The following is a 576,716-nucleotide window of genomic DNA, read 5'->3' as shown; positions in this document are numbered from 1 at the left end:
CCACAAGGCAGTAGTCAAGATGGATGCCTGTATACTAGTCCACATGGCTGAATAAATGACTAGCTCAAGCTAGCTGTTCATAATGAAAACGTCTATTTATTTATGAACATAACATGGTACCAGGATTGGTAATATCTGCTGAATATTGTGAAATGCAACATGGAGAATTTGAAGCCACCGGAGGGTTTGAAACTCACGGGGAATGTCGACTGCAATTGGCGGACTTTCAAACAACAATTCGAACTCTATATTGCTGCCATCGGGTTCAGTACGATGCCAGACGCAAGGAAAATAGTGTTACTGCTCACGGTTGCAGGCCCGCAGGTGATAGAGGTATTTAATACGTTTGTGTTTGATCAAGAGGAGGACAGAGAAAAGATGGACGATGTGCTAAAGAAGTTTGATACACATTGTTCTCCCAAAAAGAACAAGACCTATGAGAGGTAAATGTTCCGTTCACGGACACAGCTGCAAAATGAGACTTTTGATAGCTTTGTGACCGATCTGAAACTGAAAGCACAGACATGTTATTTCTCTGAACTGAAATCATCCATGATTCATGACCAGATTGTGTTTGGTATTCATGGTAAAAAGGTCAGGGAATGTTTGTTGAGAGAAACCAAACTAACATTGGAGGATGCTGTGAAAATATGCCATGCCAGTGAGCTAGCTCAACAGCACGCAAAGACTTTCAGCGAAATTACTAATAATGCAACTGTAATGAGTGACTGTGCTGCTGTCGGTGCTGTGTCCTACAAGGGGAAGAAAAATGGGCAGAACAGAAATGCAAAGCAATTGGAGGATGGAATTTTCAATTGTAAAGTCAAAGACAAAGTGCATCATCTCATGTTTTCTGTTGTGGCTGAAGGACTTGATTCACTACTAGGTGACAAAGCTTGTGAGGACTTAGAACTGGTCAAGAGAGTCTACCGTATAAACTGTGCCATAAGCAGACCAGATGACTCGGTGGATTCTGTAGTGAGTAATTTCCAGGACGTGTTCAAAGGATTTGGAGTTCTACCATTCACTTACAAGATCCAGCTAAAAGAGGATGCTCAGCCAGTGGTACATGCTCCACGGAGAGTTCCAGCATCCTTGCGTGACCGGCTCAAGAAAGAACTGGACAGAATGACCACACTAGGAGTCATCAGGAAAGTCGAAGAGCCAACAGACTGGGTTAACTCCATGGTATGTGTAAAGAAAAAGAACAATGATCTAAGAGTATGCATGGATCCAAAGGACTTAAATGCAAACAAAGAACGTGAACACTACCAGATTCCCAAGTGAGAAGAAATCACCAGTGAAATGTCAGGTGCCAGATACTTCACAAAGCTCAATGCCTCACAAGGATTTTGGCAACTAAAACTGGATGAAGAGAGCACCAAATACTGTACCTTCAACACACCATTTGGCAGGTATTGTTTCCTCAGAATGCCTTTCGGGATAATATCTGCATCTGAAATCTTTCATAGAGCGATGGAACACATAATTGAAGGTCTGGAAGGAGTTCGGGTCTATGTTGATGACATCATCATCTGGGGCTCCACACTGAAAGAACACAATGAGAGACTGACTAAAGTGCTACAGAGCATACGCCGGAATGGACTGAAGCTCAACAAAGCCAAGTGTCAGTTTGGCGTCCAGGAAGTCACTTTCCTAGGAGATAATCTATCTGGTAAAGGAATAGAGCCAGATATGGAAAAAGTAAACGCCATACTCAAAATGCCCCAACCCACTGACAAAAAAGGAGTGCTACGCATCATGGGGATGATAAACTTCATTGGAAAGTTCATTCCTAACTTGTCAGCCAAGACAGCCTGTCTGCGAGACCTGCTACATAAAATAAATGAGTTCGCATGGACAGAAAGACATGAACAAGAGTGGATGAACCTCAAAACAGTGCTGACAACCACACCTGTACTCACCTTCTTTGACCCAACAAAGGGAATCAAAGTGTCAACGGACACATCAAAAGATGGCCTAGGCACGGTCTTGCTACAAGCAGAGGGTGAAGATTGGAAGCCTGTTGCCTATGCCTCCAGGCCTATGACTGATTCTGAGTGTCGATACGCCCAGATTGAAAAGGAATGTCTAGGCTTGGTAGTTGGACTAGAAAAGTTCCATGGCTACATATATGGACTTCCCACCTTCACAGTTGAGACAGACCACAGCCCACTAGTTGCCATCATAAAAAAAAATCTGAATGAGATGTCTCCAAGGATTCAACGACTCATGATGAAGCTGCAAAGATATGACTTTGAACTGATCTACACACCAGGCAAACACTATGGGCCAGTAATTCCGGTCCCAACGCGTGAGTACAGACGGTGTACTCACGCGTGGGCCCATTGGAAGTGCCGGATTTCAGCATGCACAGCGCATGCGCGGGAAACCGGCATTTCCTCCAAGGGGTTCAGAGGTCCAATGCGTGCGCGCAGGATCCTGCGCGCACGCGTTGAACTTCCTTCTTTTTGACAGGTTTGCCCGTGTGCAAGGGCCTGAACTTTTTAGACATATAAAAAGGAGGTGTAAGGACATGATTCTTGAAGGTAAGTGGTCTATTATTTAAAATTATAAAAATTTTTCCACAAAGTTATTTAAGGACATAAGAAATAGGAGCAGGAGTAGGCCAATCGGCCCCTCGAGCCTGCTCCACCATTCAATAAGATCATGGCTGATCTGATCCTAACCTCAAATCTTCTATCACTCTCCATCCCACCCGAACCCATGTGATCTCCCGGAAGAGGCAAAAAAACAGATAAAAAACCCAATGGCCAATTTGGGAGAAAAAATCTGGGAAATTCCTCTCCGACCCATCTAGGCAATCGAAACTCTTCCAGGAGATCACTCTGTCCCTATATTTTCTACAGTACTTACCTTCTGTAAAGGCGATCTCCACCCCAGCCAGGAACAGGAATAAAACCATCTCCTGAAATCTAACACAGAATTAGAACACAAGATGTAGGAGCAGAACCAGGCTACATGGCCCCTGGGCCTGCTCCACTACCCACAGGGCCATGATCATTCCGAACCTAGACTCATGTCCAATTTCCTGCCCGCTCCCCGTAACCCTTAATTCCCTTTACTTCTAGGAAACTATCTATTTCTGTTTTAAATTTATTTAATGATGTAGCTTCCACAGCTTTCTGGGGCAGCAAATTCCACAAACCTACCACCCTCTGAGTGAAGAAGTTTCTCCTCATCTCAGTTTTGAAAGAGCAGCCCCTTATTTTAAGATTATGCCCCCTAGTTCTAGTTTCACCCATCATTGGGAACATCCTCACCGCATCCACCCGATCAAGCCCCTTCACAATCTTATATGTTTCAATAAGATTGCCTCTCCTTCTTCTGAACTCCAATGAGTAGAGTCCCAATCTACTCAACATCTCCTCATATGACCACCCCCTCATCCCCGGGATTAACCGAGTGAACCTTCTTTGTACTGACTTGAGAGAAAGTATGTCTTTTCTTAAGTATGGACACCAAAACTGCATGCAGTATTCCAGGTGCGGTCTCACCAATACCTTGTATAACTGCAGCAATACCTCCCTGTTTTTATATTCTATCCCCCTAGCAATAAAAGCCAACATTCCATTGGCCTTCTTGATCACTTGCTGCACCTGCATACTAACTTTTTGAGTTTCGTGCACCAGGACCCCCAGATCCCTTTGTATTACAGTACTTTCCAGTTTCTTGCCATTAAGATAATAACTTGCTCTTTGATTTTTCCTGCCAAAGTGCATGACCTCACACTTTCCAGTATTGTATTCCATCTGCCAAATCTCTGCCCACTTACTTAGCCTGTCTATGTCACTTTGCAGGTTTTTTATGTCCTCCTCACTCACTACTTTCCCTCCCATCTTTGTATCATCTGCAAACTTTGATATGTTACACTCGGTCCCCTCCTCCAAATCGTTAATATAGATTGTAAAGAGTTGGGGACCCAGCACTGACCCCTGCGGAACACCACTAGTTACTGATTGCCAGTCTGAGAATGAACCATTTATCCCAACTCTCTGCTTTCTGTTAGAGAGCCAATTCTCCACCCACGCCAGAATATTACCCCAATCCCATGATTTTTTATCTTGAGCAATAATCTTTTGTGTGGCACCTTGTCAAATGCCTTTTGGAAGTCTAAATACACTACGCCCAGTGGTTCTCCTTTATCCACCCTATATGTTACTTCCTCAAAGAACTCAAGCAAATTTGTCAAACATGACTTCCCCTTCATGAAACCATGCTGAGTTTGTCCTATTAAATTATGTTTATCCAAATGTCCCATTACTGTCTCCTTAATAATGGACTCTAACATTTTACCAACCACAGATGTTAGGCTAACAGGTCTATAGTTTCCAGCCTTCTGTCTACTGCCCTTTTTAAATAAGGGCGTTACATTAGCAGTTTTCCAATCTGCCGGGACCTTTGCTGAGTCCAGGGAGTTTTGGAAAATTATTACCAATGCATCCACAATCCCTACCGCCACTTCCCTCAAGACCCTAGGATGTAAGCCATCAGGTCCAGGGGATTTATCTGGCTTAAGTCCCATTATTTTACCAAGTACCACTCCCTTAGTGATTTTAATCGTATTTAGCTCCTCTCCCCCAAGAGCCCCCTGTTTGTCCAGTGTTGGGATTTAATTATTGGGATTTTTTTTTAATGTTATTTAAAGTTAAACTAGTCTTTTGGGCGCCCGTACTTTTCATGAGTTTGACAGTTCTTACTATCAAACTCATGAATGAAGTTTCCCCTCCCCTGATTGGCTGCACAGTGCCCACCTGAACCCAGCCGGCACATCGCACTAACTATGCCGCTGGATCAGGCAAGCACATCGCACCGACATCTGAACCGGGCCAGTGACAGGAATTCCAAGCAGGCTCAGGCTTCAGATGTCGGCGCGCCAGGTGAGTGCACATCAGGGGCTTGCACGCGCGGCAAGCTCCCGATCCTAATTTCTGGCCCATAGTGTTAGCAGATGCACTATCCCGAGCACCCACAATGAGTCATGTGAGCTCTACTGAGGAAGACGTGGATGTTCATGTGAGTATGGTCACTGCTGCGCTGCCCATGTCAGACACAAAATCAAAGCAAATAGCAGAAGAAACAGTAAAAGATACAGTGTTACAAACAGTAATAGAGAACATTCATCATGGCTGGCCAAAATGTTCCTGTCCAAAGTACTATCACATTAGGTCAGAGTTAAGTGTCGCAAGTGGACTATTACTAAAACAGAACAGAACAGTCATTCCACAGGCTCTACGTCAAGACATGCTCAAAAGGATTCATGAGGGACACCTCGGAATTGAAAAATGCAAAAGGAGAGCAAGAGACACTGTTTATTGGCCTGGCATAAATAAGGACATTGAGAACATGATAGGCATATGTGAGACATGTCAGAAACACCAAAACAAACAAGCAAAGGAACCAATGATAGTAGCTGACTTACCAACAGCACCATGGCAAAAGGTTGGTATGGACCTCCTTCATTTGAATGGTAAAGACTATCTAATAGTGATTGACTACTATTCTATCTATCCTGAGATGGCGCTGCTCTCAAGCACATCAGTAAGCAGTGTCATAATGCATGTTAAATCCATCTTCGCCAGACGTGGAATTTGCCATTAGCGACAATGGTCCGTGCTTCAACTGTAAGGAGTGGCAACAGTTTGCAGCACATTATGACTTTCAACACATCACATCCAGTCCTCTGTATGCTCAGTCGAATGGTAAGGCAGAGAAAGGTGTTCAAGTTCTCAAACAGCTACTGAAGAAAGCAACAGAAAGCAAGTCTGATCCTTATCTCGCCCTGCTGAGCTACCGAGCCTCCCCTTTAGACGGTGGTTCTTCACCTGCTGAGCTCCTAATGGGTCACAAGTTGCGCACCACGCTACCCTGCTGTGCAAAAGAAAAGCAGAGTAAGGAACTAAGACAGAGACTTCAACTGTTAAAGCTGAAACAGAAAGCACACTATGACAAGTCATCAAAAACTCTGAAACCATTGACAAGGGATGATGTTGTCAGGATTGAGGATCCAAATGCATGGAACAGGAAAGCTACAGTTCTTGAGGAAGTAGGACCAAGGTCATACACCGTTAGAACTGAGGAAGGACAGATTCTCAGGAGGAACCGCCGTTCCCTCCTGAAAACACAAGAAACTATCCAAGAGCAAATCGATGACAATGCCGCAACTGAATCTTGTCACTCACCACCAGAACAATCTAACACAAACACACATACAGGCTCTCATGAAAACACATCAGACTTACCTGTGCTGAGAAGATCCACACGTGAAGTAAAAAAGCCTGATAGACTTAATCTTTGAGTACAAAGAAAACTATAATAAAAGAATGAAAAGCTTAGAGTTCATAAAGTAAAGCTTTGAAAATGTGTTGACTGTTGTGAAGATGTTTATGTTGTTATGATTGATTGATATTGATTTTGTTTAACCTCTAAGGAAGGGGGATGTAATGATCAGTAACATGTCATTTTGGAATGGTACACTAGGTGGAGCTGTATGTTTAGTAAGGGGCTACCCACAAGGCAGTAGTCAAGATGGATGCCTGTATACTAGTCCACATGGCTGAATAAATCACTAGCTCAAGCTAGCTGTTCATAATGAAAACGTCTATTTATTTATGAACATAACAACTTTGACGGCCACTGGAAATGCTTGTCCACCCGGTCCTCTGGGCAGCAGGTCTTGCTGTAGCATTGCGCAGATGTCAGTCACTACCTCTCGCGAAAGTCGGAGCCGCTTTTGGCACTGCTGCTCAGACATGTTGAGATAGCTGACCCTGGTCTGTAGACCCTGTTTGGGGGGTATCTCCTGCGCCGACGGGCTTCCAGGCACTGGCCCCTTCTGGCCTGTGCAGCTTCAGGTGGGTGAGCAGCAGCCTGGTGCTCCTGCTGCTGCTGCTGTTGCTGGTGCTGCTGTTGTTCCTGGTTCTGCTGCTGCCGCAGCTGGTGCTCAAGCTCCTCTAATGCCCAGATGGGAAGGAAATAGATGGCTCCCATGCTTCTGGTATATGCCTCCGTTGAGGAAGCACTGAGTGAAGGCGGTGAGAGGGGTTTCCCAGGAGGTCACACTGGAGATGGGTGTCAGGCTCCAACCTTCCACAGGTGTGGTTAAGCCTTCTAAAAGTTGCCCCAGACCTGAGACCACTAAGTCCTGCCACCTGCAAATGATGGCTGATCAAATCTCCTCTTTAATGTTTGACCTGCAGTTGATAGTCAGCAATCCAACAGTGCTCCCGCCGGGTTTCACCATCGTGTTTCCCACCAGGCGTGTTTCACGTGGGAAAAGGGTTAAAATCGCAAGGGCCTTTTAAAATAGGATTATGGAGGCCATTTAGTGCTTGTTAAGGGTCTTAACGACCAGTCCTGCCTGTTGGATGCGGGACGGAGTCGGGACCCTCAGAAACGACTGAGTTAAAACTGCTCGGAGTCGGGAATCAGGCGGGGGAGGGGGGGTCCCGCACGCCAGTTTTTGCGATTTTAAACCCCCGCATGCCTCCAATCCCACCTCCACGGCTCAGTGAAAATCCTGCCCTTGGTCTATAACTAATGTTTTACTGTTTGGTATTAGAAGAATATTTTGAATGTTATGTCTGGGGCTCACACTGATGACGGATGGGTGCGCTACTACCTCAGCCCCCTCACCCAGCCAAAAACCGCTGCCTGTTAAAATCTGTATTGTAGACCCTCTTGCCCGTGCCACTACTACACACACACCACTATACACACACACATCACTATACACACACACACCACTATACACACACACATCACTATACACACACACACCACTATACACACACACATCACTATACACACACACACCATTATACACACACACACCACTATACACACACACATCACTATACACACACACATCACTATACACACACACACCACTATACACACACACATCACTATACACACACACACCACTATACACACACATACCACTATACACACACACATCACTATACACACACACACCACTATACACACACACATCACTATACACACACACACCACTATACACACACACATCACTATACACACACACATCACTATACACACACACACCACTATACACACACACATCACTATACACACACACATCACTATACACACACACACCACTATACACACACACATCACTATACACACACACACCACTATACACACACATACCACTATACACACACACATCACTATACACACACACACCACTATACACACACACATCACTATACACACACACATCACTATACACACACACACCACTATACACACACACATCACTATACACACACACATCACTATACACACACACATCACTATACACACACACACCACTATACACACACACATCACTATACACACACACATCACTATACACACACACACCACTATACACACACACATCACTATACACACACACATCACTATACACACACACATCACTATACACACACACACCACTATACACACACACACCACTATACACACACACACCACTATACACACACACCACTATACACACACACACCACTATACACACACACACCACTATACACACACACACCACTATACACACACATCACTATACACACACACATCACTATACACACACACACCACTATACACACACATACCACGATACACACACACATCACTATACACACACACACCACTATACACACACACATCACTATACACACACACACCACTATACACACACACATCACTATACACACACACATCACTATACACACACACACCACTATACACACACACATCACTATACACACACACACCACTATACACACACACATCACTATACACACACACACCACTATACACACACACATCACTATACACACACACACCACTATACACACACACACACCACTATACACACACACACCACTATACACACACACCAATATACACACAAACACACCACTATAAACACACACACACCAGTATACACACACAGAGCACTATACACACACACACCACTATAAAGACACACACCACTATACACACACACACACCACTATACACACACACACCACTATACACACACACATCACTATACACACAAACCACTATACACACACACACCACAATACTCACACACACCACTATACACACACACACACCACTATACACACACACAGCACTATACACACACACATCACTATACACACAAACCACTATACACACACACACCACAATACTCACACACACCACTATACACACACACACATCACTATACACACACACACCACTATGCACACACACTCCACTATACACACACACCACTATACACACACACACACCACTATACATACACACACCACTATACACACACACCAATTTACACACACACACACCACTATACAAACAAACACTATACAGACATACAACACTATACACATACACACACCACTATACACACACACACCACTATTAACACACACACCACTACACACACACACACTCACCACTAAACACACACACTAACAACTATATACACACACACCACTATACACACACACACCAAAATACACTCTCACACCACTATAAACACACACACCACTACACACACACACACCACTATAAACACACACAGAACTACACACACACACAGCACTATACACACAAACACACCACTATAAACACACACCACTACACACACACACCACTATACACACACACACACCACTATACACACACACACACCACAATACACTCTCACACCGCTATAAACACACACAACACTATATACAAACACACCACTATACACACAAAGACCACTATACACACACACACACCACTATACACACACACACCACTATACACACACACAGCACTATATACACACACACACACCACTATACACACACACACACCACTATACACACATACACCACTATACACACACACACCATTATACATACACACACATCACTATACACACACACCAATATACACACAAACACCACTATACACAGACACACCACTGTACACACACACACCACTATAAACACACACCACTATACACACACACACCACTATATACACACACACCACTATACACACAAACACACCACTATACACACACACCACTATACACACACACCACTATACACACACACAGCACTATAAACACACACACACCACAATATACACACAACACTATACAAACAAACACCACTATACACATATACACCACTATACACACACACACCACTATACACACACACCACTATACACATACACCACTATACACACACACCACTATACACACACACACCACTATACACACACACATACCACTATACACAGACACACCGCTATACACACACACACCACTATACACACACACAATGCTATACACACACACCACTATAAACACACACGCACCACTATACACACACACACCACTATACACTCACACAGCACTATACACAACACACCATGATACACACACACCACGATACACACCACCATACACACACACACCACTATACAAACAAACACACCAATATATACACAAATAGCACTATACACAAACACACACCACTATACACACACACACACCACTACACACACACACACCACTACACACACGCACACCACTATACATACACACACACTATACACACACACCACTATACACACAAACACCACTATACACACATGCACCACTATAAACACACACCACTATACACACACACAACACTATATACACACACACACCACAATATACACACAACACTATACACACAAACACCACTATACACATATACACCACTATACACACACACACCACTATACATAGTAGGTGTAGTCTGTCACTTCCGACGGGAGCACTGCGATCGGTTAAGACTCATGTGTGTTTGGAACTTGAGTTAACTTGTTGTAACCTTTTGCTTCTTTTTGACATTAAAAGGAGGAGGGTACTGCCGGTTCGGGTTTCAAAACTATCGGACAAAGGGAGACAACAGAAAGGTCGCGACCAGGTTGAGTTCCGGAATATATGTGAGTGTACTGTGAAGGGATTAGCCTGAAGGATAGACACAGAAAGAAAGAAATAAGGGTACCAGAGGGCCTGTGAAGAGACTAGCTCGAAGGATAGGCAGAGAGTGCACAGTGACGTAATCTGTGAAGGGACTACCTAGTAATCCCGAAGGATAGATAGGCAGTTAGAGTAAGGATAAGTATAGAATAAGGATTCAGAAATAAAACACAACTGTTTTGTAAAATAACGCTTATATGCATATGTAAAGTTTGTAAAGATTTTTTTAAAAAACTGTTGGTGACTGAGTTGATCGACTAGGACAAGGAAGTGCCTGTCTCAAACGCGCAGCCTTAGACTGGTTGTTAAGAGGGGAAGTCCCCCACGCGAAGGTCAGGACCCTGATGTGGGCGGAGAGGCATAAACGCACTTAGGATCGTGATACTCAGTCATTAGTCGTTAAAAGCTTGTAAAATAAGGCCTCGATCTGTAGAGCGTACCACGCAGATCGAGAAAACTGTCGGATTGTAATTTAGCTTTTGTAGAAAGCCTGCATAACTGTACTTACGCTATTTTATGTCTGAGTTCTTTTGTGTACCTGTTTGGACCTTCAAGTTATTCCTTAGTATTTTCTTGATTGTTATTATTGTATGTTATTGTTCATCGCTCTCAGCAATTTGGTCAGCCTGTAGGGGTCGTAAGAGGGTTGAGGGTAAAACTTGCGACCCAGAACAAGTGCAGCTAGTGGAAATTAAGAACTAACTAGGATGGGAGCTGCAGAAAGCAAGGTCCCCGAAAAGGGAACCCCAGCTTTCCATATTTTTCAAAATTGTGGCCGATCATCCACAATTGATTTACCTAAATGGTCTAAATGGACCAAGAATGACAAATACCCATTTCCTATAGATGGAACCTTTAATTTGGACAAAATAACATGTCTAGAGAATTGCCTCGTGGCTAGAGACCCGCAGAGAAAAGGAAAAAAAGCAGTAAATTGGTCCATTTGACCCCATTCCCCTTTACCCTCTCTTGTCTGATACGTCACACATAAGTGATGACGAAGATCAGGGATGGTATAGGATCCCACCCAGGCTACCTCCCGCATATGTAGCAGAACAACCAGAAGAGGTAGCCGCGCCAGAACCCCACAATCAGGAACCTGACCTAAATTCTGGTGCCAGTGGTGCCAGCGGCTCAGGGTCCCATTATTATACTAGATCCCAACCTGCCAAGCCACCTACCAGTACAGTAGAAACAGGTTTTCCACTAAGACGATTTCCCAATGTCACCCAAGCAGACGGAGCCCCAAGTACTGTCCATCGCCCTTGGACAGCTTCCGAATTACGGACAATAATCCACGAATTACCAGACCCCGCAGAGAATTTGGAAAAGGCAATTAGCGAACTTAAAAGCATCGTTGTTTGCCATCAACCCACCATTGTGGATGTCGACCAGTTGTTTAGAGCTTGGCTGAAAGATTCAAAGTATCGCTTGTTAACCGAAGGCGAAGGAGGGTTTAAGACTTTTAGTGATCATAGAAACAACAACAATGGGAATCCAGAAACAGTACCAACCGACCAGTTCTGGACTGATTTATACAGAGCCATGCATACTAAATTCCCAAAAAGAATTAATTGGTCAAAAATAATTGAAACAACACAAAAAAAGGACGAGGATGTTGAGGATTATATCGAAAGAATAGAATTAATCATGGGACAACATTCCGGAATGACTAAGGAAAATTATCAAATTCCCCTGATTAACGCCCTTGTAAACGGTCTCAGATCAGAACTTAGGGAACCATTGACTCTAGTCTGCTTAGACTGGAGACATAAAACAACCCCCGAACTAACACAAATTCTGAAAGGAATTCAGGAAAGAAATAGAGAACAAAAGAATAAGGCTTCTCTCTTTATGGAACAATCGGCTCTGGAAACCCCGACTGCCAAAACCACTATCTGTTATCAAGGTCAGCAAGGCGGACGGGGCAGAGGGGGTAACAGGGGAGGATTTGGAGGACATAATAGGAGAGGCTTTGGCAGAGGACAGTGGAATGGAAGAGTCACAAACTCTGTGTGTTATAACTGCGGTCAGATCGGACACTGGAAGTCTGACTGCCTGCTTCCAAAACAGTCAAACCAAGGCTGGGGAAGCGCACCTAATAATATAAATACCCAAGCCCAGGTTTACACTCGTCCGCAACCAAATTTTACAACAGGGAATCCTTGGGGAGGTCAAATTATTGGAGAACAATTCGGACCCCCAGGCCAAAACTATGCATGACGCAGAGACAAAGTCCCGACCGTTACCCACCCGACACAGAGTCCGTGCAACACACCGATTCTTCCTGTCGAAAAGAAAGAAAGTGGGAAATGGAGACTAGTGCAGGATTTAAGAGCAGTTAATGAATCAGTACTACCAGTTTATCCAGTTGTGCCAAATCCTGCCACAATCCTAACTAGTATTCCTTCTGGATCAAAATACTACACTGTTATTGATTTATGCTCAGCATTCTTCAGCATTCCTATCCACCAAGATTCGCAGTTCCTGTTCGCTTTTACGTTCAAGGGAACACAGTATACTTGGACAAGGCTCCCGCAAGGATATACAGAAAGTCTCACAATCTTTTCTCAAAGTCTCAGGCATGATCTAGAGGACGTTACCTTTACGGGAGGGTCCACATTAATCCAATATGTCGATGATTTACTAATAGCCTCGCCTGATAAACAGTCATGTCAAACCGACTCGCTTATTATGCTGCAAGCCTTGGCCGCAAAGGGACATAAAATATCACGGTCCAAGATGCAGTTTGTATCAGAGAAAGTGCAGTATTTGGGACATGAACTCCGTGGAGATAGTCGCTGTCTGACACAGAGCAGGGTAAAAGCAATTTACCAAGCACCATTGCCCGCCACTAAACAACAACTGAAACATTTTCTTGGCATAACAGGATACTGTCGACAATGGATTACGGGATATTCGGATCTGGTCCGACCATTGCTAGATATCTCTATGCCGCTACAGGAAGATCCTCTCGTTTGGAATCAAAAGGCAAAGGACGCCTTTGAAAACGTAAAACAAGCCCTGTTGTCAGCTACAGCATTGGGGCTACCGGACTATCAGAAACAGTTCAATCTTTTTGTGCATAATAAAGCAGGATTCGCCCAGTCCGTTTTGACTCAAACCCATGGAGATAAACAAAGACCTTTAGCCTATTTTAGTACTCAGTTAGACCCCGTAGCACGCAGTCTGCCTGGATGCTTGCCAATTTTGGCAGCCGCTTATTATGCTGCACAACAAGCTCAGAGTATTACGCTTAATCATCGAACTGTTTTGTTTGTGCCACATTCAGTTGAAGTACTATTGACGAAATGTGCAACCCAACATCTGACGTCAGTCCGCAGCAGTAAATATGAGGTTGAATTACTATCTAACCCCAACCTCGTAATTCAGAGATGTTCAGTTCTCAATCCTGCCACATTGTTACCCACAGAAGAAGATGGAATCCCACATTGCTGCGAAACAGTCACCCAATTAGTGACCAAGCCTCGGGCAGACCTAACAGAGACTCCCATTCCTAACAGCGACCTGACATACTATGTAGACGGGTCGGCTCTTAGAGATGAGATGGGATCACCTAAAGCTGGATACGCCATATCAGACGACCACAACTATAGAAGCACACTCACTACCTCAGTCCTTTTCAGCACAACAAGCAGAACTATTTGCCGTTACAAGAGCGTGTATACTAGCAACAGGCCAATCAGTTAACATCTACACTGATTCCAGGTACGCCTTTGGAGTCGCTCATGACTACGGACAGATTTGGAAATTAAGGGGATTCCTAACCTCTTCAGGATCAACCATTTAGAATGCAGAACAAATTAATAATCTTCTGAAAGCTTTGATGTGTCCCGCTAGAATTTCAGTTATAAAATGTCAGGCTCACACAGATAGTCAGGATCAGATATCATTGGGTAACGATCGGGCAGACAAAGCTGCTAAATCAGCAGCTATGTCCAATACAGGGCTGCAAGTATCAGTCTTTGCACTGCGTCAGCAAAAATCAGATAATGACCCACCTTCGATTAAAGATGTTTTAGCCTTCCAGTCACAGGCTGATTCGGACGAAGTGTTAGGTTGGGCAAGGGATTTCTGTTTTAAAACACCCGAAGGGGTATGGGTTCACCAGGATGGCCGTATGGTGGCTGCTAAATCTTTAATTCCATGGATTGCCCGATGCGTTCACATGTTCACGCATGCGGGCAAAGGGGGGATGGCAGACTATATTAATCAAACATGGCATGCACCAGGAATTACGACAGTTGTAAAACAAATTAGTGAAAGGTGCACCACTTGCCAGGAAATGAATCCAGGCAAGACAGAGAAAGTACAGGCTGCCTCCCACCCAAATCCATCAGGCCCTTTTGAAAATTTGCAAATGGATTTTATTGAACTACCTGTATGTCTCGGATTCAAATATGTATTAGTAATCATAGACATGTTTTCAAGATGGGTGGAAGCTTTTCCATGTAAGAAAAATGATGCCGTAACGGTTGCGAAATGCTTACTGAAAGAAGTTATACCAAGGTTTGGAATACCTACGCAACTTTCATGCGACAACGGATCACACTTTACTGGAACCATTATAAAGGAATTATGTAAAGCTTTACAGGTCAACCAACATTTTCACTGCAGCTACCACCCGCAATCTGCAGGATTAGTAGAAAGGTACAACGGGGTACTGAAGAATAAACTTTCTAAACTTTGCAATGAAACTGGACTTAAATGGGTCGAACTATTACCCCTAGCATTGATGATAATGCGAGCAGCAACTAACAGGACAACCGGACTATCGCCACATGAGATTGTTATGGGACGGCCCCTAAGACTGCCATTTTCAGCGCCACTTACGGTTAAGCAAATGGACATCCATAAAATGGATGAGAACATGTTAAATTATTGTATTGCATTAACGAGATGTATTTCCAGCTTTCACCAGCAGGTTAAAGAGGCGCAAACAAAACCAGCGGAAGGAAGGTGCCATAACTTGGAACCAGGAGATAACGTATACGTAAAGGTCTTCAAAAGAAAGAACGGACTACAGCCACGCTTTAAAGGGCCATACCAAGTACTCCTGACAACAAACACAGCTGTTAAAATCAAGGAAAGACCGACTTGGATACACGCATCCCATTGTAAGAAGGCACCAGACGGGGACATTTTTAAAAAAAAGGGACTTGAAACGATGAAATTATTGTTTACGCTGTATGTAATCATCGAGATGGTATGCGTAAGCTGTCAGAGAGATAACGAAGAACCCCGAAAGAAACGAGGACCGAAAAAAGGGACTGAAAGAATTAATGTGGGCTATATTGTCCTAGGAAGGACAAAATGGGGGAATGTAGAAGTGCATCAGCATAGATATATATATCCACACATATTAGTATAAAATAAGCACACATACTCTCTTATATTAAAATGGAGTCTGGAACTGTTTCAACAGGCCAAAATGGCTTCACACAGTATAACATAAGGGGAAACGGGCAGGCCCATATTAGGAAACGGTTTAAGGAAGAGGATGTGACTCCTTTGTAGCTTGCAGGCTAGACAGTTCCATAAACAAGATAAGCTTAACAGAACAAAAGCATGATAAACCAAAGGACATGTACTGTAAACATTCGTATGAATGTCCTGAACCAAAGTGAGAGACAAACCGTCTCCATTGTATAAAATTAATTAACTTTATCTAAAGGTATTCCTGCATCATGACTTTTGATTATCTATGGGCTAACCTTATCTTAAGACACCGAGGCTCTGCTGACCCTTTAGTCATCTTCTTGTTGACCTTAAACATTTCTTACTCATCTCTTCCTTAATGTTATTTAGTTGTGTCTCAATACCATACCATGTGATAAAAGGTTTTGATCTGTGTGTATAAAAAGAGGTGTTTTTGTCCATGTATTCGGAGAAGTCACGATAGCCTTTGCCTACGTGAAGCTCCCCTTGCTAGCAAGTAGTTAATAAAGTCTGCCTTTGACGATCACTTTGTTTCACAGAGTCTTATTGAACAGTAGAAACTTCGACAACACACACCACTATACACACACACCACTATACACACACACCACTATACACACACACAATGCTATATACACACACACACCACAATATACACACAACACTATACACACAAACACCACTATACACATATACACCACTATACACACACACACCACTATACACACACACCACTATACACACACACACCAGTATACACACACACCACTATACACACACACCACTATACACACACACACACCACTATACACACACACAATACTATATACACACACACACCACAATATACACACAACACTATACAAACAAACACCACTATATACATATACACCACTATACACACACACACCACTATACACACACACCACTATACACACACAAACCACTATACACACACACACCACTATACACACACACCACTATACACACACACCACTATACACACACACAACGCTATACACACACACACCACATTATACACACAACACCACTATAAACACACACACACCACTATACACACACACACACACACACACACACACACCACTATACACAAACACACAGCACTAAACACACACACACACCACTATACACAATATACCATGATACACACACACACCACGATACACAGCACTATACACACACACATCACTATACACACACACACCAATATATACACACACACACCACTATACACACACACACCACTATACACTCACACACCACTATACACACACACACGCCACTATACACACACACACCACTATACACACACACCACTATACACACAAACACATCACTATTAACACACACACCACTATAAACACACACACCACTATACACAGACACACCATTATACACACACACACAGCACTATGCACACATACACCACTATACACACACACCAATATACACACAAACACCACTATACACACATACACCACTATACAGACACACACCACTATAAACACACACCACTATGCACACACACAACGCTATATACACACACACCACAATATACACACAACACTATACACACAAACACCACTATACACATATACAACACTATACACACACACACCACTATACACACACATCACTATACACACACACACCACTATACACACACACACCACTATACACACACACCACTATACACACACACACACCACTATACACACACACACACCACTATACACACACACACAACGCTATACACACACACCACTATAAACACACACGCACCACTATCCACACACACACACACACCACTATACACACACACACAGCACTAAACACACACACACACCACTATACACAATACACCATGATACACACACACACCACGATACACAGCACTATACACACACACATCACCATACACACACACACACCAATATATACACACACACACCACTATGCACACACACACCACTATACACACACACACCACTATACACACACACACACCACTATGCACACACACCACTATACACACAAACACATCACTATTAACACACACACCACTATAAACACACACACCACTATACACAGACACACCACTATACACACACACACACACACCACTATACACACACACCACTATACACACACACACACCACTATACACACACACACACCACAATACACTCTCACACTGCTATAAACACACACACCACTATATACAAACACACCACTATACACACAAAGACCACTATACACACACACACACCGCTATACACACAAACACACCACTATACACACATACACCACTATACACACACACAGCACTATATACACACACACCACTATACACACACACACCACTATACACACACCACTATACACACACACCACTATACACACACACAGCACTATAAACACACACACACCACAATATACACACAACACTATACACACAAACACCACTATACACATATACTCCACTATACACACACACACCACTATACACACACACCACTATAAACATACACCACTATACACACACACCACTATACACACACACACCACTATACACACACACATACCACTATACACAGACACACCGCTATACACACACACACCACTATACACACACACAATGCTATACACACACACCACTATAAACACACACGCACAACTATACACACACACACACCACTATACATTCACACATCACTAAAAACAATACACCACGATACACACACACCACGATACACACCACCATACACACACACCACTATACAAACAAACACACCAATATATACACAAATGCCACTATACACAAACACACACCACTACACACACACACACCACTATACACACACACCACTATACACACAAACACACCACTATACACACACGCCACTATACACACACACCATTATACACACACACACACCACTATGCACACATACACCACTATACACACACACCATCATACATACACACACACTATACACACACACCAATATACACACAAACACCACTATACACACATACACCACCATACACACACACACCACTGTAAACACACACCACTATACACACACACAACACAATATACACACACACACCACAATATACACACAACACTATACACATATACACCACTATACACACACACACCACTATACACACACACCACTATACACACACACACCACTATACACACACACCAGTATACACACACACAACGCTATATACACACACACTCCACAATATACACACAACACTATACACACAAACACCACTATACATATATACACCACTATACACACACACACCACTATACACACACATCACTATACACACACACACCACTAGACACACACACCACTATACACACACACACCACTATAGACACACACACACCACTATACACACACACACACACCACTATACACACACACACCACTATACACACACACAATGCTATACACACACACACAGTACTAAACACACACACACACCACTATACACAATACACCATGATACACACACACACCACGATACACAGCACTATACACACACACACATCACTATACACACACACACCAATATATACACACACACACCACTATACACACACACACCACTATACACACACACCATCATACATACACACACACTATACACACACACCACTATACACACACACACCACTATAAACACACACCACTATACACACACACAACACAATATACACACACACACCACAATATACACACAACACTATACACATATACACCACTATACACACACACACCACTATACATACACACCACTATACACACACACACCACTATACACATACACCACTATACACACACACAACGCTATATACACACACACTCCACAATATACACACAACACTATACACACAAACACCACTATACACATATACACCACTATACACACACACACCACTATACACACACATCACTATACACACACACACCACTATACACACACACCACTATACACACACACACCACTATAGACACACACACACCACTATACATACACACACACACCACTATACACACACACACCACTATACACACACACAATGCTATACACACACACACAGTACTAAACACACACACACACCACTATACACAATACACCATGATACACACACACACCATGATACACAGCACTATACACACACACACATCACTATACACACACACACCAATATATACACACACACACCACTATACACACACACACCACTATACACACACACACCACTATACACACACACATGCCACTATACACACACACACCACTATACACACACACCACTATACACACAAACACATCACTATTAACACACACACCACTATAAACACACACACCACTATACACACACACACCACTATACACACACACACCACTATACACACACACCACTATACACACACACACACCACTATACACACACACACACACCACAATACACTCTCACACCACTATAAACACACACACCACTATACACATACACCACTATACACACACACCACTATACACACACACACCACTATACACACACACATACCACTATACACAGACACACAGCTATACACACACACACCACTATACATACACACAATGCTATACACACACACCACTATAAACACACACGCACCACTATACACACACACACACACACCACTATACACTCACACAGCACTATGCACAACACACCACGATACACACACACCACGATACACACCACCACACACACACACCACTATACAAACAAACACACCAATTTATACACAGATACCACTATACACAAACACATACCACTATACACACACACACACCACTGTACACACACACACACCACTACACACACACACACCACTATACACACAAACACCACTATACACACATACACCACTATACACACACACACCACTATAAACACACACCACTATACACACACACAACACTATATACACACACACACCACAATATACACACAACACTATACACACAAACACCACTATACACCTATACACCACTATACACACACACACCACTATACACACACACACCACTATACACACACCACTATACACACACACCACTATACACACACACAACGCTATATACACACACACACCACAATATACACACAACACCATACACACAAACACCACTATACACATATACACCACTATACACACACACACCACTATACACACACACCACTATACACACACAAACCACTATACACACACACACCACTATACACACACACCACTATACACACACACAACGCTATACACACACACACCACATAATACACACAACACCACTATAAACACACACGCACCACTATACACACACACACACACAGACACACCACTATACACACACACACAGCACTAAATACACACACACACCACTATACACAATATACCATGATACACACACACACCACGATACACAGCACTATACACACACACATCACTATACACACACACACCAATATATACACACACACACCACTATACACACACACACCACTATACACACACACACCACTATACAGACACACATGCCACTATACACACACACACCACTATACACACACACCACTATACACACAAACACATCACTATTAACACACACACCACTATAAACACACACACCACTATACACACACACACCACTATACACACACACACCACTATACACACACACACACCACTATACACACACACACCCACCACAATACACTCTCACACCACTATAAACACACACACCACTATACACATACACCACTATACACACACACCACTATACACACACACACCACTATACACACACACACGCCACTGTACACACACACACCACTATACACACACACCACTATACACACAAACACATCACTATTATCACACACACCACTATAAACACACACACCACTATACACAGAAACACCATTATACACACACACACAACTATGCACACATACACCACTATACACACACATCAATATACACACAAACACCACCATACACACATACACCACTATACACACACACACCACTATAAACACACACCACTATACACACACACAACACTATATACACACACACACCACAATATACACACAACACTATAAACACAAACACCACTATACACATATACAACACTATACACACACACACCACTATACACACACACCACTATAGACACACACATCACTATACACACACACACCACTATACACACACACCACTACACACACACACACACCACTATACACACACACACCACTATACACACACACACGCCACTATACACACACACACCACTATACACACACACCACTATACACACAAACACATCACTATTAACACACACACCACTATAAACACACACACCACTACACAAAGAAACACCATTATACATACACACACACCACTATGCACACATACACCACTATACACACACACCAATATACACACAAACACCATTATACACACATACACCACTATACACACACACACCACTATAAACACACACCACTATACACACACACAAAACTATATACACACACACACCACAATATACACACAACACTATACACACAAACACCACTATACACATATACAACACTATACACACACACACCACTATACACACACACCACCATAGACACACACATCACTATACACACACACACCACTATACACACACACCACTATACACACACACACCACTATACACACACACACACCACTATACACACACACACCACTATACACACACACCATTATACACACACACACACCACTATGCACACGTACACCACTATACACACACACCATCATACATACAGACACACTATACACACACACCAATATACACACAAACACTACTATACACACACACACCACTATACACACACACAACACAATATACACACACACACCACAATATACACACAACACTATACACACAAACACCACTATACACATATACACCACTATACACACACACACCACTATACACACACACCACTATACACACACACACCACTATACACACACACACCACTATACACACACACCACTATACACACACACCACTATACACACACACAACGCTATATACACACACACACCACAATATACACACAACACTAGACACACAAACACCACTATACACATATACACCACTATACACACACACACCACTATACACACACATCACTATACACACACACACCACTATACACACACACCACTATACACACACACCACTATACACACACATACACCACTATACACACACACACACACCACTATACACACACACACTACTATACACTCACACAATGCTATACATACACACACAGTACTAAACACACACACACACACCACTATACACAATACACCATGATACACACACACCACGATACACAGCACTATACACACACACACCACTATACACACACACATGCCACTATACACACACACACCACTATACACACACACCACTATACACACAAACACATCACTATTAACACACACACCACGATAAACACACACACCACTATACACACACACACCACTATAAACACACACAATGCTATACACACACACAGTGCTAAACACACACACACACCACTATACACAATACACCATGATACACACACACACCATGATACACAGCACTATACACACACACATCACTATACACACACCACTATACACACACACACCACTATACACACACACACCACTATACACACACACACGCCACTATACACACACACATCACTATACACACACACCACTATACACACAAACACATCACTATTAACACACACACCACTATAAACACACACACCACTATACACAGACACACCACTATACACACACACACCACTATACACACACACCACTATACACACACACACACCACTATACAAACACACACACCACAATACACGCTCACACTGCTATAAACACACACAACACTATATACAAACACACCACTATACACACAAAGACCACTACACACACACACACACCACTATATGCACAAACACACCACTATACACACACACACCAGTTAACACACACACTCCACTATACACACACACCACTATACACACACACACACCACTATACATACACACACCACTATACACACACACCACTATACACACACACACACCACTATACACACACACACACCACTATACACACACACACCACTATACACACACACCAATTTACACACACACACCACTATACACACACACACCCCACTATACACACACACACACCACTATACACACACACCACTACACACACACACTCACCACTAAACACACACACTAACAACTACATACACAGACACCACTATACACACACACACCAAAATACACTCTCACACCCCTATAAACACACACACCACTACACACACACACACCACTATACACACACACACCACTATACACACACACACACACCACTATACACACACACACCACAATACACTCTCACACCGCTATAAACACACACAACACTATATACAAACACACCACTATACACACAAAGACCACTATACACACACACACACCACTATACACAAAAACACACCACTATACACACACAGCACTATATACACACACACACCACTATACAAACACACACACCACTATACACACATACACCACTATACACACACACACCATTATACAGACACACACACCACTATACACACATACACGACTATACACACACACCATTATACATACACACACACCGCTATACACACACACCAATATACACACAAACACCACTATACACAGACACACCACTGTACACACACACACCACTATAAACACGCACCACTATACGCACACACACCGCTATATACACAGACACCACTATACACACACACAGCACTATAAACACACACACACCACAATATACACACAACACTATACACACAAACACCACTATACACATATACACCACTATACACACACACACCACTATACACACACACCACTATACACATACACCACTTACACACACACCACTATACACACACACACCACTATACACACACACAATGCTATACACACACACCACTATAAACACACACACACCACTATACACACACACACACACCACTATACACTCACACAGCACTATACACAATACACCACGATACACACACACCACAATACACACCACCATACACACACACACCACTATACAAACAAACACACCAATATATACACAAATACCACTATACACAAACACACACCACTATACACACACACACACCACTATACAGACACTCACACCACTACACACACACACACCACTATACACACACACCACTATACACACAAACACACCATTATACACACACACACACCACTATGCACACATACACCACTATACACACAAACCATCGTACATACACACACACTATACACACACACCAACATACACACAAACACCACTATACACACATACACCACTATACACACACACACCACTATAAACACACACCACTATACACACACACAACACTATATACACACACACACCACAATATACACACAACACTATACACACAAACACCACTATACACACACACACCACTATACACACACACACCACTATACACACACACCACTATACACACACACACCACTATACACACACACACCACTATACACACACACCACTATACACACACACCACTATAAACACACACACCACAATATACACACAACACTATACACACAAACACCTCTATACACATATACACCACTATACACACACACACCACTATACACACACACCACTATACACACACACACACCACTATACACACACACACACCACTATACACACACACACCACTATACACACACACAACGCTATAAACACGCACCACTATAAACACACATGCACCACTATACACACACACACACATACCACTATACACACACACACAGCACTAAACACACACGCACACCACTATACACACACACACCACTATACACACACACACACCACTATACACACACACACCACTATACACACAAACACATCACTATTAACACACACACACCACAATACACTCTCACACCGCTATAAACACACACACCACTATACACACACACACCAATATACACACACACACCACTATACACACACACACCACTATACACACACACACGCCACTATGCACACACACCAGTATACACACACACACACACCACTATACACACACCCACACCACAATACGCTCTCACACCGCTATACACACACACAACACTAATACAAACACACCACTATACACACACACACACCACTATACACACAAACACACCACTATACACACATACTCCACTATACACTCTCATACCACTATAAACACACACACCACTATACACACACACACCACTATACACACAAACACCATAATACACTCTCACACCGCTATACACACACACAACACTATATACAAAGACACCACTATACACACACACCACTCAAAACACAAACACACCTATATAAACACAAATACCACTATACACAAACACACACACACCACTATAAACACACACCACTATACACACACACACCACTATACACATATACACCACTATACACACACACACCACTATACACACATACACCACTATACACACACACCATTATACATACACACACACCACTATACACACACACCAATGTACACTCAAACACCACTTTACACACATACACCACTATACACGCACTCATCACTATACACACACACACACCACTATAAACACATACACCACTATACACACACACACACACACCACTATACACACACACGCCACTATACACACACACACGCCACTATACACACACACACCACTATACACACACACCACTATACACACAAACACATCACTATTAACACACACACCACTATAAACACACACACCACTATACACAGACACACCACTATACACACACACAATGCTATACACACACACACAGTACTAAACACACACACACACCACTATACACAATACTCCACGATACACACACACACCACGATACACAGCACTATACACACACATCACTATACACACACACACCAATTTATACACACACCACTATACACACACACACCACTATACACACACACACCACTATACACACACACACGCCACTATACACACACACACCACTATACACACACACACCACTATACACACACACCACTATACACACAAACACATCACTATTAACACACACACCACTATAAACACACACACCACTACACACAGAAACACCATTATACACACACACACACCACTATGCACACATACACCACTATACACACACACCAATATACACACAAACACCACTATACACACATACACCACTATACACACACACACCACTATAAACACACACCACTATACACACACACAAAACTATATACACACACACACCACAATATACACACAACACTATACACACAAACACCACTATACACATATACAACACTATACACACACACACCACTATACACACACACCACCATAGACACACACCTCACTATACACACACACACCACTATACACACACACCAATATACACACACACACACCACTATACACACACACACACCACTTTACACACACACACCACTATACACACACACAACGCTATACACACACACCACTATAAACACACACGCACCACTATACACACATACACACACACACACACCACTATACACACACACACAGCACTAAACACACACACACACCACTATACACAATACACCATGATACACACACACACCATGATACACAGCACTATACACACACACATCACTATACACACACACACAATATATACACACACACACCACTATGCACACACACACCACTATACACACTCACACCACTATACACACACACACCACTATACACACACACCACTATACACACAAACACATCACTATTAACACACACACCACTATAAACACACACACCACTATACACAGACAGACCACTATACACACACACACACCACTATACACACACACCACTATACACACACACACACATACCACTATACACACACACACACCACAATACACTCGCACACTGCTATAAACACACACAACACTATATACAAACACACCACTATACACACAAAGACCACTATACACACACACACACCACTATACACACAAACACACCACTATACACACATACACCACTATACACACACACAGCACTATATACACACACACACCACTATAAACACACACACACCACTATACACACATACACCACTATACACACACACACCATTATACACACACACACACCACTATACACACATACACCACTATACACACACACCATTATACATACACACACACCACTATACACAGACACACCACTGTACACACACACACCACTATAAACACACACCACTATACACACATACACCACTATATACACACTCACCACTATACACACACACACCACTATACACACACACCACTATACACACACACCACTATACACACACAGCACTATAAATACAAACACACCACAATATACACACAACACTATACACACAAACACCACTATACACATATACTCCACTATACACACACACACCACTATACACTCACACCACTATAAACATACACCACTATACACACACACCACTATACACACACACCACTATACACACACACACCACTATACACACACACAATGCTATACACACACACCACTATAAACACACACGTACAACTATACACACACACACACACACCACTATACACTCACACACCACTATGCACAATACACCACGATACACACACACCACGATACACACCACCATAAACACACACACCACTATACAAACAAACACACCAATATATACACAAATACCACTATACACACACACACACCACTATACACACATACACCACTATACACACACACACCATTATACACACACACACACCACTATACACACATACACCACTATACACACACACCATTATACATACACACACACCACTATACACAGACACACCACTGTACACACACACACCACTATAAACACACACCACTATACACACATACACCACTATATACACACTCACCACTATACACACACACACCACTATACACACACACCACTATACACACACACCACTATACACACACAGCACTATAAATACAAACACACCACAATATACACACAACACTATACACACAAACACCACTATACACATATACTCCACTATACACACACACACCACTATACACTCACACCACTATAAACATACACCACTATACACACACACCACTATACACACACACCACTATACACACACACACCACTATACACACACACAATGCTATACACACACACCACTATAAACACACACGCACAACTATACACACACACACACACACCACTATACACTCACACACCACTATGCACAATACACCACGATACACACACACCATGATACACACCACCATAAACACACACACCACTATACAAACAAACACACCAATATATACACAAATACCACTATACACACACACACACCACTATACACACATACACCACTATACACACACACACCATTATACACACACACACACCACTATACACACATACACCACTATACACACACACCATTATACATACACACACACCACTATACACAGACACACCACTGTACACACACACACCACTATAAACACACACCACTATACACACATACACCACTATATACACACTCACCACTATACACAAACACACACCACTATACACACACACACCACTATACACACACACCATTATACACACACACACACCACTATGCACACGTACACCACTATACACACACACCATCATACATACAGACACACTATACACACACACCAATATACACACAAACACCACTATACACTCACACACCACTATACACACACACAACACAATATACACACACACACCACAATATACACACAACACTATACACACAAACACCACTATACACATATACACCACTATACACACACACACCACTATACACACACACCACTATACACACACACACCACTATACACACACACACCACTATACACACTCACCACTATACACACACACCACTATACACACACACAACGCTATATACACACACACACCACAATATACACACAACACTATACACACAAACACCACTATACACATATACACCACTATACACACACACACCACTATACACACACATCACTATACACACACACACCACTATACACACACACCACTATACACACACACCACTATACACACACATACACCACTTTTCACACACACACACACCACTATACACACACACACTACTATACACTCACACAATGCTATACATACACACACAGTACTAAACACACACACACACACCACTATACACAATACACCATGATACACACACACACCACGATACACAGCACTATACACACACACATCACTATACACACACACACCAATATATACACACACCACTATACACACACACACCACTATACACACACACACCACTATACACACACACATGCCACTATACACACACACACCACTATACACACACACCACTATACACACAAACACATCACTATTAACACACACACCACTATAAACACACACACCACTATACACACACACACCACTATAAACACACACAATGCTATACACACACACAGTGCTAAACACACACACACACCACTATACACAATACACCATGATACACACACACACCACGATACACAGCACTATACACACACACATCACTATACACACACCACTATACACACACACACCACTATACACACACACACCACTATACACACACACACGCCACTATACACACACACACCACTATACACACACACCACTATACACACAAACACATCACTATTAACACACACACCACTATAAACACACACACCACTATACACAGACACACCACTATACACACACACACCACTATACACACACACCACTATACACACACACACACCACTATACAAACACACACACCACAATACACGCTCACACTGCTATAAACACACACAACACTATATACAAACACACCACTATACACACAAAGACCACTACACACACACACACCACTATACGCACAAACACACCACTATACACACACACACCAGTATACACACACACTCCACTATACACACACACCACTATACACACACACACACCACTATACATACATACACCACTATACACACACACCACTATACACACACACACACCACTATACACACACACACACCACTATACACACACACCACTACACACACACACCAATTTACACACACACACCACTATACACACACACACACCACTATACACACACACACACCACTATACACACACACCACTACACACACACACTCACCACTAAACACACACACTAACAACTATATACACAGACACCACTATACACACACACACCAAAATACACTCTCACACCCCTATAAACACACACACCACTACACACACACACACCACTATACACACACACACCACTATACACACACACACACCACTATACACACACACACCACAATACACTCTCACACCGCTACAAACACACACAACACTATATACAAACACACCACTATACACACAAAGACCACTATACACACACACACACCACTATACACAAAAACACACCACTATACACACACACAGCACTATATACACACACACACCACTATACAAACACACACACCACTATACACACATACACGACTATACACACACACCATTATACATACACACACACCGCTATACACACACACCAATATACACACAAACACCACTATACACAGACACACCACTGTACACACACACACCACTATAAACACGCACCACTATACACACACACACCACTATATACACAGACACCACTATACACACACACAGCACTATAAACACACACACACCACAATATACACACAACACTATACACACAAACACCACTATACACATATACACCACTATACACACACACACCACTATACACACACACCACTATACACATACACCACTTTACACACACACCACTATACACACACACACCACTATACACACACAATGCTATACACACACACCACTATAAACACACACACACCACTATACACACACACACACACCACTATACACTCACACAGCACTATACACAATACACCACGATACACACACACCACGATACACACCACCATACACACACACACCACTATACAAACAAACACACCAATATATACACAAATACCACTATACACAAACACACACCACTATACACACACACACATCACTATACAGACACTCACACCACTACACACACACACACCACTATACACACACACCACTATACACACAAACACACCATTATACACACACACACACCACTATGCACACATACACCACTATACACACAAACCATCGTACATACACACACACTATACACACACACCAATATACACACAAACACCACTATACACACATACACCACTATAAACACACACACCACTATAAACACACACCACTATACACACACACAACACTATATACACACACACACCACAATATACACACAACACTATACACACAAACACCACTATACACACACACACCACTATACACACACACACCACTATACACACACACCACTATACACACACACACCACTATACACACACACACCACTATACACACACACCACTATACACACACACCACTATAAACACACACACCACAATATACACACAACACTATACACACAAACACCTCTATACACATATACACCACTATACACACACACACCACTATACACACACACCACTATACACACACACACACCACTATACACACACACACACCACTATACACACACACACCACTATACACACACACAACGCTATACACACACACCACTATAAACACACATGCACCACTATACACACACACACACACACCACTATACACACACACACAGCACTAAACACACACGCACACCACTATACACACACACACCACTATACACACACACACGCCACTATACACACACACACCACTATACACACAAACACATCACTATTAACACACACACACCACAATACACTCTCACACCGCTATAAACACACACACCACTATACACACACACACCAATATATACACACACACACCACTATACACACACACACCACTATACACACACACACCACTATACACACACACACGCCACTATACACACACACCAGTATACACACACACACACCACTATACACACACCCACACCACAATACGCTCTCACACCGCTATACACACACACAACACTATATACAAACACACCACTATACACACACACACACCACTATACACACAAACACACCACTATACACACATACACCACTATACACTCTCATACCACTATAAACACACACACCACTCTACACACACACACCACTATACACACAAACACCATAATACACTCTCACACCGCTATACACACACACAACACTATATACAAAGACACCACTATACACACACACCACTCAAAACACAAACACACCTATATAAACACAAATACCACTATACACAAACACACACACACCACTATAAACACACACCACTATACACACACACACCACTATACACACATACACCACTATACACACACACACCACTATACACACATACACCACTATACACACACACCATTATACATACACACACACCACTATACACACACACCAATGTACACTCAAACACCACTATACACACATACACCACTATACACACACACACCACTATAAACACACAACACTATACAGACACACACACATCACTATACACACAGACACCACTTTACACACATACACAACTATACACACACACATCACTAAACACACACATCACTATACACACAGACACCACTTTACACACACACACACACCACTATCAACACATGCGCCACTATACACACACACACACACACACCACTAAAAACACACACACCACTATACACACACACACCACTATAAACACACACCATTTTAAACACACACCACTATAAACACACACACACCACTATACACACACACCACTATACACACACACCACTATACACACACACACACCACTATACACACACACAACACTATACACACACACACCACTATACACACACACACTACTATACACACACACCACTATACACACACACCATAATACACACACACACACCACTACACACACACACCACAATACACACACACACCACTATACACAGACACACCGCTATACACACACACACTACTATACACACACACCACTATATACACAGACACTCTGCTATAAACACATACCACTATACACAATCACACCACTATGCACACACACACCACTATACACACACACACCACTATGCACACACACGCCACTATACACACACACACCACTATACACAGACACACCGCTATATACACACACCACTATACACACACACACCACTATACACAAACACACCACCATGCACACACACACCACTATACACACACACACCACTATACACAGACACACTGCTATACACACACACCACTATACACACACACATATAGCACTATACACACACACACACCAGATACACACACACACCACTATACATACACACACCACTATACAAACAAACACACTACTATACACACACACACCACTGTACACACACACACAATATACAAAGACATACACAACTCTACACACACACACCACTATACACCGACACACCGCTATACACACACACACCACTGTCCACACACACAATGCTATACACACACACACCACTACACACACACAACTATACACACACACACCACTATACACACACACACACACCTATACACACAAACACCATTATACACACATGCACACCACCATACACACACACCACTATAAACACACACACAGCTATACACACACACACCACTATACACACACACACAGCTATACACACATTCACCATTATACACACACACATCACTAGACACAAACACAACGCTATAAACACACACACCACTATACACACACACCACTATACACACACACACACCACTATGCACACACACATTACTATAAACACATTCCACTATACACACACAGACCACTATACATACATAGAAACATAGAAACATAGAGATAGGAACAGGAGTAGGCCATTCGGCCCTTCGAGCCTGCTCCGCCATTCAATGAGATCATGGCTGATCTTCGTCTGAGATCATAGCTGATCTTACCAGTTCAGTACCCCGTCCCCGCCTTTTCTCCGTAACCCTTAATCCCCTTAGCCTTCAGAAATATATCCAATTCTCTCTTGAAAATATTTATTGAATTAGCCTTCACAGCCCTCTGTGGCAGGGAATTCCACAGGCTCACCACTCTTTGAGTGAAGAAATTCTTCCTCATCTCTGTTTTAAATGATTTGCCCGCTATTTTTAGACTGTGGCCCCTGGTTCTGTGCTCCCCTGCCATTGGAAACATTCTCTCTGAATTCAGCCTGTCCAGGCCTGCCATAATTTTATATGTTTCGATGAGATCCCCTCTCAATCTTCTAAACTCCAGTGAGTACAAGCCCAAACTATTCAATCTCTCCTCGTAGGTCATTCCCGCCATTCCAGGTATCAGCCTGGTGAATCGCCGCTGCACTCTTTCCATGGCAAGAACATCCTTCCGCAGATGGGGCGACCAAAACTGTACACAATACTCCAGATGCGGTCTCACCAGCACCTTGTAGAGCTGTAGTAAGGTATCCCTATTCCTATACTCGAACCCCCTTGATATGAAGGCCAACATACCATTTGCCTTCTTAATCGCCTGTTGCACCTGCATGCTCTCCTTCAGTGACTGGTGCACAAGAACACCCAGGTCCCTCTGCACTTCCCCATCTCCCAATCTATTGCCATTTAGATAATAATCCACCCTCCTGTTTTTACCCCCAAAGTGGATAACCTCGCATTTATCCACATTATAGTGCATCTGCCACGTATCCGCCCATTCCCCCAACCTGTCCAAATCGCACTGTAGCCTCCTGACATCCTCATCAGAGCCCACCCCTCCTCCTAGTTTAGTGTCGTCAGCGAATTTGGAAATATTGCATCCAATTCCCTGATCCAGATCATTTATATATATTGTGAACAGCTGGGGTCCCAGGACAGATCCTTGCGGCACCCCGCTGGTCACTGCCTGCCACTCCGAAAACGAGCCGTTTATTCCAACTCTCTGTTTTCTATCCGCCAGCCAGTTCTCTATCCACGTTAATACTTTGCCCCCAATCCCATGAGCCTTAATTTTGCATGATAATCTTTTGTGTGGAACCTTATCGAAGGCTTTCTGGAAGTCAAGGTACACCACATCCACTGGCTCTCCCCCATCTATTTTACCAGTTACTTCCTCAAAAAATTCCAGCAGATTAGTCAAACACGATTTACCCTTTGTAAATCCATGTTGACTCTGTCCGATCCTACACACCTACACACACACACACCAGTATACACACACGCACACCACTATACACACACCGCTATAAACAAACACACAGCTATACACACACACACCACTATACACACACACACAGCTATACACACATTCACCATTATACACACACACACACCACTATACACACACAAACCACTACACACACACACACCACTATACACACACACACACCACTATGCACACACACACCACTATACACACACACTCCACGATACACACACAGACCACTATACACACACACCGCTACACACACACACACACCACTATACACACACACCACTATACACACACACACCACTATACTCACAACCACACCAATATACAAACAAACACCACTACACACACACACACCACTATACACAAACACACACAACTATCAACACACAAACAACACTAAAGACACACACACACCACTATACACACACACACCACTATACACACACACGCCATTATGCACACACACAGCACCATATACACACAGCACTAAACACACACACACCACTATACACACACAAATGCCAACATACACACACACCACTATACACACACACACACCACTATACACACACACACCACAATACACACACACACCACTATATACACACACTCAACACTATACACACACTCACCACTATAAACACACACACCACAATATACACACAACACTATACACACACACAACACTATACACACACACACACCACTATACACAAAAACACCACCATACACCACTATACACACACACCACTATACACACACACACCACTATACAAACACACACCACTATACACACACACACCACTATACACACACACACCACTATACAAACACACACCACTATACACACACACATCAATATACACACACACCACTATACACACACACACCACTATACACACACACACCACTATACAAACACACATCAATATACACACACACACCACTATACACACACACACCACTATACAAACACACATCAATATACACACACACACCACTATACACACACACACCTCTATACACACACACATCAATATACACACACACACCACTATACACACACACACCACTATACACACACACATCAATATACACAGACACACACCACTACACACACACATGCCACTAAAGACACACACACCACTATTTACACAGACCACTGTACACACACAGACAACTATACACACACACACTACTATACACACACACCACAATATACACACACAACAATATACACACACACCACTATACAAACACACATCATTATACACATACACCTCTATACACACACACACCACTATACACACACACACCACTATACACACACACAACGCTATACACACACACACCACTATACACACACACAATGCTATACACACACACCACTATACACATACACGCATCACTATACACACTCACACACAACACTATACACACACACAAAACTATATACACACACACACCGCTATACACACACGCCACTATACTCACACACACCACTATACACACACACACACACCACTATACACACAAAACTATACACACACGCACACACCATTATACACGCACACACACCACTATACACACACACACCATTATACACAGACGCACACGCCACTATTCACACACACCAATAAACACACACACAAACCACTACACACAAACACACCACTATACACACACACACCACTATACACCCATACACCACTATACACACACACACCATTATACACACACACACACCACTATACACACATACACCACTATACACACACACCATTATACATACACACACACCACTATACACACACAAACCACTACACACACACACACCACTATACACACACACACACCACTATGCACACACACACCACTATACACACACACTCCACGATACACACACAGACCACTATACACACACACCGCTACACACACACACACACCACTATACACACACACCACTATACACACACACACCACTATACTCACAACCACACCAATATACAAACAAACACCACTACACACACACACACCACTATACACAAACACACACAACTATCAACACACAAACAACTCTAAAGACACACACACACCACTATACACACACACACCACTATACACACACACGCCATTATGCACACACACAGCACCATATACACACAGCACTAAACACACACACACCACTATACACACACAAATGCCAACATACACACACACCACTATACACACACACACACCACTATACACACACACACCACGATACACACACACACCACTATATACACACACTCAACACTATACACACACTCACCACTATAAACACACACACCACAATATACACACAACACTATACACACACACAACACTATACACACACACACACCACTATACACAAAAACACCACCATACACCACTATACACACACACCACTATACACACACACACCACTATACAAACACACACCACTATACACACACACACCACTATACACACACACACCACTATACAAACACACACCACTATACACACACACATCAATATACACACACACACCACTATACACACACACACCACTATACACACACACACCACTATACAAACACACATCAATATACACACACACACCACTATACACACACACACCACTATACAAACACACATCAATATACACACACACACCACTATACACACACACACCTCTATACACACACACATCAATATACACACACACACCACTATACACACACACACCACTATACACACACACATCAATATACACAGACACACACCACTACACACACACATGCCACTAAAGACACACACACCACTATTTACACAGACCACTGTACACACACAGACAACTATACACACACACACTACTATACACACACACCACAATATACACACACAACAATATACACACACACCACTATACAAACACACATCATTATACACATACACCTCTATACACACACACACCACTATACACACACACACCACTATACACACACACAACGCTATACACACACACACCACTATACACACACACAATGCTATACACACACACCACTATACACATACACGCATCACTATACACACTCACACACAACACTATACACACACACAAAACTATATACACACACACACCGCTATACACACACGCCACTATACTCACACACACCACTATACACACACACACACACCACTATACACACAAAACTATACACACACGCACACACCATTATACACGCACACACACCACTATACACACACACACCATTATACACAGACGCACACGCCACTATTCACACACACCAATAAACACACACACAAACCACTACACACAAACACACCACTATACACACACACACCACTATACACCCATACACCACTATACACACACACACCATTATACACACACACACACCACTATACACACATACACCACTATACACACACACCATTATACATACACACACACCACTATACACACACACCAATATACACTCAAACACCACTATACACACATACACCACTATACACACACACACCACTATAAACACACAAAACTATACACATACACACCACTATACAGACACACACACATCACTATGCACACAGACACCACTTTACACACATACACCACTATACACACACACATAAATATACACACACATCACTATAGACACAGACACCACTTTACACACATACACCACTATACACACACACACACTCCACTATCAACACATACACCACTATACACAAACACACACACACACCACTTTACACACACACACCACTATAAACACACACCACTTTAAACACACACCACTATAAACACACACACACCACTATACACACACACCACTATACACACACACCACTATACACACACACACAACACTATACACACACACACCACTATACACACACACACACTACTATACACACACACACAACTATACACACACACACCACTATACACACACACCATAATACACACACACACACCACTACACACACACACCACAATACACACACACCACTATATACACAGACACACCGCTATACACACATACCAATATACACAAAAACACCACTATGCACACACACACCACTATACACACACACACCACTATGCACACACACGCCACTATACACACACACACCACTATGCACACACACGCCACTATACACACACACACACACCACTATACACAGACACACCACTATGCACACTCACACACCACTATACACACACACCACTATAAACACACACCCCTATGCACAAACACACCACCATGCACACACACACCACTATACACACACACACCACTATACACAGACACACCGCTATACACACACATCACTATACACACACACATAGACCACTATGCACACACACACACCAGATACACACACACACCACTATAGATACACACACCACTATACACACAAACACACACACAGCTATACACACACACACCACTATACACACACACACAGCTATACACACATTCACCATTATACACACACACATCACTATACACAAACACAACGCTATAAACACACACACCACTATACACACACACCACTATACACACACACACCATTATAAACACACAAACATCACTATACACACACACCCCACTATATACACACAAACCACTCTAGGTTCGGAATGGTCATGGCCCTGTGGGTAGTGGAGTGGGCCCAGGGGCCATGTAGCCTTGTTCTGCTCCTACTGTGTTCTAATTCTGTTAGATTTCAGGAGATGGTTTTATTCCTGTTCCTGGCTGGGGTGGAGGTCGCCTTTACAGAAGGTAAGTACTGTAGAAAATATAGGGACAGAGTGATCTCCTGGAAGAATTTCGATCGCCTAGATGGGTCGGAGAGGAATTTCCCAGATTTTTTTCTCCCAAATTGGCCATTGGGTCTTTATCTGGTTTTTCGCCTCTCCCGGGAGATCACATGGGTTTGGGTGGATGCAGAGTGATAGAAGATTTGAGGTTAGGATCAGATCAGCCATGATCTTATTGAATGGTGGAGCAGGCTCGAGGGGCCGATTGGCCTACTCCTGCTCCTATTTCTTATGTACTATACACACACACCACTATACACACACACACACAACACTATACACACACACACCACTATAAACACACACACATTACTATACACACACACACAACTATACACACACACACCACTATACACACACACCATAATACACACACACACCACTAGACACACACACCACAATACACACACACACCACTATACACAGACACACCGCTATACACACACACACCACTATACACACACACCACTATATACACAGACACACCGCTATACACACATACCAATATACACAAACACACCACTATGCACACACACACCACTATACACACACACACCACTATGCACACACACGCCACTATACACACACACACCACAATGCACACACACGCCACTATACACACACACACACCACTATACACAGACACACCACTATACACACACACCACTATACACACACACACCACTATACACACACACCACTATAAACACACACCACTATACACAAACACACCACCATGCACACACACACCACTATACACACACACACCACTATACACAGACACACCGCTATACACACACACCACTATACACACACCCATACACCACTATACACACACACACACCAGATACACACACACACCACTATAGATACACACACCACTATACACACAAACACACTACTATACACAGACACACCACTATACACACACACAACATACAAAGACATACACCACTCTACACACACACACCACTATACACAGACACACCGCTATACACACACACACCACTATACACACACACAATGCTATACACACACACACCACTACACACACACAACTATACAGACACACACCACTATACACACACACACACACCGCTATACACACAAACACCATTATACACACACGCACACCACTATACACACACACCACTATAAACACACACAGAGCTATACACACACACACAGCTATACACACATTCACCAATATACACAAACACATCACTATACACAAACACAACGCTATAAACACACACACCACTATACACACACACCACTATACACACACACGCCATTATAAACACACAAACACCACTATACACACACACTCCACTATATACACACAAACCACTCTACACACACACACCACTATACACACACACACACCACTATGCACACACACATTACTATACACACACACTCCACTATACACACACAGACCACTATACACACACACCGCTACACACACACACACCAGTATACACACACGCACACCACTATACACACACCACTATAAACAAACACACAGCTATACACACACACACCACTATACACACACACACAGCTATACACACATTCACCATTATACACACACACACCACTATACACACACAAACCACTATACACACACACACCACTATACACACACACACCACTATGCACACACACACCACTATACACACACACTCCACGATACACACACAGACCACTATACACACACACCGATACACACACACACACCAGTATACACACACACACACCACTATACACACACACCACTATACACACACACACACCAATAAACACACACACACACAACAATATACACACACACACCACTACACACACACACACCACGATACACACACACACACCACTATACTCACAACCACACCAATATACAAACAAACACCACCACACACACACACCACTACACACACACAAACCACTATGCACACACACGCCATTATACACACACACACCACTATACACACACACGCCATTATACACACACACAGCACGATATACACACATCACTAAACACGCACACACCACTATACACATACAAATGCCAACATACACACACACCACTATACACGCACACACACCACTATACACACACACACCACGATACACACACACACCACTATACACACACACACACCACTATACACAAAAACACCACTATACACACATACACCACTATTCACACAAACCACTATACACATACACACCACTATACAAACACACACCACTATACACACACACACCACTATACACACACACACCTCTATACAAACACACACCACTATACACACACACATCAATATACACACACACACCACTATACACACACAAACCACTATACACACACACACCACTATACACACACACAATGCTATACACACACACACCACTACACACACACAACTATACACACACACACCACCATACACACACACACAGCTATACACACATTCACCATTATACACACACACACCACTATACACACACAAACCACTTTACACACACACACCACTATACACACACACACAGCTATACACACATTCACCATTATACACACACACACCACTATACACACACAAACCACTATACACACACACACAACTCTACACACACGCACCAGTATACACACACACCATAATACACACACACACACCACTACACACACACACCACAATACACACACACACCACTATACACAGACACACACCACTATATACACACACACACTACTATACACACACACACACAACTATACACACACACACCACTATACACACACAGCATAATACACACACACACACACCACTACACACACACACCACAATACACACACACCAATATACACAGACACACCACTATGCACACACACACAGCACTATACACACACACACACTACTATACACACACACACACAACTATACACACACACACCACTATACACACACACCATAATACACACACACACACCACTACACACACACACGACAATACACACACACACCACTATACACAGACACACCGCTATACACACACACACCACTATACACACACACCACTATATACACAGACACACCGCTATACACACAAACCAATATACACAAACACACCACTATGCACACACACACCACTATACACACACACACCACTATACACACACACATCACTATACACAGACACACCGCTATACACACACACCACTATACACACACACACCACTATACACACACACAACTATAAACACACACCACTATACACAAACACACCACCATGCACACACACACCACTATACACACACACACACCACTATATACACACACCATAATACACACACACACACCACTACACACACACACCACAATACACACACACACCACTATACACAGACACACCACTATACACACACACACCACTATACACACACACACACCACTTTGCACACACACACACTACTATACACACACACACACAACTATACACACACACACCACTATACACACACACCATAATACACACACACACCACTACACACACACACCACAATACACACACACACCACTATACACAGACACACCACTATACACACACACAAACCTCTATACACACACACACACTACTATACACACACACACAACTATACACACACACACCACTATACACACACACCATAATACACACACACACACACCACTACACACACACACCACAATACACACACACACCACTATACACAGACACACCGCTATACATACACACACCACTATACACACACACCACTATATACACAGACACACCGCTATACACACATACCAATATACACAAACACACCACTATGCACACACACACCACTATACACACACACACCACTATGCACACACACGCCACTATACACACACTCACCACTATGCACACACACACACTACTATACACGCACACACAACTATACACACACACACCACTATACACACACACCATAATACACACACACACCACTACACACACACACCACAATACACACACACACCACTATACACAGACACACCACTATACACACACACACACCACTATACACACACACACACTACTATACACACACACACAACTATACACACACACACCACTATACACACACACCATAATACACACACACACACACCACTACACACACACACCACAATACACACACACACCACTATACACAGACACACCGCTATACATACACACACCACTATACACACACACCACTATATACACAGACACACCGCTATACACACATACCAATATACACAAACACACCACTATGCACACAAACACCACTATATACACACACACCACTATGCACACACACGCCACTATACACACACACGCCACTATACACACACACACACCACTATACACAGACACACCGCTATACACACACACCAGTATACACACACACACCACTATACACACACACCACTATAAACACACACCACTATGCACAAACACACCACCATGCACACACACACCACTATACACACACACACCACTATACACAGACACACCGCTATACACACACACCACTATACACACACACATACACCACTATACACACACACACACCGTGCAAGTACACAGATCCCTGAAGGCGGCGGAACAGGTGGATAAGTTGGTAAAAAAGGCATATGGGATATATACACAGACACACCACTATACACACACACACACCACTATACACACACACACACTGCTATACACACACACACAGCTATAAACACACACACCACTATACACACACACCATAATACACACACATATTAGCCGAGGCATTGAATATAAGAGCAAGGAGGTTATGATGGAGCTGTATAAAACACTGGTTAGGCCACAGCTGGAATACTGTGTGCAGTGCTGGTCGCCACACTACAGGAAGGATGTGATCGCGTTAGAGAGGGTGCAGAGGAGGTTCACCAGGATGTTACCAGGGCTGGAGCGCTTCAGCTATGAAGAGAGACTGGGCAGATTGGGTTTGTTTTCCTTGGAGCAGAGAAGGCTGAGGGGGGACATGATTGAGGTGTACAAAATTATGAGGGGCATAGATAGGATGGATGCTGAGGAGCTTTTTCCCTTAGTAGAGGGGTCAATAACTAGGGGGCATAGATTCAAGGTAAAGGGCGGGGGGTTTAGAGGGGATTTGAGAAAGAACTTTTTCACCCAGAGGGTGGTTGGAGTCTGGAACTCACTGCCTGAAAGGGTTGTGGAGGCAGAAACCCTCACAACATTTAAGAAGCATTTGGATGTGCACTTGAAATGCCATAGCATACAAGGCTACGGGCCAAATGCTGGAATATGGGATTAGATTAGACAGGGCTTGATGGCCGGCGCGGACACGATGGGCCGAAGGGCCTCTATCCGTGCTGTATTACTCTATGACTCTATGACACCAGATACACACACACACCACTATAGGATACACACACCACTACACACACAAACACACTACTATACACAGACACACCACTATACACACACACACAACATACAAAGACATACACCACTCTACACACACACACCACTATACACAGACACACCGCTATACACACACACACCCCTATACACACACACAATGCTATACACACACACACCACTACACACACACAACTATACACACACACACCACTATACACACACACACACACACACACCGCTATACACACAAACACCATTATACACACACGCACACCACTATACACACACACCACTATAAACACACACACAGCTATATACACACACACCACTATACACACACACACAGCTATACACACATTCACCATTATACACACACACATCACTATACACAAACACAACGCTATAAACACACACACCACTATACACACACACCACTATACACACACACGCCATTATAAACACACAAACACCACTATACACACACACTCCACTATATACACACAAACCACTCTACACACACACACCACTATACACACACACACACCACTATGCACACACATATTGCTATACACACACACTCCACTATACACACACAGACCACTATACACACACACCGCTACACACACACACCAGTATACACACACGCACACCACTATACACACACCACTATAACCAAACACACAGCTATACACACACACACCACTATACACACACACACAGCTATACACACATTCACCATTATACACACACAAACCACTATACACACACACACACTACTATACACACACACACACAACAATACACACACACACCACTATACACACACACCATAATACACACACACACACCACTACACACACACACCACAATACACACACACACCGCTATACACACACACACCACTATACACACACACACACCACAATATACACACACACCACAATACACACACACACCACTATACACAGACACACCACTATACACACACACACCCACTATACACACACACCACTATATACACAGACACACCGCTATACACACATAACAATTTACACAAACACACCACTATGCACACAAACACCACGATACACACACACACCACTATGCATTCACACGCCACTATACACACACACACCACTATGCACACACACGCCACTATACACACACACACCACTATACACAAACACACCACCATGCACACACACACCACTATACACACACACACCACTATACACAGACACACCGCTATACACACACACCACTATACACACACACATACACCACTATACACACACACACACCATGCAAGTACACAGATCCCTGAAGGCGGCGGAACAGGTGGATAAGGTGGTAAAAAAGGCATATGGGATATATACACAGACACACCACTATACACACACACACACCACTATACACACACACACACAACTATACACACACACACCACTATACACACACACCATAATACACACACATATTAGCTGAGGCATTGAATATAAGAGCAAGGAGGTTATGATGGAGCTGTATAAAACACTGGTTAGGCCACAGCTGGAATACTGTGTGCAGTTCTGGTCGCCACACTACAGGAAGGATGTGATCGCATTAGAGAGGGTGCAGAGGAGGTTCACCAGGATGTTACCAGGGCTGGAGCGCTTCAGCTATGAAGAGAGACTGGGCAGATTGGGTTTGTTTTCCTTGGAGCAGAGGAGGCTGAGGGGGGACATGATTGAGGTGTACAAAATTATGAGGGGCATAGATAGGATGGATGCTGAGGAGCTTTTTCCCTTAGTAGAGGGGTCAATAACTAGGGGGCATAGATTCAAGGTAAAGGGCGGGGGGTTTAGAGGGGATTTGAGAAAGAACTTTTTCACCCAGAGGGTGGTTGGAGTCTGGAACTCACTGCCTGAAAGGGTTGTGGAGGCAGAAACCCTCACAACATTTAAGAAGCATTTGGATGTGCACTTGAAATGCCATAGCATACAAGGCTACGGGCCAAATGCTGGAATATGGGATTAGATTAGACAGGGCTTGATGGCCGGCGCGGACACGATGGGCCGAAGGGCCTCTATCCGTGCTGTATTACTCTATGACTCTATGACACCAGATACACACACACACCACTATAGATACACACACCACTATACACACAAACACACTACTATACACAGACACACCACTATACACACACACACGAACATACAAAGACATACACCACTCTACACACACACACCACTATACACAGACACACCGCTATACACACACACACCCCTATACACACACACAATGCTATACACACACACTCCACTACACACACACAACTATACACACACACACCACTAACACACACACACACACCGCTATACACACAAACACCATTATACACACACGCACACCATCATACACACACACCACTATAAACACACACACAGCTATACACACACACACCACTATACACACCACACACAGCTATACACACATTCACCATTATACACACACACATCACTATACACAAACACAACCTATAACACACACACCACTATACACACACACCACTATACACACACACACCGCTATACACACACACACCACTATACACACACACCACTATACCCACACACGCCATATAAACACACAAACACCACTATACACACACACCCACTATATACACACAAACCACTCTACAACACACACCACTACACACACACACACACCACTATCACACACACATACTATACACACACACTCCACTATACACACACAGACCACTATACACACACACCGCTACACACACACACACCAGTATACACACACACACACCACTATACACACACACCACTATACACACAAACACACCAATAAACACACACACACACCACTACACACACACACCACTATACACACACACACACCACTATATTCACAACCACACCAATATACAAACAAACACCACCACACACACACACCACTATACACACACAAACCACTATACACACACACGCCATTATACACACACACACCACTATACACACACACGCCATTATACACACACACAGCACGATATACACACATCACTAAACACACACACACCACTATAGACATACAAATGCCAACATACACACACACCAGTATACACACACACACAACTATACACACACACCACTATACAAACACACACACCAATAAACACACACACACACCACTACACACACACACACCACTATACACACACAGACACCACTATACACAAAAACACCACTATACACACATACACCACTATACACACACAAACCACTATACACACACACATCAATATACACACACACACCACTATACACACACACATCAATATACACACACACACCACTACACACACACATGCCACTATACACACACACACCACTATTTACACAGACCACTGTACACACACAGACAACTATACACACACACAATACTATACACACACACCACAATATACACACACAACAATATACACACACACCACTATACACACACACCATTATACACACACACCACTATACACATACACACCACTATACACACACACACCACTATACACACACAAAACGCTATACACACACACACACCACTATACACACACACAACGCTATACACACACACACCACTATACACACACACGCATCACTATACACACACACACACACAAAACACTATACACACACACAACACTATACACACACACACACCGCTATACACACACACCACTATTCTCACACACACCACTATACACACACACACACCACTATACAAACACACACCGCTACACACACACACACAATAATACACAGACGCACACACCACTATTCACACACACCATTAAACACACACACAAACCACTACACACAAACACACCACTATACACACACACACCACTAAACAAGCACACACCACTGTACACACACATGACTATACACACACACACACACCACTATACACACACACACACACCACTATACACACACACACCACTATACACACACACCACTACACACACACACACCACTAAACACTCTCACACCGCTATACACACACAGAGCTCTATATACAAACACACCAATATAAACACACACACACACCACTATACACACACACACCACTATACACACACACACACCACAATATACACACAACACTATACACACACACCACTATACGCACACACACACCACTATACAGACATACAACATAAAACAATATACACACACACACCACTATACACACACACACCACTGTACACACACACCACTATACACAGACACACCGCTATACACACACACACCACTATACACACACACAATGCTATACACACACACACCACTACACACACACCACTATACGCACACACACCACTATACACACATACAGCAATATACACACACTCACCACTATACACACACACACCGCTATACACACACACACCACTGTACACACACACACCATTAAACACAGACACACCGCTATACACACACACACCACTATACACACACACAATGCTATACACACACACACCACTACACACACACAACTATACACACACACACCACTATACACACACACACACACACCGCTATACACACACACACCATTATACACACACATACACCACTATACACACACACTCAGCTATACACACACTCACCATTATACACACACTCACATCACTAAACACGCACACACACCACTATACACAGACACACCGCTATACACACACACACACCACTATACACACACAACGCTAAACACACACACACACCACTATACACACACACCACTATACACACACACACCACTATACACACACACACCACTATACACACACACACCACTATACACACACACACCACTATACACACACACACCGCTATACACACACACACCACTATACACACACAAACCACTATACACACACACACCACTATACACACACACACCACTATGCACACAAACATCACTATACACACACACACCACTGTACACACACAGACCACTATACACACACACCACTATACACACACACACACCGCTACACACACACAACAATATACACACACACACCACTACACACACACACACACCACGATACAAACACACACCAATATACACACACACACCACTATACACACACACACCACTGTACAAACACACACCACTATACACGCACACATCAATATACACACACACACCACTGGACTCACAACCACACCAATATACAAACAAACACCACTACACACACACACACCACTATACACATACAAACCACTATACACACACACGCCATTATACACACACACACCACTATACACACACACGCCATTATACACACACACAGCACTATATAAACACATCACTAAACACACACACACCACTGTACACACACAAATCCCAACATACACACACACCACTATACACACACACACACCACTATACACACACACACCACGATACACACACACACCACTATACACACACATACACACACCACTATACACAAAAACACCACTATACACACATACACCACTATACACACACACCACTATACACACACACACCACTATACAAACACACACCACTATACACACACACACCACTGTACACACACACACCACTATACAAACACACACCACTATACACACACACATCAATATACACACACACACCACTATACACACACACACCACTATACACACACACATCAATATACACACACACACCACTACACACACACATGCCACTATACACACACACACCACTATTTACACAGACCACTGTACACACACAGACAACTATACACACACACAACGCTATACACACACACCACAATACACACACACAACAATATACACGCACACCACTATACAAACACACATCATTATACACACAAACCACTATACACACACACCATTATACACACACACACACCACTATACACACACACACCACTATGCACACACACACCACTATACACACACACAACGCTATACACACACACACCACTATACACACACACGCATCACTATACACACACACACACACAACACTATACACACACACAAAACTATACACACACACACACCGCTATACACACGCACCACTATACTCACACACACCACTATACACACACACACCACTATACACACACACAACGCTATACACACACACACCACTATACACACACACAACGCTATACACACACACACACCACTATACACACACATGCATCACTATACACACACACACACACAACACTATACACACACACAAAACTATACACACACACACACACCGCTATACACACGCACCACTATACTCACACACACCACTATACACACACACACCACTATACACACAAAACTATACACACACGCACACACCATTATACACGCACACACACCACTATACACACACACACCACTATACACACACACACACCACTATACACATATACAGTCCACTATACACACACACCACTATACAAACACACACCGCTACACACACACATACCATAATACACAGACGCACACACCACTATTCACACACACCAATAAACACACACACAAACCACTGCACACAAACACACCACTACACACACACACACCACTAAACACGCACACATCACTATACACACACATGACTATACACACACACACCACTATACACACACACACACCACTATACACACACACACCACTATACACACACACCACTACACACACACACACACCGCTATACACACACACAGCTCTATATACAAACACACCAATATAAACACACACACACCACTATACACACACACACACCACTATACACGCACACTATACACACACATACACCACAATATACACACAACACTATACACACACACCACTATACGCACACACACACCACTATACACACATACAACATACAACAATATACACACACACACCACTATACACACACACACCACTGTACACACACACCACTATACACAGACACACCGCTATACACACACACACAACACTATACACACACACTATACACACACACACACCACAATATACACACAACACTATACACACACACCACTATACGCACACACACACCACTATACACACATACAACATACAACAATATACACACACACACCACTATACACACACACACCACTGTACACACACACCACTATACACAGACACAACGCTATACACACACACACCACTATACACACACACACCACTATACACACACAAACCACTATACACACACACACCACTATACACACACACACACCACTATGCACACAAACATCACTATACACACACTCCACTATACACACACAGACCACTATACACACACACCACTATACACACACACACACCGCTACACACACACAATATACACACACACACCACTACACACACACACACCACTATACAAACACACACCACTATACACACACACACCACTATACACACACACATCAATATACACACACACACCACTGGACTCACAACCACACCAATATACAAACAAACACCACTACACACACACACACCACTATACACATACAAACCACTATACACACACACGCCATTATACACACACACACCACTATACACACACACGCCATTATACACACACACAGCACTATATACACACATCACTAAACACACACACACCACTATACACACACAAATCCCAACATACACACACACCACTATACACACACACACACACACCACTATACACAAAAACACCACTATACACACATACACCACTATACACACACACCACTATACACACACACACCACTATACAAACACACACCACTATACACACACACACCACTATACACACACACACCACTATACAAACACACACCACTATACACACACACATCAATATACACACACACACCACAATACACACACACACCACTATACACACACACATCAATATACACACACACACCACTATACACACACACATCAATATACACACACACACCACTACACACACACATGCCACTATACACACACACACCACTATTTACACAGACCACTGTACACACACAGACAACTATACACACACACAACGCTATACACACACACCACAATACACACACACAACAATATACACGCACACCACTATACAAACACACATCATTATACACACAAACCACTATACACACACACCATTATACACACACACACACCACTATACACACACACACCACTATACACACACACACCACTATACACACACACAACACTATACACACACACACCACTATACACACACACAACGCTATACACACACACACACCACTATACACACACATGCATCACTATACACACACACACACACACCGCTATACACACGCACCACTATACTCACACACACCACTATACACACACACACCACTATACACACAAAACTATACACACACGCACACACCATTATACACGCACACACACCACTATACACACACACACCTCTATACACACACACACACCACTATACACAAATACAGTCCACTATACACACACACCACTATACAAACACACACCACTACACACACACACACCATAATACACAGACGCACACACCACTATTCACACACACCAATAAACACACACACAAACCACTGCACACAAACACACCACTATACACACGCACACCACTAAACACGCACACATCACTATACACACACATGACTATACACACACACACCACTATACACACACACACACCACTATACACACACACAACGCTATACACACACACCACAATACACACACACAACAATATACACGCACACCACTATACAAACACACATCATTATACACACAAACCACTATACACACACACCATTATACACACACACACACCACTATACACACACACACCACTATGCACACACACACCACTATACACACACACAACGCTATACACACACACACCACTATACACACACACGCATCACTATACACACACACACACACAACACTATACACACACACAAAACTATACACACACACACACCGCTATACACACGCACCACTATACTCACACACACCACTATACACACACACACCACTATACACACACACAACGCTATACACACACACACCACTATACACACACACAACGCTATACACACACACACACCACTATACACACACATGCATCACTATACACACACACACACACAACACTATACACACACACAAAACTATACACACACACACACACCGCTATACACACGCACCACTATACTCACACACACCACTATACACACACACACCACTATACACACAAAACTATACACACACGCACACACCATTATACACGCACACACACCACTATACACACACACACCACTATACACACACACACACCACTATACACATATACAGTCCACTATACACACACACCACTATACAAACACACACCGCTACACACACACATACCATAATACACAGACGCACACACCACTATTCACACACACCAATAAACACACACACAAACCACTGCACACAAACACACCACTACACACACACACACCACTAAACACGCACACATCACTATACACACACATGACTATACACACACACACCACTATACACACACACACACCACTATACACACACACACCACTATACACACACACCACTACACACACACACACACCGCTATACACACACACAGCTCTATATACAAACACACCAATATAAACACACACACACCACTATACACACACACACACCACTATACACGCACACTATACACACACATACACCACAATATACACACAACACTATACACACACACCACTATACGCACACACACACCACTATACACACATACAACATACAACAATATACACACACACACCACTATACACACACACACCACTGTACACACACACCACTATACACAGACACACCGCTATACACACACACACAACACTATACACACACACTATACACACACACACACCACAATATACACACAACACTATACACACACACCACTATACGCACACACACACCACTATACACACATACAACATACAACAATATACACACACACACCACTATACACACACACACCACTGTACACACACACCACTATACACAGACACAACGCTATACACACACACACCACTATACACACACACACCACTATACACACACAAACCACTATACACACACACACCACTATACACACACACACACCACTATGCACACAAACATCACTATACACACACTCCACTATACACACACAGACCACTATACACACACACCACTATACACACACACACACCGCTACACACACACAATATACACACACACACCACTACACACACACACACCACTATACAAACACACACCACTATACACACACACACCACTATACACACACACATCAATATACACACACACACCACTGGACTCACAACCACACCAATATACAAACAAACACCACTACACACACACACACCACTATACACATACAAACCACTATACACACACACGCCATTATACACACACACACCACTATACACACACACGCCATTATACACACACACAGCACTATATACACACATCACTAAACACACACACACCACTATACACACACAAATCCCAACATACACACACACCACTATACACACACACACACACACCACTATACACAAAAACACCACTATACACACATACACCACTATACACACACACCACTATACACACACACACCACTATACAAACACACACCACTATACACACACACACCACTATACACACACACACCACTATACAAACACACACCACTATACACACACACATCAATATACACACACACACCACAATACACACACACACCACTATACACACACACATCAATATACACACACACACCACTATACACACACACATCAATATACACACACACACCACTACACACACACATGCCACTATACACACACACACCACTATTTACACAGACCACTGTACACACACAGACAACTATACACACACACAACGCTATACACACACACCACAATACACACACACAACAATATACACGCACACCACTATACAAACACACATCATTATACACACAAACCACTATACACACACACCATTATACACACACACACACCACTATACACACACACACCACTATACACACACACACCACTATACACACACACAACACTATACACACACACACCACTATACACACACACAACGCTATACACACACACACACCACTATACACACACATGCATCACTATACACACACACACACACACCGCTATACACACGCACCACTATACTCACACACACCACTATACACACACACACCACTATACACACAAAACTATACACACACGCACACACCATTATACACGCACACACACCACTATACACACACACACCTCTATACACACACACACACCACTATACACAAATACAGTCCACTATACACACACACCACTATACAAACACACACCACTACACACACACACACCATAATACACAGACGCACACACCACTATTCACACACACCAATAAACACACACACAAACCACTGCACACAAACACACCACTATACACACGCACACCACTAAACACGCACACATCACTATACACACACATGACTATACACACACACACCACTATACACACACACACACCACTATACACACACACAACGCTATACACACACACCACAATACACACACACAACAATATACACGCACACCACTATACAAACACACATCATTATACACACAAACCACTATACACACACACCATTATACACACACACACACCACTATACACACACACACCACTATGCACACACACACCACTATACACACACACAACGCTATACACACACACACCACTATACACACACACGCATCACTATACACACACACACACACAACACTATACACACACACAAAACTATACACACACACACACCGCTATACACACGCACCACTATACTCACACACACCACTATACACACACACACCACTATACACACACACAACGCTATACACACACACACCACTATACACACACACAACGCTATACACACACACACACCACTATACACACACATGCATCACTATACACACACACACACACAACACTATACACACACACAAAACTATACACACACACACACACCGCTATACACACGCACCACTATACTCACACACACCACTATACACACACACACCACTATACACACAAAACTATACACACACGCACACACCATTATACACGCACACACACCACTATACACACACACACCACTATACACACACACACACCACTATACACATATACAGTCCACTATACACACACACCACTATACAAACACACACCGCTACACACACACATACCATAATACACAGACGCACACACCACTATTCACACACACCAATAAACACACACACAAACCACTGCACACAAACACACCACTACACACACACACACCACTAAACACGCACACATCACTATACACACACATGACTATACACACACACACCACTATACACACACACACACCACTATACACACACACACCACTATACACACACACCACTACACACACACACACACCGCTATACACACACACAGCTCTATATACAAACACACCAATATAAACACACACACACCACTATACACACACACACACCACTATACACGCACACTATACACACACATACACCACAATATACACACAACACTATACACACACACCACTATACGCACACACACACCACTATACACACATACAACATACAACAATATACACACACACACCACTATACACACACACACCACTGTACACACACACCACTATACACAGACACACCGCTATACACACACACACAACACTATACACACACACTATACACACACACACACCACAATATACACACAACACTATACACACACACCACTATACGCACACACACACCACTATACACACATACAACATACAACAATATACACACACACACCACTATACACACACACACCACTGTACACACACACCACTATACACAGACACAACGCTATACACACACACACCACTATACACACACACACCACTATACACACACAAACCACTATACACACACACACCACTATACACACACACACACCACTATGCACACAAACATCACTATACACACACTCCACTATACACACACAGACCACTATACACACACACCACTATACACACACACACACCGCTACACACACACAATATACACACACACACCACTACACACACACACACCACTATACAAACACACACCACTATACACACACACACCACTATACACACACACACCACTGTACAAACACACACCACTATACACACACACATCAATATACACACACACACCACTGGACTCACAACCACACCAATATACAAACAAACACCACTACACACACACACACCACTATACACATACAAACCACTATACACACACACGCCATTATACACACACACACCACTATACACACACACGCCATTATACACACACACAGCACTATATACACACATCACTAAACACACACACACCACTATACACACACAAATCCCAACATACACACACACCACTATACACACACACACACACACCACTATACACAAAAACACCACTATACACACATACACCACTATACACACACACCACTATACACACACACACCACTATACAAACACACACCACTATACACACACACACCACTATACACACACACACCACTATACAAACACACACCACTATACACACACACATCAATATACACACACACACCACAATACACACACACACCACTATACACACACACATCAATATACACACACACACCACTATACACACACACATCAATATACACACACACACCACTACACACACACATGCCACTATACACACACACACCACTATTTACACAGACCACTGTACACACACAGACAACTATACACACACACAACGCTATACACACACACCACAATACACACACACAACAATATACACGCACACCACTATACAAACACACATCATTATACACACAAACCACTATACACACACACCATTACACACACACACACACCACTATACACACACACACCACTATACACACACACACCACTATACACACACACAACACTATACACACACACACCACTATACACACACACAACGCTATACACACACACACACCACTATACACACACATGCATCACTATACACACACACACACACACCGCTATACACACGCACCACTATACTCACACACACCACTATACACACACACACCACTATACACACAAAACTATACACACACGCACACACCATTATACACGCACACACACCACTATACACACACACACCTCTATACACACACACACACCACTATACACAAATACAGTCCACTATACACACACACCACTATACAAACACACACCACTACACACACACACACCATAATACACAGACGCACACACCACTATTCACACACACCAATAAACACACACACAAACCACTGCACACAAACACACCACTATACACACGCACACCACTAAACACGCACACATCACTATACACACACATGACTATACACACACACACCACTATACACACACACACACCACTATACACACACACACCACTATACTCACACACCACTACACACACACACACCACTATACACTCTCACACCGCTATACACACACACAGCTCTATATACAAACACACCAATATAAACACACACACACCACTATACACACACACACCACTATACACACACTATACACACACACACACCACAATATACACACAACACTATACACACACACCACTATACGCACACACACACCACTATACACACATACAACATACAACAATATACACACACACACCACTATACACACACACACCACTGTACACACACACCACTATACACAGACACACCGCTATACACACATGCACAACACTATACACACACACTATACACACACACACACCACAATATACACACAACACTATACACACACACCACTATACGCACACACACACCACTATACACACATACAACATAAAACAATATACACACACACCACTATACACACACACCACTGTACACACACACCACTATACACAGACACACCGCTATACACACACACACCACTATACACACACACAATGCTATACACACACACACCACTACACACACACCACTATACGCACACACACCACTATACACACATACAGCAATATACACACACTCACCACTATACACACACACACCACTATACACACACACACCACTGTACACACACACACCATTAAACACAGACACACCGCTATACACACACACACCACTATACACACACACAATGCTATACACACACACACTACTACACACACACAACTATACACACACACACCACTATACACACACACACACACCACTATAAACACACACACAGCTATACACACATACACCACTATACACACACACTCAACTATACACACACTCACCATTATACACACACTCACATCACTAAACACACACACACACCACTATACACAGACACACCGCTATACACACACACACGCACCACGATACACACACAACGCTATACACACACACACACCACTATACACACACTCCACTATACACGCACACACCACTATACACACACACTCCACTATACACACACAGACCACTATACACACACACCACTATACACACACACACACCGCTACACACACACACCAGCATACACACACACACACCACTATATACACACACCACTATACACACACACACACCAATAAACACACACACACACTACTGCACACACACACACCAATATACACACAAACACCACTACACACACACACACCACGATACACACACACACACAACTATAAACACACACACACCACTATAGACACACACACACCACTATACACACACACACCACTATACAAACACACACCATTATACACACACACAGCACTATATACACACATCACTAAACACACACACACCACAACATACACACAACACTATACACACTCACACCACTATACACACACAAATGCCAACATACACACACACCACTATACACACACACACCACAACACACACACACCACTATACACACACACCACTATACATACACACACCACTATATAACACACACAACACTATACACACACTCACCACTATACACACACACATCACAATATACACACAACACTATACACACACACAACACTATACACACACACACCACTATACACACAAACACCACTATACACACATACACCACTATACACACATACACCACTATACACACACACCACCATACACACACACGCATCACTATACACACACACACACCACTATACACACAGACACCACTATACACAAACACACCACTATACACAAACATACCACTATACACACACACACCACTATACACACACACACCACTATACACACATACAGACCACTATACACACACACCTCTATACAAACACACACCGCTACACACACACACACCACTATAAACACACACCACTATTCACACACACCAATAAACACACACACAAACCACTACACACAAACACACCACTATACACACACACACCACTACACACACACACCACTATACACACATACACCACTATACACACAGGTACCGCTATACACAAACACACCACTATACACAAACATGCCACTATACACACACACACCACTATACACACACACACACCACTATACACACACACACCACTATACACACACTATACACACACACACACCACAATATACACACAACACTATACACACACACCACTATACGCACACACACACCACTATACACACATACAACATACAACAATATACACACACACACCACTATACACACACACACCACTGTACACACACACCACTATACACAGACACACCGCTATACACACATGCACAACACTATACACACACACTATACACACACACACACCACAATATACACACAACACTATACACACACACCACTATACGCACACACACACCACTATACACACATACAACATAAAACAATATACACACACACCACTATACACACACACCACTGTACACACACACCACTATACACAGACACACCGCTATACACACACACACCTCTATACACACACACAATGCTATACACACACACACCACTACACACACACCACTATACGCACACACACCACTATACACACATACAGCAATATACACACACTCACCACTATACACACACACACCACTATACACACACACACCACTGTACACACACACACCATTAAACACAGACACACCGCTATACACACACACACCACTATACACACACACAATGCTATACACACACACACTACTACACACACACAACTATACACACACACACCACTATACACACACACACACACCACTATAAACACACACACAGCTATACACACATACACCACTATACACACACACTCAACTATACACACACTCACCATTATACACACACTCACATCACTAAACACACACACACACCACTATACACAGACACACCGCTATACACACACACACGCACCACGATACACACACAACGCTATACACACACACACACCACTATACACACACTCCACTATACACGCACACACCACTATACACACACACTCCACTATACACACACAGACCACTATACACACACACCACTATACACACACACACACCGCTACACACACACACCAGCATACACACACACACACCACTATATACACACACCACTATACACACACACACACCAATAAACACACACACACACTACTGCACACACACACACCAATATACACACAAACACCACTACACACACACACACCACGATACACACACACACACAACTATAAACACACACACACCACTATAGACACACACACACCACTATACACACACACACCACTATACAAACACACACCATTATACACACACACAGCACTATATACACACATCACTAAACACACACACACCACAACATACACACAACACTATACACACTCACACCACTATACACACACAAATGCCAACATACACACACACCACTATACACACACACACCACAACACACACACACCACTATACACACACACCACTATACATACACACACCACTATATAACACACACAACACTATACACACACTCACCACTATACACACACACATCACAATATACACACAACACTATACACACACACAACACTATACACACACACACCACTATACACACAAACACCACTATACACACATACACCACTATACACACATACACCACTATACACACACACCACCATACACACACACGCATCACTATACACACACACACACCACTATACACACAGACACCACTATACACAAACACACCACTATACACAAACATACCACTATACACACACACACCACTATACACACACACACCACTATACACACATACAGACCACTATACACACACACCTCTATACAAACACACACCGCTACACACACACACACCACTATAAACACACACCACTATTCACACACACCAATAAACACACACACAAACCACTACACACAAACACACCACTATACACACACACACCACTACACACACACACCACTATACACACATACACCACTATACACACAGGTACCGCTATACACAAACACACCACTATACACAAACATGCCACTATACACACACACACCACTATACACACACACACACACACCACTGTACACACACACACCACTATACACACACACACCACTATACACACACACACCACTCTACACTCTCACATCGCTATACACACACACCACGATACACACACACACACCACTATACACACAGGTACCGCTATACACAAACACACCACTATACACAAACATACCACTATACACACACACACCACTATACACACCCACTCTGCACACACACACCGTTATACACACACACCACTATACACACACACACAAACTACTATACTCACACACACCACTATACACACACACACACACACAACTATACACACACACACACACACACACCAATATACATGCACACACACCACTATACACACACACACCACTATACTCACACACACCACTATACACACATACAGACCACTATACACACACACCTCTATACAAACACACACCGCTAGACACACACACCACTATACACACACACCACTATTCACACACACCAATAAACACACACACAAACCACTACACATAAACACACCACTATACCCACACACACCACTACACACACACACCACTATACACACACACACCACTATACACACACACACCACTCTACACTCTCACATCACTATACACACACACCACGATACACACACACACACCACTATACACACAGACACCACTATGCACAAACACACCACTATACACAAACATACCACTATACACACACACACCACTATACACACACACACCACTATACACACACACCCCACTATACATACACACACCGTTATACACACACACCACTATACACACACACACACGGCTATACACACGCACACACACCACTATACTCACACACACACCACTATACACACAGGTACCGCTATACACAAACACACCACTATACACAAACATACCACTACACACACACACCACTATACACACACACACCCACCACTATACACACACACACCACTATACACACACACACCACTATACACACACACACCACTCTACACTCTCACATCGCTATACACACACACCACGATACACACACACACACCACTATACACACAGGTACCGCTATACACAAACACACCACTATACACAAACATACCACTATACACACACACACCACTATACACACACACACACCATTATACACGCACACACACCATTATACACACACACACACCACTGTACACACACACCACTATAAACACACACACACCATTATACACACACACACACCACTATACACACACACCACTATACACACACACACCACTATACACAGACACACCGCTATACACACACACACCATTATATGCACACACCACTATACAAACACACACCACTAAACACACACACCACTAAACACACACACACACCACTATACACTCACACTATACACACACACACACCACAATACACACACACTCACCGCTATACACACAAACAAAACTATATACACACACCGCTATACACACACACACCATTATACACACATACACCACTATACACACACTCACCACTATACACACACACCATTATACACACACACCACTATACACAAACACAACACTATACACACACACACCGCTATACACACACACACCACTATACACAAACACACCGCTATACACACACATCACTGTACACACACACCACTAAACACACACACACAACACTATACACACACACACAGACAACTATACACACACACCACTATACATACACAACACTATACACACACACCACTATACACACACACACACCACTATACACAAACACCACTGTAAACACACACCACTATACACACACACCACTATACATACACACCACTATACACACACACCACTATTCACACACACGCCACTATACACACACACCACTATACACACACACACCACTATACACACACACACACCGCTATATACACACTCACCACTATACACATACACCACTATACACACAAACACTCCACTATACACACACACACCACTATTCACATACACACACCACTATACACACACCCACCACTATACACACACACACAACTATACACACACACACCACTATACACACACACCACAAAACACACACACACAACACTATACACACACACAGAGTCAACTATACACACACACCACTACACATACACACCACTATACACACACACCACTATACACACACACACACCACTATGCACACACACCACTGTACACACACACACCACTACACACACACACCACTATACACACACACCACTATACGCACACACACAACTATACACACATACCACTATACACACACACCACTATACACACACTATACACACACACCACTATACACACACACACACACCACTATACACACACACCACTAAACACACACACCACTATAAACACACACACCACTGTACACACACACACCACTAAACACACACACACACAACTATACACACATACCACTATACACACACACCACTATACACACACACCGCTATACACACACACCTCTATACACACACACCACTATACACACACACACAATAATACACACACACACACCACTATACACACACACACCAATATACACAGACAAACTGCTATACTCACACACACTGAGGCCCACAGCTCCAAGACCGGAGAAGCAGCGGACCTGCGCGGGAGCAGCCTGAGGCGGGAGAGCTTAAAGGCTTGAAAGGGAGCAGTCAGAGGCACCGAGGCCCACAGCCCCGAGACCGGAGAAGCAGCGGACCTGCGCGGGAGCAGCCCGAGGCGGGAGAGCTTAAAGGCTTGAAAGGGAGCAGTCAGAGGCACCGAGGCCCACAGCCCCGAGACCGGAGAAGCAGCGGACCTGCGCGGGAGCAGCCCAAGGCGGGAGAGCTTAAAGGCTTGAGAGGGAGCAGTCAGAGGCACCGAGGCCCACAGCCCCGAGACCGGAGAAGCAGCAGACCTGCGCGGGAGCAGCCCGAGGCGGGAGAGCTTAAAGGCTTGAGAGGGAGCAGTCAGAGGCACCGACCAATCCAGGTTCCAGGAGAGAGGTAAAAAGTAATCCAAGTGTGGCGTCACCAGGGAGCAGGTAAGTGATTGGTTGGTGGGTATTTCTCTCTTTTCAATACAAGCTTGAATTCTGTGGTGTTAAATTTCTGTGGTGTAGTGGGGACAGTTGGTAAATAAAGCGCCCTAGAGTATACCTGTAACTGGGGTATTGAATAAATTTTTTAATTAGTTAAAGGAGTAAGTCATGGCAGGAGAGCTCAGACCCGTGTTCTGCTCCTCTTGCTCCATGTGGGAAGTCAGGGATGCTGCCAGTGTCCCTGACGACCATGTGTGCAGGAAATGCATCCAGCTGCAGCTACTTGTAGACCGCATTGTGGCGCTCGAGCTGCGGGCGGATGAATTTTGGAGCATGCGCGATGCTGAGAGGCTCGTGGATAGCATGTTTAGCGAGTTGTTCACGCCTCAGGGTAGGGCAGCACAGGGGGTGACCATCAGGCGGAGCAACAAAGGCAGGCAGGTAGTGCAGGGAACCCCTGCGGACATCCCCCTTTCAAACAAGTATACCGCTTTGGATACTGTTGAGGGGGATGACTCACCAGGGGAAGGCAGCAGCAGCCAACTTCCTGGCACTGGGGGTGCTCCTGCTGCCCAGGAAGGGGGGAAAAAGAGTGGGAGAGCAATAGTGGTAGGGGATTCTATAGTAAGGGGAACAGATAGGCGTTTCTGTGGCCGTAGACGTGAATCCAGGATGGTTTGTTGCCTCCCTGGTGCCAGGGTCAAGGATGCCACTGAGCGGCTGCAGGGCATTCTGGAGGGGGAGGGTGAACAGCCAGTGGTCGTGGTCCACATTGGTACCAACGACATAGGTAAAAAGAGGGATGAGGTCCTGCAGCAAGAATTTAGGGAGCTAGGTGAAGGATTAAGGAGCAGGACCTCAAGGGTTGTAATCTCTGGATTACTCCCGGTGCCACGTGCTAGTGAGTATAGGAATAGGAAGATAGAACAGATGAATGCGTGGCTAAAGGGATGGTGCAGGAGGGAGGGCTTTAGTTTCCTGGATCACTGGGTCTGCTTCTGGAAAAGGTGGGACTTGTACAAGTCGGACGGTTTACACCTGAACCAGAGGGGAACCAATATCCTTGCGGGGAGGTTTGCTAGCACTGTTGGGGGGGGTTTAAACTAACTTGGCAGGGGGATGGGGTACAGAGTGGAGCTATAGTAGGGGGTGATTTACAGCCAAATACAGAGGGAAAAACAAGTCAGCTGGGAAGGCAGAGCAAATATGTGAAGGCAAAAGAGAATATGGCAGGGCTGGAAGGCATTTATTTTAATGCAAGGAGTCTTGCAAATAAGGTGGATGAACTGAAGTTGTTGTTGAACACATGGGAGTACGATATTGTTGCTATCACGGAGACATGGTTGAGGGAGGGTCAGGACTGGCAGCTCAATATTCCGGGGTATAGAATCTTCAGGCGAGACAGAGGGGGGTGTAAAAGGGGAGGGGGTGTTGCAATATTAATTAAGGAGTCAATTACTGCTGTAAGGAGGGATGATATATTAGCGGGTTCCTCTAATGAGGCCATATGGGTAGAACTTAAAAACAAAAAGGGGGCAAGCACTTTGCTGGGAGTGTACTATAGGCCCCCAAACAGTCAGGGGGAGATAGAGGAACAGATATGTAGGCAAATCTCAGAAAAGTGCGAAAATAATAGGGTAATAATAGTGGGGGATTTCAACTTCCCCAATATAAATTGGGATAGTCAGAGTGTGAAAGGCTTAGAGGGTGCAGAATTCTTAAAGTGCATCCAGGAGAGCTTTTTGAGCCAACATGTAGAAAGTCCTACAAGAGAGGGGGCGGTACTGGACCGAATTCTAGGGAATGTAGCCGGGCAAGTGGTGGAAGTGTCAGTAGGAGAGCATTTTGGCGACAGTGACCATAATTCGGTGAGATTTAAGGTGGTCATGGAAAAGGACAAAGACGGCCTGGAAATAAGGGTTCTAAATTGGGGGAAGGCCGATTTTAATATGATAAGGCAGGATCTGGCCAAAGTGGACTGGGAGCAGCTACTTATAGGAAAATCCACATCAAAACAGTGGGAGACTTTCAGAAGGGAAATAGAGAGAGTACAACGCCAACATGTTCCTGTAAAGGTCAAGGGTGGGACCAACAAGCAAAGGGAACCTTGGATGACAAGGGATATACAAAAATGCATTAGGAATAAAAGGGGGGCTTTTGGCAGTTACAAAAGACTAAAGATGGAAGAAGCCCTAGAGGAGTATAAAAAGTGCAGGGGCGTACTTAAAAAAGAAATTAGGAGGGCGAGGAGGGGCCATGAAATAACACTGGCGAGCAAAATAAAGGAAAATCCTAAGATGTTTTATAAGTATATTAAGGGCAAGAGGATAACCAGGGAAAGGGTAGGGCCCATTAGGGACCAAAGTGGCAATCTGTGTGTAGAGCCAGATGAGGTAGGCGGGGTTTTAAATGAATTTTTTGCATCTGTGTTCACTATGGAGAAAGACGATGCAGACATAGAAATCGGGCAAGGGGACTGTGACATACTTGAACATATTAGCATCGAGAGGGAGGAGGTGCTAGCGGTTTTAGCAGGCCAAAAAGTGGATAAATCCCCAGGCCCGGACGAGATGTATCCCAGGCTGCTGTGGGAGGCAAAGGAGGAGATTGCAGGGGCTCTGACACAAATTTTCAGAACCTCTCTGGCCACAGGGGATGTACCAGAGGACTGGAGAACAGCTAACGTAGTACCATTATTCAAGAAGGGTAGCAGGGATAAACCAGGGAATTACAGGCCAGTGAGCCTAACATCTGTGGTAGGGAAATTATTGGAAAAAATTCTGAGGGACAAAATTAGTCTCCACTTGGAGAGGCAAGGATTAATCGGGGATAGTCAGCATGGCTTTGTCAAGGGTAAATCATGTCTGACAAATCTGATTGAATTTTTCGAGGGGGTGACTAGGGGGGTGGATGAGGGAAATGCTGTGGATGTGGTTTACATGGACTTCAGTAAAGCTTTTGACAAAGTCCCGCATAGGAGACTGGTCAAGAAGGTAAGAGCCCATGGGATCCAGGGTGCCTTGGCGCGTTGGATCCTAAACTGGCTGAGTGGCAGGAGGCAGAGGGTGATGGTCGAAGGTTGCTTTTGTGACTGGAAGCCTGTGTCCAGTGGGGTACCTCAGGGATCGGTGCTGGGTCCCTTGTTGTTTGTGATCTACATAAATGATTTGGATGAGAATGTAAAAGGTATGATCAGTAAGTTCGCAGATGACACGAAAATTGGTGGGGTGGTAAATTGCGAGGAGGAAAGCCTCAGGCTACAGGACGATATAAACGGGTTGGTCAGATGGGCGGAAAAGTGGCAAATGGAATTTAACCCTGAAAAGTGCGAGGTGATGCATTTTGGACGGACAAATAAGGCAAGGGAATACACAATGAATGGTAGGACCCTAGGAAGTACAGAGGGTCAGAGGGACCTTGGTGTACATGTACATAGATCCCTGAAGGCAGCGGAACAGGTAGATAAGGTGGTTAAAAAGGCATATGGGATACTTGCCTTCATTAGCCGAGGCATAGAATATAAGAGCAGGGAGGTTATGATGGAGCTGTACAAAACGCTGGTGAGGCCACAGCTGGAGTACTGTGTGCAGTTCTGGGCGCCTCACTATAGGAAGGATGTGATTGCTTTGGAGAGGGTGCAGAGAAGATTCACCAGGATGTTACCTGGGATGGAGCGCCTCAGCTATGAAGAGAGGCTGGACAGGCTGGGGTTGTTTTCCTTGGAGCAAAGAAGGCTGAGGGGGGACCTGATTGAGGTGTACAAAATGATGAGGGGCATAGATAGGGTAGATAAAGAGGAACTTTTCCCCTTAGTAGGGGAGTCAATAACAAGGGGGCATAGATTCAGGGTAAGGGGCAGGAGATTTAGAGGGGATTTGAGGAGGAACTTCTTCACCCAGAGGGTGGTTGGAATGTGGAACTCAATGCCTGAAAGGGTGGTAGAGGCAGGAACCCTCACAACATTCAAGAAGCATTTGGATGAGCACTTGAAATGCCATTGCATACAAGGCTATGGACCAAATGCTGGAAAATGGGATTAGACTGGACAGGGATGGATGGGCGGCGCAGACACGATGGGCCGAAGGGCCTCTTTCTGTGCTGTAAACCTCTATGACTCTATGACTCTATGACACCACTATACACACACACAACCACACACCACTATGCACACACACAGCACTATACACACACACACACAACACTATACAGAATACACCACTATACACACACACACCACTATACACACCACTATACACGCACACACCACTATACACACACACACATCACTATACACACACACACCACTGTACACACACACCACTATAAACACACACACAACTATACACACACACACACCACTATACACACACACGCAACTGTACACACACACCCCACTATACACACACACAGCATAATATACACACACACACACCACTATACACACATACCACAATACACACACATACCACTATACACAGACACACCGCTATACACACACACACCACTGTATACACACACTACTATACACACACACACCATAATACACACACACACCACTATACACGCACACCACTATACACACACACGCCACCATACACAGACACACCGCTATACACACACACACCACTATCCACACACACTGCTATCCACACACACACACCATATACACACACACACCACTATACACACACACCACTATACACACACGCCACTATACACACATACACACACCACTCTACACACACACCACTAAACACACACACACACCACTATACACTCACACTATACACACACACACACCACTATACACACACACACCGCTATACACACACACACCATTATACACACACACACCATTACACACACACAGCACTATACACACACACACCAATATACACATACACACACTGCTATACACACACACCACTATACACACACCACTATACATACACACCACTATAAACACACACACACCACTATACACACACACACACCACTATACACACACACCACTGTACACACACACACCACTATACACACACACACCACTATACACACACACCACTATACACAGACACAACGCTATACACACACACCACTATACACACACACCACTATACACACACACACCATAATACACACACACACACCACTATACACACACACCACTATACACACACACACCACTATACACAGACACACCGCTATACACACACACACCACTATATGCACACACCGCTATCCAAACACACACCACTATACACACACACCAGTATACACACACACACCATTATACACACACACACCGCTATACACACACACACCACTATACACACACACCAGTATACACACACACACCACTATACACACACACTCACCGCTATACACACAAACAGAACTATACACACACACCGCTATACACACACACACCATTATACACACACACACCACTATACACACACTCACCACTATACACACACACCACTATACACACACACCACTATACACACACACACTGCTATACACACACACCACTGTAAACACACTCACCACTGTACACAAACACAACACTATACACACACACACCATTATACACACACACACCACTATACACACCACTACACACACACACACCACTATACATGTAGTGTATGTAACCTGTACCACCATAAGAGACTACCTTAAGGTGATGAACTACTTTCTGATGGCTCCTGTATATTGTAGTACCGGTGGTGACCACACCGGTATATAAACTCTGTGGAGCAGTTTGTATTTCAGTTCAGCCCTGACCCTCAATTACTAAAGACCTGTTTAAGTATTCTGTTGTCTGTGTCCAGTTATTCAGCATAACTACATTTGGAAAACACAGACTCAACAGTGGCGACGAGTCTGATCATACCTAACGGCAGTTTTGCATCCAAGGAAGCTTCGTCCTCAGAAAGGGCGTCGAAAAGGGGCATCCGCCCTCATCATCCTGCTGAGCACCGCATCGCACGGGAGGCATCGAGAACCCTGTTTGGATTTGCTGGCCACGAAGTCCACCATCAGCAATAGGCAGTGATCATCCCTTCTACGACAGCGGCGGGTAAGCCCGATCTAGCGACACGGAGAGAAAGTCGGCCGAGTTGTCAGTGGGAGAAGGGGAGGGAAACCGAAGAAAAGGGCGGAGAACACGACCGCAGCCGGTGAAAAGGGCCGGACTGCAATCGGGCAGAGCCGCGCAGCAGCCAGAAAAGCGTTAATGTCCACGAGGACCGCGGGAGTGGCGGGGAACAAGAGCAGCAGCGTCGGGGGAAATAAGGACCGCTGGGAGGTGAGAACGGCAACAGCGCGGTAATCGCCATTTTAGTCGGCGGGGGAAGAAGATAAGCGCGGGAAAAGCCGCCAAGCGCGGGAAGCCGCCACTTTGGAAAAATAAATAAAATAAAGGAAACTCAACAAGATGCCAAAAACGGGTAAAATCACTGCTTTTGATAGCGATGTAGAAGATTGGGCCACTTATGTGGAACGCGTTGAAGTTTACTGTACAGCGAATGAGGTACCGGCAGATAAGAAAGCACTAACCATATTAAACTCGATGGGTGCGAAGACGTACGGGTTATTAAGGCACCTTGTAACACCAGATAAACCGGTAGGAAAGAGTTTTGCTGAGATTGTTACTATCCTGCAAGAGCATTTAAACCCCACGCCGCTGCTGATAGCGGAACGATTTAAATTTTACAAAAGAATTCAGCTTAAAGAGGAAAGCAACACTGAATTCTTAATCGAACTGCGCAAGTTATCAAAGTACTGTCAGTTCGGTACAGGACTAGCAGACGCTCTGAGAGATAAGTTCGTGTGTGGGCTACTAAAGGAAGGAACCCAGAAGCGACTGCTAGAGGAAAAGGATCTTAAGCTGGACAAAGCTTTCAGCATTGCAGCATCGCACGAGGCAGCAGCACGAGGCACTGCGGAAATGCAGCAAAGACCATCGGAATTCAGCACCAATGAAATGGCATTGGGTGCAGTAAAGTGTTATCGTTGCGGAAGGACAACGCATGATCAGAACCAGTGCTGGTTCAAAGATAAAGAATGCAGGAAATGTGGCAGACTTGGTCACATAGCGAAAGTATGCCGGTCAGGAAAGAAGGCCAGCAACAAAAAGTCGCCGCAGGAGAAGTACAAGAAAGTACACAAAGTGACAGAGAACAGTTCGGATGAACAAAAGACGGATTCAGACTCCAGCAGTAAGGAACTGGGTTGTCTAAAAATACATAATGTGGGTAACACAGCAGACCACCAAACTATCTGGGTCATGCTTCGGATAGCAGGAGTCCAAGTGAAGATGGAATTGGACACTGGATCGGCATTGACGGTCATGAATAAGCAAGAGTACAAAAGGTTATTCTCACACATTCCCCTGAGGGATACGGAGATTGTATTGAAAACATACACGGGGCAAAGAGTATACCCCATCGGAAAGATAAAGGTAAAGGTGGTCTACAATGGTAAAGAAAGTCAGGGAATGGACTTGTATGTGTTACCTGAGGGAGGTCCACCACTACTGGGACGGGAATGGATCCGGAGAATAAATATGGACTGGCATTCCTTACAAGCACTAACTGTAGATTCCTGTAAAGAGGACGATATCAAACCTAAACGACTGTCCAAAATATTGGACGATGCTAAGGAGGTGTTCCAACAGGGACTGGGAACATTGAAAGGAATTACGGCAAACATCAAGGTTGAAGAACATGCAAACCCAAAATTTTTCAAAGCCAGACCGGTACCTTATGCGATACGACCTGCGGTGGAAGCAGAGCTGGAAGGGCTAGAACGTTCAGGAGTACTGTCAAAGGTGGACTGGAGCGAATGGGCCACGCCCATTGTTCCCGTCATGAAGCGTTCGTTGAGCAACAAGCCGGGGGAACCTGGGAAGGTTCGCATCTGTGGCGATTTCAAGATCACTGTTAATCCGGTTCTTCACACGGTGCAATATCCGCTTCCGCGGATTGAGGATATCTTCGCTTCGCTGTCTGGCGGGAAACACTTCACCAAGATAGACCTGGCGCAGGCGTACTTACAGATGGAAGTTGATGAAGCGTCACGCCAATGTCTCACGATCAACACACATAAGGGCTTATATCGGTATAATAGACTGGTTTTTGGAGTGGCATCGGCTCCAGCGATTTGGCAAAGGGCCATGGAGCAGGTATTACAGGGAATTCCAGGCACACAATGCTACCTGGACGACATTCTGATTACAGGAGATGATGATAAGGAACACCTCGCGAATTTGGAGCAGGTGCTCACCAGATTGAAAGAATATGGACTCAGAGTTAATCGCCAGAAATGTGAGTTCTTTCAGAAGCGAATCTCGTACTGCGGTCACGTCATTGACCAGGAGGGGCTTCATAAGTCACCTGACAAGATCGAAGCTGTTGTGAAAGCTCCCGCTCCGGAAAATGTATCCCAGTTGAGGTCGTTCCTTGGGTTGATTAACTATTACCACAAGTTTCTTCCAAATTTATCCACGGTGTTATACCCGCTGAACACTCTTTTGCAAATGGGAGTACCATGGAAGTGGAATGAGGACTGTAAGCGGGCTTTTCAAAAAAGCAAGGCACTGATCACCTCTAAGGAAGTGTTGGCTCACTTTAACCCAACGCTGCCAATTCGTTTAGCTTGTGATGCTTCTCCATATGGTATCGGGGCAGTGCTCTCACATAAGTTGCCAAATGGCTTGGAAAGGCCAGTCGCATTCGCATCCAGATCATTGACCTCCGCTGAGCGCAACTATGCTCAGATAGATAGGGAGGCTCTCAGTCTCGTGTGGGGAGTTAAGAAATTTAACCATTACCTGCAAGGCCAAAGGTTTACGCTGCTGACAGATCACCAGCCGTTGGTTTCCATCTTTAACCCTAAGAAGGGTGTTCCGGTTATGATGGCGCAGAGGCTTCAGAGATGGTCCCTTTTCCTAGGGGCACATCAATATGATATCGAATTCAAAGGTACAAAGCAACATGGTAATGCTGATGGGCTGTCGCGCCTGCCACTACCTACAGCGGAAGAGGCACCGGCAGTTGACCCTGTCGAGATATTTCACTCGACCATCATCGAATGCTTACCAGTCACCAATGCGAGTATTGAGAGAGAGACCAGAAACGACCCGGCACTGTCTCGGGTCTACGATTTGACAGTGAAGGGATGGCCAACACATGGCGAACCACTGTTACCGGCATTCTCAGCCAGACGAGAGCAGCTGTCCGTCTGTCAAGGAACATTGATGTATGGAACAAGGGTGATTATTCCTCCTAAATTAAGGGAGAGAGTTCTGAAGGAACTGCATGAAGGTCATCTGGGGGGAGTCAAGATGAAAAGCCTTGCTAGGGCTTATGTGTGGTGGCCAGGTATCGACAAACAAATAGAGGATCTGACTAAAAGCTGCTCAGGGTGCCAAAAAGTTCAAAAAGCACCTCCAATTGCACCGCTGCATCCGTGGGAATGGCCTTCAACCCCATGGCAACGTGTGCATATCGACTTTGCAGGTCCATTCATGGATTCCATGTTTTTGATAGCGGTAGACGCACATTCTAAATGGCCAGAAGTGATTAAGATGTCGACCACTACCTCTGAAAAGACGATCGCAGTTCTAAGAACCATATTTGCAAGGAATGGGCTGCCGGAACAAATATGTTCAGACAACGGACCACAGTTCGTGTCAGAAGCATTCCAGAAATTCATGAAGAAGAATGGGGTGAAACACTATACATCTGCCCCATATCATCCGGCTACAAATGGGTTGGCCGAGAGATTTGTACAAACGTTCAAAAAGGCGATAAAGGCCATGAGCGAAGACCATATTCCACTACAACACAAGGTGGACAATTTCCTGATGGCATATCGAAACGCCACGCATGCAGTGACAAATCAAAGCCCTGCCATAATGTTCTATTACAGGAGGTTGCGGTCCCGATTGGATTTGTTAAAACCCAATGTGCGTAGGGAAGTCGAAAACAAACAATTCCAGTACGTAAATAACAAGGGCACTCGGAGTTTCGAAATAGGACAACCAGTGTTGGCCAGGGACTATAGGAATGATAAATGGCAATCCGGAACAATTCGTGCCCGACAAGGACCCTTGATGTACACGGTAGACGTTGGTGAGAACGTAATACGACGTCATGCTGACCAACTTGTGGAATCGAGAACAAGGGTCGACCCCATGTCTACGGCAGAGACACCAGTTGAAGAAGTTATTGAGCCTGTAGCATCTACCTCAGACTCGAACGTACATGATGATGTTCAATCCATAAGAGATCAAATGGATGAGTCACCCCAGCAACAAGAACCAGAGACCCCTGAAAGGCGTTATCCGGCCCGGATCAGGAGGCCTCCTCAGAGACTGAATCTTTGAACAGCTTTGTATGAAAGTTGTATATATGTTATCCATGTTATGTTTAAATTAGGGTGTACACTGTTAAGCTAAAAGGGGAGGAATTGTAGTGTATGTAACCTGTACCACCTTAAGAGACTACCTTAAGGTGATGAACTACTTTCTGATGGCTCCTGTATATTGTAGTGCTGGTGGTGACCACACCGGTATATAAACTCTGTGGAGCAGTTTGTATTTCAGTTCAGCCCTGACCCTCAATTACTAAAGACCTGTTTAAGTATTCTGTTGTCTGTGTCCAGTTATTCAGCATAACTACATTTGGAAAACACAGACTCAACAATACACACACACACATCACTATACACACACACACCACTTTACACACACACCACTATACACACATACACACCACTATACACACACACACCACTATACACACACACACAACTATACACACACACACCACTATACACACACACAGCATAATATACACACACACACCACTATACACACACACCACAATACACACACATACCACTATACACAGACACACCGCTATACACACACACACCACTATACACACAAACTACTATACACACACACACCATAATACGCACACACACCACTATACACACACACCACTATACACACACACACCACTATACACAGACACACCGCTATACACACACACACCACTATACACACACACTACTATACACACACACACCATAATACACACACACACCATTATACACACACACCACTATACACACACACACCACCATACACAGACACACCGCTATACACACACACACCACTAAACACACTCACCGCTATACACACACACACCACTATGCACACACACCACTATACACACACACATCACTATACACACACACACACCATATACACACACACACAACTATACACACACACCACTATACACACACACCACTATACACACACACACACACCACTATACACACACACCACTAAACACACACACACACCACTATACACACACACCACTAAACACACACACACACCACTATACACTCACACTATACACACACACACACCACTATACACACACACACCGCTATACACACACACACCATTATACACACACACACCATTATACACACACACCACTGTACACACACACACACCAATATACACATACACACACTGCTATACACACACACCACTATACACACACACACACCACTGTACACACACACCACTATAAACACACACACACCACTATACACACACACACACCACTATACACACACACCACTGTACACACACACACCACTGTACACACACACACCACTATACACACACACCACTGTACACACACACACCACTGTACACACACACACCACTATACACACACACCACTATACACAGACACAATGCTATACACACACACCACTATACACACACACCACTATACACACACACACCATAATACACACACACACACCACTATACACAAACACTCACCGCTATACACACAAACAAAACTATACACACACACCGCTACACACACACACCATTATACACACACACACCACTATACACACACTCACCACTATACACACACACCACTATACACACACACCACTATAGACAAACACAATACTATACACACACATACATATACACACCACTATACACACACACACCACTATACACACACACATCACTGTACACACACACACCACTGTACACACACACCACTATAAACACACACACAACTATACACACAAACACACCACTATACACACACACACCACTATACACACACACCAATATACACACACACCACTATAAGCACACACACCACTATACACACATACACACCACTATACACAGACACACCACTATACACACACACGCAACTATACACACACACACCACTATACACACACACAGCATAATATACACACACACACCACTATACACACACACCACAATAAACACACATACCACTATACACAGACACACCGCTATACACACACACACTACTATACACACACACACCATAATACACACACACACCACTATACACAGACACACCGCTATACACACACACACCACTATACACACACACCGCTATACACACACACACCACTATGCACACACACCACTATACACACGCACATCACTATACACACACACACACCATATACACACACACCACTATACACACACACCACTATACACACACACCACTATACACACACACACACACCACTATACACACACACCACTAAACACACACACACACCACTATACACTCACACTATACACACACACACACCACTATACACACACACACCGCTATACACACACACGCCATTATCCACACACACACACCATTATACACACACACCACTATACACACACACACCAATATACACATACACACACTGCTATATACACACACCACTATCCACACACACACCACTATACATACACACCATTATACACACACACACCACTGTACTCACACACCACAATAAAAACACTCACACCACTATACACACACACACCGCTATACACACACACACCACTATACACACACACCATAATACACACACACACCACTATACACAGACACACCGCTATACACACACACACCACTATACACACACACCGCTATACACACACACACCACTATGCACACACACCACTATACACACGCACATCACTATACACACACACACACCATATACACACACACCACTATACACACACACCACTATACACACACACCACTATACACACACACACACACCACTATACACACACACCACTAAACACACACACACACCACTATACACTCACACTATACACACACACACACCACTATACACACACACGCCGCTATACACACACACGCCATTATCCACACACACACACCATTATACACACACACCACTATACACACACACACCAATATACACATACACACACTGCTATATACACACACCACTATCCACACACACACCACTATACATACACACCATTATACACACACACACCACTGTACTCACACACCACAATAAAAACACTCACACCACTATACACACACACACCGCTATACACACACACACCACTATACACACACACCAGTATACACACACACACCACTATACACACACACTCACCACTATACACACAAACAAAACTATACACACTCACCGCTATACACACACACACCATTATATACACACACCCCACTATACACACACTCACCACTATACACACACACACCACTATACACAAACACACCGCTATACACCCACACTACTATATACACAAACACCACTGTACACACACACACCATTATACACACACACACATCTCTATACACACACACACCGCTATACACACACACACCACTATACACACACACACCACTATACACACACACACCACTATACACACACACACAGCACTATATACACACACACCACTATATACACACACCACTATACACACACACCACTATACACACAAACACACCACTATACACACACACACCACTATACACACACACACCAATATACACACACACCACTATAAACACACACACCACTATTCACACACACACACCACTATACACACACCCACCATTATATACACACACCACTATACACAGACACATCGCTATACACACACACCACTATACACACACACCACAATACACACACATACCACTATACACAGACACACCACTATACACACACACACCACTATACACACACACTACTATACACACACACACCATATACACACACACACAACTATACACACACACCACTATACACACACACCACTATACACACACACACACACACCATTATACACACACACCACTAAACACACACACACACCACTATACACACACACCACTAAACACACACACACACCACTATACACTCACACTATACACACACACACACCACTATACACACACACACCATTATACACACACACACCATTATACACACACACCACTGTACACACACACACACCAATATACACATACACACACTGCTATACACACACACCACTATACACACACACACCACTATACATACACACCACTATACACACACACACACCACTGTACACACACACCACTATAAACACACACACACCACTATACACACACACACACCACTATACACACACACCACTGTACACACACACACCACTGTACACACACCACTATACACACACACCACTGTACACACACACACCACTGTACACACACACACCACTATACACACACACCACTATACACAGACACAATGCTATACACACACACCACTATACACACACACCACTATACACACACACACCATAATACACACACACACACCACTATACACAAACACTCACCACTATACACACAAACAAAACTATACCCACACACCGCTACACACACACACCATTATACACACACACACCACTATACACACACTCACCACTATACACACACACCACTATACACACACACCACTATAGACAAACACAATACTATACACACACATACATATACACACCACTATACACACACACACCACTATACACACACACATCACTGTACACACACACACCACTGTACACACACACCACTATAAACACACACACAACTATACACACAAACACACCACTATACACACACACACCACTATACACACACACCAATATACACACACACCACTATAAGCACACACACCGCTATACACACATACACACCACTATACACAGACACACCACTATACACACACACACAACTATACACACACACACCACTATACACACACACAGCATAATATACACACACACACCACTATACACACACACCACAATAAACACACATACCACTATACACAGACACACCGCTATACACACACACACTACTATACACACACTACTATACACACACACACCATAATACACACACACACCACTATACACAGACACACCGCTATACACACACACACCACTATACACACACACCGCTATACACACACACACCACTATGCACACACACCACTATACACACGCACATCACTATACACACACACACACCATATACACACACACACCACTATACACACACACCACTATACACACACACCACTATACACACACACACACACCACTATACACACACACCACTAAACACACACACACACCACTATACACTCACACTATACACACACACACACCACTATACACACACACACCGCTATACACACACACGCCATTATCCACACACACACACCATTATACACACAGACCACTATACACACACACACCAATATACACATACACACACTGCTATATACACACACCACTATCCACACACACACCACTATACATACACACCATTGTACACACACACACACCACTGTACTCACACACCACAATAAAAACACACACAACACTATACACACACACACCACTATACACACATCTCTATACACACACACACCGCTATACACACACACACCACTATACACACACACCAGTATACACACACACACCACTATACACACACACTCACCACTATACACACAAACAAAACTATACACACTCACCGCTATACACACACACACCATTATATACACACACCCCACTATACACACACTCACCACTATACACACACACACCACTATGCACAAACACACCGCTATACACCCACACTACTATATACACAAACACCACTGTACACACACACACCATTATACACACACACACATCTCTATACACACACACACCGCTATACACACACACACCACTATACACACACACACCACTATACACACACACACCACTATACACACACACACACCACTATATACACACACACCACTATACACACACACCACTATACACACACACCACTATACACATAAACACACCACTATACACACACACACCACTATACACACACACACCAATATACACACACACCACTATAAACACACACACCACTATTCACACACACACACCACTATACACATACCCACCATTATATACACACACCACTATACACAGACACATCGCTATACACACACACCACTATACACACACACCACAATACACACACATACCACTATACACAGACACACCACTATACACACACACACCACTATACACACACACTACTATACACACACACACCATAATACACACACACACCACTATACACACACAACACTATGCACACACACACCACTATACACACACTCACCGCTATACACACAAACACCACTATACACACACACACCGCTATACACACACACACCATTATACACACACACGCACCACTATACACACACACATCACTATACACACACACCATATACACACACACACCACTATACACACACCACTATACACACACACCACTATACACACACCACTATACACACACACCACTATACACACACCACTACACACACACACCACTATACACACACCACTATACACACACACCACTATACACACACCACTATACACACACCACTATACACACACACCGCTATACACAAACACACCACTATACACACACACACCGCTATACACACACACACCACTATACACACACACACACCATATACACACACACACCACTATACACACACCACTATACACACACACCACAATACACACACATACCACTATACACAGACACACCACTATACACACACACACCACTATACACACACACTACTATACACACACACACCATAATACACACACACACCACTATACACACACAACACTATGCACACACACACCACTATACACACACTCACCGCTATACACACAAACACCACTATACACACACACACCGCTATACACACACACACCATTATACACACACACGCACCACTATACACACACACATCACTATACACACACACACACCATATACACACACACACCACTATACACACACCACTATACACACACACCACTATACACACACCACTATACACACACACCGCTTTCCACACACCACTACACACACACACCACTATACACACACTATTATACACACACCACTATACACACACCACTATACACACACCACTATACACACACCACTATACACACACACCGCTACACACAAACACACCACTATACACACACACACCACTATACACACACACACCACTATACACACACACACACCATATACACACACACACCACTATACACACACCACTATACACACACACCACTATACACACACCACTATACACAAACACACCACTATATACACACACACCGCTACAAAAAACAATAAGAATAAAACCGGACGGACCACCCGGCATCGACCTCGGCACCGATAACGACAACGACAACGGCAAACCCAGCCCTGTCGACCCTGCAAAGTCCTCCTTACCAACATCTGGGGGCCTGTGACAAAATTGGGAGAGCTGTCCCACAGCCAATCAAGCAACAGCCTGACATAGTCATAATTACCGAATCATACCTCACAACCAATGTCCCAGACACCACCATCACCATCCCTGGGTATGTCCTGTCCCACCGGCAGGACATACCCACCAGAGGTGGTGGCACCGTGGTATACAGTCGGGAGGGAGTAGCCCTGGGAGTCCTCAACATTGACTCAGGACCCCATGAGGTAGCATGGCATCAAGTCAAACATGGGCAAGGAAACCTCCTGCTAATTACCACCTACCGCCCTCCCTCAGCTGATGAATCAGTACTCCTTCATGTTGAACACCAATTGGAAGAAGCACTGAGAGTAGCAAGGGCACAAAATGTCCTCTGGGTGGGGGACTTCAATGTCCATCACCAAGAGTGGCTCGGTAGCACCACAACTGACCGAGCTGGCCGAGTCCTAAAGGACATAGCTGCCAGACTGGGTCTGCGACAGGTGGTGAGGGAACCAACAAGAGGGAAAAACCTACTTGATCTCGTCCTCACCAATCTACCTGTTGCAGATGCAGCTGTCCATGACAGCATTGGTGGAAGTGACCACCACACAGTCCTTGTGGAGACGAAATCCCGTCTTCATGTTGAGGATGTGGTGTATGTAACCTGTTCCACCTTAAGAGAACTTAAGCCTGTTCCACCTTAAGAGATGTACTACTTTCTCTGGCTGCTGTATACGTAATACCGGTGGTGACCACCGGTATATAAGTACTGTGTAGTGATATTGCTGTTAGTATAGCCCTGACCTCCAACTAGTAAAGACCTGTTGAAACGTTATTCTTGTAGTCTGTGTCAGTAATTAATCTTAAATACAACTAGAACACACAGACTTAACAGTGGCGACGAGTCCGATTCTTATCCTGCGGCAGTTTATATCCATGGCGGCTTCGTCCACAGAACGGGCGTCGAAGAGAGGCATCCACCCTCATCACCCTGCTGGAAGACACGTCGCGCGGCAGGCATCGAGAACCCGGAGTGCAGAAGATATCCTGAACTCGAAGCCTCCATCAGCGGCAGTCAGCTATCTTCCTTCTACCTCGGTGGTGGGTAAGCCGGTCAGCGACGCGAGCAGAAAGTCGGCCGCGTTGGCTGTACAGACGGGGAGGGAAGACGGAGGAATAAGGGCGGTGAGATCGATCGCGACCGGAGATAAGGGCCGGGCCGCATTCGGGCCGAAAGGCGCAGCGCGGGGACATCGATCGCGGCTGGTGATAAGGGCCGGGCCGCATTCGGGCCAAAAAGGCGCTGCGTCTGGGGCGACTGAAGGCGCGAGAGCCGCGGTGAAGGCGAACGCAGCCGGTGCAAATAACCAGGCTGCAAGAAGGGCTGCGAGGCGCGACATCGGGGAAGCGCGAATGCCCGAGGGAGCCGCGGTGAAGCGGAGACAGCGTCAGGGGAGTTACTAACCGCTGGGAAAGGGGAGCAGCAGCGGCACGCCAAACGCCATTGCAGCCAGCGGGTGAAGAAGGCGAGCGCGGGAAAGACCGCCAAGCGCGGGAAACCGCCATTTTGTAGGCGGAGGACGAAGACAAGAGCGGGAAGCCGCCATCTTGGAAAAAGGGAAATCACTAAAAAAAAAATTGCAACGATGCCTAAACATGGGAACATTAATACCTTTGATAGCGACATCGAAGATTGGGCCACGTATGTAGAACGCATACAAAATTATTGTAAAGCAAATAAAATCCCAGATGATGAGAAAGCACTAACTTTATTAAACTTAATGGGTGCGAAGACATACGGGCAATTGAAACACCTTTTATCACCAGATGAACCGGCGGAGAAGACGTTCGAGGAGATTGTTACTGTCCTGAGAAATCATCTAAACCCCACGCCGCTGATGCTAGCGGAACGATTTAAATTTTACAGCAGAAAGCAGCTGAAAGATGAAAGCAATGCTGAATATTTAATGGAATTGCGTAAGCTAGCAAAGTACCGTCAGTTTGGAACGGGACTAACAGATGCGCGAAGAGATAAATTTGTGTGTGGATTATTAAAAGAAGATACACAAAAGTGACTGCTCGAGGAGAATGAGCTGACGCTTGAGAAAGCGGTCACTATGGCAGCATCACACGAAGCCGCAGCGAGAGGCACGGCAGTAATGCAGCTACGGTCACCGGAACTCAGTACAAATCAATTGGTTTTGAGTTGTGGAAAGACAACGCACGATCAGAACCAGTGTTGGTTTAAAAACCAAGAATGCAGAACGTGTGGCAGGCTTGGCCACATAGCTAAAGTATGCCGGTCAGGAAAGAAGACCAGCAACAAAAAGTCACCGCAAGGAAAATACATAAAGGTACACAAGGTGACAAAGAACAGTTCGAACGAACAGAAGTCAGATTCAGATGCCAGCAGTAATGAACTGGGTAGCTTAAGAGTACACAACGTTGGTAAGGATGCAAATCTCCAGACAATTTGGGTCACTCTTCAGATAGCAGGAGTCCAAGTAAAGATGGAATTGGACACTGGATCGGCATTGACGGTCATGAATAAGAAAGATTACAAAAGGTTATTCCAACATATTCCACTACAGGATATGGAGATTATATTGAAAACATACACGGGGCAAAGAGTGTACCCCATCGGAAAGATAGAGGTAAAAGTGGTCCACAAGGGCAAAGAAAGCCAAGTAATGGACTTATATGTGCTACCTGAAGGAGGTCCACCACTACTGGGACGGGAGTGGATTAGGAAAATGAATATGGACTGGCACTCCTTAAAGGCACTAACGGTAGATTCCGGGGAAACAGATGTCAAACCTAAACGATTGTCCAGAATATTGGATGATGCTAAAGAGGTGTTCCAGCAGGGACTGGGAACACTGAGAGGAATTACGGCAAACATCAAGATTGATGAATATGCACACCCAAAATTTTTCAAAGCCAGACCGGTACCCTATGCAATACGACCTGCTGTAGAAGCAGAACTGGAAGCGCTAGAACATTCAGGTGTACTGTCTAAGGTAGATTGGAGTGAGTGGGCTACGCCCATTGTTCCCGTTATGAAACGTCCTTCGAGCAACAAGCCAGGAGAACCAGGGAAGGTTTGCATCTGTGGAGACTGCAAGATCACCGTTAATCCGGTGCTTCACATGGTGCAGTATCCGCTTCGGCGTATTGAGGATATTTTTGCTTCGTTGTCTGGCGGGAAACACTTCACCAAGATAGACCTGGCGCAGGCGTACTTGCAGATGGAGGTTGAAGAAGAGTCACGCCAGTACCTCACGATCAACACGCATAGAGGTTTGTACCGGTATAATAGGTTGGTTTTTGGAGTGGCATCGGCTCCAGCAATTTGGCAGAGGGCCATGGAGCAGGTATTACAGGGAATTCCAGGCACAAAATGTTACCTGGATGATATTCTGATTACAGGAGATGGTAATGAAGAACACCTCGCAAACTTGGAACTGGTGCTCAACAGACTGAAAGAGTATGGACTTCGAGTTAATCGGCAGAAATGTGAGTTCTTTCAGAAGCGGATCTCGTACTGTGGTCATGTCATTGACCGGGAGGGGCTTCATAAGTCTCCTGACAAGATAGAGGCAGTTGTAAAGGCTCCCGCTCCGGATAATGTCTCTCAGTTGAGGTCGTTTCTAGGATTGATTAACTACTACCATAAGTTTCTACTGAATCTATCCATGGTACTGCACCCGCTGAACGCTCTTTTACAGAAGGGGGTACCATGGGAATGGAGCGAAAACTGTAAGAAGGCATTTCGCAAAAGCAAAGAATTGATCACCTCAGAGGAAGTGTTGGCTCACTTCAACCCGACACTGCCTATTCGGTTGGCTTGTGATGCTTCTCCATATGGTATTGGGGCAGTACTCTCACACAAGTTGCCAAATGGCACGGAAAGGCCAGTCGTGTTTGCATCCAGATCATTGACCTCCGCTGAGCGCAACTATGCGCAGATCGATAAGGAGGCTCTCAGCCTTGTATGGGGAGTGAAGAAGTTTAATCATTACCTGCAGGGCCAAAAATTCACACTTCTGACAGACCATCAGCCGTTGGTATCCATTTTTAACCCTAAGAAGGGTGTTTCGGTGATGACAGCACAGAGACTCCAGAGATGGTCCCTTTTCCTAGGGGCACATCAATATCAAATAGAATTCAAAGGTACAAAGCAGCATGGCAATGCTGATGGGCTGTCGCGCCTGCCACTACCTGAAGAAGAAGAGACGACGAAAGTTGACCCTGTTGAGTTATTTCATTCGACCATCATCGAGTGTTTACCAGTCACCAATGCAAGTATTGAAAGAGAAACCAGGAACGACCCGACACTGTCCCGAGTCTACGAGGTGACAGTGAAGGGATGGCCAACACATGGTGATCCTCTGTTACCGGCATTCTCGGCAAGGCGAGACCAGCTGTCCGTCTGCCATGGTACTTTGATGTACGGGACAAGAGTGATTATTCCTCCCAAGTTAAGGGAAAGAGTTCTAAAGGAACTGCATGAAGGTCATCTGGGGGGAGTTAAGATGAAAAGTCTTGCTAGGGCTTATCTATGGTGGCCGGGTATTGACCAACAGGTAGAGGAGTTGACGAAAATCTGCGCTGGGTGCCAAAAAGTGCAAAATGCACCTCCGATCGCACTGCTACACCCATGGGAATGGCCTTCATCCCCATGGCAACGTGTACAAATTGACTTTGCTGGTCCATTCATGGACTCCATGTTCCTAATTGCGGTGGACGCACATTCCAAATGGCCAGAAGTGATCAAGATGAATACCACTACTTCAGAAAAGACAATTGCGGTGTTAAGAACAATATTCGCAAGGAACGGATTGCCAGAACAGATATGTTCGGACAACGGACCACAGTTCGTGTCGGAAGAATTCCAAAAATTCTTAAAGAAGAATGGGGTGAAACATTATACCTCTGCCTCATATCATCCGGCGACAAACGGGTTGGCCGGGAGATTTGTCCAAACATTCAAAAAGGCAATAAAGGCCATGAACGATGATCAGATTCCGCTACAACACAAGGTGGACAATTTCCTAATGGCATATCGAAACGCCGCTCATGCAGTAACTAACCAAAGTCCTGCTGTGGTGTATGTAACCGTTCCACCTTTAAGAGAACTATTTTAAGAGATGCACTACTTTATCTTGGCTGCTGTATACTGTAATACCGGTGGTGACCACACCGGTATATAAGTGCTGTGTAATGATTTATTGGGCAGTTCAGCCTGACCTTCGACTAGTAAAGACCTGTTGAATTTATTCTTGTGGTCTGTGTGCAGTGATTCTTATTAACAATAACTAGAACACACAGGCCTAGAAATTCGGTAGGCTTAGCGCCACATTTGAGGCGCTAGAGGGCCTAGCGCCGGAGTTATGGCCAGTTGAGAAATTCCCTGGGGCCCTAAATCGGCGTTGCACCGGTAGCGCTGCGCCGGCACCGATGACGTCATCGGTGTGCGCAGCGTCCCGGTTGCCGTGGTAACCCGGCCCCAAGCCGAAATTCAGTTGCGCCCGCCTCGCCCGTGGCAGGCGCAACTAAGACTCTGGCAACAGAGTCTTCCCCCAGTGTGCGCCGGCGCATAAAGGTGGAGCGGCGGCCGGCCGCGTTCCCGGCGGCCGCCTGCCCGCACCTCCCTTCCCGGACTCCTGCATTCCCCCCCGCGGCCCTGATCAGTGTCTGATGCTGTTAAATCTGTGAGTTGTTCAAGTAATTAATACTCAGACTTAATCAGTAACAATAAAACAGGTCTTTACTGGTTGGAGGTAGGGACTACACGTAGGTCTTTACTTCATGCCCACAGGCGGGAACTGAGGGGAGATCAGTACCCACAGTACTATTTATACCCCTATGGCCAGGAGTGGTACTGCGTATCACTACGCCCAACAAGTAGTGCAGTCCTGTCCATAGGTTCAAAGTAGCACACATATTACATACACAACATTCCTCCCTTCCTAGCTTTACAGTCATCTCCCCATTTAACATAACGTAATAACATATATACATATATAACTTCAGGTTTACATAACAGAATAACATAGATACATAGATAACTTCATGTCAAAACAGATCACAGATTCAGTCTCTGCGGAAAACAGTTCACAGATTCAATCTCTGTGGTGGAGTCGGTTCACGTTGCTGGAGTGACTCATTCAATAGTCCTTCCATGGATTTAACAGTTTGAACTTCCGAACTGAATTGGCTCCGTTCGGAGGGACCACGTGTGTGATCTGGTAGAGGTGATAATGGTTCAGATGGGTCATCTTCTGTTTTTACTTTTCCTTTTCTGCTTCTTGGAGACTCTCTGGGCTCCATTGTCAGCTGCCACAGCTGCCAGCTGCATGCGCAGTTCCTCCTTCTCTTCCTCCTGTTTCCGTCGTAGAGCCAGCTTCTCCCGATGTTCCGTAGACTTTTGGTGCTCCTCCATGATTTCTGCACTTTGGGAGTCGAAGTTACAAGCTGGGCAGGACAGGACATCGTAATATTCGGTGTCGTCCACCAGGTCATAGTAATATTCGGTGTCGTCCTGAGCTAGACCAGTGAGAGGGTCGTCTATTTCCTCCATACCCAGCTGGACGTTAGCCAGCTCTTGTTCCAAATCCAGACATCTTTCCTGAAGAGACTTCTTCATGTGTACCTCTGCATCCAGCTTTTTCTGGGCTTTCAGCAAGTCGTTTACTAGTGACCTCATTTGTGATTTTAATACTTCAACTTCCTTTGGAGATTGATTGATCGGACTATGCAATCCCTCTACCGGAGCAGCTGTTTCAGCGGTCTGTTGTTCTACGTTGACGTGAGTCAGCGTACTTTTGGCATCCAAGGGCTGCTCTGTTGCAGTCATCTCAGTCTGTGTTGCCACCTCAGCTCTTCCAATAACCTTTGAGAGCTCTGAACCCCTTTCGTTTGAATATTGAAGTTCGTGTTCAAGTTTTTCCCATTTCAGAGTCCTGTCCTTCAGCATATGCAGGAGTTGGCTGACCGTTAACTCCTCTGACATCAGACGTTTTGTGTGCTCCTGCTCCATTTTCTCCATCAGCTGCTTCTGTTGTCTTTCCAGATTCTCCAACTCTATATCAAAGAACTCTTTCGTTGCATTCAACTCTTGCTCAAAACGGCGAAGCATTTGTTGTAATTGCTGTTGTAGTTTGAAATGGAGTTGAGTTCGAGCCCGATGTCCCTCAGAAATGGGCACATCAGTAGACTTGCCAGACTCAGAATCCACAGTTAAACTATGTTGTTGTTGCTCAGTGGAATTCTGTGCTGAAACTTTGTCTTTTGCACCTGAGTTGGGCTTACCATCATCCGTTCCAGAGTCTGGGCCGACTATCTTCACCGAGCTCTCACTCGTTATTGTTTGTAGGAAATGCCAGTCCATATTCATTTTCCTAATCCACTCCCGTCCTAGTAGTGGAGAACCTCCTTCAGATATCACATATAAGTCCATTATTTGACTGTCTTCGCCCTTGTGGACCACTGCAACCTCTATTTTCCCGATGGGGTACACTCTTTGCCCCGTGTATGTTTCCAATATAATCCCCGTATCCTGTAGGGGAATATGTTGGAATAACTTTCCGTAATCTTTCTTATTTATGACCGTCAATGCCGATCCAGTGTCCAATTCCAGTTTTACTTGGACTCCTTCTATCTGAAGAGTGACCCAAATTGTCTGGAGGTCTGCACCCTTACCAGCGTTGAGTACTCTTAAGCTAGCCAGTTCATTACTGCTAGCGTCTGAATCGGACTCCTGTTCGGTCACCTTGTGTACCTTTGCGTATTTTCCTTGCGGTGACTTCTTGTTGCTGGTCTTCTTCGCTGACCTGCATACTCTAGCTATATGTCCAAGCCTACCACAAGTTCTACATTCTTGGTTTTTAAACCAACACTGGTTCTGATCATGCGTTGTCTTTCCACAACGATAACATTTGCCAGAACTCACACCCAATTTGTGTGCACTGAGCTCCGGTGACCGTAGCTGCATTACTGCCGTGCCTCTCGCTGCGGCTTCGTGTGCTGCTGCCATAGTGACCGCCTTCTCAAGCGTCAGCTCATTCTCCTCGAGCAGTCGCTTTTGTGTATCCTGTTTAAATAAACCACACACAAATTTGTCTCGAAGTGCCTCTGTCAGTCCCGTTCCAAACTGGCAATATTTCGCTAATTTACGCAATTCCAGCAAATATTCAGCATTGCTTTCATGCTGTAGCTGCCTTCTGTCGTAAAATTTAAATCGTTCCGCTAGCATCAGCGGCGTGGGGTTTAGATGATCTTTCAGGACAGTAACAATCTCATCGAACGTCTTATCCGCCAGTTCATCTGGTGATAACAGGTGTTTCAATTGCCCGTATGTCTTCGCACCCATTAAATTTAATAATGTTAGAGCTTTATCTTGGTCACGAATTTTATTGGCCTTACAATAATTTTTTACTCTTTCAACATATATGGCCCAATCTTCGAGGTCACTATCAAAGGTGCTAATATTCCCGTGTTTAGGCATTGTAGATTTGCAATTTCTCAGATTTTATTTTCTTTACTTGTTATCAAAGATGGCGGCTTCCCGCTCTTGCCGTCGTCCTCCGCCCACAAAATGGCGGTTTTCCCGCGCTTGGCGGTCTTCACCCGTCCCCCGACGCCGTCTCCCTTCAGCCCCCGAGTGCGCCCCTTATCTTCGCCGCGATCGCCCGAGTGCGGCCCTTATCAGCGGATGCGATCGCTGGATCGCGAAGCGGCTCTCGGCTCTTATCAGGAGATGCGATCGCTCTGTTGAAACGCCTCCCGCTCGAAGCGGCTCTCGCGCCCTATTCCTCCAGCTCCCCCAGCCCCGTTCGTGCGGCCAACGCGGTCGACTGCCTGTCGCGTCGCTGCCCGGCTCAGACAACGGCTTACCCACCACCAAGCTGGAGAAGAAGCTGACGGTCGCCGATGGAGGCTCCGAGGTCAGGATGTCTTCCAGTGGGGTGGAGAGGGTGGAAACCTCTCTGCAACGGCCTGGCTGTGGACGAAGCTGCCGTGGAGTGACTGCCGCAGGGTCCGAATCAGACTCGTCGCCAGTGTTAAATCTGTGAGTTGTTCTAGTAATTAATACTCAGACTTAATCAGTAACAATAAAACAGGTCTTTACTGGTTGGAGGTAGGGACTACACGTAGGTCTTTACTTCATGCCCACAGGCGGGAACTGAGGGGAGATCAGTACCCACAGTACTATTTATACCCCTATGGCCAGGAGTGGTACTGCGTATCACTACGCCCAACAAGTAGTGCAGTCCTGTCCATAGGTTCAAAGTAGCACACATATTACATACACAACAGATGCGAGCCCGGCACTTCCCCGAGGTGCCGGGCTCAGATGTCGGGTCAATCCGCCGGACAGTTGTCGGCTGCAGGCAGCTCCTCCTTAACAGGAGGAGGAGGCCTGCAGTTTCCCCGCCTGCCGCACCGCATCGGGTGCCGCAGCGGGGGATTAGCGCCGGGAAACCCAAGTTCACGCCCGTTTTGAGGCGTTAAAGGAGGGTTTTAGCGCCCGCCGCCGTCTGGGCCCGGCGCACCCGAATTTTCATCGCGCGCTGCCACATTACCGCTGGCGCAAACTTTCTGGCACTGCAGCCCTGGCAAGACCAAAACCCAATTTCTAGGCCACAGACTTAACAGTGGCGACGATGACAATCTTACCCTGCGGCAGAGATATATCCAAGGCAGTTTAACGGGCGTCGAGAAGAGGCATCCGCCCTCATCATCCTGCTGAGAAAAGACTCGGGTCTGAAGAGCAAGGAAGAATCCTGACACGAAGCCTTCCATCAGCAACAGGCAGTGATCATCCCTTCTACTGGTGGTGGGTAAGCCGATCAGCGACGAGCAGCAAGTCGGCCACGTTGGCTGTGAAGTAGGGGAGGGAAAAACGGAGGATATAAGGGCGGAGAACTCGACCACGGCTGGGGAAAAGAGCCGGACAGAAGTCGGGGCCAGAGGCGCTGAGACTGGGGCAGCGTAAGGCACGGGAGCTGCGGTGAATGCAAACGCAGCCGGTGTAAAAGACCGGGCTGCTAGCGGGCTGGGAGACGCAACAGCGTCGAGAGAGAGCTCGACCGCGACCGGGGAAAAAGGCCGGGCAGCTACCGAGGCCGCGAGGCGCGGGAGAAAATTTTTAAAAAACCGCGGAGAACTCAGCCTAAGCTGGGGGAAAGGACCGGACTGCAAGAGGGGCTGGGAGGCACGATTTGAGAACCGCTGGGGAGGGCGAATGCAGCAATACGGCAATCGCCATTACAGCCAGCGGGGGAGAAAGGCAAACGCGGGAAGCCGCCATTTTCGTAGGCGGGGGAAGAAGACAAGCGCGGGAAACCGCCATTTTGAAAAAAAAATAAAAGAAAAATTTCTTTTTGTTTCTCAAGAAGATTGCGAGGATGCCTAAGCGTGGTAACATCAACGATTTCGATGCCGATGTTGAAGATTGGGCCACGTATGTAGAACGCATAGAGATTTATTGTAAGGCAAATAAAATATCAGATGAAGATAAAGCACTAACCTTACTAAACTCAATGGGTGCGAAGACATACGGGCTATTGAAGCATCTTCTATCACCAGCTAAACCGGCGGATCAGGCTTTCGCTAATATTGTTGCTGTCCTGAGAAATCATTTGAACCCCACACCGCTGATGTTAGCGGAACGATTTAAATTTTATGCGAGAACGCAACTGAAAGAGGAAAGCAACGCGGAGTATTTAATTGAACTGCGTAAGCTAGCAAAATACTGTCAGTTTGGGGAAAGACTGACAGAGGCACTGAGAGACAAATTCGTGTGTGGATTGTCGAAAGAAGGAACACAAAAGCGGCTGCTTGAAGAGAATGATCTTACACTTGATAAGGCTGTCACTATTGCAGCATCGCACGAAGCCGCAGCGAGAGGCACTGCGGAAATGCAGCTGAAGGCAGCGGTACTCAGCGTAGATCAAATGGCCTTGGGTACAGCGAAATGTTATCGTTGTGGAAAGACAACACACGATCAGAACCAATGCTGGTTTAAAAATCAGGAATGTAGAAAATGTGGCAAGCTTGGTCACATAGCTAAAGTATGCCGGTCAGGAAAGAAGACCAGCAACAAAAAGTCACCGCAGGAAAAGTGCAGAAAGGTACATAAGGTGGCTGAGAAGAGTTCGGATGAACAGAAATCGGATTCAGACTCCAACAGCAAGGAACTGGGTAGTCTGAGAATTCACAATGTGAGTAAGGAAGCTGACCTACAAACTATCTGGGTCACACTTCAGATAGCAGGAGTCCAAGTGAAGATGGAATTGGACACCGGATCGGCGTTGACGGTCATGAATAAGCAAGATTACAAAAGGTTATTCACACATATTCCCCTACGGGATACGGAGATAGTATTGCAGAGTATTGCAGGCAAAGAGTATACCCCATCGGAAAGATAAAAGTCAAGGTGGTACACAAGGGCAAAGAACACCAAGGAATGGACTTATATGTACTACCTGAGGGAGGTCCACCACTTCTGGGACGGGAGTGGATCAGGAAAATAAATATGGACTGGCACTCCCTAAAAGCAATAACGGTAGATTCCGGAAAAAATGATGTCAAACCTGAACGATTGTCCAGAATATTGGATGAGGCTAAAGAGGTGTTCCAACAGGGACTAGGAACACTGAGAGGAATTACGGCAAAAATCAAGATTGCAGAACATGCAAACCCAAAATTTTTCAAAGCCAGACCGGTACCTTATGCGATACGACCTGCTGTGGAAGCTGAGCTGGAAGGGCTAGAACGTTCAGGAGTACTGTCTAAGGTGGACTGGAGTGAGTGGGCCACGCCCATTGTTCCCGTCATGAAGCGTTCATCGAGTAACAAGCCAGGGGAACCGGGGAAGGTCCGCATCTGTGGAGACTTCAAGATCACGGTTAATCCGATGCTTCACACGGTGCAATATCCGCTTCCGCGGATTGAGGATATCTTTGCTTCATTGTCTGGTGGGAAACACTTCACCAAGATAGACCTGGCGCAAGCGTACTTACAGATGGAAGTTGAGGAAGAGTCGCACCAGTATCTCACAATCAACACACACAGAGGCTTGTATCGATATAATAGACTGGTTTTTGGAGTGGATTCGGCTCCAGCAATTTGGCAGAGGGCCATGGAGCAGGTATTACAGGGAATTCCAAGTACTCAATGTTACTTGGACGATATCCTGATTACAGGAGATGACGATGAGGAACACCTTGCAAATTTGAAACTGGTGCTCACCAGATTGAAGGAATATGGACTTCGAGTTAATCGCCAGAAATGTGAGTTCTTTCAGAAACGGATCTCGTACTGTGGTCATGTCATTGACCAGGAGGGGCTGCACAAGTCACCTGACAAGATCGAAGCTGCTGTGAAGGCTCCCGCTCCGGAAAATGTATCCCAGTTGAGGTCGTTCCTAGGGTTGATTAACTATTACCATAAGTTTCTGCCAAATCTATCCACGGTGCTGCACCCGCTGAACGCTCTTTTGCAGAAAGAAGTACCATGGAAGTGGAGCGAGGACTGTAAGAAGGCCTTTCGCAAAAGCAAGGCATTGATCACCTCAGAGGAAGTGTTGGCTCACTTCAACCCAACGCTACCTATTCGTTTAGCTTGTGATGCTTCTCCTTATGGTATTGGAGCAGTACTCTCACACAAGTTGCCAAATGGCTTGGAAAGGCCAGTCGCATTTGCATCCAGATCATTGACCTCCGCTGAGCGCAACTATGCTCAGATAGATAGGGAGGCTCTCAGCCTTGTGTGGGGAGTAAAGAAGTTTAATCATTACCTGCAGGGCCAGAAGTTTACACTGCTGACAGACCACCAGCCGTTGGTATCCATTTTTAACCCTAAGAAGGGTGTTTCGGTGATGACAGCACAGAGGCTCCAGAGATGGTCCCTTTTCCTAGGGGCACATCAATATCAGATAGAATTCAAAGGTACAAAGCAGCATGGTAATGCTGATGGGCTGTCGCGCCTGCCACTACCTACTGAGGAGGAGGCACCGACGGTTGACCCGGTGGAGTTATTTCACTCGACCATCATCGAATGTTTACCTGTCACCAATGCAAATATTGAAAGGGAGACTAGGAATGACCCGACACTGTCCCGGGTCTACGAATTGACAGTAAAGGGATGGCCAGCCCATGGTGATCCACTGTTACCGGCATTCTCAGCAAGACGAGAACAGCTGTCCATCTGTCAGGGAACATTGATGTATGGAACAAGGGTGATTATCCCTCCTAAGTTAAGAGAGAGAGAAGAACTACATGAAGGTCATCTGGGGGGAGTCAAGATGAAAAGCCTTGCTGGGGCTTATGTGTGGTGGCCGGGTATCGACCAACAGATAGAGGATCTGACGAAAAGCTGCTCAGGGTGCCAAAAAGTCCAAAATGCACCTCCAATTGCACCGCTGCATCCATGGGAATGGCCTTCAACCCCATGGCAATGTGTACATATTGACTTTGCTGGTCCATTCATGGACTCCATGTTTTTAATTGCGGTGGACGCACATTCTAAATGGCCAGAAGTGATTAAAATGACTACCACTACCTCGGAGAAGACGATCGCGGTGCTAAGAATGATATTTGCAAGAAATGGATTGCCAGAGCAAATATGTTCAGACAACGGACCACAGTTCGTGTCAGAGGAATTCCAGAAATTCCTGAAGAAGAATGGGGTGAAACATTATACCTCTGCCCCATATCATCCAGCTACGAATGGGCTGGCCGAGAGGTTTGTACAGACGTTCAAAAAGGCAATAAAGGCCATGAGCGAAGATCAGATTCCACTGCAACACAAGGTGGACAATTTCCTACTGGCATATCGAAACGCCACCCATGCAACAACAAACCAAAGTCCTGCCATGATGTTCTATAACAGGAGGTTGCGGTCCAGGTTGGACTTGTTAAAACCAAATGTGCGGAGGGAAGTCGAAAACAAACAGATCCAGCATATCAATAACAAGCCCACTCGGAGTTTTGAAATAGGACAACCGGTGTTAGCCAGGAACTATAAAAACGAGAAATGGCAATCTGGAACAATTCGGGCCAGACAAGGACCCCTGATGTACACGGTAGATGTTGGTGAAAACGTAATGCGACGTCATGCTGACCAACTGGTGGGATCGAGAACAAGGGTCGAGCCCATGGTTACGACAGAGACAACCGTGGAGGAAGTTAGTGAACCTGAAGCATCTACCTCAGAAGTGAATATACCTGATGATGATGTCCTATCCATAGGGGATCAACTAGATGAGTCACCCCAGCAACAAGAACCAGAGACCCCTGAAAGGCGTTATCCGTCTCGGATCAGGAGGCCTCCTCAGAGACTGAATCTGTGAACTGTTTTTACATGAAGTTGTGTATATATGTTATTATGTTATGTTAAATGGGGAATATATACTGTTAAGCTAAAAAGGGAGGATTGTGGTGTATGTAACCGTTCCACCTTTAAGAGAACTATTTTAAGAGATGCACTACTTTATCTTGGCTGCTGTATACTGTAATACCGGTGGTGACCACACCGGTATATAAGTGCTGTGTAATGATTTATTGGGCAGTTCAGCCTGAACTTCAACTAGTAAAGACCTGTTGAATTTATTCTTGTGGTCTGTGTGCAGTGATTCTTATTAACAATAACTAGAACACACAGACTTAACACCTGCCATGATGTTTTATAACAGGAGGTTGCGGTCCAGGTTGGACTTGTTAAAACCAAATGCGCGGAGGGAAGTGGAAAACAAACAGTTCCGGCATATTAATAACAAGACCACTCAAAGTTTCGACGTAGGACAACCAGTGTTGGCAAGGGACTATGGAAACGAAAAATGGCAGTCCAGAACAATTCGGGCCAGACAAGGATCTCTGATGTACACAGTAGATATTGGTAACAATGTGATAAGGCATCATGCGGATCAACTGGTACAATCGAGAGCAAGGGTCGAACCCATGGTTGCGACAGAGACAACTGTGGAAGACGTTAATGAACCTGAAGCATCTACCTCGGCAGGGAATGTACCTGATGATGACGTCCAATACATAGGAAACCAACTAGAGGAGTCACCTCAGCAACAAGAATCAGAGACCACTGAAAGGCGTTATCCAACCCGAATCAGAAGGCCTCCTGAGAGACTGAACCTTTGAACTGTTTATACCTGAAGTTATATATGTATATATGTTATTATGTTATGTTAAATGGGGATATGACTGTTAAGCTAAAAAGGCAGGATTGTGGTGTATGTAACCTGCTCCACCTTAAGAGAACTTAAGCCTGTTCCACCTTAAGAGATGTACTACTTTCTCTGGCTGCTGTATACGTAATACCGGTGGTGACCACCGGTATATAAGTACTGTGTAGTGATATTGCTGTTAGTATAGCCCTGACCTCCAACTAGTAAAGACCTGTTGAAACGTTATTCTTGTAGTCTGTGTCAGTAATTAATCTTAAATACAACTAGAACACACAGACTTAACAGAGGATACCCTCCACCGTGTTGTGTGGCACTACCACCGTGCTAAATGGGACAGATTTTGAACAGATCTGGCAACTCAGAACTGGGCATCCAAGAGGCGCTGTGGGCCATCAGCAGCAGCAGAATTGTATTCAACCACAATCTGTAACCTCATGGCCCGGCATATCCCTCACTCTACCATTACCATCAAGCCGGGAGATCAACCCTGGTTTAACGAAGAGTGCAGGAGAGCATGCTGGGAACAGCACCAGGCATACCGAAAAATGAGGTGTCAACCTGGTGAGGCTACAACACAGGACTACTTGCATGCCAAACAACGGAAGCAACATGCGATAGACAGAGCTAAGCGATCTCACAACCATCGGATCAAATCAAAGCTCTGCAGTCCTGCCACATCCAGTCGTGAGTGGTGGTGGACAATTAAACAGTTAACAGGAGGAGGAGGCCCCAAAAATATCCCCATCCTCAATGATGGTGGAGCCCAGCACGTGAGTGCAAAAGACAAGGCTGAAGCATTTGCAACTATCTTCAGCCAGAAGTGCCGAGTGGATGATCCATCTCAGCCTCCTCCTGAGGTCCCCAGCATCACAGATGCCAGTCTTCAGCCCATTCAATTCACTCCACGTGATGTCAAGAAACGGCTGAAGACACTGGATACTGCAAAGGCTATGGGCCCTGACAACATTCCGGCAATAGTACTGAAGACTTGTGCTCCAGAACTAGCTGCGCCCCTATCCAAGCTGTTCCAGTACAGCTACAACACTGGCATCTACCCGGCAATGTGGAAAATTGCCCAAGTATGTCCTGTCTACAAAAAGCAGGACAAATCCGACCCGGCCAATTACCGTCCCATCAGTCTACTCTCAATCATCAGCAAAGTGATGGAAGGTGTTGACGACAGTGCTATCAAGCGGCACTTACTCAGCAATAACCTGCTAACTGACACCCAGTTTGGGTTCCGCCAGGGCCACTCAGCTCCTGACCTCATTACAGCCTTGGTCCAAACATGGACAAAAGAGCTGAGCTCAAGAGGTGAGGTGAGAGTGACTGCCCTTGACATCAAGGCAGCATTTGATCGAGTGTGGCATCAAGGAGCCCTAGCAAAACTGAAGTCAATGGGAATCAGGGGGATAACTCTCCATTGGTTGGAATCATACCTAGCACAAAGGAAGTTGGCTGTGGTTGTTGGAGGTCATTCATCTCAATCACATGACATCACTGCAGGAGTTCCTCAGGGCAGTGTCCTAGGCCCAACCAACTTCAGCTGTTTCATCAATGACCTTCCCTCCATCATAAGGTCAGAAGTGGGGATGTTCGCTGATGATTGCACACTGTTCAGTACCATTCGAGACTCGTCAGATACTGACGCAGTCCATGTCCATATGCAGCAAGACCTGGACAACATTCAGACTTGGGCTGACAAGTGGCAAGTAACATTCGCACCACACAAGTGCCAGGCAATGACCATCTCCAACAAGCGAGACTCTAACCATCTCCCCTTGACATTCAATGGCATTACCATCGCTGAATCCCCCACTATCAACATCCTGGGGGTTACCATTGATCAGAAACTGAACTGGACCAGCCATATAAATACTGTGGCTGCAAGAGCAGGCCAGAGGCTGGGAATTCTGCGGCGAGTGTCTCACCTCCTGACTCCCCAAAGCCTTTCCACCATCTACAAGGCACAAGTCAGGAGTATGATGGAATACTCTCCACTTGCCTGGATGAGTGCAGCTCCAACAACACTCAAGAAGCTCGACACCATTCAGGATAAAGCAGCCCGCTTGATTGGCACTCCATCCACCACCTTCAACATTCACTCCCTCCACCACCGGCGCACTGTGGCTGCAGTGTGTACCATCTACAAGATGCACTGCAGCAACTCGCCAAAGCACCTTCAACAGCACCTTCCAAACCCGCGACCTCTACCACTTAGAAGGACAAGGGCAGCAGACGCATGGGAACATCACCACCTACAAGTTCCCCTCCAAGCCACACACCATCCTGACTTGGACCTGTATCGCCGATCCTTCACTGTCGCTGGGCCAAAATCCTGGAACTCCGTCCTAACAGCATTGTGGGTGTACCTACACCATATGGACGGCAGCGGTTCAAGAAGGCAGCTCACCACCATCTTCTCAAGGGCAATTAGGGATGGACACTAAATGCAGGCCTAGCCAGCGACACCCACATCCCATCAAAGAATAATACAAATAAATAAATAAAACACACACACACCATTATACACACACACACATGACTATACACACACACCACTATACACACACACACCATTATACACATACACACACCGCTATACACACACACCACTATACACACAAACACCACTATACACACACACACCATTATACACACACACACATCACTATACACACACACCACTATACACACACACACCATTATACACACACACACATCACTATACACACACACCACTATAGACAGACACACCGCTATACACACACACACCACTATACACACACACAACGCTATACACACACACACCACTATACACACACACGCACCACTATACACACACACACCGCTATACACACACACCACTATAAACACACATACACTCCACTATACACACACACACCACTATACCCACCCACACTACTATACACACACCACTATACACACACACAACACTATACAAACACACACCACTATACACACACACCACTATACACACACAAACCACTATGCACACACACACCACTATACACACACACACACCACTATACAAACACAGATCACTATACACACACACACCACTATACACACACACAGCACTATACACACACACACCACTGTACGCACACACACACACCACAATACACACACACCACTATACACACACACACCACTATACACACACACACCACCATAAACACACACAAAACTAAACACACACACACCAATATACACAAACACCTCCATACACACACACCACTATACACACACACCACAAAACACACACACCAATAAACACACACACACACCACTATACACACACACACCACTATACACACACACTACTATAAACAAACACACACACACACCGCTATACACACACACACCACCATACACACACACACCGCTATACAAATACACACCATTATACACACACACACCACTATACACACACAACACTATACACACGCACACCACTATACACACACACTACTACAAACAAACACACCACTATACACACACACACCACCATACACACACACACCGCTATACAAATACACACCATTATACACACACACATCACTATACACACACAACACTATACACACACACATCACTATACACACACACACACCACTATACACACACACATCACTATACACACACACACCACTATACACACACACGCACCACTATACACACACACACCGCTATACACACACACACACTCCACTATACACACACACACACTCCACTATACACACACACACCACTATACACACACACACACTCCACTATACACACACACACACTCCACTATACACACACACACCACTATACACACACACACCACTATACACACACCACTATACACACACACACAACACTATACACACACACACCACGATAAACACACACACCACTATACACACACAAACCACTATACACACACACCACTATACACACACAAACCACTATACACACACACCACTATACACACACACACACCACTATACAAACACAGATCACTATACACACACACACCACTATAAACACACACAGCACTATACAAACACACACCACTATACACACACAACTGGACACACACACACCACTATAAACACACACACACCACTAAATGCACACACACACCACTATACGCACACACACACATCACAATACACACACACCACTATACACACACACCACTAAACACACACACCACTAAACACACACACACCACTGTACACACACACACACCACTATACACACACACCACAAAACACACACACACCACTATACACACACCACTATGCACACACACACCACTATTTACACACACACACCACAATATACACACACACCACTATACACACACACACCACTATACAAACACAAATCACTATACACACACACACCACTATACACACACACAGCACTATACACACACACACCACTATACACACACAACTGTACACACACACACCACTAAACACACACACACACCACTGTACACACACACAAACCACTATACACAAACACCACTAAACACACACACACCACTATATACACACACACACACACCACTATGCACACACACTATACACACACACAGCACTATACACACACACACACCACTATACATACATACAGCACTATACACACACACAAAACTAAACACACACACACCAATATACACAAACACCTCTATACACACACACCACTATACACACACATCACTATACACACACACACACACACACCACTATACACACACACCACTAAACACACACACCAATAAACACACACACACCACTACACACACACACACACCACTATACACACACACCACTATACACACACACCACTGTACACACACACACCACTATACACACACACAAAACTAAACACACACACACCAGTATACACAAACACCTCTATACACACACCCCACTAGGCACACACACACACATCACTATACACACACACACGCACCACTATACACACACACCACTATACACACACACCACTAAACACACACAGCAATAAACACACAGACCACTAAACACACACAGCAATAAACACACACACATACCACTATATACACACACACACCACCATACACACACACCACTATGCACACACGCACACCACTATACACACACCACTATACACACACACCACTAAACACACACACACACCAATATAAACACACACCACTACACACACACACCACTATACACACAAACCACTATAAACACACACCACTAAATACACACACACACCACTATACACACACACCACTATACACACACACCAATACACGCACACACCACTAAACACACACACCACTAAACACATACGCACACCACTATACACACATAGCTCTAAACACACACACACACCAATATACACACACAACACTGTTCACACACACACCACTATACATACACATACACCAATGTACACAGACACCACTATACACACACACACCACTATACACACACACACCGCTATACACACACACCACTATACACACAAACACCACTATACACACACACACCACTATACACACAGAACTGTACACACACACACCACTAAACACACACACCACTAAACACACACACACCACTATACACACACACACCACTATACCCACACACACCACTATACACACACACAAAACTAAACACACACACACCAATATACACAAACACCTCTATACACACACACCACTATACACAAACACCACTAAACACACACACACCCTACTATGCACACACACACACCACTACACACACACACCACTACACACACACATCACTATACACACACACACACACTATATACACACCACCATACACACACACCACTAAACACACACACACCACAATAAACACACACCACTACACACACACACACACCACTATACACACACACCAATAAACACACACACACCACTATACACATGCACACACCACTATACACACACACCACTACGCACACACACACACACTATATACACACCACCATACACACACACCACTAAACACACACACACACCACAATAAACACACAACACTACGCACACACACACACCAATATACACACACACCACTATACACACACACCACTATACACACACACCACTATGCACACACACACACTCCACTATACACACACCACTATACACACACACCACTAAACACAAACACACACCAGTATAAACACACACCACTACACACAGACACACCACTATACACACACACCACTATACACACACACCACTAAACACACACACACACCACTATACACACAAACCACTATAAACATACACCACTAAATACACACACACACCACTATACACACACACCCCTATACACACACACACCAATACACGCACACACCACTAAACACACACACCACTAAACACATACACACACCACTATACACACACATCTCTAAACACACACACACACCAATATACACACACAACACTGCTCTCACACACACCACTATACACACACATACACCAATGTACACAGACACCACTATACACACACACACCACTATACACACACACCCCGCTATACACACACACACACCACAATACACACACACACCACTATATGCACACACACCACTATACGCACACACACCACTATACGCACACACATCACTATAAACAAACACACCGCTATAGACACACACATCGCTATACACACACACACCGCTATACACACACACACATACCACTATAAACACACACACCGCTATACACACACACACACCACTATACACACACACACCACTACACACACACACACACCACTAAACACACACACACACCACTATTCACAAACATCATTGTACACACACACCACTAAACACACACACAAACCACTATACACACACCAGTATACTCACACACCACTAAACACACACACACACACACACACACCATACCCACACACAACTAAACACACACACCACTAAACACACACTCACACCATTATGCACACACCACTATTCAATCACACCACTATACACACACACACACACACCAGTATACACACACACCACTATTCACACACACACCACTGTACGCACACACATACCACTATACACACACAGCACTATACATACACACACATCACGATACACACACGCCACTATGCACACACACACACATCACTATACACACACACCACTACACACACACACCACTAAACACACACACACCACTATACAGTCACACTATACACACACACACACACCAATAAACACACATACACATCACAATACACACACACACCACTATACACAAACACACACCACTATAAACACACACCACTACGCACACACACACACACCACTAAACACAGACACACACCACTATAAACACACACCACTACACACACACACACACACCACTATACACACACACCACTATACACACACACCACTAAACACACACACACCACTAAACACACAAACGACTATACACACACCACTAAATACACAAACACACACCACTATACACACACACCACTATACACACACACACCACTATACACACACACCACTAAACACACACACACCACTGCACACACACACACACACCACTATGCACACACACTATACACACACCACTATAGACACACACACACCACTATACACACACACCACTATACACACACACAAAACTAAACGCACACACACCAATATACACAAACACATTTATACACACACACCACTATACACACACCACTAAACACACACACACCCCACTATGCACACACCACTATACACACACTCCACTAAACACACACACACCACTATAAACACACACCACTAAATACATACACACACCACTATACACACACACACCACTATACACACACCACTAAACACACACACACCACTATACACACATACACCACTATACACACACACAAAACTAAACACACACACACCAATATACACAAACACCTCTATACACACACACCACTATACAAACACACCACTATACACACACACACCACTATACACACACCACTAAACACACACACCAATAAAAACATACACACACCACTATACACACACACCAATAAACACACACACACCACTAAACACACACACACGCCACTAAACACATACACACACCACTATACACACACACCACTAAACACACACACACACTATACACACACACCACTATACACACACACCACTATACACACACACACACATCACTATACACACACAATCACCACAATACACACACACCACTAGAGACACACACCACTAAACACACACACCACTAAACACATACACACACCACTATACACACACACACCACTATACACACACATCACTAAACACGCACACACCACTATACACACACACACACCACTATACACACATACAAAACTAAACACACACACACCAATATACACAAACACCTCGAACACACGCACCACTATACACACACACACCGCTATACACACACACCACTATACACACACATACACTCCACTATACACACACACACCACTATACCCACCCACACTACTATACACACACACAACACTATACAAACACACACCACTATACACACACACCACTATACACACACAAACCACTATGCACACACACACCACTATACACACACACACACCACTATATAAACACAGATCACTATACACACACACACCACTATACACACACACAGCACTATACACACACACACCACTATACGCACACACACACACCACAATACACACACACCACTATACACACACACACCACTATACACACACACACCACTATAAACACACACAAAACTAAACACACACACACCAATATACACAAACACCTCTATACACACACACCATTATACACACACACCACGAAACATACACACCAATAAACACACACAGACACCACTATACACACACACACACACCACTATACACACACTACTATAAACAAACACACACACACACCGCTATACACACACACACCACCACACACACACACACCGCTATACAAATACACACCATTATACACACACACACCACTATACACACACAACACTACACACACACACACCACTATACACACACACTACTATAAACAAACACACCACTATACACACACACACCGCTGTACAAACATACACCACCATACACACACACACCGCTGTACAAATACACACCATTATAGACACACACACCACTATACACACACAACACTATACACACACACATCACTATACACACACACACCACTATACACACACACATCGCTATACACACACACACCACTATACACACACACGCACCACTATACACACACACACCACTATACACACACACACACTCCACTATACACACACACACACTCCACTATACACACACACACCACTATACACACACACACCACTATACACACACCACTATACACACACACACAACACTATACACACACACACCACGATAAACACACACACCACTATACACACACAAACCACTATACACACACACCACTATACACACACACACACCACTATACAAACACAGATCACTATACACACACACACCACTATAAACACACACAGCACTATACAAACACACACCACTATACACACACAACTGTACACACACACACCACTATAAACACACACACACCACTAAATGCACACACACACCACTATACGCACACACACACATCACAATACACACACACCACTATACACACACACCACTAAACACACACACCACTAAACACACACACACCACTGTACACACACACACACCACTATACACACACACCACAAAACACACACACACCACTATACACACACCACTATGCACACACACACCACTATACACACACACACACACACCACAATACACACACACCACTATACACACACACACCACTATACAAACACAAATCACTATACACACACACACCACTATACACACACACAGCACTATACACACACACACCACTATACACACACAACTGTACACACACACACCACTAAACACACACACACACCACTGTACACACACACAAACCACTATACACAAACACCACTAAACACACACACACCACTATACACACACACACACACACCACTGTGCACACACACTATACACACACACTATACACACACACAGCACTATACACACACACACACACCACTATACATACATACAGCACTATACACACACACAAAACTAAACACACACACACCAATATACACAAACACCTCTATACACACACACCACTATACACACACATCACTATACACACACACACACACCACTATACACACACACCACTATACACACACACCACTAAACACACACACCAATAAACACACACACACCACTACACACACACACACCACTATGCACACACACCACTATACACACACACCACTGTACACACACACACCACTATACACACACACAAAACTAAACACACACACACCAGTATACACAAACACCTCTATACACACACCCCACTAGGCACACACACACACATCACTATACACACACACACGCACCACTATACACACACACCACTATACACACACACCACTAAACACACACAGCAATAAACACACAGACCACTAAACACACACAGCAATAAACACACACACATACCACTATATACACACACACACCACTATACACACACAACACTATGCACACACACACACCACTATACACACACCACTATACACACACACCACTAAACACACACACACACCAATATAAACACACACCACTACACACACACACCACTATACACACAAACCACTATAAACACACACCACTAAATACACACACACACCACTATACTCACACACCACTATACACACACACCAATACACGCACACACCACTAAACACACACACCACTAAACACATACACACACCACTATACACACACAGCTCTAAACACACACACACACCAATATACACACACAACACTGTTCACACACACACCACTATACATACACATACACCAATGTACACAGACACCACTATACACACACACCACTATACACACACACCCCGCTATACACACACACCACTATACACGCAAACACCACTATACACACACACACCACTATACACACAGAACTGTACACACACACACCACTAAACACACACACCACTAAACACACACACACCACTATACACACACACACCACTATACCCACACACACCACTATACACACACACAAAACTAAACACACACACACCAATATACACAAACACCTCTATACACACACACCACTATACACAAACACCACTAAACACACACACACCCTACTATGCACACACACACACCACTATACACACACACCACTACACACACACATCAGTATACACACACACACACACTATATACACACCACCATACACACACACCACTAAACACACACACACACCACAATAAACACACACCACTACACACACACACACACCACTATACACACACACCAATAAACACACACACACACCACTATACACACACACCAATAAACACACACACACACCACTATACACACACACCACTACGCACACACACACACACTATATACACACCACCATACACACACACCACTAAACACACACACACACCACAATAAACACACAACACTATGCACACACACACACCAATATACACACACACCACTATACACACACACCACTATACACACACACCACTATACACACACACCACTGCACACACACACCACTAAACACACACACCAATAAACACACACACCACTAAACACACACAGCAATAAACACACACACACCCCACTATATACACACACACACCACTATACACACACACCACTATGCACACACACACACTCCACTATACACACACCACTATACACACACACCACTAAACACAAACATACACCAGTATAAACACACACCACTACACACAGACACACCACTATACACACACACCACTATAAACATACACCACTAAATACACACACACACCACTATACACACACACCACTATACACACACACACCAATACACGCACACACCACTAAACACACACACCACTAAACACATACACACACCACTATACACACAGCTCTAAACACACACACACACCAATATACACACACAACACTGCTCTCACACACACCACTATACACACACATACACCAATGTACACAGACACCACTATACACACACACACCACTATACACACACACCCCGCTATACACACACACACACCACTATACACACAAACACCACTACACACACACACACCACTATACAGACACACACACCACTATACACTCACACACCACTGTACACACACACACATCACTATACACACACACACACCGCTATACACATATACCACTATACACACAACACTATACATTTACACACACCACTAAACACACACACATGACAATACACGCACACCGCTATAGAAACACACAACACTATACACACAAACACACCACTATACGCACACACACCACTATAGGCACACACACCACTCTACGCACACACACACCACAATACACACACACACACCACTATACGCACACACACCACTATACGCACACACACCACAATACGCACACACATCACTATAAACAAACCCACCGCTATAGACACACACATCGCTATACACACACACACCGCTATACACAAACACACATACCACTATAAACACACACACCGCTATACACACACACACACCACTATTCACAAACATCATTGTACACACACACCACTAAACACACACACAAACCACGATACACACACCAGTATACTCACACACCACTAAACACACACACACACACACCATACCCACACACAACTAAACACACACACCACTAAACACACACTCACACCATTATGCACACACACACACCACTATACAATCACACCACTATACACACACACACACACCAGTATACACACACACCACTAGACACACACACACCACTATTCACACACACACCACTGTACGCACACACATACCACTATACACACACAGCACTATACATACACACACATCACAATACACACACGCCACTATGCACACACACACACACCACTATACACACACACCACTACACACACACACCACTAAACACACACACACCACTATACACTCACACTATACACACACACACACCAATAAACACACATACACGTCACAATACACACACACACCACTATACACAAACACACACCACTATAAACACACACCACTATGCACACACACACACATACACACACCACTAAACACAGACACACACCACTATAAACATGATGCGCCATCAATTACTCAAAAGACTGAAGTTGAGCGAGTAACAATCAGGCTTTTATTAACTAAAGAATGAAGGTCTTGTCTCGAGTGGTCGACCCGTCCAGAATACTAAGGGACTGGGAGGTAGTCACTTATATACCTGGAATAGTGGGAGGAGTCAGCCGAGGCATGTCCAGACCTGTACCTAGTGGAATACACATACAGACACAGACAGGTATGACAGTGGTTTACCACATTCACCCCTTGTTTAAAAATGAGTCCGGCGGGGTGAAGTGTATTTAAAAGTTCGTGTATTGGAGTCTCTCCGGAGGTCTTGTCTGCTGCTGTGATCGACGTGGCGACGGCAGGGGTGGTGGAGCTTCCGGCGTCGCGTCCCGTGTAGGCTGGGGCCCTGGAGTGTAGTCCTCATGGGTGACGGTCCAAGGCGAGCCGGCTGCTGGGGTTGGATATCGGGTCGTGGGGGGGGGTGGTAATGGGTAGTGGGTTACAGCGGTCCCCGAGGGTGCGAGGTCTCGTATGGAGACTGTGTCCTCCCGCCCGTCCGGGTACGCAATGTAAGCGTACTGGGGGTTGGCGTGGAGGAGGTCGACCCTCTCGACCAGGGGGTCCGTTTTATTGGCCCTCACGTGTCTTCTCAGTAGTACCGGCCCTGGGGACGTCAGCCATGGCGGTAACGATGCCCCCGATGTGGACTTCCTTGGGAAGACAAACATTTTCTCGTGAGGGGTGGCATTGGTGGCAGTGCAGAGAAGTGACCGAATCGAGTGGAGCGCATCGGGGAGCACCTCCTGCCAGCGGGAGGTCGGAAGGCCCCTAGACTTTAAGGCTAGTAGGGCAGCCTTCCAAACAGTTGCATTCTCTCTTTCCACCTGTCCGTTCCCCCGGGGGTTGTAACTGGTGGTCCTGCTTGTGGCTATACCCCTAGCGAGCAGGTACTGGCGGAGTTCGTCGCTCATAAACGATGAGCCCCGGTCGCTATGGATATAGCTGGGGAAACCGAACAGGGTGAAGAGGCTGTTCAGACATTTAATGACCGTGGCACTGGTCATGTCCGGGCAGGGGATAGCGAACGGGAACCGGGAGTACTCGTCAATGATGTTGAGGAAGTACACATTGCGGTCGGAGGAGGGGAGAGGCCCTTTAAAATCGACGCTCAGGCGTTCGAAAGGGCGAGTGGCTTTTATCAGGTGGGCTCTGTCTGGTCTATAAAAGTGTGGTTTGCACTCAGCGCAGACTTGGCAGTTCTTGGTCATGGTCCTGACCTCCTCAATGGAGTAAGGCAGGTTGCGGGCCTTGATGAAGTGGAAGAACCTGGTGACCCCCGGGTGGCAGAGGTCATTGTGGAGGGCCCTCAGCCTATCGATCTGCGCGCTGGCGCAGGTGCCACGCGATAGGGCATCTGGGGGTTCATTGAGCTTCCCAGGCCGGTACAAGATCTCGTAATTGTAGGTGGAAAGTTCGATTCTCCACCTCAAGATCTTGTCATTTTTGATTTTGCCCCTCTGCTTGTTGTTGAACATAAAAGCAACTGAACGCTGGTCAGTGAGCAGGGTAAATCGTTTTCCGGCCAGGTAGTGCCTCCAATGACGCACAGCCTCCACGATAGCCTGGGCCTCCTTCTCGACCGCGGAGTGTCTGGTCTCCGGGCCCTGGAGGGTTCGTGAGAAGAATGCCACAGGTCTCCCCGCCTGATTAAGGGTGGCGGCCAGAGCGAAGTCGGACGCATCGCTTTCCACCTGGAAGGGGATGGATTCGTCCACTGCGTGCATGGTGGCTTTGGCAATGTCTTCCTTGATACGGTGGAAGGCTAAGCGGGCCTCTGCCGTCACGGGAAAAGAGGTGGACTTGATCAGCGGACGGGCTTTGTCTGCATAGTAGGGGACCCACTGAGCGTAGTAGGAAAAAAACCCTAGGCACCTCTTCAGAGCTTTTAGGCAGTGGGGCAGTGGGAGTTCCATAAGGGGACGCATCCGGTCCGGGTCGGGACCGATGACCCCGTGTTCTACAACACAGCCAAGGATGGCGAGGCGGTCTGTGCGGAATATGCACTTCTCCTTGTTATATGTCAGGTTCAGGAGTTGGGCGGTGCGGAGGAATTTCTCGAGGTTTGCGTCATGGTCCTGCAAGTCATGGCCGCAGATGGTCACATTATCTAGGTAAGGGAAAGTGGCCTGCAGCTCGTTTTGATCGACCATCCGGTCCATCTCCCTTTGGAAGACGGAGACCCCGTTGGTAACGCCGAAGGGAACCCTAAGGAAGTGATAGAGGCGGCCGTTTGCCTCAAAAGCAGTATACTGGCGGTCTTCAGGGCTGATGGGGAGCTGGTGGTACGCTGATTTCAGGTCAATGGTCGAAAAGACGCGGTACTGCGCGATCTGGTTGACCATGTCAGCTATGCGGGGGAGTGGGTAGGCGTCCAGCAGGGTGTAGCGGTTTATTGTTTGGCTGTAGTCGATGACCAGGCGTTGTTTCTCGCCGGTCTTAACGACCACAACCTGGGCTCGCCAGGGGCTGGAGCTGCCCTCAATAATCCCCTCCTTCAGGAGCCGTTCCACTTCGGTTTTGATGAAAACCCTGTCCCCGGCACTGTATCGCCTGCTCTTTGTGGCGATGGGCTTACAGTCGGGGGTGAGGTTAGCAAACAGTGGGGGGGGTGGGACTCTGAGTGTGGAGAGGTTGCATCTAGTGCGCGGCGGGCAATTTGGAGGCTGCTGGCTGCGGACTGTGAGTGGGGGGAGGGGGCCACCGTACGCCATCGTAACGCTTTTGAGGTGGCACTGGAAATCCAACCCCAGTAGAACGGCAGCGCAGAGGTCGGGCAGGACCAGGAGTTTAAAATTATTGAACACAGTCCCGTCTACTACTAGTGTCACCATGCAGTAGCCGCCAATGTCCGCTGACTGGGACTCGGAGGCCATAGAAATCCGCTGGTGCGCAGGCAGGACTGGGAGAGAGCAACGCCGCACCGTGTCGGGGTGGATGAAGCTCTCTGTGCTCCCGGAGTCAAAAAGGCAGTTTATTGCATGGCCGTTTACCTTAACGTCCATTTTGGACCGAGCTAGCTGGTGCGGTCTCGTTTGGTCCAGCGTCACAGAGGCCAGCGTAGGGGTCGGTGTGTCGCTGCGAGTATCAGATGGGGGGGGGTTGGCGGTCTGCTGCGTCCCGGCTGGTGTCCAAGATGGCGGCGCCCATGATTCCCATGTGGCTGGAGTCGTCCAAGATGGCTGCTGCTGCGGTGGTTCGCACATGGCTGGGGAGGCCCAAGATGGCGGCTCGCACGGCCCACACGCGGCGCTGCTGGCGTTCGGGGTGGCTTTGGCCTTGCAGACGCTGGCGTAGTGTCCCTTTTTCCCGCAGCCCGAGCAGGTTGCATTCTTCGCCGGGCAGCGCGCTCTGGGGTGTTTGGCCTGGCCACAGAAGTAGCATTTCTGGCCTTGGGATACTGCTGTCTGGCTTTGGGACACTGCTGCGGTAGTTGGGCCGTTGTTGGGCTGTGGCTGGGGTGGCACGGTGCTATGGGGCTGTCCTACCGTGTCCCAGGTTGTCGTTCCCCGCGGCGTCCACGGTGCAGAGGAGTAGGCATCCATGCCCCGGAAGGCTGCGTCCAGCGTTAGTGCGATGTCGGAGGCTTTGTCGAGGGTGAGGTCACTCTGCTCCAGCAGTCGCTGTCTGGTGTAGTTGGACCTGTGGCCCGCTACGAAGGCATCCCGGATCAGTTCCTCCGTGTACTTAGTGGGCGTTACCGCCTTACACCCACAGGCCCGGCCAAGCACGGACAGTGCTTGGAGGTATTCCTCAGTCGATTCCCCAGGTTGTTGCTTGCGACTCCCCAGAAGGTGCCTAGCGTATACTTCGTTCACAGGGCGCGTGTACTGGGTCTTGAGGAGCTGGAGGGCGGCTGTGTACGAGGTCGCATCCCGGATGACTGAGTACACTCGGTGGTTCACCTTGGAGATCAGGACAGACAGTTTGTCCGCATCCGTTTCGACCGCAGTGGAGGCAGTCAGGAATGTCTCGAAGCACGTGAGCCAGTGAGCAAACTTGGTGGAAGCGTCCGCTTCCCGACTGTCCAGGTCCAGGCATGCTGGTGTGAGGATCTTCTCCATTATAAAAAATTTAGTTAATAAAATTGATGCGCCATCAATTACTCAAAAGACTGAAGTTGAGCGAGTAACAATCAGGCTTTTATTAACTAAAGAATGAAGGTCTTGTCTCGAGTGGTCGACCCGTCCAGAATACTAAGGGACTGGGAGGTAGTCACTTATATACCTGGAATAGTGGGAGGAGTCAGCCGAGGCATGTCCAGACCTGTACCTAGTGGAATACACATACAGACACAGACAGGTATGACAGTGGTTTACCACAAAACACACACCACTACACACACACACACACACCACTATACACACACACCACTATACACACACACCACTAAACACACACACACCACTAAACACACAAACCACTATACACACACCACTAAATACACAAACACACACCACTATACACACACACCACTAAACACACACACACCACTGCACACACACACACACACCACTATGCACACACACTATACACACACCACTATAGACACACACACACCACTATACACACACACCACTATACACACACACAAAACTAAACGCACACACACCAATATACACAAACACATTTATACACACACACCATTATACACACACACCACTAAACACACACACACCCCACTATGCACACACCACTATACACACACTCCACTAAACACACACACACCACTATAAACACACACCACTAAATACATACACACACCACTATACACACACACACCACTATACACACACCACTAAACACACACACACCATTATACACAAACACCTCTATACACACACACCACTGTACAAACACACCACTATACACACACACACCACTATACACACACCACTAAACACACACACCAATAAAAACATACACACACCACTATACACACACACACTCCACTAAACACATACACACACCACTATACACACACACCACTAAACACACACACACACTATACACACACACCACTATACACACATACACACCACTATACATGCACACACCACTATACACACACACACACCACTATACACACACACACCACTATATACACACACACACCACTATACACACACTCACAACTATGCACAAACACATCACTATACACACACACACCACTATACACACACACATCACTATACACATACACACCACTATACACACACACATCACTATACACACACACACCACTATACACATACACACCACTATACACACACACACCACTGTACACATACACACCACTATACACACACACATCACTATACGCACACACATCACTATACACACACACCACTATACACACACACACCACTATTCACATACACACCACTATACACACACACACCACTATACACATACACACCACTATACACACACACACCACTATACACATACACACCACTATACACACACACACCACTATACACACACACACTACTATACACACACACATCACTATACACATACACACCACTATACACACACACATCACTATACACACACACATCACTATACACACACACACCACTATACACACACACCACTATACACATACACACCACTATACACACACACACCAGTATACACCTACACACCACTATACACACACACCCCACTATACACACACACACACCACTACACACACACACACCACTATACACACACACACCACTATACACACACACACAACACTATACACACACACACCACTACACACACGCAACACTATACACACACACACCACTGTACACACACACACACACACCACTATACACACACACACACCACTATACACACACACACACCACTATATGCATACACACAATTATACACACACACAACACTATACACACACACACACCACTAAATACGCACACACACCACTATACACACACACACCACTATACACACACCACTATACACACACACAAAACACTATACACACACACACACCACTATACACACACACACACCACTATACACACACACACCACTATACACACACACACACCACTATACAAACACACACACCACTACACACACACACACCACTATACACACACACACACCACTATACAAACACACACACCACTACACACACACACACCACTATACACACACACACACCACTATACACACACACACCACTATACACACACCACAGGGAACCTTGGATGTCAGGGGATATACGAGAATGGATTAGGGAAAAAAGGAGGGCTTTTGGCAGATACAAAAGGCTAAAGACGGAGGAAGCCCTAGAGGAGTACAAAAAGTGCAGGGGGATACTTAAAAAAGAAATTAGGAGATCAAGGAGGGGCCATGAAATAACACTGGCGAGCAAAATAAAGGAAAATCCTAAGATGTTTTATAAGTATATTAAGGGTAAGAGGATAACTAGGGAAAAAATAGGGCCCATTAGGGACAAAAGTGGCAATCTGTGTGTGGAGCCGGAAGATGTAGGAGGGGTTCTAAATGAATTTTTTGCATCTGTTTTCACTATGGAGAAGGACGATGTAGACATAGAAATGGGGTGGGGGGACTGTGATATGCTCGAACATATTAACATCGAGAGGGAGGAGGTATTGGCGGTTTTAGCTGGCCTAAAAATGGATAAATCCCCAGGCCCGGACGAAATGTATCCCAGGCTGCTGTGTGAGGCAAAGGAAGAGATTGCGGGGGCTCTAACACACATATTCAGGACCTCTCTGGTCACAGGGGATGTGCCAGAGGACTGGAGAACCGCTAATGTAGTACCATTATTCAAGAAGGGAAGTAGGGAAAAACCGGGGAACTACAGGCCAGTGAGCCTAACATCAGTGGTAGGAAAATTATTGGAAAAAATTCTGAGGGACAAAATTTGTCTCCACTTGGAAAGGCAAGGATTAATCAGGGATAGTCAACATGGCTTTGTCAAGGGAAGATCATGTCTGACTAATTTGATTGAATTTTTTGAGGGGGTGACTAGGTGTGTGGATGAGGGTAACGCAGTGGATGTGGTATACATGGATTTCAGTAAGGCCTTCGATAAAGTCCCGCACAGGAGACTGGTCAAGAAGGTAAGAGCCCATGGAGTCCAGGGTGCCTTGGCACATTGGATACAAAACTGGCTTAGTGGCAGAAGGCAGAGGGTGATGGTCGAAGGTTGTTTTTGTGACTGGAAGCCTGTGGCCAGTGGGGTACCACAGGGATCGGTGCTGGGTCCCTTGCTGTTTGTGGTCTACATTAATGACTTGGATATGAATGTAAAAGGTATGATCAGTAAGTTCGCGGATGATACAAAAATTGGTAGGGTGGTAAATAGCGAGGAGGGTAGCCTCAGTCTGCAGGACGATATAGATGGGTTGGTCAGATGGGCGGAACAGTGGCAAATGGAATTTAACCCGGAAAAGTGCGAGGTGATGCACTTTGGGGGGACTAACAAGGCAAGGGAATACACAATGAATGGTAAGACCCTAGGCAAGACGGAGGGTCAGAGGGATCTGGGTGTGCAAGTACACAGATCCCTGAAGGCGGCGGAACAGGTGGATAAGGTGGTAAAAAAGGCATATGGGATACTTGCCTTCATTAGCCGAGGCATAGAATATAAGAGCAAGGAGGTTATGATGGAGCTGTATAAAACACTGGTTAGGCCACAGCTGGAATACTGTGTGCAGTTCTGGTCGCCACACTACAGGAAGGATGTGAACGCTTTGGAGAGGGTGCAGAGGAGATTCACCAGGATGTTACCAGGGCTGGAGCACTTCAGCTATGAAGAGAGACTGGGCAGATTGGGTTTGTTTTCCTTGGAGCAGAGGAGGCTGAGGGGGGACATGATTGAGGTGTACAAAATTATGAGGGGCATAGATAGGATGGATACTGAGGAGCTTTTTCCCTTAGTAGAAGGGTCAATAACTAGGGGGCATAGATTCAAGGTAAAGGGCGGGAGGTTTAGAGGGGATTTGAGAAAGAACTTTTTCACCCAGAGGGTGGTTGGAGTCTGGAACTCACTGCCTGAAAGGGTTGTGGAGGCAGGAACCCTCACAACATTTAAGAAGCATTTGGATGAGCACTTGAAATGCCATAGCATACAAGGCTACGGACCAAATGCTGGAATATGGGATTAGATTAGACAGGGCTTGATGGCCGGCGCGGACACGATGGGCCGAAGGGCCTCTATCTGTGCTGTATAACTCTATGACTCTATGACACACCACTATACACACACACCACTATACACACACACCACTATACACACACACACACACCACTATACACACACACCACTATACACACACACACACACCACTATACACACACACCACTATACACACACACACACACACCACTATACACACACACCACTATACACACACACACACACACCACTATACACACACACCACTATACACACACACACACCACTATACACACACACCACTATACACACACACACACACACCACTATACACACACACCACTATACACACACACACACCACTATACACACACACACACACCACTATACACACACACACACACCACTATACACACACACACACACCACTATACACACACACACACCACTATACGCACACACACCACTATACACACACACCACTATACACACACACACACCACTATACACACACACACCACTATACACACACACACCACTATACACACACACCACTATACACACACACACACCACTATACACACATACACACACCACTATACGCACACACACCACTATACACACACACCACTATACACACACACCACTATACACACACACACACCACTATACGCACACACACCACTACACACACACACACACACACACACACACACCATTCTGCAACTGAAATCCCTTTCAGTGATAAGTAACGAGCAGCTCAATCGATATCGCCCGTTTTAAATTATCGTCCAAAGTCAAAATTCCCTCCCCTGAGTTCTCTGAGTGAGATTGAAAATTAGGGGCAGTGTTTTGCTGTGATTTCATATCCACTAGAAGATGGATTATAAATGTTGTACTTTTTTCACATAGGACTCTTCCAGTCATTAGAGAGAGGACATTTTCATCCTATGGTGTGGGCTGGATTTAAACCTTGGTCCCAAAGGTAACTTTATACTTGTCGTTGAAGTTGCTTTTAAAGTGTATAATATGAGGTTATAAGTTGCCTCAAAGTTTTTTTTCCAGTTTTCTCCCCTTTTCTCTCCTCCTCTCTTGAAAATTCTGACTCCTGCTGGAGTAGGTTTCAGCGGCAGAGGATGGAGCCAAGGATAAATCATTAGGTGACTCAATGGATGATGGTGCGGAGAGGGAAGAGATACCACTGCTGGAGAGGTGCTAGCTACATATTCATATAGGTCTCTGGATAAGAATGAAAAGTGAGAATCTTGGCTGATTTTCCCCTCCATAACTGAGGGGTGCAGTGGCCAATTGTAAAAAAAAAACGACTGCAACCCCAGTCGAGATCAGCTATTTCAGCAAAGACAGGAGAATGACCCTTGGAAGAATAGAATTCCCTCCTGTGTCCTGCCTATGCCCATAGCTTGGTACAATCATCTCTCAAAATCTTGGACACGGCTAGTCAGCAGTTTCTGGGGCTTGACTGTTATGTAGCCAGGCCCCTCATATGTAATTGGCAGAACAGTCTCCTGAATGATAGATCACCTGATGGTTGCCAGATATCTGATTGGCTAGCAGTTAAAATAATTATTAGTCTTGCAAGTAAATGTCAGTGCCCAGACCACATCATCATTCAACTACATAGTTTGATAATAATAGTTAATCATTGCTGACTGCTACACCCACTGATGTCCTGCTGCATTGCATACTAGAGTCTAGTTGGTGAGGCTGTTACTCTCAGTCTCATGCCCTCCTACAGCTTAAAAACATACTCACAATGAGAATAATTATATTTTCCCAACGTTTAAAAAGAAAATGATTTCCTGCATCATTAGCCCAGAAAAAAAAATGAATTATTAATTTATGTTACATAACTTAATGGCACATCAGGATTTCAGATAATGAGTGTCTGGGAGACAGGTATTTCCAGAATTCAGGCTGCGATTGGCAAAAAAAAAGGTTTATTGGTGCAGTTTTAATGTGTTGACTCTGAAACGATTCCAAACTTTCAGTTTTAAAGCTTGGTCTGAACTCCTGGTGCCTTTAGCTCCGCTGTGTGCATTTCAACAGAGCAATTCAACAGAAAACAGAGCTGGTTCTAATCAGTTTATTTTCCGTGTTACCCTCGGGCGAGCTGTGAAGAGATTATTATTGCCCAACACTTGTTTGTTGTCCTTGAGTGGATCACAGATGACCTTCCTTTCACTTCAAGTACAACTAACCTTGGACTCTGAGCCATCTTTTATCAAGTTTGTTTATAGATGGAATGCCATCGTCCGTTTATTAGATGCGAACGTAATTATATATTTTTTTTAATTCCTTTCCCTGCCAGAAAGTACTGACTTATGCTGGGGACTATACTAATGTGGACACTGGGTCACTCTCCAGTACCACGGCCAGATGGCCATTCTTCATGTGTGAGTCTACTCAGGGAGCACAGTGACAGTCTGTGCCTTTGTTGGGGGCATCACAACTCAGTCAGAGTTCATCAGCATCCAGATGTGCAAACTTTCCAGCAGGGAATCACTGGAGAGCAATCAAACAGCGGGAACCCTGGTTGATTTTTTATTACCCAATAGAGGATGCAAGCAGGGATGTTCTTCTTCTCTTCTCTTCTTCTTAGGCAGTCCCTCGGAACCGAGGATGACTTGCTTCCACATTAAAAATGAGTTCTCAGGTGACTGATGAGTCCAATGCGGGACCTACAGTCTCTGTCACAGGTGGGGCAGACGGTGGTTGAAGGGGCGGGTGGGTGGGGTGCTTGGGTTGACGTGCGCTCCTTGCGCTGCTTGCACTTGGCTTCCGCTTGCTCCCGGCGAAGAGACTCGAGGTGTTCGGCGCCTTCCCGGATGCTTCTCCTCCACTTTGTGCGGTCTTGGGCCAGGGATTCCCAGGTGTCGGTGGGGATGTTACATTTTTTCAAGGAGGCTTTGAGGGTGTCCTTGAAGTGTTTCCTCTGCCCACCTGGGGCTCTCTTGCCGTGTCGGAGTTCCGAGGAGAGCGCTTGTTTTGGGAGTCTCGTATTAGGCATGCGGACGATGTGGCCCATCCATCGGAGCTGATCGAGCCAATGAAGAGTCAGTGAGCATTGGGGTGACAGGCCAGCAGGACTTTTGTGGGATACGATGCAGGTGGTAAAGCTCTTTCCATTGGGCGAAGCTTGGGTCACCAGTGAGGAAGGTGTTGAAAATGTTGAGTCTGCAGGTGGCACAGGTGTGGATGAGGATTTCAGTGGGCTGAGGTGAGGTAGGAACAGAGGTATGCAATGTTTTGGAGGTGGACCTAGGTGGTCATGATGATAGACTGGATATAAGTTGCTTTTTGTGGTATATATCAACGCTCTTGACTTGAATATAGAGGGTATGATTAAGAAGTTTGCAGATGATACTAAAATCGGCTGTGTGGTTGATACTGAAGAAGGAAGCTGTAGACTGCAGGAAGATATCAATAAATTGATCAGGTGGGCAGAACAGTGGCAAATGGAATTCAATCCGGAGAAGTGTGAGGTAATGCATTTGGGGGGAGCTAACAAGGAAAGGGAATACACATTAAATGGTAGGACACTGAGTAGTGTAGAGGAACAAAGGGACCTTGGAGTGCATGTCCACAGATCCCTGAAGGTAGCAGGCCAGGTAGATAAGGTGGTTAAGAAGGCATACGGAATGCCTTCTTCACCCAGAGGGTTATGGGGGTCTGAACTCACTGCCTGAAAGGGTGGTAGAGGCAGGAACCCTAACCACATTTAAAAAGTACTTGGATGTGCACTTGGGATGCTCTAACCTACAGGGCTACGGACCAAGAGCTAGGAAGTGGGATTAGGTTCGATAGCTCTTTGTTGGCTGGCGCAGACACAATGGGCCAAAATGGCCTCCATCCATGCTGTAACTTTCTATGATTCTATGATAAGCTTTGAAATGCAACTCAGGTTGTGCAGTGCTAAGTTTGGATGGGCATTCAGGAAAGGTCCAGGTAGGGGCCAAAGTGGTTGAATCCAGTCTTTTCAATGATGAGCTGCGCACAGTCCTGGCTCATCCACAACTGGATGTTGGACATCATGTCAACAGTTTTGGAATCAAGGGTGTTAGTGGAGAGGTAACTGTGTATTGTTGCCATAAATATGAAAGATGACCGTGTTGCTCATGGACAACGTATAGATGAGGAATAAGAGAAAGCCAGGGATGGAACCCTGGGGCAGGCCAGAGGTAACTATGTGGGTACTTGAAGAGAAATCATTGCAGGAAATGCGCTGGCAACATTGGGACAAGTAGGTATGGCACAATGAGAGGGCAGTCCTATGAACATGGGCCAAGGAGAAGAGGCAATGGAGGACCGACTAAGTCAAAGGCCACAGAGAGGTCAAGGAGGTTGATGAAGGATATGATCACAGTAACACAGAATGCCATTGGTGACTTTGACCATAGCCATCTCAACGCTATGAGCAGGATGGAAGTCAGATTGAAGGCATTTGAACAGGGAGCTGTGAGCAAGGTGTGCATGGAGCCTGGTAGTTATGGCACTTTCCAGAGCCATAGAGAGAAAACGTGAGGTTGCAGATGCATTGTAGTCAGGGCAGATGGATCAAGGGTAGCCTGTTAAAGGAGCAACTTGATTGCGGCGGTTTTGAAAGTGGGGGAAATAATGTCTGAGGAGAGGGCACTGGGGACAGGAGGGATGCTTGAGCGGTCAGGAGCTGAGTCAGGAAGGGTCAAGGAGCAAGAGGTGGCTGCCCTGGAAAAGGTGAGGGCTGCGATGGAGTCAGACTAGGGATCAGAGTTGAGACTTTCCTGGTGGCATCGCTCCATTGCCACAAAGGCTAGTGCATTTACCCACTGGGCCATGTGGGTAGCCGCAATTTACTTCTTTAAATACATTACGTGCGCTGTTCTCAAGTGTTTACCTTTTGATGCCTCTTCATTGTGCTGTTCCTACATTACAGTGCATTGTTTTAGGCAGTAAAGTGAAGATATATTCGAAGAGACTTTTATTTTTAGCACTCCATTTTGGTCTGTTATTTTTCCAGGTGCTACCACAGTCAGCTCCCCCGTAAGTGTTGCGAATGGTAGGTTTACGTTTCAGTCAGCGTACTGACAGGCCTGCTGTGGAGCATCTGGAACTTTATCACTCTTTACAGCCAGGAAAGAAAAACAGAGGGAAAATATTATAACGGAACAGCAGCCAAACACAACCTGATGGAAAGCCAGGATAAGGCAACAAGTCATTGAAAGTCCCCATAACTCTCCTTCCCCACCACCCCACACGTGGACCCACACACACACACACACACACACACACACACACTCCTCAATGTTCTGGAAGCTGTGAGGGGAATGTTTTACAGGACTAACAGGGTTCTGTAGAATCACAGCAGCTTTCTTTTTCAGTGTAGTTTGCAATAGGTCTACTCATCAAAATCATGTTCAGCGGCAAGCGTTGTATTACTGTCACCTTTAACAAATAGCCAACAAAACGATATTGCAGAATGCAGAGCAAATATGCACAGCTGTAATATTATCAGAAAGTGTATTGCAACAGCAATGAGAGTACATCCTGTAACCTTTGAATGTTTCCAGATTGTCTAACGTTGCACTATCGTCCCTGAGCTTACATCTTTGTTTTACTGAACTTGCAATATCCGGCTCACATTGATGCCCCCGCATTTCCCTTCAAGAAATACGTAGAGGTTCCGGCACCCAACCCTTCTGTCTCCAGTTATCTTAAAATAGATGATTCAGAAATTCTATTAATTTATGCTGTACTTTTATTTTAGTGGGGTTTTGTACCACTGCGAGAGGTGAAGCACAACATAGTTATTCTAATAGATTGGCACTGCCTACACTGTTGCCATAACTACCAGAGCTGTGAGAGCACAATCTAAGATGGTGATTGAGTATGAGTGTGCCATGATTTTTACGATTTATTCGTTCATGGGATGTGGGCGTCGCTGGCAAGGCCAGCATTTATTGCCCATCCCTAGTTGCTCTTGAGAAGGTGGTGGTGAGTCACCTTCTTGAACCGTTGCAGTCCGTGTGGTGAAGGTACTCCCAACAGTGCTGTTTGGGAGGGAGTTCCAGGATTTTGACCCAGCAACAATGAAGGATCAACGATATACTTCCAAGACAGGATGGTGTGTGACTTGGAGGGGAGCTTGGAGTTGGTGGTGTTCCCATGTGCCTGCTGCCCTTGCCCTTCTAGGTGGTAGAGGTCGCGGGTTTGGGAGGTGCTGCCGAAGAAGCCTTGGCTTCTGACGATACTGTTTCCAGAGAGTTTCCAAATTATAGGCCTAGAAATTCAGTGGGCTGCGGCACCAGTTAGCGCCCAAAGAGGGCACTTAGTGGTTTTAGCGCCACTGGCCACGCCTCCCGCGAAATTTAGCGGGGCGCTAATGGCGGCGTTAGCCTGTAGCGCTGCGCTGCCACTGATGATGTCATCGGTGTGCGCAGCGCCCCGCTACCACCCCGATCACGATATTTGGTCGCGCCCCCCGCGGTAACGCCGGTCGCAATTTGTGACCGGTTATGGGGGGCCTACCTGCGGCGGTAGTGGCGCTAATTAAAGGGGAGGTGCGGGGCAGCCATTTTTTTTGCTGGCCGCCTGCCAGCACCTCCGCGTGCCGCCGTCCCCGGCCTCCTGTGCCCCCCCCCCGGGCAGTGCCAGCTGTGTCCCAAGAGCCCGGCACTTCTCCTCGGTGCCGGGCTCTTTTGCCGGCATTCGCGATCTCCGATTGCGCTGGTGCAGGCCCCTCCCCTTTAAGAAGGGGAGGAAGGCCTGCAGTACCGCAGCGCGCCGTGCCACAGCGTGTGGTGTTGCGGTATGTTGCGCCGCGATATTCAGTTGCAGCGCCCCAAGAGGGATGCGGGGCGCCTCGAGCAGCACCCCGCTTCCGTTTGGGGCGCTGAATGAATATCGGGATGGCGTAAGTGGCTCCGTCCAGAGCGGTAATTCTGGCGCCCAGGCGAGCTTGGAAATGGCGCGCCACTGAATTTCTAGGCCATAATCTTCATAGATAGGATTTTAGAAGATTGTTACTGCAAAGAACAAGGTGAACTCACAAGGTTCTCTGAAGTTCTCTGAACTTGTTTGCCAGCAGCAAGGCAGAAATTCCTGATGACAATGCTCTTTCAAATGGAATTGTGAGGAGTGTTTCCATGATCTGATAGTTCCAGTATGAAGCTGCACTCACTGGGATAACAGGGTCACAGAATCTCCCCTGTGGTTCCGTTAAGAATCTCACAAACGAGTAGCATTATTACCCTAACTTCTCAGTGCACACGGTTCATCGGAAAACACTTATCTTTGCACAGCACAAGGGCAAGTTCTGGCTAACGTGGTGTTTGGTTTAAATGTCCCCTTCTCTTCTCTAACCCTTCTCCAGTCCATCAGAGACCTTCTAAAGGTAGAGTGTTCAGAACCTGCACACAATATTCCAAATGCAGCCTCAATATTAATCTATGCAAGGTTAGCCCGGAATTTCCTGGAAGGTTTTGGTGTAAGAGTGGAGTTGCCTCAATTTTTTTCTGAGGGCATTCACGCATAACTGATTTACGCCAGTTGTATGCTGAAACATCGCTGCACGTGAATTTCCTCAATCATTTGCGCCGCTCCCGAGTTATGCCTGCTGAAATCACACTTGGCTCATTAACATAGCTCAGCCCCCATACAAAAGGCCGGAGAACGCGAGTTTCCTGCATTTACACCAGGTCTGAAAGGGTGTAAATTTACACCCAAAATTTCAGGCGCAGTTATTGAATTTGCTATTTCTGGCGTTTTACAGTTATTTTTGTTAGCTCTCCTCATGAAAATGTCACTATTTTCAGTTCTTTTTATGCTCTTCTATCAGAAACTGTTACATTAAAAAGAGAAAAACTTCCACAATTGCATCTTCTTAAACACGTCGGCCAAGCGTTTCCACTTTGGGTGCAATCGGCGATCCGACCGCAAGTTCCGCTCAAAATTGCGCTAGTTTTCAGAAGTGAAATTTTTTTTGCTCAAGTTGCCACACAAACTCATTTGCATATTGCCAAACACAAAATCTGCCATGAACCAGTGCAATCGGGCAGTGTTTTACTGTGTGATTTTTTAAACATATTTACATTGAAAAATAATCTTTGATAAATTTAAGAGTGGTAATCTGGTGCAGTTTTATGAATACAGCTGAAAATGGAACTATCACAAAAAATTAAGCAATTTTAATCAGAGTGTCTGGTTTACCACCTGTGAGTAATCCGATTTTAAATAACTGAAAATGGCTTTAATAAAAAAACTATACAGAACCATTTACTGATTACATTGGTGTACAGTAATCAGTTACTGAGTAAATTTTAAAAAAATATTTAAAAGCTTTTAGAAGGTGCTTATTAGTGCCCTTGTGCCTAAAAACAAACAGCTTAATTTTAAGAGCTTCTTCAGAGGCTCGCAAATGGGCGCAACTAGCGGAAAGGCGCCATGGTGATGAATTCAATCTGGGGGCATGGCTGGTTTTGTGGGCGGGGCCGGCATCCAGCGCGATGTTTTTTAACCAGCATGAAAGATCAAGGAAACTTGATTTGCACTGCGTGCAATTTGCACTTGAAATTCCTCCATCTTTTGCCCTGGTTTGGCCGATTTTAGGAATTACCAGTGCAACCGTCGGAAACTCCAGGCCATTGTGCTTAAGGTGCATAAATGATGTTTTGATGGCTTCAAACTTTAATTTTGTATAACATCAGCAAGATAAAGAGGGACTTAAAGAAGGCAGATGGTGTACGCTCCGCGCTTCCCTTCGGCCCTGATTGTTCCCGCTGATTTCCGCATGTTTTATGTTGGATTTAACGGGTAGAAATTCCTCCCCAAATGCGTGAGTACGGAAGGGGTACTCACGCGTCTGGCCGGAGGAAATGCCGGTTTTCAGCATGCACAGCGCATGCGCTGAAAACCGGCATTTCCTCTCCTCGAACCCAAGAGGTGAAGAGGCTAGCGCGTGCGCTGTAGGGGGCAGCGCGTGCGTCTTGGATTTCCTCTGTTTTGGGGGATTTGCGCATGTGTAAAGGCCTCCAGTCTTTACGCTTGTAAAAAGCACACGTAAGTATTTATTTTTACAGGTAAGTGGTGTTTTAGTGTAATTTAGAATTTTTTTTCCCACAGGTTTATTATTTTAAAGAATCTACAATAAGGTAAGTTTAGTTTTAGACCCTTTTTATTAAAAATTTATTTTTTTCAAAAAAAAAATTATTGTTTAAATTATTTTTTTAAACTTATTTATACTTAATTTAATGATTGGGATGTTTTTTAAATTTTTATTTAAAGTTTAAATAGTGTTTTGGGCCCCCGTAGTTTTCATGAGTTTGACAGTTCTTACTCTCAAACTCATGAATAAACCTTCCCCTCCCCTGATTGGTTGTACAGTGCTCACCTGATCCCAGCCGGCACGCCGCTGGATCAGGTAAGCACTGCGCGCCGACATCAGAACTGGGCCTGTGACAGGAAATGCAAGCAGGCCTGGGCTTCAGATGTCAGCGCGCAGGGCGAGTGCAGATCGGGGGCTTGCACGCGCGGGAAGCCCCCGACCCGAATTTTTGGCCCATTATTTCGGCATATGCTATCGCAATTGTCAGGAAATTGGAGCACAAGTTCCTGTCAGCAAGATCGACGTAGAAACTGGTGTAAATTTCGCCATGATTTCTGCTTCAGTGTGATCCAGCAAATTCTATGATTTTCAATCAATAGTCACATGACTTTAAGATGCCTATGTATGTGATTAGCTGTGTTAACAACTGCTTGGTGTTGACCAGATACTTGCAATCGTTCCCAAATTATTGAAATGTTGTCAAAGCTTAAGGTGGCAATTGCAAAGGTCAATAAAGCATTGGAATAGATGCATAGCCCCATAGAATATAAGTTGAAAACAGTGAAATAAAAACAGAAAGCGCCGCAAATACAAAAGTCCTCCAGTGTTTGGAAAGAGAAAAGAAAAGGTGAATATTTTAATGGGAGACCCCTCTGACCAAACTGAAAGAGGAAGAATGGCGAGGCCCTTCAGAGGAATGACCAAAACAAATATATACGGTCAGACATTGAAGTTAAAGTCAATCAGAGGATGGCTACTGTGAAAAATGCAAACTGTCACAGTGGCGCAGTAGCAGGCGGTCTGGGGCAAAGAAGAGGGTTCACTTGGTTTAAGTATTAGCTTAGTTCAGCAGTAGCACTTCCGCCTCTGGGTTAGAAGGTTGTGGATTCAACCCTCGCTCCAGGCACTGACCACATAACCTAGCCTGATTCGTTAGTGCAATACCGAGGGACTACTTCATTATCAGAGGTACAGTTTTTCAGGTGCGATGTTAAACCAAGCTCCTAACTGCCTGTTCCGGTGGATTTAAAAGGTCTGATGGCGCTTTTTCAAAGAAGAGCGGGGAGCTCTCTTGCTGTCTTGGCCAACATTCATTCTTCAACCAACACTGCCAAAACAGCTGAGTGTGGTCGTTCATCTCACTACAGTTTGTAAGACCTGATGTGTGCAAATCAGCTGCCAAGTTTAACTATAAAACAACAGTGACTACACTTCAAAAGTAGTCCGTTGGCCATGAACCGCTTTGCGAGCTTGTGGAGGGTGCTTATATAAAGGCAAGTTCCTTCGTTCTTTACTTGGTGCTTAGCCTATCTTGGAAGCACTTGATGCTGACATTGGGTTCCTGCAATGGGGAAGTGTTCCAATTCCCAGCATTAACAGCCCTCACCTTGAGGAGTTCAAAGTTTCGCCTAAAAGAAGTGTGGCAATGATTGTAGGGAGAGACGTATTGGGGCGGGTGGGCGGGACTAGGTGCGAATGAGATTTCTAGAGTCTAAGGCTGTGCCTGGAGGCTCTGGCACTGATGGCGGAGACCAGGTAGAAGCGATGCACAGTTAGCCAGTCAGCAGAGTGGCGGGTGCCCCTGGAGATTCATGCACTCAAACAGAATGGTGTTATTTAGACTATAAAATGGGGCCATATCAAATAAAACTGAAACTAAACTCTGAAAAATCAAATGTTGCCTGCAAAAGATTAATGAGATTCTGATTGAATTCAAACTTCAAAGCCTCTAGGCAGCTCTGGGTTTAATTTAAAATCAGAGAAACCCTGGCATTAAACTGAAGCTCCTAAGTCATTGAAAATTTGCATCAAATTCGAAGAACCAGTGTTTAGTTTGCGCACTGCAACATGTCATTTCACAACCCGTAACCTGGTAAAAGCCCAGTTGGGTATAATTTACAGTAAAACCGCTGATCTGCCCTGATAAGCAGTTTGACCCAGAGAGCTTGTATTTGTAGAGAAGATAAAGGAGGAACAGTGAATAAGCTGCATTTCATTTGACCTTTGTGATTACATTCATCTCTTTTGCTATTTTTGTTTTGTTTTCTCCCCACTTCTCCTCTCCTGAAGGTACTGACTCCTGCTTCACGTGTAAGTTACAATGCTGAGGCAGGGCCTGGCAAACTGCCCCATTTCGCTGCCTTCTGCCTGTAGTAGCACTGACACCAGAGAAACACCAGGAGAAGGTTGAAGGTAGTCTCACAACCCTCCTGCTCTCCATCCTAAATCACTTACATTTAATCTTATATCTGTGTCTCCTCATTCAATCACTGGTAACACTCTAGGATAGAATTTCCAGCAGGATTCTCCCAACTGTCTGTTTATGTTATTTCTCCGTGGTTTCCGCCTGTTCCACTGCAGTTACAGCAGACAATTGGGAGAACTCATGCCTTTTTCTCGGCCTCAACTGGAGTATTGTGTCCAATTCTGGGCACCACACTTTAGGAAGGATGTGAAGGCCTTAAAGAGGGTGCAGAAAAGATTTACGAGAATGATTCCTGGAATGAGGGACTTCAGTTACGTGGATAGACTAGAGAAGCTGTGATTGTTCTCCTTAGAGCAGAGAAGGTTGAGAGGCGATTTGATAGAGGTGTTCAAAATCATGAGGGGTCTGGACAGAGTAGATAGAGAGAAACTGTTCCCATTGGCGGAAGGGTCGAGAACCAGAGGACACAGATTTAAGGTGATTGGCAAAAGAACCAAAGGTGACATGAGGAAAAACTTTTTTACGTAGCGAGTGGTTAGGATCTGGAATGCACTGCCTGAAAGGGTGGTGGAGGCAGACTCGATCGAGGCTTTCAAAAGGGAGTTGGATAAGTACCTGAAAGAAAAAATTTTGCAGGGCTACGGGGAAAGGGCGGGGGAGTGGGACTAGCTGAAGTGCTCTTGCAGAGAGCTGGCACGGGCTCGACGGGCCAAATGGCCTCCTTCTGTGCTGTAACCATTCTATGATTCTCAAATTCCAGATGTCTATTTCTTTCTATTCTAACTCATCCATTCATAATTTTAAACACTTCTATCTAATCAACCCCTTATCACCTCTGTTCTAACAAAAAAAGCCCTAATTTTTCATCATCAACAACTTGCATTTATATAGCGACTTTAACATAGTAAAACATCGCAGGGCGCGTCACAGAAGCGTAATCAGACAAAATTTGATATCAAGCCACATAATGAGATATTAGAGCAGGTGACCAAAAGCTGGTCAAAGAGGTAGGTTTAAGGAGCGTGTTAAAGAAGGAGAGAGAGGTAGAGAGGCAGAGAGGCAGGGAATTCCAGAGCTTAGGGCCTAGGCAACAGAAGGCACGGCCACCAATGTTAGGACGATGACAATCAGGGATGGACCAGTCACCAGAATTGGAGAAATGCAGAGTGTTTGGAGGGTTGTGGGGCTGGAGGTTGTTACAGGGATAGGGAGGGGGCGAGAAATGGAAAGATTTGAATACAAGGATGAAAATTTTAAGTTGGAGGCGTAGGTCAATGTAGGTCAAGTCTTTCATCGTATGCTATTCAACTGTAAAGATATGATGAATTCACCAATCCTATGCTCCCAGTCAGATAATCAGTGCTACGGCATTGTGGCCCTAACTCCAGCCTGCACTCCCTTCGAGCACAAGCCCTCACTGAGAGCACAGAATCAGTGAATTCACCTTATACAGTAAATCCTTTTAACCTGTGAATTTAGCATGTGAAATCTACACAATTTATTTTTGACAATACATACCTTTGGTCTGGAAATTGCTTATTCATAATTCTCGGTCAGATGGACCAACCCAAATCCCTGAATGAAATGGAATCTTGAGTTAACTGGCGGCAATCACCACCGTAAAACAATTCCCCTCATTCCTGCAGAGGGTATGTATTCTCAATACTTCTTTCACCCAACGTTACAAGGCTGTTGACTACAAATAAGTTACTGTGTAGAATTGCCAAGAGCCCACTGCTGTGGGAAGTAGCTAACTCATAACAACATATGTGGAAAAAGTGGTAGGATGGAATCCCCCAAATTAAAAGAACATGGATAATGTCAATAAATACTTTAATGATGAGAGCAAGTCTGCCAAGATAAAAGTCTGTATTCGACAACAAGATTCGCACAGTCCCAGGAGGAGGACCACCTGCAGAGAGAGAGAGAGCATCTGTTATCTGAAGAGCATCTTTTCTAATGTTTGGAGACAGTTGGAGGTTATGAAGGACCACTGCTGATTCTAGTAAGCATTTCTCAGTATTTGTCTTAATGTAACAAAAAATCATGGTGTTCAATATGCAGAATATTAAATAAAAGATTCAATACAGATAAGGAGTGGGCTGGTGCTGGGTGGAGGGCAGGAACCATCCGTTGGAACACTGTGCTGGCCAGCCTTGTGTCAACTGCTATTTTCTATTTGGCTCCTTGACCACTAAACCCTTTTCCACTTTACCAGTTTATTGTCCTTCCCTTGCTACCGGCCGATCCTCCCCTTTAGTTTTTCACACAATTTTGGTGTCTCCTATATGTCGTTTATTTCTTTGAATTCTCTCATTATTGTTGTCGCATGCCATGTGGCCTAGAAATTCAGTATAGCCACGCTTGGGGCACTACAGCATGGCGTTTGCTAACTTTTGCGCCCGGCGCAACTTAGCGCCACGCTCCGTAGTTTTCAATATGCAGCCACTGAGCTTTGAGGCCTTTAGCAACGAGTAGACGCGTGTCGAAATAAAACGTTCCAAAACGTAACTTTGTCTTTTAACTGTTTACTGTAATACATTTCAAACAGAATTTCAAAGTAAAACACATTTAAACACGGTCAAAAACTCCACAGCCATCAAAGCTTCTACCTTTCATAGCCTCGTGGTGCTTGAACTGTAAAAATGGCTGGATATCATGTGACAAGCTTAAGGACTATACCATTGGAACAAGAATAAAGGAGGTCTCTCAGACTATACTATTGGAACAAGAAAAGAGGGGGTTTCTCAATACAATAAGTCAACCAGGTAAATTAACTATTATACTAGAATATGTATCAATAATAAACAAATGTACATACATACTGTACCAAAATATTTAACCAATATTTTAAGGTATTTTCCTTCTTCTTTACACTTTCTTAAACTTTCATGACTCTTACATTCCGGCCCCTAATTGACTAGGCACATGAAGCATAGCAATTACTCAAACATTCTTAAGAGTCATAAACTAATGAGTTCAACATATTTACAATATAAATGTCCCCTTCTTTTTTTGTTCGGGAGCCTTTCACGCTGCTTCTTGTAGCAGGCAGAGCTTTGTGATCGGTCTTTCCAAGGTACTGGTCTTGGTTTGCAAACAAACGCGACGAACAACGCCTCTGGAGTCTGGCATGGTCTTAATTATTTTTCCCATCAACCAAGAATTTCTGGGGGCTGAATCATCCACGATTAAGACGATGTCTCCGACAATGAAGTTCCTCTTTACTTTGGACCATTTTTGACGCTCCTGTAGCAGAGGTAAGTATTCTCTTGTCCATCTGGTCCAGAAAAGGTCTGACATATACTGAACTTGCCTCCACTTCCGACGTGCATACAGATCTTCCTTTTTGAAGACTCCCGGGGGCATGACTGGCTGTGTTTTCAACAACAGGTGGTTCGGGGTCAGGGCTTCGAGGTCATTGGGATCATCAGATATCTTAATTATCGGTCGGTCATTAATGATGGCTTCAACCTCACACAGAACGGTTTGAAGTCCCTTGTCATCAAGCATTTGCAGCTTCAGTACAGAACTGATTGGTTTTCTTACGGTGCGTATCTGTCTTTCCCAGACACCTCCATGGTGGGATGCAGCCGGTGGATTGAAGATCCACTTAATTCCTGTTTGCATCATGGCTTCCTGTATTTTGAGCCGATTACAACCTTCAATAGCTTCCCGTAGTTCTCTCTCTGCTCCGACAAAATTAGTGCCATTATCAGAACGCATAATGGACACCTGTCCTCTTCTACAGACAAAGCGCCGCAGGGTGTTAATACAGGAATCAGTGTCAAGCGTGTGTGCCACCTCAATATGAACTGCTCTGATAGTCAAACAAGCGAAAAGCACACCATATCTCTTGACAAGGCCCGTCCTCGCTTTACCTCGAAAGGCCCGAAATAGTCCACTCCTAAATGGGGGCTTGTCTGGTAACAAACGGTCTTCAGGCAGGTCTGCCATTTCCTGCTCCCCAGCTCTAGCGTGTAACCGTCTGCAAACAATGCATTCAGAGAGTATTTTTCTTATTACAGAATTAGCTCCTGGAATCCAGTATCTTTGTCTTAGCTTCGCAAGCACGTGGTTCCTCCCACTGTGTCCAATACTCTGGTGTATATGCTGAAGAATGAGAGTAGCAACCCGGAGGTCCTTAGAAAGGATAGCAGGATGCTTGGCCTCCTCTGGCATAGCAGATTTGTTTAGTCGCCCTCCCACCCTCAGTACTCCATCTTGGAGTGTAGGGTCCAGCTTGTAGATATGACTACCTTTCTTGATTGGAGTATTTCGCTGTAAAGCTTGGATTTCTTCTGGGTATCTTTGTCTTTGACTGAAGCAAACTACCTCCATCTCAGCCTTGGCCAAATCCTCCACGGTCAGTGAATTCTTACCCAATGTGGTCTTGTGCTGGTGCATATACTGCTGTAGAAGCATTCTCTGGTTATCAGGGTTACTTTCAAACTGACTGATAGTGGCTCAATACTTTTTTCTCTTACCGCTCAGGTGCAGCAGCAACTCTTTCAGCCTTAGAAACCATGCAACTGCTTTCCTCAACTGGTGCCATCCTGAGAAATGGTTAACAAGCTTGTTCACTGTGTCAAAGTTCTCTTTCGTAGTTATGAGATTTGCTGTGACTGATCTCTTGACTTCGACATTGTCTTCAGCAATCTGACTTGGCATATCTGGTCTTTCTGGCCATGATCTCTCTGTTTCCAGCAGATAACTTGGGCCTTGCATCCAAGTTTCGCTCCTCATGAAGTTTTCAGCCTTCAATCCCCGTGAGGCTTGATCTGCTGGGTTTAATGAGGTGTTTACATACCTCCACTGAGATGGTTGTGTAGCTTCTCTAATGGATGAGATTCTGTTTGCTACGAAGGTCTTGAAGCGTATCTTCTCATTCTCTATGTACTTCAGCACTGTAGTGCTATCCGTCCAGAAGACAGATTCTTCTAATGGGAGCTGTAACTCTTTCCGCATCACCTTGTCAACTTTAACTGCAACAACCGCTGCCGTCAACTCCAGTCTCGGGATGGTGACCTGCTTCAGCGGAGCCACCCTGGATTTCCCCATGAGGAAGGAACAATGTTTCTGGCCCTGTTGATTTGTCAGCAAGAGGTAAGTAACCGTGCCATAGCCGTCCTCACTGGCGTCCGAGAAATGATGTAGTTGAGTCGTCTTTGTAACGCCAAAACTCACAGACTTGATGCATCTGCTGACGTTGAAGCTAGAAAGTTGTTGCAAATCTGTCAACCATCTGAGCCATCTCTGAGCTTGACCTTCTGGAATATCTTCATCCCATCCTCTCTTGTCTCTACACAGCTCTCATAGGATCAGCTTCACCGGCAGAATGAGTGGTGCCAGGAATCCAAGAGGGTCGTAGATGGAACTGACCACGGAGAGAATCCCTCGTCTTGTGGATGGTCTTTCATTCACCATTATTCTGAAGTTGAACGTGTCTGACTCAATGCACCATTGTACACCAAGAGCTCTCTCGATAGGAAGGACATCGTGGCTCAGGTCCAGATCTTTGACTTCAGTGGCTCTTTCCTTATCTGGGATAGAAGCTAGAACTGCTCTGCTGTTGCTTATCCACTTAGTCAGATGGAATCCTCCATTCGAACACAGAGTTCTAAGGTTTCTTGACAGTGCAATGGCATCGTCTTCTGTTGACACGGACTTCAGACAGTCATCAACGTAAAAGTTTCTGAAGATTGTCTCCACAGCCTCTGATGGTGCCTTGCCTTTGCCATCTTCTGCAGTCTTTCTGACAGCGTAGCTTGCACAGCTGGGAGATGATGTGGCTCCGAACAAGTGTACAGCCATTCTACATTCCACCATAGCTTGACTAACGTCGCCATCTGGCCACCAAAGGAAACGCAGAAGATCAGCATCTTCATCAGGGACTCTGACTTGGTAGAACATTGATTCTATATCTGCCATCATGGCAACGAGCTCTTGTCTAAACCTCGTCAAGACGCCAATGAGGGTATTGGTAAGATCAGGACCTTGAAGCAGCTGGTCATTCAATGAAGTTCCTCTGAATGAAGCGGTGCAGTCAAACACTACACGGATCTTTTTCTTCTTTGGGTGATACACACCGTGATGAGGAGTGTACCAGACCCTTCCATCTTCTCTGTTCAACTGTTCCTCGGGCACTTTTACAGCATAGCCTTTCGCTATGATGTTTCTCATGAAGCCTTTGTAGTCTTCGTGAAAGTCAGGGTTCTTGATCAGCTTTCTCTTTAGACTGATGGCGCGCTGCTCTGCTATGCAGCGATTGTTCGGCATCTTCGCGGTCTGTCTTCTCAGTGGCAAACCAATGTGATAGTGGCCATCAATGAACTGTGTAGACCTTGTCATCAAATCCATGAACTGATTGTCTTCTTGTGACATCTCTGTCTTTTCCTCACAGCTGCGTTCTGAGAAGTCTGCGTTGAACTGCTGTATCAACAACTCTTCAATGCTTGCGATAGAGATACGATTAACTGTGACATTTTGTCATTGCTCCTTGTTCGACTTGTTGCCATCATCTCTCCTTACCGGTCCATTGACTACCCATCCAAGGGCTGTCCTGACGGCGTAGGGTCTGTCATCCTTGCTGTTTATCACCTGCCATGGCTCCATAGTTTTGTAGGCATTGGTTCCAAGTAGTAGGCCAATTTCTGCTTCAATGTATGGGAGACGCACCTTTCCCAGGTAAGGCCATCTCTCCACATCCTTCTGCAGGGCTAAGTTCCCTATTTTAACAGGAATCTCCCTCTGTGTGAAAACATTAGGCAGGTCTATGAAGTCCTTCTCTTCAAGTCCACACACTTCTAAGTCTGACAGGATATAACTTTGCATTGACTTCTCATGACCCATGGTGCGTAATAGGATTTCTGTTCTTCTGCCTCTAACGTTCAGCTGTCGCATGAGTGTTTCTGTGCAGAATGTTGCTGAACTACCTGGATCCTTGAAGGCGTAAGTCTCCACAAACTTCTCACTCCTCTTAGACTTGATCTTTACAGGTACGATGGCAAGAATACAATCACTGTCACCGGCCCCAGTGAACCCACAAGTCTCTTGTTCTAGCGACACCAGAGCACTTGAAACAACCTTCTCGTCGGTATTGTTTTCTTCACTCTTCTTAGAGACTTGTTCTTCTTTGTGGATATGCAGCAGACTGGGATGTTTCCGAGTGCACTCTCTGCATGTTGTTCTTTGCTTACAGTTTCTACTCAGGTGCCCCTGAGAGAGACGTCCAAAACATAGGCCATTGTACTTCAAGAATTCGATTCTGTCTTTATGTGACTGTGCTTTGATGTCACTGCAGAAATCCAATGTGTGATTCTTCTGGCAGAATAAACATGGCTTCTGAAAGGCATTAGCAGGTGTCACTGTGCTGCTCTTTTTGGGAGATGAGTTCTGAGACTTTTCTTCTCCAGCTTGAGTGACGTTAGTTGCAAAGCTGCTTCCCTTGGAACCACCTTTCCTGAGAGTCTTTGATTCAGCAGGCTTGGCTTTCATTCTTCCATCAGTAGTTGGGCTGACATCCTGGATGTTTCCGAACAATGGGTCCATAGCAACTTTAGCCTGTTTGTCTATGAAATTCACTAAGTCTGCAAACCTGGCTCTACCTTTCTGTCTCTCCATTATCTTAAAGGCTGTTCTTCTCCATTGTCCTCTCATCCTGTAAGGAAGCTTAGAGATGATGATTCTCATAGTCATAGGATTGCCCAACTCTTCCATGAATTCAACATCCTCCATGGTGTTGCGACATCCTATGAGAAAAAGAACATATGTGTTCAATGCCTCCCCATCCTCCAATCTGATCTGTGGCCACTTGATAGCCTTTTCAATATATGCAGTGGCTATCTTCAGCTCGTTACCATAGTGCTCCTGAAGCAACTTCCTGGCTTCTATGTATCCCCGGTCCGGTCTCATGTGTTCACAGCTTCTAACCAGGTCTTGTGGTTTACCACTGGTGTACTGTTCCAGGTAGTACAACTTATCACTGCTGCTCTCTGTTTTGGAGTCAATGGCTTGTTCGAAGGATCTGATGAAGGGCTTATACTTGAGTGGGTCGCCTTGGAACACTGGTATGTCTCTTTGAGGGAGTCGAAACAGATTCTGTTGTTTTACAAGCATCTCTGTAATTTTGTTCTGACATTGCATCACTCGGTATAGGCTTCTCTCTGTGTCTTCAGGCCTCTGGTGATCATCAGCAGGGTTTAGTCTAGACCGTCTGACGTCTGGGGTAGCAGCACGTGCTCTTGTTAGTGGAGAGGCCTCTCTTCCACGCTGTAATGCCAGGAGATGGTCTTCAGACTCTCTTTTAACTCTTGAAGGTGCCCTGGATCCAACTCTGTGTGACACCATTGACTGGCAGTAGTCGTTCATGCCATCCTGTGAGCCTTCATAATCTTCAAACACTCTCAACTTGGCATTTGAGACCGCAATAGCTGTTTTTAGCTCCAGCTGTTCTTTCTTAGCCTTCAGTTGGGCCTGCAGTTGGGCCTGCAGTTGGGCCTGTTGGGCCTGCAGTTGGGCCTGCAGTTGGGCCTGCAGTTGGGCCTCTTCCCGTTCAAGAGCTTGCTTCTCCACTAAATATGCTGCGCGCGCCATCAACGCTGCCCATTCAACCTCTTCTCTCATGCACTGTGACGAGCATGTGGTAGAAGCGACTGACCTGTATCCAGAAGCAGAGCTACCTTCTTTTCGATTTTTGCTCAGTCTGGCTGAAGTCTCTGAAATGCTATCATCTGGTCCGACTTCATCATCATCTTTATCTTTCTCTGCTGTATCAGCATCTTGACGAATTTTCAACATCCACTGTTCTGTGGCCTTGACATAGTCCTTAATGTTAGATGATTTAAGATCAAACCAGTTGTGCTGATCAGTGTTTCCCTCATCTTCAGACAAAAGTGCTAATACATCTTCATTGAGTACAGTAAATTCTTCATACAACTTGGAGAAATCATAATGCATTATGTCTTCAACTTTCTCAATATTAGCATTATCTTCCATGAGACAATCAATTATCTTCATTTTTCCAGTTATCTGAGCTAATTTAGCCCTCCTTGCACTTATGCTTCTATGTAACTTCTCTTCCATTGCCTTTGGGGTGAGCTTTACTTCCCTCTTTTGGCCAACAATCCTTCGTACAGCTGGGAGAAGCCCCTCACGGCTCCATGAGGTCTCGGCCATTTTACCCGCAGCTCTTATCTAGCTTCTGAATAGAATGAACAAGGCAAGTGACAGTCACTGTACCTTCACTTTCTTATATTGCCGTCTGGCTCCGTGACCATTCCTGTATATACGTTCGCCGATGATTCCGTCCTTTCCTTCTTAGGGAGCTAGTTTTTGACTAATGTAGTGGCGCTCCATAGTTTTCAATATGCAGCCACTGAGCTTTGAGGCCTTTAGCAACGAGTAGACGCGTGTCGAAATAAAACATTCCAAAACGTAACTTTGTCTTTTAACTGTTTACTGTAATACATTTCAAACAGAATTTCAAAGTAAAACACGTTTAAACACGGTCAAAAACTGTATTGCTCCACAGCCATCAAAGTTTCTACCTTTCCTAGCCTCGTGGTGCTTGAACTGTAAAAATGGCTGGATATATCATGTGACAAGCTTAAGGACTATACCATTGGAGCAAGAATAAAGGGGGTCTCTCAGACTATACTATTGGAACAAGAAAAGAGGGGGTTTCTCAATACAATAAGTCAGTCAGGTAAATTACCTATATTATACTAGAATATGCATCAATAATAAACAAATGTACATACATACTGTACCATAATATTTAACCAATATTTTAAGGTATTTTCTTTCTTCTTTACACTTTCTTAAATTTTCATGACTCTTACAGCCACCTTCGCCGATATTCAGTTGCATCGCCCCAAGAGGTTGCTGCTGCGCTAAAGCAGGCGATGCACGACTATCATTAGGTGCTAAGCCGGCGATCCGGGGCGCAAACACCGAAGGCGGGCGCAGCACAGGTGCGGCGAGTTGCTCATTGAGGGCAGACAGTCAGGCGCCGGTCAGCACTTAAAGGGGGAGGGTGGAATTGTTTGGCTGCCAAGCCCTGCACACTGCAGCCCTAAGGCAAGGCCTGAACACTGCTTCTGGAACTGCTCCATGCCCAGGAGAATGGAGAAGGCCAGGGAGAGAGCGCAGCGCTTCGGCGAGGGTGACCTGAGGCTGCTGGTTGGCAAAGTGGACCGCAGGCGCCATATCCTCTTCCCTGAGGGTGGCAGGAGGCCGCTGCCCGCCGAATATCGGAAAGCATGGAGGGATGTGGCAAACAGGGTCACGTCCAACAGCATGGTTGGCAGGACACCAACCCAATGCTGGAAAAAATTCAACAACCTCACTCGGGTTGTCAGGGTGAGTACCCTTTCCAGTATCCTCCTCATCCCTGCATGTGCACCTCACTTTATGGCCAAAGGGGCCTGAAAGACCTAATGGCCAGCCCTCATCCAGCAGCTATGGGACTGTCATGAAAAGCACTTGCACATTCAGGACTTTACACACTGTCAGGGCTAATCGACCACGGGAGGCAGTGTGGGCAAGATCAGGGCTTGACACTGTCAGGGCTAATTGACCATGGGAGGCAGTGCGGGCAAGATCAGGGCTTGACACACTGTCAGGGCTAATCGACCATGGGAGGCAGTGCGGGCAAGATCAGGGTTTGACACTGTACTTAGAGGCTGTCCTTTCTCTTGCAGGCCAAGCTGGTGCATAACAGAAGACAGCAGTGACAGACCGGGGGAGGCCGTCCTGACCTGAAACAGCTGAGCGACCTCGAGCAGCGAGTGGAGCAGTCATGGCAGGCCGGCTGAGTGGCCCTGTCGCCACTGGAGATGCTGAACCTGTTCTGGGCACCAATGGTAAGGTCATCACCTTTTTGACCTCTCTCTTTCCACATGCGCCTCACACCAGCATCCTTTGCCACTATCGAACCAATGCAGTGCACAGCAGCACTCATGCCTCCCTCGCTGCCGCCCTGTCCTCACTCTAAAGCAACTCTTGTGCCTCCCTGCTTTCAGATGGTGACTCGCCAGGTGAGGAGGCAGCCCCTCAAGCTGGCACTGTGTCCGAGTCAGACATAGAGGAGGAGGAAGAGGAAGCCAGCCCATCAGGGACACCCTCAGCCGAGGCAGCCCATGGCCATGATGGTGACACGTCTTCCCTGGAGGGGAGCAGGGGGGAAGTGTCGGAGGATAGTGAAGCTCCGGGAACCAGCGGGCTGCAGCAACGCGGGAGAGGTGGGGAAGCTCGGCGGCCTTCTTCCCGGAGGGTGAGTGCGGCCTCCAGTCCTGCTACGGTGAGCGCAGAGGAGGTGCGGCTCCTAGCGGAAATGGGCGCCCAGGCTGAGCGCAGGCACACTGAGCTCATGGCTGCAGTGGCAAGGATGCCTGACTCCATAGAGTCACTGGCAAGGAGTGTGCAAGAATTTGGGGCAGCACAGGCCAGGAGTCTGCAGGACATCGCAGCAGCACAGGCCAGGAGTCTGCAACAATTCAGTGCAGCACAGGCCAGGAGTCTGCAACAATTCAGTGCAGCACAGGCCAGGAGTCTGCAGGACGTCACGGCAGCACAGGCCAGGAGTCAGCAGGACTTCGCTGCATCACAGGCGGCTTCTAGCCAAGTGCTCAGTCGTGCCGTGCATTGACTGGCTGCTGTCATGCAGACACAGACCAGGGCCACACGGGCACTAACTGCTGCCACACTCGTTGGATCGACCAGGCATCGCCGGGGCACTCGCCGTGCCGCAGCAGCCCAGCAGTCTGTGCCTCAGCAGATTGCTGTGCATGCTGCAGTGCTGGCCCATGCACGTGCCAATGTATCAGCTGACCAGCCTGTGATCTGTCAGGTTGGCAGCATTCCAACACTGTCACTCCTCCATTGCAGCTGCCACCAGCCGTTGGACAGACTGCTGCCGCCCAAGCAGAGTTGGAGCAGTCAGCAGCCGGCCCCTCCAGGCCCAGAGCTGGTCCAGGCCGACCCCCAAGGGCATCTGCCGTCTCACCATCTGACCCTCAGCAGCCTTCCCCCAGCCTTGCTGCAGCCACTGGGGTCCCATTGAGGAGGAGCTGCAGGGCGGGTAGGGACCAGTCACGGCAGCGAAACGGATCACCCTCGCAGGGGAAAAAGTGGAAGGTGTGGCCAAATGTTTTGTTTTATTTATAAAGGCTGAGACTGCTGTATTTGTTTCATATTTAAAGGCCGAGGCTGGTATGTTTGTTTTACTTATAAAGGCCGAGACTGGTGTATTTGTTTCATATATAAAGGCCAAGACTGCTGTATTTGTTTTACTTATAAAGGCTGAGACTGGTGTATTTGTGTTTTTGGGGGGGGTTTCTCTCCATTAGTTTGTCATGTGGGAAGGGCACAGAGGTATCACAGTAAAAAAATGTCTTAAATCGCACTGTCCATGTTTTCTTTTGGAAGTCCTGGTTGCCCTGCTCGGCTGAGGGCTTGTGGAGCGGCTACATTCATCTTCTGCCATTGGCACAAGCCATTCCCTGAGAGGGGGCCTAGAACCGAGTTGCAATAAGCCGCCAACGGGTGGCCCTTGCACTTTCTGCCTCCCTCCCATGCTGGTCCTCCTCCTCCTCCTCCTCCTCTGGTGGTCCTCCAATGTCTGCTGGCAGCAGCTGAGTCCTGTGGATAGCCAGGTTCTGCAGCATGCAGCACACAACAACGAAATGGGAGCCTCGCTCAGACGAGTACTGTAGGGCTCCCCCGGAACGATCCAGTCAGTGGAACCATTGCTTCAGCACGCCGATTGTTTGCTCAATGATGTTCCTGGTTGCTTGATGGCTGTCATTGTATCCCTCTTCAGCAGGGGTGCTGGGCGCACGGAGCGGGGTCAGCAGCCAGGTGCACAAAGGATAGCCTTTGTCCCTGAGAAGCCATCCTCGTGGGTGAGGCTGGGCCTCGAACATGTCTGCTACAGAAGTCTGGCACAGGATGAAGGCATCGTGGCTGCTGCCTGGAAAGCGGGCATTGACAGCTAGGATGAGCTGCCTGCGGTCACACACCAACTGCACGTTGAGCGAATGGTAGCCTTTCCGGTTGCGGTAATCCTCGGCATTCTGTAGAGGTGCCCGCAAAGCCACATGCGTGCAGTCAATGGCACCCTGCACCATGGGGAGGCCCGCTAATGCTGCAAAGCCCATTGCACGCTCTTGCTGCTTGTCCACGGTCATGGGGAAAGAGATGAACTGACGTCTCCTTCTGAAAAGGGTATTGGTCACCTGGCGGATGCAGCAATGTACCGCGAACTGGGAGATGTTGGAAATGTCCCCAGTAGCGGATTGGAAGGAGCCGGTGGCATAGAAGTTGAGAGCCACTGTCACCGTCACTGCCACCGACAGAGACGTCCTGCTCCTCAGCTGTGGCTGCAGATCTCCGCGAAGCAGGTGGCAGATCTCAGTGACCACCTCCCTTCTGAATCGCAGCCTCTGAACACACTGCTCCTCAGACATGTTCAGATATGAGAACTGCTGGCGGTATACCCTGGGTGGGTAAGGCCTCCTTTGCCGACGCCTGTTGGCCTTTCTCCGTCTGGCCATTGTTGGATCCGTGGTTCAGTGGATAAATAATCACACGGATGCTGTACATTAACAAATAACAGGTCTTTACTGGAGGAGGGTAATCTCTAGACTGGGGGTACAGAGGCATGCGCAAAGCTTATATACAGGTGTGGTCACTGTCGGTACTACAGTAAACAGGAGCTGTAAAAGTAGTTCTGACTTAAAGGCACATACACTACAATTCCTCCCCTTTTAGATTAATAATACCCCCTAATATTCAAATAACAATTAACATTTTTACATGTACATTAAACAACAAAAGTCCATTTATAGATTCAGTCTTTGGGGTGGCTTCCTGACCCTGTCGGGATAGCGCCTTTCCAAAGGTTCTTGTTCTTGGTGCAGAGGCGATTCTGACCCCTTTTCATCGGGTAGTTCATCGGGTTCCACTGGTACTGGGTCTGAAGTAGATGCTACCGGTATGTCGGGTTCATCCCCAGGTACTCGAGACATGGGGTTGACGCGTTCCTGTGACACTAAGATCTGATCGACGTGGCGTCTCACAATCTTCTCCCCGACATCCACTGTGTACATTAATGGCCCCTGCCTTGTACATATCGTTCCGGGTTTCCACTTCTCTGTTCGATAGTCACGGGCCAAGACTGGTTGCCCTACATTGAAGCTCCTTGTCGGCTTCTCATTGATGTGCTGGAATTGTTTGTCCTCAACATTTCTTCGCACATTTGGTCTGAGCAAGTCCAGACGAGATCTCAACCTTCACTTAAAGAACACTATGGCCGGGGTCTGATTGGTAACTGCATGTGTCGCATTTCGGTAGGCTAATAAGAAATTGTCCATCTTATGCTGTAGTGGAATTTCATCGTCGCACATGGCCTTTATCGCCATCTTAAAGGTTTGTACGAACCTCTCAGCCAATCCATTTGTGGCTGGATGATACGGGCGGATGGGTAATGCCTTACCCCATTCCTTTTCATGAATTTTTGGAACTCATCGAACACAAACTGTGGTCCATTATCAGAGCAAATCTGCTCTGGCAAACCGTTTCTGGCAAATATGGTCCGTAGGACTGCAATCGTTTTCTCTGTAGTGGTTGAAGACATTTTTATCACCGCAGGCCACTTTGAATGAGCATCCACTGCTATTAAGAACATTGAGTCCATGAATGGACCAGCGAAATCAATATGCACCCGTTGCCATGGAGAGGACGGCCACTCCCATGGGTGTAGAGGGGCATGTGGTGGTGCATTTTGGATCTTCTGGCATCCTAAGCAGCTCTTAGTTAGGTCTTCGATTTGTTGATCGATTCCCGGCCACCATACATAAGCCCTAGCAAGGCTTTTCATTTTCACTCCCCCCAGATGACCTTCATGTAGCTCATTTAGCACTCTCTCCCTTAACTTGGGTGGAATCACCACTCTGGATCCACACATCACTGTCCCCTGGCATACTGACAGCTGTTCTCTTCTGGATGAGAATGCTGGCAACAGTGAGTCGCCATGTGTTGGCCATCCCCTCACCGTCAATTCATATACCCGTGACAGCGTCAGATCATTGCGGGTCTCCTTCTCTATATCCGCGTTTGTTACTGGCAATCGTTCAATTATCGACGAATAAAATATCTCGATAGGGTCCACTGCTGGTGCTTCCTCCACAGTAGGCAGTGGCAGGCGCGATAGCCCATCAGCGTTCCCATGCTGTTTCGCGCCTTTATATTCTATTTCATATTGATTCGCCCCTAGAAACAGGGACCATCTTTGTAACCGCTGTGCAGTCATCACTGGAACACCCTTCTTAGGATTAAAGGTGGAGACAAGTGGTTGGTGGTCAGTCAGCAAGGTGAACTTCTGCCCATGCAGATAGTGGTTGAATTTTTTTACTCCCCATACTAGGCTGAGGGCCTCCCTGTCAATCTGGGCGTAGTTGCGCTCGGCTGAGGTTAGTGACCGAGACGCAAAGGCTACTGGCCTCTCCAACCCGTCTGGGAATTTGTGCGACAGCACCGCTCCAATACCGTAGGGTGATGCATCACATGCCAAACGAATTGGTAGTGCTGGGTTGAAATGGGCCAACACCTCTTTTGATGTGATCAATTCTTTACACTTCTGGAAAGCTCGTCTACGTTCGTCATCCCACTTCCATGGTACCCCTGTTTGCAGTAGGGTGTTCAGCGGGTGTAGTACCGTAGAAAATTTTGGTAAGAACTTGTGGTAATAGTTTACCAGCCCGAGGAACGACCTCAGTTGTGACACATTTTCCGGTGCTGGAGCCTTGACTACTGCCTCAATCTTGTCAGGGGACTTATGTAACCCCTCTTCATCGATGACTTGGCCACAATACGAGATCTGTTTCTGGAAAAACTTGCACTTGTGGCGATTAGCTCGTAGCCCATACTCCTTTAATCTGGTGAGCACCTTCTCCAAGTTGGCGAGGTGATCACCGTCATTTTTGCCCGTGACCAAGATGTCGTCCAAATAACACTGGGTCCCTGGAATCCCTTGCAGGACCTGATCCATCGTCCTTTGCCAGATAGCCGGAGCCGAGGCTACTCCAAACACCAGCCGGTTGTATTGATAGAGACCTTCATGAGTGTTGATCGTAAGGTAATGTTTCGAAGCTTCTTCTACCTCCATTTGCAAGTACGCCTGGGCTAGATCAATTTTGGTGAAGCGTTTACCTCCAGATAGCGAGGCAAAAATATCCTCAATTCGTGGAAGCGGATATTGCACCGTGTGAAGGACTGGGTTCACTGTCACCTTCAAATCCCCACAGATGCGGACCTTCTTTGGTTCCCCAGGCGTATTACTCAATGACCTCTTCATTACATGAACGATGGGTGTAGCCCACTCGCTCCAGTCCACTTTGGACAGTACCCCTGAACGTTCCAACCCTTCCAGCTCTGCTTCAACAGCTGGTCTGATCGCATAAGGCACTGGTCTGGCCTTCAGAAACTTTGGCCTTGCATTTTCCTCTATTTTAATCGTTGCTGTTATTCCTTTTAGTGTTCCTAGTCCCTCCTGGAACACTTCTTTTACGTCAGTTAGCATTTTTGACAGTCGTCCAGGTGTGACGTCATCATCCTTTTTGGCCTCAACCTTCAGTGCCTGTATGGAATGCCAATCTAATTGTATCTTCCAGATCCATTCACGTCCTAGCAGTGGTGGTCCTCCATTTGGCAATACATATATATCCATTTTAGGTATTTCCTGGCCTTTATATGTCACTTTCACCCTTATTTTTCCTTTGGGGTAGACTTTTTGCCCCGTATACGTCTTCAAGACAATCTCTGTAGCTTTCAAGGGTATGTGTGAAAATAGCCGCTTGTAGTCTCTTTGATTTATGACTGTTAGAGCTGACCCTGTGTCCAATTCCATTTCCACTTGGACTCCGTCTATCTTGAGTGTAACCCAGATAGTCTGGTGATCCTCCATTTCGGTTACCTTATGTAGTTTCAGACAACCCAGCTCCTTGCTTCCGGAGTCTGTGTCACTTTTCTGTTCGTCTGAACCACTGTCCATCACCTGGTGTACCTTTTTGTACTTCTCCTGTGGAGATTTCTTACTGTTGGTTTTCTTCCCAGACCTGCAGACTCTTGCTATGTGTTCTGCTTTCCCACACTGTCTGCACACTTGGTCCTTGAACCAACAATCTTTCTGGTCATGTGTTGTTCTGCCGCAGCGATAGCACTTCCCTGTTCCATAGGACATTTCATTGGTGCCATATTCTTGCGGTCTCCGTCGAGAGGCGATCTTATTGAAACATATAAGATTGTGAAGGGGTTGGATCGGGTGGATGCGGGGAAGATGTTCCCGATGATGGGTGAAACTAGAACTAGGGGGCATAGTCTTAGAATAAGGGGCTGCTCTTTCAAAACTGAGATGAGGAGGAACTACTTCACTCAGAGGGTGGTAGGTCCATGGAATATGCTGCCCCAAAAAGCTGTAGAAGCTACATTATTACATAAATTTAAAACAGAAATAGACAGTTTCCTAGAAGTAAAGGGAATTAAGGGTTACGGGGAGCGGGCAGGAATTTGGACATGAGTCTTGGTTCAGATCGGGTAGCGGAGCGGGCCCAGGGGCCATGTAGCCTGATCCTGCTCCTATTTCATGTGTCTAATTCTGTTAGATTCAGGAGATGGTTCTGTGATAGTGGATTGGCGGTTAGGATCAGATCAGCCATGATCTTATTGAATGGCGGAGCAGGCTCGAGGGGCCGATTGGCCTACTCCTGCTCCTATTTCTTATGTTCTTATGTTTATGTTCTTATCTCTGCAGCGCCCCTTGCGGCTGCTTCGTGTGATACTGCTGTTAAGTCTGTGTGTTCTAGTTGTATTTAAGATTAATTACTGACACAGACTACAAGAATAACGTTTCAACAGGTCTTTACTAGTTGGAGGTCAGGTCTATACTAACAGCAATATCACTACACAATACTTATATACCGGTGGTCACCACCGGTATTACGTATACAGCAGCCAGAGAAAGTAGTACATCTCTTAAGGTGGAACAGGCTTAAGTTCTCTTAAGGTGGAACAGGTTACATACACCACAACTGCCATACTGAAAGCTTTGTCCAGCGTAAGGTCCTTTTCTGATAGAAGCCGTTTCTGGGTTCCTTCACTTTGTAGCCCACACACAAACTTGTCCCTTAACGTGTCTGCTAGTCCTGCTCCAAACTGGCAGTGTTTCGATAGCTTGCGCAGTTCTGTTAGGTACTCAGCATTGCTTTCGTCTTTGTGTTGGTTCCTTTTATGGAACTTAAATCGTTCTGCTATCAGCAGCGGTGTGGGGTTTAAGTGGTCCTGTAGGATTTCTACTATGCTTTCAAAATTCTTGTTTACCGGCTTCTCTGGGGTTATTAGATTTCGCAGTAACCCATAAGTTTTTGCACCCATGGAATTTAACAGAACCAGTGCTTTATTAGCATCTGGCACTTCATTCGCCCTGCAGTACACCTCAATACATTCCACATATGTCGCCCAATCTTCAACTTCATTGTCGAACGTAGAGATACTGCCACTCTTCGGCATCCTTGGGTGTGCGTTAACTATCACCAATGGCGCCTCCCGCGCTTCCCCTTCTTCTCCGCTGGCACAAAATGGCGTCTCCCGCGCTTTCCTTCCTTCCCGCGCTCGCCCTTCTTCTCCACTGTGGCTTCTCAAAATGGCGTCTCCCGTGCTCTTCCTTCTTCTCCGCGGCTCAATGGCGTCTCCCGCGCTCTCCCTGCTTCTCCGCGGCTCAATGGCGCCTCCCGCGTTCTTCCTTCTTGTCCGCGGCTCAATGGCATCTCCCCTTTCTTCGCCCCGCGGACCCTGTTCAGCCCGTGAGCACTGGCTGTGCTCTGCGCGTTCTTCTTTTGATATTTTTCGACGCCGCTTAGTCTAGAACCCGGCTGTTTCTTACCCTCTTTCTCTCCGGTTTGTTTTATTTTCCTCGACGCCGCTCGGTGTTCAACCCCCGGCTGCGCCCTGCGCTCTTCACCCTCTGTCTTACCCCGTCGACGCTGCTCGGCTCTCTCTCCGCCGTCGGTCGGCTCCAGCCGCCGCTGCTCGGGAAGGGTCTGCGCTGGACCTGTCGCCGGTCTCTTACTGCTCGTTGTGGCTGGGGAAACAAGCCCGGCTCTCCACAGCCTCCCCTGCGAAGTTGGATTTCTGCCTGACTGCTGGGCAGTTGCTCGTGGTCGACGCCCGTGTTCCTGGCCTCGACTATTTTTTTTTTTTAATTTTTATGTTGCAGGTAGATTCGAATCGACACTCGTCGCCACTGTTGGATCCGTGGTTCAGTGGATAAATAATCACATGGATGCTGTACATTAACAAGTAACAGGTCTTTACTGGAGGAGGGTGATCTCTAGACTGGTGGTACAGAGGCATGCGCAAAGCTTATATACCGGTGTGGTCACTGCCGGTACTACAGTATACAGGAGCTGTAAAAGTAGTTCTTGTGGTGTATGTAACCTGTTCCACCTTAAGAGAACTTAAGCCTGGTCCACCTTAAGAAAGGTACTACTTTCTTTGGCTGCTGTATACGTAATACCGGTGGTGACCACACCGGTATATAAGCACAGTGTAATAATATTGTATTCAGTATAGTCCGACCTCCAACCAGTAAAGACCTGTTGAATTTACTCTTGTGGTCTGTGTAGTAATTCTCACTATAACACACAGACTTAACAGTGGCGACGAGTCCGATTCTTACCCTGCTGCAGTAATTTCCACGGCGACTTCGTCCACAGACAGGACGTCGAAGAGAGGTTTCCACCCTCATCACCTACGGGAAGACACGTCGAGCGGCAGGCATCGAGAAACCGGAGTGCAGAAGACATCCTGACCTCGAAGCCTCCATCAGCGACTGTCAGCTTCTTCTACTACCTCGTGGTGGGTAAGCCGGGCAGCGACGCGACAGAAAGTCAACCGCGTTGGCTGTACAGACGGGGCTGGGAAGACGGAGGAATAAGGGCGGTGAGGTCGATCGCGACCAGAGATAAGGGCCGGGCCGCTTTCGAGCGAGAAGCGCAGCGTGGGACATCGATCGCGACCGGAGATAAGGGCCGCATTCGGGCTAAAGGCGCAGCGTCTGGGGAAACTGAAGGCGCGAGAGCCGCGGTGAAGCAGAGACAGCGTCGGGGGACGGGTGAAGACCGCCAAGCGCAGGAAAACCGCCATTTTGTGGGCGGAGGACGACGGCAAGAGCGGGAAGCCGCCATCTTAGATAACATTAAAAATACGATAAATTGCTACGATGCCTAAACATGGGAACATTAATGCCTTCGACAGTGATATAGAAGACTGGGCTATGTATGTAGAACGCATACAAAACTATTGTAAGGCAAATAAAATTCCTGAGACAGATAAAGCACTAACATTACTAAACTTAATGGGTGCGAAGACATACGGGCAATTGAAACACCTGTTATCACCAGATGAACCGGCGGATAAGACGTTCGAACAGATTGTTACTGTCCTAAAAAATCATCTTAGCCCCACGCCGCTGATGCTAGCGGAACGATTTAAATTTTACGATAGAAGACAGCTGCAAAATGAAAGCAATGCTGAATATTTGATGGAATTACGTAAGCTAGCAAAATATTGTCAGTTTGGAACGGGACTGACAGAGGCACTTCGAGATAGATTTGTGTGTGGTTTATTTAAACAAGATACACAAAGGCGACTGCTCGAGGAGAATGAGCTGTCTATCGAGAAGGCGGTCACTATGGCAGCAGCACACGAGGCCGCAGCGAGAGGCACGGCAGTAATGCAGCTACGGCCACCGGAACTAGGTACAAACAAATTGGGTTTGAGTTCTGTCAAATGTTATCGTTGTGGAAAGACAACGCACGATCAGAACCAGTGTTGGTTTAAAAACCAAGAATGCAGAACGTGTGGCAGGTTTGGCCACATAGCTAAAGTATGCCGGTCAGGAAAGAAGACCAGCAATAAAAAGTCACCGCAAGGAAAATATGCAAAGGTACACAAGGTGACAAAGAACAGTTTGACTGAACAGAAGTCAGATTCAGACGCTAGCAGTAATGAACTGGATAGCTTAAGAATACACAACGTTGGTAAGGATACAGACCTCCAGACAATTTGGGTCACTCTTAAGATAGCAGGAGTCCAAGTAAAAATGGAATTGGACACTGGATCGGCATTGATGGTCATGAATAAGAAAGATTACAGAAGGTTATTCCAACATATTCCCTTACAGGATACGGAGATTATATTGAAAACGTACACGGGGCAAAGAGTGTACCCCATCGGAAAAATAGAGGTAGAAGTGGTCCACAAGGGCGAAGGAAGCCAAGTAATGGACTTATATGTGCTACCTGAAGGAGGTCCACCACTACTAGGACGGGAGTGGATTAGGAAAATGAATATGGACTGGCACTCCTTGAAAGCACTAACGGTAGATTCCGGGGAAACAGCTGTTAAACCTAAACGATTGGCCAGAATATTGGATGAGGCTAAAGAGGTGTTCCAGCCGGGACTGGGAACACTGAGAGGAATTACGGCAAACATCAAGATTGATGAACATGCACAACCAAAATTTTTTAAAGCCAGACCGGTACCCTATGCAATACGACCTGCGGTTGAAGCGGAGCTGAAAGCACTAGAACGTTCAGGGGTACTGTCTAAAGTAGATTGGAGTGAGTGGGCTACGCCCATTGTTCCCATTATGAAACGTCCTGCGAACAATAAGCCAGGAGATCCAGGGAAGGTTCGCATCTGTGGAGATTTCAAGATCACCGTTAATCCGGTGCTTCACACGGTGCAGTATCCGCTTCCACGGATTGAGGATATTTCGCTTCACTGTCTGGCGGGAAACACTTCACCAAGATAGACCTGGCGCAGGCGTACTTGCAGATGGAGGTTGAAGAAGAGTCACGCCAATACCTCACGATCAACACGCATCGAGGGTTGTACCGGTACAATAGGCTGGTTTTTGGTGTGGCATCGGCTCCAGCAATTTGGCAGAGCGCCATGGAGCAGGTATTACAGGGAATTCCAGGCACACAATGTTACCTGGACGACATTCTGATTACAGGTGATGGTGATGAACAGCATCTCGCTAACTTGGAACTGGTGCTCAACAGACTGAAAGAGTATGGACTTAGGGTAAATCGGCAGAAATGTGAGTTCTTCCAGAAGCGGATCTCGTACTGTGGTCATGTCATTGACCGGGAGGGGCTTCATAAGTCTCCTGACAAGATAGCGGCAGTTGTAAAGGCTCCCGCTCCGGAGAATGTCTCTCAGTTGAGGTCGTTTCTAGGATTAATTAACTACTACCATAAATTTCTGCCAAATCTATCCACGGTGCTGCATCCGTTGAACGCTCTTTTACAGAAAGGGGTACCATGGGACTGGGGCGAAAACTGTAAGAAGGCATTTCGCAAAAGCAAAGAATTGATCACCTCAGAGGAAGTGTTGGCTCACTTCAACCCAACACTGCCTATTCGGTTGGCTTGTGATGCTTCTCCATATGGTATTGGGGCAGTACTCTCACATAAATTGCCAAATGGCACGGAAAGGCCAGTCGCGTTTGCATCCAGATCATTGACCTCCGCTGAGCGCAACTATGCGCAGATCGATAGGGAGGCCCTTAGCCTTGTATGGGGAGTGAAGAAGTTTAATCATTACCTACAGGGCCAAAAATTCACACTTCTGACAGACCATCAACTGTTGGTATCCATTTTTAACCCTAAGGAGGGTGTTTCAGTGATGACAGCACAGTGTCTCCAGAGATGGTCTCTTTTCTTAGGGGCACATCAATATCAGATAGAATTCAAAGGTACGAAACAGCATGGCAATGCTGATGGCCTGTCGCGCCTGCCACTACCTGAAGATGAAGACACGACGGAAGCTGACCCTGTTGAGTTATTTCATTCGACCATTATCGAGTGTTTACCTGTCACCAACGCAAGTATTGAAAGAGAAACCAGGAACGACCCGACACTGTCCAGAGTCTACGAGGTGACAGTGAAAGGATGGCCAACACGGGGTGATCCTCTGTTACTGGCATTCTCGGCAAGGCGAGACCAGCTGTCCGTCTGCCATGGTACTTTGATGTACGGGACAAGAGTGATTATTCCTCCCAAGTTAAGGGAAAGCGTTTTAAAAGAACTACATGAAGGTCATCTGGGGGGAGTGAAAATGAAAAGTCTTGCTAGGGCTTACGTATGGTGGCCGGGTATTGACCAACAGATTGAGGAGTTAACGAAAAGCTGCGCTGGGTGTCAAAAAGTGCAAAATGCACCTCCAATAGCACCGCTACACCCATGGGAATGGCCTTCAGCCCCATGGCAACACGTACACATTGACTTTGCTGGTCCATTCATGGACTCCATGTTCCTAATCGCGGTGGACGCACATTCCAAATGGCCAGAAGTCATCAAGATAAATACCACTACTTCAGAAAAGACAATTGCGGTGTTAAGAACAATATTCGCAAGGAACGGATTGCCAGAACAGATCTGTTCAGACAACGGACCACAGTTTGTATCGGAAGAATTCCAACAATTCTTAAAGAAGAATGGAGTTAAACATTATACCTCTGCCCCATATCATCCGGCGACAAACGGGTTGGCTGAAAGATTTGTCCAGACATTCAAAAAGGCTATTAAGGCCATGAATGATGATCAGATTCCGCTGCAACACAAGGTCGATAAGTTCCTGATGTCATATAGAAATGCCGATCATGCCGTGACTAACCAAAGTCCTGCTATGATGTTTTATAACAGGAGGTTGCAGTCCAAGTTGGACTTGTTAAAACCAAATGTGCGGAGGGAAGTGGAAAACAAACAGTTTCGGCATATTAACAGCAAGACCACTCGAACTTTCGACGTAGGACAACCAGTGATGGCAAGGGGCTATGGAAACGACAAATGGCAGTCCGGAACAATCCGGGCCAGACAAGGACCTCTGATGTACACCGTAGATATTGGTCATAATGTGATAAGGCGTCATGCGGATCAACTGGTAGAGTCGAGAGCAAGGGTCGAACCCATGGTTGTGACAGAGACAGCTGTGGAAGACGTTCATGAACCTGAAGCATCTACCTCGGCCGAGAATGTATTTGATGATGATGACACCCAATACATTGGCAACCAACTAGAGGAGGCACCTCAACAACAAGAATCAGAGACCACTGAAAGGCGTTATCCAAGCCGAATCAGAAAGCCTCCTGAGAGACTGAACCTTTGAACTGTTATACCTGAAGTTATATATGTATATATGTTATGTTTATTTGGGGATATGACTGTTAAGCTAAAAAGGGAGGATTGTGGTGTATGTAACCTGTTCCACCTTAAGAGAACTTAAGCCTGGTCCACCTTAAGAAAGGTACTACTTTCTTTGGCTGCTGTATACGTAATACCGGTGGTGACCACACCGGTATATAAGCACAGTGTAATAATATTGTATTCAGTATAGTCCGACCTCCAACCAGTAAAGACCTGTTGAATTTACTCTTGTGGTCTGTGTAGTAATTCTCACTATAACACACAGACTTAACAGTTCTGACTTAAAGGCACATACACTACAGCCATGACTGGCACTCTCTCACGGCGTCTCTGAGCCCTTTGAATGCAATGGAGAAGCCTAACGTTTCCACCCATTGCAGCCCCCATTATATGTTTCCAATCAATGCTTTGACACTGAAGTTAAAGACAAGTGCAAAGCTCTGGCCTGAAGCCAGAAGTACCTGTGCGAGTGTTGAGCCAAACCAGAAAGCTCTCTACCTTTGTCTCTCTCCAAATATCCGTCTCTCACAAAGAAGGAGTGGTGCAAAATGGCTGCCATTTATACTGCAGGAGGAGTGCCCTTTAATTAGCGCCCCCCGCGCCCCGCAGCGACTGGGAACCATTCCCCTCTACCAGTCGCTAGGGGCGCCAGGCGCACAATAGGCCGGCGCCACTGAATTTCCGGTTCAGGGCGCACCAAGGGCGTTGCACCATGAAATGATGTCAGGATCTGCGCGCACAGTTGAGCGCGCGCAAAGGTTTTGCGCCGCCGCTAAATCTTAACTGAAGTTCGCGAGAGGCGCAGATCGCGCCGCGCCCGGGCGCTAGCTGCTTAGCGCCCCACTTCTCCTCCTCCTAAGGCGCTAGCGGCTGGCGCAAACAACTGAATTTCTAGGCCTGTGTTTTCCACTTAAGCACATTATAGGTCATTTTCTTTCCTCTCCTGTGTGTGTGTGTGAGGGTGTTTTCCCTCACCCATCCCCTCGTTCTGTTCCTTTTTAAATCCTGTTCATGGAATCGTAGAATCATACAGCACAGAAGGAGGCCATTCGGCCCATCATGCCTGTGCCTGTTCATTGCTAACATCTTCCATTTCTGACAAACAGTCTAGGCCTGAAATGTTAACTGGTCTGTTCTCTCTACAGATGCTGCCTGACCCGCTGAGAGTTTACAGCATTTTCTGTTTTTGCTTCAGATTTCCAGCATCTGCAGCTTTTGGCTTGTTGTCCAACGAAGAGACAATTTTTCTTAAATGTTTGATCCTGAAACCTGCACCATTAGTCATCTTTGTCAACAACAATTAACATTAGAAACATTTCTTTCCTTTCTTTTAGAAACATAGAGAAACTTGTGGTCACGGTGGTGTGGTGTGGTGTGGGGGGGTGGGGTAACTTCTGTTTAAGGTGTTGATACTGGCGGACAACGGACATGGCCAGAAAGCACCTACCTGAGTCCATAAGTGCTGACCCGAGCTGAGTTTCTGGGCCCGCAAATAAGGAGCCTACTGCCTGTTTGAGACCCGCACTGCAAGATTGGCTAACCCTGATGGCGGCTGCACTCAGGACACTCAGGCCCCAACCAAACAATGTCAGATTTTAAAATATTACTTATCTGAATGTGGAGCAGGAGTGCTCCTCCCGACCCAACACTCAAAGAACTCGGGCCACTGCCGAGCACGTCACCCCACCCCCGCCGATCGCCTCGCCCCCCCTCGCGATCACCACTCCCTACCCAACGGTCGCTGCTCCCTCCTCACCCCACAGCCAATAATCTCTGATCACCGCCGCTTACTTCCCCCTCCACTCCCCACCCACCCCCAGTCGCCGCTGCTCCATACTAACCCGGTCCCCGCCCCCTCGACACACTTCCCGACCCAGTCGCCCTCCGTCCTAACCCGGTTCCCCCTCCACCCCCAACCACACACACACACACACACTTCTTGACTTGGTCGCCCTCCTTCCTAATGGAACTAGGACTCAAGTCTCACAGGAAGCTCATGGGAAGAAAAGCCCAGGCCCAAAGGTCATGGATAATACTTACAAAACTTAAAGTAAAGCAACAACTGCCTACCATAGAAACATAGAAGATAGGAGCAGGAGTAGGCCATTCGGCACCTCGAGCCTGCTCCGCCATTTAATGAGATCATGGCTGATCATCCAAACTCAGTACCCTGTCCCTGCTTTCTCCCCATACCCCTTGATCCCTTTAGCCTTAAGAAATATATCTAACTCCTTCTTGAATATATTTAATGAATTGGCCTCAACTGCCTTCTGTGGTAGAGAATTCCACAGGTTCACCACTCTCTGAGTGAAGAAATTCCTCCTCATCTCTGTCCTAAATGGCTTACCCCTTATCCTTAGACTGTGACCCCTGGTTCTGGACTCCCCGGCCATCGGGAACATCCTTCCTGCATCTAATCTGTCTAGTCCTGTTAGGATTTTATAAGTTTCAATGAGATCCCCTCTCATTCTTCTAAAATCGACCCAATCTCTCCTCATACGTCATTCCTGCCATCCCAGGTATCAGTCTGGTGATACCAAATCATGTCTCCCCCCATCCCCAACACAGGTACTGGACAGTGTAAAGTACAGGAGTTAAGGAGCTGTCAATGCCCGTGCCCATGTGCTCTGTACGTCTGTTGCAATTTTCAAAAAGAAATGAGTTACATTTGCAGAATAGAAATAAGGCGTTTCACATACATAACAAGTCTGGATCAGCCGGCTTATGTGTTAGCTGGGCAGGGTTATTCGTCTAACAACTAACACCCTGAGGAGTTCTCGCCAGCCCAAAGCTGCATGACTAACAAAAGTAATGGAGGACAAAGCAGCCTGATTGGAATAGTTCAAAGAGCTGACAGTAAATACCGCTCATGCAACCGTGCTGTAATATCTTTATACAGCAGCTGTTAATGTGGCTGTGTCCTGAATCACAGTGTAAACACTGGGAGTGACGTTAGGCGAGTGTTGGGTGGAAAGTTCTTTTGGATAGAGTTTAGAAACTTTCAGACGAATAAAAGAAATCCACCGAGTGTTTTCTGTCACTACTTCTGATAAAAGCCCAAGCTTTTATCAACCTACCTGCTGACAACTCAGGCTAGATCAGGTGGTCCACAACCTTAGTATCTGGTTTGACACCAAGCTGGGCCTTTATAAAACTGGATGTCCCCACCTCAGAAACGATGTCGATTTAGGCTCCTCTCTCTCCCCTTCTGCCGCTGAAACACGAATCCATGCCTTATCACTTAAGGATTGACTTCTCAATGTGCTCATCTCTAGGCTCCCCTTCCGCACCCTTCAAAAACTTCTATGAATTTAAAGTTCAGTGGCCTTTCAGACACCAGGCCTGCACCCCTGTCTTTACTGATTTTCAGTTCCCCAGGGTATTGATTTCAAAGCCCTGTTCCTTGTTTTCAAATTCTTCCTCAGCCTTGTCCCTTCTTACATGAGTAATCAGCTCCCACCAGATATCCCTGAATGCACCATCTGTTCCTCTGACTCGGGCTTGCTGTTTGTTCCCCACTCTCTCTGCTCTACCATCAAAGGCCAGTCTTTCAGTTGTCTAGCCCTCTGGATCTCTCCCTGCCTCAACATTTCTCTCACTTCCATCAAAAACTCTTAAAAACCTATTTTTCCATTGGTCACACAGCCCCCCCATCCCTATCTCTGTAACCTCCTCCAGCCCTACAACCCTCCGGATCTCTGTGCTCCTCCAATTCTGGCCTCTTGAGCATCCCCGATATTCATCGCTCCAGCATTGGCAGCCGTGCCTTCAGCTAGCTAGACCCTAAGCTCTGGAATTCCCTCCCTAAACCTCTCCCCCTCTCTATCTCTCTCTCCTCCTTCAAGAGGCTTCCTAAAACCTACCTCTTTGACCAAGCTTATGGTTGCCTGTCCTAATATCTCCTTACGTGCCTCAGTGTCAAATTTTGTTTGTTAATCGTTCCTGTGAAGCGCCTTGGGACATTTTACTATGTTAAAGACGCTATATAAATGCATGTTGTTGTTCTTCTTCTTAGTTAGTGTCCTCCTTCTCCTCGTGGTTAAATACCTTAACACATTCCCTTATGTGGTGGGGTCATATCCAGATACAGGAAACTTTTTTTTATCCGGCACGGACGGGACTGACGTGGTGCCGGTTCATCAAAAATTCCAGATAACCGAACGCTGTAGTAAAAGATAGGGAGAGCTGACAGCTCCGTATAAAGCAACAAACCCTGTTGCTTAGCAACAAGTGTAGAACAATGGCCACAAGTTCCAAGCGTCTCTGTAGCTTAGCAACAGCTGCAGCCGCACCCTTGCACAGCAACAGATGGAGGAAGGCAAATACAATATGAAGTAAAACCTACTCCTGAATTTTGCCAGTTAACCGAGATTTCCGGTTATTTAGGTGCCGGTAAATCGAAAGTTTCCTGTATAGGTTGCTGTCTCTCCCACATGGCAGCTGTCTCTCATTTTGCCAGCTGTCTCTCATTCTGCTAGCGCATTTCACACCTAATCTAGAGCCGTCTTTTGTCCCACACCCAAAGTATGCCTGTAAGATGTCCATCCTGATATCGGGCCATGCCTGTAATGATATCAGCAAATAGTGATGGTATTTGCCTGTTTGATTATTTATGCCTTACCAGCATATTTGCCTGATTGATTATTTATGCCTGACCAGCAGAGGGCATGTGAGAGACAAGCAGTTTAGTTTAGTTTTGGTTTCATTTTAGATGGATCTCTAAGATGGTGTCTCCTGTAATGCTGTTAACAGAGTTGAACAAGCTTTAGATTAAAAGACATTCTCTTTCATGAATGAGTCATCATTGAATCCACATACAAATCAATACATGGTGTCAGAAGTGATTGAAAGAGATGAAGAGGAAAAATCTGAAGTTACATCAGCTCTCCACATATTAGCAAGCCAAAAGAGAACATTGTTACTTACCATTGGAGAATAGCTAACGAAGTGAAAAATGGTAGGATTACACCCACTGGCGAAGCTTCAGTTGACAGGTAATGTGGCTGAAAATTGGAGGAGGTTCAAACAACGTTTGGAGTTGTATTTAGCGGCAATCAGGACTGACGAGAAAAGTGATAAAATGAAAGCATCAGTGTTCTTACATGTCGTGGGTGATGAAGCACTGGAGGTGTATAATAGCTTCACATTCGCTGCTGATGGAGACAAAATGAAGCTGGATAAAATAATGGAACAGCTTGAGGCCTACTGCATACCTAAACGTAACATGACGTTTGAGAGGCACAGATTTTTCACATGTGTACAGAAAACGGGAGAGACTATTGATCAGTATGTGACTGAACTGAGAAACCGAAGCAAAACATGTGAATTTGGGGGACTGACAGACTCGCTGATAAAAGACAGACTGGTGTGTGGTATTCCAGATAATGGTCTAAGGGAAAGACTGCTAAGAGAGCAAAATCTAGACCTGGGAAAAGCCATAGCACTGTGTAGGGCTACAGAGACTGTGAAGTCGCAGGCAAAGGAGCTGTTCAGTGATAGTAGCTGCAACGTGGATGCAGTGAGAAAGAACGAACACAAACCGTTTAACAAAAAGAGCGCCAATGTGAAAAAAGAGGCGTGGCCAGCGAACAAAAATGAAAGGGGCAATCAAAAGTCATGTAGTCGATGCGGTACACAGCATCCACCAAAAAAGTGTCCAGCATATGGTAAAAAATGCAATAGTTGCAACAAAAACAACATTATGCCCGTTGCTGTAAGAACCAAGCGCAACAAAGCAAGGTCCATACAGTAGATGAAAGCGAGATAGAGGAGTTCTATGTAGATGTTGTGTCTGAAAACAAAGAAGAAAAAAGAGACTGGATGTTGACACTAAAAGTGAATGACATACACATTCCATTTAAATTGGATACTGGAGCACAAGTTAATGTGATATCAGAGACTGATTTTAAGAAAATTAGACCCAGACCAAAGATACATGGAATAAAAGTGAAAGTGACAGGATACTCAGGTACTGATATACCAGTGAAAGGAAGATGCATTGTCAAAGTGACACACAAGGACAGAGAGCACACGCTAGCATTAATCGTGGTGCCAAAGGATGCGCAAGCCATACTAGGTTTAATAGCCTGTGAGAGACTGAACCTGGTAAAGAGAGTCCTCGTTGTGGAAAGCGAAGGAGAGACAGTCTATGATGAACTCATGAAAGAGTACAATGACCTATTTCAGGGTCTAGGCTGCCTTCCAGGAGAACACACGATCAGAGTAGATAAAAGTATGACACCGGTCATACATCCATGCAGGAAAGTTCCGTTTGCTCTTCAAAAACAACTGAAGGCAGAGTTGGACAGGATGGAAAGCCTGAACGTGATTCAGAAGATAGATGAGCCAACTGAGTGGGTGAGTTCCTTCGTCATTGTGGACAAAAAGAATGGAAAGCTCAGAATTTGCCTGGATCCAAGAGATCTAAACAGAGCAATAAAGAGAGAGCACTTCAAGCTTCCTACACGTGAGGAAATCATGTCACAGTTTGCAAATACAAAGTATTTCAGCAAGTTAGATGCATCATCGGGATTTTGGCAGATGAAACTGGACGAGGCAAGTTCAAGACTGTGCACGTTCAACAGTCCATTTGGCAGATACAGATTCCTAAGGTTACCATTTGGCATTGCCTCAGCTCCTGAAGTGTATCACAAAACTATCCATATGATCTATGAGCACCTGGAGGGAGTTGATACATCAATGGATGACATCATAGTATGGGGAACCACGAGAACTGAGCATGACGAGAGACTGAAAAAAGTGCTGGAAGCAACAAGGAAAACAAACCTGAAGCTGAATAGAGAGAAATGCCAGCTCGGGGTGACAGAACTGACATTCGTGGGAGATATCCTTAGCGGTGAGGGCATCAGACCAGATCCCAGAAAGGTGTCCGCCATTGAGAATATGCCAAAGCCACAATGCAAAAAGGACATGCAGAGGTTTAATGGAATGATCAACTACATGGGTAAATTCATATCCAACCTCTCAGAAAAGATGGCGCCACTGAGAAGACTAACTGAAAAGAACATAGAATGGGAATGGAATCATGAGCATGAGAAGTCATGGAGCGATCTAAAGAAACTGCTCACAGAGGAACCAGTTCTGAGGTTTTATGACCCAGCGAGACCCATCAAGATATCATCAGATGCATCACAGAGTGGGCTCGGTGCCGTTCTTCTGCAAAAATATGACTACTGGCAACCTATTGCATATGCATCGCACTCAATGACAGACGCGGAGACGCGATATGCTCAAATAGAAAAGGAGCTGCTCAGCATCACATACGCCTGTGAAAGATTTCACCAGTTTGTGGCAGGACAAGCAATCAGTGTAGAGACTGATCATAAGCCCTTGATTGCATTGTTCCAAAAGCCACTAAATGGGTGTCCACTAAGAATACAAAGAATGATGATCAGGCTGCAATGCTATACACTGAATGTTGCGTACACTCCGGGTAAACTGATGTATACAGCAGACACGTTGTCCAGAGCTGTTGACCCAAGTGAGCCCGCAAACACCAAAATGGATGAAAAAGTGAATGCCTACGTGGACATGATCACAAGTGCACTGCCCATAGCAGATGCAAAAATGGAGCTCATAAAGACTGAGACAAACAAAGATGAAACAATGAGACGACTGAGGAAAAGCATCTTGGATGGATGGCCCAACATGAAGCAAGACTGCTCACCTGACATGGCAGAGTACTGGAACAGCAGGGCGGAACTATCAGTGGTCGAAGACATCATCTACAAAGGAAGTAAAATAGTTATCCCAAAGAGCCTGAGAAAAGAGATGCTAAAAAGGATCCATGGAGGACATCTGGGAATCGAAAAGTGTAAGAAAAGAGCACGAGAGGTGATGTACTGGCCACGAATCAACCAAGATATGACAAATGAGGTGTCAAACTGCACAATATGCCTGAAATATCGAGCAAGCAATCCGGTAGAACCACTAAAGCCACACCCAGCGCCAGACAGCCCTTACCAGAAGGTAGGCGCTGACCTATTCGTATGTCAAGGGAAGGACTATCTTGTAGTCACAGACTATTACTCCCTGTATCCAGAGGTTTGTAGACTGTACACCACCACTGCAGATGCTGTGATAACATGTATGAAAGCCATATTCTCCAGACATGGCGTGGCAAGCGAGGTCTTCACAGACAACGGACCCCAGTTTTACAATGCAAGTTTCTGACACTTTGCCAAAGAGTGGGACTTTGTCCACACAACGTCAAGTCCTCACTTTCCACAGTCCAATGGACTAGTGGAAAAATCGGTCCAGACAGTGAAAAGACTGATGTACAAGGCAAAAGACAGTGGAACTGACTTCTACCAGAGCATGCTTGTATACCGCACAACGCCGCTCGAGTGTGGTATGTCACCAGCCCAACTCCTGATGGGACGTCGGCTAAGGTCAAACCTACCCATCCCGGAGAGCCTCCTGAAAACAAAAGAGGGGGAGAAAGCGAGGAAGTTCAAAGAACAACAGAAAGAAAAGCAAAAGTACTACTATGACAGAGGAACACAAAACCTACCTGAACTCCACACTGGTGACCAAGTAAGGTTCAAAGACAAAACAAACATATGGACTCAGAAGGGAACTGTCTTGAGTGAAGTTCAACCAAGATCATACACCATTCAGACAGATGAGGGTGCTGTTCTGAGAAGAAATCATCGGGATCTTCTCATGGGACCAGCCACAGCAAGTCTAAAGACTGATACTGTTGAACAACCTGATCACACAGCAGGTCAAAAGACTGATACTGTTGAACAACCTGATCACACAGCTGAGAAACAATCATCTGAGGCAACAACTCAGATTCAAGGACAATCAATCAGAAAATCCTCAAGACACGTGAAGCCTCCTGAGAGACTCATTGAGCAAATTTAAGGACTATTGTTATAGAAGGAAGTAATGTTATCTTATTCTTTCTTCAAGTTCTAGGTATTTACATATTTCATGTGAACACACAAAACAAGGTTAAAAAACCTTGATCATGATAATGATAATGTAAGTTCATTAAGTGTTACAGTTAAAATGCAGAGTAATACAAAGAAAACATGTTGTTAGATAAAAGTAAAATACTTTTGTTTTAAGAAAGGGAGATGTAATGATATCAGCAAATAGTGATGGTATTTGCCTGTTTGATTATTTATGCCTTACCAGCATATTTGCCTGATTGATTATTTATGCCTGACCAGCAGAGGGCATGTGAGAGACAAGCAGTTTAGTTTAGTTTTGGTTTCATTTTAGATGGATCTCTAAGATGGTGTCTCCTGTAATGCTGTTAAATTAGATGAACAAACTTTAGATAAAAAGTCATTCTCTTTCATGAATGTGTCATCATTGAACCCACATACAAATCAATACAATGCCATTTTTCAGGCTTCCCTGGCGGCCACCTGAAGCAGATTGTTAGGCACCCTACATATGTGAATGCAGGGCCAAAAGCCTATTTTAGCCCCTCTTGGAAATTGGATACCCAAGAGCTGAGCTTAAGCTGCGACCACCAAAAAATGGTATGATTTTTTTAAATTCAAAATTTATTCTTGTGGAGCCAGGAGGGGTAGGAGTGCTCCCCCGACTCCACAGTACTCCTAATAGGCTGCTCGAATTGCTGCTTTAACCCCCTTCTGAGACTTAACTTTGGGCCACTGCCGACGAGGCGATTGTCCCTACATTGATCTTCTTAAAATGGGCGAGCTGCCTGTGGTTCATTTTGGGCCCGAAAGTGGGCCTAAAGGAATTTGCACCCCTCAAAGTCAAGGCACGACTGCTTGGGTGAGGTACTGAAGGGTGCCTGGTGCCCCAGAGCCACACACCAGAAAGGACTCAATGAGATAGCATTCCTGCAGGGCTTCCCCAATGTCCCAGCATAGCGTCGGTGGAAGGTCGGCGGAAACCCCGGAGAAATGGCAGAAAACAGCCATTTACACCACTTCTCCAGTGTTTCTGCTGCAGTGATGGCAGGAGATCAGGAGAGCCCCCACAGAAATTACTGGTGAATCACTTTAGATTGGGAGGGCGAGGCGGGTAAAGAAATTGAAAAAAGTTTCAAAAACTTTTTTACACACCCTGCCCCACTTCTTCCCCATCAGGGAATATTTTAAAAGGAGTAGAGGAGCAGAGACTTAGGCTGCGATTTTGCCAGCGCTCAGAGGGCGGGTTCAGAGGCGGGTCCGCTGTCCAAATCAAAATGATTGACAGCGGGTTGGGAGCCCACTCCGAACCCACCTCCATGTAAGTTTCCAAAGTGTTGGGTCTGCGATTTCAGAACAGACCCGGCACCAAGCGGCGGGGGAGGCATTTAAGATAGTTAAATGCTTGTTAAACGCTTGTTAACTACTATTTTGCCAGCCTTTTACCACATTTTTTAATGAGTTTCACATCGTTCGGCGATCACGTCAGGTAAGTATGTCGGGTTCCCTATGTCTTCCCATTGTTGTGAATAGGTGTTCACTTTTCAATGTCAGAAGCTTGAGCCTTCAGGACTTGGAAGACACTTTTGAGCTGTATGCAGTTTGGAAGTGTTTGGAGTGAACTCTCTATCCAGTGTCACCTCCTTGGAGCAAGCTCTCTCACCATTGACAGATTGCTTCTGTCATCTCAACTTCAGCTGCCATCTATTCCAGCAACATCGGTGCCCTTGAAAAAATCTCACCGTGGTCCTCAGAATCCCACCACGATCAACCCCAACACCAACATCACCAGGCACACCAACATCACCAACAACAACACCAACCTTCTCTGCAATCACCTGATGCTGTACAGGACACAGGGCATCAGCACCCGAGAACATTGCTGCCCGGGAAGCCAGCGATGGCCTCACCATGGCCAGATTTACTTCACTTGACGCTGTACACCCTGGCTGCCACATGATGTGCCAGGTTGGCACCACCCCACACCAGCACCATAAAGCATCCCTACAATGTCGAAGCCATTCCTTTCACACTCATCACAATTGGGCGTGGGGGGTGGGGGGGGGGGGAGGAGTTATGTGTCTCAACATTCACTGGAACTCACTAAGACACTTCCAAAGGTGAGCAAAGATCTGTCCAATAAGGTAAAGTGTTGCAAATATAGATTTCAATGTTTGACAACACATTAACAGAAACTTCACATGAACATTGGCTAAACCACCCAAGTGCATACCCTTGTGTATTGTTAGTTCATATGCTTGTAGTAGGATAAGGATGAGTGTGAGGGGTGGCTAGTGAGATGGGGAAGTGATAATGTAGATAGAGAGGGATGGGTGGAAGTGCAAGGTAAATTGGTGTGTGTCAAGATGTGCAAGAGTAGGGTAGGGAAAGCAGAGTAACGTGGATGTGATGAGTGGCACAGCAGGATGAGGTTGAGTGTGGCTTTGCAGTAACGTTTCATGATCTACTCAGATCATTGAAAGGTTTGCGCCACTGCAGCCTGGTGCTCCTGACGACATCCCTGTTTGTGCCCTCCTGTGCAATGTGCAACCAGGCTGCGTTGGTCTCCTGGGGAGAATCTCCCTGCATGCTGTGACTCCCTCCAGAGTCATGGGAGAGCCTGGGTGCAGCCATGCACCTTTGTTCAGTGCTTGTCAGTGTTTGCAGCACCCCAATGCTGTAGAACACTGACAGCAGAACTGTCAAGATCAATTTGGACATGATCCCTATAAGGAAGCCGGCTGATGACGCATCATAAAATGACATCATCAGGCCCACTTCCTTCAATTAGCTCAGATGAGGACCTCGACATCGCAGCCATGAATACCCAGGCCTCAAACATGCACACTGAGCTCATGGGTGCAATGGCAAGGGTGCCCAACAGCATGGATGTTCTATTCCATTCTCCCAGTTTCTCCGTCTCCGCCGTATCTGCTCCGACGATGCCACCTTCCACACCAGTGCTTCAGACATGTCTTCCTTTTTCCGCAACCGAGGATTCCCCTCTACCGTGATTGACACTGCCCTCGACCGTGTCAGTTCTATCTCCCGCACTTCTGCCCTCACCCCTGCCCCTCCCTCCCGGAACCATGATAGGGTTCCCCTTGTCCTCACCTTTCACCCCACCAGCCTCCACATTCAACGGATCATCCTCCGGCATTTCCGCTACCTCCAAAGTGATCCCACCACCAAACGTATCTTCCCCTCCCCTCCCCTTTCAGCATTCCGCAGGGACCGCTCCCTCCAAGACACCCTAGTCCACTCCTCTATCACCCCAAACAGCCCTTCCCCTTCGCCTGGCACCTTCCCGTGCAAGCGGAGGAGGTGTAACACCTGCCCCTATACCTCCCCCCTTCCCACTGTCCAGGGCTTCAAACACCCCTTCCAGGTGAAACAGCAATTTACTTGTACTTCTTGCAATCTAGTATACTGTATTCGCTGCTCACGATGCGGTCTCCTCTACATTGGGGAGACCAAACGCAGATTGGGTGACCGCTTTGCGGAACACCTCCGTTCAGTCCGTAAGGGTGACCCCGAGCTTCCGGTCGCCTGTCATTTTAATTCAACGCTCCATTCCCACTCGAACCTCACCGTCCTTGGCCTCTTGTATTGTTCCACGGAAGCTCAACGTAAACTCGAGGAACAGCACCTCATCTTCCGATTAGGCACTCTGCAGCCTTCCGGACTCAATATCGAGTTCAACAATTTCAGATCATAACCTCGGCCCCTATTTCATTTTTTTCTTGTAATTTTTCCACTCCTTTCCCCCCCCCTTTCCTTTTGTTTCGCTCTCACACCTGGCAGCTATCCCTTGCCCTGCCAGTACACTTTACACCCAATCTCAGCCTATTACCATCTCGTCTAGCTTCTAACACCTTTTATTGTCTCTTTTTTACTTCTTTTGTTTCTTTTATTCTTTTGTCTGATCGCAGCCCTGCCTCCGATCTATCTTTTCTTTCCAGTTTTGAAGAAGGGTTCGACCCGAAACGTCAACTCAAATTTCTGTCCACGGATGTTGCCTGACCTGCTGAGTTTTTCCAGCATTTTCTGTTGTTATTTCGGATTTCCAACATCCGCAGTGTTTTGCTATCGTCGTAGCATGGATGCACTGGCTAGGAGTGTGGAGGAGTCCGCCACTAGCACAGCCGTCATCTGTGCGCAAACCCTTGAACCCATCCTTGCCTCGTTGCAGAGGATGGTGGAATTGCAGGGAGACCGTGGGGACCCAGAGCCCATGCCATGTGTAATGGGTGAGGTGGCAGGATCCATTGCAGCACAGGCCGACGCAACACAACAGCTTAGTGCTGCAATCGAGTCATTGGCTGGTGCCATCCAGTCTCAGACTGCTCTCATGCTGTCTCAGATTGATGTCATGCAAGCACTGACTGCTGTCATCCTCGCTGGGTCGCCCATAGTCCCTCGGAGATCTGACGGTGCCGCAGCAGGCCAGCAATCTGTGCTCGAGCAGATTGCTCTGGATGCTGAGGTTCTGCCCCGGGGGAGTGCCAGTGTGTCAGTCGAGCAGGAAGGTGCTGTCCTCTCTCAGGATGACAACATTCCTGCTGCCACCACTGCCACTCCGCCATTGCACTTGCCACACAGCCTGTAACCCAGCCAGCCCAGACTGCTGCCACCTATGCAGAGTTGGAGTCTGCAGCCAGGCCCTCCAGGCCCAGAGTTGGTCGAGGGCGTCCTTCAAGGCCATCTGCAGTCTCTGGATCCAGCATTCAGCAGCCTTCTGCCAGCCTTGCTGCAGCCACGGGGGCCACATTATGGAGGAGCAGTAGGGTGAGAAGGGAGGAAGTGATCAAGGGATGGAGATCACCCTCGAAGGCCTAACAGAAGAACCTGTAAATAAATTGGAGGAATGTTTGTGGAAAAGTTCGAGGTTCTTGTTATTATATTTGTTTAGTGTTTTGCCGTTAATCTCCATGTTGTGAGAACGAGTTTTGTTAGTTCATGATTTGTTGGGTTTGTTTCTAATTGTTTGCCCTGAATAAATGACACAGAGTTTGCAATATAAATACATTTTTTTATTCTAACAATACATATTTGGTCATTTGACTCATTGCAGCTTTGCCCAGCAATGGTTGTGCGGGATGCTTTCCATGATGTGCTTCTTCATCCCAGAAGCCATCTTCTCAGTCAGGGCTTAGAATCGGTGTCTTATGAGCCATTCACGGACGTCCCTTGCAGTGGCAACATTGTGCGCCTCCCTCCCACATTGGTGCTGCTGATCCTCCTCCTCCTCCTCCTCCTCTCCCTCTTCCTCCTCCTCCTCAGGTGGTGCACCAATCCCTGGTGGCAATGGCTGGGTCCTCATGATCGCAATGTTATGCAGCATGCAGCACACAACAATGAAGAGGGTGACTCGATTGGGCAAGTACTGCAGGGCTCCTCCTGAGTGGTCCAGACACCGGAACTGTTGCTTTAAGACGCCGATTGTCTGCTCAATGAGGTTCCTGGTGGTGCTATGGCTCTCATTATACTGCAGCTCGGCAGGGGTGTTGGGGTTTTGGAGCGGTGTCATCAGCCAGGTGCAGATTGGATAACCCTTGTCCCCGAGGAGCCATTCACTTGGGTGACATGGTGCTTGGAAAAGGTCTGCCACACCAGCCTGGCGCAGGATAAAAGTATCATGGCTGCTGCCAAGATAGCAGGCATTGACGGCGAGGATAAGCTGTCTGTGGTCACAGACCAACTGGACATTTGCGGTTTCGGAATACCTCTGCATTTTCATGCGGTGCCCGCAATGCCTCATGCATGCAGTCAATGGTGCCCTGAACCATGGGGAAGCCCACTATCCTCGCAAAGCCATAGGCGCATTTGCGCTGTTTGTCCCGGGTCATGGGGAAAGAGATGTACTGGTGTCTCCTCTTATACAGTGCATTTGTCACCTCCCGGATGCAGCAATGGACAGCGAACTGGGAGATATTGGCAATGTCCCCAGTAGAAGTCTGAAAGGAGCCACTGGCATTAAAATTCAGAGCCACTGTCACCTTCACTGCCACCGACAGAGATGTCCTGGTCCTCAGTTGAGGCTGCAGATCTGGTTGCAGGAGCTGGCAGAGCTCAGTGACCACCTCTTTGCTGAAGCGCAGCCTTCTGAAACACTGCTCCTTGGGAAATGAATGTATGAGAATTGTTCCCGGAATACCCTGGGAGGGTAAGGCCTCGTGTGCAGAGTCCTGTTGGCCCTCCTCCCTCTGGCCGTGTTTGCCACTCTCTCTCTGCGTCTCTGCTGCCTCCGAAGGTGAAGCTGGAGGATGACGCCCCGAGTTAGTACAGCCCCCACAGAAGCTTCTAAATATCGTTAGAAGAAAGGTGAAATAAAAGTTAACCTCCAAAATGGTTCCCAGGACCCAAAACTCCAAACGGCATCGAATCTCTGCAGATGTCTCTCTCCCTCTGAACCCGTATGTTCCAAAAATTTTGCCAACAAGGAAAGGCAGGAAGCGCCCGCCTTTAAATAGTGCTCCCCCTGCCCCTTCCCGACTTGAAAACGTTCCCCTCTACCTGTCGTTCCTAGCGGCAGGCGGAAAGGCAGGAGGCATGACTCAATATCCGGTCCGGGGCGCTACCGAGGCGTTGCACGCTCGACTGACATCGCAATCTGCGGGCGCAGGAGACCGTGGCAGTAGTGTTTAGCGCCGCCGCAAAACAACTGGTCAATTTCACGAGCGGCGCTAAAATCGCTGCGCTCGGGCGCTAGATTCCTAGCGCCCCGTTAGCGCCCCCAAAGGCACTAATGGGAGGCGCTAACCAACCACATTTTTCCCCCATTGAGTGCAAAAGCAAAGGTAACCCTGTCCCTTCCATGAGGGGTGACCTGATAGAGGTCTTTCAAGATTATGAAAGGTTTTGATAGAATTGAAAAGCAGAGAAGTCATGTTAAACTTGTATAGAGCCTTGGTCAGACCGCACTTGCAGTACAGGAATCCCTCCCCAACCGCGGGGGATGCGTTCCTGAAAACCCCCACGGTTAGTAAAACCGTGGTTGGCAAATTCACTAGAAACACATATAAAAAGCATATAAATAGCTTATTCCTAAATGAAAAACCGCGGATACGCGAATTTCACAGCCGCTGTTGACAAAAATTGTCGCAGAGTGGAAACCGCGTATACATGTAATCCGCGTATGGCAAACTCGCGGTTGGGGAGGGATCCCTGTACTGTGAACAGTTCTGGTCTCCATATTATAAAAAGAATATAGAGGTACTGGACAAAGTGCAAAAAAAATTACTACAATAATACCAGAACTGACGGGTTACACCTATCAGGAAAGATTGAACAGGCTGGGGCTCTTTTCTCTAGAAAAGAGAAGATTGAGGGGTGACCTGATAGAGGGCTTTAAGATTATGAAAGGGTTTGATAGGATAGACATAGAGGAGATGTTTCCACTTGCGGCGGAGACCAGAGCTAGGTCATAAATATAAGAAAGTCACAAATAAATCCAATAAGGAATTCAGGAGAAACTTCTTTACCCAGGGAGTGGCTAGAATGTGGAACTTGCTACCACAGGGAGCGTTTGAGGGGAATAGCATAGATGCATTCAAGGGGAAGCTAGATAAGCACATGAGGGAGAAAGGAATAGAGGAATGTGTTGATGGGATTAGATGAATAGGGGTGGGAGGAGGCTCATGTGGAGCATAAACACCGGCATGGGCCTGTGGGGCCGAATGGCCTGTTTCTGTTCTGTGAATACTTTGTAATGAGTTCCGCCACCCAACCCCTTATCAGGAGCTACCACTCGTGGCCCCCAGATGGCTGATATTGGAAACAGTTCCCTTTTCACAGGCACCATCCCTTTCTCTTCAAAACCACAATCCTCATCCCTTTGCTCAATAAAACAATCTCGACCCATCGTTATCTTGGACTATCATCCCATCTCTAATCTCTCTTTCTTCACTAAATTTCTGGAGTGCACCATCGCCTGCCCACCTCTCCAGAAACCTCTTGTTTGAAAGAAAAAAGAGACTTGCATTTCTATAGCATCTTTCGCGATCACTAAATGTCTCGAAGCGCTTTACAGCCAATGAAGTACTTTTTAAAGTGTAGTCACTGTTGTAATGTAGGAAACGCGGCAGCCAATTTGTGCACAGCAAGCTCCCACAAACAGCAATGTGATAATGATCAGATAATCAGGTTTCCGCCCTTGCCACAGTACCGAAATGGCTCTCATCAAAGTCACAAATGACATCCTCTGTGATTGTGGCAAAGGTAAACTATCCCTCCTCGTCCTTCTTGACTTGTCTGCAGCCTTTGACACGGTTGACCGCTCCATCCTTCTCCAACGCCTCTCCACCGTCGTCCAGCTGGGTGAGACTGCACTCGCCTCATTCCATTCTTATCTATGTAATCGTAGCCATAGAATCACCTGCAACGGCTTCTCTTCCCGCTCCTGCATCGTTACCTCTGGTGTCCCCCAAGGATCTATCCTTGGCCCCCTCCTATTTCTCATCTACATGTTGCCCCTTGGCGACATCATCCGAAAACACAGCGTCAGTTTCCACATGTACGCTGACGACACCCAGCTCTACCTCAGTACCACTCCTCTCGACCGCTCAACGGTGTCTAAATTGTCAGGCTGCTTGTCCGGCATCCAGTTCTGGATGAGCAGAAATTTTCTCCAGTTAAATATTGGGAAGACTGAAGCCATTGTTTTTGGTCACCGCCACAAACTCCGTTCCCTAGCCATTGACTCCATCCCTCTCCCTAACATCTGTCTGAGGCTGAACTACATTGTTCGCAACCTTGATTTGACCCTGAAATGAGCTTCCGACCACATATCCGCAGCATAACTAAGACTGCCTATTTCCACCTCTGTAACATCGCCTGTCTCCACCCTTGCCTCAGCTCATCCGCTGCTGAAACCCTCATCCATGCCTTTGTTACCTCTGGACTTGACTATTTCAATGCACTCCTGGCTGGCCTCCCACATTCTACCCTACGTAAACTTGAGGTGATCCAAAACACAGCTGCCCGTGTCCTAACTCACACCAAGTCCCATTCACCCATCACCTCTGTGCTCGCTGACCTACATTGGCTCCAGGCTAAGCAACGCCTCAATTTCAAAATTCTCATCCTTGTTTTCAAATCCCTCCGTGGCCTCGCCCCTCCCTATCTCTGGAATCTCATTCAGCCCCACAACCCCCCTTATCTGAGGAAGGATATCCTTGTCTGAGGAAGGATGTTCTTGCCATGGAGAGAGTGCAGCGAAGATTCACCAGACTGATTCCTGGGATGGCAGGGTCGGTTCGCTAGAGTTTAGAAGAATGAGAGGGGATCTCATTTAAACTTATAAAATTCTAACAGGACTGGACAGACTAGATGCAGGAAGGATGTTCCCAATGGCGGGAGAGTCCAGAACCAGGGGTCACAGTCTAAGGATAAGGGGTAAGCCATTTAGGACTGAGATGAGGAGGAATTTCTTCACCCAGAGAGTGGTGAACCTGTGGAATTCTCTGCCACACAGGGCAGTTGAGGCCAATTCATTAAATATATTCAAGAAGGAGTTGGATATATTTCTTGAGGCTAAAGGGACCAAGGGATATGGGGAGAAAGCAGGGACAGGGTACTGAATTTGGATGATCAGCCATGATCTCATTAAATGGCGGAGCAGGCTCGAGGGGCCGAATGGCCTACTCCTGCTCCTATTTTCTATGTTTCTATGAGATATCTGCGCTCCTCTAATTCTGCCCTCTTGAGCATCCCTGATTTTAATCGCTCCACCATTAGTGGCCGTACCTTCTGTTGCCGAAGCCCTAAGCTCTGGAAATCCCATCATAAACCTCTCCGCCTCTCTTTCCACCTTTAAGACGTACCTTAAAACCTACCTCTTTGACAAAGCTTTTGGTCACCTGCCCTAATTTCTCCTTATGTGGCTCGGTGTCAAATTTTTTGTCTTATAATACTCCCTATGAAGCGCCTTGGGACGTTTTACTACGTTAAAGGCGCTATATAAATACAAAATGTTATTGTTGTTGTTGTAATCTGTTTTAGTGATGTTGATTGCGGGAATGACCATCTCCAACAAGAGAAAGTCTAACCATCTCTTCTTGACATTCAACGGCATTACCATTGTCAATTCCCCCACCATCAACATCCTGGGGGTCACCATTGACCAGAAACTTAACTGGTCCAGCCACATAAATACTGTGGCAACAAGAGCAGGTCAGAGGCTGGGTATTCTGCGGCGAGTGTCTCACCTCCTGACTCCCCAAAGCCTTTCCACCATCTACAAGGCACAAGTCAGCAGTGTGATGGAATACTCTCCACTTGCCTGGATGAGTGCAGCTCCAAATTACACTCAAGAAGCTCGACACCATCCAGGACAAAACAGCCTGCTTGATTGGCACCCCATCCACCACCTTAAACATTCACTCCCTCCACCACCGGCGTACCGTGGCTGCAGTGTGTACCATCTACAAGATGCACTGCAGCAACTCGCCAAGGCTTCTTCGGCAGCACCTCCCAAACCCACGATCTCTTCCACCTAGAAGGACAAGGGCAGCAGGCGCATGGGAACACCATCACCTCACCGTTCCCCTCCAAGTCACACACCATCCTGACTTAGAAGTATATCACTGATCCTTCATCGTCGCTGGATCAAAATCCTGGAACTCCCTCCCTAACAGCACTGTGGGAGTACCTTCACCACAAGGACTGCAGCGGTTCAAGAAGGTGGCTCACCACCACCTTCTCAAGGGCAATTAGGGATGGGCAATAAATGCTGGCCTTGCCAGCGACGCCGACATCCCGTGAATGAATTTAAAAACATTTAGGATCTTCTTGTTCTATACGACGACTCAGCTATTCATAAACTCACTGAGTCATTGACGCAGCTTAGACAGTCCACACCTCAAACTACAGAGCTGAATGGTGTTCAGAGTTAGACACACCAGCAGTAGCAGAAACCTCTGCAAAAAACACAGAGAAGTCAATTAAAATCTAAAACGAGTGGTTATTGCAGGGGTTTCCGCCCTGTCTACATGACACTGATCCCCTGTGATTCCCATTCTGGGTTGTGTCCTGTCTCCATCTGGGAAATGCTGCAGCATTTTTTTTATTGACTGACAATAAGACTAATTCCTCACATGTTCAAACTAATAATTAGGTGTAATGTATAATTGTGCAGACCAATCCCTCGGCATCTACTGTTTCCCTTCTTGTTATTTTATCGTCTCATTGCCTCACAGAGCTACATTAATTACATCAAGGAGACTTCCAATGACCACAAGATCGTTGAAAGACCCACCACACACAGTCAGAGTCTCACTGCTGTTACATAGCATGGCTGAAAGCCACATAAGAAAATGAAATGGGACCGGTTGGGAAATGTTGAAGCAATTATTTTATTACAAACGCATCATATTGATTCCAAAAGTGCAAAGTAAATTCTATCCTCCTTATTCCAATTTCTTTTTCATGCCAGTTCTCTCCCTTGCTTCTCTCCTGGAAGCTTTTACTGCCTGCTGGGGTAAAGTTCCATGGGAGATAGAAGACCTCCAGGACTTCTCTTCATGTATGAGGCCCAAATAGTGAACATTGGCTGCCCATTTGCCCGTAGAGGACATCTGCCTCAGAGACATGGACCATGTACAGCAGGCACCTCAAAGCACTGGAGACGCACCACCAACGCTGCCTCCGCAAGATCCTGCAAATCCATTGGCAGGACAGGCGCAACAACGTCAGTGTTCTTGCTCAGGCCCAGCATCGAAGCTTTGACCACGCTCCATCAGCTCCGATGGACGGGTCACATTGTCCACATGCCCGATACGAGACTCCCAAAGTAAGCGCTCTACTCGGAGCTCCGGCATGGCAAGAGAGCCCCAGGCGGGCAGAGGAAACGCTTTAAGGACACCCTCAAAGCCTCCTTGAAAAAGTGTAACATCCCCATCGACACCTGGGAATCCCTGGCCCAAGACCGCACGGTGGCATAGTGGTTAGCACTGTTGCCTCACAGCGCCAGGGACCCAGGTTCAAATCCAGCCTCGGGCGACTGTCTGTGTGGAGTTTGCACATTCTCCCTGTGTCTGCGTGGGTTTTCTCCGGGTGCTCCGGTTTCCTCCCACAGTCCAAAGATGTGCAGGTTAGGTTGATTTGGCTATGATAAATTGACCCTTAGTGTTAGGGGATTAAATACATGGGGTTATGGGGATAGGGTGGGATATGTGTCGGTGCAGGCTCGATGGGCCGAAATGGCCTCTATCTGCACTGTAGATTCTGTGATTCTGTGATGTGAAAGTGGAGGAGAAGCATCCGGGAAGGCGCCGAACACCTCGAGTCTCTTCGCCGGGAGCAAGTGGAAGCCAAGTGCAGGCAACGCAAGGAGCGCACGTCAACCCAAGCATCCCACCCACCCGCCCCTTCAACCACCGTCTGCCCCACCTGTGACAGAGACTGTAGGTCCCGCATTGGACTCATCAGTCACCTGCAAATTCATTTTTAATGTGGAGGCAAGTCATCCTCAGTTCCGAGGGACTGCCTAAGGAGAAGAAGAAGAAGAAGAAGAAGAAGAAGAGGAGATCAAAGCTGAACCCAATCCTGTTCTCACATGGGGGGACTGATTTTCCAAGTGCACACATCTAGCAGCCGTGCATATCAGAAGTCGTGGGTGCTCGCTCGGGACTTCCTAATATGTGTAAGCTGCAGGTAAATCTCTCCGCCAGCAGTTAATACTTGTAAAATCAGCCCCCGCATGGCCACATATGGGCACTTTACTGCATGTATCACCAGATAGCAGTCGGGGCGGGAAACCCAGCTGATAGTGCCCACTACACAGTTCATGGGCACTGAAGCCAACTAACGCCAACCCAGCTGTGATCAACACAGGCCAGGGAGTTTCTGGGCTCAGTTATACAATGTTTTTGCCAACTAAGCCATCAGGGTGCTCCTATGCCCATTTTAAAGGGTGACTGCCTTCATAAGAATCCTTGTTGTTTGATTACAGACGACTACATCATGTCGTGTTGAAACATACCATCATATCCCGTGATTGTCTGGCATCACCCTGGTGAAATCGGCCTACAACATCCTCCAACGAAAAAAGGATTGTCAAACACCTTTTTTTCTTGGAGACAGCACCCTTTTTTTGTAAGAAAATAGGTCACAAAAGTTGCATTGCAGGGAAGTTTTCATTGTCAGGCTCAAAGGGCTCAATGGCATACTCCTGTTCCTATGTTCCTACTGTCTTAAATCACTCATAGATACAGCATCATCCACAACAGTCAATTTTTCTTGTTAAATAATTTCCATATCATTGGTGCATATGTGTTTATTCAGTGCCATTAAATGATGGTATCAATTTGTCAGCTATCTGTTACCATTGAAGATAAACACTGGCATCGGACCTCAAGGAACAGCAGTTGCCTATTTTCCCGATTCTCTCTCCTCTTTTTCTGAATGTGCTGGCTTTGGCTATGGTATGGTTCTGGGACCCCGTGTGAGCAGTGAGGGTCACCAGGCTATTCGTTATGGAGGGTACCACAGCAAACCCAACCTTGTCCTCATCAGCACAGCAGAGGTCATTGGACGACGATCAGGAATGGGTATCCTGGTTGATTTAACCCTCTCTATCCCAGGGAACTGAGGACAATTGAAGTATCCAAATCTGCTGTCCTGGTTGTGATCAGCTCACACAGCGCAGACCAAGGAACAAAGCTGGTATCTTCCTGGTCTGTATGACTCAGTATCACAATTTTAACCTACTAAGCCTTTGGAGGAACTCAGGGTAGCAGTTTTCGCAAGTGAGAACTGTAATGACATAAGAAAACTACTAGGCACTTGGTCAGAGTATTAAACAAGGCTTTAATCGACTGTTTCACAACATGGAAGTCCAGTTATCCTTCACTAGTTCCTGTTTACAAAATGTCCCTGAGCAAGCTGGGCCCGTGCCCGAGTATTTATACTCTCCCTGGACAGCGCCACCAGCAGGCCGCCCAGTATATTTCATAAGTCCTTTCTACATAAATGGCACGATTTATGTCATGTAATATTACCATTATAATGCAACCTTTACAAAGATTTATGCAATGGAATGTAGAATTCACTGTTCTCAGACATGACGTATACCTCGAGTATGAAATAAGCCAGCAAACAGATTTCCTTACCTTATCCTTATGAGCAAAACATTTAGCCGATGAAGCCCATTCGTTCAGGGTGCAGAGGCTTGGGGCCTGCAATGTGCCCAAGAATCCTAGCTAGCACGGCTCCAAGCACCAGTCAGCAGGAAGGACACTGTAAGCTTTCACGTAAACTGCGGACAGCAGCCCTTGACTGACTGCTGCTGCCCAAAATCCCGGTCTCTGCCGTCGGTCGTAGAATCATGCAGCACAGCAGGAGGCCATTCGGCCCATCGTGCCTGTGCCGGCTCTTTGAAAGAGCTATCATATTAGCCCCCCACTCCTGCCAGCACATCAGCAGCAGCGTCTGCAGAGCACCAGAAAAATATCCCAAGGAGCTGACCTCACATTATCAGATGAGGCCAGGCCATTCCTGCACAAATGGATGGAGCGATTGAACAGCACCAGCACCAGTGGTGATACACACAGTGGCTGTATTATTGGCCCCCCATGTATAATGTGCCCCATCGTACGTGTGACTACAGGTGTAAAATTCTCATAAGTTTCTCCTGGCCTCCTTCCTAAAGTAATCCAGTGAAATCTAACATTACATTAATTGTTCACCCCTGACCAGCTACATCCCACAGGTGATATTTCCATGGTCTCACCAGCACAGGAACCACTGTGTTCTGCGGAGTATTTAATCAACCATTTTTATACTAAACATTAAAAATAACAAATCTGTTCCTAACCAGATGTTTATACAACTTTTTTTTTTGAAGGAGTTAATTGGCTTTGGTGGTAATCTGTTCCAATTACTCCCTACTCTGTATGGAAAAAAAGTGTCTTCGAGTCCCTTGCCTCATCTGGAGTTTGTTTATTTTTCCACCCTATCCTATGGTTCTGCTGTCACGGTCTATGTTAAATGATCTGCTTGTATCTCCATGATCCACACCCCCTCAGCATTTTAAGGACCCGGATTGTATCTCCTCCCTCGATTTTTCCAAAGAATGCAAGTACAGTTCTGCAATTCTGTCTTCACAACTTAGAGCCCTAAACCCCAGAATCATATTTGCCACTCTTCTCTACATACTATCCAATGCATCAATGCAATGTTACTAACATTTGTGATTCTCAAAAGGAGTCCTAAGGCAGCTCTCAAGTAGGGTCTTGAAGGAGTACCAAATTGGCGCTAAAGGATGTCTGAAAATAATGGTACCCAAGGTCATATTGAAGGTACCCAAAATTGCTTACAATAAATTGAGCTACACCAGTGTGTAGCGACGCCCACATCCCATGAACGAATAAAAAAAAAGTAACTGTTTCAATGTGTATTCAACTGGTCTTGAGATGAATCCCAGTACTTGGTTCACTTTACATAGAATTGCATGGAGTTTACAGCACAGAAACAGGCCATCGGGCCCAAGTGGTCCATGCCTGGGTTTACACTCCACTCGAGCCTCCTCCCACCCCTTTTCAACTGACCCTATCAGAATATCCTTCTGTTCCTTTCTCCTTCATGTCCTTATCTAGCTTCCCCTTAAATGCATCTACACCAATTCGCCTCATCTACTCCTTGTGGTAGCACATTCCACATTCTAACCACTCTCTGGGTAAAGAGGTTTCTCCTGAATTCCCTATTGGATTTATTGGTGACTATCTTATATTTACGGCACATAGTTTTGGTCTCCCCCACAAGTGCAAACATCTTCTCTAGGTCTACCATATCAAACCCTTTCATCATCTTAAAGACCTCTAACAGGTCACCACTCTAGAGAAAAGAGCTCCAGCCTAGTCAGCCTTTCCTGATACATATATCCTCTCAGTTCTGGTATCATCCTTGTGAATCTTTTTTTTTACACTTTCTCCAGTACCGCTGGGGGGAATAGTAACACCAAAAAACAGGTGGGATTGGGTCGGCGGGAGGTTAAAGTTGTAGAAATCTGAATTCCGACCCCGACCTGCCCATGTCCGGTTTTAACAAAGGCAGGATGGGGGGCAGGCGGCCAACCTGCTGCCAGGATGCAGGTTGGCACTTTAAATACTATAATGTGGCTGCATGCCTCATTTTGAATCTCTATTTTAGAAAAAACATAGAAAAATAGGAGCAGTAGTAGGCCATTCAATATGACTATGGCTGATCCTCTATCTCAATACCATATTCACGCTCTCTCCCCATACCCCTTGATGCCTTTTGTGTCTAGAATTTTAAATTTAACTCTGGACGGCCGGGTTTCCCAGGCCTCGGAGAACCCAGCAGCTAAAAGAAAGTGAGGACTGCAGGATCCAGGAGGTAAGTGCCTTTCCACTTACCTGTTGGATCCAGCATCCCTGCCTCACCATCCCCCGTGATCAGACACCACTGACCCTTCCAATCTCCCCCAACCTCCCCACCACAGCCTCCGACCTCCGAGCCCCCCTCTGGCCTTCCAATCCCCAGCCCCCGGCCCCCGACAGCCCCCCTCCGGCCCACCGATCCTAGCTTAACGACCCTGCCACCCTGATCTCCGACCCCCTCCTCCGATCCCAGCCTTCCGACCCCCTCCCCGATCTCCAATCCCCCCCTCCCAGATACTGGCCTTCTAAACCCACCCCATCCGATTCTGGCCTACCAACCAACCCCACCCAACCCCCCCCACCCCCCGCCACACAATCTCCGAACCCCCCCTCCAATCCCTTCCGATACCCCCTCCGATCCCAGCCTTCCGCCTCCAAGCCTCTCCAATCCCAGCCACTCAATGCCCCCCTGATCTCTGACCGCCCCCCCACCCCCCCCACCCACCCCGAGCCCAGATTTCCGTCCACCTCCCCCAATCCCGGTCTTCTGCCCACCAACCCCTCCGCAATTCAAGCTTTCCGAGCACCACCCCACCCCACCCCCCACCATCAATCCCGGCCTCCGATCCCTCCCTCCTCTCTGCTCCGCGGCTGTGGCCTGGTGTCGCAGGCCTACCGGCCCACCAGCCGGCCAGCCTCTCAATCAAGATGGCTGCGGGGGAGGGGGGGCGGGGGGGGGTGGGAAACAGTGTAAAGAAATGTTAATCAGACCCTGTCGTTAAATTTGGCCGGGCCTGAGGGAAACCCCTTCTCCCTGGTTTCCCGACCGTAATCCAGCACCCCCCACCCTGCTCCCGACCTGCCTCCAAGTTAAAGTCCTGCCCTCTATATCCTTTTTATAATATGGAATCCAGAACTGACAGCTACACATGGATTAGATGCTTTAAGTGAATCATTGGTAATCATACTCATCACTTTTTTCTGTTTCCAGTGCATTATTACATATCAAATCCACTTTAAAAATAATTTGCTATTCCCAATCATTTCTGCTTAATTTGTTCAGATCCTTTTAAATATTATCAGCCTAGCTCACACTAGTCACCTGGCCTCATAGCTTGGTGAGGTTGCTCCGGCTGTGCAGGACACCAGTGTACCAATCAGATAACTCATTAAACAAGTCTTCGAAATGAGCTGTGATATGATGGGAGAGGGTAAGCAGTTACTTTCAATAATTCAGAACCCAGAGGACCAGTTATCCGTAGCTAGAGTCTGGGTGCCCAAAGGCAGAACCGCAATGGTAAAGGCATAACAGCAAGTTGCAAAGAACAGCAGATCTAACAAAAAGCAAAAAACTACAGATGCTGAAATCTGAAACTTAAACAGAATATTCTGGAACTAATCAGCAGATCCATCAGTATCTGTAGAGAAAACAGAGAAGGTGACATTTTGGGGATGGACTGACAAAGGGTCCACACTGAAATCTCAACCCCTCTGATCTTTCCGCAGACGTTAGAATCATAGAAGAATCATAGAAATTTACCTCACAGAAGGAGGCCATTCGGCCCATCGTGTCTGTGCCGGCCGTAAAAGAGCTATCCAGCCTAATCCCACTTTCCAGCTCTTGGTCCGTAGCCTTGTAGGTTACGGCACTTCAAGTGCATATCCAAGTACCTTTAAATGTGGCGAGGGTTTCTGCCTCTACCACCCTTTCAGGCAGGGAGTTCCAGACTCCCACGACCCTCTGGGTGAAAAAAGTTCTCCTCAACTCCCCTCTAATCCTTCTACCAATTACTTTAAATCTATGCCCTTGGTTATTGACCTCTCTGCTAATGGAAATAGGTCTTCCCTATCCATGCTATCTAGGCCCCTCATAATTCTATACACCTCAATTAAGTCTCCCCTCAGCCTCCTCTGCTTCAAAGAGAACAACCAGCCTACCCAATCTTTCCTCATAGCTAAAATTCTCCAGTCCTCGCAACATCCTCATAAATCTCCTCTGTACCCTCTCTAGTCCAATCACATCTTTCCTGTAATGTGAACACCAGAACTGCATGCAGTACTCTAGCTGTGGTCTAACTAGTGTTTTATACAGTTCAAGCATAACCCCCCTGCATTTATATTCCATGCCTCGGCTAATAAAGGAAAGTATCCCATATGCCTTCTTAACCACCTTATCTACCTGTCCTGCTACCTTCAGGGATCAGTGGACATGCACTCCAAGGTGCCTCTGTTCCTCTACACTTCTCAGTATCCTACCATTTATTGTGTATTCCCTTGCTTGTTAGCCCCCCCCAAGTGCATTACCTCACACTTCTCCAGATTGAATTCCATTTGGCACTTTTCTGCCTAACTGACCAGTCCATTGATATCTTCCTTCAGTCCACAGCTTTCTTCCTCACTCTCAACCACATGGCCAATTTTTGTATCATTTGCAAACTTCTTAATCCTGCCCCCTACATTGAAGTCTAAATCATTGATATACACCACAAAAATCAAGGGACCTAGTACTGAGCCCTGCGGAACCCCACAGCCTTCAGTCACAAACACCTGTCGGCCATTACACTTTGCTTCCTGCCACTGAGCCAATTTTCGATCCAACTTGGCACTTTCCCTTGCATCCCATGGGCTTTTACTTTTCTGACCAGTCTGTCATATGGGACTTTGTCAAAAGCCTTGCTAAAATCCATATAGACTACATCAAATGCACTACCCTCATCAACCTTCCTTGTTACCTCCTCAAAAAGTTCAATCAAGTTAGTCAGACACAACCTTCCCTTAACAAATCCATGCTGACTGTCCTTGATTAATCCGTGCCTTTCTAAATGATGATTAATACTGTCCCTCAGAATTTTTTCCAATAATTTGCACAGCATCCAAGGTTAGGCTAAATGACCTGTAATTACTCGGTCTATCCCTTTCTCCCTTTTTAAACAACGGTACAACGTTAGCAGTCCTCCAGCACTCCGGCACCACACCTGTAGCCAGAGAGGATTGGGAAATGATGGTCAGAGCCACCACTATTTCCTCCCTTGCTTCTCTTAACAACCTGGGAAACATTTCATCAGGGCCTCGCGATTTATCTACTTTCAAAGATGCTAAACCCTTAATAATTCCTCCCTCACTAATATTTCACACTCCTTCTCCTTAACTACTGTGTCTGCATCGTCCCACCCTTTTGTGAAGAGAGACACAATATTCATTAAGAACCATACCCACGTCTTCTGCCTCAACACATGCCCTCTCTTTGAATATAAGAACATAATAAATAGGAGCAGGAGTAGGCCATTTGGCCTTTCGAGCCTGCTCCGCCATTCAGTAAGATCATGGCTGATCTTCTACCTCATCTCCACTTTCCTGCACTATCCCCATATCCCTTGATTCCCTTAATATCCAAAAATCTATCGATCTCTGTCTTGAATATACTCAATGACTGAGCCTCCACAGCCCTCTGGGGTAGCGAATTCCAAAGATTCACCACCCTCTTGTGAAGAAACTTCTCCTCATCTCAGTCCTAAATGGCCGACCCCTTATTAGCAGAGCACTTGGAAAACAGTGACAGGATCGGACAAAGTCAACATGGATTTACAAAAGGTAAATCGTGCTTGACTAATCTACCGGAATTTTTTGAGGATGTAACTGGTAGAATAGATAAGGGAGAACCAGTGGATGTGGTGTATTTGGACTTTCAGAAGGCTTTCGATAAGGTCCCGCATGAGAGATTAGCATGTAAAGTTAAGGCACATGGGATTGGGGGTAAGGTACTGACTTAGATAGAGAACTGGTTGGCAGACAGGAAGCAAAGAGTTGGAATAAACGGGTCTTTTTCCAAGTGGCAGGCAATGACTAGTGGGGTACCGCAGGGATCGGTCCTCGAACCCCAGCTATTCACAATATATATTAATGATCTAGACAAGGGAACTAGGTGTAATATCTCCAAGTTTGCAGATGACACAAAGCTGGGTGGGCGTGTGTGCTGTGAGGAGGATGCAGAGAAACTCCAGTATGATTTGGACAGGTTGGGTGATTGGGCAGATGTATGGCAGATGCAGTACAATGTGGATAAATTCGAAGTTATCCACTTTGGTGGCAAAAACAGGAAGGCAGATTATTATCTGAACGGCAATAGATTGGGAGAAGGGGAAGTGCAACGAGACCTGGGTGTCCTTGTGCACCAGTCGCTGAAGGTAAGCATGCAGGTGCAGCAGGCGGTTAAGAAGGCAAATGGTATGTTGGCCTTCGTAGCGAGAGGGTTCGAGTACAAATACAAGGATGTGTTGCTGTAATTGTACAGGGCCTTGGTGAGACAACACCTTGAGTATTGTGTGCAGTTTTGGTTGCCTTATCTGAGGAAGGATGTTCTTGCCATGGAGGGAGTGCAGCGAAGATTCACCAGACTGATACCTGGGATGGCAGGAATGACGTATGAGGAGAGATTGGGTCAATTGGGCTTATACTCGCTGGAGTTTAGAGGAATGAGAGGGGATCTCATTGAAACTTATAAAATTCTAACAGACTAGATAGACTAGATGCAGGAAGGATGTTCCCGATGGCGGGGGAGTCCAGAACCAGGGGTCACAGTCCAGGGGAAACATCCTCCCTGCATCTACCCTGTCAAGTCCTGTAAGAATTTTGTATGTTTCAATGAGATCACCTCTCATTCTTCTAAACTCCAGAGAATATCGGCCTAGTTTACTCAATCTCTCCTCATAGAACAATCCCCCCATCCTAGGAATCACTCTGGCGAATTTTCATTGCACTCCCTCTATGGCAAATATATCCTTCCTTAGGTAAGGAGACCAAAACTGTACACAATACTCCAGGTGTGGTCTCACCAGGGCCTTATGTAAATGCAGTAAGACATCTTTACTCTTATACTCAAATCCTCTTGTAATAAAGGCCAACCTACCATTTGCTTTCTTAATTGCTTGCAGTACCTGCATGTTAACTTTCAGTGATTCGTGTACAAGGACACCCAGATCCCTCTGAACACCAACATTCCCCAATCTCTCACCATTTAAGAAATACTCTGCTTTTCTATGTTTCCTACCAAAGTGGATAACTTCACTTTTCTGTCTAGCCTGTCTATGTCCCCTTGAAGCCTCTTTGCATCCTCCTCACAACTTACATTCCCACCCTGCTTTGTATCATCAGCAAACTTGGATATATTACATTTGGTCCCCTCATGTAAATCATTGATATAGATTGTGACTAGCTGAGGCCCAAGCACTGATCCTTGCAGTACCCCAGAAGTTACAGCCTGCCAACCCAAAAATGACCCATTTATTCCTAATCCCTGTTTTCTGTCCATTAACCAATCCTCAATCCATGCTAGTATATTATCCCCAATCCCATGAGCCCTAATTTTGTTTAATAACCTCTTGTGTGGCACCTTATTGAATGCCTTCTGAAAATCCAAATACACCACATCCACTGGTTCCCCCTTATCTATTCTGCTAGTTACAACCTTCAAAAACTCTAACTGATTTGTCAAACACGATTTCCCTTTCATAAATCCATGTTGACTCTGCCCAATCCTATTATTATTTTCTAAGTGCCCTGTTACTACGTCCTTAATAATAGGTTCTAGCATTTTCCCTACTACTGATGTCAGGCTAACTGGTCTGTAGTTCCCCGTTTTCTCTCTCCCTCCTTTCTTAAATAGTGGGGTTACATTTGCTACCTTCCAATCCACGTGAACCGTTCTCGAATCAATGGACTTTTGGAAGATGATAACCAATGCATCCACTATCTCTATAGCCACCTCTTTCAAAACCCTAGGATGTAGGCCATCAGGTCCAGGGGATTTATCTGCTTTCAATTCCATTAATTTCTCCAGTACTATTTTTTTACTGATACTAATTTCTTTCAGTTCCTAATTTCTTTGTATTCCTAATTTCCTTTTTAATTTCACCCCTGCACTTTCTATACTCCTCTAGGCTTTCTGCAGTATTTAGCTCTCGCTAGCTGACATAAGCTTCCCTTTTTTGCTATATCACTTCTCAGCTACGTAAAATTGGCCTTTCCCCATTGAGAACTTTTACCCCTGGCCTGACTTTGTCCTTTTCCATAACTACGCTAAATCTAACTGAATTATGATCACTACCAACGATATGCTCTCCCACTGATACCCCGTTCCACCTGCCCAGCTTCATTCCCTAAAACTAAGTTCAGAAACACCCCCTCTCTTGTTGGGCTTTATACGTACTGGCTAAAAAAGTTCTCCTGAATGCATTTTAGGAATTCTGCACCTTCTTAACCTTTTACACGGATTCTATCCCAGTTAATATTTGGGTAGTTGAAATCCCCTCCAATTACTGCCCTATTGTTTTTTCACTTCTCAGAAATTTGCCTACATATTTGCTCTTCTATCTCCCTCTAACTATTTGGGGGTCTATAGTACACTCCCAGCAGTGTGATTACCCCTTTGTTGTTCTTCAGTTCAACCCATGTGGCATCATTTGATGATCCTTCTAACATATCATCCCTCCTCACAGCTGTAATTGTTTCTTTAACCAATATTGTGACCTCCCCCCCTCCTTTTTTATCCCCCTCTCTATCTCCTCTGAAAACCCCGCAGCCAGGAATGTTGAGCTGCCATTCCTGCCCTTCTTTCGGCCATGTCTCAGTATAGCTTTAATATCATACTCCCACATGTCTATCTGTGCCCTCAGCTCATCTGCTTTATTCACTAGACTCCTTGCACTAAAGTACATACCATTAAGCACTGCCCAACTCCCTTGTTGTCTATTTACTAGCTTTTGTTTCCTCTGCCTTCCAAACTCACTTACTAATTTTCTGCCTTCCATTTCCAGTTTTGCTTCTCTCCCTTCTGAATCTATGCACAGGTTCCCATCCCCCTGCCAAGCTAGTTTAAACCCTCCCCAACAGCACTATCAAGCATCTTCCCTGAGGATATTGGTTCCGGCCCTGTTGAGGTGCAACCTGTCCGGCCTGTACAGGTCCCACCTCCCCCAGAACCGGTCCCAATGCCTTAGGAATCTAAAGCCCTCCCTCCTGCACCATCTCTCCAGCCACACATTCATCTGCTCTAACCTCCTATTTCTTTACTCACTAGCGCTTGGCACCGGGCGTAATCTGGAGATTACTACCTTTGAGATCCTGCTTATTAATCTCTTTCCAAGCTCTCGAAAATCTACCTGCAAGGCCTCATCCCTCTTTCTATCTATGTCATTGGTACCGATATGGACCACGACCTCTGGCTGTTCACCCTCCCCTCGCAGAATGTCCTGCAGTTGCTCAGTGACATCTTTGACCCTGGCACCAGGGAAGCAACATACCATCCTGGGGTCACGTCTGCAGCCGCAGAAATGCCTGTCTGCTCTGCTCTGCTCGGTGCATAGTGATGCATGGTGGCATAGTGGTTAGCACTATTGCCTCACAGCACCAGGGACCCGGGTTCAAATCCGGCCTCGGGTGGCTGTCTGTGTGGAGTTTGCACATTCTCCCCGTGTTTGCGTGGGTTTCCTCCGGGTGCTCCGGTTTCCTCCCACAGTCCAAAGATGTGTGGGTTAGGTTGATTGGCCATGATAAAAATTGGCCCTTAGTGTTAGGGGGGATTAAATACATGGGGTTACGGGGTTACGGGGATAGGGCTTGGGTGGGATGGCTGTCGGTGTAGGGACCGGGTACTAGGGTTTGGATGATCAGCCATGATCTCGTTGAATGGCGGAGCAGGCTCGAAGGGCCGAATGGCCTACTCCTGCTCCTATCTTCTATGTTTCTATGTTATTGAAGCCCCTACCGCTATTGCTTTCCTGACCTTCCTCCTCACCACCACCCCCATGTACAGCTGAGCCACACATGGTGCCATGGCCTTGGCTCTGGCTGCACTCCCCAGAGGAACCATTGGCCTCAGAACTGAATAGAGATTGAGATGCAATCAGGGGACTCCTGCACTACCTGCCTGGTCCTCCTTGTCTGTTTGGTGGTCACCTCATTCCCTATCTGCCTGCAAACTCATAAGCTGCGGGGTGACCACCTCCTGAAACATGCTATCCACGTAACTCTCAGCCTCACGGATGCACTGCAGCGACGCCAGCCGCTGCTCAAACGCCAAAACCTGGAGCTCGAGCTCCTCCAGCTGATGATACTTCCTGCACATGTGGTTGTCCAGGACACGAGAAGCATCCTGGATTTCCCACATGCCACAGGATGTTCATCCGACGGGACTGAGGTGCCCTGCCATGCTTCTATTTATTTAACTATTAACTAAACTTCTTAGTTTAAACCACTGCCCTAACTTAGAGAGAAAAAAGACTGTTGCCTGACCTGTTAGGAACATAGGAAAAGGAATAGGCTATTCAGCCCCTTGAGTCTGCTCAGCCTGCAATCTGGTCATGGCTGATCTGTACCTCAAATTTGTTTACTCGCCTTAGCTCCATATCCCTTGATACCCTTACCTAACAAAACTTAGGTTTTTGAATGCTGATTGCTGCCAGTGTCTTCTGTTTTTGTTACAGCAGAACTAACATTGGCTGCATGATAGCAACACCTACTAAAGGGAGCAAATAGTTCGAACCTACTGTACAGAGCATTATAGTCAGAGTTTACTGGAGAGGGGTCAAAGTCAACCTACTGTAGGAGGTACTAAACTGAGGGGATACATTGGATTACTTATGATGAATGTATTGTTGGTTTGGGCTATAATGACGGAAAAGTGTGCAATGCATTAGGAGAGTGCGTACTATCAGGTTGGTCTATAGTGGCAGAACGGCGTGTCGTGCATCTGGAATGTGTGTACCGTTGGGTTGGGTTATAGTGACAGGCCAGTGTATAGTGGAGTCTGGTGTGTACCGTTGGGTTGGGTTATAGTGACAGGACAGTGTATAGTGCAGTATGGAGAGAGCGTAGAGTGTGAGGCTGCTTTGCTAACAGAAATATTTTTCCCAAACTATGATCAGTAACATCAGCAACATCTGGGTATAACAGCAACTGGTTTGCCAGCAGTGATAGGTCCTGTTCTCAAATGTTATTCCCAGGTGTAAACAATGGCTCCACATGCAATTGCTACATCCCGCAACAAAATGCCGGGACTCGGGGTTTGTGATAAATACTCCGCTGCCAGGTTTGCCCACATCCAGAGGTCAAATAAAAAGTACACACGTGCATAGAGCTGTGTTATCACTAGGCAGAGAACTGTAACGAGCAGCAGTCTGCCTGCTGTACACCCATCTGCACAGGTACCCATCTGTAGGCTAAGAGCGGTCTAATAAATAGATTTACAATTGAGAACCTTAAATATGTATTGATATCATCTAGGGATTTTCTATGTGACTTCTGATTAAATATCATACTCTAAGATTGCAATTTTCTGGGGGGGTTTTGAGGCAAGGGTGGGGGGGCTAAATACCACTCGTATTATTGTGGTGACAATCGTTATGCATTTAAATTCTGATTGAGTAAGAGGCAGGGGTTGAGATTGGCGGCAGAAAGTATAAGGGGAATACAATAGGGCCTGGGATTGAGGACAATAGGGCCTGGGATTGAGGACACCAGTTCACGGCCACCCGAGGACAGGGGCTGCAAATTTCCCGCTCACATTCCCGTCACCTTAGAGATGGAAACGGTGGAAGGGAAAGTAAAAGTTTATGGAAAGAAAAGAGACTGGATTGAGCTGTGTTGAACTGTTAAGAAAAGGGATCAGCTACAACAAGAGGGCCTATTGAAAGGCAACGAGTTCTGGAATGGAGCCAGCAAAAGTGCCAGAGCCGAATGATAATTAGGCTGATTGTCTCTGGGCACCTGATTTTCTTGATATAACTAACTGCGTGCTCGGCCTCGGAATTTGAACTTGACTGCTCAGGTTCTAATTGTTTTCTTTTTTTTAAAAAAACCAACTCCTCTAAATGTGAAGGTTACACAATGGAATTTCACCCCCAGATTCACGAGAGTCAGGGCCGGAGCAACCGACGTTTACTGTGGAGGGAAGGAGGGGCTGAGGAGATTTCCTTACGTCGGGTGCTTCACAACACAAGACGTGAGTGCCATCAAAATTTTGTGTTTTCAGCCAGGGTCAGTTTTCCTTTTGATGCCTTGAGTTTATGGTTCAGTAGCAAGAGAAAAAAAAATGTTTTTTCTTTCTCTTCCCAGTTGGTTTCATTCCAAGCCAAACAATTTGAGCTACACACGATAGTCAACTTCTGTCTGTCTCCCTGTCTTTTAGGATGGTTTATTTCTAACTAAAATCTCTTTTCTTCTTCTTTTAGTCAAGCTGAGCTGTGGTTCAAACCTGTCAACAGGAAAAAAAAAACAAATTGAAATCCTTTTCCAAACGTGTCTCATCAAATCACTTAAATCAACAAATTAAATCCCAGGCAAAGCGTTTTATTTAAAGTTTAAGTTTTAAATCCAGAAATGTTCTTGTGATATATATCAAATAATGCCTATCAAATAAAAGATAGCTAGATATCAGCTGTTATCTATGTCCCTCCTTATGTCAGCTGTGGCTCAGTGGGTAGCACTATTGCCTATGAGTCAGAAGGTTGTGGGGTCAGGGTCCCACTCCAGAGACTTGAGCACATAAAGCTAGGCTGATACTCCAGTGCAGCACTGAGCGAGTGCTGCACTGTCAGAGGTGTCGCCTTTCAGATGAGACATTAAATCGAGGCCCCGTCTGCCCTCTCAAGTGGATGTAAAAGATCCCACGTCACTATTTTGAAGAAGAGCAGGGGAGTTCGCCCCGGAGTCCTGGCCAATATTTATCCCTCAATCAACATCACCAAAACAGATTATCTGGCCATTATCACATTGCTGTTTGTGGGAGCTTGCGGTGCGCAAATTGGCTGCCGCGTTTCCCACATTATAACAGTGACTACACTTCAAAACAGTACTTCATTGGCTGTAAAGCGCTTTGGGACGTCTGGTGGTCGTGAAAGGCGCTATATAAATTCAAGTCTTTTATTCCTTCTTTCCTTTTGCTGCACGGTGGCATAGTGGTTAGCGCTGTTGCCTCACAGCGCCAGGGACCCGGGTTCGAATCCGGCCTCGGGCGACTGTCTGTGTGGAGTTTGCACATTCTCCCCGTGTTTGCGTGGGTTTCCTCCGGGTGCTCCGGTTTCCTCCCACAGTCCAAAGATGTGCGAGTTAGGTTGATTGGCTATGATAAATTGACCCTTAGTGTTGGGGGATTAAATACGTGGGGTTACGGGGATAGGGTGGGATATGTGTCGGTGCAGGCTCGATGGGCCGAAATGGCCTCTATCTGCACTGTGGGGTTTCTGTGATTCTGTGATACTGAGAAAGTGATTTCAACATTCTGGTCAGCTCTGCTTAGGAGATATAAAATAAATCGCTGTGTGTTTTATTTATTTTAAATCCAGGTCAGGAAGAGGGCACCTGCTCGAAACAGAGCATGTAGTCAATACACTTGGTGCTGCTTGTGTGGTAGAACAAACCTACATTGATTCATGAGGGTGTTCATTTTTTTTAAAAAAGAGATTGGGACTCTTTGCGAGATGAGTAAGGCATCTCCCATCAAGAGAGCCAAACACAAACTGCTGAAAATCATTATTTTTTTTTCCAACCGTTGGGTGCTGTGAAAACTTGGCAGAGCTCAAGATTTTAATTTTGCTGGAATAAAAAAAAGACAGCGACAACCAGCAGCTTGGTGAAGATTTTAGATTCACTCAAACGTTTTGTTTTTTCCGGCCCTGGTTCGTTGCCTATTCGTGGTTTCTTTCACATCACTTCTTGCTGGAGCAAACTCGGCATGCCTTCAATCACGCGGTGCTGTCACGCTGTGTTCAGAAACATGTTTATAATCTGAGGAGGCCTAAAAGGAGGGGAAAATATTAAACAAAACAAAATGGAAGGGTTAGTCTCAATTGGCAAAGTCTCTTGTGTGGTGCGATACTGAGCTGTACAGGCTTTTAAAAATTAATTCATGGGATGTGGGCGCCGCTGGCAAGGCCAGTATTTATTGTCCACCCCAGCTGCCCTTGAGAAGGTGGTGGTGAGCCTTCCTCTTCTTGAACCGCTGTAGTCCGTGAGGTGAAGGTACTCCCACAGTGCTGTAAGGTAGGGACTTCCAGGATGTTGACCCAGGAATGATGAAGGAACGGCGATCCACTGTCTCCAAATCGTCAGATGGCTTGTCCGACATCCCGTACTGGATGAGCAGAAATTTCCTCCAACTAAATATTGGGAAGACCGAAGCCATTGTCTTCGGTCTCCGCCACAAAATCCGATCTCTAGCCATTGATTCCATCCCTCTCCCTAACATCTGTCTGAGGCTGAACCACACTGTTCCAATCTTGGTGTCATATTTGACCCTGAAATGAGCTTCCAACCACATATCCGCGGCATCACTAAGACCGCCTATTTCCACCTCTGTAACAGCGCCCGACTCCGCCCCTGCCTCAGCTCATTTGCTGCTGAAACCCTCATCCATGCCGTCCCCTCCTTTAAGACAACAACAACTTGTATTTATATAGAGCCTTTAATATAGTAAAACGTCCCAAGGCGCTTCACAGGAGTGTTATAAGACAAGTTAAAAAATTTAACGCCAAGCCACATAAGGAGAAATTAGGGCAGATGACCAAAAGCTTGGTCAAAGAGGTAGGTTTTAAGGAGCGTCTAAAAGGAGGAAAGCGAGGTAGAGCGGCGGAGAGTCTATGGGTGGGAATTCTAGAGCTTAGGACCTAGGCAGCTGACCAATGGCTGAGCGATTATAATCAGGGATGCTCAAAAGGGCAAAATTAGAGGAGTGCAGATATCTCTGGGGGTTGTGGGGCTTGAGGAGATTAGAGACAGGGAGGGGCGAGGCCATGGAGGGATTTAAAAACAAGGATGAGAATTTTTAAATTGAGGGCAGCACGGTGGCATAGTGGTTAGCACTGTTGCCTCACAGCGCCAGGGACCCGGGTTCAAATCCGGCCTCGGGTGACTGTCTGTGTGGAGTTTGCACATTCTCCCCGTGTTTGCGTGGGTTTCCTCCGGGTGCTCCGGTTTCCTCCCACAGTCCAAAGATGTGCGGGTTAGGTTGATTGGCTATGATAAATTGACCCTTAGTGTTAGGGGGATTAAATACGTGGGGTTACGGGGATAGGGAGGGATATGTGTTGGTCTAGGGGTTACGGGGATCGGGTGGGATATGTGCAGGCTCGATGGGCCGAAATGGCCTCTATCTGCACTGTGGGGTTTCTGTGATTCTGTAATTAACCGGGAGCCAATGTAGGTCAGCGAGCACAGGGGTAATGGGTGAACGGGACTTGGTGCGAGTTAGGACACGGGCAGCCGAGTTATGGGTGACCTCAAGTTTATGTAGGGTAGAACATGGGAGGGGTTTTTGAAGAAACTTTGGTGAGTTGCTCCTATAGGTAGTACACACTGCAGCCATGGTGTGCCAGTGATGAATGTTTGAGGTGGTGGATGGGCTGCCGATCAAACAAATGGCTTTATCCTGGATGATGTCACGCTTCCAAGATTCTTGGAAGGTCCCAGGTTCAATCTCTTGTCTGTGCTGATTTAGCTGTCCACAGCCCAACTGCAGAAATTCAGCACTTGTAACCACAGGTTAGAGAGGCGAGAAGGGGGTGGGGGTGGGTGGGGAAAAGCTGACCATGGTTCGTAGTCCTGATCACTAACCATCAACTCCTGCTGGAAGCTGTGCGTGTATGCACGCCAGGTGAAGACAGGTTCACGTTTTTTAATTTATTCATTTATGGGATGTGGGCGTTGCTGGCAAGGCCAACATTTATTGCCCATCCCTAAGGTGGTGGTGAGCCGCTGCCTTGAACCGCTGCAGTCCGCATGGTGAAGGTACTCCTACAGTGCTGTTAGGGAGGATATCCAGGATTTTGACCCAGCGACGATGAAGGATCGGAGATATACTTCTAAGTTGGGATGGTGTGTGACTTGGAGGGTAACTTGGAGGTGGTTGTGTTCTCAAGCACCTGCTGCCCTTGTCCTTCTAGGTGGAAAAGGTCGCAGGTTTGGGAGGTGCTGCCGAAGAAGCCTTGGCGAGTTGCTGCAGTGCATCGTGTAGATGGTACACACTGCAGGAATGGTGCGCAGGTGGTGGAGGGAGTGAATGTTTAAGGTGGTGAATGGGGTGCTAATCAAGTGAGCTGCTTTGTCCTGGATGGTGTCGAGCTTCTTTCGTGTTGTTGGAGCTGCACTCATCCAGGCAAGTGGAGAGTATTCCATCGCGTTCCTTACTTGTGCCTTGTAGATGGCTTTGGGGAGTCAGGAGGTGAGACACTCGTCGCAGAATACCCAGCCTCTGACCAGCTTTTGTTGCCGCAGTATTTATGTGGCTGGTCCAGTTAGGTTTCTGGTCAATAGTGACCCCCAGGATATTGATGGCGGGGGATTCTGCGATGGTAATGCCGTTGAATGTCAAGGGGCGGTGGTTAGATTCTCACTTGTTGGAGATAGTCATTGCCTGGCACTTCGGTGGCGCAAATGTTACCTGGCACTTGTCAGCCCAAGCCCGAACGTCGTCCAGGTCTTGTTGCATGCGGGCATGGACTGCTTCATTATCTGGGGAGTTGGGAATGGCACTAAACACTGTGCAGTCATCAGCGAACATCCCTATTTGCTTGTGGTAGTCGCCATTGTTCAATAGCCTGTTAACATTCATTGCCCAATTTCACAAATTGAGGGGAAAAAAGGCTTAATACCTTGCCATATCTCAGAGAACATCTTAACGCACTTCACATGCAATGAATTACATCTGAAATGCAGAAACTGTTGAAGAGTAGCCACCTGGGTGAGGTACCAGATGGTCACTTTCTGATGGAATCACACCCTGGCATGTGTTGTGGACTGCAGGAGGGGAGAGGTCGAGGAAGACAATCAACGACCTTTGTTTAAAAATAAATTGGGGATGTAAGGAAAGAAAACATTTACTTTGTGATGTAAGAAAACTACCAGGCATTTGGCCTAAGTGTTAAACAAAGCTTTAATCAACTGTTTTACAACATGGAAGTCTAGTTGTGTCCTTCACTAGTTCCTGTTAAGAATGTCCTGCGCAAGCTGGGCCCATGCCCGAGTATTTATACTCTCCCTGGACAGCGCCACCCGCAGGCTGCTCAGTATTATTTCATAAGTCTTTCTTTCATGAATGACTGATTCATGTCACTTTGATATTGTATCTTTCACATCCACGGGATTTCCCAAAGTGTTTCACAGCCAATTATGTACTTTTGAAGTGTAGTCACTGTTATAATATTGGGAAACGCAACAGCACATTTGAGCACAGCAAGATCCCACAAATAGCAATGAGATAACTAACTAATTAGTGTGTTAGCTGAGGGATAAATATCAACCGGATACTGGGAGAACTCCTCTGCTCTTCAAATAGTGCTATGGGCAGCGTTCCCGATAAGCTGTGCGGCCACGGTCTGGAGGTCCCATGCAGGCTTGACAGTGGAAATAACCCCCGCGTGCGCGAAGAATTGAATGGGCCGCGCAGCCAGTTAAAGGGCCCGTGCAAAGTAAAAAATAAAAAAAAAATGACAGGGAACATTGGCTATGGGGATCTTTTATGTCCACCTGAGAGGGCAGTCCTGACCTCATTAGTTTAACATCTCATCCAGTTCAATGGTGCAGTACACTGAAGTGTCAACCAAGATTATATGCTCAAGTCTCTATAGCGGGGCTTGAACCCGTGACCTTCAAGAGGCGAGAGGCTACCATTAAGCCAAGCATGGGAAATAGATTAAAAACTTTATCAACTGAGGATAATCCATGGGCAAATAATGTAAAATTGCTCCTCCATCGAACCCGCCAAAAAAAGTAAAACATGGTTGATTTTAATTTGATTCATTTAAATTAATTCAAAATTAATTTAATTAATTTTTAATTTGAGTGCCTCAATTTGAACAAAAAGAACTGCAATCACAGAGTTCCCAGCACCTGGGCCTTCCAACAATATGGTATTAACTCGGCAATCATCCACATCTGTTCAAAACCAGAATATAGAAAAAAAAATCCTTTAAATCGACAAGCAAAATGCAATATATTTTTTAAGTAAAAGCACTGTGGCGTGCAGAGAAAAAAGGGTCAGTATAATAGTGGTTTACCTACCCATGCATTACACCCTTGTGACCCAGCGAGCAGAACTCACCTGTGCTTGTGATGTTTATCACAGATGCTGCCTAGTAACACCTGTTGGTTTATTTCACACATCTCATTGCTTGGCAAATATTGTTTCTAAATCCGTGAAAACGCTCACATGTAATCAGCAATACAGAGGAAATCTACATCCACATTCACAGCGGCCTGGGCTGAAAAACCACTCAAGGCTGAATAAAAAAATACTCCAGCAAATTAACAGTGTGTATTTCGAAACAAATACGATACCCTGGTGTAATTTCAATTCATCCGCCAGAATATGCTGTAGCAGGGCATCTAACGCCGTTCACCGTTAGTTAGAATTGTCCCTCCACCCTTCAGCTCAACACATTTTTGCCCACAAAGTTGCTGGAATTCTTTTTAATCGTTTCTGGGATGTGGGCGTCACTGGCAAGGCCAGCATTTATTGCCCATCCCTAATTTCCCTTGAGAAGGTGGTGGTGAGCCACCTTCTTGAACCGCTGCAGTCCGTGTGGTGAAGGTACTCCCACAGTGCTATTAGGGAGGGAGCAAGGATGTCTTCTTACAGTTGTACAGGGCCTTGGTGAGACCACACCTAGAGTACTGTGTACAGTTTTGGTCTCCTTACCTAAGAAAGGATATACTTGCCATAGAGGGAGTGCAGCGAAGGTTCACCAGACTGATTCCTGGGATGGCAGGACTGTCATATGAGGAGAGATTGGGTCGGCTAGGCCTGTATTCTAGAGTTTAGAAGAATGAGCAGGGATCTCATTGAAATGTATAAAATTCTGAAAGAGCTAGACAGACTGGATGCAGGGAGGATGTTTCCCCCGGCTGGGGGATCTTGAACAAGGGGTCACAGTACGGGGTACCTGTGGAATTCTCTACCACAGAAGAGTCACTGAATATATTTAAGAAGGAGATAGATAGATTTCTAGACACAAAAGGCATCAAGGGGTATGGGGAGAGAGCGGGAATATGGTATTGAGATAGAGGATCAACCATGATCATAGTGAATGGCGGAGCAGGCTCGAAGGTTTCTATGTTCCAGGATTTTGACCCAGCGGTGATGAAGGATCAGCGATATATTTCTAAGTCGGGATGGTGTGTGACTTGGAGGGGAACTTGGAGGTGGTGGTGTTCCCATGTGAGCTGATAACATCGCAGCAGGGGAAACAGGGCATCTGGGACCTGAGTGAACAAGGCAATCAACAGGGTATCTCCATAACCAATCAAATTTAAGGATTGGGAAATAAACACGGGAAGGACTGAGAAGGAGGGTGAATTCAATGTCAGATCAGGTACAGAAAGAGAAATAGAGAGGGAAAGAAAGATTGGATTAAGAGCGAGAGAGAAAAAAAGACAGAAAGGAAAAGTAAGAAAAAAATTTAATTTAAAATTTGACGGGGCCGATTTTCCCCGGATAATTTAGGTGCTAAAAAGTCTCCGAAGTGGTTAGGATTGGCCAGGCAGAGAAGCACCAGCTGCTGGAGGAGAGAGTGACAGGAGGGCTCCAGATTCGCGCTGACCGAATGGCCTACTCCTGCTCCTATCTTCTGTGTTTCTATGTTGGGTGTGACGGGGGTGATGGCAATTATAACCCGCTTGACTTCATTCCCTGGCTTTCTGGCATTATCTGAGTCCTTGGTTTGGATTGTAACCACTCCTGTGCATCATTCATTTCTGTATTTATTTTAAGGGAGTCAAACAAAATGACGCTGGTCCAGAATGAACAGTAGCAGGGAAATCTCCAATTTTAGTGAATCGCAGTTCCCAAGAACGCAAATTTGTAAGCGGCAATAGCGAGGAAGAAAAAGCAGCCAATCTTGGCACGCCTGTAATAATGATGCACTAAACCATCGTAAATATTACGACGTTTGTTAATCCAGCTTTTACTTGCAAAATTTTTTGTGCAAAATGGATCAGCGGCAATTTGAAAAACTTATTTTACAGATCAGCCCTGCACGCACTCTAAACTGTTGGAATGGGGGCACAAGATCTGCATGTTCCCTCAGCTGGTGGAATGGGCAATGGTAGCCACGGCTGTAACCTGTTTCTCAAGGGGCATTAGCTGGGGTTTGCAGCTGACAGCTATTCAAACTATTTCTACTCCATTTGGGGTGTTCCGCTGACCTGGGGTTCAGTCACAAATTAATCATCTCTGTTATGAACGTCTGACATGTGACTGGTAAACCCGGCTGATTCAAGAGGGCTTCGGATTTGTTTGTAAATTCTGCATAAAACCTCATCTCCCTTTGTTGCATATCTCTTAAGATCTATATGGGTTATGAAATGTTTTTGCCTGGGAAATTTTATATTATGGTATCCTTGAAATGCAAAACATAAATCAAAATGTTAAACCTAGACCTCGATATTTTTTTTTATATCCCCATTTCTTCTGAAGGACTGATCTGAGGGAATTGTTCCATGGGTATTAGCTGCCTTTCAAATCCTCACCTAATTTGCAGTCATTGAGGTGTGACCTTAGACAGTGAATATTGAAAGGCTATTGAACCATGGGAGGCAATGCAACGCCACCGAATCCTGTCCTCACCTAATGTCCACGCCTGCAGACTTTCCCGTAGGAGTCACTGGATATCGATCAGGAGCAAGGACTCCGACTGCGTTTCATTTTAACAAATACCTAAGAAACCCAGAAGATGGCTTGCTGTGGCCTCAATCAGTGGTTAATGATTTACTCCAGGAGATAGGCGTGTATCTGACCTGTGACCTCGGGTTAGTAGGTGAAGCGCAGCACAGCACTCTCATTCTAACAGACTTAGAAATGGTGAAAGGTGACTGACACCGGTCTCCACTGTTACCTTGGATGTTTCGCCTGTGAACAGCAGTAAAGCTGGCATCATCAGTAAGTTACTTCTGGATGAGTTAACAGCAGCCCGTGTAATGCAGTCCTGTTGGCAGTCCATATTCTCATGTGATAAACGATCAGTCAGTGGGTGGTACTTGTCAGATTATACTACTGGAAAGGTTGGAGCTGCTTATTTTTGCTAACTGTGTTTAATGATTCATAAAGTGTTTAAAATCCAATCCAGTTGGTTAAATCTGGACGTTAAATAATGGCTGTGTTGTTTAATTTGTGGGAATCTGCTCCAGTTAAAGACGGCAAGTTAATTGAAACATTCTTGTGCAGGAGGTATTTCAGAAGTCACCTGCTGCTTCTTTTGTAACACTGGGCATTAGAAAGGAATCAAAGGATGGTAGTCGTTTGATGGCCCACAGACTTGCGCATGTTTGTAAATTCTTGGGTGCATTTCTAATGATGAATGTCGGACAATAGCCACCACATTTAGAGAAATTCATCAAGCTCCAGTGCCTTCCTCTCCCGTCTTTCTGAACACTGCCTTGCTACCGTCCTTCATTCTCGTCCTCTTCCCTACATCTTCACCATATTGAAATCAAGACCCATAACACCATCTCCTTCCCTACTCGTTCTTTCCCACATAGGCGTTGGCTTGAGTGAAACGTTGTGGGAGCAGCGTCGAGGGGTAGTGGGGGCCCCCCAGCAGCACCGGTAGGTAGGTCTCTCGGTGGCCGTGTGTATGAACAATACAAACGGTGGATTAAAATGCCCTTCCATTCATGGTGCTGCGGTAACGGATTTGGACCTTCCCCGGAATGTGGGAAATTGGAATCTGCTGATCCGCCGGAATTTTCGAGCAACTTGTGGAATTAGCTAACCCCTGATCAGGGCCAAGGCTGAAATCAGAATCTGCAATGATCACAATGACCTCACTCAGGACAGGCTCATTGTCACAACTTGCCACCGACAGCCAGCTTGTCTGCATTTACGACCAGTTAGATCAGCAGATTCAAATTTCTTGTGCTGGAGGTGACTCATGGCTCCCCAGAACGTGGGAAATTTGAAACTACTCATTTAACTAGCCACAAACATGAGTGAGGGGGCTGCCAAACGGCAAGTTTTTCCTCTGATTGCCTCTGCAAGACCGCGGCGTCTTATTTTTGCCTGGTTGTGGCTGTTTGTTTTTTCTAAATCCAATTTTTTCCCCCCCACTAATCTTGAGCTATTTATTAGCAGATTATGAAATTGTTTTGGCGTCATAAAAAATGTACATGGAACTGAAAATTTTATCTCAAACTTTTCATTGACAGCCAGCTCACTAGTTTTGAACTTTTTAGTCAATAACGAAAAGGAAAGCATTTATGCACAAACATCCTTTCAGATGCTGTCTGGCTCTGTGTTTCCTCCTCGAGTTCTCAATGTTTGGCATCATTTCAATTTGTCCCACTGTATATATATATTATTTATATGAAGGAAAAGGTGAAGACACACAGGAGAATGGTCTCCTTCTGTGCGTAAACTTCTATGAGGAGAGTAATCAGGATTTTGAGATGCCTAAGCAGAGGTCTGGAGCACAAACAGCAGGAGGTGATAATGAGTCTGTACAAAGTACTGTTATGGGTACACCTGGAGTGCAGCACACAGCTCTGATCCATATAAATGGAAGTTGCTGCTGGTCACGGTGATATAGCAAGGATATCCAGACATTAAAAACCGTGCGACCATGGGAAACCAAACTGATACCGAGCTTGAGGCTATCTGAAACAACAGCATCTGCAGTTTGATGCTTTTTATTTACGTCTATCCGAGTTATAAGGAGGGGTTGAAGAGCCTGGAATTCTTACTCTAAAGAAGAAAAGACTCCGGGAAGATATTATTCCCATTGAGCAACACTCTGCAGTAGATGCTAACTCAAATTACCTCATAGTTTCCACTTAATTAGAACTGTATTCTGAAGAGTTTAGAAGAATGAGAAGGGATCTCATTGAAACGTATAAAATTCTGACAGGGCTAGACAGACTGGATGCAGGGAGGATGTTTCCCCTGGCTGGGGGTCTAGAACGAGGGGTCACAGTCTCAGGATACAGGGTAGGACATTTAGGACTGAGATGAGGAGAAATTTCTTCACTCAGAGGGTGGTGAATCCTTGGAATTCTCTACCACAGAAAGCTGTGGAGACCAAGCCACTGAATATATTTAAGAAGGAGATAGATAGGTTTCTAGACACAAAAGGCATCAAGGGGTATGGGGAGAGCAGGAATATGGTATTGAGATAGAGGATCAGCCATGATCATATTGAATGGCGGAGCAGGCTCGAAGGGCCGAATGGCCAACTCCTGCTCCTATTTTGCTATGTTTCTATGAAACTATTCCGCTCTCAATAAGCAGGATGTTGGACAAAGGTGGCTCAATCTTGAGAATAGACCAGTGTGATCAAGAACAGTGGTGGTGGTGGGGGGGGGGATTTTAATCCTAGTCGCCTTGCAGAAAGCGGGCAGGTGAACTGTTAAATTGCCCTGGGTTACTCACCCGTTGGACAGCTGCCCGGATCCTGCCTGTTCTGATTTTTAATGAACATTTCTGGACGGGCGGCTAAGCGGCCCGCTCAAAGCTGGCAGGGTCTTAATTCACATAATGCCGCTCGGAGTCCGATGACGTCACCAGGTTCCCATGGAGATTTTAACTTTGGCCTGAGCGGGGAAGCTGCTGCAGCTTTCCCGCTAGGTGAAGGCCAGCGTGAGGAGGATTGGACGTTGAAGAGGCCCTCCAAATAAGGTTTTAAAAAAAAAAAAAAAAATCTTTCCTTCGTGGGGCCAGGAGGAGAATAAGTTCTCCTCTGGTCCTCACAAGGAAAGTTTAGGCCTGCCCCGCCCCGGACTCCCCCTCCCTCCCCTGTCCCCACTTGCATATGGTGTGACCCCTCTGGTAGACCCTTCCCCTGAGTGTCAGCAGGTGTCATGAACCAGTCAGTTTTCAGGAGACTGGCAGTCGCTTCCTGCCCACTTACTGTCATTCTAACCCACAAACCACTGGCATGGCACCATGGCCTTTTCTCTCAGACCCTTCTTAAAGGGCATTGTTATGCCAAGAAGGTAATAGTCAGAGTAGTTATTATGACATACTGAAGACCATGTCAACAGTGTACCATTGATTGCTGAGCTGAAAACACATCGGGGGAAAAATTCAGTATCGCCCCCATTTGGGGCGTCATTATCGGCCGTGCGCAAAGTTTAGCGCCTGGCGCTAATTATCACCTCCGACAGCAAACTTGGCTTTTATCGCCCCTGGAGGTGATTGGAGTGCTAAATCAGGCGCTTCACACCTGTCTTAACGCGCAAATGCCGAGGAGCGAGGCGCTACCTCAGCACTGGCGAAGCAAGGAAGGGCAAATCAAAATAAACCTGCAAAGTGCTGCTCAGTACTCAAAACTCCTTCACACAGCGTTGAATCTCTCCAGAAGTCTCTCTCTCTCTCTCTCTCAGAATGCGTGGCGCAAAAATGTCACCGACAAAAAAAGGCAGGAAGTGGTCGCCTTTAAATAGCGCTCTCCCAGTCCCTTTCTGACTGCATAACGCTCCCCTCAACCTGTCGTTGCTAGCGGCAGGCGGTGAGGCAGGGGGCGCCACTCAATATCCAGTCCGGGGTGTTAACGGGGCGTCGCGCACTCGACAGACGTCACAATCTGCCGGCGCAGGAGATTGTGGCGGTAGTGTTTAGCGCCGCCGCAAAATGTCTAGTTAATTTTACAAGCAGAGCAAACATCGCTGCGCCCAGGCGCTAGTTGCTTTGTGCCCCATTAGCGCCCTCTTAAGGCACTAACAATTGAATTTTTCCCCCATCACCTTTGGTGATCTAGAGGAACACACTTCATCAGTCAACAACCTATCCTACCACATATAATGATTTATATGATCTGACCTCTTGCCATTAACAAGACAAAAACCAAATCAATAGTAATGAATTTTTCTGACATTCCAATGTTTCTCTTAGCATTACATTATCGCAATACATCGTTCAGAATGGATACTTAAAGGTTTGCAGCGACCACATTTTTAATGGAGAAATTAGTTTGCATTTTCCAACTGGCACTAACCAAACCACCTCCGATGGGAATGGATATTTAAATTAAAATCCCCGAAAGCTGGTCATGTTGTCCCGATCCAGTCCATTGAAATCAATGAGTAAGGCTGCAATGGTAGCTAACACCTGTTGTTCTTACTTGTCCCAGAGGTGGCGCTGTAACCTCTCCAGGCCTGTTGCAACAAGCACAGATCCAAGAAGGGCCATTTCCTTCGAGCAGCTGTGGGCAATGCCACGGAAGGGTCACTAGTATCTATGTAAAAGTTGAGAGTCCATTGCACTTCAGGTGTAACGTAAGTGTATAAAGTACCAGTAAATGGCAACATTCTTTAAAAGCATGTACAAAAAGAGAGAAAAGGACAGGTTTTTAGCCTGTCACTGACCTCAGAATGTGCGTAGCGACAGTAATTGGACATGATGGCCTTTAAGGTACAGGAAAATTTAAGCACAGCTTCACCTTAAGCAACACAAAAATAGATTGTCTTGCATGGTATAGCGTGGCTGTCTTTACGAAACAGGTTAACAGAATATTTCAGAAACTGTAACCACTGCAGCAAGCATTAAGAACATACTGCAGGTTTTAAAATATCTCTAATATTTTGGGGAGGGGCGGGTGTCGACAAACAAGATCTTTCGAAAAACAGAAAATGCTGGAAATACTCAGCAGGTCAGGCAGCATCTGTGGAGAGAGAAACAGAGTCAGCGTTTCAGGTCGATGACCTTTCATAGCAAGATCTTTATGTCGGTCTACAAAACTAATGGGTTGTAAGATAAGAGCGGGAGAAAGTTTTGGAGAACCCATTCTCAACACAGACACAAATAACCCAGGGTACAATCATAATGAAGTAGTACAATCATTACATGGCACATAACGGTACCATCGAAATAGTGAGAGGTATCGTGGCTTCTGCTAGAACACAGGGCAGCGAGTTGGCAAAAGTTGCAGATAAAAAGGAAAAGAAAACTGCAAATGCTGGAAAAACAATAAAATGCTGCAGGAGACACAAATTTAAGGTGTTGGGCAAGAGATACGGGGGGGGGGGGGTGAGGGAAAACTTTTTTACGCAGCGAGTGGTGAGGACCTGGAATTCGCTGCCAATGGAAGTAGTGGAAGCGGAGACACTCAATGTTTTCAAGGGGAGACTGGATAGGCACTCGAGGGAAATAAACTTGCAGGCCTACGGGGATAGAGCGGGGGAATGGGGCTGACTGGATTGCTCTGCAGAGAGCCGGCATGGACTCGATGGGCTGAATGGCCTCCTCCTGTGCCTAGGGCTGTAGAGAGGACTTTAAACTAATTAGTGGGGGGGGAGGTTTTAAGAAAGCGAAAAATAAAAATGACAGCGGAGAAGGCAATAGAGCAAGGTAGCAGTGGGGAAATTAAAAACCAGAGCATGTCAGGAAGGGACAGAATGTATAATGATAAAGGTAAAGTAATAAAAGGGGTAAAAGCAGGAATAAATTGTCAGAAAACATATTTGAAAGTTCTTTATCTGAATGCACGCAGCATTCGTAACAAAATTGACAAATTGACGGTACAAATAACTACACATGGGTATGATCTGGTGGCCATTACGGAAACATGGCTGCAAGATAATCATGACTGGGAACTAAACATACAAGGGTATTTGACAATGAGGAAGGACAGACAGGAAGGAAAGTGAGGTGGGGTTGCTATGTTAATCAAGGATGGAATCACTGCAATAGTCAGAAATGATATTGGGTCAAAGGATCAGGATAGTGAAATAGTTTGGGTGGAGATAAGGAATAATAAGGGGAAAAAGTCACTAGTGGGCGTAGTCTATAGGCCTCCTAACAGTTGCAACTCTGTTGGTCGGAGTATAAATCAGGAAATAGTTGGGGCTTGTAATAAGGGAACAGCTATAATCATGGGGGATTTTAACTTTCATATTGACTGGACTAATCAAATTGGGCATGGCAGCCTTGAGGAAGAGTTCATAGAGTGTATTAGGGATGGGTTCCTTGAGCAGTATGTAACTGAACCAACCAGGGGGCAGGCAATCTTAGATCTGGTCCTGTGTAATGAGACAGGATTAATAAAAAATGTCCTAGTAAAATGTCCCCTTGGAATGAGTGACCATAATATGGTTGAATTCCAAATTCAGTTTGAGGATGAGAGTTCGATCTCAAACCAGCGTACTGAGCTTAAATAAAGGAGACTATGAAGGTATGAGTAGAATTGACTAAAGTGGACTGGGAAAACAGATTAAAGTGTAAGACAGTACAAGAGCAGTGGTCTACATTCAAGGAGATATTTCACATCTTTCAAGATAAATATATTCCACTGAGGAAAAAGGGGAATAAAAGAAAAGACAGCCATCCGTGGCTTAGTAAAGTAATAAAGGATAGTATCCGACTGAAAACAAGGGCATATAAAGTAGCCAAATCTAGTGGGAGGATAGAAGATTGGGAAGCATTTAAAAGCCAGCAAACAATAACAAAAATATTAATTAAGAAAGGGAAGATAGATTATGAAAGTAAACTAGCAAAAAATATAAAAACAGATAGCAAGAGTTTCTACAGCTATATAAAAAGAAAAAGGGTGGCTAAAGTGAACGTTGGTCCCTTAGAGGATGGGACCGGGAAACTAGTGGTGGGGAACATGGAGATGGCAAAGACGCTGAACAAATATTTTGTATCAGTCTTTACAGTAGAGGACACTAAAAATATCCCAACACTGGACAAACAGGGGGCAATGGGTGGGGAGGAGCTAAACACGATTAAAATCACTAAGGAGATGCTACTCAGTAAAATAATGGGACTTTTGGTGGATAAATCCCCCGGACCTGATGGCCTACATCCTAGGGTCTTGAGAGAAGTGGCGGTAGGGATTGTGGATGCATTGGTGATTATTTTCCAGAACTCCCTGGACTCAGGAAAGGTCCCGGCAGATTGGAAAGCTGCTAATGTAGCACCCTTATTTAAGAAGGGAAGTAGACAAAAAGCTGGAAACTATAGACCAGTTAGCCTAATATCTGTGGCTGGCAAAATGTTGGAGTCCATTATTAAGGAAACAGTAACACAGCATTTGGATAAACATAATTTAATAGGAGAGTCAGCATAGTTTTATGAAGGGGAAGTCATGTTTGACAAATTTGCTTGAATTCTTTGAGGATGTAACATACAGGGTGGATAAAGGGGAACCAGTGGATGTAGTGTATTTGGACTTCCAAAAGACATTTGCCAAGTTTCCACACAAAAGATTACTGATCAAGATAAGAAATCACGGGATTGGGGGTAATATACTGGCATGGGTGGAAGATTGTTTTCTGTTAGATAGCCAAAGAGTTGGGATAAATGGTTCATTCTCGGGCTGGCAATCAGTGGTGTTCCGCAGGGGTCAGTGCTGGGACCCCAACTCTTTACAATCTATATTAACGATTTGGAGGAAGGGACCGAGTGCAACATATCCAAGTTTGCCGACGATACAAAGATGGGAGGGAAAGCAGTGAGTGAGGAGGACATAAAAACCTGCAAAAGGACATAGACAGGCTAAGTGAGTGGGCAGAGATTTGGCAGATGCAATATAATGTTGGAAAGTGTGAGGTTATGCACTTTGGCAGAAAAAATCAAAGAGCAAGTTATTATCTAAATGGAGAGAAACTGCAAAGTGCTACAGTACAAAGGGATCTGGGGGTCCTGGTGCATGAAACACAAAAGGTTTGTATGCAAGTGCAGCAGGTGATCAGGAAGGCCAATGGAATCTTGGCTTTTATTGCAAGGGGGATGGAGTATAAAAACAGGGAAGTCTTGCTGCAGTTATACAGGTGAGGCCACACCTGGAATACTGCGTGCAGTTTTGGTTTCCATATTTAAGAAAAGATATACTCGCTCTCGAGGCGGTTCAGAGAAGGTTCACTCGGTTGATTCCGGAGATGAGGGGGTTGACGTATGAGGAAAGGTTGAGTAGGTTGGGACTCTACTCATTGGAGTTCAGAAGAATGAGAGGCGATCTTATCGAAACATATAAGATTGTGAGGGGGCTTGATCGGGTGGATGCGGTGAGGATGTTTCCACTGATGGGTGAGTCTAGAACTAGGGGACATAATCTAAGAATAAGGGGCTGCCCTTTCAAAACTGAGATGAGGAGAAACTTCTTCACTCAGAGGGTAGTAAATCTATGGAATTTGCTACCCCAGAGAGCTGTGGGAGCTGCAACATTAAATTTAAAATGGAGATAAACAGTTTCCTAACTGATAAGGGAATTAGGGGTTACGGGGAGAGGGCAGGGAAGTGGACGTGAGTCTAGATTCGGATCAGCCACGATCCTATTGAATGGCAGAGCAGGCCCGAGGGGCCGTATGGCCTACTCCTGCTCCTACTACTTATGTTCTTATGTTCTTATGACTCTATGAAACACACAGTCAGCATCTGTGAGGAGAAAAGACAGGGTTATGTTATCAGTGCGAAGCTCTGACTAATTTCTTTTTTTACTGGTGCTGACCGAGCTGTTGTGTATTTCCAACATTTTTTGCTGACAAAAAGTGTCACCGAGTAAAGAAAATACAGTTTCTACTTTTGACATAAAGTGGAAAACATCATAATTAAAAACATGAAAGGAAAGCGATGTGATCTACTAACCCATCTTATTGATTTTCTGTGAAACGTGCTTGTTCCCTATTAATTAAACCTCGAGTAAGGAAGGCACAGAAACATTATGATTTCAGTCTGTCTCAGGAGTGACAACGAATGGCTGCTGGTTAAAGCAGTGAGTAATTAAACCTTACAGAACAGGAAGGTCCCAGGATTCATTCCTGATCCATGACAAACTAGCTGACCACTGATGTGGTGGCAGTACTGATGATACAGTTAGCCCCAGCCACTCTTAGTTACGGAGTTGTAAATCAGCCTGGGTGGGATCCCGCTCCTGACCACCACCCCGCGGGACGTGCTGGAGTGCGAGTGCCAGGTGAGGAAAGATTGGGCTCGGCTGTGATGCTTCCCCTGGTGGATTAGCCTTTCAAGCCTCACTGATTACTCACACTTGAATGCTGGCCACCTAGGAGAGGCAGCAGAAAGTGTCTGATGCCCAGGAAAACATACACTAGCAAGGAATTATAGCCTTCAGGAGAGGAGAATGAGAGAAAATTTGTGGGAAAAAGAGGAAAATAATATGACTGAGCCAGAGCTTATACTGCAGCGCTTGAGAAAGTCATTAAATTTCAAACTGACGGTAGCCTTGTTTTGCCTTTATGCAATAATTTTCAAAAGGTAGTGACCAATGTTGGGTGGGTGGCAAAGGGAGGAGTATCTGCTGTACATCATATGCTACAATTGTAAACATCATCTTATAAACATCTTATCATCCAGGACACAGCAGCCCTGCTTGATTGGCACCCCATCCACCACCTTAAACATTCACTCCCTCCACCACCGGCGTACCGTGGCTGCAGTGTGTACCATCTACAAGATGCACTGCAGCAACTCACCAAGGCTTCTTCGGCAGCACCTCCCAAACCCGCGACCTCTTCCACCTAGAAGGACAAGGGCAGCAGGCGCATGGGAACACCACCACCTCCAAGTTCCCCTCCAAGTCACACACCATCCTGACTTGGAAGTATATCACCAATCCTTCATCGACACTTGGTCAAAATCCTGGAACTGTCTCCCTAACAGCACTGTGGGAGTACCTTTACCACACGGACTGCAGCGGTTCAAGAAGGCGGCTCACCAACACCTTCTCAAGGGCAATTAGGGATGGGCAATAAATGCTGGCCTTGCCAGCAACGCCCACATCCCATTAAAAAAAAAAAAAAAAATTTTTTTAATGCAATAACAATTTTACTACATACAGTGCACGATGGAAACCTTCCCTGAGTATCTTCAAAAATGGTTTGTTGTCTTTCTTTGTCTCAATCAGAAATCATTTTTGTTTTCCTGTCATCACTCTATCTTTTGAATGTACCTTTTTTTTGCACCTCCCTGTTTCACCAAACCACCTGTGGGCCCAAGGGCAGACAGACCCCCATAGTCAATGCACTCTCGAGATGGGCATTCGGAAAGGGAAACTCATGCTTCAATTTGGACTCTTGTGTATGTACTCGGCGTCTTGGCTCCTCCAACCCCTTCCCCACAGGGTATGGCTTAACTTGGGGAAATATGGCTGTGACCCAAATCCTACCAGTCAAAGACAAAATAAATTAAAGTTGTAAAGAATATATTGATATACCATGTTATTTTCACAGCTCTCCCGCTGTCCCTGAACATCTTCATATTTTACATCCAATCTGCTGGTCTGTCAACTGTTTCTTTTCTTTTACGCTATAAGAAATCATCAAACCTACCCTTTAAACTTGTCCCCTTTTTCTCTTCCTCGTAGCCTCTTGGCCGTGCAGACCACACTCCGCCAGCGAGATGGTGATCACTTTTACTAGGCCCTCTCCGCGGCCAGCGGGTAATAGATGCTGAAATGAGGCAAGAAGTGGAGCCCGTGCTGAGATTCCCCCCTTCCTATTGGAAAGGTACTTTGCTCTCACTCGGTTAAAGAAAGTACATTCATATAATGCTTTATCGTCTCCCTGAAACATTCCAAATTGCTTCTCATATAAGGGGTGCTTCCATGATCGAGTGCTTGAAGGGAGAGCGTCTCCCGAAGTTAAAGCCCTGTGATGTACCATCCATCTGAGAGTGCCGAATCATGGCATCAACCTTGTAATGAATTGCTTTGAAGTGCAGTGAATGTTATGTCTTTCTCTTCATGGGCCATGTTGATGTATATTACAGTATGAAGTTTTGGTAGGCCACCAGCAAAGTTTCCATTAATATGCATATAGCCCAAGTTGCTGATATTGATAGATCTTGGTGTTTTGGTTTATGATTTATCCACCAATGATGCAACAGCACTAAAAGCAGGTTTTTCCAAACTCGAGGTTCACAAGTTCAAACCTGACAACCCAGCAAATCAGAAATAAGTGTAAACAGGGCTGGATCGCCTGGGGTCACGGGGCTGGATCGCCTGGGGTCACGGGGCTGGATCGCCTGGGGTCACGGGGCTGGATCGCCTGGGGTCACGGGGCTGGATCGCCTGGGGTCACGGGGCTGGATCGCCTGGGGTCACGGGGCTGGATCGCCTGGGGTCACGGGGCTGGATCGCCTGGGGTCACGGGGCTGGATCGCCTGGGGTCACGGGGCTGGATCGCCTGGGGTCACGGGGCTGGATCGCCTGGGGTCACGGGGCTGGATTGCCAAAGGCTTGAGGCTACATGTGGCTCTGAACACCTGTATTACCTGGTCTCGGCAGGGCAGTAGTAGCAGCACTAGCATTTGCCTCATCGCCTCTGGCGTTAGAGAAGTAAAACTGGCCAGGGTCACCTGCTCATCACTGCTACAATGATCCTCAGGGATGTGTGCAGAAAACCAGGTTTACAGGGATCAGATTGGGCTTCGATGTCCTCCACAGTCCGATTGCTTGCCAACTGAGGATTGCAGGTGAATAACGGCCAACTTGGGCAAAGTACTGGGAGCCTGCTGACACCTGTGGATCTATACTCAATAAGGAATCAACACCTTAAAGGAAGGAAGGAGAGGGGGTAAGTGGGGAAAAAAGTCTCAAGTTTCAACCTTTAAAAGTTTCAGATACAGAAGTTTATCTGAGTTACAACTACATAACATGTGGACTCACCATGAAATGGTGGTGTTACTTGACAGTACTTTAACATCGAAAATAAATGAGCTAAGAACTCTTGCTGCAGTGCTGCTCGAAAGCTGTCTGTGTGGAAACACCAGTAATATTATTAACCTCTATGTTACTGATCATCGAATGCTAATTAAGACATGCTTATCTGAGCAAACAAGATTAACTGATGAACTGAAAACATAACCAGATGTCTGTGTCAGCAGCAACCCCACTACCTCACCCAAATGGCCATCCCTCATGTGCGAGCCTAGATTGTGAGCATTGCCACATTACGATTCGGATACAACTTGGCAGCAATGCTCCCGTAATCACACGTAACAGGAGCTTCTTTTAATTTTAAATACATGCAGGTACGGGGTAGTTTTCCATTTAGGATGGTGTCGTGGTGTTCATTCTACTCACCCATCTGGGAGCTGTGCATATTAAGTGAAGCCAACCCCAGAAGATCTGGGAGGATCAGCCTCTCACTATTTGTACAAGTGGAAAATTCCCAGTACTCCGCCTGCAATTTCAACACCGGGATCACAAAATATGCTTACTAGTACCAGCAGTTAGAAAAGAGTGGCCTTAAAGATTGGTGGGATTTTGTTGTTAGTTTAAATTGTATATGCCCTTGTTGGTTTTCCTAGTAATTTAAGAACTCTATGCATGTCAATAACATTTAATTTCCCTGCAGTTGAGTTGGGTTATGTGATTCAAAAGCATTCCATTTTCCTAGTCAACTCTATCTGACTTGTTGGCATCTCATTGATCTCCTTGACTCCTGGAATGCAGTTTGCTTGGTGGTCTAATTGAGTTACCTGGCTATCGGCAGTATGCAGTTTGCTTGGTGACCTAATTGAGTTACCTGGCTATCGGCAGTATGCAGTTTGCTTGGTGACCTAATTGAGTTACCTGGCTATCGGCAGTATGCAGTTTGCTTGGTGGTCTAATTGAGTTACCTGGCTATCGGCAGTATGCAGTTTGCTTGGTGATCCTGTTGGGTCGTCATGACTTCCACTTTCCCTGGCATTGAGCTGCACCCACATGCCTCATGCAGAATCCAAATTCCTTGATGGCCTAGTTGAGCCTATGCCTCCCAGAATGTAGCTGGTCTGGTTGTACTTGTGTGCCTTGATAGCATCTAATTTCCTTCCTAGTCTAGTTCAGTCAACATGACCTCCCATTTCCTTAACGATTGAGTTGGGTTCTACATACCTCAGTGCAATTGCTTTACCTTAGTTGTCCAGTTAGGTTTGTTTGACCACTGGTTTCTGATTTGCCGGCTACATTTAGGTCTACATTGCTTCAATTTTCTCAGAGTCTCGCAGCTTTCACCTAGGAGAAATATTCCTCCTAATGAGTGTCTGTAGTTTAGAAAAATATTTTTATATGTGCTGTACTGGTTGTCAGCCATGGCTCAGTGGTAGCAATCTCACCTCTGCGTCAGAAGGTTGTGGGTTCAAGTCCCACTCCAAAGATTTGAGCACAAAAATCTAGACTGACATTCCAGAGCAGTGCTGAGGGAGTGCTGCACTGTCGGAGGTGCCGTCTTTTGGATGAGACGTTAAACCGAGGTCCTGCCAACCTTCTCAGATGGATGTAAAAGATCCCCTGGCACTATGTCGCAGAAGAGCAGGGGAGTTCTCCCCTGTGCCCTGGCCAATATTTATCCCTCAATCAACATCACTAAAACCGATTATCTGGTCATTATCACATTGCTGTTTGTGGGAGCTTGCTGTGTGCAAATTGGCTGCTGTGTTTCCTACATTACAACAGTGACTACACTTCAAAAGTACTTTATTGGCTGTAAATTGCTTTGGGACACCCTGAGGTCATGAGCTATAAAAATGCAAGTCTTTCTTTACTTTAGTATGTAGAAGGGAGTTTTAATTGTGGGTAATATTCAGTCTATGCTTCAGTTTAAAGTGTAATTTTAATTGGCTATTAACTTGAATGTAATGGAGATACAAACAGTATGGTATTATAATTGAATAGAAGCAAGTCAGTGTAATGAAGTCAAAGCTTACTTCAGTTGTACAGAGTCAGTTACTTCTATAAGCACAGCCTCTCCCAAAAAGTCCCCTTTACTCCTATAGGAGATATTGATTTTTTACACTTTTTCATGCAATCTATCAGGAGTAACTATTAGGAGAACAACATCATATAAGGACATTGCAATGATTGGGAGAAAGTGAATACTAAAGAGGACATTGGCGAGCAACATCATATTAATTTGGGATTGTACATTATCACTACATAGCAAGAAAATCTTAAGATGATTCATAATTCACAAGCATACAATCATACAAAATAATAAATAACTCTCACTGCGTTTAAGGTACTGATCTTGAGAAATGGAAATCACAAGAGTTAAGCTCCTTTTGAACCTGCAGTTCCCTGCGAGGTATCTATCTTCTGTATATTGGAAATATGTGCACAGACTTTGAATTATGTCCCTAGTGGCCCCTCATGTTGGACTGTAAAACTATCCCTCTAAAAGAAATTAGTCTTTTTTATACACAGAAATGAATGGGGAAGAGTTTGCTGTGCACAGCAAAAAATCTATTTCACGCTGCAGGGCGCTACTGTGCTCCCTTTTGAAGTGGGAATGATTGAAGAAAGATGCTTCGCGTTTCTCTTCATTTTATGACAAAGGGCTCGGCACCGATATCAATCTAATGTAATGCTAATAGTGTTGGAGATACTTTGTTGTAACGAGGTCTTGAGACTACATCATCATCATCATCAATAATTCTTCATGTAGACAACATTTGCTTGGCAGATTAAGTCCACAGTAATCTTTGCAACTGCGCTATTTTTGAAGAGTTTTCAACACTGCTTTCATGTTGAAGCTCCAAGAGGAATATCCCTGCGTTCAAAAAGGCCAATATTGGGAGGTAGGCATGCATTCAGCCAGCCTCATCCTGCAAGCATTCTATGCTGCTATTCATGCTTGGGGGAAAGCACTGTCTAAGATCATAGAATTACTTCTGTGATGTTAGGTAAAAGGGATAAATTCTGCCTCCTATTGTGTAACTGTTTGTTTTGTCTGGAGATGAAACGGAAGAGTAACACACAAAACAAGCCAGAAAGCAGAGGCAGGAAGAAAAAAGCAAGGAAAGGAATATCTGAGAATTTTTGTCTGGTCTTAGAGAGTCCAATTTGAATACACAGATCCCCAATGACTCATCCAGCACCTAAACAAAATGCTGTGCTTTTGAAACCAGCCTATTTTCACTTCAATTTTGTTAGCTAATTCTTCTCTTCTTCACCTCCTCATCCCCATCCTCACAGTGGTACAGTTCCACAGGAAATGGCCAACTTCCAGTGCTTTGTCCAAGTGACCATTATTCAAGTTTGAGCCTTGACTGTGAGTGTCATCAGGCTATTGAATCCTGGGAGGACTTCATGGCCGAGCCTGATCCCCATCCTCCCCCAACATTCAAGCGTGCACTTCAAACGGGGGTTGCTGGACAGTGACGAGGAGTGGGACCCTTGGCTAACTTTGCCCTCCCTAACAAGGGGGTTAATTGTGGTGCCCCATGCCTGACCGATTGAAAGCTGTTGCTTGATTCTTTGGCTTGTGGTGCCTGGCCATTCTTGGTTTGTGGAGCAATTTGTCTGGTTAATTCTAATATTACTCCTTGTTGCGAAGCTGGGATCATTAGCAGATTAGGGACACCGGTTGTTCTATTGCTCTTGCCACTGTCCAGCTGAGATCTGCTAGCTTAGTACATGCCAGAGATCAAACCTGGGACATTCCTGGTCGGTTTGCCTCAGCTACCCACTAGATGAAATTCACTGAGCAATAGGGGTAGAAGTCCTATACGACAATATTTAATCAATTGGTTGACTGTCATGATGCATCAAAGCTGTGGCACAAATGGTTATCGGCGTCCATAATGGCCACCATCAGTGAACAAAAGAGCTCGCAACCAAAGAGAAATGCTTCAATATACTTCACAGTACAGTACAAGGCTGTAATCTTAATTTAGGGCACAGATGCTGGTTACAAATTTCATGAACGTCAGTCTCTCAGTTCATGGAGTCTCTCTGGTTTAAGATGTCGTCTGAAGCCCTGGATGAGATGATTGCCTTTTAATCAATTCCAGTCATTTGATGTTTTCCAAACATTCAGTTTGTTATTTCCTATAGAATGTTAAACAAACATTACCGAGGACTAAAACCTTAGGAGAGAAATTGGACATTGATGTGTCCATTTTTCAGGCATTTTATAGGCGAGATGGGGTCCAAGATCGGGTCACAAATTCACACCCAATTGACCACGGAAGTGCGTCTCATGCAAAATTGAATCAGGCGACTTTTAGTCAGCCAGGGTGCCCATCTGAAATGGGCAACAAGCTGATTTGGTTATTCAAATCGTTATCCTATGCCAGTTGTAGGACTCTGATGTGAAATTGGACAGCAACTAGGCAGAGCTTGCGCTGCACGAGCTCGGACTAGTTTTCCCAGGTTGAGAGCGGCTTAACAAGTCGTCCCTCTGCTAGACACCACTGAAATATGCCTAAAAACGTTGAATGTTTTGTGTTTTCTGGAGTCAGAAGGAACAGAAACACTCATCCTTGCTCCGCAAAACAACTACGGGCTGCTGCAGGGCCCAGGCTCACCCCCTCTCAGCATCCTCTTTCTCCCGCCGCCTCTTTCCCCGCCCCCCCCCTCCTGGAGGACCTACCTGAGAGCCGCTGCCAGCATTGTAGCCACCTCAAATTGTTGCCGTTACTACCAGTGAGTCGCTTCAGGACGACCACTTGGCGCCCGCAGCCAAATGCAAATGAGACCCGGTGCTGAATTTGGCGCTAGCATCACGCCAGCACCGATCACGACGTGGAATGATCACTCTGCTGGCATTCCGCTCATTTCGGGCCCAATGTCTTCCCCCCCCCATGTCTTTCCTACCCATAGCAGCTAAAATTGGTTGTGAAAACCTACTGAAAATAATGGAGATGCAACAACACAAGAGTGTGAGTCGACTGGAGTTTCTGCAGGGCAAGGAGAGGAAAATTAGAGTGGGTTCCCACTCCTGATAGATTGCTACCCAGTGATCACCACTGGAAACTGTGGCCTAGAAATTCAGTTGGGCGCGGCAGCCGTTAGCGCCTTAGGAGTAGATTTCGAGCGCTAGGCGCTTAGCGGCCGGGCGCAGCGCGATCTGCGCCTCTCCCCAACTTCAGTACACATTTAGCGCCGGCGCAAAGTCTTAGCGCGCGCCCTGCTGCGCACGCACATCATGACGTCATTTGCTAGTGCAACGCCTTTTGTGCGCCCCGAACTGGAACTTCACTCGTGCCGGCCCATTGTGCGCCGGGCGGCCCGAGCGACTGTGAAGTGGAACGGTACACAGCCGAGCCGGGCCGCGGGGAGCGCAAATTAAAGGGCACTTACCCAGCAGTATAAAGGCCAGCCATTTTGCAGCATTCACTCTTGTGCAACGGTTTTTTGGACAGAGACCAAGGAGGAGAGTTTACTGGTTTGGACCAACACTTGGACAGGTATTTTTGGCTCAGGCCAGAGCTTACCAATTATCTTTGCCTTCATTCAGAGCTCAGTGTTTGCCAGCATATAATGGGGGCTGCATTGGGTGGCAACGCTGAATTTCAGCCTTATGCCAGAAGGGCTTACAGACGCCGTGAGAGAGTGGCAGCCCTGGCTAGACGCAGAGGGGGCAACAGGCGTCGCCAACTGAGGCCTTACCCACGCAGGGTATACCGCCAGCAGACCTCCTATCTGACCATGTCTGCCGCGATGTGTGTTAGGAGGCTGCGATTCCGAAGGGAGGTGGTTGCAGACATCTGCCGGCTGCTTCAGAGAGATCTGCAGCCACAGCTGATGCGCAGGACGTCTCTGTCGGTGGCAGTGAAGGTGACGGTGGCTCTCAACTTCTATGCCTCCGGCTCCTTCCAATCCGCTACTGGGGACATCGCTAACATCTCCCAGTTCGCCGTGCATTGCTGCATCCGCCAGGTGACCGAAGCCCTTTTCAGAAGGAGACATCAATTCATCTCCTTCCCCATGACCCTGGACAAGCAGCAGCAGCGTGCAGTGGGGTTTGCAAGAATAGCGGGCTTCCCCATGGTGCAGGGCGCCATTGACTGCACGCATGTGGCTTTGCGGGCACCTCTTGAGCATGCCGAGGATTACCGCAACCGGAAGGGCTACCATTCCCTCAATGTACAGCTGGTGTGTGACCACAGGCAGCGCATCCTAGCTGTCAATGCCCGCTTTCCAGGCAGCAGCCACGATGCCTTTATCCTGCGACAGACAACTGTGGCTGACATGTTCCAGGCACAGCCTCCCCCAAGAGGATGGCTTATCGGGGACAAAGGCTATCCTTTGTGTACCTGGCTCATGACCCCGCTTCGCGCGCCCACGACCCCTGCTGAAGAGGCATACAACGAGAGCCATCAAGCGACGAGGAACCTCATAGAACAAACAATCGGCGTGCTCAAGCAACGGTTCCGCTGTCTCGATCGCTCCGGGGGAGCCCTCCAGTATTCGCAGGATCGAGTCTCCCAATTCGTCGTCGTTTGCTGCATGCTGCACAACCTGGCTATCCGCAGGACTCAGGCACTGCCACCTCACGTTGGACCACCACCTCAGGAGGAGGAGCAGGAGGAGCATGAGGACGACGAGGACCAGCCCAGGAGGGAGGCACAAGGCCCAAGGGCCACCCGTCGGCGGCTTATTGAACGTCACTTCTAAGCCCCCTGTCAGGGAATGGCTTGTGCCAATGATAGAACATGATTGCAGCCACTCCGCAAGCCCTCAGCCGGTTAAGGCAACAAACACTTCAAAGATCAAACATGGACAATGTGAATAAATAAAATGGTTTATTGTACAAACTCTGGGCCCTTCCCACATGAAAACCAAAAACAGATGAAACCCCCAAAAAACACTCAAACACATTACTCGCTCCCACAACCTGGAGAGGATTAACAAAATAGGGCAACTAAAATGGCCGTCATTCTTGGCCTTCGTCAAAAACAAACATCACATCATCGGCCTTCAAAAAACAAACCTCCAATTCTCGGCCTCAAGAAACAAACACAAATGGCCACACATTCGACTATTTGGCCCGCTAGGGCGATGCCTTGGCCATCTTTGGGTGGCCCCTGCCCGCCCTGCTGCTCCGCCTCAAAGTAAGGCCATTGGCTGCTGCAAGGCTGGGGGCAGGCTCCTGAGGGGCACATGTCGTGACGGCAGATGCCCTTGGGGGTCGGCCTAGTCGAGGTCTGGCCGTCGAGCGGGCGGCTGTTGATTGCTGCAGCTGTGGCTGGCCAGCATCAGTCGCTGCAGCAGCTCCTGGTAGTTCCACTGGGGGACTGGCAGTGGCGGCTGGAGGAATGGCGGCAAGCTGGCGGATGGCAGGTGCTCGCTGGTCGCCTGAGACACTGGCACTCGCCCGGGCCAGCACTGCAGCATGCGCACCAATCTGCCGAGGGACAGACCGCTGTGCTGCTGCAGCGCGCCGGGTGCCCTGGCGATGCCTGGCTGACACAGCGAGTGTGGCAGCAGTGAGTGCCCGTGTTGACCTGTTCACTGACCGCATCAGAGCAGCCAGTGACTGGACGGCACCACTGATCACCTGGCCAGTCGCTGACAGAGCTGCCCCGAATTCCGCCCGACTCGCTGCCTGATCTGCCCGGTATTCCGCCCGACTGGTGGCCTCTGAGGGCCCGAACTCGGCCACACTCTGAGAGAGGGAATCGATGGACTCAGGCAACCATGCCACTGCCGCCATGAGCTCCGTGTGCCGGCGCTCCGAGTCCGCGGACAAGTCTTCGAGGCGTTCCATCTCCTCGGCGAAGAGCATCTCCTGACTGGAGGCCGGACTCTCCCTCTGGGGAGAAGGCCGCCGAGCTGGCCGACCCTTCCTGCGTTGCTGGAGGCCGCTGGGCCCAGCAATTGGACTCCCCTCCGACGCTTCCCCCCTCTGGGGAGAAGGCCGCCGAGCTTCCACCCCCCTCCCGCCTTTCTGCAGCCCGCAGGTCCCAGGAGCTCCCCTCCCCTTCGACACTTCCGCCATGCTGCCCTCCAGGGAAGACGTGTCCCCTACATTGGCTTGGGTGGCCGCAGCTGAGGGTTCCCCTGATGGGCCGCCTTCCTCTTGCTCCTCCTCCTGCTCCTCTTCGGAGGGTCTGTCACTGGCAAGTTCAGGGACCTCCTCTTCACCATCTGAAAGCAGGAAGGCACAAGAGTAGCTTTAGAGTGAGGAGAGGGCGTCAGTGCGGGATGCATGAGTGGTGGCATTCAGCGCATTGGTCGGACAGTGGCAAAGGATGTAGATCTGATGCGCAAGTGGGACGAGAGAGGTGCAAAAGGTGATGTCCTTACCATTGCTGCCCAGAACCGGGTCGGCATCTCCACATGCAACGGGCCCAATCACCCGGCCACCCATGAGGCGCTCCACGCGATGTTGCAGGTCGGTGAGTGGCTGGATATGGGGGCGGCCTCCCCCGGTTGCAGTCCGGCTCTTGCGATTATTCGCTAGCTTGGCCTGCAAGAGAAAGGACGGCCTCTAAGTACAGTGTGTCGCCGTGATCTTGTGTGCACTGCCTCCCATGGTGGAATAGCCTGGCCAGTGTGTCGCCATGATCTGGTGTGCAATGCCTCCCATGGTGGAATAGCTTGGCCAGTGTGTCGCCATGATCTGGTGTGCAATGCCTCCCATGGTGGAATAGCTTGGCCAGTGTGTTAAGTGCAGAATGTGCAATTGATGCTCATGCCTGTCCCATAGCTGCTGGATGAAGGCTGGCCATTAGAGCTTTCAGGTCCCTTTGCCCATAATGTGAGGTGCACATGCAAGGATTAGGAGGTCATTGGAAAGGGTACTCACCCTGACAATGCGTGTGAGGTCATTTAACTTTTTGCGGCATTGGGCACCGCTCCTGGGGACGTCGCTGTTGACTGACAGCTTGGTGGCGACATGCCTCCAGGCTCTCCTGTAGACGCGGACCGTCGCCTTCTTGCCATTGTCCGGGTACAAAACATGGCGCCTCTTCTCCACAGCAGCAAGCAGCACACTCAGATCACGCTCTGAGAAGCACTGCGCACGTTCACGGGCCTTCTCCATGTCTTCAGGCGCTATTTGGGTCCAGCAGCAGTGTTCAGGCCTAGCTGGAGGGCTCCACTATCCAGGGCGTGGCAGCAGACACAGTCGACCCTTCCCCCTTAAGAGCTGGCCGGCGCCAGGGTGTCTGCTGTCAATCACGAGATGGCCGCACCTGTGCTGCGCCCGGCCTCGGCGCTATCGATCACCACCTCCGGCTTAGCGCCCAAAGAGAGGCGTCCAGCAGCAGTTTTAGCGCTCGCCCGAACTCCTAGGGCGAAGCTAATGAATATCGGAGAAGTGGCATCGATTTGGTGGCGGCCGCAAACTTTAGCGGACGCCCCACTTTAGCGCCCCAAAAGTGGCGTCAATGAATTTCTAGGCCTGTGTCTTTGTGGACATGGGGTGAGGGCCAGTTCTAGGCCGGTTGTGAGGTGTTCACCAACCCCTCCCCCCGCCGCAGCTGTCCAGTAACCCACACTCACTCACTGTCTAGCCTCACAGATACAGTGATCACTTGGGTGATGTAACAGAGTCTGGCGTCAGACTTTAACGAGAGGAGAGAAAATTTGGTGGGTGGGAGAAAGTTAATACAGGGATTTTGGTGGGCTCTCCCTTTTTCCTCCGTACGCTCTGACCTCTTCCCTCCGCCCCACTGCTTATGGAAGATGAGCATACTACTTCTTTGGTATGATGTTCAGGAACAGGTTTGATCAGGAAGTGCCAGCTGCAAATAGCTGGGGCAGGTCTCAATCTGCAAACTGCAGTCATACAAATAAGTAGCTTATGCATGTCAACCTGTCCAACTGACGTTTTATAAAAATGGGTGAAGGACTCATGACTTTAGACAATCAAATAGGTTCTGCAATTAAATGGGTGGTACCTGCACGAAGGTATTGTTACAGATTCTCGAATCAGAAGAATGAAATGTCAAGCAACACATGTACATACATCAACATACTGTGTGTTGTGTATGTACCTTTAAGAGAATAACTGGTCTCAGACTGCAGTACCGGCAGTGACCACCCCTGTATAAAAGGCGCTAGTGAGCCTCTGTTTTCAGTTTCACTATTGACTTCCATCAGTAAAGACTTATTTTGTTCAACTCCTGTCCGTGTCTCAATCATTCACGGACGTAATACTGGCGACGAGCAGATACGAACCTACCTACAGTCTGCACCACCTCCTGGGATCCATTCCTACAGCGAAGTGAGCAGAGGTCGAGGCCAGAAAGAATAGAAAGTAAGAGGCAGTAGAAACGGGCGTCGACCATGGGCATCCGCCCCTGTGTTTGCGGAGTTGAAGATTGCTGGAGAAGCTGTCGGAAGCGGGGCCTGGTTCCTGTCGACGGTGCTTCAGCTAATCGGGCTGGTGGCAGGTAGTGCACTGATCCTTCCTGGGCTGCGGCGGTCGCGAACTCGAGCGGGTGGTTTGCAACGGGGCCGAGCAGCATTGTCGGGAAGAAGAGAGAGGGTGGAGCACACGGGGCGCGGCCGGTGCTACGAAGCCGGGCTGCGTATAGACCCGCGAAGAGGGAGGCAAGAGTCCCACAGGGTTGTTCCACGACGGGAAAATAATAAAAAAAGAAATATTAAACGCGCAAGAAACTGCGGAAAGCAGCGCTAACAACAGCGGGGAAGAAGGCAAAGCGCGGGAGGCGCCATTTTGTTAAATCGGGGAAGAAGGCAAAGCGCGGGAGGCGCCATTTTAGATTTGCAAGATGCCGAAGACTGGCTGTATCACTGCTTTTGATAATACAATAGAGGACTGGACCACGTATGTGGAAAGAGTCGAGGTATATTTCGAGGCAAACGAAATAGCGGAGGAGAAAAAGGCATCGATATTGCTAAACTTAATGGGCGCTAGAACGTACGGCCTATTGCGGGACCTGATTACTCCAGCCAAACCGAAGGCGAAGAGTTTTAACGAAATTGTTGCTGTCCTACAGGAACACCTAAACCCTGCACTGCTGTTGATAGCAGAAAGATTTAAATTCCACAGGAGAACTCAGCATAAAGATGAGAGCAATGCTGAGTACCTTACGGAACTACGCAAGCTATCAAAGCACTGCCAGTTTGGAGCAGGACTGGCAGATACCCTACGGGACAAATTTGTCTGTGGACTCCTGAGTGAAGGAACCCAGAAGAAGTTACTCTCCGAGAAAGAGCTGACGCTAGATAAGGCTTTCAGCGTGGCAGTATCGTATGAAGCAGCAGCCAGGGCAGCTGCAGAAATTCAACAAAAACCACAGGAATACGGCACCCACGAAATGACACGGGGATTTGCAAAATGTTATCGCTGCGGCAGAACTAACCATGACCAGAAGGACTGCTGGTCCAAAGACAAAATATGCAGGCAATGCGGGAAGATGGGACACATTGCAAGAGTTTGCAGGTCTGGGAAGAAGACCAGCGACAACAAAAAGGCTACTAAGGAACCGTACAAGAAAGTACAAAAGATGACGGACAGTAGTTCCGAAGACCAGATGAGCGATACTGAATCCGGGAACAGGAGACTAAGCTGTCTCAAACTTCACAATGTAATCGCAAAAGAGGATCACCGAACCATTTGGGTCACCCTCACGATAGCAGGGTCCCAAGTTAAAATGGAATTGGATACAGGATCAGCGCTAACCGTCATGAATCGACGAGACTACGAGCGGCTATTTTCACACATACCCTTGAGAGAGACATCCATCGTCTTGACGACGTATACGGGGCAAAAAGTATACCCCAGAGGAAAAATAAGGGTGCCTGTCGAATACAATGGCAAGAAAATACGGAAATTGTATCTCTACATGCTGCCAAATGGTGGACCACCGTTATTGGGACGGGAATGGATCAGGAAGATAAACTTAGATTGGCACTCCATTCATGCAATGATGGTGGACGGTAAAAAAGATGAAGACGTCACTCCTGGACGATTGTCAACAATCTTAGCTAACGCCAAAGAGGTATTTCAACAAGAACTGGGCACGCTTAAAGGCGTAACCGCCTCGATAAAAATAGAAGAGAATGCAGTTCCCAAGTTTTTCAAAGCAAGACCGGTACCATGTGCAATTCGCCCAGCCGTCGAGGCAGAGCTGGAGAATCTGGAGAAGGCGGGCGTGTTGTCTAAGGTCGACTGGAGCGAGTGGGAGACACCCATCGTTCCTGTCATGAAGAAAACGTTAAGCAATAAGTCCGGGGAGCCAAGGAAGATTCGCATCTGTGGGGATTTCAAGGTGACGGTGAACCCTGTCCTTCACACAGTACAATATCCTCTTCCAAGGATAGAAGACATCTTCGCCTCACTGTCTGGAGGGAAGCGTTTTACAAAAATTGACCTAGCACAAGCATATTTGCAGATGGAGGTTGAAGAGTCCTCTAGGAAGTGTCACACGATAAACACTCACAAAGGTCTTTACCAGTATAATCGACTGGTATTCGGAGTAGCATCGGCTCCGGCGATATGGCAAAGAGCGATGGAAAAAGTCCTGCAAGGGACTCCGGGGACTCAGTGTTACTTGGACGACATCCTTGTGACAGGTGAAGATGACCGTGAGCACCATAACAACCTAGAACAGGTGCTCACTAGACTACGGGAACATGGGCTGCGAGCCAACCGCCCCAAGTGCGAATTTTTAAAGAAACAGATATCGTATTGTGGCCACGTGATTGATGAAGAGGGGTTACATAAGTCCCCTGACAAAATTGAAGCTCTTGTTAAGGCCCCAGCGCCTGAAAATGTGTCGCAACTGAGGTCATTCCTCGGGTTGGTGAATTACTATCATAAGTTTTTGCCGAATTTGTCGACAATTCTGCACCCACTGAACGCCCTGCTACGAACGGGGGTAGCATGGAAATGGAGCGATGATTGTAAGCGTGCCTTTCAGAAGAGTAAGGACTTAATCACTTCAAGGGAAGTATTGGCTCACTACAACCCAGCACTGCCGATCAGATTGGCGTGTGATGCGTCTCCCTACGGCATTGGGGCGGTACTGTCACATAAATTCCTTGATGGTTTAGAGAGGCCGATAGCTTTTGCGTCACGCTCGTTAACTTCTGCCGAGCGTAACTACGCCCAGATTGACAGAGAGGCCCTCCGCCTAGTGTGGGGGGTGAAGAAGTTCAATCACTACCTGCACGGTCAAAAATTTACTCTACTAACCGATCATCAACCTCTTGTCTCCATTTTCAACCCTCAGAAGGGCGTACCGATAATGGCAGCACAACGGCTGCAGAGATGGTCCCTTTTCCTAGGGGCACACCAATATGACATCGAGTACAAAGGAACTAAACAGCATGGAAATGCTGATGGATTGTCACGCCTACCGTTGCCGACGGTGGAAGAAGACGACCTTGAAGTGGATCCAATGGAGATATTCCACTCGACCATAGTCGAATGTCTCCCTATGCAAACATAGAAAAGGAAACACGGAATGACCCGACACTATCACGGGTCTATGATTTAATGGTGAAGGGATGGCCAGCACATGGCGAACCACTGCTGCCAGCATTCTCGCCGAGAAGAGAACAGCTGCCAGTGTGCAGAGGAACCTTGATGTGTGGATCCAGAGTAGTAATTCCACCTAAGTTGATGGATAGAGTGCTCAATGAGCTTCATGAGGGTCATCTGGGTGGGGTAAAAATGAAGAACTTAGCCAGAGCGTTTGTGTGGTGGCCGGGAATCGATAGAGAAATCGAAGAGATGACCAAGAGCTGTGCAGGATGCCAGAAGGTCCAAAACGCCCCACCACAAGCTCCTCTGCATCCATGGGAGTGGCCCTCATCTCCATGGCAAAGGGTGCACATTGATTTTGCTGGTCCCTTCATGGACTCGATGTTTTTAATTGCGGTGGATGCACATTCAAAGTGGCCAGAGGTAATAAAAATGTCCTCAACCACCACGGAAAAAACTATCACAGTTTTACAAACCATATTCACCAGAAATGGGCTGCCTGAACAGATTTGCTCTGACAATGGACCACAGTTTGTGTCTGAAGAGTTCCGGAGGTTCTTAAAGATCAATGGTGTTAAGAATTACACATCTGCCCCATATCATCCAGCCACTAATGGATTGGCCGAGAGGTTTGTCCAAACATTCAAGAAGGCTATCAAGGCAATGTGTAATGAAGATATACCCCTACAACACAAGATGGACAACTTCTTGTTTGCCTACCGGAATGCGACACATGCGGTTACCAACCAAACTCCAGCCATGATGTTCTTCAATCGAAGACTATGATGCCGCTTGGATTTGGTTAAGCCAAACGTCCGAAGAGATGTGGAGAACAGGCAGTTTCAGAATATGAATGAAAGGCCGACCAGGAGTTTTAAGATAGGTCAACCAGTTTTGGCCCGGGACTACCGCACTGAGAAATGGCAGCCAGGAACGATTTGTACACGACAAGGACCTCTCATGTATACCGCGGACGTTGGGGAGAGCATTGTAAGACGCCATGCTGACCAGATTCTAGAGTCACTGGAAAACGTCAACTCCACACCACGATCTGATACACCTGGTAATGAAATCGACGTTCCAATTGCAGCTACCGCAGAACCGGTAATATTGGAAGCAGATGAACCAAACAACGACATTGATCCCGACTCAACATTGCTAGAAGAACCTGATACCCCAAAGAGGCGTTATCCAGACAGAATCAGGAAGCCTCCTCAAAGACTGAACTTACAATTGCTTAAACTTAACCAATGTATCTAGCAACCGTAATTGTGATTGTAATTCGTTATCATTTAGTTGTTAAATGAATGTTATGTACTGTTTATCTAAAAGGGGAGGAATTGTTGTGTATGTACCTTTTAAGAGAATAACTGGTCTCAGACTGCAGTAGCGGCAGTGACCACCCCTGTATAAAAGGCGCTAGTGAGCCTCTGTTGTTTTCAGTTTCACTATTGACTTCCATCAGTAAAGACTTATTTTGTTCAACTCCTGCTGTCCGTGTCTCGATCATTCACGGACGTAATACTGTGAAACACTTCTGCCTCCCTCGTGAGATGAATGGGATGTAGAGGCTCCAATTTTGCCACATTTATGTGAGGAGCTCCTCGCAGGTCTTTTGCAGGTGCTGATATAAGGTCCGCCCGAGGTCAAATCTCCCCACTATCGCCACATTTGATCAGATTTCCAATCTAATTCCTTTGCCAGGGCAAATGTTGTCACTGAATATATTTAAGAAGGAGATCGATAGATTTCTAGACACTGAGGGCTGGATTTTCTGAATGGAGACGTGTTGGAGGCGGGACTGCTACTTGCCGGCTTTCAGTCCCACCTCCATCAGCTTCTGGCCAACCAGCGGGAATTTCCCCTGATTGACCTTGTTAAGCCCGCCCAGCGGGCTCAGCAGGCCAATTAGGGGGAAGTCAGTGACAGAGCACGTCAACGTATGACATGTCATCTGTCAAGAACTTTTGAAAGAAGAAATGTCATTGTTTGGCAGCTCTGTGAAGCTGTCAAACAGTGACATTCTGTGTAGTTTCATGAGCCCTTGTGTTCAGGACTCATCAAACCTTTCTACTTTGCAGAAATCAGCTGTCTGTTGGATCGGAGGATGCAACATCCAGTCTGTGATCTCTACAATGGAGATGTCGGGGACTCCGGCTCCACAGCGGCTGAAGGCTGTAGGTAGAAACAAAGGTAAGTTAACATTTTCTAACACGTTACACGCATCTCATATACTTACCACTCCACACTTGCACCCATCACTCACCTTTGCACCGCACTTTCAGACCCCTCCTACCCCCGCAGACCTCCTATTCGCCTCCTACACCCCGGCAGGGTTCCCCCCAGGTCGGGAAGCCTGCACTTCAGGATGAAAAATGAGGATAATCCTATTTTCTGCCTGTTAACTACCTGTTAACAGGCAGTTAATAGGCTTTAATCCCTTCCCGCCTCCAAGGAGATGGGACACGGGGCAGGACGGCTTCCCGCCTCCTGGCAAGAGGGCACAGAGGTGGGTTGGGCGTGGGTTTGCCACCCGCCCCCAAATTCTGCAACTTTCCCGGCAGTCCCGCCTCCATACCTGCCTCCTCGGGGCTGAGAAAATCCAGCCCAAAAGGCGTGAAGAAGTATGGGGAGAGAGCGGGAATATGCTATTGAGAGAGATGATCAGCCATGATATTGAATGGCGGAGCAGGCTCGAAGGGCCGAATGGCCGACTCCTGCTCCTATTTTTCTATGTTTTCTACGTGATTAATCCCCTGCTGTCAGTTACCCCATTTGGGATTGGTGTTGATTTATTTTTTGGGAGGTTTTTCCCACTTTTGCACGGTCTCAACTTTATTTTAAATCAAAACAAGAAGTGTTGGAAATACACCGCAGCTCTATCAGCATCTGAATGTTTTGAGCTCAGGATTGCTGGTAAAAAGCCTCCGCCTAAAACATTAACCTCTATTTCTCTTACGTCTTGACATGTGTTCAGAGATGTTGTATATTTCCAGCATCTGCATTTTATTTTATAAAATATATCTAATAGGGGGAAAAAAACAGCACAATTAATGGCATCGACATTAACAAGAAAGGAGCAAGTTTGCAGCTGGTTACAGACTCTTTTCCTCTCTCAGTCTCATTTTCTTTTCTCTCATGCAGACTGACCGACTATAAGCTCATTGAAACTGTGCAGACTCAGCACACCCTCACATGCCAGGCCTACTGCTGTCACTTAAATTACAACATCATACGTGAGGGAGCAGAGTCGCTCCTTTCATGTCAGCCCGTGGCGATCCCCCAGCAAATCCACTAAAAACAAACACTTTACATCATCGCCACACAAAACAAAACAAAAGGGCACGGAGAAGGTTTGTGATTTTTAATGTCTACAAAATAGAGCAAATGTGCAACTTTCTAACAGTATGTCTGCACTATTGCTGCCCAGCATTATTGTGCCAATACATGTTAATGCTTGCGGTTAGTTGGTCTAATGAGTGGAAGTAATGATACCAGCCTTCAGCTCTGACAGAATAAAATGGTGGCTTTATCTGGCCTAAGTTAAGCCATCGTTTCTGTTGCGTACCAAGAGCTGTGAATCATACTCTAATCCCTGCCTAGTCTCCACATCTTAACGCCCTTTTGAAGGGCAGACTGTTCCAATCATCGCAGCCAACATTTTCTCTTGGGAGGTCTTATTCAATTGACTTGGCCCTCGCTGAGCTGTATTCCCACAGCATTTGCAGTTATCCTACAGAGACGCCTATATTTACATAAAGTAAACCCATGTGGCTCAGTCACTGTGTCTTTGAGCTGAGCAATTACACTGATCCTACCACCAGCACAACTGGAATTCATTTGTGTTGTCAACAGTACCTCTTCAGCTTTAACTGGGCACATGATCATAAGTTTGTGGCTTGCAAACCAAAATATTTTGCCTGCATGTCTGTAGAATAGAATTACATAGAATATACAGCACAGAAACAGGCCATTCGGCCCAACCAGTCTGTGCTGGTGTTCATACTCCACACGCATCTCCTCCAATTCTATTTACCTCATCTCAGCCTTTCAGCGTATCTTTCTATTCCCATTTCTCTTGTGCTCATCTAGTTTCCTTTTGAAAGCATCTAAGGTATTCACCTCAACCACTTTCTGTGGTAGTGGGTTCCACAGTCTAACCACTCTCTGAGTAAACAAATTTCCCCTTATTTCTCAGCTGTGGCTCAGTGGATAGCACACTTGCCTTTGAGTCTGAAGGTTGTGGGGTCAAGTCCCACATCAGGGACTTGAGCACAAAAATCTAGGCTAACACTCCAGTGCAGTGCTGAGGGAGTGCCGTCTTTCGGATGAGATGTTAAACCGAGGCCCCGTCTGCTCTCTCATGTGAATGTAAAAAGATCTATTTTGAAGAAGAGCAGGAAAGTTATCCCCAGTGTCCTGGCCAATATTTATTCCTCAATCAACATAACAAAAGCAGATTATCTGGTCATTATCACATTGCTGTTTGTGGGAGCTTGCTGTGCGCTAATTGGCTGCCACGTTTCCTACATTACAACAGTGACTACACTTCAAAAAATACTTCATTGGCTGTAAAGCCCTTTGGGACGTCTGGTGGCCGTGAAAGGCACTATATAAATGCAGTCTATTATTTCTTTCTTTTCTTGGTTTATTAGTAACTATCTTGTATTTATGACCCCTAGTTTTGGATTATCCCACAAGTGGAAACAGTCTCTCCACATCTACCCTGTCGAACCTATTTATAATTTTAAAGACCTCTATCAGGTCACCTCTAAGTCTTCTCTTTTCTAAGGAAAAAAGCCCCAACCTGTTAAATCTTTCCCAATAGCTGTAAGCTCTCATTTCTGCTACCATCCTTGTAAATCTTTTCTGCACTTTCTCCAGTGCTTCTGTGTCCTTTTTATAGTATGGAGACCAGAACTGTGCATTGTACTCTAAGTGCGGCCTGACCAGTGTCCTATAGAAGTCTAACATAAACTTCACTACTTTTGAATTCTATACCCACAGAAATAAATCCCAGTGCTTTGTTAGCATGTTTAATTGTTTTGCTGGCCTGCGATGCTGCTTTTAATGATTTGTTCACCCGTATCCCTAGATCCCTTTGCTCTTCTACCCCATTCAGTTTCTTATTTTCTACGGTGTAGGTGATGTTTCTATTTTTCCCACCAAACTGCATCACCTCACATTTATATAATCATAGAATGATACAGCACAGAAGGAGGCCATTTAGCCCATCGTGCCTGTGCCGGCTCTTTGGTAGAGCTAACCAATTAATTAAATTTGGAATTCCTCATGCATGGCTCCCAGAACTGTCACGAGCTGTTAGGAGTGAGTGATAGAGCATGCAAACCTGTTGAGGGGAATTCCTCTTCTTGCTATGTGCAATGACACCTTTAATCTTTTCAGAAAGAATGGGGGTGATTTTGCGTTGGAGGCGGGACTGCTGCTTGGTGGGCCGATGTCCTGCCTCCACGCTATTTTCCTTTGATTGACCTTGTTAAGTCCGCCCAGCGGGTTTAGCATGCCAATTAAGGGAAAGCCGGTGGCAGAGAACGTCAGCGTATGATGTTTCATCTGTGAAGCTGTCAAACACTGACATTCTCTGTAGTTTGATGAGTTCTTGAATTCAAGACCTCATCAAACCTCTTTCTTTTGCAGAAATGAGATGGTTGTTGCATTGGAGAATGCAACGGCCATCTGTCATCTCTACCGCGGAGGTGCGAGACTCTCCGCATACCCACCGATTGAAGCCTGCAGGAAGAAACAAAGGTAAGTACACTTTTTCTAACACTTTCCACTTACCTCAGATACTCACCTCTCCACACTTGCAGCCATCACTCACCTCCACAGCACACCTTTGGACCCCTCCGACCTCCGCAGACCCACTGCTTGCCTCAGTGACCCTGTTGGGGCTTGGAGCCTTCGGGTAAAATGGGGATAATCCTCTTATCTGCCTGTTAACTACCCGCCTCCTGGGAAGATGGCATGGAGGTGGGTTGGGGGCAGGTTGGGCACCCGCCCCCAAATTTTGCCATTTTCCCGGCAATCCCGCCTCCATACCTGCCTCCCCAGGGCTGGCAAAATCGCCCCGTGTGTTTGATTTGCTATAAATAGTGAGGAGATGAATTCCTCCCCCTCCCCTCCCCAAGCTGTTTATATTTAGGAGGGACGGACATCGAAATGGATTGGATTCTGAAACCAAACTGAGTGATTGTCAATCTTGGTCTGACTGTGTCTGGTAAATGAAGCAGTGCAGCTGCCTGTCGGGGATGAATGTGGTGTCCGGCACCACCAGAGGAGTACCACCAGAGTGGTGTAAATATTATCTCTGGGGGTGCCACATGCTAAATGGCAGGCTATGCATTCAGCCCATCTTTACAGGTCAGTAATGTGGCTTCCTGACGTTGACCTAGACGAACTCGCCCACCCACCCCCCCGCCACATAAGGCTGACACTCCAGTGCAGTACTGAGGAAGTGCTGCACAGTCGGAGGTGCCGTCCTTTGGATGAGACGCTGAACCGAAGCCCCCTTCTTCCCCCTCTGGTGGACGTAAAAGAACCCACGGCACTATTTGAAAGTGAGCAAGGGGAGTTCTCCCATTGTCCTGGCCAACAGTTATCCCTCAGCTTTAAGACGATCTGGTCATTTATTTCACTGCTCTTTGTGGGATCTTGCTGTGTGCTGTTTCCTACATTGCAACAGGGAAGCAGTTGTAAAGCACTTTGGGACGTCCTGAAGTTATGAAAGGCACTAAATAAAGGCAAGTTCGTTCTTTATCAATATTGACCAGAAAATAAAGATGCCAAGCATGACTATCAAATAATTGTTGGCACAGACGCATGTGTTTACATAGTTGTTTATCTGTTGGTGCCAAATCTGTGTTAGATCTTCAAGCAATTCTGTAACATAAATGCCATCTAGGACGATCTGAAAATCTACACACATGTACAGCTGCCATTCTTTACATTTTCAACAGTGTGGGGGGAGCAGAGTGTAGGAGTGTGCTACAAACATGAAAGCTAAGGATGGATCTTTGAGGCCAACCAATTACTAGTGCAAGAAGAAAAAAGAAAATCTGTGGAAATGCTGCAACTTATTTATCACTTCCTGCTCCCAGAATCTGGAGCCAGCATTCACTGCAATCAGATGGAGGAGCTTTTTGGGAGGGGGGTGGTGGGAACGCCAAAGATAATCCATGAGTATCAAAGGGAAGCCTATAAGGAAAGTGAGGGAAGAAAAGGAGGGTTACCCACGCTGAGCTTCTCTTGGCATGCCTCATCATCCAATTACAAAATGGGTGTTGTAGAATACAGGTCCTGCTCGGTGATCATGGAATGGTGAGTGGTGCATTAACACCGTAGGCAATGCACTACCCTGTCCTATCTGACCTAACAGAAGTCTTTAAAATTATGAGAGGTTTTGATAGAGTGGATACAGAGAGAATGTTTCCACTTGTGGGGAAGAGCATAACTAGAGGCCATCAATATAAGATAATCACCAAGAAATCCAATATGGAATTCAGAAGAAACTTCTTTACCCAGAGAGTGGTGAGAATGGGGAACTCGCTACAGGGAGTGGTTGAAGCGAATAGTACAGATGCATTTAAGGTGAGGCTAGATAAGCATATGAGGGAGAAGGGAATAGAGGGTTATGCTGATAGAGTTAGATGAAGAAAGACGGAGGAGCCTCGAGTGAAGCATAAAAGCTGGCATGGACTGATTGGGCCGAATGGCCTCCTTCTGTGCTGTATATCCTATATAATCTGATATAAACAATAACAACAACAACAAATCTATGATATATTCACACTGTAGGGACTGCACCATGCTGCCCTATCTGATATATTCACACTAGGGATTACACCATGCTGTCCTATCTGATATATTCACACTGTAGGGATTGCACCATGCTGTCCTATCTGATATATTCACACTGTAGGGATTGCACCATGCTGTCCTATCTGGTATATTCACACTGCAGGGACTGCACCATGCTGTCCTATCTGGTATATTCACACTGTAGGGACTGCACCATGCTGTCCTATCTGGTATATTCACACTTAAGGGACTGCAACATTCTGTCCTATCTGATATATTCACACTGTAGGGACTGCACCATGTTGTCCTATCTGATATATTCACACTGTAGGGACTGCACCATGCTGTCCTATCTGATATATTCACACTGTAGGGACTGCACCATGCTGACCTATCTGATATATTCACACTGTAGGGACTGCACCATGCTGTCCTATCTGATATATTCACACTGTAGGGATTGCACCATGCTGTCCTATCTGATATATTCACACTGTAGGGACTGCACCATGCTGTCCTATCTGATATATTCACACTGTAGTGACTGCACCATGCTGTCCTATCTGATATATTCACACTGTGGGGACTGCACCATGCTGTCCTATCTGATATATTCACACTGTAGTGACTGCACCATGCTGTCCTATCTGATATATTCACACTGTAGGGACTGCACCATGCTGTCCTATCTGATATATTCACACTGTAGGGACTGCACCATGCTGTCCTATCGGATATATTCACACTGTAGGGACTGCACCATGCTGTCCTATCTGATATATTCACACTGTAGGGGTTGCACCATGCTGTCCTATCTGATATATTCACACTGTAGGGACTGCACCATGCTGTTCTATCTGGTATATACACACTGTAGGGCCTGCACCATGCTGTTCTATCTGATATATTCACACTGTAGGGACTGCACCATGCTGTTCTATCTTGTTTATTCACACTGTAGGGAATGCACCATGCTGTCCTATCTGGTATATTCACACTGTAGGGACTGCACCATGCTGTCCTATCTGATATATTCACACTGTAGGGACTGCACCATGCTGTTCTATCTTGTTTATTCACACTGTAGGGAATGCACCATGCTGTCCGATCTGGTATATTCACACTGTAGGGACTGCACCATGCTTTCCTATCTGATATATTCACACTGTAGTGACTGCACCATGCTGTCCTATCTGGTATATTCACACTGTTGGGACTGCACCGTGCTGCCCTATCTGATATATTCACACTGTAGGGACTGCACCATGATGTCCTATCTGGTATATTCACACTGTAGGGAATGCACCATGCTGTCCTATCTGATATATTCACACTGTAGGGACTGCACCATGCTGTCCTATCTGGTATATTCACACTGTAGGGACTGCACCGTGCTGCCCTATCTGATATATTCACACTGTAGGGACTGCACCATGCTGTCCTATCTGATATATTCACACTGTAGGGACTGCACCATGCTGTCCTATCTGATATATTCACACTGTGGGGACTGCACCATGCTGTCCTATCTGGTATATTCACACTGTAGGGACTGCACCATGCTGTCCTATCTGATATATTCACACTGCAGGGACTGCACCATGCTGTCCTATCTGGTATATTCACACTGTAGGGACTGCACCATGCTGACCTATCTGGTATATTCACACTGTAGGGACTGCACCATGCTGTTCTATCTTGTTTATTCACACTGCAGGGAATGCACCATGCTGTCCTATCTGGTATATTCACACTGTAGTGACTGCACCATGCTGTCCTATCTGATATATTCACACTGTAGTGACTGCACCATGCTGTCCTATCTGATATATTCACACTGTAGGGACTGCACCATGCTGTCCTATCTGGTATATTCACACTGTAGTGACTGCACCATGCTGTCCTATCTGATATATTCACACTGTAGTGACTGCACCATGCTGTCCTATCTGATATATTCACACTGTAGGGACTGCACCATGCTGTCCTATCTGATATATTCACACTGTAGGGACTGCACCATGCTGTTCTATCTGGTATATTCACACTGTAGGGAATGCACCATGCTGTCCTATCTGATATATTCACACTGTAGGGACTGCAGCATGCTGTCCTATCTGATATATTCACACTGCAGGGACTGCACCATGCTATCCTATCTGGTATATTCACACTGTAGGGAATGCACCATGCTGTCCTATCTGATATATTCACACTGTGGGGACTGCACCATGCTGTCCTATCTGGTATATTCACACTGTAGGGACTGCACCATGCTGTCCTATCTGATATATTCACACTGCAGGGACTGCACCATGCTGTCCTATCTGGTATATTCACACTGTAGGGACTGCACCATGCTGACCTATCTGATATATTCACACTGTAGGGACTGCACCATGCTGTCCTATCTGATATATTCACACTGTAGGGACTGCACCATGCTGTCCTATCTGGTATATTCACACTGTAGGGACTGCACCATGCTGTCCTATCTGGTATATTCACACTGTAGGGACTGCACCATGCTGTTCTATCTGGTATATACACACTGTAGGGACTGCACCATGCTGTTCTATCTGGTATATTCACAGTGTAGGGACTGCACTATGCTGTCCTATCTGATATATTCACACTGTAGGGACTGCACCATGCTGTCCTATCTGGTATATTCACACTGTAGTGACTGCACCATGCTGTCCTGTCTGATATATTCACACTGTCGTGACTGCACCATGCTGTCCTTTCTGGTATATTCACACTGTAGGGAATTCACCATGCTGTTCTATCTGATATATTCACACTGTAGGGACTGCACCATGCTGTCCTATCTGATATATTCACACTGTAGGGACTGCACCATGCTGTCCTTTCTGGTATATTCACACTGTAGGGAATTCACCATGCTGTTCTATCTGATATATTCACACTGCAGGGAATGCACCATGCTGTCCTATCTGGTATATTCACACTGTAGGGAATGCACCATGCTGTTATATCTGGTATATTCACACTAGGGAATGCACCATGCTGTCCTATCTGATATATTCACACTGTGGGGACTGCAGCATGCTGTCCTATCTGATATATTCACACTGTAGGGACTGCACCATGCTGTCCTATCTGGTATATTCACACTGTAGGGACTGCACCATGCTGTCCTATCTGGTATATTCACACTGTAGGGACTGCAGCATGCTGTCCTATCTGATATATTCACACTGTAGGGACTGCAGCATGCTGTCCTATCTGATATATTCACACTGCAGGGACTGCACCATGCTGTCCTATCTGATATATTCACACTGTGGGGACTGCAGCATGCTGTCCTATCTGATATATTCACACTGTAGGGACTGCACCATGCTGTCCTATCTGATATATTCACACTGTAGGGAATGCACCATACTGTTCTATCTGATATATTCACACTGTAGGGACTGCACCATGCTGTCCTATCTGATATATTCACACTGTAGGGAATGCACCATGCTGTTCTATCTGGTATATTCACACTGTAGGGAATGCACCATGCTGTCCTATCTGTTATATTCACACTGTAGGGACTGCACCATGCTGTCCTATCTGTTATATTCACACTGTAGGGACTGCACCATGCTGTCCTATCTGGTATATTCACACTGTAGGGACTGCACCATGCTGTCCTATCTGGTATATTCACACTGTAGGGAATGCACCATGCTGTCCTATCTGGTATATTCACACTGTAGGGAATGCACCATGCTGTCCTATCTGGTATATTCACACTGTAGGGAATGCACCATGCTGTCCTATCTGGTATATTCACACTGTAGGGAATGCACCATGCTGTTCTATCTGGTATATTCAAACTGTAGGGAATGCACCATACTGTTCTATCTGGTATATTCATACTGTAGGGAATGCACCATGCTGTCCTATCTGGGATATTCACACTGTAGGGACTGCACCATGCTGTCCTATCTGGTATATTCACACTGTAGGGACTGCACCATGCTGTCCTATCTGATATATTCACACTGTGGGGACTGCACCATGGTGTCCTATCTGATATATTCACACTGTAGGGACTGCACCATGATGTCCTACCTGGTATATTCACACTGTAGGGACTGCACCATGCTGTCCTATCTGATATATTCACACTGTAGGGACTGCACCATGATGTCCTATCTGATATATTCACACTGTAGGGAATGCACCATGCTGTCCTACCTGGTATATTCACACTGTAGGGACTGCACCATGCTGTCCTATCTGATATATTCACACTGTAGGGACTGCACCATGCTGTCCTATCTGATATATTCACGCTGTAGGGACTGCACCATGCTGTCCTATCTGGTATATTCACACTGTGGGGACTGCACCATGCTGTCCTATCTGATATATTCACACTGTGGGGACTGCACCATGCTGTCCTATCTGATATATTCACACTGTAGGGACTGCACCATGCTGTCCTACCTGGTATATTCACACTGTAGGGAATGCACCATGCTGAACTGTCTGATATATTCACACTGTCGGGACTGCACCATGCTGTCCTATCTGGTATACTCACAATGTAGGGAATGCACCATGCTGTCCTATCTGGTATATTCACACTGTAGGGACTGCACCATGCTGTCCTATCTGATATATTCACACTGTAGGGACTGCACCATGCTGTCCTATCTGATATATTCACACTGTAGGGACTGCACCATGCTGTCCTATCTGGTATATTCACAATTAAGGGACTGCAATATTCTGTCCTATCTGATATATTCACACTGTAGGGAATGCACCATGCTGTTCTATCTGGTATATTCACACTGTAGGGAATGCACCATGCTGTCCTATCTGGTATATTCACACTGTAGGGAATGCACCGTGCTGTCCTATCTGGTATATTCACACTGTAGGGAATGCACCATACTGTTCTATCTGATATATTCACACTGTAGGGAATGCACCATGCTGTCCTATCTGATATATTCACACTGTAGGGAATGCACCATGCTGTCCTATCTGGTATATTCACACTGTAGGGAATGCACCATACTGTTCTATCTGATATATTCACACTGTAGGGAATGCACCATGCTGTCCTATCTGATATATTCACACTGTAGGGAATGCACCATGCTGTCCTATCTGGTATATTCACACTGTAGTGAATGCACCATGCTGTCCTATCTGGTATATTCACACTGTAGGGAATGCACCATACTGTTCTATCTGGTATATTCACACTGTAGGGACTGCACCATGCTGTCCTATCTGATACATTCACACTGAGGGGACTGCACCATGCTGTCCTATCTGATATATTCACACTGTAGGGACTGCACCGTGCTGTCCTATCTGATATATTCACACTGTAGGGAATGCACCATGCTGTTCTATCTGATATATTCACACTGTAGGGACTGCACCGTGCTGTCCTATCTGATATATTCACACTGTAGTGAATGCACCATGCTGTCCTATCTGGTATATTCACACTGTAGGGAATGCACCATACTGTTCTATCTGGTATATTCACACTGTAGGGACTGCACCATGCTGTCCTATCTGATACATTCACACTGTAGGGAGTGCACCATGCTGTCCTATCTGATATATTCACACTGTTGGGACTGCACCGTGCTGCCCTATCTGATATATTCACACTGTAGGGACTGCACCATGCTGTCCTATCTGGTATATTCACACTGTAGGGACTGCACCATGCTGTCCTATCTGGTATATTCACACTGTAGGGACTGCACCATGCTGTTCTATCTGGTATGCAGCATTTCCAAATTTGCAGACGACACTAAACTAGGAGGGGGGGTGGGCTCAGAGGAAGAGACCAGGAAGCTCCAGAGCGATTTGGACAGACTGGGCGATTGGGCGGATAAATGGCAGATGCACTATAATGTGGACAAGTGCGAAGTTATCCACCTTGGGTGCAGGAACGGGAGGGCAAATTATTATTTAAATGGCAATAGATTGGGAGAGGGGGAAGTACAGAGAGACCTGGGTGTTCTTGTACACCAGTCACTGAAGGCGAGCATGCAGGTGCAACAGGCGGTCAAGAAGGCAAACGGTATGCTGGCCTTCATAGCAAAAGGGTTAGAATACAGGAACAGGGATACCTTGCTGCAGCTGTACAGGGCACTGGTGAGACCACACCTCGAGTACTGTGTACAGTTTTGGTCGCCTCATCTGAGGAAGGATGTTCTTGCCATGGAGGGGGTGCAGCGGCGATTCACCAGGCTGATACCAGGAATGGCGGGAATGACCTATGAGGAGAGACTATGTAGTTTAGGGATGTACACACTGGAGTTTAGAAGATTGAGAGGGGACCTCATAGAAGTGTATAAAATTCTGACAGGTCTAGACAGACTGGATGCAGAAGGAATGTTTCCCTTGGCGGGTGAGAACAGAACTAGAGGACATAATTTAAGGATAAGGGCTAAACCATTTAGGACAGAGATGAGGGGGAATTTCTTCACTCAGAGAGTGGTGAACCTGTGGAACTCATTGCCACAGAGGGCAGTGTACGCCAGCTCATTAAATATATTTAAGAGGGAATTAGATATATTTCTACGGGCAAAAGGGGTTAAGGGTTACGGAGAGAAGGCGGGGACGGGATACTGAATTAAAGGATCAGCCATGATCTCATCGAATGGCGGAGCAGGCACGAAGGGCCGAATGGCCTACTCCTGCTCCTATCTTCTATGTATCTATGTATCTATGTATACACACTGTAGGGCCTGCACCATGCTGTTCTATCTGATATATTCACACTGCAGGGACTGCACCATGCTGTTCTATCTTGTTTATTCACACTGTAGGGAATGCACCATGCTGACCTATCTGGTATATTCACACTGTAGGGACTGTACCATGCTGTCCTATCTGATATATTCACACTGTAGGGAATGCACCATGCTGTCCTATCTGGTATATTCACACTGTGGGGACTGCACCATGCTGTCCTATCTGATATATTCACACTGTAGGGACTGCACCATGCTGTCCTATCTGATATATTCACACTGTAGGGACTGCACCATGCTGTCCTACCTGGTATATTCACACTGTAGGGAATGCACCATGCTGAACTGTCTGATATATTCACACTGTAGGGACTGCACCATGCTGTCCTATCTGGTATATTCAACACTTAAGGGACTGCAACATTCTGTCCTATCTGATATATTCACACTGTAGGGACTGCACCATGTTGTCCTATCTGATATATTCACACTGTAGGGACTGCACCATGCTGTCCTGTCCGGTATATTCACACTGTAGTGACTGCACCATGCTGTTCTATCTGATATATTCACACTGTCGGGACTGCACCATGCTGTCCTATCTGATATATTCACACTGTAGTGACTGCACCATGCTGTCCTATCTGATATATTCACACTGTAGGGACTGCACCATGCTGTCCTATCTGGTATATTCACACTGTAGGGAATGCACCGTGCTGTCCTATCTGATATATTCACACTGTAGGGACTGCAGCATGCTGTCCTATCTGATATATTCACACTGTAGGGACTGCACCATGCTGTCCTATCTGGTATATTCACACTGTAGGGAATGCACCATACTGTTCTATCTGATATATTCACACTGTAGGGACTGCACCGTGCTGTCCTATCTGATATATTCACACTGTAGGGAATGCACCATGCTGTTCTATCTGGTATATTCACACTGAAGGGAATGCACCATGCTGTCCTATCTGGTATATTCACACTGTAGGGAATGCACCATGCTGTCCTATCTGGTATATTCACACTGTAGGGAATGCACCATGCTGTCCTATCTGGTATATTCACACTGTAGGGAATGCACCATGCTGTCCTATCTGATATATTCACACTGTAGGGACTGCACCATGCTGTCCTATCTGGTATATTCACACTGTAGGGACTGCACTATGCTGTCCTATCTGATATATTCACACTGTAGGGACTGCAGCATGCTGTCCTATCTGATATATTCACACTGTAGGGACTGCACCATGCTGTCCTATCTGGTATATTCAACACTTAAGGGACTGCAACATTCTGTCCTATCTGATATATTCACACTGTAGGGACTGCACCATGTTGTCCTATCTGATATATTCACACTGTAGGGACTGCACCATGCTGTCCTATCTGATATATTCACACTTAAGGGACTGCACCATGCTGTCCTATCTGATATATTCACACTGTAGGGACTGCACCATGCTGTCCTATCTGATATATTCACACTGTAGGGACTGCACCATGCTGTCCTATCTGATATATTCACACTGTGGGGACTGCACCATGCTGTCCTATCTGGTATATTCACACTGTAGGGACTGCACCATGCTGTCCTATCTGATATATTCACACTGCAGGGACTGCACCATGCTGTCCTATCTGGTATATTCACACTGTAGGGACTGCACCATGCTGACCTATCTGGTATATTCACACTGTAGGGACTGCACCATGCTGTTCTATCTTGTTTATTCACACTGCAGGGAATGCACCATGCTGTCCTATCTGGTATATTCACACTGTAGTGACTGCACCATGCTGTCCTATCTGATATATTCACACTGTAGTGACTGCACCATGCTGTCCTATCTGATATATTCACACTGTAGGGACTGCACCATGCTGTCCTATCTGGTATATTCACACTGTAGTGACTGCACCATGCTGTCCTATCTGATATATTCACACTGTAGTGACTGCACCATGCTGTCCTATCTGATATATTCACACTGTAGGGACTGCACCATGCTGTCCTATCTGATATATTCACACTGTAGGGACTGCACCATGCTGTTCTATCTGGTATATTCACACTGTAGGGAATGCACCATGCTGTCCTATCTGATATATTCACACTGTAGGGACTGCAGCATGCTGTCCTATCTGATATATTCACACTGTAGGGACTGCACCATGCTGTCCTATCTGGTATATTCACACTGTAGGGAATGCACCATGCTGTCCTATCTGATATATTCACACTGTGGGGACTGCACCATGCTGTCCTATCTGGTATATTCACACTGTAGGGACTGCACCATGCTGTCCTATCTGATATATTCACACTGCAGGGACTGCACCATGCTGTCCTATCTGGTATATTCACACTGTAGGGACTGCACCATGCTGACCTATCTGATATATTCACACTGTAGGGACTGCACCATGCTGTCCTATCTGATATATTCACACTGTAGGGACTGCACCATGCTGTCCTATCTGGTATATTCACACTGTAGGGACTGCACCATGCTGTCCTATCTGGTATATTCACACTGTAGGGACTGCACCATGCTGTTCTATCTGGTATATACACACTGTAGGGACTGCACCATGCTGTTCTATCTGGTATATTCACAGTGTAGGGACTGCACTATGCTGTCCTATCTGATATATTCACACTGTAGGGACTGCACCATGCTGTCCTATCTGGTATATTCACACTGTAGTGACTGCACCATGCTGTCCTGTCTGATATATTCACACTGTCGTGACTGCACCATGCTGTCCTTTCTGGTATATTCACACTGTAGGGAATTCACCATGCTGTTCTATCTGATATATTCACACTGTAGGGACTGCACCATGCTGTCCTATCTGATATATTCACACTGTAGGGACTGCACCATGCTGTCCTTTCTGGTATATTCACACTGTAGGGAATTCACCATGCTGTTCTATCTGATATATTCACACTGCAGGGAATGCACCATGCTGTCCTATCTGGTATATTCACACTGTAGGGAATGCACCATGCTGTTATATCTGGTATATTCACACTAGGGAATGCACCATGCTGTCCTATCTGATATATTCACACTGTGGGGACTGCAGCATGCTGTCCTATCTGATATATTCACACTGTAGGGACTGCACCATGCTGTCCTATCTGGTATATTCACACTGTAGGGACTGCACCATGCTGTCCTATCTGGTATATTCACACTGTAGGGACTGCAGCATGCTGTCCTATCTGATATATTCACACTGTAGGGACTGCAGCATGCTGTCCTATCTGATATATTCACACTGCAGGGACTGCACCATGCTGTCCTATCTGATATATTCACACTGTGGGGACTGCAGCATGCTGTCCTATCTGATATATTCACACTGTAGGGACTGCACCATGCTGTCCTATCTGATATATTCACACTGTAGGGAATGCACCATACTGTTCTATCTGATATATTCACACTGTAGGGACTGCACCATGCTGTCCTATCTGATATATTCACACTGTAGGGAATGCACCATGCTGTTCTATCTGGTATATTCACACTGTAGGGAATGCACCATGCTGTCCTATCTGGTATATTCACACTGTAGGGACTGCACCATGCTGTCCTATCTGGTATATTCACACTGTAGGGAATGCACCATGCTGTCCTATCTGGTATATTCACACTGTAGGGAATGCACCATGCTGTCCTATCTGGTATATTCACACTGTAGGGAATGCACCATGCTGTCCTATCTGGTATATTCACACTGTAGGGAATGCACCATGCTGTTCTATCTGGTATATTCAAACTGTAGGGAATGCACCATACTGTTCTATCTGGTATATTCATACTGTAGGGAATGCACCATGCTGTCCTATCTGGGATATTCACACTGTAGGGACTGCACCATGCTGTCCTATCTGGTATATTCACACTGTAGGGACTGCACCATGCTGTCCTATCTGATATATTCACACTGTGGGGACTGCACCATGCTGTCCTATCTGATATATTCACACTGTAGGGACTGCACCATGATGTCCTACCTGGTATATTCACACTGTAGGGACTGCACCATGCTGTCCTATCTGATATATTCACACTGTAGGGACTGCACCATGATGTCCTATCTGATATATTCACACTGTAGGGAATGCACCATGCTGTCCTACCTGGTATATTCACACTGTAGGGACTGCACCATGCTGTCCTATCTGATATATTCACACTGTAGGGACTGCACCATGCTGTCCTATCTGATATATTCACGCTGTAGGGACTGCACCATGCTGTCCTATCTGGTATATTCACACTGTGGGGACTGCACCATGCTGTCCTATCTGATATATTCACACTGTGGGGACTGCACCATGCTGTCCTATCTGATATATTCACACTGTAGGGACTGCACCATGCTGTCCTACCTGGTATATTCACACTGTAGGGAATGCACCATGCTGAACTGTCTGATATATTCACACTGTCGGGACTGCACCATGCTGTCCTATCTGGTATACTCACAATGTAGGGAATGCACCATGCTGTCCTATCTGGTATATTCACACTGTAGGGACTGCACCATGCTGTCCTATCTGATATATTCACACTGTAGGGACTGCACCATGCTGTCCTATCTGATATATTCACACTGTAGGGACTGCACCATGCTGTCCTATCTGGTATATTCACAATTAAGGGACTGCAATATTCTGTCCTATCTGATATATTCACACTGTAGGGAATGCACCATGCTGTTCTATCTGGTATATTCACACTGTAGGGAATGCACCATGCTGTCCTATCTGGTATATTCACACTGTAGGGAATGCACCGTGCTGTCCTATCTGGTATATTCACACTGTAGGGAATGCACCATACTGTTCTATCTGATATATTCACACTGTAGGGAATGCACCATGCTGTCCTATCTGATATATTCACACTGTAGGGAATGCACCATGCTGTCCTATCTGGTATATTCACACTGTAGGGAATGCACCATACTGTTCTATCTGATATATTCACACTGTAGGGAATGCACCATGCTGTCCTATCTGATATATTCACACTGTAGGGAATGCACCATGCTGTCCTATCTGGTATATTCACACTGTAGTGAATGCACCATGCTGTCCTATCTGGTATATTCACACTGTAGGGAATGCACCATACTGTTCTATCTGGTATATTCACACTGTAGGGACTGCACCATGCTGTCCTATCTGATACATTCACACTGAGGGGACTGCACCATGCTGTCCTATCTGATATATTCACACTGTAGGGACTGCACCGTGCTGTCCTATCTGATATATTCACACTGTAGGGAATGCACCATGCTGTTCTATCTGGTATATTCACACTGTAGGGACTGCACCGTGCTGTCCTATCTGATATATTCACACTGTAGTGAATGCACCATGCTGTCCTATCTGGTATATTCACACTGTAGGGAATGCACCATACTGTTCTATCTGGTATATTCACACTGTAGGGACTGCACCATGCTGTCCTATCTGATACATTCACACTGTAGGGAGTGCACCATGCTGTCCTATCTGATATATTCACACTGTTGGGACTGCACCGTGCTGCCCTATCTGATATATTCACACTGTAGGGACTGCACCATGCTGTCCTATCTGGTATATTCACACTGTAGGGACTGCACCATGCTGTCCTATCTGGTATATTCACACTGTAGGGACTGCACCATGCTGTTCTATCTGGTATATACACACTGTAGGGCCTGCACCATGCTGTTCTATCTGATATATTCACACTGCAGGGACTGCACCATGCTGTTCTATCTTGTTTATTCACACTGTAGGGAATGCACCATGCTGACCTATCTGGTATATTCACACTGTAGGGACTGTACCATGCTGTCCTATCTGATATATTCACACTGTAGGGAATGCACCATGCTGTCCTATCTGGTATATTCACACTGTGGGGACTGCACCATGCTGAACTGTCTGATATATTCACACTGTAGGGACTGCACCATGCTGTCCTATCTGGTATATTCAACACTTAAGGGACTGCAACATTCTGTCCTATCTGATATATTCACACTGTAGGGACTGCACCATGTTGTCCTATCTGATATATTCACACTGTAGGGACTGCACCATGCTGTCCTGTCCGGTATATTCACACTGTAGTGACTGCACCATGCTGTTCTATCTGATATATTCACACTGTCGGGACTGCACCATGCTGTCCTATCTGATATATTCACACTGTAGTGACTGCACCATGCTGTCCTATCTGATATATTCACACTGTAGGGACTGCACCATGCTGTCCTATCTGGTATATTCACACTGTAGGGAATGCACCGTGCTGTCCTATCTGATATATTCACACTGTAGGGACTGCAGCATGCTGTCCTATCTGATATATTCACACTGTAGGGACTGCACCATGCTGTCCTATCTGGTATATTCACACTGTAGGGAATGCACCATACTGTTCTATCTGATATATTCACACTGTAGGGACTGCACCGTGCTGTCCTATCTGATATATTCACACTGTAGGGAATGCACCATGCTGTTCTATCTGGTATATTCACACTGAAGGGAATGCACCATGCTGTCCTATCTGGTATATTCACACTGTAGGGAATGCACCATGCTGTCCTATCTGGTATATTCACACTGTAGGGAATGCACCATGCTGTCCTATCTGGTATATTCACACTGTAGGGAATGCACCATGCTGTCCTATCTGATATATTCACACTGTAGGGACTGCACCATGCTGTCCTATCTGGTATATTCACACTGTAGGGACTGCACTATGCTGTCCTATCTGATATATTCACACTGTAGGGACTGCAGCATGCTGTCCTATCTGATATATTCACACTGTAGGGACTGCACCATGCTGTCCTATCTGGTATATTCACACTGTAGGGAATGCACCATACTGTCCTATCTGATATATTCACACTGTAGGGACTGCACCATGCTGTCCTATCTGGTATATTCACACTGTAGGGAATGCACCATGCTGTCCTATCTGATATATTCACACTGTAGGGACTGCAGCATGCTGTCCTATCTGATATATTCACACTGTAGGGACTGCACCATGCTGTCCTATCTGGTATATTCACACTGTAGGGAATGCACCATACTGTTCTATCTGATATATTCACACTGTCGGGACTGCACCGTGCTGTCCTATCTGATATATTCACACTGTAGGGAATGCACCATGCTGTTCTATCTGGTATATTCACACTGAAGGGAATGCACCATGCTGTCCTATCTGGTATATTCACACTGTAGGGAATGCACCATGCTGTCCTATCTGGTATATTCACACTGTAGGGAATGCACCATACTGTTCTATCTGGTATATTCACACTGTAGGGAATGCACCATGCTGTCCTATCTGGGATATTCACACTGTAGGGACTGCACCATGCTGTCCTATCTGGTATATTCACACTGTAGGGACTGCACCATGCTGTCCTATCTGATATATTCACACTGTGGGGAGTGCACCATGCTGTCCTATCTGATATATTCACACTGTGGGGACTGCACCATGCTGTCCTATCTGATATATTCACACTGTAGGGACTGCACCATGCTGTCCTATCTGGTATATTCACACTGTGGGGACTGCACCGTGCTGTCCTATCTGATATATTCACACTGTGGGGACTGCACCATGCTGTCCTATCTGATATATTCACACTGTAGGGACTGCACCATGCTGTCCTACCTGGTATATTCACACTGTAGGGAATGCACCATGCTGAACTGTCTGATATATTCACACTGCCGGGACTGCACCATGCTGTCCTATCTGGTATACTCACAATGTAGGGACTGCACCATGCTGTCCTATCTGGTATATTCACACTGTAGGGACTGCACCATGCTGTCCTATCTGATATATTCACACTGTAGGGACTGCACCATGCTGTCCTATCTGATATATTCACACTGTAGGGACTGCACCATGCTGTCCTATCTGGTATATTCACACTTAAGGGACTGCAACATTCTGTCCTATCTGATATATTCACACTGTAGGGACTGCACCATGTTGTCCTATCTGATATATTCACACTGTAGGGACTGCACCATGCTGTCCTATCTGATATATTCACACTGTAGGGACTGCACCATGCTGACCTATCTGATATATTCACACTGTAGGGACTGCACCATGCTGTCCTATCTGATATATTCACACTTAAGGGACTGCACCATGCTGTCCTATCTGATATATTCACACTGTCGGGACTGCACCATGCTGTCCTATCTGATATATTCACACTGTGGGGACTGCACCATGCTGTTCTATCTGGTATATTCACACTGTAGGGACTGCACCATGCTGTCCTATCTGATATATTCACACTGTAGTGACTGCACCATGCTGTCCTATCTGATATAGTCACACTGTAGGGACTGCACCATGCTGTCCTACCTGATATATTCACACTGTAGGGACTGCACCATGCTGTCCTATCTGATATATTCACACTGTAGGGATTGCACCATGCTGTCCTATCTGATATATTCACACTGCAGGGACTGCACCATGCTGTCCTATCTGATATATTCACACTGTAGGGAATGCACCATGCTGTCCTATCTGATATATTCACAATGTAGGGACTGCACCATGCTGTCGTATCTGATATATTCACACTGTAGGGACTGCACCATGCTGTCCTATCTGGTATATTCACACTGTAGGGACTGCACCATGCTGTCCTATCTGTAATATTCACACTGTTGGGACTGCACCGTGCTGTCCTATCTGATATATTCACACTGTAGGGACTGCACCATGCTGTCCTATCTGGTATATTCACACTGTAGGGACTGCACCATGCTGTCCTATCTGGTATATTCACACTGTAGGGACTGCACCATGCTGTCCTATCTGATATATTCACACTGTAGGGACTGCACCATGCTGTTCTATCTGGTATATTCACACTGTAGGGACTGCACCATGCTGTTCTATCTGATATATTCACACTGTAGTGACTGCACCATGCTGTCCTATCTGATATATTCACACTGTAGGGACTGCACCATGCTGTCCTATCTGGTATATTCACACTGTAGGGAATGCACCATGCTGTCCTATCTGGTATATTCACACTGTAGGGACTGCACCATGCTGTCCTATCTGATATATTCACACTGTAGTGACTGCACCATGCTGTCCTTTCTGGTATATTCACACTGTAGGGACTGCAACATGCTGTCCTGTCTGGTATATTCACACTGTAGGGACTGCACCATACTGTTCTATCTGATATATTCACACTGTAGGGACTGCAACATGCTGTCCTGTCTGGTATATTCACACTGTAGTGACTGCACCATGCTGTCCTATCTGATATAGTCACACTGTAGTGACTGCACCATGCTGTCCTATCTGATATATTCACACTGTAGGGAATGCACCATGCTGTCCTATCTGATATATTCACACTGTAGGGACTGCACCATGCTGTCCTATCTGGTATATTCACACTGTAGGGAATGCACCATACTGTTCTATCTGATATATTCACACTGTAGGGACTGCACCATGCTGTTCTAACTGGTATATTCACACTGTAGGGAATGCACCATGCTGTCCTATCTGATATATTCACACTGTAGGGACTGCACCATGCTGTCCTATCTGGTATATTCACACTGTAGGGAATGCACCATACTGTTCTATCTGATATATTCACACTGTAGGGACTGCACCATGCTGTCCTATCTGATATATTCACACTGTAGGGACTGCACCATGCTGTCCTATCTGGTATATTCACACTGTAGGGAATGCACCATACTGTTCTATCTGATATATTCACACTGTAGGGACTGCACCGTGCTGTTCTACCTGGTATATTCACACTGTAGGGAATGCACCATGCTGTCCTATCTGGTATATTCACACTGTAGGGAATGCACCATGCTGTCCTATCTGGTATATTCACACTGTAGGGACTGCACCATGCTGTCCTATCTGATATATTCACACTGTAGTGACTGCACCATGCTGTCCTTTCTGGTATATTCACACTGTAGGGACTGCAACATGCTGTCCTGTCTGGTATATTCACACTGTAGGGACTGCACCATACTGTTCTATCTGATATATTCACACTGTAGGGACTGCAACATGCTGTCCTGTCTGGTATATTCACACTGTAGTGACTGCACCATGCTGTCCTATCTGATATAGTCACACTGTAGTGACTGCACCATGCTGTCCTATCTGATATATTCACACTGTAGGGAATGCACCATGCTGTCCTATCTGATATATTCACACTGTAGGGACTGCACCATGCTGTCCTATCTGGTATATTCACACTGTAGGGAATGCACCATACTGTTCTATCTGATATATTCACACTGTAGGGACTGCACCATGCTGTTCTAACTGGTATATTCACACTGTAGGGAATGCACCATGCTGTCCTATCTGATATATTCACACTGTAGGGACTGCACCATGCTGTCCTATCTGGTATATTCACACTGTAGGGAATGCACCATACTGTTCTATCTGATATATTCACACTGTAGGGACTGCACCATGCTGTCCTATCTGATATATTCACACTGTAGGGACTGCACCATGCTGTCCTATCTGGTATATTCACACTGTAGGGAATGCACCATACTGTTCTATCTGATATATTCACACTGTAGGGACTGCACCGTGCTGTTCTACCTGGTATATTCACACTGTAGGGAATGCACCATGCTGTCCTATCTGGTATATTCACACTGTCGTGAATGCACCATGCTGTCCTATCTGGTATATTCACACTGTAGGGAATGCACCATGCTGTCCTATCTGGGATATTCACACTGTCGGGACTGCACCATGCTGTCCTATCTGATATATTCACACTGTAGGGACTGCACCATGCTGTCCTATCTGATATATTCACACTGTAGGGAATGCACCATGCTGTCCTATCTGGTATATTCACACTGTAGGGAATGCACCATACTGTTCTATCTGGTATATTCACACTGTAGGGAATGCACCATACTGTCCTATCTGATACATTCACACTGAGGGGACTGCACCATGCTGTTCTATCTGGTATATTCACACTGTAGTGACTGCACCATGCTGTCCTATCTGATATATTCACACTGTAGGGACTGCACCATGCTGTCCTATCTGATATATTCACACTGTAGGGAGTGCACCATGCTGTCCTATCTGATATATTCACACTGTTGGGACTGCACCGTGCTGCCCTATCTGATATATTCACACTGTAGGGACTGCACCATGCTGTCCTATCTGGTATATTCACACTGTAGGGACTGCACCATGCTGTCCTATCTGGTATATTCACACTGCAGGGACTGCACCATGCTGTTCTATCTGATATATTCACACTGCAGGGACTGCACCATGCTGTTCTATCTTGTTTATTCACACTGTAGGGAATGCACCATGCTGTCCTATCTGGTATATTCACACTGTAGGGACTGCACCATGCTGTCCTATCTGGTATATTCACACTGTGGGGACTGCACCATGCTGTCCTATCTGATATATTCACACTGTAGGGAATGCACCATGCTGTCCTTTCTGGTATATTCACACTGTAGGGACTGCACCATGCTGTCCTATCTGGTATATTCACACTGGAGGGACTGCACCATGCTGTCCTATCTGATATATTCACACTGTAGAGACTGCACCATGATGTCCTATCTGATATATTTACACTGTAGGGAATGCACCATGATGTCATAGAGTCATAGAGTCATAGAGTTTTACAGCACAGAAAGAGGCCCTTCGGCCCATCGTGTCTGCGCCGCCCATCCATCCCTGTCCAGTCTAATCCCATTTTCCAGCATTTGGTCCATAGCCTTGTATGCAATGGCATTTCAAGTGCCCATCCAAATGCCTCTTGAATGTTGTGAGGGTTCCTGCCTCTACCACCCTTTCAGGCATTGAGTTCCACATTCCAACCACCCTCTGGGTGAAAAAGTTCCTCCTCAAATCCCCTCTAAATCTCCTGCCCCTTACCCTGAATCTATGCCCCCTTGTTATTGACCCCCCTACTAAGGGGAAAAGTTCATCTTTGTCTACCCTATCTATGCCCCTCATCATTTTGTACACCTCAATCAGGTCCCCCCTCAGCCTTCTTTGCTCCAAGGAAAACAACCCCAGCCTGTCCAGCCTCTCTTCATAGCTGAGGCGCTCCATCCCAGGTAACATCCTGGTGAATCTTCTCTGCACCCTCTCCAAAGCAATCACATCCTTCCTATAGTGAGGCGACCAGAACTGCACACAGTACTCCAGCTGTGGCCTCACCAGCGTTTTGTACAGTTCCATCATAACCTCCCTGCTCTTATATTCTATGCCTCGGCTAATGAAGGCAAGTATCCCATATGCCTTTTTAACCACCTTATCTACCTGTTCCGCTGCCTTCAGGGATCTATGTACATGTACACCAAGGTCCCTCTGACCCTCTGTACTTCCTAGGGTCCTACCACTCATTGTGTATTCCCTTGCCTTATTTGTCCGTCCAAAATGCATCACCTCGCACTTTTCAGGGTTAAATTCCATTTGCCACTTTTCCGCCCATCTGACCAACTCGTTTATATCGTCCTGTAGCCTGAGGCTTTCCTCCTCACAATTTACCACCCCACCAATTTTCGTGTCATCTGCGAACTTACTGATCATACCTTTTACATTCTCATCCAAATCATTTATGTAGATCACAAACAACAAGGGACCCAGCACCGATCCCTGAGGTACCCCACTGGACACAGGCTTCCAGTCACAAAAGCAACCTTCGACCATCACCCTCTGCCTCCTGCCACTCAGCCAGTTTAGGATCCAACGCGCCAAGGCACCCTGGATCCCATGGGCTCTTACCTTCTTGACCAGTCTCCCATGCGGGACTTTGTCAAAAGCTTTACTGAAGTCCATGTAAACCACATCCACAGCATTTCCCTCATCCACCCCCCCAGTCACCCCCTCGAAAAATTCAATCAGATTTGTCAGACATGATTTACCCTTGACAAAGCCATGCTGACTATCCCCGATTAATCCTTGCCTCTCCAAGTGGAGACTAATTTTGTCCCTCAGAATTTTTTCCAATAATTTCCCTACCACAGATGTTAGGCTCACTGGCCTGTAATTCCCTGGTTTATCCCTGCTACCCTTCTTGAATAATGGTACTACGTTAGCTGTTCTCCAGTCCTCTGGTACATCCCCTGTGGCCAGAGAGGTTCTGAAAATTTGTGTCAGAGCCCCTGCAATCTCCTCCTTTGCCTCCCACAGCAGCCTGGGATACATCTCATCTGGGCCTGGGGATTTATCCACTTTTTGGCCTGCTAAAACCGCTAGCACCTCCTCCCTCTCGATGCTAATATGTTCAAGTATGTCACAGCCCCCTTGCCCGATTTCTATGTCTGCATCGTCTTTCTCCATAGTGAACACAGATGCAAAAAATTCATTTAAAACCCCGCCTACATCATCTGGCTCTACACACAGATTGCCACTTTGGTCCCTAATGGGCCCTACCCTTTCCCTGGTTATCCTCTTGCCCTTAATATACTTATAAAACATCTTAGGATTTTCCTTTATTTTGCTCGCCAGTGTTATTTCATGGCCCCTCCTCGCCCTCCTAATTTCTTTTTTAAGTATGCCCCTGCATTTTTTATACTCCTCTAGGGCTTCTTCCGTCTTTAGTCTTTTGTAACTGCCAAAAGCCCCCCTATCTGGTATATTCACACTGCAGGGACTGCACCATGCTGTCCTATCTGGTATATTGACACTGTAGGGAATGCACCATGCTGTCCTATCTGGTATATTCACACTGTAGGGAATGCACCATGCTGTCCTATCTGATATATTCACACTGTAGGGACTGCACCATGCTGTTCTATCTGGTATATTCAAACTGTAGGGAATGCACCATACTGTTCTATCTGGTATATTCACACTGTAGGGAATGCACCATGCTGTCCTATCTGGGATATTCACACTGTAGGGACTGCACCATGCTGTCCTATCTGGTATATTCACACTGTAGGGACTGCACCATGCTGTCCTATCTGATATATTCACACTGTAGGGACTGCACCATGCTGTCCTATCTGATATATTCACACTGTAGGGAATGCACCATGCTGTCCTATCTGATATATTCACACTGAGGGGACTGCACCATGCTGTCCTATCTGGTATATTCACACTGTAGGGACTGCACCATGCTGTCCTATCTGATATATTCACACTGTAGGGACTGCACCATGCTGTCCTATCTGATATATTCACACTGTAGGGAATGCACCATGCTGTCCTATCTGATATATTCACACTGAGGGGACTGCACCATGCTGTCCTATCTGGGATATTCACACTGTAGGGACTGCACCATGCTGTCCTATCTGATATATTCACACTGTAGGGACTGTACCATGCTGTCCTATCTGATATATTCACACTGTAGGGACTGCACCATGCTGTCCTATCTGGTATATTCACACTGTAGGGACTGCACCATGCTGTCCTATCTGATATATTCACACTGTAGGGACTGCACCATGCTGTTCTATCTGGTATATATACACTGTAGGGCCTGCACCATGCTGTCCTATCTGATATATTCACACTGTAGGGACTGCACCATGCTGTTCTATCTTGTATATATACACTGTAGGGCCTGCACCATGCTGTCCTATCTGATATATTCACACTGTAGGGACTGCACCATGCTGTCCTATCTGATATATTCACACTGTAGGGACTGCACCATGCTGTTCTATCTTGTTTATTCACACTGTAGGTAATTCACCATGCTGTCCTATCTGATATATTCACACTGTAGGGACTGCACCATGCTGTCCTATCTGGTATATTCACACTGTAGGGACTGCACCATGCTGTCCTTTCTGGTATATTCACACTGTAGGTAATTCACCATGCTGTCCTATCTGATATATTCACACTGTAGGGACTGCACCATGCTGTCCTATCTGGGATATTCACACTGTAGGGACTGCACCATGCTGTTCTATCTGATATATTCACACTGTAGGGACTGCAACATGCTGTCCTATCTGGTATATTCACACTGTAGGGACTGCACCATGCTGTCCTATCTGGTATATTCACACTGTAGGGACTGCACCATGCTGTCCTATCTGGTACATTCACACTGTAGGGACTGCACCATGCTGTGCCAATGTGCCGTCTTGTGCAATCATTCTAAGGGACGCACCATGTTAGAGTGTGCTATCTGATTCACTTTGTTTTCTCTCTGCTTTTTCTCTTTTGTCTTCTAACGGCAGTGGCTCCTGCCAAGTGCTTATCGACAGACAGTGACAGTACTCCAATATCTCACCTTTTTTTCATTTATCAAGATGTGGGTGACGCTGGCAAGACCATATTCATTGCCAGTTTGCCTTGGAAAGGTGGTGATGGGCCACTTTGAAATACTGTCGTCCTTGTGGTGATATTGCCCTCACAATTCTGTTAGGTAGGAATTTCCAAGATATTGACCAAGCGATGATGAAGGAATGGCGATCTATGTCCAAGTCAGGATAGTGTGGAGGCTTTGAGAGGTCAGGAGGTGAGTCTCTCATCACAATGTCCAGCCTCTGTCCATGTGTTGTAGCCACATTGTTGATATGGCTGGTCCTATGGCTTATGGTCAATGGTGACTCCCAATATGTTGATGGTGCAGGACTTGGCAATTATGATGGTCAGGGGGAGGTAATTGGGTCTGTTTTGTTGGAGATGATCATTACGTGGTACTTATGTAGCACAGAAAGCTAGCATGCAGGTACAGCAAGCAATAAGGAAGGCAAATGGCAAGTTGACCTTTATTGCAAGGGGGTTGGAGTATAAGAGTAAGGAAGTCTTGCTGCAATTGTACAGGGCCTTGGTGAGACCACACCTGGAGTACTGTGCACAGATTTGGTCTCCTTATCTACGGAAGGATATACTTGCCTTGGAGTCGATGCAACAAAGGTTCACTAGATTGATTCCTGGGATGAGAGAGCTGTCCTATGATGAGAGATTGTGTAGAATGGGCCGATACTCTCTGGAGTTTAGAAGAATGAGAGGTGATCTCATTGAAACATACAAGATTCTGAAGGGGATTGATAGGGTAGATGCTGAGAGGTTGTTTACCCTGTGGTTGGAGTGTCGAGAACTAGGGGGCATAGTCTCAGGATAAGGGGTAGGCCATTTAAGACTGAGATGAGGAGGAATTTCTTCACTCAGAGGGTTGTGAATCTTTGGAATTCTCTGCCCCAGAGGGTTGTGAATGCTGAGTCTTTGAGTATATTCAAGGCTGAGATAGATAGATTTTTGGACTGTAGGGGAATCAAGGGATATGGAGATCGGGCGGGAAAGTGGAGTTAAGGTCGATGATCAGCCATGATCTTATTGAATGGCGGAGCAGGCTCGAGAAGCCGTATGGCCTACTCCTGCTCTTATTTCTTATGTTCTTATAAATGTTATCTGCCATTTATTACCCCTCTTCTGAATATTGTCCAAGTCCTGCTGATAGCTTACATGAGCTGCTTCCATTGTCAGTTTGCCTGGTGATTGGCTAGTTCTGGGCCACAGGGCTTCAGCACTGCTGTCGGGGCCGATAGCCTTCACTATGTCCAGTACACTCAGCCAGTATCACGTGGAGTGAACTGAAGTGGCTGGACACTGGCATGTATGATGGTGGTTACACTGGGAGGAGGCCAAGTAGGGCTGTGGATGCTTGCAAACTCGTGCACGGTTCCACTGTGGTTAAGGTGGGGATTTTCATGGAGCCTCTTCCTCCCGCTCATTACCTGGTTGTCCCCGCTCATTCTCAACTGGATGTGGTAAGGCTAGTGAGTTTTACACTTATCCGTTGGTGTGGACCGCTTATCTCTTCTTTATAGCCTGCTACTTTTGCCATTTAGCATGCAGGAAGCCCGTTGTGGTACCTCATTATAAGGTATGCCTGTTGCTGCTCTTTAAAATGCCCTTCTATGATCCCCATTGGTCTCCTGGCTTGATTGCAATCAAGGGAATGAGTGAGGGATGTGCTGGGCCATGAGGTTTCAAGTTGTGGTGGTACACATTACTGCTGCTGATAATCCACAGCACATCTTGGCGGCCCAGTGGTTGGGTTGCTAAATCTGTCCTACTTGGCACAGGGGTGGTGCCACACTAAATGAGGGAGGATGTTCTCACTCTGAAGACAAGACTTTGTCTAGACGGGGACTATGTGGTGGTCACTTGCAAACGTTATGCTGAGCAGACGTGTCTGCGATAGCTGGGTTGGTGAGGATGAGGTCAAGCAGGTTATTACCTCGTGTTGGTCAACTAACCCCCTAATGCAGGGCCAGTCTGACAGCAATACCCTTCAGGGCTCCGAGCGTCAGTGGTGGTACCACCAAGCTACTCTTGATCGTGAGCATTCAAACCCCCCACCCAGAGCAATTCAAGAATCCATAGTTTTTTACATTTCTTAAACTTTATAATAATAGAAAGTTGAAGAAATTATTTTTTATCATTGTCTTAGTTAACTACAAAGGAACAATTTGTGTTCAATTTGATGTGCATGTATTACTGCCCTCAAAGGGTTAATTTTTTGCAGTATTCCTGCTTTGGAACTTCGGGGGAATGTTTTACTGTAACCCTGTCAGCTGAGCAGTGTTTCCACATCAATAAGCGTCATTTATTACTCCTTCCTAAGTCAGTAATATCACCACTGCCAATGCCTGACTCAATTGTCCTCCTGTTCATGTTATAAAGACCATCCAGTTCAAATAAGAACATAAGAAATAGGAGCAGGAGTAGGCCATTTGGCCCCTCAAGCCTGCTCCGCCATTCAATAAGATCATGGCTGATCTTTGACCTCAACGCCACTCTCCAGCCTGATCTCCATATCCCTTGATTCCCATGAACACTGAATGATGTGTAAAACGAGGCATGACAGCTTTAATTATGGTACATGTGGACATTTCTCTCTCTCATAAAAGGTGGCAATTTTGGCCTAATGAAGACATGTCATTCATCTGCCACTTATATTAAAGCAGCAGTGTGTAAAACACAGGCTCATTGGCTATGGCAGAGATTATTATAATCATGGGCTATCTCATTGCTGCAGGACAAAGAGAATGAAGAAACTGCAATCATAGTCTCAGACAGATCTATAGACCCTACATAACTCCAGCATTTTAGTGACAGTACATCAGGAGGTTCAACCTCATGGCCCAGGAGCCATTAAAGCTGACTGTCAACTGTTGTAGCAGGATTTGGAATGCAAGTAATAATTATTATAGCCCTACTAAGGGCTGTGAAAGTAACTGCAGCCATGATTCTCTACACTGTTACAGGCTTTCGGGTTCTGTCCAGTAATTACCCTGCTATCATTCAATCCTACGTAGAAAACAATTGATGCCGCGCCAGGCGTAAAACGGTCACCTAAGTGTCCAATATGGTGGGTGGCATGTGCGCACATTCTGCGCCGGAAGTGCGGCTCCCGTCATGTTCGGTAAAAGCTCCAGTATAGGCGCCCAGGGCACGCACCTGAAACAGGCGTTGGGCCCTTTGCTTATATAAATAGGGGGCCTAATGGTTGTCTGAGGCTCCCCCTTCCAGAAATCGGTCTGCCCTGAATGCAGCTGGCGTCAGGCCAGGTGTGCTGAGGATTTCCATGTCTATATGCAGTTTAACCAACAATCCTTAAAGGGACCACTGGAGGCCATCACCAAAAAGGTACTTTAAAAAAAAAAGATTCTGAGCTGACTGTGAAGCCAGGAGGCGCGCTCCTGTTCCTCCTCGCTCCACTGCAGTCCTGAAGATTGTTGCCAGCTCCTGCTCGGCCCCCTCGTGATCTCCCCCACCAGGACCTACCTGTCAGCCGCTGCCGGAGAGACAGCCGGCCCGACACTATCCTTACGGAACCGGTGAGCTGCCCTCTGGACCCCGAGTGGCATCCACAGCTCGCCATCAATATGCTGATAAGGCCCGAGGCCCAATTCCGGGTGAGTTTCCGGCTTCTGGCACGCGCTCTGCCTATCTCAGGCCCGAAAACTGACCTAAACAAATCCCCACCCCCTAACTGCCCTCTGACTTGGCCAGCTTCCCTGCAATCTTGGGGGCCTAGCAGCTGCACAGATGTTGAGCTTTCTGCACTTTAGTGAATGAGGCTATTTCTGATCATTGAAACTGACACCTAAGTGTATGAAGCCAAAATCTCATCAGGTACATGCCAGCTAAATACATTGGACCTCCTTTCGTCGGTGTCTGGGTGTTTTTGTCTGTCTGTTTGAAGTATGAGTGGGACAGGAGATTCCTGGGACCAGCTTGTGACCAGCATTAACTGACTGATTCTCAATCACATACCCGTACACAGCAAAAATAACAAGTTCATCCTACTAGTAAAAAACTTTAGATGCATTGGTGGCTCTTTACAGTGTCATTTGACAAAATTTTGGCCAGCACAATATACACTTCACAACCCTACTTGCCCCCTTCCCCACGAGGTCCCCACCATCATAAGTGCTAGTGTCCAGCCAATTCGCTTCTCTCTACTTGACATTAAGACGCGGCTGTCTACACTGGATACAGCGCAGGTTGTGGGCCCTGACAACATCAATGATGAACAGCTGAAGGCTTGTGTACTAGAAATAGCTGCCCCCCACCTCCCCCCCCCCCCCCCCCCCCACCCCCCCTCCAAACCAAGCTGTTCCAATGCAGCCACAACATTGCTGGAATCTACCCGACAATGTGGAAAATTGCCAACATATTTCCTGTCCACAATTACTGCCTTTATTAGCCTCCTTCCAATCGCCAGCAAAATGATGGAAGGAATCATCAATATTGCCATGGCACCTACTCACAAATCACCTACTCACCATTAACTGATGCTCAGTTCGGGTTCTACTGAAACCACTCAGCTCTAGACCTCATCACATTCTTTATTATCCAGATAAGTTGAATGCCAGAGGAGAGGGAAGACTAGCTGCCCTCAACATCAAGGGACCATTTAAATGAATATGCACCAAGGAGATTTAGCAAAACTGAGGTCAATGGAAAAAACCTTCAGTAGCTGGAATCATACCTTACATACAGCAAGATGATAATGGTTGTCCGAGGTCAACCATCGCAGCCTAGAACATTGCTGCAGGAGTGCCTCAGGGAAGCGTCCTCGGTCCCACTGACCAGAAGCATAACTGGACCTGGCATGTAAGTACAGTTGCAACAAGAGCGGGGCAGAGACTGGGACCTCTGAGGAGTGGTTTATCTCTGGATCTCACTACCATCTACAAGGCTCAAGTCAAGAATGTGACCGAATACTCACCACTTGACCGGAGAGGTGCAGCCACAAAATCACTTAAGAGACATGCTACCATGTAGGACAGAGCATTGGTGCCCCACTCACTGGATATAGTATCCACCCCTCCATCCTTGGTACACTGTGGCTGTGGTATGTACAATGCACAGGATGCAATGCAGCAACTCTCCAAGCTTACTTCAACAGGAACTCCCGATCCTGCGGCCTTGACCACCAAGATGTCCTGGAAACATAATCGCCTTCAAGTTCCCTCCAAGTCACATGCCATCCTGACTTGGACATATATTGGCATTCCTTCATCACTAGGTCAAAATCCTTGCATTCCCTACCTAACTCTATGATAGGAGCACCATTACCACAAGAACTGCAGCGATTCAAAGAGAAAGCCCCTGGCGCTAGTATAAATGCCTCTATCTCCAGAGACCCGACAGTCATAGAATCATAGAAAGTTACAGCACGGAAGGAGGCATTTCGGCCCATTGTGTCCACGCCGGCCAACAAAGCGCTATCCAGCCTAATCCCACTTCCCAGCTCTTGGTCCGTAGCCCTGCAGGTTACAGCATCCCAAGTGCACATCCAAGTACTTTTTAAATGTGGTTAGGGTTTCTGCCTCTACCACCCTTTCAGGCAGTGAGTTCCAGACCCCCGCAACCCTCTGGGTGAAGAAATTTCCCCTCAAATCCCCTCTAAATCTCCCTGGTTTTTGACCCCTCTGCTAAGGGAAATAGGTATTTTCTATCCACTTTACCTAGGCCCCTCATAATTTTATACACCTCAATAAGGTCTCCCCTCAGCCTCCTCTGTTCCAAGGAAAACAAACCCAGTCTATCCAGTCTTTCCTCATAGCTAAGATTCTCTACTCCCGGCAACATCCTTGTAAATCTCCTCTGTACTCTCTCTAGTGCAGTCACATCCTTCCTGTAATGTGGTGACCAGAACTGCACGCAATACTCTAGCTGAGGCCTAACAAGTGTTTTATACAGTTGAAGCATAACCCCCCTGCTCTTGTATTCTATGCCACGGCTAATAAAGGCAAGCATTCCATATGCCTTCTTAACTGTATTGGAGACTCGCATTTTCCCCGAGTCTCGTGAGTGGCCACCAGGTCTCCAGTTAAACATAGGAACAGGAGTAAGCCATTTAGCTCCTCGAGCCTGTTCCAACACTCAGTTAGGTCATCCCTGATCTGTACCTCAACTCCATTTACCCACCTTGGCTCCATATCTCTTAATACTCTTACCTATCAAAAATCTATCAATCTTAGTTTTGAAATTTTCAATTGCCCCTCGCCTCAACCAGGTTTTTGGGGGAGAGAGTTCCAGATTTCCACTACCCTTTGTGTGAAGAAGTGCTTCCTGGCATCACTCCTGAATGGCCTGGTTCTAATTTTAAAGTTATGCCTCCTTGTTCCGGACTCCCTCCACTAGAGGAAATAGTTTCTCTATCTACCCTATCAAATGCTTTAATCATCTTAAACACCTCAATTAGATCAACCCTTAATCTTCTATACTTGAGCAAATACAATCCTAGTCTATGCAAGCTATCCACATAATTTAACCATTTTAGCCCTGGTATGGGTCTGGTGAATCTGTGCTGCACCCCCTCCAAGGCCAATATATCCTTCCTGAGGTGTGCTGCCCAGAACTGAACGCAATATTCTAAGTGCGGTCTAACCAGAGCTTTATATAACTGTGGCATAACTTCCACCCCTTTGTATGACTCTCATGTGAAGGGACTTCTGGAAGAAAAGAAATAGGGACGAGCTGGACGGGTCTCCATTATAAGTGCTGCTCCCTCAAGACCAATTTAAAGAAAGTAACAGAAGCATCACCAGTGATGCTGCGTTCTTTTCATGCCAGCAGAGTTAGCCTACACTGGCAGTAACTGCGTTTTTACCGACAGTCTGACTGTCACTCAGAATATTGCCCATTGGTTTGCAGAACGTCAGACAGCCTTTCAGTGGCACCAACATAAGACTGCAAGACAGGTGTCCTAACAATGATTGGAATCTCCACGCAGCCCCACCTCCCCCATCATTAAGTAAATGATGATTGGATTTACTCGCGAGTCAATTAAACCAAATGGACCCAATCTACCTGCTTGTGTAAATGAGATTTCAATTGCTTGTCCCTGCAGGAGGCCCAAATAAACTGTGCCCCAGCAACTGAGCAACAGGAAACACATTGGAACGCGCAGGCTAATTGTTCCTTGTCCCACAAAAAGAAGGCGTGAAATTATTGGAGGACCCAAGTTAACACCTTTAAAACATCTTTTTATATATATATATGATAACCCAAGGGCGGAATGGAGTTGAACGTGCAACTGTGTGACAGATTGTTTGCTTTTACCTGTATTTAGAAGTGTTGCCAGGGTGTTTTGAAATGTTTTTTGGCGGTGGTATTTGACACCTGCTGTGGAATGTTGGCGCGATGCCATAAAGAGCCAGCTGGCAGGCACTGGCCGTATCGCTCTGCCTGTTTGTGCAGTTTTCAGCACTTTGCCTCCGGTCACAAAACCAATTATTCAAAGCGGAGAAACAAAAACCAGCGCCAGCTCAGCAGCCTTCATCTCAGATAAAAAAATGTTCTGGGTGTCTGATGTGGTCAGGTCACAAGGTACGAGCCACTATGGGCGGCCGTTCAGCTCATCCTCATCACCCATCCAGAACAAAACATCTATCATACGCACTCCCCTTCACACTGCCTTCAAAAACATGTCTGTCTCTCTCGCTCTCTCGCGCTCTCTCTCTTAAATGATTTGTATTCCTGTCTCCATTGCCTTTAAGGAAGTGCTTCTCTAAAATACAAAAAAATTAATTTCTACAGTAAGAAAAAGCATTGCTGTCAGATGTGGGGTAGAGTCCTTTAAAAGGCATAAGTGTGAATGGTTCCAGTGTAGCTGAATACAAAGTTGAGGGGTGATTTAATTGAGGTCTTTAAAATGATAAAGTGACTTGGTAGGTTAGATACAGAGAAACTGTTTCCTCTGGTGGGATGTCCAGAAAGGGAGGGAATAATCTCCAGAGTGAAATCAGGAAGCACATTTTCACACTAGGATCGTGGAAATCTGGAACACTCCCCCCCAAAAGGCTGTGGATGCTGGGTCAATTGAAATTTTCAAGACTTAGATAGCTAGATCTTAGTAAAGGTATTGGGGATATAACGCAAAGGTGGATAAATGGAGTTGAGGTACAGATCAGCCATGATCTAATTGAATGGTGGAACAAGCTTGAGGGGCTTCTTCTTATCATGTCCACGGACAGTCTATACATAGCCCAGCCAGAACTGGACACATTTTTGCGCCTTGTTGTTGAATTCGGCAAGAACTGCAACAGTGCAGGGTTCCTCTAACGATGGGCATTGCAAGAGATGTTGCATAGTCTGTGCCTCAGTTCCACATTCACAAGTTGTCGGGCTGGTTGAATATCTCCATTTGCTTAGTGACATCTTTGAGCAACCTACACCGGTCCTAAGTCTGTTAAGGCACTTCCAGGTTGCCCAGTTGCAATTAGCTCCTGGGGGAAGGCTTTCATCAAGTAAAATTTCCATCGCTGGGGGTTGTTCAAGACTGGCGAGCCGGTCTTTTTACAAGGCGATGCGGGCTTCAGATGAGGTTGATTGTAATGGAACAACACTGTTCATGAAGCTCTTTCTTGACTTTAGGCGGCTGGGTGTCGGTGTATGACAATGCAGAGGGTGTCTCTCATCTGATGTTTGACGGAGTCGCTCTTTCTTGCTGGCTGCCGTTCTTATATCAGGGGGAGCGATACCCGCCAGGATATATAGGCTGTTGGTGTTTGTTGGTTTTAAGCAACCTGTGATAAATCGGCAGCTTGCATTCAGAACGGCATCCATCTTGGCATGATTGGACCTTTCCCATGCAGGGCAGGCGTATTCGGCAGTGGAATAGCAAAGAGCAAGTGCACTGGTTCGCAATGTTTTCGGGCTTGTTCCCCATCTTGTGTTAGTGAGCTTATTCAGGATGTTGTTTCGTACGCTCACTTTTGCCTTTGTCTTCTCGATGTGGTTCTTGAAGGTGAGGCATCGGTCAAGGGTGACTCCTAAGTAGATAGGGTGCTCGCAATGCGTCAGTGTTGCTCCACACCAGGTTACTTTCAGCTGGCGTTTGGCTTCACGGTTTCTGAGGTGGAATGCACAAACTTGCGTCTTTGATGGGTTTGCGCGAAGGTGGTTTTCTTCATAGTAGGATTTTAGTCCCTCCAAGGCCTCAGAAAGCGTTTTCTCCATGGTGTTAAAATCCGTGCTTGAGGGGCTGAATGGTCTACTCCTGTTCCTACCTTTCTGTGTTCCTATCTGAATAAAATGGTTTCACAGTTTGAAACAGGGTGGAGGACAGACACGAAAATGTGAACAAGTGCTGAATTTGTGATTAGTTCAGTATTTTGGTTTTAATTATAGTTGGGACAAGGGATAATTAATTATCGTCAAATCAGTCAATGACATGGAACTTGCCATTTGTCATTTCCCATTAACTCAAGATCTCTATTAATGTCAAGTGACAGCTCTGCGATCTGTTGTGTAATAATAGCAATGAATAATTATAGTCAGAGTTACCTGCTTGACAGACATTTCAGTAATTCCCTTGCCAGGCACACGTAGCTATGGTATTGGGCTAAGGATATAGATACAGCTCTTGCAGTTTAATACTGCTGTTTATATCACAAACCTGACCTTGGGGCCCAATGAATATGTAAGGCCAGGTTACTTGAAGCCAGGAAACATTCCATAGCGGCAAGCTATGTCAAACATCGTAGCCTGATGCTGCAAGAGTACCCTCAACTTCACCCAACCGAAAACAAGTGCCACAGGAAAATAAACATGACCAAGCAGCGATACATGAGATGTTGGCACTTGACCCAGACCTCCATGTTTATGTCAGGAACTCTCGAACCTCTGCAGTGGTACCTTAATGCTTTGCACCAGTCCAATATATCCACACAGAATGCAAGTGGCAAAGCTTAATGCCCCGCTGCTTCTCACCTGGAGCCCTACCCCCTTGTGTGCAGAGGTACAAGGATGTTGCTGGTGTCTGAGGCACACCCAGCATGAGTCAGCACCTTCAGGAGTGACGGCAAGATGAATAGAAAAAGAATTCGCTTGAAAAGAAAACATTTGTTAGACTATGGGGAAGGAGCAGGGGAGTGGGACTTAAATGGATAGCTCTTTCAAAAAGCTGGCACAGGCACGATGGGCACTCTGTGGCGAGTGACTCACCTCCTAACTCCCCAAAGCCTTTCCACCATCTACAAGGCACAAGTCAGGAGTGTGATGGAATACTCTTCACTTGCCTGGATGAGAGCAGCTCCAACAACACTCAAGAAGCTCGACACCATCCAGGACAAAGCAGCCTACTTGATTGGCACCCCATCCACTACCTTAAACATTCACTCCCTCCGTCACCGGCGTACCGTGGCTGCAGTGTATACCATCTACAAGATGTACAGCAGCAACTCACCAAGGCTTCTTCGGCAGCACCTCCCAAACCCGCGACCTCTACCACCTAGGACAACGGCAGGCACATGGGAACACCACCTCCAAGTTCCCCTCCAAGTCACCCACCATCCTGATTTGGAAGTATATCGCCATTCCTTCATCATCACTGGGTCAGAATCCTGGAACTCCCTCCCTAACAGCACTGTGGGAGTACCTTCACCACACGGACTGCAGTGGTTCAAGAAGGCGGCTCACCACCACCTTCTCAAGAACAATTAGGGATGGGCAATAAATGCTGGCCTTGCCAGCGACAACCACATCCCATGAATACATTTTTAAAAAGCCTCCTTCTGCATTATCATTCTATGATTCTATGATCATAGGAGACCACCGGAGTTTACTGCTTAGCAAAAACAGGGAAAGAGCCCCTTTGATAGAATTTAACTGCACTTTTAGTATTGGCATACCAAAACTTTTTAGTTTAGGGGAACAGCTGCTCCGTTTATGCCCCAAGACCACTGGGCCACATTAGATATCAGCTTGAGAGTCACTTGGCTGCATGTCAAAGTCAGTGATACTAGTAACTCTGATACTGTCACTCTTCTTACACTTATCGGTCTAGAAGTGTTGACCTTCTTTCCTTCCACAAGTGTCCAAGAGCTCCAACATTTTGGGGAAGGATTTCCTCTGTTCACCAGTTGTAGCAAAAGCATCAACACAAAAGTATAAAACAGTTCATCTTGTGAACAAAACAGCAAAAAAGATACGGAAACGGGTTCCAACCCAAATTCTTTCTCCCCCGCCCTCCCTCGCCTCAGCTTAGATTATGCTCATTTCTTGCAAAAAGGTGTGCAAGTGTTTATTCCAAAATATTCAGAATGGTTACTTTATTGCCAGACTGTGGCAGAACCACTGAATGACTCTGGCTAACTGTATATAATTCACTTTAACGATGTTCTAACACCAGCCTAAACCTGTACCATTGTGTTAGGCATTACTGTGTTTTGTATATAGTGTTTGTATGTACGGGGCGTGGCCCCTTTAAGAGCGTGGGAAAACGCGGGCAAACGCGATGACGTCACGTCGCAAACCACGGGGCTGCCCAGGCAGTCCTCGTGGCATCTCCGTTGAGTAAAGACCTGTTTAGTTGTTCTCTTGTGTCGATCTCTGTTATTCGTTGGAATTCGTTAATTCCTACAAGACTAGACTTTAAACTCGGGGCTCTGGGCCATTGCTGTTCCAGCGAATTGAATTGCTGTTCTATGCAGTTGCGGTAAAGCCGGATGCATCAAACTCACAACATGTATTTTCTTTCACCACTAAAGAGCTGCTACTCCTTGTCCCTCCTGCGGTGCCTGATACTACAGTGACTTGCTGAGACTCTGTAATGATTCAAGGTAATTTTTCAAAACAATGTGTGGTTAATAAAAAGCAGACCTCTGTGTGGTGGTAGGCCACACAATGAGTTGGTGCCGTCAGCCACGGTCTCGAGGCAGAAGCAGAGCACGTACCCTCGGGGAGGGAGCAAAAAGTAATAGGTCAAGTTACTCTAGCCTGCTGTCATGCACCTCCTGCCAGCTGAATGCAGGATCGGTTTAAGAAAGCCTGGGATTGGATCCGATGCTTACTGTCATGGATGGGACATAGGTACAGGAGTAGGCCATTCAGCCCGTCGAGCCTGCTCCACCATTCAATTAAATCATGGCTGATCTGTACCTCAACTCCATATACCCGCCTTTGGCCCATATCCCTCAATACCTTTGGTTAACAGAAAGCTATCAATCTCAAATTTTAAAATTAACAATTGATCTAGCATCAATTGCCATTTGCGGAAGAGCGTTCCAAACATTCTACCACCCTTTCTGGAGAAGTGTTTCCTAATTTGACTCCTCAAAGGTCTGGCTCTAATTTTTAGACGATGCCCCCTAGTCCAAGAATCCCCAATCAGTGGAAATAGTTTCTCTCTATCTACCCTATCTGGTCCCCTTAATATCCTGAAAACTTCAATCAGATCACCCCTTAACCTTCTAAATTCTAGGGAATACAACCCTAATTTGTGTAATATCTCCTCATAAATTAAACCTTGAAGTCCGAGTATCATTCTGGTAAACCTACGCTGCACTCCCTCCAAGGCCAATATATCCTTCCTAAGGTGTGCCCAGAACTGCTCACAGTACTCCAGGTGTGGTCTAACCAGGCTTTTGTATAGCTGTAGCATCACTTCTACCCCCTTGTATTCTAGTCCTCTAGATATAAAGGCCAGCATCCCATTAGCCCTTTTGATTATTTTCTGTACCTGTTCATGACATTTTAATGATCGATGTACCTGGACCCCCAAGTCTCTTTAGACCTCCACTGTTTTTAGCCTTTCACCATTTAGAAAGTACCCTGTTCTATCCTTTTTAGTCCAAAGTGGATGACCTCACATTTGCCTACATTGATATCCATTTACCACAGTTTTGCTCATTCATTTATATCCCTTTGTCGATATCCCTTTGTAATTTTATGCTTCCATCTACACTGCCTACAATTCCACCTATCTTTGTGTCATCGGCAAATTTGAATATATGACTTTCTATGCCATCATCTAAGTCATTAATAAATAAAGTGAATAGTTGAGACCCCAACACAGATCTCTGCGGGACACCGCTAGTCACATCCTGCCAATTTGAGTACCTGCCCATTATCCCTACTCTCTGTCTCCTGCCGCTCAGCCAATTTCCTAACCAGGTCAATAATTTGCCCTCAATTCTGTGGGCTTCTACCGTAGTTAACAGTCTCTTATGTGGGACTTTATCAAATGCCTTCTGGAAGTCCATATAAATAACATCCATAGACATTCCACAGTCCACTACTTTAGTCACCTCTTCAAAAAATTCAGTCAGGTTTGTCAGGCATGACCTACCTTTCACAAATCCATACTGGCTCCCTCTGATCAACTGAAAATTTTCAAGGTGTTCATTCACCCTACCGTTAATGAAAGACTGTAGCAATTTCCTGACAACAGATTGTTAGGCTAACTGGTCTATAATTCCCTGGTTTCACTCTCTCAACATTTTTAAATAGTGGAGTGACATGCGCAATTTTCCAAACTAAAGGAACGGTTCCTGAACTGAGAGAACTTTGGGGGAAAGAATTCCAGATTTCTGCTACCCTCTGTGTGAAAAATTGCTTCCTGAAATACCATGTGTACTTTAGCGGAAAATATAAAAGAACAGGCAAACCAATCAATTCACTTAAAAAAAAGTTAATGGGGGAGAAATTCGGTATAGCCCTGTTTGGGGTGCTAAAACTTTAAGGGGGAGAAATTGAGTCGCGCCCCCTTTGGGGTGGTAACTTCGCCGGGGCGCTACTTTTAACGCCCCGGAAAAATGAACAGCCCCGCGGCCGAAATTGAGTGGTAGCGCCCCGCCTCCCTCTTGGGGCGCTGCGAGGGAATATCGCAGGGCTATGCGCCGTGGTATTGCAGGCCTTCCTCCCCTTCTTAAAGGGGAGGGGCCTTGTGTAGCATGACCCAGGGCCCTGCTGGGCCACCGGGGATTGGAGTGCCGGCAATAGAGCCCGGCACTCAAGAGAAGTGCCAGGCTCATGAAGTGCAGCCGGCACTCCGTGGGGGGAGCGGGCCAGGAGGCCGGGGACGGGAGCGGAGGCAGGTGCTGGCAGGCGGCCAGCAACAAAAATGGCCGCCTGGCACCTTGCTTTTAAATAGCACCGCCCTGGCCGCAGGTAGGCCCCCCCCTGCCCCCGTCGGACATAGCGTCCGGCGGTAAGTCAGGGGGCGCTACTGAAGATCGTAAGTGGGGCGCTGTGCACGGCAATGATGTCATCGCCGGCGGCGCAGCATCGCGGGGCGCAAACGGTTACCGGCGCCACTAACCTCCCGCTGAATTTCGCGGGAGGCGTTGGAGGTGCCGCGCCCAGTCGCTAGTTGATTTGCACCCTCTTAAGGCGGTAACGGGAGGCGCAAAACAACCAAATTTGTCCCCCTAAAAGTTGAGAAAATTAGTGCCAGGCGCCAATGTTTCTAGACTTTTTTAAAAATTCAGTTTTGCGCTCCAGGAAGGAAGTGGAGTGTTAAATCAAGCTCTCCACTTCCTTCTTGGAGCACAATCGGCAGCAGGCGGGGCAGAGACTTCAGCAGCGCTGCACACTGGGCCGTGCAGCACTGCCGCGTTCAAAGGCTCCATCCCTCCCTTAACGGTTAGGGCCATCGCTGCAGGCTGTGCAATAGAAAAAGTACCTACCTGGACCACTAAGGCAGCCACGATTCCACACAATCAGCCTAGCACTCAAGCAGAGTGCTGGGCTGATCGATCGTGGGCAGGAACCCGCGAAAAAAACTGGAACAAGAAAGGTAAGTTTTTTTTCCACTTACCTCGGCCACCTGGCCTTTAATCATCGCCCTTGAAGCGGCCGGCTGCCCAATGGACACCTCCTGCAGCTGTCGGTGTTTCGACCGGCGCTGCTGCAGGGGGCGGAAGTCAATTTCGGGTCCAGGCACTACCGGGGCAATGCGCACGGCGATGATGTCACGATCTCCGGACGAAGGCGATCGGGGCGCAACACTGTAGCACCGCCGCAAAACTCCTGCCGAATATGGCGGGAGTCAATGTCAGCACCTCGCCCAGTCACAAAGCCATTTGTACCCTGTTAGCGCCCCCCGGGGGCACTAATGGGAGGAGCCAAGGCACCCAATTTCGCCCCCAATCTGTTTTATCTAGAAGCATTCTAGAAATCTGCATAGCACAGCTAGAGAGCTAGGCCCATGGTGAGTTTAGTAAGAAACCATTTCCTTGTTACATTTGCCTCTGGAGGAGAGAGTTGTCTAAAAAATATCTTGGTTGTTTAAAAAAAACATTGTGCTGAGCCCACATTCCTCCTGTCATCTTTGATTTTATGCATTCAATACAGAAGCTGGAACAACTGATTAAACCAGTGTAAGGTGTTACAAACCAAAACATGGCTCCCACCCTGCCTGTGGGATAACTTGTTCGAGAATATAAAAACAGAAAATGCTGGAGATACTCAGCAGGTCAGGCAGCATCTGTGGAGAAAGAAACAGAGTTAACGTTTCAGGTCGATGACCTTTTGTCAGAACTTATGTTCGAGAATATCATTGGTATGGAGTCGCAAAGGGATAATCCAGGTTTAAGAAACATAGCTGACATGAAACTGTTTACCAGCAGTTAAAGGAAGCCATGCTTCACCGATTCGGGTTCAGGCTCGAATAGGTGTTCTGAGTACGAGGAACTGCTCAGTCATTGTGTGTGTGTGTACCTTTTCAGAACTGAACTTCCCTTGCATTTGTTAACTGTTTTCTGACTACAAAACAAGGCACGTACACAGGATCGTTTTATTAAAGAGAAAACTGTAAACAACAAATCTATCCAAAGTCAGTGACTCCAAAATAAACTCCTCCTTTCCACCCTGCTGCCTGTATTCAGGTCCAGCCTAGATAGATCGGGATGAAAATGACCCCCTTTGTTTGTGAAGACCATTATTGACCCAAACCTAGAAATTCAACCTTATTTTAATGGAGGGAACTTGTCTCCAGTGGCGTGGTCATTTTAGGAAAGGAGAGAAGAGAAGGAAGCCGAAGAAAGAATTATTAGTGAAGGCGGCTCACCTCCACCTTCTCGAGGGCAACTAGGGATGGGCAAGAAATGCTGGCCTTGCCAGCGACGCCCACACCCCATGAACAAATATTTTTTTTTTAAAAAGGCTTTAGAGAGGATGCAGGGGAAGTTTACCAGAATGATAACAGGGATCAGGGACTTCATTTATGTGGAGAGAATAGAGAAGATGGGATTGTTCTTCTTAGTGCAGAGAAGGTTAAGGGGAGATTTAATAGAGGTGTTCAAAATTATGAGGGGTTTTGATAGAGTAAATAAGGAGAAACTGTTTACACTGGCAGAAGGACCAATAACCAGAGGACACAGATTTAAGGTAATTGGCAAAAGAACCAGAGGGGAGATGAGGAGAAAATTATTTATTCAGCGAGTTGTTATGATCCACAATGCATTGCCTTAAAGGGTGGTGAAAGCAGATTCAATAATAACTTTCAAAAAGCAATTGGATAAATACTGAAACAACAACTTGTAGTTATATAGCGCCTTTAACGTAGTAAAACATCCCAAGGCGTTTCACAGGAGTATTATAAGACAAAAGATTTGAAAAGGAAACATTTGCAGGACTATGGGGAAAGAGCAGAGGAGTGGAAGTACTAGGATAACTTTTTCAGAGAGCCGGCACAGGCACGATGGACCGAATGGTCTCCTACTATGCTGTAATATTCTATGAAAAGGGGGTAGGTCACCACATAACTTAAATGGTTGCATTTGGCAAAACAATCGCAATATTTATAAACAAATCTGAAGCGGCCACTTTGAGGGATTTGTGGTTTGCAATTTGGTTCCAGTCTCTCTGAGTTACACAACAAATCTATTGTCTAAAGTTACCAGGCAGACCTGAATATGACCACAGAGATTATGAAGTTTGATCTTGCTGCTGTAATTCTGAACTGTTCTGTGAGCATACCCATTTAGAATAGATGGTGCTTCATTCGCAGCTTTAGGCACTTGTGGTCTGGAAACCTATGAGGGGCTTGCCAATAAAAATAATTACTTATAACTCTAGATTACAGGAACATTCCTTCATAAATGGAGTCACAGGCACTGATATAAATATTAGAGCAAGTTGGAAGTCATTCTTAAACATAATTTAAGTCATAGCATCTCCTGCTCCCCCCCGACTCTCGAGCACCCCCTCCCCAGACTCCTGACTATCGAACGCCTCCCTCCAGCTTCCAATGCTCAAGCTCCCCCAAAACCTGAGCCCACTGCTCCCCCTCCCCTGACCCCCCACATCGCTGACTGCCAACCAGGGGAAACAATCTTTCCCTCTTCACTCTATCAAAACACGTCATAATTTTTAAAACCTCTATTAAATCTCCTCTTAGCCTTCTCTGCTCCAGTGGAAATAGTCCCAGTATCTCAAGTCTCTCCTCATAACTATAGTTTCCCATCTGTGGCATCATCCTGGTGAATCTAAGCTGTATGCTCTGTATGACTATAATGTCTTTTCTATTTTGGTGAGTTGAACAATATCAGAGATCATGGTAAATTACAGTATCATAGCAAAGGGTTCATAGCCCGGATTTTGCGGTCAATGATGAAGGAACGGCGCTCACCATTCACCATGCTGACAGCTGCCCACAGAGTTTTTGCGGGCTTCAGATTGGAGACTTGCTCTAATCCAGCGTCTGATCCAGCACGGCGCCCTCTACAGGGGACCTGTGGCGTCTGGGTGAAGTGCCTCGCTGTTTCTTTCACAATCAGATTGAAGATTGAAGAACATCAAGTTCAGGCCTGAGTTAAAATTACAGTCGGGTCTCAATGATGTCACCGGGCCCCAACATGCACATGTAAAGAAGGACCCTGTTGGCTCCGGGCACGTGTCCTTGCTGCCTGCTCAGGAGAGCAGGTTAAAATTACAGATGTTGCGATCATGGCGGCTTTCGGACAGGTAAGAGCCATTTTAACTGCCCGCTCGCCAGGTTTCTGCTGAGCAAGTAGGGTTAAAAATACCAGAGTATAAACCAGGAAGTACAAAGCAGGAAATATAAATTAGATTTAAATCATGCACAGAAAGCGGATTAAAGATTGGGAAAGACAGATGGGATTAAAAGAAACAGATAAACAAGAGAAAATAATAAAAATTATTTGAATTTGAATTTTTTAAAATATCTCCAACAATGTTCCCTCTAATTTCTTTGTGTACTGAGTGGGCCACGAGCTCCTTTGAGCGTGACCTTTTCATTCGTGGGCAATCTTTACAACAACAACGTTTACACCAAGAACGGCAACGGCAGCAACCACTTGAAAGCATACATACAGTAATGCTATATTGCCACCCCACCGTCTCAAATCATGAGACAATCAGACAAGGTTCTGTACAAGTTTAACATAACTTCTCTGCTTTTGAATTCTATTCCTCTAGAAATGAACCCCAGTGCTTTATTTGCACTTTTATGGCTTTTTTAACCTGCGTTGCTACTTTTAATGATTTGTGAATCTATACCCCCCAGATCCCTTTGCACCTCTGCTCCATTTTCCAAGGAGTAGGTAGCCTCCTTATTCCTCCGCCTAAATGCACTGCCTCACACTTATCTATATGGAAATTCATTTGTCATTTACATGCCCATTCTGCAAGTTTGTTTACGGTAAAATTAACATCACGTTCCCGTATCTTTTTCCGGTTTTAAACAATTTTCCGAATTTAAAAAAAAAAATTCTCATTTTTGTTTCTGACAAAGGCAACCTTCATTGCCCCAGGCGGGTTGAATTCTTCAGCAGACAGATGTGCTAATTGGGTTGGCCTGTAGAAAGTGAGGTGCCTCAACATTTCTCAAAACATAAACCTGATGCCAGAATTCTGATTTTCAAAAGTAAGCTCCAATGTTCCCCACTTTTTATGTTATTAAGGTTTTTTATTAACTTTCATCAGCATCAAGAGTAAAACCATAAATCCACCCCCGGTGCAATATTGGATTTAGTAAAATGTAGCAAATAAAAGTAAGTTAAACTTGTGTTAATCATTCTTCTTCCTAATGCCTTGCTTCACCTAATGATTGAAAGCCTGATCTTACAAACCCATCTGCAGTAGGATCATTTTATTTTAAAAAGCGGATTCACATACAGCTCAAAATTCACACAAACTTATTTCTCGTTTCCTCTCCTAAAACAGGTCACTGCCACCTGACAGCAACAAAGTCCCTTCTTACTCACCTGTTGGCAGGTAAAACTCGGCAACTCACTCACCTGTAACAGGTTTAATAGGATGGGGTACACGTGGTTATCTACCGATCTGATATTTAAAGCTTCGTCCAGCTTTATCTTTATCCCATTGTCCAGAGAAGGGCTAAAACAGTCACAAGATCACAAGAATGCAAAATAGATCTGAATGAGAATGGCCTCTCAGCCATCTTATCTCAATTATCTGGAACAACCGGCACCATCCCCCTCCAAGTTCCTTTTACATGGCTTTAGGGTTTTTACCTCCAGTACCCTTCTCAGAGTTTCATTCCACATTGATCACTTATTGAGATCAGTGTTCAATTTGCCTTTCACCAGTTTGATCCTGTAACCCCTTGCCCTACAGTCACCTTGAAGTAATGCTCTGGATTTACCTATTCTATAACTTTTTTTGGTTATTCATTCTCAGAATGTGGGCATCGTTGGCAAGGTCAGAATTTAATGCACCCCTGGTCGCACTGATGACTGAGTGGTTTTCTAGGGCAGTCAAGAGCCATCCATGTCGGTGAGGGTCTGGAGTCACACATAGGCCAGACCAGGTAAAGACTAGGGGGCATAGTATAAAAATTAGAGCCAGACCTTTCAGGAGTGAAATTAGGAAACACTTCTACACACAAAGGGTGGTAGAAGTTTGGAACTCTCTTCTGCAAACGGCAATTGATGCTAGATCAATTGTTAATTTTAAATCTGAGATTGATAGCTTTTTGTTACCCAAGGGTAATAAGGGATATGGGCCAAAGGCAGGTGTATGGAATTAAGTCACAGATCAGCCATGATCTCATTGAATGGCAGAGTAGGCTCGAGGAGCTCAATGGCCTCCTCTTGTTTGTTTCTATGTTCCTATTGTTATAATTAGGGGTAAATTGAGCAATACTGTGTTCTATGAGGGGAACTTCACCCCAAGGGAACAGGGATAGAGATTATTCTACAACATTAAAGCACCTACTATTTTCATATTATTAATAATCACAAAAACAACTTATATTTCTATTGTAATCATTACATACAAAAAAGTATCTTGGAACACTTTGCAGAGTGAGTGACTTATACTCCCTTCAAGTGTCGAGAGCATGGAATTGATAAATTTATCATGTACTGCAAAAAGGAGTTCTTACCCCATTATTTCCCTACATTATAACAGTGATTACACTTCAAAAGTGCTTGTCCTGAAATTGTGACAGGTGCTACATAAATGTAAGTTCTTTCTTTCTTTAGCCCATTGTTGGAACAAAGTAGATGAAAGTAAACTTTACATCAGGTTGTGCTATACCTGATTTTAGAGCAGTGCTGTGTCCTGTGTGGGATACAAAAGTTTTGTAAATTCTCAATTCCCCCCCCCCCCCCCCCCACCACTTCAAGGCTGAGGAACCCCAAACTATCCAGTCTTTTCTCATACCTCAATCCTCTAACACATGGGATCAACCCAATGGTTCTTTGCTGCACCGTCTCCACATTGAATATTTCACTTGTGTCTTGATGACTAATACTGAAAACAGTTCTCCAGGTCCACTCTGACCAGTGCACTGTACAGTTTCGACGTAATCCTCTGATTTAAACTCTACTCATTTAGCAACATAGTTCAACACTCAATTTATTTTGTTGGTTGCCCAGTCCACTCAGCACTTATCTATGATTTCAAGCATAACACAACAAAAGGACTAAGGGACAAAGCGGTCTTGGTAACAGGTCAGATGTTGGAGAGGAAGCTGATCTCAGGGTTGTTCAAGGAGTTAGCACCTTTGTCTTATAATCATCCTACTTCTCGATTATTTTAACTTCTATCCTACTCTTTTCAACTTTAGTGGAGCATTATTTTTTTATTTGCTCTGGGGATGTGGGTGATGGCAAGCAAGGCTGGATTTATTGCCCATCACTGGTGCCCTGAGAAGGTGGTGGTGGGCTGCCTTCTTGAACCGCTGCAGTCACTATGAGGATGGTGTCCCCACTATAGTGTTGGTGTTCCAGGATATTGAACCAGTGATGATTAAGGAATGGTGATATATGTCCAAGCCAGGTTGTTGTGTTATTAGGAGCTGAACTTGCAGGTGATAGTGTTCCCATGATATTGCTGCTCTTGTCCATCTCAGCTGGGAGGATCTGTCAAAATCAGCTTGGGGAGTTGCTGCAGTGTATCCTTTGGATGGCACATATAGCACAGGTGATGGAGGGAGTGGATATTGAGTCCAGCAGAACCAATCAAGCAGACTACTTTGTCCAGGATGGTGTCAAGCTTCATAAGTGTTGTCGCAGCTGTGCCCATTCAGGCAAATGGTGGGTATTCCATCACACTGAAGGATGGAGAGGCTTTGAGGAGTTGGGAGGTGATCCACTAGTCACAGAGTACCCAGCCTCTGTCTTGCTCTTGTACCCACAGTGTTGAGATGCCTGGTCAATAGTGACCTCCAAGTAACTCGTGATGGGGGACTCTGCAACGATGGTGCTGTTGAAGGTGGCCATTTCCTATACTTCTGTGTCATAAATGTAATGTGTCACTTTTCATGTTGTCCAACTCCTGATGTAGGCTGGCATGGGCTGCTTCATTATTGGAGGATTTGTGAATGGAGCTAAACACTGTAGAGCCGGCAGGGAATAGTTCACATCTGACCTTATGACGGAGGGAAGATCATTGAAAAAGCAGCTAAAGATGGTTGGTTTGAGAACACTGCCCTGCAGTGATCTCCTGAAACTACAATGATTGACTTCTAACAACCACAGCCGTCTTCCTTTTGTCAGGTATGACACCAGCCATTGCAGGGTTTTCTCATTAACCTCAGTTTGACTAGGACTCCTTGGTGCCATATTCGGTCAAATGAAAGAAAGAAAGACTTGCACTTATATAGCGCCTTTCACAACCACCAGACGTCCCAAAGCACTTTACAGCCAACTAAGTACTTTTTTTGAAGTGTAGTCAAATGCTACCTCGCTGTCATGGGCATAGATTGCCATAGATTGTGCCCTCTCTCACAAAAAGGCCCATATCCGCATCACCCCTGTCTTCATCAAGCTCTACTGGTGCTCCATGTCTCAGGAAATCAAATACTTATATATTAATATATAATGTCTTTGACATAGGAAAATATATCGAGGCACTTTTTTTCCTTTTATTCGTTCATGGGATGTGGGCATCGCTGGCAAGGCCAGCATTTATTGCCCATCCCTAATTGCCCTCGAGAAGGTGGTGGTGAGCCGCCTTCTTGAACGGCTGCAGTCCGTGTGGTGACGGTACTCCCACAGTGCTGTTCAGGAGGGAGTTCCAGGATTTTGACCCAGCGACAATGAAGGAACGGCGATATATTTCCAAGTCAGGATGGTGTGTAACTTGGAGGGGAACTTGCAGGTGGTGGTGTTCCCATGTGCCTGCTGCCCTTGTCCTTCTAGGTGGTAGAGGTCGCAGGTTGGGAGGTGCTGCTGAAGAAGCCTTGGCGAGTTGCTGCAGTGCATCTTGTAGACGGTACACACTGCAGCCACGGTACGCCAGTGGTGCAGGGAGTGAATGTTTAAGGTGGTTGATGGGGTGTCAGTCAAGTGGTCAGCTTTGTCCTGGATGATGTCGAGCTTCTTGAGTGTTGTTGGAGCCGCACTCATCCAGGCAAGTGGAGGGTATTCCATCACACTCCTGACTTGTGCCTTGTAGATGGTGGAAAGGCTTTAGGGAGTCACTCTGACCTCACCTCTGGAATTCAGCTCTTTTGTCCATGTTTGGACCAAGGCTGTAATGAGGTCTGGAGTCGACAGAGGTGTAAGGGAAAAAAACCTATTTAAGGTTCTCATTCTCACCTTGAATTCACTCAATGGCTTCACCTTTCCCTACCTCCATGATTCCCTCCAACTCTATGTTCCAGCATACATCCTCCAGTCTCCGACAGCTTTCCTCAACACCTCTGCTTTGCCAACTCCCTTCCCGCCTTCAAGAACCTCAGACCTTCCTTTGCAATCTTGCTTTTTTTCCCCCTTTTCGCCCTCTAACGATCCCCCACCTTCTCCCGCACCATACCATCTGCTCGATGCCCACTAACTCACTCTGTAAAGTGTTCCGCCAGCTCTTCGTAAGTAATGATCGCAGTAGAAATGTAAGAAAGAAAGACTTGCATTTATATAGGGCCTTTCACGACCACCGGACGTCCCAAAGCACTTTACAGCTAAAGAAGTACTTTTTGAAGTGTAGTCACTGTTGTAATGTAGGAAACACAGCAGCCAATTTGCACACAGCAAGCTCCCACAAACAGCAATGTGATAATGAGCAGTTAATCTGTTTTTGTGATGCTGGTCGAAGGATACATATTGGCCAGGACACCGTGGAGAACTGCCCTGCTCTTCTTCGAAATAGTGCCATGGGACATCTTTACATCCACCTGAGAGAGCAGATGGAGTCTCAGTTTAACGTTTCCTCTGAAAGACGGCACCGCCGACAGTGCAGCACTCCCTCAGCACTGCACTGGGGTGTCAGCCTAGATTTTTATGCACAAGTGTCTGGAGTGGGACTTGAACCCACAACTTCCTGACTCCAAGGCGAGGAGTGCTACCCACTGAGCCACAGCTGGGTTTTTTTTTATTGTTACTAATAATAAAAGGAAAATAGTAAAAGATTAGCCTGGTAACCACCCCAGTAAACCTGAGTATCCTTGTAGAGCTCAGCAGTGTGTCTGAGAGATGGTTGCAATACTAGCCCAGGGGACCCAGGAAGACATAACGCTGACTGCTCTCACCTCTATTGAAAAGTGCACTTTGCAGTGACATGGCCCTTGCCATGAATTAAATGCTTTTACTGGAGTGTAAAAACGTCCTCCAAAGGTAGAAACACGAATAATATATTTACAGTGCATTCACTCCTCATATATTTGACTGCTGGAGCTTTGTGTGGTGGAGAGCACAAAGTGGCAGTGTTTTCAATCCATTTTGTAGGTGTGTGAAACATTATACCACACTGCCCTACACTATTGAGTATCGTTTTCGAGACTCATGTAGCAAAAGAAATGCGACACGGGACATTTACAGCGTATAGCTACAGTATCGCACAAAGGTCAAGCAATCATAAAAACAAAATGCTTTCCAGATGCTTCATTAAAGTAAATGAGCTCCTGGAAGAAAAATAAAATCTCCAAAATGGTTCCGTTTAAGTTTTATAGACACAAGGTTTTAAAATAGTAAAGTGCAATCAATTGATCGTGACTGTCCTGGATGAATGCAAGAAAGCCCAAGTCTTTTGGGCTGGGAGCGAGTTGTTTGTATTTATAAGTATTGTCCTTGAATTCTGATCTCAGGGCTACATTTCCAAAATGAAAGCCACACGGAACTTTGCTGGGCAGAGAAAAGGGGGTGACAATGGGTCAGTGGTAACCGAAGTTTGTGAAGGTTGGAGTTAGGGAGGTCAGTGAGGAGCACATTTGGAAGTCAACCTCATGATGTAACATAGAAGATAGGAGCAGGAGTAGGCCATTCGGCCCCTCGAGCCTGTTCCGCCATTTAATGAGATCATGGCTGATCATCCATGTCCCTGTCCCTGCTTTCTCCCCATATCCCTTGATCCCTTTAGCCTTAAGAAATATATCTAACTCCTTCTTGAATATATTTAATGAATTGGCCTCAACTGCCTTCTGTGGTAGAGAATTCCACAGGTTCACCACTCTCTGGGTGAAGAAATTCCTCCTCATCTCAGTCCTAAATGGCTTACCCCTTATCCTTAGACTGTGACCCCTGGTTCTAGACTCCCCCGCCATCGGGAACATCCTTCCTGCATCTAGTCTGTCTAGTCCTGTCAGAATTTTATAAGTTTCAATGAGATCCCCTCTCATTCTTCTAAACTCTAGCGAATAAAAGCCTAATCGACCCACTCTCTCTTCATACATCATTCCTGCCATCCCAGGTATCAGTCTGGTGAATCTTTGCTGCACTCCCTCCATGGCAAGAACATCCTTCCTCAGATAAGGCAACCAAAACTGCACACAATACTCAAGGTGTGGTCTCACCAAGGCCCTGCACAACTGCAGCAAGATATCCTTGCGTAACGAAAGCATAGATTAGAGCTTTGACGGCGGTGGGGGTTAGGACACAAGCAAGCAATGTTTCGGGGCAGAAGAAGTTGACCGTGGCGACAGACTGGATGTGGGATTAAAAGGACATTTTAGGGTGAAGCAGAACACTGAGGTTGAGCACTGCTGTGCTCAGTCTAAGTGGACAAGCAGGGACACTAATGGAGTTGGTACCAAATGTTATTTAAGTGTTGGCGAGTTGTAAGAAGTAATGGTGTTCTTGCAGTTTATCTTCCTAACTGATGTTTCAAAACCCATCTCTTCAGTTCATAGAAAATTATTAAAATGTTGATGGCTTGATCTCAGAGAAAAGTTCAGTCTCATATGGTTGGTGCTGCACCACTGCTCATTGAGCCTCTATCAATTTTTTTATATTGAATGTATTTATGAAAGAAGCGTTTTGATTCATTGAGTGCAAAGACACTTAATGAATGGGGGAAGTCAGCCGGTTAAACGTACTGTGGGTCTTCATCTGTTGCAAAGAGTTTTGACAGACTATTAACGCCATTGAACTAGGGACGTGGACATTATTTCATTAAAATAGATCACCAGAGTAAATGAAAAAGAAAAAAAATCTATCCAAAGTTTGAATTCTCCATATGTAAAAATATTCTGAAACAGTTGGAACGCAATTGGTGTTGTTTCAGGTGATATTTTCCACTGTTAATATTCTTTTTAACCGAAAGTAAAATGTGAAAAAAGGTGGTGTATTATTGGTAAAAACCCTTGCTGGTATTTACCCATTGCTAGCACTGATTTGAACCATAGAACTATAGAAGTCTACAGCTCAGAAGGATCCCATTCAATCCAAAGTGTCTGTGCCAGCTTTTTGCTGCAACAATCCAAAACTAACTCACTGCCCTGCTCTCTCATCATCTGCTTCAGATGTTTATCCCCTTTAAAAATCTAATAATCTCTCTCCCTTGTGGCGTTGCCACATTGGGGAAACACTGTGTGTATGTAGATAAACCTGTATAATCCCCTTTTAACTGCTGTGTTCCCCTCCCCCCGCAAGACAGTTGCAAGCTGAGAGGAATAAGGCATGTTCAGACTTGCCTGCTGCTGAGAGAAGGAAAACCAATCAGGTTCCAGCAGGTGACCAATCCGTGAGTCATCACAGGCTCGCGGGCTTTACGAATTCAGTACTGTATTGTGAGAGTTGGAGTAAAGACCTATTTCTTGTAGCTCGCTGTGTTGCCTATTTCTTTACGCGGGAGATTGTAGTCTCCCACATTGGTGACCCCGAATGTCGGCGGCCGAAGCCCCCGACTCACGTAGCCCTACAGAGGCCAGCAACGACCCAACGGCAACCAACAGCAGCCCGATGTCGGCCGGCGCCGCGTCCTTGAAGCTCCCCACCTTCTGGGAACACCAAGCACCAGCTTGGTTCGCGCACACGGAGGCCCAATTCACCCTTCGCAGGGTTCAAGACGATGAAGAAAGGTACCTCCACGTAGTCTCAGCACTAGCAAGCTCCACCGCCGCCGAAGTTCTCGACCTGCTGGGGAACCCGCCACAGACCGGCAAGTACTCAACCATTAAGGGCCGCTTGCTGCAGGCTTACGGCCTGTCCGGGGAGGAGAAGGCCCGTAGGCTTCTTTCACTACCAGGCCTCGGCGACTCTACCCCGACCCAATTGATGAGCCGGATGCTTGCGCTCCTGGGCTCTGAACCGCAGTGCTTCTTGTTTCGGGCCCTTTTCCTCAGCCTGCTTCCTCAGCAGGTACAGACTGCCCTCGCGGGGTCCCCGATCACGGACTGCGTACAACTGGCAGCCGCCGCGGACAAAGTCTTCGCCGTCGCCCAACTCGGCCGTGCAGCTGCGAGGCCCCCCGACACCACCGAGCGCGCGCCGCCATGCCAGGCCGCAGAACTATGCTACTACCATGCGCGTTTCGGCCACAAGGCCCAACGCTGCAGAGCACCCTGCTCTTTCGATCAAACCAAGATGGCCGCCCGGCCCAACGCGCCAGCCCCACACCGCCGTCTAGGCCCGCTCGACCGCACCCCCGCCGCCACGATGGCCATCGGCACCGCAGGTAAACTGCTGTACATAACCGACTCCCTTTCAGGGCGCAGATTCCTTTGCAACACCGGAGCCCAATGCAGCATAATTCCTGCCTCCCAGCTCGACATCCAGGCAGGCTGCAGCGGCCCACCCCTCGTGGCGGCAAATGGCGCAGCCATCGCTACTTTTGGAAAGCGACGGGCCGAGGTTTGTTTCAACGGCCAGCGATATACGTGGGATTTCGTGACGGCCTCGGTGGCACATCCCTTGCTGGGCGCCGATTTTCTTTGCGCCCACGGACTCCTGGTCGACGTCCGCGACAGGCGCCTGATCGATGCAGCAACTTTCGCTTCACTGGCCTGCCAGCAGAGCAACAGCCCGGCCCTCGTCGGGTCCTGCTCTGCCCCGGCGGATGACGACTACGCCCGACTACTCGCAGATTTCCCGAGGCTCACACAACCGACCTTCTCAGCCGCGGCAGCCAAGCATGGTGTCGAGCACCACATCGCCACTACGGGACCACCAGTGTTCGCCCGAGCCAGACGCCTGGACCCAGCCAAGATGGCGGTGGCCAAGGAAGAATTCGCCACGATGGAGAAACTGGGCATCATCCGCCGCTCAAACAGCCCCTGGTCGTCCCCCCTCCACATTGTGCCCAAGCCGGGCGGTGGCTGGCGCCCCTGCGGCGACTACAGATGGCTCAACGACGCCACCACGCCCGATAGATACCCCATTCCGCACATCCAAGACTTTTCGGCACACCTAGCAGGAAAGTCCATCTTTTCCAAGGTTGACCTGATTTGCGGCTACCATCAGGTCCCCGTCCACCATGCAGACGTCCAGAAGGCGGCGGTCATCACCCCCTTCAGACTGTTCGAGTTCCTGCGCATGCCCTTCGGGCTCAAGAACGCCGCACAGGCCTTCCAACGGCTCATGGATTCCGTCCTACGGGACCTGAGCTTCCTGTTCATCTATCTGGATGATATCCTCGTGGCCAGCACCAGCAAGGCCGAGCACATCGCGCATTTGCGCTCTCTTTTCCAGCGCCTCAGCCAACACGGGCTAATCGTCAACCCGGACAAATGCCAGTTCGGAGCAGCCCAAATTGACTTTCTCGGCCACAGAATCTCACCAAGGGGAGCCATTCCCCTACCTTCCAAGGTGCAGGCGGTGGCGGACTTTCCCCAGCCCACCTCGGTCAAGGCGCTGCAGGAATTTTTGGGGATGGTCAATTTCTATCACCGTTTCGTGCCCAAGGCCGCCTCACTCATGCGCCCCCTCTACGAAGCCACCAGGGGCAAAACGAGCAAAGAGCAACTCACCTGGTCCAGCGAGATGGCGACAGCCTTCCACCAGACCAAAAGCGCCTTGGCCAACGCCACACTACTGGCCCACCCCATCCCGGGCGCCAAGACCGCCCTCACCACGGACGCCTCGGATTACGCCGTCGGCGCTGTCCAGCAACAGTGGGTCGAAGGCGCGTGGCAGCCACTGGCATTTTTCAGCCGACAGCTGCGCAAGAACGAGCAGGCCTACAGCACGTTCGACAGAGAGCTCCTGGCCCTGTTCCTGGCAATCCGGCACTTCCGTTTCCTCCTGGAAGGCCGGCCGTTCACCGCATTCGTGGACCACAAGCCGCTCACTTTCGCCATGGCCAAAGTAACCGAACCCTGGTCCGCGCGCCAACAGCGCCAACTCAACTTCATCTCGGAGTTCACCACGGACATCCGCCACGTCGCCGGCAAGGACAATTTGGTGGCCGACTGCCTCTCGACCCTCGCTCCACGCAGTGCACCTGGGCGTCGACTACGCGAGCACGGCGAGAGACCAGGCCACCGACGCGGAGATCCAGGCCCTCGGGACGTCAACCACCAGCCTCACTCTGGCCGACATCCACTTCCACGCAGCCGGCACAACCCTCCTGTGCGACGTCTCAGTCCCTTCGCCTAGGCCGGTCGTCCCATCCGCCTGGCGCAAGCGAGTTTTCGACATCATCCACGGCCTCTCACATCCAGGGATGCATGCGTCTCAGAAACTCATGTCCGCCAAGTTCGTCTGGCCTGGACTCCACAAGGATGTGAGAGACTGGACCAACACATGCGTGGCGTGTCAGCGCGCTAAGGTCCAGCAGCACACCAAGGCGCCATTGGAGTGTTTCCCGGTGCCCGAGAGGCGTTTTCACCATGTCCACGTCGATCTGGTAGGCCCCTTGCCGCCGTCGCACGGTTTCACACACCTGCTCACGATCGTCGACCGCACCACCAGATGGCCTGAGGCGGTTCCCCTCGCCTCCACCACCACGACCGACGTCGCGCAAGCATTCGTCTCGACATGGGTGGCCCGGTTCGGCGTGCCGACCGACATATCCTCGGACAGAGGCCCCCAGTTCACCTCCCGCTTGTGGAATGCCATCACCGCCGGCCTCGGCACCAAGTTGCACAGGACAACAGCCTACCACCCACAGGCCAACGGGCTCTGCGAGCGCTTTCATCGTTCCTTGAAAGCCTCCCTCCGCGCCAGCCTGGCCGACACCAGCTGGATCGACAAACTACCCTGGGTCCTCCTGGGATTGCGCACTGCGCCCAAAGAGGACCTCCGCGCCTCCGCGGCCGAGATGGTCTACAGCCAACCGCTCAGAGTACCAGGCGACTTCCTCCCCCTGATAACGGAGCCGTGGTCGGCCGCCAGACAGCTTTCCCTGCACCAGGACGCGGCCCAGCAATTCCGTCCAGTGCCTACTTCGCAACACGGCCCGCAGCCGTCCTACGTGCCTCGGGACTTACGACATGCGGAGTTCGTCTTCGTGCGCCGGGACGCGCACAGAGGCCCGCTGCAGGCACCATACACCGGCCCCTTCTCAGTATTGGAGAGGGGGGCAAAGCTTTTCTTATCGACGTCGGCGGGAAGCCGGACCTTATTTCAGTAGACCGCCTCAAACCGGCGCACCTGGACCTCAGCTTCCCGGTTCGTCCGGCTCTTCCCCCACGGCGGGGCAGACCTCCCGCGTTGGCGGCGGCCCCACAAGAGGACCAAGACACGCCAGAACCTTACTTCCCGGCCGCCGCCCCACCTTCACCGGCAGCCCGTCCAGCCAGCCCACCGGCAGACCAGCCGCCAGACCAGCCGACGAACCAACCGGCCGACCTCCCAGACAGCACTCCTCACACGCCAGATGGCTACTACAGCCGCTACGGCCGTTTGGTCAAACCTCCGCAGAGACTGACTTTTACAGTTAACGAGGATTCTGGGGGGGCGTATGTGGCGTTGCCACATTGGGGAAACACTGTGTATGTAGATAAACCTGTATAATCCCCTTTTAACTGCTGTATTCCCCTCCCCCCCGCAAGACAGTTGCAAGCTGAGAGGAATAAGGCATGTTCAGACTTGCCTGCTGCTGAGAGAAGGAAAACCAATCAGGTTCCAGCAGGTGACCAATCCGTGAGTCATCACAGGCTCGTGGGCTTTACGAATTCAGTACTGTATTGTGAGAGTTGGAGTAAAGACCTATTTCTTGTAGCTCACTGTGTTGCCTATTTCTTTACGCGGGAGACTGTAGTCTCCCACACCCTCAACTATTGCCAGTCCATACTCTCTGCAGAATCTATACTGTACTCGTTATAATTTTAATGGTCTTTCTATAACGGGGGTGCCCGAAACTGTGCACAGTTCTCTCTGACTGTGGACTAACCATTGCCTTGTACAAACTTCTCCTAACCTCTTTACTCTGTGCCCCTATTTATAAACCCAAAATGCTACTGCCGTTTAGTATGGCTCAATCTACTTGCACTTTCAAAGAATTGTGCATCTGAACCCTTGTGTCTCTCCATTCCTCCACACACTTGTGTGTCTTTCCATTGAGGTTATACTCCCATTCCTTGTTTTCCCTTCAGTATTCCCACCCCATCAAAAAATGGATTATCAAAAAAATTGGACAAAAATTTCAGAAAAAGCAAAATTGTTTTTGTTAAAAGCCATTTTACGTCAGGAATCAGGAAAGTGTGCAGCATTCTGCAGCTGCACAACCTAATGGGAAAGAGAGCATTTACTCTCAGGAAAAGAGAGCATGTTACTCTCAGGAAAAGAGAGCATGTTACTCTCAGGAAAAGAGAGCATGTTACTCCCAGGAAAAGAGAGCATGTTACTCCCAGGAAAAGAGAGCGTGTTACTCTCAGGAAAAGGGAGCGTGTTACTCTCAGGAAAAGAGAGCATGTTACTCCCAGGAAAAGAGAGCGTGTTACTCTCAGGAAAAGGGAGCGTGTTACTCTCAGGAAAAGAGAGCATGTTACTCTCAGGAAAAGAGAGCATGTTACTCTCAGGAAAAGAGAGCATGTTACTCCCAGGAAAAGAGAGCGTGTTACTCTCAGGAAAAGGGAGCGTGTTACTCTCAGGAAAAGAGAGCATGTTACTCTCAGGAAAAGAGAGCATGTTACTCTCAGGAAAAGAGAGTGTGTTACTCTCAGGAAAAGGGAGCATGTTACTCTCAGGAAAAGGGAGCACGTTACTCTCAGGAAAAGGGAGCACGTTACTCTCAGGAAAAGAGAGCACGTTACTCTCAGGAAAAGAGAGCATGTTACTCTCAGGAAAAGAGAGCATGTTACTCTCAGGAAAAGAGAGCATGTTACTCTCAGGAAAAGAGAGCGTGTTACTCTCAGGAAAAGGGAGCATGTTACTCTCAGGAAAAGAGAGCATGTTACTCTCAGGAAAAGGGAGCACGTTACTCTCAGGAAAAGAGAGCATGTTACCCTCAGGAAAAGAGAGCACGTTACTCTCAGGAAAAGAGAGCATGTTACCCTCAGGAAAAGAGAGCATGTTACTCTCAGGAAAAGGGAGCACGTTACTCTCAGGAAAAGAGAGCATGTTACCCTCAGGAAAAGAGAGCATGTTACTCTCAGGAAAAGAGAGCATGTTACTGTCAGGAAAAGAGAGCGTGTTACTCTCAGGAAAAGAGAGCGTGTTACTCTCAGGAAAAGAGAGCGTGTTACCCTCAGGAAAAGAGAGCGTGTTACCCTCAGGAAAAGAGAGCATGTTACTCTCAGGAAAAGAGAGCACGTTACTCTCAGGAAAAGAAAGCATGTTACTCTCAGGAAAAGAGAGCGTGTTACCCTCAGGAAAAGAGAGCACGTTACTCTCAGGAAAAGAGAGCATGTTACTCTCAGGAAAAGGGAGCGCGTTACTCTCAGGAAAAGGGAGCGTGTTACTCTCAGGAAAAGAGAGCATGTTACTCTCAGGAAAAGGGAGCATGTTACTGTCAGGAAAAGAGAGCGTGTTACTCTCAGGAAAAGAGAGCGTGTTACTCTCAGGAAAAGAGAGCGTGTTGCTCTGAGGAAAAGAGAGCATGTTACTCTCAGGAAAAGGGAGCATGTTACTCTCAGAAAAAGAGAGCATGTTACTCTCAGGAAAAGAGAGCGTGTTACTCCCAGGAAAAGGGAGCGTGTTACTCTCAGGAAAAGAGAGCGTGTTACTCTCAGGAAAAGAGAGCGTGTTACTCTCAGGAAAAGAGAGCGTGTTACTCTCCGGAAAAGAGAGCATGTTACTCTCAGGAAAAGAGAGCACGTTACTCTCAGGAAAAGAGAGCATGTTACTCTCAGGAAAAGGGAGCATGTTACTCTCAGGAAAAGAGAGCACGTTACTCTCAGGAAAAGAGAGCGTGTTACTCTCAGGAAAAGAGAGCACGTTACTCTCAGGAAAAGGGAGCATGTTACTCTCAGGAAAAGGGAGCATGTTACTCTCAGGAAAAGAGAGCATGTTACTCTCAGGAAAAGGGAGCGTGTTACTTTCAGGAAAAGAGAGCGTGTTACTCTCAGGAAAAGAGAGCGTGTTACTCTCAGGAAAAGAGAGCATGTTACTCTCAGGAAAAGAGAGCGTGTTACTCTCAGGAAAAGAGAGCATGTTACCCTCAGGAAAAGAGAGCATGTTACTCTCAGGAAAAGGGAGCATGTTACTCTCAGGAAAAGAGAGCGTGTTACTCTCAGGAAAAGAGAGCGTGTTACTCTCAGGAAAAGGGAGCATGTTACTCTCAGGAAAAGAGAGCACGTTACTCTCAGGAAAAGAGAGCATGTTACTCTCAGGAAAAGAGAGCATGTTACTCTCAGGAAAAGGGAGCATGTTACTCTCAGGAAAAGGGAGCATGTTACTCTCAGGAAAAGGGAGCATGTTACTCTCAGGAAAAGAGAGCATGTTACTCTCAGGAAAAGAGAGCATGTTACTCTCAGGAAAAGAGAGCATGTTACTCTCAGGAAAAGGGAGCGTGTTGCTCTGAGGAAAAGAGAGCATGTTACTCTCAGGAAAAGAGAGCGTGTTGCTCTGAGGAAAAGAGAGCATGTTACTCTCAGGAAAAGGGAGCATGTTACTCTCAGAAAAAGAGAGCATGTTACTCTCAGGAAAAGAGAGCGTGTTACTCCCAGGAAAAGGGAGCGTGTTACTCTCAGGAAAAGAGAGCGTGTTACTCTCAGGAAAAGAGAGCATGTTACTCTCAGGAAAAGAGAGCGTGTTACTCTCCGGAAAAGAGAGCATGTTACTCTCAGGAAAAGAGAGCACGTTACTCTCAGGAAAAGAGAGCATGTTACTCTCAGGAAAAGGGAGCATGTTACTCTCAGGAAAAGAGAGCACGTTACTCTCAGGAAAAGAGAGCGTGTTACTCTCAGGAAAAGAGAGCACGTTACTCTCAGGAAAAGGGAGCATGTTACTCTCAGGAAAAGGGAGCATGTTACTCTCAGGAAAAGAGAGCATGTTACTCTCAGGAAAAGGGAGCATGTTACTTTCAGGAAAAGAGAGCGTGTTACTCTCAGGAAAAGAGAGCGTGTTACTCTCAGGAAAAGAGAGCATGTTACTCTCAGGAAAAGAGAGCGTGTTACTCTCAGGAAAAGAGAGCATGTTACCCTCAGGAAAAGAGAGCATGTTACTCTCAGGAAAAGGGAGCATGTTACTCTCAGGAAAAGAGAGCGTGTTACTCTCAGGAAAAGAGAGCGTGTTACTCTCAGGAAAAGGGAGCATGTTACTCTCAGGAAAAGAGAGCACGTTACTCTCAGGAAAAGAGAGCATGTTACTCTCAGGAAAAGAGAGCATGTTACTCTCAGGAAAAGGGAGCATGTTACTCTCAGGAAAAGGGAGCATGTTACTCTCAGGAAAAGGGAGCATGTTACTCTCAGGAAAAGAGAGCATGTTACTCTCAGGAAAAGAGAGCATGTTACTCTCAGGAAAAGAGAGCATGTTACTCTCAGGAAAAGGGAGCACGTTACTCTCAGGAAAAGGGAGCATGTTACTCTCAGGAAAAGAGAGCATGGTACCCTCAGGAAAAGAGAGCGTGTTACTCTCAGGAAAAGAGAGCCTGTTACCCTCAGGAAAAGGGAGCATGTTACTCTCAGGAAAAGAGAGCATGTTACCCTCAGGAAAAGGGAGCATGTTACCCTCAGGAAAAGGGAGCATGTTACTCTCAGGAAAAGGGAGCATGTTACTCTCAGGAAAAGGGAGCATGTTACTCTCAGGAAAAGAGAGCATGTTACTCTCAGGAAAAGAGAGCATGTTACTCTCAGGAAAAGAAAGCATGTTACTCTCAGGAAAAGAGAGCATGTTACTCTCAGGAAAAGAGCGCATGTTACCCTCAGAAAAAGAGAGCATGTTACTTTCAGGAAAAGAGAGCACATTACTCTCAGGAAAAGGGAGCACGTTACTCTCAGGAAAAGAGAGCGTGTTACCCTCAGGAAAAGAGAGCACGTTACTCTCAGGAAAAGAGAGCATGTTACTCTCAGGAAAAGGGAGCACGTTACTCTCAGGAAAAGGGAGCCTGTTACTCTCAGGAAAAGGGAGCATGTTACTCTCAGGAAAAGAGAGCATGTTACTCTCAGGAAAAGAGAGCATGTTACTCTCAGGAAAAGAGAGCATGTTACTCTCAGGAAAAGGGAGCATGTTACTCTCAGGAAAAGGGAGCACGTTACTCTCAGGAAAAGCGAGCATGTTACTCTCAGGAAAAGAGAGCATGGTACCCTCAGGAAAAGAGAGCGTGTTACTCTCAGGAAAACAGAGCCTGTTACCCTCAGGAAAAGGGAGCATGTTACTCTCAGGAAAAGAGAGCATGTTACCCTCAGGAAAAGGGAGCATGTTACCCTCAGGAAAAGGGAGCACGTTACTCTCAGGAAAAGGGAGCATGTTACACTCAGGAAATGGGAGCATGTTACTCTCAGGAAAAGAGAGCATGTTACTCTCAGGAAAAGAGAGCATGTTACTCTCAGGAAAAGAAAGCATGTTACTCTCAGGAAAAGAGAGCATGTTACTCTCAGGAAAAGAGAGCATGTTACCCTCAGGAAAAGAGAGCATGTTACTCTCAGGAAAAGAGAGCACATTACTCTCAGGAAAAGGGAGCACGTTACTCTCAGGAAAAGAGAGCGTGTTACCCTCAGGAAAAGAGAGCACGTTACTCTCAGGAAAAGAGAGCATGTTACTCTCAGGAAAAGGGAGCATGTTACTCTCAGGAAAAGGGAGCATGTTACTCTCAGGAAAAGGGAGCGTGTTACTCTCAGGAAAAGAGAGCATGTTACTCTCCGGAAAAGGGAGCGTGTTACTGTCAGGAAAAGAGAGCGTGTTACTCTCAGGAAAAGAGAGCGTGTTACTCTCAGGAAAAGAGAGCGTGTTACTCTCAGGAAAAGGGAGCATGTTACTCTCAGGAAAAGAGAGCATGTTACTCTCAGGAAAAGGGAGCATGTTACTCTCAGGAAAAGGGAGCATGTTACTCTCAGGAAAGGAGAGCATGTTACTCTCAGGAAAAGAGAGCATGTTACTCTCAGGAAAAGAGAGCATGTTACTCTCAGGAAAAGGGAGCATGTTACTCTCAGGAAAAGGGAGCACGTTACTCTCAGGAAAAGGGAGCATGTTACTCTCAGGAAAAGAGAGCATGGTACCCTCAGGAAAAGAGAGCGTGTTACTCTCAGGAAAAGAGAGCCTGTTACCCTCAGGAAAAGGGAGCATGTTACTCTCAGGAAAAGAGAGCATGTTACCCTCAGGAAAAGGGAGCATGTTACCCTCAGGAAAAGGGAGCATGTTACTCTCAGGAAAAGGGAGCATGTTACTCTCAGGAAAAGGGAGCATGTTACTCTCAGGAAAAGAGAGCATGTTACTCTCAGGAAAAGAGAGCATGTTACTCTCAGGAAAAGAAAGCATGTCACTCTCAGGAAAAGAGAGCATGTTACTCTCAGGAAAAGAGAGCATGTTACCCTCAGGAAAAGAGAGCATGTTACTCTCAGGAAAAGAGAGCACACTACTCTCAGGAAAAGGGAGCACGTTACTCTCAGGAAAAGAGAGCGTGTTACCCTCAGGAAAAGAGAGCACGTTACTCTCAGGAAAAGAGAGCATGTTACTCTCAGGAAAAGGGAGCATGTTACTCTCAGGAAAAGGGAGCATGTTACTCTCAGGAAAAGGGAGCGTGTTACTCTCAGGAAAAGAGAGCATGTTACTCTCCGGAAAAGGGAGCATGTTACTGTCAGGAAAAGAGAGCGTGTTACTCTCAGGAAAAGAGAGCGTGTTACTCTCAGGAAAAGAGAGCGTGTTACTCTCAGGAAAAGGGAGCATGTTACTCTCAGGAAAAGAGAGCATGTTACTCTCAGGAAAAGGGAGCATGTTACTCTCAGGAAAAGGGAGCATGTTACTCTCAGGAAAAGAGAGCATGTTACTCTCAGGAAAAGAGAGCATGTTACTCTCAGGAAAAGGGAGCATGTTACTCTCAGGAAAAGAGAGCACGTTACTCTCAGGAAAAGGGAGCATGTTACTCTCAGGAAAAGAGAGCCTGTTACCCTCAGGAAAAGAGAGCATGTTACTCTCAGGAAAAGAGAGCATGTTACCCTCAGGAAAAGGGAGCATGTTACTCTCAGGAAAAGGGAGCATGTTACTCTCAGGAAAAGGGAGCATGTTACTCTCAGGAAAAGAGAGCATGTTACTCTCAGGAAAAGAGAGCATGTTACTCTCAGGAAAAGAAAGCATGTTACTCTCAGGAAAAGAGAGCATGTTACTCTCAGGAAAAGAGAGCATGTTACCCTCAGGAAAAGAGAGCATGTTACTCTCAGGAAAAGAGAGCACACTACTCTCAGGAAAAGGGAGCACGTTACTCTCAGGAAAAGAGAGCGTGTTACCCTCAGGAAAAGAGAGCACGTTACTCTCAGGAAAAGAGAGCATGTTACTCTCAGGAAAAGGGAGCATGTTACTCTCAGGAAAAGGGAGCATGTTACTCTCAGGAAAAGGGAGCGTGTTACTCTCAGGAAAAGAGAGCATGTTACTCTCCGGAAAAGGGAGCATGTTACTGTCAGGAAAAGAGAGCGTGTTACTCTCAGGAAAAGAGAGCGTGTTACTCTCAGGAAAAGAGAGCGTGTTACTCTCAGGAAAAGGGAGCATGTTACTCTCAGGAAAAGAGAGCATGTTACTCTCAGGAAAAGGGAGCATGTTACTCTCAGGAAAAGGGAGCATGTTACTCTCAGGAAAAGAGAGCATGTTACTCTCAGGAAAAGAGAGCATGTTACTCTCAGGAAAAGGGAGCATGTTACTCTCAGGAAAAGAGAGCACGTTACTCTCAGGAAAAGGGAGCATGTTACTCTCAGGAAAAGAGAGCCTGTTACCCTCAGGAAAAGAGAGCATGTTACTCTCAGGAAAAGAGAGCATGTTACCCTCAGGAAAAGGGAGCATGTTACCCTCAGGAAAAGGGAGCATGTTACCCTCAGGAAAAGGGAGCATGTTACTCTCAGGAAAAGGGAGCATGTTACTCTCAGGAAAAGGGAGCATGTTACTCTCAGGAAAAGAGAGCATGTTACTCTCAGGAAAAGAGAGCATGTTACTCTCAGGAAAAGAAAGCATGTTACTCTCAGGAAAAGAGAGCATGTTACTCTCAGGAAAAGAGAGCATGTTACCCTCAGGAAAAGAGAGCATGTTACTCTCAGGAAAAGAGAGCACATTACTCTCAGGAAAAGGGAGCACGTTAATCTCAGGAAAAGAGAGCGTGTTACCCTCAGGAAAAGAGAGCACGTTACTCTCAGGAAAAGAGAGCATGTTACTCTCAGGAAAAAGGAGCACGTTACTCTCAGGAAAAGGGAGCATGTTACTCTCAGGAAAAGGGAGCATGTTACTCTCAGGAAAAGAGAGCATGTTACTCTCAGGAAAAGAGAGCATGTTACTCTCAGGAAAAGAGAGCATGTTACTCTCAGGAAAAGGGAGCATGTTACTCTCAGGAAAAGGGAGCACGTTACTCTCAGGAAAAGGGAGCATGTTACTCTCAGGAAAAGAGAGCATGGTACCCTCAGGAAAAGAGAGCGTGTTACTCTCAGGAAAACAGAGCCTGTTACCCTCAGGAAAAGGGAGCATGTTACTCTCAGGAAAAGAGAGCATGTTACCCTCAGGAAAAGGGAGCATGTTACCCTCAGGAAAAGGGAGCACGTTACTCTCAGGAAAAGGGAGCATGTTACACTCAGGAAATGGGAGCATGTTACTCTCAGGAAAAGAGAGCATGTTACTCTCAGGAAAAGAGAGCATGTTACTCTCAGGAAAAGAAAGCATGTTACGCTCAGGAAAAGAGAGCATGTGACTCTCAGGAAAAGAGAGCATGTTACCCTCAGGAAAAGAGAGCATGTTACTCTCAGGAAAAGAGAGCACATTACTCTCAGGAAAAGGGAGCACGTTACTCTCAGGAAAAGGGAGCGTGTTACCCTCAGGAAAAGAGAGCATGTTACTCTCAGGAAAAGAGAGCATGTTACTCTCAGGAAAATGGAGCATGTTACTCTCAGGAAAAGGGAGCATGTTACTCTCAGGAAAAGGGAGCGTGTTACTCTCAGGAAAAGAGAGCATGTTACTCTCCGGAAAAGGGAGCATGTTACTGTCAGGAAAAGAGAGCGTGTTACTCTCAGGAAAAGAGAGCGTGTTACTCTCAGGAAAAGAGAGCGTGTTACTCTCAGGAAAAGGGAGCATGTTACTCTCAGGAAAAGAGAGCGTGTTACTCTCAGGAAAAGGGAGCATGTTACTCTCAGGAAAAGAGAGCATGGTACCCTCAGGAAAAGAGAGCGTGTTACTCTCAGGAAAACAGAGCCTGTTACCCTCAGGAAAAGGGAGCATGTTACTCTCAGGAAAAGAGAGCATGTTACCCTCAGGAAAAGGGAGCATGTTACCCTCAGGAAAAGGGAGCACGTTACTCTCAGGAAAAGGGAGCATGTTACACTCAGGAAATGGGAGCATGTTACTCTCAGGAAAAGAGAGCATGTTACTCTCAGGAAAAGAGAGCATGTTACTCTCAGGAAAAGAAAGCATGTTACGCTCAGGAAAAGAGAGCATGTGACTCTCAGGAAAAGAGAGCATGTTACCCTCAGGAAAAGAGAGCGTGTTACTCTCAGGAAAACAGAGCCTGTTACCCTCAGGAAAAGGGAGCATGTTACTCTCAGGAAAAGAGAGCATGTTACCCTCAGGAAAAGGGAGCATGTTACCCTCAGGAAAAGGGAGCACGTTACTCTCAGGAAAAGGGAGCATGTTACACTCAGGAAATGGGAGCATGTTACTCTCAGGAAAAGAGAGCATGTTACTCTCAGGAAAAGAGAGCATGTTACTCTCAGGAAAAGAAAGCATGTTACGCTCAGGAAAAGAGAGCATGTGACTCTCAGGAAAAGAGAGCATGTTACCCTCAGGAAAAGAGAGCATGTTACTCTCAGGAAAAGAGAGCACATTACTCTCAGGAAAAGGGAGCACGTTACTCTCAGGAAAAGGGAGCGTGTTACCCTCAGGAAAAGAGAGCACGTTACTCTCAGGAAAAGAGAGCATGTTACTCTCAGGAAAATGGAGCATGTTACTCTCAGGAAAAGGGAGCATGTTACTCTCAGGAAAAGGGAGCGTGTTACTCTCAGGAAAAGAGAGCATGTTACTCTCCGGAAAAGGGAGCATGTTACTGTCAGGAAAAGAGAGCGTGTTACTCTCAGGAAAAGAGAGCGTGTTACTCTCAGGAAAAGAGAGCGTGTTACTCTCAGGAAAAGGGAGCATGTTACTCTCAGGAAAAGAGAGCGTGTTACTCTCAGGAAAAGGGAGCATGTTACTCTCAGGAAAAGAGAGCATGTTACTCTCAGGAAAAGAGAGCGTGTTACTCCCAGGAAAAGGGAGCATGTTACTCTCAGGAAAAGAGAGCGTGTTACTCTCAGGAAAAGAGAGCATGTTACTCTCGGGAAAAGAGAGCATGTTACTCTCAGGAAAAGGGAGCATGTTACTCTCAGGAAAAGGGAGCATGTTACTCTCAGGAAAAGGGAGCATGTTACTCTCAGGAAAAGAGAGCATGTTACTCTCAGGAAAAGAGAGCATGTTACTCTCAGGAAAAGAGAGCATGTTACTCTCAGGAAAAGGGAGCATGTTACTCTCAGGAAAAGGGAGCACGTTACTCTCAGGAAAAGGGAGCATGTTACTCTCAGGAAAAGAGAGCATGGTACCCTCAGGAAAAGAGAGCGCGTTACTCTCAGGAAAAGAGAGCATGTTACCCTCAGGAAAAGGGAGCATGTTACTCTCAGGAAAAGAGAGCATGTTACCCTCAGGAAAAGGGAGCATGTTACCCTCAGGAAAAGGGAGCACGTTACTCTCAGGAAAAGAGAGCATGTTACTCTCAGGAAAAGAAAGCATGTTACTCTCAGGAAAAGAGAGCATGTTACTCTCAGGAAAAGAGAGCATGTTACCCTCAGGAAAAGAGAGCATGTTACTCTCAGGAAAAGAGAGCACATTACTCTCAGGAAAAGGGAGCACGTTACTCTCAGGAAAAGAGAGCGTGTTACCCTCAGGAAAAGAGAGCACGTTACTCTCAGGAAAAGAGAGCATGTTACTCTCAGGAAAAGGGAGCACGTTACTCTCAGGAAAAGAGAGCACGTTACTCTCAGGAAAAGAGAGCATGTTACTCTCAGGAAAAGAGAGCATGTTACTCTCAGGAAAAGAGAGCATGTTACTCTCAGGAAAAGAGAGCGTGTTACTCTCAGGAAAAGGGAGCATGTTACTCTCAGGAAAAGGGAGCACGTTACTCTCAGGAAAAGAGAGCATGTTACTCTCAGGAAAAGAGAGCATGTTACTCTCAGGAAAAGGGAGCACGTTACTCTCAGGAAAAGAGAGCATGTTACCCTCAGGAAAAGAGAGCATGTTACTCTCAGGAAAAGAGAGCATGTTACTCTCAGGAAAAGAGAGCATGTTACTCTCAGGAAAAGGGAGCACGTTACTCTCAGGAAAAGAGAGCATGTTACCCTCAGGAAAAGAGAGCACGTTACTCTCAGGAAAAGAGAGCATGTTACTCTCAGGAAAAGGGAGCGCGTTACTCTCAGGAAAAGGGAGCATGTTACTCTCCGGAAAAGTGAGCATGTTACTCTCAGGAAAAGGGAGCATGTTACTCTCAGGAAAAGGGAGCGTGTTACTCTCAGGAAAAGAGAGCATGTTACTCTCAGGAAAAGGGAGCATGTTACTGTCAGGAAAAGAGAGCGTGTTACTCTCAGGAAAAGAGAGCGTGTTACTCTCAGGAAAAGAGAGCGTGTTGCTCTGAGGAAAAGAGAGCATGTTACTCTCAGGAAAAGGGAGCATGTTACTCTCAGAAAAAGAGAGCATGTTACTCTCAGTAAAAGAGAGCGTGTTACTCCCAGGAAAAGGGAGCGTGTTACTCTCAGGAAAAGAGAGCGTGTTACTCTCAGGAAAAGAGAGCATGTTACTCTCAGGAAAAGAGAGCGTGTTACTCTCCGGAAAAGAGAGCATGTTACTCTCAGGAAAAGAGAGCACGTTACTCTCAGGAAAAGAGAGCATGTTACTCTCAGGAAAAGGGAGCATGTTACTCTCAGGAAAAGAGAGCACGTTACTCTCAGGAAAAGAGAGCGTGTTACTCTCAGGAAAAGAGAGCACGTTACTCTCAGGAAAAGGGAGCATGTTACTCTCAGGAAAAGGGAGCATGTTACTCTCAGGAAAAGAGAGCATGTTACTCTCAGGAAAAGGGAGCATGTTACTTTCAGGAAAAGAGAGCGTGTTACTCTCAGGAAAAGAGAGCGTGTTACTCTCAGGAAAAGAGAGCATGTTACTCTCAGGAAAAGAGAGCGTGTTACTCTCAGGAAAAGAGAGCATGTTACCCTCAGGAAAAGAGAGCATGTTACTCTCAGGAAAAGGGAGCATGTTACTCTCAGGAAAAGAGAGCGTGTTACTCTCAGGAAAAGAGAACGTGTTACTCTCAGGAAAAGGGAGCATGTTACTCTCAGGAAAAGAGAGCACGTTACTCTCAGGAAAAGAGAGCATGTTACTCTCAGGAAAAGAGAGCATGTTACTCTCAGGAAAAGGGAGCATGTTACTCTCAGGAAAAGGGAGCATGTTACTCTCAGGAAAAGGGAGCATGTTACTCTCAGGAAAAGAGAGCATGTTGCTCTCAGGAAAAGAGAGCATGTTACTCTCAGGAAAAGGGAGCACGTTACTCTCAGGAAAAGGGAGCATGTTACTCTCAGGAAAAGAGAGCATGGTACCCTCAGGAAAAGAGAGCGTGTTACTCTCAGGAAAAGAGAGCCTGTTACCCTCAGGAAAAGGGAGCATGTTACTCTCAGGAAAAGAGAGCATGTTACCCTCAGGAAAAGGGAGCATGTTACCCTCAGGAAAAGGGAGCATGTTACTCTCAGGAAAAGGGAGCATGTTACTCTCAGGAAAAGGGAGCATGTTACTCTCAGGAAAAGAGAGCATGTTACTCTCAGGAAAAGAAAGCATGTTACTCTCAGGAAAAGAGAGCATGTTACTCTCAGGAAAAGAGAGCATGTTACCCTCAGGAAAAGAGAGCATGTTACTTTCAGGAAAAGAGAGCACATTACTCTCAGGAAAAGGGAGCACGTTACTCTCAGGAAAAGAGAGCGTGTTACCCTCAGGAAAAGAGAGCACGTTACTCTCAGGAAAAGAGGGCATGTTACTCTCAGGAAAAGGGAGCACGTTACTCTCAGGAAAAGGGAGCATGTTACTCTCAGGAAAAGGGAGCATGTTACTCTCAGGAAAAGAGAGCATGTTACTCTCAGGAAAAGAGAGCATGTTACTCTCAGGAAAAGAGAGCATGTTACTCTCAGGAAAAGGGAGCATGTTACTCTCAGGAAAAGGGAGCACGTTACTCTCAGGAAAAGGGAGCATGTTACTCTCAGGAAAAGAGAGCATGGTACCCTCAGGAAAAGAGAGCGTGTTACTCTCAGGAAAACAGAGCCTGTTACCCTCAGGAAAAGGGAGCATGTTACTCTCAGGAAAAGAGAGCATGTTACCCTCAGGAAAAGGGAGCATGTTACCCTCAGGAAAAGGGAGCATGTTACCCTCAGGAAAAGGGAGCACGTTACCCTCAGGAAAAGGGAGCACGTTACTCTCAGGAAAAGGGAGCATGTTACACTCAGGAAATGGGAGCATGTTACTCTCAGGAAAAGAGAGCATGTTACTCTCAGGAAAAGGGAGCATGTTACTCTCAGGAAAAGGGAGCATGTTACTCTCAGGAAAAGGGAGCGTGTTACTCTCAGGAAAAGAGAGCACGTTACTCTCAGGAAAAGAGAGCATGTTACTCTCAGGAAAAGAGAGCATGTTACTCTCAGGAAAAGAGAGCATGTTACTCTCAGGAAAAGAAAGCATGTTACTCTCAGGAAAAGGGAGCACGTTACTCTCAGGAAAAGGGAGCATGTTACTCTCAGGAAAAGAGAGCATGTTACCCTCAGGAAAAGAGAGCATGTTACTCTCAGGAAAAGAGAGCACATTACTCTCAGGAAAAGGGAGCACGTTACTCTCAGGAAAAGAGAGCGTGTTACCCTCAGGAAAAGAGAGCACGTTACTCTCAGGAAAAGAGAGCATGTTACTCTCAGGAAAAGGGAGCATGTTACTCTCAGGAAAAGGGAGCATGTTACTCTCAGGAAAAGGGAGCGTGTTACTCTCAGGAAAAGAGAGCATGTTACTCTCCGGAAAAGGGAGCATGTTACTGTCAGGAAAAGAGAGCGTGTTACTCTCAGGAAAAGAGAGCGTGTTACTCTCAGGAAAAGAGAGCGTGTTACTCTCAGGAAAAGGGAGCATGTTACTCTCAGGAAAAGAGAGCATGTTACTCTCAGGAAAAGGGAGCATGTTACTCTCAGGAAAAGGGAGCATGTTACTCTCAGGAAAAGGGAGCATGTTACTCTCAGGAAAAGAGAGCATGTTACTCTCAGGAAAAGAGAGCATGTTACTCTCAGGAAAAGAGAGCATGTTACTCTCAGGAAAAGAGAGCGTGTTACTCTCAGGAAAAGAGAGCATGTTACCCTCAGGAAAAGAGAGCATGTTACTCTCAGGAAAAGGGAGCATGTTACTCTCAGGAAAAGAGAGCGTGTTACTCTCAGGAAAAGAGAGCGTGTTACTCTCAGGAAAAGGGAGCATGTTACTCTCAGGAAAAGAGAGCACGTTACTCTCAGGAAAAGAGAGCATGTTACTCTCAGGAAAAGAGAGCATGTTACTCTCAGGAAAAGGGAGCATGTTACTCTCAGGAAAAGGGAGCATGTTACTCTCAGGAAAAGGGAGCATGTTACTCTCAGGAAAAGAGAGCATGTTACTCAGGAAAAGAGAGCATGTTACTCTCAGGAAAAGGGAGCACGTTACTCTCAGGAAAAGGGAGCATGTTACTCTCAGGAAAAGAGAGCATGGTACCCTCAGGAAAAGAGAGCGTGTTACTCTCAGGAAAAGAGAGCCTGTTACCCTCAGGAAAAGGGAGCATGTTACTCTCAGGAAAAGAGAGCATGTTACCCTCAGGAAAAGGGAGCATGTTACCCTCAGGAAAAGGGAGCATGTTACTCTCAGGAAAAGGGAGCATGTTACTCTCAGGAAAAGGGAGCATGTTACTCTCAGGAAAAGAGAGCATGTTACTCTCAGGAAAAGAAAGCATGTTACTCTCAGGAAAAGAGAGCATGTTACTCTCAGGAAAAGAGAGCATGTTACCCTCAGGAAAAGAGAGCATGTTACTTTCAGGAAAAGAGAGCACATTCCTCTCAGGAAAAGGGAGCACGTTACTCTCAGGAAAAGAGAGCGTGTTACCCTCAGGAAAAGAGAGCACGTTACTCTCAGGAAAAGAGGGCATGTTACTCTCAGGAAAAGGGAGCACGTTACTCTCAGGAAAAGGGAGCATGTTACTCTCAGGAAAAGGGAGCATGTTACTCTCAGGAAAAGAGAGCATGTTACTCTCAGGAAAAGAGAGCATGTTACTCTCAGGAAAAGAGAGCATGTTACTCTCAGGAAAAGGGAGCATGTTACTCTCAGGAAAAGGGAGCACGTTACTCTCAGGAAAAGGGAGCATGTTACTCTCAGGAAAAGAGAGCATGGTACCCTCAGGAAAAGAGAGCGTGTTACTCTCAGGAAAACAGAGCCTGTTACCCTCAGGAAAAGGGAGCATGTTACTCTCAGGAAAAGAGAGCATGTTACCCTCAGGAAAAGGGAGCATGTTACCCTCAGGAAAAGGGAGCATGTTACCCTCAGGAAAAGGGAGCACGTTACCCTCAGGAAAAGGGAGCACGTTACTCTCAGGAAAAGGGAGCATGTTACACTCAGGAAATGGGAGCATGTTACTCTCAGGAAAAGAGAGCATGTTACTCTCAGGAAAAGAGAGCATGTTACTCTCAGGAAAAGAAAGCATGTTACTCTCAGGAAAAGGGAGCACGTTACTCTCAGGAAAAGGGAGCATGTTACTCTCAGGAAAAGAGAGCATGTTACCCTCAGGAAAAGAGAGCATGTTACTCTCAGGAAAAGAGAGCACATTACTCTCAGGAAAAGGGAGCACGTTACTCTCAGGAAAAGAGAGCGTGTTACCCTCAGGAAAAGAGAGCACGTTACTCTCAGGAAAAGAGAGCATGTTACTCTCAGGAAAAGGGAGCATGTTACTCTCAGGAAAAGGGAGCATGTTACTCTCAGGAAAAGGGAGCGTGTTACTCTCAGGAAAAGAGAGCATGTTACTCTCCGGAAAAGGGAGCATGTTACTGTCAGGAAAAGAGAGCGTGTTACTCTCAGGAAAAGAGAGCGTGTTACTCTCAGGAAAAGAGAGCGTGTTACTCTCAGGAAAAGGGAGCATGTTACTCTCAGGAAAAGAGAGCATGTTACTCTCAGGAAAAGGGAGCATGTTACTCTCAGGAAAAGGGAGCATGTTACTCTCAGGAAAAGGGAGCATGTTACTCTCAGGAAAAGAGAGCATGTTACTCTCAGGAAAAGAGAGCATGTTACTCTCAGGAAAAGAGAGCATGTTACTCTCAGGAAAAGGGAGCATGTTACTCTCAGGAAAAGGGAGCACGTTACTCTCAGGAAAAGGGAGCATGTTACTCTCAGGAAAAGAGAGCATGGTACCCTCAGGAAAAGAGAGCGTGTTACCCTCAGGAAAAGGGAGCATGTTACTCTCAGGAAAAGAGAGCATGTTACCCTCAGGAAAAGGGAGCATGTTACCCTCAGGAAAAGGGAGCATGTTACTCTCAGGAAAAGAGAGCATGTTACTCTCAGGAAAAGAGAGCATGTTACTCTCAGGAAAAGAAAGCATGTTACTCTCAGGAAAAGAGAGCATGTTACTCTCAGGAAAAGAGAGCATGTTACCCTCAGGAAAAGAGAGCATGTTACTCTCAGGAAAAGAGAGCACATTACTCTCAGGAAAAGGGAGCACGTTACTCTCAGGAAAAGAGAGCGTGTTACCCTCAGGAAAAGAGAGCACGTTACTCTCAGGAAAAGAGAGCATGTTACTCTCAGGAAAAGGGAGCATGTTACTCTCAGGAAAAGGGAGCATGTTACTCTCAGGAAAAGGGAGCGTGTTACTCTCAGGAAAAGAGAGCATGTTACTCTCCGGAAAAGGGAGCATGTTACTGTCAGGAAAAGAGAGCGTGTTACTCTCAGGAAAAGAGAGCGTGTTACTCTCAGGAAAAGAGAGCGTGTTACTCTCAGGAAAAGGGAGCATGTTACTCTCAGGAAAAGAGAGCATGTTACTCTCAGGAAAAGGGAGCATGTTACTCTCAGGAAAAGAGAGCATGTTACTCTCAGGAAAAGAGAGCATGTTACTCTCAGGAAAAGAGAGCATGTTACTCTCAGGAAAAGGGAGCATGTTACTCTCAGGAAAAGAGAGCACGTTACTCTCAGGAAAAGGGAGCATGTTACTCTCAGGAAAAGAGAGCCTGTTACCCTCAGGAAAAGAGAGCATGTTACTCTCAGGAAAAGAGAGCATGTTACCCTCAGGAAAAGGGAGCATGTTACCCTCAGGAAAAGGGAGCATGTTACCCTCAGGAAAAGGGAGCATGTTACTCTCAGGAAAAGGGAGCATGTTACTCTCAGGAAAAGGGAGCATGTTACTCTCAGGAAAAGAGAGCATGTTACTCTCAGGAAAAGAGAGCATGTTACTCTCAGGAAAAGAAAGCATGTTACTCTCAGGAAAAGAGAGCATGTTACTCTCAGGAAAAGAGAGCATGTTACCCTCAGGAAAAGAGAGCATGTTACTCTCAGGAAAAGAGAGCACATTACTCTCAGGAAAAGGGAGCACGTTACTCTCAGGAAAAGGGAGCATGTTACTCTCAGGAAAAGAGAGCGTGTTACCCTCAGGAAAAGAGAGCACGTTACTCTCAGGAAAAGAGAGCATGTTACTCTCAGGAAAAGGGAGCACGTTACTCTCAGGAAAAGGGAGCATGTTACTCTCAGGAAAAGGGAGCATGTTACTCTCAGGAAAAGGGAGCATGTTACTCTCAGGAAAAGAGAGCATGTTACTCTCAGGAAAAGAGAGCATGTTACTCTCAGGAAAAGAGAGCATGTTACTCTCAGGAAAAGGGAGCATGTTACTCTCAGGAAAAGGGAGCACGTTACTCTCAGGAAAAGGGAGCATGTTACTCTCAGGAAAAGAGAGCATGGTACCCTCAGGAAAAGAGAGCGTGTTACTCTCAGGAAAACAGAGCCTGTTACCCTCAGGAAAAGAGAGCATGTTACCCTCAGGAAAAGGGAGCATGTTACCCTCAGGAAAAGGGAGCACGTTACCCTCAGGAAAAGGGAGCACGTTACACTCAGGAAATGGGAGCATGTTACTCTCAGGAAAAGAGAGCATGTTACTCTCAGGAAAAGAGAGCATGTTACTCTCAGGAAAAGAAAGCATGTTACGCTCAGGAAAAGAGAGCATGTGACTCTCAGGAAAAGAGAGCATGTTACCCTCAGGAAAAGAGAGCATGTTACTCTCAGGAAAAGAGAGCACATTACTCTCAGGAAAAGGGAGCACGTTACTCTCAGGAAAAGAGAGCGTGTTACCCTCAGGAAAAGAGAGCACGTTACTCTCAGGAAAAGAGAGCACGTTACTCTCAGGAAAAGGGAGCATGTTACTCTCAGGAAAAGGGAGCATGTTACTCTAAGGAAAAGGGAGCGTGTTACTCTCAGGAAAAGAGAGCATGTTACTCTCCGGAAAAGGGAGCATGTTACTGTCAGGAAAAGAGAGCGTGTTACTCTCAGGAAAAGAGAGCGTGTTACTCTCAGGAAAAGAGAGCGTGTTACTCTCAGGAAAAGGGAGCATGTTACTCTCAGGAAAAGAGAGCGTGTTACTCTCAGGAAAAGGGAGCATGTTACTCTCAGGAAAAGAGAGCATGTTACTCTCAGGAAAAGAGAGCGTGTTACTCCCAGGAAAAGGGAGCATGTTACTCTCAGGAAAAGAGAGCGTGTTACTCTCAGGAAAAGAGAGCATGTTACTCTCGGGAAAAGAGAGCATGTTACTCTCAGGAAAAGGGAGCATGTTACTCTCAGGAAAAGGGAGCATGTTACTCTCAGGAAAAGGGAGCATGTTACTCTCAGGAAAAGAGAGCATGTTACTCTCAGGAAAAGAGAGCATGTTACTCTCAGGAAAAGAGAGCATGTTACTCTCAGGAAAAGGGAGCATGTTACTCTCAGGAAAAGGGAGCACGTTACTCTCAGGAAAAGGGAGCATGTTACTCTCAGGAAAAGAGAGCATGGTACCCTCAGGAAAAGAGAGCGTGTTACTCTCAGGAAAAGAGAGCATGTTACCCTCAGGAAAAGGGAGCATGTTACTCTCAGGAAAAGAGAGCATGTTACCCTCAGGAAAAGGGAGCATGTTACCCTCAGGAAAAGGGAGCACGTTACTCTCAGGAAAAGAGAGCATGTTACTCTCAGGAAAAGAAAGCATGTTACTCTCAGGAAAAGAGAGCATGTTACTCTCAGGAAAAGAGAGCATGTTACCCTCAGGAAAAGAGAGCATGTTACTCTCAGGAAAAGAGAGCACATTACTCTCAGGAAAAGGGAGCACGTTACTCTCAGGAAAAGAGAGCGTGTTACCCTCAGGAAAAGAGAGCACGTTACTCTCAGGAAAAGAGAGCATGTTACTCTCAGGAAAAGGGAGCACGTTACTCTCAGGAAAAGGGAGCATGTTACTCTCCGGAAAAGTGAGCATGTTACTCTCAGGAAAAGGGAGCATGTTACTCTCAGGAAAAGGGAGCGTGTTACTCTCAGGAAAAGAGAGCATGTTACTCTCCGGAAAAGGGAGCATGTTACTGTCAGGAAAAGAGAGCGTGTTACTCTCAGGAAAAGAGAGCGTGTTACTCTCAGGAAAAGAGAGCGTGTTACTCTCAGGAAAAGGGAGCATGTTACTCTCAGGAAAGAGAGCGTGTTACTCTCAGGAAAAGGGAGCATGTTACTCTCAGGAAAAGAGAGCATGTTACTCTCAGGAAAAGAGAGCGTGTTACTCCCAGGAAAAGGGAGCATGTTACTCTCAAGAAAAGAGAGCGTGTTACTCTCAGGAAAAGAGAGCATGTTACTCTCGGGAAAAGAGAGCATGTTACTCTCAGGAAAAGGGAGCATGTTACTCTCAGGAAAAGGGAGCATGTTACTCTCAGGAAAAGGGAGCATGTTACTCTCAGGAAAAGAGAGCATGTTACTCTCAGGAAAAGAGAGCATGTTACTCTCAGGAAAAGAGAGCATGTTACTCTCAGGAAAAGGGAGCATGTTACTCTCAGGGAAAGGGAGCACGTTACTCTCAGGAAAAGGGAGCATGTTACTCTCAGGAAAAGAGAGCATGGTACCCTCAGGAAAAGAGAGCGTGTTACTCTCAGGAAAAGAGAGCATGTTACCCTCAGGAAAAGGGAGCATGTTACCCTCAGGAAAAGGGAGCACGTTACTCTCAGGAAAAGGGAGCATGTTACTCTCAGGAAAAGAGAGCATGTTACTCTCAGGAAAAGAGAGCATGTTACTCTCAGGAAAAGAAAGCATGGTACTCTCAGGAAAAGAGAGCATGTTACTCTCAGGAAAAGAGAGCATGTTACTCTCAGGAAAAGAGAGCATGTTACCCTCAGGAAAAGAGAGCATGTTACTCTCAGGAAAAGTGAGCACGTTACTCTCAGGAAAAGGGAGCACGTTACTCTCAGGAAAAGAGAGCGTGTTACCATCAGGAAAAGAGAGCACGTTACTCTCAGGAAAAGAGAGCACGTTACTCTCAGGAAAAGAGAGCATGTTACTCTCAGGAAAAGGGAGCACGTTACTCTCAGGAAAAGGGAGCATGTTACTCTCCGGAAAAGTGAGCATGTTACTCTCAGGAAAAGGGAGCAGGTTACTCTCAGGAAAAGGGAGCGTGTTACTCTCAGGAAAAGAGAGCATGTTACTCTCAGGAAAAGGGAGCATGTTACTGTCAGGAAAAGAGAGCGTGTTACTCTCAGGAAAAGAGAGCGTGTTACTCTCAGGAAAAGAGAGCGTGTTACTCTCAGTAAAAGGGAGCATGTTACTCTCAGGAAAAGGGAGCATGTTACTCTCAGGAAAAGAGAGTGTGTTACTCTCAGGAAAAGAGAGCATGTTACTCTCAGGAAAAGAGAGCGTGTTACACTCAGGAAAAGAGAGCATGTTACTCTCAGGAAAAGAGAGCACGTTACTCTCAGGAAAAGAGAGCATGTTACTCTCAGGAAAAGGGAGCATGTTACTCTCAGGAAAAGAGAGCACGTTACTCTCAGGAAAAGAGAGCGTGTTACTCTCAGGAAAAGAGAGCACGTTACTCTCAGGAAAAGGGAGCATGTTACTCTCAGCAAAAGGGAGCACGTTACTCTCAGGAAAAGGGAGCATGTTACTCTCAGGAAAAGAGAGCATGTTACTCTCAGGAAAAGAGAGCATGTTACTCTCAGGAAAAGAAAGCATGTTACTCTCAGGAAAAGAGAGCATGTTACTCTCAGGAAAAGAGAGCATGTTACCCTCAGGAAAAGAGAGCATGTTACTCTCAGGAAAAGAGAGCACGTTACTCTCAGGAAAAGGGAGCACGTTACTCTCAGGAAAAGAGAGCGTGTTACCCTCAGGAAAAGAGAGCACGTTACTCTCAGGAAAAGAGAGCACGTTACTCTCAGGAAAAGCGAGCACGTTACTCTCAGGAAAAGGGAGCACGTTACTCTCAGGAAAAGGGAGCACGTTACTCTCCAGAAAAGTGAGCATGTTACTCTCAGGAAAAGGGAGCATGTTACTCTCAGGAAAACGGAGCGTGTTACTCTCAGGAAAAGAGAGCATGTTACTCTCAGGAAAAGGGAGCATGTTACTGTCAGGAAAAGAGAGCGTGTTACTCTCAGGAAAAGAGAGCGTGTTACTCTCAGGAAAAGAGAGCGTGTTACTCTCAGGAAAAGGGAGCATGTTACTCTCAGGAAAAGAGAGCATGTTACTCTCAGGAAAAGAGAGCGTGTTACTCCCAGGAAAAGGGAGCATGTTACTCTCAGGAAAAGAGAGCGTGTTACTCTCAGGAAAAGAGAGCATGTTACTCTCAGGAAAAGAGAGCGTGTTACTCTCAGGAAAAGAGAGCATGTTACTCTCAGGAAAAGAGAGCACATTACTCTCAGGGAAAGAGAGCATGTTACTCTCAGGAAAAGAGTGCATGTTACTCTCAGGAAAAGGGAGCATGTTACTCTCAGGAAAAGAGAGCACGTTACTCTCAGGAAAAGAGAGCGTGTTACTCTCAGGAAAAGAGAGCACGTTACTCTCAGGAAAAGGGAGCATGTTACTCTCAGGAAAAGGGAGCATGTTACTCTCAGGAAAAGAGAGCATGTTACTCTCAGGAAAAGAGAGCATGTTACCCTCAGGAAAAGGGAGCATGTTACTCTCAGGAAAAGAGAGCATGTTACTCTCAGGAAAAGAGAGCACGTTACTCTCAGGAAAAGAGAGCAGGTTACTCTCAGGAAAAGGGAGCATGTTACTCTCAGGAAAAGAGAGCGTGTTACTCTCCGGAAAAGAGAGCATGTTACTCTCAGGAAAAGGGAGCATGTTACTCTCAGGAAAAGAGAGCACGTTACTCTCAGGAAAAGGGAGCATGTTACTCTCAGGAAAAGGGAGCATGTTACTCTCAGGAAAAGGGAGCATGTTACTCTCAGGAAAAGAGAGCATGTTACCCTCAGGAAAAGGGAGCATGTTACTCTCAGGAAAAGAGAGCATGTTACTCTCAGGAAAAGGGAGCATGTTACTCTCAGGAAAAGGGAGCACGTTACTCTCAGGAAAAGGGAGCATGTTACTCTCAGGAAAAGACAGCATGTTACCCTCAGGAAAAGAGAGCATGTTACTCTCAGGAAAAGAGAGCATGTTACCCTCAGGAAAAGGGAGCATGTTACTCTCAGGAAAAGAGAGCATGTTACCCTCAGGAAAAGGGAGCATGTTACCCTCAGGAAAAGGGAGCACGTTACTCTCAGGAAAAGAGAGCACGTTACTCTCAGGAAAAGAGAGCATGTTACCCTCAGGAAAAGAGAGCATGTTACCATCAGGAAAAGGGAGCATGTTACTCTCAGGAAAAGAGAGCATGTTTCCCTCAGGAAAAGGGAGCATGTTACCCTCAGGAAAAGGGAGCACGTTACTCTCAGGAAAAGGGAGCATGTTACTCTCAGGAAAAGAGAGCATGTTACTCTCAGGAAAAGAGAGCATGTTACTCTCAGGAAAAGGGAGCATGTTACTCTCAGGAAAAGGGAGCATGTTACTCTCAGGAAAAGGGAGCATGTTACTCTCAGGAAAAGGGAGCATGTTACTCTCAGGAAAAGGGAGCATGTTACTCTCAGGAAAAGAAAGCATGTTACTCTCAGGAAAAGGGAGCGTGTTACTCTCAGGAAAAGAGAGCATGTTACTCTCCGGAAAAGGGAGCATGTTACTGTCAGGAAAAGAGAGCGTGTTACTCTCAGGAAAAGAGAGCGTGTTACTCTCAGGAAAAGGGAGCATGTTACTCTCAGGAAAAGAGAGCATGTTACTCTCAGGAAAAGAGAGCGTGTTACTCCCAGGAAAAGGGAGCATGTTACTCTCAGGAAAAGAGAGCGTGTTACTCTCAGGAAAAGAGAGCATGTTACTCTCGGGAAAAGAGAGCATGTTACTCTCAGGAAAAGGGAGCATGTTACTCTCAGGAAAAGGGAGCATGTTACTCTCAGGAAAAGGGAGCATGTTACTCTCAGGAAAAGAGAGCATGTTACTCTCAGGAAAAGAGAGCATGTTACTCTCAGGAAAAGAGAGCATGTTACTCTCAGGAAAAGGGAGCATGTTACTCTCAGGGAAAGGGAGCACGTTACTCTCAGGAAAAGGGAGCATGTTACTCTCAGGAAAAGAGAGCATGGTACCCTCAGGAAAAGAGAGCGTGTTACTCTCAGGAAAAGAGAGCATGTTACCCTCAGGAAAAGGGAGCATGTTACCCTCAGGAAAAGGGAGCACGTTACTCTCAGGAAAAGGGAGCACGTTACTCTCAGGAAAAGAGAGCATGTTACTCTCAGGAAAAGAGAGCATGTTACTCTCAGGAAAAGAAAGCATGGTACTCTCAGGAAAAGAGAGCATGTTACTCTCAGGAAAAGAGAGCATGTTACTCTCAGGAAAAGAGAGCATGTTACCCTCAGGAAAAGAGAGCATGTTACTCTCAGGAAAAGTGAGCACGTTACTCTCAGGAAAAGGGAGCACGTTACTCTCAGGAAAAGAGAGCGTGTTACCATCAGGAAAAGAGAGCACGTTACTCTCAGGAAAAGAGAGCACGTTACTCTCAGGAAAAGAGAGCATGTTACTCTCAGGAAAAGGGAGCACGTTACTCTCAGGAAAAGGGAGCATGTTACTCTCCGGAAAAGTGAGCATGTTACTCTCAGGAAAAGGGAGCATGTTACTCTCAGGAAAAGGGAGCGTGTTACTCTCAGGAAAAGAGAGCATGTTACTCTCAGGAAAAGGGAGCATGTTACTGTCAGGAAAAGAGAGCGTGTTACTCTCAGGAAAAGAGAGCGTGTTACTCTCAGGAAAAGAGAGCGTGTTACTCTCAGTAAAAGGGAGCATGTTACTCTCAGGAAAAGGGAGCATGTTACTCTCAGGAAAAGAGAGTGTGTTACTCTCAGGAAAAGAGAGCATGTTACTCTCAGGAAAAGAGAGCGTGTTACACTCAGGAAAAGAGAGCATGTTACTCTCAGGAAAAGAGAGCACGTTACTCTCAGGAAAAGAGAGCATGTTACTCTCAGGAAAAGGGAGCATGTTACTCTCAGGAAAAGAGAGCACGTTACTCTCAGGAAAAGAGAGCGTGTTACTCTCAGGAAAAGAGAGCACATTACTCTCAGGAAAAGGGAGCATGTTACTCTCAGGAAAAGGGAGCACGTTACTCTCAGGAAAAGGGAGCATGTTACTCTCAGGAAAAGAGAGCATGTTACTCTCAGGAAAAGAGAGCATGTTACTCTCAGGAAAAGAAAGCATGTTACTCTCAGGAAAAGAGAGCATGTTACTCTCAGGAAAAGAGAGCATGTTACCCTCAGGAAAAGAGAGCATGTTACTCTCAGGAAAAGAGAGCACGTTACTCTCAGGAAAAGGGAGCACGTTACTCTCAGGAAAAGAGAGCGTGTTACCCTCAGGAAAAGAGAGCACGTTACTCTCAGGAAAAGAGAGCACGTTACTCTCAGGAAAAGCGAGCACGTTACTCTCAGGAAAAGGGAGCACATTACTCTCAGGAAAAGGGAGCACGTTACTCTCCAGAAAAGTGAGCATGTTACTCTCAGGAAAAGGGAGCATGTTACTCTCAGGAAAACGGAGCGTGTTACTCTCAGGAAAAGAGAGCATGTTACTCTCAGGAAAAGGGAGCATGTTACTGTCAGGAAAAGAGAGCGTGTTACTCTCAGGAAAAGAGAGCGTGTTACTCTCAGGAAAAGAGAGCGTGTTACTCTCAGGAAAAGGGAGCATGTTACTCTCAGGAAAAGAGAGCATGTTACTCTCAGGAAAAGAGAGCGTGTTACTCCCAGGAAAAGGGAGCATGTTACTCTCAGGAAAAGAGAGCGTGTTACTCTCAGGAAAAGAGAGCATGTTACTCTCAGGAAAAGAGAGCGTGTTACTCTCAGGAAAAGAGAGCATGTTACTCTCAGGAAAAGAGAGCACATTACTCTCAGGGAAAGAGAGCATGTTACTCTCAGGAAAAGAGTGCATGTTACTCTCAGGAAAAGGGAGCATGTTACTCTCAGGAAAAGAGAGCACGTTACTCTCAGGAAAAGAGAGCGTGTTACTCTCAGGAAAAGAGAGCACGTTACTCTCAGGAAAAGGGAGCATGTTACTCTCAGGAAAAGGGAGCATGTTACTCTCAGGAAAAGAGAGCATGTTACTCTCAGGAAAAGAGAGCATGTTACCCTCAGGAAAAGGGAGCATGTTACTCTCAGGAAAAGAGAGCATGTTACTCTCAGGAAAAGAGAGCACGTTACTCTCAGGAAAAGAGAGCAGGTTACTCTCAGGAAAAGGGAGCATGTTACTCTCAGGAAAAGAGAGCGTGTTACTCTCCGGAAAAGGGAGCATGTTACTCTCAGGAAAAGGGAGCATGTTACTCTCAGGAAAAGAGAGCACGTTACTCTCAGGAAAAGGGAGCATGTTACTCTCAGGAAAAGGGAGCATGTTACTCTCAGGAAAAGGGAGCATGTTACTCTCAGGAAAAGAGAGCATGTTACCCTCAGGAAAAGGGAGCATGTTACTCTCAGGAAAAGAGAGCATGTTACTCTCAGGAAAAGGGAGCATGTTACTCTCAGGAAAAGGGAGCACGTTACTCTCAGGAAAAGGGAGCATGTTACTCTCAGGAAAAGACAGCATGTTACCCTCAGGAAAAGAGAGCATGTTACTCTCAGGAAAAAAGAGCATGTTACCCTCAGGAAAAGGGAGCATGTTACTCTCAGGAAAAGAGAGCATGTTACCCTCAGGAAAAGGGAGCATGTTACCCTCAGGAAAAGGGAGCACGTTACTCTCAGGAAAAGAGAGCACGTTACTCTCAGGAAAAGAGAGCATGTTACCCTCAGGAAAAGAGAGCATGTTACCATCAGGAAAAGGGAGCATGTTACTCTCAGGAAAAGAGAGCATGTTTCCCTCAGGAAAAGGGAGCATGTTACCCTCAGGAAAAGGGAGCACGTTACTCTCAGGAAAAGGGAGCATGTTACTCTCAGGAAAAGAGAGCATGTTACTCTCAGGAAAAGAGAGCATGTTACTCTCAGGAAAAGGGAGCATGTTACTCTCAGGAAAAGGGAGCATGTTACTCTCAGGAAAAGGGAGCATGTTACTCTCAGGAAAATGGAGCATGTTACTCTCAGGAAAAGGGAGCATGTTACTCTCAGGAAAAGAAAGCATGTTACTCTCAGGAAAAGAGAGCATGTTAGTCTCAGGAAAAGAGAGCATGTTACTGTCAGGAACAGAGAGCATGTTACTCTCAGGAAAAGAGAGCACGTTACTGTCAGGAAAAGGGAGCATGTTACCGTCAGGAAAAGAGAGCATGTTACTCTCAGGAAAAGAGAGCATGTTACTTTCAGGAAAAGGGAGCATGTTACTCTCAGGAAAAGGGAGCATGTTACTGTCAGGAAAAGGGAGCATGCTACTGTCAGGAAAAGGGAGCATGTTACCATCAGGAAAAGGGAGCATGCTACTGTCAGGAAAAGAGAGCATGTTACTCTCAGGAAAAGAGAGCACGTCACTCTCAGGAAAAGGGAGCACGTTACTCTCAGGAAAAGAGAGCATGTTACTCTCAGGAAAAGAGAGCATGTTACTGTCAGAAAAAGGGAGCATGTTACTCTCAGGAAAAGAGAGCATGTTACTCTCAGGAAAAGAGAGCACGTTACTCTCAGGAAAAGGGAGCATGTTACTCTCAGGAAAAGAGAGCATGTTACTCTCAGGAAAAGGGAGCATGTTACTCTCAGGAAAAGGGAGCATGTTACTCTCAGGAAAAGAGAGCACGTTACTGTCAGGAAAAGAGAGCGTGTTACTCTCAGGAAAAGAGAGCATGTTACTCTCAGGAAAAGAGAGCACGTTACTCTCAGGAAAAGAGAGCATGTTACTCAGGAAAAGAGAGCATGTTACTCTCAGGAAAAGAGAGCATGTTACTGTCAGGAAAAGAGAGCATGTTACTCTCAGGAAAAGAGAGCATGTTACTCTCAGGAAAAGAGAGCACGTTACTCTCAGGAAAAGAGAGCATGTTACTGTCAGGAAAAGAGAGCATGTTACTCTCAGGAAAAGAGAGCATGTTACTCTCAGGAAAAGGGTGCATGTTACTCTCAGGAAAAGGGTGCATGTTACTCTCAGGAAAAGAGAGCATGTTACTCTCAGGAAAAGAGAGCATGTTACCCTCAGGAAAAGGGAGCATGTTACTCTGAGGAAAAGAGAGCACGTTACTGTCAGGAAAAGGGAGCATGTTACTCTTAGGAAAAGAGAGCATGTTACTCTCAGGAAAAGAGAGCATGTTACTCCCTGGAAAAGGGAGCATGTTACCGTCAGGAAAAGGGAGCATGCTACTGTCAGGAAAAGAGAGCATGTTACTCTCAGGAAAAGAGAGCATGTTACTCTCAGGAAAAGAGAGCATGTTACTCTCAGGAAAAGAGAGCATGTTACTCTCAGGAAAAGAGAGCATGTTACCCTCCGGAAAAGAGAGCATGTTACTCTCAGGAAAAGGGAGCATGTTACTCTCAGGAAAAGAGAGCATGTTACTCTCAGGAAAAGAGAGCATGTTACTCTCAGGAAAAGGGAGCATGTTACCCTCCGGAAAAGAGAGCATGTTACTCTCAGGAAAAGAGAGCATGTTACTCTCAGGAAAAGAGAGCATGTTACTCTCAGGAAAAGAGAGCATGTTACTCTCAGGAAAAGAGAGCATGTTACCTTCCGGAAAAGAGAGCATGTTACTCTCAGGAAAAGAGAGCATGTTACTCTCAGGAAAAGAGAGCATGTTACTCTCAGGAAAAGAGCGCATGTTACCCTCCGGAAAAGAGAGCATGTTACTCTCAGGAAAAGGGAGCACGTTACTCTTAGGAAAAGGGAGCATGTTACTCTCAGGAAAAGAGAGCATGTTACTCTCAGGAAAAGAGAGCATGTTACTCTCAGGAAAAGGGAGCATGTTACTCTCAGGAAAAGGGAGCATGTTACTCTCAGGAAAAGAGAGCATGTTACCCTCAGGAAAAGGGAGCATGTTACTCTCAGGAAAAGAGAGCATGTTACTCTCAGGAAAAGGGAGCATGTTACTCTCAGGAAAAGGGAGCACGTTACTCTCAGGAAAAGGGAGCATGTTACTCTCAGGAAAAGACAGCATGTTACCCTCAGGAAAAGAGAGCGTGTTACTCTCAGGAAAAGAGAGCATGTTACTGTCAGGAAAAGGGAGCATGCTACTGTCAGGAAAAGGGAGCATGTTACCATCAGGAAAAGGGAGCATGCTACTGTCAGGAAAAGAGAGCATGTTACTCTCAGGAAAAGAGAGCACGTCACTCTCAGGAAAAGGGAGCACGTTACTCTCAGGAAAAGAGAGCATGTTACTCTCAGGAAAAGAGAGCATGTTACTGTCAGGAAAAGGGAGCATGTTACTCTCAGGAAAAGAGAGCATGTTACTCTCAGGAAAAGAGAGCACGTTACTCTCAGGAAAAGGGAGCATGTTACTCTCAGGAAAAGAGAGCATGTTACTCTCAGGAAAAGAGAGCATGTTACTGTCAGGAAAAGGGAGCATGTTACTCTCAGGAAAAGAGAGCATGTTACTGTCAGGAAAAGGGAGCATGTTACTCTCAGGAAAAGGGAGCATGTTACTCTCAGGAAAAGAGAGCACGTTACTGTCAGGAAAAGAGAGCGTGTAACTCTCAGGAAAAGAGAGCATGTTACTCTCAGGAAAAGAGAGCACGTTACTCTCAGGAAAAGAGAGCATGTTACTCTCAGGAAAAGAGAGCATGTTACTCTCAGGAAAAGAGAGCATGTTACTGTCAGGAAAAGAGAGCATGTTACTCTCAGGAAAAGAGAGCATGTTACTCTCAGGAAAAGAGAGCACGTTACTCTCAGGAAAAGAGAGCATGTTACTGTCAGGAAAAGAGAGCATGTTACTCTCAGGAAAAGAGAGCATGTTACTCTCAGGAAAAGGGAGCATGTTACTCTCAGGAAAAGAGAGCGTGTTACTGTCAGGAAAAGAGAGCGTGTTACTCTCAGGGAAAGAGAGCACGTTACTCTCAGGAAAAGGGAGCATGTTACTCTCAGGAAAAGGGAGCATGTTACTCTCAGGAAAAGAGAGCATGTTACTCTCAGGAAAAGAGAGCATGTTACTCTCAGGAAAAGGGAGCACGTTACTCTCAGGTAAAGAGAGCATGTTACCCTCAGGAAAAGAGAGCATGTTACTGTCAGGAAAAGGGAGCATGTTACTCTCAGGAATAGAGAGCATGTTACTCTCAGGAAAAGAGAGCATGTTACCGTCAGGAAAAGAGAGCATGTTACTGTCAGGAAAAGAGAGCATGTTACCCTCAGGAAAAGGGAGCATGTTACTCTCAGGAAAAGGGAGCATGTTACCGTCAGGAAAAGGGAGCATGTTACTCTCAGGAAAAGAGAGCATGTTACTGTCAGGAAAAGAGAGCATGTTGCTCTCAGGAAAAGGGAGCATGTTACCCTCAGGAAAAGGGAGCATGTTACTCTCAGGAAAAGAGAGCATGTTACTGTCAGGAAAAGAGAGCATGTTACCGTCAGGAAAAGGGAGCATGCTACTGTCAGGAAAAGAGAGCATGTTACTGTCAGGAAAAGAGAGCATGTTACTCTCAGGAAAAGGGAGCATGTTACCGTCAGGAAAAGAGAGCATGTTACTGTCAGGAAAAGAGAGCATGTTACCCTCAGGAAAAGGGAGCATGTTACTCTCAGGAAAAGGGAGCATGTTACCGTCAGGAAAAGGGAGCATGTTACTCTCAGGAAAAGAGAGCATGTTACTGTCAGGAAAAGAGAGCATGTTGCTCTCAGGAAAAGGGAGCATGTTACCGTCAGGAAAAGGGAGCATGCTACTGTCAGGAAAAGGGAGCATGTTACCGTCAGGAAAAGGGAGCATGCTACTGTCAGGAAAAGAGAGCATGTTACTCTCAGGAAAAGGGAGCATGTTACTCTCAGGAAAAGAGAGCATGTTACTCTCAGGAAAAGAGAGCATGTTACTCTCAGGAAAAGGGAGCACGTTACTCTCAGGTAAAGAGAGCATGTTACCCTCAGGAAAAGAGAGCATGTTACTGTCAGGAAAAGGGAGCATGTTACTCTCAGGAATAGAGAGCATGTTACTCTCAGGAAAAGAGAGCATGTTACTCTCAGGAAAAGAGAGCATGTTACTCTCAGGAAAAGAGAGCATGTTACTCTCAGGAAAAGGGAGCATGTTACTCTCAGGAAAAGAGAGCATGTTACTCTCAGGAAAAGGGAGCATGTTACTCTCAGGAAAAGAGAGCATGTTACTCTCAGGAAAAGGGAGCGTGTTACTCTCAGTAAAAGAGAGCACGTTACTGTCAGGAAGAGGGAGCACGTTACTGTCAGGAAAAGAGAGCATGTTACTCTCAGGAAAAGGGAGCATGTTACTCTCAGGAAAAGGGAGCATGTTACCGTCAGGAAAAGGGATCATGCTACTGTCAGGAAAAGAGAGCATGTTACTCTCAGGAAAAGAGAGCATGTTACTCTCAGGAAAAGAGAGCATGTTACTCTCAGGAAAAGAGAGCATGTTACTCTCAGGAAAAGAGAGCATGTTACTCTCAGGAAAAGAGAGCATGTTACTCTCAGGAAAAGAGAGCATGTTACTCTCAGGAAAAGGGAGCATGTTACTCTCAGGAAAAGAGAGCATGTTACTCTCCGGAAAAGAGAGCATGTTACCCTCCGGAAAAGGGAGCATGTTACTCTCAGGAAAAGAGAGCGTGTTACTCTCAGGAAAAGAGAGCGTGTTACTCTCAGGAAAAGGGAGCATGTTACTCTCAGGAAAAGAGAGCATGTTACTCTCAGGAAAAGGGAGCATGTTACCCTCCGGAAAAGAGAGCATGTTACTGTCAGGAAAAGGGAGCATGTTACTCTCAGGAAAAGAGAGCATGTTACCGTCCGGAAAAGGGAGCATGCTACTGTCAGGAAAAGGGAGCATGTTACCGTCAGGAAAAGGGAGCATGCTACTGTCAGGAAAAGAGAGCATGTTACTGTCAGGAAAAGAGAGCATGTTACTCTCAGGAAAAGGGAGCATGTTACCGTCAGGAAAAGGGAGCATGTTACCCTCAGGAAAAGAGAGCATGTTACTGTCAGGAAAAGAGAGCATGTTACCCTCAGGAAAAGGGAGCATGTTACTCTCAGGAAAAGAGAGCACGTTACTCTCAGGAAAAGAGAGCATGTTACTCTCAGGAAAAGAGAGCATGTTACTCTCAGGAAAAGAGAGCATGTTACTGTCAGAAAAAGGGAGCATGTTACTCTCAGGAAAAGAGAGCATGTTACTCTCAGGAAAAGAGAGCACGTTACTCTCAGGAAAAGGGAGCATGTTACTCTCAGGAAAAGAGAGCATGTTACTCTCAGGAAAAGAGAGCATGTTACTGTCAGGAAAAGGGAGCATGTTACTCTCAGGAAAAGAGAGCATGTTACTGTCAGGAAAAGGGAGCATGTTACTCTCAGGAAAAGGGAGCATGTTACTCTCAGGAAAAGAGAGCACGTTACTGTCAGGAAAAGAGAGCGTGTTACTCTCAGGAAAAGAGAGCATGTTACTCTCAGGAAAAGAGAGCACGTTACTCTCAGGAAAAGAGAGCATGTTACTCAGGAAAAGAGAGCATGTTACTCTCAGGAAAAGAGAGCATGTTACTGTCAGGAAAAGAGAGCATGTTACTCTCAGGAAAAGAGAGCATGTTACTCTCAGGAAAAGAGAGCACGTTACTCTCAGGAAAAGAGAGCATGTTACTGTCAGGAAAAGAGAGCATGTTACTCTCAGGAAAAGAGAGCATGTTACTCTCAGGAAAAGGGTGCATGTTACTCTCAGGAAAAGGGTGCATGTTACTCTCAGGAAAAGAGAGCATGTTACTCTCAGGAAAAGAGAGCATGTTACCCTCAGGAAAAGGGAGCATGTTACTCTGAGGAAAAGAGAGCACGTTACTGTCAGGAAAAGGGAGCATGTTACTCTCAGGAAAAGAGAGCATGTTACTCTCAGGAAAAGAGAGCATGTTACTCCCTGGAAAAGGGAGCATGTTACCGTCAGGAAAAGGGAGCATGCTACTGTCAGGAAAAGAGAGCATGTTACTCTCAGGAAAAGAGAGCATGTTACTCTCAGGAAAAGAGAGCATGTTACTCTCAGGAAAAGAGAGCATGTTACTCTCAGGAAAAGAGAGCATGTTACTCTCAGGAAAAGAGAGCATGTTACCCTCCGGAAAAGAGAGCATGTTACTCTCAGGAAAAGGGAGCATGTTACTCTCAGGAAAAGAGAGCATGTTACTCTCAGGAAAAGAGAGCATGTTACTCTCAGGAAAAGGGAGCATGTTACCCTCCGGAAAAGAGAGCATGTTACTCTCAGGAAAAGAGAGCATGTTACTCTCAGGAAAAGAGAGCATGTTACTCTCAGGAAAAGAGAGCATGTTACTCTCAGGAAAAGAGAGCATGTTACCTTCCGGAAAAGAGAGCATGTTACTCTCAGGAAAAGAGAGCATGTTACTCTCAGGAAAAGAGAGCATGTTACTCTCAGGAAAAGAGCGCATGTTACCCTCCGGAAAAGAGAGCATGTTACTCTCAGGAAAAGGGAGCATGTTACTCTTAGGAAAAGGGAGCATGTTACTCTCAGGAAAAGAGAGCATGTTACTCTCAGGAAAAGAGAGCATGTTACTCTCAGGAAAAGGGAGCATGTTACTCTCAGGAAAAGGGAGCATGTTACTCTCAGGAAAAGAGAGCATGTTACCCTCAGGAAAAGGGAGCATGTTACTCTCAGGAAAAGAGAGCATGTTACTCTCAGGAAAAGGGAGCATGTTACTCTCAGGAAAAGGGAGCACGTTACTCTCAGGAAAAGGGAGCATGTTACTCTCAGGAAAAGACAGCATGTTACCCTCAGGAAAAGAGAGCGTGTTACTCTCAGGAAAAGAGAGCATGTTACTGTCAGGAAAAGGGAGCATGCTACTGTCAGGAAAAGGGAGCATGTTACCATCAGGAAAAGGGAGCATGCTACTGTCAGGAAAAGAGAGCATGTTACTCTCAGGAAAAGAGAGCACGTCACTCTCAGGAAAAGGGAGCACGTTACTCTCAGGAAAAGAGAGCATGTTACTCTCAGGAAAAGAGAGCATGTTACTGTCAGGAAAAGGGAGCATGTTACTCTCAGGAAAAGAGAGCATGTTACTCTCAGGAAAAGAGAGCACGTTACTCTCAGGAAAAGGGAGCATGTTACTCTCAGGAAAAGAGAGCATGTTACTCTCAGGAAAAGAGAGCATGTTACTGTCAGGAAAAGGGAGCATGTTACTCTCAGGAAAAGAGAGCATGTTACTGTCAGGAAAAGGGAGCATGTTACTCTCAGGAAAAGGGAGCATGTTACTCTCAGGAAAAGAGAGCACGTTACTGTCAGGAAAAGAGAGCATGTTACTCTCAGGAAAAGAGAGCATGTTACTCTCAGGAAAAGAGAGCACGTTACTCTCAGGAAAAGAGAGCATGTTACTCTCAGGAAAAGAGAGCATGTTACTCTCAGGAAAAGAGAGCATGTTACTGTCAGGAAAAGAGAGCATGTTACTCTCAGGAAAAGAGAGCATGTTACTCTCAGGAAAAGAGAGCACGTTACTCTCAGGAAAAGAGAGCATGTTACTGTCAGGAAAAGAGAGCATGTTACTCTCAGGAAAAGAGAGCATGTTACTCTCAGGAAAAGGGAGCATGTTACTCTCAGGAAAAGAGAGCGTGTTACTGTCAGGAAAAGAGAGCGTGTTACTCTCAGGGAAAGAGAGCACGTTACTCTCAGGAAAAGGGAGCATGTTACTCTCAGGAAAAGGGAGCATGTTACTCTCAGGAAAAGAGAGCATGTTACTCTCAGGAAAAGAGAGCATGTTACTCTCAGGAAAAGGGAGCACGTTACTCTCAGGTAAAGAGAGCATGTTACCCTCAGGAAAAGAGAGCATGTTACTGTCAGGAAAAGGGAGCATGTTACTCTCAGGAATAGAGAGCATGTTACTCTCAGGAAAAGAGAGCATGTTACCGTCAGGAAAAGAGAGCATGTTACTGTCAGGAAAAGAGAGCATGTTACCCTCAGGAAAAGGGAGCATGTTACTCTCAGGAAAAGGGAGCATGTTACCGTCAGGAAAAGGGAGCATGTTACTCTCAGGAAAAGAGAGCATGTTACTGTCAGGAAAAGAGAGCATGTTGCTCTCAGGAAAAGGGAGCATGTTACCCTCAGGAAAAGGGAGCATGTTACTCTCAGGAAAAGAGAGCATGTTACTGTCAGGAAAAGAGAGCATGTTACCGTCAGGAAAAGGGAGCATGCTACTGTCAGGAAAAGAGAGCATGTTACTGTCAGGAAAAGAGAGCATGTTACTCTCAGGAAAAGGGAGCATGTTACCGTCAGGAAAAGAGAGCATGTTACTGTCAGGAAAAGAGAGCATGTTACCCTCAGGAAAAGGGAGCATGTTACTCTCAGGAAAAGGGAGCATGTTACCGTCAGGAAAAGGGAGCATGTTACTCTCAGGAAAAGAGAGCATGTTACTGTCAGGAAAAGAGAGCATGTTGCTCTCAGGAAAAGGGAGCATGTTACCGTCAGGAAAAGGGAGCATGCTACTGTCAGGAAAAGGGAGCATGTTACCGTCAGGAAAAGGGAGCATGCTACTGTCAGGAAAAGAGAGCATGTTACTCTCAGGAAAAGGGAGCATGTTACTCTCAGGAAAAGAGAGCATGTTACTCTCAGGAAAAGAGAGCATGTTACTCTCAGGAAAAGGGAGCACGTTACTCTCAGGTAAAGAGAGCATGTTACCCTCAGGAAAAGAGAGCATGTTACTGTCAGGAAAAGGGAGCATGTTACTCTCAGGAATAGAGAGCATGTTACTCTCAGGAAAAGAGAGCATGTTACTCTCAGGAAAAGAGAGCATGTTACTCTCAGGAAAAGAGAGCATGTTACTCTCAGGAAAAGGGAGCATGTTACTCTCAGGAAAAGAGAGCATGTTACTCTCAGGAAAAGGGAGCATGTTACTCTCAGGAAAAGAGAGCATGTTACTCTCAGGAAAAGGGAGCGTGTTACTCTCAGTAAAAGAGAGCACGTTACTGTCAGGAAGAGGGAGCACGTTACTGTCAGGAAAAGAGAGCATGTTACTCTCAGGAAAAGGGAGCATGTTACTCTCAGGAAAAGGGAGCATGTTACCGTCAGGAAAAGGGATCATGCTACTGTCAGGAAAAGAGAGCATGTTACTCTCAGGAAAAGAGAGCATGTTACTCTCAGGAAAAGAGAGCATGTTACTCTCAGGAAAAGAGAGCATGTTACTCTCAGGAAAAGAGAGCATGTTACTCTCAGGAAAAGAGAGCATGTTACTCTCAGGAAAAGAGAGCATGTTACTCTCAGGAAAAGGGAGCATGTTACTCTCAGGAAAAGAGAGCATGTTACTCTCCGGAAAAGAGAGCATGTTACCCTCCGGAAAAGGGAGCATGTTACTCTCAGGAAAAGAGAGCGTGTTACTCTCAGGAAAAGAGAGCGTGTTACTCTCAGGAAAAGGGAGCATGTTACTCTCAGGAAAAGAGAGCATGTTACTCTCAGGAAAAGGGAGCATGTTACCCTCCGGAAAAGAGAGCATGTTACTGTCAGGAAAAGGGAGCATGTTACTCTCAGGAAAAGAGAGCATGTTACCGTCCGGAAAAGGGAGCATGCTACTGTCAGGAAAAGGGAGCATGTTACCGTCAGGAAAAGGGAGCATGCTACTGTCAGGAAAAGAGAGCATGTTACTGTCAGGAAAAGAGAGCATGTTACTCTCAGGAAAAGGGAGCATGTTACCGTCAGGAAAAGGGAGCATGTTACCCTCAGGAAAAGAGAGCATGTTACTGTCAGGAAAAGAGAGCATGTTACCCTCAGGAAAAGGGAGCATGTTACTCTCAGGAAAAGAGAGCACGTTACTCTCAGGAAAAGAGAGCATGTTACTGTCAGGAAAAGAAAGCATGTTACTCTCAGGAAAAGGGAGCATGTTACCCTCAGGAAAAGAGAGCATGTTACTGTCAGGAAAAGGGAGCATGTTACTCTCAGGAAAAGGGAGCATGTTACCCTCAGGAAAAGAGAGCATGTTACCGTCAGGAAAAGGGAGCATGTTACTGTCAGGAAAAGAGAGCATGTTACTCTCAGGAAAAGAGAGCACGTTACTCTCAGGAAAAGAGAGCATGTTACTGTCAGGAAAAGAGAGCATGTTACTCTCAGGAAAAGGGAGCATGTTACCCTCAGGAAAAGAGAGCATGTTACTGTCAGGAAAAGGGAGCATGTTACTCTCAGGAAAAGTGAGCATGTTACCGTCAGGAAAAGAGAGCATGTTACTCTCAGGAAAAGAGAGCATGTTACTGTCGGGAAAAGGGAGCATGTTACTCTCAGGAATAGAGAGCATGTTACTCTCAGGAAAAGAGAGCATGTTACTCTCAGGAAAAGGGAGCATGTTACCGTCAGGAAAAGGGAGCATGTTACCGTCAGGAAAAGGGAGCATGCTACTGTCAGGAAAAGAGAGCATGTTACTCTCAGGAAAAGGGAGCATGTTACTCTCAGGAAAGGAGAGCATGTTACTCTCAGGAAAAGAGAGCATGTTACTCTCAGGAAAAGAGAGCACGTTACTGTCAGGGAAAGGGAGCATGTTACTCTCAGGAATAGAGAGCATGTTACTCTCAGGAAAAGAGAGCATGTTACTCTCAGGAAAAGAGAGCATGTTACTCTCAGGAAAAGAGAGCATGTTACTCTCAGGAAAAGGGAGCATGTTACTCTCAGGAAAAGAGAGCATGTTACTCTCAGGAAAAGGGAGCATGTTACTCTCAGGAAAAGAGAGCATGTTACCCTCAGGAAAAGGGAGCGTGTTACTCTCAGGAAAAGAGAGCACGTTACTGTCAGGAAAAGGGAGCACGTTACTGTCAGGAAAAGAGAGCATGTTACTCTCAGGAAAAGGGAGCATGTTACTCTCAGGAAAAGGGAGCATGTTACCGTCAGGAAAAGGGAGCATGCTACTGTCAGGAAAAGAGAGCATGTTACTCTCAGGAAAAGAGAGCATGTTACTCTCAGGAAAAGAGAGCATGTTACTCTCAGGAAAAGAGAGCTTGTTACTCTCAGGAAAAGAGAGCATGTTACTCTCAGGAAAAGAGAGCATGTTACCCTCCGGAAAAGAGAGCATGTTACTCTCAGGAAAAGAGAGCATGTTACTCTCAGGAAAAGGGAGCATGTTACTCTCAGGAAAAGAGAGCATGTTACTCTCAGGAAAAGAGAGCATGTTACTCTCAGGAAAAGAGAGCATGTTACTCTCAGGAAAAGAGAGCATGTTACTCTCAGGAAAAGAGAGCATGTTACTCTCAGGAAAAGAGAGCATGTTACTCTCAGGAAAAGTGAGCATGTTACTGTCAGGAAAAGGGAGCGTGTTACCCTCAGGAAAAGGGAGCGTGTTACCCTCAGGAAAAGTGAGCATGTTACTCTCAGGAAAAGGGAGCATGTTACTCTCAGGAAAAGTGAGCATGTTACTCTCAGGAAAAGGGAGCATGTTACTCTCAGGAAAAGGGAGCATGTTACTCTCAGGAAAAGGGAGCATGTTACTCTCAGGAAAAGTGAGCATGTTACTCTCAGGAAAAGGGAGCATGTTACTCTCAGATCAGACCTGGCATCAGTGTGTTTAATGAATGGGAAGATTTTGAAGTCTGCGTCACCGCAGTGACAGAAGTTAACAGTTCCAAAAAAGTAAAAGCTATCGTTTGGATCGGCTGAATGAACCCCTGAATTAAATGTAGCTTCTGTAAGGAAGAAGAGCAGCCAAAGAAGGGAAAGATGGAGAGACACCCGGGGCTTTTATTTCTCTTTTAATTAATTAGTGTAGATATTCAATGCAGAGCAGCTGTAAACTGCACACTGTTTTGCACAAGTGTGTAGGATCCCGTAAAGAAGAATCGGGCATGTGCAGGGAAATGTTTTGCAAAGCGACACTAGGCCTCCTAAGCAGGTTGAGTATTTACTGTAGATGTTGTGTGGGCAGGAAACAAGGTAAATGTGAACAGTTAAGGACTGAGAAGAGTGAGGAAATGGAAATCTCTACTGGCTTCATCACTGAAGAAATTGAAGACAAATGAACACATTATTACACATATAGGTGCAGGTGCAACCATCGAAGACCATCCTGCTTAGGTAACTTCAGTGCTTTTATTGATGTCTATCAAAGGATTTTATGCTGTTTTCTTTAGAGGAATCCTCATTTAGTGAAAATGTTAATAAAAATATCGCACATCACTACCACTAACCCCGGCCAGTTCAGTTCAACTTTCACATTTCTCAGCAGAGGAAAGACCAGATTTTGTGCAAGGTGGCCAACAACTAAAACTCTCTAACCCAGAATTATCACAATGTTGGCAGGCTTGTCTTACATTCAGGGAATGGTGTTGGCAGGAGAAAAAGAAATAAAATTTTGAGTGGTAAACATATGGAAAAGGACAGGTAAAGACCAGCTGGTCCGTCGAGCCTGTCCTACACCGTCATGGTGTAACTTCTGCACACCACCAGCCCCTTGTCCACCCCGTTCACCAGCCATGCCATCTCCTGGGAGAGACAAAAGAAAGAGAGAAAGCTTTAGGGAAAAGCCGTGGGAAATTGCTCCCTGACCATCAAAGGCGATCAAACAAGTTTCAGGATACCACGGTGAGTGGGAGAGACATCTCCCTATACCCACCTACCTTCTATTTGCTATCATGTTGGCTACTCTCGGTAGCTTGTTGAGCTTCCTTTTGAATGCTTCCAGCAAATCCACACTCTCTGCACGTGCTGGCAACTTATTCCAGAGGTTGATGAATCTCTATGAGAAGCAGTACCTCCTAACATGTAACCTAGTTCTATGCTTACAACAACAACATGCATTTATACAGCACCTTTAGTGTAGAAAAATGTGCCAGGGCACGTCATAGAATCATACAGCACAGAAGGAGACCTTTCGAGTCTGCGCCGGCTCTTTCAAAGAGACAATCCAGTTAGTCCCGCTCTTTCCCCATATCCCTGCAAATTTTTCTCCTCCAAGTATTTATCCAAATCCCTTTTGAAGGCTACTATTGAATCTGTATCCACCGCCCTATTAGGCAGTGCATTCCAAATCCTAACAACTCGCTGCGTAAATTTTTTTTTCCTCATGTCACCTCTGGTTCTTTAGCCCATCACCTCAAATTGCTACAGTTGTACAGGGCCTTGGTGAGACCGCACCTTGAGTATTGTGTGCAGTTTTGGTCGCCTTACCTGAGGAAGGACGTTCTTGCCGTGGAAGGAGTGCAGCGAAGATTCACCAGGCTGATACCTGGGATGGCAGGAATGACGTATGAGGAGAGATTGTGTCGATTGGGCTTATACTCACTGGAGTTTAGAAGATTGAGAGGGGATCTCATCGAAACCTATAAAATTCTGTCAGGCCTGGACAGACTAGGTGCAGGAAGGATGTTTCTGATAGCCGGGGAGTCCAGAACCAGGGGTCATAGTCTAAGGATAAGGGGTAAGCCATTTAGGATTGAAATGAGGAGGAATTTCTTCATCCAGAGAGTGGTGAACCTGTGGAATTCTCTGCCACAGAGGGCGGTGGAGGCCAGTTCATTAAATATATTCAAGGAAGAGTTGGATATATTTCTTAAGGCTAAAGGGATCAAGGGATATGGGGAGAAGGCAGGGACAGGGTACTGAATTTGGATGATCAGCCATGATCTCATTGAATGGCGGAGCAGGCTCGAAGGGCCGAATGGCCTACTCCTGCTCCTATCTTCTATGTTTCTATGTTTCTATCTGTGCCCTCTCGTTCAACCATTGGAAAGAGTTTCCTCTTTATTTACTCATCTAAACTCTTCATGATTTTAAACACCTCTATTAAATCTCCTCTTAGCCTCCTCTGCTCTAAGAAGAACAACCCCAGCTTTATTAACTGCTTTGTTAACCTGTCCTAACACCTTCAAAGATTTGTGCACAAACACCCCCAGGTCTCTCTGTTCTTGCACTCCCTTTAAAATTGGACCGTTTAGCTTGTACTATCTTTCCTCATTCTTCCACCAAAATGTTTCAGCTCACACTTTTCTGCGTGGAATGTCATCTGTCATATGCCCACCCATTCCACCAGCCTGTCTATGTTCTCTTGAAGTCTTCCTCACTGTTTACTACACTTCTGAGTTTTGTGTCCTCTGCAAATTTTGAAATTGTGCCCTGTACCCCCAAGTCCAAGTCATTAATGCATATTGTTAAGTCTGTGAATGATTGAGACACGGACCAGCAGGAGTGAAAAGAAACAAGTCTTTACTGGTGGAAGTCAATAGTGAAAACTAACAAACAGAGGCTCTCTAGCGCCTTTTATACAGGGGTGGTCACTGCCGGTACTGCAGCCTGAGACCAGTTATTCTCTTAAAGGTACATACACAACAATTCCTCCCCTTTTAGATAAACAGTACATAACATTCATTTAACAACTAAATGATAACGAATTACAATCACAATTACTGTTGCTAGATACATTGGTTAAGTTTAAGCAATTATAAGTTCAGTCTTTGAGGAGGCTTCCTGATTCTGTCTGGATAACGCCTCTTTGGGGTATCAGGTTCTTCTGGCAATGTTGCGTCGGGATCAATGTCTTTGTTTGGTTCATCTGCTTCCAATATTACCGGTTCTGCGGTAGCTGCAATTGGAACGTCAATTTCATTACCAGGTGTATCAGATCGTGGTGTGGAGTTGACGTTTTCCAGTGACTCTAGAATCTGGTCAGCAAGGCGTCTTACAATGCTCTCCCCAACGTCCACGGTATACATGAGAGGTCCTTGTCATGTACAAATCGTTCCTGGCTGCCATTTCTTAGTGCGGTAGTCCCGGGCCAAAACTGGTTGACCTATCTTAAAACTCCTGGTCGGCCTTTCATTCATATTCTGAAACTGCCTGTTCTCCACATCTCTTCGGACGTTTGGCTTAACCAAATCCAAGCGGCATCGTAGTCTTCGATTGAAGAACGCCATGGCTGGAGTTTGGTTGGTAACCGCATGTGTCGCATTCCGGTAGGCAAACAAGAAGTTGTCCACCTTGTGTTGTAGGGGTATATCTTCATTACACATTGCCTTGATAGCCTTCTTGAATGTTTGGACAAACCTCTCGGCCAATCCATTACTGGCTGGATGATATGGGGCAGATGTGTAATGCTTAACGCCATTGTTCTTTAAGAACCTCCGGAACTCTTCAGACACAAACTGTGGTCCATTGTCAGAGCAAATCTGTTCAGGCAGCCCATTCCTGGCGAATATGGTTCGCAAAACTGTGATAGTTTTTTCCGCGGTGGTTGAGGACATTTTTATTACCTCTGGCCACTTTGAATGTGCATCCACCGCAATTAAAAACATCGAGTCCATGAAGGGACCAGCAAAATCAATGTGCACCCGTTGCCATGGAGATGAGGGCCACTCCCATGGATGCAGAGGAGCTTGTGGTGGGGCGTTTTGGACCTTCTGGCATCCTACACAGCTCTTGGTCATCTCTTCGATTTCTCTATCGATTCCCGGCCACCACACAAACGCTCTGGCTAAGTTCTTCACTTTTACCCCACCCAGATGACCCTCATGAAGCTAATTGAGTACTCTATCCGTCAACTTAGGTGGAATTACTACTCTGGATCCACACATCAAGGTTCCTCTGCACACTGACAACTGTTCTCTTCTCGGCGAGAATGCTGGCAGCAGTGGTTTGCCATGTGCTGGCCATCCCTTCACCGTTAAATCATAGACCCGTGATAGTGTCGGGTCATTCCGTGTTTCTTTTTCTATGTTTGCATTCGTCACAGGGAGACATTCGACTATGGTCGAGTGGAATAACTCCATTGGATCCACTGCAAGGTCTTCTTCTTCCACCGTTGGCAACGGTAGGCGTGACAATCCATCAGCATTTCCATGCTGTTTAGTTCCTTTGTACTCGATGTCATATTGGTGTGCCCCTAGGAAAAGGGACCATCTCTGCAGCCGTTGTGCCGTCATTATCGGTACGCCCTTCTGAGGGTTGAAAATGGAGACGAGGTTGATGATCGGTTAGTAGAGTAAATTTTTGACCGTGCAGATAGTGATTGAACTTCTTCACCCGCCACACTAGGCTGAGGGCCTCTCTGTCAATCTGGGCGTAGTTACGCTCGGCAGAAGTTAACGAGCGTGACGCAAAAGCTATCGGCCTCTCTAAACCATCAAGGAATTTATGTGACAGTACCGCCCCAATGCCATGGGGAGACGCATCACACGCCAGCCTGATTGGCAGTGCTGGGTTGTAGTGAGCCAATACTTCCCTTGAAGTGATTAAGTCCTTACTCTTCTGAAAAGCACGCTTACAATCATCGTTCCATTTCCATGCTACCCCCGTTTGTAGCAGGGCGTTCAGTGGGTGCAGAATTGTCGACAAATTCGGCAAAAACTTATGCTAGTAATTCACCAACCCGAGGAATGACCTCAGTTGCGACACATTTTCAGGCGCTGGGGCCTTAACAACCGCTTCAATTTTGTCAGGGGACTTATGTAACCCCTCTTCATCAATCACGTGGCCACAATACGATATCTGTTTCTTTAAAAATTCGCACTTGGGGCGGTTGGCTCGCAGCCCATGTTCCCGTAGTCTAGTGAGCACCTGTTCTAGGTTGTTAAGGTGTTCACTGTCATCTTCACCTGTTACAAGGATGTCGTCCAAGTAACACTGAGTCCCCGGAATCCCTTGCAGGACTTGTTCCATCGCTCTTTGCCATATCGCCGGAGCCGATGCTACTCCGAATACCAATCGATGATACTGGTGTTTATCGTGAGATACTTCCTCGAGGACTCTTCAACCTCCATCTACAAATATGCTTGTGCTAGGTCAATTTTTGTAAAACGCTTCCCTCCAGACAGTGAGGCGAAGATGTCTTCTATCCTTGGAAGAGGATGTTGTACTGTGTGAAGGACAGGGTTCACCGTCACCTTGAAATCCCCACAGATGCGAATCTTCCTTGGCTCTCCGGACTTATTGCTTAACGTTTTCTTCATGACAGGAACGATGGGTGTCGCCCGCTCGCTCCAGTCGACCTTAGACAACACGCCCGCCTTCTCCAGATTCTCCAGCTCTGCCTCGACGGCTAGGCGAATTGCATATGGTACCGGTCTTGCTTTGAAAAACTTGGGAACTGCATTCTCTTCTGTTTTTATCGAGGCGGTTACGCCTTTAAGCGTGCCCAGTTCTTGTTGAAATACCTCTTTGGCGTTAGCTAAGATTGTTGACAATCGTCCAGGAGTGACGTCTTCATCTTTTTTACCGTCCACCGTCATTGCATGAATGGAATGCCAATCTAAGTTTATCTTCCTGATCCATTCCCGTCCCAATAACGGTGGTCCACCATTTGGCAGTATGTAGAGATACAATTTCCATATTTTCTTGCCATTGTATTCGACAGGCACCCTTATTTTTCCTCTGGAGTATACTTTTTGCCCCGTATACATCGTCAAGACGATGGATGTCTCTCTCAAGGGTATGAGTGAAAATAGCCGCTCGTAGTCTTGTCGATTTATGACGGTTAGCGCTGATCCTGTATCCAATTCCATTTTAACTTGGGACCCTGCTATCGTGAGGGTGACCCAAATGGTTCGGTGATCTTCTTTTGCGATTACATTGTGAAGTTCGAGACAGCTTAGTCTCCTGTTTCCGGATTCACTATCACTCATCTGGTGTTCGGAACTACTGTCCATCATCCTTTGTACTTTCTTGTACGGTTCCTTAGTAGCCTTTTTGTTGTCGCTGGTCTTCTTCCCAGACCTGCAAACTCGTGCAATATGTCCAATCTTCCCGCATTGTCTGCATATTTTGTCTTTGGACCAGCAGTCCTTCTGGTCATGGTTAGTTCTGCCGCAGTGATAACATTTTGCAAATCCCCGTGTCATTTCGTGGGTGCCGTATTCCTGTGGTTTTTGTTGAATTTCTGCAGCTCCCCTGGCTACTGCTTCATACGATACTGCCACGCTGAAAGCCTTATCTAGCGTCAGCTCTTTTTCTGAGAGTAACTTCTTCTGGGTTCCTTCACTCAGGAGTCCACAGACAAATTTGTCCCGTAGGGTATCTGCCAGTCCTGCTCCGAACTGGCAGTGCTTTGATAGCTTGCGTAGTTCCGTAAGATACTCAGCATTGCTCTCATCTTTGTGCTGAGTTCTCCTGTGGAATTTAAATCTTTCTGCTATCAACAGCAGTGCAGGGTTTAAGTGTTCCTGTAGGACAGCAACAATTTCATTAAAACTCTTCGCCTTCGGTTTGGCTGGAGTAATCAGGTCCCGCAATAGGCCGTACGTTCTAGTGCCCATTAAGTTTAGCAATATCGATGCCTTTTTTCCCTCCGCTATTTCGTTTGCCTCGAAATATACCTCGACCCTTTCCACATACGTGGTCCAGTCCTCTAATGTATTATCAAAAGCAGTGATACAGCCAGTCTTCGGCATCTTGCAAATCTAAAATGGCGCCTCCCGCGCTTTGCCTTCTTCCCCGATTTACAAAATGGCGCCTCCCGCGCTTTGCCTTCTTCCCCGCTGTTGTTAGCGCTACTTTCCATGGTTTCTTGCACGTTAAATATTGATTCTTTTTCTTTTATTATTTTCCCGTCGTGGAGCGGACCCTGTGGGACACTTCCCTCCCTCTTCTTAGGTCTGAACGCTGCCCGGCTTCGAAGCACCGGCCGCGCCCTGTGTGCTCCACCCTCTCTCTCTCACTTTGCTTGCCGACTCGCTGCCTGGCCCCGTTGAAAAGCCACCCGATCGAGCTTCAGCCCGCCGCAGCCCAGGAAGGATCAGAGCACTACCTGCCACCAGCCCGATTAGCTGGGAAACCACAGACCGAGGAACCCAGCCTGGCTCTGGAAAGTCTCTCCTGCAAGTTTTCAAACCGATGATTGACGGTCGACGCCCGTTTCTCGAGTTTCTTTGGACTCTTTTTTTTCTTTCTTCTGGCTCCGACCTTCAACAACGTCGTCTGAGGTGCTGCCGAGTTGCAGGTAAGTTCGTTTCTTACTCGTCGCCAGTGTTAAGTCCGTGAATGATTGAGACACAGACCAGCAGGAGTGAAAACAAACAAGTCTTTACTGGTGGAAGTCAATAGTGAAAACTAACAAACAGAGGCTCTCTAGCGCCTTTTATACAGGGGTGGTCTCTGCCGGTACTGCAGTCTGAGACCAGTTATTCTCTTAAAGGTACATACACAACACATATCATAAACAGCAGTGGTCCTAGTACTGAACCTTGTGGAACGCTACTGTATACCTCCCTCCAGTCCGAAAAACAACCATTCATCACAACTCTGTTTTTTATCCCTTAGCCAATTTTTATATCCATGCTGCTACTGCCCCTTTTATCCCATGGGCTTTAATTTTGCAAACAGGCCTAGTATGTAGTACTTTATCGAACACCTTTTGAAAGTCCATAGACACAACATCAACTGCACTACCCTCATCCACCCTCTCTGTTACCTCATCAAAAAACTCAATCAAGTTAGTCAAAGGCGATTTGCCCATAACAAATCCGTGCTGGCTCTCCTTTATTAGTCCACGCTTGTCCAAGTGGCTGTTAATTTTCTCCCAGATTATTTTTTCTAAAAGCTTCCCCACCACCGATGTTAAACTGACTGGCCTGTAATTGCCAGGTTTATCCTCCTCCCCTTTTTTGATCATTTGCAGTCTTCCAGTCCTCTGACACCACCCCTGTATCTAATGAGGATTGGAAGATTGTGGCCAGCACCTCCACAATTTCTACCCTTACTTTCCTCAGCAACTAGGATACATCCCATCTGGACTCGGTGAATGTGCAACACTATCCTACTTTATCTTACTTAACTTCAACACAAAAATTGGCCATGTGGTTTATAATGAGGAAGAAAGCTGTAGACTGCAGGAAGATAGCAATGGACTGATCAGGTGGGCAGAACAATTCAGAGAAGTGTGAGGTAATGCATTTGGGGAGGGCTAACTAGGGAAGGGAATACACAATAAATGGTAGGACACTGAGAAGTGCAGAGGAACAGAGGGACCTTGGAGTGCATGTCCACAGATCCCTGAAGGTAGCAGAACAGGTGGATAAGGTGGTTAAGAAGGCATACGGGATACTTGCCTTTGTTAACCTAGGCATAGAATATCTTCTTCTTCTCTTCCCTTCTTAGGCAGTCCCACGGAACCGAGGATGACTTGCTTCCACACTAAAAATGAGTTCTCAGGTGACTGATGAGTCCAATGCGGGACCTACAGTCTCTGTCACAGGTGGGGCAGATGGTGGTTGAAGGGGTGGGTGGGTGGGGTGCTTGGGTTGACGTGCGCTCCTTGTGCTGCTTGCGCTTGGCTTCCACTTGCTCCCGGCGAAGAGACTCGAGGTGTTTGGCGCCTTCCTGGATGCTTCTCCTCCACTTTGTGCGGTCTTGGGCCAGGGATTCCCAGTTGTCGGTGGGGATGTTGCACTTTTTCAAGGAGGCTTTGAGGGTGTCCTTGAAGCGTTTCCTCTGCCCACCTGGGGCTCTCTTGTCGTGTCGGAGCTCCGAGTAGAGCGCTTGTTTTGGGAGTCTCGTATCGGGCATGCAGACAATGTGACCCATCCATCGGAGCTGATCGAGCGTGGTCAAAGCTTCAGTGCTGGGGATGTTGGCCTGAGCGAGAACACTGACGTTGGTGCGCCTATCCTGCCATTCGATTTGCAGGATCTTGCGGAGGCAGCATTGGTGGTACCTCTCCAGTGCTTTGAATGCCTGCTGTACATGGTCCATGTCTCTGAGGCATACAGCAGAGCGGGTATCACTGCTGCTCTGTAGACCATGAGCTTAGTGCCAGGTTTGAGGTCCTGGTCTTCAAACACTCTCTTCCTCAGGCGACCAAAGACTGCACTGGCACACTGAAGGCGGTGCAGGACTTCGTCGTCGACGTCTGCCCTTGTTGACAGTAGGCTCCCGAGGTATGGAAATGGTCCACGTTGTCCAAGGCCTTGTCATGGATTTTGATAATCGGGGGGCAGTACTGTGTGGTGGGGGCAGGTTGGTAGAGGACCTTTGTATTACGGATGTTTAGGGTAAGGCCCATGCTTCGGTGAAGGTGTTGACGATGGATTGGAGTTTGACCTCCAAGTGTGCGCAGACACAAGCGTCTTCTGCATACTGTAATTTGACGACAGAGGATGGAACGGCCTGGACTGGAGGCGATGGAGGTTGAACAGTTTCCCGTTTGTTCTGTAAATTAGCTCCACTCCAGTGGGGAGCTTACTGAGGGTGAGATGGAGCATTGCAGCAAGGAAGATTGAGAAGAGCGTTGGTGCGATGACACAGCCTTGCTTGACCCCGGTCCATACGTGAATTGGGCCTGTGGTGGAACCATTGGTCAGGATCATGGCTTGCATGTCGTCATGAAGCAGGTGGAGGATGGTGACAAACTTTTGAGGGCAGCCGAATTTGAGGAGGACACTCCATAATCCCTCACGGTTGACAGTGTCGAAGGTCTTTGTGAGATCAAAGAAGGCCATGTACAGCGGTTGGTGCTGTTCCCTGCATTTCTCTTGTAGTTGACACGCGGTGAAGATCATGTCCATTGTGCCCCTTAGTGGGCGGAATCCGCATTGCGACTCTGGGAGGAGCTCTTCGGCCACTGGGAGAAGGCGATTGAGGAGGATTCTTGCGATGACTTTCCCTGTGGCAGACAGCAGGGAAACTCCTCTGTAATTACCACAATCGGACTTGTCACCTTTCTTGAAGATGGTCACAATTACGGCGTCTCTGAGATCCCCTGGCATGCTCTCCTCCTTCCAGATAAGAGAAATGAGTTCATGAATTCGTGCCAGTAGTGCTTCTCCGCCATGCTTTAGTTCCTCGGCAGGGATTCCATCGGCTCCTGAGGCCTTGTTGTTCTTCAGTTGTCGGATGGCCTTTTCAACCTCATGCCGGGCTGGGGTTGAGCTGAGATGGTGGCGGGTAGCATGCTGTGCGATGGAGTTGTGGACATTCGCGTTGAAGACAGAGTCTCGGTTAAGGAGATCGTCAAAGTGCTCCTTCCAGTGGACACTGACTGCCTCTCTGTTCTTGATGAGTACCTCTCCATTCTTGGCTCGCAGTGGGGAAGGGCCTTGGGTGCTTGGGCCGTAGATGGTCTTGACTGCGATAAAGAATCCACACACGTCATGGTTGTCGGCTAGCTGCTGGATCTCCTGTGCTTTCTCCACCCACCATCTGTTCTTTAGGTCGCGGCTTTTTTGTTGGACCTCGGCCTTCAGGCGTCTGTAGAGCTGCTTTCTTGCTCTCGAGTTCTGTTGCTGTTTCTAGATCAGGAATGCCTTGCACTTGTGACTTATTAGCTCCTGGATCTCCTGGTTGTTCTCGTCGAACCAGTCTTGGTGTTTCCTGGTTGAGTGACCGAGCGTCTCTTCACAGGTGCTGATTATGGAGGCCTTGAGTGCAGACCAGATGCTGTGGACACTCTGGGTTGGATTTTCATTGGGCTGTGGAGTCAGGATTGGAGGCCTATGGGGGTTTAAAATCCCGAAATTGGGGGTTCCGACCCCATGCCAGTTTCAAAGGAGGCGGATACCTGACCCGCACTGGGACCCGCCTCCCTGAGGCAGGAAAGGGATTAGTGCCAATTAACTGCCTGTTAACAGGTAGTTAACAGGCAGTTTTTAGCCTAATCCCTATTTTTATTGTTGAAATGTGGGCTTCCCGATGGCTCCAAACCATGACAAGTTAGCGAGGCTGTCGGGCTGAAGGGCTTGGAGGGGTCGAGATGTCCGGTGTTCAGGTGAGTGATTGGTGCATGAGTGCAGAGGTAAGTATGTTTGGTCTGGGTAAAGTGTTTAAAGAAGTTCTACTAACCTTTCCTTACCTTTACAGCCTTCCTTCCTTCAGGTCTCGGGAGTCCCTCATCTCACCGGCACAGAAAGCAGAATGGCCACCAGCTGTCAAAATCTGCAGCATTCAGCTTTCTGTTCTGGAGAGATCTCTAAATCATCCTGAGAGGAAGGAATTAACTTAGAGTACAGATTGTCAGTGTTTGACAGCTTCAAAGAGCTGTCAAACGCTGATATTTCATCTGTCAAAAGGTCTTGACAGATGAAATGTCAATCTGTGACATCACCTGTTGCCGGGTGGCCCTTAATTGGCCTGCTGAGCCCGCTGGGCAGGCTCAACAAGGTCAATCAAGTCAAAATCACGTGGGTTGGCTAGAACTCGATGGAGGCGGGACCCCGAAAGTTGTAGTCCCGCCTCCTACCCGACTCCTCAATGAAAATCCAGCCCTTTGTGTCTCTGCATCACTGGGAGTCGTCAGGTTGTTTGTGAGGCGCAGGCTGAATAGGGCTTTCTTAGCGGGGTCTTTGAGTGCTTCAGCGTTGATTTTCCTGCAGCATTGTTTCTGTTGTTGCCGCTGTTTTGGGGCTACATTGATGGAGATGACAGAGCGGATTAGACGGTGGTCTGTCCAGCAGTCGTCAGCTCCTGTCATGGCGCGGGTGATGCGGACGTCCTTACGGTCCTTCGCTTGGACGATGACGTAGTTCAGCAGATGCCAGGGCTTGGAGTGAGGGTACTGCCATGAAGTCTTGTACCTGTTGATGTGCCTCAATAATTCCGAGACTCGATGTTAGCGAAACAAAACAAGGCTTTTATTAACTTAGAAAGTAACACGGAAGAGACCAGGAAGCTCCAGAGCGATTTGGACAGACTGGGCGATTGGGCGGATAAATGGCAGATGCACTATAATGTGGACAAGTGCGAAGTTATCCACCTTGGGTGCAGGAACGGGAGGGCAAATTATTATTTAAATGGCAATAGATTGGGAGAGGGGGAAGTACAGAGAGACCTGGGTGTTCTTGTACACCAGTCACTGAAGGCGAGCATGCAGGTGCAACAGGCGGTCAAGAAGGCAAACGGTATGCTGGCCTTCATAGCAAAAGGGTTAGAATACAGGAACAGGGATACCTTGCTGCAGCTGTACAGGGCACTGGTGAGACCACACCTCGAGTACTGTGTACAGTTTTGGTCGCCTCATCTGAGGAAGGATGTTCTTGCCATGGAGGGGGTGCAGCGGCGATTCACCAGGCTGATACCAGGAATGGCGGGAATGACCTATGAGGAGAGACTATGTAGTTTAGGGATGTACACACTGGAGTTTAGAAGATTGAGAGGGGACCTCATAGAAGTGTATAAAATTCTGACAGGTCTAGACAGACTGGATGCAGAAGGAATGTTTCCCTTGGCGGGTGAGAACAGAACTAGAGGACATAATTTAAGGATAAGGGCTAAACCATTTAGGACAGAGATGAGGGGGAATTTCTTCACTCAGAGAGTGGTGAACCTGTGGAACTCATTGCCACAGAGGGCAGTGTACGCCAGCTCATTAAATATATTTAAGAGGGAATTAGATATATTTCTACGGGCAAAAGGGGTTAAGGGTTACGGAGAGAAGGCGGGGACGGGATACTGAATTAAAGGATCAGCCATGATCTCATCGAATGGCGGAGCAGGCACGAAGGGCCGAATGGCCTACTCCTGCTCCTATCTTCTATGTATCTATGTATCTATGTAAGAGAGAGAGGTATCTTCCTTCTGGAGACTGAGGCCAGACTGAGCTAGCTTACAAAAGGGGCCAGGTATGGGCGGAGCCCTACACACACAGCACATTCCAGCACATTCCAATAAACAATACAATGAGGACTGGGGGAAGGGAAATGACACTGAAACCGACCACAGTCACAGGCAGTGATGAATGGAATATTTCATCACATTCACCCCTTCTATAGATTTAGTCTGTTCGGGGGTTTGATAGTCCTCTGCGACCGACGTGGCTGTTGTGGTGCCGCGGGTGTTGGCTGGGTGTCCCCGGTAGTCTCCTGGGTCTCTGCCGGGGGTGCTGCCAGGGTTGTTGAAGGGGTAGTTGGTGGGGGTGCCGTTGGTCGATGTTCTTCCGGGGGTGATGAAAGAGTAGTGGGTGGGTAAGAGTTGCTGTGATCGTTGTTGCTGCTATTGCCGTGGTTGTTGTCGATGCCGGCTGGGGCGACGTCTTTTATGGACACGGTGTCCTCCCTTCCGTCGGCGTGCCGGACATATGCGTATTGGGGGTTGGCGTGGAGTAGGTGTACTGGCTCCACGAGAGGGTCCGTCTTGTGGCCCCTCACATGCCTTCGCACGAGTACCGGACCTGGGGTGGAGAGCCATGACGGCATGGATACGCCTGAGGTGGATTTCCGGGGAAAGACAAACATTCGTTCATGAGGCGTGGCATTAGTGGCCGTACACAATAGCGACCGTATCGAATGGAGCACATCCGAGAGGACTTCCTGCCAGCGGGGGATAGGGAGGCCCTTGGTCCTTAGAGCTAGAGTGACTGCTTTCCATACTGTCCCGTTCTCTCGCTCCACTTGGCCGTTACCCCGGGGGTTGTAGCTGGTGGTACGGCTCGTGGCGATCCCCTTGGACAGCATGTACTGGCGTAGCTCTTCACTCATGAAGGACGCCCCCCTATCCGTATGGATGTAGCTCGGCATACCGAACAGGCAGAACAGGCTGTTGAGGCATTTAATGACCGTGGCGCTGGTCATGTCTGGGCAGGGGAAGGCGAATGGGAACCGGGAGTATTCATCCACAATGTTCAGGAAGTAAACATTGCGGTCGACGGACGGGAGGGGGCCCTTGAAATCTAAGCTGAGCCGCTCAAAGGGCCGTGTAGCTTTGATTAAGTGGGCTCTATCTGGGCGGTAGAACCGAGGCTTGCACTCAGCGCAAGTGCGGCAGTTCCTGGTCAGAGACCGAACTTCCTCAATCGAGTAGGGTAAGTTACGGGACTTTATGAAGTGGAACAGCCGCGTGACCCCTGGGTGGCAGAGGTCGTTGTGGAGGGTCTGTAGCCGATCCCCGGTGGCGCTGGCACACATCCCTCGTGAGAGGGCGTCAGGGGATTCGTTAAGGGCCCCTGGCCGGTAAATGATGTCGTACTCGAAGGTGGAGAGCTCGATCCGCCACCTAAGAATCTTATCATTTTTAATCTTCCCCCTCTGTTTATTATTGAACATAAACGCTACCGACCGCTGGTCGGTAAGTAGGGTGAAGCGTTTGCCGGCTAGGTAGTGGTGCCAGTGGCGCACTGCCTCCACGATGGCTTGGGCCTCCTTTTCCACGGAGGAGTGTCTGATCTCGGGCCCTTGGAGGGTCCGCGAGAAGAAAGCTACGGGCCGCCCCGCCTGGTTGAGGGTGGCCGCCAAGGCGAAGTCAGACGCATCACTTTCCACTTGAAATGGAGTGTTCTCGTCCACTGCCTGTAGCGTGGCCCGCTCAATATCCTGCTTAATGCTTTTGAAGGCGGCGTGGGCCTCAGCAGAGAGCGGAAAAGAGGATGCTTTCAAGAGGGGGCGGGCTTTGTCGGAGTAGTTGGGGACCCATTGGGAATAATAAGAAAATAACCCCAGGCACCTTTTCAGGGCTTTGGGAGTGTTGGGCAGGGGCAGCTCCCGTAGGGGGCGCAATCGGTCGGGGTCTGGTCCGATTTCCCCATTCTCCACCACGCTGCCTAGTATGCAGAGGCGCGTGGTGTTGAAAACGCACTTGTCCTCGTTGTAGGTGAGGTTGAGTTTTTGTGCAGTTTCCAGGAACCTCTCGAGGTTCGAGTCGTGATCCTGCTGATTGTGGCCGCAGATGGTGACGTTGTCGAGGTAGGGGAAGGTTGCCTGCAAGTGGTGGTCATCGACCATGCGGTCCATCTCCCTCTGAAAAACCGAGACCCCATTCGTCACCCCAAAGGGGACTCTGAGGAATTGGTAGAGGCGTCCGTTTGCCTCGAAGGCGGTGTACGGGCGGTCCTCTGGTCTGATAGGGAGCTGGTGGTACGCTGACTTGAGGTCGATGGTGGAGAACACCCGGTATTGGGCGATTTGGTTCACCATTTCTGATATGCGGGGTAGCGGGTAGGCATCTAGTTGGGTGTACCTGTTGACCGTTTGACTATAGTCGATCACCATCCGTTTCTTCTCGCTACCCCTTACCACTACCACTTGGGCGCGCCACGGGCTGTTGCTGCGTTCAATAATGCGCTCTTTCAGGAGCCTGTCTACCTCGGTCGCGATAAACCGCCTGTCCTCCCAGCTGTACCTCCTGCTTTTGGTCGCTATTGGCCGGCAGTTAGGGGTAAGGTTCGCGAATAGCGAAGGCGGCTTTACCTTCAGGGTAGCCAGAACGCACACTGTGAGGGGCGGCTGGGACCCACCGTACTTGAGCGTGATGCTTTGGTGGTTGCACTGGAAATCCAGGCCCAAGATCACGCTCGCACATAGGTTCTTCATGATTAATACTTTAAAATTATCATATACAGTTCCGTTAACGCCCAATTGTACCGTGCAGTAACCCAGAATGGTCGATGTCTGGATTTTATCAGCCATAGAGATGGTACCCTGAGCAGGGACCACCTTTAGGGAGAGTTGCTGTGCCAGTTCAGGGTGGATAAAACTCTCCGTGCTTCCACTGTCAATTAAGCATTTAACCCGGCACCCGTTTACCTCGATGTCCACCATTGATTTGGATAGCGGATGCGGCCTGGTCTGGTCCACTGTGACCGATGCCACTGTAGGGCCCTGATCGATACAAGATGGCGTCCACGCTGTCTGCTCATAAGATGGCAGACCCCACGAGGCCGGGCAAGATGGCGTCCAAGATGGCCGCTCCCACGGCGCACACGCGGCGGTGGCGGGTTTTCCGGCGGTTGGTTTTCCGGCGGGGTTCCCTCTGCACACCTTCCCGAAGTGCCCCTTCTTACCGCACTTAAAGCAGGTGGTGCCTTTCACCGGGCACAGGTTTCTGGTGTGTTTTGGCTGCCCGCAGAAGTAGCAGTTGGGTCCCTGACGCATCGCGGCTGTCGTAGGGCTTCTGGGGGGAGAGCGGGGCCCCGCCGGTGTCGGGCTGCCGGGCGGGGAAGATGCCTTCCAAGATGGCGGCGCCCTCGGTGCACACGTGGCGGCGTGGACGGCGCGGGCTGAAGAGTAGGCGTCCGAGTTTCTCTGGGCCACATCCAGGGATCGCGCGGTGTCCGCAGCCTGTTTCAGGTCCAACCCCGTTTTTTCCAGCAGCCTTTGCCGGATGTAAGTGGAGCTGAGGCCTGTGATAAAGGCATCGCGAACAAGCTCGTCAGTGTACACTGCGGCTTTTACATCTCGGCACTTGCAGTCTTTGCCAAGCATTTTCAGGGTGCTTAGGAACTCCTCCACCGATTCCCCAGGTCGCTGTGCGCGAGTAGTGAGCAGATGCCTAGCATACACCTAATTCGTAGGCTGCTGGTAATGCGCCTTTAAGATGTCGCAGGCGGCCAGGTACGTATCGGCGTCTTGGATGAGGGGGTAAACCCGGTGGCTTACCCAATTCCGCAGAATTCCGAGTCTCATCCTCGCAGCGTCCGTAGCGTCTTTGACGGCTGCGGAATTGTCCAGGAAGAATTCCATACACTCAAACCAGTGTCCGAAGCGTGCTGATGCGTCCGGAGCATGTTGATCCAAATCCAAACGTTCGGGTTTCAGGAGTTGATCCATAGTGTTGAAAAATAAGTTAATAAAATTGATGTGCCTCAATAATTCCGAGACTCGATGTTAGCGAAACAAAACAAGGCTTTTATTAACTTAGAAAGTAACACGTAAGAGAGAGAGGTATCTTCCTTCTGGAGACTGAGGCCAGACTGAGCTAGCTTACAAAAGGGGCCAGGTATGGGCGGAGCCCTACACACACAGCACATTCCAGCACATTCCAATAAACAATACAATGAGGACTGGGGGAAGGGAAATGACACTGAAACCGACCACAGTCACAGGCAGTGATGAATGGAATATTTCATCACACCTGTATCTTTGATGGAACAAGGTGCTGGTTATGACAAGGCCATGTTCTAAGCATTTCGACAGGAGGGTACTGTTGGAATTGGCTTTCTCTACCCCCTCTCTGCCGATCACACCTCCCCAGAGGTCTGTGTCCTTTCCAACTCTGGCATTAAAGTCGCCAAGGAGGATCAGCTTGTCGCCCGTTGGGACTTGGGATAGGGATTGTTCGAGGCTGGAGCAGAATTCCTCTTTGGTCTCGTCTATGGCTTCCAATGTTGGGGCGTACGCACTGATGACCATAGCGCACTGGTTCCAGGCTAGGGTGAGCCGAAGAGTCATGAGGCGCTCGTTTATAATGCTAGGAGAGTCTCTGAGACACCCAACTAGTTCATTTTTTATGGCGAAGCCTACCCCATGGAGGCGGCGTTCTTCTTCAGGTTTGCCTTTCCAGAAGAAGGTGTAACCACCGCCTTGCTCCTTGAGCTGGCCTTCCCCTGCCCGCTGGGTCTCACTTAGGGCGGCGATGTCAATGTCGAAACGTCTGAGCTCCCGGGCAACGATAGCAGTATGGCATTCCGGTCTGTCACTGTTGGGGTTTTCCATGAGGGTCCTGATGTTCCAGGTCCCGAACTTCATTTTAAAGGGTGGAAGATGCCTGTGCGTGAATTCTTTTAACGTGGGGTGGCCGTTGCACACCAGCTGCCACACGGGCTTGACAGAGCAAGGTCTTGGTCCAATGGCAAGGGGATCCAAGATGATTGGAGACCAGGCTCTGCTACAACGGCCTAGCACACACACACACACAGACACACATAATGCTACTGTCCTCCTCCCTCCTTCCCGCAGGTCCTCTCTGCCTGGGTTTTGTAGGATGCATTGTGGTCCTCCCGACCTCGCTGTTGGCCCATGCTGCACCTTCCCTGGGCCCCGACCTCGCTGCTCGTCTCATCCTCACTCCTGGGTCCCGACCTCGGACATGAATGATGATGTCTCTCACAGGATCAAATTAGCACCGATATTCTCGCGATCCCTGGCCCCGAGCTTCACTTGCGCTCCACTATTCACTAGATCACTCGTCCAGTGGAGAAGCGTAGTCTTGACGGCAGAGAGGTCTGGGAATTTGGAAGCTAAGTTTAAGTGAAGAGCCAGTGCTCACTGATGAGAACAAAGAACAGGCATGGAGTATAAGAGTCTTATATGGAATACAAGAGCAGGGAGGTTATGCGTGAACTGTATAAAACACTAGTTATGCCACAGCTAGAGTACTGCGTGCAGTTCTGATCACCACATTACAGGAAGGATGTGATTGCACTAGACGGGGTGCACTGGAGATTTACGAGGATGTTGCCAGGACTGGAGATTTTTAGCTATGAGGAAAGATTGGATAGGCTGAGGTTGTTTTCTTTGGAACAGAGGAGGCTGAGGGGAGACTTGATTGAGGTGTATAAAATTATGAGGGGCCTAGATAGAGTGGATAGGAAGGACCTATTTCCCTTAGCAGAGAGGCCAATAACCAGAGGGCATAGATTTAAAGTAATTGGTAGAAGGATTAGAGGGGATTTGAGGAAAAACTTTTTCATCCAGAGGGTGGTTGGAATCTGGAACTCACTGCCTGAAAGGGTGGTAGAGGCAGGAACCCTCATTGACATAAGAAAACTACTAGGCACTTGGTCTAAGCATTAAACAAAGCTTTAATCAACTGTTTTACAACATGGAGGTCTAGTTGTGTCCTTCACTAGTTCCTGTTAAGAATGTCCTGCGCAAGCTGGGCCTGTGCCGGAGTATTTATACTCTCACTGGACAGCGCCACCCGCAGGCCGCTCAGTATTATTTCATAAGTCTTTTTTTCACGAATGACTGATTCATGTCACTCATAACATTCAAGAAGCATTTAGATGATCATTTGAAACGCCATAGCATACAAGGCTACGGACCAAGTCCTGGAAAATGGGATTAGAATAGACAGGGCTTGATGGCCGGCATGGACACAATGGGCCGAAGGGCCTCTTTCTGTGCTGTATAACTCTATGGGGGAAAAATTCAGTTGGTAGCGCCACCCGTTAGCGCCTTAAGAGGGCGTTAAGTGGGGCGCAAACCAACTAGCGCCCGGGCACGGCAATATCTGCGCCTCTCGCGAAATTGACCGGACATTTTGTGGCGGCGCTAAACACTACCGCCACGATCTCCTGCGCCAGCAGATCATGACGTCAGTCGAGTGTGCAATGCCTCGGTAGCACCCCGGACTGGAAATTGAGTGGCGCCCCCTGCCTTAACGCCTGCCGCTAGCAACGACGGGTTGAGGGGAGCGTTTTGCAGTCGGGAAGGGACTGGGGGAGCGCTATTTAAAGGCAACCGCTTCTTGCCTTTTTTTGTTGGTGACATTTTTGCACCACGCATTCTGAGAGAGAGAGAGAGAGAGACTTCTGGAGAGACTCAATGCTGTGTGAAGGAGTTTTGCATGCTGAGCAGCACTTTGCAGGTTCATTTTGATTTGCCCTTCCTTGTATCGATTTAGAAGAGACTGTGGGGGCTGCACTCTGAGCTCTTTCCCTGGGTCTCTCCATTGTTCTTTCCAACAGATTTGATGTACAGGTCTCTCCAGGCCAAGACTCAAGGCTGCAATGAACAGGATGTAGATGGAGACCAAGGTAAACCCTCCCCTTTAAGATAAAAACAGAAAATGCTGGAGAAACTCAGCAGGTCAAGCAGCATCTGTGAAGAGAGAAACAGAGTTAACGTTTCAGGTCGATGACCATTCATCAGAACTCCCCTTTAAGAACTGGCCAGCGCCAGTGTGTCTGTGTTCCATTGCTGACTGACATCACATGAGCTTCGCCACCGCTGTGAGTTAGCGCCTCGCTCCTTGGCCTTTGCGCCTTAAGACAGATGTGAAGCGCCTGATTTAGCGCTCCAATCACCTCCAGGGGCGATAAAAGCCAAGTTTGCAGTCGGAGGCGATAATTAGCGCCAGGCGCTAATCTTTGCGCCCGGCTGATAATTGCGCCGCAAATGGGGCGATACCGAATTTCTCCCCCTATGACTCTATGAGAACTTTTTTCACCCAGAGGGTGGGGGGGGTCTGGAACTCACTGCCCGAGAAGGTGGTAGAGGCAGAAATCCTCATCACATTTAAACAGTACTTGGATATGCACTTGAAGTGCCGTAACCTACAAGGCTACGGACCAAGAGCTGGAAAGTGGGATTGGGCTGGAAAGCTCTTTGTCGGCCGGCATGGACACGATGGGTCGAATGGCCTCCTTCTGTGCTGTAAATTTCTATGATTCTATGAATAACATTTCTGCATCCTGACCTTAAGTAGAGAAAGGATTGTAATACAAAGACATTAAGTAGTCATTCACTAATATCGGCAATTGACTTTCTAACCTCGTGCGTGTAAAGATTTTTAAAACAGAAAATACTTAAAATGCACAGCCTGCTGATCAACATCTAAAAGGGAAGAAGACAGGCTACTGTTTGGGTGTGACATTTCATCAGAACTCAGTTTGTATTGGTAATATTGAGTCACTGTTATCCTTCCTGAAGCTACTTAAAAATAAAAATTGTGTATGTGAAATAGTTAAAAGCAGTATATCCTCGACCTATTAAATACCCCTCCACACTCCCCTTCATTTGGTCGGGTCTCCCATGGGGACCAGGATAGAGACAGATGGGATCACGAGCTAGTTTTGAATGTATTGTTATTTGGTTTTATTGTTGGTGTGTGTTGCAACAGTTCTTGGTTTTCAAACTAACACAGGGTTAAATTCACCGCAAAAGGAACAAGACCCTGCAAAATTGGATAGCGGTTTATACACTGCTTAATTTTTTACCTCTATAATATCTATAGCTTTCATGAAAATTATTTTTGGCCGTCCTGCGCTGGGTCCCGTCTCCTTGGAGGCGGGAAGGGATTACATCCACTTCCCACAAAGAGTTGGAATAAACGGGTCGTTTTCCGAGTGGCAGGCAGTGACTAGTGGGGTACCGCAAGGATCGGTCCTAGGACCCCAGCTGTTCACAATATATATTAATGATCTGGACGAGGCAATTGGATGTAATATCTCCAAATTTGCAGACGACACAAAGCTGGGTGGGAGGGTATGCTGTGAGGAGGATGTCGTGAAACTCCACGATTTGGACAGGTTGGGTGATTGGGCAGAAACATGGCAAATGCACTATAATGTGGATAAATGTGAGGTTATCCACTTTGGTGGCAAAAACAGGAAGGCAGATTATTATTTGAATGGCAATAGATTGGGAGAAGGGGAAGTGCAAAGAGACCTGGGTGTTCTTGTACACCAGTCGCTGAAGGTAAGCATGCAGGTGCAGCAGGCGGTTAAGAAGGCAAATGGTATGTTGGCCTTTGTAGCAAGAGGGTTCGAGTACAAGAACAAGGATATCTTGCTGCAGTTGTACAGGGCCTTGGTGAGACCACACCTTGAGTATTGTGCGCAGTTTTGGTCGCCTTACCTGAGGAAGGACGTTCTTGCCATGGAAGGAGTGCAGCGAAGATTCACCAGGCTGATACCTGGGATGGCAGGAATGACGTATGAGGAGAGATTGTGTCGATTGGGCTTATACTCACTGGAGTTTAGAAGATTGAGAGGGGATCTCATCGAAACCTATAAAATTCTGTCAGGCCTGGACAGACTAGATGCAGGAAGGATGTTTCTGATGGCCAGGGAGTCCAGAACCAGGGGTCATAGTCTAAGGATAAGGGGTAAGCCATCTAAGACTGAAATGAGGAGGAATTTCTTCACCCAGAGAGTGGTGAACCTGTGGAATTCTCTGCCACAGAGGGCGGTGGAGGCCAGTTCATTAAGTATATTCAAGAAAGAGTTGGATATATTTCTTAAGGCTAAAGGGATCAAGGGATATGGGGAGAAGGCAGGGACAGGGTACTGAATTTGAATGATCAGCCATGATCTCATTGAATAGCGGAGCAGGCTCGAAGGGCCGAATGGCCTACTCCTATCTTCTATGTTTCTATGTAACTGCCTGTTAACAGGTAGTTAACAGGCAGAAAATAGGATTATCCCCATTTTGAGCCCTGAAGTGCTGGTTTCCCGAAGGCTCCGAAACCCGCCAGGGTCACCGAGGCGAGTAGTGGGTCTGTGGGGGTCGGAGGGGTCCTAAAGTGTGCAGTGGAGGTGAGTGATGGGTGCAAGTGTGGAGAGGTGAGTATCTGAGGTAAGTGCAAAGTGTTAGAAAAAGTGTACTTACCTTTGTTTCTTCCTGCAGGCGTCAATCGGTGGGTATGCGGAGAGTCTCGCACCTCCGCGGCAGAGATGATAGATGGCTGTTGCATTCTCCAATGCAGCAACCATCTCTATTCTGCAAAAGAAAGAGTTTTGATGAGGTCTTGAGTACAAGAACTCATCAAACTACAGAGAATGCCAGTGTTTGACAGCTTCACAGAGCTGTCAAACGATGACAATTCATCTGTCAAAATTCTTTGCTGAAATGGCGATGCCATTTTCCTGAGAGAATTTTTTGAAAAGTGTACATGTTTAGATCTCGGGGAGGGACAGATGTAGGTTGGAGAAAAGATTATTTTGGGGAAAAAAACAACCTTTAGATTATAGAAGAAAAATCTTGCATTTATAGAGCGCCTTTCACAACCGCAAGAGGTTTACTGCCAATTAGGTACTTTTGAAGCATAGTCACTGCTGTCATATAGGGAACACGTCAGCCAATTTGTGTACAGCAAACAGCATTGCGATAATGATCAGATAATCTGTTTTAATGATGCTGGCTGAAGGAAAAATATTGGGCAGGACACCGGGATATCTCCCTTGTTCTTATGGCCATGGGATCTTTTATGTCTATCTAAGAGGACAGACGGGGCTTCATCCAAAATGTGACACCTCCCTCAGTACTGCACTGAAGTGTCAGCTTAATATTTTATATTCAAGTCTCGCTGGAGTGGGACTTGAACCCACAACCTTAATGATTTGAAGGGTGAGATGTGCTACCACTGAGCTATGAGTTTTGATTGCCACACAGTGAGGATGTGGGTAGGGTGAAAGACAACATATTTTCAAGAAGAATAATAAAATTGTGACCAGTTGCATGATGATATGAAGGGTATTTGCATATTGTTAACTGATCGCGAGATGGTCCCCTAATGGGAGTAAGCACATTGTAGTAATTACACTTCTCTTGTATTACTTTTGTTATCCTTTGATGAGAATATTCTAGAGGGTCTGGAAATAAAAGAAGCAGTTAGTTAATACTACCAATTTGAGTGTTTATTCAGATATAACACACAGGAGACTGAGGCAAATTCACTTCTCAAATAGCACATATTAAGCTACCTGACAACAGCAAAATAAAACTTTAAGGCTCTTTAAAGATTTCTTGAGAGGTTGAAGCACAAAGGCTCTAAATTCACACAAAAATATGAAGTTAGGAGGTGCTGAGAATTTTAGAGCTTTCATAACCCACAAGTGCCTATAAAGCAAAGCAAAAGTGGAGGCCCTACATATTTACAAGTCTGATGCCAATTTAGATGCAGCTTTACCAGACAAAAGAGAGAACTTGCATTTATATAGCATCTCTTATGACCTCAGGACCTCCCAAAGTGCTTCACAGCCAAGGAAGTAGTATTGACGTGTCGGTCTCCCAACCGGCCTCCCATCCTCCATCCTCTATAAACTTTAGCTCATCCAAAACTCTGCTGCCCATATGCTCTCCCGCCCTATGTCCTGCTCACCCATGTGCCTGTTGGCTTACATTGGCTCCTGGTCTTCTAATGCCTCAACCTTGTGTTTAAATTCCTCCATGGCCTCACCCCTCACTACCTCTGTAACCTCCTCCAGCCCTATAACCCTCCAAGAGCTTTGTGTTCCTCCAACTCTGCTATTTTGTGCGTCCTCATTTTCTTTGCCCCACCATTGGCGGCCATGTCTTCAGCCATCTAGGCCCTAAGCACTGGAATTCCAGCCCTAACCCTCCGCCTCTCCACCTCCCTCTCCTCTTTTTATGACTACCTTAAAACGCATTTGTTTGACCAAGTTTTTAGTCACTCCTCCTAATATCTCCTTTAGCTTGGTGTCGGTTTCTGTTTGATTATGCTCTTGTGAAGTTCTTTGGAACAGTTTTTCTACATTAAAGGTGCTATATATATATATATATATATATACAAGTTGTTGCTGTGGTAGCATCCACCTTAGAGGGCAGAGGGAACCGCAGTTTAATACCTTAACAAAAAAACAGCACCTTTGACAATGCAGCCCTCGCTCAGTACCGCACTGAAGTGTCATCTTGGATTATGTGCCCAAGTCTCTGAAGTGACTACTGCAATGCTCTCCTGGCAAACCTCCCACCTTAACCCCTCCGTAAACTTGAGCTCAACCAAAACTCTGCTGCCCGTATCCTAGCTCCCACCAAGTCCTATCCACCCCTTACCCTTGTGCTCTCTGACCTACATTGGCTCCCGATCTGGCAATGTCTTGATTTTAAAATACTCATCCTTATTTTCAAATTTCTCCATGGCCTTGTCCCTCCCTATCTCTTTAACCTCCACCAGCCCTACAACCCTCCAAGATCTCTGCGTTCCTCCAATTTTGGCCTCTTGCGCATTCCAGATTTTCTTCTTTGCATCATTGGCGGCCGTGCTTTCAGTGGCCTGGGCCCTAATCTCTGGAATTCCCTCCCTAAACCTCTCCACCTTGCTAACTCTCTCGCCTCCTTTAAGACGCTCCTTAAAACCTACCTCTTTGACCAAACCTTTGGTCACCTGTCCTAATCTCTCCTTATGTGGCTCGGTGGCAAATTGTACTTGACTTCATTCCTGTGAAGTGCCTTGGACCATTCTACTGCATTAAAGGCACTAACTAAATGCAAGTTGTTGTTGTTGTTGCTGTGGCTTGAAACCACAACCTTCTAACTTAAAGGCAAGAGTTCTACCACTGAGCCAAGGCAGGTCCATCAGCATCTGAAAAGAGAAGGGACGGGTTAATTCATTGGCAGTGAAGCACTTTGTGCCATGATGAGGATGTGGCAGGCACTATATAAATGCAAACTCTTTCTCTCTTCAAAGTAATTCACTGTGCCAATCTTTCTGAGACATTTTGAAGTAAGGTACAATATCAATGTAGATATTATGATTATTTACAGGAATCCAAGTGCCCAGTTGAGGCTACTGGATGGCCTCAGTGATGTGGGTGCGACTGATTCTCATTGGTGAAATGGTTATAATCTCATGGGTGTTCAGGTTCAATTGCTGATCTGTGCTGATTTACCTCATCTCAGCTAGAGCAACAACTGCATGTTACCATTGACCTCAGCACCTGGGGTCATGGGGTGGAATATCAGCCAGTTTTTCTCTCCTGATCAATGTCCAGTGTCCACTGCTGAAAGAGCCGAGCGCACGAACGTCGATTGAGGAGAGAATCGGCCAAGGCTGTGGTGCCTCTTACAGCTGAACAGCCTGCCAACACCGAGTGCTGAGGGCCAGACAAGGAACAGTCACTTGGGTGTGGCAGTAGAGTAGGGAGACCATACTTACCCCATTTTCTAGGGACATTCCCCGGATGAGGGATTGTGTCCCCCGGGCAAACAGTGTCTCCAGAAGAGTCCCAGGTTCAGGAAACTCGTCCCCCGCATGTGTGCGGGTTCAAATAAGGAGCCACGTGACCCCGAGCTGCCCAGCGGTCGGTCAATAAAGTGGGCGGGGCTGTGCGGCGGGGCAGGTTCCGATTGGTCACCCTACAATATAGATGTAAGAAGTCACACAACACCAGGTTATAGTCCAACAGCTTTATTTGAAATCACAAGCTTTCGGAGCGCTGCTCCTTCATCAGGTGAAGTGGAGAAATGCATAAAGACACAGCTTATATAGTCAGAGAATAATGTCAGATGTTTACAGGTAATGTTTCCAACTGCCATTTATCCCACCTCGGCAGAGAGATAATCACAGCAATCAAAGGTGTGAAGGTGTAGAGAGAAGCTGTGTCACCGTAGCCAGGCAAGGAGTCAGCACATCCTGGGAGAAGGAAGGGGGAAAACTGGCAGAAAAAGGAAGAAAAATAAAACCATTTTAGATGAGTTGGAACCTGCAGCAGCCGATATCTGACTGTACAACAACAACTTGTATTTATATAGCGCCTTTAACGTAGTAAAACGTCCCAGGGCGCTTCACAGGAGTGCCATCAAAAAAAATGTGACACCGAGCCATATAAGGAGATGTTAGGGCAAATGACCATAAGCTTTGTAGAAGAGATAGGTTTTAAGGAGCGTCTTAAAGGAGGAAAGAGAAGTGGAGAGGCCCAGCGATTTAGGGAGGGAATTCCAGAGCTTAGGACCTAGGCAGCTGATGGCACAACCGGCAATGGTGGAGCGATTAAAATCGGGAATGTTCAAAAGGTGAAAGTAAATAAATTGGGGGAAAAACAACGATTTTAAGGGGAAGAACGGAACTAGGGAAAACAAACTGGAAAAATTTACTGACAAACATAGAAATAGAACAGCAGCGGGAAACATTTAAAATGGGGATCAGTAGCGTCCAGGAGAAATACATCCCACTAAAAAGCAAAAACAAACTAGCCAGTAATGACATACCAAGGATGAATGAAGAAATAAGGGCCAAATTGAAACTAAAGATAAAGGCATACACTAAGTACATAGACAGCAAAGGAGGATGACAAAAGGGAACACAAAAAGGTTAGGAAAGAAGTAAAAAAAACAATTAGAAAGGCAAAGAGAATCTACAAAATTAAATTATCAAGGAATATGAGAAGAAATAATAGTGTTCTACAGACGCAGAAATAACAAAAGAAAAATCAGAATAGGGATAGGGCCACACACATGATAAACTCACAGGTGAAGAGAATCTTTCATTATTATTTGTAAATAAGACTAATTTTTCATTTTAGAAGCCTTGAGCTCAGTGCCATGAAAGCGCCATTAGCTGCTTTCATTACCATAAACACTGCCAGCTCATTCTGGTATATCTGTGACAAGTCAATGTGCTAATGACAACGATTCCCTCCTTGTCAAGTACAAAGACAGGGGAAAATGCAATGATACCGTCTTCCAATTTAAAATGAATCAAAGAAAAAGAACTGGTGTGCGTTGAAGGCCAGGACGGGATAGGCAACAGGTTCTCTGCACATTCCACCAGAGGGTAAATGGAATGCAAAAAGACAGCTTCTCCCTCATCCCAGCCCCGTTGCATAACGTGCGAACTGCAGCTTGCTCCGAGTACAGAATCCCTGCCCACGCTGGTGTGATCTCACACACTGCAGCAGCAGCTCTCACAGTAGGTGACTGATTGGAGGAAAGTTTGCTGTGCGGAGAGGGGAGAACCGAGCAGTGATGTCACGCTGAGAAGCTGTTCTGTCAGAGAGAGCTGGGTGAGAGGAGGGAGGGAGAGAGAGAAGCTTTAATTGCCAGAGTCGGGTTACTATCACTTGACTGCTGAATTCTGCGGAGGATTAGCACGTTTGAATCAACTTCAGACCACACAGTGCTGGAAGTGAGGTAGGATTCCGTGAAACCCAATCCCTAACTTTTTTTTAAATCATCTGTTTTCTGAAATCTTTTTTTTGTTCAAACACTTAAGGAGCAGTAGAAGCTTGGGGCATTTTGCCTGCTGGTAACATTGGATGAGAACAGTATATTTGAGAACGGTTTATTTTGACATGTTAAAAAAAAGGAAGTGATATTTTGATGGGAGAGTGGCAGAGGCAGCCTTCAGTACCATCAGTGTATAGCAATGGGGTGCTTTTCTTCTGTTTTTAAAATGGTAAATTCCTCTTTTAAAATCTCTCACTCTACTGAGAGTATGGGTAAGGTTGCTTACAGATCTGCAATTTATTTGTGTATGCTTGAGAGAATGAGTGTGTGTGAGGGTGAGTGTGTATTTGTGTGTGAGTGAACCTGTATGTGTCAGTGCCTGCATGCGTGTGTGTGGGAGTGAGTGAGAGAGAAAGTGTGTAAACCGCATTTTTCAGCAAGTTACTGAACAAACTTCTACCCCTCAGAATACAGTTTCCTTTGCAGCTTGATGCCCGTTTATAATCATTTTTTTACGAGTATTTATTACACTTGCGTTGTATAATATCTCACCATGGTGTAGGATCATGTTGACAAAATAAAACGCAAAATGAAAGCATGTCATCATTCAACTAAACCCTGGGCTGTCATGGTATAGCGGTGTTGCCATAGCAACGGAGGAGTTAAAGTGATGTGCTATTGTATTATTGACCTGCAAAGGGCTTAACCTGAGGATTGTGAAGTCAATATATAATCAGAAAGGTAAATGAAACTAGAGCTTTTTAAAAAAAAAAAAAAAAAATCTTTTCAGTTCACTTAAAAAAAAAATAAGAGACACAAATTCACCATTGCATTGAACTCTGGCAACAGTACAGCCTATGGGCAGGATCGAAAATGTAAAGCTCTGATATATTTTGGTAACTAGGCCAGCCGTGTGATCCTCGCCAAAGAAATAAAATCGGTTAAAACAGAGACACGCTAATTATGAGAAGTGAATTTGACCTCTTGGAAGTGGTAATGTTGGATTAGAATTTTTAAAATATTAAACAATTGAGTGAATTCGACACCGGAGAAACTATAAAGAATGCACTCATTCGATTGTTTCCCCGAATCCTCAACCTGAGATAATTATGTGTGACTCAGATTCTGCTCTAAAGCTGATCCATTTTATGAGGCAGAGAGAGATGCGGGTTTAATAGAGTGGAACGCGGGTCTGAGCTCACTGGTCCTTAACACCTGATCAAAGTTCACTTCTCTTCTCTGAAATCTGCTTCTGCCATTACATAGAACCACATCGAATTTACAGCACCAAATCAGGCCATTCGGCCCAACACATCTTTTTATTATTCGTTCATGGGATGTGGGTGTCGCTGGCAAGGCCAGCATTTATTGCCCATCCCTAGTTGCCCTGGAGAAGGTGGTGGTGAGCCGCCGCCTTGAACCGCGGCCGTCCGTGTGGTGAAGGTACTCCCACAGTGCTATTATGGAGGGAGGTCCAGGATTTTGACCCAGCGACGATGAAGGATCAGTGATATACTTCCAAGTCAGGATGGTGTGTGACTTGGAGAGAAACTTGGAGGTGGTGGTGTTCCATTCGCCTGCTGCCCTTGTCCTTCTAAGTGGAAGAGGTCGTGGGTTTGGGAGGTGCTGCTGAAGAAGCCTTGGCGAGTTGCTACTGTGCATCTTGTAGATGGTACATACTGCAGCCACAGTACGCTGGTGGTGGAGGGAGTGAATGTTTAAGGTGGTGGATGGCGTGCCAGTGTTTCTGCTCCGCACGAGCCTCCTCCCACCCTTACTTCATCTCACTCCATCAGCATATCCTTCCAATCCTTTCTCCCTCATTTGCTTATCTAGCATCCCCTTAAATGCATCTATTCTATTCGCCTCAGCTACTCCCCACATTCTCACCACTCTCTGGGTAAAGAAGTTTCTCCTGTCAGTCAAATAAGAGGTGAGACTGTTGGGAGCAGCTCAAGAACTTTAGTTAACATGGCACAGACCATCCAGTGAGCTACCTCAAAAGGATAGTAAACAGAAGATTAAATCTGTCGGCTCTGATAAGTCCCCTACCCAGAACAGTTTAAATCAATATAGTCAGCCAACGTGTTAGCAGTTTTTTTGCTTTTGAAATACAAACCACTTTTGGGAAAGTTATTTGTGACAGTTTCTGACTTAAACCGTGCCTGAGGTGAAACAATACTTACATTCTTTTTTTTTAAAGTGCAGGTTGTTCTGCCAAAACATCACAGGCCTGGAAATGAGTGCTTGCAGACGACACTTAACGCATTCGTATAACAGTCCTCTGTTGTGGCAGAGGAGTTAATCTATTTAAAATAAATGGGTGGAAACCTGGGCTAAAATAGTTGAGTGTGCTAAGCATTCGTCTGCCGATATGGCCAGCAGTCAATTCCAAGCCTCTGTGATAATAGTCGCACCATCAATGCCGAGACGTGTTTGATTAGCTGTACTTTTTTTCCCTGTTGTGCGTTAAACTTTGATTCTGTTGCCTGGCAGGGTATGATTGGATTTTGATGGAAGGGGAGAAGTGAATCTCATTCCACGCTCCCCGCGGGGAGAGGCTGGCCACGTGGTCACATTATACACAACATCAGCTAATGGAAACACACACAACCTACATGCGCTAACCTACATGCCTGCCGCAGCTAATTGTACACCTCCTCCCCTGGCCAAGTGAACGAGTGGCCGAGCTGCTGCTGTGTGCGCGCACTCGCACGTCAGTCTGTGTGTCTGCGCCATTGTGTGCATGCCTGGGCGAGCCTGTGCTGCATGTGTGATGCTGTTCTTAGTGTTGTCAGAGGTCCTGACTTTGGCCGGTCACCGTGTGGAAAATGGGGGGGCCTTGACGCTGCCGAACTCTCTGTCGTCACAAGGTGCCACCTCAGGAGGCGGGTCCAAAGTCATGCCAACAGCTGGTGACATCAAACAGTAGCTGATCCCAGTTCGATCTGATTGTAAATCTCAGTGTGGGATGTCCTGAGGATTTAGTGAGGTGCTATAATAAATGCAAGTCCTTTTCCTCCTTTCTGGAATAACAACAGAAAATGCTGGAAAAACTCAGCAGGCCAGGCAACATCCATGGAGAGAGAAACAGAGTTAACGTTTCAGGTCGAAGACCTTTCGTAAGAACTGGAAAAAAACAGGAAAGGGGATAGATTTTAAAACAAGTAGGGGCTGGGAAAAGGGGAAGGGGGTGAAAGAACAAAAGGGAAGGTCAGCGACAGGATAGAAAGCAGGAGCGATTAAGAGACATTGAGAGACATTAATGTCTCTCCTTTCTAGCTTGGGTTTGTGCTGTATCAGTGCCGCGGATCTGCCACAGCTGGTGACAACCGCCAAGTGAACTTGCCACATTCGCTGAGGTCAGCGAGTGGGGGACGACCTGTTTATTTTTCTCTCTCACCCACATCTTGCCACCTTTATTGAATCTGGCAAGTTTACTTTGGATTTGCCACTGACTGTGCCAAACTTGCACATTCAACAACAACTTGCATTTATATAGCACTTTTGAAGAAGTAAAACATCACAAGATGCTACACGAGACAAAGATTTGACACCGAGCCACATAAGGAGATATTAGGACAGGTGAGGGTCATTGAGGTAAGTTTGAAGGAGCAGGTTCTACAGTCAAGGCAGGCCCACTCCTACTTAAACTGTTTCTCTACAACATAAATGCAGTTTAATTCTGTATAGGATGCCTATTTAATACCAGTGATGCGCATGTGACTAGATTTTTTAAAAATTCATTTATGGGATGTGGGGGTCGCTGGCAAGGCCAACATTTGTTGCCCATCCCTAATTGTCCTTGAGAAGGTGGTGGTGAGCCGCCTTCTTGAACCGCTACAGTCCGTGAGGTGAAGGTACTCCCACAGTGCTGTTAGGGAGCGAAATCCAGGATTTTGACCCAGCGACGATGAAGGAACGGTGATATATTTCCAGATCAGGATGGGAACTTGGAGGTAGTGGAGTTCCCATGAGCCTGCTGTCCTTGTCCTTCTAGGTGGTAGAGGTTGCGGGTTTGGGAGATGCTGTCGAAGAAATTTACACGACTGGAAAGCAGGTTGCCTTGTGAGTAACAAGACTGGCAACTTAAAGCATTGAAAACCTATTTTTCCAATATTCATCAAGAGTATAACTGTCATTACACAACTAAGATTGGGGGTAAGAGTTTCTAATGTCACTGAGTACCAGCATCATAGATGCCTCAGTGCAGATTTCTTCTGGTGTGTCTAGTGAAATCATGAGCTGAAACAAACTTGCTCATGATCTTCCCAAAAATATCGAACAGCAGAAATCTTCATATACACATCACTGTCCATAGCAACTGGAGGAACTCTTACTCCATGAATTTAATTTTAGGAGTCAGTGAGCAAAAGTGTATTAGGGCTGAAATTCTGATAGACCTGCTCCACCGGCAGAAATGTGGCGGAGAGGAGGCCAACTCTGCTAACTCTGAGGGACGTTAAACCTGTCCCAAATTGTGGGGACAGAGTCAATACAGGAAACTTTCATTTAAACGGAGGTTAAATCTCCGGAATGCTCTATCCACCAGTAAAATTCAGGAGTCGGTTCAGCTAACTTTTTTTACTTTTCGTTGCTTTTTTTCTCCATTCCTGGCTCTGCAAGCGTCTAGCTGAAGCTGTTGCTTAGCTACAGAGACGTTTGCAAGCTGCGCCGACTGTTTTGAAGCTGTTGCTAAGCAACAGGGTTTGTTGCTAGATACGGAGCTCAGAAGCTCCATATGTTTTAACATTAGCGCTGGTTTCTCCAGCAGTGTTGATCGACCGGCACCAGCTCGGTCCCGTCAGTGCCAGATACCAGAAAGTTTCCTGTAGTATGTTCAAGGCAGGCGCAACAGAGGAGGTTTTGAGAGAGCCCAACAGAGAAATAGCTGCACAACTCTCGGTTCCTAAAGGAGCTATTGCACCATCTTTGCAAGATCATTGATCCCCTTTGGGATCAAATACCTTTTCTCTCAAGCATTTAGGAGCCTTTCACAGGCGTATAACAGAACCTACGCTTGCTCTCAGCTGGCTCGTCAGGTTGGTTACTAGGCAGAATTTCCAGAGAAGGCTGGGAACTCCCCAAACGTGTCTCCTTACCATAGGAAGGCATGGGCAGAAGATCTGCCCTTTCTCCCCCTCCCTCCACTGGAATTTCCTGGTCTCTCCATAGCGCAGAATCCTGGCTGAATCAGGTTCGGCCCTATTTCCTGCCAGTGATGGGTCCAGGGGCCCAAGCAGAATTTTGAGCCCATTATCCATATAATTCTGCTATTTATATTATTAACAAAATGTAGTTTAGGTTTAGCCTTGTGGAAAAGGAAAACTTTTATTTTAAGTAGCGCCTGTTATTGTGGAACAATGTTTGAGAGAGTTACCTGCCCAGTATAATATGACATAGAAGGAGGCCATTCGGCCCATCATGCCTGTGCCGGCTGTTTGAAAGAGCTATCCAATTACAGGAAACTTTTTTTTAATCCGGCACCGACGGGACCAACGTGGTGCCGGTTCATCAAAAATTCTGGATAACCGAGTGCTAGAGTAAAAGATAGGGAGAGCTGAGAGCTCCGTATAAAGCAACAAAAACTGTTGCTTAGCAACATGTTCAGAACAATGGCCACAAGTTCCAAGCGTCTCTGTAGCTTAGCAACAGCTGCAGCCACACCCTTGCACAGCAACAGATCGATGAAGGCAAGTAATATGAAGTATGAACCTACTCCTGAATTTTGCCGGTTAACCGAGATTTCCAGTTATTTAGGTGCCGGTAAATCGAAAGTTTCCTGTAGTCCCACTCCCCTGCTCTTTCCCCATAACCCCTGCAAATTTTTCCACTTTATGTATTTATCCAATTCCCTTGTTGGAAATTATCATTGAATCTGCTTCCACCGCCCTTTCAGTGCATTTCAGATCAAAACAATATCTGCCAGGTGAATGTGGCTGTTTTGTTGATCCTTCATCATTTCTGTTGCCATAAAGACCAGAGGTTCCAGCTTTGATTCCAAGTCTGTGTTTGAGTGAGCTAATTTCAGTCAGGCCAGCAGATGGGGGAACTACAACTGTCCTCTGGAGGAAGGGGGGAAAATCAGCTAAGGTTCCCATCACTGACTGCTGCCCAGTGGCCTCTCCTGGATAATGCGGTTCCCCTCTCATAGATGCATTCAAGGGGAAGCTAGATAAGTACATGAGGGAAAAAGGAATAGAAGGATACGTTGATAGGGTGAGATGAAGTAAAGTGGGAGGAGGCTGGTGTGGAGCATAGACCCGTTGGGCCCAGTGGCCTGTTTCTGTGCTGTAAATACTATGTAATTCTATGTAATTCATTTGTGTGGACATCAGGTGAGAACTTTAATCTACATATAGATTGGGCTAACCAAATTACTAACAATACTGTGGAGGAGGAATTCCTGGAGTGTATACGGGATGGTTTCCTGGACCAATATGTCGAGGAACCAACCAGAGAGCAGGCCATCTTAGACTGGGTATTATGTAATGAGAAAGGATTAATTAGCAATCTGCACAAGGCCCCTTGTGTCGGAGCGATCATAATATGATAGAATTCCTCATTAAGATGGAGAGTGAAGTATTTGACTCAGAGACTAGGGTCCTGAATTTAAATAAAGGAAACTACGATGGTATGAGGCGTGAGTTGGGTAGGATTGATTGGGGAACGTTACTCAAAGGGTTGACGGTGGATAGGCAATGGCAAACATTTAAAGACCACATGGATGAACTACAGAATTTGTTCATCCCCGTTTGGCATAAAAATAAAACAAAAAAGGTGAATCAACCGTGGCTAACAAGGGAAATTAGGGATAGCATAAGATCCAAGGAGAGGACATATAAATTGGCCAGAAAAAGCAGCAAACCTGAGGATTGGGAGCAGTTTAGGAGTCAACAAAGGAGGACAAAGGGATAAATTAAGAGGGGGAAAATAGAGTATGAGAGTAAGCTTTCAGGGAACATAAAAACTGACTGTAAAAGCTTCTATAGATATGTGAAGAGAAAAAGATTGGTGAAGTCAAGCGTAGGTCCCTTGCAGTCAGAATCAGGGGAATTTATAATGGAGAACAAAGAAATGGCAGACCAATTAAATACATACTTTGGTTCTGTCTTCACAAAGGAGGACGCAAATAAACTCCCAGAGATGTCGGGGAACATAGGGTCTAATGAGAGGGAGGAACTGAAAGAAATCAGTATTTGTAGGGAAATGGTGTTAGGGAAATTGATGGGATTGAAGGCTGATAAATCCCCAGGGCCTGATAATCTACATCCTAGGGTACTCAAGGAAGTGGCCCTAGAAATAGTAGATGCATTGCTGGTCATCTTCCAAAATTCTATAGACTCTGGAACAGTTCCCATGGATTGGAGGGTAGCTAATGTTACCCCACTATTCAAAAAAGGTGGTAAAGAGAAAATGGGGAATTATAGGCCGGTAAGCCTGACATCGGTAGTGGGGAAAATGCTAGAGTCCATTATAAAAGATGTAATAGCAGAGCACTTGGAAAACAGTGACAGGATCGGACAAAGTCAACACGGATTTACAAAAGGTAAATCGTGCTTGACTAATCCACTGGAATTTTTTGAGGATGTAACTGGTAAAATAGATAAGGGAAAACCAGTGGATGTGGTGTATTTAGACTTTCAGAAGGCTTTCGATAAGGTCCCGCATAAGAGATTAGCGTGTAAAGTTAAGGCACATGGGATTGGGGGCAAGCTACTGACTTGGATAGAGAACTGGTTGGCAGACAGGAAGCAAAGAGTTGGAATAAACAGGTCTTTTTCTGAGTGGCAGGCAGTGACGAGTGGGGTACCGCAGGGATCGGTCCTAGGACCCCAGCTATTCACAATATATATTAATGATCTGGACGAGGGAACTAGATGTAATATCTCCAAATTTGCAGACGACACAAAGCTGGGTGGGCGTGTGTGCTGTGAGGAGGATGCCGAGAAACTCCAGTATGATTTGGACAGGTTCGGTGATTGGTCAGATGCATGGCAGATGCAGTATAATGTGGCTAAATGCGAGGTTATCCACTTTGGTGGCAAAAACAGGAAGGCAGATTATTATCTGAATGGCAATAGATTGGGAGAAGGGGAAGTGCAACGAGACCTGGGTGTCCTTGTGTCGCTGAAGGTAAGCATGCAGGTGCAGCAGGCGGTTAAGAAGGCAAATGGTATGTTGGCCTTTGTAGCGAGAGGGTTCAAGTACAGGAACAAGGATGTCTTGCTGCAGTTGTACAGGGCCTTGGTGAGACCACACCTTGAGTATTGTGTGCAGTTTTGGTCGCCTTATCTGAGGAAGGATGTTCTTGCCATGGAAGGAGTGCAGCGAAGATTCACCAGACTGATACCTGGGATGGCAGGAATGATGTATGAGGAGAGATTGGGTCGATTGGGCTTATACTCGCTGGAGTTTAGAAGAATGAGAGGGGATCTCATTGAAACTTATAAAATTCTAACAGGACTAGACAGACTAGATGTAGGAAGGATGTTCCCGACGGCCGGGGAGTCCAGAACCAGGGATCACAGTCTAAGGATAAGGGGTAAGCCATTTAGGACAGAGATGAGGAGGAATTTCTTCACCCAGAGAGTGGTGAACCTGTGGAATTCTCTACCACAGAAGGCAGTTGAGGCCAATTCATTAAATATATTCAAGAAGGAGTTAGATATATTTCTTAAGGCTAAAGGGATATGGGGAGAAAGCAGGGACAGGGTACTGAATTTGGATGATCAGCCATGATCTCATTTAATGGTGGAGCAGGCTCGAGGGGCCGAATGGCCTACTCCTGCTCCTATCTTCTATGTTTCTAAGCCCTGCAGAGTCTAATAGGCTGCCGACACTCAGCGTCTGGACTACTGTGTAAAGGATGGCCATTTGATTGAAGTACCCATGGAACTGGACCTGAGCGAGAATCGACACCTTCAGGAGAAAAATGCAAAAGCAAAGAAAAACCCTTCATAATTTCAACTGAAATCAAAACCTGACACTCTTTTAAAGAGACATCCTGTTTCCTGTCACTAAACTGAATACACGAGTTGAAAGAAGATGGTAGAAATAAAGAAAATCTAATCGTGAGTTGGTGGCACCTGGCAGTGCAGAAATACACTGGAGAATGAGGGCAGATTCCGCTGAGTTCAGGATGACCTTTCAGTGTGCTAACGAGCAACAATTATCTGGCCTTCACAATAATACCTGGATTAGAACAGAATGCCATTTAAGTGAAACAATACCAAGATACTTAGAGATTAAGGTTTGTCTGCCTACATTCCCATTGTTTGTTAGCAAAGTGTGTACTCAAAAAACTGGATAAGATTACATGAGGCCTATCCCTTTAAAAGAATGTAGGTGAGAAGATAAAATGAGCGGCCATTGGATTGCTGAAAATTGTGTTGCCATAGTTAGCTCATGAACTCCGTCCATAACAAATGTATTTTTTTTGGGTGAAGGGCGATCAGCTCTGCGTGTGGAGCAATTCCCCATTCAGGCGCTCCAAGATCAAGCGTGGCACAGTTTAAAAGTCGCCTCTGCTTTTCCCCAACTGAGCCCCAGTGTCACCCTCTCTTACTGCTCCGCCAGTTTGAAATCTCCGATTCTCACACACGCGTTTTATGCTGTGAGCTCGCATCCACCAAGAAATGGGCCCAGGCAACCCAGGTTCACTTCACGCAGGAACCCGGTGACCAGCAGAGAAGAGAGGAATTCATCCCGTGAACCAGGACTGGATACAAAACCCGGGATCCCTCAGAGGGACAGTCAGTGTTCCAACTCATTGCAATCATTCCGACTTCTACCGGACAGTGCCCGAGGTCACCGCGTTAGCTGAATGTGAAATAAAAAAGTAGGCAAACCTGCATAGTTCACTGGTAACCAACCATCATGTACTGTGGTAGAAAATAGCTTTACGTGAAGATAGCTTTCATCATTTTTACATCTGGTTTGGGCCTATTGAGTGATCCACTGGCACTTGAAATCTGACAGTCAGTGAAAAATTGAGATTTGAGAAGTTAGTAAAACATCTGAGTATCAGTTGGCTTTGTAAATGTGTACACATTAAACCAAATGTAGTAACTTAACCAATTTTTAATATATATTTACCAATATTTATCCCTCAATCAACATCACAAAAACAGATTATCTGGTCATTATTGCTGTTTGTGGGAGCTTGCTGTGCGCAAATTGGCTGCCGCATTTCCTACATTACAACAGTGACTACACTTCAAAAAGTACTTTATTGGCTGTAAAGCGCTTTGAGATGTCCGGTGGCCGTGAAAGACGCTATATAAATGCAAGTCTTTCTTCTATAATTGTAGCATTCCCCATTGCTCAATTGGTAACGGCAGAGTGTAAGTGGCACTGTATGGACTAGAAGATTACAAGTTCCATTTCCCAGTCTGTCCTGATCTCATTCAGGGTGAAAGTAATAGTGAGGACACTACAAACAGCCGTAGCACCTCCTGTGAGGGGAGAAATCAAACCGGTTTCTGCACTTGATGCGAACCTGGCCTCCAACTCAATTTCCCCGGTGCCACAATGGGAGTGCACTTAGGTGGACGCCAGCTGAGCGCGAATGGGTTTGGCTGCAATGGGCCCCCGTCTCCGCCCCCAGGTCAAATAGCCTATGAATGGGTACTTGGATGAGGTAGTAGAGGGCCCAAGGAATGGTACCCGGCAGAAGTCAAGTAGTGGAAGAGAGCAGAAAGTTGGCAAAAGCAAAATCAGAGAAGTTGAAAGAAAATGCAAATTGGCACCGTATAGTAAGTGAGCTGTTCTAGTTGACTGAAAGGTCACTGTTAGTGAAGCTTGTTACCAGATATACCTAACTTTGCAGATATCATTATGCCTTTGCCCTGTCGGTTCCACACTGGTGTATGAGACTGAGAGCTGGTAAAACACAAAGTACTGGCTCTCGCTGCCCCAACAGCTCAATGAGTAAGGTGTGGTATGCTTACCCATACAGACAGGAACATGCTAGCTCTAGGCGGTACTGAGGGAGTGCTACACTGTCTGAGGTGCCGTCTTTTGGATGAAACATTAAACCGAGGCCCCGTCCACCCTCTCAGCTGGACGTAAAAAATCCCATGGCACTATTCGAAAAAGAGCAAGGGATTTCTCCCCCGCCGCCGCCGCCGTGTCCTGGCCAATAATGATCCCTCAATCAACATCACTAAAACCGATGATCTGGTTATCACAATGCCGTTTGCAGGACCTTGCTGTGCGAAAATTGGCTGCCGCGTTTCCTATATTACAACGCTTCAAAAGTATTTAATTGGCTGTAAGGTGCTTTGGGACGTCCTGAGGTTGTGAAAGGCGCTATAGAAATCCAAGGAATTATTATTACTTTCTTTCTATCTTTCTTTTTCCTATCTTTCTTTCTTCTTCAGTCTCGGCCTGGGCTGTGGCAGAGGCACTCCAATTGGTCTTGAAACCCTTGGGATAGAGAAATCAACCGAGGTGTCTGTTTCTGACACCTGGAATATATACACGTGCAGACGTCAGATGAGAATTGGACTGGTCTCAGTGGTAATGAATACAGCGCCATGCACGAATAGCGTGCTGGTGTTCACTGTCTGAGTTCACAGATGAAGAACGGCCATTAATGAGCAGGAGCCCTGGCTGAGGTTTTCCTTCCCCCCCCCCCTAAAGCTGTGGGCGCTGAGAACAATTGTTGGCCCCTCTATCACACCTCGGCTGAGATCAGTGAACTCAACACACACCAGGGACTTTCCCAGTCTGCGTGGCTCGGGTCCTAGCTGCAGAATTCACCTGCTGAGCTTTGTTATCTCTTGATTTTAAAGCAAGCAGTATGTTACAGGGCGGTAGAATGTAAATCGATGGTTACTGTGTCATCCTGCGCTGGTGGTCGATATCAGCAGGTCTGCAGCTATCGGCCTTACCTGAGGAAGGCACGTATGTGCTGCAGGAAGGCTATGGAGGAGGGGAGGAGAGGGAGAAGGAGAAAATAATAAGTATAAATAACCATTAAATCCAGTCCTAAAACCAGCCAGAGGATTCCTTCACTGAAACAGCTCCACCAAACCTAAATAGCAGCAACTGAGCACAATGACTTTGAAAATTCAACGTCATGATAATCCAATCATCATATTTATACAATAACTAATTGTATAAAACCCATCAAATGCACTCAGAATATTATACAGCAGCTCGTTGACTGAACGGCACCCTCTAGTGGGCAGAGCTGACATTTCCCCGCCACGAATTGTTTTACTAAAATAGAATCGTCTTGGGGAGGCTTAGAGAGTGGAGAGATTTTTTATTTCATGTCTTTACGCTTCGCTAGAACCTGAACTCTTGGGAGCGTTTCATCCCGAGGTGTAGGTGCTGAAAAACGGGTTCCGAATTCCATCTGCCTTTGGGGCTGGGGCTGAGCTCTTCATCCACTTGGAGATAACAGGAGTGGACTCGAGCCAGTCCCCGAGGAGCAGGGTCCCAGCTGAGAGGGTGAGGTGGTTTGTAAAGGAGTTGTAATTTATGTTTTGCCAACAATGGCTGCTTAATCCTCCAGAAAGGCTTCCCCGGGAGAGGCAAACCTTTGTCTCTGGGCTTCAGAGTGCAAAGAAGACTTGCTTCCCCCATGTAATTTATGGTCGGGAGGAGGGAGGTAGCTTAGTTCATAGCCTATCCTGCAGTTATCTGATTAAATTGAGACCTTGGTCACTTCTCAGTTGCACACAGTTTGCCCTTTGTTGCCGGTATTTAATTTTCGGAGGGAATGCTTCATGGCTGTTGTTAGTGCCTCTTTAGTTACTGATTAGTTGATGGTTCAGGTTGTGACCAGACGGTTTTGACACAATGTTAACAGGAGCCAAGCTGACTGTTCATTGTGGAGATGCTTTCCTTTTCCAGCTGTTAATATTCTGCTTTGCAAATTGCTGACTCCCACCATTTTGCGACGTTCTCTTGCAGAAGTAACACACTGTTAACTTTTATTTCCTTTGGACAATGGCACAGAATTTTTTTAAATTATTTTAGGGCAGGCTGACGATCACTTAAAAAAAGAGAATTTCAGTGAGATTAAAAACTGACTGTAGAGAACTAACATCCTGCCCTCCACCGCTCCCCCCAAGGGCCCGGGCCCCAGTGCTGAGGTTTTCTTAATGTTTGCTGTTAACATGAGAAAATACAATATTATAGTCCAAAGCTGCATCTCTAACTCCAAAATATCCGGAAAACAAGAAAAAAAAAGAATTTTTGACTAAAATTTTTTCAAGACTAGAACTGAATTTTGGGAAATCTGGTACCAAAAAAACGAGTATTGTCTGCCCCGACTTCGGCAGAAGATCCACGGAAACCCCGGAGGAAACGGCATAAACACTTGTGTGGAGATTTGTTGGTGTAAAATAGCTACACATTTGTGTGCACAACAGCAGCCGCTACACTTAAAAAATAATTCATGATATGTGAAGCGCTTTGAGATGTTACTCAGACGCGATGAGGAGAAAGCCCTACATTCTTGATTTATCCCCCCCCCCCCCCCCCCCCCTTTTCAATGTCGGTGGTTTCTGCCCTTTACACCTTGACCTTTCACTGAGGTCCTTTTTAAATTGAGACACCATTCTCGCCAAATATCAATGACTAGCTGGGGAGCCCCGCGTTGCGAGGGCAATTTTGGGGTGCTTGGTCTCCCTGCCCCTGTGTGTCCCCCCTCTCCCTGTCATGTCCTCTCCCTGTCCTATCCCTCCTTCCCCTCCTCTCCCTCCCGTCCCCTCCCCTGTCTCCCTCCCCTCCCCTGTCTCCCTCCCTCCCCTCCCCTGTCTCCCTCCCTCCCTCCCCTCCCCCACCCCCACACCTACCCTCCCCCACCCCCTCCCCTCGCCCACCCCCTCCCCTCCCCCACTCCCCCCCTCCCCTCTGTCCCTCTCTCCGGCCCCTCCCCCTGCCTAGCGCCTGAGGTCCGGTTCTGAGGCCGGGACGGACCGGAGCTGAGGTCCCCCGCGTATGGCGCGGCTGATGGACGGCCGCTGCGGGCGGGCGGCGCATGCGCGGTCAGTGCGGGCGGCGCATGCGCGGTCAGTGCGGGCGGCGCATGCGCGGTCAGTGCGGGCGGCGCGAGGCGGCCCGCGGGGAGCAGGCAAGGGCGGCTTGGCGGCCGTTAGCGAGCGGGAAACTTCGGGCGGTCCGTCCGCGACACCGTGAAACCTGAGAGGGGGAAGTAGAGAGAGACAGAGAGGGAAGAGGAGAAGGAGAGAGAGGGAAGAGGAGAGAGGGAAGAGGAGAAGGAGAGAGAGGGAAGAGGAGAAGGAGAGAGAGAGAGGGAAGAAAGAGAGAGAGAGAGAGAGAAATTTTTTGAGCTTCAGGCCCCGAGTCCCCCCTGCGCGAGGGTGAGGAGGAGGGGGGAGGTTGCTAAACACAATATAAAACTCAAATAAATTGTTAATTAATTCCCTAACACATAATTCAAATATTTACCTTACTTCCCTAACACACTGAAAGTGTGGGGAAAAAATCGTGAAAAATCAAGATGGCGGCCACTCACCTCGGTTCAGAAGGATAAGGCCCGCCCACACACGCACTGATTGGTCGGCCGGTCAGGTCACCGAAGCGTAGGATTGGTCAATCGTCGAGTCACTCGACACTCAACTGTAGGAAGGAACCCGCCGTCCGATTGGTCGACCTCGACATCACACGGTCGCTAATGAGATGCTAATGAGCGGAACGCTGAACGTTTTTGGGATACCGTGGGCGGGATTTTTGTCCGGCTGAAACGTAAATACGCCTATGACCGGTCCGGAATCGCAAGCTTTCTTTTGAGGCGACGCGCGCGTCGGTACGCTCTGTAACTTTCAAACGTATAGAGAACGGACAGACAGACAGACAGACATCGGGACAGACAGAAGAGCCGCTTTATATATATAGATTAGTTTCTCGGAATGTGGCAATCCATGTTGGACCAGCAAGTACTTATTAAACTGCCTGGTGAGAATTCAAATAGCCCACCACTAAACGAAATCTCAAGAGCTGTCAATAGTAAAAATGTCGCTACACAACTGTTTCGGGTAAGCAGGGTCATAGATTTAGAAAAATCTCTCTAAGTATATATCCTGGCCTTCTCTTTGATTCTTGCTGGGGTATTTGGTTCCATAGGTGCCAGCAGCCCTCCGCCATCTTGCCCCAAGTGGCCATTCTTCATGTGGGAATCTAGACAACATGTGTCGGCGGACTAACAACAGAAGACGCTGGAAAAACTCAGCAGGCCAGGCAACATCCGTGGAGTGAGAAATAGAGTCAACGTTTCAGTTCGAAACCCTTTGTCAGAACTGAGGAAAAAAAGGCAGGAAATGAAACAGATTAAAAGGCAGTTTGGGGGCTGGTGTCAGCGGACTACTGACTTATAGAGGGGGGCATGAAGTGCAGAGCAGGAATTGAACCTGGGATCCTCCTGATCTGTATGGGTCAGTATGCAAACATGATTTGTGTCCTTGCTCACATCAAGGGGAAATTGAGGATTTTTTTAAACGAACCAGGACTTTCAATAACGAAGATAAAATCACTAAAGGTGCGTGAGATGGTTGAATCCATTGAATGCGTTCTCTGGTTTGATAAATCTCTCTTTCCTCCCCACCCAAGTGTAGCAGAGCCTCCTCCTATTCCTGCTTCTGGCTGAGCTTCTGTTATCACAGTAAACTGCTGCTACAAAGCATTCTCAGAGCTTCGAATGCAAACGTCTGCGTTTCACTTATGCTGGGAGCCACAGTTCTGTTTAGCCAGGCAGCCCACGAATGTCATTCAAATGCCGCAGAATTGGGACCTGTATTTTGTAACGAAACACAGGCCAAAGAGAGCTGGCAAAACTAATTCAGCCACAGAGCAGCTGAATAGTATCTTAGATGTCAGTTATCGAGAGGCAGTTTTCAAACCGTACCAGGCAAGTCTTTTATTTATTGTTGAGGCGAGCAAAAACTTTAAAGCAGATTTTATTTTTTGTTATCTCAAGTTTTCCTCTCCATGTTGCCTCAGATTGGAGAGGTTGGGGGGGGAGAGGGGAAAGGAAACAAGGACAAGCTGCAGACTGCGCTACATTCCACAGCAACGCCGTTACGTGACTGGCCGGTGCAAAGCACAGTCACAGCAAAAGAAAAACCTGTAAAATCAGTGGCGGCGACAAGACCATCGGAAACTTTACCACAGCAGCAATTGTGGGAGTGTCCAAGCAGCCCAATCTTAGAATCATAGAATCATACAGCACAGAAGGAGGCCATTCAGCCCATCGTGCCTGTGCCGGCTCTCTGAAAGAGCTGTCCAACTAGTCCCACTCCCCTGCTCTTTCACCATTGTCCTGCAATGTTTTCCCATGTATCCCATTCCCTTTTGAAAGTTACTATCTTAAATCTGTGTCCTCTGGTTACTGACCATCCCACCCTTGAAAACAGTTTATCTACTCTATCAAAACCCCTCATAATTTTGAAGACCTCTATTAAATCTCCCCTTAACCTTCTCTGCTCTAAGGAGAGCTTCTCTAGTCTCTCCAAATAACTGAATTCCCTTATCCCTGCTACCATTCTGGTAAATTTCCTCTGCGCCCTCTCCAAAAACCTTGTCTTCCTTTCTAAAGTGCGGTGCCCAGAATTGGACACATTACTCGAGCTGAGATCTAACCAGTGATTAATTAAGGTTTACAATAACTTCCTTGCTTTTGTACTCTATGGGCGCAAAATTCGGTTATGCCCCGTTTGGGGGGCGGTAACCGAGTTAAGGCCGGACATTTAGCACCTAGCGCAAAAGTATCGCCCCGGCCGCTAAATTCGGCTTACCGCCCCATACAGGAAGTGGAGCGCTACCTCGTGCGCTCCACTTCCTGGTGGGGCGGTAACCGAGGCGATGTCGGGGCGCGATCGGCAGCCACATTTCAATGCCCCGCCCCTTCAGTTAAAGGGGAGGGCTGTTGCGCACTCTGCAGGGCCTCCGATGGCCCACACTAGGCCACCAAGGCGGCGTGGTGTGATGGCAGCCAGGACCATGCCACGGCACACCACGGAGGGCCGCACTGAAGGTCGGCCTAAAAAAGAAAATGGCGGTGCGGGTCGCGGCCGCACCTCCCCTTTAAATACCGCCCTGTGAGCGGAGGTCGGCCCGGTTCGCGACCTGCGAGGCTGGCGCTGACATCACCCGCAGCAGCCGAATTTCTGCCGCGGGGTGGTAAGGGGCCGCGGTGCACGGCGATGACATCATCACCAGCGGCGCTGCGGCCCGGAGCGCTACCGGCGCGGGCACGCACTACTGGGTAGCGCCTCAGCAACGCGCCGCCAAATTTCTCGGGAGGCGCTTTTTTTGCCCCCTCCCCCCAGGCGATATGCCCTTTGCGCCCCGTTAGTGCCCCCCAGAGGCGCAAACGGCAGGCGCGAAGGAGCCGAATTTCTAGCCCATAAACCAAGGATCCCGTATGCTTTTTAACAGCTTTATCAGCTTGTCCTGCTACCTTCAAAGATTTGTGCACGTACACCCCGAGGTCTCTCTGTTCCTGCAACCCCTTTTAAAATATTACCATTTAGTTTATATTGCCTCTCCTCATACTTCTTTCCAAAATCTTTTAGTGGAACACAGTGGCATTGATGGTTACTGAGGGGGTTAGCTTTCAAAATATTAACAACAGTTTTCTGGTAAATGACTCTTCGCCATATTTCGTGTCACCTCTTCTGGAACTTTCTTCAGTCTATTTTAAGCCCTGTGTTTGGTTTTCACCAACCACTCCTTTCTTTACAAAGTGCAATTTCTGTTTATCCAAAGATTAAAATCCTGACAGCAACAGAGCTTTAATTAAACCAGAGGGCCGAGTATTTTTAAACATAAAAATAAAAACTGGGAATCTAAATTAAAAAACAGAAAATGCTGGATATACGCAACAGGTTCATTGGCTTCTGAAAAAAAATAAAGTTAGCATGTTGAGCATACACCCTTCATAAGTTCTGACACAAATTCTGACAAAAATCCTACGCCTAAAATATTAGCCAGTCTTTTATTCCTCTTTTCCACTGCCAATGCGCTTGCTGCATTTTTCCAGCATTATTTGTTTTATTTTCATGTTTTTTAAGCTCTAGTTGGCATCGAAAGTAGTTACTTTCCCTCCATTTCTTTAGCATCAGGTCTTGAGCTGGGTATGTTTGTGGCACCTCTCTCTCTCTCTCTCGCTCTCTCAGTACTGTTGTCGACAGGGTCCCAGACTCTGTAATGTGGATTGGTAACATCTTAATCAACAGTGGATCAAATTCTTTTCATGCTGTATTCCAACAACATGCTTGGATGCTATAGCCACAGAATAGCACCTCTGAGCCTTTCAGTGTTCGGTGCGTGAATGGGCCACTCGGGGGCTTTGTGCTGTTTGTTTTCCGCCCTATTCTGCCCGAGTCAAATCTACATGCTAATAGAAACAGAACGGGATTTTTTTTTGTTGTCGTGCACGTTTGGGGTTTAAAGAAATTTTTTTTTTTTTTATGCTGTATAAATCATTCATACTATTGTACAGATTTTTGTTGTTTGAAAAACGGAGCAGAACTGGCAACGTAGAGCAGTACTTGAACTTCTAGCCTTGATCGAAAGCAGTAATAATATTTGCTGTTTTTTTTATATATTTGATTTTATTTGCACAGGTCGTTGGTAAAACAGTGTCAGGAATAGTAACTGAAAGACCGTATTTTTGTGTTTTTTTTTAAATGTTGTCTGGAAGGTTTTATTGTTTTTTACAGCAGAGGCTGAGATCCTGAGCTGTGGGTTTCAGATCCACATACTGGGCTCGTTCCTGGTTTCACTCCATTGATGTGAGAGGCAGGGTTATTTCTTGTTTCTATCTCCCCCTCCTCTCCAACTCTTACCAATGTGCAGTCCGCCTCAGACACAATCAGACCTCCTCTGGCCACATACCTATCCTTTACGTGTAAGCCTTGACAGTTGAGCATCACCATAGGATTACATAGAGTCTGCAGCACAGAATCAGGCCATTCGGCCCAGCTGGTCCATGCTGGCGTTTATGCTCCACACGAGCCACCTCCCACCCCTCTTCATCTCACCCAATCAGCATATCCCTCTATTCCTTTCTCCCTCATCTGCTTATATAGCTTACCCTTAAATGCATCTATGCTAATTTGCCTCAATTACTCTCTGTGGTCGCGAGTGCCACATTCTAACCACTCTCCGGGTAAAGAAGTTCCTCCTGAATTCCCTACTGGATTTATTAGTGACTATCGTATATTTATGTGTCAGCTGTGGCTCAGTGGGTAGCACACTCACCTCTGAGTCAGAAGGTTGTGGGTTCAAGTCCCACCCCAGGGACTTGAGCACATAAAGCTAGGCTGACATTCCAGTGCAGTGCTGAGCGAGTGCTGTACTGTCGGAGGTGCCGTTTTTCGGATGAGACGTTAAACCGAGGCCCTGTCTGCTCTCTCAGGTGGATGTAAAAGATCCCATGGCATTATTTCGAAGAAAAGCAGGGGAGTTATTCTCGGTGTCCTGGCCAATATTTATCCCTCAATCAACATAACAAAAAAAACTGATTAGCTGGTTGTTATCACGTTGCTATTTGTGGGAGCTTGCTGTGTGCAAATTGGCTGCCGCGTTTCCCACATTACAACAGTGACTACACTTAAAAAAAAGTACTTCATTGGCTGTAAAGCACTTTGGGACGTCCGGTGGTCGTGAAAGGCGCCATATAAATGCAAGTCTTTCTTTATGACCCCTAGTTTTGGACACCCCCACAAGTGGAAACATTTTCTCTACGTCTACCTCTATCAAACTCTTTCATAATCTTAAAGACCTCTATCAGGTCACCCCTCTTCTAGCGAATAGAGCCCCAGTTGTGAGGGTAGTGGGGGGGGGGGGGAAAGGAATCACAGTCGAGCCTCGTCACATGCTCACCCACATATACACTTTCAGCGAGGGTCACTGGATAGCAATCAGGAGCAGGAGCCCTGGTTGATTTTTTCCCCCTCCCTCCCCCCCTCCCTCCCTCCCCCCAGGGCACTGCGGCTTCATTGCAGCTGCTTTCCCGAAAGGTTAGATCTGAAAATCCCTGTGATGTTAATGTCCCTGATAACACTGTTTTTGAGACTGTCTAGTGCACATTCCTACAACTGCAGATACTCCTCCTGAACAGCAACTTATCAAGTTATATCAGCAATGGTGAGCCATCCCGCCAGTCACTAAGTGAATCACAAGGCATTGTTATGCCGTTGGCACTTCAAGATTAATTTTGCCACAAGACAAAAGAGAACCCTTTTGTGTAAAAACGCATGAAAATGCAGCTTAGCTTGGGCAGAGACAGGCTCCAGGATGAGAGATGCTTCAACTGGATAAACTAAGAGGGTTAGATCAGCCCCCGCCCCACGTGATGCTGCACCAGATAATAGCCACAGAATAATGTCAGATAATAATGTCAGCTGTGGCTCACTGGTAGCACTGTTGCCTCTGAGTCAGAAGGTATTAGAGTCATAGAGTCATAGAGTAATACAGCACGGATAGAGGCCCTTCGGCCCATCGTGTCCGCGCCGGCCATCAAGCCCTGTCTAATCTAATCCCATATTCCAGCATTTGGCCCGTAGCCTTGTATGCTATGGCATTTCAAGTGCACATCCAAATGCTTCTTAAATGTTGTGAGGGTTTCTGCCTCCACAACCCTTTCAGGCAGTGAGTTCCAGACTCCAACCACCCTCTGGGTGAAAAAGTTCTTTCTCAAATCCCCTCTAAACCTCCCGCCCTTTACCTTGAATCTATGCCCCCTAGTTATTGACCCCTCTACTAAGGGAAAAAGCTCCTCAGCATCCATCCTATCTATGCCCCTCATAATTTTGTACACCTCAATCATGTCCCCCCTCAGCCTCCTCTGCTCCAAGGAAAACAAACCCAATCTGCCCAGTCTCTCTTCATAGCTGAAGCGCTCCAGCCCTGGTAACATCCTGGTGAACCTCCTCTGCACCCTCTCTAACGCGATCACATCCTTCCTGTAGTGTGGCGACCAGAACTGCACACAGTATTCCAGCTGTGGCCTAACCAGTGTTTTATACAGCTCCATCATAACCTCCTTGCTCTTATATTCAATGCCTCGGCTAATGAAGGCAAGTATCCCATATGCCTTTTTTACCACCTTATCCACCTGTTCCGCCGCCTTCAGGGATCTGTGTACTTGCACACCCAGATCCCTCTGACCCTCCGTCTTGCCTAGGGTCTTTCCATTCATTGTGTATTCCTTTGCCTTGTTAGTCCCCCCAAAGTGCATCACCTCGCACTTTTCCGGGTTAAATTCCATTTGCCACTGTTCCGCCCATCTGACCAACCCATCTATATCGTCCTGCAGACTGAGGCTACCCTCCTCGCTATTTACCACCCTACCAATTTTTGTATCATCCGCGAACTTACTGATCATACCCTTTACATTCATATCCAAGTCATTAATGTAGACCACAAACAGCAAGGGACCCAGCACCGATCCCTGTGGTACCCCACTGGCCACAGGCTTCCAGTCACAAAAACAACCTTCGACCATCACCCTCTGCCTTCTGCCACTAAGCCAGTTTTGTATCCAATGTGCCAAGGCACCCTGGATTCCATGGGCTCTTACCTTCTTGACCAGTCTCCTGTGCGGGACTTTATCGAAGGCCTTACTGAAATCCATGTATACCACATCCACTGCGTTACCCTCATCCACACACCTAGTCACCCCCTCAAAAAATTCAATCAAATTAGTCAGACATGATCTTCCCTTGACAAAGCCATGTTGACTATCCCTGATTAATCCTTGCCTCTCCAAGTGGAGACAAATTTTGTCCCTCAGGATTTTTTCCAATAATTTTCCTACCACTGATGTTAGGCTCACTGGCCTGTAGTTCCCCGGTTTTTCCCTACTACCCTTCTTGAATAATGGTACTACATTAGCGGTTCTCCAGTCCTCTGGCACATCCCCTGTGGCCAGAGAGGTCCTGAATATATGTGTTAGAGCCCCCGCAATCTCCTCCTTTGCCTCACACAGCAGCCTGGGATACATTTCATCCGGGCCTGGGGATTTATCCATTTTTAGGCCAGCTAAAACCGCCAATACCTCCTCCCTCTCGATGTTAATATGTTCGAGCATATCACAGTCCCCCCGCCCTATTTCTATGTCTACATCGTCCTTCTCCATAGTGAAAACAGATGCAAAAAATTCATTTAGAACCCCTCCTACATCTTCCGGCTCCACACACAGATTGCCACTTTTGTCCCTAATGGGCCCTATTTTTTCCCTAGTTATCCTCTTACCCTTAATATACTTATAAAACCATCTCGTCTGGTTTTGAATACCTCTTAATGTCTCTTTTACTTCTTTTGTTCTATCGCAGCCCTGCCTTCGATCTATTTTATTTCCTTTCCAGCTTTGAGAAAGGGTTTTGACCCGAAACGTTGACTCTAATTTCTCTCCACGGATGTTGCCTGGCCTGCTGAGTTTTTCCAGCATTTTCTGTTGTTATTGCTGAAACATCAGGTCGGCTCCAGTTAAGGTAGTTTAAGTTCGGCCAGTTTGTGTTGATTTTAGCTGATCTCAGCCAAGGATGTAGTTTGAACTGTACACTTGAATGCCGGTATTCGTGGGATGGCTAAAAAGAGAGAAAGCAAAATCAGCCAAGGGTTCCCGCTTCTCCTCGCCATCCAGTGACCCGTGCTGGAAAGTGTGTGGCCTTTGGCTGTGCTGCTTCCCATGCTCACCTAGTCACCAGCTCACATATGACGATCAGTCACTTGGGCAGGATACTGGGTAGCAGGCAGCAGCTGTGTCAGCTGTGGCTCAGTTGGTAGCACCCTCGCCTCTGAGTCAGAAGGTTGTGGGTTCATAGTCCCACTCCAGGGACTCGGGCACAAAATCTAGGCTGACACTCCAGTGGAGTGCTGCACTGCCATCTTTCAGATGCAATGTCAAACCGAGGCCCCGTCTGCCTGCTCAGGTGGAAGTAAAAGATCCCATGGCACTATTTCAAAGAAGAGCAGGGGAGGTGTCCCTGGCCAATATTTATCCCTCAACCAGCATCACTGAAACAGATTATCTGCTCATTATCACATTGCTGTTTGTGGGACCTTGCTGTGTGCAAATTGGCTGCTGTGTTTCCTACATTACAACAGTGACTACACTTCAAAAAGTACTTCATTGGCTGTAAAATGCTTTGGGACGTCCTGAGGTTGAGAAAGGCGCTATATAAATGCAAGTCTTCTCCTTTACCTATAGAGCCCTGGTCCTGTACGATTCAGGAGGAAAACCGTGCACATTAGAGGGGGGAAACGAAATATTTAAATCTAAATAAAACATCTTTTGTAGAATTTCTTAACAAACTGATTCCAAACCAGTGTCACAGTGAAATAATCTTGCTGCATAAGTTGGATGTTACAGCGGGTGGGATGGGCACTTTGATCACTTACTGTATGGCAGAGGGCAGTTCTGAGGCTAGTTTGGTGGGGTTGCCTGGGGGGGGCGTCTGGCAGATCATTTTTCTTACGCATTCTTGGTAACTTGTCAATTTTGTGGAGAAGAAAAAACACGTTACAAAGAATCGAAACTAAGATCTAGAGTCCCTAGCACGCCCGTCACGTCTCCTCGGCTTTTGCTCGGCTTGGAGACAGTATTTAAGAAAACCCTCATAAAGGAGTTATTTCTTCGCCCTCCATTGGTGGAGCTACACAAAGGAATTCCTGTTTTGTCTTTCTGGAATATCGACACACAGGTCTGCGAAATTCTGCAAATTTCCAGGACGCTATTTTTTAAAAAAGTTTTAGGCAAACCGTTCTTTATATTTTGAAAAAGGGTTCACCCGAAACGTCGACTCTAATTTCTCTCCACAGATGTTGCCTGGCCTGCTGCGTTTTTCCAGCATTTTCTGTTGTTATTTCGGATTTCCAGCATCTGCAGTATTTTGCTATCGTTCTTTATATATGTTGGAACACCGAAGCGCTCAACATAAGGCCACTGGTGACTGTGCCGTGGCCACTCTGATCTAGCTGAAGCATACGGAGGGGCTGAGATTTGCCCGTGAATGGAGCCGTAAAAATCCGATTCGAGTCCAGTCAGCTCTCCAGACAAGACAGAGGCTTGTGTTGTCCCTGAGTATTTCTAATAAGGGAGCCACTTTGTTGCTAGCTGCACCGACGGGGGCAGCGTCAGACACGCTGATAGGATTTTTCAATTTCCACGTGAAGTTCTCAACTGTTGTCAGTGTGTCTGTTTGCCTCGCCTACCCCTTGACTTTGTGCTGGACTCGGATTAGATTGTGCGTCACCCACCCACCCACCCGCCCCCAGTTTTTTGCAGCGCTGTGTACTTTGGCACACTCGAGTCCCAGGAACATCTGGACTGAAAGATGAGGCAAAGCGTTCCCACCTGAAAGAGAGATAGCCCAATCTGCGGCTTCTCTCTGCTGTGCTCTGATAAGTGCTCCGAGGGTTTGGTTAATGATCTCGAGGGCCTGGAGGTCGCCGTTGGTTTTTTTTTTCTCTTGCCAAGTGCTTTCTCAGCAGGAGCGGCGTTTGTAGACAGAAGGGCTGCTGTCGCAGGAGGGCGATAGTGCAGCCCTTTGTTTACTGATAAAAAAAACACCCTTTGATGTGAAGGACATAAACCAGGGCCTCAGCTTCCAATGTAAACTATGATAGAAAGTGAATGTGACACATAGGCTACAATATTAATGGGGAAAGTGAGTCACGGAAAAACGTTTCTAAAGAATTAAAGATAAAAAAACATTTAGCAACTGCAGTATTTCAATTTCAGCCCAGTTTTCTATTTTATTTTGCCCTCTCTCCCTCCACCTGTAATTTTTCCTTCTGATTTTGACCCAACTCAGGAAGATGTTGGCTCCTGCTGGAATATGATTCCTTGCTCTTCAGGTAGTTCTCCAGTGCCCCCGCCAAGTGCCCATTCTTTACGTGTGAGCCTGGATGGGCTGTTTACCTTGAGGGCCATCACAGCCGAGGCAATCCTGTCGTTACCTGGCATCTAGGCTAAGGGGTGATCTGATCGAAGTTTTCAGGATATTAAGGGGAACAGGTAAGGTAGATAGAGAGAAACTATTTCCGCTGGTTGTGATTCGAGGGCTAGGGGGCATAGACTAAAAATTAGAGCCAGACCTTTCAGGAGTGAAATTAGGAAACGCTTCTACACACAAAGGGTGGTAGAAGTTTGGAATTCTCTTCCGCAAATGGCAATCGATACTAGATCAATTAATTTTAAATCGGAGATTGATAGATTTTTGTTAACCAAAGGTATTAAGGGATATGGGCCAAAGGCGGGTATTTGGAGTTAGGTCGCAAATCAGCCATGATCTCACTGAATGGCGGAGCAGGCTCGAGAGGCTGAATGGCCTCCTCCTGTTCCTATGTTCCTATCTACAAGTGTCTATTTCTCAGCAGGAGTCACTCGGAGAGGGTACAAGCCTTGGCCGTTTATTTTATTCCCCTTACCTGATTCAATTAGTCGTGCTCCCACCACATCAAGTGTCAGTCTTGACCCAGTGGTCGCATTCTTGACTTCTTAGTCATGTCATGAGTTCAAGCCCCACTCCAGGACTTGAGCTCATAATCTCGGTTAATATTTCAGTGTAGTACTGAGGATGTGCTGCATCGTTTGAGGTGCTGTCTTTGTGGTAAGATGTTAAAGTGAGGTCTGTTCAGCTTGCATAGGAGATCCCATGGCAGTATTCAAAGAAGAGCAGGGAAGTTCCCCTAGTGTCCTGGTCAATCTTTATCCCTCAACCAACACCACTAAAAACAGATTATCTGGTCATTTATCTCATCCGCTATTTGCGAGACCCTGTTGTGTGCTGTGTTTTCCCAACAAAACAACAGTGACTACGCTGCAAAAGTACTTTTGGCTGTGAAGCGCTTTGGATGTCCTGAGGATGTGAAAGGCGCTATCTAAATGCAAACTGTTTCTTTCATTTAGATCAGCTGACTAAGCACAGGCCTGGGAACTGAGGCCTCCCTACACTCTATGGCTAGGTGCCACAGTTCCCTTTATTCTTTGGGGAGTTTGCACGTCAACAAAAATGGAGCATACTCCAACTTCTGGACCGCTAGGTATGTTTGAGCTGGGGTAGACCCTTCAGAAACTAGGGGCTAGAAATTCATTACAGCCCAGGAATGGGCGGTATCTTTAGAAAAGTTTGAGAATTAGCGCCAGGCGCTAATGCTTTAGACTGCACGCAACTTTCATTCTCGCTGCTCAAAGAAATGATTGGGGCGCTAAATCAAGTCTTAAAGGCCTAGCTCAGTGGCGTTACACTCAGAGGGTGGACCAATATCGGGTGCAGTCTAATCTCAACTCACCATTGCCACAGGCTTTTTCCAGTACTTAAAGGGGAGGCTCATTGATACTGCAGCACCTCATTCTCAGCATTGCTGGCTGTGCAGCTGCCTCAGCAAGGAGAAGCACAACAAGGAGAAGGAGCTGGAGGACTGAAGCAGGTGTACTCATGGCAGATCCACCTCAGTCGGGTGGTCAGGGTGATTGAATGCTTCAACAAATGCTACATACCACCATCTGTACCACAAGCGTCACACACTGCCCAGAGCACCACACCCCTAGCACTCACCCACCAACAATCTCTACCTACCAACACTCACACCCACATCTCTCGCCTTACACACAATGACAGCTATTCAACTATGGCAGGCACAAAGGTCATTAGTTATTAGAATGAATGTGATATGTGTGATATGTTTATGGATACATTTATTAATGGAGTTTGCAATATTTTGTGGGGTCTCTCATTCCACCTTTGTGCCCAGAAGGGCGCTGTGATATGGCATGTGGTGAGCAAAAGGGATCTGGGGTTTAAGTCATCCTGCTGTGAGGCTGGAGGTCTGTTTAAAGGAGGTGGCAGAGTTCCGTGACCACCACCGTGGTGATGCAGAGCCGCCTAATACACTGCTCCTCACTTAATGGAAGGTAGGAGAGGTGCTATCAGAAAACCCTTGGAGGGTAAGGCCTCCTGGTGAGAGCCCTGATGGCCTTCGTTATCCCTCTGCGCACATGTTCCCGTATTTCTGGCTGCCTACGCTCCCTCTGCCGTAGATCCTGGAGGGCGAGGTGGCGCCAGTACAGCCCCCATTAATGTTGCCAAGTGTAGCAGTTTAAATCTTTGAACAATAAATGTAGGCACTTTGCACTTGCCAGAAGACTGCTGATACAAAAGAAGCTTGAGATTACTCATACAAAGTGATCCACTAGCTGAAACTGACAAGAAACCACTTAAACTAACCTGCCCTGACAGCTGCAAGTGATTAATGCGGATGCCTTTAAATAATGTCCCCGCCGGTACCTCATACCGGCAGCACACTGGGCGGGGGGGAGGGGGGTGGTCCGGATTTGCTGTGCGGCGCTGGATTCACCTCACCCCAGCGCTACTGCATCAGCGCCCCATTACCTCTGCAGGCGCTAATGGCAGACGCTAACCAACTGGATCTTTCCCCCCAATGAAACACAGCTCCTTAGTAACTGTATAAAGAGTTGATTTTTTACAAATTCATGCTATCAGTATGGAGCTTCTCATGTCAGGAGTGTGCATCAGGAACTTTCATTTTAATGGGTAGAAGATCCTGTGCGGGCCTGCTGGCCTCTACATCCAAATACCCGATATTTGCTGCGTACACATGAAACTGCGCACCAGCAACAGAAATTCACCAAATATACTCTCGGACCTTTCACAGAAGCGTAGAATGATTCAGCACAGAAGGAGGCAATTCGGCCCATCGTGCCTGTGCCGGCTCTTTGAAAGATCTATCCAATTAGTCCCACTCATCCTGCCCTTTCCCCGTAGCCCTGCAAATTTTTCCCCTTCAAGTATTTATGCAATTCCCTTTTGAAAGTTATTATTGAATCTGCCTCCACCGCCCTTTCAGACAGTGCATTCCAGATCATTTTTTAATAATAATCTTTCATTTAGTAATTTCCTAAAGTTCAGCATTAAAGGGTGGATTTTCCAAATCCTCATACGTGACGAGGCACCAGGCTTGCTGCAAACACTGATCAAAACACCGGGGAAAGCCAGTATCTACCCTCGACTGCATAGTTTTCTTTGGAATATGGTGATTGCCACTGTAACTGAACAGCACTGATAACTTCTCATCCTGCGCTAGGCAGTAGGGTTCCATTGGATTTTTTGTGCTTATTAAGGTGAGGGATGGCAGTGCTGAGGAACGGAACCTTTTATTTGGCCATTTCAGACCCCTATTGTCAGCACGAAGCACTCCCATGTCAGGAATAGCAAAAGCAGCTGCAGAGTGAAGGTCCCTCCACTATGCCCCAATAACATGCCTTAAACCAACTTCCGAAAGAGCACCCTCCGATACACCAGTGATATTTTTACCTTGTGGCTTCCGAGTTAAATGTCCTTTTTAACACCAGTTGTGCTGAATTGTATTTCTGTGAGGCACCCTAGGAATTTTGTAAATGTAATGCCCAACATTTTGCTTTAAGAATGCCCTCAGACGGTTGAGTCCAGCCAAGTTGTGTGTTTGGTTAAACTAGTTACACAGGAACAGCAGAAAGTAAAAGATCTCTTCTCCCTCCTTCTTAGGCAGTCCCTCGGAACCGAGGATGACTTGCTTCCACACTGAAAATGAGTTCTCGGGTGACTGATGAGTCCAATGCGGGACCTACAGTCTCTGTCACAGGTGGGGCAGACGGTGGTTGAAGGGGCGGGTGGGTGGGGTGCTTGGGTTGACGTGCGCTCCTTGCGCTGCCTGCACTTGGCTTCCGCTTGCTCCCGGCGAAGAGATTCGAGGTGTTCGGAGCCTTCCCGGATGCTTCTCCTCCACTTTGTGCGGTCTTGGGCCAGGGATTCCCAGGTGTCGGTGGGGATGTTGCACTTTTTCAAGGAGGCTTTGAGGGTGTCCTTGAAGCGTTTCCTCTGCCCACCTGGGGCTCTCTTGCCGTGCCGGAGCTCAGAGTAGAGTGCCTGTTTTGGGAGTCTCGTATCGGGCATGCGGACAATGTGACCCATCCATCGGAGCTGATCGAGCGTGGTCAAAGCTTCGATGCTGGGGATGTTGGCCTGAGCGAGAACACTGACGTTGGTGCGCCTATCCTGCCAATGGATTTGTAGGATCTTGCGGAGGCAGCGTTGGTGGTACCTCTCCAGTGCTTTGAGGTGCCTGCTGTACATGATCCATGTCTCTGAGGCATACAGCAGGGCAGGTATCACTGCTGCTCTGTAGATCATGAGCTTAGTGCCGGGTTTGAGGTCCTGGTCTTCAAACACTCTCTTCCTCAGGTGACCGAAGGCTGCACTGGCACACTGAAGGCGGTGTTGGACTTCGTCGTCGACGTCTGCCCTTGTTGACAGTAGGCTCCCGAGGATCTAACCTGCACAACTTGCTCCGCATAGTTTCTTTATTAATAATCTTAATAAAAGGCGCACAAACAAACACTCAATTAATGCTGTCAGTTTACATTGCACCTTAAAGTCAACAAACTCATTCCATTAGTAATTAATTGCTTTGTGAAGTGTGTTGGGGCATCCTGAAGATATGAAAGGTGCTACTTCCCCCTCCATAACATCACCCAGCTCCACCTCTACCTTAGCCCATCTACCCATCCATGTCTTTGTCATCTCCAGACTCCATTATTCCATGGTCTCCTGGCCGACCTCTCATCCTCAGCTCGTCTGAAACTTTGCCGTCCTCATCTTCTCCCAGATCAAGCCCCATCACCCCTGTCCTCACAGACCTATGTTTTTCTACGTTCAAGGCCCAACATAAAGGCAAGCTTTCTATTGTGCTGCATTGGAATCCAGAGGTGAAAGGACAAGTTACTAATTCACTCAGCCACCCTGTGTCCTCCAGCAGGCAGGTTGAGTAACTCGGCATTGCAGATTCATCATTCAGCTGGGCCCGTTGATTCTCGACTCCCCATTACAGTCGAGGCTCTGTATCATTACTTAAAAGATGGCTGGTTAGCTCAGTTTGTTAGAGTGTGGTGCTAATAACACCAAGGTCATGGGTTTGATCCCTGTACTGGCCATCAGAGGTTTGTTTATATGCTGATAGGGTTAAATGAAGAGGGGTGGGAGGAGGCTCATGTGATGCATAGACCAGTTGGGCTGAATGGCTTATTTTTGTGCTGTAGACTTGATGTAAATGTACCAGAATCTATTTATCACAGAATGTTAAGGCACACACATCAACATGTTCAGATATAGATATGCACATGCATAAAAGCATACACATACATCACTTATCTGTGCTGCAGACAGATCATTATACCTAAGACCCGACAGTAGTAGTTTCTTTGCTCCTGTTTTCTTCTCCTTCCTCCTGCTCTCCTGAGGACGCAGGAGCACAGTTCCATTGGCACCGATAGCCCTCCATTGCCTTGTCCATTCTTCACATGAGCCAAGACTGTGAGCGTTGGCACACTTTTTAAACTGTGGAGAGCATCACAGCAAAAACCATTTCTCACCATTTCCAATGACAGGTCATCGGTCCGAATCTGTTTCTCTCTCCACAGATGCTGCCTGACCTGCTGAGTGTTTTTCCCGAATTTTTTGTTTTTATTCCTGTTCTCCCCTGAGCTCTTTACGTGCGCACTTCCCAGCAGCAGTCGCTGGATAACCACCAACTGTGGCAATCACGCTGGCTGATCTTTCCCCCCCCCCGCCACCCCACCCCTCACTAGCCCAGAGACACTGAAGCTAATTTAAGGATCTCTTCTGCTGCCCCTGGCTGGGATCAGCCAACTTAGCCAACGGGGGGGAGCATAGTCGGGCATTTTTTTGGACAGAGGTTTCTGTATGAAGATCACACTGTTTAAACTCTTTAGAAACCACATATTGAATGGATTGTGGCCACCTTAAAGCCAGCTGTTATGTTGGAAAGTAATTTAAATCGCCATGGTGACAGCTTAGGCCCGTTTTAAGCTGTCACCCTAACAGTTTACCTTCACATCCTGCCCAGAGGCAGAACAATGCCTCTTTAATGAAGGAATATTCCTGATAATCTGAACAGCTCCAGAGATACCGGGTTAGTTTGATGCATTGCGAGTTTGGACAACCACAAGGTGATTAATGACGAAGGGGTTAAATTTCAGGCGGTTGATTAATGTCAGAATGATTAAAAAGGTCCTTGGTTTTGGGTGATGGAAATCTGGTCTGATTCAAGAACTTAGCTAAATATCCTCTCCTAGGAGTATATATTCCATTCTTTTTTTAATTCAATAAAATGATTTGTCACGGTAACATGTAATTGTACTGTACCTGCCATAACAGGTTCTACCGAATCAAGGTATATCGATTCCTATTGAAATCAACGTTAGTGCAAATCTCCCCTAAACTCCCGATGGACCAGTGAGTAGCTGAACCATATAGACCACGAAAACCCCAGATTTGATGCCCAATCTGTGGCAATGTTCACTGGTCCCAAGGCGGAACAGCAGCCAGGGCTCTACAATTGACCTCAACATTCCCGAATTAGGGAGGGGAAAATCGGCCAAGATTCCCACTCCTGATTCTTTTCCAGGGATCCCGGCTGGAAGTGCTGAGTTCCTCCCCTTGACTTATTTTTAGCTTCCCATGCACCGTTTTTGTCCTCTTCCTCCACTGTGAAAACAGATACAAAGTATTCATTTAGCAAGCCTTCCATTTCCTTATTGTCCATTATAGTCTTGCCTGCATCAGCCTTTAATGAGCCCACATTTCCCTTTATCACTCCCTTTCTCTTAATATATTTATAAAAAAAACTTTTGATGTAAGCTTTGATATTCTTTGCAAGATTTAGCATATTCATTTTCTGCACCACTTATTACTTTCTTTGTATCCTTTTGTTCCTCTTTATATCTCTCCCAGTGCTGCATTTCCGCTTTTTGTTGCATTTGTGTAAGCCTTTGCTTTTAGCTTGCTACTATCTCTTACCTCATGTGATGACCATGGTTAACCACACGAGTGAAGCCTTTGCCTTTTCAGGGTATGTACTGTTTTTTTATTGTACAAAATGCTTCTTTGAATACGTCCCACTGTTTGTCTGTAGATGTTCCCTTTCTGTCAGATTGTTAACCAATCCTGGGCCGTTACTTATCACTAAATCCAGTACGGCCTATTCCCTTGCCAGATCTAAAACAAATTGTTCAAGAAAACTGCCCTAAAATACATTCTAGAAATTAATTGCCTTTACTACTCGAGCTGTTCTGCTTCTCTCAGTCTGTGAAAATTAAAATCTCCCATTATAACCATGTTGTTTTTGCTACATGCTTCCCTGATCTCCATATTTATAAATGTAGGAAGTCACACAACACCAGGTTATAGTCAAACAGCTTTATTTGAAATCACAAGCTTTCGGAGCGTCTTCACCTGACGAAGGAGCAGCGCTCCGAAAACTTGTGATTTCAAATAAAGCTGTTGGACTATAACCTGGTGTTGTGTGAATTCCTACATTTGTCCACCCCAGTCCAACACTGGCATCTCCACATCATCCATATTTATACATTACTACCATCAGGAGGTCTGTAGACAACTCATACCAGAGTCTTGCATCCTTTGCTCTCCCTTAGCTCTACCCGTAGTGTTTCCACTGCCTGATCGCCCTTACTGAAATCCCTTCTTTCTACTGTCTCCCCACCCCTAATTTCTCGAATCCTTTTTTTATCCCGAAGTCCTTTGTTCCATGCTGGGGAACAATTACCCAGGTGGCCATTCTTCCTGGGTGAGCCTTGACAATGCAGGTTGATGGCCTGCTCAGCCGTGGGGGATATTATATCTCAGCCTGATCCTTATCCTTACCGAATGTCTATACATGCACACTTCCAGCAGAGTCTCTGATCAGCAATCTCCGGAGCAGGAACCAGGGATCATTTTTGCCCTTAAACCTGGGGCACGGAGGCTTGTTGTTGCAACTGACATCTGCTCACTCCATACAATGAATGTGGAACATTTCTTGTCTGAATAAGGCTACGGACCAAGAGCTGGAAAATGGGATTAGGCTGGATAGCTTTTTCAGCCGGCATAGATACGATGGGCTGAATGGCCTCCTCCTATGCCGTAAATTTCTATGATTCAATGAATGGCTGTTACTGAATAAACGTTGAGCCATCAACAATGTCTCTACAATGCACTTGTAATGTCAGTTTGGCTCAACTGAGAGCACCATCACCTCTGAGCCATGAAGGTCATGGGTTCAAGCCCCACTCCTAGGACTTCAGTATATAATCTAGGCTGACACTTCAGTGTAGTAATGAGAAAATGCTGAATTGTCAGAGGTGTTGTCTTTTGGGTGACATATTAAACTGAGGCCTCTTCAGTCTATTAAAGTGGATTTAAAAAAAGATACCCGAGCACTATTTAAAGAGGAGGGAGTTCACCTGGTGTCCTGGCCAACGTTTATCTCTCAATCAAAAAAAAAACAGTTTAATCGGCCATTTATCTTATTTTGTTTGTGGGACCTTGCTGTGCATATATTGGCTGCTGTGTTTGTCTATATAAAACAATGATGAAACGCCAAAAAATAATTCACTCGATACAAAGCACCTTGTGATGTGCTGAAGATTTAATAAGGTGATATGCAAAGACAAGTTATTTCTTTTAGTACTATACTGAGTCACCAACAGCCTGCTGTAATGTAAAAGCACCTAAAATTCTATCACTCAATTTCAGACAGAGAGAGCGAGAGTCTGAGAGGATAGGGGTGCATGGAGTTTACAAACAAAGAGTATGTGTTAACCCTGTCACATATGTATTTGGGTGGAGAGAGATTTCTTTATTACTCAGCAGGTTAATTTAAGGAGTATTAGTTGGATCCTATAACTTTCCAATTAGGCAGGTTCTGCCATCCTAATGAGGGACAATGAGGAGATTATGGGACCCTTTTGTCTTGCAAAGCAGCGCCTTTCTTCTGCGGGTGTCACAAAGGTGTTTCTCAGTCCTCAGAATGGAGTTACTGTGGCTGATAAGTTTATTCAACCAGCGGAATAGTGTCGAAGGGGAAAAGAAAGAAGAGAGCCAATGCTCGCCGGAGCGGTAGGGGGGTCAGGGGAGCGGAGCGGCCTAAATTAGGCTCATCAATCTGTCCATTAATGCAAAGCTTCTCTCCATTGTTGGGCAGCCTGTAAAGCTGTCATTTGGTGGCAGTTCAGAGTTTTAATGCCAAGCTGTCTGTGACACTGTCTCCTCTCCCTCTCTCTCTCTGTTGATCCTACTGCCACCTCACGCACCCCCTTCATCTAGGGAAAGACACTGCCTGCTCACAGTAGTCTGACTAATTAGGCTTTGCCCATTGTATGCTCAAACAAAAGAAGGTAAAGGGAAATTGAACCATATTCATTCATTTTTTACATTCCCCCTCCAAAAAAAATAAAAAATAAAACTAGCAGCACTGTTTTGTTTTATTTTAAAATTGATAGTCTCATTTTTGTTTTTGCCATTGCCTACAGCGTGGTAAGATTGAGTCTAGATCCTGACACTGGGGTGTTTAAGTGAAAAGGGAATGAGTTGTTTGAATGACTGCAGTTGCTTGAATGCTTTTCTTCCTTGGGCCAATGCTGCAAACAAGTCCAGTCGAGGAGTATTTGATTTGCGGAGTGGTAGAGGCCATCTGCCTTGATTTTTGTGCAAAAGCGGGCTGTCACTTACAATCTGTTTGTCAGCGAGCTCCTTTGACCATTGCACGTTTCCACAATGTACACTGTGCTGGATCAATCCTTCAATTTCAATGATGCACTCCTTCGATATAATGTGCTCCTAACTTGGACTGGAAAGAGTAACCATTCATAGATATTTCAAAAATGTCCCTTGTCCAAACTGATATGATGACTACTCTAAAATGAAGTTCTGGGCAACTATGAGCTGTTATTGGAGAATCACGGGACTATTTTAATGCAATTTGATTTCCGTGGCATAAAACCAACCATTTTAACTGCAATTGGTAACTTATTAATTAATGATTTGTGACACAACTTCTATGATATTTTAGGTCAAGTATGGATCAACCGTTGCACTGTTGAGCGTGTAATTCAACGCTCAGTGATTTGTTTTCTAATTGCTACGTGAAGTTGGAAGTATTGTCAGATATTTATCATGAAAAGAGCTGTATGTGGCACATCAAGGAACTCCTCATTCAGGCCCATTTCCTTTCCTGAGTTCTTAAAAAGATATTGTTGCCTAGTAAAGTGTTCTGGAAGACAGCTTTATCTGGGTTAGAACATCACAGGTGTTTACGATGGCATCATTGGGAGGCAGTGATCTCATCACTTTGCCATTCAGATTTGCTACATTTTAAAATGTAGTTTTGTCCCTCTCCTCCTCACTTTAGTTTCCCATGTCCCTGTACCACATACCATTTTCTGGTTGACTAGGCTGGAAGACAACCCTCTCGCTGCCTGGTCTAGCCACTAGGAGACACACGAGAGCAGCTTAAGGTACAGTGCACTCCCATTTATGCTACGTCCCTGAAGAGAAACATCTAGTCTTCCCCAGGGTAAACCCATGTAGGAACTACATCAATCAGCACTGAATTAATGGCTACTGTCTCAGCAGACACAATATCGGCAAGCACTATATCAGGAGGCACTGTATTAATGGGCACTATACAGGAGGTGTTATATAATGGGTGCCATCTCAGCACACGATGAACACTATATCAGCAGGCACTACATAAAGAGACGTTGGGCTGGATTTTGATACTGGAGGCGTGTAGGAGGCAAGACTACGACTTTTGGGGTTGTTGTCCCGCCTCCATCGAGTTGTGGCCAACCCACGCGATTTTCATTTGATTGACCTTGTTGAGCCCACCCAGCGGGCTCAGCAGGCCAATTAAGGGCCACCCGGCAACAGGTGACATCACAGATTGACATTTCATCTGTCCAGAGCTTTGGACAGATGAAATATCAACGTTTGACAGTTGTTTGAAGCTGTCAAACACTGACAACCTGTACACTAAGTTAATTCCTTCCTCTCGGGCTGATTTAGAGATCTCTCCAGAACAGAAAGCTGAATGCTGCAGCTTTTGACAGCTCGCGGCCATTCTGCTTTCTGTGCCGGTGAGATGAGGGACTCCCGAGACCTGAAGGAAGGAAGGCTGTAAAGGTAAGTAAAACTTATTTAAACACTTTACACACACCAAACCCACTTACCTCTGCACTCATGCACCCATCACTCACCTGAACACCGGACATCTCGAACCCGCCAAGTCCTTCAGCCCGACGGTCCACCTCGCTAACTTGGCGTGGTTTGGAGCCATCGGGAATCCCATGCTTCAGGGATAAAAATAGGGATTAGGCTAAAAACTGCCTGTTAACTACCTGTTAACAGGCAGTTAATTGGCACTAATCCCCTTCCCGCCTCAGGGAGGCGGGTCCCAGCACAGGTCGGGTATCCGCCTCCTTTGAAACTGGCATGGAGGCGGGAGGGGTCGTGCCCCCCCGATTTCACGATTTTAACCCCCCACACACCTCCAATCCCGCCTCCACGGCCCAATGAAAATCGAGCCCGCTATATCAGCAGGTGCGATAGCAACAGATGTTTTATCAGCAGGGGGGGAACATCAACAGGTGCGATATCAGGTGGTGCTGTATCAACAGAGGTTACTTGAATAGGCACCAGAAGAAGACACTGTATCAGCAGTTGATATATCAGCAGGGGGGATACATCGACACATGTTACATCAGTCGGCGCTGTTTCAGAAGCTGTCGTAGCAGTATATGTGAAATCACCATGTCGTCAAACAATAGGCACTACATTTACTGCAGTGCATACTTTTTCAGTGCACTTGTTTGCTGCCATTCTTGAACTAAGAGTCTTGCAACATAATTTCTCTTGATGACCACTGTCCTTTAGCCAAGCTGGAAGACACACCCCTAAGCTCTAAATTTTTCATTTTTATTATAATTATCAATCATCTGATCCAGCAAATCGAGACTTATCTTTACAGGCTAAACTGGAGACAGGCATTTAATGCCCCAGGTCAAGTTTCCGTTTGTTTACGCCAGTAATATCAAGGCAATCCGGCCGGAACCAGTGCAAAAGATCAGGAAATTTTAAAGGTAAGTGAGTTATACCCAAACCCAATTACATTTGTGTTTTCTGCACTCTTTTACATTGGTTCAAGATTCAATTTGCCCGGATCAGGCCCCGCCCACAAATCAGGCCACGTTCCCCGGTCGAAATTGCAAGATTCCGCGGATTGCGCTGGTTCGGGAAGACTCTTCAAATTGCGTTCATTTTGGTTGGGGCAGAGGCACTAGTAGGCACGTTTTAAAAGTTTTTGATGTCAAAAAATGACTAATTTACACCAAAGAAGCTATTAAAAGGTTCAGTATAGTTTTTTGTAAAAGTCATTTTCAGTGATTTTAAATCCGGTTACTCACAAGTGGAGGACAGGACACCCTTATTAAAGAATGCTTATTTTTGCTGATAAACCCATTTTCAGCTGTATTAATAAACCTGCACCAGGTTGCCACTCTTAAATACATCCATTTTTAATGGGGGGGAAAAAACCAAAGCAACAATTACGTTCTATTATGCTGCCTGATTGCACTGGCTCATGGAAGATTTTACGTTTGTGACTATCCAAATGAATTTTAGCGAACTGTCATCTCACCAGCGCAATTTCTAGCGCATTTTGGGTGCAATTTCCCGATTGCGCTGAAAGTGGAAACTCTACCCCTGATTTCAGGGGCCCATGGCAGGTTTGGTGCTCCTCCCAATACTGCTACCCCAATGTATATTCCAGGTACAGAAACATAGAAAAATAGGAGCAGGAGTCGGCCATTCGGCCCTTCGAGCCTGCTCCGCCATTCAATATGATCATGGCTGATCCTCTATCTCAATACCATATTCCCGCTCTCTCCCCATACCCCTTGATGTCTTTTGTGTCTAGAAATCTATCTATCTCCTTCTTAAATATATTCAGTGACTTGGCCCCCACTGCCTTCTGTGGTAGAGAATTCCACAGGTTCACCACCCTCTGAGTGAAGAAATTTCTCCTCATCTCAGTCCTAAATGTCCTACCCCGTATCCTGAGACTGTGACCCCTCGTTCTAGACCCCCATCCCCCCCAAGCCAGGGGAAACATCCTCCCTGCATCCAGTCTGTCTAGCCCTGTCAGAATTTTATACGTTTCCATGACATCCCCTCTCATTCTTCTAAACTCTAGTGAATACAGGCCTAATCGACCCAATCTCTCCTCATTCGACAGTCCTGCCATTTGTGCCCTTGGAGCATTTTCTTGAGGTTGTTGTGGAATTGGGTACGAAATATTCATGTCTGGTGGTTCTTCTTTTGACAGAGTTCTGGGATTCAAGACAATGTAACTTTTAGGGTGATTGGAATCTGTGCAGAAAGAGATTAAATGAAGGCACTCAACAAAGTGAAATGCTTTTTTTTTTAAAGTGCCACCGATTATATCAGTTATTAGAGCTTCGGGCACCTCTGAGAGCAGAAAAGGGAGGAGTTATGTGTTGCAGTTGATGGTTTATATTCCCTGCCCTCCCACTAAACCTGCTTACATTTCACCGGGGGCTGGAACCCACACGTCACTACAGAGTGCTCGAGAGACTGAAATCTGATCTCCCTTAATTTTCTCTCTCTCTCTCTCTGCCACTGGCTCTTCTCTGGCAGTTGAAGTCTGCAAGCCAAGCTTTCACACACGCACTCAACTCTCACTCACACAACGCACTCAGCAAAGCAAAAGTGCTACTACTACACACACAGGACGGACGGAGCCAAGCAGCACCTCTTGAGAACACAGTGTACAACCCTGACTTATATATAAAAAAAATCTCTCCAGCTCTCACAATCCAGGAACTCTCCTTGAAGACAAGAAGCAGCACTGGGCAAAAAAAAATATTTTTGTTTAAAAACTGAGAGGCGCAGGAGGAAAAATTAAAGAGAAAAATGCAAAGAAATCCTTGATAAGAAAAAAAAACTGATGAGGAAAGGATTGGTTTCCCAGGCACGGACCGGCTCTTAAACTGAATTCAAGAGATTGCCATTTTTGGATGTGTTGACAAGCACCTCTTGGGTTTTCATGACTGTGTTTCATGCTGGATTTACAAATGACTTGAATATTCTAAGAAAGTCTTTTTATTTCTCGTCGTTTCTGATCCACTCGAGGAAAACCTTGAACTCTGCTGTGTGGGGGACCTGAGGGATTGTTGATCGAGTCCGAAATCGGCACCTTTTCACCCGGGAGCATCAGTTTGCGAGCACTGGTCAGTAAAGCGCGTTTCGCTCTCTCTCTCTCATTTTAACCTCGACTAGAGGGACGGTTCTCAGGTCAGTGCACTCGCCTTGCATTGGGGCGAGGGGGGCTCTGCGGAGCATCCCTTGAGGTAGGAGCCGTGAGCCAATTAAGGATGTATGATATATGGAGGCGTGTGGAGGGAGGGGGCGCTGGGAGCTGTGAAATTGCTGCACGTTTTCACTCAAACCCAGCAGGAAAGAGGGAAGATTGCAAAAAGGGAGAGAGAGAGATGGTGGTTCCGACAGACTGTGATTGACGAGGAGTGGATTCTGTGTGTGTATATATATATACTTATATTATATATACACACTATTGCAAACTTTGTTCTGTTGAGTCCAGCTGTTAAAGCCGAGCTAGCAGCATCGAGCTGGTTGCAAACTAACAGGCAAGAGAGAGACCCTGGACTATAAAGTTACCATTGGCGGTCAAAGCGTTAAGTGTGTATCATTTTTCATTTGATCCAAGTCATTCAATAATGGGAGGTCAGATGTTTTTTTTTAGAGAAGTGCGTGTTACTGGAGAGCGGAGTGGGCAGTTTTCTGAGTTGTATTCGGTGGTCGAAGTATGTATTTTCTTTGCACCCGCATTCCACCCTCTCCCGAATAAACAAACAGAATGAGCCGCAAAGTGTTGCTGCCGAACATCTCCAAGAGGACGGTGCAATGATGAACTCCAATGCGTGAGCTGTTGGCGTTATCCCCCCACTGCTGCTGACACTAGGCTGCAGCCCCCAATTTACTGAGCGGCGGTCCGGACTGGAAACCCGAAACCCAGTCAACTTTTTGTTGTTGTGTTAAAGCTTGATTTTCAAAGTGAAGCCTCTCAGGGTGACATCTGAAGCCCCGGCAGTGTGTGAGCTGTGGTCGCCCCAGCGGATTAGTGAATAGATTTTGTAAATGAATATTGGCTGGCTTGCTAACTTGTAGCTTCGCCCTGACCCAGGTTGTTGTGGTGGTCTCCACCGCTCCCTTCCCCAGTGTTAGTCGGGTCCCAGACCTGAAACATTAACTCTGTCTCTCTCTCCACGGATGCTGCCTGGCCTGTTGAGTGTTTCCAGCATTTTCTGTTCTTATTTTAGTAGATGTCTGTCAGGTCACTGTAACAACGTGTTTTTTTTTTAATTCCAAAAGCAAACAAGTAACCATTTGAGAGTCATTGCGTGGGTCTTGCAACCCCCTTTCTGCTCCCCGCTTGCAGATAGAAGTGAGTTTAAAACTTGATTTGGAAAAAAAAGAGAAAATATTCTGGGAATTCCGTTAATTGTCATATCGTTTACACTCTATCACCAGATGCCTCACAAAGAAATGTTAGCGGAGCTGAACACGCTTGTTTTAACTTTCAGTTGCAGAAATGTTGTTAAGTTGCAATCAGCAGAGTGTCCCGAGCCGGAATGGCGCCGATCCCGCGGAGGTGCTGCCATGTCCCAGTCCTTGACTGGGGTTCACAGTGAGCTCTTGCTCGCCATCCTGACTTTGAAGTGTTGTACTTTACAGAGGGGCATCGCTGTGGGGACCATCGCAACATGTTTGATTTTTTTTTTAAATTAGAAATTTCCAAATTCCTTGATTTAATGGATATCCAGAAAGCGATATTAAATCATTTAAGAAAACACACGACAGACCTCTCCACCCCCTCACCCCCTTGCTTCTTCGTGCTATTCAGGACCCGGCCGTGTGTCCGGGACAGTGCGGGGGAATTGAGGAGCAACAACTCTTGGCTCTGAGTGTGAACCTGGCAGGTGTAACTTGCCCCCACATCGCCGAGAGGAGCCAGCAACACTCCTTTGGGAAAGCGCCCTATTGCCGTTTACAAGGTGTTTCTAACTCTATCAGCGCAGGCAGCGAGCCCATGAGATCCCGATGCTATCAGCTGGGCGGGGGGGGGGCACTCGTCCATCGAGACCAGCCCTTTGGGAGACACTTATCACATTGAGAGCAACCTGAGAATTAAACATGAACCCCCCCCCCCCCCCCTTTCAGCACTCTGGGTTTGCCCATCCGTATTTTAAAAAGTGCAAATGTTGCAACTGGTTCCGTTTTCCCGCAGAACGGTTGGAAAGACGCAGCAGGTCAGCCCAACATCTGTCAGGGGACAGGTCGGAGCGCTTCGGGTTGTTAATGGTTTTGGGTGGACGATGTGTTCTGAGCCGTAATAACGATGTATTTTCAGTATGAACAGTAACAATAAAAAGAACATCAAATGAATAGCAGGGGAAAAAATGGAAAATGTTGGGTTTGAACGTTTCAGATATGACACTGCCTCAGAACACTTAACATCCTCCTAAACCCATTAAACTTGAAAGGTGTGTAATAGCTTTCTATCGAAGGATTCTCCGATCTTTCTCTTCCAGATGTTGGCCTGACCTGCTGTGTGTTTCCAGCTGTTTCTCTCTTTTTATTTCAAGGACTGCACAGAATCTATGTGTGTTGTGCTTGCTTTGTCTGGTGTTAAATGTATGTTTTAGAAACTTGTATAAGGAGCTCAGTGTTGAAGAGACTGAAGACCTATTTACTCTGCTCAGCATATTTCAACTCCCTGGTGTAGTATTCAGCTTTAACGGTTACACAGAATGCCATTCTTCTTGATGTACAGTACACTCCTGTGAGACTCTTTCTGCAATATTGTACACATTTATTAGTGATGTAGAGACGTGAGTGTTGTGTGCTGTAAGCAGAAAAAGGAGGCGTGTGTGTAAGAACAAAAACAAATCCTGCCATGGTCACAAAGGTGAGACACTTGAGGACACCTGAGTTGAATGGCATTGGCTGAGTTAGACTGAGCTGGTAAATGAATAATTAGCCAGTTAACGGTTGGTGGTGTGCGGAGCAGGGCTAAAGATTTCAGAATGGTGCGCCTCAGGAAAGAGAATGACCCTTGTTATTATACACTTAGCTAAAAGCGGCCTTCCAGAGGATGAACAACAGGCAAAGGAGTTTTATTTTTTTTAAATCTGAGGTAATGGACTTTACATAATGAAAGGTAAAAAAAAAATCCACAGCACATTTCAAGATTGTGTTTTTTTTGTGCTCTGACAGCTTATTCATCGTAAGCTGGATTTCGGGAAAGGTCAATCCAAAGAATACAAATTCATTGGTTATATCCTTTGCAATGGGTTTTAAAACAAAATCAATTCTGTTTAGTTTTGGTGGCAGTGCCACTGCGGCCTTGAAAGGGTTAATCTGTAACAGGTATACATCGACAGAGAGTAGCCTGCACCAACAGAAATAATGTTTGCCATAAAATGTAAAAGAAATTCTGGTCATTTCACTGGTTACCATTGGCTCCGGGTACCCTTGCAGATGTGCCAGCTCAAAAGGTTAACATCTTTCAAAGCTCTTTGGTCCTATCTTTTCTCAATTTGCAAAACCGTTCGAAAGCAAATCCCCTTGTTAGTTTGTGGCACACCAGCCGCTCTCAACCAAGAGCAGCGATGAGGCGCTGCTGTTATCACAGTTCCCCCGCTTTAGGGGAGGGGAAATTAACCAGGCACCCTTCTCCCGATCACTGCGCAGTGACCCCTTCTGGACGTGCGTGTGTGTGTGTGAATGCTGGTTGAGGAGAGGGTCAGGTTCGGCTCTGACGTGCTCCGTGGTAAGATAGCCTGCCGGTGCTCAGCAACACTCTCACATGAATGCTGGCCACTTGAACAAGGTACTAGAGGGCAACGAATGCCCCTGGCACCATATCCCATTAAGGGAGTCGACGCCTTCAAGAAAGGAGGAGGAGGAGGGGGAGGGAGAAAGTTGGTGAAAGATATGAGAGACCCATCCGAAATGAATTCAAAGATATCTTTACATTATCACATCTGAGTACTGTGGTAATAGGTTTGCCCTAGAATCAGGCAAACTGATCCTTTCAAGAGCACTGCTCTGGCCAAGGAATAATTCTGCTGTGCAATCATTGCACAGAGCTTCCCTACCGTCGCAGTGGGTGAATGCACCACTTGGCTTGTTCCTGAGCTGTACAGATCGGGAAAGGCTTAGGATGAGTCCCTGGCCTATGCTGAGTTAGCTGGCATCAGATGGGGCAGTGGTGGGAGAGCCACAACTGGCCCCAGCATCCTTAGGCAGAGGGACAAAAGGCTTCCTGCTCCGAATGCTATTGAGAGACCCCCCCCCTGCAGGGAATGTATGCACGTATGAATGTGGGGTGCGGGCAGGAATGGGCTCAGTTGTGATGTCTCCCATGTTGAACAGCCATCATGCACTCGCTGTCTAGACTCACACACAAAGAATGGCACCTTCAGTGAGGTGCCAGAAAGCACCAGTTCTTCTGGATCCATAGCCCAGCAAAAGTGAGGAGGGGAGAAAACATTTGAGTAATGGTGGGAAGGGAGGCAGAATCACACAAAACCAGTGATTTGGCAGATTCTACATGAAAGAAATATAAAATTGGGGGGAAAAAAACATAACAAAGAAAGAACTTGCATTTCTATAGCGCCTTTCAGGATCTCAGGACGTCTCAGAGCGCTTTACAACCAACAAAGTGCTTTGTGTAGTCACTGTGGTAACGTAGGAAACGCCATTTTGGCACAGAAGTCTCACTTTTACACCCGCTGCTTTAGTAGCAAAAGATCATTTAAAACAGTCCAAGCACGCAGGTTATAATATACCAACTGTGTGAGGGTGCTAACTATGGACCAGATTTTGCAGTTTGCATTTTGAAAACGCTTCTTCGATTGTCTAGCCTTGCCTGAGAAGAGATTTATTGCCTTCTCACTAATTGGTATTAAAAACACAAGTGAAACTTCCATGCTAAGCTTCCCAATGACTCAAATGGTAACGGCAGCTTGTCTATCTTAGCCAGGGCAAGATCAGTTAGCTGATCTTATCCAGGGCTATGATGATGGCGCCACGAATCAAGGCCTCAATGTTCCTAGGCTAGGGAGGGAGAAATCAACAACAACAGCGTGCATTTATATAGCGCCTTTAACATAGAAAAACATCCCAAGGTTCCTGAATTCACACTCCTAATGGTTAGCTAATGACCCCTGCTGGAAAGTGTTATGTGGAAACTTAAATCGTATAATGCTACAGCACGGAAACAGGTCATTTGCCTCAACGAGTCTGCATATGAGCCTCGTCTAATCACACTCTCCTGTCTCTTCCCCCTACCCTTTAATATTTCTCTTTTTCAAGCAATGATCTGATATGTGTGAGCGTCAGGTAGGGACAGGATTGGATCCGGCTATGGTGTTCCTGTCTAGACTCGCACGTGAAGGTTGGCCGCGTGTATGAGACACCAAAAGGCGGTGCTGTTGGAACCCCTCCCTAACAAGGAGGCAATGCCTTTAATAGAGGAGGAGGGAAAGTCAAAGAGGGGGAAAGAAGAAATCCTTTCTTCTTCAGGACGTTTTCAAGTGTTTGTCTTTTAGAACTCAAACCAAATCTGAATCACGTTATTGACATTTTTATTACAAAGCCGTTGCAAGGTTGTATCTCTGCTGAGTTCAAGGTTACACGCTACGTCAAAGTGTGATTTATTTTCTATTCTGGTCTCATAAAGATTTTTTGTTTGTTTTTTTTTCTCCTGGCTTCGTTTTCATCTGTTGGCTTGTTACCAGCAGCACTGAATTCGGACAGCAAAAATCTTGTGGGGCTCCATCTTCAGATCTTTCTTCTTTTAGTTGTTTGCTCAACATAAATCCATCGGGCCTCTTATAATTCAACTTACTCAGAGAATCGTGAAGCTCGGCATTACACTTCCCCCCCCCCCCAACCCAGAAACCAATGCCTTGCACCTCGGAACAATCTCTCTAAAATGCTTTGTCTTGCTGCCACTCTCCCTTCCTTAGATATATGTAATGTTACAATTCAAAGAACCTGGAGTTCTCGTAGTGTCTTGGCCAACATTCGTCCCTTAACTAATACTGTACCATCAAAAACAAATTAGCTGGTCATTCACCTCATTGCATGGGCAAGTTGGCTGCAGTGTTTTCCTCCATAAAAACAATGACTACATTTCATAGAATCATCAAATAGTACAGCACAGAAGGGGGCCATTCGGCCCATCGAGTCTGCGCCAGCTCTTTCAAACAGCAATCCAGTTAGTCCCACTCCTCCACTCTTTCCCCATATCCCTGCAAGTTTTTCTCCTTCAAGTATTTACCCAGTTCCCTTTTGAAGGCTACTATTGAATCTGTATCCACCACCCTATCAGACAAATCCTAACCACTCATTACGTAAAAAAAGTTTTCCCTCATGTCACCTCTGGTTCTTTTGCCGAACACCTTAAATCTGTGCCCTCTGGTTATCGACCCTTCAGCCATTGGAAACAGTTTCTCTTTATTTACTCTATCTAAACCCTTCATGATTTCAAACACATCTATCAAATCTCTTCTTAGCCTCCGTTGTTCCAAGGAGAACAATCCCAGCTTTTCTAATCTATCCACATAACTGCATTCCCTCATCCCTTGAACCATTCTAGTAAATCTCTTCTGTACTCTCTCCATAAGTAAGTTATTGAATGTGAGGCACATTGGAACGCTCCAGCATGTCATAAGGCGCTATATAAATACATGTTTATTTGTCTTTTTTTCTTTCAAAAACCTATCCCTCTCTAACCGCGTGTTCAGTCTGCCTTCTACCGTAATCTTTTCCCCCTCTTGCTGGGGATGCCTTCCTCACCCATTCTTTTACACGAAGCTCGCAATATCAATTCAAGTTGATCAAATTTATCTGTGTGACATATTTGAAAAGCTTTGAAGTGTTCAGGGGATATTGCGGGACGCTGAGAAAGGACAATGGAGGTGACTTCACCTCATGATTTTTTTTTAACACCGGGATCGTGTACTGAAGCAGGTTTAAAAATTAGCCAGACTGCAGAGACCCGCCACAGTAGCTAATGTTTAGCTGCTGGTTGTATAGGCCTGGATGAGCAGGATGGCAATAAATCGTTGCAGTCAAGTGACAGCATTGGGTTATTATTAATTGTAGGCTTCGTGCTGGGTTGCCCCTTTAGAAATCCTCTCAAGTGGCAATAAGGATGCAACACTCCTGAGTTTCTCAGGGTGTGGAAATTTAAGTCACCCAGGTTTCCCATTCATAGTTACTGTTCAGTGACCCCACTACTGGAAAGCCTGCATACAGTGACACCAACACCAGTGAAGACAAGATCTAGAGTCTACTGTGATATCTCGGCTTGGATAACCTTCCGACATTCACTGTTTAACCTCACAAGTGAAGAATGACCGCTTGAGTGAGGTAATGGAAGGCGCCCAATGCTTGTGGAAACGTACCCCAATAAGAGTTTAGGTGGCCAATAAATCTTTTCACCAATTGCATAAATGGTATTTTAATCTTGCGCAGTTTGAGGAGTTCATTCTGGAGAGTGGCTACACTTCTATTGCAGCTTCCCCCCCCCTCTCCCCCCCCCCCCCTCCACACACACACACACACACACACACACACACACACACACACGTTAAAAACTAGCCATATGGTATCACTAATCATTTTGTTAAGGTTGTTTTGTATTAATTGCCCATCAACATTTTAGTTCACTGCATCAGCTATTTGACTAATCTGTCTGACTATAACACTTACAGACTCTGTGAAGCCCTTTTAAAAAAAGTTTGTTTGGATTAGAAGTGCTTTTTCCTAGTTTGTTAATTGGTAATAATCTCATGCCATGAATCCTATGGGATTGTATTTTTGGCCAGAAGGATCGGGATTACATCCAATAAGACAGTTTAAAAAAAAATCCTGCATAATTTAAAATGCCATTATGAAACCTTGCAAAAGGTATTTCAAATATCTACTGTTGAAAGATACTGTAAATGGAGTTTTAGATAAGATTGTCTTGCAGGATGGTTTAGTAAAGGGAGCACTGGACTTTGAGGATTAAATGTTGCTTTGGGGCGTTTGGATAGATGATTCCTGGTAAGAGAGCTCTTACCATTCCTGGTTTCATTGCCAGCCCTCTGCTCTTAAGTAATCTGTAGTGGAGCTCACTGCAGGAAATCCCGGGACAAAGAATCATGTCACTGACCTCAAGTACTCGAGGTGCCGGGGTAGGAGGCTGCTGAAGGGACAAAGGAGCCCTCAGAGCGACAGGACAGGGTCACTGAAATGAGCAGATGGCACTTATCGGCCAGAACGAGGGAAGACAAATGGGGTTTCTGGCCGTGTCAGACAGGGGACTTCTATTGACATTATGGAAACGGAGGCAAGATACAAGCATTGGAAAGCTGTGTGACTTGTTTACAAAAATGCAAAGGCTGTGTTTCATATGCAGCAGAAAAATCTTTGATGTGCAGATTAGAATCATCTATTCGTTGAATTAATGCCAACTGGAACACTGGGTTTTGTTTGCTTTAAAAACAGTGAGCAAGGTCAGCAGTGGATGCGTCCTGTGTTTTGCTCATCAGATTCCTCGGATCAAAAGTAAAAGGGATCAGACCATTTCCATCTGAGGCCATTGTTCAGTACACTTAGTGTCGATCCCACATAGTGACATCCAGTTGTCCACAAACCTGCCCGGTGGCGTGATTATATTTTTATTAACTAAGTTCCAGTTTGCTCTTCAAATAAAAACAGTAAATGCTGGAAACACACAGCAGGTCAGTCAGCATCTGTTACATACCCGAAACAGTAGAATCCGTCTTTCCTCCTTACAGATGCTGAACCGCGTTTTCTGGTTTTATTTCAGATTTCCAGAATTGTCATTTTTTTCTTTCTATTTTTTTGGTTTATAGAATCATAGAATGGTTACAGCACGGAAAGAGGTCATTCGGGCCGTTGAGCCCATGCCGGCTCTCTGCACGAGCACTTCAGCTAGTCCCACTCCCCCGCCCTTTCCCCGTAGCCCTGCAAATTTTTTTCCTTCAGCTATTTATCCAATTCCCTTTTGAGTCTGCCTCCACCACCCTCTCGGGCAGTGCATTCCAGATCCTAAGCACTCGCTGCATAAAAAAGTTTTTCCTCATGCCGCCTTTGGTTCTTTTTCCAATCACCTTAAATCTGTGTCCTCTGGTTCTCGACCCTTCCGCCAATGGGAACAGTTTCTCTCTATCTACTCTGTCCAGACCCCTCATGATTTTGAACACCTCTATCAAATCTCCTCTCAACCTTCTCTGCTCTAAGGAGAACAACCCCAGATTCTCTAGATAGATAGATTTTTGGACTCTCGGGGAATCAAGTGATATGGAGATCAGGCGGGAAAGTGGAGTTGAGGTCGATGATCAGCCATGCTCTTATTGAATGGCGGAGCAGGCTCGAGGGGCCGCACGGCCTACTCATGTTCTAGTCTATCCACGTAACTGAATTCCCTCATCCCTGGAACTATTCAGCCCTCAAGATACAGCATAGCCATACTTTGCCCCAGTGCCCATTCTTCTTGACTGACAACAAAGACGTGCATTTATATAGCGCCTTTAACGTAGAAAAGTGTCCCAAGGCGCTTCACAAGCTCGTAAATAGACAAAAATCAATGTCGAGCCAATGAAGGAGATATTAGGAGGTGAGGTCAAAGAAGTGTTTTTTAAAGGAGGATCTTAAAGGAGAGTGGGGGATGGAGAGGCGGAAGAGTTTAAGGATGGAATTCATGACCGTGGTGCCTAGACAGCTGAAGACACAGTCATCAGTGGTGGGGTGAATGAGGGGGGTGGGGGGGGTTTCACGAGCACATCACAGCCAATCCTGGCATTACTTGGCATATACACACATACTTTCCAGCAAGCATCACTGGATAGCAATCAGGAGCTGAACGCTGACTAACTTAATTTTTTTCCCTCCCTAGCCCGGGCTGCTGAGGCCAACTGTAACACCTCAAACTTCTAAAATAAAAACAGAAAATGCTGGGAACGCTCAGCAGGTCAGGCAGCATCTGCGGAGAGAGAAACGAGAGTTTACGTTTCAGGTCGATGACCTTTCGTCAGAACTGGAAAAAGTTAGAGATGTAGCAGATTTTTAACCCCGAATTAGATCAGCTAATGGTCAGGTTATTGAACCTGGAACTTCTAACTTGTATTGCTGAGTGTTCTGTGTGTGATATTTTCAGTGTGCATTTTGTTTATGCAAGAAAAAAGGCTGGTGTTAAAATGTTTACACAAGTTTCCAGAACAATTCTTGGGTGTTGATTGCCACTTTGTGGCTGATTCGCAAAATCACAGAGCGCAAAAGACGGAAGATGGGTCGAACCTGTTTTAACTTGCTGTAAAGTTGATGGCAAATTTACATTTCAATGGGGGAAAATAAAGCTTGTGTATAAACCTCCGAAAGGTGGCCCAGCCTCAGGTCCCAATTTCTGACTCCATGGCTGCCATTGATATCCATTCAGTTTGATTTGTCTACAGAGTTTTCCAGTATCCCTGAGGTTAAAAGTAAGCACGATAGCAAAATATTGCAGATGTTGGAAATCCGAAATAACAACAGAAAATGCTGGAAAAACTCAGCAGGTCAGGCAACATCCGTGGAGAGAAATTTGAGTTGACGTTTCGGGTCGAACCCTTCTTCAAAACTGGAAAGAAAAGAAAATAGATCGAAGACAGGGCTGTGATCGGACAAAAGAAGTGAAAGAGACAAAAGAAGTAGAAGAGACAATAAAAGGTGTTTGAAGCCAGACGAGATGGTAATAGGCTGAGATTAGGTGTGAAGTGTACTGGCAGGGCAAGAGATAGCTGCCAGGTGGGAGAGTGAAACAAAAGGAAAGGGGGGGGGGGGGAAAGGAGTGGAAAAATTACAAGTAAAAAATTAATAGGGGCCGAGATTATGATCTGAAATTGTTGAACTCGATATTGAGTCCGGAAGGCTGCAAAGTGCCTAATCGTAAGCATTTTGCCGCTGGTGCTTTGGGATCTGAATACAACAAATGCCTAATTCTCAGATTGTTTACACAGAGCTGAATGGTTTATCACAACGGTGGAGTTTTGCCTTTCTCTGTTTTCCAATCTGTGCATATTACACTTTTCTGCCCCACCTCCTGAATATACAGTATTGACTGCTTGCTGGGATAGGATTTCGTAATAAGAACATAAGAAATAGGAGCAGGAGTCGGCCATTTGGCCCCTCGAGCCTGCTCCGCCATTTAATGAGATCATGGCTGATCTGATCTTGGGCTCAGCTCCATTTCCCTGCCCGCTCCCCATAACCCATCACTCCCTTATTTTTCAAATCTCCCAGTACCTTGTCCAAGTGGTTATTACTCGCTGTGAGCCTTGATGGTAAGTCCCAGCAGACGACTTATCTGTGTGGGCCTGAGCCTGATCCGTTCCTTGCCCACCACCACTGCCTCCGCCACCCCCTCCACCACACGCACACAGGCACGCTTCCACCAGGAATGGGAACTCTCGTCACATTTTTCTTTCCCCCATGCTGAGCTCGGGGGGTACTGAGACTGATTGTATCAGCCTACTGCTAAGTCAGCACAGGCCAGAAAGCAAATCTAAGGCCCTCCTGGTCAGTATGGTATGGCCACTCACTGGACAAATGCTCTTTAACCAATGAAGATGTACGTTACTCTAAGTAGGCTTTGAGTTTTGCCTGAAACTGAACAATGAAACATTCCTACGATAGCAAAATACTGCAGATGCTGGAAATCCGAAATAACAACAGAAAATGCTGGAAAAACTCAGCAGGCCAGGCAACATCCGTGGAGAGAAATTAGAGTCGTCGTTTTGAATACCTCTTAATGTCTCTTCACTTCTTTTGTTCTCTGCCAGCCCTGCCTTTTGATCTATTTTATTTCCTTTCCAGTTTTGAAAAAGGGTTTAGACCCGGAACGTCGACTCTAATTTCTCTCCACGGATGTTGCCTGGCCTGCTGAGTTTTTCCAGCATTTTCTGTTGTTATAATGAAACATTCCTGTTTTCCTCCTCTTTCCAACAACAAAAAAATGTCCTGGCTCAAGAATCTGGTCGGTTGCAGTCTGAGCATTAATCATTCACCCTGATACTGCCTCCCTTCCCCAGAATCAATCCATGGGGTCATGCACAATCCAAGCCACATTGAAAGGCCCATCTCGTATCATAATAACATGAACACAGAACTTTGTGTACTGTACACTAGGAATGTAACCGAGAACTGTAACAATTTAAGAACAGTTACAACTAGACAATTGAAGCGGCTTGATTAAGGATACCAGCCATTATTCTTAGATCATACACATAAGAAAAAAATGGCACTTATAGAATTAAGAGTGTGTATATAGTGAGAAAGGCAGCAAGGGGTATGGGGAGAGAGCGGGAATATGGTATTGAGATAGCGGATCAGCCATGATCATATTGAATGGCGGAGCAGGCTCGACTGGCCTACTCCTGCTCCTATTTTTCTATGAAAGAGATAGGCCCTTATTGTGTAAGGTGTTTGACTGAATGAATTACATTTTGAAGTGTTATGTAGGAAAACATGGCAGCCGTTCCGTACCAGCAATGACCCATGAGCTGAATGACCAGTTAAGCTGTTTTTTGATGGTAATATTGGGAGAAGGGATGTTAGTCAACATACTCTGTTCTCCTTCAAATAGTGCCGCGGGATCTTTACACCACTGTAACAAGCAGAGAAGGACTTGGATTTACATCTCACCTGAAGGACCCTGCCTCCGACAATGCAGCACTCCCTCAGTTTTACACTAGAGTGTCAGTCTAGATTATTGGTTCAAACCCTGGAGTGGCGTCTAAACCCACACAACCTTCTGAGAGGGCTTTCAACTGAGCTAAGTTGACACACAACGTGATTTTTAAAAAAATGATTCATTCTCTGGCTGCGGGCTTTGCTGGCAAGGTCGGCATTTATTGGCCATCCCTAATTGTGTTGAAACCAATCATTATTTTGCTTGCACGTGACACCATCGTCTTATTCTGCGAGCATTTCCTCCTCCCCAAACAGCAGCAAGTGAGCCACGTGCTTTTCCATGTGATGCCCTTTAAACGCGAGCACACAGGTGCAGAATGAGAACAGCCATGGGCTGACATCATGCCATCGCACCAGAATCCCCTGTCGCCTGGAGATGTGCATCGTATGTCAAAAACTGACACATTAGGAGCCCCCCCCTGCTGACACTAGTACTGTTATCACAGAGCCCGAGGGGTGAGTTTCTGATCGGGTATGAGACCAGTACTGGTGCCAGTGACATTCAGTCTAGAATGCAGATTCACTCCACAGGCAGAAGCTTTGAAGTGTAAAAGAGATTTGGGGAACTTTACCAAAAGAAAAAGACACCCTAATGTGAAAGCCTGTACTAAGTATCATCAATCTTGTCTTTGATAAGAGTTAAAAGGGTGTTGTCAGGAAATTCTGGTTTCCAAGCCTTGCTGGGTTGCAACCATTTTCAGTGTCCTTAAATTGTTCCATGTTTTAATGCAGGAATCTTTGCCTGGAAGCCAAAAACTGCTAATGGTAATGAGCCATTCAACAGTTAAGGCATTTTGGGGTCTGGAGGACTGATATCACAGGTAGATGTGACCTGTAGCAGAGTTGGTAAGAAACGCAATGCATGGGCCTAGGTATTAGTATAGAAACAAAATGTTGGAGATTTCCCCCAATTTTCTCCCTTTCTCTCCTTTTGATAGAGGTGTTCAAAATCATGAGGGGTCCAGACAGAGAGAAACTGTTCCCATTGGCGAAAGGATTGAGAACCAGAGGACACACATTTAAGGTGTGATTGGCAAAAGAACCAAAGGCGACATATGAGGAAAAACTTTTTTATGCAGCGACTGGTTAGGATCTGGAATGCACTGCCTGAAAGGGTGGTGGAAACAGATTCAATCGTGGCTTTCAAAAGGGAATTGGCTAAGTACCTGAAGGAAAAAAAATTGCAGGGCTACGGGGAAAGGGCGGGGGAGTGAGACTAGCTGAAGTGCTCTTGTAGAGAGCTGGCACGGGCTTGACGGGCCGAATGGCCTCCTTCTGTGCTGTAACCATTCTATGAAGATTGATTCTCAGTGGAATCTGGTTGGCAGCGGCCATTTTCCATGTGTGAACTTGGATGGTAAGGCCTAGATTTTAACACCAAACAGAAGATCTAGGCTTAAATATCAGCTGGCTTTTCACCCATGGCGAATACCTGATGTTTTTCCCCCCTTAACTGATAGGAACAGGTGTACTTTCCAGCAGGACAGGTGTTTGGAGCAGGAAGTGGTTGATTCCACCACCCCCTCCCCCACCTCTAGCCCAAGAAAGCCAAAGCCAGTTGCAACATTCCAACTGTTAACCTGACTGAGATCATCTCAGCATAGACCAGGAATCAAACCTGGAACCTTCGGGGTCTGCATGACTCAGTAGCAGATGATTCTCTCGATTGAGGAGAAATTGAAAGTTTCTTCCGCCAGCTTCGAAGGTTTTCTCGGCAAATGTGTTTTAATTTCTTATGGTGCCAACACACAGAAACACAGAAACCCCACAGTGCAGATAGAGGCCATTTCGGCCCATCGAGCCTACACTGACACATATCCCACCCGATCCCCGTAACCCCTACACCAACACATATCCCACCCTATCCCCGTAACCCCACGTATTTAATCCCCCTAACACTAAGGGTCAATTTATCATAGCCAATCAACCTAACCCGCACATCTTTGGACTGTGGGAGGAAACCGGAGCACCCGGAGGAAACCCACGCAAACACGGGGAGAATGTGCAAACTCCACACAGACCGTCACCCGAGGCCGGATTCGAACCCGGGTCCCTGGCGCTGTGAGGCAACAGTGCTAACCACTATGCCACCGTGCTGCCCTAGTCCTGGCTCTGTTGCTTGTGAGTCAGGGGTCATGGGTTCAAGCCCTACACTCCAGCACCTAATCCAAGCTGACACTTCAATACCTTGTGAGAGATTGCTGCACCGTTGGGGGTGACGTCTTTTGGATGAGATTTTGCACCAATTGAGCATTAAAGAGCCCATGGCAATACTCAAAGAAGAGCAATGCGTTTTCCCCGTATCCTGGCCAACATTCCTCCCTCAGCCAAAACCAGATTAACTGGTCATTTATCTCCCTCTTACAGTTTGTGGGATCTTAGTTGTGCGGAAATTGGCAATGCATTTGTCTACATAACAGCGGTGGACTTCAAACGTGGCGTGCTTCGGGATGTCATTAAAGGCTCTATGTAAATGAAAGGTTTTTATTGTCTTGACAAGAGGGTTTGAGATTTTTGTACAGTTGTATAATCCATGGAGATAGCTAGTCTTCTGGGACTCCCACTGATAGGAATGTTTTGATATTTTAAACATGTGTTGTGTGGCATGATGTTTCCCCCCTCCTCTCCGCCCCCCCCACCCACGCCTTCGGGCTGCGCAGCAAAGACAAAGAAAATAGCTTGTCAGAAATTACACGTTTCAAAATCGACAGCGTCTGCCCACTTGTCAGCACAGGGGAGTTATTGAAATAAGTTATTTACGGCTGGAAAGTTTGGGGAAACTGCAGGAGGTCGGGCTGATATATTGCCTACTGTAGTACAATCCGTGGTTTACTGGGTACAGTTCGAGGCTGCTGATTTTATTATCGATGCAAAAGCCTGTAATATAACGAAGGCACACAGCGCAGTTTCAGATCCCAGTGGCTCCTGCAGCTACAGCGAGGGGAAGTTATTGCTACGTCTGCACAGCAGAGCAGAAACATGCCGTAAAATGCTTTTACATTGGAGTGTGTTCTCTTGCCGTTGGCTGAACTGGTAGATTTGATTGACCCGGCCTTCAGTGTTCCTGTGGGAGTGGGCACCCGCTCTGTGGGTCTTGCGAGCCACCAGCCAGTCTTTGTGTCAAGGTACAAGGGTAGAGCTGGGTTTCCTCAGTTCTAACCATAAGTATTGATCCGTGTGAGAGCTACTCCCCTCTTGGCAAATATAAAAGTGGCTAAAGTGAGAAGTTTGTCACAGAGACAATTCGAGTGAATTCGAGAGGGTTCGAGTACAGGAGAAAGGATGTCTTGCTGCAGTTGTACAGGGCCTTGGTGAGACCACACCTTGAGTATTGTGTGCAGTTTTGGTTGCCTTATCTGAGGAAGGATGTTCTTGCCATGGAGGGAGTGCAGCGAAGATTCACCAGACTGATACCTGGGATGGCAGGAATGACGTACGAGGAGAGATTGGGTCGATTGGGCTTGTACTCGCTGGAGTTTAGAAGAATGAGAGGGGATCTCATCGAAACTTATAAAATTCTAACAGGACTAGACAGGCTAGATGCAGGAAGGCTGTTCCCGATGGCGGGGGAGTCCAGAACCAGGGGTCACAGTCTAAGGATAAGGGGTACGCCATTTAGGACTGAGATGAGGAGGAATTTCTTCACCCAGAGAGTAGTGAACCTGTGGAATTCTCTACCACAGAAGACAGTTGAGGCCAATTCATTAAATATATTCAAGAAGGAGTTGGATATATTTCTTAAGGCTAAGGGGATCAAGGGATATGGGAAGAAGGCAGGGACAGGGCACTGAATTTGGATGATCAGCCATGATCTCATTGAATGACGGAGCAGGCTCGAGGGGCCGAATGGCCTACGCCTGCTCCTATCTTCTATGTTTCTATGTTGCTATGAGACGGTGTGTGTTGCGGGTTCTCAAACGGAGAACCTAAAGATGCATTTATATCGAGTGAGATCCATGCTAGTGTCGCCAGCTGCCATAAGCGGATAATATGGGATGCCTCAGCCAGGCCCAGAACATTTCCATTGGACAGATCAGCCATGATTTAATTGAATGGTGGAACAGGCTCGAGGGGCTGAATGGCCTACTGCTGGTCCTCTGGCTTGTAGCCAGCTCTGCCAGTCCTGCACTTGGGGAACTAGCGCAATATAAAAGGGTCCAGATTACACATATTATACCGAAAGCTGTGCTATATCACTCACAATGAGGGGCCAGTGTATGTTTATGGAGGTTCACATCAACATGCAATGCAGTGTTACAATGCGTTGATGCACCCACCAGCCTGCTCCAACATAAACAGGCGATTACGGGGTGATTTGATAAAGGTGTTTAAAATTATGAAGGGCTGGGAAGGAGTAGTTAGAAATAGACTGATTCCAGTGACCGAGAGGTTTAAAACAACAACAACAGCTTGCGTTTATAGAACGCCGTTAACGTAGTAAAACGTCCCAAGGTGCTTTACAGGAGCGTCATCAAATAAAGTTTGACATCGAGCCACATAAGGAGATACTAGGACAGAGTCAAAGAGGTAGGTTTTAAGGAGCGTCTTAAAGGAGGAGAGAGAGGCAGAGAGGTTTAGGGAGGGAATTCCAGAGCTTAGGGCCCAGGCAGCTGAAAGCGAGGGGGCACAGATTAAATGTAAGAGATTTAGGACAGACAGCAGGGGAACGTTTACTACTGGCGTCGGTGTTTGAAGCAGAGAGCGTATTAACATTTAAGAATCGATTAAATAAGTTGTTGAGAAGTTGGAGCAGGGCAGGCACACAGGATTAGAGCTACTGCACATGTAGAGAATAAATGACATGGACTGGTTGGGTCAAACAGCCGTTTTCCATGTTGTACTTGCCATGTAACAAAGTGATGGGATGGAAGTTTGTACACAGTTCCCACATGGTGAGATTCCTGCCAGCACTGTTCTAAAGGGGAGGGGCGAGTCACTGAGTGAGGCCTACTCCTTCCCTCCAATCCCAACCCCGTCCCCTTCAAGCAACTGGTTACAAACTATCTGCCTTTGAGGAGTGTTCATGCTGTGTAAGTGTAAACTGGACAGATTCGCTGAATCTGAAATTCCTGATAAAAAGCAGGTCTTTGCAAAGGCCAGATTCAGTAGTTGTCTTGAAGATTGCTGCCAGCTGTGTGAGACCTGTGCATAGGAGCCGGCAACACTCGCACCCCTACAGGGCTAGTGTGACAGCGGCTATTGGCAATGTTGGAGGCCGTGTCGTGGTCGCAGTACATGGACTAGGTTGAGAGTTCAAATCCCACCATGACAAGTTGTGAAATTGAATTTTATAAATCTTGTTGTTTTTGTTGTCTGGGCCCAGTAGAAACTAAATTAGGTCATGGTTATCCTTCAGGCCAGAGAACATGTGCCACCTCCCTCCAGCCTGATTCCAATCCCACACCACGCGGTTTACTCTGATCTGGCCGAGCAAGCCACTAGAAGAAACGTAGCCTGCCCAGTGTCGCCCACATCCTAGGAACAGATAAAAACATGGCCACTGCCCTCACCTCTGGGGAATAATGACCGTGAAGAAGTAGAGAGAAAAAATATTTTTTTTTAATATAGAACCATAAAAAAATGAAACTGCTCTTCACATTTTTCAAGCTACTCCCAAGTTTTCTGAGGTGTTGTTTTTAGGTTTCTGATGTCGCTGAAATAGCTTGCCTATAAATTGGGGCGTTTGTGTGGTATTACACCATTAATATCTACATTACAATCTCAGGAAGGAGATACTGTAATATGTGATTTCAAGGCCTATGCTGTAAAGGCCTAGACAGCTATTTCAGGTTGAAGAGTGATCTAATTGAGGTGTTTAAAATTAATAAAGGGTAGACACCAAGAAACTGTTTCCTCTGGTGGGGGAATCCAGAATAAAAAGGGCACAATCTTAAAATTAGAGCTTGGTGATTCAGGAGTGCAATCAGAAAGCACCTTTTCATACAAATAGTAGTGGAAATTGGGAACTCTCTTCCCCAAAGTGCTGGGTCAATTGAAATTTTCAACACTAAGATCGATAGGGCTAGAAATTTGGTGCCTTAAGCACCTTCCGTTATCACCTCCAGGGGGCGGTAACGGGGCGCTAAGGTCTTACCGCCCGGGCGCGGCGATTTTACCACCACCCGCGAAATTCACCTGCCGGTTTGCGGCAGCGGTAACCCCTATCGCCACGCCCGCCTGCGGCCGGAGATCGTGACGACATCCGGCCACACAGCGCCCTGGACCAGAAATTCATTCCTGCCCCCTGAAGCATCGCCGAGCGAAAACAACGCCAGCTTCAGGGGGCGCGCATCAGGCGACTCGCCACTTCGGGGGTGATGCTTAAAGGTGAGGTGGCCGAGCTAAGTAAAAAAAAAAATTTTAAAATTAATTCTTTTTTGATCCTTTTTTTCCGCGGGTTCCTGCCCGGGCTGGTCGCGCAGGTTCGCCGTTCCCTTGGTGGTCCAGGTAGGTGCCCTTTCTTTTGCAGAGCCTGCAGCGCTGGCCCTTCCCTTTAAGGGAGGGAGGATCCTTCCAACGTGACTGTGCAGCGCTGCAGAACACGCCGCCCCGCCTGCTGCCGATCACGCTCCAAGAGGGAAGTGGAGCGCTTGAGTGCTCCATCTCCCTCTTGGGAGCGAGAAAAACAAATTTATTAAAAGTTAGAAAAGCACAGCAGCTGGTGCTAATTTTCCAAACTTTTAAAAGTTATCGCCCTTTTTGGGGCCCAATTTCACCCCCATAGACTTTTGTTGGGCAAGGGTATCAAGGGATGTGGAGCAAAGGCGGGTAAATGGAGCTGAGGTACAGATCAGCCATGTTCGAATGGAGTGGCGGAACAGGCTCGAGGGGCTGAATGGCCCACTGCTCTTCCTATATTGCTGTGACTTTAATGCACAAAATTATTCTGAATCTTGCTTAGGTTCTGAAATGTTTTAGATGTCACTGGTGTGACCACTGGTCTTGTGAGTGGCGCACTGCATGGTGTGATACTGAACCAGGCAGATCAAACAAGTCCCGGGTTCTCCGCTGCTCTCTGTACCCAGTTAGCTGATCGCAACAGGGACAGCAGGAGGCAAGCCATAGTGGCTCTCCGTGCCCCAGGACTAGGGGAAGGAGGTGGTGGCTGGTCCCTGGCGGAGAGCATAAGTTTGCAGCTTCCAAGATGGAAGCCTTTCCCTTCACACTGAGAACGGTTTCTCATCATGGATGTTATGCAATTGTATTGCATTTTATACAATGTGCTCAATCTCCGCTAAATATTCCGGGGACAAGTTTAAAAGGTTTTGTAGTCGACTTCTCTTTTGGGTTGTTATGCGGAAAATGCTCCTCAAATTGATTCCAGAGCTTTTAAGGTTGCCCAGGTGTCGGTTGCCGGCCACACTCTGCCGGTGGAGATAAGGATCTCATGCACGTGCCAATGCCTCCTTTTCTTGCCCTCTCTTCCAGCGCACTCGGCGGGAGCAGTCGGCAGCGGAAGCGCGGCGCCCATGCTGTGAAGCGCGCACGCAGATGATGTCTGAGGCCGGACGGGGCAGTAGCAGTCGGATCGGCGGCAGCTCCGGAGGAATGATCGCCCTGTGGTATGCACTCTGCCTCTGCTTAGTCGCCGTCACCAGCCTCCCAGCAGCCAGGCTCCGCGTTTCAGAACCTGGAGAGAAAGCCACCAGCCGTCCTCCCTCAGGTAAACATCTTCACCGCACGTTCTTTTTCTCTTCATTTTATTGGTACAGTTTTGGGGGGAGGGGAGGTAGAATGGGAGGATTTATGTTGGGTTTGTTTTAGTGTTGAATTTTTTGTTTTTTTTAAATATGTCATTCTGGGGATGTGGGCGTTGCTGGCAAAGCCGGCATTTATTGCCCATCCATAGTTACCCCTTGTGTAGGTGGTGGTGAGCCGCCTTCTTGAACCGCTGCAGTCTGCGTGGTGAAGGTACTCCCACAGTGCTGTTAGGGAGGGAGTTCCAGGATTTTGACCCATGTGGGAGCGTATCTCTTACACAGCAAAAGCCCTGGCACTCCTAAGTCAATCACCGTGTGGAGAGATTGTGATGTTCCAGCATAACAAAGCCCCATATAAATTCAGATATTATTTGTAACAATTTTGGTTGCTCAATTTTTCTTGGAGTTTCTATCTGACGGGCAACATTTTGATTTCTATGGGAAAACAACTCCGATCCATTTAAAAATCAACTGTAACAAGCCTTATAAATCTTGTGATCAACTAATCTGAGTGCAGTTATAGGTCTGCCAACTCAAATCCTGATGTCTGTAGGTGGGAACAAGATCATTTACATAATCTGAACGTAGTACTTGCTGCTCGCGTTAAGTTGCAGTAGCTGTTTATATGTTGTCACGTAGCAGGATTTGCTGGATTTACCTCCGCCGTTTCCACCCATTCCCCCCCCCAACACCACCCCCCCACCCCACCCGCCCACCAAATTGGGTGGGAGACCAAAGACAGGAAAACTTGGCAGCAAGGCCTACCGTCATGTACAGCCCCAACCTTAATTTTCTGCCCCCTGCCCCAGTCTGGGCGCCTCTTGCCCACCCACCACATGGAAATGCCAGCAACCTGTCCCATTTCCCCGGCCTTCTGTTGCTGATCTCGCCAGGGGAGGGCTTGACGGCGGTCCCTGGGGCAACAGTAGAAGGACTGCTGATGCCCCTTCTGGAGGAGGAGTGCCCAGCGGTGGGCAGTTCTCACACCCCCACAAGCCTCGGCTGCTCACCATTTTAAGCTGAGGCCTAAGTAAAAATCCCTCTTTGATCTTCGGGCTCTGGCCCCTCCTTTCCAGTGGCTGCCTCCTCTTCGAGTGCTGCACTGACAGTGCCGCTGCAGCTTCACCTGAGTTTTCCAGCCTTTCGGTGGTAGACTGCCTCGTGGTGGGCACTGTGAGCCCGCCCTGCGTACTTTATAACCCCTCAACCCAGGAAAATCGGTCAGAGTCACAGGGCGGCGGCAGCAAGAGAAAGACCCGCCCCAACCCTCCTCCAGCGCCAAAACCCGAAATCCCAGTCCGCTTTCTCTCTGGCGCTGCCTTTATATTGGTGTCAGTGAGGTGTTTGCGCTGCCGCTTCCTGGAGGGTGGGATTTGCACAGCTGGTGGCAACTCCGAAGTAAGCTTGAAAGATTCACTAAGGCAATCTTGGAAGATCGAGTTTACAGTAGGGTTGCACAAAACCAAGGCATCAAGATCTCCTTTCGTAGTGAGTATGTGTGTGCCTGTGTATGTGTGTCTGTTTGTGATTGTCTCTCTGTGTGTCCGCATCTATCTTTCTCCCCCCAATTTGCTTGCATGTGCACTCGTGCACTCACTCACACTCACTCACTCACTCACTCACGCACTCACTCACTCACTCACTCACTCACTCACTCATTCACTCACTCACTCATTCACTCACACACGCACTCACTCATTCACTCACTCACTCACACATTCACGCACTCACTCACGCACTCACTCACACTCACTCACTCACTCACTCACTCACGCACTCACTCATTCACTCACACACCTCACACTCATTCACTCACACTCACTCACTCACTCACTCACACTCACTCACACACTCACACATGCACTCACTCACACACACACTCACTCACGCACTCACTCACACACTCACTCACACTCACTCACTCACTCGCTCATTCACACACTCACTCACACTCACTCACTCATTCACACTCACTCACTCACTCATTCACACACTCACTCACACACTCACTCACACACTCACTCATTCACTCACACTCACTCATTCACTCACTCATTCACTCACTCATTCACACACACTCACTCATTCGCTCGCACTCACTCACTCGCACTGATTCACTCACTCATTCACTCACGCACTCACTCACTCATTCACGCACTCACTCACACACTCGCTCATTCATTCACGCACTCACTCATTCACTCACACACTCGCTCATTCATTCACGCACTCACTCATTCACTCACACACACACTCACTCATTTACTCACACACTCACTCATTCACTCACACACTCACTCACACACACTCACTCATTCACTCACACTCACTCATTCACTCACACTCACTCATTCAATCACTCACTTATTCACTCACTCATTCACACACACACTCACTCATTTATTCACTCATTTATTCACTCACTCATTCGCTCACTCATTCCCTCACGCACTCACTCACGCACTGATTCACTCACTCACGCACTGATTCACTCACGCACTCACTCATTCACTCACACACGCACTCACTCATTCACTCACTCACTCACACTCACTCACTCACGCACTGATTCACTCATTCACACACGCACTCACACACACGCGCACTTACTCACTCACTCACTCACTCACTCACTCACACACTCACTCATTCACACACACTCATTCACACGCACTAAACTCACTCATTCACTCACACATGCACTCACGCACTCACTCATTCACGCACGCACTCACTCACTCACTCATTCACTCACGCACTCACTCATTCACACACTCATTCAGTCGCACACACACACACGCACTTACTCACTCATTCACTCACACACTCACTCATTCACACACGCACTCACTCATTCACACTCACTCACTCACACACTCACTCATTCACACACACTCACTCACTCACTCACTCACACTCATTCACTCACTCATTCACACACACACACTCACTCATTCACTCACACACTCACTCATTCACACACACACTCACTCATTCACTCACACACTCACTCATTCACTCACACACTCACTCATTCACACACACTCACACACACACTCACTCACTCATTCACACACTCACACATACACTCACTCACTCATTCACACACTCACTCACACACGCACTCACTCACCCACTCACTCACTCACTCATTCACTCACGCACTCACTCATTCACACACTCATTCACTCGCACACACACACACGCACTTACTCACTCATTCACTCACACACTCACTCATTCACACACGCACTCACTCATTCACACTCACTCACTCACTCACACACTCACTCATTCACTCACACTCACTCATTCACACACACTCACTCACTCACACTCATTCACTCACTCATTCACACACACACTCACTCATTCACTCACACACTCACTCATTCACACACACACTCACTCATTCACTCACACACTCACTCATTCACTCACACTCACTCATTCACACACACTCACACACACACTCACTCACTCATTCACACACTCACACATACACTCACTCACTCATTCACACACTCACTCACACACGCACTCACTCACCCACTCACTCACTCACTCACGCACGCACTCACTCATTCACTCACACACGCACTCACTCATTCACACACTCACTCATTCACGCACTCACTCACTCACTCACTCACGCACGCACTCACCCATTCACTCACTCATTCACTCACTCACACACTCACTCATTCACACACTCATTCACTCGCACTCACTCACTCATTCACTCACACTCACTCATTAATTCACGCACTCACTCACACACTCACTCACTCACGCACTCACACTCATTTATTCATTCACGAATGCGCTCACTCACACATTCACTTACTCACTCACTCACTCACTCACTCACCCACTCACTCACTCATTCACTCATGCACTCACACACACTCACTCATTCACTCACTCATTCACGCACTCACTCACCCACTCACTCAGTCATTCACTCATGCACTCACTCACACTCACTCATTCATTCACGCACACACTCACTCATTCACTCACTCACACACTCATTCACTTACACACTCACTCATTCACTCACTCATTCACGCACTCACTCACCCACTCATTCACTCACACACGCACTCACTCATTCACTCACACACGCACTCACTCATTCACTCACACACGCACTCACTCATTCACTCACATGCATTCACTCACACACGCACTCACTCATTCACACACGCACTCACTCGCACTCACTCATTCACTCACACACTCACTCATTCACTCACTCATTCACTCACTCATTCACTCACACTCACTCATTCACTCACACACTCACTCACTCATGCACTCTCTCACATACTCACTCATTCACTCACTCATTCACTCACGCACTCACTCACTCATTCACGCACTCACTCATTCACGCACTCACTCACTCACACACAGAATCTGTCCATCATCTTATTATAACTTAATCTGTCACACTATGTATTTGTATCTGTCTTTCCATGTCGCCATCTCTCCCTCTTTCTCCATCTCGTGCTCATGCTCTTTCTCCTTTTCTTTCTCTTTCTCTCTCTCTCTCTCTCTCTCTGCTGCTTCCCCCCACTCTCCATTTTCTCCCTCCCTCCGAATGCTATATACAACATACCAGCTGTGTTTATTTTTTGAAGACATGCAATGGAAAGTAGCTTTTTCCTAGTTTCCTGAAGGAGGCAAAAAAAGGTGCTTGAACTGTAACAGATTTGGCGATGTTTGAATCATTTACTCACATAAAACCAACAGTTAAGCCGAGTTGTCTGATGGAGGCCAGGAGCTGGAGGTGTCACCTTCCACCCCTTCCCCACTCCTTTATTTAACACCATAAATCATTGCCTAGGTTGTTTTTTGTCAGCAAGAAAGCTGTAATAAAACACATATTCTAAATGTAACTCAACGCAGCTTATTTTTCACAGCTAAATGGGTTGATTTATGGAGCTCCCGAGTAGCTGCAGATGAACTTGCTGGAGGTGGAAATAAAGACTCTGCTGATTAGGACTGGAGCCTGTTTTTTCCCTCCTAAGAACTGTTGAGACTTGCTGCTCAATGCGAACTGATTATGCTGCATGTAGACTGTGGCTGAGGTTTCTAATGTGCTGGAAGGAGTTCCTCTCATGGGACCCCCCCCAAGTCCACAACAGAACATAAGGGTCCAACTGCTACTGAGTGAATGCAGCTTTGTGCTTACATAGGCCCTCATCTGTAAAACCTACATTGAGCCGAAGCTTGCTGCTGGAGCCTTAATTTTCGTAAGAGACCTGTGAAGACTGGGCTTAAGCAGGAAAGAAAAGGGGTTGCTTTGAGGTGGGGGGGCGGGGTGGCAGGTGGGTAGGTTGCAAATATTAAGGTCTCCACAGGGAGATGTCTTGTTCCTGGCAGGAAGACAGGAGATGCCGGCTTTGGCCTGAATGGAGTCCAAGGCACAGGCACAAGGGGCCTCATCTGGGCTAAATTTCCCCTCAGCTAGTTGGATCGGGAACAATGTTGGATTTTTGTGAATGAAAGCGGAGAGGCCGGACAGAAATCGAATGCGACTGTCATTAACAAGCTGCTCTGCAGACGATTAAAGGGGTCATTGAACTCTTTTAACTCTTCAAGGATCATGGTCACTGTGCGCGCCAGCTGAAAATGGGGATTCACACACTGAAAACGATCTCTATAGGCACTCTAACCTTGAGAGGGGGCCGTCAATGGCAGACTCTCAGTTCTCCCGCCACTCTCGCGCATGTAAAGGACCCCACTTCCTGGGGCTCTCGTAGGTTTTGTGAGCTGCTGTAGGATTCGGCGCCTCCTACACTGACTTGCTAAGAACATAGAGCCGGTTTTCCGTCCACACTTTGTGTCACGACACGTTTCACATCGTGACACAAGTGCGCCGACGCGCAGAGACAGCTGCCCGCAAATTGCCAGGCCCATTGTTTCACGACGCACAATTGTGCGGTGAAGTCACGGGTCAGATTATGCCGCAAAAATAATGCTGAGGCTAACAGCGCTCACAGTTATTTATGCGCAAATCGGACAGCAACTTCCGCCGAGCACACAGGCGCAGTTAAACGCGCCAATGCGGAAGTTGCTGTCCGAGATGCCCCGCTCCCCCAAAAGCATTCCGAAAACGACATCTCACCGTCTGACTCACAATGCAAGTAAACTTAACGATGTGAAGTTGCTGCACTTACCTCATAGATATGGACTAAACCCACCAAAAAGTTGGGGCTTGTCCATTCTAAGTACCCTTTTAACGGCATGCTAAGCCTTAATTACTGCCAAATAACTGCTCTGGCACTGAGAATTTACTATTGCAAGTGTGGAGTCTCATACCGTCAGATTTTAATTAATGTTGGAGATTTTTTTTTAAATGGAATAAAATTTTATTTTTACTTTTTCTTTCTGCCTCTTTTATCTCTCTCTTAATCTAATCTTTTCCTTCCCTCTCTTTATTTTGCTTTCTGTACCTGATTGGACATTGAATTCACTATTCTAACTGACACTGCCTGCTTCAGATTCCACACTGCTCAGTAACAATACTTCAGTCTGATTGGTTAAGGAGATAGACAGTTACTTGCCCTGTACACACAGATCCCAGATGCCCTGCAGAGAGTGCCGTGCTTTTTGGATGGTTGGATGACAGGAACGTGCCGTGTAAAACCCCGTAGAAAGTCTATGGGCAAGTGCCAGTGTAACCAATGGCGTCCGCCCCGTTAATTCCCAGAACCCACCTCCATTGGCCCTCTAGTGGAAGGTCGGCACGTGGAGGCCGTGATTCTCTGTTTCAGCCCTGCGATTCAGGGTAAAGGTACCTCCTCACTGAGCTTCTTCAAAGCCTGCTGTAAACGTTATACTGTGTCTCTCCATGTATGCTACAGAGCTTGGGTAAAAAAAACCTCAAAACATATTTCTGTTAGTTAACAGTTTAAGTACGACACCTATCTATAAATATTTGTCATCCAGAGATGTACATTAAGCACCGAGAACTGTGTCATCTAGTAAATTTACATTAAGAATCATTAAACGCAGAGACGCTAATATTTTGTATGGTTGAACATTAATTGAGCATTGTCTGTGCAGCCGTTGCAAAAGTGTACAAGGCACAGCCTCTCCGCTAAGCATCATCCACTGATTTTACAATCTTATACTAACTCCTAACTCGCACCAAGTCATGTTCACCCATCACCCCCTTGCTCGTTGACCTACATTGGCTCTCGGTCCGGCAACGCCTCAATTTTAAAATTCTCATCCTTGTTTTCAAATCTCTCCATGGCCTCGCCCCTCCCTATTTCTGTAACCTCCGCCAGCACTAAAACCTTCTGAGATCTCCGCGCTCCTCCAATTCTGGCCTCTTGCGCATCCCTGATTTTAATTGCTCCACCATTAACGGCCGTGGCTTCAGCTGCCGAGGCCCTAAGCTCTGGAATTCCCTCCCTAAACCTCTCCGCCTCGCTCTCCTCCTTTAAGATGCTCCTTAAAACCTATCTCACCTGTCCTAATATCTCCTTATGTGGCTCGGTGTCAGACTTTGTTTGATAACGTTCCTGTGAAGTGCCTTGGGCTGTTTTATTACGCTAAAGGCGCTATATAAATGCAAGTACAGGGTACAGCGTACATCACCATCCACAGATTCCCAATATCGCACAGCTTTTCCAACGGTTATTACATGTAACCGTAAGTCCTTGGAATAAACTGCCTCTTACCATCTTTACTGATGGTCATAAAATGGGAACAGATATAGCATCAGAATTGCACAAATTAAATAAAGCACACGAGGCATTTATATCAGCCATTTAAATAGAAGCTTAAGAGTTAAATTGGTTTCTTCCAGCTTTCTGCAACCACTTGTGCGGTACAGGAGTGACTCCTGATTGAATCCTTTAAACCACAAGATGGTTATAAGTATTGAGCGTTTAAGAAATGCAGTCAGCATTTCAATTATTTCAAGCAATCATTTAATTATGGTTTGATTAAAGTCTCACACACAGGTATATCATTTATAGGAACAAGATCTAACCGCAGGTGCTGTAATCTGTTTTCTGAGAGGAGGCTGGCTATGCAGCGATGAGTGAGCTGTTTAAGGTTCAGATTAATTTGACGGACTTCCCTCAAATCCTCCATTTAACCAACCTCATACTAAGCTGCTATTTAGCCTTTTTTGAGAAAATAAAGTCGACATGAAAAAATGGCAAGCAACTCTTGGGGGTGGGGGGGGTGGAATCAGGCCTGCAGTTGAAGGTCAGTGCAGCTGACCACCTCTCGCGAACCCTCCACCGCCTCTTTGTTGTTGGGTCTTGGACGATCCGCAGTTTCTTGCAGCAAAGTCTTTGGCCCCCCCCCCCCCCACTGCTACAAACTCCGTACCCTTGCTAGCGATTCCATGCCCCTCCCCGTCTCTGGTTGAATCAGACAGTTTGTAAGCTCGGCGTCATATTCAGCCATGAGCCGAATTTCCAACCCCATACCCTCTCCGTCACAAAGACTGCCTACTTCTACCCCGTAACATCAGTCCTACCTAGCCCATCTGCCACTGAAACCCTCATCTGTGCCTGGGTCACCTCCAAACTCAACTATTCCAACGCTCTCCAGGCCGCCCTCCTATCTTCCACCCTCTGTAAATTTCAGTTCACCCAAAACTCCGCTGCCTGTACCCTGTCCTGCACCAAGTCCTACATGTCAATCACCCCTGACCTACACTGACTCCCATCCCCAACTCCTCAAATTTAAATTTCTCATTCTCCTGTTTAAATCCCCTCTCATAGCTCACCCCTCCCTATCTCTGTAACCACTTCCAGCCCTACAACCCCCTTCCCCTCAAACTCTCTGTTGCTCTGGCTTCTTGTGCATCGCCACCCCCCTCCTTCCCCATTGCCCAACCATTGGCAGTGTGTTGTCAGCTGCCTCGGCTCTAGAATTCCCTCCCTAAACCCCTCCGCCACTCCACTTCCCGCTCCTCCTTTAAGACCCTCCTTAGAATCCACCTCTTTGACCAAGCTTTTGGTCGCCCCTCCCAACATCATCTTCTTTGACTCGGTGTTTATTTTTTTCTGGTGACACCTCTGCGAGGCACCTCGAGATGTTTTTTTTCCTGCGTTAAAGGCTCTGCATTAAATACCAGTTGTTGTTGCTGTTTAGAACTTAAAAAACAAACTAGTGTAACCTGAGCAAAAAGGATTTGTTTGGCTTTTAATACAAAGTAAGCTGACTCCAGCTGTTGTGGAGTAAGGCAGATCCAGCTGTTGCGGAGGAAGGCAAATCCAGATGTTGTGGGGTAAGGTGACTCCAGCTGTCAGACTGTGGCAACTGCGATTGTCACGGGGTAAAGTAAATCCAGCTGCGAAAGGATATGTTGTGGGGTATGGCTAATCAACAGTTCTGGAGTAAAATGCATCCAGTTGCTGCCAGATAAGCCAACTCCAGATGTTGCAGAATAAGCCGAGCACAGCTGTTGCGGGGGTGGGGTAGTCAATTCAATGAGTTCAGTTCATAGGATAAAGCAACTTCCAGCTGTCACAGGCTAAGCCAACTCCAGATGTTGCAGGGTAAGGTGACTCTCACTGTTGTGGGGGGGAAAAAACCCCAACTCCAGCTGTTAGTGCATCATCCCCCTGTTCGAGAATACAGGTTATTCCTGCTAGCCCAAAGTCACTAATCGAAAATGCAGATGAATTCACATTTGAATTGTATTTAAAAGGGCTACTCTGCGATTTTAATCCAAATGCTTCATTTGAAATACTGGATAATTTGAATTCTTGGGGCTAAAAATGACTGAATTATCAGCAGGGGTCTGTAATCTACAGTTGAATCATGTTATAGCAGCAATAGATTATCATGCGCACGAGCACCGTGTATAATCAGCGGCGTGTAACAAGACAGCTGACAAAATTGGTTCTGTCAAGAATCTCCTTCATGCATTACACCACTCACCCTCGGCTGGACAAGTGCTACATTGCTTTAAATAATCTACAAAGGAGATTCCTGCAATTTGCAGAACTCTTTGTGCGACAGCAAAGAAAGTGACACTTTGACAGAGAGGTAAAACAAACTTTATACGGGTATGGTGGCCCGGTGGTTGTGGTACTGGATGAGCAATCCAGAGGACGTGACTTCAAATCCTACGATGGCAAATTGGAAAATTGAATTTGAGGAATCTGCTAATTTCTGGACTGACACCAGATAAAATAACCATGGTAGCTGCTGGATTGTCCTAAGACCCAATTGTTTCACTAATTTCCTTCAGGGAAGGGAACCTGCCACCCCTACCTGGTCGGGCCTACACGTGACTCCAGCCCCACACTCCATGGATGACTCTTAATAACCCCCGGGGCAACTAGAGATGGGCAATAAATGCGGCATTGCCCATGTGTGGAAAAAAAAAACTTGAGTGAGGACTCGAAAAAATGGGAAACTTCAGCACATTGCCTCTAAAATGAACATGAGCAACAGCAATGCCTTAATAACCGTGCTATTTTAATATCAAAGAAGCAAATGGCCTCTGTTCTCAGAGTGCCTACACATTCTTGTGTGAAAGCGGCTTGAAGACTGTATCACTTGAGACACAGGAAATGACTTCTGTTGAAAAGGTCACTTCCTTTCGGAAGTCGTAGGGAAGCTCAAATAATGGTGTTTAACTTGACTGCCAAATAGTTGCTTTAATTCATTCCAGAGCTGTGCAATTTGCAAAATGTTGTCAGTAGGTGCTGTTTCTCTAAATAATACCAGAGACCAGGCCTAAAATGAGGTAACAAGTAAGAGCTTGTGTGACCATCTGTAAATGCCAAGGTGTTAACCCCTTCATTGCTGACCCTCAGTGACATCCTTTCCATGGTTCTCTTCAAGGCAAAGCACCATAATGTGGCTGCCACGTCAGAGAGTTGCAAAGCAATATGATGCAGTTTCTGTGGAGCCTAGCGTCTTCAGTAGGGGGAAGAGAGTTTAACATTGAACCCTCTACCAACATTCTGCAGCATGCCCAACAGCTGCCAGCGAGATTTGCTGAGAGCTCCCTTCAATGGTTGACAGTTCAAACTGAATGTGAAAGGTGGGGAATGCAGTGAGGTGCTGACCGCTGGCCACAGCTCTCCCAGGGGGAAGCTCTTACAAAATGCACAGTTACAGACTTGTGCTGGGTGGAAAGAGAAGTAGTAACAAGAGCCCTAAAGTAACAGTGGAAGCAATAAAATTGGGGGACATGAGGAGGAACAAAAACCTCCACATATTGCAGCTACCACACTCTCTGCCACCCCACTGACTCTGATACAACAAGTGTTAACCATAAGAACATAAGAAATAGGAGCAGGAGTTGGCCTTTCAGCCCTTCGAGCCTGCTCCACCATTCAATAAGATCATGGCTGATCTTCTACCTCAACTCCACCTTCTTGCACTATCCCCATATCCCTTGATTCCCTTAGTATCCAAAAATCTATCGATCTCAGCCTTGAATGTACTCAATGACTGAGCATCCACAGCCCTCTGGGGTAGAGAATTCCAAAGATTCACCCCCCTCTGAGTGAAAAAATTTCTCCTCATCTCAGTCCTAAATGGTTGACCCCTTATTCTGAGATTGTGACCCCCTGGTTCTAGACTCCCCAGCCAGGGGAAACATCCTCACAGCATCTACCCTGTCAAGCCCTGTAAGAATATAGGCCTAGTCTACTCAATCTCTCCTCATAGGACAATCCCTCCATCCCAGGAATCAGTCTGGTGAACCTTTGTTGCACTCCCTCTATGGCAAGTATATCCTTCCTTAGGTAAGGAGACCAAAACTGTACACAATACTCCAGGTGTGGTCTCACCAGGGCCCTATATAATTGCAGTAAGATGTCTTTACTCTTATACTCAAATCCTCTTGTAATAAAGGCCAGCCTCTTGTATTAAAGACTTGGTGAACTAAGTAGCTGAGTTACTCACTGGCCAGTTCCTTTAGTAACTGAGCCTGTGCTGCATGTTTATGTTAGATTTCTACATCCACAGTAGATTTTTCTCAATGGTTGGAGTTACATTGGACTTTTTCCTGTTTCACCCCACCGCTCCAATATCTAGAAATTACAGTTGCCATGTTAGCGTATGAACGTAAATGGAAAACACATCTGTTCAAATATCGGACAAGGGAAGGGTGTGCAGATGCGATGAAGGTTTTTACACTAATGTTGTAAATGGTCATTCCCAGACTTTGCTGCCCGAATGTTTGTTACTGGATACCAGCACTGCCAATTCGCATTACAACCTGATCAAGGCCTACTATTAGCAGGTGAAACCAGGAAAGTGGGTAACCTCCGAGGGATGCAAAACCCTTGAAGAATCACATTTGTTGCATAATTTAGGGAGGAATTAAATCAAATTTATCTAAAGAGAGAAAGACTCCCAACATCTCACGCCTCAGCAACATCTCAAATGGATTAAATATTTGCACTAGAAGGTAAAAATCATGATGATAATAGAATTAAAAGTTGATTGGTGTTACTAAAAAAAAAACATAAACTACTGGAAAAGCACAGTGGGTCAGTGAGCACCCGTAAAAAGAAACGACAGGTTATGGCAAAAGCAAAATACTGCGGCTGCTGGAAATTTGAAATAAAAACAGAAAATGCTGGAAATACTCAGCAGCATCAGTGGAGAGAGAGAAACAGAGTTAACATTTCAGGTCAATGACCCTTTGTCAGGCAGGTTATTGGCATTACGGGTACGTGCCCTTCATCAGAATTGAAGGCTGAGCGATAAACAGGCCCTTTCAGTAAGATTATAAAAATAGAGGGGGGGAGAAATGAGATAGACCAATCACAGGGAGGGAGTGAAGCCCCGATGGTAACCTAGCTCGCCCGGCGGGAACAGGACGGGTCGGGTTCGGATGCCGGTTTTGCACCCCGCCCGATTTTGCACTCCATTGACCTCATACAAACAGTGGTGAATACACTTCAGGAGTATGTTGTTGGATGTAAAACGCCTTGGGATGTCCCGAGCATGTGATCAAAGTACTATAAACATGCAGGTTCCCTCACCTTTTTAATACAGGCTTCAGTAATATTACAATGATTACTTAATGATTTAAAAATTACATTGCAAGAAGGAGACAGAGATCGATAGGATTTTGGATATTAAGGGAATCAAGGGATATGGGGATAGTGCAGGAAAGTGGAGTTGAGGTAGAAGATCAGCCATGATCTGATTGAATGGCGGAGCAGGCTCGAAGGGCCGAATGGCCTACTTCTATTTCTTATGTTCTTATGAGACAGGAGTGCTGTGCAATTGAAATGATTCTCAATATTTTAAATAAAATATATCAGGATTTTCAGATGTGTCTAATAGGATATAATGTCACTGCAATTTCAAGGTACTATTAGAATGGCTAATAGCACAGTAACTATCGCAAGGCCATCCACACACAACCTGAAGGCGAAGCAATGCTGAGGGGGGTTAAAGAGCGGGATAAAGAACTGGAATGTAGATCAAAGTTAAAGTTGGAACAATAATGTCACAAAAGATTTAATAGTATAGAAAGAGGAATTCTGCAGAGACTGGTCTTTTGCAGTTCTGCGAACCAGATGCTGTTGGGTTAAAGAACCAGAGGCGATGTACGGAAAGATTTTTTTAGGCAGTGAGTTGTTATGATCTGGAATGCACTGCCTGAAAGGGTGGTGGAAGCACATTCAATAATAACTTTCAAAAGGGAATTGGATAAATACTTGAAGGGAAAACATTTGCAGGGCTACGGGGAATGAGCAGGGGAGTGGGACTAATTGGATAGCTCTACCAAAGAGCCGGCACAGGCACAATGGGCCGAATGGCCTCCTTCTGTGCTGTTTCATTCTATGATAAATATCCTTTATTTGCTGTTTAAGTGATCATAGCCACTAATAGCAGAAGTACAAAATTACTTTAAAATGCCGGGGGGGGGGAGAAATACACCAGGTAATGGAACATTTCAATTTGAAACAACTATTTGATTTTGTTCTGTACAATCACAAGATAAATACAGGTGAGGAAAAATTCGGCCCATTTTATGTCAACCTTCTAGAAAGACCCTACATTCCCCCATCACGGCGTTCAGCTGTTATGTAAATGATTCAATTGTTTGTTAGATGATTTTTTTTCTTATTCATTCATGGGACGTGGGCGTCACTGGCAAGGCCAGCATTTATTGTCCATCCCTAATTGCTTGAGAAGGTTGTGGTGAGCCGCCTTCTTGAACCGCTGCAGTCCGTGTGGTGAGTGTACTCCCACAGTGCTGTTAGGGAAGGAGTTCCAGGATTTTGGCCCAATGACCATGAAGGATCGGTGATATACTTCTAAGTCAGGATGGTGTGTAACTTGGAGGGGAACTTGGAGGTGATGGTGTTCCCATGCGTCTGCTGCCCTTGTCCTTCTAGGTGGAAGAGGTCGCGGGTTTGGGAGGTGCTGCCGAAGAAGCCTTGGCGAGTTGCTGCAGAGCATCTTGTAGATGGTACACACTGCAGCCACGGTGCGCCGGTGGTGGAGGGAATGAATGTTTAAGTTGGTGGATGGGTGCCAATCAAGCGGGCTGGTTTGCCCAGGATGGTGTTGAGTTTCTTGAGTGTTGTACGAGCTGCTTTCATCCAAGCAAGTGGAGAGTATTCCGTCACACTCCTGATTTGTGCCTTGTAGATGGTGGAAAGGCTTTGGGGAGTCGGGAGGTGAGTCACTTGCCACAGAATATCCTCTGACCTGCTCTTGTTGCCACAGTATTTATGTAGCTGGTCCAGTTAAGTTTCTGGTCAATGGTGACCCCCCCAGGATATTGATGGTGGGGGATTCGGCAATGGTAATCCCGTTGAATGTCAAGGGGAGCTGGCTAGACTCTCTTGTTGGAGATAGTCATTGCCTGGCACTTGTATGGCACGAATGTTACTTGCCACTTATGAGCCCAAGTCTGAATGTTGTCCAGGTCCTGCTACATGTAGGCACGGACTGCTTCATTATCTGAGGAGTTGCGAATGATTCCAGAGTTTACATCTTACCGCTGCCCTGTCTAGTAGTCCATTGCATGCGTTATTTCTTCTGTGTCAATAAGAACATCCGGAAATCAGTCCTAAATTTGTCTTTTACTATGTTGAACCTTTGTTCCCTTGTCCTGCTCTCACAATATGCTTTAAAGTAATTTTTTGAATCTACCTTTTCTATACCATTTGCTATCCTCCAGTCTCCCCTGATAACCCAGTCCTCTGACACTAGGGATCAGTCTTGGATCTACATAACACAACTTACCACACAAAGATTAGTCAAGACAGTGATATGTACACACGTGAACATTTAGAAACTTTTATGAGCATATTTTGTCTGTTAAATCGACAGATTTTAAATTGAGAAAATAATACACCTGAGGCTGAGGTAAGAGGTGTAACCAGTACGTTCGTGTCCATTTAGTGCAATGATTAAAATCCAATACTACCTCCTGAAAAAACAAATGGATAAAGTTAGGCCCGTTACTACAGCAACTGTCCGGTACGGTTATGCTGGTGAAACTAGGCCAGTCTTTGTTCCAGTGATAAATGATTGCTGAGTGAAAGTGTTCTCAGTTGGGGGTCACTTATGAATAAATCTGAACTCTTCCAATCCTAAGCAGTGTTTTTTTAGTACAGTGCTAATCAGCAAATCTGTCAAAATCCAGTTAGCTTGCATGTTCCCGCCAGTTTCCCTCTGTGTCTCGCTAGATGTTGTAGACAGTTCTTCTTTTAATATATCTGTACTGAGATTAACTTCCTCTGCTCCCTTGTTTCTAATGAAATCTTTCTAGGATACTGTTAGATTAAAGGCATTGTTTGGGTTATTTACATCCGGCCGGTCTGCATTAAACACAGATTAGCCACAGACACTTAAAACTGCAAAGCACAGAATGGGACAGGATTTAGAGGCTGCATAGCTGTGAAATAAGAGTTTAACCCTCTGCTTTGTCATGGATTCTCCGATATCATGTGACACTAATACAAAGCTCGCAAGCCATTCCGTAGCAACAGCCTGACACCAGTTTATGAAGTGTCCTTTAAATAGAGATTGGTAGCAAAATATTGCTGTGGATCATTCCTCTGGGGATTTCTTTTTGGTAGAGTTTTCTTTTCTCTCTCAATCCCTCCTTTCCTGAAGGCACTGACTCGGCACAAGATGAGGAACAGTTCCATTGACACTGAGCACCTTCTGGTACCTCGCCTTTCACGACCTCAGGACGTCCCAAAGTGTTTTACAGCCAATGAAGTACTTTTGCAGTGTAGTCACTGTTGTAATGTAGGAAACGCAGCAGTCAATTTGCGCACAGCAAGCTCCCACTAACAGCAATGCGATAATGACCAGATAATCTGTTGTAGTGATGTTGGTTGAGGGATTAAAAACCGCCAGGACTCCGGGGAGAACTCCCCCGCTCTTCTTCAAAATAGTGTCACAGGATCTTTTACGCCCACCTGGGAGGGAAGACGGAGCCTCCATTTAATACCACCTCCGACAGTGCAGCACTCCCTCAGTGCGGCACTGGAGTGTCAGCTTAGATTTTGTGCTGAAGTCTCAGGAGTGGGACGTGAACCTACAGTCTTCTGACTCTGAGGCGCGAGTGCCACCCACTTAGGCTGCTCTTCATGTGCGAGTCTGGACAGGGAGTGTCGGCTGGCTGTTTGAACCAGGATGAGGGAGGAGGAAGGTACAACAGCCCCGCCTGGTCCTCTTCTAATCGATATTTACACCGTGCACTTCCCAGAAGCAGCCATTGGAACGGTGGCCACGGGTGGAATTCCAGGGGCTTGGAAGGAAACTGTAGCTCCTTTAGCGGGAGCCTGACTGAGCTCTATCTCAGCACAGAATGGGAATTGAACCTGGGATGTCCCTAGTCTGCGTTGGGATGTTTTTACTACAGTAAAGGTGCTATATAAATGCAAGTTGCTGTGTTAGCCCTGAGCAATACCTTCACCAGCTGAAACTTGGGGCAGCCATTCGCCTGTTCGAATCTGATCTGTTTTTCTGTGTTGGATTTTAGGCCCTCTGCGCCTGCTAGCCAAATGTTACACAACAATTGAGTCAAATTTTCCCCTCATTCAGCTGGACTGGAAGCCAATGTACATGTCGGCGTCTTGTGGTGTCTGACACACAGGCTTCAACTGAGCAAATTCTTTTGTGCATGTTTCCCTAGCATTGCTGGGATTCTTTACAGATCCACTCTAACTCATGGATCAGCAGAGCCACGAGTCCTAGCCAAGATATATTCCTGGATAGCAATGAGAACAGTTAACCTTGGGGGAGGGGGGAGGTGGGAGGGTGGTTTCAAGGTAAGCCCCTCCTACCCACAAGGTGCTAAAAACACATTCTCCTTTCCAAAAGCCAAAGACATGGAGAATGCCGACGATATTTTTGCCTTTCACTCTCACTTGTGCCGGAAGTCAGATGGTAGCTTGTAAATAAGTAATAGGCTTTTAATTCTTACCAATTACAGCTTTGTAAATGATCGATTTTTTTTTTTTAAACCCCACTGTGTTGCTTCCCGATGGAAAGCAATCTGATGTGTGGGCTGTGTCCCTTTGCAGTGATCTAATTGGTCCATCGTGACCATCTGACGGCACATCCCTCCTCTGATTGGTCTCCGCGAAGCACCAGGGTCACGAACCCTGGGCCATTCCAATATTACCGTCCCAATTTTAACCATTTAATAGTAGTGACTGAAAACTTTAGTTACGTTTTGGTAACTAAACATTTAAAAATTCAAGCTGCGGCTGAGAAGAGGTTCCACACTGCCTGCTCCCTACACAGCAGCAGGCGACTGTATTCATCATCCACACCAGCTGGAATATGTCCTACAGGTGGACTGATGATTTACCCCGGTGTTTGTTGTGCAGACAGTAACGTTTCCCGCCTCACAACAGTGACTACACTTCAAAAGTATTACATTGGCTGTGAAGCGCTTTGGGACGTCCTGAGGTGGTGAAAAGCGCTGTATAAATGCAAGTCTTTTTCTTTTGGAGGGCTGCATTTTACCGACAGCAGACTGAAAATTTACCGACTGCAGGCATTGTGGAGGGCCCCCTCATGTTCTCTGCCACCCCCCCCTCAGAATGTTGCCCAAACCATTGGCATCATACGGGCAAGTTTGTGGCACTGTACCTTGTTGGCTGCTCAACTATCATCCCCTCAGGGTGCAAGTGGAATTTGTAAAGCACCTGTGGGATGGCAGATCTTGAGTTGACCCTCACGCACACTGTTGCAGGTGCTAGTGAAGAGGTTGTGCCTCCAGACATCTCTGTATTCCTCCTGGTGGCCCACGGTCTCAGTCTCCCATTCACTTCAGGCTTTCTGTATTGTCTGTTGCTCTGATGCCAATCATCTGGCAAAGGTTGGGGATTACATAGAATTACAGGAAACTTTGGTTTATCCGGAGGTTAACTGTCCGGAATGCTCGAGCCACTGGCAAAATTCAGGAGTCGGTTCAGTAAGTTTTTTTTCTTTTCGTTGCTTTTTTTTCACCAGTCAGGCTCTGCAAGGTCTAGCTAAAGCTGTTGCTTAGCTACAGAGACGCTTGCAAGCTACGGCCGACTGTTTAGAAGCTGTTGCTAAGCAACAGGGTTTGTTGCTAGATACGGAGCTCAAAAGCTTCCGTATGTTTTAACATTAGCGCTGGTTTGTCCGGCAGTTTTGATGGGACGGCAACAGCTCGGTCCCGTCGGTGCCGGATATCACAAAGTTTCCTGTACATAGAATCTACAGCACAGAGACAGGCCGTTGGGCCCAACTGGTCTATGCCAGCGTTTATGCCCCACACGAGCCTCCTCCAATCCCACTTCATCTAACCTCCAAGTTCCCCTCCCAAGTCACACACCATCCTGACTTAGAAGTATTATCGCTGATCCTTCATCGTCGCTGGGTCAAATCCTGGAACTCCCTCCCTAACAGCACTGTGGGAGTACCTTCACCACACGGACTGCAGCGGTTCAAGAAGGCGGCTCACCACCACCTTCTCAAGGGCAACTAGGGATGGGCAATAAATGCCGGCCTTGCCAGCGACGCCCACATCCCAGGAACGAATAAAAAGAAAACCCTATCAGCATATGCTTTCCTTTCTCCTTCATCTGCTGATCTAGCTTCCCCTTAATTCCCCCAGCTTCCGATTTTATGCAGCATCTGTTGGACATTTTCGGTGGACTCAGCTGATGTTTTTTTGGAGTGTGGTTGGTGAAGGAAATGCTTAATTTGGAGGTGGCTAGTAAGGTGGAATTTGTTTGGCAGTTATCGGAAGGATGTAATCTGTCCCATGGTGAGCGGTTGGCCCAGCCTAGTGATTCTTTCGTTGTGCTAGTTTTGGAATCCACGCGTGAATAATGCATTTGGGAGTTTCTGATTGTGCTATATCGGAGAAAGGGCATATATCCCCGCGAGGAATTTAAGGGAGAGACGGGTCTTTTTCCAGCCTGATGAGGGGAAATTTTTCAACTTCACGCTCCTGGGAGGGATCCTTATGTGCCGCAAGTGCACTTCAGAAATGTGGGTACGTGGTGTGCATGACTCACTGACCAATTGAAACTCGTTGTTGGAAGATCACGCGCAGCTCACACTGAATTTCCATTCTGTGCTTCTGGTGGGCGGGATCACAGCCGGGAACACACAGGTCGAAAACGACCCCTAGGCTGTCATCTTTACCACGGAGTGTTTCTGGACCATGGCTGCCTTTGCAGTGGTTTATGAAGGCAGGCTGTGTGGGGGAGAGCTGTGGGGGGGTGGCACTGGTTCCCTGCTGAGCTATGGGTTGTGGGGTGGCCGGGCTATGTTTTCGTTAGAGGCGGGCTGCCTAGAAACATAGAAAAATAGGAGCAGGAGTAGGCCATTCGAGCCTGCTCCGCCATTCACTATGTTCATGGCTGATCCTCTATCTCAATACTATATTCCTGCTCTCTCCCCATACCCCTTGATGCCTTTTGTGTCTAGAAATCCATCTATCTCCTTAAATATATTCAGTGACTGGGCCTCCACAGCCTTCTGTGGTAGAGAATTCCACAGGTTCACCACCTCTGAGTGAAGAAATTTCTCCTCATCTCAGTCCTAAATGTCTTACCCCGTATCCTGAGATTGTGACCCCTCGTTCTAGACCCCCCAGCCAGGGGAAACACCTTCCCTGCATCCAGTCTGTCTAGCCCTGTCAGAATTTTAGTAGCAGTAGCACCTGGGATTCATCTTTGGGAGATAGCTAGAGGAGGACCTTTGGGAAATAGTCGGAGATTTTCACGGAGCAGGAATCCAAACTGAACTAGCTCCATTTAGTCTGTATAGTGGTTTGGATACTTACAGAAAACAGGCCTGTTGTTTTTCAAGCTTCTAGAAAATTATTTCCACCATAGCACACACTTACACCAAACCAGGCTCAGCCCTGTCTGGTGTAACCAGTGTTTTGATGAAATGGCTGAAGGTGCAGACGTGAACACTGCGGGCACTTTGACCACCTCTACCATCCCAACCAAATCTGACCCATTAGCCTGCATTAATATTGATATAGCCGCTCATACAATGCAACATAAAGGACTCCAAAATGTGCGCAAGATGTTTCCACAGCCGAAGAAAAATCTATGCAAATATAAGGGGAGGCTAGACAAGCATATGAGGGAGAAGGGAATAGAGGGTTCTGCTGATAGATTTAGATGAGGAAAGACGGGAGGAGGCTCGTGTGGAGCATAAACACCGGCATGGACAGGTCGGGCAGAATGGCCTGTTTCTGTGCCGTATATCCTATGTAATCTTATCACAGACCAGTTGATAAGACTCTAATCTTTACTTACCCTGGATAGTTATTCTTCAAGATGCGCAGTGAATGAAAACAATGCAATATTTGCCCGGGACAAGTTAATGATCCGTCCTCAGCAATGGAGGAATTGCAAAGATAAGATAACATGGGAAATTCCTCAGGGGCAGGACGTGGCACTGGGTCACAACCTTTTGCCTCTGGGTTATGAACCTAGCCCACACTGATGGGATAAAAGTCTCCTTTCTCTGCTGGTTATAAGGATCCTGCATGGGATGTGTTTAGCTAGTCTCAACCCAGTTCCTGATGGATATGGGTCCCACAGCACAGAAATTCTGCTAGCTGGTTTCACATTCTGCTGCCTGTGAGTTGGCTTCAGGAGATTATGTTGTTAAATCCAGATCCATGTCTTCCAGCAGGCTACAGAATATGATTTAGCAACATAAACACCAGATTCCAGGAATATGAATTAGGAGAGCAATATAAAAGCAGCTTGTGTAGGAACACTAATGAGAGGAGGCCCGCCTGTATTTAAAATACGTCTTTACTCGTGTTGCATTACACTGTGTGCCTGTTAATTATGTGTCTCTCTCAGTAGACAGTCTTTGAGGTGTATTTAGAATCATAGAAAGTTACAGCACGGAAGGAGGCTGTTTCGGCCCATCGTGCCCGTGCCATTGTTTGACTCTGGGGCAGCCAAATCATGACCACTTTTTTTTCTTAATGATTTTTCACTTCTATTTCTCTCTCTCATCCTTTGCTAAAGGTGTTGACTATTTGCCGGGTACCCCCCATTACCTCTCCCAAATTGTCATTCTTCGTGCAGAAGACTTGACCTTGAGAGTCGGCAGGTAATTTGAGCCTGGGGAGCATCACAGCCGAGTCCAATCCTATCCTCATCTGACACATGTTCCGCACTGCCAAAAGCAGGGGCCGCTGGATAAGGACCAGGAGCCCTGGCTGCATTCCGCTGCCCCTGTCTCCGCCGCCCCCCCCCCCCCCCCCGACCCCACCACCACCTCTCAAGGGTCCTAGGACACCGAGACAAACAGTAGCCGCCTGGGGTGGTGAGATCAACTAACTTGGGACAGAAGCTGAAACTGTGGCGCAGCCAGTCACGGAGCTCCTCGAGTGCGGACTTTGGGCGAGGACATGAACAGGGCTATGATTTCTCGCCTGCTGCCCCCTCTCCCTCAGGACCGTAGGTCTGCCAAAACTCACTGCAACAGGCTCAGACAAGACGAATGGGCTTGCGTGAGACGTTTGAGGGCTACAGCTCCCAACCCCACGGAACCAACCGCCCGCCCCCCCCCCCCCCCCCCCCCCAGCATGAGTCACCACCTTCAGGAGAGGAGATTAGGAAACTAGATGTGAATAAAGGCAGCAAGGGAAGGGTACCCATGAGAACCAAGCAGTGAGAGAAATATAAATAAACAAAATCAATTCACGATAATAAATTGATTACTCTGAAACGATTGTCTAATGTAAATATAACATAAACAGGGGCACAGAGGCTCTCCCTGAATATCAACAGTTTGAAAGAATACAGAGCTAATTGCAAAACTGCAGAATGCTTTCTAGTGGTTACAATCTGCTCATGCAATCCCAGGTGATTATGTTACTGTAAAATGAATGAAAAGCAATTTCAAATTGCTTGTGGTTTAAAATACAATACTCCCATTTTCTGCTTGGTTGATGAAATAGAAAACCAATTATCAAAGGCTGTTCAAATAAAAACCACACATAGAGCCAGGAGGGAATGAAGAGCTTGATCTCCTTTCAGATGATTTCAACCCACCCCCTTAAAGCAATTTCACTGAAGAGTCACTGACTAGTGACGGAGGGGAGGAAGACGAGTGACGGAGGGGAGGGAGACGAGTGACGGAGGGAGACGAGTGACGGAAGGGAGGAAGACTAGTGACGGAGGGGAGGAAGACGAGTGACGGAGGGGAGGAAGACGAGTGACGGAGGGGAGGAAGACGAGTGACGGAGGGGAGGAAGACGAGTGACGGAGGGGAGGAAGACGAGTGACGGAGGGGAGGAAGACGAGTGACGGAGGGGAGGAAGACGAGTGACAGGGGAGAAAGACGAGTGACGGGAGGAAGACGAGTGACGAGGGGAGGAAGACGAGTGCGGAGGGGAGGAAGACGAGTGCGGAGGGGAGGAAGACGAGTGCGGAGGGGAGGAAGACTAGTGATGGAGGGGAGGAAGACGAGTGCGGAGGGGAGGAAGACAAGTGACGGAGGAGAGGAAGACGAGTGACGGAGGAGAGGAAGACGAGTGACGGAGGGAGGAAGACGAGTGACGGAGGGGAGGAAGACGAGTGACGGAGGGAGGAAGACGAGTGACGGAGGGGAGGAAAACGAGTGACGGAGGGAGGAAGACGAGTGACGGAGGGGAGGAAGACGAGTGACGGAGGGGAGGAAGACGAGTGACGGAGGGGAGGAAGACGAGTGACGGAGGGGAGGAAGACGAGTGACGGAGGAGAGGAAGACGTGTGACGGAGGGGAGGAAGACGAGTGACGGAGGGAGGAAGATATCGAGCCTTCATCGAAGTGGCACCTGCCTGTTGAGTGTGCTGAACTTCAGGCGATAGCCAACCACTCGTTCTTTAGGCCTCCACTCTGCATCACAAGCACTCGGCTCCTCAGCAGAGGTGTCTGGCAGAGGCCACGTACCAATCTGTGACAGGCTGCCTTTTACCAATCAACACAAGTCATTTCTTCAACAGTGAACAGCTCTGGTTTAACTTTAGTCATTCCGTGAAAGAATGCAGAAATATTTTCTGGTGGCTCAGTGGGTTGTTGTATGGGTGCCACAATTGGGCGGCGCGCCACTAGTTCAGGGAGAGGAAATAACAGGATTCCCACTCCGGATCCCTTTTCAGCTGTTCCTGCTGAAAGTGTGCATGCGTGGTGTGTGTGCGGATGTTGAATGAGGGCAGGATTGGAGTCCGCTGCGGTGCCCCATGCAGTTGAATAGCCTGCCAACACTCCCTGTCAAAAACTCACGTATCTGTAATGCCCTCTTGGGCCGGGTACTGGAGGCACCCAGCACCGGTGGAACTGTATCGCAGGAAACAGCCGATGTCTTTAAGAGAAGGGGAAAAAATGATGGAGAGAAAGAAAGTATCCAACATAATCAGATCAGATGGTTTCACCTGCACAATTGGATTAACGACTCCGTCCATTCTCTTCCTGATGTTGCGATGCTGCTGACCCTTGCTGGGTTACAGATCCACGAGCGCCAGCGGCCTTCCAGTACCTAGCCCAAGTGGCTGTGGGCAGCGAGTTAGTCCTATCACCTCACCCGGTGCCCACGCACCTGTAAGGAGGGCTCACTGGGCGGCAGTGAGGATGAGGGCCCTTGCAGCATATACCCCCACCCAGTTGCCAACCTGGCCAAGATCAAACGATTCTGTTCACTACCCTGTCGTGTATGGCTCAGTGCTGCACTGGGCACTGGACTGAGCCATCGGGAAACCCGCACGTTACAGCAGGGTGGCACAGACCTCGTACGACAATCAACCGTCAACTTCCATTCCCGACAGCAAGCTGGCATGGTCAGGGACACTGTAATTTACACCACGTGAATCTCTCCAGAAAACCAGACCGATTCCCTTTAAGTGGTGCCTACATTTTCGCTTCACTGCTTGTTCAGAGTAGACACTGGCTTCTGTGGTTATGATCCTCCACAAAATCGAAACAGACACAAAAAAAAAGGTGACGGAGATAAACAGTAGGCTTGGAGCGTAGCTGGATGTTGGACATGCCTGCACAGCGGTTTGAAGTGGACCCCCCTGTCACTGTAAGTGCTGTTGGTATCTGTGTTTTTGACAGCATTTCACAACACAGCATGTGACGGGAAAGTGCACCGTGTCTTCTAAGTAGGTGCAGTCGGCCCTGTGCATGGTGTCTGCCTTCAAACAGGGCTTTCAGACAAGTGGCAACAGCTGCCGCTGCTTCTTTCAGCAAGTCTCCTCCTCTCCACTTCCCTCCATTGTCAGGTCACGCCTCAACTCTGGATTCAGCCAGCATTTACACCTGTGCGAATCAAACCACTTTGCACCAATGCGATAACTGTAGTGTGAATACGCCCTTTGGTACAGGAGAGGCAGAGGGTTTTAGTTCCAGCACCACGGAATTCTGATCCCATCTTCTGCGCAGATTGCGGTTTAGTCACGAGGTTGATTCCGGAGATGAAGGGGTTGTCTTATGAAGAAAGGTTGAGCAGGTTGGGCCTATGCTCAGTGGAGTTTAGAAGAATGAGAGGGGATCTTATTGAAACATAAGATTCTGACTGGGCTTGACAGGGTAGATGCAGAGAGGATGTTTCCCCTCGTGGGGGAATCTAGAACTAGGGGTCGCCCACTTAAAATGGAAATGAGCAGGAATTTCTTCTCTCAGAGGGTCGTGAATCTTTGGAATTCTCTTCCCCAGAGAGCTGTGGGAGGCGGAGTCATTGAATATATTTAAGGTGGAGATTGACAGATTTTTGAACGATAAGTGAGTCAAGGGTTATGGGGAGCGGGCAGGGAAGTGGAGTTGAGGCCAAGATCAGATCAGCCATGATCTTATTGAATGGCGGAGCAGGCTCGAGAGGCCAAATGACCGACTCCTGCTCCTACGTCTTATGTTCAGGCCGGGAACACTGATGTGATGGTGCTGAGCATTCGATTGCTAGCAGTCACTTGTATGGAGTGCAAGGGTGTAGGTTCAACCCAGCACTCCGCTCAGTTCCTAACCTGAGCCCCACCGAGGGGAACCTGCAGCATCTCCCGCAAGGAGGAAGGCAGATCAGGCGGGGTTATTCCGACCTTGGTCGTGACCAACACTCCCGCGAGCAGCCGAAGGAAGCATCGGCAGAAGTCTGGGGACAGGCTGCGTGGCCTCTCGATGCCAAAGACATGAGCCCGTTACTTTTTAGGTGTGGTTTTTGTTCACGCTTTGCCAGCTGATTCCCCTCCCGCCCCCCGCCCCCCCACACCCTGTAGGGAAGCACTCGACTCTCGGCACCTCTCCATCTTGGCATGAATGAGACTGCCTGGAGGGGGATCCTAGGCTTCATCCTGCACTCTGACACTCGTGGAGCTCGCAGCATCCCCACCGCACTGTCAATGTGCCCCTTTTAAAATAAACAATACCCTCAATTTTCTCCCTCTCCCTCTCGAAGAAGGAGGTTCATATGACGGTACGTTTCCCACTGGCGCTGATAAGCCCCCTTTTGCCAGCATCACTGCTGAGCCCCTCTGCCGAGGTCACTAGATGGCAGTCAGGAGCCCAGGCCGATTTCCCCATCTCTAACCCAGGGGAACCGAGCTCACTGATACCGCCCCGACTAACCCCCACCCCACCCCACCCACCACCGCCAACTGAGTTCAGCCAACTCAGCCTAACCTGTGAATCAAACCTGGGGCCGCCTTGGTCTGTACTGCCCAAGCAGCAACAACAACAACCACTTGCATTTATGCGGCGCCTTTTAAGGGTAGTGAAAACGTCCCAAGGCGCTTCACAGGAGTCAAGATTTGACGCCGAGCCACATAAGGAGATATTAGGACGGCTGAGAGGTTGGTCTTAAGGAGCGTCTTAAAGGAGGAGCGAGAGGGTAACGAGGCGGAGAGGTTTAGGGAGGGGATTCCACAGCTTGGGGCCTAGGCAGCTGAAGGCGCGGCCGCCAATGGCGGAGCGAAGAAAATTGGGGATGCATCACAGCGTGTGAGGCATTTTCCAGCTGAGCCCCCAGGACAGCTATCCAGTGACCTTTGACAAGCACAAAGCCACAGGGTTCAGCACAGTCTTTACTGCAAATTATGCAATTGATTCCCCCAGACCAATATAATAACATTTTATAGACTTGCATTCGTTTAATTTGAAATGTAATTCAACGAAGGTCCATAAAAGTTAATTGCTGCAGTCTGCAGGAAACCTGTCGGCCCGTTCGTTGGGCGGCCTGTTCTTTTGCTGCTAATAACACTGTGAATTTTTTCTCCCCCCTCTGTGACCCCGTAGTGCTCCAAACACACCGTGCAGCTGGTGTGTGGGAGGCAGCTGCCATTCATCTTAATCGGAGCAAAAGGCAATCGAAGGGAAACAGTCAAAAACTAGTATTTCCCAAAGTTTCCTTTGCATCTGTGTAAATATTATCTCCCAGTCGCCCAGGCTGAGACGGACAGCACTTTTGCTCCCACTTTTGGAGCCCTGGTTTGGAGGTAGAGCATTATTTGCGTGCAGTTTTTTTACAGGGCACTATTCTTATAGCAGATTGTTTTTCTTTGAACTAGAAGGGCCTTTCACCATTTTATTTATGAATGTTTCTCCCCCTCTCCCGACACACTCACAGGAGAGAAGCATCATAGCCCAAGCTCAATCCCGTCCACATACATCCGCCTCCACTGGAAAACAGTCAGGAGCAGGAATCCTGGCTGATGTATATTTTTTACCTCCCTTGCCCGGAGGGATTGAAGCCAGTCGTGGTGCCCCTACTGCCCTCAGTTTATCAGTAGTGACCGGGATCACACCTGGAGACGTCCGGGTCTGTAATCCACACTAGACGTTGATGTTGTTACAATTCTGCCTCAGTATTTCCTGGGCCAGGGAGGTGAAAAATCTCCTACTCTGAACTCCATCCCACATCTCCCTTAGTCCAGTGATTAGTACTGTCCTGTAGGGGAGAACTGAGTACTAAAATAGTTAAGGACTCCAAAGCTATAATGATAACACAATGGGCGGATTCATGTTTACAATACATTTATTTTAGTAGTGGAAGTAATATAGGCCAGCTCATGTGGAGCATAAACACTGGCATGGACCTGTTGGGCCGAATGGTCTGTTTCTATTCTGTAAATACTTTGTAATACTTTGGGTCTGAGGATGTGGGGAAAGATCAAGGAAGAGGGGGTTTGCATAGTTTTACACTGTACAGCGACACTGGTATGGTGTCTTCAAGGTACCACACTGGGCGTCCCTTGTTGGAGATATTCAAGGTGAACAGGCTCTTCCATTACAGTGGCACTGGTTTAATACGAGATACGAGACTCCCAAACCAAGCGCTCTACTCGGAGCTCCGGCACGGCAAGAGAGCCCCAGTTGGGCAGAGGAAACACTTCAAGGACACCCTCAAAGCCTCCTTGAAAAAGTACAACATTCCCTCCGACATCTGGGAATCCCTGGCCCAAGACCGCACAAAGTGGAGGAGAAGCATCCAGGAAGGCGCCGAACACCTCGAGTCTCTTCGCCAGGAGCAAGCGGAAGCCAAGCGCAGGCAGCGCAAGGAGCACACGTCAACCCAAGCACCCCACCCACCCGCCCCTTCAACCACTGTCTGCCCCACCTGTGACAGAGACTGTAGGTCCTGCATTGGACTCATTAGTCACCTGCAAACTCATCTTTAATGTGGAAGCAAGTCATCCTCGGTTCCGAGGGACTGCCTAAGAGAAGAAGGTTTGATACCCACATCACCCGTTTAAAGGCTGAGCCCTTCCACCTGGTTTTACTAGCCTGATTTTGGGGGGTGGGGTGGGGTGGAGAATGCTGCCAGCAGTACAGTCTGTACTAGCTTCGTTCTGGCACTGGTTTAGTAGTACAATCAACGTGTTTGACTAACAGATCTTAAACAAATAAAGAGGCTGTTGTTAAAAAGCTTTTAAAAACACTCCGGGAACCCCACCGGATCAATTCATTGAAAACCTGAATCAGAAAAGGAAGAGCAAAGACCAGCCGCAGCTCTTTTTCACATCATTTTGTGATACAGTGAGGTTTTTTTTATGAACAATGGTTTCTACACTCCCCCTCTTTCCTCAACGCTCCGACTCATGCTGGGATACAGATCCAGCAACACCATCCACACTCCAGTAGCTCGCCCCACCAGCCCATTCTTCATGGATGAGTCCACACACTGAGTGTCGACAGGACATTCCATTGAATGCGGGCAATCGTAGCTGGGCCTGATTCCGGTCTCGCCCAATGCCCATATGGTCACTATCCAGCAGTGTGTGCGACCTGGTTCATTTCCCCCCGCCCCCTCCTCCCCAGACCAAGGCCATTGAGTCCATTTGTAACAGCCACCTGCCTGAGATCAGCTAAATTAACACAGACTACAACAACAACTTGTATTTATATAGCACCTTTAACGTAGTGAAACATCCCACGGCACTTCACAGGAGCGTAATTAGACACCTGGGAATCCCTGGCCCAAGACCGCACAAAGTGGAGGAGAAGCATCCGGGAAGGCGCCGAACACCTCGAGTCTCTTCGCCGGGAGCAAGCGGAAGCCCACCCACCCGCCCCTTCAACCACCGTCTGCCCCACCTGTGACAGAGACTGTAGGTCCCGCACTGGACTCATCAGTCACCTGAGAACTCATTTTTAATGTGGAAGCAAGTCATCCTCGGTTCCGAGGGACTGCCTAAAAAGAAATAAAGAATTAGACAAAATTTGACACCGAGCCACATCGGAGATATTAGGACAGGTGAGGCAAGTTTTAAGGAGCGTCTTAAAAGAGGAGAGTGAGGTAGAGAATTCCAGAGCTTAGGGCCTAGACAGCTAAAGGCACGGTTGCCAAGGGTGAGGTGAAGGAAATCGGGGATGCACTTGGAGAAATGAAGAGTTCTTGGAGGGTTGTAGGGCTGGAAGGAGGTTACAGAGATAAGGAGGGGTGAGGCCATGGAGGGATTTGAACACAAGGATGAGAATTTTAAATTTGAGGCGTTGCTGGACCAGGAACCACTGTAGGTCAGCGAGCACGGGGTGATGGGTTAATGGGACTTGGTGCGAGTCAGAAACGGACAGCAGAGCTTCAGGTGAGTTGATGTTTACAGAGGGTAGAAGATGGGAAGCCGACCTGGAGAGGATTGGAATAGTCGAGACCAGAGATAACAAAAGCATGGATGAGGATTTCAGCAGCAGATGAGCTGAGGCGGAGGTGGAGACGGGCGATATATGGGTGCTCTTGGTGACGAAGAGGATATGCCGTTGGAAGCTCATTTCAGGGTCAAATATGACACCAAGGTTGAGAACAGTCTGGTTCAGCCTCAGACAGATGCTAGGGAGAGGGCTGGAGTCGGTGGCTAGGGAACTGAGTCTGTGGCAGGGGATGAAGACAATGGCCCCGATTTTCGGCTTGTGTGGGAAATGGTCGGATTTCCCCGAATGTGGGGTTTCTGACACACATAAAAAAGTGTCAGCCAGCCCCACGCAATTTTCCCTCAATTGGCCAATTAATTCCCAGCATGTGGGAAGCCTTGCTAATTGTCTAAATCGAGTCAGAAATCCCCACAGTATGATGTCATCATTCGTGGTGCTTTCAAGGTCCATGGCAAGCACTGCATCCTCTGAAGGCTTCCAAATGAACCATACAGGATGGCAGAGGAGCCTGCAGCAGCTGTGGCCAGTGCCAGACCCCGAGCTGCCTTCAAATTCGACGAGGCTTCACTGCAGGCATTATTGGATGGGGTTAGGGCCCACAGGAAGGTCCTCTTCCCTAGGTCAGGGAGGAAGAGGCCTCCCACTGAGACCAATGCTGCATGGATGCAGGTGTCAGCAGATGCCAACTCGCTGGGAGTCACCAGAAGAACCTTGGCATTACATCTCTAACTCCTTCCTTTACTCCCCCACAGTTCCATCCAGAGCCCCCGTCCTCACTGTGGAGGAGGAAGAGGCTGTGCAGCCAGACTCCTCAGAGGAAGCTCCAACCTCTGAGGGTGCATCGTCAGCAGAAGTAAGCGCACCCAGCACCAGCGCAGACACTCACACCTCGGGGGGACCTTTGGGACATAGAGTAGTGTTGTCACCTGGTGTTTCACAGCTGACAAGTGAGCCTCAGCAGATTCTGGAGACAGGGACAGCAGTGGAGAGTCCTCGTCGGAGGGCGCAGGGCTCTGCCAGCTCAGCTCAGCTGTGCTGCATCTCGACCCTCTGCCTCTGGGTCCATCCGCAAGAGAGGAGGTGATGGATCTCCATGCACAGATGCAGGAGTCTCTGGCAGGTTTTGTCTCCAGGGTCGCTGCGAGTGTGGAGCGAATGGAGGAGTCCATAGCGACCATGAGCAGAGCCTTTGTGGAGTCATTGGTGCATGAACGCAGCACCATGGAAAGGTTGGCAACCTCCATGGAGGAGATAACTCGCCAGCATACGGAAAACATGGTGAGTGCTCATAAGAAAATGACATCTCTTGAGGAGCGTTGGCCATCTGTTGAACAGAGAAACCAGATCTTCATGGAAGTCCTTCTGAGTAGGACTGCCAGTGCAGAAATGGGTCCCACTGGCCCCCTAAAGCGCAGCAAGGTGCTCTCAAGCCACTTCCAAGCGCTGGCCCCTTCTGGCTTGTGCAGCTTCAGGTGAGTGAGCAGCAGCCTTGTGCTCCTGGTAATCATCCTGCTGTTCCTGGTTCTGCTGCTGCCACCTCTGCTGTTGGAGATCCTCTAATGCCAGGAAGGGAAGGTGCCAAAGGCCTCCCATGCTTCTAGCAGATGCCTCGGTTGAGGAGATCCTGAGTTAAGGTGGTGAGAGGGGCTTCCCAGGAGCTCACACTGAAGAAGCGTGTGAGGCTCCAACTTTCTGCAGCTGCTCCTAAGGCTTCAAATAGTTCCCCCAAGCCTTGATCAACAAGGTCCTGCAGCCTGCAAATGCTGCCTCTTTAAATATCTTCAGCCCTCAGCGACCTGCTGCTGTAAGCAAGCAAGCCAGCTGTTTTCACGCCAGCTCTCACCGGCGGGGTTCCCCGCAGGCGGGTTTCAGGTGGGGAAAGCCCCAAAGTCGCAACGGCACGGGAAAATCGTCCTTAACAAGGTGATCATTGGTGATTAGTGTGCCGACGAGCAGTCCCGCCAGCGGCGGGCGGGACTGAAGCGGGGCGCGTGGAAACGGCGGTCCGAAAGTCGGATGGGGCGGGGAATCAGGCGGGGGGGTCCCGACCCGCTTTTTCCGCGATTTTCGGACCACGGCCGCATGAAAAGCCGCCCGACAGCTGCCCGAAAATCGGGGCCAATGGCTTCGGTCTTCCCAATATTTAGTTGGAGGCAATTTCTGCTCATCCAGTGTCGGAGAAGCAGCTTGAAAAGTCAGATGTAGTGGAGGGGTCGAGAGAGGTGGTGGTGAGGTAGAGCTGGGCGTCGTCAGCGTACATGTGGAAACTGACGTGTTTTCGGATGATGTTGCAAGGGGCAGCAAGTAGAGTAGTGACTGAACCAAAGAACATCCCTTGTGTGTAAGTAAGCACAGTTCCACACGAGGCAGGGCCTCTATCCACTTAACTATCAGGGAGCTGAAGTACATGAGCTTGAACTGTGCGATGATCAAATCTGTGGGGGACAAAACATGTCAATAACATTTAGGCAGTGATTTTGACCGACCATGTGTACACGCCATTAAGACAACATGAAAGGAGGCCGTATTACCACACTACCATTGGTTGGGAGAAGGGAGCAGCATGTTTATCAAGTTGAGCCAGCTCCCAGGTTCATGTTTGGCTGATCACACAGAGCTGGGCCAACTCTCCTGGGCTTATATCACCAACATAACAATAGCATTTATCAAAGTCAACAGCGAAAGGGAGGACGGGGTGGCGGGGGGAAATCAATGAACCTTTGTACAGAACAAAACGAGCCAAAAGTACATGCTGTTCACCAAAACAGCTGAGGAAACTGGAACAAGCACAAGAAAAATGTGGCCTCAGCGACTTAAGATTCCAGTCCTCGATAGGACGCCTTCCCCACACCATCTCCCTGTCTTCCCTTTTCACACACATAAACCGCTGTCATACTGTGTGTGATTGCACAGATTTGTATGGTGCAAGATGGAATCATTTGCGTTTCCTCCAACCACTGGCTGTGCCAATGTCTGTCAGAATGACTAATGATCCTGGGCACAGGCTGGTGGGCTGCTTCAGCTGCGTGTCGGGATTAAGAGGACTCATTTGAAATTAAAAAAAAATTGTTTTTCTAATATACCGGTATTCCGGTAAATAAAAAATATTTGAGCATTCCTCGCCGAACAGAATTACAGCCTTTCAAGACGGCACATATTGCTGTTAAGAAAATACATACAAAATGCAACGGCACGGTGTTTGCTATGTATAGGAGATTGTGCCTGAATGAAAGGCTGCTTTATGTTACCTCTCTGTTTTATTTGTTTTCCTTTGTCTAGGCATATTCCTGAGTTGTTGGACTGTACGAGCATATGGGCCAAAATATACAGCTCAGTGATTACATGTTGACAGATGTACCCATAGCTGTTTTCCTTCTAACTATTTAGTGTTACTTAAACACATATAATGGCTTAAGTTTCTTCTTGTGCCATTTTTCAGCCTCTCCTCCCCCCCACACCAATCCCAAGTTAAAGCAGTATATATTGGTACCACTGGATGCTATTAATTCTGTTCCACAGTTAGGTACTTGAGTTACTTTAGTGTGGATGGTATCCACTCGTGGCCTAGTTGGGTGGGTGGGTTACGGTTGCTATGCGCAGTCTCGCACGGTGATGTACTGTAACAAAGGAGACTAATCAGCATAATGGGAGCTCGCGATGAGCAGCCTTCCAGATTCATGAGACATGCACCAGCCAACTGTTCATCGCAGCAAATCAACATTCATTTAAAAAATCCAAATCTCTAGTCGCTAAAACAAATTGGTTGCTGCTCATCAGCTATTGTAAAGCATAGGATTAACGGACGGACCGCTCTGTGGCTCAGCAGATGTGTTTCCTAAAGGATCTGTTGATTATTTTGCTATTAAAAGTACTGTAAATGTAACTGATGCTTTCCCCTCACGAGTATACTGTTCTTTGTTTCCCCCACTTAATATCCCCTTGACCCCCAAAGATATTGAATCAAGTAAGAAAGGATTTTTCATGTGTAGTGTAAACAGAAAATGCTCGCTGACCCACATTGGTTCCCGGTCCCTGAACGCCTCAAAATTAAAATTCTCACCCTCGCTTTATGGCCTCGCCCCACCCTATCTCTGTAACCCTCTCCAGCCCTACAGTCCCGCGGAAGCTCTGCTTTCCTCCAACTCTGGCCTCTTGACCATTCTTTCTCTCCTTTCGCCCCACCATTGGCAGCTGTGCCTTCAGCCATCTAAGCTCCAAGCTCTGGAATTCTCTCACTAAACCTCTCCGCCTCTGCACCTCCCTTCTCCTCCTTTAAGACCCTCCTTAAGAGCCATCTCATTGGCCAAGGTCTTAGTCACTCCTGTAAAGTGCCTTGGGATGATTTTCTGCATTAAAGGTACTACTTCAATGATATTGTTGTTGGAATATCACCCCCCAGTAACTTCTCGCTGCAGTGCGTGACTCTTAATTGTTCACTGCGTGAATGGAAGGAAAACGAGGCGTGAGTTATGACTGGATGTATATGATAGTGATGGGGCAAACACTGAAATACATCTTGTGTACGATTTGTGAAAATAACTAGAAGTATGCTGGGAGGTTAGCTGGAGATCGTTACTTTTACATTGCCAGTTAATGGCCCATTTATACCACAGGGTTACCTTCACTGGCAGAAACTCTGGGGGCAGTCACCGTGTCTGCAAATCCTCCAGGAATCTGGCTTCTGTGCCAAACTACAGGCAGCAGCCAGTACAAATAGTTCTGCCAGCAGCACGTCAAGGGGCATTAGAGTCATGTTCGCGACCAAGCAACTGCACATGTGCAAACCTCACACACACATGGCTCCCCGTTGTTGACAAATTCCGTCTGCATGATAAATGAAGCGGATTCAGCACAATCCGGGTATCAGTTTTGCTTTATTACGGGTGAAAACCTGGCATGGACTCCTGCACTGGGATCTCACAACACTAGAGTTCTAGGACCCAAGTTCCAACTCCAGTCTCGCACGTGATTCCCGGCCCTTAGTGTCTTCCTGAGGGGTAATGTGTCAGCCAGCTCACCTTGTAAGAAAGGTGGAAAGCGGTGTGGGATAGGGTCTCTGGCAGTTGACCCAGGAGCGGCACTTGTGGAGCCTGGGAAGGTGATTCGCTGAGACCAGGGTGGATGTTGGGGGAAGGGATAACGTTAGAGATGAAACAAACGGAAACAAATGAGAAAGTTAAAACGTTTCATCAAACTAGCTTTTAAAAACCGTGTCACTTTCTCCTCAGGAACAGAATCTTTGGGAAGCCAGCGCACCGTTCTAGAGGAGTTCATTCTCGGCAATGGAGATACCCTGGATCTGTCGTGCAATTCTCAAGGTTCCTCGCTGGCTATGGTATGGTTAAAAGATGGACTTAGAATTCTGTCCAACAACAGAACTCAAGTAGGAAAGAAAGTGCTGAAAATTATCAACGTTTCATACGATGACGCTGGGGTTTATTCCTGCAAACTCTGGGGCACCAATGAGATTCTGAGCAACTTCACAATAAAAGTCACAGGTGAGTGTTAACTATCAAATCACAGCTGTCTGACTGTGTAGGTGCTAAATGCATTGCCCTGTGGTAGTACTGAGCAATACAGACCAATAGGACTCCGATTCTATGCCGAGTTAGCTAATCTCTACAAAGGCAGCTAGCCCATTGGAGGTTACAGTTAGCCTCAGCACCTCTGGGTTAGGAAGAATAAAGACAGTCGCTGGGTACGGTGGTGCAGTGGTTAAGTTACCGGTCTACTTATTCCAGAGGCCGAGACTAATAATCCGGCAGACATGAGTTCAAATCCCACCACAGCCGTTTGAGAATCTGGAAACTGAACTGTGAAACTGTAGAATTGTGGTGAAAACCCCAACGGAAAAGAAACCTGCCGTCCTTACCCAGTCTGGCCTATATGTGACTCCAGTCCCACACCAACATGGTTGACTCTTAACTGTCCTCTGAAGTGGCCTAGCAAGCCACTCTAGGGATGGGCAATAAATGTTGGCCTTGCCTGCGATGCCCAAATCTCAGGAATGAATAAAAGAGAAAAAAAAGGTGTGCAAATGTCAGCTGAGACCAGCATCAGACTTGAAAAGTGGCTACTTGGGTGAGATAGTATGGCTGCCGACGCTGGTGGAACCATATTCCAGCGGCAGCCCGAACTTTCTAGCGGAAAAAGTTGAATGCAACTTTTTCTTGTATGGAAAAAAACCCCACATCTCTCAGGATTACTTACCTGCAGTATTTATTATGCAGATGTCATTATACTGGAAAGTAAAAGAAAGAAAGTACAGAGAAATGTTAGGACTTGAAGTGAGCCAAACTGCAAAGGCTCCACTTTCACCTATTAGTTATTGAAATATTTGCATAACATTCAAGTGGTGTGGCCTCATGTTTCATTCAGGTCATTTCAAATAATCTTCAAGACCTGAAAATAAGAAAAAACAAAGTTTGAAATGTTCCTTTCTCCCCAAACGTTATGTGCAAAAAGGCAATTCTTATGAGGGACAAAAAAAGTGAGAGCGTATCTCAAGGGTGCTTCTATCTCTCAACATTGGCAAGGCCTTGGTCACTGCCCCCAGATCATTTGTAAGAGTGCATTAGCCTAAGCAGTAAGCACTCGCACCCCGGGGAGGTGTACATTGCAGCTTTACATCAGATGTTGTCAGGCAAAGATGAAGAAATCACTAAAAGGCCATATTATTTTGTAATCAAATACCTTGGAAAGCATTTATCTAATCAACAATGAGCACTGTCAAGAATAGACACTTGAGGGCAGGGAGAGTGTCACTGCAAACAGGGTCATGTTGAGAAGTGCAGGCAAAAAGCTTCATGGTAAGTCTTAACGTTCATTTGTAAAAGCTACTTGCTCTGCAAAAATATTTAACAAGAATTTACTAAAGAAATAAACTTTCTTTTCCACACCAGTTTTCTTCCCTTCCCCCCTCCTTGCTGGGATACAATTCAGCTGGCACCATTCAACCCTCGGTTTGTATGCAAGTGGCTAATATTCATGAGTGCTGGTAGGCTATTCGACCACAAAGGATTAAACAGCAGAGCTGGATCCTGTCCTCAATCATAGCCCATATGTTGCACTCACGTCATAGTTTGTTTGTCTCAGCTACTCGCTTACAACCAGGCCTGCTGGAATAGCTATCAGAAATGGAGACAATTATCTCCTCCTTAACTGAGTTTTCTTGTAGTGCCACCATCGCAAGCGAACCCTTGGAATCAAACCTGGCACAGCTTAACATAGAAACATAGAAGATAGGAGCAGGAGTAGGCCATTTGGCCCCTCGAGCCTGCTCCGCCATTCAATGCGATCATGGCTGATCATCCAATTTCAGTACCTGGTCCCTGCTTTCGCCCCATACCCCTGGATCCCTTTAGCCTTAAGAAATATATCCAACTCCTTCTTGAATATATTTAATGAATTGGCTTCTACTGCCTTCTGTGGTAGAGAATTCCACAGGTTCACCACTCTCTGGGTGAAGAAATTCCTCCTCATCTCTGTCCTAAATGGCCTACCCCTTATCCTTAGACTGTGACCCCTGGTTCTGGACTCCCCCGCCATCGAAAACATCCTTCCTGCATCTAGTCTGTCTAGTCCTGTCAGTCACTGTCATAATTAGCTGAGTCATCAAGAAAGGCTATCTTTGATTTTGGTGGGGAGGGGGTGAATATTTGTATTTCATTAGGGTGAAAGATGTCTGGGGGGGGGGGGGAGAGATTTTCTTTCCCACAATAGTTGTTCACAAGTGTCAGTGTCAACATGATCCTACATCAAGAATAGTATGGACAGGATCACGAGTAAAGCTCCTGCTCTGTCCCAATAACATACCTTAAATAAAAACAGAAAATGCTGGAAATACTCATCAGGTCAGGCAGCATCTGTGGAGAGAGAAACAGTTAACGTTTCAGGTCGATGACCCTTCGCCAGAACTGGAAAAGTTGGAGATGAAACAGGTTTTTAAGCAAGTATAGGGGCAGGGAAAGAGGGGAGGGGAGGGGAGGAAAGAATAAAAGGGAAGGTCTGTGATAGGATGGAAGGCAGGAGAGATTAAGAGACAAAAGGGATGATGGTGCAAGACAAAAGGAGATGGTAATGGGACAAGTTAAGAAACAAAAGATGACTATAGATGAAGTGTAAATGGTGATGGCAGAATGATTGACAGCTGCCATGTGAGAGAGGGAAAAAAATGGGAAAAAAAGATAGGGGCAGAGGTTATAGTCTGAAATTGTTGAACTCGATGTTGAGTCCAGAAGGCTGTAAAGTGCCTAATCGAAAGATGAGGTGCTGTTCCCCGAGCTTACGTTGAGCTTCATTGGAACAGTGTAAGTGGCCGAGGACTGAGAGGTCAGAGTGGGAGTGGAGTGGAAAGTTAAAGTGACAGGCGACCGGAAGCTCAGGGTCACCCATACGGACTGAACGGAGGTGTTCCGCAAAGCAGTCACTAGTCCCACTGTGGCAGTTCCATTTCTTTTTTTATTTTAATTTGTTCTCGTAATCTAGGTGATACTGGCAAAGAAAGAAAGGAACATCGGAACAGGAGTAGACCATTCAGCCCCTCAAGCCCGTTCCGCCATTCAATTAGGTCAGTTAGAAAGAACTTGCATTTATACAGCGCCTTTCATGACCTCAGGAGAACCCAAAGCGCTATATCGCCAGAGAAGTACTTTTGTAATGTAGTCACTGTTCTAATGTAGGAAACCGTCTAGGAAAGAAAGACCTAAAGTTGAAACAAGTAACAACTTACCTAGAAATTTTATTTTACAAAAGGAAAGGCCTTTGGGAAAAGTGTGACGTCTAATGTCACTCTACAGTCTAAAACCACAAGGTTTCTACCACAACCTCCTGAGCTTTAATAACTCTCTCATGAAATTTGGGCTCTGGAAATGGACAGTGTTGTTGTAAGCTTGGTTCTCGGTGGGGGGGGGGGGCGTCATTTTCAACTTGGCCGAATTGCCAGTAACTTGGCAGAGTGGATCACCCACCTGTTCTAGAAGCCATCTGATTTTCATTCTGTTGAAATCAATGGAACGCACAACTGGCAGGTTCTATAGCGGGCGGGTGATCCGTTCCGTCAGGTTACTGGCCAGGCGGCAAAGTTGAAAATGACCCCTTATGAATCAGCAACAACAAAATCTTGCATTCTGTACAACACCTTTGATGACCATAAACATGAAGTTTCTCCGAGAGGAGAATGATGCTGAGCGGTAGCAGACGATTTAGGAGAGATGACCAAAAGCCCGGTCAGGAGGGCTTTGAGGAGACTTTTAAAAGTGAGGTGAGAGTATTTAAAGCGCATTCACACAGGAAAGGAAGTTCCAGAGAGTAGGGCCGAAATGGCTGAAGGCTACGTTACAAATGGTGGAGTGAAGCATAGGAGGATGGCGTCAGAGAGAATCAAAGGGCACAGGCTAGAACAGGAGGCTGCAGAGGTACCTTGGGGCGAGGCCATGGATGGATTCAACAACATTGTATCAAAAACAGCTACAAGCCTCTGGGACTGGTAGCCCATGAACGTAGGTTCTGACCAAGTTGGTGCAAATTTTAAAATGATGAACGGTAATTTTTGATTTGTCTGTGTATGATGTGATCTTTAGGTATAGGAAGAGTGAATGTGTTTGCTCAGTGGGGCTTCCAGTGTTGGTCCATAAAAGTGTATGTGCACAAATAGATTACATCATTTTTGCCCAATTTTTTCCTCCCAATTTTACCTCATTCCTTCCTCTTTGAGTCTTTGCTGGGACAATGGTTCCATCGACACCCCTTGCCTTTCTTTGCTTCACACAAATGATAGTTTTCCACTCGTGAGTCTTGCCATTGAGATTTGGCTGACTAAAGCAGCATTATTGTTGTATTAATGAAGTTGAGGGCGCACAGTCGAGTCCTAACCTGCCCCCATTCAACATTGACACACATTCATTTCCAGCTGGAGCCATTGGATAGCAATCGGGAGTGGGAACCCGAGCCAGTTTTGCCTTCGCTCACCCAGGAATGGCGAGGGCCTTTACTGCCACCCCGGCGGAGACCGACTGTGTCAGCACAGAACAGGGACATTCTTTCGGATGAGACGTTAAACCGAGGCCCCGTCTGCTCTCTCGGGTGGACGTAAAAGATCCCACGGCACTATTTCGAAGAAGAGCAGGGGAGTTATCCCCGATGTCCTGGCCAATATTTATCCCTCAATCAACATCACTAAAACAGATTATCTGGTCATTATCACATTGCTGTTTGTGGGAGCTTGCTGTGTGCAAATTGGCTGCCACGTTTCCTACATTACACCAGTGACTCCTCTTCAAATAATACTTCATTAACTGTAAAGCACTTTGAGACGTCCAGTGGTCGTGAAAGGCGCTATATAAATGCAAGTCTTTTGTTACTCTGGATGGCTCAGCTACTCACTGGAGCAACATTTAACTATAAGGAATCTTTGTGGGTCTAGTTAGGCTTAAAGGGATATCTTTAGGAATTTGCAGCATGCAAGCAAGGAATTCTTATCGTAACCAAATAGCCTGCTTCCAACATGATAAAAACTGAGCTTGCCATGGTCACTGAGACACTGGGGAGACTTTCAAGCACTGGAGGCTTTGCAGTGAAAAAGCATGAAGAGCTTTGATCCCTCATGTCAAAGGTTTGAGAAATGACTGGAGAAACATATTCTTTTCAGCCTGGAAAGGAGGTGTTTGAGCAGTGATAGACAAGTACATAAGATAGTTGACGAAAAATTACTTGAAATAAATTCTGAAATGAGGACAAAGAAATAATAGGTTCTAAACAGTAAAGGGTAGATTTAGGATCACTCAGGAAGGTTTTTTTTCCACACACACACACACACACACACACACACGTAGTGATCAATAGACCTGAGTGGACCTCCAGGTAGAGAAGTGGAGGTGAAAACCCTGGATTCATTTAACAACCAATTGGATGCTGCGTTGGGTGGACTTTAGGTGTCCTTATGGATGGATGAATTATGAATGGCCTTCCTCATCTGTAATCATCTTCCTCTCTCGACTCTTCAAAAAATCAGTGTATTGAAAAGATTCTGCCAGAATTGCAGGCTGCTGCTTTGTAATGTCCTCAATCACTTATCGGTAATTTTGCCAAAACTCCTCACTTCCTAATGGAATGATAATGTCCCTTTAATTGAATCTTAAAAAGGAAGGTGAATACAGAGAGGAACAGTTAGGGCTAGGAGAGGCAGTTAACTAACTGAATGTGTTTTCGCACTTGCCCATAAAATTGTTCTTGTTAAGGAACCTAGGCTGACACTCCAGTGCAGTGCTGAGGGAGTGCTGCACTGTCGGAAATGCCGTCTTTTGCTTGAGATGTTAAACTCTCAGGTGCACGTAAACAATGCCATGGCACTATTCCGAAGAAGAGTAGGGGAGTGTTCCCAGGATCCTGGCCAATATTTATCCCTCAACATCATTAAAAAAAGATTATCTGGTCATTATCACATTGCTGTTTATGGGAGCTTGCTGTGCGCAAATTGGCTGCCACGTTTCCCACATTACAGGAGTGACTACACCTCAAAGGAACTTAATTGGTGTAAAATGCTTTGTGATACCCTGAGGTCATGAAAGGTGCTATATAAATGCAAACCTTTATTTTAGAAGAAGAATGGCCCTTGTGATCCTCTCTTTCATCCAAATTCGGGACAGGGTACTGAATTTGGATGATCAGCCATGATCTCATTAAATGGCGGAACAGGCTCGAGGGGCTGAATGGCCTACTCCTGCTCCTATCTTCTATGTTTCCCCCTTTTATAACATTTCAGTGGGTGCTGGCTTTGCCTCTGCTCTGTAATGTGGAGACCCCATTGCTATTGAGTGTAAACGCCAGGGAGCCATTCGCCCGCATTTATTTTAAAGGAACAGGTGACCTTAACCCAACAACAGATTCATATCCCCACACTTTTTGTTGGCCTACGATGCCACCCACTTGCTGGACATTGGGCCAATGACAGAAGGGGTGCGGAAGAACTGAGCGCCCGCCACTGTTCTGTGATATACAAGCACCTTGAATCATACTGCCCCGAGTTTGGAGATCTGAGGGGAGGCCTGTTTCCTGCAGAGGGCGACGACTTGCTTATAGCGAGCATGTGCTGTAACGACCAATTTATTGCCATGTATATCGAGGAGCCCCGGGTTTCCACTTGCCTCAGTTGTTGATGACTGATTGCAGGGTAATTAACAATAGTATGTGGATATTGAAACCAGCTGGGCTGATGGCGTTTTATGTACTCAGATTAATCCTTTGTTTTGGAATCCCGCTGAAGTAAATTAGGCTTCGCTCGTAATACTGAACTCTGGATCACACGTGAATCCCCATCTCCCCAGACCCTCCTCTCCTCCCCAGACCTGCCTCCCCTCCTCCCCAGACCTTCCTCCCCAGACCCTCCTCTCCAGACCTTCCTCCCCAGAACTACCTCCCCTCCTCTCCAGACCTTCCTCTCCAGAACTGCCTCCCCTCCTCTCCAGACCCTCCTCTCCAGACCCTCCTCTTCAGACCCTCGTCTCCAGACCCTCCTCCCCAGATCCTCCTCTCCTCCCCAGACCCTCCTCCCCAGACCTTCCTCCCCGGACCTGCCTCCCCTCCTCCCCAGACCTTCCCAGACCTTCCTCCCCAGACCCTCCTCTCCAGACCTTCCTCCCCAGAACTGCCTCCCCTCCTCCCCAGACCTTCCTCCCCTCCTCCCCAGACCTTCCTCCCCTCCTCCCCAGACCTTCCTCCCCAGACCTTCCTCCCCAGAACTGCCTCCCCTCCTCCCCAGACCTTCCTCCCCAGACCTTCCTCTCCAGACCCTCCTCCCCAGACCTTCCTCCCCAGACCTTCCTCTCCAGACCCTCCTCCCCAGACCTTCCTCCCCAGACCTTCCTCTCCAGACCCTCCTCCCCAGACGTTCCTCCCCAGATCCTCCTCTCCTCCCCAGACCCTCCTCCCCAGACCAGCCTCCCCTCCTCCCCAGACCCTCCTCCCCAGACCTGCCTCCCCTCCTCCCCAGACCTGCATCCCCTCCTCCCCAGACCTGCCTCCCCTCCTCCCCAGACCTTCCTCTCCAGACCTTCCTCACCTCCTCCCCAGACCCTCCTCCCCTCCTCCCCAGACCCTCCTCCCCAGACCTGCCTCCCCTCCTCCCCAGACCTTCCTCTCCAGACCCACCTCCCCTCCTCCCCAGACCTTCCTCTCCAGACCCTCCTCCCCTCCTCCCCAGACCTTCCTCTCCTCCTCCCCAGACCTTCCTCTCCAGACCCGCCTCCCCTCCTCCCCAGACCTTCCTCTCCAGACCCTCCTCCCCTTCTCCCCAGACCTTCCTCTCCAGACCCTCCTCCCCTCCTCCCCAGACCTTCCTCTCCAGACCTTCCTCTCCAGACCCTCCTCCCCAGACCTTCCTCTCCTCCTCCCCAGACCCTCCTCCTCTCCTCCCCAGACCCGCCTCCTCTCCTCCCCAGACCTACAGCCACTTCGGTGGAAGTGGATCCAACGTCATCTATTTCCATAATCAACAGATTTAAAGCAACACCGTGCTTCGAACAAGGGACAAAACATAAACCGTGCTGGACTGTGGTGTGCTGCACTTTAACTTGCTAATTGATTTGAGCAGCTGCATTCAATTGAAACAATGTGCATGCCGCTGGTCGGGATTTCTGGAGTTGATCAAGTGACTGATGAAAGAGAGCTCTCTGTGTGAGTGATTTTTCACCCACGTTCTGCTCCATTTAAGTGTGCACCTGTCAGGCAAATACAGTCAAAGCTCGTTATTGCAAACTCATGGAAGATTGGCAAATGTGTTTGTCTCATCAGGAGTGACCATATCAAGATCTGTACTGACTAGTGGTGTCTCTGATAGTAACAAAGGAACTGTACTAATTCAGTAGACAAATCTATCATTCATTACATGTCAGCCTTGACTCAGTACAGCCTCTGAGTCAGAAGGTTGTGGGTTCAAGCCCCACTCATAGAAACATAGAAGATAGGAGCAGGAGTAAGCCATTTGGCCCCTCGAGCCTGCTCCGCCATTCAATGAGATCATGGCTGATCATCCAAATTCAGTACCCTGTCCCTGCCTTCTCCCCATATCCCTTGATCCCTTTAGCCTTAAGAAATATATCCAACTCCTTCTTGAATATATTTAATGAATTGGCCTCCACTGCCTTCTGTGGCAGAGAATTCCACAGGTTCACCGCTCTCTGGGTGAAGAAATTCCTCCTCATTTCAGTCCTAAATGGCTTACCCCTTATCCTTAGACTATGACCCCTAGTTCTGGACTCCCTGGCCATCGGGAACATCCTTCCTGCATCTAGTCTGTCCAGGCCTGACAGAATTTAATAGGTTTCGATGAGATCCCCTCTCAATCTTCTAAACTCCAGTGAGTATAAGCCCAATCGACCCAATCTCTCCTCATACGTCATTCCTGCCATCCCAGGTATCAGCCTGGTGAATCTTCGCTGCACTCCTTCCATGGCAAGAACATCCTTCCTCAGATAAGGTGACCAAAATTGCACACAATACTCAAGGTGCGGTCTCACCAAGGCCCTGTACAACTGCAGCAAGACATCCTTGTTCCTGTACTTGAAACCTCTTGCTACGAAGGCCAACATACCATTTGCCTTCTTAACCGCCTGCTGCACCTGCATGCTTACCTTCAGCGACTGGTCCACAAGAACACCCAGGTCTCTTTGCACTTCCCCTTCTCCCAATCTATTGCCATTCAAATAATAATCTGCCTTCCTGTTTTTGCCACCAAAGTGGCTAACCTCACATTTATCCACATTATAGTGCATTTGCCATGTTTCTGCCCAATCACCCAACCTGTCCAAATCGTACTGGAGTTTCACGACATCCTCCTCATGGCATACCCTCCCACCCAGCTTTGTGTCGTCTGCAAATTTGGAGATACTACATCCAATTCCCTTGTCCAGATCATTAATATATATTGTGAACAGCTGGGGTCCTAGGACCGATCCTTGCGGTACCCTACCTGCCACTCGGAAAACGACCCGTTTATTCCAACTCTTTGCTTTCTATCTGCCAACCAGTTCTAGATCCAAGTCAATACCTTGCCCCCAATCCCATGTGCCTTAATTTTACAAGCTAATCTCTTATGCGGGACCTTATCGAAAGCCTTCTGAAAGTCCAAATACACCACATGCACTGGTTCTCCCTTATCTATTTTACCAGTTACATCCTCAAAAAATTCCAGTAGATTAGTCAAACATGATTTACCTTTTGTAAATCCATGTTGACTTTGTCCGATCCTGTCACTGCTTTCCAAGTGCTCTGCTATTACATCTTTTATAATGGACTCTAGCATTTTCCCCACTACCGATGTCAGGCTTACCGGTCTATAATTCCCTGCTTTTTCTCTACCACCTTTTTTGAATAGTGGGGTAACATTAGCTACCCTCCAATCCATGGGTACTGTTCCAGAGTCTGTTGAGTTCTGGAAGATGACCAGCAATGCATCATCTATCTCCAGGGCCACTTCCTTAAGTACCCTAGGATGTAGATTATCAGGCCCTGGGGATTTATCGGACTTCAATCCAATAAACTCTAAAGCCTGCACATCTGCCAATGCACTTTATTATGGTTATGTTTATGTTAATGTATTACAAGCCAAATGTATGTTGAATGTTTAAATGTCTTAATCTAAATGTACACTCTCGGGAGCCGCAAGCCTACATTTCGTTGTACTGCACTTGTGCACTAACAATGACAATAAAGTTGATTATGATGATTATGATTATGAAATGTCTAGGCTCGGGCATGAAGACATTACTCCAATTCGAGCCTCTTGCACATCCCCGATTTTCATCGCTCCACCATTGGTGGCCAAGAGCCTAAGCTCTGGATTTCTCTCCTTAAACCACTCCGCCTCTCTACCTCTCTCTCCTTTCTTAAGATGCTCCTTAAAACCTACCTCTTTGACCAACCTGTCCAAATATCTCCTTGTGTGGCTCGGTATCAAATTTTGTTCGAGAACAGGCCTGTGATGCGCCTTGGAATGTTTTACTACATTAAAGGCGCTATATAAATGAAAGTTGATGTTATTGACTTTGGGAACCAAATAAAAGGTGCAGTTGTGGCTTATTTAAGAGTATTGTGTCGGCTGCTTTAAAAGCCTTAAATAGCCCACGTCATTTCTGTGGAGGCCCTTTTTGAGGAGCTGAATGTTACTGAAACCGCTCAATGTAGGATCCCCTACACCTCCCCATTACTGACACTTTCTGAATCACCGCTGAATTACGGAATTAACCTGTCCCTGAGCAACTGCTCACTACAGCAAAGATCCCGTTAAACACTCACAACGAAAGGAAAACCAACTGGAAAATGGGAATAAAAAACTGAAAATGCACAGCGGGGTCTGTCAGCACCGGGAAAAGGCAACAGACAGGTTAACATTTCAGGTCGAAACCCTTTCGGGGCTGGCCGCGTGGCGTGGATGCACGCCGACCCGAACAGAACCAGTAGATTAATGTAAAAGCAAAATACTGCGGATGCTGGAAATCTGAAATAAAAGCAGAAAATGCTGGAAATAATCCGCAGCTCAGGCAGCATCTGCGGAGCGAGAAACCAAGTTAACGTTTCAGGTCGTTCTGAGGAAAGATCACCTGAAACGTTAACTCTGTTTCTCTCTTCACAGCTGCTGCCCGACCTGCTGAGCATTTTCTGTTTTTATTACAGTAGATTAATGTGCCTGTTCTTTGCATTTTCTTTTTCAATTTCTCCCCTCTCCTGAATGCCCCGACTCTTGCTGGAGCTTTGTAAGGAACGGCAAAGAGTCATTGAATAGTGATCAAGAGAGGGATTCTCAGCTAACTGTTTTAGCTTTCCCTCGCTTGGGGCACTGTGACCAATTCTAGCAGTCAACTGCTACCCTACCTCAGATCAGCCAACTCAGACAAGGGGCTGAACCTGGGATCATCTGGTTTTGCATTGTCCAGTTAAGGTGCTCTTGCAGCCAGTGGAGAGATGTGTGGTTCTCCTGCCTGCCTCTGCAGTGGCATCATAAATGAGCCAACTTCCCTCATTAGGACAGCAGTGTACCTTCTGAGCTAACAAAGAAAGAACTTGCATTTATATAGCGCCTTTCACAACCTCAGGACGTCCCAAAGCACTTTATAGCCAATTAAGTACCTTTGAAGTGTAGGCACTGTTGTAATGTAGGAAACGCGGCAGCCAATTGTTGATGTTGGTTGAGTGATAAATATTGGCCAGGACACCGGGGAGAACTCCCCTGCTCTCCTTCGAAATAGTGCCAAGGGATCTTTTATGGCCTCCTGAGGGGCGGACAGGGTCTCGCTTTAATGTTTCCTTCAGTACTCCACTGGAGTGTCAGCCTAGATCACATGCTCAAATCTCTGGAGTGCGTCTTGAACCCACAACCTTCTGACTCAGAGGTGAGAGTGCTACCAACTGGGCCACGGCTGATGGACAGATTGGCAATTGGAGCCGAATTAGGGACAGTTTTGGATTGAGACTGCCCAAGCTCATTTCATCCAGAACCCTTACAGAGGAGACTTTCTTGCTGAGCTGGATTTGAAGCCAGGTCCCATAGGGAAAGGCCAGCGTCTAAGTGACACTCCATTCACAAACTGAGGGATTTTATTTGTTGTTTTCCCTCCCAGACCCTGGCCCGTATCTTCAGTGATTTTTTTCCCACCAGTGCTATTAGTCACGTTCATGTTGTGCAAACACAACCAAGGTAAAACCAAAAATAAACGATCACTCGTGAGCAAGGCCACTCATTCACAGTTTCCATGGGAAAAGTGGACGGAATCATGGAATTCGATCCCCCAAAGTACCTGTAAAACTGCCAGAATCCCATCTGATTAAAACAGAATTTGGCTTATTCAGTCGCTGAGCCAGTACAAACAGACAGAATGCAATTCCCCAAAGACCAGTAAAAATGGTAGAATCGCATATAATAAAAGCCTAATATGACTTGCTGTATTCAGTCGCCTTAAATCAGTGCCCGGCTGATGTGTTTTAAGTTCCATTTGCTCGAGATTTAAGATTTGTGCCAAGTTGTGAGTGGTTGAATTCGACCGGGCGAGGCCACTGGATGGATGAGAGGTGGAGGAAGAGGAGGTGCCACCTCAGCCAATCATACAAGCCCACAGGCAGCACTCGCTCCCCCCAAGTGTCCATCCCTCGTGTGTGTGTGGGGGCTTTTGCTATCAAACTGCAGAGGGGCATCACAGCTGAGCGTGCTGCTGCCCTCATCCAACATTCATACACTTACATCCAGTAGGGTTTGCGAGGCGCTGGTCAGAAGCGAGAGCTTCCCTTGCCCCAAACGCTGAAGTCGGTAATAGTGCCCTGACGATCAGCTAACCCAGCACAGACCTGAGGCTGGCTCTGAGATCCCGTAGAGGTTTGATTCTGTAAAAACATGACCTAAATGACTTTCTTCACTGAAAACCCCAATTCATGCTGAATCGGTCTGGAAGCAGGACATGGGAAACATGCCAGAGACAGATTTAACTGATCTGCGAAACTGCACCTAAAAGCAGTATCTGTTTAGGTGTGCAGTGCCTGCACAGAGCTTCACTGTTTTGAGAGTACCAGACGTTTCTCTTAAAAGGTAACGTCTCACTTCCGTGGTTCGAATGCTCATAAAAACTGCCGTAAAAATTATAAATAAAAATACTCTACATACTTCAGATAGTGCGCCCATTAACTCTTTTGGAGAAAGAAACCAACTCACTGACGTTTTTTGAGCTAAGATTATGGGCTCAAGCCTCACCCCAGAGACGCGAGCACCTAATCCAGGCTGACACTCCAGTACAGTACTGAGCGAGCGGAGATGTTAATGTGAGGCCTGTTCTGGTGACCGTAAAAAAAAATCCCATGGCACCATTCGAAGAAGAGCGGGGGAGTTCTCCCGGTTTCCTGGCCAACATTTCCCGCTGAATCAACAGCACCGAAGCAGGTTAACTGATCATTTATTCATTGCTGTTTGTGGGACCTTGCTGTGCCCAAATTAGCAGACTTCAAAAGTAATTCATTGGCTGTGAAGTACTTTGGGACATCATGCGGATAAGAAAAACGTTACATAAATGCAAGTTCTTTTTTCCTTTCTGCATTTATTTAGGGTCAATTTGGCCCCTCTATTGAAATTACAGCCCCCCCCCCCCCCCCAACCATCTTGCCACAGGCAGGGGACCTGCTTATGATCCACTGCATCATTTTTGAAGTAAAATTAATTAAAATTCAAAAGAACAGTGTAACTTACAACTTGCTCCCCTGTTGGTTGAGTGGGTAAATGCACCACGTGGTGTGGCGCTGAGCCGTACAGACCAGGAAGGTCACAGCTTCCATTCCTGGTCTGTGTTGAGTTAGCTGACCTGAGACAGGGTGGTGTTGGGGGATATTACAGCTGGTCTTCATGCCCCTGGTGTCGGGATGGGGAATAATGAGCCACTCCTCGATTTCCACCCCGCTGGAAGGTCCGCGTGTGCGCCTAGTGAGGACAGGATCGAGCTTGACTGTGAGGTCCTCCACAGCGAAAAGCCTGCACAGCATTCACTGTCGAGGCTCGCGCATAAATGGCCACTAAGGTGAGGTAACAGAAGGAGGTGCTGGTGCTCAGGGACATACTCCAACATGAGTTACTGCTGTCAGAAGAGGCACAGTAAACGGACAAACTTGGGGAATAACAGCTCTGGGATGGAAATAATGGTAATGCTGCAATTGTTTCTTTTCAGCAATTGGGCATTAAACTTTTCGACCTAGAAATTCGTCTCGGGCGGTGGCGCACAACGGGCGGTCTGCAATCGGCCGTCCGTTCTACACAGCGCCTGATACTCAGTTCCATTGGCGGCGGCGAATTTCTAGCCCTGATTTCTCTGGACGTTTGTCACTTATTGGACTCCCGGCCCATGCTGTTTTGAACTTAACAAATAATGTTTAGTTCTAGTTGCCTCAGTGCTGGCCAAAACCTTTGTAGTGAACAGCTTGAGTGCCTGTTGACTACAGATGCAGTATTATACTGATAAGAGGTTTATTTTGTCTTTCAGATTCTTTGTCTTCGGGTGATGATGAAGATGATGACGATGGATCTGAGGATGCAGGTACTGTACCAACGGTGGAGAAGAGTCCCGTTATTTCTCCCCCTCCCTATGTTCGGAATCGCGCGGCCCTATTCGAAAAAAAGCAGAGAACTTTTGTCCGGCATCCCCCTCTCGATAAATATGGTGGAAACTGGTCATTCACCTTGTTGCTGTTTGTGGAATATTTCTGATGCGGAATGGTTGGCGTGTTTGCCGATATAACAAATGTCACTACACTTCAAAAGAAGTTCACTGTGTGGAGCGCTTTGTGACATGCTGTTGGCGTGATGAGGTAAATTTCCGACTTGCTGCTAACAGTCGGAAAACCGTCTGCCGTGCTCACCCGCATTTCCAGTATGTGCTCTCGCTGGGCAAGGCTCCCCGCTGGTAGCAAGATGTCGTAACATTAACCTTGTGGTAGAATTACAAGTGTTTTGCTTTTTCTTGTATTTATTCGAAATCTTAATAACTCTATAAAAATTGTGCACTCTTGTCATAAAGCAAGTGTACAAGCCATATGGACTGGTTAATGAGAATTCTAACTGTTAAATTCAGCCTGCACCACACTTCAGGGTATTTACTGTGGAACTGCTTAAAATAGGGAGCTGATCATAGCTGCCCCTGGTTTGCGAGGGACAGGGGGAGGTGTAACCAGCCAGGGTTCCCATCCCGGATCGCTACCCGGTGACACTTTCCTGGAGAGAGAGAGGGAGCGAGTGTGCGTGAGCGCGTAAGTATGTGGAAAAAGAAAGATTTGGCAGAACACAGGATCAGGCTCAACTGTTGATACCTTGCATAGTTGAATAGCCAGCTGACTGTCCAGCTCACATGTGAAGAATGGCAATTTTGGGGAAGTAACGGGAGGCTGGAGGAACCGCTAGAAACTGTACCTCAATAAACGTCAGTGTGTTCAGGACGGGAGGGGAGAAAATTCAACGGCGATAGAAATCTGTTCTCTTTGATGCTTGTATATAAGATACAAGGGCCTAGAAATTCAGTTGTTTGCGCCAGCCGCTAGCACCTTAGGAGGAGGAGAAGTGGGGTGCTAAGCGGCTAGCGCCCGGGCGCAGTGCGATCTGCGCCTGTCGCGAACTTCAGTTAAGATTTAGCGGCGGCGCAAAACCTTTGCGCGCACTCAGCTGCGCGCGCAGATCCTGACGTCATTTCATGGTGCAACGCCCTTTGTGCGCCCCAAACCGGAAATTCAGTGGCGCCGGCCGATTGTGCGCCTGGCGCCCCTAGCGACTGGTAGAGGGGAACGGTTCCCAGTCGCTGCGGGGCGCGGGGGGCGCTAATTAAAGGGGACTCCTCCTGCAGTATAAATGGCAGCCATTTTGCACCACTCCTTCTTTGTGAGAGACGGATCTTTGGAGAGAGACAAAGGTAGAGAGCTTTCTGGTTTGGCTCAACACTCGCACAGGTACTTGTGGCTTCAGGCCACAGCTTTGCACTTGTCTTTAACTTCAGAGTCATAGCATTGATTGGAAACATATAATGGGGGCTGCAATGGGTGGAAACGTTGGGCTTCTCCATTGCATTCAAAGGGCTCAGAGACGCCGTGAGAGAGTGCCAGTCATGGCCAGACGGAGAAGGGGCAACAGGCGTCGGCAAAGGAGGCCTTACCCACCCAGGGTATACCGCCAGCAGTTCTCATATCTGAACATGTCTGAGGAGCAGTGTGTTCGGAGGCTGCGATTCAGAAGGGCGGTGGTCACTGAGATCTGCCACCTGCTTCGCGGAGATCTGCAGCCGCAGCTGAGGAGCAGGACGTCTCTGTCGGTGGCAGTGAAGGTGACGGTGGCTCTCAACTTCTATGCCACCGGCTCCTTCCAATCCGCTACTGGGGACATTTCCAACATCTCCCAGTTTGCGGTACATTGCTGCATCCGCCAGGTGACCAATGCCCTTTTCAGAAGGAGACGTCCGTTCATCTCCTTCCCCATGGCCGTTGACAAGCAGCAACAGCGTGCAATGGGCTTTGCAGCATTAGCGGGCTTCCCCATGGTGCAGGGCGCCATTGACTGCACGCATGTGGCTTTGCGGGCACCTCTAGAGAACGCCGAGGATTACCGCAACCGGAAGGGCTACCATTCGCTCAACGTGCAGTTGGTGTGTGACCACAGGCAGCTCATCCTAGCTGTCAATGCCTGCTTTCCAGGCAGCAGTCACGATGCCTTCATCTTGCGCCAGACTTCTGTGGCAGACATGTTCGAGGCCCAGCCTCACCCACGAGGATGGCTTCTCAGGGACAAAGGCTATCCTTTGTGCACCTGGCTGATGACCCCGCTCCATGCGCCCAGCACCCCTGCTGAAGAGCGATACAATGACAGCCATCAAGCAACCAGGAACATCATTGAGCAAACAATCGGCGTGCTGAAGCAACGGTTCCGCTGTCTGGATCGTTCCGGGGGAGCCCTACAGTACTCGCCTGAGCGAGTCTCCCATTTCGTTGTCGTGTGCTGCATGCTGCACAACCTGGCTATCCGCAGGACTCAGCCACTGCCAGCAGACATTGGAGGACCACCAGAGGAGGAGGAGGAGGACCAGCACAGGAGGGAGGCAAAAAGTGCAAGGGCCGCCCGTCGGCGGCTTATTGCAAGTCGGTTCTAGGCCCCCTCTCGGAATGGCTTGTGCCAATGGCAGAAGATGAATGTAGCCGCTGCACAAGCCCTCAGCCGAGCAGGGCAACCAGGACTTCCAAAAGAAAGCATGGACAGTGCGATTTAAGAATTTTTTTTACTATGATACCTCTGTGCCCTTCCCACATGACAAACTAATGGAGAGAAACCCCCCCAAAAACACAAATACACCAGTCTCGGCCTTTACAAGTAAAACAAATATACCAGTCTCGGCCTTTAAATATGAAACAAATACACCAGTCTCGGCCTTTAAATATGAAACAAATACACCAGTCTCGGCTTTTATAAGTAAAACAAAACATTTGGCCACACCTTCTACTTTTTCCCCTGCGAGGGTGATCCGTTTCGCTTCCGTGACTGGCCCCTACCCGCCCTGCAGCTCCTCCTCAATGGGACCCCAGTGGCTGCAGCAAGGCTGGGGGAAGGCTGCTGAGGGTCAGATGGTGAGACGGCAGATGCCCTTGGGGGTCGGCCTGGACCAGCTCTGGGCCTGGAGGGGCCGGCTGCTGACTGCTCCAACTCTGCTTGGGCGGCAGCAGTCTGTCCAACAGCTGGTGGCAGCTGCAATGGAGGAGTGACAGTGTTGGCTGCAGGAATGCTGCCAACCTGACAGATCACAGGCACTCCCTGGTCGGCTGATACATTGGCACGCACACGGGCCAGCAGTGCAGCATGCGCAGCAATCTGCTGAGGCACAGACTGCTGGGCTGCTGAGGCACAGCGAGTGCCCCGGCGATGCCTGGCCGATCCAGCGAGTGTGGCAGCAGTTAGTGCCCGTGTGGCCCTGGTCTGTGTCTGCATGACAGCAGCCAGTGAATGCACGGCACGACTGAGCACTTGGCTAGAAGCCGCCTGTGCTGCCGCGATGTCCTGCAGACTCCTGGCCTGTGCTGCACTGAATTGTTGCAGACTCCTGGCCTGTGCTGCACTGAATTGTTGCAGACTCCTGGCCTGTGCTGCCCCGAATTCCTGCACACTCCTTGCCAATGACTCTATGGAGTCAGGCATCCTTGCCACTGCAGCCATGAGCTCAGTGTGCCTGCGCTCAGCCTGGGCGCCCATTTCCGCTGGGAGCCGCACCTCCTCTGCGCTCACCGTAGCAGGACTGGAGGTCGCACTCACCCTCCAGGGAGAAGGCCGCCGAGCTTCCCCACCCCTCCCGCATTGCTGCAGCCCGCTGGTTCCCGGAGCTTCACTATCCTCCGACCCTTCCCCCCTGCTCCCCTCCAGGGAAGACGTGTCCCAGGTGGGATATGTGTCGGTGTAGGCTCGATGGGCCGAAATGGCCTCTATCTGCACTGTGGGGTTTCTGTGATTCTGTGTCACCATCATGGCCATGGGCTGCCTCGGCTGAGGGTGTCCCTGATGGGCTGGCTTCCTCTTCCTCCTCCTCTATGTCTGACTCGGACACAGTGCCAGCTTGAGGGCCCGCCTCCTCACCTGGCGAGTCACCACCTGAAAGCAGGGAGGCACAAGAGTTGCTTTAGAGTGAGGACAGGGCGGCAGCGAGGGAGGCATGAGTGCTGCTGTGCACTGCATTGGTTCGATAGTGGCAAAGGATGCTGGTGTGAGGCGCAAGTGGAAAGGGAGAGGTCAAAAAGGTGATGACCTTACCATTGGTGCCCAGAACAGGGTCAGCATCTCCAGTGGCCACTCAGCCGGCCTGCCATGATCCGCTCCACTCGCTGCTCGAGGTCGCTCAGCTGTTTCAGGTCAGGACGGCCTCCCCCGGTCTGTTGCTGCTGTCTTCTGTTATGTGCCAGCTTGGCCTGCAAGAGAAAGGACCGCCTCTAAGTACAGTGTCAAGCCCTGATCTTGCCCGCACTGCCTCCCATGGTCGAATAGCCCTGACAGTGTCTAAAGTCCTGATCTTGCCCATGCTGCCTCCCATGGTCGAATAGCCCTGACAGTGTCTAAAGTCCTGATCTTGCCCGCACTGCCTCCCATGGTTGATTAGCCCTGACAGTGTCTAAAGTCCTGATTGCGCAAGTGCTTTTCATGACAGTCCCATAGCTGCTGGGTGAGGGCTGGCCATTAGGGCTTTCAGACCTGTTTGGCCATAAAGTGAGGTGCACATGCAGGGATGAGGAGGATACTGGAAAGGGTACTCACCCTGACAACCCGAGTGAGGTCGTTGAATTTTTTCCGGCACTGGGTTGGTGTCCTGCCAACCACGCTGTTGGACGTGACCCGGTTTGCCACATCCCTCCATGCTTTCCGATATTCGGCGGGCAGCGGCCTCCTGCCACCCTCAGGGAAGAGGATATGGCACCTGCAGTCCACTGCACCAACCAGCAGCCTCAGGTCACCCTCGCCGAAGCGCTGTGCGCTCTCTCCCTGGCCTTCTCCATTCTCCTGGGCCTGGAGCTGTTCCAGAAGCAGTGTTCAGGCCTTGCCTTAGGGCTGCAGTGTGCAGGGCGTGGCAGCCAAGCAATTCCACCCTCCCCCTTTAAGTGCTGACCGGCGCCTGACTGTCTGCCCTCAATGAGCAACTCGCCGCACCTGCGCTGCGCCCGCCTTCGGTGTTTGCGCCCCAGATCGCCGGCTTAGCGCCTAATGATAGTCGTGCATCGCCTGCTTTAGCGCAGCAGCAACCTCTTGGGGTGATGCAACTGAATGTCGGCGAAGGTGGCGCTAAGTTGCGCCAGGCGCAAAAGTTAGCGAACGCCATGCTGTAGCGCCCCAAACGTGGCTATACTGAATTTCTAGGCCAAGATGTCCAGCAGTGAGTTACAGGTCAACGATTCAATCTAAGCAGATCCGATGAACGCATTATAAACAACTTGCATTTATATCGTGATTTATCACTTCTTTTGGAAATACCCCAAAGCACTTCAGTTAATTTAGAATTATGTATTCACTGTTGTTATGTAGGCAGATGCGGCAGCCAATTTGTACATAATTAGGTCTGACAAGCAGCGGTGAGATGTTAAGCCAGTGAATGTGTTTTTGGTAGTGGTGGTTGAGACTGCATTGTTGGCAGGGATCCTGTGCTACTGCAATTAGCGCCATGGGAACTCGCAGATCTACCTGAACCACTGGAACAAGCAAAAAGGGATCTGACTCAATAGTTTCTCTTGACAATGCAGCACTCCCTCAGTACGGAAGTGGAGCGACAGCGCAAATTACGAGCTCAGGAGTGGGGCTTGAACCCGCAACCTGAGGCAAGAGTGCGTCAATACCAATCCACATCACAGAATGAAGCTGTTCCAAGTGATTCTAGCATTTGAAGGGCTAACGTTGTGGCTGAGAGAGGTTTTTAACAGAACAGGAAAGGTTCTCTTTCACAGTTGCTCGAGCAAACTAAGATGAGTTCCGCTCGGAGCGGCTCAGCCTCCCTGCGGTAAATTGGCAAGCGTGAGCTCCTGGTTGTTTGGGTGGACACTAACAACAGCCTTAACACCCAGCCAGCAGCCAGTATTTAGCAGTTTAACGGCACCTAGTTGTTAATGGAGATGGCCTTCACTCTTTACACCTACAACTCTGGACACTTTCAGTTTATAATCTGGATCACAGGTCCGTGCCTCCGTCACTCAGTTGAAAAAGAAAATGAACTAATCCAAGGACCATTTCGGGAAAGTGTGTGTTGCAGACGACAAGTAATAATCTTGGCTCAGAATGTAGTGTTATTTAAAGGCGCTGTTATGTCGGTGCTCGAACTCCAGACCAGAGGTGCTCAGGGGAGACCCGTGACCTCCAACTGCTCTTTTTACTGCACTGATGTGGCAACGGGCAATCTTGGCAGGACAATAGAAAGCAGAGCTTGTTTTCCACACCCCTGAGCCCTGACCCCAGTTCTTGAGAACCACAGGAGTAGCATCCCTTAATTTATGTTCTAATCAGTGGCAGCACTTTAAAAAAAAAAGTATTCTCGGGACGCGGGCGTCGCTGGCAAGGCCAGCATTTATTACCCATCCCTAATTGCCCTTGAGACGGTGGTGGTGAGCCGCCTTCTTGAACCGCTGCAGTCCATGTAGTGAAGGTACTCCCACAGTGCTGTTAGGGAGGGAGTTCCAGGATTTTGACCCAGCGACGATGGAGGATCGGCGATATATTTCCAAGTCGGGATGGTGAGGGGAACTTGGACTACATGGCAACAATGGCAAAGTTTTGTCTTACAAATAAAAGTAGAAACGAACCATCACACTTGAGAAAGGAAGAACCTTCATTTGTATAGCGCCTTTCACAACTTCAGGATGGCCCACAGGGTCTCACGGCCAATGAAGTATTTTGAAGTGTAGGCACTGTTGTAATGGAGGGAAATACGGCAGCCAATTTGTGCACAGCAAGTTCCCACAAATAGCAATTAGATGAATGTCCAGATAATCCGTTCTTGGCATTGGTTGAGGGATAAATCTTGGCCAGGACACCAGAAGAATACCCCTGCTCTTCAAATAGTGCTATGGGATCTTCTATATCCACCTCAGTGGGCCTTGGTTTAAAGTCTCACCTGAAAGAGAAGTTATATTTTTTAATTCTTCCAGGTTGTCCCAATAGTTCAGAACGTTTATCCAGTGAGTAGCTGAGCCGTAACATCCAGGAAAGCCCCAGGCTCGATATTTGGCCTGTGCTTACACAGGGCAGTAGTTGGGGCACTACATTGGTCTCAGCGCCTCTGAAAGAGGAAAATCATTCAGGGTTCCTGCTCCTGCTTTAATATCCAACCAAACCTTTCTTGGAGAGTGCATGTACGGACATCAGGTGAGGACTGGACCAGGCTCTTGGGCTTGCATTAATGCACAAATAGCCTGCTGATACTCCAATGATACAAACATTGAGCACTTGGGCAAGGTACTGGCAGGCGAGTGGCACCTTGTGAATCCATGGCCCCCCCGTTAAGGAGATGCAGTGGTGTATCTTATTTATCTACAAGCTGCATACTGGTAGTTGTTAGAACATTGAGTCCCTGTTCAGCAGAAGCCCGAGCTGAGCTGGGACCGATGAATGTGGTGGTTCTTTCAGCAGAGTAGTAGGCCCATAACTGGGCCTGTGGCATGAGTGAGCTATGTGTGCGTTTCACACCACAGACTCTCCCCGAGTTAAGGATCTTTCCTACTTGTGAATGAGCCTCTGTATTCAGCGGTCTCGCTGGGAGTTGTCTTGTTTATTTCCTCAGTATATAGTGTTGTGCATGAAACTTCACCCGCCGCCTTATTAAAATGTCCCTTTATCTTCTGGTGCACTTGGCGCCGCCGTTTTGGCGTAAGTGCAAGCAGAGGGGGCTGGAATGGCGTCAGAGCAGTGACTATTTCAGGATTAGCTTTCAGCTTTGAAATAGTTTTATAGGATCAAGCAAATGTAAAGAGTTACAGAGGTTGGGTGAGTTTAGGATGTGATATTTTGGGGGGGGGGGATGTGGGGTTTGGTGTCAGTGGGTCTTTGCACTGCTGCTTCCTGAGGCGTGGGGCTCACGTAACCAGCAGCGGCCGAATCGGCCAAAAAAGACTTGCATTTATTTAGCGCCTTTCACAACTTCAGGACGTCCCAAAGCGCTTTACAGCGTGCAGTAAAATTCTGTGATTTATTACTGATGTGCGAGCCTTGAAGAATTAGTGTCGGCAGGTTTTCTATCCGTGGAACACATCCAGCCTCCCAGTTCTCGCCCAATATTCAAACGTATAGACTTCGCGCAGGGCTTGCCACATAGTGATCAGGGGTGAGAAACCCAAACGTTTTCTTTTTCCTTCCTTAACCCCCTGGAGCACTGCAGCTGATTGCCGCACCTGCACTGTGCAGTCTTTCACCCCCCCCCCCCCCCTCCCAGATCAGCTAAATCAGCAGAGTCTGGGGATCAGACCTGGGCCCTTTCTGGTCTCAGCAGCTCTGCCACTCACTGAACCCGCTGGGAAGCACTTGCAACCGTTTGTAAAACAGGCCCAGGGAAGGCCCCGGCTCCCCGCCCGGGTCCGGTGAAGCCGTTCGTGTCGCCGGCCAGTGGCGACGGCAGCCGATCCCGCTTCACAAAGTCGGTGGGCGCACGGTCGGTTTAAAGATGCTGGTCACGGCTGGCACTTTCACCGCCTCATGTGGGGTGAGCTCGAGCAGCCCAAACACCACGGGGTCTCTTGCCTGCAACACTGGCTCTGTGTGCGCGGTGACATCAGGCTGGCACCAGGGGGCCCCCACTGGCCAAAGCTGCTGCGTTGGATGGCATGCGCCACCTGCAGCAGCAACAGTAGCACTGCCTTGTTTACGCTGCGAGCGAGCTGCCGATGGCAAGCCAGCGACGTCAGGGCCACATCAGTGGATTGTAGAACAGGTAATTTTCACAGGAGTTAGCCCCTTGTTGTTTAGTTGGCCCTTCTAGTAACGGCTCTAATGATCAATAGAGAGGAGGTGTGATCACAAGCCTGCCATTACAAGGGAGCATTGTTCCCCGTGTTGAGAAAGGTTCCAGGGTTGCAGTTAAACTCTGGCTGAGGCTGTGGCAACTACATTTATTTGAAGTATTCAGCGCAATGCACACAGGGCCCGGTATCGGCCGAACCAGGAGTCCCAAGGCCTGCCCGAAATTGGGCCTCTTCTAAATAGTCCAGGCGAGCTGTTGGGCCTCCACAAACAGATCATCCTGCTGCAGCATCAAATTCCGGGCCCCCTACCTGGCCAGCAACGGCCTTAAGTAAGTGCTGTTGGGCGAGGTGGGTGGAGGAGAGTGGGAGGAGAGCCCAATCGCGGCAGGCAGCAGCTTTCAGACGTGAGGAGCGCTCCTGCTCCGCCAGGTTCCACTTCAAAACTTTTTTTAAAAAAACAATTACCTTTTTGGTGACCAGCCGCTTGCTAGGCCACAGCCAAGCCAGCGAAATCTGAGCAGGCTTCTCTGCCTCCTTAATGCTGCAGGGTTACACTTGCTGCTGGAGGTAACTAGGATACAAGAGGTTGTTGGCAGGAAATCATTGACCCTCAGATCAGCCCATCCACGTCAGAGCTATTAGACATTAGCTCAACCACTTAAAGGGCCAGCATTTGTATTAGATCCAGCTGTCCTCTATTGTAACAAAGGCAGTAAATAACCTTTTTAAAAATTTGTTTATGGGCATCGCTGGCAAGGCCAGCATTTATTGCCCATCCCTAGTTGCCCTTGAGCCACTGCAGTCCGTGTGGTGAAGGTGCTCCCACAGTGCTGTTAGGGAGGGAGTTCCAGGATTTTGACCCAGCAACGATGAAGGAACAGCGATATATTTCCAAGTCAGGATGGTGTGTGACTTGGAGGGGGTGGTGTTCCCATGCCCTTGTCCTTCTAGGTGGAAGACGTTGCGGGTTTGGGAGATGCTGCCAAAGAAGCCTTGGCATAGTGGTTAGTTACAACTGAGTGGCTTGCTGGGCCATTTCAGAGGGCAGTTAAGAATCAACCACATTGCTGTGGGTCTGGAGTCACATGTAGGCCAGACCAGGTAAGAACAGGAGCTTTCCTTCCCTAAAGGACATTAGTGAACCAGATGGGTTTTTACAACAATCCGATAGTTTCATGGTTACCATTATTGATACTAGCTTTTTATTCCAGATTTATTTAATTAACTGAATTTAAATTCCCCAGCTGCTGTGGTGGTGGGATTTGATCTCCCATCTCTAGATCATTAGTCCAGGCCTGCTGGATTATTAACCCAGTGACATTACCACTATGCTACTACGCTACCGTTCCCCTGTCCAAACTAAGTGGGATAGCACCTTCTTTAAAGTAATGGAAAAGGAGCTTCATGCAAATGAGTTAATGTGCTTGTTGCTCATAGTACACCGTGCGACCTGAACCCGCAGCGCCCCTTTCTAAATGATACACAATGCGTACCTTGTACTGTTAATGCGCACATCACAGGCATTATTTGAAGCAGAGGAGAACACATTGCTGTGAGGATTAGTTTTGGACAGCTGGCGTAAAGCGCTGGCACAGACACGACGAGTCCTTCAGTACACGGTTCTACTATTGTAGAACAAAGGATGGCCAAGTCCGCACAGGTTGCCTGAAAGGTAACGCGATGCCTGTAATTGAGAGTAGTGTCGATAGAAAATGTGCTGCGGCATAGAGTGTAATCCCAGACATAAATCTGCCTTGTGACCATCACTGGCTCTGTCACAGGATATCGGCATTTTAAAGAAGGGATTAGTATAAATTAGAGCCAATTTGTTGCGTTAGGAAGTAAGACGACCACTAATCCAGCCCAAACAAATCCACTGCTCGCAACAAAACGTCCAATTCTAAGCCTGTTAGACTTGATTTGAATGCACATCAAAATTTCTCATTGTGTGTGCTGGAAAAAAAAATCCAAAATTGCAGAGTTGATTCTGGATGAAACAAAGTGGTTTAAAATTGTATCATAGCCGAGAAATAACAGAGGATGTGTACAAAAAGGGGCAGGAAACCGGTTGGTAATTTTCATTCAAATACATGTTGTGGCTGTTGCTGTTTATAATATTGTCCCGCTCCCCGTCTACAGAAAGATTTCTTGGAGCGCTTTACAGATCAAAAATAAGCACCCATTGATGCTTATGGGAGCTTGCTGTGCACAAATTGGCTGCTGGATTTCCCTGCGTTACAACAGCGACTACACTTCAAAATGAGCTCATTGGCTGTAAAGCGCTTTGGGACCTCCCCGGGGTCGTGAAAGGCGCTATACAAATGCAAGTTCTCGCTTGCACCCAGCAGGGAGAGGGAGAGGAGGACCAGAAAGCTTAGGAGGAGCAGCAAAGGTACAGTGGAAGGGTAGGGTTCTTAGGAGGCTTTTGATATCAGGGAGGGAGGTGGTAAGGCAAAGAGCTGTGGGCAGGTAGTTCCAGCGGACATGGACCAAAAGAGCTGATGGTGGAACAGGGAGCAAGGAGTAACTTTTGTCTGAGGAGTGAAGGATGCTATGGGGATATATAGCTAGAGGAAATCACTGAGGTAGGGTGAGGCTAGGCCACGGACAAGGATCGTCAATTCGTTTTCTGGGGCAGGAGAGCCAGTGGAGCTTGGGAAGGACAGTACTGATGGGAGTATAGAACCTGGTTGGATGAAGATAGGGGCTGTCAGGAATTCTGAATGAGTTCTAGTTTATGGAGGCGGGAAGCTGACAAGAAAAGCATGGAATAAAGCCAAGGCTTGAGGAAATGGAAGTGTGGATTAGTGGCTCAGCATTAGTGGGCGAGAGGTAGGAGCGGAGGTGGGTGATGTTTCGGGGCAGAAGGAAGTGGTCTTGGTAACAGATCGGACGTGGTGCAGGAAACGGTCGGGTATCTGATGGGCCATTTACTCACGTACGAGCTCTTGACGTCACTTCACAGGCACTGCCTCCAGTTACACTGCAATATATATACTGTAGTGAAGGTGACGTGGGTAACACATAATATAGATTTCCCAAGCACTCGCTCCAGTGAGAGAGCGGGAATGTTCCCACTTTCTGACAATGGCTCACGGTCAACTGCCCAGTATCTGCTCAAGAGCTTCTCCTGGCTGGTCAAAGGAAGGAGTTAACCTTCAGCTTGTGTTTCCTTGTCCCTTCGCACTCTGTACCCTCACTCACTCGTCGATTGGAGAATGTGCTCTTGGGGTCAGTGATAATGGAACTCTGGTAAAAGCCTAATATTTTCCTTCAACTGAAGGATAATTGTGTTTTTCTGGCTATCACATTTAAGTCAAATAAAAACAATGCTTCACTTTTGGTAAATATCTCTGTTTACACGAACTCCCCTCGGACTCTCAACAATGTGCCTTTAAGTATTGAGAGGCAATTTGATCTCTAATTAAATCTGGCTGTGCACTCACAGGCATCAGCTGGGCAAATTACATAATTAGCGCGGATTCTGTCTACTGCACAACTTGTGGTAAGCACCAATTTATTAAATGAGGTCCCAGTCCTGTTAATCAAATTGAATGCATAACCATCAACTGGGTTATTTAACTAGCTGTGTTCAGGGGCAAGGGGGAGGGTGATACAGAATATCATCCATCAGTGTCACACTATAACACTTTGATATGCCACAGCCTCAGATATAAAATGCATCCCCAGTGGCTCCCACAGAATGCACTCTCTCTCACATGACCATTATCATGGGGGTTGAAATTGTATTGTTCAGCAGTAGTAACAAACGCATTAACTGGATAGTCTGAAATTTCTCCAAATGCTATTGTAGCAAATGTTTTAGCCCCTTTGCAAGAAATTTCAGGCAGGGATTTCCTTTGGTCGCTGTGTGTAGTGACATCGTGAGCATCGTGCCACGATTTCTCTCACACACTATTTCTAGTGGAATGGTAAAGACTTCTTGCTGGAGAATGATTTCACTAGAAGTGGCACTGGGGTAATCTTTCCCCTTGATATCTCTCACAGGTAGACCTAATAGAGAGGGTCTCCTGTACTATTACCCAAGAAAGCCTTCCCTCCCCCACACTCCGCAACCCCTCCCCTGAAGGTGCCGCCTCATACTGGGCTCTGGTTCAGACCCGTTTTAGTCTTAGGAGTAATTTGAGCCTTTTCTCTTTATCCCGCATTTTAGCCTTTACTTTCATTTTGTTTTCACGAAAACATTTTTTTAACCCTAATTAAGTGTCAGCCTTGGCTCGTTGTTAGCACTCGTGCCTCTAAATCAGAGGGTTATAGGTTAAACTCCCAATCCGGAGACACGAGCACATAATTTCAGCCGACACTTCAGCGCAGTACTGAGGGAGTGCTGCATTTCAGAGGTGGCATCTTATGGATGAGATATTAAACTGAGGCCCTGTTTGCCCTCGCATGGATGTAAAAGATCCCAGGTCACTATTTGAAGGAGAAGACGTTCCTGGGGTCCCCACGTCCTTGTGCCTCGACCAACATCACGAAAGAACAGTTTAATTGGTCATTTATCTCACGCTGTTTGTGGGAGCTTGCTGTGCGCAATTTGGCTCCCACATTACAACAGTGACTACACTTCAAAAAAGTACTTCATTGGCTGTACAGCACTTGGAGACGTCCTGAGATCGTGAAAGGCGCGATATAAAAATGCAAGTTTACATATACAGTATGTAGCTTAAAAATTCCTCTTCTCACAAGAGATATGAAACGCAGTAGGAAAAGAAAATGATGGGGAAAGTATGGGGCAGGTCACGGAGCATAATACTTAACTTCCCAGAGTCAGCCCAGCCCCAGCCCCCTACTCCAGCCGCTGGCCCCCAGACCCTGGCCCTTGGCCCCTGACACCAAGTCCCCAGCCCCCAGCCCACAAATCCCCAGCCCCCAGATTCCCTGCCCCCTGGCCCCAGCCCACAAATCCCCAGCCCCCAGATTCCCAGCCCCCAGCCCCAGCCCACAAATCCCCAGCCCCCAGATTCCCGACCCCCAGCCCTCCACGGTTGGCCTTTGTCCATTTCGTTCTTCAAAACTGAAGATTGTGGCAGTTACAGCGGCAGGGTTCAGCGGTCTGGTGCAGGTAATTTGTGGAGTCGGGAAGCCAGAGCACTGTAAATGGTTTCTGAAGACAACTTGGCCGTGGACCCGACATGTGAAAAGTACCGTAAGGGAATGTGTGGAATCGGCTGCACTAATTCACAGGAGAATCGCATCACAGGGGGGTTTCAACTCGGTTGGCAGCGAGCAGGCTTCATGCATTATTTTGCAAACTCCGCTGATTCTTATATTGCAATCTCTGTTGTTTGTTTTGTTTCACTCTGTTATTCCACTTGCATATTCACCACATCTGTTAGCAATAGCAAGTTGAAATCCGGTCAACAGATCACTTGTGGTAGTCTAGAAATACCAGCTAGTCAACACCATTACGCAGAAAGGAGCAAGACCTTGGGAAGGGAGGCAGAATAGTGGTTCCTATTTATAGGTAGCTAATTCACCCCGTGGTCTCGCATCCATCGCCAGCTCTCCTGAGTAAACGCACAGCGCCGTTGGCACGGTAACCAGGTTTGATCTCCAGGCGGTGCTGACTTCAGCGGGGGCAGCAGTAAGTGGAAGCTACAAACTGGTACCCGAGCTGGAGGGGCGGCGGGGTGAATTAACCAAGGCTCCCTTTCCTGATTATAAGCTAGTGTGTTGGCTTGCTTGTGAGGTCCCCTATAGTTTAATCATTGTGCTAATACTCAGTGTCTAGGCTCAAACGCGTGAAGGATGGTCAATGCCCTGAAACAGCATGCCGGCATGAGTCAACGCCTTCGGGATTGATGGGGGGAAAAAAGGGATAGGAACTAGAATAAGCAGAAAATCTTACTAAAGGCACGGCCGCCACTGGTGGAGCAATTAAAATCGGTGATGCACAAGAGGCCAGAATTGGAGGAGCGTGGAGATCTCGGAGGGTTGTAGGACTGGAGGAAGTTACGGAGATAGGGAGGGGCGAGGTCATGGAGGGATTTGAAAAGAATGATGAGAATTTTTGCCCCAAAACAACAGTACTACTTTCACACAGCAGCAGGCAGGAATACTATACTTGAGGTCCCATATAAGAGAGCGTACACAGCGCAACGAGGTATTGCTGGACCGGGAGCCAATGTAGGTCAGCGAGCACAGGAGTGATGGGTGAACGGGACTTGGTGCGAGTTAGGACACGGGGCAGCGAGCACAGGGGGTGATGGGTGAACGGGACTTGGTGCGAGTTAGGACACGGGGCAGCGAGCACAGGGGGTGATGGGTGAACGGGACTTGGTGCGAGTTAGGACACGGGGCAGCGAGCACAGGGGGTGATGGGTGAACGGGACTTGGTGCGAGTTAGGACACGGGGCAGCGAGCACAGGGGGTGATGGGTGAACGGGACTTGGTGCGAGTTAGGACACGGGCAGTAGAGTTTAGGATGAGCTCAAGTTTATGGAGGGTAGAACGTGGGAGGCCGGCCAGGAGTGCGTTGGAATAGTCACGACTAGAGGTAACAAAGGCACGGATTAGGGTTTCAGCAGCAGATGAGCTGAGGCAAGGGCGGAGACGGGCGATGTTACAGAGGTGGAAGTAGGCGGTCTTGGTGACGGAGAGGATATGTGGTTGGAAGCTCAGCTCAGGGCCAAATAGGACGCCGAGGTTACGAGCGATTTGGTTCAGCCTCAGTCAGCGGCCAGGGAGAGGGATGGAGTCGGGGGTTAGGGAACAGAGTTTGTGGCGGGGATCGAAGACAATGGCTTCGGCCTTCCCAATTTTAAGTAGAGGAAATTTCAGCTATATCGCGGACAAGCAGTGTGACAAATCAGAGGCAGTGGAGTGGTTGAGAGAGGTGGTGATGAGGCGACAGTCCTGTACCACTCCAGGCAAGATGTAGAAAGGCTCAGGATGGTGTCTGAATGTTACACTCAAGTTCACTCTGCCTGTTGTCAGGAGCTAGCCCAGAGAAAATTAATTTGACAGAAAACAAGCTCCATTGTAATGTGGAATGGGATAAAATAATGTACAACTAGATTTAGAGAGAAAACAGGAATTGGTTTAGTAATGCTGAGATGATGGCATTTGAAGTTTGAATCTGCTTTTATATATTTCTTTTAACTTAGATTCGGGGAGCACATGCCCATGAGCTACAGGCTATGGAAAACTGATTTAACAGCAGAAATGCCGGGATCTCAGAATCCAAATTAACAGAACTGTAGAAAAGCAGCAAAAATTAATCTAGTCGTTAAGTTTTGTCTTTTTTTAAACTGTCTTGAATTGATTCAAGCCCCATTTAAAAAAAAAATCTGGGGCCTTGCAATCGAATGTGGCACATTTATTTTGAAAAGCTTTTGGCCTAGAATTCGTCCCGGGTGGTGGCGCATAACGGGCGGTATTGGACCAGCCGCCGTACAGTGGAACTGAATATCAGACACTGTGTATAACGGGCAGTATTGGATCAGTCGCCGTACAGTGGAACTGAATATCAGACACTGTGTATAATGGGCGGTATTGGATCAGTCGCCGTACAGTGGAACTGAATATCAGACACTGTGTATAATGGGCGGTATTGGATCAGTCGCCGTACAGTGGAACTGAATATCAGACACTGTGTATAACGGGCGGTATTGGACCAGCCGCCGTACAGTGGAACTGAATATCAGACACTGTGTATAACGGGCGGTATTGGATCAGTCGCGTACAGTGGAACTGAATATCAGACACTGCGTATAACAGGCGGTATTGGATCAGTCGCGTACAGTGGAACTGATTATCAGACACTGTGCATAACAGGCAGTATTGGATCAGTCGCCGTACAGTGGAACTGAATATCAGACACTGTGCATAACAGGCAGTATTGGATCAGTTGCCGTACAGTGGAACTGAATATCAGACACTGTGTATAACGGGCAGTATTGGATCAGTTGCCGTACAGTGGAACTGAATATCAGACACTGTGTATAACGGGCGGTATTGGACCAGCCGCCGTACAGTGGAACTGAATATCAGACACTGTGTATAACGGGCGGTATTGGATCAGTCGCGTACAGTGGAACTGAATATCAGACACTGCGTATAACAGGCGGTATTGGATCAGTCGCGTACAGTGGAACTGATTATCAGACACTGTGCATAACAGGCAGTATTGGATCAGTCGCCGTACAGTGGAACTGAATATCAGACACTGTGCATAACAGGCAGTATTGGATCAGTTGCCGTACAGTGGAACTGAATATCAGACACTGTGTATAACGGGCAGTATTGGATCAGTTGCCGTACAGTGGAACTGAATATCAGACACTGTGTATAATGGGCGATATTGGATTGGCCGCCGTACAGTGGAACTGAATATCAGACACTGTGTATAAAGGGCAGTATTGGATCAGTTGCCGTACAGTGGAACTGAATATCAGACTCTGTGTATAACGGGCGGTATTGGACCAGCCGCCGTACAGTGGAACTGAATATCAGACACTGTGTATAATGGGCGGTATTGGATCAGTCGCCGTACAGTGGAACTGAATATCAGACACTGTGTATAACGGGCGGTATTGGACCAGCCGCCGTACAGTGGAACTGAATATCAGACACTGTGTATAACGGGCGGTATTGGATCAGTCGCGTACAGTGGAACTGAATATCAGACACTGCGTATAACAGGCGGTATTGGATCAGTCGCGTACAGTGGAACTGATTATCAGACACTGTGCATAACAGGCAGTATTGGATCAGTCGCCGTACAGTGGAACTGAATATCAGACACTGTGCATAACAGGCAGTATTGGATCAGTTGCCGTACAGTGGAACTGAATATCAGACACTGTGTATAACGGGCAGTATTGGATCAGTTGCCGTACAGTGGAACTGAATATCAGACACTGTGTATAACGGGCGGTATTGGACCAGCCGCCGTACAGTGGAACTGAATATCAGACACTGTGTATAACGGGCGGTATTGGATCAGTCGCGTACAGTGGAACTGAATATCAGACACTGCGTATAACAGGCGGTATTGGATCAGTCGCGTACAGTGGAACTGATTATCAGACACTGTGCATAACAGGCAGTATTGGATCAGTCGCCGTACAGTGGAACTGAATATCAGACACTGTGCATAACAGGCAGTATTGGATCAGTTGCCGTACAGTGGAACTGAATATCAGACACTGTGTATAACGGGCAGTATTGGATCAGTTGCCGTACAGTGGAACTGAATATCAGACACTGTGTATAATGGGCGATATTGGATTGGCCGCCGTACAGTGGAACTGAATATCAGACACTGTGTATAAAGGGCAGTATTGGATCAGTTGCCGTACAGTGGAACTGAATATCAGACACTGTGTATAACGGGCGGTATTGGATCAGTTGCTGTACAGTGGAACTGAATATCAGACACTGTGTATAACGGGCGGTATTGGATCAGTCGCCGTACAGTGGAACTGAATATCAGACACTGTGTATAACAGGCAGTATTGGATCAGTCGCCGTACAGTGGAACTGAATATCAGACACTGTGTATAAAGGGCAGTATTGGATCAGTTGCCGTACAGTGGAACTGAATATCAGACACTGTGTATAACGGGCAGTATTGGATCAGTCGCTGTACAGTGGAACTGAATATCAGACACTGTGTATAACGGGCAGTATTGGATCAGTTGCCGTACAGTGGAACTGAATATCAGACACTGTGTATAAAGGGCAGTATTGGATCAGTCACCGTACAGTGGAACTGATTATCAGACTCTGTGTATAACGGGCGGTATTGGATCAGTCGCCGTACAGTGGAACTGAATATCAGACTCTGTGTATAACGGGCGGTATTGGATTGGCCGCTGTACAGTGGAACTGAATATCAAACACTGTGTATAACGGGCGGTATTGGATCAGTCGCTGTACAGTGGAACTGAATATCAAACACTGTGTATAACGGGCGGTATTGGATCAGTCGCCGTACAGTGGAACTGAATATCAGACACTGTGTATAACAGGCAGTATTGGATCAGTTGCCGTACAGTGGAACTGATTATCAGACTCTGTGTATAACGGGCGGTATTGGATCAGTCGCCGTACAGTGGAACTGAATATCAAACACTGTGTATAACGGGCGGTATTGGATCAGTCGCCGTACAGTGGAACTGATTATCAGACTCTGTGTATAACGGGCGGTATTGGATCAGTCGCCGTACAGTGGAACTGAATATCAGACACTGTGTATAACGGGCGGTATTGGATCAGTCGCCGTACAGTGGAACTGAATATCAGACACTGTGTATAACAGGCAGTATTGGATCAGTCGCCGTACAGTGGAACCGAATATCAGACACTGTGTATAACGGGCAGTATTGGATCAGTCGCCGTACAGTGGAACTGATTATCAGACACTGTGTATAACGGGCGGTATTGGATCAGTCGCTGTACAGTGGAACTGAATATCAGACACTGTGTATAACGGGCAGTATTGGATCAGTCGCGTACAGTGGAACTGAATATCAGACACTGTGTATAACGGGCAGTATTGGATCAGTCGCTGTACAGTGGAACTGAATATCAGACACTGTGTATAACGGGCAGTATTGGATCAGTCGCCGTACAGTGGAACTGAATATCAGACACTGTGTATAACAGGCAGTATTGGATCAGTTGCCGTACAGTGGAACTGAATATCAGACACTGTGTATAACGGGCGGTATTGGATCAGTCGCTGTACAGTGGAACTGAATATCAGACACTGTGTATAACGGGCGGTATTGGATCAGTCGCTGTACAGTGGAACTGAATATCAGACACTGTGTATAATGGGCAACCGATCCAGTACCGCCCGAGACGAATTTCTAGGCCTATGAGTTTTGCAGATTTCGAGCTTGCAAGGTCAGATATCCCAAAAAGAACAGAACTTCTTCCACACAGCAGCAGGAATACTATACTTGCCTTTCGTTACAGGGCAACAACCGAAATGGGATTGCAGCAGCTTCAAGGGGCAGCCTGTTTCTCTTGTTCAAAAGATTGACATTTGGAAGCAACAACTGGGGTGGGGAGTTCAGGCCGTAATCATTGGTTCGAGAAGTTATTTTAGGCAGTTTGCCACAACTCATCCTCGGGCTCTCCGTGACACATGCAAATGCGCCTTGCAGTTAGTACTCGACTAAACATGCGCGCACCTCCGATCGAGGACTGATATAGTCTTTTCCCACAGCCCATAACCTTGTTCCCCACGGCCTCATAAATAGTTTTGTTCAGTGAAATTAAATCACTTTGTGTTGGCAGTCAGTGAGTTCTCTTGTCAGTCTTGAGGTCAGGGAGACAATGTTCTTGGCCGTATCTGTCTGTGGAGAAACATCTCCCTCACTGCAAGTCTGTCAGCCAATATCTACCGAGTGCCAGAGGGAAATAAATGGCTTGCATTATTGGCGCGACTCTCTTGTGAAGGTTAACGGTGAGAACCGCTGTGACCCAGCATTGGCCTGTAGCAGCGAGCTTTGATTAAGCTCTCGCTGCTGGGAAAGTAAATTAGTTTAACATTGCTGCTCCACGCCGGGTGAGAAATGATGGACCCCGGCGTTATATGACAGGCAAACAACGTGTGAAGCGTTGCCTGGGCTGTTAGACAGGAATCTCCCCCCCTCACTCCCACCCCAACCCGTCATACAGCAGAAGCTAACAGAGACACTGGCACCAAACTGTTACAATATTCAGAATTATCGCATCACTGCTGTAGGCCTGAATGACACAAAGGCAGTTTCTCACCTGTGTGGTTACATGTTGGGAGTGCACAGCCTCAGGCCAAACAGTATGATGGTGGGCTGGGGGTGGGAGAGAGGATTAATAATTCCAGAGCCCATATCATTCATGTTAGAACATAACATAAGAACATAAGAAATAGGAGCAGGAGTCGGCCATTCAGCCCCTTGAGCCTGCTCCGCCATTCAATAAGATCATGGCTGATCTTCGACCTCAACTCCACCTTCCTGCACTATCCCCATATCCCTTGATTCCCTTAATATTCAAAAATCTATCGATGTTGTTTCTTTGTTTTTAAGTTCATAATTTACATCTAAAAAGAAAAGAAAGACTTGCATTTATATAGCACCTTTCATGACCACCGGACGTCCCAAAGCGCTTTACAATCAATGAAGTACTTGCTGAAGTGTAGTCCCTGTTGTAATGTGGGAAACGCGGCAGCCATTTTGGGCACAGCAAGCTCCCACAAACAGCAATGTGATACTGACCAGATAATCTGTTTTGGTTATGTTGATTAAGGGATAAATATTGGCCAGGACACCGGGGATAACTCCCCTGCTCTTCTTCGAAATAATGCCAGGGGATCTTTTACGTCCACCTGAGGGAGCAGACGGGGCCTCGGTTTAACGTCTCATCTGAAAGACGGCATCTAGTTTACAAAACCGTGGCAAGATTTAGTGAACGTTGACAAAGTCCTCGGTTCCTGCCCACACTAAAGAGGTCAGAATGGGGGTTTGTGCCACCTGCAAATGTGTCCTTCGTTTATATGTGGGGTGTGAGCAGATTTAGCTGTAGGCGGATGTAGCTCCTGCAGTGTAGTTGCTGCTTGTTTTGGTTTGAGCTCTTGACGGGGGCCCAGTTTTAAAGGGCTGTTAGCTGGAGATGCTTTCACACTTGTTCTTTTTCTTGTTCCAATCTTGGCAGAGTGAGCTCTGTGCAGTTAGCTCAGGCTATAGAAGCAGCCTTCGATGCCATCTTAATACTGCAGGAGAGCTCCCGAAAATAGGATTTACAAGCCTTGCTATCAACTGGTTCCGTAGTCAGCAAATGTGGTCATCTTTCTCCCTCTGCTTTACCCCCCTCCATCTCCTGAAAGTATCGATTCCACAGGTGGAGTGCGATTCCACAGGTGCTGGCCACCCTTGCATAAGGGGCTATTTGACAACAGGGGGGCATCGCAGTCAGCTACATATGACTATGTTTCAGTAGAAATAAAACCTCTCTGTACATATTTTTTTGGCACAGAATATGTTTGCACTATCCAAACTATTTTGAAACCCATTATTTTGTCGCCCTCTGGTCGGAAGGCCAGCACTGTGCTATTAGGAGCTCTCGTGCTGTCCCCGCCTGCAGTCGTTTCCCCCCCACCCCCCCCCCATTGTAATTGCTCACTCCAGACACCAACAACGATCATTTGGCTCCGACCTTTTTCCGAGAACTATTCTTTAATGTTTCAGGTCCCGTTGGAGCAGTTACTCTGCTGTAGTTAAGCTGGTTTGATCATTGATAAGGGACAAGAATTTGGCAAACCGCCCTTAAATTATCTCGGATTGGAATTGTCGGCAGCTTTAAAGCTAACGGTTGTAAAATAAGCAGAGTGTGCTTTCATGAGTCTCTTGTCAGACGGTCGTGCTTTAGTGGTGTGATTGTTCTCTCTTCTACCAGCAACAAACGTGCATTTGTACAACACCTTTTTGACAGATGCTTAGCAGAGGAGCAAAAATGGGCAGCAAGTATAAGTAGGGGGAGTAAGGAGAGGTGACCAAAGGCATGGTTGAATAGGTAGGTGTTGAGAGTGCCTTTAACTGAAGTCCCTCATCCCTGGTACCATTCTGGTAACTCTCTTCTGCACCCTCGCCAAGGCCTTGAGGTAGCAACTCTACATATTGTTCAAAAGTAACAACCTTCATTTCCATACTGCCTTTAGAGCGCAGAATGTCCCAAGGCAATTCACAGAGGAGTATCCAAACAGCAGCAGCAGCATGGCGGAAAATATAGGCTTGTAAGGAACTCTTTGGAGAAAGGGTGGGAAGGCGTAAGGTGTTTAGGAGAAAGAAAGACTTGCATTTATGTAGCGCCTTTCACGACCACCGGATGTCCCAAAGCGCTTTACAGCCAATGAAGTACTTTTTGGAGTGTAGTCACTGTTGTAATGTAGGAAACACGGCAGCCAATTTGCGCACAGCAAGTTCCCATAAACAGCAATGTGATAATGACCAGATAATCTGTTTTAGTGATCTTGATTGAGGGATAAATATTGGCCAGGACACCGGGGAGAACTCCCCTGCTCTTCTTCGAAATAGTGCCACGGGATCTTTTACGTCCACCTGAGGGAGCAGACGGGGTCTCGGCTTGACATCTCATCCGAATGACGGCACCTCCGACAGTGCAGCACTCCCTCCGTACTGCACTGGAGTGTCAGCCTAGATTTATGTGCTCAAGTCCCTGGAGTGGGACCCGAACCCACAACCTTCTGACCCAGAGGCGAGGGTGCTGCCCACTGAGACACGGAGGCAGTTCCAGGGAATAGGGCTCGGAAAGCTGAAGGTTCCATCACCAACGGTAGAGAGGAGGAGGGGTGCATGGGAGAACAGAGTCAGCGGACCAAAGGGTGAGCGGTAAGATCTCCGGCTGGAAGAGGTACGGGTGGTTCAAGGCCTCCGGGAATTTGATGCGTTGGGGGCAGGGAGGGAGCCGTAACAATCAGCAAGCATGGGAGGGACAGAAGAATGGTACTTAGTGTGGGCAGCACAGCTATGGATGAGTTCCAGCCTGTGTAGTGTGGAACTCGAGAGCGCTGGCGAAGTCGAGTCTGGGGTGTAAGGGTGAAAGTGTTTCTTCGGCGACACTGCCTTTAAGATTTAAGCTGCGTGGGTTAAATAAGCAGAATTCGTGTTTTTTCATTGTGTTGGCCATTGGTACAAACTGTCATCTTTCTTATTTATTGGCGTTTTCAGGAGCTCCGTACTGGGCCCGTCCTGACCGGATGGAGAAGAAACTTCATGCAGTGCCTGCGGCTAACACCGTTCGCTTCCGCTGCCCCGCTGCAGGAAACCCCATTCCCACCATCCACTGGCTGAAGAACAGCAAAGAATTTAAGGGTGAACACCGTATTGGGGGCATCAAGGTGGGCCCTTACTCTTGACCAATGTTCCTTCAAGCTGCACTTTGATGTTCGCGGCCTGTTTATTTTAATGTCCCTTTAAATTTCTGCGCCTGCGCGGTTTGTCCAATGGGAATGCTTGTGAGCGGCCCGCGTGGTGCCGCGCACGCACACAGCTTCGAGGGAACATTGCTCCTGACCGGCTGCGGCTTGTCGAGTTTCAACTAATCGCAGTGCCTGTTCGCTGCTTGACAGGGTCACAGCTGGCCATGTGACCATTAAGGCCAGAGGGCAAAGGATTAGCCAACTTTTTAGTTCAAGTCGTTCCAGGCCCATGGAGTCCTCCAGGCCCACAGCCCCCAGTCTTCCAACAAAACTCCTCGCGACCATCTTCATTCTTTGCGGTTCTGACGGCGATCCATTAATTTAACGGAACGCCTAGGGGCCTGTTGCCAACGGCGATGTCACACTGATGGGATGGACAATGTGATGGAGTGAGCAGGCCGGGGCGAAGCCGGAGGATTAGAACTGTGTAAAAAGAGGCAGGGCAGCCCACTGCAGACAGAGCTGGTTAGCAGATACAGATGATGAAAGGCACCAGCACTTTAAAAATGTTGGATAAGGCCTTCCGTCAAAAGGCCTGAGAGTTGCTCCAGAAACTCTCTGTCCTCATCCGTTTGTTTAGAATCTGACGCGCAGGGTGAGTGACCCCTGTCAACGTTTTGACAGTATTTCAGTGACATTCATTGTAATGGAATTTATTTTTCCTAACACTGATGTACAGAGCCGGGGTGGGGGGGGGGGGGGGCACTGCGTGCTGAGGCGTCTGCCAGGGCCTCAGTCCTTATTTTGACTTGGTCTTACTTCAGCATCGGGATTATGAGGCAAGACTAAAGCAGCAGCATCGACTGAACAAATTGAGCTGGCCGTACCCCAGCTCAAAGTAGGCCTTTGAAAAATATATTTCACAAGACCCCTATTTAGGCTCGACAGCACTTGTGGAGACTTCGATCCAATTTCAGAATAAAATCCTGTTTCTTACCTTTAAAATTGGTGACAAAAGTACAAAACGATAATTCAAAGACAAAGGCTGCTTTCCTAGTTGACATTTTGCAGTGGGTGGGAGGGGGGTTTAAAATGTAAACATACTCTCCTACTGGAGTGTGATAATTGCCTCGGAGTGTGTGCCCCCCCCCCCCCCCACACACACACACGCACACACTCCGAGGCAATTATCACACTCCCGTAGGAGTTTTAAAATTTTAACAAGTAAACTAGGGCTCTTCTTCAACTGGCCTGGAGGGGGGCCGGCCCAGTTATGCTGTTGGGAGCGCTTGATACCTGCAGCAGCCATTTTCCTCTCTCCCACAGACAGAGGAGGGGGAGGGGGGTGGGTGGGCTCTATAGAGGAAATCCCATCAGGAGCCCGTCACAGTTATTCAAATGAGACTAATCCCAGGAAATGCGGGCAGGCAACATCCAGCCCGCCCTCGGAGATAGAAAACAAAATCAATAAGTATTGTTTCCCTCCGCAGTTTTCTCCTCTGCGCTCCCCGCCCCCCCCGCCCCCAGACTGTAATGGCCGTGCAGACTGACGGCCTGTCCGTTATTAATGGTGAATGGGCTGAAACTTCTTAAAGAACAGCAGCAGAAAAATTGCAAACACACCAACAACAAAAAAAATCCAGGCCTTTAGTGACAGCTCTAAACCGACTGAAAACAAAATATAAAACCACGTACGACAATTTGAAAAGCTGTTTAGTTTTGTTAAATTTATCTAAACATGCTGCCTCCACCTCAGAATGACACACAAACCCGAAGAGTCAGGTTGGTTTTCAGTCTAAAATCCCACTTTAAAGTAGCACTCAAATCCTTTTAGGAATCTGCAATATTTTATAATCCTTCTAAAGCCCATGTGACATTGCACGCTTAACCACATGAATAAAAGGCTTGTTTTAATCCTTTACCAGCCAAGGAAGCCGGCAATTGTCTTGTAAGCTATAACAAAAGTCTACAAATGTGTTTCTGCTTTTTTTCCCCCTCCCTTCTCTTTCTAAACAGCAGCTCAGAGACGTTAACTTTATTCTCTCGCTGTTGTCTCCTCTGGTCTAAAACCGCTGACTGTTTGCTGCAGTGCACTTCTCTGGTTGTTGATCGCTCACTGATTTTCCTCACCCAGCTGGCCATTATTCATGTGTGAAGTGAGACGTTTAGCGCCACCGGGCTATTCGAACACAAGAGGCATCACAGCTGAGCCTGGTCCACTCGTTTCCACTGGAGCGTGATCGGGCGCGAGGTTCCCTGACTGGTAGTGAATTAAAGCGATACAAAAGCAAGGAAAACCGACCCCTGCCACCGGCTGTGTTTACTGTAAATGGATGGAGCGCATTGCCGATGTCACACCGCCAGAAACAGCGAGGTTTTTTTTGTTGTTGCACTTATCAGTGTGAGGGAGAGCTGTTGGTGCTGGGCAATGAACACTTTCTGTTTCAGGTGCCCACTCTCAGCATCAAACAACCCCAGGTCAGACCCAGATGTAGCTCAGACGGATGCAGAGTGAGGCTGCCTCTGCTCTGCTCTGCTGCACTCGGTGTCCTTCAGCCCCCACCACTCAAGTGCACTCTGTAACATGTGTTTTTTTTCCCCCATTTCCCATACCAACCCTCCTTAGGCCTATCAGAGTGACATTGCTGATTAGTTGCTGATTTACGGGAAGTTTGTGCTCCCAAGCTCATTTCATTCCACATACAATCCTTAGAGCCAACAAAGTAGACTTCCAGTGAATCGATCCAGGCAGGGCCTGTCCAACCCTACTGCATTAGCCAATGACATACCTTGAGCAAAACAATGACATAGATTGTAAACTCACAGAAATGGTTTATTTATTTGCCAGGAAGAAGCTACCTTTTTAACAAAAAGATAAGTGATTCTCGCAGCAGTTATGTGAGGCTTTGCCATCTTATGGTGTTCAACTGGCTCAGGGGACAGGACTGATCTCCCAGAGCCACTCCTCTGACTCCCTCATATAGTCCACCTAAATGACAAGGAACCTTTGAGGTAGCTAAAATGGCGGCCAGCCTACACGCACTCTCGTGTCCTCAGAAGCATTCTGTTCTAACTGTGGACCGTTAATGGCCTTCCTGAGACCAGTTTTACATTGCTGGAGTGCCGTTGATGTGCAGTACTCCCTCAGTCAGTGACGCTCTTTAATGTATTTGACCCGACTGCATGAACTGCTGTCAGGTCTCCAGTTAAAGCTGAAAGCACAGAGATGGAATCCTTCCCTTTTTTAGCAATGGGAATCGTGGGGCTTCCGGCTTTGCGTAGGAGGGACAGCAGGAAGAAAAGTAACTGGGGGGAGTTACAGGGCTCCCGTTGCTCACTGTTCCCCTGAATCTATATAACATAAGATGGGTTTTCAATTAAAATCTTACCATGAGCAAGGGGTTCAATGAATTCTTTGGCTGGGAAGTAAAGCAGCGGATCGGAGATTTGTTGGTCTTGAACAACACAGTTTTTCCCGGTCTAAAAATATCACAGCCAAACATGTTCTGAAACATATTAAACATGTTTAGCTGACACGCCTGTTACTTCTTACAAAGCTTTTAAGGTGTCAGCGGGATTAGTTGTGCAAGCAGTAGACAAATTTGCAGGTTTTTCTGTCATAATTTCTCCCAGAAACTGGTTATATAAAGCCATAACCATCGTGTGCACCGAACCTAAAACTGCTTCACTTGAGACACACCTGGAAGCTTTTTCCTGAAGGCAGTGCCCACTGTCAGCCCTCTAGTACCTCACCAAGTGGCTACTCTTGATCCTCGACAGTGGGCTTCAGCAAGCTATGAAGGAGGGCTCACAGCCTAGTCCTCACAGGCAGAAGTCCCAGCAAGGGGGTCACTGGACAGTGATAAGCCACGGGAACCCGGTGCTTCTTATAACTTCGCCCACTAGCCCCTGGGTACTGGAACTAGCGGTAGTCCCCAAGTGTCATGCTGGCTGAGAGGAGCTATTCTCAGCACAGACTAGGGATCAACAGTGGGAGCTTTCTGCTCTGTATAGCTCTGTGTTACACCAGGAGGGCTGCCAGTGTGTTTGAGCTTTGCAAGTAGAAGCTGCACAACACTTCACCCAACTGTACTACTGTGCTGATCTGCTGTTAGCTGATAAACTAGTAGGTGACCTGGCCAAGGAGCAGTTCTGTTTCTTCCACTTATTGGAAAGGAGTCTTCGACTCACATGCACTAATTCAGAAACCAGCGGGTACTTAGATCTCCTGAAGGAACACGGTGACCATCTTTTATCTGATTTCTTTTTCTAGCTCCGACACCAGCAGTGGAGTTTGGTGATGGAGAGTGTGGTCCCCTCGGACCGCGGCAATTACACTTGTGTGGTTGAGAACAAATATGGCAGCATTAGCCACACCTACCAGCTGGACGTACTCGGTAAGACAACTCTTTTCCGTTTTATCGGGCTGCTAACAAATATGGGTTGAAGTCACAATGTGCGATATTGACAATGAGTGTGTTAACGTCATGGGTTCAAGCTCCAGTCCAGGGCAGGAGCACATCGTCTCAGTTGACACTCCCGAACCGTACTGAGGGGGAGCGATATTGTCTGAAGTGCCGTCTCTTGGGATGAGATGTTAAACTCAGGTCCCGTCTGCCTGTTCAGTTGACACTATCATAGGTAGAGCAAGGAGTTCATCCAACCAAGCACCACCACCACCCCAAAAACTGATTCACTGGTTGTTCATTCCGTTGCTGTTTATGGGATCCTGCTGTGCACAAATTGGCTGCATCGCTTGCCTACGCAACAGTGTCTGCAGTTCAAAAGTAATGTGCTTTGGGGGTATCCTGAGGATGTGATGAAGTGTTGTATAAATGCAAGGTTCCTTGTTTGCTCAGTCATTGTTTCCTGAGGCATTGATTTCCTCACTGGGCTATTGTTTCACTTGTGCTGGACGTTCTGTTGTGCCTCACCAAGGTGGCTATTGTTCATGGGCGACCCTCAGTGGTGATCTTACTGGGGAGAACATCACGTCAAGCCCGATCCTCTCTTCGGGGTCAATTTTCATTAAGCTGTCGGGAAGGAGGCAGGACTACAACTTTCGGGTTTTAGTCCTGCCTACATCGACGTCCGGCCAACCCACGCGATTTTCCCTTGATTGACCTTGTTGAGCCCGACCAGCGGGCTCAGCAGGCCAATTAAGGGCCACCCGGCAAAAGGTGATGTCACAGACTGAAATTTCATCTGCCAAGAGGTCTTGACAGATGAAATATCAGTGTTTCACAGCTGTTTGAAGCTGTCAAACACTGACAGTCTGACTTCTAACCTGAGTCCTTCTACGCAGACTCAGTTAGAACTGTCACCGGCAATGAAAGCTGAAGGCTGTCACTTTTGACAGCTCGCAGCCATTTTGCTTTCAGTGCCGGCTGAGTGATGGACTCCCGAAGCCTAGAGGAAGGAAGGCTGTAAAGGTAAGTACAGGTAATTTAAACTTCTTTACACACTTTAGACACACCAAACACACTTACCTTTGCACTCATGCACCCATCACTCACCTGAACACCGACATCGCGACCCCTCCAACTCCTTCAACCCGACGGCTCGACTGCTCTAACCTGGCGTGGTTTGGAGCCGTCGGGAATCCCACACGACACCCCTCAAAATAGGGATTAGGCTAAAAACTGCCTGTTAACTACCTGTTAACAGGCAGTTAATTGGCACTAATCCCTTCCCGCCTCGGGTCGGCGGGTCCCAGTGCGGGGCGGGTACCCGCCTCCTGTGAAACTTACGTGGAGGCGGGTTTTGGGCGGGATGGTGTTGGGACCCCCGAATTCGGGATTTTAGCCCCCCACACGCCTAAAAGCCCGCCTCACGGCACACTGAATATCGACCCCTTCGTCTGGACTACACTCTGGATCTTCCAGTAGGGGTCAGTGCATAGCGATCAGGATAGCAGAACCTTGACTGATTTTCGACTCCCTAACCCAGAGGTGCTGAGGACTTTTGTAGCACCTCTACCGTTGCATCAGCTGAGATTAGTTAACTGAGAATAGAAGTTGGGACCTCCTGGATCCTGGCTTGTACGGGCAGATTCTTGATGGGGCAGAGGATGGCGCACCATGGAGGTGGCACCTAAAATTCACCAGACGTTATATTTTTGACCTGAGAGAGACTTTCTGGAGGGAGCAGCCGGCTGCTCAAGAGGGACAGGGGTAATTCTGACTTTGGGTGATACCGATTTCGCCGCCCATTGAATTGGGAGCAATCTATACCGGGTGGCTTAATCAGTGTCTCCCATTTTACACTATCGGCCAAAGTCAAAATTGCCCCCAAGGAGTGGGACCTGAAGCCCAAGTTGACCTTATGCCCTTTCTGGAGGCCGGTAACCAAGTGGTCTGGAAACAGGTCGAGTAAAATGGGCTCCTGGCAAAAGCAGCGGTGACAGAGTCAATTAAATCCTTTAAAAAGGGGCTGGAGAAATATGGAGGTGGGAACAATGTTGGAGGTTATAAGACTAGGAAAGTACTGAGAAGATCGAGTACAGTAAGAGGAGAATGGGTGGGAGGCTGTTGTTGTGGGCCAGTGGGATTGTATGACTGTGATGGATGAATATTCTGGAGTTTAGCTTGATTACCTTTGGGATTCTGGGAGTATTTATACAGAACTACCCGCGGGACATTAAATGGATGGAATCAGACCATAACAGAGAGACAATATATATGATATGTGGAAGGAGTGGGCCTTTTCTCACCCTCTGAACTGGAGGGGCACTTATAGAATGGAACGGAAGATGAAAGTAGAAGCTTTAAATTATAGTGATTTATTGTTATTGTAACAATCACAATAATTACTTTTGTCTGTAAAAACAATAATTTCTAGTACATTTAAAGGTAATTGTAGAAAATCCGATTGTACAAACCTTTAGGGAGTAGATAATAAATTGCTGAAGAGCTTGTGACCCATTTCCTCTTATCTTGTTTTATTGATTAGGGATTCAAATGAGATCACCTTCAGTCAGACGTCACTGTGCATTCCAATAAACCCAGTAACTCAATGTTAACCAGTTTACTGCACGGAGAATAATAGGCCTAGAAAGAGGCTTGAGGGGCTGAAAGGAGCATTAGATAGCTCTCATTTCAAGCTGAATTACTGATTTTTCTCATCCTTTTATTGGCTTTTGTTGAAATCTGTTAGAAAATGAGGATTTACTGTTGTCTGGGTGACTGTATATCAGTAACCCTCGGTCATCAAGGAAGTCAGAGTATTGTGGGAAGTTTCAAAGTTGACGGTAAATTGATACTCTTACCACTACTCTTACAATAACAGTTGTGAGAGGAAAAAAGAAAGACTTGCATTTATTTAGTACCTTTCACGCCCACCGGATGTCTGAAACCGCTTCACAGCCAATGAAGTGCTTTTTGAAGTGTAGTCACTGTTGTAATGTAGGAAACCTGGCAGCTGATTTGCGCACAGCAAGCTCCCACAAACAGCAATGTGATAATGACCAGATAATCTGTTTTAGCGATGTTGGTCAAAGGATAAATATTGGCCAGGATATCGGTGAGAACTCCCCTGCTCTTCTTCGAAATAGTGTCATGGGATTTTTTACGTCCCCATGAGAGGGCAGACAGGGCCTCGGTTTAACGTCTCATCCAAAAGACGGCACCTCCGACAATGCAGCACTCCCTCAGCACCGCACAGGGGGTGTCAGCGTAGATCTTGTGCTCAGGTCTCGGGCGTGCAACTTGTAGCTCTCTCACTTCCTTAGACTGTGACCCCTGGTTCTAGACTCCCCCCGCCTTCAGGAACATCCTTCCTGCATCTAGTCTGTCTAGTCCTGTTAGAATTTTATAAGTTTCAATGAGATCCCCTCTCATTCTTCTAAACTCCAGCGAGTGCAAGCCCAATCGACCCAATCTCTCCTCATACATCATTCCTGCCATCCCAGGTATCAGTCTGGTGAATCTTCGCTGCACTCCTTCCATGGCAAGAACATCCTTCCTCAGATAAGGCGACCAAAACTGGGGTACCCCGGGGTCAACGATTTCAGGAGAGGAGAGAACGGGGAGAAGGGGATTGCAGGAACCAGGCTTTAACATGCACTTTTTCTCATAGCCCCTGAACATCATTAGTGTGTGTGCCCAGGGCTCAGGACCATGCCTCACGGTCCTTTTTGCCAAATGAGTCATCAAGGAGAGCCTTGTTTTTTTTTTTAGCTTTCTATTCTAACGTACTTACTCAGCCACCAATTAGTGTTGAGAAGATGGGAGGAGAATGTATGGCCCATGAGGGTCCTCCATCACTCCTATATCTCACGGGCCAAACAGTTAATATTCTACAGTGTGTGTGAGTTCATTTCATACAAGCACATCAAACTTGGTGTTTAAAAAGAAATAGTCAGATCTCACTGTAAAACCATTACTGCATCGTTTTGGGTCATACTAACACCAGGAGCTGGGCTCGGTCCCAAAACACTTCAGCTCCCTAATCTATTATTCCTGTCGTAGCTTGATTAAAGACTAGTTACACTGCTAACAGTGAGAAGAAGGAGGCTGTGTGGTTACACACTGTAAATGCTGATTTGAAACAAAGGTATTAAAAAAGGGGATTAATACTTAAAATTAACTGTCACAGTCGGTGAGTTGCAATGGTATGAGATATAATTAATTACATTTTTTATTCAAAGTCACCTTTATTGATGATATAACACATTCCCACCCAGTGGTTACAGCAAATAACTTCTATTTAAAGGGATGGGCTTCCCCACTTTAATCTGCTCCATTATCTCATGCCAGTCTTAGTCTTGGTTCGTTGGGTCTTGCCTGTGTTGATCTCCATGCCAACTGTGCAGGCATCGCACTGCCGCCATAAGTTGCCGTTTTATACCGTGCAACGCTGTGGTTCAGGACCAGGTTCTCCCCGCAAGGAGGTGGTGTATGAGCCACTTATAATGTGCAACTACAGTCACACTGCATTCTTACCCCCTGCTTTGATTCGTTCCCCTCTCGCCCCCTCAACACCAGGCACCGAGACAGAGTCATGCAGCTCCTCGTTTGAGGGAAGGGTAGCATGCTGGCTCAGTGCCCCTACCCCAGCACTCCATTGCCGCTCCACAACAGCCTGTAGGCCAATTCTGAGAGTTTGTGTTGACAACTTGTGGAAAGAGATGCGTGTCACACTGCCTGCCCTCTTGGCCAGGTTAATGCTGGAGCAGTAACCAAAAGTAGAACAAAGTTGGCCACTGAGAGCGCTGGGCTTCCCCTTTGAAACTGCCCGCACTAAGTGGCAGCAGGTCGAAGAAAAATATACCGTCACGCCCATCTTAGAGAATGGAAACAACAATTGGCATTTATATTGCACACCTCGTAGAACATTTTTGAGCACTTTAGCACGAAGGAGAGGATGACAACAGGAAGAGACCGAGGGCAGAGTCCGAGAAATTTGAAAGGAGGTTTATGAAGTAAGAGAGAAAGCTACCAAGTACGAGTGGTTTTGGGAGAGATCCCAATAAAAAGAAGAGTGCCAGCGGAGAGATTGGCACGCATGCGAATTGAAACCGAACAGAATTGAAGGTTAGAAGGATGAATCATACACCACTGGATCACTTGTAGAACCCTTTGTTGTAATGGCTGGTGTCAGTTGGACCAAATGGTCTGGAGTTTTGCTGAGCGGGGCGAGTTTTCCCAGTCAAGGTTGAGAGAAGGTCATTCAGTCACTTCATCCCTCTACTCTCTCAGCCTGGCATCCAGCGCCATTTCCCTTGACTCTACTACCTCACCTGGCAGCTTAATCCAAATACTGATAATCTTGTGCCCTACAGAGGACTAATAATCATTTTATTATTTTATTCCACAATAATGTTGTATAAGTTGCTTTTGTTTTAATCTGAAATGTTCCCTTAATTTTTAGAAAGGTCTCCACATCGGCCTATCCTCCAGGCGGGATTGCCTGCAAACCAATCGGTGGTTGTGGGCAGTGATGTCGAATTCCACTGCAAGGTCTTCAGTGACGCACAGCCACACATCCAATGGCTTAAGCATGTGGAAGTCAACGGCAGCAAATTGGGGCTGGATGGAGTTCCATACGTCACGGTGCTGAAAGTAAGTAGTAGCATTGTTGAGTATAACAGCAGTTAAACATGACAATCAATAATACCATCTGTGGACTCAGTCGAATTCGTATGCACAGTGAAAATGTAATTATTACCCACAGATACTCAGGGATTCGACAGCAACTTGCATATATATATATAACACCTTTAATTATAGCACCTTCAATGTAGAAAAATGTCCCAAGGTGCTTCACAGGAGTGTTAGCCGACAAAGTTTGTTGCCGAGCCAAAGAAGGAGATGTTAGGAGGGGTGACTAAAGGTAGGGTGGGGGTCAAAGAGGTAGGGTTTTTATGGGGGTCTTAAAGGAGGAGAGAGAGGTGGAGAGGTTTAGGGAGGGATTTCTAGAGCTGAGGGCCTGGATGGCTGAAGGCACGGCCGCCAATGGTGGAGTTGGAGATGCACAAGAGGCCAGAGTTGGAGGAACGCAGAGTTCTCGAAGGGTTGTAGGACTAGAGGAGGTGACACAGGTAGGGAGGGGAGATGGCATGGAGGGATTTGAACACAAGGATGAGCATTTTAAATTCTCATCAGCATTGGTAAACTTAAATGACTGTTCTCCTGATGGGTGAGTGAGTGTATGCACCACCCAATGTTATACCGAATCAAACACATCAGGAGGCCCCAAGGTCGTTATCCAGTCACTGCTGATCTCAGCCAGTATAGCGCTGGTTAGTGAAGAACAATCAGGAGTGGGTGCTTTTAATTTCCCCAACCTAGCTCTGGGATGCTGAGTCTAATTATAGCTTCCCCACTTCTACCTTTAGCTAACACAACACAGACAAGGAATTAAACCCCAGACCACCCTTTTGGGGTGTGTGTGTGCACGCATACATAGATACATAGAAGATAGGAGCAGGAGTAGGCCATTCGGCCCCTCGAGCCTGCTCCGCCATTCAATGCGATCATGGCTGATCATCCAAATTCAGTACCCTGTCCCTGCCTTCTCCCCATATCCCTTGATCCCTTTAGCCTTAAGAAATATATCCAACTCCTTCTTGAATATATTTAATGGATTGGCCTCCACTGCCTTCTGTGGTAGAGAATTCCACAGGTTCACCACTCTCTGGGTGAAGAAATTCCTCCTCATCTCTGTCCTAAATGGCTTACCCCTTATCCTTAGACTGTGACCCCTGGTTCTGGACTCCCCGGCCATCGGGAACATCCTTCCTGCATCTAGTCTGTCCAGTCCTGTCAGAATTTTATAAGTTTCAATGAGATCCCCTCTCATCCTTCTAAACTCCAGCGAGTATAAGCCCAATCAACCCAATCTCTCATCATACGTCATTCCTGCCATCCCAGGAATCTTCGCTGTACTCCCTCCATGGCAAGAACATCCTTCCTCAGATAAGGCGACCAAAACTGCACACAGTACTCAAGATGTGGTCTCACCAAGGCCCTGTACAACTGCAGCAGGACATCCTTGTTCCTGTACTCGAACCCTCTTGCTACGAAGGCCAACATACCATTTGCCTTCTTAACCGCCTGCTGCACCTGCATGCTTATCTTCAGCGACTGGCATGCGCCTACCCTCACACGTGAAGAAAGGCCTTTCGGGAAAGGCAGTGGAGAGTCCATCCTTTTGAAACTCGTGTTTGAAGAGATTTCAAGCAGGCAGAAACAGCAACTCGTTGCAGTCTTAGAAAGTCTTTAACCAGGAAAACGTGAAATCAAATCGCCCCGAGCATCAGGTGGAGTAATGGAATGAAATGCCCCAAGAACACCTGTAAAAAAAATCCCAGAATCCCAATAATAAAAATGGCGTTTGATTTGTGGGAGACCGTAAAGCAATGGCGCTGGGGATTTTCAGCTCCAGTTACGTAAGCTGTTGTGGCAGCATCGGTGACTCCGGTTGCACAGTGAGATGTTCACTGACCGCACTGCCTGACATTGGAACGTCCGATCCGTCCGCACATTGTCGCAGAAATGCGATTTAAAAAAAAAAGAAATTGCTGGGATTCCTGCCCAGCCCAGCTTGAAGAGCTGGATGCACATCGCGGTTGACAGTGGGACCGGGATGCTTATACCCTTGTTAGAGTAAAAACAAACCGCAGGAAAGACTTTAAGCCTCTGTTTGTTAACCTTTGTTTGAGCTGGTCGGTGAGATGCTTGTATCTGTGGATTCAGTGCAGCCACTTTGAGCCACTGTGTTGTTTAACCAAGTTCCCTTTAAATCTGGGATCAGGGAGGATAATAGGGAAAAGGCATGATGTTGGGGGTGGGTGGGGGGTACATAAGCAGAATGTGTGTGGAATGTGCACAGTGGGCACGGAGAGGATTTTCAAATAGATCCAGGGCAAACAATAGCATCACGTGGATTTAACAGCCCTGCCAGGAATGAGGGACCACTGGCCTGGAACTAAACAGCTTTCTCTTTAAGAGAAGTTGAAAGGGATAAAAAAAAAAGTATTTCTTCTGTAAAAACAGGGCTGAAATAGTACTTCAGTACGGCTTGACGTTCTGAGGCTAAATCACAGCATTGGGGCAGCAAACCTGGCTCCACATAGCGTGGCAATTCACGAGGTGTCACGTCACCCCCCAAATCAGGCAGCTGATTGTTCAGGAATCAGCCTGCATCTATGTGTGCAAACGAGTCGAAGCCTGCTTAAAGGTGCAGCGTCTTCCTGCAAAAGTGGGTGGCCAACTTGTTTTTGGTTAATAGACGACACAGTGAAGTAAGACGCTTCAGATGCTCGTGGCGTCACCTGAGCTTGTAGATGTACGCGACGCACAACTCTTCTCACTGCCTGGGCAAAGAGGGCTGTGTCAAGCACCTTGAGGTGAAAGCAGGGCCTCGTTAATCACACTTAGACTTGTTTGTACAAGGTCTGAGGGCGGTTTCAGCTGCTTACATTGTACATTATGTAATAATGCGTTATGTAATATTATGTAATAACATTATGTAATACTGTATTAGCCGTGGCTTAGCGGGTAAGCCGTCTTGCCTCTGAATCCGAAGGTTGTGGGTTCGAGACCCACTCCAGACACTTGAGCACAAAAATCTAGGCTGACTTGCCAGTGCTGCACTGAGGGAGTGCTGCACTGTCGGAGGTGCGCTTTTCGGATGCCAGCCCTCTCAGCTGGATGTAAAAGATCCCATGGCACCATTCGAAGAAGAACAGGGAAGTTCTGACCAATATTTATCCTTCAACCAACATCACTAAAATAGATTATCAGGCCATTATCATGTTGCTAGTTGTGGGACCTTGCTGTGCACAAATTGGCTGCCACATTTCCTACGTTATACTATTTTAAAAAGTACTTCATTTGCTGTAAAGTGCTTTGGGACGTCTTGAGATTGTGAAAGGCGCTATATAAATGCAATTCTTTCTTTTATAAGTAAGACAAATAATTTGGCCTCTGACGTGACATGTGGCATCAGTAAAAGTGACCATGAAGCTGTCGGATTGTCGTTAAAACCCATGTCCTTTAGGGAGGGAAACCTGCCGTCCTTACCCGGTCTGGGCCTATATGTGACTCCAGTCCCACACCGACATGGTTGGCTCTTAACTGCCCTCTGAAGTGGCCTAGCAAACTACCAGCTTCTCCGGGCAACTAGGGATGGGCAATAAATGTCCGTCTTGTCAGGAACGCCCACATCCCGAGACTGAATTTTTAAAAAATCCTGTGAACTTTCACACTGCGGTTTGCTGTCCGACTGCTGCAACTTCACATCACGCGGCCCAGAGGCAGTGGAAATGCTGAGTGGATCTGAGTGATAACCAACCGGTGGCTGCAAACAATTGACTTTCCCTCATAATCAACTAAGTCGCATTCTCTTTGGGGTCAGTGATTCCCAATCAAGCTAATGAAAAGGGTAACGCAGCTGGGGCTGGGACTGGGAGATAGTGACTGGGGGCGGGGCTGCGAGGTGGTGGGGGAGGGCCATGGAAAGTGGAACACCTGCTCCTCTCTTGCCTGGAGGGCTTGCTTGAGGTTGTAACGACCCATTTGTAGAGTGTGGCAGATGGCACAGAAGCAGAGCCCTGAGGCTCAAGTTAAAAAACACTGAGCGATTCCCCTCCCACCCCATGACTTACACAACACACTGCTCAAGGACCAGATAACTGTAGAACCTGAATAATGGAAAGCATTTTACAAATGTATTGCTTTAGAATCATGAGTTATTAAAGGAGCATGGCCACACCGAGAGTTTATTAGATGTGCAGTATCAGTCAGGTCTCCAATTATGTCTCTGAGAAATAAATTAATAATCTTTTCTGTGCTCATTAAAAATTAATATTGTCTGCCCTTCCCCTCCCCCGCCTCAAAAAAAGGCACATCAAAGTTCAAGAAACCATAGGATGAACTTTGAACTATACTAGCGGCAAACGTAGCAGTTTCTGGGAAACGAACATTCCCCAAAATGAAATCCATGAATGTGCAACAGCGCTCCTTTAGAAACATAGAAAAATAGGAGCAGGAGTAGGCCATTCGGCCCTTCGAGCCTGCCCCGCCATTCAATATGATCATGGCTGATCCTCTATCTCAATACCATATTCCCGCTCTCTCCCCATACCCCTTGCCAGGAGGTCAGATGCCTAACATGTCGGGCTAACAATGGCACAGGTAGACTAATAGGGAAAGATAAGAACATTGCAGCGTTTTTTTTTAAATACACCCCACCCCATCCCGATGTCTCCAGTCGGGAATGTCTACTACCATTGGCTGCAGCCGTGCTGTGGAGCTGCATCTGAACCTACTGATCTGTTCTGTGTGATCTATTCTTGCAGTCGTGGATAAGTAGTACCGCTGAAGCGGACGCTAAACTCATTCTTTACAATGTGACAGAACAGGATGAGGGCGAATATCTGTGCAGAGCCACCAATTTCGTTGGCACGGCTGAAAAGCTGCACTGGCTGTACGTCAACAAACCGAAACCAGGTAAACGCAAAACTCTGTCCCAGGCCTCGAATTCCACCCCCTCCCCCACCGCCCCGAGTACGACCTTTAACCTCCACCCCACCACCTCGACGTGGAGCAAGAAAATCCCTTGTATGTTACTGAGCTCGACTGCTGTAGGCTGCCAACCAGTAACCTTTCCTCTTTACCTGCTACGCATTGAAAGAAAACACTTTGCTGCCCTTTGCTAAGAAAAAAATTCCTACAATACAAGAGGATTGCATTCCATCCTTTACACATTTCCGATTCTCCCCCCCCCCACCCTTTTCCTCTCACTTTTACTAACTTACAAGAGAACAATACATTGAATAACATTGGCTGCTCTTAAAATGTTACTCGCTGCTGTTGTATTTAACAGTTCTGTACTTTTTTTCCTCCACCTAATTTTACAGTTTCTGAAACCATTAACCCTTCTTTAAACCTGACTTGAAGCAATCCAGCATATTGTAGGTCAATTTTTTTTCCCCCATGTTCAAAGATTTGATTTGATTTTTTTGCTTTTGCATGCCTAATAATGGGACAGAGAGAGTGAGAGCCTGGTGAAGGGAACTCTTGACTAATGTGCAGGTTGCGGAGATAGGAACGTCTTGTCACGTCGCACCATTCTGGAGCGGGATGGAATCTTCTACATGTGCTTGTACCTGCTTTCAGGTCTGTGGTGTGCAGGGACTTTAACCGAGGTGCTATAGTCAAACCCTACCTTGTTGTCTCCTCTCTCTTCATTTTCTTCTATCCTGTTTGGTTTCTTTTTTTTTGTAGACTGCTGGTATTAACACAACGGATAAGGAAATAGAAATTCTGTACTTGCGAAATGTTACTTTTGATGATGCAGGGGAGTATACCTGTCTGGCTGGTAATTCTATTGGGTATTCGCATCACTCTGCATGGCTCTCCGTTCTGCCAGGTATTTCTGCTCTTTCAAATTCTCTCTCGTGATTATTGTGTGATGTTTCTTTCTTCAAAATGGGAAGATTGTGCGGCACCTTATTGTTCTTTTAATCGCACGTACTTTAAACAGGGAGCCTCACCATCAGTATCCATTTCTGTACATTCTTGGTTAAATACGTCCCAATTTTCTCTCTCAAAGGTGTGATTTCTCCCGTCCCCAGATACCAGCACCCAACATTCGTGTCCAGATAGTGAGTGTTGGGAGGCTATTTGACCGCGCAGGGCTGTTACGGTTGACCGCGATCGTTCAGAGGTCATGCACTCCAGGCGTTGCAGCAAGCGCTGGATAGTGAAGAGGAGCAGCGGCCGTGGCCGATTTCTTCTCTTCTCCCCCCCCCCCCCCCCCCCCCATTCCCCAGGCCAGAGATGCCGAGACTAAATGTACTGCTGGTCTCCGCCCATCTTCCTCAGCTCGCCTTGGCTCCCTCAGCACAAGCTGGAGATTGAACGTGGGCACCTCACGAGGTGCACAGCCCTGTGCGCACAGCAGACGCTGCCCCTTTAGGAGAAAAAAAAAATCAAACCATTCAAAAAATGAGTGGTCAACTTGAATTTTTATTTCGCATTTGTGCGTGTGTTTGTCCCTTTTTCCTTCCCCCACCCCACCCCCCCCCCCCCCACCCCCCAATTTTGGATCAATAGGTCAGTAGGGCTGACATGATACGGGGGTGACTCAGGGATAGGAGTTAGCGAGCCTACATTGTGACCTTACTGAATTGATGGGCTTGCTGAGACACCCAGACTCAATAATTGTATCTCCACTAACGAGAGCGTCTCAGCCCGCTGAGCGTGGGTCTGAAAGGTCTCGAGCTCAGATCCTGGCAGAGATCCATCCTTCTGAGCTCGGTAAAATGAGCATCCTGTCCTTGGGATGTGAGGAGAAAACACTGTCCCAGGACGTGTGTTTGGCTCCCGTACGCTGTCGGACCCCCCAACTCCTGCCAGGCCAGGTTCCCTGTTCGCCACTATGCGAGCAAACATTTTTGAAGAGAAAGGATCCAGATGGTGAAAATTTCTGTTTGAATACAAAAATGATCCCAAAAAAAAGATTATGCAGTGATTTTGTCAGTTTGTTTTCAGTAATTAGTTAAAGGGTAACTCAGTAGACTGCATAATAACACAAACTCCTCGCTCCTGACTGAATATGGGTTGAAACTTGAATCTTTCAATTGGGCTATGACTGGAGGTAAAATGAAATATAGTAACGTAATAAATTCTCATTCAATAATTACTGTGTGGTTTCCGCCATGGTGGAATCTCAGTTAGCTGCCACATCAGAGGGGACTTCCTGCCTGATTATAAGAGGGACAGACCCTCCTTATGGTTCAGCAGTACCCTAGGCACAGCTGTGATGACAAGTACACTACCTATAATAAAATGAAACATTCTGAAGCTTTATTCACCAAGAAAAGAGAAAAGAAAATACAAGTAGCAAAAGCAGCTGTGCAACGAGATGATGTCTTGCACAAGGCTTCGTCCTGACAAACCTCTGGTGGATAATCCGGAAGGAGGAGAATAGGAGGACCGAAAATGGAGGTCCCTTTGTAAACGTGACCATTTAATGTGAATGTTTGTGAAAGACTTTTCACAATTCGCTGCAGCGAGCTGGATAGCAGCAGCCCGCCAAGCTCGCCTGCACTCACCGAGTAGGAGTATTTCATAATAAATCAACACACACAGCTGTAGTGTATTTGAAAAATTTCCAACTCCCTCAAGGTACTGTCTTTGGCATATCTGAGAACTGACGCCAGCAGTACGGATACTCGCCCCCTTTTCAGCTCCTGCGGGCACAGTGCAACCTAAACTTTCTTAAATGCAAAGTTTATGTGAAAAAAAAAATTCTGATTTCTTTTACTATAATGATTAACTTTTGCAAATAAATGAAGGGATCTGTCAAGTATTTTTGTATTTATTATGCAATACATTTTGTTTTTTTGCACGAATTGGTATTTATGGAGATGCGCTTCAGGTGACTGAATTTCACAGGCTCAATTTCACCACTAGATGGTGCAACTCATTTTCTCTGTAGATTTTGATGCCACACTCGGCCCATTACTTGTTCCATCAGCCTCTGTGGTAACTTGAAAGTCCCAGGGAATCACAAATGTCCGTAATTAAAGGGAGGCCTAGTCACATATTTATCTCTGGTAATATTTATTCCACTGACATTTTGCTGGTCTAATTTAAGGCCTGGCATATTATTAACAGATCATTTCTGTTCCGTTAAATTCATTAGTGTTTTAATGGCTTCTCTTCAATGTACAATGGGAATCAATCAAATTGAAAATGGCACTTCTTGAGACTTGCGCTATTATAGAGTTATTTTGGGGATGATCACACGATGCGTAGAGTGGATTGTTTTGTGGAAATAATTTTTCCCTCATCAGTTCTCTATCCTCCCTCCTCTTCTGAAGGCTTCCATTCCCAGCTGAAATACAGTTCCACGGGCTGCGGTCGTGGCCCCTCCAGAACGTCACCAAAGTAGCCATTCATTGCAAGATCCTTGACAGCGAGTGGCAACTGGATATTCGACCATGGTGGGCATCACGTGTGAGCCAGATCCTATCCCGTACCCAACACCACACAAGCGTGCTTCCAGCGGAAATTCCACATTGCAATCACGTCACAGCAGCCAGTAGTAATCCCTGGTCCTTGGCAGATTCTTTTCTTCCCTAACCCAGGGGACGTGGAGCCAATTGTAACACCCTGGCTACTGCTGAACTCAGCGCCAGATGATCGAAACTGGGACCGTCCTGTTCTGCATAACTCAGTTCCTCAGTGCGTAAACTCCCTGCGCTTAGTGAAAATAATCTAGTTTGATTTAAGATCGCCGGATTCTGGCTGCTGTGCCTATTGGCTCTGAGCCACACGTACCAGCTTTCATCTCCCAGTAGGTGCTGAGTTAGCTGACCTCCGCCATGGCAGCGTTGGGAGTGCCCCTGAGTTAATGAGCGGGAGAGTGGCCAGGGTTCCCGAATCCTGATCACTGTACAACAAACCGTGTGTGTGCGGATGTTGGATGAGGACAGGATTGGGCGGGGGCCATGATGGTCCCCCACAATCGAACTACCCTGGTAACACGAATAATAGCCACTTGGGCAGGGAACACGAGGGTGAGCAGCCCTGTGGGGGGCCATCCCCCCAGCAAGGAACTAACGGCAAAACAAGAGCGCGGGGAGGAGAGGGAATTGGAGAGAAGGGTAAAGATCATCAGTTCATGAAGAGGATTTGGACTCCTTGAATCTATTTGTGCCTATTCCTTTGGCTAAGTGACCACAGGGGCAATTGTACTTCGGGCAGCTATTATCAGAATGCATCGTGTGCTTAAAGAAACAAAACACAAAAATAAAAGGGGCTCTGCTCCCTCGAGGTTTCTCTGACCGAGCATTACTGGCTCATGTGTTGACACACAAAAGTCCCAAAGCACTGTCTTTTAACTTGTTTCTCACACTATCTCCCCGCAGCAGAAGACTTGGTGAAGGAGGATGATTCTGGCTCAGTCTATGCAGACGTCCTCATCTATGTGACGGGTTGTGTCCTTATCATACTGACTGTTATTATAGTGATCATGTGCAGAATGAGAACATCCTCGAAGAAAACCTTGAACCCACCTCCGGTGCAGAAACTCTCCAAGTTCCCGCTGAAGAGACAGGTAACAGAAAGTAGATACAAGAGTTTAGAGCGTATTGTAGTGCAGCAGTTTAAAGGTGAATTTGGTTGTACTACTACACACACTTTTGTTAATTTTGCATATAGCCTGCCCACCCGCAAAAAAAATCTTCAGTTTTAATTTTGATCACCTTTAAATTGGATCAACAACAACTTGTATTCATATAGCGCCTTTAACGTAGTAAAACGTCCCAAGGCGCTTCACAGGAGTATTAAAAGATTTTTAAAATTTGACACCGAGCCACATAAGGAGAAATTAGGGCAGGTGACCAAAAGCTTGGTCAAAGAGGTAGGTTTTAAGGAGCGTCTTGAAGGAGGAAAGAGAGGTAGCGAGGTGGAGAGGTTTAGGCAAAGAATTCCAGAGCTTAAGGCCTAGGCAACAGAAGGCACGGCCACCAAAGGTTGAGGATCAAGGAAAATTCACATTTAATTGTTTTACGATCCCCCGCCCCCTCAGTGGGACAGATTTGCTCCTCTTCCTTCAGTGGCTGATGGCTGTTCTGTGAGCCACCTTGTTTAAAAAGAAAAGTCCCAGGCTCAGTATGTTACCTGGAATATTCCAATTAACAGATCGGAGGATGTTATTTTGCAACAACAATACTCTACACTGCAGCAGGGACCTTAGTGCCCTGAGTTAGGAGTGGGGCGGAGGGGAATCGTCCAGGAATCCTGCTCCTAACCATAAGCCAGTGTGACCCCTATCAAAAGTGGACATGTGTAGACAAACTGTGAGGGCTGGATCAAGTTCGGTCGCCGTGCTCCCACAGTCAAATAGCCTGCAGACAGTCACCTGCTATATCAGGTATCATATGCTTGGGCAGGTTACTGGGGTGAATGATGCCTGTGGAATTCTCACAGCAAGCAGTCAACAAACCCTGGGGCGGGAGGGTGGGTGGGTGGGGGGCGTGGCGAGAAGCAATTGGTGAAAAAGTTTATACGGGGGTGGTGGTTTTGGAACAGATATTTTGAAGAATCTTCTCGATCATTACTCTTGCTCTAAGGCTTCGCTGAGTATTGACAGGTGAAGCATGTATGAAGGGTCAATCCATAGGTGAGGTTTGTTAACAAGGTTGGGGCTGTCTGTTTCAGTTTTAAGACTGCCACACAGTCTATATTATCCTGTTACTCAAAAGTTATTGTGCCCTACTTTAAACATGGTTTCCATCTCCATGTTGAAATATAACCGGACAGAAATGCAGCATTCTGATTGATTGAAGGCTCGACGGAGCTGTAACACATGCATGGCTGATACCAGGTACCTCCTTACAGTCCCGCGTTGTCTGATAATAACTGGTGGCTGGAGCGGACCGGGGCACAAGGTCCTGGCTCAAACAGTAACAGAACCTGTGACTGAATAACAGTGGACTTTGTTCTGAACAACAGAATAACTGAATCCTGGCGTCCCGCCCCACACATTTATCAGTCTCTCCTCCTTTCCCTGATGGAATCCAGTATTGGAAGTGTGCCAAATAATAATATAAGGAATCGACCGGCATTGGTTGGTATAATGTCCCTGATGTTTGTTTTTTTTAGTCTGTGATCTCACAACCCTCCTCCTGCTTAAATTCAGATTTGTCAGTCATTTACAGTGATTGGTAACAAATTTGAATTATTTTTCACTCAAGCAGGTGTCCTTGGAGTCGAACTCCTCCATGAACTCCAACACGCCGTTAGTGAGAATTGCCCGCCTGTCCTCCAGCGACTCGCCGATGTTGGCCAACGTCTCTGAGTTGGAGCTCCCGGCTGATCCCAAGTGGGAGTTTCATCGACCAAGGTGACTTTTGTTCGCAGACCGTGGCCTGTTTGATGCCACTCTTTCACAGCCATTGCCGCTTTCTTTCCCTGTTTATCCTCAACGGATCTTTTCTGTTCCTTAGACTGACTTTGGGGAAACCACTCGGCGAGGGCTGCTTCGGTCAGGTTGTCATGGCGGAGGCCATTGGGATCGAGAAAGACAAGCCCAACAAGCCTGTCACTGTCGCGGTCAAGATGCTGAAAGGTAAGAACGCGCAGGCTGGTATCCGCTGTACTGAGTCATCATGAAAAGACAATTCTCTAAATTCACAGGACAACAGGTTGTGCCCATCATCTCACATAGGAAGGCAGAACCTTCTGAGACCAGCTGCAGGGAGGGAAGGCAAAAATTCGCAAACTTTGGGCCCAATCTTCTGCAATTTCTCCTCTCTGGATGTGTAGCTCTACCTGTGTTAGCAGCAGCCCTCTGGTACCTTAACCAATGAGAAATTAGTCCTCTACAAGCCCGGATACTGACTTTTGGTAGCTATTCAACCATGGCTTTTTGTCCTTGGTCAGCAGACTGTCACACACATGAAAGGTCATTGCCATGTTTAAGAGTCTCCGAACTACACGTTAGAATTTTGGTTTACCTAATATGGAGTGTGCATGCACTCCCCATGAGGGCGCATGTCACTTAGGTTCAGGTTGGCAGTGGCAAAGCTTAGGGTACACCAAGTGTGCACAATATTGCATCACTAGATGAGTCCTTTGCAAGTAGGAAGTAGGAGGTGGAGGAGTACAGTTCCATGTGCACTGGTCACCACCTTGGTTGCCTGTCTTGATCTGTGAGCCTCAGCAGTTAATGTGGGCAGGTTATTCAACTGCAGGGGCATCCCAGCCGATCTCTATCTTGTCACCTGATATGCACACGCTCGTGCACTTTCTACCAAGCACACAGGATAGCAAATCAAGAGGAGGAACCCTGGCTGATTTACCCCCTCCCTAATCCTGGGGCAATGAGGTCAATTGTATTATTCCCTACTGCTACCTGTTTGCCTACATTACAAGAGTCACTGCACTCCAAAAGTCATTCATTGAGACATGTTGATGGGACCTATAAATCCCCATTGAGGAAGACCATTCAGCCCATATTAGTTTATCATCCAGAAGCACCCTACAGTCCCCCAGTGTAAAACACTCTGCATAAAGACTTACTTCCTGATATTAATCCTAAAGTTACCCTTTTCCAGTTTGAACCCGTGTCTACTTGCACAGTCTACTGTAAGCAATTTACTTGCTTCATTTTTCAGTACTGTTTATAATTCTGATCGTCTCTCAGACATCGCCTCTCCAGAATTAAAAGCCCGAGTTTCTCCCACTTTGCTCATAACCCAGAGCCCTGACCCGAGGGATCAAAGCCCTTCATTGGCTCTTCTCTGCACTGCTTCCAGGGCTTGAATGTCTGCCCTGTGTCTCCGCGACAAGAGCTGAAAATGTGGTCTGATCAGAGCACCGTACGGTTTGGTCACATAGAAACATAGAAGATAGGAGCAGGAGTAGGCCATTCGGCCCCTCAAGCCTGCTCCGCCATTCAATGCGATCATGGCTGATCATCCAATTTCAGTACCCGGTCCCTGCTTTCTCCCCATATCCCTTGATCCCTTTAGCCTTAAGAAATATATCTAACTCCTTCTTGAATATATTTAATGAATTGGCCTCAACTGCCTTGTGTGGTAGAGAATTCCACAGGTTCACCACTCTCTGGGTGAAGAAATTCCTCCTCATCTCTGTCCTAAATGGCTTACCCCTTATCCTTAGACTGTGGCCCCGGTTCTGGATTCCCCCGCCATCGGGAACATCCTTCCTGCATTTAGTCTGTCTAGTCCTAATAGAATTTTATAAGTTTCAATGAGACCCCCTCTCATTCTTCTGAACTCCAGCGAGTATAAACCCAATCGACCCAATCTCTCTCCATACGTCATTCCTGCCATCCCAGGTATCAGTCTGGTGAATCTTCGCTGCACTCCCTCCATGGCAAGAACATCCTTCCTCAGATAAGGCGACCAAAACTGCACACAATACTCAAGGTGTGGTCTCACCAAGGCCCTGTACAACTGCAGCAAGACATCCTTGTTCCTGTACTCAAACCCTCTTGCTACGAAGGCCAACATACCATTTGCCTTCTTAACCGCCTGCTGCACCTGCATGCTTACCTTCAGCGACTGGTGCACAAGGACACCCAGGTCTCGTTGCACTTCCCCTTCTCCCAATCTATTGCCGTTCAGATAATAATCTGCCTTCCTGTTTTTGCCACCGAAGTAGATAACCTCGCATTTATCCACATTATACTGCATTTGCCATGTTTCTGCCCAATCACCCAACCTGTCCAAATCATACCGGAGTTTCTCGGCATCCTCCTCACAGCACACACGTCCACCCAGCTTTGTGTCCTCTGCAAACTTGGAGATATTACATCTAGTTCCCTCGTTTAGATCATTAATATATATTGTGAATAGCTGGAGTCCTAGGACTGATCCCTGCGGTACCCCACTAGTCACTGCCTGCCACTCAGAAAAAGACCCGTTTATTCCAACTCTTTGCTTCCTGTCTGCCAACCAGTTCTCTATCCAAGTCAGTACCTTACCCCCAATCCCATGTGCCTTAACTTTACACGCTAATCTCCTCTGACTCTATAGGCAGTGTAGTATTATTTTTATTATCATCACAGCTGCAGCAGAGGCAAGGAATCAAACCTGGAACCTCCTATCTGGGTACGAGTCACAAGATGTGGGCTTCATGTGATGTTATCAAAGGAAAGCAAAGCTTGAAGTGGCTTTTTAATGACATCTAAACCCCAGCAGAAAATTACAGCCTTTAACTCACTCCAGGTATTTTTTACACAGCACATTAAAGTATCCATGGTGTTTCCCAGGGTCAGTTGATTAATATAAGATTGCGAGTGACGTTGTTGAGGGAGAGACCTCAGAAACGCACTCTGCAGTGCCATCTGGTGGTCAGAACCTGTGAGACAGTGTGACTGTTGACATAGCGACATTGAATGGGAAATGTTGACATCACAATTTGCAAATCTAAATGTTGAGAGGAAAGTGTGATTAGAAATGGCGACAACAGGAAGTAAGGTGTGGGAACACTATGCAAGATTTTTAATTATTTTCAGATATAAATTTAGTTGTATGGGGTTTGAACTTGACCACTTTTGAGGTTGCAGTCTGCGTTAAATTCTTTTGCACGCTATTTTAATGCCGTTGTTAGCCCATTTAAGATTTTTTTTAAATCAGCTAATGACTGCACTAAAATTGCACAGGGAAGAATTTTATGTGAATGCGTGAAGCAGCATCCACCACTTGGTCAGTACCACCCTGTACTTGTTAAGAGATTGAGGGGGTCCTTTTGGAATTTTTATTTCCATTGACTTCAAAATTTTGGAAGTCTTGAAAATCGGGAGGGATGTAAAACGGGCTGCCGATCCATTATCGCCGGTTTCACACTGTCGCACAAAGTCAAAATTACCCGCTGAGGTTCCACGAGGCAGATTTGCGGTGTCATGTAACTAATATCATATCATCGCCATTAACAGGCTTTCTGCAGGCACTTCTTGTCCTGCATGCACCTCTAACTTGTAGGCTGCTAGTTCCGCTACATCCAGCAGCGAGGCTGGGCCTGTGACGTTCTTCTGGGTGTTTTGCCATTTCAGTGTTTTTAAGTAGTTACATTTTCTGTCCTCTCTCCTTGTAGACGATGCCACTGACAAAGACCTGTCTGATCTGGTGTCAGAAATGGAAATGATGAAGATGATTGGAAAACATAAAAATATTATTAATTTGCTGGGAGCCTGCACACAAGACGGTGAGTGCTAAAGGTGTCCGTGACGTTTTCAAACCGAGTCCCATAAAGTGCGTACAGGCCGGGCGGGGATGGAGGCTGAGATTTTAAAGCAGTGGTTAACGGTGAGGAGAGTAAAGACCGCCGAGCGGATGCGGCTTGTGCACCAGATGTTACGATTTGTTTATTTTTCTTTGTGCAGTGTAATAATGGCTGCTAGCTTCCTTTTAATCTTGTTGACGAGCCGAGAATCCCCACGTGATGGACACAACGAAAGCTGTGCTCGTGCCTCTGTGGGCTGACGTGTTTTGATAATTACGAAGGGCTGGTCCTTCTGTTGAGGCTCGTTCCCCTTCCTGTAATAGTTCTGTAACATGCCGTTTCATTCCTCTTCAGGTCCACTGTACGTCATAGTCGAATATGCATCAAAAGGCAACTTGCGAGAATACCTCAAAGCACGACGGCCCCCTGGCATGGATTATTCCTTTGACACCTGCAAGGTGCCGGACGAGCAGTTAACTTTCAAGGACCTTGTGTCTTGTGCCTACCAGGTTGCGCGTGGCATGGAGTACCTGGCTTCCCAAAAGGTGAACACTTTTCTCTTTTTCCCCAGTTTTCCTTTTACCAGCAGTGGTGTGGACTGTTGCTGGGATAGGGCTCTGTGGGCGATAGCAGGCCTCGAGCAAATAGCCATTCCTCGTGCAGCAAAGGCAGAACCTGCTGAAAACCCGCAGCAGGTCAGGCAGTGTCTGTCGAGAGAAACAAGGCAAGTTAACATTTCGGGTTGAGGACCACGCCCGAAAACACAGACCGTTTGTTCTCTCCGCAGATGCTGACTGACCTGCTGAGGCTTTCCAGCATTTTCTGGTTTTTGTTTCAGATTTCTAGCCACCTGCAACTTTTTTTCGTTGATTTTAGCCATTCTCCACCCGCCATCCGAGCCATAGAAAGACGAGGTCCCGGTTGGAAAATTGGGCGGACACGCGTAACGGCAGATCTCCGTCCTTTTACATCCCGTGCATTTTAAAGTGGGTGGAGCAACTGGCTTCCAGCAGGAGGGAGCCATTTCCTGACATTCAGGGGGCAAGACATTGGGCTGGATTTTGCCAGCCCTGGGGAGGCGGGTTTGGAGGCGGGACTGCCGGGAAAATGGCAGATTTCGGGGGCAGGTGCCCAACCCGCCTCCATGCCATCTTGCCAGGAGGCGGGTCCCGTCTCCTTGGAGGCGGGAAGGGATTACAGCCACTCAACTGCCTGTTAACAGGTAGTTAACAGGCAGAAAATAGGCTTATCACCATTTTGCCCCCACAAGTGCGGGCTTCCCGAAGGCTCTGAAACCTGCCAGGGTCACCGAGGCAAGTAGTGGGTCTGCGGGGGTCGGAGGGGTCCAAAGGTGTGCTGTGGAGGTGAGTGATGGGTGCAAGTGTGGAGAGGTGAGTATCTGAGGTAAGTGCAAAGTGTTAGAAAAAGTGTACTTACTTTTGTTTCTTCCTGCAGGCTTCAATCGGTGGGTATGCGGAGAGTCTCACACCTCCACCGTAGAGATGACAGATGGCCGTTGCATTCTCCAATGCAGCAACCATCTAATTTCTACAAAAGAAAGAGGTTTGATGAGGTCTTGAATTCAAGAACTCAGAGAATGTCATTGTTTGATAGCTTCACAGAGCTGTCAAATGATGACAATTCAGCTGTTAAAAATTTTTGACAGATGAAATGTCATACGTTGACGTTCTCTGTAACCGGTTTTCCCTTAATTGGCCTGCTAAGCCCCCGCTGAGCGGGCTTAACAAGGTCAATCAAGGGAAAATAGCGTGGGTTGGCCAGAAGTTGATGGAGGCGAGACTGAATCCCGACAAGTGGGGAGTCCTGCCTCCAAAAGCTCCCCATTGGCTAAATCTAGCCCATTGTTTCCAACTCATGCCCCTGTGAAATGGGCATTCAAGGTTGTTAGATAATGGAAAGGACAGGGCAATGTTGCAGTAAGTGTCTTTCAGTCATTTTGAACCGTATTTTGTTGCTGCCACGTGTCATTCTTAAAAAAAAGGAAGCCAGCGGTGATCCAGTGTGAGTGGACAGAGTGAGTGGGAAAGCAGGTGTAATCCAGTGTGAGTGGACAGAGGGAGTGGGAACTCTGAGTAATCTGGTGCGAGAGAGCGAACAAAGCAGGTGGGAATATAAAGCTGGAGAAGATTGCTCAGACAGGGTGGAGCAGTACCATGGAAAGACTGGAAGATGAGCAGTAGAATTAATTTGCTGGGATATTGTGCAGATGAATATAACTTAGTGTTCATTCCCACTGCATCTATATACTTGCCTGGATGAGTGCAGCTCCAACAACACTCAAGAAGCTCGACACCATCCAGGACAAAGCAGCCCGCTTGATTGGCACCCCATCCACCATCTTAAACATTCACTCCCTCCACCACTGGCGTACCGTGGCTGCAGTGTGTACCATCTACAAGATGCACTGCAGCAACTCGCCAAGGCTTCTTCGGCAGCACCTCCCAAACCCATGACCTCTACCACCTAGAAGTACAAGGGCGGCAGGCACATGTGAACACCACCACCTCCAAGTTCCCCTCCAAGTCACACACCATCCTGACTTGGAAATATATCGCCGATCCTTCATCGTCGCTGGGTCAAAATCCTGGACCTCCCTCCCTAATAGCACTGTGGGAGAACCTTCACCACACGGACTGCAGCGGTTCAAGAAGACGGCTCACCACCGCCTTCTCAAGGGCAATTAGGGGTGGGCAATAAATGCTGACATTGCCAGCGACGCCCACATCCCATAAACGAATAAAAAAATATATATATATATGGGCAAAGCAAGGATATGCATAATCAATAGTCCAGCAATATTATTCAAACTTCAGCCAAGCAGCTTCTTAACATCTCTATCAAATTCCACTACATTATGTTTTGTAAATGCCACAATCACACTAGAATTCAGGGGAGAAAGCAATGTCCTAACTAAATGTATGTAAGAGTGGTTCAAGGAGTTTAACTGTAGAGGAGCTGAGCCATACAGACCAAGAAGGTCCCAGATTTGATTCCTACCCTGTCCTGACCTAGCTGACCTCAGCCACAGAGGCAGTAGGGTTGCTCCAACTGGCTCGCTGCTCCTGGGTTAGCGAGAGGAAACTCCGAATCACTATCTGCCAAAATGTGCAAGTGGGGACATCTACCAAAGCAGAAATAAACCTTGATGGATCAAGTTAACTTGAATGTTGATGTGCGAAAATATTAATAATTGGCACCAGCATCATTAAATGGGTGAATGAGCAATAACAATTAGATAAACATAAACCCTGCAGTTGCTGAACGGTTTTTCTCTGGCTACCTGTTTAATTGTTCTGTTTATTTATTTTTTTGCCGGTTAGTGTATTCACCGGGATCTGGCAGCCAGAAACGTGCTGGTGACGGACGACAACGTGATGAAGATCGCCGACTTCGGCCTAGCCAGGGACGTGCACAACATCGACTACTACAAGAAAACGACAAACGTAAGTGTATCCACAGCCTGTTCAATCTGCTGGAGGCTAAAGCGACTCACGGTTAGGGACCGGGAGCTGAAGTAAGCGGCAGCTGGTCAGGGAAGGCTGAACAGGCTGGGTCTCTCTAGAACTGAGAAGGCTGAGGGGTGAGCTGATAGAGGTCTTTCCAATTATGAAAGGGGTTGAAAGGGAAGATGTTTCCATTTGTATTAGAGTCCAAAACTAGGGGTCATAAATATGAGATAATCACCAATAAATTCAGTAGGGAATTCTTTACCCAGAGAGTGGTGAGAATGTGGAACTCGCTACCTCAGGGAGTGGTTGAGGCGAATAGCATGGATGCATTTAAAGAGAAGCTAGATAAACACATGAGGGAGAAAGGAATAGAAGGATATGTTGATAGGGTTCGATGAAGAGGGGTGGGAGGAGGCTCGTGTGGAGCGTAAACACCGGGGGGTATATGTGCACAAATCGTTGAAGGTTGCAGGGCAAGTTGAGAAAGCAGGTAAAAATGCTTACAGGATCCTGGGCTTCATGAATAGAGGTATAGAGTACAAAAGTGTGGAAATTATGATGAGCCTGTATAAAACACTGGTTCGGCCTCAACTGGAGTATTGTGTCCAATTCTGGGCACCGCACTTTAGGAAGGATGTGAAGGCCTTAGAGAGGGTGCAGAAGAGATTTACGAGAATTATTCCAGGGGTGAGGGACTTCAGTTACATGGATATACTAGAGAAGTTGGGGTTGTTCTCCTTAGAGCAGAGAAGATTGAGTGGAGATTTGATAGGAGCGTTCAAAATCATGAGGGGTCTGGACAGAGTAGATAGAGAGCAACTGTTCCCATTGGCAGAAGGGTTGAGAACCAGAGGACACAGATTTAAGTTTTACTTCAGCTCCCGGTCCCTAACCGTGAGTTGCTTTAGCCTCCAGCAATTAAAGAACCGAAGGCAACATGAGGAAAAACTTTTTTACTCAGTGAGTGGTTAGGATCTGGAATGCGCTGCCTGAAAGGGTGGTGGAGGCAGACTCAATTGTGGCTTTCAAAAGGGAGTTGGATAAGTAGCTGAAGGAAAGAAATTTGCTGGGCTACGGGGAAAGGGCGGGGGAGTGGGACTAGCTGAAGTGCTCTTGCAGAGAGCCGGCACGGGCTCGATGGGCCGAATGACCTCCTTCTGTGCCGGCTCTCTGCAAGACCACTTCAGCCAATCCCACTCACCCGCCATTCCATGATTCTATGGCCGAATGACCTGTTTCTGTGCTGTAGATTCTATGTAATACTATCAATGATAATTGTGGCTGTTCTTTTTAATAAAAAAATCAGATTAAAATGCAGTTGGTGCCTTTGTGGCTGCCTATACATGCGATTAAATAATAACTCCCTTCTACCAATTACAGGGGAGGCTGCCGGTGAAGTGGATGGCTCCGGAGGCCCTGTTCGACAGAGTCTACACCCACCAGAGTGACGTGTAAGTGGTACCCATAAGAATCGTGGCTTTCTTTAAATCAACTGGGCTCTACCTAAAATACGTACATCCTTTTGTAAAGGAAAGCTACAATGGCCAGAATTGGCCCTCTGTGACGTGCTTCCAAGTTTTGCAATCCAGGGAAACGAGTGGCGGGGGGAGGGAAATGTCATTAGTTCTGCTCCAGGGACTTGGCAGAAGAGCTGACAAGTTATAAACGGCCTGTCAGCTATCTGATTAACTGGTCATTTTAATTCCAGCATTTGCGCGTACTGATCTTTTTTGTGATTTGAAGGGATCAGCGCGACGCTCCAAGTAACTAGAAAAGAGTTTATTCAATTAAGTCACGCCATTGATAACTATGTTAGGCACGCATGACAGCACCGAGAGAAAGGGTTGGGGCGGGGGGTTGGGGGGGGGGAGAAAAAAGGCTTCAGTGAATTAGGTTTCTATTCTTTTCTTCGTTCCCAGATGGTCATACGGCGTCCTGTTGTGGGAGATCTTTACACTGGGAGGATCCCCCTACCCCGGAATCCCAGTAGAGGAGCTCTTCAAACTGCTGAAAGAAGGCCATCGAATGGACAAGCCAGCAAACTGCACCCACGAGCTGTAAGCAATACCCCATCATTACCGTCCCGCTTCACTAAATTGTTGGTTTAATGTTGCACAACTGAATTTGACACTTTCCTAGAAAATGCCCCAAGTACCTAAAGGCAGCTTTCACTTGGGCTTTAGATTCAATTCTTTCTCTTTATAATTACTTAGTAATTTCCTCTGCATTTGTCGGGATTTCCCCCTTCCTCTCTGCACCACACTTAATTGCCGGAATGGCAATACAGGTGGGAGTCCTCTTCCTGGGTCACTCGCTCTGTGACTGGCTGCCAGGAGCTACTGCTATCAGCCCCCACTACAGTCAATGAACCTCCCAGCCCCCATTACAGTCAATGAACCTCCCAGCCTCCACTACAGTCAATGAACCTTCCAGCCCCCACTACAGTCAATGAACCTCCCCGCCCCCACTACAGTCAATGAACCTCCCAGCCCCCACTACAGTCAATTAATCTCCCCGCCCCCACTACAGTCAATGAACCTCCCGGCCCCCACTACAGTCAATGAACCTCCCGCCCCCCACTACAGTCAATGAACCTCCCGGCCCCCACGACAGTCAATGAACCTCCCGGCCCCCACTACAGTCAATGAACCACCCGGCCCCCACTACAGTCAATGAACCTCCCGGCCCCCACTACAGTCAATGAACCTCCCAGCCCCCACTACAGTCAATGAACCTCCCCGCCCCCACTACAGTCAATGAACCTCCCAGCCCCCACTACAGTCAATGAACCTCCCAGCCCCCACTACAATTAATGAACCTCCCAGCCCCCACTACAGTCAATGAACCTCCCAGCCCCCACTACAGTCAATGAACCTCCCAGCCCCCACTACAGTTAGTGAACCTCCCAGCCCCCACGACAGTCAATTTATCTCCCAGCCCCCACTACAGTCAATGAACCTCCCAGCCCCCACTACTGTCAATGAACCTCCCAGCCCCCACTACAGTCAATGAACCTCCCAGCCCCCACTACAGTCAATGAACCTCCCCGCCCCCACTAGTCAATTAATCTCCCCGCCCCCACTACAGTCAATGAACCTCCCAGCCCCCACTACAGTCAATTAATCTCCCCGCCCCCACTACAGTCAATGAACCTCCCAGCCCCCACGACAGTCAATGAACCTCCCAGCCCCCACTACAGTCAATGAACCTCCCCGCCCCCACTACAGTCAATTAATCTCCCAGCCCCCACTACAGTCAATGAACCTCCCAGCCCCCACTACAGTCAATGAACCTCCCGGCCACCACTACAGTCAATGAACCTCCCCGCCCCCACTACAGTCAATTAATCTCCCCGCCCCCACTACAGTCAATGAACCTCCCAGCCCCCACTACAGTCAATGAACCTCCCAGCCCCCACTACAGTCAATGAACCTCCAAACCCCGACTACAGTCAATGACCCTCCCAGCCCCCACTACAGTCAATTAATCTCCCCGCCCTCACTACAGTCAATTAATCTCCACGCCCCCACTACAGTCAATTAATCTCCCCGCCCCCACTACAGTCAATGAAACTCCCAGCCCCCACTACAGTCAGTGAACATCCCACCCCCACTACAGTCAATGACCCTCCCAGCCCCCAGTACAGTCAATGAACCTCCCAGCCCCCACTACAGTCAATGAACCTCCCAGCCCCCACTACAGTCAATGAACCTCCCAGCCCCCACTACAGTCATTGAACCTCCCAGCCCCCACTACAGTCAATGAACCTCCCAGCCCCCACTACAGTCAATGAACCTCCCGGCCCCCACTACAGTCAATGAACCTCCCGGCCCCCACTACAGTCAATGAACCTCCCTGCCCCCACTACAGTCAATGAACCTCCCGGCCCCCACTACAGTCAATGAACCTCCCGGCCCCCACTACAGTCAATGAACCTCACGGCCCCCACTACAGTCAATGAACCTCCCGGCCCCCACTACAGTCAATGACCCTCCCGGACCCCACTACAGTCATTTAATCTCCCCGCCCCCACTACAGTCAATGAACCTCCCAGCCCCCACTACAGTCAATGAACCTCCCCGCCCCCACTACAGTCAATTAATCTCCCAGCCCCCACTACAGTCAATGAACCTCCCAGCCCCCACTACAGTCAATGAACCTCCCGGCCACCACTACAGTCAATGAACCTCCCTGCCCCCACTACAGTCAATGAACCTCCCAGCCCCCACTACAGTCAATGAACCTCCCGGCCCCTGCTACAGTCAATGAACCTCCCAGCCCCCACTACATTCAATTAATCTCCCCGCCCCCACAACAGTCAATGCACCTCCGAGCCCCCACTACAGTCAATGAACCTCCCAGCCCCCACTACAGTGAATTAATCTCCCAGCCCCCACGACAGTCAATGAACCTCCCAGCCCCCACTACTGTCAATGAACCTCCCAGCCCCCACTACAGTCAATTAATCTCCCCGCCCCCACTACAGTCAATGAACCTCCCAGCCCCCACTACAGTCAATGAACCTCCCAGCCCCCACTACAGTCAATGAACCTCCCAACCCCGACTACAGTCAATGACCCTCCCAGCCCCCACTACAGTCAATTAATCTCCCCGCCCCCACTACAGTCAATTAATCTCCACGCCCCCACTACAGTCAATGAACCTCCCAGCCCCCACTACAGTCAATGAACCTCCCAGCCCCCAATACAGTCAGTGAACATCCCACCCCCACTACAGTCAATTACCCTCCCAGCCCCCACTACAGTCAATTAATCTCCCCGCCCCCACTACAGTCAATTAATCTCCCCGCCCCCACTACAGTCAATGAACCTCCCAGCCCCCACTACAGTCAATGAACCTCCCCGCCCCCACTACAGTCAATTAATCTCCCCGCCCCCACTACAGTCAATGAAACTCCCAGCCCCCACTACAGTCAGTGAACATCCCACCCCCACTACAGTCAATGACCCTCCCAGCCCCCAGTACAGTCAATGAACCTCCCAGCCCCCACGACAGTCAATGAACCTCCCAGCCCCCACTACAGTCATTCAACCTCCCAGCCCCCACTACAGTCAATGAACCTCCCAGCCCCCACTACAGTCAATGAACCTCCCGGCCCCCACGACAGTCAATGAACCTCCCGGCCCCCACTACAGTCAATGAACCTCCCAGCCCCCACTACTGTCAATGAACCTCCCAGCCCCCACTACAGTCAATGAACCTCCCAGCCCCCACGACAGTCAATGAACCTCCCCGCCCCCACTACAGTCAATTAATCTCCCCGCCCCCACTACAGTCAATGAACCTCCCAGCCCCCACTACAGTCAATTAATCTCCACGCCCCCACTACAGTCAATGAACCTCCCAGCCCCCACTACAGTCAATGAACCTCCCAGCCCCCAATACAGTCAGTGAACATCCCACCCCCACTACAGTCAATTACCCTCCCAGCCCCCACTACAGTCAATTAATCTCCCCGCCCCCACTACAGTCAATTAATCTCCCCGCCCCCACTACAGTCAATGAACCTCCCAGCCCCCACTACAGTCAATGAACCTCCCCGCCCCCACTACAGTCAATTAATCTCCCCGCCCCCACTACAGTCAATGAACCTCCCAGCCCCCACTACAGTCAATGAACCTACCAGCCCCCACGACAGTCAATGAACCTCCCAGCCCCCACTACAGTCAATGAACCTCCCAGCCCCCACTACAGTCATTCAACCTCCCAGCCCCCACTACAGTCAATGAACCTCCCAGCCCCCACTACAGTCAATGAACCTCCCGGCCCCCACGACAGTCAATGAACCTCCCGGCCCCCACTACAGTCAAGGAACCTCCCGGCCCCCCACTACAATCAATGTACCTCCTGGCCCCACTACAGTCAAAGAACCTCCCGCCCCCACTACAGTCAATGAACCTCCCAGCCCCCACTACAGTCAATGAACCTCCCGGCCCCCACTACAGTCAATGAACCTCACGGCCCCCACTACAGTCAATGAACCTCCCGGCCCCCACTACAGTCAATTACCCTCCCGGACCCCACTACAGTCATTTAATCTCCCCGCCCCCACTACAGTCAATGAACCTCCCAGCCCCCACTACAGTCAATGAACCTCCCCGCCCCCACTACAGTCAATTAATCTCCCAGCCCCCACTACAGTCAATGAACCTCCCAGCCCCCACTACAGTCAATGAACCTCCCGGCCACCACTACAGTCAATGAACCTCCCGGCCCCCACTACAGTCAATGAACCTCCCAGCCCCCACTACAGTCAATGAACCTCCCGGCCCCTGCTACAGTCAATGAACCTCCCAGCCCCCACTACATTCAATTAATCTCCCCGCCCCCACAACAGTCAATGCACCTCCGAGCCCCCACGACAGTCAATGAACCTCCCAGCCCCCACTACAGTCAATTAATCTCCCAGCCCCCACTACAGTCAATGAACCTCCCAGCCCCCACTACTGTCAATGAACCTCCCAGCCCCCACTACAGTCAATGAACCTCCCAGCCCCCACGACAGTCAATGAACCTCCCCGCCCCCACTACAGTCAATTAATCTCCCCGCCCCCACTACAGTCAATGAACCTCCCAGCCCCCACTACAGTCAATGAACCTCCCAGCCCCCACTACAGTCAATGAACCTCCCAACCCCGACTACAGTCAATGACCCTCCCAGCCCCCACTACAGTCAATTAATCTCCCCGCCCCCACTACAGTCAATTAATCTCCACGCCCCCACTACAGTCAATGAACCTCCCAGCCCCCACTACAGTCAATGAACCTCCCAGCCCCCAATACAGTCAGTGAACATCCCACCCCCACTACAGTCAATTACCCTCCCAGCCCCCACTACAGTCAATTAATCTCCCCGCCCCCACTACAGTCAATTAATCTCCCCGCCCCCACTACAGTCAATTAATCTCCCCGCCCCCACTACAGTCAATTAATCTCCCCGCCCCCACTACAGTCAATGAACCTCCCAGCCCCCACTACAGTCAGTGAACATCCCACCCCCACTACAGTCAATGACCCTCCCAGCCCCCAGTACAGTCAATGAACCTCCCAGCCCCCACTACAGTCAATGAACCTCCCAGCCCCCACTACAGTCAATGAACCTCCCAGCCCTCACTACAGTCATTGAACCTCCCAGCCCCCACTACAGTCAATGAACCTCCCGGCCCCCACTACAGTCAATGAACCTCCCGGCCCCCACTACAGTCAATGAACCTCCCGGCCCCCACTACAGTCAATGAACCTCCCGGCCCCCACTACAGTCAATGAACCTCCCGGCCCCCACTACAGTCAATGAACCTCCCAGCCCCCACTACAGTCAATGAACCTCCCGGCCCCCACTACAGCCAATGAACCTCCCGGCCCCCACTACAGTCAATGAACCTCCCGGCCCCCACTACAGTCAATGAACCTCCCGGCCCCCACTACAGTCAATGAACCTCCCCGCCCCCACTACAGTCAATGAACCTCCCAGCCCCCACTACAGTCAATTAAACTCCCCGCCCCCCACTACAGTCAATGAACCTCCCCGCCCCCACTACAGTCAATGAACCTCCCCGCCCCCACTACAGTCAATTAACCTCCCAGCCCCCACTAGTCAATTAATCTCCCCGCCCCCACTACAGTCAATGAACCTCCCAGCCCCCACTACAGTCAATGAACCACCCAGCCCCCACTACAGTCAATGAACCTCCCAGCCCCCACTACAGTCAATGACCCTCCCAGCCCCCACTACAGTCAATGAACCTCCCCGCCCCCACTACAGTCAATTAATCTCCCCGCCCCCACTACAGTCAATGAACCTCCCAGCCCCCACTACAATCAATGAACCTCCCCGCCCCCGCTACAGTCAGTTAATCTCCCCGGCCCCACTACAGTGAATTAATCTCCCCGTCCCCGCTACAGTCAATGAACCTCCCAGCCCCCACTACAGTCAGTGAACCTCCCAGCCCCCACTAGTCAATGACCCTCCCAGCCCCCACTACAGTCAATTAACCTCCCAGCCCCCACTACAGTCAATGAACCTCCCCGCCCCCACTACAGTCAATTAATCTCCCCGCCCCCACTGCAGTCAATGAACCTCCCCGCCCCCACTACAGTCAATGAACCTCCCAGCCCCCACTACAGTCAATGAACATCCCACCCCCACTACAGTCAATGAACCTCCCAGCCCCCACTACAGTCAATGAACCTCCCAGCCCCCACTACAGTCAATGAACCTCCCAGCCCCCACTACAGTCAATGAACCTCTCAGCCCCCACTGCAGTCAATGAACCTCCCAGCCCCCACTAGTCAATGAACCTCCCAGCCCCCACTACAGTCAATGAACCTCCCAGCCCCCACTACAGTCAATGAACCTCCCAGCCCCCACTACAGTCAATGAACCTCCCAGCCCCCACTACAGTCAATGAACCTCTCAGCCCCCACTACAGTCAATGAACCTCCCAGCCCCCACTACAGTCAATGAACCTCCCAGCCCCCACTACAGTCAATGAACCTCCCAGCCCCCACTACAGTCAATGAACCTCCCAGCCCCCACTACAGTCAATGAACCTCCCAGCCCCCACTACAGTCAATGAACCTCCCAGCCCCCACTACAGTCAATGAACCTCCCAGCCCCCACTACAGTCAATGAACCTCCCAGCCCCCACTACAGTCAATGAACCTCCCGGCCCCCACTACAGTCAATGACCCTCCCGGCCCCCACTACAGTCAATGTACCTCCCGGCCCCACTACAGTCAATGAACCTCCTGCCCCCACTACAGTCAATGAACCTCCCAGCCCCCACTACAGTCAATGAACCTCCCGGCCCCCACTACAGTCAATGAACCTCCCGGCCCCCACTACAGTCAATGAACCTCACGGCCCCCACTACAGTCAATGAACCTCCCGGCCCCCACTACAGTCAATGACCCTCCCGGACCCCACTACAGTCAATGAACCTCCCCGCCCCCACTACAGTCAATGAACCTCCCAGCCCCCACTACAGTCAATGAACCTCCCAGCCCCCACGACAGTCAATGAACCTCCCAGCCCCCACTACAGTCACTGAACCTCCCCGCCCCCACTACAGTCAATGAACCTCCCAGCCCCCACTACAGTCAATTGAACTCCCCGCCCCTCACTACAGTCAATGAACCTCCCCGCCCCCACTGCAGTCAATGAACCTCCCAGCCCCCACTACAGTCAATGAACCTCCCAGCCCCCACTGCAGTCAATGAACCTCCCAGCCCCCACTACAGTCAATGAACCTCCCCGCCCCCACTACAGTCAATGAACCTCCCAGCCCCCACTACAGTCAATGAACCTCCCAGCCCCCACTACAGTCAATGAACCTCCCAGCCCCCACTACAGTCAATGAACCTCCCAGCCCCCACTACAGTCAATTAAACTCCCCGCCCCCACTACAGTCAATGAACCTCCCCGCCCCCACTACAGTCAATGAACCTCCCCGCCCCCACTACAGTCAATTAACCTCCCAGCCCCCACTAGTCAATTAATCTCCCCGCCCCCACTACAGTCAATGAACCACCCAGCCCCCACTGCAGTCAATGAACCTCCCAGCCCCCACTACAGTCAATGAACCTCCCAGCCCCCACTACAGTCAATGAACCTCCCAGCCCCCACTACAGTCAATGAACCTCCCAGCCCCCACTACAGTCAATGACCCTCCCAGCCCCCACTACAGTCAATTAATCTCCCCGCCCCCACTACAGTCAATTAATCTCCCCGCCCCCACTACAGTCAATGAACCTCCCAGCCCCCACTACAGTCAATGAACCTCCCCGCCCCCGCTACAGTCAGTTAATCTCCCCGCCCCCACTACAGTCAATTAATCTCCCCGCCCCCGCTACAGTCAATGAACCTCCCAGCCCCCACTAGTCAATGACCCTCCCAGCCCCCACTACAGTCAATGACCCTCCCAGCCCCCACTACAGTCAATTAACCTCCCCGCCCCCACTACAGTCAATGACCCTCCCGGCCCCCACTACAGTCAATGACCCTCCCGGCCCCCACTACAGTCAATGTACCTCCCGGCCCCACTACAGTCAATTAAACTCCCCGCCCCCACTACAGTCAATGAACCTCCCAGCCCCCACTACAGTCAATTGAACTCCCCGCCCCTCACTACAGTCAATGAACCTCCCCGCCCCCACTGCAGTCAATGAACCTCCCAGCCCCCACTACAGTCAATGAACCTCCCAGCCCCCACTGCAGTCAATGAACCTCCCAGCCCCCACTACAGTCAATGAACCTCCCCGCCCCCACTACAGTCAATGAACCTCCCAGCCCCCACTACAGTCAATGAACCTCCCAGCCCCCACTACAGTCAATGAACCTCCCAGCCCCCACTACAGTCAATGAACCTCCCAGCCCCCACTACAGTCAATTAAACTCCCCGCCCCCACTACAGTCAATGAACCTCCCCGCCCCCACTACAGTCAATGAACCTCCCCGCCCCCACTACAGTCAATTAACCTCCCAGCCCCCACTAGTCAATTAATCTCCCCGCCCCCACTACAGTCAATGAACCACCCAGCCCCCACTACAGTCAATGAACCTCCCAGCCCCCACTACAGTCAATGAACCTCCCAGCCCCCACTACAGTCAATGAACCTCCCAGCCCCCACTACAGTCAATGAACCTCCCAGCCCCCACTACAGTCAATGACCCTCCCAGCCCCCACTACAGTCAATTAATCTCCCCGCCCCCACTACAGTCAATTAATCTCCCCGCCCCCACTACAGTCAATGAACCTCCCAGCCCCCACTACAGTCAATGAACCTCCCCGCCCCCGCTACAGTCAGTTAATCTCCCCGCCCCCACTACAGTCAATTAATCTCCCCGCCCCCGCTACAGTCAATGAACCTCCCAGCCCCCACTAGTCAATGACCCTCCCAGCCCCCACTACAGTCAATGACCCTCCCAGCCCCCACTACAGTCAATTAACCTCCCCGCCCCCACTACAGTCAATGACCCTCCCGGCCCCCACTACAGTCAATGACCCTCCCGGCCCCCACTACAGTCAATGTACCTCCCGGCCCCACTACAGTCAATTAAACTCCCCGCCCCCACTACAGTCAATGAACCTCCCGGCCCCCACTACAGTCAATGACCCTCCCGGCCCCCACTCCAGTCAATAAACCTCCCAGCCCCCACTACAGTCAATGAACCTCCCCGCCCCCACTACAGTCAATGAACCTCCCCGCCCCCACTACAGTCAATGAACCTCCCAGCCCCCACTAGTCAATTAATCGCCCCGCCCCCTCTACAGTTCAAATTTAAAATAGTTATTCCTGCCTGTAATTCTTATTTTGTTTTTTATTCTTTATCTAGCCTGCCGCTGAAACCCTCATCCCTGCCTTTGTTACCTCGAGACTCGACTATTCCAAGCACTCCAGGGCGGCCTCCCACATTCCACCCTCTGTAAAATTGAGCTCATCCGCAACTCGACTGCCCTTGTCCTAACTCGCACCAGGTCCCGTTCACCCATCACCCCTGTGCTCACTGCCCCGTGTCCTAACTCGCACCAGGTCCCGTTCACCCATCACCCCTGTGCTCACTGCCCCGTGTCCTAACTCGCACCAGGTCCCGTTCACCCATCACCCCTGTGCTTGCTGACCTACATTGGCTCCCAGCCCGGCAACACCTCGATTTAAAATTCTCATCCTTGTTTTTAAATCCCTCCATGACCTCGCCCCTCCCTATCTCTGTAACCTCCTCCAGCCCCACAACCCTTGAGATTTCTGCGCTCCTTCAATTCTTGCGCATCCCCCGATTTTCACTGCTCCACCATTGGTGGCCGTGCCTTCTGTTGCCTAGGCCCTAAGCTCTGGAATTCCCTCCCTAAACCTCTCCGCGTCTCTATCTCTATTTCCTCCTTTAGGACACTTCTTAAAACCTACCTCTTTGACCAAGCTTTTGGTCACCTGTCCTAATATCTCATGAGGTTTGGTGTCGAATGTTGTTGATAACGCTCCCGTGAAGCGCCTTGGGATGGTTTACTACGTTAAAGGCGCGGAATAAATACAAGTTGTTGTTGCTCTTGAATTATCAGGTCAGACCCATCATGGGAAGTGAATCATGTCCCAGACATTTCTGTCAGCTGCTGGCTATTTATTTGTATTCTGCCCTTTTATCTTTTAGAGTTGCCTTGTGCCACTCACCTTCACCAACTGGGCACTTATTTACAGGCCTCTGTCAGTGGCCAATTCATTAAATATATTCAAGAAGGAGTTAGATATATTTCTTAAGGCTAAAGGGATCAAGGGATATGGGGAGAAGGCAGGGACAGGGTACTGAATTTGGATGATCAGCCATGGTCTCATTGAATGGCGGAGCAGGCTCGAGGGGCCGAATGGCCTACTCCTGCTCCTATCTTCTATGTTTCTATGTAAGTCTACAGTCAGCCACTAATGTGCCCAGGAATGGCTTGAGTTGCATGACCCTCCTCCCTCTATAGGAAATGTCTGGGCTCCACACCGCTGAAATGAGAGAGCTCAAAATGCAGAGAATCATTGGGATGGCTCCTAGTGTATTGGGCCTCTTGCTATTGTATATTGGGCTGCCTAGCTGTGGTGTACTGGGCCTCCTCTGTGGTGTACTGGGCCTCCTCTGTGGTGTACTGGGCCTCCTCTGTGGTTTATTGGCCCTCCTCTGGTTTATTGGCCCTCCTCTGTGGTTTATTGGTCCTCCTCTGGTTTATTGGCCCTCCTCTGGTTTATTGGCCCTCCTCTGGTTTATTGGCCCTCCTCTGTGGTTTATTGGCCCTCCTCTGGTTTATTGGCCCTCCTCTGTGGTTTATTGGTCCTCCTCTGGTTTATTGGCCCTCCTCTGTGGCTTATTGGTCCTCCTCTGGTTTATTGGCCCTCCTCTGTGGCTTATTGGTCCTCCTCTGGTTTATTGGCCCTCCTCTGTGGCTTATTGGTCCTCCTCTGGTTTATTGACCCTCCTCTGGTTTATTGGCCCTCCTCTGTGGTTTATTGGTCCTCCTCTGGTTTATTGGCCCTCCTCTGTGGCTTATTGGTCCTCCTCTGGTTTATTGGCCCTCCTCTGTGGCTTATTGGTCCTCCTCTGGTTTATTGGCCCTCCTCTGTGGCTTATTGGTCCTCCTCTGGTTTATTGGCCCTCCTCTGGTTTATTGGCCCTCCTCTGTGGTTTATTGGCCCTCCTCTGGTTTATTGGCCCTCCTCTGGTTTATTGGCCCTCCTCTGTGGTTTATTGGCCCTCCTCTGGTTTATTGGCCCTCCTCTGGTTTATTGGCCCTCCTCTGTGGTTTATTGGCCCTCCTCTGTGGTTTATTGGCCCTCCTCTGTGGTTTATTGGCCCTCCTCTGTGGTTTATTGGCCCTCCTCTGTGGTTTATTGGCCCTCCTCTGTGGTTTATTGGGCCTCCTCTGTGGTTTATTGGCCCTCCTCTGTGGTTTATTGGCCCTCCTCTGGTTTATTGGCCCTCCTCTGTGGTTTATTGGTCCTCCTCTGGTTTATTGGCCCTCCTCTGGTTTATTGGCCCTCCTCTGGTTTATTGGCCCTCCTCTGGTTTATTGGGCCTCCTCTGTAGTTTATTGGGCCTCCTCTGTGGTGTACTGGGCTGGGTTGGTCGTTGGCTTGCCTTTTTTTTTTAAGCAGGTCCTCAAATAGCGCAATAAAGGTATGTGTTGTGCTTGGTTTAACCGTAACCCTGTGTCTTTCTCCTAGGTATATGATAATGAGAGAATGTTGGCACGCAATCCCATCACAGAGGCCGACGTTCAAACAGCTGGTCGAGGATCTTGACAGGGTCCTGACAGTGACGTCAACTGAGGTCAGTCTCTTAATTTAAAAAAAACTGAGAGAAAATATTAAGAGGTTAATTAAAGTGAATTTAAAGGAGACTAAATAATTAATAACACTTAAAATTACTCAAGAACATTACTATTTCCTCATTTTATAGATTTATTAGTTATTCCCTTAAAAGGTATCAGCCAGAAGATGCTCAACTTTTAAGGTGTTCTGTGCTGTTTAGTTTTTATTTGCTGCAAACTAAATGATGTTGAAACAGCAAAGAAATCTTTGCCCAGCTGGTAAATTGATCACAAAATCTGGTATTGAGCCGTTCACACCAGCAAGACCCCGGTTCTCTTCACTTATCAAGGGATATGGAGTTAAGGCAGATAAATGGATTTGAGGTACAGATCAGCCACGATCTCGTTGAATGGTGGAGCAGACTCGAGGGGCCGAACAGCCTACTGCTCTTAATTCTTATGTTCTTATGTAGCCCAAGACAGTGAGAGCCTCACAGCTGAGGCCCATCATAGAAGAAACATAGAAACATAGAAGATAGGAGCAGGAGTAGGCCATTCGGCCCCTCGAGCCTGCTCCGCCATTCAATGCGATCATGGCTGATCATCCAAATTCAGTACCCTGTCCCTGCTTTCTCACCATATCCCTTGATCCCTTTAGCCTTATGAAATATATCTAACTCCTTCTTGAATATATTTAATGAATTGGCCTCTACCGCCTTCTGTGGTAGAGAATTCCACAGGTTCACCACTCTCTGGGTGAAGAAATTCCTCCTCATCTCAGTCCTAAATGGCTTACCCCTTATCCTTAGACTGTGCCCCTGGTTCTAGACTCCCCGGCCATCGGGAACATCCTTCCTGCATCTAGTCTATCTAGTCGTGTTAGAATTGTATAAGTTTCAATGAGATCCCCTCTCATCCTTCTAAACTCTAGCCCTCGCCCATTGTCCACCGGCGCGCTTCCAGTCAAGGATGTTGGTATAGAAGCAGGCGCGCTCGGCGACTTTTAACTCGGGCGCCCTTTGCCGCTGCTTCAGCTGAGCCCAGCGAACTCAACAGAGACTGGGGATCGAATCCAAGACCGTCCTGGTCTGCACAGCTCAGCTGCATACCAGATGAACTCATTGAAACATCAGGGGAATGACCAAGGTCAACCTTTGATGCTGTTTTCAGTATAAACACAGCAGCTGCCCCCCCTAGAGTCCAATAGCACCCAGACCAGTAAATATCAAGTGCAAGAAACAGGGTATAACCAGTCCACAAACCAGTATTCCTCAAGATTTCATCGCAGTTCAGAAGGCTGATGCGCACTGCTTATTTTGGAAACTTTTATGTATAATAACATCTAATATTTAACAGTATTAATCAAAAATTGCTATGGATTATATTTTTTGACTCTGAAAACAGAAAATGCTGGAAATACACGGCAGGTACCTCAGCCTCTAAAACGGGAAAAGATAGGTTGACGTCTGATGGTGAATGTTGATTGGCCACGCTGGTAATCACAGTGACATTCAATTATGTCCCCACTTAATTCGGCTCCAGTGAAGGATCTGTACCCGAAACGTTAATCTTTCTTTCCTCTATTAAGCTGCTGTCGGACTTGCTGCAGAGATCCAGCATTTTCTATTACTGATTTCCAGCATTTGCAGTTTTTTAAATCTGTGTGCAGACTTTCCCCTTCAATACACTAAGCGCATTGTTTAATGTAAATCGCAATAAAAAAAAATGTTTTAAACGCACACAGGGGGCATTCAACCGGGCTAACTGATTTAGTATGCAGTTTAAACTCTTGACAGATAATAATTGAAAATGATCGACAGTGCCAAATCTCCAGCGGGCGATCGTAAAACATTATCGCCGGGATTTATGTAGCATCCCTCCTGCCCAATAACCTGCCCCAACCGGACAGTTAACCTATGACCTTAGAAACTGAGATGGAATTTTGCCAGGAGTGTAGCTTAAAGTCGGTCAGGTTTTCACTCTGATCCTGCTGCCTGGGAAGAAAAGGAACCGTGATCACGTCAGCTGTAATCAGCACCGCTGTCTTTTTATGATGGTGCTGCTCAGCAGCCCCTATCATGTGACCCGGGGGGGGGGGCGGGGGTGCTGGGGAAGAGACATACACTTGGCAATAAAATGCGAGGACTATAGTCAGCACACTTAACTCTTTAACATTATGGTTCTCATAAGGAATCCATTAATTGCTATAATTTGGAAAGTAAGTAAATACCTTGGGGGATTTGCTTTAAGTTTTTTTTTAAAAAAGAACAGTTTCCAGATTTCGTACAGTGCAAAACATTGTCATTGTTCAAACAGCGGTAAGTGGAAAATATATTACTTCATCCCACTGAATGGTCTTTATACAGTGTATCGTCACAAGAAGAGCTCCACACACTCTTCAGTGGGGCAAGGCTGTTCTCTGATAATTATTATCATTAATCAAAAATTGGTACGGGTTATGTCACTGCATCTGAAATCAAAACAGAAAATGCTGGAAATTCACTGCAGGTTTGTCACCCTCTGAAAAGAGAAAGGACAGGGGTCTAGAAATTCGGACGCACAGCACCCGTTTTTCAGGCACTGAATAGCTTCCTAAGCCCCCAATATGGCGGGCAGGAAGTGCACGCTCATTGCAAGCTGAAAGTGCGCAGCCCGCCATATCGGTAAAGGCCAAAAAATAAGCACGCATTGCCCACAGCTAAAACAGACGTTCGGCAAATAAGGGGCCTGATGCCTGTTTGGTTTGCACTGAGGCAGCCGGCACCAGCTGCACTCAGGAAAACCAGGCCTACATGTGGCCTAAAGGGACCGCATGTTAGGCCACAGCCAACAAGGCAAGTTTTAAAATATACTTACCTGAATGTGAAACCAAGAGGAGCAGGGAATCCGTCCAGACATGACCCCAACCAGCTGCTGAGGCACAGGGCAGAAGAAGCGCCTCTTCCACATCTCCTCTCCCCACCCCCCACCCCCATTTGGGATTTCTTGGGTATTTGAAATGGGGCAGAAACACAGCAGATCCAGGCTCTGCTCCAGATTACGACCTCCCTCACTGTAATAATGATGGAATTACGGCTGCGGTTTCGCCAACCGTGGCGATTCCGGTGTGGCTGGAGTAGGTGGCGGCTTCAAACCCCGCTCCCGTCTTCACCCCGCCTCCTCCAAGTGATCTTGCCCTGATTGGGCTTGTTAAGCCCGCCCTGCGAGGTTCCCGGCCAATTGAAGGAAGCGGGTCTGATGACGCGTCATCAGACGATTTTCTTAAAGTGGCCATGGCCCAATTGAATTTGACAGTTGTGCTGTCGGTGTTCTGCAGCATTGAGGTGCTGCAAACACTGACAAGCACTGCACAGAGGTGCAGGGCTGCACCCAGGCTCCCCCATGATTCCCTCCGAGGGAGTCACAGCACGCAAGGTGGTTCTCTTCCCTTCCAATGGGTGGAAGAGACCTCCCCAGGAGAGCAATGCAGCCTGGTTGCACATTGCACAGGAGGGCACAAGCAGGGATGTCGTCAGGAGGACCAGGCTGCAGTGGTGCAAACCTTTCAATGATCTCAGTAGATCACAAAACATTACTGCAAAGTCACACTCAACCTCATCCTGCTGTGTGCCTCTCATCATATCCCCATCACTCTGCTTTCCCTACCCTACTCCTGCACATCCTTACTCACACCAACCTACCTTGCACCTCCACCCATCCCTCTCCATCTACATTAGCACTTCCCCATCTCACTAGCCACCCCTCACATTCACCTTCATCCTAGTGCAATCATACCAACTAACAACACACAAGGGTAGGCAGTTGTGTGCTTTAGTGTAAAGTGTCTTTTAATGTGTTGTCAAGCATTGAAATCTTTATTTTCAACACTTTGCGTTCTTGGACAGATTTGTGTGCACTTTTGGAAGTGTCTTAGTGAAACATAACTTGCCCCCCCCCCCCTTCAATGGCGATGAGTGTGAAAGGAATGGCTTGGGCATTGTAGGGATGCTTTATGGTGCTGGTGTGGGGTGGTGCCAACCTGGTGCATCATGTGGCAGCCAGGGTGTACAGCGTCAAGTGAAGTAAATCTGACCATGGTGAGGCCATCACTGGTGTCCCGGGCAGCAATGTGCATGGGTGATGATGCCCTGTGAAGCATCAGGTGATTGCGGAGAAGGTTGGCATTGTTATTGGTGCTGCTGGTGTGTCTGGTGATGTTGGTGTGCCTGGTGATGTTGGTGTTGGGGCTGATCGTGGTGGGATTCTGAGGACCACGGTGAGATTTTTTCAAGTGCACCGATGTTGCTGGAATAGATGGCAGCTGAAGTTGAGATGACCGAAGCGATCCGTCAATGGTGAGAGAGCTTGCTCCAAGGAGGTGACACTGGATAGAGAGTTCACTCCAAACACTTCCAAAGTGCATACAGCTCAAAAGTATCTTCCAAATCCTGAAGGCTCAAGCTTCTGACATTGGAAATTGAACAGTTGTGCAATGGTAGCTTTTATACCACTTTTGCAGCTGTCACCTATTCACAGCAATGCAGAGTCATTGAGAACCCGACACACTTACCTGACATGATCCCCGAGCGACGCGAACCTCATGGAAAAGTTGGAAAAATGGCTAGAAGGTGGTAAAATGCTGTTTAACTACCTTTAAAGACCCTCTTAACTATATGAATTGCCTGACCCGCCGCTTAGTGCCGGGTCTGCAAAGCGCAGGCAGAGCCCGCACTTGGGAAGCTGACACGGAGGCGGGTTCAGGGCGGGATCCCAACCCGCTGTCAATCTTTTAGATTTTGACAGTGGACCCACCTCCGAACCCGCCCTCTGAGCGCCAGCAAAATTCCAACCTATGTGTGTGTGTACCCCACCGCCCCACCCCCCGGGGTGAAATTTCTACTTTTATTATTAGATGGCACCTCCATGAGTGACGGATGTGCCACGTTGAACAGGAGCAGATTTTAACACCAGAATTGTTGCAAAGAGTCTGGTTGCTCTGGCTATTTAAGGGACTGTGTAAGTGTGGTGTACCATGGGCCATCAGTTTGTACCCCACCCACTGGTACAGGCTAGCTAGCTGAAATGTCTCCTGCTATAAACAGTTCGAGTTTATAGTGTGAGATTTCACCCATTATGAAATCTCCAAGAACAACCCAGATTTTATCACCTATGTTTTCTGCCTGCTCCCAGTCCGATCTCACGTTGCTGTGTAAACACGGGCTGGATTTTCGGGGAGCCGTCAGGCGGGGTTTCAGGCGTGTGGGGGGGGGGGGAATCCCGAATTTGGGTGTCCCGCCCAAAACCCCGCCCCACGTAAGCTTCAGGGGCGGCGGGTACCCGCCCCGCACTGGGACCCGTCGAAACCAGGCGGGAAGGGATTAGTGCCAATTAACTGCCTGTTAACAGGTAGTTAACAGGCAGTTTTTAGCCCAATCCCTATTTTGAGGGGTTTCGTGTGGGTTTCCCGACGGCTCCAAACCACGCCAGGTTGGCGCGGCGGGCTGTCGGGTTGAAGGAGTTGGAGGGGTCGCGATGTCGGCGCTCAGGTGAGTGATGGGTGCATGAGTGTAAAGGTAAGTGTGTTTGGTGTGTCTAAAGTGTGTAAAGAACTTTTACTTACCTGTACTTACCTTAACAGCCTTTCTTCCTGTAGCCGTCGGGAGCGCATCACTCAGCTGGCACTTAAAGCTGAACGGCTGCGACCTGTGAAAAGTGACAGCCTTCAGCTTTGAGTGCCGGTAAGAGTTCTAACTGAGTCTGTGCAGAAAGACTCATGTCAAAACTCAGAGTGTCAGTGTTTCACAGCTTAAAACAGCTGTGAAACGCTGATATTTCATCTGTCAAGACCTCTTGACAGATGAAATCGCAGTCTGTGACATCACCCGTTGCCGGGTGGCCCTTAATTGGCCTGCTGAGCCCGCTGGGGGGGCTCAACAAGGTCAATCAAGGGAAAATCACGCGGATCGGCCGGACGTCGAAGTAGGCGGGTCAAAAACCCGAAAGGGGAAGTCCCGCCTTCTTCCCGACAGGTTCGGCAAAATCTACCCAGGTTCCAGATTTTCTGTACACTTGGACTGCCAGTAAGGTTTCTGGATTGCTGACACCAGAAAAGGGCCAATCTACTTAAAGTGTGGATGTCAGGTGAGGATACAACTGGGGGCTTAACTTTATGCCCCATGTGATTGAATATCCTGCTATTGCTCATCATCTAAGCTGTGAGTCCAGACTCTCACAGGAAGAAAGTCCCCTTGGGGTGGTCAAAGTCCATCGAACTGTATCCCAATACCTTCAGGAGGGGAAAACATTGGAGGATTTTCCAAAGGTAAAATAAAATCTTTCCGTCTTGTGTGGTAAAGTACATCGTACAATATAAAGTACTATCATAATAACACAACCCCAGCCAGGAATCTAACGAATGCTGAATAGACAGCCTATTGGGAGAGAAAGAAAGAAAGGCTTGCATTTATATAGCTTCTTTTATGATCACGGGACATCCCAAAGCACTTTGCAGCCAATTAAGTACTTTTGAAGTGGAGTCACTGTTGTAATGTAGGAAAGGCAGCAAGATCCCACAAACAGCACTGTGATAAATGACCAGATAATCTGTTTCAGTGATGTTGTTTGAGGGATAAATATTGGCCAGGACACTGGAGAACTCCCTTACACTTCTTTGGAATAGTGCCATGGGATACTTAGGCCCCGATTTTCCCCGAGCCGTTGGGCGGGTTTCAGGCATGTGGCGGGGGGGGGGGGAATTCTGAATTTGGGGGTCCCGACACCATCCCGCCCAAAACCCCGCCCCACGCAACTTTCAGGGGCGGCGGGTACCTGCCCCGCACTGGGACCCGCCGAAACCAGGCGGGAAGGGATTAGTGCCAATTAACTGCCTGTTAACAGGTAGTTAACAGGCAGTTTTTAGCCCAATCCCTATTTTGAGGGGTTTCGTGTGGGATTCCCGACGGCTCCAAACCACGCCAGGTTGAGCAGGCGGGCCGTCGGGTTGAAGGAGTTGGAAGGGTCGCGATGTCGGTGCTCAGGTGAGTGATGGGTGCATGAGTGTATAGGTAAGTGTGTTTGGTGTGTCTAAAGTGTGTAAAGAACTTTTACTTACCTGTACTTACCTTAACAGCCTTTCTTCCTGTAGCCGTCAGGAGCCCATCACTCAGCCGGCACTTAAAGCTGAACGGCTGCGATCTGTGAAAAGTGACAGCCTTCAGCTTTGAGTGCCGGTGAGAGTTCTAACTGAGTCTGTGCAGAATGACTCAGCTTAGAACTCAGACTGTCAGTGTTTCACAGCTTCAAACAGCTGTGAGACATTGATATTTCATCTGTCAAGAACTCTTGACAGATGAAATTGCAGTCTGTGATGTCACCTGTTGCCGGGTGGCCCTTAATTGGCCTGCTGAGCCCGCTGGGCGGGCTTAACAAGGTCAATCAAAGGAAAGTCGCGCGGATTGGCCGGACGTCGATGTAGGCGGGTCAAAAACCCGAAAGTTGAAGTCCCGCCTTCTTCCCGACAGATTTGGCAAAATCTACCCCTTAATGTCCACCTGAGAGGGCAGATGGGGCCTCAGTTTAACATCTCATCTGAAAGACAGCACCTCCGACTGTGCAGCACTCCCTCAGCACTGCACTAGAGTATTAACCTAGATTTTGCGCTCAAATCTCTGGAGTGGGACTTGAACCCACAACCTTCTGACGCGGGAGGTGAGAGTGCTACCAACTGAGCCACAGCTGGCAACCGTATCTATAGAGGCCTATGATACATGTAATTGCAGTTCATGTCACAGAAGGGTTATAATTTTTTTTTCTTTTCCTTTGTATTTCAGGAGTACCTTGACCTGTCGGCACCTTTTGAGCAGTATTCCCCAGCATGCCAAGACACGCACAGTACGTGCTCTTCCGGAGACGACTCTGTCTTTGCCCATGATGCTTTGCCTGACGAGCCTTGTCTCCCCAAGCACCAGCAGTGCAATGGTGTCATCAGGACATGAGACTGTTTGGGACAAAAAAGAAACAGGATTATAGAACGCTGAACCATGGACAACCCACACTGAAGGAAATACACTGAACCGACTGGGACTCTTGTCCCCATTTTACTTCCCACCATTTTTGAGCCTTACATCTTCAAGTGCTGTGCCCATCGAAAATAAAAAAATACTGCTTGGCATGAAGAAACTTTTTTTTTGGAAACAAAACTTAGGAACTGAGACGGAACATTTTGCAAAAAAAAAACCTAGAGATGATAACCTTTGACCTCTGGCATTGTGACTGCTAAAGGAGCCATTCTGTGCCTAAGTCGACAAGTGCGTGCTAAGAAAGGAAAGTGAAACAAAAGACAATTATTTTTCTTTACAAAAGAGCATTTAAATACTTTTTATTTGTGTGAAGCTGCAGATTCCAGAAGAGTTGTACATATATAAATATGAATATTGTATGATAATGTTTTAAAAAAAAAACACAGTTGTATACTTATGATTTGCTTGTTTAGGAAAAACACAAAAAAATATAAACATAACTACAAGTATGAGGAAGCAAATCCTAAAATCATTGCAGTCTAGGATATTCAGTATTAATCTGGAAATTATTAAAGAAACTCATTGTGTAGTGAGCGAGGGGTAAAATAGTTCAAAAAAACCATTAATTATTTGCAATCTGATTAGCACATTGTATATTTGTAAAGTTGTTCATAGACTTTAACATATCATTTTGGTTAAGAGATTTATAAGTATATAGCTTATTTACTAATTACTGTACACATCTTTAGTTACCCAGGTTCTTCATTTTTGTTTTTACATGTTTATAATTTTTAATTTATTACCCGTTTAAAATTGATTAGACACAAAAGTAGATTATGGTTAACGAGGAAAAAATATTAGAATCGAGTTTTCAAACGTCGTGTAAAATGAGCATTATCAATTTTTATTTTAGATTGCAATGATTTTTTTTTTCTGTTAGTTAGAAATCTGATCCTAGAAATGTATTGACTTTTCAAAACATATGAAGGTTTGTGCTTTGTGGCTGACTTTTGATCAAGACCCAACAGAGCTGGAGTGCTGACTGTGAATGATAAACCATGTGCCTGTTGTGTGGATGTACTGCCTCCCTGGCAGCTGCCCCGACACTATTGGCCCTGCGAAAGAATGCTGGCATTGTCGCTAGGACAACGGTGGACGTGTCACATCGAGTGCCCATTTGAACCCGGAGCACAATGATAGATTTTGGGCCTACCAGAGCTGGGTTGCATCTTCAAGCTTTTGATCACAAGCAGGGTCAGAGTCTGGTGCTGGTGGTGGCCGGGGCAATTCGCGATCACGAATCGAGCGTGTCGCACGCGAGGAGCACATCGCGCACAACATTAAAGCATATTGGCTTAGGTGTGATTTTCTTTTCTTTTCTTTTCCCCTCCCCCGCCCCCCCCCCCCCCCCCCCGCATAGCGTATTGGTACCAAAAACACTAAATACGCCCCGGTGACAGCACTGAATGTGCAAGTGAGGAGAGGCGCTGTGCTGGCACTTTGCATTGTTGTAATGAGAGGGTGCAATGATAGTGAATGTTCGTAGCAGACAACTTGTGAGAAAAAGAATTGCCAATCAATCAATCAATCACTGACATCGGTCATGTTTCAGTGACTTGTAAGTCACTCCCTTCTCTTTATGCAGACAGTGCCACAAGCACGACTTACGTGGTGCAATTTTAATGTTAAGTGCAATTTTTGCAGAGAACTCATTTGAGGTAAACCCCTTTTTAAAAAAAAAATGACTAGAACAGATGGCCAAATGGGTAAACTGGCAGTCACCTGTATAGTAGACTGAGCAACCGGGTAACCCAGAATAAAAAACAAAGTTCTCTTTGATTTTAAATAGGATTCCTCAGGTAAAATACAAATAAGAATTTAGGCAGGAATCCTATTAAAAAATCAATTACAAAATTAATTCAGTTTGTCTCCTTTAACTTTTTATTAGGACCATGAAGCTCTTACCCTGTAGAAAGGTTAATTTAATAGATGAAAGTTATCTGTTAACTCTTTAATACAAACGTAGGAGTTCTATAGCTGTGTAATTTTTGTAAAATGAAAAGACACTTCATTATTTTCTTACCGATCGATCGCTGGTGACGTGTACATTCCAGGTACCTAATGGATAAAAAAAAAAGAAACTTTTCCAATATTTGAAATTTGTGCATGATTTACAAGAAAAGAACTTAGATATATATCTAATTTATTGAGTTTTTTACAAAATATATGTATTGTAGCTTCGACCGAACTTAACATTTGATATCCCGTTCCCTTTATGTAGATTTAATAGTGTCAAGCATTACTGGCAATAGCTGAGGTTCCCGATGTATGTTGCGTGGTTAAATTGGACCACTGCCTGTCACATTCCACACTCATAGTAGCCAGAGGTAAGCTCCGAATAAAAAAAAAAGGAAAAATCTCCGTTCAAACCTATTTGCCCGCCTGAAGCCTGTAAAAGGTCACATATGGTCTTGTTGGAGTTTTAAAAAAAAACTAGCACTGAACAATATCTTGTCTGCCTTTCTGAAACTTTGTTATTAACATGGAACTGTTCCATTCCACAAAAATAAAAAGATATTGTTTTAAAAATGCAAGAGTTTCTATTGCTCATTCTTCATTGCCTTATAATTGATGTGATTTAATGGGCTGGAGTTTCCTTCGATGGCGACATTGGTGACGAGCGCTATAAGATAGACCGCTGTGAGCCCCAATCCCCCAGTGGCAACTCTACCACATTGTTTATGTCTCTATTTATTCCAGTTTTCCCTTCTCCCCCTCCTGATTTATCCTGTGTAAAGTTCTACAGATGCCAGGAGCCCCCTGATAGCTCCCTCAAGTGGCCACTCTTCATACGTGAGCCTCGACAGTGAGAAATGACAGGCTATTCAACTATAGGAGCATCATAGCTGAGCCCAACCCGTTCCTTGATTTGTGTCTACAACAATCACACTTTACAACAGGATTCCACAGTGATCTAGGGCAGAAACCCTGCCCAACGTTCTCTTTTCCAACCGAGAGATGCTAAGGCCAATTATAGCCTCTACTGGCTTTCTGCCTGAGCGCAGCTAATTCAGTACAGATGAAGGATATATCCTGGCTCTTTCCAGGTCAGTATGGCTCAGCTAACATATTCAGTTTAAAATTCTCACTTTCATTTACAAATTCCTCCACAACCCCTCCCCAGCCTACCTCTTCAACCTCCCCCAGCCCTATGTCCAATTGTGGCCTCCTTTGCAAACCGCTCCCCTCCATTCAGATACCAAGGAGGGCTTTTGGTAGATACAAAAGGCTAAAGACGGAGGAAGCCCTAGAGGAGTACAAAAAGTGCAGGGGGATACTTAAAAAAGAAATTAGGAGATCAAGGAGGGGCCATGAAATAACACTGGCAAGCAAAATAAAGGAAAATCCGAAGATGTTTTATAAGTATATTAAGGGTAAGAGGATAACTAGGGAAAAAATAGGGCCCATTAGGGACAAAAGTGGCAATCTGTGTGTGGAGCCGGAAGATGTAGGAGGGGTTCTGAATGAATTTTTTGCGTCTGTTTTCACTATGGAGAAGGACGATGTAGACATAGAAATAGGGCGGGGGGACTGTGATATGCTCGAACATATTAACATCGAGCGGGGGGAAGTATTGGCGGTTTTAGCTGGCCTAAAAATGGATAAATCCCCAGGCCCGGATGAAATGTATCCCAGGCTGCTGTGTGAGGCAAAGGAGGAGATTGCGGGGGCTCTAACACATATATTCAGGACCTCTCTGGCCACAGGGGATGTGCCAGAGGACTGGAGAACCGCTAATGTAGTACCATTATTCAAGAAGGGTAGTAGGGAAAAACCGGGGAACTACAGGCCAGTGAGCCTAACATCAGTGGTAGGAAAATTATTGGAAAAAATCCTGAGGGACAAAATGTGTCTCCACTTGGAGAGGCAAGGATTAATCAGGGATAGTCAACATGGCTTTGTCAAGGGAAGATCATGTCTGACTAATTTGATTGAATTTTTTGAGGGGGTGACTAGGTGTGTGGATGAGGGTAACGCAGTGGATGTGGTATACATGGATTTCAGTAAGGCCTTCGATAAAGTCCCGCACAGGAGACTGGTCAAGAAGGTAAGAGCCCATGGAATCCAGGGTGCCTTGGCACATTGGATACAAAACTGGCTTAGTGGCAGAAGGCAGAGGGTGATGGTCGAAGGTTGTTTTTGTGACTGGAAGCCTGTGGCCAGTGGGGTACCACAGGGATCGGTGCTGGGTCCCTTGCTGTTTGTGGTCTACATTAATGACTTGGATATGAATGTAAAGGGTATGATCAGTAAGTTCGCGGATGATACAAAAATTGGTAGGGTGGTAAATAGCGAGGAGGGTAGCCTCAGTCTGCAGGACGATATAGATGGGTTGGTCAGATGGGCGGAACAGTGGCAAATGGAATTTAAACCGGAAAAGTGCGAGGTGATGCACTTTGGGGGGACTAACAAGGCAAAGGAATACACAATGAATGGAAAGACCCTAGGCAAGACGGGGGGTCAGAGGGATCTGGGTGTGCAAGTACACAGATCCCTGAAGGCGGCGGAACAGGTGGATAAGGTGGTAAAAAAGGCATATGGGATACTTGCCTTCATTAGCCGAGGCATTGAATATAAGAGCAAGGAGGTTATGATGGAGCTGTATAAAACACTGGTTAGGCCACAGCTGGAATATTGTGTGCAGTTCTGGTCGCCACACTACAGGAAGGATGTGATCGCGTTAGAGAGGGTGCAGAGGAGGTTCACCAGGATGTTACCAGGGCTGGAGCGCTTCAGCTATGAAGAGAGACTGGGCAGGTTGGGTTTGTTTTCCTTGGAGCTGAGGAGGCTGAGGGGGGACATGATTGAGGTGTACAAAATTATGAGGGGCATAGATAGGATGGATGCTGAGGAGCTTTTTCCCTTAGTAGAGGGGTCGATAACTAGGGGGCATAGATTCAAGGTAAAGGGCGGGAGGTTTAGAGGGGATTTGAGAAAGAACTTTTTCACCCAGAGGGTGGTTGGAGTCTGGAACTCACTGCCTGAAAGGGTTGTGGAGGCAGAAACCCTCACAACATTTAAGAAGCATTTGGATGTGCACTTGAAATGCCATAGCATACAAGGCTACGGGCCAAATGCTGGAATATGGGATTAGATTAGACAGGGCTTGATGGCCGGCGCGGACACGATGGGCCGAAGGGCCTCTATCCGTGCTGTATTACTCTATGACTCTATGACTTAAGTCACTTTGGTCCTACACTCTGAAACTCTCTCCCTAAATCCTTCCTGTTGTGTCCGTGTGTTAATAGAGACACTGAAGACAGGAGTTGGTTTCACAGGTGTTTTCTGAACAAAGTCTGGAGGGGAACTAACTGATACAACACAATATACAGGCTTATATAGCCCGAGTGGCCATTACCGGCATTACAGTACACAGGGGGCTCTTAAAGGCACATACGCTACAATTCCTCCCCTTTTAGCCAACCAGTACATAATATTTTAAGTAATCATTAATTACATGTTACAAGAAAAATAATCTACACATTGCTGCAGTTAATCAATTATAAGTCAGTCTCTCTGGAGGCTTCCTGACTCGGTCCGGATAACACCTCGGTGGTATAGTAGTTTCTGGTGGTGTAGTAGGTTCTTTTGGCAAGGCTGATTCGGCTTGAATGCCAGTGTCGGGTTCATCGGGTTCCAGTATCACCGGATCAGAGGTAGATACTATGGGTATCTCTACTTCATCATTAGGAATATAGAGTTGTGGTGTAGGTTGTCCCTTTTCGGATGACTCTATGATTTGGTCAGCATGGCGCCTTATTATGCTTCCTGCGATGTCCACGGTATACATCAGCGGTCCTCGTTGTGTGCAGATAGTTCCAGGCTGCCATTTCTCGGTACGGTAGTCCCGGGCCAAAACTTGTTGACCTATCTGGAAGGTTCTAGTTGGCCTTTCATTCATGCCTTGAAATTGCCAGTTCTCCATGTCCCTTCTGATGTTTGGCTTGATCAAATCCAGCCGGCATCTTAGGCTTCTATTGAAGAACATCATGGCGGGAGTTTGGTTTGTAACCATATGTGTTGCATTCCTGTATGCAAACAAGAAGTTATCCACCTTATGCTGAAGTTTTATGTCTTCATTACCCATGGCCTTTATGGCCTTCTTGAAGGTCTGGACAAACCTTTCAGCCAATCCATTGGTGGCGGGATGGTATGGGGCGGACGTGTAGTGCTTAACCCCATTGTTTTTTAAGAACTTCCTGAATTCTTCGGACACAAATTGCGGTCCATTATCAGAACAGATCTGTTCAGGCAGCCCATTCCTGGCAAATATGGTCCTTAATACTGTGATGGTTTTTTCCGTGGTGGTGGAGGACATCTTTATTACCTCTGGCCACTTGGAGTGTGCATCAACCGCGATTAAGAACATTGAGTCCATAAATAGACCAGCAAAGTCGATGTGTACCCTTTGCCAGGGAGATGAGGGCCACTCCCATGGATGTAGAGGGGCTTGTGGTGGAGCGTTTTGGACCTTCTGGCATCCTAGGCAGCTCTTGGTCATTTCTTCGATGTCTCCATCGATACCTGGCCACCATACAAACGCCCTGGCTAGGTTCTTCATTTTCACTCCACCCAGATGCCCTTCGTGAAGCTCGTTTAGAACTTTATCCTGGAGTTTGGGTGGAATCACCACTCTGGATCCACACATCAAGGTTCCTCGGCACACTGACAGCTGTTCTCTTCTTTGCGAGAATGCTGGCAACAGTGGTTCGCCATGTGCTGGCCATCCCTTCACTGTTAAATCGTAGACTCGTGAGAGAGTCGGGTCATTTCTAGTTTCCTTTTCAATGGCAGAATTTGTTACTGGTAGACATTCGACTATGGTAGAGTGGAAAATCTCCACTGGGTCTACGGTAGGTGCTTCTTCTACCGTTGGCAACGGTAGGTGTGATAAACCGTCAGCATTCCCATGCTGTTTTGATCCTTTGTATTCTATGTTATATTGGTGTGCCCCTAGAAAAAGGGACCACCTCTGTAGTCTTTGCGCTGTCATAATGGGAACACCCTTTTTAGGGTTGAATATGGAGATGAGGGGTTGATGGTCAGTCAACAAGGTAAATTTTTGTCCGTGTAGGTAATGGTTGAATTTCTTCACTCCCCATACCAGGCTGAGTGCTTCCCTGTCGATTTGGGCATAGTTACGCTCAGCTGAGTTCAATGAGCGTGACGCAAAAGCTATCGGCCGTTCCGAGCCATCTGGGAATTTATGCGATAATACTGCTCCTACGCCATAAGGGGATGCATCGCACGCCAGTCTGATTGGCAGTGATGGGTTGTAATGAGCCAAAACTTCTTTGGACGTGATTAAGTCTTTGCATTTATGGAAGGCACGTTTACAGTCTTCGCTCCATTTCCAAATTACTCCTGTTTGTAGCAGTTCATTAAGAGGGTGTAGAAGAGTTGATAAGTTCGGTAAAAATTTATGATAGTAATTTATTAATCCCAGGAACGACCTTAATTGTGAAACATTTTCAGGTGCTGGGGCTTTTATGACCGCTTCAATTTTTTCAGGTGACTTATGCAACCCTTCCTTATTAATTATGTGGCCACAATATGATATTTGATTCTGGAAATATTCGCACTTGGGGCGATTTGCTCGTAGGCCCCGTTCTCTCAGCCTAGTGAGCACCTGCTCCAAATTGGCAAGGTGCTCGTTGTCGTTTTCTCCTGTTACAAGGATGTCGTCTAGGTAGCATTGAGTCCCCGGAATCCCTTGGAGGACTTGCTCCATAGCTCTTTGCCAGATAGCTGGAGTGGATGCTACTCCGAAAACCAGTCGATTCTACTGGTACAGGCCTTTGTGTGTATTTATCGTGAAATACTTTTTAGAGGCCTCTTCAACCTCCATCTGTAGATATGCCTGTGCCAAGTCAATTTTGGTGAAACGTTTCCCTCCGGATAGTGAGGCGAAAATATCTTCTATCCTTGGAAGAGGATACTGTACCGTATGAAGGACTGGGTTTACAGTCACCTTGAAGTCTCCACAGATGCGAATTTTTCTCTGTTCTTCAGATTTATCATTATTCAACATTTTCTTCATGACTGGGACGATGGGTGTTGCCCACTCACTCCAATCTATTTTGGATAATATGCCTGCCTTTTCCAAATTCTCCAGCTCTGTCTCGACTGCTGGACGAATTGTGTATGGCACCGGTCTTGCCTTAAAAAACTTGGGAATTGCCGCATCTTCCACTTTTATTGAGGCGGTGATGCCTTTCAAGGTTCCTAGTTTCTCTTGAAACACTTCTTTGGCGTTGGCCAAGATGTCTTTTAATCGTTCAGGTATGACGTCATCATCGGTTTTTTTCTTACTGGTCACCGTCAGTGCCTGAATGGAGTGCCAGTCTAAACGTATTTTCCTGATCCATTCACATCCCAACAACGGTGGACCACCATCTTGTAGAACGTATAAATACAACTTTTGTATTTCCTTGCCGTTGTATACAACAGGCACCCTTATTTTTCCTTTGGGGTATACTTTCTGCCCCGTATATGTTTTCAAGATAATGGATGTGTCTTTTAAAGATATATGCGGAAATAGCCGCTCGTAATCCCGTCGATTTATGACGGTCAGAGCTGATCCTGTATCTCGCTCCATTTTGACTGGGGACCCTGCTATCATGAGGGTAACCCAAATGGTCTGGTAATCTTCTTTGGCAATTACATTATGTAATTTGAGACAGCTTAGTCTCTTGTTTTCAGAGTCGCTATCGCTCTTCTAGTCTTCGGAGCTACTGTCCGTCATCATTTGTACCTTTCTGTACTTTTCTTTATTGATTTTTTTTTTCCTGTCCGTGGATTTTTTTTGCCCAGATCGGCATACCCGTGCAATGTGTCCAATCTTTCCGCATTGCCTGCATGCTTTGTCCTTGAACCAGCAGTCCCTCTGGTCATGGGTGGACCTGCCGCAGCGATAACACCTCTCGAAACCCTGTGTCATTTCATGGGTGCCGAAGTCCTGTGTCTTTTGTTGTATCTCTGCAGCTCCTCTTGCGGCTGCTTCGTATGATACAGCCATACTGAAAGCCTTGTCCAGTGTTAAATCTTTCTCAGAAAGCAGCCTTTTCTGTGTTCCTTCACTTAGGAGACCGCAGACCAATTTTTCTCGAAGATAATCTGCTAGTCCTGCCCCAAATTGGCAGTGCTTTGATAGCTTTCTTAATTCGGTGAGGTAATCAGTGTTACTTTCATTCTCGTGTTGATTCCTCTTGAAGAATTTGAATCGTTCCACTATCAACAGCGGTGTTGGGTTTAAGTGCTCCTGTAGGGTATCAACAATTTCTTTAAAATTCTTGTCCTTTGGTTTGGCTGGAGTGATTAAGCTTCATAACAGCCCGTATGTCTTTGCGCCCATTAGATTTAGAAGTACTGACGCTTTTTTTTCATTTTCTATTCCATTTGCGGTGCAATATACCTCCACTCTTTCCACATATGTGGTCCAATCCTCTATATCGTTATCAAAAGCATCAATATTGCCAGACTTAGGCATCCTGGAAAAAAAAAATTAGGCGTTTCCCGCGCTTCCCCGCCGCTGCTGCCAATGACAACGCTGTTTTCCGCGGGTTTCCCTTTTTATTTATTTATTTACAGGTGGAGACTCGTTCCCACCGGACTCTCTCTGCTAGGTCTGAACGCCGACCTGCTTGCAGTGCCGGCCATCTCCCGAGTGCTCCCTCCCCATCTGTTACTGCTTGCCTCCTTGGCCTAGCTGCAGAGCAAGCCGCTGGAGCCCCAGCTCAACGCCCAGGAAGGTTTATTGCAGTACCTGCCACCAGCTCGGCTAGCTGGTGAAACCACAGCTTTTTCTTTTTCTTGCATTTCTTCGACTTTGGACGCCAGAGGAATCGATGTCCTTGAGGTGCTGCCGAATTGCAGGTCAGTCCGTTTCCAATTCGTCGCCACTGTTGTGTCCGTGTGTTAATAGAGACACTGAAGACAGGAGTTGGTTTCACAGGTGTTTACTGAACAAAGTCTGGAGGGGAACTAACTGATACAACACAATATACAGGCTTATATAACCCGAGTGGCCATTACCGGCATTACAGTACACAGGGGGCTCTTAAAGGCACATACACTACACTTCCACCGTGCCACCTCTTCTCACCTTCAAAAGTCTGCTTGAAATTCAAAATCATTGGAAAAAAGATCTAGAGGGGAGATGAGGAGAAATGTTTTCACTGAGTTGTCGGGATGTTTAACGCTCTCCCTGAAAAGGTGGCGGAAGCTGATTCCATCAATAATTTTAAAAGGGAGTTGGATAGGTTCTTGAGGATGAGCAACTTACAGGGTGACGGACAAAAAGCGGGGGTGTGGGACTAAGCACGACTGCTCTTTCAAAGAGCCAGCACAGGCATGACGGGCCGAATGGCCTCCTTCTGTGCTGTACGTTTCTATGATTCTATAAATTTGTTCTTTGATCATGTTGTTGGCTACTTTCCTTAATCCTTCACCTTCTCCGGCTCAGCATTTGGTTGTCCTCTGTGAAGTTTCTTGGGATGTGTGCCGTGATAAAGGCGCTATACCAATACAGGTTGTAGCTGTTATTACGAGTATTGCACCATGTGGTGCACTTACCCACCACCGGGGTCATGTTCCTTTCTCAAATGCAAAAACATCCTGACCGCCTCACAAATTCTTGCAGTTTCCAAAGACAGGCTTACAGAGAGGGTCCAGAGTAATTATAAATAAGTATTCACCTCGGGTTGATCCCTGTTTTAGTAATTATCACTTGGTAATAAATCTTGGCCAAAACAACTATAGTGGGTAGTTAGCTCACAGGCAGTAAAAAGAAAAATGTTGTTCAGGAATCATTTAAAGAGCTGCTCAAAATTCCCTCTGGCTGCATTGTCATAGTTCATAAATAATTGAATTCGATGCCATAAGCAATGGAATGCTTCATTTTATCCTCAATCAATCTGTCTAGCTCCCCTGACACTCTGTGGGTTTATTCTGTGACTAGCTGAGCCTTTCAGAATAAGTAGGTCCCAGATTTGATCCCGGGTCTGTATTGAGTTAGCTGAACTTAGTTGAGCAATTAGCAAGGCTGCTACAATTGTCCCCTCCCCTCCCCCTGGGAATTGGGAGGGGAAAATCAGCCAAGGTATCTCTTCCGGATCCAGTGACTCTTGTTGGAAATTAAGTGTATGTGCACATGCGTGTAAGTTGAGTGAGGATAAGGTTGAGGTCAGCTGTGACGCAACCCCCCCCCCCCCCCCAGTACCCTAGTCAAACAGCCTACCGGGTCCTCCACTGTCGAAGCTCACACGTCACTTGGCCGAGATACTGAAGCACACCTGTGGGCCTGTATACCCCAGCAAAGAATCAGGAACCTCAGGAGAGGAGGCAAGAAAATAGGTGAGAAATAGATTTTATTTCAAAACAAATGTATCGACTCCCTGCGGGATTTAGTAGATGTGGACAGGGCAGGCTGGTGTCCCTACGACTGTCCCAGATCCTGTCTGAGAAATGCTCTGACCTCCACTTCCTAATTCCAAATGTGAATTCCTTACCGCGCTCCCATTAGGGTTTAAAGGAGGTCAAGAATAGAAAACGTGCAAGAATTTATTCTTGGTGGTAATAGGTTCCCTTTTCAAATGTGTTTGCTGAAAAATGAGCTGACAAGTGCTCAGAAATGCACTTGGGTGACAGCACTGGTAAATAATGTTGGTGATTAGGCTGCAGAAATGTAGTTTGAGGGTCAAGGAGAAGGTGTCAAATTCTTTTCTTTTGTGATATATGTAAATGTGTAACTTTAGTTCTGTATGGAGCAGACACACACCTTTTTTTAAAACATGACATGTTTCACCTTGGGGTGATTATTGCTGTGTCGGTTTTAGAAATACATGCAGGTACCGCAGGTGACAATGTTTATTGGAAGAACAAAATAAGTTGCTCTGGGAACCAGATTGACCTCGCTCTTTAGTTCACCCACTGGATGGAATTTAAACAGAACAAGCATTTGAAATAGGTCACAACTTGGACTCTCAAAGTCTATTTGGTGTTCTTGAAAGTTCTTGAATATTGTAAAGCATTTGTGTTTCTGTTCGCTGCTTTATTTTACAGATGGGCCATTCTTCACTAATGAGCCACCAGTTTGTCTCTCTGTTATCTGTAATATTGTGAAACGATTTGCATTCCTCAGTTCTTCAAGTCACCTTAGTAGGTTGTCATTTCCTTGTTGTTCACAATTGGCTTTTAACGATTTGGACTCGGGAATCGGAAGTGCAACTACTAAATTTGCAGACGACACCAAATTGGGGAGTGTAGTTAATACAAAGGAAGAATGCGACAAAATTCAAGAAGACATTAATAAACTTGCAGAATGAGCATTTATGAATTTCAATATATATAAGTGTGAGGTGGTGCATTTTGGTAGGAAGAATAAGGAGGCCACATACTGCTTGGATAATAAGAGTAAATGGGGTAGAGGAGCAAAGGGATCGAGGGGTACAGATACACAAATCACTAAATGTAGCAGCACAGGTTAATAAGACCGTTTTAAAAATAAACCAAGGTTCATTTTGTAGAGGGATAGAATTGAAAAGCAGGGAAGTCATGTTAAACTTGTAAAGAACCTTGGTTAAACCACATTCAGAGTACTGTGCACAGTTCTGGTCTCCATATTATAAAAAAGGATAGAGAGGCACTGGAGAAGGTGCAAAATTCACAAGGATGATACCAAAACTGGGAGGTTATAAGTATCAGGAAAGATTGAACAGGCTGGGGCTCTTTTCTCCAGAAAAGAGAAGACTGAGGGGTGACCTGATAGAGGTCTGCAAGATAATGAAAGGGTTTGAAGGGTAGATGTAGAGAAGATGTTTCCACTTGCCGGGGAGCCCAAAACTAGAGGCCATAAATATAAGATAGTCACTAATAAATCCAGTAGGGAATTCAGGAGAAACCTCTTTACCTGGAGAGCGGTTAGAGTGTGGAACTTGCTACCACAGGGAGTAATTGAGGTGACTAACATAGATGCATTTAAGGGGAGGCTAGATGAGTACATGAGGGAGAAAGGAATAGAAGGATATGTTGATAGGGTGAGATGAAGAGGGGTGGGAGGCGATTGTGCGGAGCACAACCAACATCATAGACCAGTTGGGCCGAATGGCCTGTTTCTGTGCTGTATACTCAATGTAACCTGATGTAATACTTCCCAGTTTTCTGTTAAGCCCGTTGAAATGCAATGGAAGATTTTGTGCATGCTACCGGGCCTGGAAATCACTGCACAAGGTTTTCTGCTCCGCTCTGTTAATCCGCGTTCAAAAATCGGTTTCCTGGTTTAAACCCATTGCAGTTTAGGGTCAAACCCCACAGGACTTCAGTGAAGAATGACGCAGGTTTTATTACTACAATTGAAGCACGCCACCAATAGCAGGTTACCTGACAACTGTAATCACCGTGTGTTTAAAATGAAAGCGAACTGAAGGTGGCAGCTAATTTTGCTGAGCAAGGCTGGGTTTAATGTAGAGCTGCTCGTTGGTATCAATGAGCCTTTGAACAGCCGTGGCTCAGTGGGTATCATTATCTCACCTCTGAGTCAGTGTGTTGTGGGTTCAAACCCCACTCCAGAGACATGAGCACATAATTCAGGCTGATACTCCCAGTGCAGCACTGAGGGAGTGCTGCACTGTCGGAGGTACCGTCTTTTGGATGAGACGTTAAACCGAGGCCCCGACTGCCCTCTCAGGTGGACGTAAAAGATCCCATGGCGCTATTTCGAAGAAGAATGGCAATAGATTGGGAGAAGGGGAAGTGCAACGAGACCTGGGTGTCCTTGTGTACCAGTCGCTGAAGGTAAGCATGCAGGTGCAGCAGGCGGTTAAGAAGGCAAATGGTATGTTGGCCTTCATAGCGAGAGGGTTCGAGTACAGGAACAAGGAAGTCTTGCTGCAGTTGTACAGGGCCTTGGTGAGACCACACCTTGAATATTGTGTGCAGTTTTGGTCACCTTATCTGAGGAAGGATGTACTTGCCATGGAGGGAGTGCAGCGAAGATTCACCAGACTGATACCTGGGATGGCAGGAATGACGTATGAGGAGAGATTGGGTCGATTGGGCTTATACTGGCTGGAGTTTAGAAGAATGAGAGGGGATCTCATTGAAACTTATAAAATTCTAACAGGACTCGACAGACTAGATGCAGGAAGGTTGTTCCCGATGGCGGGGGAGTCCAGAACCAGGGGTCACAGTCTAAGGATAAGGGGTAAGCCATTTAGGACAGAGATGAGGAGGAATTTCTTCACCCAGAGAGTGGTGATCCTGTGGAATTCTCTACCACAGAAGGCAGTAGAGGCCAATTCACTAAATATATTCAAGAAGGAGTTGGATATATTTCTTAAGGCTAAAGGGATCAAGGGATATGGGGAGAAGGCAGGGACAGGGTAATGAGTTTGGATGCACCTACGGGACCGGGATGGTGCCGGTTAATTAAAAATTCCGGATAACAGAGATGTATACCTACCAAGGTACGAGAGCCCTGTTACACAGCCACTTGTGCAGGAGTCCTGGTTACACAGCCACAGATCCAGGAGTCCCTGTTACATGGCCACAGGTGCAGGAACCCCGGTTACACGGCTACTAGCATACAGTAAAACTTACCTGAACCTACTCCTGAATTTTGCTGGTTAATAGAGAATTCTGGATAGGTGCCATTTAAACGAGAGTTTCCTGTATTGGCATTGGAGGGGGTGCAGTGCAGATTCACCAGAATAATACCAGGACTTAGAGGGTTAAATTATGAGGCCAGGTTGCATAAACTTGGCTTGTATTCTCTTGAGTTTAGAAGATTAAGGGATGATCTAATTGAGGTTTTTAAGATAATTAAAGGATTTGATTGGGTGGATAGAGAGAAACTATTTCATCTGGTGGGGGAGTCTAGAACAAGGGGGCATAACCTTAAAATTAGAGCTTGGCCATTCATGGGTGATGTCAGGAAGCATCTCTTCACGTGAAGGGTAGTGGAATTCTGGAACTCTCTCCCCAAAAAGCTGCTAAGGCTAGGTCAATTGAAAATTTCAAAACTGAGATTCATAGATTTTTGTTGGTAAGGATATTAAAAGATATGGAACCATGGCAGGTAAATGGAGTTACAGATCATCCATGATCTAATTGAATGTCGGAAGAGTCTCGAGGGGCTGAATGGCCTAGTTCTATTCCTATATTTGCGGTGTGCAAAGGTCATGGAAAAGTTGAGAGGTGACCTCCAACCATTTACATTGCCCTTAGATTTCCAGGGTTTCCACAAATGGGAGGAGCAGGGCCTGTGGCTGTAATTGCAGAGAGGCGCATGAGGTGGGGATGTTACCAACCCACTTGCCTCAATTTCCAGTCCCTGCAGCTGAAGGGCACCCATTTCTGGTGACACTGCAAGAAGCTGGTGGTGGTGGGCCTTGTACCTGGACCCCTCAGATTAATGGGTCTGAGGAGGCCAGGCAGCAAGCAAAGAAAGTCAAAGCATCAATAAATATTCAGAACCAGGATGAGGCAGGAACAGTTGTATATTTATTAAAGTTCCTATGATCCCCCGTGTCCTTGATCTTGGTAAATTGACAGCTCAGTCCCAGGAGCATGTCGACTGTGATAAATACTCACATAAGTTTAGTTTAGTTCACTTATGAAGTTCAACGTCATGGGTTGACATAAAATTATGTCATATGAAGTTGCATTCGGAAGACTTTTCATCCAAAAGTCTCGCAGATTATTGGTACTGTGTAAGAAAAATGTTAGAAAAAGGTTTTGAAAACCTTTGTAGATGTATTCCATCTTTATTGTTTATAAATGTTGTCCTACTAGTTTCTTAGGGCTAGAAATTTGTTCTAGCCAAGAAATGGGCAGTGTTTAGACTAAAAGTGGTTAAGTAACGCCACCTGAAAATTGTCTAGACTGCACGCAAAATTTGTCCTCACTCCTCATTAAAATGATTGCAGTCATGATTCTAGTCAAAAAGCTCAAGCTCATTGGTGTTACACTGAAAAGATGGACCAATATCGGGTATAGTCTAAACTCAAGTAATGATTGTCACCCACAGGCTTTTTTCACTACTTAAGGGGGAGGTTTGTTGATGCTGCGGCATCACATTCTCAGCATTGCAGCTACCTCAACAACCATAAGAAGAAGGACAAGGAGAAGGAGAACTTATTTACAAATCCTGATGGCAGATCACCGCTCCAGGGAGAGAGCCCGGAGGTTTTCAGATGAAGATTTGGAGGCATTGGGCTGGATTTTCATTCAGGAGTCGGGTAGGAGGCGGGACTACAACTTTCAGGGTTGTAGTCCCGCCTCCATCGAGATGTGGCCAATCCACGCGATTTTAACTTGATTGACCTTGTTGAGCCCGCCCAGTGGGTTCAGCAGGCCAATTAAGGGCCACCCGGCAACAGGTGACGTCAGAGACTAAAATTTCATCTATCAAGAGGTTTTGACAGATGAAATATCAGCGTTTCACAGCTGTTTGAAGCTGTCAAACACTGTCAGTCTTACTTCTAACCTGAGTTCTTCTCCACAGACTCAATTAGAAATCTCTCCTGCACAGAAAGCTGCAGGCTGTCACTTTTGACAGTTCGCAGCCATTCTGCTTTCTGTGCCGGTGAGATGAGGGACTCCCGAGACCTAAAGGAAGGAAGGCTGAAAAGGTAAGAAAAGGTAATTTAAACTTCTTTAAACACACCAAACACACTTACTTTTGCACTCATGCACACATCACTCACCTGAACACCGGACATCTCGAACCCTCCAAGTCCTTCAACCCGACGGCCCGCCTCGCTAACTTGGCGCCTTCGGGAATCCCACACTTCAGCATTAAAAATAGGGATTAGGCTAAAAACTGCCTGTTAACTACCTGTTAACAGGCAGTTAATTGGCACTAATCCCTTCCCGCCTCGGGTAGGCGGGTCCCAGTGCAGGGCAGGAACCCGCCTCCTTTGAAACTGGCATGGAGGCCAGTTGGGTGCGGGATGGGGTCAGGACCCCTGATTTCGGGATTTTAACCCCCCACACGCCTCCAATTCCGACTCCACGGCCCAATGAAAATCCTGCCCATTGGTTTTATCGGTAGAGAGAGGCGGGCGGTCCTGTACTCCCAACTGGCAGGAAGTCCTTGAAACAAGTCTATGCAGAGGGAGGTGGCACACCACATCACGGGCAGTACGGTGGTCCCAGGTCCCACACCCAGTGCAAGAAGAAGTTTAACAACCTCACATGGGTGATCAGGCTGAGTGAAGGCTTCAACAAATGCTACATACCACCATCTGTACCACAAGCTTCACACACTGCTCAATGCACCACGCCCCCAACACTCACCCACCAACAACCTCTAACTACCAACACTCACATCCACATCTCACACCTTGCACACAATGGCAGCTATTCAACTATGGCAGGCACAAGGGTCATTAGTTCTTTTGTGTGATATGTTTATAGATACGTTTATTAAGTGTGTTTGGAATATTTTGTGGTCTCTCTCATTTCACCTTTGTGCCCAGGAGGATGCTGTGATATGTCATGAGACAGGGATTGTATGATGGGGATGGGGTGAGCTACGGGGATCTGGTGTTTCATTCATGTGAATCAGAGTCTGTTGAGCTGGTTACGGACAGCCCGTCCAGAATGCCGATTGTCTTCCTGCCTCCGCCCTCCATCCTGTTCCTCCTCCTCGTCCTCCTCTTCCTCGACCTCTTCCTCCTCATCCTCCTCTGCTTCGTTGTCCCCCCGCAGCCCCCATGACTGTGAGGAAGTGTTGTGAGCATAAGCCTTTAACAAATAATGAGTGGCTTCTGCACTTGGAACAACACTCCCTGTCACCAAAAAAACTTGAAATAACTACAGAAAGCTGGTTCAGTTGCAGAAAGAAGCAAAGAGGTACTGAAACTGCAAAACCCTGTCAGGTACAGCTGATTGGGGATAGTGCCTTTAAATATCGCTGCTGCAACCTGCTCCCTGCTGGGAGATGCCTGTCGTTGTTCTGTGCTGCCATTAAAGGAAGTGGCTAAATCCAATAGAGTCATAGGGGGTGATTTTCATTCAGAAGTCGGGAAGGAGGTGGGACTACAACTTTTGGGGTTGTAGTCCCGCCTCCATCGAGATGCGGCCAATCCACGCGATTTTAACTTGATTGACCTTGTTGAGCCCGCCCAGCGGGCTCAGCAGGCCAATTAAGGGCAACCCGGCAACAGGCGACGTCACAGACTGAAATTTCATCTGTCAAGACGTTTTGACAGATGAAATATCAGTGTTTGACAGCTGTTTGAAGCTGTCAAACACTGACAGTCTTACTTCTAACCTGAGTCCTTCTACACAGACTCAGTTAGAAATCTCACCGGCACAGAAAGCTGCAGGCTGTCACTTTTGACAGATCGCAGCCGTTCTGCTTTCTGTGCCGGTGAGATGAGGGACTCCCCGAACCTAAAGGAAGGAAGGCTGTAAAGGTAAGTTCAGGTAATTTAAACTTCTTTACACACTTTAGACACACCAAACACACTTACCTTTGCACTCATGCACCCATCACTCACCTGAACACCGACATCTCGACCCCTCCAAGTCCTTCAACCCGACGGCCCGACTCCTCTAACTTGGCGTGGTTTGGAGCCGTCGGGAATCTCACACTTCAAGCTTTAAAATAGGGATTAGGCTAAAAACTGCCTGTTAACTACCTGTTAACAGGCAGCTAATTGGCACTAATCCCTTCCCGCCTCAGGTAGGTGGGTCCCAGTGCGGGGTGGGTACCCGCCTCCTTTGCAATTTACATGGAGGCGGGTTGGGGGCGGGATGGTGTCGGGACCCCTGAATTCGGGACTTTAACCCCCCGCACACCTCCAATCCCGACTCCACGGGGTCGATTTTCATTGACCCGTGGGCCTCGATTTTAACTCAGCTGTGGGCTATTGGCGTGTTCCCCGAATTTCATGTTTCCCACACGAATCTAAATGGATGTGGGAGATTGATGCAATTTTAACTCAATTGGCCAATTGAGTACCAACATGTGGGAAGCCTTTGCAAATGGGTTTCTCATAACTGAAAGTCCCCTCCGATGACATCATCATTGCTGCTGCATTTAAGGTCCACAGCAAGCCTTGCTTCTTCTGCAGACTGCCAAGCTTTCTCCATTTGATGGCACAGGAACCTGCAGGAACAATGGCCAGCGGGAGGCCAAGAGCAGCTCCTAAGTTTGACGAGGCAGCACTGCAGGCATTGGTGGATGGGGCTAGGGCCCACAGGGAGGTCCTGTTCTCTTCATCAGGGAGGAAGAGGCCTCCCAGTTAGACCAAGGCTGTGTGGCTACAGGTGGCTGGGGAAGTCAACTCCTTGGGGCTCACACGGTGCACCTGGATGCAGTGCAGGAAAAGATTCTGTAATGCATGTACATTTAAGGGGGAGAACTACTTTTTACAGCTCCTGTATCCTGTAGTACCGGCAGTGACCACGCCTGTATATAAACCCTGAGGAGTGATCTGTACAGTCAGTTGCAGTTTGAACCACGTTGAGTAAACAGCTGTTGTACCGTTCTCTGCAGTCCTTTTCTTATTATTACACGGACGTAACAGTGGCGACGAGCAGATTCGAACCTACCTGCAACTCTGCATCACCTCCCAGGGATTTGCTCCTGGAGAACAGTGGAAGAAGGTCGAGTCCAGAAGCACGGGCGTCGACCACGGGCAACCGCCCAGTCATCCAGCGGAGATTTGAGCATCGCAGGGGAGGCTGTCGAGAGCCAGGCTTGGCTTTCCAGTCACGGTGGTCCAGCGAAACGGGCTGGCAACAGGTACTGCGCAGACTCTTCCCGGACAGCGACGGGCTAGAGCCCGACCGAGCGGCACAGAGAAAGGCCGAGCAGCGTCGACGGGGGAGAGAAAGAGGGCAGAGCGCACAGGGCGCAGCCGGTGTTCAGGACCGAGCGGCGTCAACGGGGGAGAGAGACGAGAGAGAGCAGAGTGCAGCCGGTGGTCAAGGGCCGAGCAGCGTCAACGGGGGAGAGAGGCGAGAGAGAGCAGAGCGCAGCTGGTGGTCAAGGGCCGAGCAGCGTCAATGGGGGAGAGAGGCGCGCAGGAAAACGCCAGGCGCTGCCATTGCCACGAGGACCGCAGAGAGCGGCATTGGCAGCAGCGCAGGAGCAGCGCACGAAACCCACAGGGCATCGCCATTTGCCACGAGGACCGCCGAGAGCAGCGTTGGCAGCAGCGCGGGAGACGCCATTTTAAGCCGCAGCGGGAAAGAAAGGAAAGCGTGGGAGACGCCATTTTAAGCCAGTCTAACCACACCCAAAAATGCCGAAGAGTGGCAGTATCACAGCGTTCGACAATGAAGTCGAAGATTGGACGACATATGTCGAACACATAGAAGTATACTGCAAGGCGAATGAAGTGCCAGATGACAAGAAAGCGCTGGTATTGTTGAATTCAATGGGTACAAAAACGTATGGCTTACTACGAAACCTAGTAACCCCAGAGAAGCCAGTAGAAAAGGATTTTGAAAACATAGTGTCAATCCTACAGGACCACTTAAACCCCACACCGCTGCTGATAGCAGAAAGATTTAAGTTTCACAAAAGGAACCAGCATAAAGATGAAAGTAATGCTGAGTATTTAACGGAACTGCGCAAGCTATCGAAACACTACCAGTTTAGAACGGGACTAGCAGATACTTTAAGGGACAAGTTTGTGTGTGGGCTTCAAAGTGAAGGAACCCAGAAACGGCTTCTATCAGAAAAGGATCTTACGCTGGACAAGGCTTTCAGCATTGCAGTATCACACGAAGCAGCAGCACGGGGCGCTGCAGAGATACAACGGAGACTGCAAGAATATGGCACAAATGAAATGTCATACAGAACAGTGAAGTGCTACCGCTGCGGCAGAACAACACACGACCATAATGATTGCTGGTTCAAGGACAAAGTGTGCAGACAGTGTGGAAAATTAGGACACATAGCAAGAGTCTGCAGGTCGGGAAAGAAAACCAGCAGCAAGAAATCTCCACAGGAGAAGTACAAGAAGGTACATAAGGTGATGGAGAGTAGTTCAGATGAACAGAAGAGTGATACAGACTCCGGAAGCAAGGAGCTGGGTTGTCTGAAACTACATAATGTGATCAAAACGGAGGATCACCAAACTATCTGGGTCACGCTCAAGATAGCAGGAGTCCAAGTGAAAATGGAATTGGACACAGGATCAGCCCTAACAGTCATAAACCGAAGGGACTACAAGCGGCTATTCTCACATATACCCTTGAGAGATACAAACATTGTCTTGAAGACGTACACGGGGCAAAAAGTCTAACCCAAAGGAAAAATAAGGGTGAACGTTATATATAACGGCAAGGAAACACCAAAAATGGACCTATATGTATTGCCAGATGGAGGACCACCACTACTAGGACGTGAATGGATCCGGAAGATACAGCTAGATTGGCATTCCATACAAGCACTGACTGTAGATGCCAAAAAGGATGACGACGTCACACCTGGGCGACTGTCAAAAATGCTAACTGACGCACAAGAAGTGTTCCAGCAGGGACTCGGAACACTAAAAGGCATAACAGCAATGATCAAAATAGAGGAAAATGCAAGCCCAAAGTTTTTTAAGGCCAGACTGGTACCTTATGCGATCCGCCCAGCCGTCGAAGCAGAGTTGGAAGGTTTGGAACGTTCAGGAGTACTGTCCAAAGTGGACTGGAGCGAGTGGGCTACACCCATCGTTCCTGTAATGAAGAGGTCGTTGAGTAATACGCCTGGGGAACCAAAGAGGGTTCGCATCTGTGGGGACTTTAAGGTGACAGTGAACCCAGTCCTTCACACTGTACAATATCCGCTTCCGCGGATTGAAGATATTTTCGCCTCGCTATCTGGAGGGAAACGCTTCACTAAGATTGATCTGGCCCAGGCATACCTGCAAATGGAGGTAGAAGAAGCCTCGAAACAGTACCTCACGATCAACACTCATAAAGCTCTCTACCAATACAACCGGCTGGTGTTCGGGGTAGCATCAGCTCCGGCTATTTGGCAAAGAACAAGTCCTGCAAGGGATTCCAGGGACCCAGTGTTATTTGGACGACATCCTGGTCACGGGCGAAAATGACAGTGATCACCTCGCCAACCTGGAGCAGGTGCTCACTAGATTGAAGGAATATGGGCTCCGAGCTAATCGCCACAAAAGCGAGTTTTTCCAGAAGCAGATCTCGTATTGTGGCCACGTTATTGATAAAGAGGGGTTACATAAGTCCCCTGAAAAGATTGAGGCAGTAGTCAAGGCTCCAGCGCCGGAAAATGTGTCACAACTGAGGTCGTTCCTTGGGCTGGTGAACTACTACCATAAGTTCTTGCCGAATTTGTCTACAGTACTACACCCACTGAACACCCTACTGCAAACGGGGGTACCATGGAAGTGGAGTGACGAATGTAAACGAACTTTCCAGAAGAGCAAAGCACTGATCACATCAAAAGAGGTGTTGGCTCATTTGAACCCAGCACTACCAATTCAGTTGGCGTGTGATGCATCTCCCTATGGCATTGGAGCGGTGCTGTCGCACAAATTCCCAGACGGCTCGGAGAGGCCAGTAGCCTTTGCGTCTCAGTCACTAACCTCAGCCGAGCGTAACTACGCCCAGATTGACAGGGAGGCCCTCAGCCTAGTGTGGGGAGTGAAAAAGTTCAATCACTATCTGCACGGGCAGAAGTTCACCTTACTGACTGACCACCAACCACTTGTCTCCATCTTTAATCCAAAGAAGGGCGTTCCAGTGATGACTGCGCAACGGCTACAAAGATGGTCCCTTTTTCTAGGGACGCACCAATATGATATCGAGTATAAGGGCACGAAACAGCATGGAAATGCTGATGGGCTATCACGCCTGCCACTGCCTACTGCGGAGGAAGCACCAGCAGTGGATCCTGTCGAAATATTCCATTCGACTGTAATTGAATGCTTGCCAGTAACTAACGCTGGTATAGAGAAGGAGACCCGAAATGACCCGACGCTGTCTCGGGTATATGATTTGACGGTGAAGGGATGGCCAGCACATGGCGACTCACTGTTGCCAGCATTCTCATCCAGAAGAGAACAGCTGTCAGTATGCCAGGGGACCTTGATGTGTGGATCCCGAGTGGTAATTCCACCCAAGTTAAGGGAGAGAGTGCTCAATGAGCTTCACGAAGGTCATCTGGGAGGGGTGAAAATGAAAAGCCTTGCTAGGGCTTATGTGTGGTGGCCGGGGATCGATCAGCAAATCGAGGACCTGACAAAGAGCTGCTCAGGATGCCAGAAGGTCCAAAATGCACCACCACATGCCCCTCTACACCCATGGGAGTGGCCCTCATCTCCATGGCAATGGGCGCATATTGATTTTGCTGGTCCATTCATGGACTCAATGTTTTTAATAGCCGTGGATGCGCACTCGAAATGGCCTGAGGTGATCAAAATGTCCTCCACCACCACGGAGAAAACTATTGCAGTCCTACGGACCATTTTTGCCAGGAACGGCTTGCCAGAGCAGATTTGCTCTGATAACAGACCACAGTTTGTGTCCGAAGAGTTTCGAAGATTTATGAAAAGGAATGGGGTAAGGCATTACACATCCGTCCCGTATCATCCAGCCACAAATGGATTGGCTGAGAGGTTCGTACAAACCTTTAAAAAAGCAGTAAAGGCCATGTGCGATGACGACATTCCACTGCAGCACAAGGTGGACAATTTCCTGTTAGCCTACAGAAATGCGACACATGCAGTCACCAACCAGGCCCCGGCCATGATGTTCTTTAACCGAAGGTTGAGATCTCATCTGGATTTGCTCAGACCAAATGTACGAAGAGATGTTGAGAGTAAGCAATTCCAGCACATCAATGAGAAGCCGACAAGGAGCTTCAATGTAGGGCAACCAGTCTTGGCCCGCGACTACCGAACAGAGAAATGGCAACCAGGAACGATATACACACGGCAGGGGCCACTAATGTACACAGTGGATGTTGGGGAGAACATTGTGAGACGCCATGCTGACCAGATCCTAGAGTCACAGGAACGAGTCAACCCCATGTCTCAGCCATACGTACCTGGTGAGGAACCCGACGTACAGGTCGCATCTACCTCAGAAACAATAGCATTGGAAGCTGATGAATCAACTGACGACAGGGTGTTAGAATCGCCTCCGCACCAAGAGCGAGACACTCGGGAAAGGCGTTATCCAGAAAGAATCAGGAAGCCTCCCCAAAGACTGAATTTATAAATAGACTATTTTCAGTTAATGTTGCATGTTAAAAGTGTTAATTGTAATTAGTTTGATATTTAATTGTTAAATGAGTGTTATGGTACTGTTAATCTAAAAGGGGAGGAATTGTAATGTATGTACCTTTAAGGGGGAGAACTACTTTTTACAGCTCCTGTATCCTGTAGTACCGGCAGTGACCACACCTGTATATAAACCCTGAGTGGTGATCTGTACAGTCAGTTGCAGTTTGAACCACGTTGAGTAAACACCTGTTGTACCATTCTCTGCAGTCCTTTTCTTATTATTACACGGACGTAACAGATTCCATGACCTTCAACGCACTGGAAAAGTAAGTATGAAGTTCCCATCACCCTCAATCTGATCCCCATTGCCTTTCCTCACCAGCACTCAGCTTTAGCAATCTCTTCCTCCACATCCCACTTGACACTCACATCCATGCACCCTTACCCATTCCCTCTCTCTCTATGCTCACATTCACATAACTATTCCACCATGCAGCCCTCACACTCCCTATCACTCTGATGCTTTGAACACAACTGACAACACACAGGGAGGGCCCTTGGTCTTGCAACCTCACTCCATCTTTGTCTCCTTCTAAGTATCTATGCTATGCAATCTCTACACTCACTCCTTCATTCTCACTCAACCTCCACTTGTCTCCCTCATTGCAGGAAAAGAGAGCTCACAATAAAAGGGAAAGAGCCAGGACAGGAGGAGGCCCACCATCATTAGCCCAGCTCACCCCCTGGGAGGAAGCCGTCCTGGAAATTGTCGGGGTTGAAAAAGATGCGCACGTTGGGGACGGACAGACGGGTGCATCACAGCAAGCTGGTGACAGAATAGTTTTTCCATCTCTCTCACTGGCATTGCATGAGTCGCTGATAATGATTCTGAAGCTATAACAGATGGACTTATGATCACCTGCTAAATGCAATGTGTATGTAACCTTGACCTCACATCTCTAACTCTTTCCTTTACTCCCCCAGAGGACCATCGAGGGCCCCCGTCCCCACTGTCCAGGAGGAAGAGCCTGAGCATCCAGACTCCTCAGAGGAATCTGCAACCTCTGAGGGCGCAGAGTCAGCAGAATTCAGTTCACCCAGCACCAGCGCAGACACTCACACCTCGGTGGGACATTCGGAACATAGAGTAGAGTTGTCACCTGGTGTATCACAGCTCACAAGTGAGCATCAGCAGATTGTGGAGACAGGGGCAGCAGTAGAGAGTCCTCGTTGGAGGGCGCAGGACTCGCCAGCTTGGCTCAGCAGCATGTCGACTCTCTGCCTCTGGGTCTATCCATAAGATCAGCGGGGCTGGAACTCCAGGCACAGATGCAGGAGTCACTGGCAGGTTTTGTCTCTAGGGTCGCTGCGAGTGTGGAGCGAATGGAGGAGTCCATAGCGAACATGAGCAGAGCCTTTGTGGAGTCATTGGCGCATGAACGCATCAACACGGAAAGGTTGGCTACCTACGTGGAAATGATTGCCGGCCATGGAGGAGCTTAGTCGCCAAGGTATGGAAAACATGGTCATTGTTCAGAATAGAATGACATCTCTTGAGGAACGAAGGGCATCTATTGAACAGAGAAACCAGACCTTCATGGAAGTCCTTCTGAGTAGGACTGCCATTGCAGATACGGGTCACCATGGCCCCGCTGATGTGCAGCAAGGTGCTCTCCAGCCACTTGCAGGCGCGGAGAGGGAGCTGACCCATGAGAGGGAGGTTGCTGGCAGACCTCAAAGAAGTGGGGGTTCCTCTCCAGGCGCTCACACTTCCATGCCACTGCAGAGCCCTCGGTCAGAGCCCCACCGGAGTTCACACCCAAGTGAGATAGACGTCTCAACCCCTGCACAGCCGCAGGAGCAGCAGACTGTTGATGAGCCCTCACAGGCTCGTCACCCCAGAGGACGCCCGCCAAAGGTGTTGAGACAGGAGCAGCAGGAAAGTGAGCAAGGGGCCTCCAAATCTGCTGAAGCGACAGGGGAACCACGACGTAGGAGCACGCGTAAGAGGAAAATAAAGCACAAGTAGTCACAAGGGTAGTCACTTGGGTGAAATTTTATGTATTGTTAAAAAAAGCCATCAGATGAATTCTGTCAATAAAAAGTCTGATGGCTGCTGCTGTATTTGTGGCGTGTGTCATTTCGCGAATGGGACTTTCACATTGAGGGCTTAGGATTACTTGCAATTGTCAGTATGCTGGACAAATAGTTAGGAATCCGCAGTGTCTTGGCCATTGTCGATGCTCAGGTAAGAAGCTGCGAGGCAAAAGTGCTTGATTGGCTAGGCTAAGCAAATCTGGCCAGGATGAGTGCGTTCCTTGCATCCCGGGCAGCAATGTTCTGGCGTAATGCTGCTGCTGGTTGTTGGTCCTCTGCAGGATGGTCGTTTTCACCCTCCTCCTCCTCCTCCTCACCCTCCTCAGATGATGATGAGGAGGAGATGTGAGGAGCCACTTGGTCCTCAGGAATCTGCAAGCCACGACACTGTGCCATGTTGTGAAGTGCACAGCAAACCACGACAATTCTGGAGACCCTAGCTGCTGAGTACTGCAGGGCTCCACCTGATCTATCCAGGCATCTGAAGCGCATCTTCAGCAAACCGATGGTTTGCTCGATAATGGACCTGGTGGAAATGAGCCTGGAGTTGTAGTGCTCCTCAGCTTCGTTGGCTGGCCTCCTCAATGGCGTCATTAGCCAAGTCCTCAGGGGATAGCCCTTGTCTCCAAGTAACCATCCATGAAGTTGGTCTGGCGGCCTGAATAGCAGAGGCACACTAGATTGGCGCAGTATGAAGGAATCATGACAACTGCCAGGGTGCATGGCACAAACATGCAAAATCTCCTTCTTGTGGTCACACACCAGCTGAACGTTAAGGGAGTGGAAGCCCTTGCGGTTGACAAAAATACCTGGATTGCGATGGGGTGCCCTAAGGGCCACATGTGCAGTCAATGACGCCCTGCACCCTTGGAAAGCCTGCCAGATTAGCTAATCCAACCGCTCGCGCTGTCACACTTGCGCGATCCTTGGTGAAATGGATGTGATTGTGCGCGAGGGCAAAGAGGGCATCGGTTACCTGCGTGATGCAAGTGTGTGCGGCCGCCTGGGTGATGCCGCTGATGTCTGCTGATAATCCCTGGAATGAGCCTGAGGCAAAAAAGTTGAGTGCGGTGGTGACTTTGATGGCCACTGGTAAGGAGTGTCCACCTGGTCCTCTGGGCAGCAGGTCTTGCTGTAGCATTGCGCAGATGTCAGTCACTACCTCTCGCGAAAGTCAGAGCCACCTTTGGCACTGCTGCTCAGTCATGTTGAGGTAGCTGACCCTGTGTCTGTAGACCCTGTTTGGGGGGTATCTCCTGTGCCGACGGGCTTCCAGACGCTGGCCCCTTCTGGCCTGTGCTGCCTCAGGTGGGTGAGCAGCAGCCTGGCGCTCCTGCTGCTGCTGCTGTTGCTGTTGCTGCTGTTGTTCCTGGTTCTGCTGCTGCCGCGGCTGGTGCTCGAGCTCCTCTAATGCCCAGGTGGGAAGGAAATAGATGGCTCCCATGCTTCTGGCATATGCCTCCGTTGAGGAAGCGCTGAGTGAAGGTGGCGAGAGGGGTTTCCCAGGAGTTCACACTGGAGATGGGTGTGAGGCTCCAACCTTCCACTGGCCTGGTTAAGACTGGTAAAAGTTGCCCCAGGCCTGAGATAAAAAATCCTGCCACCTGCAAATGATGGCTGATCAAAGCTCCTCTTTAATGGTTGACCTGCAGCTGATAGTCAACAATCCAATAGTTCTCCAGCCAGGTTTCACAGTCGTGATTCCCACCAGGCGTGTTTTTACGTGGGAGAAGGGTTAAAAGTGCAAGGGACTGTCAAAATGGCATTATAGAGAGTGGTGCTTAAGGGCCTTAAAGACCAGTCCCGCCTGTTGGGTGCGGGACGGATTCGGGACCATCAGACACGCCTGAGTAAAAATGGCTCGGAGTCGGGAACCAGGCGGGGGGAGTCCCGACCGCCACTTTTTGCGATATTAACCCCCCGCATGCCTCCAAGCCCGCCTCCATGGCTCAGTTAAAATCGAGGCCGTGGAGTCGGGATTGGAGGCGTGCGGGGGGTTAAAGTCCCAAATTCGGGGGTCCTGACACCATCCCGCCCCCAACCCGCCGCCATGTAAATTTCAAAGGAGGTGGGTACCTGCCCTGCACTAGGACCCGCCTACCTGAGGCGGGAAGAGATTAGTGCCAATTAACTGCCTGTTAACAGGTAGTTAACAGGCAGTTTTTAGCCTAATCCCTATTTTAAAGCTTGAAGTGTGAGATTCCTGACGGCTCCAAACCACGCCAAGTTAGCGGAGTCGGGCCGTCGGGTTGAAGGGGGTCGAGATGTCGATGTTCAGGTGAGTGATGGGTGCATGAGTGCAAAGGTAAGTGTGTTTGGTGTGTCTAAAGTGTGTAATGAAGTTTAAATTACCTGAACTTACCTTTACAGCCTTCCTTCCTTTAGGTTCGGGGAGTCCCTCATCTCACCGGCACAGAAAGCAGAATGGCTGCGAACTGTCAAAAGTGACAGCCTGCAGCTTTCTGTGCCGGTGAGATTTCTAACTGAGTCTGTGTAGAAGGACTCAGGTTAGAAGTAAGACTGTCAGTGTTTGACAGCTTCAAACAGCTGTCAAACACTGATATTTCATCTGTCAAAACGTCTTGACAGATTAAATTTCAGTCTGTGACATCACCTGTTGCCGGGTGGCCCTTAATTGGCCTGCTGAGCCCGCTGGGTGGGCTCAACAAGGTCAATCAAGTTAAAATCACGTGGATTGGCCGCATCTCGATGGAGGCGGGACTACAACCCTGAAAGTTGTAGTCCCGCCTCGTTCCCAACTTCTGAATGAAAATCACCCCTCATGAGTCAATGAAAATCGACCCTATAGAGTCATAGAGTTATACAGCACAGAAAGAGGCCCTTCGGCCCATCATGACCATGCCGGCCATCAAGTCTTGCCTATTCTAATCCCATTTTCCAGCACTTGGTCCGTAGCCTTGTATGCTATGGCGTTTCAAGTGCTCATCTAAATGCTTCTTGAATGTTGTGAGGATTCCTGCCTCTACCACCCTTTCAGGCAGTGAGTTCCAGATTCCAACCACCCTCTCGGTGAAAAAGATTTTCCTCAAATCACCTCTAAACCCCCTGCCCCTTACCTTGAAACTATGCCCCCTGGTTATTGACCCCTCTACTAAGGGGAAAAGTTCCTTTCTATCTACCCTATCTATGCCCTCATAATTTTGTACACCTCAATCAGGTCCCCCCTCAGCCTTCTCTGCTCCAAGGAAAACAACCCCAGCCTGTCCAGTCTCTCTTCATAGCTGAAGCGCTCCAGCCCAGGTAACATCCTGGTGAATCTCCTCTGCACCCTCGGCAGTGAGTCAGGAGCAGCCCGACCAGAGCGGGCCTGCGTGGGAACACTGAGCATCGGCGGCAGTTAAAACCGGCGGCAGTGAGTGAGGAGCAGCCCGACCAGAGCGGGCCTGCGTGGGAACACTGAGCATCGGCGGCAGTTAAAACCGGCGGCAGTGAGTGAGGAGCAGCCCGACCAGAGCGGGCCTGCGTGGGAACACTGAGCATCGGCGGCAGTTAAAACCGGTGGCAGTGAGTCAGGAGCAGCCCGACCAGAGCGGGCCTGCGTGGGAACACTGAGCATCGGCGGCAGTTAAAACCGACGGCAGTGAGTCAGGAGCAGCCCGACCAGAGCAGGCCTGCGTGGGAACACTGAGCATCGGCGGCAGTTAAAACTGGCGGCAGTGAGTGAGGAGCAGCCCGACCAGAGCGGGCCTGCGTGGGAACACTGAGCATCGGCGGCAGTGAGTCAGGAGCAGCCCGACCAATTCAACAGCAGGGGAGAGAGGTAAAAAGTAATCAAAGTGTGACGTCACCAGGAAGCAGGTAAGTGATTGGTTGGTGAGTATTTCTCTTTTTTTTAAACTTTAACTCTTGTTTATAGTTTCTAAGGTCTCTCTAGTGTAGCAGGGACTGTTGGTAAACCAGTTAACTGTGGTGTAATTAGTGGGATTGATTGATTTAATTTAAATTCAATTAATTAAAGGGTAAGTCATGGCAGGACAGCCGGGCCCCGTGATCTGCTCCTCCTGCGATATGTGGGAAATCAGGGACACTTCCTGTGTCCCTGACAACTACATGTGCAGGAAGTGCATCCAGCTGCAGCTACTGACAGACCGCATTGCGGCGCTGGAGCTGCAATTGGATACATACTGGAGCGTTCACGATGCTCAGGACATCGTGAATAGCACATTTACGGAGTTGGACACACCGCAGGCAGAGGTTGGACAGGAAGAAAGGGAACGGGTGACCAACAGGCAGAGTACTAGGTGCAGGCAGGTAGTGCAGGGGTCCCCTGCGGCCATCCCCCTCTCCAACAGATACACCACTTTGAGTACTGTTGGGGGGGATGGCTTATCAGAGGAAGGCAGCAGCAGCCAACTTCCTGGCACCAGGGGTGGCTCTGCTGCACAGAATGGGAGAAAAAAGAGGGGTAGAGCTATAGTAATAGGGGATTCAATTGTAAGGGGAATAGATAGGCATTTCTGCGGCCGCAAACGAGACTCCAGGATGGTGTGTTGCCTCCCTGGTGCAAGGGTCAAGGATGTCTCCGAGCGGCTGCAGAACATCTTGGAAGGGGAGGGTGAAAAGCCAGTTGTCGTGGTGCATATAGGCACCAACGATATAGGTAAAAAGCGGGATGAGGTCCTAAAAGCGGAGTATAGGGAGTTAGGAGATAAATTAAAAAACAGGACCTCAAAGGTAGTAATCTCAGGATTGCTACCAGTGCCACGTGCTAGTCAGAGTAGAAATAGAAGGATACTTCAGATGAATATGTGGCTAGAGGAATGGTGCCAGGGGGAGGGATTCAAGTTCCTGGGACATTGGAACCGGTTCTGGGGGAGGTGGGACCAGTTCAAACCGGATGCTTTGCACCTGGGCAGGGCTGGAACCAATGTCCTAGGGGGACTGTTTGCTAGTGCTGTGGGGGAGGGTTTAAACTAAAATGGCAGGGGGTTGGGAACCTGAGCAGGGAGACGGAGGAAAGGGAAACAAGGATAAAAGCAAAAGATAGGAAGGAGAAAAACAAAAGTGGCAGTCAGAGAAATCAACGGTTTAAATCAAACATGGCCACAGTAAATAATAATTCTAATAGGCCTAAGAGTGTTAAAAAAACAAGCCTGAAGGCTTTGTGTCTTAATGCAAGGAGCATTTGTAATAAGATGGATGAATTGGCTGCGCAAATAGAAGTAAACAAATACGATTTGGTTGGGATTATGGAAACGTGGCTCAAGGAAGGCCAGGACTGGGAACTCAACATCCAGGGGTATTCGATATTCAGGAAAGATAGGCAAAAAGAAAAGGGAGGTGGGGTAGCATTACTGGTTAAAGAAGGGATTAACACAATTGTAATGAAGGATATTAGCTCTGATGAGGTGGAATCTGTATGGATAGAATTGAGAAATACTAAGGGGAAAAAAACGTTAGTGGGAGTGGTTTATAGACCTCCAAACAGTAAGGCGGAGGTTGGGGATGGCATTAAAAGAGAAATTAAAGAAGCGTGCAATAAGGGCACAGCAGTCATCATGGGTGACTTTAATCTACATATAGATTGGGCCAACCAAATGAGTAACAATACTGTGGAAGAGGAATTCCTGGAGTGTTTACGGGATGGTTTCCTGGACCAATATGTCGAGGAACCAACCAGAGATCAGGCCATCTTAGATTGGGTATTATGTAACGAGAAAGGATTAATTAGCAATTTTGTTGTACGAGGCCCCTTGGGTCGGAGCGATCATAATATGATCGAATTCTTCATTAAGATGGAGAATGAAGTAGTTGACTCGTAGACTAGGGTCCTCAATTTAAATAAAGGAAACTACGATGTTCTGAGGAGCGAGTTGGGTAGGATTGATTGGGGAATGGCACTCAAAGGGTTGACGGAGGATAGGCAATGGCAAACATTCAAAGACCGAATGGATGAACTACAGAATTTGTTCATCCCAGTTTGGCATAAAAATAAAACAATAAAGGTGACCCAACCGTGGCTAACAAGGGAAATTAGGGATAGCATAAGGTCCAAGGAGAGGGCATATAAATTGGCCAGAAAAAGCAATAATCCTGAGCATTGGGAGCAGTTTAGGATTCAACAAAGGAGGACAAAGGGATTAATTAAGAAAGGGAAAATAGAATATGAGAGTAAGCTTGCAGAGAACATAAAAACTGACTGTAAAAGCTTTTATAGATATGTGAAGAGAAAAAGATTGGTGAAGTCAAGCGTAGGTCCCTTGCAGTCAGAATCGGGGGAATTTATAATGGGGAACAAAGAAATGGCAGACCAACTAAATACATATTTTGGTTCTGTCTTCACAAAGGAAGACACAAATAACATCCCAGAGATGCCGGGGAACATAGGGTCTGATGAAAGGGAGGAACTGAAAGAGATCAGTATTTGTAGGGAAATGGTGTTAGGAAAATTGATGGGACTGAAGGCCGATAAATCCCCAGGGCCTGATAATCTACATCCCAGGGTACTTAAGGAAGTGGCCCTAGAAATAGTAGGTGCATTGCTGGTCATCTTCCAGAACTCGATAGACTCTGGAACGGTACCCATGGATTGGCGGGTAGCTAATGTTACCCCACTATTCAAAAAAGGTGGTAGAGAAAAGGCGGGGAATTATAGACCGGTAAGCTTGACATCGGTAGTGGGGAAAATGCTAGAGTCCATTATAAAAGATGTAATAGCAGAGCACTTGGAAAGCAGTGACAGGATCGGACAAAGTCAACATGGATTTACAAAAGGTAAATCATGCTTGACTAATCTACTGGAATTTTTTGAGGATGTAACTGGTAAAATAGATAAGGGAGAACCAATGGATGTGGTGCATTTGCACTTTCAGAAGGCTTTCGATAAGGTCCCGCATAAGAGATTAGCGTGCAAAATTAAGGCTCATGGGATTGGGGGCAAGGTATTGACTTGGATAGAGAACTGGTTGGCGGACAGAAAGCAAAGAGTTGGAATAAACAGGTTGTTTTCCGAGTGGCAGGCAGTGACTAGTGGGGTACCGCAAGGATCGGTCCTAGGACCCCAGCTGTTCACAATATATATTAATGATCTGGATGAGGGAATTGGATGTAATATCTCCAAATTTGCAGACGACACAAAGCTGGGTGGGAGTGTATGCTGTGAGGAGGATGTCGTGAAACTCCAGCACGATTTGGACAGATTGGGTGATTGGGCAGAAACATGACAAATGCACTATAATGTGGATAAATGTGAGGTTATCCACTTTGGTGGCAAAAACAGGAAGGCAGATTATTATTATAATGGCAATAGATTGGGAGAAGGGGAAGTGCAAAGAGACCTGGGTGTTCTTGTACACCAGTCGCTGAAGGTAAGCATGCAGGTGCAGCAGGTGGTTAAGAAGGCAAATGGTATATTGGCCTTCGTAGCAAGAGGGTTCGAGTACAAGAACAAGGATGTCTTGCTGCAGTTGTACAGGGCCTTGGTGAGACCACACCTTGAGTATTGTGTGCAGTTTTGGTCGCCTTACCTGAGGAAGGACGTTCTTGCCATGGAAGGAGTGCAGCGAAGATTCACCAGGCTGATACCTGGGATGGCAGGAATGACGTATGAGGAGAGTTTGTGTCGATTGGGCTTATACTCACTGGAGTTTAGAAGATTGAGAGGGGATCTCATCGAAACCTATAAAATTCTGTCAGGCCTGGACAGACTAGATGCAGGGAGGATGTTCCTGATGGCCGGGGAGTCCAGAACCAAGGGTCATAGTCTAAGGATAAGGGGTAAGCCATTTAGGACTGAAATGAGGAGGAATTTCTTCACCCAGAGAGTGGTGAACCTCTGGAATTCTCTGCCACAGAGGGCGGTGGAGGCCAGTTCATTAATTATATTCAAGAAAGAGTTGGATATATTTCTTAAGGCTAAAGGGATCAAGGGATATGGGGAGAAGGCAGGGACCGGGTACTGAATTTGGATGATCAGCCATGATCTCATTGAATGGTGGAGCAGGCTCGAAGGGCCGAATGGCCTACTCCTGCTCCTATCTTCTATGTTTCTATGTTAATGCAATCACACCCTTCCTATAGTGTGGTGACGAGAACTGCACACAGTAGTCCAGCTGTGGCCTAACTAGCATTTTGTACAGCTCCATCATTACCTCCCTGCTCTTATATTCTATGCCTCGGCTAATGAAGGCAAGTATCCCTTATGCCTTTTTAACCACGTTATCTACCTGTCCTGATGCCTTCAGGGGTCTATGTACATGCACACCAAGGTTCCTCTGATCCTCTGTCCTTCCTAGGGTCCTACCATTCATTGTGTATTCCCTTGCCTTGTTAGTCCTCCCAAAATGCATCACCTCACACTTTTAAGGTTAAATTCCATTCGCCACTGTTCTGCCCATCTAACCAACCCATCTATATCGTCCTGTAGCCTGAGGCTTCCCTCCTCGCTATTTACCACTCCACCAATTTTCGTGTCATCTGCAAACTTATTGATCATACCTCCTACATTCATATCTAAATCATTAATGTACACAACAAACAGCAAAGGACCTAGCACCAATCCCTGCGGTACACCACTGGACACAGACTTTCAGTCACAAAAACAACCTTCGACGATCACCCTCTGCCTCCTGCCACTAAGCCAATTTTGGATCCAATGTGCCAAATTGCCATGGATCCCATGGGCTCTTACCTTCTTGACCAGTCTCCCATGTGGGACTTTGTCAAAAGCCTTACTGAAGTCCATGTAGACTACATCAACTGCACTACCCTCATCCACACACCTAGTCACCCCCTGAAAAGTTCAATCAAATTGGTTAGACATGATCTCCCCCTGACAAAGCCATGCTGACTATCCTTGATTAATCCTTGCCTCTCCAAGTGGAGGCTAATTCTGTCCCTCAGAATTTTTCCAATAATTTCCCTACCACTGATGTTAGTCTCACTGGCCTGTAATTCCCTGGTTTATCCCTACTACCCTTCTTGAATAATGGTACTACGTTAGCTGTTCTCCAGTCCTCTGGCACCTCCCCTGTGGCCAGAGAGGTTCTGAAAATTTGTGTCAGAGCCCCTGCAATCTCCTCCCTTGCCCCACACAGCAGCCTGAGATACATCACATCTGGGCCTGGGGATTTATCCACTTTTAAGCCCACTGAAACCGTTAGTACCTCCTCCCTCTCAATACTAATTTGTTCAAGTATATCACAATCCCCCTGCCTGATTTCTATGCCTACATCGTCCTTCTCCATAGTGAACACAGATGCAAAGTTTTCATTTAAAACCTCACCTACATCTTCCTGATCTACACACAGATTGCCACTTTGGTCCCTAATGGGCCCTATTCTTTCCCTGGATATCCTCTTGCCCTTAATATACTTATAAAACACCTTGGGATTTTCCTTTATTTTGCCCGCCAGTGCTTTTTCATGCCCCCTCTTCGCTCTCCTAATTTCTTTTTTAAGTACCCCCCTGCACTTTCTATACTCCTCTGGGGCTTCCAGTATTTTTAGTCCTTTGTATCTGCCAAAAGCCTTCCTTTTTTCCTAATCTATTCTTGTATATCCCTTGACATCCAGGGTTCCCTGGGCTTGTTGGTTCCACCCTTGACCTTTACGAGAACATGTTGGTGTTGTACTCTCTCTATTTCCTTTCTGAAAAACTCCCACTGCTCTGATGTGGATTTTCCTACAAGTAGCTGATCCCAGTCCACTTTGGCCAGATCCTGCCTTATCACATTAAAATCGGCCTTCCCCCAATTTAGAACCTTTATTTCCGGTCCATCTTTGTCCTTTTCCATGACTACCTTAAATATCACCGAATTATGGTCACTGTCACCAAAATGCTTTCCTACTGACACTTCTACCACTTGCCCAGCTACATTCCCTAAAATTAGGTCCAGTACCGCCCCCTCTCTTTTAGGACTTTCTAAATGCTGTCTCATAAAGCTCTCCTGGATGCACTTTAAGAATTCCACACCCTCTAAGCCTTTCACACTCTGACTATCCCAGTTAATATTGGGGAAGTTGAAATTCCCTACTATTATTACCCTATTATTTCTACACTTCTCTGAGATTTGCCTACATATCTGTTCCTCTATCTCCCCCTGACTGTTTGGGGGCCTATAGTACACTCCCAGCAAAGTGCCTGCCCCCTTTTTGCTTTTAAGTTCTATCCGTATGGCCTCATTAGAGGAACCTGCTAAAGTATCATCCCTCCTTACAGCAGTAATTGACTCCTTGATTAATATTATGACACCCCCTCCTCTTTTACACCCCCCTCTGTCTCGCCTGAAGATTCTATACCCCGGAATATTGAGCTGCCAGTCCTGCCCCTCCCTCAGCCATGTCTCTGTGATAGCAACAATATCATACTCCCATGTGTTCATCAACACCTTCAATTCATCTGCCTTACTCACAAGACTCCTTGCATTAAAATAAATGCCATCCAGCCTTGCCACACTCCCTTGTGCTGTTACATATTTGCTCTGCCTTCCAGGCTGACTTGTTTTTTCCTCTATATTTGCTGTGCATCACCCCCTACTATAGCTCCACTCCATATCCCATCCCCCTGCCAAGTTAGTTAGAGTAGATAGAGGGAAACTGTTCCTATTGGCAGAAGGGTCGAGAACCAGAGGACACAGATTTAAGGTAGTTGGAGATCGGATGTCCAGTGAGCATTGCACACTCACTGACGTCACGATCTCCATGATGGTGAGTTCTCTGGCAATCGAGTTTACCGGCAACGCTACCGGCAACATCGATATGGTGTGTGGCGCTGGAACTGGCATCAGCTGTCATTACAGCTGTCAATGGTGTTTTAGCACCATCTTGTGGCACTCACGTGTGAATCGTAGAATCGTGGATGGTTACAGCACAGAAGGAGGCCATTCAGCCCGTCAAGCCTGTGCCGGCTCTCTGCAAGAGCACCTCAGCTAGTCCCACTCCCCCACCCTTTCTCTGTAGCCCTGCACTTTTTTTCCTTTCAGCTACTTATCCAACTCCCTTTTGAAAACCGTGATTGATTCTGCCTCCACCACCCTTTCAGGCAGTGCTTTCGAGATCCTAACCACTCGCTGCGTAAAAAGTGTTTTCTTACGTCGCCTTTGGTTCTTTTTCCAATCACCTTAAATCTGTGTCCTCTGGTTCTCGACCCTTCTGCCAATAGGAACAGTTTCCCTCTATCTACTCTGTCCAGACCCCTCATGATTTTGAACACCTCTATCAAATCTCCTCTCAATCTTCTCTGCTCCAAGGAGAACAACCCTAGCTGCTCTAGTCTATCAACATAACTGAAGTCCCTCATTCCTGGAATCATTCTCGTAAAGCTTTTCTGCACTCTCTCTAAGGTCTTCACATCCTTCCTAAAGAAAGTGTGGAGCAAACCACATGAATTTCTAGTCCTTAGTGTTTCTCACTGCTTCTGTCTACTATCTTACTTGTAAATAAATCTAAGTACTAGATTTACCCTTAATTTACCAGCCAAGAGTGTGGTATTTGCTGCCTTTGTGAAGACAGGAGAACGTGGTAAGCGTCCCACATAATGACAGGTGCGTATACTGTAACACAGGGTTAATTTTTAGTTCTATAGCATTCAATTCCACTCACAACACCTATAAAAATATAGGATTCAGTTCATATGATTGTCAGAGGTGCCATCCTTTGAATGAAATGTTAAACTGAGTTCCTCATCTGCCTATTTGGATGGTTGTTAAAAGCTATAGGGGTGGCATTCTTGAAGGAGGCTTTCAAATGGGGTGATTAAAGCACCTTAGAATGTTTTACGACATTAAAGCACTATATAAATGCAAGTTGCTGTTGCTGATTGCTATTTGTGTTAGGTGCTAAAAATATTGACCGAAGAGGATACAAGCT

At 46.7% G+C, this 576,716-nt stretch overlaps 1 protein-coding gene across 9 annotated transcripts; it reads left to right on the top strand.

Annotated features, from left to right (window-relative positions):
* The first annotated feature begins 194,705 nt into the window (after positions 1-194,705).
* On the top strand, positions 194,706-541,111 carry fgfr3 (fibroblast growth factor receptor 3). 9 transcript variants are annotated; one of them, XM_085975421.1, is made up of 19 exons: positions 194,706-195,199; positions 214,503-214,644; positions 414,336-414,570; positions 449,410-449,679; positions 464,188-464,241; positions 487,852-488,021; positions 492,316-492,439; positions 497,913-498,103; positions 502,846-502,996; positions 507,427-507,614; positions 509,257-509,405; positions 509,509-509,630; positions 513,125-513,235; positions 513,608-513,798; positions 516,595-516,717; positions 518,104-518,174; positions 518,643-518,780; positions 530,440-530,545; positions 538,334-541,111. In XM_085975421.1, exons 3-19 carry the CDS (start codon positions 414,399-414,401, stop codon positions 538,496-538,498), a joined length of 2,496 nt encoding a protein of 831 aa, XP_085831547.1. In that variant the 5' UTR covers positions 194,706-195,199; positions 214,503-214,644; positions 414,336-414,398; the 3' UTR covers positions 538,499-541,111. The 9 variants fall into 9 exon arrangements, with proteins under 9 accessions (XP_085831547.1, XP_085831548.1, XP_085831549.1 ...); XM_085975422.1 differs by lacking the exon at positions 194,706-195,199 and adding an exon at positions 203,859-204,127; XM_085975423.1 differs by lacking the exons at positions 194,706-195,199; positions 214,503-214,644 and adding an exon at positions 355,010-355,119.
* The last annotated feature ends 35,605 nt before the right edge of the window (positions 541,112-576,716 follow it).

The sequence above is a fragment of the Somniosus microcephalus genome, chromosome 2 (genome assembly GCF_052327205.1).
Source record: "Somniosus microcephalus isolate GS21.2 chromosome 2, FLI_Smic_1.0, whole genome shotgun sequence".
Classification (NCBI taxonomy): domain Eukaryota; kingdom Metazoa; phylum Chordata; class Chondrichthyes; order Squaliformes; family Somniosidae; genus Somniosus; species Somniosus microcephalus.
This window is presented reverse-complemented; position numbering and strand designations above follow the sequence as displayed.

Excerpts from the sequence above, each read along its gene's own strand:
- fgfr3 (XM_085975421.1), top strand. The coding sequence starts at position 414,399 with ATGATGTCTGAGGCCGGACGGGGCAGTAGCAGTCGGATCGGCGGCAGC. Across the intron at positions 509,406-509,508 it reads TGGGAGTTTCATCGACCAAG|ACTGACTTTGGGGAAACCAC; the intron begins GTGACTTTTGTT and ends TCTGTTCCTTAG. Across the intron at positions 518,781-530,439 it reads GCAAACTGCACCCACGAGCT|GTATATGATAATGAGAGAAT; the intron begins GTAAGCAATACC and ends TCTTTCTCCTAG.